The 426,924-nt window shown below is 50.7% G+C and overlaps 16 protein-coding genes and 3 long non-coding RNA genes across 31 annotated transcripts; 8 read left to right on the top strand and 11 right to left on the bottom strand.

The window, feature by feature from the left end:
* Positions 1–812: 812 nt before the first annotated feature.
* DPP8 (dipeptidyl peptidase 8) lies at positions 813–26,324 on the top strand. 2 transcript variants are annotated; one of them, XM_035335596.1, is made up of 20 exons: positions 813–962; positions 2,484–2,753; positions 3,734–3,846; positions 4,796–4,969; positions 5,703–5,871; positions 7,118–7,228; positions 7,605–7,733; positions 9,584–9,645; positions 10,635–10,735; positions 11,842–12,019; positions 13,303–13,462; positions 14,904–14,983; positions 15,811–15,963; positions 16,288–16,423; positions 17,184–17,329; positions 17,619–17,765; positions 18,492–18,644; positions 20,681–20,823; positions 21,536–21,647; positions 22,236–26,324. In XM_035335596.1, exons 2-20 carry the CDS (start codon positions 2,495–2,497, stop codon positions 22,356–22,358), a joined length of 2,649 nt encoding a protein of 882 aa, XP_035191487.1. In that variant the 5' UTR covers positions 813–962; positions 2,484–2,494; the 3' UTR covers positions 22,359–26,324. The 2 variants fall into 2 exon arrangements, with proteins under 2 accessions (XP_035191487.1, XP_035191486.1); XM_035335595.1 differs by lacking the exon at positions 22,236–26,324 and having other exon boundaries at positions 836–962; positions 18,492–18,628.
* Positions 26,325–42,867: 16,543 nt separating this feature from the next.
* On the top strand, positions 42,868–131,234 carry IGDCC4 (immunoglobulin superfamily DCC subclass member 4). Of its 5 annotated transcripts, XR_004753591.1 has the most exons (21): positions 42,868–43,286; positions 74,253–74,582; positions 82,129–82,270; positions 86,865–86,998; positions 101,532–101,666; positions 103,802–103,957; positions 104,494–104,904; positions 105,799–105,963; positions 106,851–106,988; positions 108,392–108,565; positions 108,955–109,188; positions 113,741–113,848; positions 114,576–114,759; positions 115,443–115,570; positions 115,927–116,097; positions 116,657–116,794; positions 117,255–117,360; positions 118,034–118,268; positions 123,098–123,262; positions 124,967–125,890; positions 131,219–131,234. XR_004753591.1 is itself a non-coding variant. In XM_035335982.1 (20 exons), the coding sequence occupies exons 1-20, from the start codon at positions 43,190–43,192 to the stop codon at positions 125,495–125,497; spliced, it is 3,882 nt and encodes a 1,293-aa protein (XP_035191873.1). In that variant the 5' UTR covers positions 42,868–43,189; the 3' UTR covers positions 125,498–126,773. The 5 variants fall into 5 exon arrangements, 4 of the variants coding, with proteins under 4 accessions (XP_035191873.1, XP_035191874.1, XP_035191875.1 ...); XM_035335982.1 differs by lacking the exon at positions 131,219–131,234 and having other exon boundaries at positions 124,967–126,773; XM_035335983.1 differs by lacking the exon at positions 131,219–131,234 and having other exon boundaries at positions 42,871–43,286; positions 108,395–108,565; positions 124,967–126,773.
* Positions 129,388–132,348, bottom strand: LOC118172217. Its single transcript, XR_004753592.1, has 2 exons — positions 131,916–132,348; positions 129,388–129,668 (listed from the first exon to the last, which is right to left on the bottom strand). It is a non-coding gene; the product is annotated as an uncharacterized LOC118172217 (long non-coding RNA).
* Positions 132,349–133,131: 783 nt separating this feature from the next.
* Positions 133,132–222,099, top strand: IGDCC3 (immunoglobulin superfamily DCC subclass member 3). Of its 4 annotated transcripts, XM_035336171.1 has the most exons (14): positions 133,132–133,306; positions 141,870–142,175; positions 182,503–182,647; positions 185,200–185,330; positions 189,239–189,376; positions 195,087–195,245; positions 201,737–201,902; positions 210,077–210,324; positions 210,669–210,833; positions 215,895–216,083; positions 216,369–216,473; positions 217,839–217,977; positions 218,415–218,622; positions 218,733–222,099. In XM_035336171.1, the coding sequence occupies exons 1-14, from the start codon at positions 133,240–133,242 to the stop codon at positions 218,895–218,897; spliced, it is 2,331 nt and encodes a 776-aa protein (XP_035192062.1). In that variant the 5' UTR covers positions 133,132–133,239; the 3' UTR covers positions 218,898–222,099. The 4 variants fall into 4 exon arrangements, with proteins under 4 accessions (XP_035192062.1, XP_035192065.1, XP_035192063.1 ...); XM_035336174.1 differs by lacking the exons at positions 133,132–133,306; positions 141,870–142,175 and adding an exon at positions 155,505–155,526; XM_035336172.1 differs by lacking the exons at positions 133,132–133,306; positions 141,870–142,175 and adding an exon at positions 156,450–156,600.
* Positions 222,100–242,273: 20,174 nt separating this feature from the next.
* PARP16 (poly(ADP-ribose) polymerase family member 16) lies at positions 242,274–248,076 on the top strand. Its single transcript, XM_035335988.1, has 6 exons — positions 242,274–242,598; positions 243,463–243,600; positions 244,393–244,599; positions 245,659–245,830; positions 246,586–246,727; positions 247,381–248,076. Exons 1-6 carry the CDS (start codon positions 242,413–242,415, stop codon positions 247,523–247,525), a joined length of 990 nt encoding a protein of 329 aa, XP_035191879.1. The 5' UTR covers positions 242,274–242,412; the 3' UTR covers positions 247,526–248,076.
* Positions 248,077–252,982: 4,906 nt separating this feature from the next.
* LOC118172219 (gonadotropin-releasing hormone II receptor-like) lies at positions 252,983–256,771 on the bottom strand. Its single transcript, XM_035335987.1, has 4 exons — positions 256,256–256,771; positions 254,642–255,225; positions 253,843–254,044; positions 252,983–253,530 (listed from the first exon to the last, which is right to left on the bottom strand). Exons 2-4 carry the CDS (start codon positions 255,140–255,142, stop codon positions 253,121–253,123), a joined length of 1,113 nt encoding a protein of 370 aa, XP_035191878.1. The 5' UTR covers positions 255,143–255,225; positions 256,256–256,771; the 3' UTR covers positions 252,983–253,120.
* Positions 256,772–257,548: 777 nt separating this feature from the next.
* Positions 257,549–259,762, bottom strand: LOC118172222. Its single transcript, XR_004753593.1, has 2 exons — positions 258,377–259,762; positions 257,549–257,750 (listed from the first exon to the last, which is right to left on the bottom strand). It is a non-coding gene; the product is annotated as an uncharacterized LOC118172222 (long non-coding RNA).
* Positions 259,763–263,860: 4,098 nt separating this feature from the next.
* Positions 263,861–274,904, top strand: CILP (cartilage intermediate layer protein). The gene is made up of 9 exons (XM_035335986.1): positions 263,861–263,999; positions 265,472–265,601; positions 266,270–266,353; positions 267,156–267,209; positions 268,636–268,821; positions 269,960–270,274; positions 270,378–270,486; positions 271,046–271,203; positions 271,822–274,904. The coding sequence occupies exons 2-9, from the start codon at positions 265,538–265,540 to the stop codon at positions 274,167–274,169; spliced, it is 3,318 nt and encodes a 1,105-aa protein (XP_035191877.1). The 5' UTR covers positions 263,861–263,999; positions 265,472–265,537; the 3' UTR covers positions 274,170–274,904.
* Positions 274,905–279,496: 4,592 nt separating this feature from the next.
* Positions 279,497–284,930, bottom strand: MTFMT (mitochondrial methionyl-tRNA formyltransferase). Its single transcript, XM_035335922.1, has 9 exons — positions 284,673–284,930; positions 283,968–284,180; positions 283,437–283,559; positions 282,350–282,452; positions 281,725–281,800; positions 281,091–281,182; positions 280,907–280,988; positions 280,214–280,293; positions 279,497–279,948 (listed from the first exon to the last, which is right to left on the bottom strand). The coding sequence occupies exons 1-9, from the start codon at positions 284,828–284,830 to the stop codon at positions 279,739–279,741; spliced, it is 1,137 nt and encodes a 378-aa protein (XP_035191813.1). The 5' UTR covers positions 284,831–284,930; the 3' UTR covers positions 279,497–279,738.
* A 4,505-nt stretch (positions 284,931–289,435) lies between these two features.
* SLC51B (solute carrier family 51 subunit beta) lies at positions 289,436–296,142 on the top strand. Its single transcript, XM_035335923.1, has 6 exons — positions 289,436–289,642; positions 292,899–292,999; positions 293,466–293,843; positions 294,131–294,274; positions 294,923–295,013; positions 295,796–296,142. Exons 2-6 carry the CDS (start codon positions 292,960–292,962, stop codon positions 296,013–296,015), a joined length of 873 nt encoding a protein of 290 aa, XP_035191814.1. The 5' UTR covers positions 289,436–289,642; positions 292,899–292,959; the 3' UTR covers positions 296,016–296,142.
* On the bottom strand, positions 289,441–291,006 carry LOC118172163. Its single transcript, XR_004753568.1, has 2 exons — positions 290,779–291,006; positions 289,441–289,682 (listed from the first exon to the last, which is right to left on the bottom strand). It is a non-coding gene; the product is annotated as an uncharacterized LOC118172163 (long non-coding RNA).
* Positions 296,143–296,410: 268 nt separating the features above from the next.
* RASL12 (RAS like family 12) lies at positions 296,411–302,249 on the bottom strand. Of its 3 annotated transcripts, none has more exons than XM_035335920.1 (6): positions 301,611–302,244; positions 300,630–300,746; positions 299,904–299,960; positions 298,515–298,588; positions 298,256–298,446; positions 296,411–297,671 (listed from the first exon to the last, which is right to left on the bottom strand). In XM_035335920.1, exons 2-6 carry the CDS (start codon positions 300,736–300,738, stop codon positions 297,287–297,289), a joined length of 816 nt encoding a protein of 271 aa, XP_035191811.1. In that variant the 5' UTR covers positions 300,739–300,746; positions 301,611–302,244; the 3' UTR covers positions 296,411–297,286. The 3 variants fall into 3 exon arrangements, with proteins under 3 accessions (XP_035191811.1, XP_035191809.1, XP_035191812.1); XM_035335918.1 differs by lacking the exon at positions 301,611–302,244 and adding an exon at positions 300,939–301,595; XM_035335921.1 differs by lacking the exon at positions 299,904–299,960 and having other exon boundaries at positions 301,611–302,249.
* A 358-nt stretch (positions 302,250–302,607) lies between these two features.
* KBTBD13 (kelch repeat and BTB domain containing 13) lies at positions 302,608–305,008 on the top strand. The gene has a single exon (XM_035335917.1). It carries the CDS (start codon positions 303,267–303,269, stop codon positions 304,641–304,643), a length of 1,377 nt encoding a protein of 458 aa, XP_035191808.1. The 5' UTR covers positions 302,608–303,266; the 3' UTR covers positions 304,644–305,008.
* Positions 305,009–307,547: 2,539 nt separating this feature from the next.
* Positions 307,548–317,119, bottom strand: UBAP1L (ubiquitin associated protein 1 like). The gene is made up of 6 exons (XM_035336072.1): positions 316,922–317,119; positions 315,580–315,734; positions 313,520–314,242; positions 313,029–313,226; positions 309,729–309,830; positions 307,548–308,789 (listed from the first exon to the last, which is right to left on the bottom strand). Exons 2-6 carry the CDS (start codon positions 315,709–315,711, stop codon positions 308,655–308,657), a joined length of 1,290 nt encoding a protein of 429 aa, XP_035191963.1. The 5' UTR covers positions 315,712–315,734; positions 316,922–317,119; the 3' UTR covers positions 307,548–308,654.
* Positions 317,120–319,663: 2,544 nt separating this feature from the next.
* PDCD7 (programmed cell death 7) lies at positions 319,664–323,403 on the bottom strand. The gene is made up of 6 exons (XM_035336351.1): positions 322,630–323,403; positions 321,598–321,736; positions 321,267–321,503; positions 320,547–320,634; positions 320,014–320,164; positions 319,664–319,969 (listed from the first exon to the last, which is right to left on the bottom strand). Exons 1-5 carry the CDS (start codon positions 323,389–323,391, stop codon positions 320,047–320,049), a joined length of 1,344 nt encoding a protein of 447 aa, XP_035192242.1. The 5' UTR covers positions 323,392–323,403; the 3' UTR covers positions 319,664–319,969; positions 320,014–320,046.
* Positions 323,404–323,925: 522 nt separating this feature from the next.
* On the bottom strand, positions 323,926–345,124 carry CLPX (caseinolytic mitochondrial matrix peptidase chaperone subunit X). Its single transcript, XM_035336348.1, has 14 exons — positions 344,952–345,124; positions 341,158–341,318; positions 339,649–339,766; positions 335,272–335,426; positions 334,053–334,212; positions 332,532–332,573; positions 331,266–331,442; positions 330,246–330,410; positions 329,811–329,899; positions 329,145–329,309; positions 327,850–328,149; positions 327,302–327,394; positions 326,931–327,037; positions 323,926–325,820 (listed from the first exon to the last, which is right to left on the bottom strand). The coding sequence occupies exons 1-14, from the start codon at positions 345,007–345,009 to the stop codon at positions 325,730–325,732; spliced, it is 1,881 nt and encodes a 626-aa protein (XP_035192239.1). The 5' UTR covers positions 345,010–345,124; the 3' UTR covers positions 323,926–325,729.
* A 1,937-nt stretch (positions 345,125–347,061) lies between these two features.
* SPG21 (SPG21 abhydrolase domain containing, maspardin) lies at positions 347,062–357,912 on the top strand. 3 transcript variants are annotated; one of them, XM_035336353.1, is made up of 9 exons: positions 347,064–347,207; positions 349,541–349,634; positions 353,373–353,534; positions 354,383–354,463; positions 355,043–355,188; positions 355,725–355,833; positions 356,313–356,420; positions 356,794–356,934; positions 357,266–357,912. In XM_035336353.1, exons 2-9 carry the CDS (start codon positions 349,572–349,574, stop codon positions 357,386–357,388), a joined length of 933 nt encoding a protein of 310 aa, XP_035192244.1. In that variant the 5' UTR covers positions 347,064–347,207; positions 349,541–349,571; the 3' UTR covers positions 357,389–357,912. The 3 variants fall into 3 exon arrangements, with proteins under 3 accessions (XP_035192246.1, XP_035192244.1, XP_035192245.1); XM_035336354.1 differs by having other exon boundaries at positions 347,104–347,266; XM_035336355.1 differs by lacking the exon at positions 357,266–357,912 and having other exon boundaries at positions 347,062–347,207; positions 356,313–356,544; positions 356,758–356,873.
* Positions 357,913–358,125: 213 nt separating this feature from the next.
* On the bottom strand, positions 358,126–372,589 carry ANKDD1A (ankyrin repeat and death domain containing 1A). Its single transcript, XM_035336350.1, has 15 exons — positions 372,435–372,589; positions 369,373–369,476; positions 368,617–368,715; positions 367,952–368,050; positions 367,376–367,480; positions 366,606–366,704; positions 366,171–366,269; positions 364,928–365,026; positions 364,324–364,422; positions 363,980–364,078; positions 362,931–363,029; positions 361,706–361,801; positions 360,124–360,325; positions 359,475–359,606; positions 358,126–359,074 (listed from the first exon to the last, which is right to left on the bottom strand). Exons 1-15 carry the CDS (start codon positions 372,466–372,468, stop codon positions 359,013–359,015), a joined length of 1,527 nt encoding a protein of 508 aa, XP_035192241.1. The 5' UTR covers positions 372,469–372,589; the 3' UTR covers positions 358,126–359,012.
* Positions 372,590–386,626: 14,037 nt separating this feature from the next.
* PLEKHO2 (pleckstrin homology domain containing O2) lies at positions 386,627–409,970 on the bottom strand. The gene is made up of 5 exons (XM_035336349.1): positions 409,721–409,970; positions 402,788–402,904; positions 396,108–396,212; positions 393,786–393,884; positions 386,627–391,353 (listed from the first exon to the last, which is right to left on the bottom strand). The coding sequence occupies exons 1-5, from the start codon at positions 409,934–409,936 to the stop codon at positions 390,124–390,126; spliced, it is 1,767 nt and encodes a 588-aa protein (XP_035192240.1). The 5' UTR covers positions 409,937–409,970; the 3' UTR covers positions 386,627–390,123.
* Between the last annotated feature and the right edge of the window lie 16,954 nt (positions 409,971–426,924).

The following is a 426,924-nucleotide window of genomic DNA, read 5'->3' as shown; positions in this document are numbered from 1 at the left end:
GGGAGGCACCTGCAGCGACAGGGCCTTGGTGGCGGTCAGAGGGACACACACATGCAGAGGGCTAGCTCTGCTTTACACACGGAAAGCAAATTTATGTTATGTACCCGGTATATAATAGATAAATTTATGTTACATGCCTGTGCTGCAGCCTGCGGGTGCCTTGGGCTCTATGTGTGTCAGCCCCGGTGTTGTGCATGGGGTTATTACACGCCCCTGTATCACTCAGGGTTTTTTGCACGCCTGGTGTTGTGCACAGGGTTGTTGCACACCCCAACATCACACATGGTGCTGTTGCACACCCCAGCGTTGCACACAGAGTTGTTGCACACCCCAGCGTTGCACACAGAGTTGTTGCACACCCCAGGGTTGTCCACAGGGCTGTTGCACGCCCCAGTGTTGTGCACAGGGCTGTTGCACATGGGGTTTTTGAAGTCCCAGGCATCGTGCATGGGGTTGTTGCACACCCTGATGTCACTCAGACGGCTGTTGCACACCCTGATGTCACTCACAGGGCTGTTGCACGCCCCAGTGTTGCACACGAAGTCGTTGAACTCCCCAGCGTCATGTTGCACACCCTGCCATTATGCACAGGGTTGTTGCACACCCCGGTGTCATGCACTGGGTTGTTACACACCTAGTGTTGTGCATGGGGGTGTTGCACACGGGGCTGTTGCACACCCGGCCTCACACACATGGGGCTGTTGCACACCCGGCCTCACCCACACGGGGCTGTTGCACACCTGGTGTTGCACACCCGGCCTGTCGCACGCCCCAGCCGCGGCCCGGCAGGCGGCGCCCACACCTCCTCACCGGGGGCCGGCGGCGCCGCTTCCTCCAGGCCGGCGGAGGGCGCCCGGCCCGGTACGGCCCGGTACAGCCCGGCCCGGCTCGGCACGGCCCGGCCCCGTGCTGGAGGAAGCGGAAGCGGCAGCGGCGGGGCTGCATCGCCGCCGGGCAGCGCCGTGAGTGGGGCCGGGGACAAGGAGGAGGAGAAGGAGAAGGAGGAGGAGGAGGAGGAGGAGGAAGGCTCGCCCTGACGGGCCGAGCTCGGGACCCCCGGGACCCCCGGCTCGCGTCCCCCCTGCTGGCGGCGGGGCTCGGCCCTGCTCGGAGCCCCCCCCTGCGCCTTCCTCCTCCTCTTTTTTGGGGGGGCTGCGGGAAGGAGGTCGGGCTGGGGGGGGGGGGGTTTCTCGTTGTTGGGGAGCTCCTGGGGGGCTCCCGGGCCCCTCTGAAATCCCCCTGCTGGCTCCTGCGCAGGGCTCGGGGCGCTGGGCCTGCCGTCGGTGTTAGCGGGTGCCCGAAACTGCTTTGTTGCACACAGACAAAGGTGCCCGAAATCCTGCTTTATTCTTGCTTTGCAAACAGGATGAAGGAAATGCCTGTGCTGGTTGCTTTTGTATTTGCAGAGGTGGGGCCAAGCCTTTGGTTGAGGCTATTCTTTTAGCACTTTGTGTTGAAAGGGGCTTGATCCGAGCTGCACGCAGCCTCCTCTCCCCTCATCCTTGAGGAGATTTTTCTGCTGCTGTGCAGAGCCGCAGGAGAGGCAGCTCCATCGGGGAGCCTTACCCCGGGTAGGTGGTAGCTGTGCTGACCTAGCCCACGCCTCGAGATCCCTTCAGCGCCTGTTTGCAGGATGGAAGTGCTCGATCTATTTCCCATTAGTGTTTTTGGCAGGCTCAGGCCGCCAGGCTCTGCCTGTTCCCTAGCAGCGTGCCAAGCAGTTGTGCAGCCTTTCTATTATATATATAGAAAAAGAAATTGAGGACTGACGATCCCCGCACCTTGGTGTCCCTGGTAATGAACTACGTGGTGGGAGTTTGTAGCTGGGATCCTTTTAGATTTGCACTCAGATCTGGGATTTACAGTAGAAAGACTTCAGTTTCTTATCGCCAGACTGCTGGGCTGTTTTGTCTAGCTCAGATACGCTTCGTAAAGCCCAGATAACTGCAGGAAGAAATATCTGCTAACTTAACTTGTTCAGGAGGGTAGGACTTAGGCTGCAGATAAGTCAGTTTCCAAAACGTTCTTTTCCCTGTGTCACCTTCTGGTGTTGCCTGACATTTCTGGAAGGGTCTCATCCCTACAGCATTTGTAATCCTGTGCCTGGGGTGATATAATAGTGACGGACATTGCTGGACCCTTCAGAGCTTTGTATGAAAGGAGGCACAACCCCAAGAAGTTACAGGGCAGTAATGGTTGCCCCGGCCCGTTGGGTATGGCCAGGTGGTTCCAAATCAGCTGCTAATTCCATTTCCTCTGAGCAGCCGCTTGTCCCCGATTTTCATGAACTGAATAATTGATATATGGTGGGGAGAAAATGCAAACAGCAATAAATCTGTGTGGGTCTGTGGAGTTATTAGACCCGTTCTGAAAGGCTATGTGATGGCAGCCTCTTTCGCACAGCTGCACTGTGATTTGGGTATCTGAAGTGATCATTAGCTGAAAGGCAATGCTGAACCTCCAGTATTTATTTTTTCTTCCAGAACCATGCAACATGGCAGCAGCCATGGAAACTGAACAGCCGGGCCTTGAAATCTTCGAAACGGCGGGCCGTGAGGAGCAGGAGCAGAGAGAGGAACAGCCAAAACTGGAACCTTACTATGTAGAGAGACATTCCTGGAGCCAGCTCAGGAAACTGCTCACGGATACGCGGAAGTATCATGGGTATATGATGGCAAAAGCCCCGCATGACTTCACGTTTGTTAAGAAAAATGATCCTGAAGGACCTCATTCTGATAGGATCTACTATCTGGGTAAGCTTGCTGGGACAGCCTGTGTCTTGACTAAACTGCCACTGCAGAGGCCGTTGGGGTTTGACTTCAGCCGTGCTTGAAGTGATTTGGCAATGTAAATAGCACTGTGAGCAAACTTCTCGGAGCAGGTCTTGTGGCAGAGGAGTGCTTGTGTTAAAAGCTGCACTGACTGAACGTAAACCCATGAAAATCTGGGTCTGGGTGAGAAGCAATGGCTAGAACAAAGGACTAGAAGCCAGAACTGTGTTCTAGCCTCGTTGCTTGCTGCTTAGGCTAGTTGTTTAAGCTCTGATTTGTGGTTTAAAGTCTCTAGATGTGCTGTCACAAAGCTGCTGATTCATCTGTTCCATTTTTCAGAGAATGGGGGTCATACTCGTTAAATAAAGTTGAGTTCAAGCACGTTGATGGTGATGGGTTAAGACTAGCAGGGCTAATGCTCCTGGGATGAGCTCCGGCTTCCTCTGTGCTTCTTCCTGAGCTGAAGGTTAGGCTTGGCCTTCCTCAGTGCATGTCTGGCTCCCTCTGGGCTGATCCGCATGTGCCCTGGCAGGAGTTACCAGAAATCTGAACAGCACTGAGGGAGACGAGCAGGAAAGAGACATTCAAACCTTCCTAAAGATGCATTATCTTTGAAACACAAGCTGCATTGTTCGGCGTTTTAGCCAAGGGAAAGAGCAGAACAGACCTTCTTGAATTTAAAAGCTTATAAAATAAGACCCCCAACCTTTAAGAAGGAGGAGATATGCTTCAGGCAGCATGTGGTAAGCGTAGGTGTAGTTCCTTGTTCTCTTCCTTTGTGATTTACCTTCCTGTGAAACAGGGAATTCCCGGTGCAAGGCTGCGGTACAGAGACTGTCACTATTTCCTCTGGTAGGCAGGGCCTGTGAAACTGTTCCCGAGCATCTTTTGAGAGTGTTTGGATTATTATCAGAAAACTAACGCTTTTTGTTGTTGTTGTTTTCTTCTCACTTCAACGATAGCCATGTCTGGGGAGAACAGGGAGAACACGCTCTTCTACTCTGAAATTCCCAAAACCATAAACAAAGCTGCCGTCCTGTTGCTTTCCTGGAAGCCTCTTTTGGATCTTTTTCCGGTGGGTCCTGATTTCTTTCTTGCTCTTTAGCCGCATAGCAAGTAGGCAGGCTTTGAGGTTGCACCCATAAGCCATCATTATGGTCTGAAATGTTTTAAGGTTCCCCTTGTACTTGGCTAACTCTGCAGCCATCTCGAAAACAAGCACGGCTTTCTCATCAGGCTTTTAGTTGCAGCCTTTGTGCGTCATAAAAAAAAATGTGTGTGCTGGTTGATTTCTCCTTTGCCAGTAGAGATTGCAAGTGCTAATTTGCACCAGATTCTCTGCTGTGAGATCCTGGGGACTGCTGAAGGAGCCCGTAGTCTCCGATCATCACTGTCTTGCAGGGGGAAGTAATGATTCCCCCTGAGGATCTGTCAGTGGCTCCGTGACTCATGCTGAAGCAGAGGATCTCTTCCCCACTCTCTGGGACGCGTGTCCCCTTCTCACCTCTGTGCAAAGCAAGCCTGCACAAGTCCCCCATGCACCATGGCAGGTTGGAGGAGGCGGGACAAACCCCGCGTGGAATTAGGTGTGTTGTTTCCCCATGCTGTTTCCTGAGGCTGCCAGCCAGCCATAAAATTCATGCTGTGCTCTCCTCCCACCCGACCAGTCACTGTGTATCTTTGCAAAAGTTAGCAAGGACCGTCCCACTTGTTCTAGAAATAACAGGCCTTCAGTCTGATCTTTCTCAAACCAGCGTATGTTGGAAATAGTGCCAGTCGTGCTGAGGGAGAAGTGGCTCTCGGGCTCACAGATGTGTGGGATCGAGTTATGGCCTGCACCTACGAGTGCTGATGGCAGAGGCACAAGCAGGAGTGGGCTCCTGGCTGCCAGCAGGATTCTGGAGGAGGAGGAGGGTGTCTGCACAGCCATCTGGTCCTGGAAGCTTGGCATACCGAGATGCTCTGACAGTGTAGTAAGAAATGCAGAGCAGGGGGGTTGATTGTGCTTCTCTGCCCATATTCAGGCCATCCTGGACTATGGGATGTACTCTCGTGAAGAGGAATTGCTTCGGGAGAGGAAGCGAATCGGCACCGTTGGGATTGCCTCCTATGATTACCACCGAGAAAGCGGCACCTTTCTGTTTCAGGCTGGGAGTGGAATTTATCATGTAAAGGATGGAGGTCCTCATGGATTCACTGTGAGTTTACTCAGCTCTCTTGTCCTCCACAGTACTTCTTTCCTCTAAGCTAGAAGCAAAGAGCACGAGCGTAAGTTCTCGCTGTGCTGAGGCAAGTAGCCTTGACAATGGTTGAGACATGGAGAAATCCCCCTTAGGGGTTTTTCTGTGGTTGTAGAAACGAGGATGGAGAATTAAAAAGAAATGTTACACGCTGTGGTGGCAAGGCATGACACCAGATTTCACTGATACAGCTGTTTTTTTTCTGTATAATGTTTGGAACAAGCAGCCATTACTCCTTGCATGTGCTGAAGCTGGACTTCAAAGCTGAAACCATTCCTTGTTATTGTAACAAATGCTTGATGTCTGTCCTTGTCAGGTAGAAATTGTATCCGAAGTTGTTCTTGAAGGATCAGATTATTGTGTGTTCTACCTGTCTGATTTTTAGGGTGCTGTTTTTCAGTGCCAGCCTTCTCTAGATTTCTGATCTGTCTGTTTTGTTTTTGAATCCTCAGCACTGGTGAAAGAGATCCTGGTGGGATCTGTGCGACCATGGTAGAAGCACAATTTTCCCTACAAAATACCTGCACAGCATTTTCCTATGTTGAAAATTGATTGCTCTCGTGTAAACCTGTGTATCTGAAGTCAGCATCCACCTTAGAGACCTGATAAATCCAGTTCAGTTTCTGTATGTGTTTGTTTTTTTGTTTTTTTTTTTCATTGCTTACTGTTCTCTTTTTCCTCTTTCAAACAGCAACAGCCTTTAAGACCCATTCTGGTGGAGACCAGTTGTCCGAATATCCGGATGGATCCCAAGCTTTGTCCAGCCGATCCAAATTGGATTGCCTTTATCCATAGCAATGACATCTGGATATCGAATATAGAAACCAGAGAAGAGAGGAGGCTAACGTTTGTGCACAATGGTAACGAATCCTGAATTAAAATCTCTGTACCTCCTCTGCACTTCTTCTTCTATGCTGAATTAAGCAATGGCACCTGGGGTTCTTAGGAAATCTGAGGGAATGGCCACCATCTACTTCACGTGGGATTTGATTATTTGTCATGTTCTACATGTTTCTTCCATGGCAAATATTGTAGGATGATTCTTTTCCCTGTGGAACTAGGAAAACCAGAATCTGTCAAAATGAGTTATTTGTTGAATGCATATGGAAGGGCTGTTCTCCTGAAACACGCTGCTTTTTTTTTTTTATAATACTGGAACAGTCTTTTTTTGTGTGAAGGAGCTGTGGGTGGAATAGAACTGGAGGAAAGTTTCTGTCAGTGAAGTCAGGCTGCAGGGCTTTTTAGAAACAATATAGACAGTTTCTGAATAGCACCGTGCCTTCTGCTGGTGCCCTCAGACTCAGTACCTTAGGTCTTTGCTTCCTAACCCTCCCCAACTCCCTTTTAGACATGTATCCTGGAGGAAGGAAAACGGAAAATTGTGAATAAACCAATCCCTAAAAATCCCTTGTGCTTTGCAATTTAATCACGCGTCATTTATTTAAACTATATCACTTAACTTTTGGCTCAATTAAAATTTCTAACACTTCATAATAATGCTTTAGCTTATTTAAATGTTAGATATTAAAATATTATGTAAGTACATTAAAAATAAACTGTAGCAATGACTCCTTCTCAGATGATAATTATTTATGGAGCGCTGCTAAGTTACCTCCAGGGTAACAGGAAAAATATTGAAGCCCTATGGATATGTCATCGTGTTGAGATGTTATGTAAGTGTGTTACTTTTGGTCTGTACAGTGAATGAAGTGCTGATAATTTTGTTTTTCTGAATCTTGGTGTTCTCAGTGTCAGTCGTTCGGAAGTTTTTTTTTTTTTCTTTGATTTTCTTAAAAGTTGTGAGCTCAGGTAGAATGTTTTCTCTCTTGGATGAGTAGATGGAAAATTGAGAGACTAATTGAGTAGGAGTAAGGAGGGGAGATGGCTTTCCTTTCCTAAAAGAAGCTGCGGTGTCAGAGAGGATTAGGTCTTTCCCAAATAAATCAACAGAGCAGGGTGGAAGCAGAAAGCAAATCTGCTGAGAAGCCAGATTTATTACCATGTAATTGTTCCCCGGGGGTTGAACTTGGGCCATGTTTGGGATAACGCAGAACTGGTTTGATTCTGCAGTACATCATGAACTAATTCTTCTGTGTCTTTTTTTAGAACTGGCCAATGTTGAAGAGGATCCAAAATCTGCTGGCGTGGCTACTTTTGTGCTGCAGGAGGAGTTTGACAGATACACTGGCTACTGGTGGAGCCCAAAGGCACAGCCAAGTAAGTGTGTTGGATCCAGTGTGTCTGACAGGCAGAAGTAGTGGCCCCCCAAGCTGTGCTGTCCAGGGCAGAATTCGTTTTTCTGTTACTTGTCTTTATCCAGGATAGGAACCTTGTAGTTCAAAAGGAGTTACGAGTATCTGCAATGGTGGGTGTGGTACAGGAGCCTCGTTAGCACAAGTTACTGGAGGAAGAGATTTTCCTTCTCACAAGAGTGATAGGAGTTGTAAGAGTCTTGGGGTGTTTTGCTTAATGAAACATGAATCACAGACTTCCCTTCATCCTTCCACCCTGCTTTTTCTGTTGGGAGAATGCTGGTTTCTGCAACACCAATTACAAGATCTCCTCTGACCAGGAAATCTTAATTCATTTGCAGCACTGAATGGGGGTAAAGTTCTTCGAATTCTTTATGAAGAAAATGATGAGTCAGAGGTGGAAATTATTCATGTCACATCGCCAATGTTGGAGACGAGAAGAACAGATTCCTTCCGGTACCCCAAAACTGGTGAGAGCCTGATGACCTTGTTTCTACGAGATGCACATTTTATTCCAGGTGTCTTAGACCGGGGACTCTCCTAACCTAGAGCAGGGGGTTGGAGACGTGTTGTGTAGTCCTTGAATTAGTGTCCAAGTGGTGGAAATTTGGAAAAACTGCTGCTGTGGAGGTTAGCTTAGTCACTGGTGGCCGTGCTGCTTTTCCAGCCGTGTGGTTTCTAAGAGCTCTGAGTCCAGGTCTCGCAGGGGCTGGCAGAAACCCTACCTGATCGTCGCTATTTTGCAGCTGCTCTCTCAGATCCTGGCACAGGGACGTTGTTTCTCGTTACAGCCTTGTGTCTCTGAGGGAATAGCTGCAAAATGATACTGCTTTGTTTTTTGGGGGGGAGGGTTTCTGTTTAGCTGCTGGTAACCTGGTGCTCTGGTAGCTCAAGTTTTGAAGTACTCTGGCCTCTGTGATTGCCGTTGGGCTTTGAAAATTCTGCGTGCTTGCAGCCTGCCAGGAAAAAACCTGCTGTCATATTTGCAAACAGTAAATGATGTGAAAGCCTCAGCAGTAAAGAAGTGAAGGCAGGCGTGAAGCATATCAAGTGGAGTACTGGAAGTGGACAAGTGAAACCCATGCAGCCCTGCTGAGGGCCACCTCACTGCCATGTGTCAGGTGTATAGGGACAGTTTGAACAGCCTGACCCTTGCTCGTCTGAGATTTCACTGCTGTGTCAGCAGGGCATATTGATCCCTGACCATCCCAGCTGCAGAATTAGCTTCAGGTCTTATAGATTCCCTGATCCACTGGTAAAAATGTTCTGCTTATGATCCTCATTTACCGCTTGTGTGCTAGCGTACGCCTAGATTTCTGAGGGTGTTTCATCAGAGTTTTTTTTGGTGTCGAGTCTCAGCAGTTTAGAAGAATCAGACAACCAAAGCCGAAATGCTTTTAAAACAACCAAAGTTTTAATCTCTGGCTTCATTTTCCAATCTGAGCCACAGGGGCCATGTTCTGCAGGTTGTTACGAGGGCAAAGCTTGAGTCAGTGTCTTACCAGGGGGAAGATAAGTACTTAAACAGGACAACGCTGTGGCCCAAAGCAAGTCACTTCACCTCAATTTGTGTAAAGCTGGGTCGATGAAGTGGGAGTACCTCACAGCAGCACTGAGAATGTTCAGAGTACGTGGAAGTTACCACATATGGCTTCTTGTGGATCGAGTGGCAGCAGGTTTTTTCTTTATTCTTTGCATTTGCTGCAGACCAGGCCCCAGCATTTAGCACTTGAGGTGCTGGCTGTACAGCTGCTTTGGGCAGGCTTTCTGCAGAGATTTAGTTGGACTTTCAGTGTTCAACACAGATGAGTAGTTTTTTATCTTAACTTCGCTAGTCATGACAATAGATTTATAAAAATGCAGAAAGAGATTGTCTTTAGGTCCAGAATGAGTTGCTTTATTTTTTTTAAGATGCTTTGTAGCATTGGATCACTTTTTGCACACCACTTTCTATTGAACAATAACAGTCAAACAATAAACCAAAGCTTGCTTTGATATCCTGATCGCTCCTGTGCATTTACTTCCAGCTAGTCCATGCATCCTGTGACTGTGGGAGAGGAGACTGTGACAGTAGCATGGCTCTTGATCAGATCTGTTTGCAGGACTACATCACTGAGTCTGCTTCATGTCTGCAGTCTTTTTTCCCTGCCTGGTTCTTTCCTCTCTCTCTCATATATGCAAGTAGGCTGTTTGATCAAAGAGCATTGTGCTCTTTGCCTATTCCAGTTCAGTACGAATAACACCACAATAATCCGTCAGTTCAAGTCTGTCCTCTTGGAAACAAAAACTGGTGCCTGACTGCTAACATCTGTTTTTATAGGTACAGCAAATCCAAAGGTCACTTTCAAGATATCTGAAGTGACAATCAATGCAGAAGGAAGAGTAAGTTCCAAGTTCGGTTTGTTTTCTAAATAAATCCTATTTCTGTGAATCTTTTTGGTAAAGTTTAATTATACTGAAATTAATTTTCTTTGTGTTAGCTTAATGGCTTCTCTGGAGGCAGTGCCCGTAGCTCACTGCTCTGCAGATACCTGCTGTCTGTGTGTACAGCAGTATTTCTCAAGGCTGTCCTTTTTTTCCCCACCATTGGTTTATGAACTTGGCTGCAGAGCAGAATATTTTAGGTGAGGACAGTTAGACTGTATGTGACAGATCTCCTTATTGGCTGCAGATATGGGGAAAACTTGATTGCAGAGAGAATATATCACCTTATAAAAGCACGAACATGTGAGAGCGATGAACTTTGCTTTCACTCCAGGATTTTTTAACAAATACTGAAATTTCCATAGCCCAGTCCAAGATCTCCAGACAGCTGGGAAATTAATCTTATCAGAGTAACATCCATGCATTGTTAGGATCCTCTACGCAGCTACTTCAGCCATCAACACTGACCTGCTGGGGTAGCAATGCTGACATCAGCCTGCAACGTCAGGGAAAGCTGTCGGGTCCCCACTGTGCCTCATCCCAGCAGGGACAGACTGCAGAACTGCCCATCATGATTTAGACCCACGTTGATAACTGGATGCTATGCAGGATGTTCAACATCTACCAGTGCAAACACCTTAACAAAACAGCTTGGTACAAATTCTCCTCTCCCCCTCTTTGTATTTTACATGGGGAAACTGATTGTTCAAGCGACGTGTCCAAGACAAATGATGGATTTGTGAGCAGAATCCAGATTTCTCAAGGCCTAGCCCCGGCTGCTCTGGTGTCTGGCTACAGATGGGGTGAAGCCCCTGCGTTGAAAAGGCTGAACAATCTAAATTGCTGAGCTGCACAGAAGAAGTCTTCTGTGTCCAGACTCTCATTGTGCATGAAAACTGGTTGTGCGGGTTCATCTCAGTGTCACTGAATTGCTGCTTTGTCAACAGATTGCAGATGTTGTGGATAAAGAGCTAGTTCAGCCCTTCGAGATCCTCTTTGAAGGAGTAGAGTACATTGCTAGAGCTGGGTGGACGCCAGAAGGAAAATAGTGCGTATGTTAATCCTGTCTCTGCTTAGAGGGTTTGGGGCAAAACAAGCAGAATGGAGTGGTCCCTGTCCTCAAGCTTAAGCCTGCTTTCATTTTTGCATTGCTACAAACGATGTGTTTGTGTAAAGGGGGTGATTTTTCCCAAACCAAAACAGCCCTCCTTGTCTCTTTCCACGGGACGTGGCCCTACTGCTTTGGTATTGGGCACTCACGGCCCTTGATGTGTGTGTCCTCTCAGCATCCCTGTGAGAGAGAGTGCAGTGCTATTATCCCCATTTTACAGATGGGGAACTGAGGCCCAGAGAGGCTAAGTGACTTGCCATAGTCGCTCAGGAAGTCTGTGGCTGAGGAGAGAAATGAGCCCAGGTCCCCCAGGCCCTAGGCTAGCGCCCTAACCACTGGACCATCCTTGCTGACCAGGCTTACTGATCAGAAAACCTGCTGTAAGTGCTACTTACATTTGCATGTCATTTTTAACCCTGTAGATGATGTAGTACAGTGTTTCTAACTCAACAGAAGCTTCTCTGGAAGTGCACTTCTCCAGCTCTTGAATCTAAAGCTGACTTTCACCTTTTCATTTTTTTTTTTCAAATGTGGAAGAAGTGAAGGGACACATTTGCTCCATTGTCTTGCTTTTTGCAGGATTATTTTTAGAGCTACATGTGAAGTCAGAAGCATGGCAGGCTCCTCTGCCAGTTCATTTGAGTGCCAGTGTTATTCTCTGCCAGGTATAGATTTAAAACAATATTTTCACAAGTATCCTGGAACATCAGTTAATTTTTTTTCTGCTTCATTAGTCCCTCTGATATTTTTTCCTCTTTCTCCCTTAAAGCACAATCCAATTCTGGGGGAATAGAATTAATTAAACTTTTCAACCTGCAGTGCTTATGCAATATTGAAATGAAGTGAAATAGGTTCCTAAGTTATTGAAGAGGTTTGTTTTTTGTGGGTGAGATTTTACATGTGGCTTTTTTGCTTAATCTGGGATTTAACATTCTTGACTCCCCTGAGATGCCTAGTGGTAATAGGTGTATTTTGAGGTTTTTCAGATCTTTCTAACACTCATGGTTTCACGGTATTTTCTCTAATGTCTGTCTCCTCAACAGTGTCTGGTCCATCTTACTGGATCGCTCCCAAACTCGACTTCAGATAGTCTTGATCCCTCCTGCATTATTCATCCCAGTAGAAGATGATGCAATGGAGAGACAGAAACTCATCGATACTGTACCAGATTCTGTTACACCTTTCATAATTTATGAAGAAACAACAGACATCTGGATAAATGTAAGAATTTCAATTTCAGCACTGTCTGACGGTTTGTTGTTCAAGACCCTATCTGTAGCACTCGAGAGATGTTGGTGTTACTGTGCTGCCTAGGAGACTGTTCCTGTTGTGCAAGTTCTGTGCCTCTTCCTGCCGTAAAGAACTCGCAGCGTGTAGAGAACAAAAAGATATTGGATGTGAAAGCAGAGCTGCTTTGCTTGAGACTGCTTGGTGATCAGAGAGCTAGGAACAGAGCCCAGCACTCCGGTGTTCCAGGCAGCCCCTTTACCCACTGGCACCCTCCAGCTCACTTGTGCAGTTGTTCACCAGCAGCAGTCTCAGCAGATGAGGCATTCTTCAGCCAGTGAAGATGTTTCCAGATGATACTGGGGGAACAAATCTCAGAAGTCTGTTAATAATCACTGAAACCCCTCCTTAACCATGTATGTTCTGGCAAAATAGATTCCTGTGCAATGTTCTTGGAGGTGTGATGTAGAGCGAGTTCTGTGTGAGAATGGCTGCTGGTGTGCTAGGCTAACGCTTTAAAAGAGTGCTGCTCACAGTTCTGAAGATCAAAATCAATTTATCTAAAGTGACATCCCCTTGGAGGTGTACCAGGGTGCAGGACAGCCTGCGAGCTGCAGTCACTGAGGGGTAGTTGCACCTTTCAGCAGAGAGTGCAGTCCCAAAGCCTTCCAGTGATCGGTTTCAGTGCTATAAGTGCTGTCTGTAATACTATTTTATTTTTAGTAGTAGTGTACGTGGTTTCAGGATGGTGCAGTGAGTTATCCTGTCTCCATTATTTTTACTGGTTGGAGCTGTTTTTTACTGGCACCTCGTAGTGTGCAGATAAATGTTTCTGAATGCCTCAAAACAATTGTCCCCTGATGGAAGAGCTGGCGTCTTCATGAGTGGGAAGGTGACAGCTCATCTTTTTCTAAATAGCCTGTCTAGATAGCACTGGACAGAGGAGGCCACTGAGCTCTGTCATCTTTGGGTGGCTCTCACATGCTGTCTGCAGAGCTGGACCCGTCTCCATATCTGAGCCAGAAAGGCAGGTGCATAAAAACTTACTCAGTTCCTTCTGTGGCCAGGATTTAGAGTTAGACAAGCAAGAAGCCAGGATCTGCACAGCATGTGGCTGCTGTTTGCAGACACCCCCAGCTCACAAGCATTATTAGGTCTCCCAGTAAGGGACAGAGTGTGCCACAACCTGCTAGTGTGAACTGTGTCAGAGGAACTTATATGCGACTTCAGTGCCAACCTTCTGCTGGTAACAGCAATCCACTGTTCTGTCTCCCCAGATCCATGACATCTTCTATGTTTTCCCTCAAACCCATGAAGATGAGATAGAGTTCATTTTTGCATCCGAATGTAAAACGGGATTCCGGCACCTATACAAAGTCACCTCGGTTTTGAAGGAGAGCAAGTATAAGCGGTCATCTGGAGGTCTCCCTGCTCCAAGTACGTGAAATTATTCTCTTTCACTGAGTGTTTGCTGCTGACTAGTGGGGGAATTAATGTCATTCCAGGTGGCAGGAATCATTGTCTTATTGGAAACTCCTCTTGTTGCCCTGGAAAGCACTTTGCTGTACAGCCATTCCACTTGAAATTGTACAGGGGTTATTCTGTATTCAGCGTGCCTTAGCTTTAACCATGATTCTTCCATGTTGACTACAGGAAAAGCTTCACAAAATCGGATGCAAAATGAGCTGTGATAGTATAAAATGCCCTTAGCTTACTTTGTTGACAATGATGGGGTTGTTTGTTTGCTCAGTAGGTTAATCATTATAGCAATAACGTGACTTTCTCCGTGCAGGGTCCAATGTATCCAGTAGATGCACATTGGTTCAAGACTGTTAGAAGTAAAACCAACGTAGTCCCTGTCAGCCTTTACAAGCAGATTGTAGCAGAGAGGCTGACAAAGAACAGTTTGAACATATTGTAAAAAGGTCCATAAAGGGCCTCCCTGTCTGAGGGGGCCCACTTGTTAGTCCCTTTAAAATGAACATATGTGCTTGGCAGCAAAACCGATGATATGACAACTATTCAGAGAATTCCTATCTTCTCTTAAAAACAATCATGGTATTGCTGTAGAGGCAGAGATGTTAGTAGGAGAAAATTACTGGCAGCTGTTGCAAGTGGAAATTGAGGAAGAGTAATTTCAAGCAAAAAAATTCAAGGACCATGTGCTTCCAAGCTGCAGTCAAAGTTTGGCCTTGCTCAAATATAACTGTGTGCAAAGCTCCTGGAATGTTTTTTCCACAGTATGTGTTCTTTCATTTACAGTTTCATGCTGTGATACTTAATTTACTTGTTGTGTGTTGAAGGCACTTGCTGAGCTCTCCATGCAGAAAAAATACACCTTATTTTACAAGACGTCCCAGTTTTATGCAATTGTGTTGTTGTTTCTTTCCAGAAAGCATTATATTGGGTTCATTAGATTTCTGTGAATGTATCCAACTTCTTTTTCTTGCTAAATCTCTGTCATTGCAAGGGAAATGAACCCATCTTATAAAAGCAGAGCTGCTTCCCACCCCAAAGCAAAAGTCTCCATTTTTGACACCTGAGACTCCCTTTCTACCTTTTTCAGGATAAAACCTCATTTCTGTGCAAATGACAAAATGCTTTTAAAAAGAAAAGGCAAGAAGCAACCTAGCCCAGGTATCAGGTTGAGAGCACCTGTCAACCTGTGAATCCTTTGTTACATGGTTCAGAGTGCTAAATACACCAGCCCTGACAATTGTCTCGGGATCTGGCAGAGGTGTGGGTCTTCTGCAAAGCCACGTTCTCTTGGGTTCAGTCTAGCAAAAATGTTTGTAAGGAAAAAATATCATTGTGACTGTGTGTTGTGTAAAATGTAGAAGTGTACAATCTCTGTATGTGTTGTTGTTTTTTTTTGCAGGTGACTTCAAGTGTCCCATCAAAGAGGAAATAGCCATTACCAGTGGGGAATGGGAAGTGCTTGGGAGACATGGGTCAAATGTAAGTATCTGCTCTTGCTGTATGATATCTTGCAAGCAACACACACATGCTGGAGGACAGAACTGCGGAGAAACGGTCTTGGGGCCTCACAGATAAGTACATGTTGCATTAGTGAGGCTCTGCTCCTTTTTGGCAGTGAAGGAGAGCATCACAGGCAACATTAGGTGTTAATCTTCCTAACAAGTTTTTCCCACGAAGTTTAAGCCTTAAAGAGAAGGAAGCAAAAATACTGTAAACAATAGTGAGGAAATTCCACGTATTCCATGAGAACCAAAATGTCGTGATGATGTTCAGCTGCTGGAGCCAGGAGATACCTATTTGAGGGATCAGAATAAATCTATTGGCCCTGTCTCTCTCTAGCCAGAATACACAATGTTTGTGTTCCATGTAGCCTCTGAACTTGGACAAGGAGGTAGGGGAATGCTCCCAAACTGCAGCTCTTTCTACCTCTAAGTTGGCTGAATTCTTTGGCCATTTGAATGAATCAGCAGCTCAAGGAGAACTGTTGGATTGATATGGACTTTGTAAAGGTCTGTGATAAAATCCTTTCTAAATAGTAATTGGAAATGGGGCTAGAGGACAAAGTGTGCAAGTAGAGCTGCGTTTGAATCTGTTCTGCTGTCTGCTCAGAAAGAAGGGGCAACTGATGTCCATAACTGGCAGAGTTGTGGACAGCAAGAATAGTCATTTGGCTTGTTCCTTACAAATTGCTGGACTATAACTCCAAATTATGGAAGCAGGGGGGAGAAGGCTAGGTGGAGAGAAAGGATCTGGGCTTTTCTTTCAAGAACGCAGTATTGAGGGATGCGTTGTTTTGTTTTTGACAGATCTATGTAGACGAAGCCAAAAAACTGGTGTATTTTCAAGGCACAAAAGACTCGCCTTTGGAGCATCATCTGTATGTCGTTAACTACGAGAATCCTGGAGAAGTGAAGCGACTGACAGAGCGTGGTTACTCTCATGCCTGCTGTGTCAGCCAGGTACCGTTCGCCTGTGAGGCCCTGGGTAGGCAGGTCTGGCGGGGTGTGTTGTGCTTTATCACCCAACCTGGTGCTTCATCAGTCAATGGACAAGCTTGTATTTAAATGCCACTGTTGATTTTGCAGGTGGTTTTTGGATTTTGGGATGTAAATATCTGAATCTGGCTGAGGATTGTAGCTTGAGTCTATCTGCTCGTATCACAAAAGAGCCCAGACTTCCTGGGTTGATTTGGTTTCTAAACATCTGAAAGATCAAAGTGCAGAAATAAATTATCCATTTTGCTTGTACTGAGGAGTTCACGATAACACTCCTTTTCTCTCTAGGATTGTGACATGTTCATCAGCAAGTACAGCAATCAGAAGAACCCACACTGTGTGTCACTTTACCGGCTGACAGGACCTGAAGATGATGCAGCTCACAGGACAAAGGAGTTCTGGGCTACCATTTTAGATTCAGCAGGTAACAGCATTAAGGAACGGCCAAAGGACAACCAGGATCACAGAGTGAAACATTTCCAAGAATATGCTAATTTTGGTTTTGCTGTTGTGGGTAACTCTTGGCTTCTCTGTGAAGCTCATGCTCGTGTGAGAAGTTTTTAGTTGAAGTTCTTAAAGGAGGGACACTTCAGCGTGGAGACAAATGGGTATAAATTGGCTGTGAAGGAATTTAGAGTGGAAATTATTAAGTTTCTACTGCTGGAGCCAGTAGAAAGATTAGAAAGCAAGGTTTATCATTAACGGGAGTGGGTTTAAGTGAGTTTATTTACTCGTGTGCTAAATGTGTGTTATTGAGCATGCTTCTGGGCCTCTGGGGAGGGCCACTCACTCCTTCAATAGTTGTATTGTGTTCTGCTCATGTCTTTGTGAGCTGTCTCTTAGGCTTTTATTTTTCCACTGCAATTCTGTTACCTTTCATCTCTCCTTCCCGGAGGCATAGACCAAATCCTATGCTTTCCATGTATTAATGCTGTGAATCCTAAATGGAGTTTGAAAGGGATGGGACACATTGCTCTGTCTGTGGAGAACAGTTAGCATTGTTCAGACGACAACAGGAATGGGAATGTGACAGGGCTGAGAAAGCTTCCCAGTCTGTGCCTTGTCCCAGCCACATCCATTGGAAGTGTGGGATGCAGCAGGAGTGGTGTTGGGGCAGGGCTGGAGCAGAGCTGCATTATTCATCCATTCCCTGTTAATCCAGGCTCTGTTCCTTCCTGTGGCAGGCCCTCTACCTGATTACATTCCCCCAGAAGTGTTCTCCTTTGAGAGCTCCACGGGGTTTACACTCTACGGGATGATGTACAAACCTCACAATCTGCAACCTGGAAAGAAATACCCCACTGTGCTTTTCATCTACGGAGGGCCTCAGGTGAGTGCAGTCTGTGGGGGGGGGGGGGGGGGGGGGGGGCCTGGCCTGGGTCACTCTGTTCCCAGCTCTCCTGCGTGCACAGCTCCTGCTCTGTGCTGGGGATAGCCTACTAAGCCAATTTCAGATTTTATTTATTTAAAATGTTTTACACATTTTTACAATGTAAATCTGACAAGATCCCTGCTGTAGGATTCCCTCTCTTTGCCTGTGGTCTGCTATGAAATTGGCTTAGTAGGTATCCTCTCAATTTCTTTACATAAATGCCTATATCATTGTTCTTCTATTCTAGGTACAGCTAGTGAACAACCGGTTTAAAGGAATCAAATATTTCCGTTTGAACACCCTGGCCTCTTTAGGCTACGTTGTTGTTGTCATTGATAACCGGGGATCCTGCCACCGAGGACTGAAGTTTGAAGGAGCCTTTAAATACAAAATGGTAAGTGCAGCTCTGAATCAGGTTCTTCGTTTTCAGCCAGGGACAGGTTTGAGTCTCTGTTTTATCTGAACTGAAGCACCAGTTTGGCACAGATGCCCAGCATCACTTGTGTGACACTGCATGGGTTTGGGAGGGAAGCCGCATGTAGTTGAGCAGAGTGGATGTGAGGAAGGAAAGATGCTTGGTGTGGAAAGTATACAGGGTCAGGCTTTGAGCTTGCAAGCTTGTCAGGTGTAAGGAAGTGTGATTCGTAAGGGGATCTCTGAGCAGAACTTTGCTGCTCTCACAATGAAGGATAGTTTCTTCCATAGCATGGGTTATAACTCGGGGCAGTTCCTGTGTCAGGGTGGAGAGGGGGAACATGTTTGGCCACGTGTACTGGCAGGGACAGTCTGTGCCAGGCTCTGCTGGCATTGCAGTGTAGCTCTCACTGTTGGGAAGAGCATTTTCATGCGTGGAGCTGGAATTTAGCCTTGCCTTTGTACAGCAAAAAGTAAAAACACTGAGAAATCTTACTTGTCCCCAAGTTAGGAGGTAGACAAAGAAAAAGATAGTTATTAGGTGGCTTAGCATGTATTTATTGTCTTAGGAAAGGGGTCATCTTTCTGTAACATGCCCAGTGCAGTGGAGTGCTGGTGTCTGGATGGGTGCTGTGCAGCCTTTGGGAATCATGAGAATTTAAATTTTGTCTGGAACTAACAACTTCCCTTTTCTCTCCCTTCCCAGGGACAAATTGAGATCGATGACCAAGTGGAAGGGCTGCAGTACTTAGCATCCCAGTATGACTTTATTGATTTGGACCGTGTTGGCATTCACGGCTGGTCCTACGGAGGCTACCTCTCTCTTATGGCTTTAATGCAGAGGTCAGATATCTTCAGGGTATGTTCGTACATTGTGTACTTATTCTGGTGGTGCAGACAGAATTTTTCCCTTAATCGTGTGACCTCCCTCAGGTGTTCACAGCACAAAGACTTTTGAGCTAGCTCTAGACAAGTGAGGACACAGTGCTCTGCCTGTTTCCTTCAAGAATCTTCTAGTTGGGTGAGTTCAGATGAAAGTTGCTTTTCTGGCATACATTCCTTCCACAGTATGTCTAATTAGGCTTCCAGGCTTTGGTTATCCTTTTCATATTTCACAGACAACCGATCTGAAAATCTATTCACTTTTGAAAGCTAGTGCTTGCTAACAAGCCACAGTGCCTTTTTAAACCAGCATTCAGTGGTACTGCAAGAGCTGTTGTAAGTTGTTCTGTGATCTTAGGTTGTCTCTTCAGTTTTCTGCACTTGTGTTTCTGTCTGGAGCATGGGAATGAGATGCTCTTCTGTAAATATGCTGTCACGGCTGGGCTCTGAGAGGTGTTTGGGACTAGCACGCACATTGAGTCTGTACTGGAAGAGCTGTGTGATTCAGCTTTTCAAACAGTGATACCTGTGCAGCCCCTGTAATTAATACTAATAGAGATGTCTCAAATCAGCAAATATATTTGTGCTGCTCTTTCCCACCTCTCCACACAAGTTTGCAGCCTTCATCCTCAGGTAACTGCACCATCACTGTGCTTGCTTGCTTTCCCCAGCTCCAGATGAGGCAGGCATAATCCTCACCTGACGGGTAGGTGCTGTGTTGTCCGTGAGGCTACCCGCATTAATGCAGGCAGGGTCTTTTGGGCAGAGCACACTTGTGTCCAGGAAATCAGGCGTGTAAAAGGAGTGTGGGGTAGTTCAAGTAGACCAGTTTTACTCTGAGAGTCTGTTCTTGTGAGCTGGGGTGAGGAGGAACGACAGTTTGCCCCATTCAGCTGAACACAGAAGGATATTCCCTCTCTAGAACTGCATGAAAGAGCTTTCATTATACTGACTGACTGTCGAGCTTGCAATAACTTAACTGTGCTGGTGTAGCTCCATCAATCTGAGGTCACGTGCTGAAGGTACCTAATGTAGTCTCAGCTGTTGTCTGCTTTGTGCCAGCTGAGCTCTTTGTGCTGTGAACCAACCAAGGGAAACGATCCTGCTGAAAAACAACACCACCGTCTCTTCCTCCTCCAGTCTGACCTATTCCCAGGACAAATCTGTAGCGGTGTGCTGCACAGGGCAAACTGGCAGCAGGGAGAGGTGCCAAAAAGAGGTGCTTGTGATGTCATGACTTGAGAGCCCTATAGCAAATGCTCAGACTGTTGGTTGGGCAAGTGTCAGAGGCAGAGATGTGGTAAGAGCTGAATACTGCCTCAGGATGTGTTTTGTTCTTTGGGGATCTTCTTGCTTTGCATAAGTCCAACCTCAATATTCCTGGGAGGTTTAATTTTTGTTTTTCTCAAGTCCTTGAAAATCTTTGTATTTTTACTTTTAAAAATACCTGGCCAAGGAAGAGTCTTTGGTTTGTTTTTTGATCTTTTTTTGTTTGTTTTGATCTTTTTTCACAAGCCTCTCTGCAAGTTTGTGGTAGGTATCTAAAGGGGATTGCTGAGTCCTGGGGAGCTTTCAAGGCCAATTTCTGTTAGACATTTAAATAAACCAAGGTTCTGTGACCCAAAAGCAGAGTGCTCTACATTTTGAACAAAATCCACTTACCTCCAGCAGGACTTGCAGGTGGCATATTTAGTGTTGCTTCTGATTTGTCTATAGGATCTTCCTGGTTTTCAGCAGCTGCCTGATTTTCAGTACACACAATCTATAGTTGAACTCTGCTCATATATATATATTGACATATGTGTATATAAATATAACTAAAAGCTGTGGGAGGGAAGAAAGGGAGGACTGGGGGAGGATTGGTTTTCTGCTGCAGGCTCTGCATTGTAAGGAGCAATTGCTTGTGTGTTTTGAGCAATTGCAGTCGTGGTGGGGTAGACGTGAGAGAGAGACATCCTCAGGTCAGGCGGCGGCGTTCCCTTCCCCGTGCTGAGAGCCCTGTTGAATTTGCAGGTTGCTGTTGCCGGAGCACCCGTCACGCTGTGGATTTTCTATGACACTGGTTACACAGAGCGCTACATGGGCCACCCGGATCACAACGAGCAGGGATATTACCTAGGTTCGGTGGCCATGCAAGCTGAGAAGTTTCCTTCTGAGTAAGTTTGGTTCTGGCTCTTCCTTTCTATTCCTGTCAGGAAAGTTCAAGCCCCACAGACATATATTTATCTCCCCGTTCTCGGCAATTAAATCCTGGAATCATAAATGCTAGTATTAAAACAAAAACAGCACTAATAAACTTAATAGACTTGAATGAACATTTGCATAATTACAGACCATTCCAAGTAATCCCTTTTATTCTAGCTGTAATTAAAGACCATCTTTTATGTCTAAAGAAATGACAAACACATCCCCAATTATATGATTAGCACTTCACAGTTGAGTTAAACTAGACAAAAATCAGTCAATCAGGATGCTTTCTGCATGCTCTCAGTCTGTATCAGCACTGAGCTGTCTGCAGAGCAGGCTGAGATCACGGGCTTTCTGGCCAAAGAGCTGAAAAGCAGCAGTGATTCTGAGCAAGTGTTAAGCCATTGTGTTGTCCAAGCTAGGAAATGCTTCTGAAAATAACGGTGATGTACAGATGAAAGGTCTGACCATAATGTGCATATGCAGGAAGAACTTGTAGAGGAGGAAAGGATCAGTTTGGGACCAGCTGCTGGTCCGTTCAGAGCAATTTACAATAGTAAAGTCACTCTTCAGTGCTAATGTTTTTACTGTTGAGTGTTTTTGGAGGGGTGTTTGTGGGCTGTGAATGACTGTCACATTCTGGGATGCTATTTAGAAATGTTTGTTTCTTGCTTTTCTCAGACCAAACCGTTTGCTGCTGCTACATGGGTTCTTGGATGAGAATGTTCACTTTGCACACACTAGTATTTTGCTCAGCTTTTTAGTGAGAGCTGGGAAACCGTATGACTTACAGGTAAGGCTGGAACCAAGATGTGAAAATATTATGTCTGTCTTTGAGGAGTACAAAATTCCAGCTTGTAACATGGCAGCTTGGAATTCGAGGAGAAAACGCTAGTATTTGAGCGTAGTGTTGTTTTTTAAGGGGGAGACTTTTGGAGTAAACAAAAACATTATTAGGCAAATGAGCAGTTAAGGCTGCTCCCAAGGAGCTCTGCAGTTTGGAAGCAGTACAGCAGTGTTTGTGCAGTGTAGAGCAGGGTTATGTATTTAATTAAACCCTGCTGGTTCTGTGCAGATGCAGCCCAGGTATCCTACACCGCGCTGCAGAACTGGAAGCGTGCTGATTTACATGATGGCTCTGAACAGGATCTGCCTCCGTTCAGCCATGCTGTTCGCCTCCAGCTAAGCACTAGCTGTATTATGGGGTACAACGAGTAGTCTCCAGGTTCAGGCAATGCAGGAGGGAAATGTATTAGCTCGAGCTCACACAGACCTAGTGCAGGGAGTTTACATGCACGTTTTGAACCTGGCTCCGGGGACCAGTTTAAACATTGGTGCCCAAAACCTTTGTGGATACTCATGACTATATTTTATATTTTAGATCTACCCTCAGGAGAGACACAGTATAAGGGTACCCGAGTCGGGAGAGCACTATGAACTCCACCTACTGTATTACCTGCAGGAGAATCTGGGCTCCCGCATTGCTGCCCTGAAGGCGATGTAACTGACCTCTGCAGAACTCTGCTCAACTGGCTGCTTTACTGAATGAGGAGATGCAGGAAACTAGAGAAAATAGGATGGAACACTGCATTTTGGTGCCTGCCATGTGTACACACACACACACACACACGGAGACGCTTTTTTTTAAAAGTAAATTTGGTGCCATACAGGAAATTAAAGGACGGTGGCCTAATAACTTTAAAGCTTAAGATGTAAATAAAATCAAATGTCTGTGGTGTAATGCAGTACCATGGGTGTTCTCTTGGGGGAGGAGCTGAAACTGAAAATAACGTACTTCCACAGCACCAGAACTGCACATTTTAAAAGCATTCTGATCTAATTGATGTATTTTTACAGTGTATTCTAGGTATCTTATTACATAATACTAGAAGGCATACTACACAGCAAAAATTCACCTAGATGGTTACAACTTAAATTACATTTTAAATGTTATCGTATAGTTTTTATGCTTCGCGAGGGGGGTGTGTCTCACTTCTGAGAAGTCAGTCACAAGTTAGACACATCTCCTATCTAGATGTCAGTTGTTTTTTAAAAAGAAACACTTTTAAACTGCTTCCTAAATAATTTAAATTTTTGATTCAGTTCAGTCGATGCCAGGTTCTTTTCAATTATTTCTTCTATCCCCAGGATAAATCCTACCTTTTTTTTTTTTTCTCCTTTCAGCAGCTTGATATCCTGTCCTGATTGTACTTGATTTCAGCTGGGAAGTGATGCTTTAATGTAATGTGGGCATAACAATCTTTTATTCTGAAATGCAATCTAATTTAAGACAAAGGACTGAAACTTTGTGAATTTTAAAACAAGCTTAAAAGCGTAGCCCATTTCTTGTTAACATTTTTTTGCTGCTGTTCATTCTGGAGCTGTTTTTGCAGTACTGTTTTCTGACTGATATCATCAGCATGATATAGGTATATAAATCCTGTTACAGTTTTAATATACAATACTCTAATTCAAAGGTCTACAGAGAATTTGGTGAGGAGAGACCTTACAAACACTACATGTGAGGCAATGTGAACTGTTGCAGTGAATTGCTTTATTCAAGGGATTATTTCCCAGACTCACACTCTTCAGTCCTCCATTCCTGGGTCATTTCGAGCACTGCTGCATAGCATGATTATGATGCTGTATTCGAGACCTCCCCCCCCCCCCGTATAGCTTAAGGTAACCCACTAAGTCTAAAAGATATGCAATCCCAGTTGTGTTTTTGTTAGTGAGATTTTTAACTAAGCAGCAGGCTTGGCTAAAAAGCATCGTGTGTGAAGTCTTTTAACTTGCAACAAGTCGTTTAAGATAGAAATCCATAGCAAAATGATTCTCTTTAATCCAGGAAATTCTCCCCTTGGGGCCTGCCTCTGAGACTCCTATAAGTTTTAATGGTTTTCTTAGAAACCTAAGAACTTCCTTTTCTTTCCGTTTTGGTGCTGGAGAGAAGCAGAGCATGATTTTTCTTTTCATCTTTTAAAAATCTGGAATCACTCTCAGTGTTTACGCTCTTAGTACTCCACATGTCGTAACCTTGTATTTTACTCGCTTTTGTACTGTTCAGCTTGACCCTGAAGCTCCGGGATTTAACACAATCTGGTTGTATTGTATCAAACCGCATCATTTTTCAGTGAGGCTGCTGGACATATGCACCAAAGCGATCAGGGCTGGTGCAGTTACACGGTTGTAAAACTGCTGTGTGAGAACAGGATCTGTTTTTTGGGTTATGCAAAAGATAGCCAAAGCAAACAGGCATCCAGTAAGTGTAAATTTCCTCTGACGTGGGGGTGTTTGGTTTGGGATGTTTTCTGTTTTTCAGATCACAGGGGTTTTTAAGTGGATCAGATAAAATGCTACTAGCAGGTCAATTACAACCTTACTGCTTTGATTTGGGGAAGGGCATAGCGTGGGAAGAGCCCAGCTCCTTATAATGTCTTCTCTTTGAGTAATTAATTTTTGTGGCTGAAGCTGGGCTATATGGAGTGTGCTATAGTCAGTACTGAGAGAGGAGTAAGTGTGCTGATGCACTTGAACTGGAGCATGGCAGTGAGTAGAGAAGTATAAGCTGTTACTATTGAATTCCTTTTTGTTCCTTAAGTGTTTAAGCTGTATTATATATACATATATCTATATCTGTTCATATATACATATATGTATAGAATTACACGTGGATAGTATGACCTTTTCCAAGGTTGTTTATATTTTGTTCAATATTTAATTAACTTGTTTTTGAGGGATGTTTTTGCTCTTTTTCTAGAGGTGATTACCCTTGAATGTAAATGTATATGATTTTTAAGACAAAATGGATCTTTTTGTTTAAAAAATGAAAAAACAAAAAAACAAAAATGGCCTTCATCAAACAGTGCTTTTTTGGCAACTGAAGAACTAAACGTTATGCAAGCAAACTGGGCTAGGTTTTGGTTTAGCACAGGATGTGATTTTAAGAGCTGACATATAACTTCTAAATAATGCATCCTTTCTTTGTTTTAAATATATATATATTGAAAAGCTATTAAAGTACAAAGTACTGTACTCTATTTTGCAACATAAATTATGTATTTCTTTCTTTCCTACATTTTTTTTTCTTTTTACAGCAGTCAAGCACTTTAAGACCCCATACTCTCTTATCCTGCAGTAATGCTGTGAGGATTTGTAACATCAGAGTTTTTGCAGTTCTCGCAAAAGACGCCTGCTTGTAGTTGAAGGTGTCAGAGCTGCCTTGTATGAGGTTTGAGACTGATGAAGTAGGGAGATGCTGAGGACTCCCAAAACAGAGATTAGTGCATCCCTGTGGGGGATCTGCCAGCAGCAGAGTGCTCTGTGCCCAGCAGGACACCTGCGCTGAGCAGTAGCAGGATTGAGCCTTTGTTGCATGGTGGATATTGGTTTCTTCCCAGCAGTTGCACTGGCATCTTTGAGATGAATGTTTTAATTTCCTATCTTGAAATCAAATACATGAAACCTGGGGACCTGAGCGATGAGATGCTGAAGTTGAGTGGTGATGCCAGCAGTTTTCTTGTTCGCAGTGCTTGGGATTTGTTGAGGTTGTTTTTCTGGGGCAAGTTCTTTGGCCCCTTTTTAAGACCGTTTCCAGTAATCCCTTCAAGTTGAGTTTCACCCTTCACATAAGATTTGTATTCCCTACCCCACCCCGTTGTTTTCAATGATCTCTTTTTATTCAAAACAAACTATATTTGGTAATTACCCAGAGCCACTTAATTTTCATAAACTCAATTTAACTTCAAAATGTTTGTTAATGAAATAATGAATTCAAAGCACCACGTAAAGCTTTGAAAATCAGATAACTTCATTACATTACAATGGAAAGCGCATTCTCTAGTTGTTAGTGCCGTTTGGGAATAAGTTACGGAAACCCTTTTTGAGCAGAGAGGTGGAATAATGCTTTGACCTCGGAGAAGCATACATGGAGCCTGTGGGGCAAATGGTGGAGAATTCACAAACTGAGCACGGGGTCCCTGCACCTCCCTGTGAGGAAATGGGGGCTGTGTTTCTGCTGTGTGTGCCTTTGTGGAAGGCAGGCTGTTTTGTTGCTGGCATGATGCTCAGCTTCTGGTGAGGCAACAATAAGAGAATAAATAAATAAAATAATCAGCCAGATGAGGACACTGCCTTGAATTGCCTGTTTATTTGAATACCAGAACCCTGTGAAGACTTGTGTACCCCTCGCAGGTCTTCAGGCCAGTCCTTTTGAAGGGGAAGAGAGTTCATGTCTTTTTTACTGGGATGTTCTGCACAGTAGAAGATCAGGTGTTTGATTTTAGAACATGAAGTGCCTGCTGTTTGCGTTAACAAACTTGCATGTCTCACCCCGGTGGGTTTGCTGGTCTCCCTCCCTCCCCACCTCTCTAGCTACCCAGCTTTTAATCATGTAAAGTGGAGACATTAGTTTTGCTGCGTTTTATTACAAAACCTTTGTTGCAATAAAGATGCTGCTAAATAAATTGAATTAAATGTCCCCTTTCCCCCCCTCCCTACCCCATTTACAACCGTCTCTCTCCTTGATTTAGTAGAGTTTCTGCATAATTAGATCTGTTCTCTCATTGTGCTGCGGAGAGCAGCAGTGATGGAGAGCGCGCGTGTGCATTTTATATGCTTGTTGGGTGTTTAGCGAAAGCATCTGTGATTTTTCCTGTCCCTTGTGATTAGGTAATTGGTCTAAGCAGGAAGATCGGGCCTTCGCTTGGCCTCACGGCGCTCCTGCTCCTTCATGTTTCCGTGGGCTGCGAGGGGAGCCACCAGCTGGAGCTGTGGCACCGCCTGCGGCCTACCCACAGCTCTGGGGCCTGCGGGGGGCCGGGGGGCGAGGTGGAAGGGAACACCGTGTGTGTCACCTCTCCTGTCCTGGCGAGCAACACGGCCTTTAGGTACCCCTAAAGTGGCTGGTGGGGCGGTCACGTTGAGGTGCAAGTCCCTCAGGATGGGGCAGCCTGCTCCCGTGCCTCACCGCCCTCAGAGGAAAGAATTTCTTCCTCATCTCTAAACTAGAAGCACCCCCTGCTTTGGTGGCTCAGAGACGAGCCGGTAACCAGCAGTGTGATGATGCATTGTGTCTCCCTGAGCTGCTGCAAACGTTCTGGGTGGTGGGGATTTTATTCCGTCTCGATGAATAAATTATGAAGTTGCTTCCGTGACTAATTGCTACCACTTGGACTGACTGTGCCTCCGGGTGTGCAACGGGAGCAAGGATTTCTCTTTAAAATACGCTTGCTGCAGATACTTGAGTTGGGCAAAGCAAAACAGGCTCCTAGAGATGAGGAGGCTGCAGCGGAGGATGAACCTCAGGTGGTTTCCCAGCTGGGCTGAGGCTTTGCAGAAATCCTTCAGGCTTTTGCTGCCACAGCCGCAGTGTGAGCGCTGCGTGCAGGAGGCTGCTCTAACACACTGCTCGGGTCCTGGTTAGGTGCCACGGGGCTTTGTGAACACGTGGGGATACTTCCATCTGTGTTTGCATGTCGGGTTTGCTTCTGCATGGGTGTAGGCTGGAAACTGATGTGCTGCAGGATCCCTGCTTCAGGTAGGGCTGATGGAAAGTAGCTGGAGCTGATGCCTCCTGTGGAAGGAGGGGATGGTGTCAGGGAAAACGGTGAAGCCCGAAGTGTTTCTGGCTTCAGCAGAAGCTTTACTGGCTCTTCTGGGGAGTGAGTGGTTCCATGACCTGGTCCTCTCCCCTGTCCTTGCCTTGGGTCTCCCTTTTACCAAACTGTGCTCTTGGGTAGAGCTCGGCTCAGCAGGGCCTGAGCCTGGCCTCTAGCTTTTGGTGCAATCATAAATCTAAGAGCAAGCTGCCGCAGCATTTGCACCTGCATAACGGGAACTGATTGCTGAGGCGAGGCCAGGGGCCACCAACACGGGCTGGTGGCCTCAGAGCTGGGCTCCTGCGGCGGGTGGAGGCGCTGGGTCGAGAAAGATGAATTGGCAGCTCCCATGTTCCCGAGTCACGCTGGCAAACAAGCGCTTTGTGCCGTCCCTCTGCTTCTAAATGACTTGGGAAAACAAGCAGTGGTCTTTTAAGCAACCATTTATCAAACCGTGTTCGCAGAAGAGGAGGAAACCAATTCCATGAGCCATTAGGCAGTCCTGCTCGCCGCCCTCACGCAGCAGCCCGTGTCTTCAGCTCTGGGTACCGGAGCAGGCTTTACAGCAGGTGAGGCACCCGAAGCATGCTGCTGCTGCCGAGCATCCCAATTAGGGGGACAATTATTTCCTAGTGATGATTCTGCCATGTGCAGGAGGCTGAACCCTGCATCAGATGCTCTGCGTGGCCACTGCAACGCTTCAGCATGGAAGCAGGGGAGCAGCCCTGGTCAAAGTGAGGGCAGCCCAGCTTTCTGCCCCAATCACCCTGCACGTGGTACTGGGGCATTTCTGGCTGCATTTCCAGGCCTCAGAGAAGGAGTTGGTGTCCCTGGAAGCTCCTTGGTATTTGCAGAAGACATTCAGCAAGAAAAGAGCAAAAATCCCTTTGACTGTACCAGCCCAGGAAGTTTTAAGTTAAATTCGGGACTTTTCTGACCGTGAGCTCTGTGTGTCCTGTATTTGCTGCCTCAGATGCAGACACAAATACTGACCCGTCCTAGCTTTCACCAGCCTCACTTTCAGGGTGCTCAGCTTGCCTGTGGTCTCCCAAAATGCTGCATGGTACCAAGAGCGGCATGTGCGAGTGCAGCAGGGAAGGGCTCATCCTGCTGCAAGCACCGGGCTCTGGGATGCAAGCAGAGCTCTTCCCTCCCTTCAGTTCTTTTCCTCTGAAATTCTGAGAATCTTTTTTTGATTTTTTCCTGGCTCTTAGAAGAGGGAAACCTATGGCTGGGTCAGTGGCTGTGGGGTGAGGGGTCCTGCCTTTCCCTGAACATCCCCAGCTGTTGGCATCGCCGGAGGCTGTGAGCAGCAGCAGGGCACCCGCTCACTCCTGGTCCCACCGTGACTGATGGGGGAGAAACCCTGGGGGTGGATGGCCATGGTGCTGCACGCTGCCTTCAGCTGATGATGCTCTGCAAACCCTTCGGGCTTTTCAGCCCCGATCTCTCCCCGTCCCCGGCACTTCATCAGACGTGGCGCGTTACGAGTCCGCTCGCTCGGCTGTTGGAGATGAATAACCCTGCAGTTCCCATGGAGACTCGTCCCTCCCGCGGCATCGCCGCAGCACTTCACAGCCTTTTCAGGCTGCGACAAAACATTTTTTCCAGCACAATTTTTTTTTTGGGGGGGGGGGGGATTATTTGTGATGGGGCGAGCTGGTGAGTGTGTTTGTGCCTCCTGCTCCTGGCTGCTGGAGGGAGCTGGATGTTGTCCTGCGGGTCAGGGGATGCTCTACTTCAATCACCAGGTTCAGACGGATGAGGGCTCTGCCACCAGACTTCACATGGCCACAGTACCCCTAAATCCCCTTCCTGGCAGGCATGGGCATGCTGCTGGAGTGTCCCGTATGTGAAATGATGCTCAGAATTTGTCCTCGGTGCGTAAGAGCACCACGACACGCTCCGCAAGGCATCCTGGCTGGCACAGGGTGAATCCTGTCGCATGAAAGCACCACAGATCCTGGTTTGGGGTTCACGATGCTGAGTTTTTGCTCCATAAGAGCTGCTCCCCCTCCAGCTGCTCTCTTTGGCATCGCCCCCTGTGCTTGTCCTGCCCCAGCCCTGTCCTGCACGAGGGGCACAGCCTCGCTGCTGGAAGTGCTTTCCCAACGTCCATGCTCTGAGAGAAGGGAATGAGGATTCGGAGGAGGAATTAGTCCTTTGGGGCTGAAGTCATGGTTTATTTTTAACATTCGGGTTTCGTAGTGCTGGCCTGGGACAGCACAAGGGAAAGATCTTTCCTGGAAGGCCTTACAGCAGGCAAAACGAACCCTCCGCGCACCTGACGGGATCGAGAACGAAACTGCAAATGGCAGCGGGGAGTAAATAACTGCATCTTCCTCCCCGGATTCTTTTTTTTTTTTTTTTTTTCAGGCTGAGCCAACAGACGGAGGGACACCGGGAGCTGCCGCCGAGGCTGCCTGGGAGGCGCGCAGCCTCGCGTGCTGGCCTCGCGCTCCCTCCCCGCTCGCTTCCCACGCGGCGTAGCCGGGGCTGGCCGGGAGCCAGGCTGTGCATTTCGCAGGGAACTCGTGATTTCAATATTTCCTCGCGTCTGAAGCGGATCAAAAACAAACAGCAAAGGATAGCTCTGGCAAGCGAAATGCGGGAGGGAGGGAAAAAAACGAGCCCTTCACTTTGAATTAAGGCTTTTACACTTGTGTCTGACAGTGTTTTAGTTAAAACCTCAAAACCTGTTTGAAATGGAAAGGCAAACTTGCGGGAACAGAGTGTTTTTGACCTTCTGGAAACTTTCTTCAGGTCATCTTGCAGGCAAATCCTTGCCAAAATAGACGTGGCAGCGTACAGCTCGACCTGCATTTTGCCATCTCTGAGTTCGCTGATGGGGGAAACGTTCCTAGATGCGAAGCAAATCTCACCTTGTTGATGATTTGCCCCAAAGCATTTTTGTGCTGCGTCCATGAGAAGCAATTCCAGCGGCTGCAAGGATCCGTTTGTGAACATCAAGGTGATTTTTGCTGGAAATTAGCTTCAAAACCAAAGGAAGGCCTGGCAAAGTGCGCGGACGGGGCAGGGGGCGTCCAAGTCTCAAGCAAAGAGCAGCAGTGTCTGGGGGCCTAAAAAGTGGGAGCCTTGAAATGGCACGGCATCATCCTCACCGGGCGCCCCGTCTCCCTGCAGAGAGGGAATTTGGGGTGGTTTTGGGGCACTTTGGCAGCGGCTGGGTGGGTTTTTTGTACAGCGGAGTGCTCCCGCTCCAGCTGGCAGGGAGTGTGTCTGTCTGTCTGCCTGTCTGGGCGCCCTGTCCTGGCCCTCCTCCAGTGGCAGCCACAGCTCCTGGCTCCTCCAGACCCACTAGCCCCCTCTCCTTTCCTATCCTACTTTAAATTTCACGAGAAATAGATGAGTAAACACCGCGTACGTTTACGTGGGAGCAGCGGCGGCTTGCAGCTTTACGATCCCCCCCCCAGCTGTGATTCATTGCTTTTTACATTTTTTAATCTATTCCCCCTCTCCCCCCTCCCGCTCTCCCTCGCAGCCCAGCAGCTGTCGTTATCAGTGCAGGGACTCGGCTGTATTTTTGCCATACTCTGCTTCTATTCATCGATTTGTTGAATGAAAACTATTTATCCAGGGCTGACGCGCGACTGGAGCCTTCGGAGGAGCAGCAGCTCAGGGGGCGTTTTCCTCTGCATCGAAACAGCCCGGCCAAAACCCTGTGCCACGACGGCACTCGTTCCTTGTCCTAAAACCCAAATTTTGCAGCTTCTCATTCCCCGCCACCCGTTTGGGGTCCTGCTGGAGGCAAACCTGGGGCTCCTCTGGGACGTGTGGGCATGGGGCAGCGGCCTCAGATTGCAGAAGCCGTTCCCTTTTGCATGATGCTGTGCTGGAGCAGCATCTGGGTGTGCTCCTTCGCCTCTAAGACTTTTATTTTCTATTTTATTTATCGTTTATTATTATTATTTTTATTTTAAATAAAATCACGGCAGTCACCGGCTAAATACCTGAAATGACAGGCGCTGGTTTCCTGCCAGCACAGCTGAAAAAAAATCCCAGTCCTGGGCTCCATCAATACGGCCTGAAGGACAGGTTTTGCCTGGGGAATGGGCTGTTGTCCCAGGGCTTCAGGAGCCCTTTTTCCCACCCAGCAATGGGTCCTTTCTTCCGGGCACAATGAGCCCTCTCGCTGCCTTTCTTGCCTTTTCTTCCCCGGCTTTCCCACATTCTGTTCACACCTTCATGAATATTCAGAGGCCATCGGCCATATGAAGCTATTGAGAGCTCTTGTTAACACTCCTGCTAATGACATGCACCTTCAATGGAAAACAAAAACACAGATAAGAGCTTGTTAGCGGAGACCCTTGTTCCCCACCTAACAAGGTTTCCATTGACTCGGACACTTGTGGTGACACATTGCTTGCTCTCGCTGTTGCCTCTTTTGATTTGCGACTGGCTTTTACGGAGGGGTTTTTCTCCCCTCCCAACCCTCCCCCCCTCCCGTTATTTATTTATTTATTTATTTTTATTGTGCGGTTTTAAGCTAATTAAGGAAAAGGTCAGGGCTCCTCCACCAATGCCTGGCGGCGCGGGCCGGAGATGCTCGGCCATGGCGCGTGGGAACGCGGGGCCAGGAGCGGCATCGCTCAGCCCCGGTCCCAAATCCACGGTCCCCAAGGGCTCCCTGCCCAGCCAGATGTCCCCGTAGGCCAAAATGCTGTCCCCAAGGTGACGAGGTGGCTCCAAAACGCTACCAGGCTCCTGAGCCGTGCTCTCGAGATGCTCCTGGTAATGCAATTCCCAATTTCTGGCCCTACAGAGAGAGCAGAGCCTCCTCGATGCTGCGGCTCTGCTCCATCCTCTGGCTGCGCGTCCCTTTCCCGCGGCCGCCGCTGTTATCTGTGAGGCTTTCATTAGGCCGGACCCACCCGTTCGATCCTGCAAGATGCCTGCTTGTTGTTTTTTTTTCTTTTTTTGGCCACACCTCATTATTTCTGCTATTATTAGGCCCTTGCGGCGTTGTTTGTCATCTTGTCGAGGCCCCGCGGTTTCTATGGATACTGCCTCCTCGGTGGCCAGGCTATCAATTAAAGAGCTTCGGCTCCCAACTCTTCCCGAGGACTTCGCCAGGATCCAGCGATAATTTCCCTGGAAAGCTCCATTCAGCACGGCATCGCCTCTCCGGTACCAGCTGCTCGGTTGCAGCTCAGCACGTTCGGGTTTTTGAGGTGTCACCAGGTCAAATGCAGGCTCACCTGCCAGGGAAATGAAATCGGGCAGCTGGTAGGAGGGGTTAATACAGAAACACCGGCTAATGTAAGTGACGTATAAACAGTAACGAGATAACCATCGTGGCAATGTAAGTTAGAGGCATCCATGAAAAAATCCCTGCCATGGAATCCAAAGACATTTATTTTCTTGTCCTCTGCTGTGAATGCACAAGGAGGGAAAGCCCGAGGCTTTTTTCTGCTTAATGCCCAGCTTCAGGACAGGAAAACATGAGATGCTGCGTGGAGGCCGAGTCTCTTCTGGCAATGAGACTGCTTGAAACTGTCTTTGCCTCCTGCTGAGTGGGACTGGGCTTGTCTGCAGAGACCTCACCTGTGCTCGTGCGGGCATTGCAAGGCTTCTCGGGGTGGTTTTGGGGATGAGAAGCCCTGGCCGGAGCTGGAGAGGGCATGCAGGTCCCATTCACCAGCTCTCAGATAGCTGCTTAATTTTTCTTTGCCTTCCTGCAACTGTAAATTCGAGATATTTAATGATTTCTCGGAAATCTCAGGAGGCTTCAGCTGGCCCAAGAACCCGAGCGCTGTTTGCGTTCACTCTCTGGGGAGAAATAGTGTCCTGGGGACGGGAGGCAGCAGGAAAAAGGCTTTGATTCTGATTTGAGTTTTGCCTGGTGATTACAATTCTTTATATGCTCTAAAGCAGTTTATCTATCCCCAGGTAGATGCGTGCTGCCAGCAGAGCTGCAATATCCATCGAGGGCCGCCCAGAGGTATGAGGAATAAACTCGCGCATTATTAGCTAATAGAGGAAAGTGATTCGATATGGGTCTCGGAAGCTGGAGTAGATAAATAGGATGATAAATGTTGGCATTAGCAGACGTGACCGACTCCTCTGTCTCTGTGATTTGGTAGTGCCCAGTAATTAAATAGTTGGAGCCTAATGTATTTTAAACTAGAGCCACAGCCCGTAAATCACGCAGATTATGCTCTTCCCCGCTGTGCGCTCTGGCTCGGGAGGAATTCCTGTTCCCGTGGTGCAGCTGCTGCCAGCCCTGCTTAAACTACACATCCATCGGGGCCGGAGATGGCAGCACTGTCCCGTTGATGCTCCTGGCCAGCAAACCCAGCCCAGAGCCCTGCAGCTCCAGCAGGCAAAGCTCACTTCCAGCTCAGGAGGGCTGCCCCCCCCGTGGCTTTTCCAGCTCGGGATGTCTCATTCTGGTTGGGGCAGCTTCATGACCACCTGCAGGTGAAAACACACCTGAGATAAGTAACGACCCTAAAAAAAAAAAAAAACAGCTGAAAAACAGCCCAGGGGGATGAGGCACTTCTGAAACCCCATGGTGTGTTGCTGCCAGAGATCTCCTCCTGGAGATCAGCAGAACACAAAAAGGATTTTGTCCCAATTATGGGAGGGAGCGATTGTTGTTTTCAGTGATCCCAATTTCATCCGTGTATTTGCACCGAGGCTGAGTTTTCTTTGCAGCCAGACAACTACCTTGCACTAAATGCCTGTTTCTGTCATACTTTTACATGGGTTATCCAAGAAGGAAGCCCAACAATTTCCAATGCAACATGAAGCTGCATCAAGGTAAGAGATATTTTCTGTCTTTATACAAAATTAGTCTCCATCTCTAATCCTTCTATTAGCCAGACATCGTTCTTCTGCAGGAGGTAGGATGTATTATGTGGAGTTTCTCCATTAACATTTAGCAAAGGACAGATTTAAACATTTCCGTGCCATCCAGCCATTTTACACCTTTTAAAAACGTTCCTGGATTAGCTCTGCCTTTCATTCGAAAATGTCTCTGTGATACCTGGCATTCACAGACGCCGGTTTGCAAGAGCGCTGTCACGATGCCCCTGCCCACACGCGATGCTGCCTGGAACCACAGAGTGCTAAAACCACTCCTCGCTCTTCCCGGATGTAATTATTTCTAATAAAATCTATTTGTGCCTCAAATTCTTTCCTCTTCCAGCTCATGCATGTTTAAATAAAACGGGTAATTCTGCCGGATCGTTGCAAGTTATGACCATTGAGGTCTTCCTGCTGTTCTGCACACGAAGACCACGAGAAACTTCTCTCTGATGGAAAGTCTAAAGTCTTCCTGCCACCTACATGCTTTGCCACAGGTTTTAATCCCTAAAAAAAGGCTTTAAAATCCTTTAATCCTCCTCCTCTTCCTTTGTCAGCCCCATTGCACAGCCAGGGGCTGCGTCACAGCAAGCCTTTGACATAGGTTGTCCAAGAAGGGAACCCAACAGTTTCCAGCACATCTTGAAGCTGCATCCAAGTAAGAGTTATTTTTCATATATATATTTTTTTTATCTTTATACAGGTGTGAAAACCCACACCATTTGCGTACAGCAAGGCTTTGGGGACCTCTTGGCTTGGATAGTGTTTGGGAACTGACCTTATTTTGTATCTCCCTCCCCCTGTACAATGTACTTCTTAAGCACAGCGAGAGGGAAGGGGGGAAAAAAAGGAGAGCTTTTCCCAGCAAGGAGATAAAATTTCCATCAAATTGGCCATGTCACTAGAGACCTCAAACTAATAAGTCAATCCTACATCTGTATAATAAACTCATTTATTAGGTTTTTATTTTAAGAGTTGGTGGTATTAATTAGATGGATATGGCCCATAAATCACTTGATTTGGCTGGGCCCTCAGATACTTGTAATTTAAATTAATACAAGTGCAGCTTAATTAATCTGATTAAATCCTGGGCCCAGCAAAGCACTCTTTGCAGCATCCAGGAGCACAGTGGTGGGGAAAATGAGTATTTTAAGGTAACTCGGTGTCCTCAGCAGAGGGTCAGGTGGCTTGGCTGGTGAATTGAAGGACAGAGCTGCAGAAAAGGCAATCCATGAAAACCGTGTGATGAGCGAGGTGAGAGGCTAGGCGTGCAAATCCAGGCTTGAGCCTGAGCCAGGAGTGAGCATAAGCCACAGCTTGACCTCGTCTGTGGGCATCAAGTAAATTTTTCTCTCCCTCCAGAGCAGGCTGGTGTAGAGGGAGGATGCCCTGACCTGCTCTTCAACCTCCTTCCCAGCAAGAGCATCCTCTGGTGACGTTTCTGGATACAGGATCTCATTAGTAGTGACCCCATTCTCTCTTGCTGAGACCCAGACCCCATCTGCTTCCCAGCCTGGAGGGTGCTAGCCCCTGGCCGGGTGAATAGCACCAGCGAACTGCCCGGTGTTTCCTTCTCTTTTCTTCCAGAATTCTCTGGGTTGACAGCTCTCAAGATTGATGTTCCCTGTCTGTACAGCCCAGACAGCTGCTGTGCAGCCTCCTCCGTGCTATTTTGCCTTAATCCTGACTTTAAGCGAGCTCCCCCACGGATAAGAGCAGAATTCAGTTCCTGTTGTCTTCCTGAGCCTCGGTTTCTCTGCCGAGCGGTGACACGAGTCTGATATTACCACCGTTTTGCCAAAAGCGGGACAAAAATCCCTTCCAAGGAGGCCTCTGAGAGGCCACGGCATGTCCAGAAGCACAGCACCCGGGGTGTGCAGCCACAGGTTGTGTCCGTGAGGGTACGTACACCACAAAATACATTTTCTTTTAAAAGCACTGATGCCTTTTTTGCTCGCTGGAGGGAAATCAACTTCCCCACGGCTTTGCTTTCAGCCCGTGTAGCCCCACAGGATAATAGCTGTGTTTCGGACGGCCTGGCCAAGCTTTCCTCCAACCGGTCTGGAGGAAGAAACCTGTCAGAAGAGAGGGAAAAGAGCCCAATTAGAGGCAGCGATGTCTTAGCTCTCTGCCCTCTCTCCCCCGTGGACGAGGCAGATGTAAAACAATAGCTTTATTTGTGGGAAATTTAATTGGGTACTTCAAAGGAAGCGACGGCAGCTCTTTTGATCTTTCAGTGTGTCTGAATGCCGCGTTGCAACGGTGCCTGCTGGTCACGGCGGTGACCTCTTGTGTTAATTAGTGTTTATCTGAAATCGAATTAGCTCACCACTGGGAGAAAGCAGAGGGAAAATCAGAGGATAATCATAGATTTGTGCGATTCTCAATTAGAGGTAAAAGCGGGTCTTTGGCTGCAGAAGTTGACATTAAAATAACTCCGGGAACAGTACATTTTGGCTTTGTTTTTCTAATGCTCTTCGTCCGACGGTACTATTTCTCTTCCTAATGCCCCGCGCTGCTTTCATCTTTGCTGAGTCTGCTGCTCCGCGGTGCTCATTGGAACTTAAACCATAAACCAACACCGAACAATGATGCATTATTTATAGCAGAGCGAATGCTGTAAGGTTGACAATGGTGCAAAGCTTCTCTTTCTTGTGGTCAGTAATCCATAAATAAATACGTCATCGACGGAGGGTTGCAGGGCTGTGTGATGGATGGGTAGCCTGCGTTGTACAGTGAGGGCAGCGAGGATGCTGTGGAAGCCAGTGCCTGATTTTGGTGCAAATTGGTCATTTCTGAGCACTGGTGTTAAAAATCTTCACCTGTACAGAGGTGTGAGAATTGCCTGGCCACCTTCCCAATGCCCTTCTGTGGGGCTGCGTGGAAGGTGGAGGGCAGTGGGGGTTCCTGGTGTGGGAAGATAAATGTGTTAAAATGTAAGGTTCTCTGTCTCAGTGTGAAATACCAGAGAAAGATGGGATTTTGGAGCTCAAACTATCCTAAGAGGCCAGTATATGGTCCCAGTTCCTGAGCAGAGAATAGCCGGAGACGTAGAAGTCAAACATCTGTCCACCAGGAACGTCTGCAGAGCTTCAGCGTGTCAGACTGGAATGAAATCCCATCCTCAGGCCAGATCCAGGTCCCAAAGTCTCCGAAGTGCAGGAGTGCTTTTAGTCAAACTTCCCTTTCACTCAGAAGCCAGATTTGAGTGCCGCCAGCTAAGAGGTGGCCGCTGCCGTGTGCTCGTGTGTCCTGCTCCACATCATGCAGCAAGGTGCTCCAAAACCGCCCCGCGGGCACAGCCCCGCATCCGTGGGTGCTCGCTGCTCCATTTTCTGGGGTCAGCCACAAGAGGGTGGCATGATGATGTTCACCACGCAGCCTCCCTGCTCGCCGCCGCTTTGCTCCTCGCCAGCTCTGGAGATGTAATAAAGCTTTGGAGCAAGTCTTTCCTTTTGGCACACGAACACGTTTCCCGCTACAGAGGAGCCTGACGGGTGTTTCTGACGGCAGCACTGACTGTGCAGCAGCCCTTGATGTTACATGTGTTCCTTATGCCTCAACCCAACCTCGGTTAGTAGGTAGCAGAGCAGTGTATAAAATTCAGACTATTTAGGGATCCAAACTTTTATTGGCCCTGCTGACGGCTGTTAGGAGAAGCCCACAGGTGTTCTTTATGAGCAAATATTATTTTTCATAGTCTTGTCTGTTTACAAGACAGCGATGTTCCATGCAGTGCTTTATAACACGTCGGGATGGTTCTCGCAGACCTTTATTTGATTATAGCTTGCGGTGAACAAGCTGGTTAACAAACACACATGCACAAAAAAAGACTCGTGACAGCAAGGGAGACAGACCTGAATGAAACATTCATCTCATCTAAACCTGCCCAATCTGGGCTGTCTCAGTATGTTTTTCTAAAGCAGACTTGCAGTAACCCAACCCAAGCCACTCATCTTGAATAATGAATGTGGACGGGGCTCTGTGCAAGGCAAGTTAGCATTTCATTTTGCAAATCCTCGCTCGGGAGACAAGTCCCAGTGATCAAGGAACACGGCAGAGAGGACGTCCAGGTAGCAACGTGAGTCAAAGAGACAAAAAAAAAACACCAAGTTTTATTTGCATAGCTTTGTGAGCGCTAGAATATTTTTAGGTTGCTTTAACGTGATACCTTTCCATGTGCAGACAGGTGATGCTGATATTCAGAACACACTTTTGCCTCACTGTGAGTTGTTTCGGAGCCTGGCGTTCATCTGAAAGCAAACTCCCCCACCCTGGACCTGTGCAGGACCCTGCAGGGTGTGCCTCTCTGTGCACTCGCGGTCCTGCCTGTAGGAGCAGGGCCCGTGTCTGCAGAAACCCCTTTTACCATGAACCCATTTTAAATAGGAGCTTCCGAATCTCATTACCTGCTGGCTTTCCCTCCTCCATTAGTTTTTCTCCTAACAATGCACCTGCCAATATCTGCCCCAGAGCCCCATTTTAAGTGCCATTTTCCATCGTTAACGTCACACTCCTGCTCCCTATCTGTCTTTGGCAAGTGCCAACTGCCCGCAGCAGGACCAGGGACGAGGGAAAGCCCTGGCTGGGCACAGCAATAACACAACACCCATTCCTGGAAGAATGATGAGATAGCCCGTGTAATAAATATTTATAAGAGCAAGCGTAATGAAATGAATGTGTAGTAGACTGAGGCTCCCTTAGGGTTTGGTCATCACATGTTTTTTTCCTCTTTTCTTTCTCCTCTGTTATACAGAATTGTCCTGATGTCCCCGGGTTGTCGAGCAAATTGCTTATTGTGTTGCTCACTTACACAATGCATGTTATTATGTGCAACCAGCTGCTCCTGTTTGGCATTGCTCGCACATACGGAGCAGGAGGCTACCGTCACTTCTCTCGTCTGGAAGTCAACGCTCCCTCTCGCGCTGAAGTTGCTGCCAGGCAAGAAGTCTGGCCTCGGAGCGAGTCCTGGTGGTAAAGATCCCTGAGGGACTCCTTTTCTGGGAGCTCTGAGTTGCAGCTCTGCAATGAGTTTGAGCTGATCCAGCTTTGTGCTGCATTAAAGGCTTCCTCGTGCCTCTGCCTGTGCGTTCCCATTGCTTCCCTGGCGCTGGCACTGACCCTCGTGTGACTGCGTGGGCAGCTGGAGCAGAGGGTTGCTCTTGTTGTTTTTGCTCTTGCCAGTGAAGTTTCCAGCTCCATCCCTTCCCCTGCCCTGCTCCAGCCTTCCAAAAGCACTAATGCCAGCACAAAGGAAAGAGCAGCCACCTCTTCTGGCAATGAGAGCAGCTTACATCCCTCACAAAACGTCAGCCTCGGTGTTGGAGGCCTGGCTGTGGTCAGAGGTGGTCAGCAACCACCTCTGGGTGGGGAAGCAAGCGCCTATCCCAAATGTGAACTGTCCTCTTTTGTGTGAAGTGGGGCAAGCTAGAGAATATAAAGCAACCTTAGCCTTTATAAAACAGCTATTCCATTTAAAATCTGTTTTTCCCTTAATTTTGAATTAACTTCCATTTCTTGCATTTGCTTTACCTCCTCTGATGCTGGGCCACAGCTCCTCCAGGCTCTGAACCCCCACAGGAGGCAGGCAGAGGGCATTTTAGGTGCAGGACTTGGACTGAACCTGGGTTAATATTGCACTGCCTAATTAACAAACCCATGCAATGCGCTGTGAACCTTTTTGTTCCTCAGTGCTTCCTCTGTGCGTGTGTGTGTGTCTGTTTTGGGAGCAGGGGTTGTTCTTTCCCTTGTTTGTGTCACCGTGTCTTGCACAACTGGATCCTGCTAGCCTGAAGCCAGCCGCAGCCATCTGGGAGTGGACACGGGCTGCTCAGTGTGGGCTTGGGTTCGGAGCCTGGAGAAGCTCTGGTTCAGGTACCTCTGCAACACGTGCTGCAAATTCAGGGGCTCTTCCATCTATACCAGAGGCAGGAGAGAGCATCTTCCATAATCACTGTCCCCCTGAACTACAGGCTGACTGCATGGGTAAAGCTCCTGATGAGCTGGATAAATTTGAAGCAGCTTTAGCTGGATTTCCCTAACGAACTTTTAATTGCTGGGATCTTATACTAACCAAGAGATGTGTACGATACACCCTCCATACACCTGACTCACCAAAGATTAGCGTCTCCCAAGCTGGGAGCAGAAGGCTCAAACACCCGCCTCTTGCTGCTGCTGCTCTTTGCCATTCACACTTTCTCAGCTCAAAATATCAGAGGTTTGCAGCAACTGAAAGGCAGGATGAAACTCCTTGCTGACAGGGACAGGACCACTGGGGAGCCTGCAGCACATGAATGGGGTTTTTTACTTGCCACAAGCACTGGGGCAGAACTGTCCTTATCTGGGGAAGGAACATCCCTTCTGTTGGCACAGTCTGTTCTCACCTTGTTCTTTACGGCTTTACGGCCAGGGGGTTATCTGATCCATCCTGAATGTACAAAGTGGCTCTCTCCCGGGCTCTCCTTCCTCTGCAGACACTGCGAGGAGTCATTTCACACCACGCAGGGCATCCCTGCAGGCTGCTGAAGAAGCTCACGCCTACCCAGGAGGTGTGACGCCAGGAATGCCTGCCTGGGTACGTGGGGCTGGGTCCTGCGAAGGTAAAGAAGTCATCCTACGGGGACATCGCTCATCGTGAGCTCGCTTTGTCCCTGCTGGTGCAGGTGACAGGGGGGACAGAGGAGACTTGGTGTTGCTCTCGCAGGGCATGTGTGTTGTACGTGTGACAGGAGCTGGTGCTCCAGGTCATGTTACAGCCGTTTGCACAGTTCAAGGCTGTTTGCTAAACTCTCCCCCCACCCCCCTTTATTTATTTATTTATTTTTCTCTCATTGAGTGAGGAAACATCTGCTGCCAAGCTTGGTTTTGTTAAAATGCTGCTTTAATTCCTGCTCCCAGTGACATGCAGAAGACAGAGGTGACACAGAGGTCTTAAATAACGCTGTAAAGTCACGCAGGAAGCAAAGACAAGAATTGCCCTCATGTCTTTTGATGCCCAGGTCCGTCCCTGCTTCCAGCCTAACCAGCTCACAAGGAGCTCGGTCAATGGCTTAACACAGCCAGGTGCCGTTAGCCAGAGAGCACAGCATTCTGCAGACTGGTAGCAATTGTCATTATTTACGTTACGCTGGACTTGCCAGGTATTTAAGTAAAAGTTTCCTTGCTTAAAGGCAGGGAGAAACGTCCAGTATCTGAGGAAAAGAGCAGGGGTGTGTCTGCAAGCAAACCAAGAGCAAGCATAATGAGGAGGCATTCCTCTAGCCTTGTTAAAGCAATTTGACAGCACCTTTAAAGCCGCCTCACCCATAAAGCAGATAGGAAAGATTCAGAAAGGAGAGCTTGCAGGGGTTGCTAATCTTCAGCTCTGCATGGGGGTAATGCAGGAGGGAGCTGGGTTGATTAGAAGTCTCCTTTCTGTCAAAACCAGGTCCATGCACATTAAAACCAGGCTGCTATGTGCTTTGTCGCTCTGAAACGGCACCAAAAAGTGGGCAACTTGGCATCAAGCTGATGCTGTTGATGGTGCAGGAGCAGAGCTGGTGGGTTTGTTGTGGCTGTCTTGCAGCTGCCTCCCCAGCAAGGTCCTGGTGCTGGGCACAGCCTCTGCACGCCCCTGCTCAGGGCAGGAGCTGCTGGCTCCAGGACTCGTCTGCGCCGACAGTGCCAAGCGCGGGCTTGGAAGTTGCACAACTCGTACACATGGGAAACCCGCTTCGCACCACGCAGCCTTTCTGGTTTCATTTAAAATTTTTATAGTTCATTAAACAAGCTAATAAATAGGAGGGTCTGCATTAAAGAGGTTTCCTTTTTCGTATTCTGCATAGCTGGAGCCCTCTCTGCATTCCACCCTGCAGCGATAAAGCATCCCAGTGAGCCGGGCAGCCTCTTCTCCTTTCGGAGGCCAGTGCAGACCGTCCCCTGCCTGCTCCACGTGGCCACCTTTTGCTTTGTGCCAGCTGCGCTGTGGAAAGCAGGACTGGGTGTCATTTACCCTCAGGACTAAACCTGCACCTGTAGGTGCACACGTGCAGCACGGAGCTGTGTTTGGGATTCAGCCAAGCCGGGGAGGCAGCGGCCTCGGTCTCCATCTCTCAGCACTCTCTGCTGTGTTTTCACTGCTCAGCTTGGCTGGTGGATGGCTCCCCACTCCTGCGGGGTGCAGGCAGGCTGCGTTTTGGTGGCTTTATTCTGTTAAAGGCAGCTGAAGGCACAGGTTACTCTTTCACAGCCTGAAGCCCACCATGGGCTCCAAGCCCTTACCCCACGGACCCCAGCCTGTGCGTGGCTGCTCCCTGTTATCCGTGCGAGCCGTCAAGTGCTCGTCGAGGTGCCGACACCACGAAGGCAGGACGGGCAGATGGATGGATGGACGGATGGATGGATAGATGGACATACGGATGGACGGACAGAGCCGTGATGAGGAGGACAGCTTGCTTCCTCCTCATGCGGCGGGGCGGTGCCCTCCGCGCTCACCTGCGCCCGTAAATAAATAAACACAGGGAAGGGGGGAAAAAAAAATAAATTAAAAAATAAATAAAACCACACCAAACGCTCACCACATCCCCACTTCCCCACCTGCCGGCACCGCGCTCCCCCTCAGGCAGCGGGGCCGCCCGCGGGCTGGCAGCAACCTGTTGGACCCGAGGGCGGGAGGAGGAGGAGGAGAAGAAGAAGGAGGAGGAGGAAGAAGAAGAAAAAGAAGACAAGGAGGAGGCGACCCCCGGGCTCGGTTGAGCGGCCAGCCCCGCTACCAAAGGCGGAGCAGCGACAGGCCACGGCCGCCTCCCTGCCTTCCCCCCCCCCCCCCCCTCCTCCCCGTGGCCGGCTGCGGGGCCTGGCGGGCAGCGCGGGGCTGGGGCGCTCGCACAAGATGGCGGTGGGGCGGCGGGACGGCGCGCTCCCCTCGTAGATGCGGCCGCGGCGGCCCCTGCTCCCGGCGCCCGGCGGGGCTTACATGGCGCTGGAGGACCTGCTTTGTCTCTGCTTCGCCGTCCTGGCCGTGCAAGGTGGGTGACGGGGAGGGAGGGAGGGAGGGAGGGAGAGCGGGGTCCGTGCCCCCGCGCCCACGGGAGGCGGCGGACACGCGTGGTGGGGTCGCGGCGCCACCTGCCCTCGCCCCCGCGGGCAGCGCGGGGATGCGCGCCGCGGTTATGGGGTTTTTATCCCTTTCGTAGTCCCTCTCCCTCTGTTTCAGTGGCCATTTTCAGACCCTCTCCCCCTCTCTGTCCCCAGTTTTCACAGCCCGTTCCCCCCCGTCCCCTTTTTCCCCCTTTTTTTCCAGCCCCTTCCCATCCCCTGGAGCAGCGGCCGCGCTCGGCACGTGGCCGTGGGGCGCCTCCTTTGGGGTCACTTCTTGGGGTGAGCCCCGTGGGGAGACCCCCCTCGGAGCCACGGCAGCAGCTCCCGGCCCCCTGAGCCACCAGCCCTCAGCATCCATCCGGAGGGGTGCTGAGCCAGGACGAAGCGCTGGCCAAGCTCACAGCGGGCCCAGGTACCCAAAAATGGGGAGCATCACCCCGGTCCTGGTGCCTGAACCCTCTTGGTCCATCCACCAAGGAACCCGCTGCTCTCCCCGTTTCGTAACGGTTGCATAAAGGGCTCTGTGCGTGGGCACACACAGGGGTGCTGTGCATCACGCCGGCCAGCTTTCCGTGCTCTCCGTCGAAGTTCGAGGTTTGTCTGAGTCTTGGACCTTCGGGTACGTGGTGTTTGCCCCGTGTGAACGTGGGCACCCGTCGGCTTTTGTCCGCATCCCCATGAGGGGCAGGGAAGGTGCAGGTCGGCAGAGCCATGCCAAAAAAACGCAAGCCCTGCACGTCCCCTGGTTTAAAACGAGCTCTGAAAGCGGAGGTTGTGGTGGAGGGGTCATCCCTGCTGCATTGGGTCTTTTTGTGCCTTTTTAAAATGCGTTCAGGTTCAGCAGAATGTAATTATAGCATAAAGGATGTTTTAGTCTTTATGGCTTCCAAAATAGCCTTTTGGGGAGGAATGCAGCGCGGTGCAAGGTTGCTGTTTTGTTTTGTTTTGTTTTTTTGGAGCATTGTCTAAGCCCTTGGGAGGCTCCTGCAAGGTTTGGGTCAGCATTTGCTGAAGGTGCAGTGTGCTGGTGGCTGTGCCCAGGAGTGAATAACGGTCCTTGGAAATGCCCTGTTGTCATCGGGACGTGTGGGTTTTGCTGGATGGATGGCAGGCTGTGACCCTAGCTGCGGATCAGCGGGTGGGAGCCGTGCCTCCTGCCCCTTCCAGCAAACCGCAGCGTGGATCCTGAGGCTGCTGGTGGAGTACAATGATTTAAAAGCAAAAAGGGGAGAGAGAATGTTGTTTTTCAAACCCACTTCAGCAAGAAAACTTCACGAGCTTTGTGAGAACCCGCAGTCGTGGCTCCCCTGCTTTTTTTACAGGCGATTAGGCAGCTGGTGGAAATTGTTCCTGTTTGTTTTCTACCCGTGGGCCGCGAACCGTGCAGGGAGGTGGCGTGTGCCCGTCCACGCAGCCTGTGGACGTGCGGCGCGGTGCACGCGGGTGTGCTTTCCAACAGGTGGGTTTGATTGTGAAAAGAAAAACCTGGGCTTGTTTCAGTCCGAGATTAATTTGGCAGAGGGTTGAAATGGTTTTGGGAAAGTGTGCATCTGATCCCGAAGCCCACGTGTTTTGATCCAAAGTTCAAGCTTTTGCTGGGTATGAAACGCTTTGGAGAGAAGCAGGCTGGAAGCCTTCCCCCCTCGGTGGACGTGACGGCAGCTGTGCCAGCTGGGGGTGCGAGCCAGCGCTTTGAAAGCCTTCTGCCTGTCCTGCCCTGAGACTGCTTTCCCTGCAGTAGCAGGAAAGGGTTTAAGAAAAAAAAAACAAAATGCACCACCAAGCTCTTCAGTTAACTCTGGCAAGGGGGTTGTGGTGGTTGCTTTCCTCGGAGCTTTCTACGGGGGGATGTGTCAGTGGGAAGTGGGCTGAGCTTTCCATCCGAGTGATCAGCCGAAATCCATCTGGGGCTGTGGCATTTGCGTTTGTGGTGGAGCCCCGTTGCTGCTGCGGAACAGATTTTTGACATCACCTAACTTGTAGCTCTGGTTCGCTCTGTCCTTCCCATCGCCTCCTTCCCGGCCCCATCTCTCAGCATTGCTGTTACTTGGGATCTCTCTTCGCGGGAGCTAACCTGCATGCAGACACCTCTCTGGTTGCAAGGAGGCAGAATGAGCCGTGCAAGGAAGGGTTGGTGTTTAGTCCCCAGTTTTTCCATTTCTTTGAGATGGAATCCCAAATCCCTTCCGCCCCCACAGAGCACTGACAGTGACAAACAGCGGTGCACAGCACGTCGGTGAGGCTTTGCCCGTGTCGCCTTCCTGGGGCAGGCTTCTCCTGCAGGAGGTTGCTGCTGTTTTGCCGTGGCCATCGTGACAGCCGGTGCTCACACCCTGACTGCAGAGGCTGCTCCGAAGCAGGCAGCATTTCTGCTGGCATTGAGGCTGAAAGAGAAACCACTCAGGCTTGGTCCCGTTCTTGTTTTCCCTACAGCTTTTTCTTTTCTTTCTTAATGCCCTTTCCTTTCGCTGCCTCGAAGTCTAAAGTGAAGCAGAACCAGCGAATTTTCTGACGTTTCTCCCACTTTCTGCAGCAGGCTGGCTACTGACAGCTGTACAAAGTTTGATCCTGCCGCGGGGGGCCCCGTGCGGGGTGGGCGTATCGCTGATGGTACGCAAACCACTTCAAAGGGGAGCAAGTCATAATGTAAAAAGCAAAAGTTTGGCAATCTGCCTTTCCCCGGGGAAGGAGGGAGGCGACTCTCCCTGCGTGTGCTCGCAGCCCCGTTTGGCTCAGTGCTCGGGGGGCACCAGAGCCACCTGCGCCTGGGAGCTGCACCGGGGGCTCGGGTGTTGCAGTGGCACAGGGGACACCTTGCTTGAGCTCCTGCTGTCATCCCAGGCCAGTTGCTTTGTATGCTCCCCAGGGTTCATCTTTAGACAAAAATAGCGATGCTTCTCTCCGTCAAAGGTGCTGTGGGGATAAAATCCATCCGTGAGTGTTCAGCACCTATGGGACCTTCTCCATCGCAGCGTGTGTGTCCCGGGGCAGGATGCTGCGGTGTCCCGGGTTGGCTCAGGGATTCCAGCTGACTCCTGGTGCTGCATCACCTGCTGGGCTGTTCAAACTCTTCCTCTCTGGAGCTGCTTTCCCAAAGGCTGGCTAATCTCCTGGGGATGAATCTGGGGAGGTCGGGCATTTGCAGGCTAGGAGATGCTGCTTGCAGGCTTTACACGCTCCTCTCCTGTTTAAATGGCTGCCTGACCATTAAGCCTAGTCATGGTTATATAATTAAGATGGGAATTAATATTTAATCTGATTGTAATTTGTTGTTGGAATCCATCCCAAGCTGGTCCCTGGCTGTGTCTCTGCATGAGGTGTGCGGGTACCTGAGGAAAAACTGAGGCTGGGGTTACACGTAGAGGGTTTTGGGCTCAGCCTCTGAGAACTACGGGCTTGCCTTGGGCGAAGAAACCCCAACCTTTATAAACCCGGAGCAATCGTAGTCGTTTTGTTATCTGTAGGAAGCAAATGTTTGCTGTATAGTCAGCTGTGATATTAGAGGGGATATGGTAAATCCTTGTTATCAGTATTTGCCAAGTACGTGTTGGGCCAAAATCAACTCTGGTGCAATTTCGTTGCTTTCTGGAGCAGAACTGGGCGCAGTCTGCGGTAGCGTTAGCCTGGTTTTCTCTGGAAGAAGAGGCCGGTGTGGTCACGCTGTCTGCCCAAAGGATTTTTGGACCTCCTGGTCCGTCATAGCTGGTATGGATATGGAGAATTCAGAGCTCCTACATTTCTACAGTGTTTTTGAAAATAAGTGACCGAGCAGAGAAGAGGGGACACATGGGATGAAGGAGAGGAGCTGGAAAACCCAGCTAGGGGAGGAACTCGAAGTGCCTCAGCTGCAGGATGAGCTCTGAGCTGAGCAGGGCTTGCACCTTGCTGGGGCAGGACGGGGTATTTCAGTCACGAGATGCAAAGCTGCAGGAAGTCACATCTCAAGTCCTTGTATCCACTTGTTTATTTTAATTTTTAAAGTCTTTTGTGCTTTAAAACACGCTATTGTTTTATTGTTATGCTGGCAGTCACGTCACAGAGCTCGGTGGCTGCTTTGCTTTCCTCTCTTACTGGAGAACATCTCCCAGGCACTGGAGCCGCGGGGACGTGGGCTCCTCCTGTTGCCCTTGTGCTGGTCGCTTGCCATCTCTGCCTCAGTTTCCCCATTTGCTCCAGTTTTCCCATTTGCTTCCAGAGTAGAAGATCCCGTGGCACACGGACCGAATGGAGACCGCTGTCACTCTAAGTAGCAGACTTGTATTTATTAAAATCCCTGGAGTTTTATTAAAATCCCTGGAGTAAGTGACCTCCATGCTCTGCTTTTCTGACTTAACAGCGTCTTGCTGCTGGAATTCCCAGTTGTAAAAACTGAACCCACCGTCTTTGTGGAAGGCAGAATTCATCTGTGTAACCTTCCCTGGCATGCCGAAATAATCTGTGAAACACCACCGAATTTTCCAACGTCTGAAAGAAACAGAGCCTTTGCAGGGAGGGGGATGAGCCGGCCAGTGTTGACTTTCAGCCAGGCAGATATCTGCGAGAGTGGCAGCTGCTGAGAGGATAAATCCCCCAGGAGAACCCAAACACTTGTCATCAGCCTAGTTTGAGTGTTCCCAACGCTTTCTTGTTTGCAGGTGTCACGACGCTTGTCTCGCGGGTGGGTCGGTCGTGGTGCTCCTCCTTGCTGCTGCGTTCCCCTGAGCTCTGCTCGCGCCACCCAGGCCTTTTGGGGTCTGTTTCTGAGCCAGATCCTGTCCAGCTCTTAATCCGTGGGATGCTGCCGTTGTGATACAGGTCTGCTTTATCTGAGAAGTCCAGCCGAGAGTAATATGATGCAGTTTATTATGTTAGCGGGTAATAAACATGCTCTGTGGCTGTTACGATAAGCAATTACAATACCCCTCTGGAACGTTAATATCAAATGTTCAGACATTGTTTAAAAACCTGTATCTGCATTTTAAACTAAATTGCCTGGTCCTGCCTTATTAAATTTAACTAAGCTATTAACTAACTATTTAGGTTAACACAGAATAACCTACGTAGGTTATTCTGTGCTTTCTTTTTCTTTTCTTTTTTAATGTTTAATTTTTTTTCAAGATCTTTGTGTGGAATTCTTGAGGACAGGTTGTTAATATTAAAGGCGTGTTAATGAAACGTGAGCATCCCCAGAGGTTGCTCTCAGCAAATTGATGGGAGAATTAAAAATCCAGCACGTGAAGGTATCGCACCTACGTGCAGCCTGCTGCGTCGCTTTCTCTTACTCTGACTTATTTCCCTGCTCGCTTGTCCTACTTGGATCTCTCAACCACTTTCCCTTTGGAGTTGGGGCGACTTCTGTCACCTTGTTCAGTGTAAGAATTTGGGAAATTCACCCTGGGATGGCAGAACTTGGAGCAGAGGTGGAGCAGACCTCGGGTGTCAACGGCAGTGCCAGGCTGGGGGGTAGGATGTGGTCCTGTGCAGCTGGCTGGGGGATAGGACGTGGTCCTGCTTTGTTTCCCCGTCTGCACTGGGAAACGTGCAGCCCTGAGAGTTTCCAAATTGACCGTCGATAGATGATCGAGTTAATCGGTGTGACCAAAAAGGTCATTACTTAATGGAATGGATTTCCAGCGCTGCGCTCTCTGAATACACCGAGGGTTTTGGCCAGACTTGGCTGTTTATGCTTGCACAGCTTTGATAATATTTCTCTTTTTTTTTTTTTTTTTTTGGCATCAGCAATGCTTGCAGGCTTTCAGGCTTTAAAATTACCTGAAGTTTTGCTCTAAATGCGAGGCTGTTCTCTCCCTGCCTCGCAGCTGGCGGCTTGGATCTGAGTGCTGGAATAGGTGCATGTGTTGTGCAGACAAAAGTGGAATTGTCTGGTATTAAAAGAAAACTCGTTGGGTATTTACTGATCTGTTATTGTTGCAACTGAGAAGGCTTTTACGTCCCACTGGAAATCTTTGTCCCCTTTTTTTATTTTTCTGCTTTTTAGAGATGGCTTAGTGAAAAACTCCCTGTTTTCTTTCTGGAAAGGTCCCATGACGTGATGTGCTCTTACCTTTCTGGAAATACCAGTGCTGCTTTAAAAGGTCACCACGCAGAGCCCTTCCCTTTGTCGGGGTGACCCAAAGGGACCGGGCTCCTTGCAGCCCCTTTCCGTGCCCGACCAGTCCCACCCGCTTGTTTTTGACTCCGGGCAAAGCCTTGAGAAAGGGAGAGACGTGCAGCTCTTGGTGAGGGGGTCAGGGAGGGCAGGGGACTAGCAGATGTTGGTGCTGATGTTCCGGGGCTCAGCCTGGGGCGTGGGGATGGACCTGTCCCTGTGCAGGAGATAAGGCTTGGGTGGAGATGCTGGGGCTGGCCGGGGGTTATCTGATCGGCAGCTGTGGGGTAAGAGCTGTGGGGTGGGATGGAGGATCTGGGGCTGCCTTATTTCCTGCCGGCTTGGGTTTTTCCCTTCCTGCTGTTAGAACTGAGCCCGTCCCAGGAGGAGTTGGGATGCTCCCATGGTCTGTGTGCACCCGCAAGGGCGCTGCGTTGATGCCTGGCGAAATACGTATAGAAGATAAAAGGGGAGAAAAGAAACCCAGCATCTGATCAAATACCATCTTTGCTGGGCTGGCAAAAACTGTTTAGTGCCTTCTTCCCAAGAATGATTTTGTAAACATAATACTGCCTATTAGCCATGTAAATTACTGTCATTGGTGGCAATTGTTGTGACGGAAAGATAAGTGTCTCGAAACTCCGGCTTGATTTACCCCTCCTGCCCCCCCAGCTTGCTAACCAGTTGTTTGTGTCAGTGCTGATTGCGGCTTTTGTCAGAGAAATCAAAATATTGATCAAAACTGTTTAGCTCTGTTTTTCCTAGGTCACAGTAAATTCAACTTTTCTTTCTTTCCCTCGTACTCCTCCTCTCTGCGCCGCAAACGAAGTGAACCTTTCCTGGAGGAGACGAGCCGTAAGTTTCCCCCAGTCAGATGCCATCCGCCTGAAGAGGGTCTTTAGAAGCAGCTCTCGTGTCTGGAGGCTTTCCTCAAGAGCCTGCCGCTGGAAATCTGGCTGGCAGCATTACCTCAAGTACTATTGTAGGGTTTTTCTTTACGTGCGAAGTGGGGAGAGAAGGAAGTTTCTCCCAGCTGCTGGCAGAGAATAGCTTCCCATTTACTTAGCGCCTGCGGCTGCTGCCAGGGCTCTCTGCTCGGCGGCCGAGGGAGTTAAGTGTGGGGTGAAAGGCTTCGGTAACACTTCAGCACGCGGGCAGCAGGCTCAGCTGTCACATTGCTCTGCCCTCTTTGTGTTTTACACCAGCCGAGGCGCTGGGGAGGTTTGTAGGCTTACGGCTAGCGAGGTTTGGCTGCTTTCCTGCGTTGTGGGCAGCGGGAACCGAGTATGTTTATTGTGCTTGAACAAGAGCATTTCCGTAAGAGAAACAGCTGCTTCTGACTTGAACTGCGTTTCTGGAGGTGGGTGCTTGCCTGTCCCGGCCCCTCGGTGAGCTGGTAACGTGCACTCGCATGCAGACCGAGCGCTGCTGGCTGTGGTTCATCGGTGGGTACGAAGGCACGTAGCGGTATGAAAAGCCTCCCTGTGTGCCTCCCTGATCAGGTTTCCTGCTAACCTGCTAAGCCGAATACGTGCAGGGCCTTGAGTCTCTCACCTGTTTTCCATTCCTTAATCTCAGCCTTCTGTAGCTGACACCAATGTAAGCAAAAGCCTTGCTTTTTGCAGCAGCTCGCTGCTTGCTCAGCAGAGCAGCTTTAGGTGCTTTGCTTCCGAGCCCGGCTTTTTGGCTCTGGACCTGCGAGACCCGAGGGGCACCTGTTCCCCGCCGCTCAGCTCGGAGCTGCCGTTTGGCTGGGGCTGGACGTGGCTTCCAGATGTGACTGGAGCAGAGCCAAGGAGAGGGAAAGGTAAAGAAACCTCCTGCTCCCGGAGAGCCTTCGTGGTGAGCAGCCGGGCTGTTGCTGGGGCAGATTTTGGGGTTTTGCAAGAGCTGGAGGAGGAGATGGGGCTCACGTGCAGCTGCCACACAGCTTTTGCAGAGAAATGCTGCCGTCTACGCTGGAATCTCACCCCATGGTCTGTCACTGCAGTTATGCTGGCCTAGAAAAATGGTCCTACAGCAGCTTTCACCAAATAACCTCTCTGCCTTGTTCTCCATTGGCACTTCAAGTACAGGTGGAGCTTGTGGAGCTTTGCTCTCTCCTGGTGATAAAGATGTCTCTGTCCTTTGCCACGTCGCCTGCACAACACGGTTGGTACTTCGCAATGCAAACATCTGCTGCCTCTGCACGGCTGTCTGCCTGAAGCATCTGAAGCAGGAGACCTCTAGTAAGACCCTCCTGGCTTTAGGAAGCAGACATTTGGTTCCCGGCTGCGTGCCACGTTTACGTGTGGCTTTGACAAGCCTCCGTGCATCAGTTTGCTGTTTGTAAAACGAGGTACTGCAATTCCCCTCCGAGGGATGGAGCGGGAGCACATCAGGAGGTGTGCGGAGGCTGCGGGGCAGTGCTGCAGGTGCGAGCCTCGAATGGAGAGACCCGTAGGGACGGGGAGGTGAGGGCTGCACGAAATGCAGCTGTGCGGGCATGGTTGTGCCTGGCTGGTGATCAGCCCTGGGGGGTGCATCGTGCACCCCCCGATGTGTGCGTGGTATGTGCAGGCCTGGAAATGAAAGCTCCTCAGGACCGATGACTTGTTCGCGTATTTTAAAGGTTGTGGATTTTAAAAAACGTTGCCCTCGTAGGGCATATATATTTTTTTTTCTCACCAGAAACTTGTTAGACTGGAAATTTCACAGTATTAATTTTTATGGCGTTTCCTAAGCTGAACTAATTGGGTATTTTGGAAAGGGGAAGACAAGGATGTGGATGTGCGTTTTTATGTAGATTTCATTAAAAATGTGACTTGGATTATCCTGCTAGCTATCTGAGCGATGTGCATGAGGTCTCTGCTCGAAAACGCAAGTGATTATAGGCTGGTGACTAACAAATAATCCTTGGCTAATATGGGGTGGGTGCAATTAACATTAATCCCTGCTCAGCAGTAGTAAAAGTTGGATAAAGTCAAAGAGATTTTGCAGTGCTGTTACTGACCTGAACACACATCACACAGCATTTCCTGAAATGGAACTGTCTCTTTGGAAGAGGCTCCATTCTCATCATTATCTCCTTATAATAGAGAAGGAGCTATTCAAAATGCCCCAAAGTTGCCTGATTATAAAGAAGAGGATTTATCCTCTGTTGGTGTTATGTGCTGAGGCACACAGGACCTCATTAAAAGAGGAACAGCAGTAATTAGTCGAGATTAATGGAAATTAATCTGTTTTTACTAACAAATGAGGTTGTGTTCTGTGGTCCAGAGCAGCCTTCATCTATAGTGCTTATCCAGCAGTCTGGGGCACGGAGGCAAACGCTTCCTCACCGTGGAAGAATTTGGACAATTTGGGCCTTTTGGTAAAATCTCCGCAGAAGCCCAGGTCTTGGTTTTGGATGTGTTATGGTGCAGGGCCAGGAGGGAGAAGCATCACCTCGGAGGCTGGGTGCCAAGGAGGCAGCAGGACCCCAGGGCGGCGTGACCGTCCCCAGGGGGGTTCTGCTACCCTGGTGCCATAGAGCTGAAAGCGTGTCCTCTGCTGTTTGGCAACAGACCCAGTTCTTTTACTGCTTTGTCCTCAAACTGTCAGGTCTCTACTGGCTGCGGCTTTGGAAAAAGGGAAGATTTATGTGCTCTGAAGAGAAACTTGTGCTGACAGTGGATAAATGCACTGTAGATTTTGGAGAGTTAAACAGCAAAGTGGATGTGAGGGGTTTTGGAACTGGAGCTGTGAAATTTATTTTCCTCTTGTTATGATAGAAGCTGAAATTTGTAATGGGAAGGAAAATCGCCACTCCTTCTGAGCCTGGGTCCTAACAAGCTTCAGGAAGCAGTGCTGCTCCTTGGGCTCCCCCATCTCCACGTGCATCCCAGCAGCTGTGGATATGGGCAGTATCGTTCTATTTCTTCTAGCATGGACCCTCTCTGTTTGCAGTGATAACTCAGTTTCCAGATCACAGCTGAATATCGTCTATTAAAACTGAACTAGGTGAGAAGTTATGCCAGGAGGATGTAAAGTCCTGACGTGATCAAAGCCTTGGTAAGATCGTGGGATTGTCCAGCTGTGGGCATTCCTGTGGCTGAAAGGTTTGGCATTTCGTGTTTTCCTTTGCCATTTTTCATGTATCCTCCTCAAGCCTCCTCTCTTGTCTGCTGTCATCCACATGTGGCTGGTCAGCTAACCTTACTGATAACCTTCCTTGGTGGGTGAAGTGATAACGTGTGCTCCAAGCTCCGTGTGTCTTTCTGGGGAGCTGAAAGCTTCTCGTGGGGTGATACAGGCTGGAAATCATCTGCAGCGAGCTATTAAAACATCCTTTCCCATTAGTTTGCTTTGTTGCTGTTCGGAATTGTCTTCTTCCCCTGTGTGCTGGCTCATTATTTCTCATTAATTCCTGGTTTGTGCAATTACCTGGGAAATGCAAGAGAGTTGGCAGGAGTTTGATGAGCCTGACTTCGCTTCTTGGGGGCAGGCGACTTTGTAATTATGCAGCACGTGAGATCTGGATCTCGTGGTCCTGGGATGGCAGCCGGGACACAGGCATCGCTGCTGGGGCTCTGGAACAGGGGGGCTGCTTCTGGAGGAGCAGAGAGGGGCTGAATATGCAGTTCTCAGGCGCCTGCTCGGCCTGAACCCAGAGCTATTCTTGGCAGGAGTGTTGTGTCTGTGTTGTAGAGTGGCACTGAGCGCCCTGCCCCTCAGAGACACCCCGTGCTGAACCCCAGCCCGTCAGGACAACGGGAACAAACAAGGGAGACTACTCGCCTCACTTAAAAATCCACAAAAAACCCACATCAAAAAACATACACAAAATAATTCTAAATACATCCCAGGGGATTTTGTTTGCTGTGAAAGCTTTCAGCTCAGCCTGCGGAGTGAGCGTGTCTTGGGATGCGTGTCAGAGCAGTGTCACCCTGCGGAAGGCTTCTTTGCCCTTTTTCTTGGCAGGCAGCTTTCAAGTAAGAGCGGAGATGCGATCTGCTCCCTTTCCGCAGAGGAGAACGCGACAAGATAAAAGGTCTGTCACTGATTAAAACATCACAGTTCATCTGCTCGTAGCTTGTGTTTTATGGCAGATATGTCGTGCCATTAGTTTCCCTGTACGAATGCTCCTCTTTTTAAGGGTTGTTTTTATAAGTGGGCTTCCCAGCCGCTAGGAAGGGCCTCGTGGCTGAAGCTGGACCAGGCGGCTGGGTGGACTTCAGCCTGAATGGGCTTTACCTGCCCTCCTCCTGCCTGTTTTACTGTCGGGAGAACCACAGCATCTCATTACCAACAGCAGTGGCAGGGCTTTGAAGATTTCTGGCCTCATTATCTTATTTGTGCTGTGAGTAGCAGCGAGATCTATGTGCTGTCAGGGAGACCTAGCTGCCGGGCCAGCTGTGTGGGAGAAAAAAAAACCCGTGAAGGGGATTGTGCAGGGGTGTTTCTGGCTTCTGGCTCAGTTATGTGCCTGCTGCCTGGCTCTACACATGCTGTGGGATTCCCTGCAGGAGCTGTATGGGGTGAGGAGGTACGGGGGAGAAGCCGCTGCGGTCCGGGCCCTATCTGTGGCCGCACAAATGCCTCTTCAGGGCAATGCCTGTGGAAAAGTCCAGCTTGCAAGGTTGAGTTCTTTCATCATCTGGATGGTGAAAGCAGATTAAGGTTATGTGAGAGCTGCTGTTTGGCTGAACGTCGATTGTTCCCCTGGGGAAGATCCAGGCCTGCTGGCTGTGTGTGTGACTTCCCTCAGGCAGCGTTAGGCGCCTGCACGTGATTCCAGATATGGAGGGGTTCGGCAAGCTGCATTTTTGCCTCTTTTCTCTTCAACTCCTAACAGCAGAGAGGTGAGGAGCAAGCCTGTAGCCCTGGGAAAGCAGAGGCAGAAAGAGGTGCGTTTGGGGCAGCATGGAGCACGTCCAGGGCTCACAAACTCCGGTGGCGGGGCCTGGGGCCATCTGTGGAAGTAACAACTGGGCCGGGCACGGCTTCGTCACGGCTGCTGGAGGGCTGTGACAGCAGATGGCCAGAGACGCCCAGGGAGGGGACAGGAGGCGTTCGCTGAGGCCGCACGAAGCGATTTCGCAAACGATCTTTAGGAACGAGACCAAGGTGGGTGTTCCCAAAAGAAGGCAGCTGTAGGCCAGTTTTGGGGAGCTGAGGCAGGATCCTGGAGCCACAGAGGTGGGCAGCACAACCTTCACTTCGGATGTAGATGCACCTCGTTGCTCGCAAGGTGGGCTGAAGGGAGGGGACTTGGCTGGGCCATGGCCTGGGGCCTTTCCCTCTGCCTGGGGCAGAGTGCTGAGGATGCTGGCGGTTCTCTCAGAGGTCTTCTGTCAACACCGGTGTCTAGCTGCTGCTGCAGAGTGCTCCTCGTTGTCCCTGTCTGTGGGACAACTGCTTGGTTGCTGCATAGTTCTGTGCTCTGTGCCGTGGGATGGTCACGGAGGAAGTTTCAGTGATGTGTGTGCAAGGGCTGTGACAGAGCTTTGTATGGGCACCTCATCTCAGACTGGCAGAGACATATCTCCCTTTACGGTCAGATACAAGCAATCTTTACTATCTGAACAGAACAGGCATCAAAATACTACTAACTTGCTATTCCTATCCTAAAAGCCTTAGCGATGTTGCCACGTCTCTTGTGCTGGCAGAGCTTCTAAATCAGATCCAGTCTGAATAACCCGGCGTAGCAAAAAGGGAGAAAGGAATTGATGCCTTGATCATCACTTGAAGGCAGAGGGATGAGAAGGATCTTTAATGATTAAGATCTTTGATCTTTAAAATCATGAAAAATTCAGAAACATGAGATGTACTCCATCCTAGCACGATTTGTTGGATTTTCTGTGGGTGTCTTCATGGTGCCCTTATGTTACGGGAACAGGCAAGATCCCGAGCTAAAAGCGTTGAGGGTAGGAGCTTGTTGCTCAGATGCCACAGGTGACTGATCTGGAAGAGTTGTTTTCTCTGGTCTTCTACCATAGCTGTTGGGTTCAGAGTCATCTTCCAAGCTGATGTGTGTTGTGGTTGGATGGGAGGCAACAGGTCTGGTCCTGTGGCAAGTGAGCTGCAACAGAAGCTTGCCAAAATGCTGGCTCCCCCCTGCGTGGCTTGGGGGCTCTGACTGAACCCTTCCTGTACTGCTTTGTAGCCAGTCTCTGCAAGGCTGTGGCTTCTTCCTAATAATGCTCCACGTGGCTGCATGTCCACGACACTGGGTGCTGAGTGAAGTGAGTGTGGAAGTCAAGCAATCCTTGCTCATTCTGGGTATGGCTTTCCCTTTCCATAGCTCCAGGCAGCAGCTGGGAGAAAGTTGGTTTGGAAAACAAAGCTGTTGGGAGCTGTTTGTTTAGACACAAGGCAAAATGGAAGTGGAAAACATAATCTGCCTGTTCCCCTCAGCCTCCCACCTTCTTTTTGTTTAAAACGTCCACGTTGCGGTTAACTTTCAATAAAAAAAAGATGTTTCCTATGAGCTGGTGTTTACTGGTAGGGGAATGGGACTCATTAGAGACCAGGAATCCCTGCTTACACCTATGTTTTCAAACTGGAGCAAGAGTTCATAATTTTAAAGACCTTTCAAGGAATAGATTTCCTAAAGCAAACAGTGAGGAACTGTTAACTTATTGCCATGTAGAACAGCAGTGTAATAGTCTGATGGTGCAGTACTAATGGCTTTATTATTCTGTATCACACTGGAGTGATTTGGGCTGCAGGGAGATAACATACCTTTCCTGAGACAGCTTTGCATCTGATTCCGAGGAGAAGCCAATTTTAGATTCTTAGGCAACGTCTTTCCCTCCTAATGAGGGAGATAAGGACCATGTGGGTGCTTTCTTGCTCCAGCTCTCCTCCAGGATCACGCAGGAAGGAGCAGCTTTCAGAAAAGCAAGGTAAAATTTCTCTCCACAGGCTGAGAGCCACTGAAGTCTCATGCTGCCCCTCTGCGTCAGACAAACCTCAAAGGGTCTCAGCTTTCCCAGCATCTGCCGAGGGCATCCCTGTGACCTGTTTGCCCTTCGGAGGGAAGAGGACAGCGATGCAGATTTTCCCACCCCCAGAATTATGTGTGATGCGGGCTGGGGTTGTGTCTATCCCCAGCCCTGTCTTCACGTTGCTCCAGGGGACATCAGATGGACAGGGTAGGAGCAGCTAGCCTGCACTTTGTGAGCCTCAGAGGAGTCCCCAGCAGTGTTCAAGCCAGGGCCAGGGCTTGGGTGAGCTGCTGGAGGAGCTGCTGAATTGTTCAGATCCCTCGGTGTGAGCAGAAATGACCTTGGGGTACCTGGCTCTGACGTCTCTGGATCCCTTTTGAGATTCAGGTTTGCCTGCCACCCACACTATAACCCCTGTGAAACACGGACTGCCGACATCACCTCCTGCTTATTTGGTGCTGTCAGCTCTGTGGGCTTCTCAAGGACAGGCTTTTGATCTGCAGTCCTTTGGAACAGGAAGATGTTTAGCTGCTCCCAGCCCAGTCTGCAGTCCTTGCCAGAGCTGTTTTGAGTCGTGCTAAATCAAAAAGGCTGGGGGGCAGGAGGAAAGGCCTCCCGGAGGAGCACAGGCTGGTGCAGAGCTCCTTGGCACCCTGTGCTCACTCGAGTGCAGCGTTAACTCCTTGGTTGTGCTGGGCAGCTCCTTGCTGCAGGTACCGGGAGCCCAAGAGGATGTGTGGTCGCAGCCTGAGCTCCTGCTTGCCCTGCTCTTGCAGTCAGCACATGCCTGAGGATGCCTGCCTGGCGCCTGGGTGGGATCTCCAACAGATGCCTGCACAGTACCCTGGCCCTCCTCCAGTTCAAAGTCATTGCAGTGACCTCTGCTGAGCCCTGTTTGTTCAAAGGACCGATCTCCTGCATTTCTTGGTTTCTTTCTCCTGGTTCTCAGCTCCTGCATGGTAAATCAGCCTCATTCCTGGCTGCCCTGTACCAGGTGCTCGCTGGAAAACTCTGAAGCAGCTCCTTTGGGCTCATGGAAGAAATTCTGTGCGAGGAGAGCTGTGGCTGGTAATGAAATAGCTTTGCAGTGACATAGTTTCAGTGCTGCAGTATGTCTGTGCTGGCTTTCAGGTTGTTCCTGGGCTAAAAATATGGCCCATTAAGGCTTCTGGAACAGGATGTAACCATGTTCTGAAGATACTTTATTCCTTATGTGTTACTGAAAAGTGATTTAACTGAGGCTACGTTTGGAGACCTGCCTTATAGGCTCAGTTTCTGATTTCCTCTGCCCCCCCAGATGACAAGAGATTCAGAACCTCACCGAAAAGATTAGCGTTAGGGGTTTTACCACCTAGCTCATTTGAAACTGGATGCGCTTGAGATGTGTTGAACAAATGGACAGTGGCCTTCCTTCTCCCCGGGGATGGCTTTTACATGGATGGGAAGCTACAGATGGGGCCCAAGGCAGAAATGCAAATAGGCAGGGCTGTGATATGAAGCATTTGGCAGCGTCGCCGGCTTAAAAGCTCCCTCCCCACGGCTGCTTGATCCTGCTCCCTCGGTTGTGCTGACACAGCTGGTTGGGGGCCGCGCCGTGAACTGTGCGAGCGGAGCTTTGGCCTCCCAACGATGGGATTAGGGCCTGAGCTGCTGGCACCGTGATGGTGCCGAGCCCCGTCCAACCCAGCCCTGCTCGGAAGCAGCCCTCGGAGGTGTACTCGCAAAGCTGCGATCACACCCGGCGGTTGGAAGCGAAGGGAGCGCGGGCATGAGCTCGAACAGCTTAATTAGTTTTTATAACCCTCTTTTGTTTGCTGTTGAAGACACCAGCTCCTCGCTTGCCTGCCTGGCTCCCGGTCGGCGTCGGGACAGCGTCAGCACAAGTGTGCGAAGCTCACGTTACGCGGGGAGAGTTCAGACAGGTTTGGTTTCAGCACAGGTCTCGTCCCCGAGCTGTTCCAGCGCTTTCCTGACAGGAGGCGATCAGTGTCAACACAGGCCTGGCCCCGAGACTGCTAACAAAACAGTTCTGAGGGGCAGAGCTCCCGCGTTAATGAGTTCAGCGGCGGGTTGACTGCTTTCTGTAGATGAAAAGGTCAGATCTGTTGCCTGGGTTATGCGGAAAGGTTTTGTTCTGGAACAGCCTGCTCCTGATCAGCTCCTGTCTGCCGAGCTGCCAGGCGCTGCTCTAAATAATGTTTTTCCTGCATTTTCCTCGTCGCCGCATGCCGGAGACGTATTTGCTGCCTGCTGCTTTTTCTCTCCCCTGCCACCGCTTCTGTTGCGCCCAGGTAGCTGCGAGCGTCTACCTGCACATAGGGGCACGTGAGGTCCCTCGTGTGCCTACAGCAGCTGTTCCCCACTTCTTCTGGGGTCACAGACCCTCCCCAGACCTTTCCAAAGGGTTGATTTCCTCTGCTGCAGCTCTACTGTGGCCGAGGAACCACAGCAGTGGACATGGATTGAGGTGGGAGGTGCACAAATGGACCCAGAGACCAGTTTGTTTGTTTTTTTTTTTTTAGTGTAAATATGTTCATTTAAGGCTGAGAAGTCCTGATTTCAGATCAGCAACTTGCGCAAACTTTAAATGTCCCAGTTTTAAGCCTGCTGTACTCAGAGTTTGGTTTTAATCACAAGTTTTAACAAATGGAGTCTACTGGAAACATTCTCAGTGAAACACCCTTGTGATTTTTTTTTTTTTTTCTCAGAAGCCATTAGATGTCTTCAAGAAACAGTATTTTAATTGGAGCCATGATAAAAGCAGAGCGGCAGTGGTTGTGTTAAAGCTTAATTTATTAAACAGCTTTGTTTTTAATATAAAAAAAAATCCGTAAAGAAAAAAAGCTGTGCAGTTTAAAACCGTCAAAATAAAACCTCCAACTTTGAAGTCTTAAAATACTTTGGGAAATGCTGAATGTTTTTGACTGGTTGTATGGAACAGCTGAACTGACTTAACTGGAACAAAATTAGAGGAACAAAGAGGTTTTGTTTCCAGAGTGTATTCTTTGCCCTTTGACAGCGCTGTCTGGCTCGCAGGCTGAATGAGGTACAGGAGCCCCATCAGCTTCCCCCCTTGGCTTTCCTAGGACAATTGCTTCTAAATGAGCAAAAATCATAGGAAGATTCAGGGACAAGAGCCTCTGAGAGGTCTGAAGGTCTTTGCGAAGAGGTGGGACTGGAGGTAAGGCCAGCGCTGCGATGTGCTTTAATTAACGTGGCGATGGCAGAGAGCTCTCGGGGGCTGATTGGCATTCACTGCAGCAGGCAGCTGGTGCTGTGTGAGATGTGGTTGCTCAAAACTCGCTGCCAGCCCCCGTGGAAGAGGGTGCTAGCTCTCTAGCACAGGTACCCGCAGCAAATGCATGCCTGCCTTTTCCATCGCTGCCCCGAGCAAGGCACTAACTCCGTTCATCAGCATCCGTGTCCCTTTGACCTACAGGTATTGAGTTGCAGCCCTGGTGCTCTGCCGGAGCAGATGCCTGCTGAATTCAGTAGCTTGCTTAGAAATAAGCAGCAGCGAGATGTCAGAGAGGTTAGTCTCATTACCACATCTCATTAATTCTGTGGAATACCCTGTAGAGAATATGTTAATATCCTTATTCTGTTGACATATATTAACATATATAATAGTTGTATAATTGTTGCTAATAATTACAATAATAATAAGCTTCTTCTCGTAGACAATCAAAGTGGGTATTCAGAAGCCCCCGTAGGCACTGTTAAATTCCTGCTGCTCTACAGGAAGGTGCTGTGTGTGCACAGCTTTCTGCCTACTTCTACCTGTGAGTAGCACGAGCTTGGGAGCCCAGATTTCACAGGTATGGGCAAATGTGTTCATCTCTGCTGGTTGGATGTGGCAGGCAGCTTGGGTCAGGCAGCTCCTGCGCTTTTAGCTGGAAATTACTGTTCCCTACCCTGGCATTTGCTGCCATTCAGCAAAAGCACGGTAATTTGATGTGTGCGTGCTCCTATTCCATTGCAGTGGTGGAGCAGTAAAAAAAAAAAAGCATTGCTTTAGGCCAGTTCTGCTTTGCCTTGCAGGAAGATCACTGGCAGTGATAGCTGCATCTGGGGGTGTCCTCTCTCGAAGTGCTCTAACTGAAAGCTTTGCAAGTAGCTACCCCAGATAAGATAAAACCTCTTAACTTCCAACTGCTCTACTTGCCTACACGGTTGCTATCCTACTAGGCCAAGTCCTGCCATGTCAGTTCTAACAGAAAACCAAGGGGTCCCCTGGTTTTCAGACCCCTGAACGACTTGGAAGGTAGGTGGAGCTGGACAGGTTCTGTATGAGCACGTGTTGTTCTGTTTCCTTACATCCCAAACTGCAAACAAGCACATGGAGACCACAGGTTACGTTGCAAGGCTTGGCTCAAAGGGAATAGCTCTGTATATATTGAAAAATCCCGCCTTGTGACACATCGGAGAGCCAGATACGGGGGTGACAAATCGGGAATATGGCAGAGAAGGAAGATCCAGGATTGTCCAAAGAAAGATGAACTTTCCAAGCCAGCTTTCACTGATGCAAATTGTCAACCACTGTGTTGCAATAAAGAGTGGAAATAACTAAATATGAAGTGCTGACTCATAAAGGGGGAATCATCTGGAGTGCTTTGTGTTGCAAGAGTTCGTGAAAAGGGTTTTGAAATGTTCTGCTGCATTTACCTTACCGAGGCCAGTTCTGCCAGCTGGCAGGTGCTCTCGGCACCGCATCGTCCCGGCGATGTTTGGGGTGTGCTACAACATCCCGTCTGTGACTTAGTGCTCAGAGCAGGATTGTAGTGCCACCTTCCTTTTTTTTCTTTTTTAATTAAAAAAAATCAACCATGCTCTGTCCCATGCAGATATAAAAGTCTCCAGATTGGTTTTCAATCTTTACATTTCCTGGCAGGAGGATGGCTCTTTAAAACATACCTTAGGACTCCTGGGTTTGCAGCATCCTTGTAAGCTGTGTTCAGTGAATGTCTCGTTCATTAAGCTATTAATACGCAATACAAAGGCCATTTTTCTTCCTTCCTAGGTTGACCCCATTTCTCTTGTTCCCTTCTTCAGTTCCCTTGTATCCTTTGCCCAATGTTACAGCTCCTGGTTTCTTTACGAATTATTTCGTAATCACGCTTCTGTGGCTATCCTTACCTGCTTGTTTGTTTTGTTTTTTAAATAGTCCGCATTAAGGTTGCGAGCTCTTTGCAGCAAGCATCTTGGGCTCGATATTTATTTTTTGTGGAGCATCTAATGCAGTTTTGCCTTGATCCTACAGCAAGACCGCCCCAAACAAAATCATCCAGCCTGCAGTCCCTATCGCGCTAAAGCTCAGAGGTTCTGATTTCCCTCCTTATTGCCAAGACTCTGCTGGGCCAGGTCCAAGGGGTGAATTCAGGCACCGCCCAGCTTCTCCAGAAATTTGGTTCCAGCTTCAATCTTTGCATCCTTTTCCCTTAGTCTAATTAAAACCTGCTGTAACAAATGCTGTGAAGCCAGCTGCAGTGCTTTGGCAGGTAACAAACGCGGGGCAGTGAAACCTCCAGCTAATCCATCCATGCTATGAAGTCATAAGAATCTTGTTAATTTTTAAAAAGCCCTTGATGCCCACTAATCCAAATCAATTTTCATTTCTTTCATAAAATCGCGCTTCCATTTAGGCTTCAGCTAAGAATTACAGCTAATTTGTTCGATTTTATAACAGTATAATTGAAAAAGTGATTTTAATGTCCTGGCAACCATATTCCCTTTCTTTGGTTGTTAATGAAAGAATCCATTAAAGTTAAATGATTTGGGCACAGATTCAAGTTGAATCGCCTGAATATTCTAGGGGAGTGTTTCTGACCATCTGCTGCTCTGTCATTGGCGTTTGTTGTAAATGGGACCGCGAGAAGGACTTCACAGGTCTTGTTTGAGCCATTAAGCGTAAAATATCATTTTAATTTTCTGATCTCAGTGTAAATAGTGGAAATACTCGGGAGAGTTGGTGCTGTTCTGGTCTGCGGTATCCTGCACTCGTAAATATCTCTGCTGAGCTGTGCTTCCACGTGCTTTTCAGGGCTGTTTGTATTGATCGCACCGCATCCGTCGGCAGCGGGGTGTAAGTTCCTTTTAATGACAGGCGAGGCAACGGGAAGCGGAGCCTGAGAAGGGGAAAGTGCACGTGATGGAGAAGCGTTTCCCCGCTGCCTCCAGTCGTGCTCCTTGTTTCCGGCTGGCTGCAAATGGAGCTGTGCGTCCTGGTGCAGGGTTGGTGAGCGTGGACGGAGACAGCCGAGAAATGACACCAGCTGTTGTCATCATCATCCTTTGCAGGCCTCGTATACCCAAGCAAGGGCAGAGTCAAAGGATTCGTGTCCTCCTTTCCTGTAGCACACCCTTCTTCTTGCCTTTGCCTCCGTGCTGTCTTGCACTCCGTGGTGATGCTCACCATCACCTCCTTGCTGGGAAGCAAAGCGGGTGCTGAACTGCACCACGTGGTCCCCTGGGGACCGTGCTGGCGCTTGCCGGGTTTGTGCCCGTGCCTCGGAGCTGGGAAGGTCTTTGGGATCAAATGGTGTCCTGCGTTGGAAATTACAAAGCGTGGCCCAAGATCTGGCAGTCTTCAAAAGTAGAGAAAGCCAGGATGTTGCTTCACTCTGCAGCAGGGCTGCATGGGGTGATGGTTGGGCCGGGTGATCTTGAAAGTCTCTTCCAACCTTAATGACTCTAGGATTCTGCCTGAAACCGCTTGAGGTGCAGAGGCTAAAGCATTGTTGGCAGAGAGGACACAGGTCTATTTGGCGCTAGTTTCAGCCCTGCAGTGGGGATGTTGTTTCATTCCTCTGTGCCTGGATTTGTTTTTTTCCCAAGGTTTGAAATGGGATGTGATGCTTGTTTTTTGCTCTGTAGGGTAATGAAGAATTGACAGATGAAATATTCACTGTTGGAGCTGAATATTATTTCATTTATTGTGTTCTTATTTATTTTTTAAGTCATAAAGTCACTGAGAGGAAACCAGCCACAAAATGTACTTGGAGTTTTAATTATAGCCCATAGGTGAAGGATCTCTGTGTATTTTAGCTGATAATATTAGTTTCTAGTTAAGTGACTATTCTCAGGAGGCATAATACTGAAGATTGTATCATATTGCATGTTTTTAGCTTTCTCAAGTGTTGGAAGATGAAAGTATATCCTAAAAATATGCTGAACTTAAATAGTTCAAGTACAAAAATAGATAACGTTGTACCAGGAGATCGGTGCAGAGTGTCCTGTGATGTTCGCAGATCAAACGCGTAGATGATGCCTGAAATAAAAACAGCAACTTCTGCATCTAACAAAACCCAATTGACTGGATTTCCTTTCTAACATCAGTGAGAAAATGCCAAAAGTAGTTATGCGTTTAAATGTTGCCCACGAAATCATGCAAATCTGAGCCAGTCATTTTAGCTTGATGGAGTCCTTTAAAATGGCAAATACCAGGCTTATTCAGCTCGGCCTGCTGCTCAGCAGCAAAATTACAGTTACCTCGGCAAATGGGCCTTAGAATGTTAACACCAGCCGATAGCAAAAATAGCATTTAATAACTTTCATTACAGTTAGTGTTTCTAGGGCTTTGGGGCTTTGCTCTTTCAAATAATTTACATAATTTGCAGGTACAAGCTGCTGTGCCAGACTGTCCATCTGATTCTCTCCCTGATCAGAGCATATTAATGCACTTGTTTGATGGTCTGTTACCAATAATTACCTTGGATTGCATTAGGAGCATTTCCAACGTTGCAGCTGGTCTGTATTTTTCGGTAAGTGTATTTCAGGGCCCAATTACGGGACTCTGATGCGTTATTGTTCCAGTGTGTTTGTTCAAGCTTGTAATTTTAGTATGCCTCCACACTGTAAATTTATGAACGCGAAGCCGAGGCCCTGTCCTGAGCTCACCGTGCGTCCCACGCTTGCGGCAGCTTCGGCGGAGATGGTCTCAGCTGTTCCTCCTTGGCTTTTCGAGAAGAGAAGGATGACAGCTAGGAGGAGGAGGGTTCTGCAGAGATGTTTGTACACTGCGTGGCACGGAGCAGGTGGGAAAGGGGCAGAAGCAGCTCAGTCCTCCCTGGGTTAGGCAATGTGGGATTGCAAAGTGGTTTTCAGGGGTTTTAGCCTTTAACTTTGGCACTTCAGTAACTGTCCTTCGGAGCAAGGAAGGCTGCAGCTGCTGTTACTGTGAGCAGGGGCAGCCTGGGGCTGCTCCCAGTAGTGGGGACAGGACCTGAAGAAGACTTGGCTTAACAGGTCTAGATTTTGGCCTCCTCTTGACTTCAGCTGCCACTTCAAAAGCCTTTTTGAGGTCAGAGAGAAGAAAATAACAAAGGCTTAACCTTCACAAAAGAGTCAAGCACTTCAGCATTATGATTGCCATTGACAATTCAACGCAATGAATAAATTATTACTGCTATTGATTTGTTTCATCTTTCTGGACCATTTGTTTGCAGGAGATACATTAGAATAACACAAACCTTGTTGAAACTGAGCTCTGCTGAGAGCTGGTTTTGCATTTATCCCTGTCTGGTAGTCATCATGTGTAGATAAGGTGCTTTGGCAAACCTGATGATTGTACAGAAGCATGAAAGCATTTCTTCCTTCGTAGAAGTCAACTCTAGCCATTAATGGGCCACTTCTGAGTGAGCAAGGGGACATCCACCATGGGTTGGTCGCTCTGGTCCTGGGCAGCCAAAAGGAGCAGCTGCAGCCGGCTTCAGCATTAGGGGCATCGGAAGCGTCCTTAAAAACACTTGGATGGAAACCTTTGCTGCTGCTTTATTTCCTTGATGCCTGGCGTGTGGTATTTATACTCAAAGATACTCATTTACCCGGGGCTTCGGCAGCTTTTGCTTTTATCTAAGTGAATCTAGTCATTAACCTATTTACCTTAATTACAGCTTTAGACGATAATATCAAGCTTTTCGGATATGGTCTGTGAGCAGTGATGTGGCGTTGCGTTTGTTTTAGATAATGTCTTTTTTTCATGCCATCCTTTCTGCTCCTGTTTCTAACTGGGAGTTTGAACAGAACAAAGACAAGGGTCTCCTGCCCAGCGTGGCTCTTTAGGGAGAGTTGCGTTTAGAGCCTGCTACAACAAATCGATAAATTGTGATTAATTTAACTTTTAAATGGAAGGGCTTTGTATACATGTGAAAATATAATAATGGACCGCTATGAAGTGGATGGCTTTGGATCAATGTCCCAAAGCCACAAAGCCTCGTAAAGAATTGTGAGATGCAAAGGTCTTTATAATTAAGTGAAGCGGAGCTGCAGGAAGAGGGTATTTTTGTTGGCAGTGTGCTCCCTCCGCTGGGCTTGTTGCAGTAACTGGGCTGCTTTCACCTCTCCAGGGACCCCACGGCTCGCCTGCTTGGATGGATCCAGTTAGTAGGGCTTGGGGATGTTTGCTCCCGGGTAGCACCGCACTCAGAAGAATGTCTGGACCCTGACCCTCCTAAAGCTTCAGATCAAGGCGCTGAGACCATCCTACAAATGTCTGAAATGGAGTTCCAGAGCTGTTGTCCTTCTGCAGCCATTGAGACCAGCCTAGGTGGTGGGACCAGCCAGCTGCTGGGCATTTCCACAGGACCATGCTCACCCTACAGCACTCACCCCGGGTCCCTACATGTTCGGGGACACGAGGGGCCCTGCAGCAGCTCCGTGCAGGGTGTGCAGGGCACGGCACCGTACCGAACCCCTTGCACAGGGGCAGCCTGCATGGTGCCAGAGTGCTGCAGGCACCCGGCTGCTCCTTTCAAGGCTGGGCTCTGCTGGGTGACAGGGATGATCTGAGAGTCCCTTGCTGCTGTCTGGATAAATATCCCCGCAGCAGTGGGAGGTGGTGCATTATTAAATAAACCACCAGGCCTGCGTACGTGCAGGAACAGGGTAAGGCCTGTCTCCCACTGGCAAGGACTGCTCAGCACTGGGATCGCTCAGCTGCGCGTGGTTATCAAGTGCTAAGAAAATGATCTTTCCAGCAGCCTTGAAGGTACTTCTAGGAGCCTCCTGTTCCAGAGAGGCCGAGTACAGGCTGAAGGTGTTGCTTTCTTATTTCCAGCTCGCTCGTGTTGCGTTACAAGCTGGAAAGTTCCAGTAACATCTGGTGGCGGCATTGGGAAGGGAACGTGAAGATCTTGACCCCTCCGTCTCACAGGTCTCGTTACAGCTGGCTGGAAGAATGTTTCCTAGGGGGGAAAAAAAGAAAGAAAGAAAACCTTGGGATTTAGGTGCCCAACTGCTTTTTCAGGTGCTGGTAGAGATCATGGAAGTCGTATTTTGGCTTCTGACCCCACAGCTCCCAGGGTCCTGCTGTTGGTGCTGCTGGTGCTGAGTGCTCAGGGTGCAGCCTTAGTCTGAGATCTCCAGATTTCTTTCTGGGTTGCTACTTGGCAAGTGCAGTTGCCCTAAAATGGGCTGAGACCAAGCTATTGACTTTTAATTGTCAGAGCATAAAGTTCCTGAGAAGAAAGAGGGCTTTGTGTTGCTTTCATGGGGACACGCTGAAGTATAGCTGCTCTCTGAATTAGACAATGGGAACTTAAAGATTTTCTACGGCTCTAAGAGCATCTGAAGAGCATCAGCAGAAGGTGACATTGCGGCAGAATAATAGCACAGTAGTTGGCTTGTTGATAGGAAAACCCTTTGGAAGTAATAACTCCAGTTTTCCTTTGGTGCTGTTCACTCCCACTTAAATGAGATTAATTGTGCTGTTGAGTTCCCCGAGTTCAGCATCCAAAATAAATACATAAATTAAGACGGGCGACGGCGCGGAGGCTTTAACTGCGCCTTGACTCCCTGCCACCACCCGCGGGATGCGGCGGGGAGGGAGCAGCCCTCCTCCCTCCCTTACCGCCCCGCATCCCGCAGAACACACACGATGACCAGCGCCCTGCCCGCGCCGTCTGAGCCTCTCTCCTTGCTCCTCCTGGGAAGGTTTTCTTTGGCCGGAGCTCTGCAAGGTGCACAAGCCGCTTCCAAAGTGCCAGATGTGCGCGGAATAGGAAACGGGCTGGCCGGGCTCCAGGCTGCGGGACCTGCAGCACAGCCGCGGCTCCCCAGGAAAACCGCCGGCTGCCAAGAGCTCCAAGTGATGTCAGCCCTGGAAGTGTGTCAGGTTCGAAACCCTTGTACTTTGCTCCCTGTGAAGTATTAATCTCCCAAGGCCTGCGCTGTAACGGGTCCTGTCTGGCTCGGTGCAGCTTTGTTTGTTTTGGGTTAGAAGCGTTGGAGGGTTTTTTTTCGGGGAGGCGCTGGAGGCTGTCCGCGGGCTGGGCTGGATCCTGGCCTCGAGCTGGTCCTGGGGCCCCGCTCAGCCCTGCCTTGAAGCAAAGGTCTAAACCTTGTCATTGCTGCCCCGTGTGTCTGTTGGAAGGGTCTGGGGTGGCTGGTGGAGATCCCAAGGTGCCTTAGGACCTCGGGTCTCACAGGGTCCCCACCAACCCCATGTGTCCTGTGGCTGTGGGGCTCTCAGGGCAAGCATGGGAGCAGATTTGGGTTCTCTGCTGCAGGACGGTGGGTGCCCGCAGCTGTAACATCGAGCGGCCTGTCACTTGTAGTAGTGTTTTGGTCACGGTGCTTTTACTGAGTCTGCTGATGGAACAAACTTCAGGTGTTCGGGTGCACGAGGCTGTCGTTGGCTTTGACTCAGCCCCGATGCATCGAACAGGATTTGTTGGGGTGCAGCCTGGTCGTACCCGGAGCTGCCTGCCCTTTGCTTGATGGCTGCTGCACAGTGGTCAGGCCTGAAGAAGACCTCACATGTGCCAAAATCTTGCTGGCTTCCTCCTGCTCCACCAGCTTGTGAAAGGCAGTACAGATCCCCAGGCATTTGGGAGCCCAGTAGTGGATCGGCTGATGGCAGCCGTGTGAGGTGCTCGACGAGGAGGCATAAACACACCGATGGCTTACACAGAAATGCTTCCCCTTTTGTTTATGCCAGCATGGTTTTGTTTTTCAAATAACGACCAAAACACAACTCCTCCTCCTCCAAACAAAGCCTCCCGTTGCACAGTAACCTTTTATTTGCTTGTGCTGCCTAACAGGGCTCAAGGACGTGTTTGCTGCCGATACCCTTAATTTCCCCACAAGCATCTCACTTGTCTGGGTCCTTCCTCCTCAGTTTAGGTGCTGAAATCCTAGGGAAGGGAAATAACAGTACGTACAAGGAGGCAAGTGGTTTTCTGTGCTGGTCTCAGCCACCGAGTGCGAGCTCCCTCCTGATTTATGGGCTCGGAGCATTGCGTATCTTGATGTGAAAACATTGCTCTGAGGGTCTTGCCTCTGACCGAGTAATTACACGTCAGGAATCTGTCAACCCTCGCTGTGCTGCGAGCTCGCGCTACACCTGGTTATTTATAGCCCGGTAATCGTGAAAAGCAGAGAATTGATTCTCTTTCCCCTTCGCTCGATGCTAAGTTGGGCTCTTCCTGCCTCCGTCGGATGTAAAGGGAAGGAGATCGCAGCGGTGGGTGCTGGCTGGGCGCTGAGATGCTTTGGGAGGGGAGGCGTGGGCTGGAGGTGTCTGCTTTGGGGCTGCTGCGGAGGGCAGGGGACACTTCTGTGCCATGAGGATTTCACAACCTGTGTTCATCCAAAAGGCCACGTTTCCTTTTTTGCCGCTCAACAGGAGACTTCTCCATTTATTTGACTGGGCCTGGACAGGAGAGGTGGATGGATCGGTAACGGGAGCGAGGAAGTGATGGAAATAGATGTGAAAAAAGAACATTTTTCTCTTGGGCTGTTTTATTTATTTATTATCGCATAAAACATTGCAGGCATTAGCAACATGGGAGAGAATAAAACACCCCTGCAGAGCTGGGGCCAGAGAATAACACATCAAAGACCCTCCAGTTCAGGGCACGTTAACGTTTCAGTGCACTTGCGTTCCTCCAGAACGCCGTGCATGTATATATGTTCTCTGTAGCCATATGTGCACATATATTTATTTTCACATACATTTATAGTCTTGAAGCCACTACAGTCTGCCTCGTTATAGCTCAGCAGTTTGCTGGGCTTCGTGGGGTTCGGCATGAGCTCTGCTGGAACCTGGAAGGACACAGAGTGCCCTGTTCCTCTCTCCCTGCAAATCCCCGCTCTGCTTTTGGCTCCTTTTCCCCCACTCCCCGTTTTGCCTTCCAAAGATTTATTGTGAGACGCTCTCAGCTGTGTTAGGTAATTCCTGGGTATTGGTGGGCTGGCACGTCTGTGATATAAAAGCCTTCTTTGAAGGTACGTGCAGTGTCACCCTCTCTAGGGGAATGCTCTACAGGGTTTTGTGACCCTCAATTTAGAGATCCGTGAGCTGAAAGCCTCGAGTTCTGCTGGGCTTCGATGCCTGAAGTTGCATGCAGGAGGAGCCAAAGGCAGCGAGCTCTGCAGCTCCGTCACACAGGTCTGTAGCCAAACCACCTGAACCGGTAAGTGGGAAGGCTTCATGGCTCAGAAACCCAGCTCTGTGCTGCTGCCGACATCCCTTGGAGGAGCTGTGTCTGCTGGACGAGGCAGGTGGCTCTTCTGGGTGCTTTTCACTGCATTCGTTACTACTCCGGTACTTACGGGGCTGAAGGGGAGCAGGAGGCTGCGTGTGGCTGGGTGTTCAACCAGGGTCGTATCCAGTTCTGTCACCGGGTGATGAAGAATGAAAGTTGGAAATAGTCAGCAGCTTCTGTAAGCACTTAACATTCCTGATTTCATTTGTCTTTGATCTCACTTGGAGTAATTTTACTCCCTTCTGATCCTTTCCCTTGAAAGGGCTTTTATCTCGTTGTCAGGCTCGCTAATTTAGTGCGGTGTTTTGAACCAGACCTCCTCCTATATTTTCAGAGCCTGGAAGGGATTTTTTGCTTCATCGGGGAGAGTTTATACCATTCTTTGGACGTCGTAGGGCTGCAGTCGTAGCGGGGCTTTTTGCAATGCTGGGTCTGGATCCTGGGCAGTGCTGCTCCAACTGTGTGCACAGGGCCTGTCCCCCAGAATTGCAGTATTTTGTGGGGGATCCTTTGCTCATACTGTAGGAACGTTCCTTGGTGTGTTCTGTGGCAGAACAGTTGCCTGTGAAGTCCAGTTTCAAGTCATTTCCCTCCAGTGGTTCTTTCTCCTCTCTTGATCTAGCAGAGAGGGGCCTGAAGCAGCCCATCAGGATGGCGTGGGTGAGCCCTGCAATCTGGCCCTGAGTTTTGTAAGTGCCCCTTTTTTCTTTAACATACCAGCTAGAAGCTGGGATCCGGCCAGGTTTTGTCTTAGAGGAAAAGAGCTGGGCGGTATTTAGGGATATAGAACCATCATCATCTATTTTTTTAAAAAAACAAGTATTTCTTCTGCCACGATGCTGTTTTTACTTTGCCGCAAGCAGGTTGATCTTTAAAAGACTGAAGTTTGAGAGGCTGATAATTGCTTCCTCCCGACCTGTGCTGGCGTAGGAAGCTGCAGTGCAGAGCTCTGCTCTATTCCTGGCTGCCTGAGCCAGCCAGCCGCCCCATCTCGCTGCACCTTTTGAAGAGGAGGAGTGTTTTCAGCAAAATACCATTTTAATTGCAGTCTGAGGAGAACAGAAAATAGGACAGAGACTCAGGCTGTTGTGCTGAGTGACGAGGAGGAGGGCCTGGCATGGAGCACGAGCCCACGGAGGGTCTGGAGGGGTGAGGACAGCCGCTGGGTGCACGATGGCACATGGGATGCCCATGTTTTGGGAAGCTCTGCGAGGAAGGTAAGAGGAGGCGCCTCCAGCATCTGTGCCCATGGTGCTGGGGCTGCCCATGGGTGTCCAAAATGCGATGGTGTGTCACTGCTGGCAGTGGGGCTTAAAGGAGGAGGCAAGGGGAAGAACACAAAGAGAGCTGGAGCCCTGCACTTGTTGGGAACTTGCTCTCTGCTTCGCTTTTCCTGATTCATGAAGTTTTTTGCAGCGGCTGTTTTGGATGGAAGGCTCCCAGTGGCAGCGTCTTCCCAGAGCAGCCTTTCAGCTTTGTTCCCACCACTTCTGGTCTCCTGTGGAGTCAGTGAGTGAGTTTCGTAGCTTGCTGTGATCCTCAAAGGACTAATCTTGCTGAGGAGACGTGATGAATTGGGCATTTGGTGGCATTCCCTGCGGTCCTCAGCTTGCTCCGTAGCCGTGCCCGTGCTGCCTGAGGGGCCCGGGCAGAGAAACTTGGCAGGGCTACGGTGGCTGACGGCTCCAGAAATCACTTTGTGGTCATCTCTGGCTTCGTGTGGTGAGCTCAGGGAATCAGTCAAAGGCGCGGAGGGGAGCAGGGGCCCATGTGCATCCTGTAGGGTGTAAGAAGACGAACCGAGAGACCCGATCACAAGCATGGTGTGGCTGGGGGCTGCCTTTCAGTCGGCTGCTACAACCAACAGTCAGGGCAGGCCTGACATGTACCTGTCCCTATCAGCTTGGGTGGGCACCGAACGAGCCCCCAGCATGGGCAGGGCGAGCTCCTTCCTTCGGGGGCACCTGTAGTTCCCGGCACACGCCTCGAAATTATTCCGTCTCTCCGCACGTGTAATTCTGCGTGTCATTGCCCCTAATTGCATGCTTAACACACGCACCTTTAAAGCGCGGCCCTTTTATCAGCAGTAGGTAGTAGCAGGTTTAATAGGGTGTTTGAATTCCTATAAAATTAATCTGTAGCCTTCTGCGATAGGAGACGGGCAGGGAGCCATGTGGTTCATATCCAGTGTTGATAAACTTGTTATGGAGGCAGGAAACATTTCTGATTGGAGCGGTGACAAAATAATTTGGAGCGGAGCCATAAAAAGAGTGGATGGTGATGGTTTGAGCACAGCAGAGATTGAAATTGCTGGTGTGTGGAAGCAGCGCTGCCAGCTAACATTGACTTAGTGTCTCTGGAGAACTCTAACGGCAAATGCATTTTATTAATGGCAATATTCTTTTAGGAAACGCTGAGCCTTGTTGCGGAGGTGGAGCTCTCCTGCGAGTACGTGGGTTTGGAAATGGGCCAGCCCCGAGCCCTGTCGAGCTCCGCTGGCTGCTGGTCACCGCGCCGGGCTCCGGCTGCAGCAGGCGGGGTGCCCGAGGGCATGATCCGGGTGAGACATGGTGCGGCAGCCTCTCGGACTGCTGGTTTGCAGCCAGGATAGCCTCTGGTGCAGCGGGGAAAATGCATCCATGCATTCGTTCTGGATACGGCTGTATGGGATAAAACAGCCAAAGGCAGCAGGGCACGTTTTGAACCATTCTTTTGTTGTCTTTCCTTCGAAATCCCACTACACGAACTGGAGATGCTGCTGTTCTGGGTTCCCAGCCCTAGCTTTTTCTGCCAGTTCCCCCCGAGGACGTTTTAACCCATCCTGCATCTCCTCTGAACCGGTTTGCTGCTCTGTCCCTAGATCTCAGGGCCTTGGCCTGGCCTCGTGGCTTCTGTTACCCCCGTAGTGCTCTGACCCTGCCTGTGCTCAGCTCTTGCCACAGCAGCCTCAGGCTGGAGCGGGACTGGCAGAGAGCACTGCTCCAGCCCGGCTGTCGCTGTTGGCACTGGGTTCCCAAGCTGGGCTCGAACACCCTGGCTTGTGCTAAGCCGTGTCCTCAGGGCTGATCAGCCTTCAGGGAGGCTGAGGTCTGCGGCACGTGGGAGGGAGCCCTCACTTCTCAGGGGCAGCTCTGGCAGGTGAAGGAGAAGCTGGGGCTCGTTCTGCATCTTGGCTGTCTGCTGATGTTGCTACCTTGCCACCTTCTTCCAGTTGTTCCTCTCTGCTTGAACCCAGCGTGGAAAAAGCTAATGTGGAGAGAAGAGGCGCCTGCTGGGCACGAGGGGGAGCAGCGGAGGTGGTGCAGGCTGTGCTTGCAGCCCGAGAGATGTGTGGTGGACAAACTGTGCTGTATAAAAGGGGGGTGTGATTAATCAAGCAAGCCCCAAGGAACCGCTGTCTTTTCTTTGCAGGGAGGCTGCTGGAAGGGGATTCTCTGGAGCTGAGCTGTAGTGCTGGTCCTGCAAAGGTGATACTGGAGCCGAACCAAGCCGTGGTTTTGGACTGTAACCTGGCCCCCGTTGAGCAGGTGATCAATATCACGTGGAAGAAGAATGGGTTTCCATTAGTGGAGCAGGAACATCTGCGTGTGCTTCCGAATGGATCACTCTTCATCTCGTCCCAGGCGGTGGCAAAGGACAGTAAATATCCCGAGAGGGCTGGCGCTGAGGGTAATTACTCCTGCGTGTCTCACAGCTCCCTAGGGGCTGTCACCAGTCAAACGGCTGCTGTCAGATTTTCAAGTAAGTGTGTTTTTTTGTTTGTTTGTTTGTTTTTCCTCTGGTCTTTGTACAGACCGTTACCACCCAGAGAGTTTAAGACAATGTCTCTGAAGTGAAATTCTATTAATGATGTGTAGGTGGGATTTGGGATAGCACCCAAATAAGCTGTGATGCGTCTCTCTTGACCCGATGTTAACATGCTGTGTGACTCTCCCAGGTAAGTGCTATCAGCCACGAATTAAAAACAGGACTCTTCTTGCTCTTCAAAAGCCAGCGCTTGTTTTTGCAGGGAAATCAACGCTTCAAAGCCCCGAGTCAACACTGTCTGCATGGGAAGGTGGCGGTGGAGGCCTGGCTCTGAGAGCTCTGGCAGCCCCACCTAAGGCCCTGGTGAGCTTATTTCCCCAGTAATGTAGATGAGGAGCACTGCCTTGAGTCTGAGCATTGGCTCTTTTATCAAAGAGTTGGTCAATGAGAGATGGGCAAGTGGAAGCGGGTGGCTGCGTGAGGGCAGAAAGCACTGGAAACAGGCCGGGCTGTACACAGGGGGTCCAAGTTCCCCTTTGTCCCTGCTCCTGGTCGCTAGCTTAGATCATGACAGCCTGCTAGGGGTATCTGCTGCCCTCCCCGTTTGTGACACCTGTGACTTTGATGGCTTCAGCGTGTCTGCACAGGGATTTGTGAAAACGATAGACTGGGAATGCAGCTGGGACCTGATGCACCAAGGGAGGCCTTTGGGGTTTTTCACCTTTCCAGTGCTGGGAAAGGGCTCTAGGTCTTCTGTGCTGGATTTGGCCGTACACATCAGCCAGTCCGTCTCCAGGTTGGTTGAGACCATCGTCTCCTCTGGGCTCCGTGGTGAACAAGGAGCACAACTCGGTGCTCTGGGAAGCAGGTGAATGCAGTAGGGGCCAGAGGGTTTGCTGAGATGTTGCTGCAGGAAGAATTTACTGAACTCAAGGGGAAGCTCTGGACAATGAAGGGCAGTGCTCACCGAGGCTGGGACACGCGTCTGTCTGTGTGTCTGACAATCTGTGTCTCCACTTGGTGTTAGGACTTTGTTATGAGGTGAATCTCCCTCTCTAATGGAAGAGATGAAAGAGAGAGCTCTTCAGGCTGGTCTTCAGTTCAGTCTCAGAACAACACTCCAAGATCTGAACTACTGAATCTTTGTGCAGCATTCAAGAATAAAATTCCTTTCTGTGCAGAAATGGCTACCGGAGCTATTTTAAGTATGTGAGTGTCAATAAATGATTCCTTGACCTCCCAAACAAGAGAGGTTAGAAAACAATGCCAGCACGGAAACACTTCTCTCTAGTACAGCCGCCTATGTAAATGTTGCTGGATGCGGCTGCGCAGGGCACCCTGCAGGCCTGAAATGCGTTTCCAACCTAGGGAAATTGGGGCCGAGGTGCTCCTGAACTTGGTCAGAGCTGTCGGAGGTGAACGTGCAGAGAGGATGTCCTGACAGCCACGTTACACCGTGATGTGTTTAACATTTGGTGGCGCAGGTCTGGCCAAGCACGTGTGTCATCCGTGAGCATGGCTGTAGAAAGCAGGAGTCCCGACAGCAGCTGCAGGTTTTGCCAGGCCAGGGGGTCTCTCAAAAACAGGAGGCAGACTGAAATTACCCTTCCCTTCCCCTCGCATTTTTTCCAGAGGAGTGTAGGTAACTTGTCTCTCCCAGAAACGAGGAATTTCAGGTGAACTCTCTCCAGCTTGTCTCTCCTTGTGTGTACTCACGTCTCCTCACGGCCATCTGCATGGGAAGGTGCTGCTTCTGTGGCAAACGAATGCACCTGACATACGATATTCATTCCCAGAGGGAGAGCAGCGAGGGAATTGATTAATGAAATGCATCTCGGGCCATGTTTTTTATGGGTTGGGCAGAAGCGCTTGCCACATTAGCATTCAGCTGGTGCAAACGAGGATCCTAAAGGCTTTTTTTCCCTGCTGGCTGAATACAGCAGTCTGCCCAAAGTTGTTTACGTGTGGATGGAGTTATTCTTTGTGCTGACTGCCCTGGGCACTGCTGACCAGTACGAGGCAGAAGAAGCAAACCTGACCAGCAGGTAGGCTTTATTAGCCTCAGCCCCTGCTCCTGACCCAGCGCATTCCCTTCCCCGGGCAGGAGATCCTGAGCTGGGCTCTGAGCTGGGCTCTGCGCTGCTCAGTGCTGCAAAGACAAGTAAGAACACTTGGTATTCATAATACCGAGTCATCTCCTGTGGCTCTTCATGCTTGGAGTCGTTTCTTTGTTCGTTCACGACTGACTTGCCCCATGTAGGCTAAGTACCACGAGGAAGCTCTGGGCTGGCCCGGCACCTGCTGCAGTCGGTGCACAGGCAGTCCGGGGGCACTGGGACACATCCTGCCAGGCTTCCCTGCAGGCAGGTGCCAAGTAGAGGTGGGGATGAACTCCTCTCCTCCTGCCTGCCCGTGCCGTGCCTAGTCCTTACAGGATTTGTTCACCGGTGCGTGCAGGAACTAAGTAAAACGAGCGGCCCTTGTCAGCGCTTCTTCTACTCCGTTGGACACGGCCGCTGTGTTTCAGGTGTGCAGGAGTCAGCTTTGCCCTCCCGGTAGCCCCAGAAGCTCTGGCATTTCCATGGGTAAGGGCTGCTGGCTCTCCAGCTGGGAAGGGAAAGCGTCAGGCTGAGGTGAGTGGGGAGGCTCGGAGAGGCAGATCGGAGCAGACAGACGGCGTCCCCGGCGAGGGCTGGATTGACAGAGGCTGCCCAGGTGACAGCAGAGTGCTAAAAGGGATCGCCGAGTTGTGGGTTGCTGGAGGTGATTTTGAAAACGGAGTGAAACGGGCAAAAACCCATGTCTCTTTTGTCTGACAGCAGCTGCCAGAATGCATAAGCCTCCCGTTACGTGCACAGGCAGGAAAACCGCTCTCTGCCCATGCTCGAGCAATCAAGGTGGCCTTGAAGGCAGCCCTGCTGTAGGAGTTGCCAAGAAGACGTTCACGCGTGTGACAGGGGTGCAGCCTGTCACCTTGAGCGCACAGGACAGCGTTGGGCCAGGGCTTGGATTGCTGGGGACAGCCACAGCCGGCGGAGGAGGCCTGGGGAGCGCAGCCCTTGTGGGACAGATGACAGAGCGGTGACTGGCGGCTTTGCCACGTGTGGTGGTGACCCAGTGTCTTGGCCATGTCAGCGTCTTCCAGGGAAACCTAGAAACACTGCGATGACCTCCATCCTTTCCCTTCCAGCATGACCCGCGTGTCAGCTCGTGTTTTGCTGGATAAACGTGCGACACAACAACACCCTGCGGCTTGCTGCTCGTTGTCGCCCCGTGCCACCGGCTGAGACCCGTGCCACCGTCCACAGCTCGTGGTGGAGGCAGGAGGAGGGACTGAGGGTTCTTGGTGGGATCATACCTGCTGCGTGCGCAGCTGTTGCGGCTGAGGAGTGAGGTTTGGAGGTTTCCCCCACGTGGAAATACCAGGGGCGTTATTGTCGCGGTGGGAAGGTGTAGCTTTCTACCTGCTAATAACTACATTTGCGAAGATTTGTTAAAGCTGTTAATTTAGCTTAAACATTTTGTGCGAGGGAGGTTCTAGAAAATTACAGTAATTGTAGCTGTCAGATGAAGACGTCTGCTGTGCCTGCAGGGAACGGGCCCGTACCGCACGGTGCTGGCAGCAGCTGACGGCGAGGTTTGGTGTTGCTGCAGCTGGCGGAGCAGCCCGAGCAGGAAGGAGTGCACGTGTACGCTTGTGCTCCTCTCTCCGAGGAGAGCTGCTCTCTGTGATGCACCGCGTGTCTGAGAGAACAGGATTTGGTCTCATCATAAGGATTTACTTTATGGATTTTATGCTGTTTCGTGGATTAGGTGCGGAGCTGAGTGGAGACCTGTGTGCGGAGCCAGGTCTTGGTGGGGGTCTCTGCTTGCTTGCCACTACCACTCTGGCCAGAAAACTTCCAGCAGATAACTGCATGAGCTCTGGAACATCCATCGGTGTGACCTTCGGATGCTGTTTGCAGTAGGTGAAGAGCTGGCATCTGTACAGAGGCAGGTTTGAGCCCCACAAAGGTTTGCTGGGCAGCACCCGTCCTGTGCCCCTCTGGCCCTGCAGCCTGAGCTCTGTCTCTGCCTCCTCCACCGTGCGGGGCCATGGCAAATCGTCCCCAGGGCTTCCTGCACATTTCCCTGCTGCCTCCCCGTCCCATTTAGCCGTGTATGTGGTCTCAGTGGGGGCTGTAGTTGGCCCCATCTTAGAAACACCGAGCGATGATAACGAAAAGCACGCGGGGAGCGAGCACATGCAGAATCGGGGGGCGAAGCGCTGTGGGAGAGAGCAGCAAGCTCGTTTCAGAAGGCTGAATTCCTCGCATAGGCAGCATTTTCTGCCCGGGGTGTAGTGTTGCTGGCTGGCAGCCTTTCCAAGCTCGGGGCCTCCTGCGCGGATCAGGCCGGGGGGAGAGGGGGAGGGCGCTGGGCTTCCCGTGCTGCCGGCACCCCGGGCTGGGAGCCTTGGCACCGCGGCTTGGCTCCAGCTGGGTTTAACGTGGCAGCGTGGAGTGGTGCAGAGCGTGGTGCTGTGGCACGTTGCTGAGGGTGAGCTGCCTCTGTCCCACCCGGGCACCCCTTGGGACAAGAGAGGAGGAGGACAAAGGGTGACAGCGTGCAGTCCCAGGCTGGTGCAGGGCTGCTTGTGGAGTAGCCGTGAGCCTGGCCGGGAAGGCTGGCTCTGCCTGGGCCTTGTCAGCGCTGAGATCTGCAGTTCTTATTCAGTCCTGCATCAAACAAATGTTCTCACAAATGGGGCTCCTGTTCCCTGTCCCCTCCTTCACCAGCCGGTGTGTGGCCTTCGCAGCCGGGCAGGCCGCTCCTTCCAGAGCTCCCAGAGCTGGCCTTTCCCAGCCTGTCCTCAGCAATCCCCACGGGCCCTACCCTGATGCTGTAAGGGGACAGCAGCAGAGCTGCCCAGACCCCAGATCCCACCATCGGAGCCACCGGGCAGGGTTTCCTCGGCCTTGCCGGGGCTGAAGGAGCCTCGCTGCTCCTGGCCGCCGCGCTCCCTAATCAGGGTCACCCTTTAGTCACGCTCCTCCACACCCTAACGAGAAATCCGTCACGGGTGCATTTCTTGGCTCTGGGCTTTTGAAGAGCCGGGCTGGAGCCCAGCACAGCAGGCGTGGGGCTGGCGGGGAGGCGCGGGGCAGGGTCTGTTTCTCAGCAGCGAATTTCAGGCTGGCGGGCGCAGCTCTGGCAGGTGATGGGGAGGAGAAGGTGGCAGCCCCTCGCTTTGGGACAGCTTTCTGCCCTGGGTAACCCCGGGGGCACAGGAAACATTGCTGCCTTTCGTAGCCCTTTGTATTTCATAGCAAAATAGGTGGAGGTAAGCCTGGCTTGGTAGCCATCCTGCATCTCCTAGCACGCTGCGTACAGCGTGCTTGCTTGCTGCCATGCAGGAGATGGGAAAAAAAAGAGTAAGGAGCTGCCTGCTGCAACTTACGGAGCCTTTGCACTGCTGTTGGTGACGGTGACATCGCTGCTCATGCACACCATGGGCTGCATAAGTCTACCTGTCCCTGGAGGCTGGTCTAAAGCTGCTGGAAACTTTGGGACTCCATCCTATCAGCTTAGATTGTGCCACTTAATGAAACAAGAGACCTGGCTTGGAGCGGAGGGAACAGAGGTACCGATAGGTTTAATCTTTTTAGGGGGGTTCCTGCCTCCCCTTGTGACATTTCCAGGCATGTTGACCCTTCAGAGACTGCCAAAGTTCTCTCGTTTATACTCATAAGTTGAAAAGAGTGTAATGGGAAAGAGCATTAAGGATACCAGGAGGAGGTTGTTCGGGTGGTGCCAACCTGAATGTGCTCTTGGCATTTGATGGATTTTCTTTTAAACTTTTGGGTTTATCAAAGTACACTAGCGTGAGCTTAAAAGCTCACGCAGTTCTTGGAAATTGTGCTGTGTTAAAGTGCTCTGCAGAGTGTATTTGAAAACACTGAAGCAGTTGCCTGAGCTGGGGCCTTACGCTGATTTATTTTTCAGACTTTTCCAGGAAAAGGTTTTTCGTTGCCATTTGTATTGAATTGTAAAACTACACTTGGCAGACAGCTGGTGGGAGAATTCGGTCTGCAACTGTTGCAGAGAGCAATGAGTCGCTTTAAACATGCGATAACTGTTTAAGTTAAAGAAAAATACTAATGACAGCTGAGAATACGCTGGGGTTAAAACAGGGCACGTAAAAGCATTTTATTTTCAACATGGTCCATTTTTCCTCAGGCGAACACCGCAATGAAGTGCGTGTGTGCATGTCTATCTGTGATGCAAAGAAAACAGAAATGTATGGTTTCTGTAAGATGTGAAGCAGTGGTGTTCTTGGGAAGAGGCAGTGGGATAAGCACGTGCTTGGGAGGGAGCAGAAGGTCACCCGGAGTCCTGGTAAGCCCAGCGCTGTGCTTGACCCAGCGATGGAGCCTGTTTTCTGGCTAAGCCTTGCTGTGTTTGTTGTGCCACGGGCGGGATTTCTGGCACTCGCGTTACAGCATCGCTGGAGGATTTGTGCTGCAGGGTGGCTTTAACAGCAAAGGCGGCTCAACAGAGGCTTATTCAAAGCAAGAGCCAGTTCTGCTGGAGAAGAATTTAAGTTTTTGCTCCATTCAAGGAGCCTGCGTGCCTGTTCAAAACTGTGTGTGACTGAGGTGCCTCGGGGTTATGCTATTGATGGGTCGGATGCTGATGGCCACAGGGAGACAGTCTCCACCCTGCTGATATCAGCAGGGTTTTGCTGTGCGTGTGGGACAGGAGGAAGATCAGCCAGCCCCGTGTGAACCATGGGCAGGGTGCAGTCCCAGAGCAATCACAAGTGCTAGTGCTCTATCTCTGGAGCACGTTCAGCCTCTCTGCTATAGGAAGGAGCATGTAGACAGGGACGAGCCTTGGAGAGCGATGGAGTGGTGTGGCCTGTGTGAAATCCGTCCTCCTCCTCTTAGGAAGGTGGCTGTTTGCATCCCCACGTGCTCCATCCATGAGATGCTGCTACATCTCATCTGTTCGAGTGGGGTGAGGTTCGTTTCTGCACAGCAAAGCTGTTCCTGCCCTTACAGTCTCTCACCCTTGTCTCCAGCGTTGTCAGCCTGGGGGCAATTGTTTTCTGTTGACATCTAACTTTGTTCTTCCTCTTGCCTTGTTTTGATTTGGGCTGCGGGGTGCCACAAGGCAAGGGGAAACTCTTGCCTATCAGGGCTGCGGTGTTTCCCCCTCTTTTTTTTTTCTCATTCTGGGTGTCATTCCCTGGTGGAGTAACTGAACAGATGAGGAAGTGATTTAGAAAAGCAACTGGCCAAACCAGCTGATTGCCTGTCTCCTCTCACACTATTGCCTTCAAGGAGAAAATGAGGCAAGAAGGAAATTTGCACATTGAAACATTTCAGTTGCTGTCCTTAGGACTGCTGGGGGCTTGCCGGACACGGGAAAGGGAGAGATTACATTTCAGGCTCTTTAACAGAGAAAAGCCTTCCTCTTAAATCATGCGTCATAACAGGTTTGCATTTCCCAGCAGAAACTCGAGTTATTAACCTTCCCTCCTTTCTTCTTTTCCCAGCCTTATCCCGCTTTTTCCAACAGCCGGAGTCGCAGACAGTGGAAGAAAATGGCATGGCTCGGTTCGAGTGTCGGATCGAAGGGCTGCCCTCCCCTGTCATCACGTGGGAGAAGGATCACGTAGCTGTTCCGCAGGAACCTAGGTGATGCTCTGATTGTTTTCCTGGGTTAGCTCGAAAAAATAAATCTGAAACGTGACCGCTTAGGATTTGAAAATCCTTCATAAAATGTAGAATGAAGAGAAAAATGATAGACCAGGTTTAACCTGAAAAATTAATCGCTGTAGGTGCAGGTGGTTAAGGGACCCATGCATATAGGTCGATAAAACACCAAAATAAAATAAGCCTTTCCCCAAATATTATCTAACCAACCAAAAAAACCCCAACAGCAACAAAACCCCAACAAAACCATGCCCTTTTTTGTTACTGATCTCTTGTTCTGGAACCTTTGCCATGATGGACCAAGCGCTCAGTCTATAAAAGAGAGTTTACTGGAACTGAAATTGGGTAGAAATTGTCTAATGAAGTAATTAAATGAGACCTGAGCTGCAGTTTTCCATATCAGCCTCTTACTCTTAATCTGGAGTATTGAAGGGAGACCGAGAAGAGCATGCCAAAAGGCAGACAGCAGCATAAACGTGAGTGGAGGAACTTGAAATCGGGCCAGCTGGTACCGCACAGATCCTGCACCCTGCGTGCACGGAGCACGGCACACCGTGCAGTGGGGGCTGCCTTTGACACGTCCTCTCGTGCAGTTAAATGGGGTAGAAGTTTTTTTGGGGGTCCTGGCTTGAGGACTATTTCCCCGTCTGACTGTGGGGTGTACCTGACAGAACTGCGATGCGGTTTTTCTTTAGATTTAGTTGTGGTTTTAGAGCCAGTTGTTTTCTTCACTCTTGTCCCACACAGATCTGTCTTGGGGTTAGTGGCTCTTCTAGAGCTCTGCGTGTGCTCGGTAACCTTGGTGGGCTTGCCTTTTATTTTATTCCTATGTATGGAGGTGATCTAGTAAAAATCCCTGAATTTTGTTTTTTTCTGGGGTAGGAAAAGATAAGAGTCCCTGCAGCATGATACCTTCTGTTAAGGAAAATCAGCTACAGGCAAAGAGAATAAACCATTAGCTGGGTTTTAGCTGGTCTGTAGCCATCATCCCTGCAAGGCATCAGCGACTGCATTGCCCTTTAGTTCCTAAAAACTCTCTGTTCTGGAGAAGGAGCTGTTTCCCTCCCAGGAAAGCCAATCCAAGAGGCAGGAGGGGAGGATGGAAAGGGGTGAAGGTAAGGTTTAGGAATAATTTTTCTACAAAAACAGCTTCTGTAAGAATAAAGGCTTGTGTCCTTGCGTATGAAGTGTGGTATGTAAAGGTTCATAGGAAGCTGTTGCTTTGTAATGAGACAAAAATTAATTAATTAAAGAAAAGGTAATAAAAAAAAAGGGCTGGCAGAAGGAAGTGTGCTGTAGATTGGGCAATGGCTTTTTAATGAGACAGCTGGATGGATGTTGTGAAGTTACTTGCTCGGAGATTGCTTTCAACGCGGGCAGCCTGAAAATTGTTTTCCTTGTAAAAAACACCCCGTAATCTCTGGCTGCAGATCTTGCTTTTTAAATCATGTTTTAGCTAATATCCTTTTTCAGAAGGATTTGCTTTTTTTTTTTTTGCTGTTGTCTGGTTGTTGTTGTTGTTGTTGGATTTAACGTAACCGGCTTTCGAAGGAGCGAAGTGAATTCCAGGAACCGCTGGCTGCCACCCAGACCTCTCTGTTATCCCTGCCCCATCGCGCCTGAGGACCAGCCCTCAGGCCAGCCTCTGATTGCTGTGTGCACGGCTGATGAGCCTGTGAAAAAGCAATCGTTCGGATAGGTAGGCATCAGGATGATGGCTTCGTATCCTGAAATAGCACCCTCAGATGTATGCCCAAATCAGGCTCTGGGGCTGCAGGTGCAGCCTTCCACATAATGCTATAATATTGGTGCATGTGAGGAGGGATGGAGCAATCACAGTAAACTGAAAAAAAAAGCACGATAACTATTTTTGTTCCTCTTTTTTTTTTTTTTTGTTTTTCCTACTTTTTTCCTATATTTCCTATTGCCTTTGGGTGCTGTCTCTGGCCTTTGCCGTTGGGTGCAGGTTCTAGCACGGTGCCATCTCAAAGGCATTGAAGGCTGAGCTTAAAAAGCACTTAAACAACCCAAATGGGTATGGAAGTGTTTATGGATGTTTTCAAAATACTTTTCCCACCCTGCCAAAGTTCAGGACAGAATCCAACTTCCATATGGGCGTAAGACACGGAATTCTTTTGCAATTCTGTCTCTGAAGCACTTAAAAAAAAAAAAAGTCTTAAATCTGCAGCAGCTGCTGAGAGGTGGCTTGCAGGATCTCTCTAGACTGCAGTTCTGTTGGGGTGTGTGCTACGTCTTTTGGCATAGGCTCTTCTCTATTTTACATACTGGCTGTGGTTCACACGAGGCTCCAAATTGCTGCTTATTTTCTCTAGAGCCAAGATGAGTGCTTGCTAAGAGCTGGAGGTCTTCGGAGGTCTGCACATAGCCACATACCTTAGACCACAAGCTCTGCAGTCAGAGCATCTTGTATCGACGTTTCGGCTATGTGAGGGTTTTATCTTCATGGAGGGTTTGCTTCTGCCATGTGTCAGCAGTGCCTTAACGTGCTTGGGTGCACCCACACGGCTCTGCAGCAGTGAGCAAAAGCAAACTTGGAGCCTGCAACAAAGCAGCAGATTCCTGACTTGTCCCGAGGTACCTTAGCCTGTATTGTGTGAGCCTGCAAGAAAGGATGTGGCAGCAGTTTCTTGGGGAGAAGGTAAGAAAGGGAATGGTGCTGTTAATGCTGGAATATTCTCTGCTATACACACGGTATGGACGTGGTCCTGAGCAGCCTGACCCTGCTCCGAGAGGGAGAAGACTACAGATTTTCAGAGGTCCCTCCCAGCCCCGGTGATTCTGTGATGGAGAATTGGAGTCTCTCTCTTGGAAGATGCTTTGCCTACTGCTCGAAATATCTTGATATTAATTACGGACTCAAACAGCAGATGCACGACAAAAATAAATACTATCACAGTGGGAAGCTTTCCCTCCGCAGTGCTGAGAAGATGCAAATATTTGTCTTCGTTCTCCTGTGTCCTGATGAGGCATCCTGGTAAGGGTTTTCAGGAAACCATCTCCTTTGAGGTCTCTGGAGTGTGATCCTGAGCAAAGCGTGTCTGTGTAGGCAGTGAGAGCAGGGCTCTGGGGATGTGGAGCAGTGGCCCTTGCTTACGTGGGAAGCTTCACCAAGACGGCATCCTTGAATCAGGCTGTAGGATCGTGCACACAGTGACAGTATGGTCACAGGAGGAGCTCTGCTAGCTCTTCTGCTTCTGCATCTGCTGCCCAGAGAGCAAGAAGCGATGAGCTCAGATCGCAGCAGCTGAGGCCTGGGCTAGGCTCTAGGCTTGCAGCTGGGATGTTTGTCTGGAGCAAGCTGCTTGGGGTGGGGATGGGATTTCCATTGCTGGAGGTTTGGAACCACGAGATGAGTGGATGTGCTGATGGTGACCACGGCTTGGACATGGGGTGGGTCACCTCTTATGGTCCTCCTGGTTCTGTGACCCTTGCTCATGGATCCAGCTGGCTCAGCACCTGGAGAACCACGGTTATTAATGTCAGGGTTACTTTCAGGGATCTTCATGGATGGCAGGGCTGGCATTCATGGTTATAACTTGTCTTTGTGCTGTTCCTGTGGAAGCTGCTATCCCTCCCCTTAGCAATTGCCTTTGAATGTGTCCTTTTCATAATGAAGACTGATAACCTAGAGCTGCCTGTCAAAGCTCGGCAGCTCTGTTTATAGAGGCTTGCAATTAAAAATGGATCTCATATATAATTAAAAAGGATCACGTAGGCTTTGCGCCTTGCATTCAAGAATAAAGAGGCTGCCATCTAGGAATCCAGGCAGAAAATGGAGATGCTGACAGCCAGCTCCTACTTTTATGCTAATTGCTAATCATCTGCTTTGTTCGCTATAATGCAGCAAGGATTGTGTTCATGTTGTGAGCCGTGTAGCCATTTCACTCCGTGGAAGTGTTCCCCAGTAGTGCCCCATGGGCAAATGGGGGGATGCTCAATGCCTAGGCGTGAGTTTGCCAGCTCGTGAAAGCCAGAAATTCTTGGAAGAACAAAAGCAATCAGCACAGCCCAGGGATGGCGCAGTTTCAGGCAGCTGCTCACTACAGGAGCGGTGTCCTGGCTGCTTTGAGCTGTGAAGGGGCATCTGATGTCCACTCATGTACATGAGGTGCAGCAGGAAAAGGATGATGTTCAGAATTCCTTGTGATGTTTTTTTTTGCTCTGGCTACCAAACCTTTGTAAAGAGCAAGTGCTGAGGGAAGCGCAGACTGTGCGTGTGAAGGCACTTGTACAATTGGAGATGTCTGGGAAGCTGTGTGTGCCTAATTGTTTGCTGCTGTACAGTTTTGTATCAGCAACCCTGTTGGCCTGGTGTCCTAGAAGCTGATTCTGTGTTGTAAAGGCCCCATTTCCATGGATGGGTCTGTACCTGCTGCTTTTTGAACCACCCAACTGGGTGGCTCAAAGGTTTCTCGGTCCCACTCTGCTGTGCTTACCACGTCCTGCAAGAGATTTGTCTGTAGGAGAAAAAAACAGGGATAAAAGGGCTTTGATTGATGATGGATAGCTCAGGCAAGGCATATCCTATCTCACACTTTTCCTTTTGTTCTCTCAGGTTTATAACTCTTCCAAACGGTGTCCTCCAAATCGTGGACGTGCAGGAGAGTGACGCTGGGGCTTACCACTGCGTGGCGAGCAACGCTGCCCGGAAGCGCTACAGCAACGACGCGGTGCTCAGAGTCCTGAAAGGTAAGGGGCAGAGCGTGCTGGCCTGGGCCACGCAGCTGCTGTGTGATGGAGAGCTGAGCTGACACGTCGGTGAGAATCTCTCCCGTCCCTGTGGCTCTGCATGGGGCAGCGTTTGGCCAAAACTTGCAGAGAAGGCGTTTTAATAAGGATTTTCTCTTTGCTGTGATGGGGTGAGCAGGGCTGGGAGGTAGCCTCACCTGGGGGTTGCAGCTGGCTGCTCTGGCCAGCCCCAGGACCAGGCAGCCAACAGTAATAAAGGGTCTGTTTCTCTCTGCGCCCAGGGATTTTCTTTTGCAGGTGGATTGTAACAGCAGTTACGTGCTAAGACTGTTAAAAAGGGTCAGGCACCCTGCCTGCACCTTGGGGAGGTGCAATGGTATTGTGATCTAATCTCCAGGGGCCTCAGAAGGCAAGGCAAGCAATGGCACAGACAGAGGAAGATGCTCGCCAAGCTAATGAGAAGCAGAGGATGAAGTAATTAGCAGGGCTGTGTCTACCCCAGGTCACATAGCAGGGTCCAGAGGAGCTTCAGCAGGCAGACACCCGCCTAGCACGCTGTGTCTGCCTCGCTGGCTCTCTGCCGAGCTGTGGGGCAGGCTCCAGAGATCTTCCTGCTATTTGAGAGCACTCTCAGCTGGGCTTTCTGCTGGTGACGCAGACGGAGCAGGGCTTTGCATGCGAGCATGTCCTTCACCTCCCGATCCGGGCCTCAGCCTCAGAGTGCATTTTTCTCTGTAAACCAAGAGCGCGGTGGGCAAGTTTGGGCACGAGAAGGTAGCTGAGAGCTAGTGTGAGTACAGCAGGGGTCTCCTGATGCTGGCATCCTTCCCAGCACGCCTGGCTGCCTCCCTGGTGGTGTAATCCCCTTCTGCAAGTGGCGAAACCCCCGGGTCTGGCTGACCTGTCCCTTCCCTTGGGACACTGCCCCCCTGCCACGTCCACCTCCTGGTCCTGCTGACCCCGGTGTATTTTGTTGGCACGCTTAACCTCGAATGCTCCGAAACGCTTCCCAGCCCCTTTTGTCTTTGTTCGGGGTTGTGTTGCTTGGCATGCTGCTGCCAGCGTGTTTTTCCCAGAGACGCCTTTGCTCTTCATCCATCAGCAGGGGATGTAATTAACAGGGGCCTGAGAACACACCTCTGATCAATGGATCGTGTCGTGGAGGTAATCCACGTGGAATCTGCGGAGCATTTGTGAGCAGTTGAACGCTCTGTATCCAACTGGCAGCCTCTGCCAGACCCTCCGTGTGCTTAACGAAGCTCCGAGGCAAGGGGAGGGCTTGCTGAGGACCCTTCCGCACCCCAGAGACAGCTCCCGTGTTGGGTGTGATTTGCTATTGATAAGTAATATTGATCAGGCTGCAAAGGTGAATATGCCGTCCTTGGCATAACAACTTGCTCTGCATAATTGTGCCTTGTACTCTGCAGTGTTTAATCTGCTTTGCAAATGGAGGCAGTGGAAGAGGTTAAATGGGAAGCGTTCCTTCTGGAGCACCAGCCGGCCGAGCAGATTTCTGCCTGGAGTTCTCGCCCAAATCTCGCTTCTGCAGCACCACACCACCCGCTGGCTGCAAAAACAAATATGCGAGGTTGAGTTTTTCACCAGATTGAGCTGATAGTGATGAAAAACATGCCTGTTAAATCTCTGGGGATTTTTATAATTGGGGAAAAGTATCTCTGAGACAGATGGGAAACTGCAGTGACCTGTGTAGGCCACACAGTCCTCACCGAGTGACTGGCGTGGTATTGATCCTTTTTTTGTTTCAGCACTTTGCTATCAGAGGCACGTTTTTGGATGCCTGGACTGGCTCAAGGAGTCTTTTACTCCCTGTTCAGAAGCAGCTGGCAGTACTTGGAGTGAACTGGTCAGGCAGAAATCCTTTGCTGGTGAGAGGACAGAGAAGAAAAGGAAAGGGAGGAAAAAAAAAAAGAACAAAAGCCCGTGATACAGCTATTTAGTATTGCTTGAGTTGCTTGTTTGGATGTTTCAGAGGCCAAACTCCTTTGTGTCTGCAGGAAGGAACAGCTAAGCATGCTGCTGGCTAGTGAGCCGTTGATTTCTGGGGTAAGTTAAGTCCAGTCTTTGAGGGAAGGGGTTTGTGCCTTGGGAGCTAGTGGCTCCTGACCCCCTGCACCTGCAGCTTTGGTGTCCCGGTGTCAGCACCGGGCAGTCCCGGTGGACTTTGGGTCGTGCTGGTGTAATGCAAACACTGCCACTGGCACCGGGCTGCCAGCTAACAGGCCTGGGAACACCTCGTGCTCATGCCTGTGCCAGCCAGTGCTGGATTTGAACCGGCTGTGCACAGCAAAGGAATTCATAAAACTCCTCTTTAGTTGCCCTTTCTCTCCCTCGCCTTCCCCCTCGCTTCAGTTATGATAGCTGGGGGTTCTCCTAGGAAAAGGGAGATGGAAGAGACAGCAACTAGCACGACCCCTTTCTGTCACGTTTATACAGCCTAAAAAAAACCCAAAACGTCCCTTCCCGTGCTGCCGTGACTTGCCCTGTCGCGGGGAGCAGCCCGGATTGTGTGTCAGCGGCCAGACGCACGCTGGCCGCGCGCAGGCAGGGCAGAGCGAGGGCTGCGAGCCCTGCAGATGTTTGGGCTGCGCAGACTTCATGGTGCAAATTTCCAGACGTTCCCCAGGGAAGCGGCATTTTGAGCTGGAGGGGAGGAGAGCAGACGCAGAGCGGGATTCGGTCACGCAGCCCTGAAACGGAGCCCGCCGGAGAAATAGAAGCAGAGGGAGGACTTGGATTTTCCTCCACGGATCTCCGCTGCTCCCTGGCAGACGGAGCACCGAGCACATCTGGCGGCGCCGTCCCTCCGCCCCTCACCTGCACAGATGATGGATGAACGCCGCAGCCCTGCTGCGAGCTCTGCCAGGAAGGGCATTAGGAGCTGGCTGCAGGGCGCCTTTCCCAGGCGCTGTCTGTGCGTGCTGCCTCTGCTTGGGGTCAGCTCCTGCGGGGCTGCGTCTTGTTTCTTGCAGCTCCTTTCTCAGGAAGCAGGCTCTGGAGTCCTGCTCTGAATTCATACATAAAGAGTTAATTTCCCCTGTGTCCCGGGTCCTTTGCACACACAGGGAAGTGCTGCCAAGCGTTTCCTTCTCGAGGAAGGACAGCAGAAAGGTTTGGGCACCACAGTGGTGTGTGTGAGATGAGCGATTTCAGATTATAACAGAGTTTGACCGGGCTGGGAGAAGTACAGAGATTAAAACAAGACCATCCATTCTGAGATCTTGATCCCACAGCCCCATCCTGTAGAGTTCAGTGCTTGTCTCCCTTTGAGTTTTAGGGTGGTCGTTGCAGAGGATTTACAGCAGGGTCCTGGGAACCAGCGTGCTTGGGTTTTCCTTTCCTTTCTGACAGTGTGCCACAGGCAGAATCAGTTCCTTAACTTCTCAATTTCCACCTCTGTAAGTACAGATAAGCAGGCTTGGAGCTGCCCTCTGAGCAGTGATGTGTCAATCTGGAGGCAGTACAGGCATTTGGTGCAGGAGGTCTGTGCTCAGGTGAGAGGAAGATATTGGTATGGGCCTGATCTGTTTGTTTTTTTTTGTTTGTTTTCCTGTGTTCTCTGCACCCTGTTCTTGACTTGTGCGTGCAGAGTAACCCTAGCAGCGATGTCAGTGGCATGTCATGCTGGTACCTGGGTAAAAACTTTGCCCCAGGCTACGCTGGCAAGAATCAGATGCAGCAGCCTGCCTCCAGCACCGACGAAAGGTCTCTGCAGGGATGTCGCTGTGGTGGTCCCACAGACACTCTCCGCGTGGTCCTGTGCCTGTCCTGGAGTAGCTGCAGGATCGGGGAGCGCAGCGCAGCGCCCTGCACGCACACACAGCCGGGCCGGGGTCTGGGCTGAGCGCGCCACCGAAGAATCCTCCAGCAGATGAGCACGTCCCCCGTGAGCTGGGATTTAGTGCCGTGCTATTAGAGGTGACACCATGAGACTGCCGTTGGCAGAACATCATTTACGCTGACGGTCGTGGCAGCTTGCTGCAGCAGTGTCCCAGCAAATGTATTTCTCAGTCAAATATTTGTATGAAACACGCTAACAGGGACGGAGCTTTTGTGTTTTCTGTTCTTTTGGTGTTCGTACGGCAGTGGCTTGAGGTCCCAAGGGAGAGCCAACCTCTGGGTGGTTCCTGCTCCCCGGGGGGCTGTAGGAAAAGGCAGCTCGTGGACGGGACCAGCCCTGGGTAGGGCCGGGGAGGTGCTGATGAAGTGAGCAGCGCTCGCAGTTGGCCACCACCTCGCAGGAACAGACGTGCTGTTACCACAAGTGGATTTTCAGTCCCTGCATGTGCAAATGACGTGCTGGATGCTGGCTTGGCTCTCAGCCTGAGCCCTGCCGACACGCGCCGTGCTCCCCTCGCCGCTCTGGATGTGGGCACCGGAACGGGGCAGCTTGGGTTCGGGACGGGGCTGCTCTGCTCCCAAATGCTCACGCACGAGGATTCCTTGCCCGTGTTTCCTGGGCAGCAGGTAGCTGGAGCTGCTCACATGATGCATCTGCTGGGTTGGGGAAAGTTCTCCTCGTTCTTTGCAGTAGGTGATGCTAAGCCAACCACAGTGAGTATGATTTTGAAGGATGGCAAAGTGAAGGAGGAATTACACAGCGTTTCTAGCATAATAAGTAAATCTTTAAAGCCAGAAGTGACCTTCTGCCTAGAACAGACTATAAACATTCGTTCTGTCTCCCTTTTACTGAGCCTGGCAAAGCCAGCGACTTAAAGCAAACATGGAACAGGACTGAGACCACAGCTTTTTGGTGAAACTGGTGAAGGGCTGGTGCGGACACCCATCAGACACCCCTCCAAACACACGGCTCGTTCCTTGCTGGAGTCAGTCCGGGGCCAGCATGCATCACACCGTGCGCATCGCCGAGGGAGAACAACTCGGAGCTCGAGAGTTAGCAGCCTGTTCCCGGGAGCCAGAGGGGGAATTTCAGCTCAGCCGTCTGTGAAGTTCTGCAGGGCTATGATATGCCGCGCTCCTGACAGCTCTAGCAGCCCGCGGTGACAGAGGGTTTGATTTTTAAATAAAAAATAAATAAATAAAAAGCCCAGAGCCCTCACTTCCCATTAAACAGAACAGCTGAACCTCGGGCTGGCACCACAGTGAGTGGCAACAGAGGTGTCAAGGATAATCGAGCAGAACAGGGGCTGGAAGGCGGGGAAGAGGTGAGCTGTTCCCAGGTCCCCAGGGGCAGCTGGCCTCTCCCACGCACGCCAACGGCTGCTTGCAGGGTTTGGGGTTTGCCAGGCTACAGGCAGTGCCTCCGGAGGGCTGACTGGATATGGGGATGGTTCCCAGTCCTCCGCTGTTCTCCACCTGCATCAACGGCGCTTTTGAGGCTTTTTGAAACGAGCTGGTGTTTGGTAAGGCTCTGTCTGAAGCAGGATTTTCGCCGCAGGCTTCACTCAGCCCTCCTCCGGGAGCCTTTTGGTGCTGGCCTCCTCCCCCTGTGGCACGTCGGTGCTGCAGGGATCCCAGCCGGCCTCTCCCGGGGCGTGTTAAACAGGCTGTGCCTGCCTGCCGAGCCGGGGCCGCAGCTCACAGCAGCGATAATAATCAGGTCGGCAGCTCGCAAGGGGCTGCGGGACAGCAAGGCTGCTGCGGTTGGCTTCCTGATGGCACTTGTTAATTATTAATCAGCTGTGTTGCAGCAGAGCCTCGGTAGCTCTCTGAGGTCGAAGGCTAGTGGTGCCCCGCGGCGCTTGCAGCATCCCAGCAGCTGGAGTGAAGACACCCAGGCTCCGGAGCCACGGCAGAGCTCACGGTCCTGTTCCTTTGGATGTGGGATGTACGTAAGGGGGAAGCTTGTCCCCATCCCACAGTCCCACCGGTGTCAGCAGGCCCGGTGGTGCTGAGGCAGAGGATTGGGGTGAGTCAGCCTCGATCCTGAGATGCCCGGGATCACTGGGGACGCGGCTGGGAGCTTCCCTTCAGTGGGAGCTGCTCTGTGCCCAGTGCAGCGGAGGGGCAATGCCACATGAATTGTGCATAAAAGTGAGAAGCAGGAGAAGAAAACGATGGGGTGAGGGGACAGGAGGTTACTGAATGCTGTCTCGAGGCACAGCCTCATTGGGAATCTCTGCAGTGCTCCAGCAAGCATCCGAACGAAGTGGTCTGACACGGTGTTTGGCTATCACTAACGATCTTTCCCCATGGAAAGCCAGCTTTCCTCCCAGACTCTTCCTGGAAAAACAGATTTGCATTGTCCCGAGTTAATGCAGATGCATCCATCTGCTTTTAGCTCTTCCCTCCAAGTTGGCAGTCTCTGTTTGCTGCCAGACTGTGTTACTGCAGGCTCCCAGTGTTGTTGTGTGTTCGAAGCATTGCTCGTAGGGAGCATTCTGCATCCCTGGCATCGGGGAGACCCTGCCACGAGGTGGCTTCCTCTAACATTTCTCTCTTCGGCCCAGGGCCCCCAGCCGGTTCCCCCCTCTGCCATCGCTGGAGGTACGGATTACATGAATTACAAACAGATCTGATATTGCAAGGGGATCTGAATTGCAAATAGAGCTGATGAAATAGGTGTCAGCCCCTGTGAAATGTCAGCCTCTGAGCACAAGCAGGAAATTACTGGAGTGAAATGGCTCCAGGCGCCAAGATGAGCTGAGGTGGCTGAGTAAGGAGGGGTTTCAGGGCTTGGGGTGTGTGAGCAAGCCAAAAAGGGCTTCTCTTGACTGTCTCTATCTCAATTCTATTGTAAAGGTAACGATATAACGATATATTTGCCTGCCTTACAGCTTGCTTTTTTTTTTTTTTCTTATTATTTTTTTCCTGAGAGATTTCTCCTGCAGCATCCTGGAAGTTGGATGTACTGGCCTGGAGAAATCCCCCGGGGAAGTGGCTGGCTGGTGTCGGGATGCATGAGCGAGTCCACCCCGTGCTCTGCCTCAGCTCTTCTCCCCCGTGCTCGGTGCAGGGGTGACCTCTCACACCCAGCCTGCAGCTCTGTCCAGGCACATGCACGCAACCAAGTCTTTTTGCCCGTGCACGAGCCCGAGGGCAGGTCTGAGAGCCAAAATGCGGAGACAGGCTGCCTTGCTAGCACGCAGCAGTGGTCAGCTAACTAACCTTCCTCGTGAGCACCTCATGCGTGGGAAAGGAGCCACGGGACCGCCTTTGTGTCCTGCGCTCCTCTCCAAAGCCCCTCTTTCCCAGTTTAATTGCAGATAGAGCTGGTATATTCAGTTACGATGTTTAAAGAAATATGAGAGCCCTGAATCCCAGAGGCTGGTGAGCTTAGGGCCCTTTCGGGTTACGTGTTTGGGTTTCAGGGCAGGTTAGGACAGGGGCTGCTCCGCCTTCCTCCAAGGTGCTTCAGGGACACCCAGGTACCTGCTCCTTGCTTCGCATCCTCTGTAGGTTAAATCCTGCTTGGAGTGACTTTCTCACTCAGAAATTGAGAAATTTCTCACTTTCACTCTATGAAAAAGCACAAAGAGCTGTCAAAAGCTTATAAATAATAGTTTTTATTTACAATAGTGACATTATCAATGGCATTTGAACGGTAGGTTGCAGTGCCCGCTGTACCTTGGGCTTGCGTTTCCCATTGCCTCTGCCATGTCCCGGCTTTGGGTCTGTCTTCTGCCTCCCAGAAGCTCCTCACCACGTGTCTTCAGGCTGCTGGAGATTCAGAGGTACGGTCCTGAGGTCTCCAACCCTGCAGCCCCCAGCAGAAAAGCAGAAGAGCCCCGGTTCTGTAGGGCAGCTGGGGCTGCGTGGCCGCGGCTGTCGGCGCGGCGCCTCCTGTTTATTGAGCCTGGCTCCTGCTCGGGGCGCTGCGAACGCTCGCTGGGGAAGCGAGCAGGAATCCATCGTGCAGTCTGGCTGGCTCCAGGCCCTCCTGGCGTAATGAAGAGCAGTTCCAACTGCGTGTACGCAAACACAGAGCCAATGTTGACAGCTTTACGGGAGCTGGAGCGGTGGGCAAAGCACGCTCAGGCTGCTTTGCAGCAGGGCTCGACGTTCCCTGGATGTATAAAACTCCGTACCCTAAAGGATCGAGGGCAAACCCTGGTGTGGGGGAAGAGTCCCCTAAAAATCCTAGGCCCTTCCTGGAAACCTGCCACTGCTCAGCCTCTTCCTGGGCTTCTGGTTACACCCAGTCTGGGTGTCAGCTTGTGGCTGAGCTGGTGCATTAAGGGATTTAATTTCTGGGCTGAAACCTGTCAGCTCTATAAAGAAGTTGAGGGGAATGAAAGAGACCTGCCTGATGGCCCCTCTGCCTGTCTGGACTAGGATCCATGGTGCTCCCTTGGCTTCCAGACAAGGGACGAGGAGCTGGGGGAAGCATTTAACAGACTGTTTGTCCTAGCCAAGTGAAAAGCAGTTCGTAGAGCAGCTCCTCCTGCTGTGCTCAGCCCGTGACGTGCTCCAAGGAGAGACCCCAGAAGCTGTGGCAGGTGCGAGGAGGGTGTCCGGTGGTAAATGAACACTCCTTGTCCAAACTCATTAATCTCTTATGATTTTTAAATCAAAGAAGTGTGTTTTTGTCTATTAAATTCTCCATTTTGCGCACTGTAGGCTGTAGGTTTTGTGCCGGCTCTTAGAGGGAAGGCTGCACTGTGTGTTTGGGGATCTGTTTGCTGACTTTTTGTTGGGGATTTTGTGCTGGTAGCTTGAGATACAATGGCTGTATGTGGAGGTCTCTTAACATCTCTAACAACATGATGGGACTGCTGTGTTTTAATCATTTACGTGTGTTTCTTTGTGTGATGTTTAAGAAGATAAGTTCTGTGTAGCTGCTCTGCTACAGCACTGACTTGTTGAGGAAGACAGGCTCCATCCCTGTTCCAAAATGCGGACGTTCAGATTTTCAATTAAACTTTTGCATTGATAAATGCATAACTGTTTACAAGATGTTTGGAGGATGTGGGGTAAAAAGACAATACGAAACTGATTTACTGAGCTCATTTATGTTATTGGGCAGGAAAAAAACAGCTATGCCAATACAGTGTCACTTGTGCAATAAGAAACGAATTTCTTTTCAGCTGCTTTTCCAGGCTGTACTCGTGTCTCACCCTGCAGCTCCTGGAAAGGGAAAGGAAGGACCATTTGTGATGGTGGAGGCTATGGGCACTGGTGCTGCCGGATTGCAGTGGGAAAACTTTGCAGTCTCAGTACCCAGGGGTGGTTAGTGCTGGAGTTTCTGTTGTCTCTACAAGCCTCTGAGATGCACATCTAAAAGCTCCTGCAAGGCTCATTCACGAACCAGAGGCTGATCTTCTGCAGAGGAGGTGTTTTCAGTGCATAGAACCGTCAAAGCAGTAACGAATATTTGTTGAAAAGTTATCCATCCCTGGCTTCAACGATGAATCCACGTTGCTTTCCTTCAAATAGCCACAGAGACTGGCATAGCAAAAGGGCAGGAGGGAGTTAAGAGAAAACAGCAGTTTTTGGGAAAGGTGCATGGTTGTGAGAGCTGCTTTGGGGGAAAAGAGGTAACATTTAACTTGTGATACTTTGGGGAGGCCAGAATTTTTGGGTGTCTAATGTCACTTCTAGAAACCACTGGGGCTGGTCCTTTGGCTGCTTCACTTGTTTGCAACCTGTACGTCGCTGTGCTCAGATGAGGAGAGCTACAAGAGAAGAAATGCTTGCTGCTAAGCGTGCTCGGTTTTAAGACCTGACATTGTTTATATTACCCCAAAGCAGATGTGCCAGCATCTTAGGATACAGTTAGGCAAGCAGCCTGCCTCGACATTTTGCCTGCTAAAATCTCCAGTTTTGAGTAGAAGTAGAAGTAAATCGTAGATAAATTTCCAGGACGGTGTAAACAGAGGACAAAGGCAGGTGCGGAGGATGTTTTTTCTCTTCTGTGGTTGCTGTCAGCTCTCTCCCTGCACAATCCAGGAGGTCTGTGAGTTGTGTGAGAGAAGGGAGGAAGCTAGGGAGTGGGAGTAGAACAAGCTCAGCAAACACAGCGCCTGCATTTTTGAAGGTGTGCGCTTTGCAATGGGTAATTTGCTCCTTTATTGTCTGCAGAATAACAGCAGTGACAGCATTGACTTTCTCTAATGAACAGCTGCTCGGTGCTAGAATCTATTCCCGGAGGAGACTTGCAGGGATGAATAAGGTTTCATGCTCCTCCTCTGGAGAGGGTGAGAAAGTTCTCAGAACAGAAGATTGTTGCTTGATTGTTGGATATCTCCAAATCTTGAACTGCCGACAGCTGAGAGCTAAATGTGTCGCCATGCAAGTCATGTTTAACCTCCAGCAGTTCTGCCGAGGCAGGGTGTTCATGGAATCAAGAGAGAGGTGTTAGTTCCCGTCCAAGAAGTCATCCTCTTGTCACTGCAAACGACCGTCACGAATCGGCTGAACAAAACCCCTTCTCCTCCTGTTGGCACTGTCTGAATTCTTAGCTGATACTCTGCGCTGGCGGGAGCTTGGGGGGGAGAGGGTAGCTGATGAATTATGGATGTGTTAGAGACAGGACCAAGTTGTAAACTCGTGGAGTTTGAAGTCACTCACGTATGTTATAACTCAAGCTAAAACTTGAAATAAACATTTTGTGCTCCGTCCCAAGCAGCTCCCTGCAGTGCCTCCCTTCACATCCCTGCGGTTTCCCTCCTCTCTGAACCTGTACAGGATTTTCTTACAGGTTAGGCAGCTCATGGGCAGAGATGTGCTGGGCATGTTCACGATTGCTGTCTGTTCCCTGTGCTCCCCTTGCTACCTCTTTTTATCTTTATACTACACCTGCTGATGAGTGACTGATTTGTGGTGTTTCCTCAGGGCCTGTCTCCACCTGGCCCTGGACCCCATTTGGCTTGACTTTCCTGACTCGTGGTAGGAGGGGAGGAAAATGCATAAACATTGAGGAATCGGCTGCAGTGAGTCGTTCATGAACAGTAAAAACCAGGAGAATATTTTGGAAATATTTCTTGATATCATCAGTGTCATCATCTTGTCTCTTGTGCTGGGCTGGCAGCCTTGCAGTCTCGCTGTGCAGATGAGCAGAGCCTTCATTTCAAATTGTTCCAGTGCCCAGGGGATTTCTCTCAGTCCCAGCACCCCCCTCAGAGCCATCGTTGTGCACCCTACAGGCAGTTTTTGGTAAAAGAGAGTAAAATTGGTCCAACTGATTCAGAAGGGCAAAAACTCCGCAAAAGCCGTGGTGACAAAGTTTTTATCTGAATTCATGGTTCATGCCTTGGGCTGGGCAAAGCTTTTGCCTGGGGCAGCTTTGCTCCTTGGAGAGACAAAACAAAGAGGGGGTTATGGGGGAGAGGAATCTCAAAACCCAAGTTTTAAATAGCAGCACTGTGGAAAGCTTTTAGGGCTCCAGACTGGACGGCATGGTGCAGATGTGTTCGGTGACCTATTTTGTTCAGGCAGTGAAAGATGTCGTGGAAACTGCAGCTCTTTTTTCCTTTGGTTCTAACAACATTCCCTCTTGACCTGAAATTATTTCAGTGGCAGCAGAGACAAAAACGAGAGTTGGTTTTGCTCTGATGTTTGTCAGACTGCACTGAGCGGAGGTTTTCCTGGTTAGCTGAGTCTGTTCTTGGGAACTCTTCAAACCAAACCAAAGCCAGTTTGTAGCAGTTAACCTGAGCTCCATCCTATCCGACTGGCCTGTTGAGAAAGCAAGGGAAAAATATGCTCTAAAGAATGCTGTTTCAGGAGGAACTTGACTTGTAGACTTGCTCTGCAGCCCCACAGTGAAATACAGAGCTGGAGAGAACTGCTCGTGGGTGCAAGAGGTACGCAGAGCATTCAGCCATGCACACACCAAGGAATGTACTGAAAAAAAAGTGGAACTGTTCAATTTTTTAATACAACTTCAGTAACAATCAGTGACAAACAGACCTGGCATCTGAGCTAATACTTTTTTCCCTATAGTTTTTCAATGCTGAGACCAGAGTTTTGTCCGAGGGCAGCAGAAAGGGATGCTTGAGCTGCAGATCCCTGTGGCTGTTCCCCTCTTAGTTGTCAGAGCCACTGAGACTTGCTGTGTGCCTTGGGTTTGGCTGCCAGGAAGCCCCACTATCAGCCCTCCTCTACCTTCCAGAGCACGGAGCTGAGGAGCAGTAAGTCGTGAATCCTGGGGCTCTTACCGGTGGCTTGCCCATGGCTAGTGGCACTTGGGACCTTTTCAGAGTGAGGGAGGCTTTGGGCAGCTTGTCAGCTCCCTCTCCCAGTGACCGACAGCCCTACCTGGTTGTTGAAGGATTGAGTGATGTGATCCTGGGTGTAGGAAAGGTGTGTTTGTGTGAAATTCCTGATGCCTCTTCCATGCTTGTGCCAGTCAGCACCCGGGGGCTGCCCACTTGGCTGATACAGAGGGGTGCAAAGGGACAGGGAGCTCTCTCTCTGCCTCTAAGCATGGTAGAGAAAGCCGCTTGGAAGTCTGGCGAGGGATGTATTGCCATCTGGCTGATGCTATTTTGTCATTCTAGGCATTTTTTTCCCCAGCACCATGCAGAAAATGACAGCTTTATGCACACAGGAGTGTTGCAGCCATGTCCTGCCCAAGGGGTGCGTGGACAGACAGCCATGTTCTGCCCAAAATCCTGGCTCAAAAGCTCCTTCTCCTTGTTCTCATTCGTCTGCTGTATGGGGAAGAGCGAGGGCAGAGGCGTGCTGCTAATTTAAGAGACCGCACCGAGCCGCGCTCGCCCAGCCGTGTCTCACTTGTTCTGCAGGACTAACGATTATTGTGGATTTTAGTGCTTTGTTGAACTGGAGTTCAATGAAAGCTGCTGTTCTGGAAAGCCTTGCGTTTCTGTGAGGCCCAGCTTACGTGCCTCTCGTGGAAGCTCTCGTGCCTGTTTGTGCATTCAGCCTGTTGTCTCTCAGTAGCTCTCCAGCTCAGCTCGGTGCTGCAGTCAGGAGTGGCCAGGACGTTGATTCGGAGGCAAGGGGGCCTCCGAATCCTTGGTCTGTGGTTTCTTCTTGTCCCCATTCTGTAACCAAACGTGGCAAAGCCCTGGCCAGCCCACACCGTGCTGGAAGCACAAAAAGATGTTTACATGCCCGTATGCTCCAGGCCCCGCATACAGCCTGCTCCTTCTGCTGGACGAAGGATGCTTGGCTCGGCTTCCCTTTGTGCCCTGTGGCAGCTATTTTTGCTATTTTTGCTGGTATTTGCGCAGGGCTGGGGTTGCTTTTTGTGTCCAGCCATTGCCCCAGGTGGGGGACCGCGGGCGCTCCTCGGTCTCTGCTTCCATCTGCTGGACAAGCACAGGCTCCCGCTCGCTCCGTTTGCCGATGGCGTTCACTGTCCAGGCAGTACAAACAAATGCTGCCTGGCTGCCACAGAGGGCCTCATCTCCAGAAGCGACCACAGCAGACACAAGGGGGAAGGTACATTAGAAGCTGGGTCTGGGGGACGTGGCGCTTTCCTTGGACATCTCCCTCAGCATCTGATGGTCTGAGATGTGGGGACATCCTGGGCTGGGGCCTGCAGCGAGACCTTCAATTTAACAGTCCTGGTAAATGTGTCCTTCACGAGCTTCTCTGAACCTCTTTGGTGGGAACCCTGCAGCATGTTGAGACTGAGAGTTTCACTGTGGGCCGTACAGAAAGGTCCTGCTTTTATTTGTGTGAGGCTCACAGCTAGGCCCTGGGAGCACCTGGGGCAGGCCTAGGAATTACGCTACGTGACTCCTCTGCAGTTACTTCTCCCTTCCTGAGGACAACAACAGAAGTGTCCCTCAGAGTTAGACGTTTCTGGGAAAGCTGGAAAAACAGCGTTGCTGCTGTCGAAGGTCACGAACAGTCTGCTCTTCTCAAGCGTGCTCCGGTTGTTTTAATCTGAAAAAAGAAATCTGGCCGCTGCAGAGGCATTTCCTTCACCTTCCCTTAACCTCTGAGCAGCAGTGGGTAGACGCAGAAGGTTTGTTTCAAGCAAAAAAATCCCCATCCTGTTCTCAAGAAATTGTGCAAGGCAGCCTGTAGATCTTTGTGTAGACGTTACTTGATTTACATGCTGGCCATTCATCTATGAGTATGTAAGCTAAATAGTGTGCCCTCCTCCAGATGCCTGGTGACTGATTTAGTTAGCCTTTGTGCTCTGGGGTGAAGGTCTGGACACACAGGCTCGACCTCTCTTTGTGGCAGTTTACAATACATGTCTGGATATCAGAATTTCTTTAACTGAGTTGTTAGATTCTTTCTGCACTGTTACTTTTCCTTGGCAAAGGCTGGGCTGTGTCCTGAGCAGTTGCTCCACGTGAGGTGTCTTGTTCCATCTAATTAACAAACATCCATTTAGCAACAGTTGACAAAGATGCTGGGCTGAAACCCTTCTTATGCTCCATGTGAAAATCCTGAGACTGATTTTTGTTAGTGCTGATGGGATCAGGATAAATCTTCAGTGCATTTCTTTGTTATTTTTCCATGAAAACACAAACCCAAGACCTGCTTTTCTCTTCCAACTAGACCCGAGCTGTTAACACATGTGAGACAGCCTGGGGAAGCAAGGCTGGGATGGCTGGGTTTGGTGTTCTCTGCTTTCCTGGGAGCTTCTCAGTTTGGAGGAACAGACTTCTCTTTTTATTTTCGGCCTTAGGTTCCCAGCCAGCAGGAGGAGATGTCACCATCATTGCTGCTCCAGAGAACACCACAGTGGTGGCGGGGGAAAGCGTGGTGATGGAGTGCATGGCAGCCGCCGATCCCACCCCCTTTGTCTCCTGGATACGACAGGGTGAGTGTGTGAGACAGAATTAAGCTTTTGACATCAAGAGGAACCTGGGGACTCTATTTTCAAATCTGTTAAAAGGCAGAAAAATCTGGGGGACAAGAAAGGTGCTTTTTACATCAGTGCCTAATGATGCAGGTGGTGTCACAGGATAGGGTGTCCTTGCTAAACTGGAAATGCTGATTAAATCTAGCAGGCTACAAAGCACACAATTCACTTTTATGTCTGTTTGACCTGTGAAATATATGAAGTTCCGGTGTCTGGATGCCTTTTGATCTAAATTAGTCATACTCATTGTAGGAGCTTGAGCGGTAAAGGTCACCAGATGGGGTCAGGTCTCTGCCACTCCTCCAGTGACTCAGAGGTTAGCGGGGATTCTGTGGAATCTGCCATTGCACCAGGGAAAAAACTTGTATTATCTCGAAGCATTATAAAACAGGATAAGATCTGTTAATTATTGAAATGGCTGTGAGCTGGGAGTGTTGCTGGGTGTTTTTTTGTTCAAAAATCTTCCTATGTTCAAACTATTGGCTTTTTTTTTCCCCCTCTCCCCAGAATAATGGAAGGATCAAGAAGATGCTTAGATCTTGTTTGAGGTGTACAAATAAGCCAGACTGGCATATGTTACCTAGCACTGATAGCCTAAGTCACGAGTAGGATGCTAGTGTCACTTCAGTGAGTGTCACATCCATCAGTGGCTCTGACTGTACCCGTTCTCAGTTCAGGAATTGATTCCATCCCAGAAAAGGCTCTGTCATTTTCATAAATCTGGGTCACAACTTAAGACTCCTTCCCTCTGTAACCATTTATTGTAGTTGGTCTTCAGCCCAGACTTGTCCACAGGCAGTGATTTTAGTGTATACAAATATTTCCTCTTCCCTTCAAAAAAGGAGCAAAAAAAAATCTCAAGGGATACAACTTTGGAAATCAAATCAGCAAGGATTAAATGTTGTGGCAGCAATGTTGGTGTTTTATCCTGTGCACTTCACAATTAGAAATACACAGCTTTCCTATGCTAGATCACTTACTCATTGCTATACTGAAAGCACAGAGTATAATAGATGTTATCAGGGTTAAATTATCACTATGAAATTGTTTTGGATGGCTGGAGAGGAAGGGGAAAGAGTTCCCTGGTGAAAGGCTGGTGAATTGGTTCCCTGGTGAATTGGCTGGTGAAAGAGCTCCTTGCGCGCTTTATTTTCAAGTCTTTTCTTGGTCCCCTCTGCTTTCCAGCATGGACTCTTCAAGCGGGAAAGGATGTGTTGACTGTAATAGTAATTCTGTGTTACACGGGCATGTTCCTTTGCAGGCCAGTGTTAAGGAGCAGGCTGGGTTACTGGCGTGTAGGTAACTCCGAGGATTGTACCTCCAGGTTGCCAGCTTGGCTCTTGCCAGCCCCGGTGGTGTCAGCTAATTGCTACCATCTGGAGGCAGGTTTTCAGGCCACTCCTGTGCAAGTGGGGTGCGCAGCCTTTCTGTTCCTTTGAGCGCACAGCCACTGAACTGTGAGGCCAGCAGAAAGCCCCTGAAATAAATGGAGGGGGCAGAGAATCTGATGTTAGCCCTGCTCCCCGCTGATGGTGCTAAGTAGGTGCAGCTGCTCCGAGTGGAGGTGGAGAGCTCACTCCTGTCTTGAGGTGCAGGCTCAGATGAATTTGTTGGAGGTGAGGGTAGGGGAGTGCTGCAGGTTTTGCTGCACCCATTCATCAGCAGCTGGAGAGGGACAAGCCATTAGCCATTCAGTGCTCTCACTGACATTTACATTCACACACGAAGGGAGGAGACACGTGCGTTGTGTATGGGGTCAGCAGGCAGATTCAGCAGTGTGTTTTTCCAAATAACATGTTAGCCTAGCTTTGCCTTAAATGTGCTATTCCTAGAGGGTCTCATTCCAGGCACGCCCTAGGCATTAGAGACCGTTTTGATCCAAAACAGAACTTTTCTGATTATTGCTAAACGAAACCTTGGGTCAGTGTTCTTTTGGGCTGGCCTATGCCTGTCGAGCACCGAGGAATGTCCGGGCTGAAATCCTCTGCGGGGCTGTGGTTTGGGATTTGAGGGTCTCTGTGATCCTGTGTGTGAGCCCTCCTAACGGGCAGCTTGAGGCTCCCTCCCACATTTGTGCACGTTTATTCCTGCAGATGGAAAGCCCGTTTCCACAGATGTGATCGTGCTGGGTCGGACAAACCTCCTCATTCCTTCCAGCCAACCCCATCACTCCGGAGTGTACGTCTGCCGTGCTAACAAACCCCAGACCAGGCAATTCGTTACAGCTGCAGCTGAGCTCCGTGTCCTTGGTGAGTAGAGAGCAGGATAAATGCTCCAGGTAAAGTGAGGAAATGCTGGCCGTGTAGCCTTGGATTACCTGGTCTGATATGCAGGAGCTCCCCAAGAGGTTGTGTTTCTGAACCGTGCTGGGGAAGAAAGGAGTCGGGCTAGAGCCAGGAGGCCCTGGGTTAGGATAGCTCTTGGTGGGAGTGTCACCTCTTTAATTTGGGGTTTAGTTCCTTGTGTTTGCTGAAGCGTTTTATGCCTTGCTTTTGTTCTCCTGGGTCCCCCTGTGGAAATCTGTATCAGCAATTAACTTTCAGCACTGTGGAAGCCAGTAGGGAGAACAGCCTAGGATCAGGGAACGCAGCACATGATTGATACGGAATTTATTTTTCCTTTTGGACAGAGTCTAAATTAAGCCTCTAGAGTCTGCCTGGCAAATCCTATCTTGTAAGCAAAGCTGCTACTGAATAAAACATAGCAGCGAGGGGGGAGGAGAAGGGATTTGCTCTGCTCTCTTTCCCTCCTTCTTTCTGCATTAATTTGTCATCTCTCCTCCCAGCTACGCCCAGCATCTCCCAGGCTCCTGAAACCATCTCACGCACCCGAGCCAGCACGGCTCGATTTGTCTGCAAGGCGGAGGGCGAGCCAGCCCCCACCATTCACTGGCTGAAGAACGGCGAGGCCATCCTCTCCAATGGGCGCGTGAAGGTCCAGAGCAGCGGCAGCCTCGTCATCAACCAGATCGGGCTGGAGGATGCCGGCTACTATCAGTGTGTGGCTGAGAACAGCCTGGGCATGGCCTGTGCCACTGCCAAGCTCTCCGTGATTGTGCGGGAGGGCTTGCCCAGCGCTCCCAAGAAGGTCTCAGCCGTGTCTCTCTCCAGCACCACAGTCTTAGTGTCCTGGGAGCGGCCAGAGTACAACAGCGAGCAGATCATTGGCTTCTCGTTGCATTACCAGCGGGCTGTGGGTAGGTGTTATCTGCCTGCAGAGCAAGGCAACAGCCATGGGAATGTGATGATAAAGGGGGAAAGTCTGTGTCCCTGGTGCTGGGCAGAGAAGACCCTTCCAAAAACACCAGGAGGCCTACCCTGCACTTAGTACTGGGCTTTTTATAATTGCAGGAGTTCCCCTGGGTTGTTCTTAGCTTGCTCTCAGCAGAACTGTGCTCAAGGCAAAGAACTGGGTGTGTTAGTTTGGATAGTTAAAGCTGATGTAGTCTGGTGTTTGCAACACCTCTTTAGAGATCCGCTCTCATACTCTTGTTTCTGTTCCAACAGGGTCGGGATAGCTTTAGTGCATCCAGATGGTTTGGAAACAACCCGAGTTATCTCCTAAGTTGTTTTCTTCCCTTTCTAGAAGACACTTCTGGAAACTTATTTCCATTTTTCCATTCTTTATTCTTCTTCCAGTGCTTTGATTTCATACGCAAAGTGTTTGATTATTAATGGAGATACAGAACAACTATATGGTGCACAGAGGTGGTCACTAAATATCGACACCCAGAATCTGGAGTGAGGCACTTGGGTTGCTTGGGGTCTGTATTCCTGAACAGCCAACAAGCCAGTACGCCTGCCGAACTGCTTCCTCAGCTCCTCTGCAATTTGGGGTGGTAATTTCAGCTGCTTTAGCATGGATCGAGGAGCTTGAGGCAAAATGGAGGTGTTAACACTTAAGCATTGGATGTTTTTGCCCAATGAGTTCACATAGGAGATGGGTTTTGTACAGACACTTGGAAAATTGGACAGGGCATAGTGAGTTTGAAGGTGGTTTTACGCTCTGGGTCTTGTGATTTAAGTCCTTTTTTTTCTTGGACTGTCTTGGCAGTTCACTGACCTGCTGATCAGTGTTTCCTTGGCTCTAGGAACAGATAATGTGGAGTACCAGTTTGCTGTCAATAATGATACCACTGAGCTGCAAGTCAAGGACCTAGAACCCAACACCAACTACGTCTTCTACGTGGTCGCGTATTCCCAGCTCGGAGCCAGCCGGACGTCCTCTTCCATAATTGTTCAGACCCTGGAGGACGGTGCGTTGAATTAGATGGGTATAATAAATATTCTTGTCCAGTTTCATGGTGGGCATTGAATATGCTCTGGAGAGTAGTATGAAATCCTAGGAACCTCAATCTCCTGCTCCCACAGTTTTGTTGTTATAAGCCGTTTTAAAAAACAACAACAACAAAAAAAAACAACAAAGCAACCAAAAAATAATAATAATAAACCTACCCTGGTCTGATCATCAGCTTGGGTGGTGAAGAGCCTGAAAATGCTCTCACTGATGCTGGGGCCCTTGAGAATCCTGCAGAAATTGCAGTCAGGTCCTCTGGACTTTCATCTGCCTAAAGTGGTGTTGCTCCAAACTTTGTCTCTGGGCCAGACATGATTTCAACTCAGAGGAAAAGCATCAGTTGAACTTTGTAGGGGGTGGGAGGAGGCTTGAGGTTGGATCCCTTAAGAGTTGGTAGTTTGTGTTGATATTAGCGCTTACCATTAGCATTTTTTGAGCCGTAAAGGCAGAGTGCCAGATGGACAGCTGCCCAACAGGGGACTGCATGCACAGCTCCCAACAGGCTGCATGACCGAGGCAAGAAACGTTTGCCTGAGGTCTGCCAAAGCCATCCCCTGCTATGCTGCAGGGTGCATTGTGTGCTTTTAATGCTCCTGACGTAGTGAACTGCCTGGTCCCGTGTGTGTGTGTCAGAAGCCTGAAAAACTCAGCTGAAGGCATGAAAGCTGCGTGCAGCACAGAGCTCTGATTCTCAAGGGGATGGGGATTCCCGGGCTGAAGCCTGAATCAGTGAGGCATTTCTTCTGGTGTCTTCATGCTCCACGCTACAGCCTAGGCAGATTAACCATTCTGCTAACCTGCCCAGTTTGTAGAGGACACAGTCTTTACTGACTTTCTTCTGCCCAGTTCCTAGTGCTGCCCCTCAGCTGTCCCTGTCGAGCATGACTCCTGGTGACATCCGTGTGACGTGGCTGCCTCCTCCTCCGGAGCTGAGTAACGGCAAGATAACGAAGTACAAGATTGACTACTGTACCCTCAAGGAAGGTGAGGGAAACGATGTTTGGAAGAGGTTTGTGTCTTCTGCTCTCGCAGCACTAACAGCATGTCATGCTGAGGGGAAGAAGTGCGAGGTCCCTCAGCGAGGGACCCTTTTTTGCTGAGAGCAGCCCTCCCGAAGCTGGACTCTGCTGGTGGTGGTCACGGCAGTGCTGCTGCTGTGCTACTTCCCACTACTCCCAGCTGCCTTTTCCCATGATTGTGGAAGAGCTTGTGTCCCCAGGGGAATGGCTCACCCGATCGTGCTGCCCCAGGAAGGCTTGCATCACCAACCCTGTGGTGCCCTCTGCACGGTGTGTTTTGGGAGGAGAGCTTTTTGCTGCTTCAGGACAAGGGTATGCATTGGATTCCTTTAAAATGGAGTCTAATCAGCGATCCTTATGAAAGTGTCCTGGCAAGGCTGTGTTGCCCTGTTACTGAGTTTTATCTGGTTTTGTTTATATTGTCAGACACTGTACGAAGCCTTCAGCAGGGATGGTAACATTTCCATATGCTGAATGCAGTTGTTCTGATTCCATGTGTGCTTGCTTTGCAAATCCTTCTGGGTATTTGCTCTTAAAACCATCAAAGCTTTGCAGCTTCTCACTTCCCGGGGTCATGCTTCTTACTAAGAGAAGGATGGGGAATGTGATGAAGTGTTGGACATGTTCCCATGTGTTTGATCTGGATTAGTAGTCTGCAGTGTGACTCCTGGCTCTTGTTGTGTTGGTTTTTTTTTTTTGGTTTTTTTTTTTTGCCTTGAGCCTGCACGTGGCTCTGTGGCGTCGTAAAACCTTGGAAATATTTGCAGTCCAGGGTTCACACTCAAGCAGACAGTGTTACATGGCAGGACAGTACTCTCAGCTGAGTTTACACCTAGTGAAGCTGAAAAGCAAGACCTCTGCTTTCACCAAACAGGCGGTATGAATCTCCTGCAAGACCAATTAGTTGTTACAGTGAAAATCCCAGATCATTCTCGGTTTAAATTTCCTGTTATCTCCCCTGCGAACTTGGGTGGGCTGACGAGGGAGTGATAAAAACTCAATCTGGCGTTGGTGAAGGTGTGAGTATTGCAGAAAGCAGGGCTGCTGGACATTTCTGGTTCAAATTAAGGTGTGGATTTAAATACAGCAATGGGAACCACTGGAACTTACCATCAGCTGTGCTCCTGTTCTGCCGTCAGGTCAGCAGCAGTAAGGGCTCTGATGGCTCCCTCCAGGCAGGCTCAGCGGTGCTGAAGGCGTCCTGTGGTTCTGAATGTGATGAAGGGGGTTGTCAGTCAAAATATCAGCTCTGGCCAATTTTTATTGCTGGTTTTTCCTGGTGGCAAGAGGCCATATGGGTGTCGCTGGGCTTTGTGGCTGCAATTTGGGTGGGAAAACCCTTTTTCATTGGTGTCACCTTGGTTCCAGCAGATCAGGTTACCTCCATTGAGGTGGGTGGAAACGAAACACAGATCACTCTCTACTCGCTGCATCCCAACAAAGTGTACAAAGTACGCATCGCAGCCAGCACCAGCATGGGCTATGGGGCCCCGTCTGAGTGGACCCAGCACCGGACTCCTGACAGGGACAACCAAACGCACGGTAGGAGCGGGATGGTGCCTGGGATTGGGAGCGGGGGCTGCAGGATGTTATTTCACAGATGAGGAGCTTGAGGCATAGCCAGAGACGTTTGCTTTCATTAGGGAATTCTGTTGGCTATGGTTGGACCAGGGTACCTGTGGTTAAAGGTGGTGGTAACTCAGAGTACACGGAGAAGCTCCCATACAGCTTTGTGACAGTGCTTTTTCCTGCATCATGCAGTTGGTAAACTCATGGGAGAGTTCAACCACACCGTTCTGTTAGACAGTGGAGATGTCTTTCTGGCAGGACGGCCTGTCCTCACACCCCTTGCGCACTGCCAAGATCAGGGAGGATTCAGTAGAGCAGGGAAACAGAGGTAAGTGATTGAACACTTTGCTCTTGTCTTCTAGTTCCATTTGCCCCAACGGAATTAAAAGTCCGAGCGAAGATGGAGTCTCTCCTGATAACGTGGCAGCCCCCAGCCAACCATGCCCAGATATCAGGCTACAAGCTGTACTACCGGGAGGTGAGCCAAGAGGAGGCCAGTGATGAAAGCCCCCTGGATGGTGCTGAAGATGAGAGCTGGGACGTAGGGCCCATAAAGCTGAAGAAAAAAGTGAAGCAGTATGAACTGACTCGACTAGGTGAGCTGGTCTTCTTAGCAGTGGGTGCAGAAACCAGGTCTGACTCTGACGCTTTACAGCAGTCCCAGGATACTTGCAGGTAGCTCAGCGTTACCTGCTCGCCTGCAGGTGTATAGGCCCACAACTGCATGAGCTGAGCACTCTGCCTGATTGTTTTTTTGTTTTAAGAGCACCCAAAATAATTTCTGGTGTGCGGCTTTTGGGACTTGTTCTAAGCAGAGTTTGAAAGACAGAAATTGATGAAGGCAGTGTAGCAGGGATTGGATTTTTAACCAAGGGCTACTAATATACTTAGTATATACTAATGAGGGGATATGCATCGATTATTGTTCTTTATTATGTCAATATAAGAGTGCTTAGATTAAAATCACTAGTCAGGGAAATGATCTCTCCTTGTCTGTATGTTTCTAAGAAGCTCCACAGTTGCATGCTATTTGAAATATCTCTATGTTAAAATGCAGATGTAGGTTAATTCACAGCATACTAATTTTGGGTCAGTATTCTCCTCCACTTCCCCTGAGGGAAAACAGAGTGTCTGTGGCTGGAGAACAAGTCTGCATTGCAGTCAGAGTTACCCGCCTGGCTTAATACATTTATTTTTTCCCATAAGGGGTTATGTTTTTAACATCTCATCATACTAATGAATTGATTTGCCCATCAATACAGGATGGAGAGAGAAAAGAGCCATGGCAGATGCATCCTGATAACAGGATTCTGCTTCTTAGAGTTCTTCCATCCCCCACTTCATGCTTCATCCGTGCCCACTGCAGAGACTGAGGGGCGAGTGTTTCTCCTGCTGGTTCATCTTACACGGCTGACACGTATATTGTGCACGGTGTAAGGTCAGCCTGCAGCACCTGGACGGACAGCTCGTGTCATCACTGAGCAGATTTCCAGTACTCCAGGCATGCTGCAGCAGTCCTGCCGCTGAGAGGGTGTTAACAGTTAGGAGTTCCTCTGAAGAATTTAGGTCTGTAATTATTGCGTTGAGGAAACCACATGTGAACATCATCATGCGCTGCTCTAACCACTGGCAAATCAGTTAGCGGAGGGGCTCGGGAGCGGGCTGAATTGGTTCCAAATGCTCTGGCATGGCGATGCTGAGAAGGCTGCTTGTTCTTCTGTAATTACTTCCTTAAATTTGGGCATCCGTCAAGACCTAATAGCTTCCTTATGATTTGGCTGTTGTGGATCAGCCATCGTTGTATCAGCAAGAGGCTCTGGTTTCTTCCAGCCATGGCCATTCTCTTCCCCTTGCGCTGCCGAATGACGTGCTCCTGCACGTGTACAGTAACGGGGTCGGGAATCTGGCTGTGCTGTGAAAGGCAGGGGTTTGGACATGAAACAAGGAGGAGGAGCGACTGGGGTTTAAAAGAGTTGAGGTTTATGGCAGGGAGCTGCCCAGTGCAAGTACTTCCATCTGCTTTAGGGGTCTTGCAGGTAGCAAGGGCGCTGCACGTGGTGATGGTGCTGCCTGGTGGCAGGGGGAGGCTGGCCCAGAGGAGATGGGCCATTGGCGTGTCACGGCTGAAACCAGAAACTGAGGCAAGCTTGAAGAGATGAGGTGTGAGGAAATCCCAGAATTAGGCACTGGGAATGCTGAATGTAGCTCAGACATAGTTGTATGCCATGTTACTGCAAACAAACACAGCATACACACCGTGTACTGCTGCAGTGCAGTCACGCGGTGCTCCTTGGCTCCACTTCTCTGCACTGGACACGCTTGTCCTGTCTTGATTTAGGGTTAGCCTGAGGGATAAAATCCTGTGCAGCTTGATTTCGATTTCCTGATTTCCTTTTTTATTTTAATTTTTTCCGGGAGCACAGCAGGACAAGAGGGAAATGCTTTCTGACGAGACAGCTCCTTTTGAGACATGCCTCAGGCAGAAGTGGATGGATGTGCAGAAAGCAGCCGTGGACAGTGCTTCTTGAGTGCAGTAGTTCTTCATTCACAGCAACAGTGCAACTCTTGCACCCACAAAGAGCCCTGCCCATGTTTCCTGCCTTAGTTTCCCAAGTTGTAGCTGGTCTTGCTACTAAAATAGTGCCAGCTTTGTCTACCAGCTCTTCTCTGTCCTGCAGCTTTCCTTTTACTCATGCTTTGCCTTATCCCCAGTGTTTGGTTTCTTGATTTTGCCTCTGGTTATGTCCCAGCTCTCTCTGAGCTGTCTGAAGCAAGAGAAGGTATTTTCTCCTGTACTCTTGCTAACCTCTGGAAGAAACCATGTCTCCTTGGAGTGATATCACTAAGGTCACTCTTTGCATCTGCTCTTACGTGCAGACTTATGTGCAGAGTTATGCGCTGAAATCCTGCCAGAGAGGTGGGCAGCTGTTCAAAGGTACAGAAGAAACACAACAGTTTAACGATCCCATGAAATCCAAAGGAAGCTGTCCTGAATCACCAGCACGGCTCATCCCCGAGAAGTTCTCATTGATTCCTATCTCCGTTCTAGCGGTCGGTGTCTGTAATAGTGCATGACTACCAGGGCCGTAATCGACAGGAAAAACAAACAGGAAGGATCTGATCCTGTCTTCCACGATCCCATGGAGGAAGAGTGCATTCCTCTGGAAGTGACTCCCCGGAGATCAGGGAGATTTCCCACTTAGGGGAACATAAGGCATCTGGCCTACGTGAACACCTTGAAAAACTGAACGAAGCGAAGTATTTAGCATATTGGATATATTACACAGTCATCCAGATTAGTGATTTGAAATGATCTGGACTAGATTATTCTGCTTATATTTAATGTATGATGGAATGTAGTGAAATACATCTGTTTTCATGCTGCCTACTAGCTTCTTGACAGCTTGATAGAGCTTTATGTCTGCTTGTTCTAAGAGTTTGAACATCTGGGCCTGTGTATAAAAATTGAAGCCAAACCTCTGAGAAACCCAAAATACCCCTGTTTTCAGAATATGAATTGCTTGGTCGTGTAGCAGAGCTGCTCTGGCTTCATGTCGGAGTGGCTGCCGTATTGTTCCTACCCAAGGATGGAGATGGAGGCCTTGTCCTCCCCTTCACTTCATGCCCCAACGGGAGCTGCCCACAGCTGCATCCCATCTGTGAGCTCTTCCTCATCGTTTTGGATCCCATCATTCACGATGAGCTCGTGTCCCAATGAAGCCCAGCCAAATGCTCTAGCAGGAGGCTGGGGCGTGTATGCTGGTGAGAGATGGGCTGGGGGTTCTTTGTTTCACCAAGCCTGTGGCCCCAGCTGCTTGGCAGTTGAGTGCCTCTTTGCCCTTGTGTGGGTTTGAAGTATTTTCCTGTGGCTGGGGAGTGTGGAAATGCAGATCAAACTTCTTTGGAGGCAGATAAAACTCTGTTTGCTTTGGAGATTCTTTCAGGGACAAGAATGTGGCTGAACTGTTTTTATATTCTGAGCGTGAACATGTGTTGTGGAGCAGTGAGAGCCTTTGGTAATTGGTACCATTAGCCTCTGGGAGCGTAATCAGCGCAGTAATAATAAAATTGGCATCAATAAGAAGGGTTTTGTTCTGCTTACGTTGCCTGGCAAAGGGAGCAGTGATCTATCGGGGCAGGGAATGAACAGGCACGGCCCAAATTAACAAACTTCATTAACGTGCTGCAGTCAAGGCAGCTAAAGACAGTCTGCACTGCTCTTGCTGAGCTTCTGAATGGGCTGGCTGCTGAAGGGAGAAGCTGGCGAGTGGCTTATTTGAAAACTTTGGATGTCCCAAGCTGTTTTGTCAATTAGACGTCTTTGTGAAAAACCCCTCAGATGTTGCTTAGCATGACAAAGGAACGTTTCAGCTAACAAAAGGCAGGAGGAAAGGGAGAAATGGGTTCTGGACCAGGCCACTGCTGTCTGGTGACGCGGCGCCCTGTCCTGCAGCTCATTTTGGGATCAGAGTGTGATGTTCCCCATGAAGTGTGCACCCGTCTGATGGGAGGGGTGTGTAAAGACAGTCCTCAGGTTTCTGGCATGGGTTTTGTTTGCACTGTTGCTTTCCTAACTGCAAATGCAGGAACTCTGCTGGGGAGGCAAAATAGTCCCCATACAACAACGCTCCCGGTGACTTAACAGGGAGGTCAGGGACGTGCTGGAAGAGCCTTACAGCAGTGAATAAATCAGGAATGGCTTTAGAAATGATGTGCGTTTTGAGGAGAGGGAAGGATCTTGTCTCTCCAAGAATAAATAAGACGGTCTGTTCACTTCCAGGGGGGGTTCCATTGTGGTTTGAAGGTGAGAAGGTTCAGGAGATCCTGAGATGATGTACTACAGGCCGGGACACTGCTTAACCCTCTCAGGGGCTGTGGAAAGTCTGTTTGCTACTGATAATTTCTGTAAAAAGGGAGAGGAGAATGAGGAAGTAGCTGTGACGATAAATGCTCCGGTTGTCAGACAATATTTGAATGTGAAAACCCTGTGAGAGGAGGGGCGTGTGTGCGTCCTGATGCATTTTAGCAAATACAGCTCTGTTAGAGCTGCTTTCTTGGATGGTGGGAAAAGCTATAAAAAAACATGTCTAAGTGGAGGAGGACTGGTAAGAAAAATAACCCCCGTCAAACCCTGCTTGATTTTTCCAGCTCCTGGGAAGCTCTATGAGGTGAAGCTGGTGGCATTCAATAAGCACGAAGATGGTTATGCGGCCGTTTGGAAGGGCAAAACCGAAAAGGCACCTGCAGCAGCAGTAGGTGAGGAATGCTCCGCTTGTTGTCTGTCTCTTCTGTTTGGCATGTGCCTTCAAAGGGAAGGCACAGGTAGAGAAGAAGGACTTCAACAGGGATGTTACCAAAATGGGGAAGATCCCAACATAGGGGAACTCCCTTTGACAGTCATTGCAGTTGTTTCGGATGAGTTACCTTGGGAAGGAGAGAATGGAGCAAATTATCCCCTTTCTCAATACTCTCTGGCCCCATGAGTGGCTCAGGGATGGTTTTGGAAATGCCCAGTAACCTGGGTTTTGTCTCTTATGTTACACAGATTCAGGAATGTGGGTGATCAGCATGCCAGGTTTCTCAGTGTTACAAAGAAATTGAAGGACCTGAAACTGAGGACCTAGGCCCCGATCCCAGCCCTGCCAGTCTATGGTGGGGTGGTGAAGAGCCTGGGCTCCTCCTCAGCCTGGTGTGGGCCTGTTGAGCAGATAACTCTGAAGCTGGCCTCCTGTGTGCCCCAGCAGTACGCCACCAGCGTGGTGTGGGGGTCCTCATTGGGATTTTTCCCCACGCATGACGAAAAGTGTGGACATTTGTGTATACAGATGGGCTAAGCAGGATGTCCGTGGTTACACTGGAAGACAGCGTCTTTGTGCAAGCTTCACAGCTTTTTTTATTCCCCGATTTCTGTCTGTGATGGCTGTTCCTTTGCCTCACTGTCATTGCATCTCCACATCTTTTGCTTTGTCTTGCACCACCGTAGATCCCCCGGTGCAGAAGGGTCCTCCGCTGCCTCCAGTCCAAGTCTATGCTGAGTCCAACAGCTCAACGTCCATATGGCTCAGGTGGAAGAAACCTGACTTCACCACGGTTAAGATTGTCAACTACACTGTGCGCTTCAGCCCTTGGGGCCTGAAAAATGCCTCTCTCGTTACGTACTACACAAGGTAAAGAGGGATGCTAAGGGTTCATCTGCCACGAACCTGCTCAGGTCAGGAATAAACAAAAGGGAGGAGAAATCTGCAGGGATGTCCAAGTACTTGGCAAAACCTGAGGTTTTTCAAATGCTGGGATTATTTGCCTCGGTGACAGGTGAATTCAGAGATGGTGAAATGTGGCACTGGGACTTCCACAGTGGGAGTTTGTCCATGACTTAAATACCAGGAGGTGATTTACTGGCTAGTCTCTGCATCTTTTCTGCATTATATGGACCTTACTTGCTTATTTCCCTGTTGATGACAAAGCCAGGTGTAATTATGGCCAGACTCGAAGCATCCGTGATTTGTGAGATGGTCCTCACAAGTTTGGTTTAATAATTGCTAGAGTTTAAGAAGTTGTGATTTGGGGATATATTTTAAATCTGGATTTCCATACAGGTTTTCAGCCTGTAACTAGGCTTTTCTCTGCAAGTACATAAAAAGGGGTCCCAAAGGCTGGGAATCTGCTTTCCACTGTATTTTGCAGCGGAATGCTCTTGCATTCACGTCACTGTAGGAGATGAAGCTTTAGGTGAAAAATCAAATACCGTAAGAGTTAGGATAACCTCTTACAGTGTTCCCGGTAAGGCACCAGGGTAGCCATGGGTTCCATCTCACGTTAATGACCTTATGAATGCTTCCTCTTTTGGCAGCTCGGATGAAGACATCCTCATCAGTGGGCTGAAGCCCTACACCAGGTACGAGTTTGCTGTGCAGTCCAATGGTGTTGGTATCGACGGGCCCTTTGGCAGCGTGGTGGAGCGGTTCACCCTTCCTGACCGTGAGTATTTATGGGAATTGAACCTTGATCTTTCCTGGATTTCTGTGAATCTCCATCAAATCCCTGAGAGATTCTAAGCTCTGATGTCATTTTGTACATAAGAAGCTGAGAGATGCTCAGGACCCCAAGCCCACTGAAGGAGCACAACAAGTCCTGCCCTGTAGTGGGCTCCCTTCCCTCTGTGCTCTCGACAGCTTGTTTGGACAGGATGTCCAGTCACCAGGGTCACACGTCATCTTATGTGTGCCAGTGATTCGTGGAAGATTCACGGGAGGCACAGAGTATTCATCATGCCCTGCAGGCTGGGTGCTTTCCTCCTCGTTTCTGCTGCTCACAGTGGGTCTTTACTCTTCCAGGTCCCTCAACTCCTCCGTCTGACCTGCGGCTGCACCCACTCAACCCCTACGCCGTGCAGGTGCACTGGTGCCCCCCGGCCGAGCCCAACGGCATCATTGTGGAGTACCTCATCCTGTATAACGCCAACAACACGCAGCCTGACGACATGTGGACCTTGCTGACACGAGAAGGTGAGCCTCCCTGCGGTACTGTAGTCCAGGCAAACGCCTGTCTTCAGTCTCCTCTAAGCTCAACTAAATACCCCGCCAGCTATTTGGTTGTTCCTGCCTTCTCCCGTGGGCTTGTGTGTCAGCCTACAGAGCCCAGGCTGGTTAATCCTGCTGATTTTTGACTACGTACAAATAAATTCAAGCTGCCAGCGTTCTTGAGGCGTATGCTGATCCTTGCTTCTCGTCATATAAAAAGAGTCCAGGGATGTGACTGCTGAGAGATGTGAAATCATACACATCTAGGGCTGAACCAGCCATTACCATCCAGCAGGTACAGGCCACTGCCCGGTCACTCCTAGGAGGATGTATGTCAGCAACACTGCACGCAGCCTGTGTCATCAGCTCTGTTAGCAGCACATTCATTAATACCTAGGAGGTGTCTGAATTACCTCTCAGAGCTCATGGCACAAAATGCCTCGCTTCTGGCAGTCCAGCAGACTTCCACTGCTGCTTTGCTGCAGCCCTGTGAATGCACTTGAAATTGCACATTTTTAACCTCTCTTGGCTTGCTTTTGATCAGGAAATATCTTCAGCACTGAAGTGCATGGACTGGAAAGTGATACCAGATACTTCTTCAAGATGGGAGCAAAGACAGTCGTGGGGTCTGGTCCCTATTCAAACGTTAAGGATGTGCACACCCTGCGGGAGAAATTGTCTGGTACGAATTTCCCCTTTGTCCCAGGGCAGGAAACCACAGTTCAGCAGCAGCGGCATTTCTCTGTTTGCTAAGGAATTGCCTGGTGGCACCGTGCAGAATGTGAGATGTGACTGTGGGTAGGAGAGTGCAGAGGATCACAGCAGGGTCCTCAGATGTGCAGCTCCACAGGCCCCAGGCAGCCCCAGAACCCATCCCGCAGCAGAACTCAGTTTCTCATCTGCCATCTCAGCCCCTCTGGAAAGGCACGTGCCACCTGCATCTTGCTGCCTTTGTTACGCTTGTGTAGCATGAAATGAGTGAATATACAAGGTGCTCTAAATTGTCACTGCCAAGCCATCGTTTTTCCTTTATGTATATAAAGGCATCACCCATGGGTTTTAGTGTAGCTGGCGGTTCTCTGATCTCTTGTGCCTTCTTCCTGCTAACAGCTGAAATAATGCACCTGTCCTTCCCCTTCCAGATGTTCTGGACATCCACTCTGTCACGGGAATCATTGTGGGAGTCTGCCTGGGGCTGCTCTGCATACTCTTCTGCATGTGCGCCAGCTTTCGCAACGGCAAGCAGAGGTAGGTGCCACCTCGCCTTGCAGGGGAAGGAGGCTGGTGTGGAAGGAGAGAAAACGTGCCGTGACCTTCTTCCCTGTACTCAGCTGGGTGGTTTGGGATGCAGCATACATGCCATCAGTTAATGTAGATTGAGTCATGGGAGCGCTAGCCAGCTAAAAGGAACATACTTCTTTTTTTTTTTTTTTTCCAGTGGGGAGAAAAAAAAAGCAAGAAAAGGGAAAAAGCACTATTTGCCATTTGCCTGATCATTTCATGTGTGTGTTTGGGCAGTATTTTGCTTCTGTTGCTGGACAGCTCTAAGGATGTTTGGTAAAACTTTCACTTGGGAAGGTGATGGAAGACAGCGACCTCCCTTTGACTAACAGCTTGGTGTAGGTAGGATTGGACTCAGCCCAAAGCCCCCTGCTATTCCAGGGGTCTGGATTCAGCCACAAGCATTTGGAAAGACTGCGATAGGAAACCAGCTTAGTGCCTGATGAGAGCTTTGAGCTGGTGGGAGATCCCAGGCCTTGGAACAAGCAGCTTCCTCACGAGTGTCAGGCTTGGGTCTAGGTGCTTCTACAGGGACAGGCTGAGTGACCTGGGCTGGATCACTGTGGCAGTCTCGTGGCAGTTTGGGGCAGAGGAACATGAACATGATCAGAGAAGTCAAGTCTTGCTTGTTTTTACTCAGGGAGGCCCTGCCAGGCCTGGATTCCCAGGCAGCCGGCAACCACGCTTACTACCACCGGGGCAGGCAAGGGGTGGCAGCTCCTAGTGCCACCTCAGACGCGCATGAACTGGAGTCCCTCATGTCCCCGCTGTCGGAGGATGCACCCGTGCCCCTGGGAGACATCACAGAACTGACAGAAGTGCACAGCCTCATCCACACGAGCCTCCCTGAGGACATCGTTCATGGGAAGAGGAAGGTAATGACCTGTTCACTTGGTGACTGGACTCCTACCCCAGGCAGGAGCCTTCATTTGGGGTTATCCTGCTGGGAAGTCGGGGTCTGATTCTGTCTGGCTCCGCAGAGTGCTCGTAGTCTTGGCTGTGGGCTGTCAGATCCAAGTGTGGGATCACTGGGCCATCTGCCACCCTGTTTCACCTGCCAGGGGTAGTGAACCCTTAGCCCCAGAAGAAAAGAAATCTTTCCCGGCTTGCCTGACGTTGCGTTGTCTTTCCCTCCTCCCTGCCCATTTCCTCTCTCAAGCTTGTCTGAAACATTTCATTCCATTAGGGAACCTTTAATTGGCCTAATTTAGTTAATCTGTTTATGTCTCTCTTTGTAACCCAGGGAGAGCTTGTAAAGTAATTAGGAGGTTCAGTAAGACAAATGCCTTGTGAGCGCAGGGGATTTGCACCAACAATGCGCTTGTGTGTCGCAGGAGGGAAGGTGAGCTCAGGACGTGTGGCTAACCTGTGCTCGCTGCTAGCAGCGAGGCAGCTGTGGCCTTTTGGAAATAAAACACCTTCAGCTGACTTTAACAGCCCTGTGCACTGAAGCCATGCTCTTGGCTGTCCCCGAGCGCCGTGTCGGATCAGCGCTCAGCTGAAGGAGAAGGTTTGCAGCCAAGCCGCATCCGTGGATTTCAGCGGAATGGAGCTGCCTTTCTGGACCCGAGCCGAAGAAGGAGTGTGAGGGATTTCCTACAGCCCCTTCTGTCAAATAAGGGACAAATGTTTTGGGCAGTCAGTGCCCTCCAGTGGGAGGAGGCGATTCTGGCTGTGGTTTCTCTGCCTCCTTAACTGGATGGGGAAAGGCAAGTGAGAGTTAAGTTTGCCAAGTGGTTTTGCTAGCAGAATAAATGGCTTTGTTTTTGATGGATGTGGACAGGGAAGCAGGGATCACCATGGAACAGCCACCCGGAGAGCAGCGTTGTCACCCGAGGTGCCCGGTGAGGTGAGGATGACCTTGCAGGTGACAGAGCTGGTGGCCAGGAGCAACAGGCTGCTGTTGCTGGGAGCGGGCACTGGAGGGAGATGTGCGCCCGCACAGGAGACCCCGATGCCCCCTTCCTGCTGGGAAGTGCCACCTGAGCCAGCCTGAGCTCCATCTCACCTGCCTCATGCTCTGATGGGTATATTCAGCTGTGAAAAGACCCAGGCCAAAACCATCTTTATGCTGCAGTTGCCAAGAGGCTCCAGTGGAGCTTGGAGGCTCCATGCTGTTAGGAGATGTGTGGGCACAAAGAAGGGACAGTAGCAGTCGCCCCTCTCTCCTGATCTCCCACCACAGTGTGGGACCGGGCAGATTCCCAGCAGCGTGGCTTTAGGAGGAAGGGACAAAATCCTGTCTGGGTGCCACCACGTGGAGGTGGGGTGGCCCTTGTGCTGCTGGACACCCCCCAGGGGCCCTCACAGGACACCTCTGCTCGTCTGCTGAGCAGCCCCTTTGCCTTCCTCTCTGCCTCTTCCCCAGGGGTCGCACACCAGGACTTCACAAGTGATTTTTCCTTTTTTAATGCCTTCCCCTTCCCAGTGACCCCCAGGCTGCTGCCCTCGGCAGCGCGCTACGAGCAACGCCGTAACACAGGGGCTGTGGTGCCGCAGCTCCGTTTCCCCTGACAGATGGACCGAGGATGCTGAAATGGCTCTGCTCCAGACGTCTCCGTCACTGCTGCTTTGGGGCCAAGCAATTTGGGGGGTGGGGGAGAGCGTTAAAAAGCATCTGCTTTCCATGGAAGACTTGAGCTTTTCATTGAGTGAAGCCAAACCCAAGCATGTTGGCCTAGAAACGTTTGCTGTTGTGCTGGAACCTTCCTTGCTTGCTGCCCAGCTCTGTCCCCATAAAATAGGGAAGGTTTCAGGATCAGCATTTCTTACATGGTCATTCTCAGCTCATATATGTGCATGAAATCTCTGCTTGTCACTGGAAGGTAGTATGGTCTGGGCACGCTTTTATCAGTTGGTGTTTCTATGAAAAGGCTGAAATGAAGAGGCTTGTTTGCTTTGATAAGGATTTAGCTGTAGCAGAAACACCTCTTACTGGAAGATGTTTTTATTAGTTTCCATTCTTGTGTTTGCAGTGGACTGAAAAGGGGATTTTTCCCTCTAAATTGGTGTTAGAGTGACACTCCTTCCCCTTGTTCTTCTATGGTAAGAAAAAAAAAAGAAAAAACGAGAAAATTTCCTGTTGTCTTCAGCCATTCGCCATTGCCCTCGTGTAGAAGCAAACGGAATCATTTATTACACCAAAACATATTGCCTGAAAGAAACAGAAGCTTTCAGGCACACAAGACCTTTGGGTCTACGATGAAAGCAGACCTGGAGTTAACTGCAGCTACCCAACCTCGGAGACTCGGCCCCGAGAGGGATCCCCCGCACCGTAACGTGCTCGAGCAGCACGTGGGCTATAGGCCATGTTGTGTGGCTGGTGGGTTTTTTGCTGTTTGTTGAAAGTTGCAAAGTGGTGCAAAACAAGTTTGTTCTTCGTTGCAGCCAATTTCAGCCAGAGCCGAGCAGGCTGTTCCCAGAGTCATCAAAACCTATGTAAACATGGCAGATTGACGTTTCCGCTAACAGATGGCCCGCCGGGGATTGCAGTAGAGCTGCCTGTTTCTCTCCACGTTTTTTGGTATTCACAAGATGCCTGCAAGAAGGTTTTCAAGTTTGCTCTGTGTACGCGTATGCGTGTGATGCTCAGATCTCTCTGATGGCAAATATGCATGCAAGCATCTATAATAGGACCCACACATTTGCGGGCGTGTGCGCATATTTGTGTAGGTTCGGCGCTGAAGTTTCCAGGCAGTATTTGCTCAGTAACGTATGTTCCTTGGAAGAGGCGCAGAAGCCATCAGTCAGCGATGGAGCTGCAGAAAGCCTTTCAGATGGCAGGAGAAGCAAACCGAGGGCGTCGCTTGAGCGCTCGCGTTTAGTGATATTCCTTGTTGTGAGCCTGTGTGATTGTTTGCTTGATTTCTCGCTATTAGAGTGTAGTTTAGTGCTTGCCTGCTTAGAAGGGAAGGAGTTAGGGGATGCTCTTGGCTCAGAACATGCTGTTGAGGATTGTGGAGAAAAAACGGCAAAGATGGTGCCTCCAGCATCTACTTCTGAATTAGTGACTGCTTGACACCCACAGCTCCAGGTCCAGAAGCCCTCATTCTGCGGAGCGCTGTCACTTAAACGAGGCCCTTTACTCCTTGTTTTCCTGGGGCAGTGGCCGAGCTCCTGTGACTTGGGGTTGGCACTGGGATGTAACGTGCTCTGCCAGGGCAGGGTGGTCAGAGGGCTCGGGGAAGGCTCAGGCAGCCCTTCGGCGTGTATGTGAATGCTTAAACGTGCCTCATGCCAGCACGAGGTAGCGTTTGCTGCTTGCTAAATAGCTGACTTCGGAATGCCTGGCTCACATAACAACATCTGGTCATGTATTTCTACCTAATTTCCAGCCAGATGGACCAAAGCACAAGGAGGTCAAATGACTCATGCAAGGTCAGGCTGATGTCAGAAATCTCCTTGCTGCCTTGGCTGGGCTCACACTGCCTCTCTTGCAAGCAGTGGCACGTAGAAGAGCAGAAACCTGGTTTTTCCCTGCCTGACAGTGAGCAGTAGGTGGTTGGGGGGGGTGTGAATGGAGGTGCTGTGCCTCTGCCCCCTGAACAGCCACGATGCTCACACCACCAGTGTTCTGTGTGCACACACGTGTCAGATCAGGGTGTCCTCTTCATTTTCTCTTTGCTTTAACCTTGCATCGTCCTCTCACGTCTGTCTGGGCAAATTTTAGCATCTGAGGAACGAGCCTACAGACAACTGGCTCATGTATTCCCTAAATCCGCGTGGTTGCGTCAGTAGCGAGGCTGAGCTCAGGTAAATGCGGGGCAGCCCAGTAAAATCAGGCCCTGGAAAGAAAATACTTTTCTGCCTGTGAACTAATAGTCTGAACTGTTAAATAACTTCAGCTCTTCAAGGCACACATTTCCCATGCACAGAGGTGTGCATTCAACAGTTTATTGCAAGGGGAAGCTGAGAGAACCCAGAACAAATTGCGTTCAGCCCATATAATTTAATTAGATCTACAAACAAGGTAACACTGGTTGCCCAGGGGATTTAAGCTGAACTAAGAATTGCTTGGTGGTCTGTTGCAACAAATAAATAAATAAATAAATGGAATAAGGCCCCGAGTTTTGTGCCTCTTTATTGATGGCCAATAGCTGAGTGTTTACCCAGGCCCTAGCTGAGAGCAGGAAATGTGTCCGCACCGCAGAGCGAGCCATTTAGCATTGTCTTCAGCTCTTGCACACAGGTGAGGGTCCTTTGCCACGCTGCGGAGCGTTGCTTTGCCAAAGAAAATCCTGGAGTCGTTCAGCCCCAGGCTTCCACCATCCCCGTTCGCTTCCGGCTTTGCGGTGCTTTCAGTAGGCTCGTTCTGCTCGGGGCTGTTTGTTGCTTTGCAGGGAATCGGTTTCAGTGGACCTTCAGGTGGGTCTTGTGCCTTGATATACACTCAAAATTAGAGAATCAGTGGAAGGCCCCTTCCGAGTCCCGTTGTGAGCCACCTGGCAACTCGTAGCCACTTGCTCGGCATCAGACCGTGGCACAGAGCAATAACCTGTTGTCATGGGGTGACTGTGCCAGTCTGCTCCTGTTTCGATGCCTCCAGAAGTGTTCCCTGCATTTAACTTCCATCTCCTAACACCGTGCGATTTTCTCCAACTTGCGCTTTCCTTTTTCAAGCTATTTCTCATTTCAGGCTTAAGAGGATAAGGATCTGTATCTGTGGTAATTGGATCTCTTTTCTCTCCCACTTCTTTTTCTGCAGTCTTCATGGAATAAATCGGCTAACCAGCCCTGGACAAACAGCATAGCCAGATACGGGGACGCTATCACAAAAGAGCCTCTCTCTGCCGTGAACGGATCACTGAAGCTCCCTTCCAGCGCAGGACAAAAGCTTTTGTTACAAGCTCTGGTTTACGATGCCGTGTTGGTGGGTGTCTTTTGGTTTATTGGCTTGTGCATTCTGATGTGGTTTTTCTCCTTTCTCCCCATCTCCCTTTCTCCTTTTTGCAGCACAGGAGAAAATATTTTCTTCTGAGCTGGCTTTAGTTGGCTGATCATGGGCTTTATCTCTTTCCTGGGCATAGGAACGTACGCCAGTGAGATGGATGGGATTTGAGTAAAACCTGCTTGTTTTTTTTTTTTCCAAGCATCTCTGAAAGCCTCAGCTCTCCCCTCATCTCCTCTCTTGACTTAAGCCACCCCCAGGGACCTGTGCTGAAGAGAGCTGGAGAAAAACAAAAGCTGAAAAGGGCTCTGTCCTGTGGGTGGTGGCCGGAGGGGTCAGGCAGCTCAGCTGGGAGCAAAGCTGTGGTAGTCCTGGTTCTTGAGGATCAGGAGCCAGGCACCAGCAGCCTGGTTGTGAGCTAGGAGCTGCAGTGCTCAGCACGGAGGCATTAAGATCTGCAGTGTGCTCACCTGAAGGAGGAATTGCATTTTTGCCCGTAGCAGGAGTCAAAGATGGAGGGTTGATTTGAACTCCTCCTCCAGACAGAGTAGAGCAATTCCCACTGCACTCCTTGTCTTTATGTGGGTGTACGGACTGGGAAGAAGTGCTGTTCCTGGTGTTGCTCCATGGGAATAAATGTGCACAACTGTGTTTGAGAGTCTGTGCGAGGACTGGGACATCTGGGCCACCTCTGGTACCTGCTCAGGTTGCCTGTTCCAGAACTGTCTGGTTACTGCTTTAAGAAGCTCACCCCCAACAAATTCTTCTAAGCAACCCACCTATGTTTTCTTCCTAGATAGTGGTGTGAAAATCAATTATACACAGGATGTAATTAACGTTGTGGATAGAGTTAAGACAATGTTTTACAACCCAATTACAGGGCACTGTTTACAGCACAGCTTACCCATCAGAGTTTGTCAACAAAGAGGGAAAAGTGTTAAAATATGTAAATGATGCACAAAGTTGGCTTCAACAGCGAGCACAAATTACACTTGGGATGTCTCACTTCCGTACTTCGAATTGTCTCCTTACTGCTAAATCACACGGCGCAGAATCTGAGCGCTGATTGCCTGAGGTGCTCTTCAGGAACTTCCAAAATAGTTTGACTGATAAATTATTGAATGATGATCAGATGAATTATTGAATGACGAGCAGAATGCTCTGCTTGTGAGCCAGATTTCTGCAGACCCTATAGCCTGAACTTTTGAAACTGCAGAAGAGACCTGATTATTTTCAACCAAAAAAGTGAAGGGAGCCCTGGAATCTACTTGTGGGTCCTTGTCATGAGCTGTCTCAGCAGCCAATTTTCTCAAGTGCTGCCCGCTCGCCCTCTAGAAATCTGGCTGTTAATACGGAAATGGACTGGTGAGTTTTGAAAATTGTTGTCTTTGACAGAGGCTTGGAGAAATGGTTGCTTCAGCCTGCCAAGAAACCTCGGGCGTATCGCTCCCTTGGGACTTGCTTTCCCAAATGTAAAGTAGCAATAATGATCCCGAGATGATTTGAGATGCTTCTTAAGGCTTCGGCTCTGAAAAACATATCAAGATAATGCTTAATAGCAGCGCGTGTACGTCCCGTTGCACTCTGTGGGATTAAAAAAAACACCGCATGTTGCAGTGCGTGGTTGGGTCACAGCCTCAGTTAATTTACTTTGCCTTTTAATTTTTTTCCCCTTTCTGATAACAGAATGAAGCAAAGAAAAGCCACCCCCCAGCCAGCCTCCACCAAGTGGAAGCAGAGGTCATCGTCCATTCTGATTTTTCAGCCTCTGACAGAGACTACGACTCCCAGCTGCACGCCCTGGACACCGAAGAGACAGAAACTGAGGAGCAGGAGCCTGAAGAGCTGCCCTCTGGCGAGGTGGCTCTTCCCGGCTCTCCCAGCGCCCAGCAGGATGCTGGCCAAGCGTTGGATGGCTGCAGGGGCAGTTCTGAGGTTCAGACCCAGGAGGAGCCGTTACACACCACCAGAGAGACTCCCCAGACTGAGGCTGTTTGCGTCCCTGGGCTCACCAATGGCTTCCACAGGCACGGGGAAAGTCTGGATTCAGTGGAAAGTGGAGATTCGGACTCCATCCAGGAATGCAGGGGGGATGTGCAGCCAGCCAAGTGCCAATTGCTTTCCGTGGCCCTGGAGGAGGCCCCCCTGCGTAGTAACTCTGGTTTAACCAGTTCATCCTCAGCATCTGAGAACATGGCATGTGTCCACAATCACTGAAGAGTAAACTAATCTGATTTTGATCATGGGAGAACTAGAAGCACTACGAAGGGCCTGTCCCCGTGAGGTACCGCGTGCCCAAGACTCGCTGGATCCAGCAGGAGCTAAGAAGGCGCAGCATCTCACCGGGACAGGGTTGGGACCTGTCAGCTGTACATATCGCCTTCACGAAATCAGCAGGTGGACCGATAAAGGCCCAGCTTTCTTCCCGCTGAAGCTAGTGAGTAACTTGGTGTTCATGGGAGCAGGACTGAGCCGTCTCCAAAGTCTGACCCAGCACCACGGCTAGGATGGAGCCTGCTTGCGCTGGACCGGTGCGGTCACCTCGCTGCGGTCCTCGAGGCGCCCAGCAGGGCTCCTTCTGATGCTGGCAAGAGGCATCCTCCACCGTCTGTTCACCAGGGAGGGCCTTGGCACTACCTTCTGCCTCGTGGCGTCGGGATGAATTCTGCTCAGAGTCCCACAAGGGGGTGGCACCGACACAAACAAATGCGGTGAGCTGTAACCACCAGCCTTTTCTGCCCTCCCGTGGTTAAAAGGATTATAAGGCTCTCTTTGTACGCTACCACAGTAACTATTGCTAGCAGGCTGATGTAGTGGCCTTTTATTACACACTCTACGAGTGCCTCTAACAACTTGTACTATATAGAACCTTCTTCAGTGTCTGGGTCATTTCACCAACCCGGGCTTGGTTTTACGTAGGTTCTTGTACCTAATATTTTAGGTACACATCTGTCCTTTTAATGTACAACATGTATTTTTATTTCCTCGGAGCATCTTTATATTATTTAATTTTATAAAGTGGAGTAGTGTGTGGTATAGAGTAGCATTTTTACTACTTCTCTCTTTCTTTGTTTTCCTCCCTAACAACACAACTACCTCATGTCTGTTGGAGAAAAAAAAAAAGCAGTAAATCTACTCTTTTGTTATAGTCCATTATAGGTTTTAACTTATTCTTATACTGCCCTTTTTTAAAGAATATGTTTGCACTGGTTGTTGACTATTTTTTATTGAATAGCGCCGCAGAGCTGGTGTCTATCTCGGTTCGTTTCAAAGCATGGCTGGCGGACACGTTCCCTGCAGCTGGAGAGCTGGGCTGTGCACTCTGTAGGACTGTGCGGGAGCCGGCCAGAGGAGGCTGCTCCAGCTGGTGGGATGCTGGTCAGCCTTTCTTTAGAAGGTTGTACTAGCAAAGATGAAAAAACAATTATATAATCAACCTGTGATCTAGGGGAAAAAGAATCAATGATTGCAAAAGTCAGTTGTGATCTCGGGGGCATCTCTTTTTGTGCCCAAGTGGAGACACCTCGGCTGTTCCCGATTTTCAGAGAGCAGCTCTCAGCCTCCTGTAAGCAGTAGACCTGCTGAAGGCTTTGGATGAATTTGGATAATTTCTAGTCACTTCTGAGAGTCCTGGCCAAAGTACTTTTTAAGACCAGAACAAAATTAAAGTGAAGTCCTCAAGTCCTTGTGCTCACACTGCTAGGTCTAGGTTTATTAGAGCTAACATTTGAAAATCATCCTGTGACTCTTCCTTGCTGACACCGTTGGCTTGCTGCTGACATGTCTCTCAGCCTGGCCTTCTCTGGCTGTCCTTCAGCCTGTCTCTGCCCTGCTCCAGGGTCATGGATTTTGACTATGGACACTACAGATGGGCTCCTCGGGGTGACAAGGATTGTTAATTCTGCTCCTGGGGTGTTTGGTAAATGTTCTGCCTTCCTGAGGGTTCAGAGATCTGGCCGTTTGTTAAAAGACAAAATGAGGGTAAGGATTCCCAGCTGGTGTTGCTCCGGCTGGTGTTTGGTATCTTGAGGAGTCTCAGAAACGCCGTTCCAGGATCAGAGGCACCATGACTGGAAGGCTGCGTGTGGCACGGAGACCGGAGAGCAGTGCCAGCGAGCAGGCTAGGCAGGAGCTAGTGCATGGAGCTGGAAAGCCAAGAAATGATAACCGGGCAGAGGAAGTGCATAATTAACCTCCAGAACTCACTGCCGCAAGACTTTGAGACTAACGACTTAGAGGGGCTAGAGATAAGGCAGTGAAGTGTTATTGCAGGCAATAAGGGCAATTCACAGTTATTTGGGAGCGGATGCAATTGCAGAGGTATAAACCCTCAGCTGGGCAGTTTCAGGCACCAGCTGCGGAGGGTGGGGGGAGATACTGGACCTGAGCTGCTGTTAGTTTTATGGAAGAGCCCTTGTCCTTCCCCGGTGACAGAGCAGACCCTGTACAAGCCACATTGCTAGCTGCGATGTGCAGAAAGGGAGAAGGACCTTCCCCAAATTGCTCACTCCAGAAGAACCCTTGGTGACTTCTTTTCACCTCCAAAACCAAGTCGCCACCTGTGCCTGTGACAGCCTACCAGCGGACCACTGCGACTGAGATCAGTGCCAGGGGTCGGGCCAGAAGCAGACACGACTGGAGCTGGAGTTCTGCTGGCTCCGTGTCATGTTGCTGTGCCTGGGCCTGGAGATTTCCATGCAGGGGTTTTGGGGATGGAGGTTTAAGTGGTGATGAAGGAATGTGCTGCGGTCACTGGGGCACCCCTAGGTACACACAGCCTCTGCCTTGTCTGTGCCGACCTCAGGAATCATACAGCCATGGGGTAAGCATTGCCGATCAGCCTGAAATCCGTTCCTGCCTGTCACTGAAGCCAACACGAGCAGGCATGGCGTGGCAGCATTCCCCTGGATCATCTGGGGCCGATCGTGAAACCTCCACATTAGCTGTGTGCCCTGAGAGCAGACAGCAGGCGCTTCTTGCACACCACAAAATAGTTCTGTGTCCCCACCTTGAAGCTGCTTCTGATCTCATTCCACCCCAGAGCATGAAGGTGGCAGCGTTTGGATGGCCAGGCACTGTGGGGGCAGCGGACTGGAGTGCCAGACCTCAGCTGCAGAAATCAGGGCCATTCCCTCAGACCAAGAGAGTGCTGCTGATGGCAACAGCAAGGCTGTTCTCCATACGAGCGCTGTGTCCGTGTGGTGTCTGGGGACCTTGGTGCCCTCCTTTGCTGCAGCTCTGCCTCGAGGCCCGCCTGTGTTGGGCACATGTGGGACTGGGTTAGAAATGAATGGAAGAAGACAGATAGTACACACGTTACGTGTAAAGCTGAAACAACCAGTGCATATATTTTTTTATCATGAAATAAGTAGCTTTCTTGCAGATTTCTCACAGACACTCAAGCTGTTGATACCTTTAATTACCCATCACACTTAATATATGTTCCTAAGCATCAGGCTCCCTTCCCCCTTTTCTTCCTTTCAGTAACACTAAAGATTATTGCTATTCAGCTTTTTGCCGGTGTGTATTGTTTTACATTGTCAGAATGTCAGATTTGTCTCACTGGCATAATTTTGTAGTATTAATGTTGCCATTTGGCTACACAACTGTATATTTCCCATGCTGCTGTGAGAGTCACAATTCTTATTCCTTTACTTCTTTTAAATCCTTGCTACACGAAATACATGACTCAGCTGAGTATCTCGACTCTTTGATTTCTTACTTAACAGACAATAAAGTTCTGGTTGAAATAGTTAAAATCAGATAACTTATAACCTAGGTTCTGAGAGGTTTTTTATGTTACTAGCCTAATAATCCTGAGGTCAGCCCCTGAAACATGCTGTATAAGGAAACAACCACTTCAGTACATTGCTGTGTATGTTTTTGGTCTCATTAGAAATAGATGTCTTGAAGGGATCATTTTGTCTTTTCTAATCAATACCCTTGTTAGAAAAGAGGTCTTCAGTCCAGCAGAAATCCACCATCTAGTTCTGTTACTGTATTCCCTTGATAATACTTTAAAATTAAATTTCATTTAACTTTCTACACAGTGCATAAGGATGTGTAACCAGAACTTGATCTTGTTTGAAGATTGTGTCTGTATTTGGTTCCATGCTGTACTTAATTATAACTTTCTTTCTTCAGAGACTGTTCTTACTCCACAAATACTCTTTAGTGTTAAAGTGTAAGAAGACGTCCTTATATTCCTTAACTAATGGATTATTAATAAAATATTTTAAAAAACAGTGGAATTTGTCTCAGGAGTCAGTCTGTTACAGCTCTCACTCAGAGAAAGTTGTGGATGGCTCGTCTTGTAACTTTGGAGTGGCTGGACCCTGGGAAACGTGTTTTTTAATGCTTACTCATTTCTCGACTGTTGAACTGATTCCTAGAAGGAAGAAAAAAAAAGTCCAATTTTGTACATTATCTTGTTGGGGATTTTTATGGGGAAAATAAGCAGAAGCATCTAGCAAACAAATGGTGAGACTTCTCATAGCTGGTGCAGTAGGTTAAATACTCAGTGGCTTGTGTCCAGCAAGATTGGCAAGAAGATGTCTGGCAGTGCCTGAGGACACCCTATTAACCTCCCATGCATCTCCCTGTCTTCCTAGGATGCATTCCCTACTTGAGCAGATAGTTTCCATTATTGCTTTATGCTGCCAGGACTACGGGGCCATAAAATCTCATTTTATCTGCATTATAGAGGTAATAAATCTGCACTTAGCGTAGTGTTTGCTGATAGTGGTTACAGGGAACTCTGTCAAACTGCGTAACTCTGAGTTTTTCTCTTAATGACAGGTAACGAGCAAGGAAGGACCTTTGTGGGGCGTGTGACTGCACGCCCCACGTCCACCTCAGTTCACAGCACGTGATGCTTGCAGGAGGCTGCTGAGGGGAGCAGCTGGGAACAGGGCAGCACCTGGATTAACGGAGCAGGGGGACAAATGGACAGAGCGGTTACAGGGGAGCTGGGACTCCGGAGGATTTGAGATAAGACATTTGTTTGCATTTCATTCCCTTGGCGGTATTTATTGCCGTGGTGTGCTGTGCTGTGATGCAGCTGGCAATATCACCGCGCTGGGCTCGAGGCTCTCGTGGTCTCAGGTAGCTCAGCAAGGGGCCGGCGCAGCACGTTGCCCAGCGCAGCCCTGCAGTGAGTGGCACAGCGGGAGGCAACGCGCCCTGCTGCAGCGAGGTGGCCGGGGATGCTCCACAGCTGTTCCCATCCCACTCTGGATACCGACCGCGCTGTGGGCAGTGTGTACCTTAGTGGTTAGAAAGCCTCTCCCAGGCTCTCCAAACAGCAGCGAGACCCCTGCTGTGTTTTACAGCCATGCCCGAGGGAGAGAGGTCTCACCGAGGACAGTGACGCCATCTCCTCGCCTCTTTGCAGCGATGACACTTCTGTCACATAGCCTGGTCCCAGCCCCAGCCCTGAGTGGATGGCAAAGGGTTTCTACTGGGAAAAACAGCTTCCAGGAGCACGTCCTGCGGCTGTCACAGTGCTGTAGGGTGCCCCAGTTTTGGCTCCCCTTCCCAATACTGACCACAAAGCAGATGCTAAAACCCCACGTGTGTGTACGTAAGTGAAAAGCTCCCAGGCTGTTAGCAGACAGGGGAGCCACAATTCCACATAGAATAATAAATGGAGTGAATTCAGACAGGTTAATCTCCTGCTTCATCCTCTGAAACTACTAATGGTGTCTTGGGGACCTCAGTCTGCAATTAATTGGTGTAAATCAGGAGCACTGTTGGAGCTAATGGAAATTCACTGAGCAAGGGGTGAGCGAAGCCCCGCGAGGCTGGCTCTCATGGAGGATAACCTCGTGGGGAGGGTCAACAGATGGATGGACCCCTCTGCAGGAGGGAGGATGGCCACCACATTGCCTCAGCACGGGCTGGGCACCTCCATGTTGCAGCTCTGCTGTGTTTCAAAAGCCTGCACTTTCTGCTCACTGTGTGATAGGCAAATTCCTGCATCCAATACAAAGCAACTTTTTAGACTTCGTAGTTTACAGAGCACAGAAAAACGTGAGTGCTCCAGATTCCTGTCCTCAAGTAAGTCTAAGAAGAGCCCCAAACCTGCATTTTTCTTTTAAAAAAAACTCATGGCTTTTCAGGTGAGTCCCATTTTTTGGCAGAACCACACCTGTGACTTTTGAAATTGACACCAGTGATGTCACTGATGTCATTTGCAAAACCTGGGCTCAATTTAGAGATGCTCTGAAGAGATAGCTACCTATCCCTGCTCCTCAGTCCTGCCACTGCCACCCAGGACACTGCCCTTGCACAGGAGCAAAAGCATCCAAAATTTGTGGTTCCTGGGGGAAACAAGCCCTGTAAAGCACACTGAGTTTTGTTTCCCTTGGAGCTACTGATCCTGACAAGCTGTTCTTGGGGCCAGCCGGGCTCTGGAGCCTGCTCACCATGCTGGTGGAGTCCCTGGAGCTGCTACAAGCTCATGATGGCTGCGTATGATAAATGCTTGCATGGTGGCAGCCAGGAAGACAGCTGGGGAACAGGAGCAGAGTTTGTGCAAAAGGTCAGGGACAGCGCAGAAATTCAGATGTTACCAGGAGGCCAGCAGAGCCAGCTCAGCCCAGAGCAAATTCTTCCCTCCACTAAATGAGCAAACCTTTAATGTGGAGCAGATGCAGCGATGTCTTCTTTCCTCGCTAGCTGACTCCACCACGCGCAGAGCGCACCAGCAGGAGAGCCACGCGTTGCCTGTTTTGCAAAGCATTTTCATCAGGCTTCTGGACAAGTTTGCAGGGTTAGCAACCTGGTACATCAAGCTCTGGTTTTGTTTGGAAAGGAGAAAAAAGTTGCCATCCAATTTTAATATATATATTTTTTTCCCTTCAAACAAACAACACAAAAGGCTTTGATCCGTCATCGAAGGGATGACTTTGCTGCTGTTGATGATGGCAGGGAGTTGTGTTTGTGGAGAACATGGGCCAGTGGGTTAACCGCAATAGGGAACCGCTGTGGCTGCAGGGCTGGACCCTGCCCTCACCCTCTGCCTCCGTCCTGGACGCTATTTCCAAGAGCGGGTTGCTCTGAGTGGTGACAAGCAGGAGCGAGACCCTCAGGCAGACATGAGGAAAACATCCCCTGCCATTAGCACAGGCTGTGCTGGCCAGCTGGGACCTGTGAGGGGAGAACTGGGAGGGGAGGGATGTGAGGAAGAGACCCATGAGGGGACACCCATGAGGGAAGACCCCTCAGAGGAGGTCCTCGATGCAGCTCTGGTGAGGGGAGAGTGGTGATGGGGGACCCACGAGACCAGCAAGGGGCCAGGGTTGAGGGGAGACCCCTCAGAAGAGACCTTTGAGGGGAGAGCCATGAGGAAAGATCCCTCAGAGCAGGTCCGTGACGCAGCCCTGGTGAGGGGACAGTGGTGAGAGGACACCCATGAGGGCAGACCCCCTCAGAGCCGATGACCCATGCAGCAGCTGACGAGGGGACACCCACGAGGGGTCCCCCCGACCCCACACAACATGGGTGCCGAGACACCCCTCCCCGAGACCGACTCCCACCCGCACTGCTGCCTCCCCCCGGCCGGGAAGGACATCCCCGGAGCCCTGCCAGCCCCGGAGCCGTGGCAGTCCGCTCCCGACCGGCCCCATCGCGGCGCTGCGGGCGGATGCACAAGATGGCGCAAGGCGCTGCCCGCCCCCGCCCGCCGGCGGCCCCGCTCCCTCAGCGCCGCCCCCCCGGCCCCCTGCCCGCCCGCCCGCCCGGCGCGGCGGCGTGCTCGCACGGAGGGGAGCTGCGCTGAAATCCGCTTTTTGGCTTTTTCACCCCCGTTTTTTTTTTTTTTTCTCCCCCCCCCCCTCTCCCCCCCCCCCCCCTTTCTCAAGCGGAGGGAGGATCTCTGCCTCGCCTCCTCCCTTCCCCTCCCGCCCCGGCTGCTCCCTCCCCGTGGGGCGCAGGGAGGCGAGCCCGCCCGGGATGCCATGGCTCCGCCGGGCTCCGCGCTGCCCGCCTGCCTGCTGGGGCTGCTGCTGCTCGCCTGCCGCGGAGGTAAGGGCGGGGAGGGACGGGTGGGGGACCGGGATCCATCGCCGCTGTCCGTCCGTCCGTCCGTCCGTCCCTCGGCACCCCCTTTTGGGGAGCGGGGACACCCCACGCAAAGCCCCGACCCCAAGCCCCGCAGCAGGCTGCCGGACCCTCCGCTGGTCCCAACCCTTCACCCGTCCCCAGCCGCCACCGTCCCTGCTCACAGCCCATCCCCGTGGCCTCAGGCCCCCCTGGTGGGGGCTCCGAAAGCTCCGGGTGTTGAAGCGTGGAGGTGTGCCACGACCCCCCCATCACCGGTGGCATCCCTCTGTGGGATGGGGTCCCACCGCCACCCGTGGTGGAAGCATCCCCCAGTGGGCGAGGCGTCGGAGGGGGACGGTGGCGTCTGTGGGGACCGCGCTGCCTTCGGCACTGCCAAGGGACGGGGTGGTTGTGGTGGTGGCCGCCTGGCTCTGGTTCCGTGCCTGGAGAGCCCGCACGAAGCCGGCAGCGCGAGCGGGAGACGGCGCCCGCTTGGACGAACCGTGTTGGCCATCGGTAGGTGGTGGCTGCCCGCAGGGACGTGGGGCTGCGAGCTGCTGAACCTCCAAGCATCGAGCTTTTCACGTAAAGCCCGGCTCGGTTCCTTCAGCCACAACCGGTACCACCACCCACCGGGCCGGGGCCGAACTACAAAAACATCAAAGGGGATTTTTCCCTGGACCTACGAGCCCCGCTGATAAACCGCAGTGTTTGCGCTCTGCCATGGATGCTGCTTAAGTGTGGGGCTAATCTGAGAGGGATGCTGAGATAGATGCTGTGCTGTAGCAAAATATTCCCGTGCCTCCTGCCCTCTCTTAGCAGCCTTATAAATAAAAGCAGGAATCGTTTGAAAAACGTACGAGCAGCCCGGCAGGGTCAGAGGGAGAAAAGCGTGCGTTCGATTAATTAATCAGAGGTTTGCTGCCTGATACGAGGGGTGTTTAAGAACCCGGGCTGGGGGGCTCTTCCCATAATAAATCTCGCCACGTGGTTCGAGAAGCCGGTGTAACTCGGGAAATAGAAGTTGTCCGTGGAGCGGGTGTAACGAGGCGGGTCTCGTTGCTCCGTTGGGATACCGCAGTGCAAGGGGATGGATGAAAAAGTACTTTTTTTGGGGAGAAGGAGATTTGAAAGCGAAACTTTGATGAGCTGTGTGTGTGCCTCGCTTATCGCCTGCTGCTGTCGGAACTGCCCCGCGTGCTCGTTTACGCTGCGACTTGGCGAGGCAGCGGCTCCTGGCTTAGGGGGGTGTTTCGCTGGCCCCGCTGCCGGCCGCTTGGCTGCGCATTAAAAGTTTTTCTGCTCTGAGGTTTCCCCCCTGCCCTCGGTGGGTTTACGCACCGTAGGTGCGGTTAGCAGCGGCGTAACGCCGTCTCTGGGCTCTGCTGCATTGAATGAAGCCCCCGCGCCGATGTCAGTCAGTGCCGGAGCAGAAAGGCAGGGGACGGACGGGGACGGATGCTGTGCTTTGGGGACAGATTCTGTGCTCTGGGGACGGATGGGGACAGATTCTGTGCTCTGGGGACGGGTGCTGTCCCTCTCCGTGCGGGATGCTCGCTGCCCTGCTCCTCGGGACGCGGCGCTCGGCTCCCACCCGTGCGGCTCTCCCGAAGCGCAGGCACGGGAGCTGGTCAGCGTGCCGGAGGGGGCTCAGCGGCGAGAGACTATTTTCTTTTCTTTCTTTTCTTTTTTCCTTTTAATTTCCTGGAGCTCTTTGTTCTGGGTGGTGGACAGCTTTTGTCTGTTATTGCTGAGCCCGGCATTCAAAGGCAGGCACAGGAATACCAGCGGCTCCCGGCTCTGCTCAGTAACAGCCTTGGAATTAAGCGTCGTCATTTATATTTAAGTAGGCTTAACTTCTAAATTATTGAAGCTCTAAGCTTTCACTAATTCCTGCTCTGCCTGGCTCTGTCTTCTTGTTTCTAGATTAAAAAAAATAAAATAAAAAAATAAAGATTGCCGTCTCCTAACCCGGTGTAATACCCCCAGTTTTTTCATCACATACCTAGAGGTTATCTGGTGTCACTTCCCCGGTAAAGCTCAAAGCCGACGCGTGAAATTCAAGCCCGCGTTTGGGCTTTGCCTCTCTCGGGGGGTTCGACAGGAGGAGCTCGGGGAGCGGTGCCGGGCGCGAGGCTCGGCGGGTGTGAGCGTGCCACCGCCGCGCACGCGTCCGCCGGGGCCACCGCCGCCAAGCTTCCCGCTGGGAGCACTGAAAAGCTGCCCGAAAGAAAGGGAGAGGGGGCAGCTTGGTCCCCTCCCCATCCTCCCTGCCACCCCCCCGGCACGGGGAATTGAAAATCCTGAGCTAATCACATTGCTCCTCTTCTTATGACCTGTCAGGCTCTGGGCTGGCATGGCACGAGCCCCTCTGCTCGCTTAGGAGCTGATGGTGGAAGGGGGTCCCCGGTCCCGGTGACAGCCCAGGTTCCCTTCCCCTCTTTCCTGCTCCAGCCCGGTTGTAGCCGAGCACCGCAGTGCCACCAGCCTGCCTCAGGCCAGCGTGGAGCAGCTCAGCAGCAGAACTTTTGTGCGGAGAGCTGCTAAACTGCTCTCACGGCGTGCGTGCAAACGAGGAAGCCTCTCTCCTTGCCCTCTGCCTGCGTGAACTTTCTGTGGTTTCCTTTCTCCTGTGGGGTTGTGTCCCGGTGCTGGAGCTGAGCACACACTTCACTCCATAGCCTGCGGCGGGGCTGGGGCAGAAGATGCTTTCCTCCATACCCCCTTCCCCCAGCTTTTATTTCTTTGTGCTTTTGCTCCTGGGCTTCTGCCCCCGGATATTGTCCTTTTATTTGATCTAACCAAACAACGCAGGAGCCCCCCTCTGCAGATCAAGAATTCCCATCTACATCAATAACGTCGGGCAGGAACAGGAATAGTCCGTTCAAAATTACTTTGAAATCACAAACTTATTTGAACTTTACTGGAGCTTTTAGTTTTACAGAGTTTCAAAACCAATAAATTACGTAGCAGGGCTCATGAAAATCTACCCGAGTCCGCTTATCCAAAAGAATATGCAACATTTTGCTTTTGCAAGAAAATAAAAATAATTGTTTACACATGTTCAGGAGTCGTTGGCAGGCATATAAAACGGGCGGTTAAGGAGGCGAACATGTCAATAATTGCACTTTAAGAGAAAAGAGAGGCAAACGGGCGGGCGCACCAAGGAAGGCGCGCGGCGTACCCGTCTGGCCTCGCTCTTATATCAGATGTCGCTGCTGCGTCGCGCCCTCCGCTCGAGAGGAGCCCGGTCCCTTAACAACCCGGCCCTGCTCCCGCGGTGGTAATTTAAAACCCGAGTTTCAGGGCAGAGTCGAGGATTTGCTGCCTTTTTATTTTTTTATTTTTATTTGCGCACGTGATGAAGCTCGCCGCGAGTCGGGAGGAGGCGGGCTGCGGCGGGTGGCGGCTTGCGGGCAAAGATGCTGTCGCACGAGGATCTTTGCTGCTGAAACCCGAGTGTGTGTGAAACGGGAGAGAAGTGCGAAGGGGATGGCTCCGGTTTTGGTGCTAGCAGGTTTTTGCTTCTGGTTTTGAAGCTAGCTTCCTGGGGAAGGCTCTGGTTTTGGAGCTGGCAGGGACCCGCGCTTCCACGTCGCAGGGTGGGAGGTGAGGGGGCAGAGGGAACGGCAAGCAAAGGGAGGGAGCTGGGAGCCTTGGAATCCCCTGGATGAGAGTTTCCAAGGTTTTAACGTGCACAGAAACCTCTCTTCCTGCAGAAGGACCTTGCCTTTCCTTCCCTTGCTCACCGGGCAGTCCTGCCCCCGAGCACTCAGGCTGAATTTCTAGGGCGATGCGATGGGGCCGCTGATTTTTGGCTGCGGGGAGCCGGCTCTGCACACAGCATTCCCCTTCTCGGCCGCTGCGTTTGCTGTCCTGTGCTTTCCTGCTCCGTATTTGTGTCGCTGATGCCCTCAGCGGTGAGGCTGTGATCTGGTCAGGGCTGCGAAGCACGTGGGGAATGCAAATAACAACGCGCCCTACGCTCGGGCTGCTGCCCTGCTCTCCGGCTGCCTCGCCGTGCACGGAGCTACCGCGGGCAAGTGGCTCAGAAAAAGCTCTGTGCCCTTGGCAGCCACACGGACAGGTTTCACCCCGCTTGATTTAGAGACGGGGGAGCCCATGAGGACTCGGAGCTCGTCCTGGAAAGGGGTCTTTGTGCTGGGAATGCTTCCTGCTTCCGCGCCGTATTTAACGAGCGACCTCCTGGGATTTGCCCGGTCTGGTCTCAAACATCTGAAAATTATTTGGGGCCGTTTCTCTGCCTCTTCGGGCTGCGTTTGCTAAAACCTCGGCATCAGGTGGCCGAGAGGGCGGTTATCCTCACAAAGCCTCCTGCAAGCCCGTCACGAGTGGATGTAGTTTATGCGCCCTGACGGACAAATCGCTTCGTATAACCTCTGTCCGAAAGGAAAGGGACTAAAATAATCTGAGCTAGTAAACTTTACTGCCAGCAAGGTGGTGGGCATGTTACAGCCTATTCTCTTCTCTAAATGTACATTTTTCTGGATACCCTAAAGAGCCAATTTGCGCTTTATTGCAGTGCTCTTCTCGTTAGGGTCTGGGTCAGCCTCAAGATTTAAGGGGGCACCAGCTGGATTTTTAGGTTGCCAATTTCACCCTCCTGAAACCTGCTTGGAGAGCATCTTGCAGGCCTAGGTAGCTGTTCCTTCCATCTCTCCTTGCATTTGCAGAAGTGTCTACAGAAAACACCACCAACAAAAAACAAAAAACAGGAGTAATTTCCTGTGGGGCTGCCCCAACGCACACCCACGTTTTCTGTCCTAACACCGACCCGCAGCCCGCTGCCCAAACCCCGCTTCTGGTCTCGCGGGAGCCCCAGGGCTGCTTTCTTGTGATTTTTCTTGCAGCAGGACCTTGGTGGAGGCCAGGCTCGCCGGCGGCTCGCTGCTGATTTATGCCGCGTTACGCTGGGAACAAACACGGTAAATCAGGAGAGGGCAAGCAAGAGCCTTCTGCCCGCGAGAGGCAGCTTGCGGGAGGATGTCGGGGCGATGCGAGAGGAGCTGGGGCTGCTGGCGTCTCCTTGCCGAGCTGGGACGGGCAGCGAGGGCCTGGCTGCTCCCACAGCGTCTCGTTTAATGACCTGGGCATCACCCGTTGGGACCACGTGCTGCTGGGGCTGAGGGGTGCAGGAGGATGAGCCTGGGTCCTGCTCGGGCTCTTTGCAATGGGGGCAGTGAGATCAGCCGCTGTGTCTTGCAGTGGAACAGGACGGGAAGCCAAAACCGAATGGAAAAGGACAGTGCTAGGGTATGAGCAAGTTCTTTTGAAGCTTTGAACATGAATCACAGTGTCAAGTAAAAAATAATTAAAGTTTTTTTTTTTTTAAATGTACTTCAAAGTGTCTTTTAAGCTTCCCATTAATTCCAAGTCCTTTCTCTCAGCGCTAAATAAATCTCTCGGTTCAAAAGCACAAGTGCTAATTGGTTTCTCTGAGTACGCCTGTCTGCTTGATCAATAGGGGAAGGAGTTTTTGTTAAATATTTGCACGTATAGCCTCATACTGTATTGCTCAGGGAGATGGTAAATGTTTCTCCAAAGGAGACTTGTAGGATGAGGATTCCAATAATTTTCCCGTGGCCTTTATGTCACAGCTAATAACGCTTCCTCCCTCCGTCCTGCTGCAGAAGTAAAGCAATTTTCCCTCGTGTGCTGCCTGTAACGGTCTGAGAAGAGCTGATCCTGTCCCTGCGTGGCACCCCTGTGCTGAGCAGGCGGTGCTGGGAGCCTTGGAGCCCTCCTGGAGGTGCCCGGGACGTCGCGTGGGGTGAGGCAGGTTTGGGCACGCAGCCAGCAGCTGGGGCAGGACGGGGCTCCTAGTGTCCCTGTGAGCGCACACGGCCTCAGTGGTTTCCTCTCCCTCGCAATTAATTGCACTGTTTCTGTTTCCATGTGCCTTCGGAGTGTCATTTACTTCCAATTTCATCGTTGGTGCGCCTCGCTGCTGAGTGCAATCAGATGTTTGTGCTAATGGAGCTGGCTTCCCCTCTCCGCTGTTACCTCCTGGCTGTGTGTGATCTCCCTTGTGGAGCAAACGCTCCTCGTGGTGCCAGCAGCCTTCACCTCCTGCCTCGGGCGTCCTCAGCCGGCATCCCCATCCCTTTGACCCTCATCGTCCCACGGAGGCATTTGGGGTCCGTCCTGGGGACCTGGAGCCCCACAGTGCCAGTCTTGGGAGGCCAAACCCCAGCCTCTGTTCAAAGCCCGGTCTTTGAAAACCATTTTCGATGTGAGTAATCCCAGCCTGTGGCGTTTCCCAGCGTGGTCACGGCCAGAGGGTTGAAAGGGGATGTTTAGGAAGGGACAAAGAACCTATAAGGTCCCTACCATGCCTTGCACCCGGTTATGTCCAGAGCAGCTGTGCACTGACCATAGGTTGGGGGGTTTGTGGGCCAGTTTCCTATTTTTCCTCCTCCTGGTGCATAGCACTGGGTGATGCAGCATCCTAGAGCCTCACTTCTTCTCTTTTTTTTTTTTTGAGGAAAACTTCCAGGAACGCGATGCTGCACCCTGTAAACTTTGCAGAGTGGGACAGCGAGGCCCTTGAGGACCAAAGCGGAGTTTTTCAAGGCGATTTAGGATCTGTCTGCTTAATGATGCAACTTAGGCAGCTTCAGGGTGTGCAATGTGCCAGGGAAAGGCTCTGGGACTTTTGAAGGGCTCCTCCCCACGTCTTTCAGCATCGAACTGTCTGGGGAGAAGCGAGACTTGGCCCGGAGTTGGTGTTGGGAAGCCCGTGCCGGGCGTGTGTCTGAGCGCCCCGCTCCTAATTACGAGCGGCGTCGCTTCTGCTGCTCGAGCAGCCCCGAGTTAGGATGCAGACCGACTGTTTATGGAGGTAAACATGATTATCTCCAATCACAGGCCCTAATGACGGTTATTATAATGACAGCGATTGTGGGAAGGGCGTGTAATTATGTTGATTCTTCCTTTTATTGTACATCTCATAATAAGCTATTTTATCTAAGAGTCCAGGGGAGCGGGGGGAAAAGACGGGGCATTTAATTCATTAGGGATTTTTCCTGATTGCCTGTTAGGTTAAATCCTGAAATCCCGGTCAATTTTATCGAGTCAGAAGCCCCCCGGGCTCCGTGGGGAGGCAGGAGGTGAGGGTCCTTATCCTGCCAACAGGGGATGGGGCCCCGGCACGGTAGGTGCTGTCGAGACTCTGGCCACTTTGCAGAAAAATGCGGAGCATTCGTCTAATTCCTTAATTTTTACCCCCAAAAAAGTAACTGGCGGGTTTGTGCTGGCTGCAGCGTACCTTGCGGAGAGGACCCCAGGGCTATCCTGTTAAAAAAAAAAACGCACGCTGAGTGATGGGTCACCGAGCTGGCTGGAGCTCGCCTGGCATTTTAAGGCTTAATTGGTTAATTAAACGTGTGCTGGAGGTGTCCTCACTGAGCAGGGTTCGCCCGTTCCCTGCACACGCTGATACCTTGCCAGCAGTACCTTTGACCCGCCGAGCACTGCCCCAGCCTGCTTTGTCTGCTCCGTCCATCTGCCTCGGCTCAGGTTGCACTCAGTGTTTATCCCCCGTAATCCAATTTAAGTTGCCGTAGAAAGCGGTGGGGGTTTATGGAAAGAAAGGAAAAAAAATCTCACCGGGTTTGCAGAGCCAAAAAGACAGGCTTTTTTTTTTTTTTTTTTTCCTTTTTTTTTTCCCTTTTAGGCTAACTGGCTCCTCTCATCCCTTTTATTTCTACCATGCATTAACGCTCTTCCCCCGTTACCCCAGCGCATCGGGATGCTGTCGGTGGCGGGGTCGGTCGGAGACGGGCGTTACAAGGGCCGTGCCGTGGCTGATGCTCGCCCAAAGACCTTGCCCACGTGTGCCCCAGTTCCTCCAGCAGCTGTGGAGTTGGTCCCTGGGATCCCGTGGAAGAAGGAGAAGCTGCACCACAGGGCACAACCACTGGAAGCCTCCCCCCATGGGTGGCTGTAGCACAGGAGAGCAGCTAGAGGCTTTCCAGGGGGTTCACATGAAATCCTACTTTTCTTACTCTCCTGGAATTTCCTCTCCGTTGCTCTTGTTGTTTAAAAAACAATCGCCTCCATCCCTGCACTTACACCCTTCGGATATTTGTATGACTCCTGTTTCTCGGTCGCTTTTTTGTCTTCCATGGCAGCGTGTGTTTTGGGCTAATCTTTAAATAATAGCTCCATTTCCGTCGTCTTCTGTAGTGCCTAATCACGCCTGTATGGCAAATTATACCCTAAAAAGGTGTGCTGGACCAAGTGAAGCGGAACACGCCACGGTGTTTGAGTGGTCTGTTGGCAAAAGAAGAAAATCAGCACGTATCTGTGTGATGGGAAGCGAGGGTTTGCCCATTGTCGGTACAGATTCCGCAATAACTCCCGTGCCCTGAGATTTCGAGGGCAAAGCCTTGGGAGGCAAAGCATTCCCAACGGCTCCTTGTTTTTCTGAAACGTTTTCCCCATCACCCTTAGCAGCTGGCTCTCTTTTTGTCTTGCGAACGCGTTGCTGACTCCGTCCTTCTCTCTCCTCCCTGCCTTTTAGATTTCGGCCGTTCCTCCGAGCTGGCGTTCGTGGTGGAGCCCAGCGACGACATCGCGGTGCAGGAGCAGCCCTTGATCCTCTACTGCCAGGTGGAGGGCATCCAGCCCATCACCATCACGTGGCGGAAGAACGGCGCGATGATCGTGGACAGCGAGAACGCCTTCATGTTGGCCAACGGCTCGCTCTACGTCTCCCGCTTCCAGAGGGTCCGCGGGGACGGGTCCTCGGACGAAGGCGAGTACGACTGCATGGCGCAGAACCACTACGGGCTGGTGGTGAGCAGGAAAGCCAAGATCCAGGCAGCCAGTAAGTACGGGTTTCGTCCCGGCTGCAACCTCGTGGGGCAGCTCTTCTACGGTGCTGCGTGCTCGGCGGAGGGAGGCTTAAGGAGGGGAAGAGAAAGAAGAGCAGGGAGCCGGTGTGGGGATCTGGCATCTAATCTGTGCGGTTGTCCAGCTGTGAAAGAAGAGCTAATCAGCCTTCTCGGGGGGAGAAAACTAACAGCCAGCTTCTAGCAGTAAATCTGTCTCGGAGGGGTGAGTTACGATAAAGTCATGGAGTGAAATAGTCGGTGGCCCGTGTCTCTCCTGCGGTAGTTTTGGAAGCCCCTCGGCTCTGCAGCGCGGTCGGGCTCTGCTTGGCAGGCAGCACATCCTAAACCTTCGGCAAAGACCTTTTGAAGGTCATGGTTTCTTTCCTTTTGTTATTTAAGACAGGCAGTGTGGAGGCAGCAAGGTCTTATTTACTACCCAGCGTGGCAGTGCCTTTGGGGGCAAGGCTAACAACGCCAGACAGATTGTCTGCTGGGGGAGCCTGGAGGAGGAGAGAGATGAAAATGTCAGCGAGGGAATGAAATTTAAAGGTGGGGGAGGAAGAATTACAGGGCTGGCTGCGACTCCAGCCCTGCACAGCGCCCGGCTTAGCCCCTTGAACCTAGAAATGTTGCTGCAGCCGGAGCACTTGGCCCATTTGGGTCGTCTGAAGATGGTTTCCCCCTTGCCAGCTCTGGTTTCTGGGTTGAGTTTGTCCTGGGGCTGATGGCAGAGCTGAGGAGCTGTGACATGGTGGCTTCTGTCCCTGTTGTGGTGGTGGCTGGCTTTGGCCACAGCCTGTCTGCAGGCTGCGGAGGGGCGGCCACCAGCCCTTTTTGCATCACACCAGAAGTCACTGCTGGGTTTGACCGATATTCAGCGGGGATGTGGGTGTTCAGTATGGCCCCGAGACCTGGCCAAACGCTGGTTTGTTAACTTCAGTTTTACTGAAGTGTTCCCCAGCTTGTCTGGGAGGCGACTGCCACTCTTCTCAGTGTGCAAGCCACTTACACCACTTCCATTGTGTCTGCAACCCACGCCGTGCAAAGCCTATAGCAAAGTTTGGGGCCAGACCCAGGGTCCCCCGGCTGCAGTCCCCAGCCTGGGGGGCCCTTTGGAGCGCGGCGTCCCGCTCCCCGCAGCGCTGGGCCCGCTGGCAGCCCACCAAGGGAACACTTCAGCCCTTGTGTACAACAATTCCCGAGCGCATGAAGTGGCCATCTGCAAACCTAGCTTTTCAGTAGGGTAAGAAATGACATTGTCCAGGAGCCAAGGGCTTTGGGGCCGTGCCAGATTAGCAGCTGGATCTGAAACGTGTCCGTCTTGCGGTGCGAAACCTCGGGGCGCTTTCGGTGAACGGCTCTGGCATTGATGAGCTGGGGAGCTGGCTGACGCACGAGCACAATGCCAGGCTTCTCTGACCTGTGGACGGGAGACAGGAGAGCCAGAGAGGAGTTACCGTTGGGATAGCGGATTGTCGATGAACACTGCTATCTCGGCTCCTGCATCAATATGTACGGGATGTGCCGTGTGGCCCTGAATGGCGTTTCCTTTTGTAGCTTCGCGTGAATCAAACCGAGAAAGAGATCGTGTTGAAAATCCTCCGGGTCCGCGCTGGCTTCAGGCTTGGTTTGTTGCCAGCCCTAAGGAAAGGTCTGGGGGAGGCCGGCACCAAACATGGGCACCTGGCCCCAGCGCCACGTGCGCCTGCTGGCAGCGGGACTGGAACAGGGGATGTCGTGGGCAGGTGTAACCCACGTCTCTGGTAAGACCCTGAGTGTGTGCCAGCAAAGATGAGATCTCCCAAAAGCAAACCACAGTTGTACCCTTGAGTCCCCATGTCTCAGGCTGGTGGCATGCAAGTCATAGTGATTTTTTTTACCCCAGCTCCAGATAAGGGAGTCAGACAAGGTGGGGAAGGTAATTATCCCCGTTTTAGTGACGAGGGGACCATTGCCTTGAAGCCGTGGGTGCTGGCTGCCTGGAAACAAAAAACCCAAGCGCTGAGCAGACCTTTGCGGAGCAGAGTAAATACTGCCGGTGGGTAAAACCTCATCCCCGTGCCGAGCTCTTCTTCTCCCCGAGCCTGACATCCGAACACAAAAGCAGAGGAGAAATAAAAACCTCTCGCAAACAGAAATCTTGAAAGTTGATCAAGGCCGTGCTACTGCGGAATAAAAGGGATCTGACGGAGCGGAGCCCCTCGAGAGCCCCGCTGCACTTTTCGCTGTCTTCAAAGGCGTGCCGTCGGTCTCATATCACCGTTACAGCCCCTGGCTTCGGGTTATTGCCTGGAATATAATCTGCTCGGCTCGGAGGAATGTCCATATTTGCATTCAGGAAATGTGGGTTGGATATCTTGTTTTTTTTATGTTTCAAATTTACTTGGACGCTGGGCGCGGAGCAGAATTTAACTGGAAGAAGGTGCTGCGCTCAGCCGCCGCGCGTGCGGCCCCGCTGGGCTCGCTGCGTGTGCGTGGGGCGGGCAGATGAGCCCGGCTTTGCACGGAAGCCACGGGTTTGGCACAATCTGGAGACTGTGGAGCTGCAGAAATTTACGGTTTTGCCATAGCAGTAGGTGAGCTGTATGTAAAGGTGGGGAAGGGGACAGCCCGCGTTGTCAGTCCTGGCTTCCCCTGCTGCCTTTGGTGAGTCTTGTCGCTCTCCTGCCTCAGTTTCCCCATGGAGCGGGCACTTCTGAAAATCTTCCTGCTAGAAATTGGCTTATGGAATTTTCCTAACTGCAATTCTTTGGAAAAATCTGTATTTTATCATTGGTAATCGAAGATTCTCAGCAGAGGAAGGTGGATCTTGGCTGTTTTGTGGATTGGCAGGCCACGTGCTTAACACCTTGATGACATTTTTGTACTGTAACCTCCTTTAGAACAAGTACAAGTCTGCAAGCAGCGTGTGCATGACCAAGCCGAGCAGAGGCCCTCGGCACATCCATCCTCTGCCCGACACGTTGCCTGTGCCAGCAACCAGTGCCTGCCTTTGCTGTCTGGGGGCGAAGACACCCCCGAGCAGTAAGCACCGGAGTCCACTCCTTTGGAAGAGGGGCTCCCCAAAATGCAGCCGCTTTTCCTCTCCTCACCCCCTTTTGCTTAACTCAGCCTTCCTCCACTCCGACCGCGCTGCCTCCTGGCATTTCCAGCCTTTTGGCCAACGCTGTCATTTGACGGAGCCGGCTCCACATCATCGTAAATCACAGCCCGGGCGGTGGAGTAGGACCCATTGATTCTATCACTCAATAACGAGCAGTTACCACTAATTGGAAATCACCATCAAACCGGGGATTGGATCAGGCTCTGAACGCATCCGGCCTGAGAGCAGCGATTGTCACCGTTTGATCTGGTGCTATTAAAAAAAAGGGGAAGGTAAGTCAATCGTGCGGCTTAGATCCAGGAGGATATTTCATGACGCTCGGTGAAACGTACCTGAAATACTGTGGGAGGTGGGAGTGAAGCTGGAGAGGTCGGGGCTGGCAAAAAAGGCACTTTTCCTTCCCGTGTCTTGCCACCGGGCACTGCTCTGTAGCCCTGCTTAACACCGTGTATCCCCTGTGCCTGTCACTGCTCCTTTACTCCTTTCTCCTTCTGCATCCTGCCCCAAATCCCGTTCCTCCCCAGCACGTTGCCTGGCCACCCCTGGCCTCTCCCAGGACAGGGGCTCAGCTCTGCCATCATCCCCCAGCTCCCCTCGCCCAGCCCGGGGCTCTCCCTAAAACCGCGCCGACCACCGAAAGCCCCGGGCCAAGGGTCTCGAGGCCATTTGCAAAATATAAAAAGGGGGCAGGTCTGCTGAATATGCATGCCTGCAAGTTGTTTTCCCCTCGCTAAGCTGCCCGGCGAGGGGAGGAGGTTGGGAATCGCGGGGATTTTAAAGCAGCCAAGACCTTCCCATCGGTTCAGCTCCTCCGCGCGAAATACATTCAGGGTTTAACCTGCAGCCCCCTTTCCAGGCTCCGGGGTGGTGGGAAGAGCTGCTGAGCCCAAATAATGGCAGCATTTATAAGAGTGTGGAGACAAGAAGGAAGTCTAAAAGGATTAGGGAGAGACAAAGGGGGCTGATTATTTTATGGGTCACAATACAAGGCATTAGAGCGAGATCACAAAGGGATGTAATTACAAAAGAAGGCCATACTGGGGGGATCAAACCAGGATTAGAGTGGGAAATGTTTTTACACAGTTTTGTTCCACTCATTATGAAGTTAGCATTTGAAATTAAGGTTTAAATAAGGTGGCACCAAAGTTGTCCCCGAGGTATTTCCCGGGCAGTGCCACTGTTTGGATGCAGGCTCCCAGCTCCCAACGCGAAGTCACGCCGCCAGCGCACGGCTTCGCTGCGGGTTGTTCCTGCACGCACAGCACCCGCGCTGACAGCACGGCCCTGCCTTGTGCCTGTGCTTCCACCACAGCTGGGAACGGGATGCTTTTGTGAGGACAGGTTCCAGCGGCGCGAGGCACGTGCTGGAGGTAAAGGGATGCTTCGGAGGTGCCGGTTTGCTGCTCTGGAGCCGTGTCACTCCCAGGATCTGGGGGCTGATGTTCACTTGCAGTTTAGCCCCTGGTGTTGCACGCCAAGTTTCTCGCATCCACAAACAAAATCTGTGTTTCTTTTTCCCCTCTTTTTCTTTGCATTTCATGCTCTTTCTTCTCAAATACTGAGGAGTGAGCCTGAGCAGCGGGGCTTAGTCTGGCACCAGCGGTGTTCCGCTGCCTAATGCCTCTGCTTTGAATGCTCCCAGCTCTCAGGAGACCCAGAGCACATTGTGGGCTTGTAGCAGCGGTTCCCAGGGGGGAAAATACCCATGAGGAACCACTAAAAAAAACTAAATAAATAAAAATGGAGTGAGGCAAAAAGACTGAGAGAGGCTTGCAGGGGAGGGACATGATGGGCGAGTGGGTTATTTCTCTCCATCAGCTCTTTGGGCTGCCTCCAGGACACGCTGGCTGACGTGCCGCTGCCTCTCGCATCCCTCCTGTTGCAGCGTTTGGCCCTGCGTGTGCTGCAAAACAAATGGGCAAATCTAGGAGCCGCCGGGGGGAACGGAGAGATCTGGCTGGAAATTTTAGTCGATTTGGGGGGGATTAAAAGAGTTTGTCACTTACCACCCGCTGCCTTTCAGTGTCGGCGTGTAACAGCCAGAAGCCATCCTGAGACTCGAGCACATTATAAGGCCATATTTCTCTCGGCTGCTCGTTTCCTAGCAGTGTGAGAGTTATTTAAATATCATCGTGCACTTCTCCGCGAGGCTCCTAGCGGGGCCGCGCCAACCTCAGCTCTGGCAGCGTTATCTCTCATGCAGGGGGGTTTGCACTGCAGGCAGCAATGTCACTTAGTCATTTACGGAAGGCTCAGGGGAAATACATCAGAAGAATTTCATTAATGGCAGCACTGTTGAGTTATTTGTCTCAATTAACTCCGGGAGCACAGCTGAGGAAGTTCTGACGTCTCCGCTGCACGCGCCTGCTCCCCGGCTCGCCGCCCGCGCTCCCCGCGCCCTCCGGGGGGTCCCAAGGGAGCCGCTGGCCACGGGGTGGGCACGGACACCCCCACACCAGCTGTTTGCACCCTCCCTGTGTGCAAACTGCGCCTGGGGGGCAGGCTGCTGCTGTTTTTCCCCTTTACTGGGGACCCTCGTTTGATGCGGACGTGCTTCGTCGGCGCCTTCGCTTCCCTGCGCGCCCGCCAAGAGGCGAACGTGGTGCTCAGGTGCTGGGGGTTGTGTTGGTGCTGCCCTTCTCTGGCCAGGCTGGGCGTAGGAATCCACTTGAGGGGACGTTTGGCCGGAGCAGTCGATGCTCTCGATGTCGTGGGTCGCAGCGAGTGCCTGCGAGGTAAAGGGACGCGGCGCTGCGGCTGCCCCGGAGCTCTGGGCCTGCCCGTAGCTGAGTTACTGAGAACAGAAGTATCAATAGATAAAGGGACGTAAAAACTGTAGCGAAAGATAGGTGATGATGTCAAGGGTGTGCTTTTGTGCTGATCCCAGCTCGCAGCTGCCCGCTGTGAGATAGGGGAGCCGATTTTTGAATGTTTGGGGTCTTTGGGTGCAGCAGCGAGATGAGCAAAGGCAGCTCTCCCAAACGTCCTCTCTTAGGTGAGCCCCTGCGTGGAACCGGAGCAGTTTCCCCAGGACAGCAGGTTGGGAACTGGTCCACGAGCTCCCCAGCACTGAGGCTTGCCGGATCCTGCCTCTTCCGCGCCAGTTTTGGCTTTGCCCGCAGCCGCAGCCCCGTTGCTGGGAGGGAAAGCGGCTCCCGCTCCTCCTAGGCACGGCATATGGTTTTCAGAGAGGTTCTTGCTTTAAACCCAATTTTACAGTCGGGTTGACTGAGGCAAAAGGAGGTCAAACGATTCGCCTGAGGTCACTCAATAAGTGGCTCAGATTAAATCTCAACCCACGACGCTGCCCGTTCCCAGCGCTGGCTGTGCCGGCCGGACCAGATGGCCTTCTGAATGCGGCGTCAAGATCCTCGGCTTTTTCTCTACCTCATTGTTCTCCATTGTGGGCTTCTGAATGCAGGACCTTGAAAGTGAGAGTCATTTGGATTCGCTGAGTCCAAGTTATTCTGTTTAATGACATGGATTTGCAGGAGAGGGCTTAAACGCACCGCTTTGCTCCAGGGGTTGGAATTCTGCGGAGATTTACTCCTTTGCTTCGTTTTTCTGATGCTAAAAGTCTCTCTGCTAAAATCAGTCCCCTCGAGGTTCAGCTGCCCCGCTGCTACCTGCGTAGATTTGTCCACAGGGAGCTCTGGCCCTGGTCCTGGGGGTGATTTCCCAGGGGATTTTGTCCCAGCTGCTGCCCCGCTCCGGGCTGTCTGTGCCTTCCCCCTGAGCTTGGTCCTGGGACGACACGAGGGGGTCAGTGCTGGCTGCTGGGGGATGCACGATGCCGTGGATGCTCCAGGAGGCTGCGGGCACTCCTGCTAGCCCTGGAAACACACATGGAGGTGCTGACATCTGCCTCACAACCCTATGGGGTGGCCCACGCATTGTAGGGCAGCAGGACCACGGATGCAGCCAAAGCAGAGCGAAAGGTGTCGCCGGACACACTCAATCCCAACCCTTTAAACCAAGGAGCTGCCCAGGAAAGCATCCGCATGGCTCCAAAACCTCCGTGGGAACGTGGGAGGACACATCCCTGGGATTTGTCCAGGAGCAGCGATGCCCGGGTGCGGGATCCTCCTGTGCATCCCTCTGCGGGACCGGCGCCGCTCCCATGCCTCAGTAAGTTGGCACCTCTCGAGCACGCCGTGATTAATGGTGGTTTTTTGTCAGGCCTGAGAGGCCCCCATTATGTCCCTTTGATGCTGCGTTTCGCACTTAGCACTGTCACTGAGCTCAATGACTAATTTTCACAGGTCACGGGAGAGGGACAATGGACCAGGCCACATTTGGAAGAAACAAATGAAATTTTCCTGCAACCGAGAGCACTAATTAAGAGCGGGGATCAATTTGGACGTACAAAAGAGATAGTTTTAGGCTGCTGGTGTGTAAATGAGCGGCGGTGCTGCAGGAGCAGAGTGGGCTGCGTGCGTGCATGCTTCAGCTGCAGCGTTGTGCTGCACTTGGTCGATGGTTCTGTGCTCCATCTCCAAGGGAAAACCCAGTATTTTCCTGCCTGCCGTGCCCAGGAAGGGGCAGGGACAGCAAAATGTGCCAGGTCAGGTCGTTGTTGGTCCCAGGGAGATGTTTTTGGGCAGCAGCTGAGCGCATTGGGATGCATTCCCTGCTGTTTCTTTGGTTAGGATGGTGCCCACCCTGGCCTCCGGCTGGAGCTCTCCCTACCAGGGATGTGCTTTGCTGAGACTGCAGGGGAACAGAAATTTTGGGAACAAGGAGATCTGGGCAGTGGGAAGGACCAGAGGGGGTGAAGGGAGGCTGGGGGCAAATAGGGTGTCAGTGGGAGAGAGGGACAGTGAAATCCCACCGAGGAGGAGGCTGTGAATGCATCAGGAGGGGCAGGGAAAAGCTGCGGGTGTTCACCTGTGGGGTTCGTGGCTTCGCTGAGCATTGCAGGCAGGATTCAGCTTTGCTGGGTCTTCACATTCAGGGAGAAACGAGAGCCAACGTGTATTTGGGGTGACCTGGTTGCGGGTGTCTAAGTCCCCACGCCGTGCCGGTTACAATCAGATCCTTTTGGTGGTAGAGGTGCGTCGTGTTTGGTTTGATTTGGACTTGCCCTGGGCGTGAAGGTAGGAGCATTAAGGGAGCATCCTTTAGCCAGGAGGGATTCCCACGAAGCGAAAGCTTAAGGAGGGGCTTGAAGCCAAGCGGATTTATGGCATTGAGCAAGTTTTAAGGACTCAGACATTTTTGGCCAACGCAGCCTGGTGGTTGATGCCTTGGGAAGCCTGGCTCCGCTGCTGGCATCCTGCTGACACCTCTCCCGATGGCTGCATCCCCGGGAATTGGGCACGGAGGCTCTGGTGCTGCCCCTCTCCTCGTCCCCACCCGGCCCATTTGGGGTTGGGGTCTGTCGCCTCATCCTGCCCGCGCTGAGCTGGTGTCCATGAGCTTGGACAAAAGCCAGGTCCGGCTTTTCTGAGAGCTTTGTGTTTGTGTCCAACCACCCCCAGGAACCAGCCGGGGGTTGGAAGTTCTTTCAGAGGGAGGCAGAGGTCCCTGCTCCGTATATTCAGACCCCAAAGCCTCTTAGACAACTAGCTATAAATGCTATGGGTTTGTGTACACAGAGGTGTCCGCGCACCCAGGGATGAGTTTCTGGGGAATATGTACAAGCCTTGCTGTTCTCACGTGTAGCGTGCTTCTGTCTGCAGCACCTCTGCGCCTCACGCCGCAGAGTCCTGCAGGGGAAGCAGGATTTTGGCCCCAGCACCCTGCCCAAGGGAAGGCCGCTTCATTTTCCTTTTGCTCACTGTGTTCCCCCCAGAATGAGAGATTACCTGGTCCTCCAAAGAGCTCTTCCAGCGTGTGGAGAAGTCTGGATGACTCACAACTTTTAATTAGCTCTCCTGACTGCGGCACGGATCCCTCCCTCCCTTCCAGAGGCGGTGATTAGAATTACAATGAAGATAATCCAAACTGTATGTGTAGGGCTTTCTGTAAGCGGAGAACAAAGCAGGACATCCATCTGGTGAGGGTGAGCCCATAATACCTTTCTGCTCATTTCTCCAGTGCGACGGGAGCTGTTTGGGACGGAAGCGGGCTCATTATTTTGGAAAGGCTTGCTGCCACGCAGAGCAGCAATCTCAGGGGCACCGAAACTGCGGCTCGGGGAGGAGCAGTGCTTTCATTTTTAAGCCCACCTTTGCATTTCTCCTTGTTAAAACCCACAGCGATGAGGAATACCAACCTCAGCGAGCGATTAATGAGTGAATGAGAGACACCTTCAGTTTTAGCAAGGCTAATCAAAGCTGCTAGGGAGTTTTAAAAGATACCGCAGCCGAGCCGAGCCTGTCCTGTAACAAACATCCCAGCAGCAGCCACGCGTTCGCTGTGCCCGGGTAATCTCAGAGGAGACAACCTCCTTTCTGAGCGCTGCTGCTTAAAATCTCCGGCTCTGCAGAGGATAGAGCTTCTGCCTCTAACATTTTGCCATCCCCTGGTGTGCTGCCTGCTTCGGGAGGCTCTCCCTGTGCCTCTGGGTCTGCTCCCCCGTGCTGTGCTCAAGAAGGAGGCAGAGAAACGCAGTGGCGAGCCCTCGGCCGCGGGGCTGCCCTGGCTTCACGGTCAGCTGGGTTTTGCCAGGCTGCTCCAGCGCGGCGAGAGGACGGGCACGTCGTGGCGGGGCCGCCGCGGTGGGAAAGGAAGAACAAAAAGCCGCCGTGGAGCCCGACACATGCTTCCCCCTGCCATGGCAACAAGTTCATCCTTCGGCCAGCGCAGGGCTCGGCTGCGACGTGGCGATGCGGCCGGGAGCCCGTCCAGCCTGCGGCATCCCCAGAGGAAGAGGCAGGAGGGATGGGGACGGATTTCGTGCCCGCAAGGTGCAGGCTGCAAAATTCAGGCTGCTGCTTTGCTAGCCCAGAGGGATGGGAGCTGTTTTCCAGCCTCTGGGCAATCCTCTCGGGGCACTGAGCACCGATGGCCCTCCAACGGAGGAGCTCAGGTCTAAGGAAGCGGTGATGGAACACGAGGGAGCCGTTCCCTCATTAAAGCTCCAAGCAGCAGCTCTAAAAATCCTCCCCCCGTGTACCAGAGCGAGGTGCAGCAGCGTGTGCTTTGAAGGCGATGTCTTTTCAAGCCTGGATCCCAGCTGCTGGAAGTGCTGCGAGCCGGGCGTGCTGGGAGGGTGCAGCTGGCGCAGCTCAAAGGGCAAATATTATCAGCTGTTGAATCGCGGAGATTTGAGACGTCACGCCAAGGGCTCTGCCTTCCGATGTTCGGATGCATGCTGTGAGATTCATAGGTGGAATGTTTCTGGAGAGCTGCTTTGCTCCTGTAGGAAAAGGCGGGAAAAAAAAAGTGGAAAATAAATACAGTGTGGTATTGACAGCTTCTAGCGCTCGAGACCTGTGAGGCAAGCTGTCTCTCCCCTCCCAGAATTACACCATTCATTCTGAAATCTTGATATTAAAAACCAACTAATTAATAGTTCCTTTAGATCATCTATTTCAGCTGCTCTGATACCCTGAAGTCCTGTCCCTGGCATATGTGATTCATTGAGAAAAAAGCTTGAAAGCATCGCTTTCAACATAACGAGAGCGAAGGTTGATAGAGCTGCAAAACACTGAAAGTTGGGGCTTCACAGCGCTGCCAGACATCACAAGATCCTTGATGAAATGATGAGAGCTGGGAAAGCGGAATAAACTGCCGAGCGTCTTCCATTTTGGGCCCTTGTCATGTAAATAGGCTCCAATCTGCATGTCAGGTCCCTCGGGCGAGCGAGCGTAATACAACATTAAAATTAAGGCAGCAAAGCCCCTGATGTGTGTGTTTTAGCTGTCTTTAAACAGGCAAAAAAAATCCGCTCGGAGGAGCTGGGATGGGCTGAGAGGGCTCCTCGTTACCGCGCCGCTCCTAATGCGGAGCGGTGGCTTCGAGGAAAGTACTTTAACGCTACGTAAATATAATTGCTTCGATGAAATGTCTTTAGCCTCCTGAGGGAAGTTGTAGGCTGCTGAGCCTTTAGATATGAATGGGCGACTCCGTAATTGCTATTGTTTCGGAGACACATTAGGAGGGCCTAACGCTGATCACTTCTGGCGTGTTGGGGAAGCGGCGCGATGGCAGTCCCACGCACCGCATCGCTGCGGTCCGCGGGGTGGAAAACTGGCAATTGCTTCGGGACTGGAAGTTTCTTTCCTAATTAGATCGTGGGCTGATGAATTTTACTTTTTTTTTTTTTTTTTTTTTTCCCCTTTTTTTTTTCCTGCTGGTATGCAGAGCGACGACATGGAGCTCTTGGCAATTTAGGCTTTGGATAATGAGCCTGAAGGCAGCGTCTCGGCGGAGTGCAGAAGTGATGGGTTTGTGGCTCTGGTCGAGGCACTCTCCTGACTCTGACTGGGGCCAAAACACCTGGTTCAGATAAAAGGCACTCGGAATATTTCAGCTTTTTAATACTGATAAGGAAAATGGTCTTGTATGTGGGTTACGCTCCCATCTCTGCATGCAGCTATGTTTAAAAATTGGGATCTGGGCTTCATGATAATTCCTAAAAGAGATCTGGGGTTGTCTCCTGGGCTTTGAGGCTGTAGGCATCACATTTTCCAGCTTTTCTGCGTGGCACAGAAGCCAGCAAGGCTAGCAGACTGTTCTGGCCTGGAAAGCAGCTAGGTCGGAGCTGCAAGCCCTTACTCCATCCTAGTGATAGTGGCTTCAGATGCATTTTTCCTAGGAGCCAGAGCAAGCCAGCTCCCAAGAGGCAGCAGCATGGCCAAGGGGACTGGCACCTCCTTCGGTGTGGGGATGCAATTTTCATGCCACTGGTCGACTATGGGCCTGCTCCTCATCTTCCTACTGATGCTTCCCCTGCAGTGTGTAGCCTCAAGTGGTAAATCTTGGTCTTACTCGTGATTCATTCTCATTCTGGAGATTTTTCCTGCTTTCAGAAACTTCAACTGTCTGGTTTTAGTCTATTTTTTTTTCCCATGGGTTTGTTTTTGAGGGAAAGCGAGAGGAGTCGTGTAATCCCTGGCATATAATAGATAACCCCAGATTAGTAACACGCGAACCCGATCCTGCCCGTGTAACCCAGCCTCCATCCTGGCTTGCTGCTAACCCAGACCAACCATTCCATGACAGCTCTGCATACAATGCCAGCTTTTTGCCCCAGAAAGGTGAGGAACAAGGGGCAGCGAGTCAAGGAAAATCCCAACTTTAATCGCCTTCTTGTGTCCTGGCAGCGCTTGGCTGAAATCCAATGACAATAAGGGCCCGGCGTGCCAGAATTTGCAGGCAAATAACACTTTTCCACCACGGCATCCCTGGGAGGACCCCCCCCCAGCAGCCGTCCTTGCTGCCACTCATCCCCTGGGTCCAAGGAAGCTGTCGGGGAAGGGGGGGGACGACACGTCTCGGTGTTGTGACGGGGCGCGATGCAAACATGAGTGACAGGGTGACATTTTGACAGCTCGGCGTCAGGTTCCTCCCGCAAATGTAAATACGTTCATTTGAATCCAATTTACACAACCTCGAGTTTTTAATGGGGAATAAATGGAGGATTGCTTAAAGGTGAATTGTGGGGATTTTATTACTTTTTTTTAAATCTGCGGATAGTTGGGGATTTTTTTTTAATGGGTTTGGAGTCAAAATACCCTTAGCATTGTGGAGGTCAGAGTGGTTCCCATCCTCATTTGCTTCAATTACGTGTTTTTCCATCAAATTGCTTTGTTTTCTCCCAGCTTAATGCTAATCCCCATCTGAGTTGAGAGACAGGCAGCAATGAAGTTCATTAAATGTACCTATTGAGCAGCTGATAAAATTGAACCACAGGCCCGTCCTCCTCAAATCAAGGACTCTTAACCAGCCAATAGTCCATTTTATCTTTTTCCTGAGGGCTCTAATCTGTTGCTCTTCTCACTCGGAGACCTGCAGTATTTTTGCTGGGCCGAAGCCGCTGATTGTCTCCTCAGGTGGGAGCGAGGGTGGCCGGATCACACCTCCAAGCGTGATTTATTTCGACAGGCTCAGCACCTTGGGGATTTCTTACTCCTCATTAACGTTCCTGGGGCTAACGCCTCCCTGAGATTCGGGTGAGTAAAGCTGGAAGGTGCAAACTCCAGCCCCAGCTGGGCTCCTGGGTCTCTGGAAAGAACGCAGCCGGCTCTCCGGGGGTGCTCATTTCTCCCCTACCTCTGTTTGCTCAAGTGTTTGAGGCTTCCTTAGCAGTGAATTACCTGCTTTTGCCATGCAAAGATGATCTCCATTTTGAGGTGGGTTTATTAAGCCTGCTGGACAGGGCAGACAGATTCACTGGGGTCAGTGGGGGCTGCTTTGTCCCCGTGTTTGAAGGGCAGCTGGAGCCTTCAGCTGGTGCCCATCAGCATCATTGAGACAACAGCAACACCTCAGGGGCCTCATTCTGAAGAAGTAGATCTCCTTAGGTGTGGCATGGCATTTCTGTTTGGGTCCTGTAGCCTGTGTCAGTTGCCTTCTGGCTGCTGGTCCTCAACGAGCTTCTGAAACCTTGGCTACTTTAAAAAAAAAAAAAAAAAAGCAAATCTGTTCTTCCTGCATTTTTTTTTTCCTTCTAAAATCTGTCTGTGCTCCTTGCAGTCCATGGCAGCAAAGTCTCCAGCAGTAACGGAGCAAAGCTCTCTGTGAAGCAGCCAGGGAAGCTCGCTGACCAGCCAGCCTCCCCCCAGCACGCCTGATAGTGTTTGGGATTTTCAACCACGCAGCGCTCCGCTGCGGGGTCTGCAACTGGAGCGGGTGAGTTTTCTTGGCTGGGAGCTAGAAACTCTTCCAGCTTAACCACAGCGAGGAGATACAGGGATCATACAGATCTTGCAGCCGCAGGTGTTTGGCCTCTGGGTGCCTCGTGCTTGGAGGTGAGCTACGGGCTCCTGGCAGGGCGCTGGTTTCACCCCACATTTTGTCCCCCCGTCCCCTGCAGCACAGGGCAGGAGTCTCCCCAGGGATGGAGGATGTCACCCAGGATTTCCAAGAAATAGCAGATTGCTTACTCGTCACACTGAGACCTGTGAACGCCCGTGATGGATGCTAATTAAGAATCTGCTTCCGCCTTCTCAGCTTTAAGTGAAAGGGTGGCAAGGTAAAGTGGCAGTCAGACCTCGTTTATCTTAATGAGAAGGGTCAGGATATTAATTGAGTTTTGCTTGGCGAGCGTGTTGGAGCCAACCCTGTGTTTGCTGGCAGGCGTTTCTGCGGGGTGGGCGCACGGGGCTTTTCAGCAGGGTGCTGTGCCTATGTGGGATTTAGTGCTGATGACCTCTGAAGTCTTCCTGAGGGAGAGAGGCTTCAGAAGAAACCCAGGAGACCTTGTAGTAAGTGTGTTGTGACTTTGTAAATGATTTGGATAACCATATCGTGAATTTTGCAGACTTTTTCCTGGGTGGCTGTGTTGCATACATGCCTGTGATACGTGCTGCGCCACGTGATGGTCACTTCGAAGCTTTGCTGTAGCAGCTCAGACATTTAGCCAATGTGCTTAAGAAATACCCGCCAAAAACGTGATTGTTTTTACATTCCAGACTCTCACCTTGTACTTACCACTTCTGAGGTTTGTTTGACACGATGCTGACATATTTACAGTGTAGTCTTACTGTATACAGACGGAGTAATCAGCCAGTCACTCAGGGCTGCATCAACCAGGCAGGAGTAAAGCTCCCTTTACTAGTTCACGTGCAGCTCCGTGCTGTGTGCATAACCTCATTTCTCAAGCCTGTTTCCTAGGTATTGAATGTAGACCCAAGCAACACCTACCCCTTAGTGGGACAGACTTCCAGCTGGCGTACGTCAGCACAGCTCCAGCTGAGAACAGCCCCCTGTCCACAAAGGAGGATGCCAGGATTAGCGAGGGAACGCTCGTGGGGCCAGCGAAGCAGGTGAATGCTATCACTGTCATTTTTCAGGGCGGACATGAAGGGATAGGAGGGGCAGGACAATGCCGAGACAGTCCAGAGCTCTGTTGCGGAGCATGAAAGCCTTCAGCCCCTTGTTTGTGCCCTGCCTGGGGAGGAATTCAGCCCTGCTCTGCTGGAGTTATTCATGCTCGTTCAAAGCCAACATCAGAAGTTCCCATTCTAACTCGAAGCCTTTCAAGGCAAAAATGGTGAAAAGTTCATTAACTATTGCACTTAACTGACTTCACTGCTTAAATGCTCCGTGTCTGTGAGCGCCGAGAGCTGGGGGTACCTTTCAGGCTCTGTGAGGAGCAGGGATGTTGCTGCCAGCTCTCCAAAGAGCCACATCTGTGCTGAGGAATACACTCCAGATGCCCCGAGTATTTTCTTGTCATGCTCGATGGCATGCGGGTGCTCTCTGCTCGTGCCCTGCTCCCCAGGTAGGTAGGCAGGATCAGGCCTTTTGCAAGAGGGAAGCAGCGATGTATTTTGCAAAGTGTGCAGCACCTTGTGTCACGGAGATGAACATCTCTGAGGTCACCTGCAGATAAACCTTGGCTGGCTTCTTCCTCGTATGCACGCTGTGCGTTCTGAGGCGTTCAGCAGCTCTAACGATGCTTCTTAGCAAAGATTTTACTTCTCCACCACGCACAGTGTATTGGGGCTGGGGTAAGGGCTGTTCTCTGGAGTAAACCTCCTCCACCTGGGGACGTTAGCTTGGATACGAGGCACCTTGCCCTGAGCTGGACTTGCTCATAGCTCTTTTCCCAGTACGTGGCCAATGTGCAGCTGGAGATCCAGGCAGTTATTTTCCAGCCAGCCTTCTTTCCGACCTACTGCTACCCATGGGGAGAGAATTTTCTCCTTCCTCCGGAGCGCCAGACCGCATTGTTCCCAGCACCTGAGGCATGCAAAATCCCCCTCGCCATCCTGGAGGAAGGGTCCAAGGGAAGCCACGGCTGATTAGAGAGGCCAGAGCAAAACACTGGCCCAGAAGCTCGCTTGCGTTACTGTGCAGGGAGAGAAATTGTCCCCTCTGAAGAGCAGGGGACAGGCTGCCGGCAGCACGCTTGGACTTTGGGTTTGGTCTGATGCAGGAGCAGCTTGGAGGGGAGCACAGCATTTCTCAGGCACCAGCACAGCTTCCCTGCTATTCCTAGCAGCAGTTTAACAGGCGCTGACACCCTGTGCCATATACCAGACCCCAGTGGCCACAAGAACCCCGTTCATCCCCGGGAGACTGCACCGGACCCGGGACAATCGCGCTCTCCAGCTCGGTCTGTGTTCAGCCCAGCGGGGGGGACACGTCCCTGGCTGGCCTAATGAGACCAGGCATGTGTGACATTTTTATGACTCCTTCCCGAGCTATTTCCTCCAAGTTTTTTAGTGCTTAAATTGGATTCCTCCCCCCCCCCACCCCCCGGTGTTGTTGGCAAAGCCATCTGCAGACAGAGGAGCGATGCAGAGATAATGCTCGCAGGCGTGGGTCTGGCTGACTTCATGGCTCTTGCATCTTTCCTTCAGGGTTTCTCTGACTTTTTGCCAGGCACAGACACATCTCCCTGGGCATTTCCCGTGGCCCTGCCCTAAGGGCTGCCCCCCAGCTCTTCCAAAGCTTTGTTGCAAGAGGTGTTTTGCGGCAGATGTCCCACACGAACATTTCCCAAGTTCTCACTTGAGATATTCTCAAGGGAAGCAGGCTGCAGTTTTATAATGTAGATGAGCCTTCCCCCCAGTGCCCCCCTCCAGTTTCCAGCCCTAAAAGTAGGCGGTGAATTCTGAGGGCTTGAGGGAGGCACAAAAGCCTGGTAGAGTCCCGTGGCATTGTGCGAGGTGGGGATTTGCAATTTTAAGCAGAGGGCGAGGGAATCGTCGTGATAGTTGTGTGCAACACCTACAGTACCTACAAATACAGATGTGTATAACACCTATAGCACCTATAAATACAGATGTGTATTTATATAAAGCCTCCCCCACCCCGTTCTGGCCGGGGTTGCCAGACCACCCTGTCCTGCACAAACAAATGAGGTAGAAAGTCCGAAATTCCATCCCTGCCTTTCGGGGCTTGTCTGGGGAATTCCTGAGTAATGGAGGTTGAATTGGGTCACAAGGGCAGCGGGGAATAAATCTTCAAAGGTTAGCTCTGGCATGAAGTCTCCTTTTTAGGCATGTCAGGGATTCTTTTGTTTTGCTTTGTTTTCGAAGGGCCCCCCCGGCCGGGGAACAATACCTCGCTGGGGCCAGGGCTGGCCGGGCACAGCCCCGCAGCATTGTCCGGGGGGCCATGGGGGGGAGAAATGACATCTTAAAGAATGGCGCTTCTTCTTCTGGACACTTAGTAGATCAGTGTGCATTCAATTAACCCTATAAACCGGGCAGGGTCCAGGGAAAGAGCTTTTCAGGCATTAGGGATTGAAAGTATTAAGGGGGGCGAGCTTCTGGGAGCCCTGTTTAAATAAAGCCCATTAGGCAGGGGCAGGCTGGAGGGGGTGGAACAAGGGCATGTTTTTCTTCTGAAAATTAAATTCGAGCGTAGACTTCACGCCCTGGTCCCAGTTTTCTTTGCTTAAAGCCCTGGTGGCCCAGCTTGGGCTGGCTGTGTTGGTTAGATGCTCGGTCAGAAGCTGGCTCTGAAGCAAAGGGATCCTCAGACTGTTGTGGGTGGAAAAAAACAGTTGTTGTGGGTATTTTTCCCCCTCAGATTTGTGCTCGACACTGAGTTACGTCCCAAGGCCTGGGCTGTAGCACCCTGTGGGATGTTCCAGACCTTTCTGAATGCGTCTGATGGTCAGCTGGGTATGAAAACATCAGAACGCTTCTGTGGATGACCAAAACACCTTTATTTTTCCAGTTGTGTCCATCTGACCCTACAAAACACTGCTGAACTTTGAAAACACAGCATTTATTCCTAATGATACTTGAACAACTGTCAAATTCATGAACTTTGGCTGGGATCTCCCCCTCCCCATCCGCCCCAAAGCCCCGGGGGCATCGGGGCGAAGCAGCACCCCTAGGATGAGAGCGAGATGCTGAGCGGGGAGCTGGGAGCAGCCAAATTTCACCCGCTGCATATGGATAACATTCACCTGGAGAAATCCAACCCATTTGTAGATATTAAACTAGACACAGTAATAAGTTCAGTATGTATTTCAATTTACTTTGCTGCACATAGATTTAATTTACCAACTGCAGAGCTCTGGATGGAGCTGCCTGTATTCCTGCCATTTTATGCTGCGTTCCGAACAGCTTATATGTAAAGCTGTAAATTAATAGGGCTGCTCATGATTTGTTGCACATATGACATGGACGTGCGAGTAAATTAACAATGAAGTCTTAGTGCTGCAGAGTTTAATTATATTTGCAGATGAACTGGCATCTAATTCCTCTATCTCTTCCTTGTTGTTGGAAATGCTTTTTCCCCAAAGGCAGTGGCATTTTGTGCTGTTCTGAGAGATCCATTACATTTCCAGCCTGTCTGGGAGCTGCTGTTTGACTTCACGGTGCAGCCAGGCCACGTACAGCTATGGTTATGGATTATTTAGTGATAAGCGGCATTTCTGGTGATGCTGTCGCTTTTTGGACCTGGTGTCGCTGAGGAATGGAAAAGCAACGCGTGTCCGTGGGGCCTGCAGCCCAGGTTGGTTCCTGGTGGGCTGCTGCATCGTGGACCTCGCTGGGCCGGCAGCGCTGGCTCAGGGCAACGTGGTGGAGGTGGCTGATGTGGAGAGATGGCCTCGGGCTTGGAGAAGAAGGAGAAGTAGCAGCTGGGAGCCGTGCGAGTGCTTTGAGCTGCTGTTCCTTCAGGTGGGAGCTTCAAGATGGTACAAGGTGACTTTTTTTCCCATGTTGATGATACCGGAAAGCACCCTCGGTCAGCACAGCACCCGTGTTGGCAGGGAACCTCTGTAGCGTCAAGGCATCGTTAACACTATCTATTCCTTAAAAAATAAAACCACCAGCTCTCCTCTCTGCCGTCCTTCACAGGCTCCAGTCCAGCCTCCTTGCAAGAGCACACACAGCTGGGCTTTCCCGAGGGCTGTGGTACCCATCTCCTCGGGGTTTCCAGAGCATGAGCTTTGCCAGTACCTGGGCTACAAAGTTGGTGCTGGGTGGCATTGCTCCCAGCTTTACTGCTCCGCCGGATTGAGACCTTGAAATGTGCCTCCATCCTTGGTGCAGGAGCAGCTTCTCTTGACCTTTGTCGAGCAGCAGGGATGAGATAATGGCGCCTTGCTTTATTAGCTCCTTCAAAAATTATTCTGACAAAAGGAAGGGTTTGCTTTCTCACTGTGCTGCACTGATTATCTTTTCCACAACACTGCGCCCTTCCCTTAATTTAATTTAAAAGTAGCTTCTCAGACAATCGCAGTGCAGGTGGCATCCTAGGAAGAAATACTTTTCCTGAGCAAACAGGGGAAGAGTCAGCAAATACTCGGCATCTCTTTTCCTGCTGTCACGAAGCCGTGGCATTCCCCGAGGTCGATTTGCGCTTGCTCCGGGCTGTGCTTTAACAGGAACACGTTTGGGATGCGAAGTGGGGAAGCTCCTCAGCAGCTTTTAATTGGAGTTGTTGCTTTTGCTGGGGCTGCGCTCATTTCCAGGGGCTTGGGCAGGGAATAAAATGCGGGGTTCTGTTAATGCTGGCGGGGAGCGAGGCAGGTTTGCCAGTGCCTCTGAGGGGCTTTTTGTGACTCTGCTGTACGCTGGGAAAAGGAGAATTTGATCCAGATGACACCGAGCCACGCACCGGGGCTGTGTGTATGAACGGGAGTTTAACTTTGTGGCTGTCACTGCCGAAAAAAGAAACCTGGGCTGTGATGAGGGCTTGTAAGGGGAAACCGAGCTATTCCCCCCAGAGCTGCTTTCCTCCGCCATGCCTGGTTGCCAGTAGCTTCCTGCCTGTTGTTAGTTTTTCTTTTCGAATACAATTTAGTTTCTGCAGGCCAGTGGCTTTTAATGATTTCCTTTGAGCCCATGCATCCTCCGGAGCGGCCCTCTTCTCCCTTGACACTTGATGTGGGAACGTGTACATCAGCATTGTTCCCTAAACAATACCCCTCAGGCACCGGAGCTGGGCCCGCAGATAAATCACGGATTAAAATGAAGCCGAATTGCTCGATAAAAAGTCCACAGCGCTCGGGCATGCAGGGAGCAAACCGCCCAGAGCCCAGGTAACGGCGAATTGTGCGTGTTGTCTGAAGAGCCGTGTAATTAATGAACAAGAAACCTGTTTATTCTGGAAATAAATGGCAGAGTTACTGTAATGCTTTGAATGCCGAATGAGGATCTCCGGAGGCACGAGAGCCCCGGCAGCTCCAAGTCACATCTCAACCAGAAAGCCGGCTCAGGAGATGGAGGATCAGAGCTGCTTTGCTTTTTATCAAGAATACGGGACCGGCCTTCCTTCCAATAAACACCTCATTTATTTTCTCCGCCTCCTCAGCCATCCAGTTTGCAAACGGCGATGCGGACGGAACAATTAGTGGCTTCGACTCGGTGCGCATGCCATTGCCGAGCAGGAAACAAGCACGCCGGGCACGAACACCATCAATCTTCGTTTCAGGCATGTGCGGGTGTCTGGCACTTCAGAGACCTCTGCAAACAGCCTGGGCTTCTGCCTTCCCCCCCCCCCCCCCCCGCCATCGCCTTCCATCCCAATCTTGCTGTATTTCAGTGTATTCCACCGGGATCCCTGCTTCCCCATTGCAGCCGTAGGAGGCTGAGGGGAGGTTTGGTGGCTCGGTTTTTCTCCCCAGCCGTTCTCCCTGCGTGGAGGAACGCGCCCACGCGGGAGGCACCGCCGCAGCGGGCGCCGGCGGGGCGAGAGCTGTCCCTTTAACCGTGCAGAGCATGTGGCTGGTTTTAGTTAGAGCTCTTTTAGCAAGTTGTCTCAGCACATCAGGGCCCCGCTTTCATCATTCCTGGCTCTTTTTTTTTTTTTTTTTTTTTTTCCCTTTTGAGTCCTAGAAGTCAGAGGCCACGGGGGGGGTGACAGAAAGCAGTGACCTCTGCAGAAGCGGGGGACCAGATGGCCACTCCTCTTCCTCTGAGCCTTTTTCTCCTGGCCCCAGGGCACAGATCTGTGACCTTCGCTTTAGCTGAATGCCCAGACTGTGTGACTGGGGCTTTGACATGCTCTTTAATAGGCATACATTATCCCTGCATTGCTAAAAGCCCAGAAAACTGGGTTCATTTAGACGGAATTTAAGTAAAACTGTTTGGATTGGTCTTGCTATCCCCTAGCTGCCTCCTGTTAAATTGTTGATCTTAGTGCTAATGAAGGGAAATGCGCACACGGACGGGCTGGGGAGCGTTTTATTTTCCTTTCAGTCTGCTCCTGCTTTGCAGAACCCGGTGCTGGTGACAGACGAGGTGCGTGCTCACCGTGAGCCCCCCGAGGTGCCCACCCAGCTCCGGTGCTGGGACCCCCCCAAGCTGGTCCCAGGTCCGGCTCTCCCGTCACTTAGTTAAGCTTCTGATCAGCCAGAACTTGGGCTGGCAGCCTCTCACAGAGGCTGTAGGCACAAGGGGGAGATGTAAGCAGGAATATTTAAATCATTCCCAGCAATTGGTCTGGTTTCGAAGCGGGAGCCAAGCATTGCAACGTGGTAGCACCCCATGGTACCAAGCAGAGGGGCAGTGAGAATGGGCAAAAATCCCCCCTGGGGAGGAGGGTTAGCGCTAGACAAGCTGGAAATGGAGAAAAGAGAGAAAATATTTCCTTCTGCTTGAGTTAGAGGTCACCGTGCTTCTCCCCAGTACCCACGTAACCGAGAAGTTCACCCGATATCTCTGCCTCATCCTGTAGCTGTTATTAGAGGAGGCCAGGCTCTTGTTAGAGCAATTTGCTTAATGGTAGCTGTGCTCTTCAGGAATGTCCTCAGGAGGGACGCGAAACGTGCTGGTTTTCAGCCACAAGGAACCTCGGAGATGCGTGTTTCTGTTAACGACCAGCAACCATCTCCGCCGCTCGGCCACGGCTGGCCTCCAACCTCTGCCAGGCAAGCGGATGCTGAGGAGGGGCTTTATGAATGCCTACCATTTCCGAAGGGTTAAGCACATGAAAGTTATTCAAGGAATTTCCTTTTTTCGGGGCAGACCTAGGGAGGTAGGTATAAGCAAAGGCCAATTCAGCCCCGCTGAAAGTGATGGATGCAGTTTCCCTTTGAAGTCCCCGGGAGCTGCACTTCCTCGCTGCACGGCTGAATTGAATCCAGAGGTCTTCAGCTGTGAATCCGTAGCCACAAAACACAGTTTGGCGACATCTGCCATGCTTCATGAGCTACCGAAGGTGGGAAGGGGAGAGCAGAAAGCCGCTCGGAAGGCTGGTGCCGATGATACCGGAGGTTTCGCTTGCAGCTCGTGTTCCTGTTTTCAATTAAATTAGAAAGTATTTGTGGATGAAGTGACCCATTAGTTGGGTAATAACACTACCTTATCACGCCTGCTTATCAGTATTAGTTATGCACTATAAAACCCATAGCAAAGCCCTTGGGGGAATCAATTAAATTGAACCGGGCAGCTTGGGGCGGGCGGGCGGCGGAGCTGTTGTGAGATGCTGGGCGCGTTTGAGCACCAAACTGTTGCAGGTTTCGGGGAGCCGGCGTTGCCGAGCTGCACGCCAGCCCTGCCTGGGAGCTGTCAGCATCGCACGTCTTTGTTGCCTCTGCCAATTCTTTGCCGAGCAGGAGAAACAGGCCATAAATTTGCTGATTATGTGCATTTAGGCAGACTAGCTCCCTTAATGGCCTTTATGACGGCTGCAGCCGCCAGTGATGGAGTTTTTGCATCCCCAGCTTCTGAGAGCGGATGGTTGCTTGCTCATGCTGCACATCCCATTAAATAAATCTGAGCCTATGGTAAATGATTGCCGATATTAAACTGCGGAGGGAGAGATTAAAAAATGTTTTCCCTGTCTGCTTGGAAGCCTTGAGAGGGCTTTGTTCAAGCATTTTAATTATTCTTTAAAGAGGGGATAGGAAATACTTGAAGAAATAAAGTCTCGTCTGTTTTTACTGGTGTCTGAGCTGAGAAGCTCAGGCTAAGGGGAACCTGATTTAATGACATATCAAGTAGAGAGCTAGGGCTCATCCGATCCCTCTTTGAAACTCTGCTTGGCAGCAATCAGTGCCCCGTCTGCTTGAATCAGTAATTAGACCTTATAAAGTATTTAGTCTGCAGTGGCACGGGGAGCTCTGGTGACCGCTCACCTGGAAAGAGCTTCATTTCCAGGTAAAAACTCCCGATGTAGGGATTGAATCTGCTCACACTCCAGCTAGAAAAAAACTAAAACAAAAAGAGGGGAAAACAGTGTTTCCTGAGCGTTTTGGGACTGCAGTGAAAGCAAAGCCGTGGTGGTTTGCACCGTCCATTAGCGCTGTCGCCCCTGGGGCTGCGAAATGGCCGCAGCCGGCTGGGGCTCAGCTCCGAGCATCCTCCCGGTGCTTTGAACCCGAGGAGCCGTCACACCTCGAGGTCAGGCGAGGGGCCCCGGCAGCGGGCAGGGGCAGGATGTCATTTTGTCATTAGCCGGGCTTCAAAGGCAGGCAGGCGGCGGGGAAGGGGGGCGAGGAGCTGCGGGGTCACGGGGGCTGCGAGCCCCCTGGGCCAGCCTCGCCGCTCACCTGGCACCCAGCTGCTGCGGGGCGAGAGAGCCCGGGGGAATGGGGGGCCCGTGGAGGAGGCCTGGGGAGCACCACGTGGCTGGCTTTGGGGTGCAGGGTGTGCTCTGCTTAGCGCCAACAGGATGGTGGTGCTGGGAGCTGGAGTTGGAGCTTTGTAGTCCCCCGGGAGTGGTGCTGCCCGATGGGTTAATGGGGTTCTGCACGCATCTTGGGGGTGGTTTTGGCACGATTTTGGCTTGCTGGGGGTGCTCCCGTCAGAGGCTGGTGGCAGGGTTCAGTGCCCTCATGCTTGTGCATCGAGGCTTTAAGCTTTCCTGACTCAGATCCGACCCTGAAAAATCAGAAGAGTGGGTTAAAGATTGCCAACGGGGAAAAAAATCCCCCTCGTTCTGGGGATCCGTGACTTCGCACCCCACGCCCATCCAAACCGAGGTTCTCCCGCAGATCCCCCGCAGGCGAGGTGAGATCAAAGCACATGTGTTGGCTGTGCCACTGGTTTCTGGGCTCAGATGCTCTCCGACCTGCCCTGACCAAAGCTGAGGGGCTCAGCGCTGGGTGTCAGCTGCCCGCTGGAGCCAGCAGGAGCACGGCACCGCTCTGCCTGGTGATCTCTTTCCATCCTGCAGCCCGATGGGGCTGGCGTTCTGGTAATTAGGGTGTTTGCTGCCACTTCTGCGGGCACGGCAATGCATATTCATCAAGGACGTGGATTAACGCATCGAGCTCTTTGCATAAATCTGGATCCGGGAGGATGATGGGGACGGATTGCTGCGAGAGCAGCTCTGGAAGCGATTCCTCGCTAGCCAAGTGGCACCAGGATCCCGCCCGCGCTCCGTGGGTGCTCCAGAGGCGGAGAGCGGGACCTTGTTTGGCTTAATTAGCGCCAGAAGTGCAGGCATCGTTACCCCAGGCGCGGGTTTACAGCTGGGTTTGCACAGCCAGCTCTCAGGTGGCCATCCCGTGGGCTGGGCAGGCTGATGGGTGAGGAGTTGTCCTCGGAGGGAGCGGAGCTGCTCGTGTGCCCAAGGTCCCCGGTGAGTGGAAACACACAGAAGGTTTTTTTCAGGGCTTGCTGTGGGTGTTGAGCTTCCAAACCAGCCCCCGGCACATCTGGTGCTACCACAAGGAAAAAGCATAAGACCCGTAACCCTTGCCTGCGTTAGCTTAACAATACCTCCGAGTATTGCATCAAATACATATAATAAGTCTGAACTAATAAAGTAACGAGTTTATGGGCTTTCTGAAGATTTTACTGGATAAACGGAGGGCCTAATAACACGATTCGATTCCTTAATGTAAACACCATATTTGCCGGGGCCTCTTAAAATATTCCGAACTTTAACTGCAGGAGCTGTGCCGTATGATTTATACCTCTGGCTGCTGGAAGCTCTGGCTTTCATTATCTGTACGCGCCGCAAATCCAATTATGTAATATCGCCGAGATAAGGCTTGTAATGTTTCACGTCTAATTGTTCTAACATGCAAATTCGTCCCGTGCCGGCGTACGGTAGGACAAAAGGAGAGCGGGGGCTGGATTTCAGGAGCGTGCATTATGGCATCAGGCTCTTTGCAGGGGTTTGGGGGGAGGTGGGCAGCGTACGGCTGCCGGACGCTTCGCTGGGCTGAGCATCACGAATCCTCTCTGTCCCTACAGTGGCTGTCACTGTCCCTGTGCTCCGGAGCGAACGGGACAGCCAGAGTCCCAGGTGTCCTTCCTCTGCTCGTGCACATGGCTGGGATACTGGTGTGTGTGCTGACCGCCCTTGCCTTCTTTCTAGCCTTAGATATTGTTATCTCCATCTCTCAAGGTCTTTGTTAGGATGCTGTGTGCATTCCTGGTGCTCATCCAAGGCTTGCCCTTTGAGTTGGCCGCGTCCTTGGCCCTTCCCACACTGAGGTCCCTCCGTGCTGTGTGCCACGGGCAGGGCAGGTGAGAAGGCAGGGCTGGAGGTGCTCCCCCCTCCTTGGCACAGCGTTGGGTTGTCACCAAGGAGCGCGTCCTGCCATCGGGAGGGTCCTGTCCCCTGGGAGACCCCACCTTCCCCGTGCACGAGGGTCCTTGGGACCAGCACTCACATAGGTGCTTGCCCACATGATGTGAAGGGCTGGCAGCAGCACGGTGTAATTCGGGGGTCTTCTGACCTTTGGCATGGGCTTGAAGGCTGCTTGGGTCCTCTGCAAGGGAGTGGAGAGGGGATGCTTGTAGGTTTGTGGCCTTGCTTGTAGATCACAGCCCAGTGGCAGCTGGAGATTCTGAAAAAGCTATTTTTTGGGGAGGGTAAGATAACTATTGCCCGTGGTGGAGCTGGCTGGGGGAACTAAAACCATCCATTTAAGCAAATCCTGGAGTTGAGACCTAAACTCATGAGGAGCATGGGGAGAACTCCCCGGCAGCCTTGTGGCCCTGGCTCTTCCTTCTGCCCCCGCTGGGTTTCGGTGGTGCCGATGACACCGGCCACGGTTCCGGCCCCACCGCTCGGCTCTTTAGAGGAAGTTTCCCACTAGCCATCTTACGGCTACCGGCCATTGTGCTCGGGACGTGAATAGGTCCCTTTCAACCTTGCTTTATTCATCATCAGCAAAGCATGAAATTACAGTGGAAATGCTAATAGATTTCCTAACAACTTGGTATCTACGTGGGTGAAAGTTACTTGTTGACTAATTAGTAAGTTAATTGTTTTATGTTTTATGGAGGTCAGGTTGCTGTCTTAATGCAGGTGGTGTGTGCTCTTCGAAACAAGGCTCTGCTTTAATGAGACAGTGGCAACTCTTGCAATCCTAAAGGGCTGCGAGGCAATGTTATCTCCCCAGGAGCTCGTTCCCAGCTGTTTGCCGTGTGCCAAGCCAGGATCTGAGTTGTGATCCAAGAGCAAGGGGCTTGGAGCTTCTGTTGGACTCATGGTTTGTGGAGCCCATAGCGGAATTCAGGGAGTATTGAAGCTGAAGCCGCGTGGGGTGTGATGCTGGCTGGCTGTCTCGGCGCTGAGCTCTGCAAACTGGTCAGACGTGGGGAGGAGCGGGGCTGGTGTCCCCCAGAGCCATCCCTGGGGAGCATGAAGCTGCTGAGGACAGGTGAGAGATTTTGGAAACCCAACCGCCTCGATGACGTGGACCCCGTGCTCCGCTTCCCCACCTGCTTTTGGGTTCGGAGCCAGGGGAACGGAGCTGCTCCTGGGAGCAGGGACATATCCTGCAGGGATGCTCAGCTTCCTCTACCACCATGGAAGGGGCAGGCTTCTGGGCTCCCAGAACTGCTCTTGAGCTTTGAGCCCGCTAATTAAAACCATTCGTGACATTAAAAAAAAAAACAAAAAAAAAAAACATTTTGCAGAGAGAAAGGAAACATCTCTCCTTCCCGGGGTTTGTGATTGACTGTATGAGTAACTTGTCCTTGGGTTTCTGCGACATTAAGTCTTTTCCCTGCCTTGATTTATGTGATTTAGGAAAAGTTTCCTGCTCCTCAGAACCTTTCTTCCCCCTGGTTTGTGAATTTGCTGTTGTTTCCCACCCTGGATTTAGATGTCTTAAAAGATACCCAGGGGTGGGTGGAGGCAGTAGCGGACTGGGGGGAGGCTCCACCTGGGTGATTAAGCCATTTTGCATCGGATATGTTTTTCCCTTCCACGTTCCCCCTGTTCACCCTCCTAATTAGGGCTTCCCGGTAATTATCTGCCTTGGCCAACACTGCCCTTTCTCAGCCAACGCAGCCCCGGAGCTGTGATACGAGGCAGGGGTTTCGTGCCTCTCCTCGCTCATCCTGCGTGCGGAGGGGGCTAGGATTAGGGTTAGGGTTAGGATTAGGATTAGGGGTCGCTTACTGGTGCTGCTCTGAGTCGGCAGCATCGCAGGGAAGACTGGGAGAAAGATTTTTGCTTGCAGACGGCCTTTTCTGTGCCGATTCTTCCTCTTTCCAGCTGGAAGCTGGCGATACCTGGTGGGTTTATTTGTTGCGCTGAGAACCTCGTGGTTTTAGAGAAATTGCTGTCGTCTGCTGTCTCAAGGTATCTACAGCCTGCTGCAGGCTGTGCTGGGACCTGCGGTCATGCAGAGGGTTTTGTAGGGGTTTGTAGGGGTTTGTAGGGGTTTGTAGGGTTTTGTAGGTTTTTTTAGGGTTTTGTGCAGAGGGTTTTGGTTTTTGATTCCACACTTCAAAATCAAGCTGGAAACAGGTCGGCTGCCAGCAAATACAACCTGGTACCGAGACCAGTGCTAAAAAGCACCACAAAACAGGACTCAGGCCAGCCACCAAACCCCACCTCGGCTGCCTTTACCCTTTCCCTGGAAGTGCCGTTGTTCGGGGGCCGTCAGGGAAGGGGGCTGTAAAAGTTTTATTGGTGAGTCAGACACTGCCAGCCTTGGCGTTCCTTGGGAAATAAGAGAAGAGACGGCAGATAACGCTTTGCTCCTTTATTAGATTGGGAAATCATCTATAAAACAGAAGTGTAGTGGAAAGCGAGCCCCCGTCTGTCATTACGGCCGAGCCGGCAGCAGCCAGCCTGGGCTGGAGCCCTTCATGAAGGGAGATCCCAAAAGGGACAGAAGCGAGGTGAGAGCAGAGCCACGAGCCCCGGCGTGGGTCCTCTCCCAGCCATCTCCCCGTGACCCAGCTTGGGCAGCGAGCCCCATTCCAGCTCTTCTGTGCTGCCAGAGCAGCTCGGAGCAGGCAGTGCCGGCTGGAAGGTCTCTCTTGCTTCTTCCCGTTCTTGTCCTTCAGGCTTGGCCCCAGCCCTTGCAGATTCTTGCATCAAGGTGCTGCGACATCCAATATTCAGCTGTGACAGCCAAAAACTGGAGGAACTCAGGCCCAGGGGAAGCCACCTGCCTGGTGGCTGAGAGCTCGGGCGTGCTCGGGGGCTGGTGGTGAGACACCGAGGGACAGCATTGAGCCGTAAAATGTCCCTAAAAGCAGCAAGTCCGAGTAAAACGGTGCTGCTTTTATTGTGTGGTGTGCCAGGGCTATCAGGCGCCTTCCGTGCTTCTGTCAGGCAGCGTGGCAACCAGCAGGGAAGTTTTATCAGATATTAAAACCAGCTTTTGAATTTTCTCCTAAAGCAGAGTGCTAAATCCGCCTCTTCACGGTAGGGTTTTGGTTTTTTTTCCTTTTTCCTTTTGTGTGCTGTTCCCTGCAGGGCCCTTTTACCTTTACTTCCATCTCTCTCTCTCTCTCTCTCTCATTTTCCATCAATTGTATCTGTAACCGTTTTGTGTTCTATTGAGCATGAATGAGTGGCGATGCCTTTTCGATGAGAGGTTTTCTCCCCTTCTCCCACCCTAAGGAAAGTTCTGCTCGTCTGCTGGTGGGGCGTTAGGGGCCTGCAACGTGATTTGGAGGTGATGTGAGCTGCGTAAGAGCTGCAGCGTCGCTCCTGATGCCGTCCACCCTCCTGATGGATCCGAAGTCACTAGGAAGGGTCCGGGTTTAGCCTGGGTGTTGGAATCAGGAGTTCAGCCATCGGAGACAGTGGTGGATCCCCAAATACCTTCTTGCAAGGCGTCGCTGCCACCCCGAGAGGTTCCCTGGGCTGTGCAAAAGCAGCTGGACCTAGGGATGCTGAAATGCACTGCAATTGCGAAAAAAATCTGCTTGTTTGGCCCAAGGATTGTCACAAGGATTCCCTGGAGGTCTCCGATGGTCGGCGTTAGCCCAAGGGAAGCACTCGGCTGTCTCCTGGCACCGGTGAGAAGCAGGCTGCTGGTCACAGCTGCGGCAGAGGCATGCGAAAAGCCAGCGAGGGAATCGTTCGCCTGCGTCATGCCGGGGAGCAAGACAGCGTGCGGGGGCCAGCTGCGGGTGGCATTGCTGCTGTGGGGCTGCCTTGATCCTTCTGGGCTCTTTACCCACGTCTGAAGAAGCCCCGATGGCTCTGGTCCTCTGCAGCCCTCCGAAGCTGGCCATGGAGGGGAGAAATGGCCAGGTGTCCAGATTTTGCACGCTGCAGCCAGAGCCGAGTCCCTCCAGGGAGCTCCCACCTGCATCTTATGCCACAGAAGCAGCATCAGGCACCAACCAATGCACCCAAATCTCACCCGGGGAGCTCGCAGAGGTGCAGAGGAAGCTCTGCAAGGAGGCTCTGCCCTCTGTGGTGGCCTTGAAGCCCGCTGCCGTGTCCAGAGCAGGGGAGGAGGTGGGATCGTGCGTGCCCCCCGGGCTGGAGATGAGCTCTTCAATTCACGATTCCGTGCCTGGGAAGGGTTGTGCAGCCTTCATCCCCCGAGGCTTGTTCTCTTCTCGCTCCTCGTGCAGCAGCTGGCAAGGGAAGGGGCTGGAGCTGGACCTCATGTCTTTGAGAAGGTACTCAGCCACTTCTTCGCTACACCAAGACAGCTTTTTCCTCGTGATCCAGGCATCAGCACCCTCATTCAGTACCGCAGCACTTAAGGAAATCAGATATTCAGTAAGTGTTCCTGCTGAAATCAGCAAGGTGGCTCCTGGGGAGAGCTATTGCCCCGTGTCTCTGCGTGCTGCGAGCCTGGCCCCGACCCCTAATATCAGCATCTTCATCCCCTGCTTGCTGTGTCCCCCATCCGTGGTAACTTCCTAGAGGATCGGCTCCAATTTGGAGTTAATTTGGAGAACGACGCAGCAACGAAGCGGTGTTCATCCAGGCCGGCCCTGCATCCATCCACCTCCGGGCAGCTCGTGCGTCTCCCCACCGAGCCGGGAGCAGTGAAGGGGGCCGTGCCTGCAGCTCCCCTCGTGCCCACCTCGTCCTGCAAACCATCAGAGGCAGCTTGTGCCTTCCCCGGCCCCACTGGATCCTTCCCGCACCGTCCGAGCGGCTCACCAGCCAAATTTCTCGCGCATCTGCCTTAATTTAGCTGCCTTAATGTGGGCATCTCGTCAGCTTGATTTCCCCCGTGGCTCTGCGAGTCAGCTGGGGCACCGGGGCCTCCCATTAGCGGCCCTGCCCGGTGCCAGATGGCGGGTGATGGCTTGCGGAGGCTCCGGAGCTGACGTGCCCCATTGTGCGGTGACACAAAAGCGAGCCTGCCTGGATTTATTTATTTTTTTTTCCCCCCCTTCTGCTTTCATTTTCGTTCGGGGCCATCACGGCCCCAGCTAATTCCTGCAGCTCTCTGTCGGTCGGTTTCGTGTCGCTGTGAAGCTGCTGCTGGGGTTTTCCACGCGGGCTCCCAGGCGGGCTTCCACGCACACGTGTGTAAATCCTTAACAGACCTTAATTAAAATGAAATCTCAGTAAGACAGGGAGCTGAGGGGGCTAAACGTTGCCCGGTCTGGCATACGGATGGGAATTGCTGGGCTACTTGCACGTCCAGCCTTTCGTCCCGCTGCCCCATTGCCTTTCCTTCAGCAGGGGCTGCGGGTGCTGAGCTCTCCCCCAGGCTGGGTGCTGGATTTCTCTTCGGGATCTGCTCTTGTCTGTTGTTCGTGGCACTGAATTTTGCTGCCTGGGGGTTGTTTTGTGGCCCACCCCCACTTGCCCTGCTCATGCTCCTTTGGGTGTTTGTGCTTCCCGAAACGCGTCCATGGCTTTGGTGATGGCCTGCTGACAGCCAGGAAGACTAAACGGTGAGATTTGCAGTTTCTAACCCCTCCTTGAGAGCTGCCATCACTTTCTTCCTCTGCATTACCCTCCTCCACACCCTTCTTGTCTTTAATTGCTGTCCCGCGTCCCAATCGTGTCTGTCTGTCTTCATGCTTAGGATGCAGCGGCTGCTTTGAGCGGACCCAGCATTTCCACGAGGAGAAATGTAAGTCCTCAGCTTATTGTCATCCTTGGTGTCCAGAGGGACCCCTGCACGTTGTCCCCAGTGCTGTGGCACACATGCTCGTGCGTGCACACCCCACGCCTGGCCATACACGTTCGTGCCGACAGCCCCACGGGGGTACGGGACCAGTGCCGGCACTTGTGCAGAAACCCAATCCCGGTCTCCTCGGAGCTCACGGAGAAAGAAATCAGGGAAAACATCAAACCCCCACCCGCCGTGCAGCGGGGCCGATGTGCCTCGGCTAGGAACTTTCCCTTTGAGGTGGTAATGGCCTGGCCAGCGGCCAGCAGCGGCAGCCACCGACGGAAGAGGGGGCTCCCCGAGATAAGCTCTTTCCAGCCCGGCCGAGGCTCCTCGCGGCGAATAAACAGAGAAAAAAAAAGGGACGAGCTCCACGGATGCAGTCATGTGTCCCGCTTTCGTGGATTTGGCCTATTTTCTGCAGCACGGCCGTAATTCAGCTCGGGTCCCCCTGGCTGGCTGCCAGGAGAATGGGAAGCTGCTGCTCTCGCCGAGGAGCGAACGGGAATTGATGTACGGAACTCAGCCACGGGGATGAGATGACAGCCAGCGGCTCCGGCGCTGCTGGGAGGAGAAGCAAACCTTGGGGGAAGCTGGATTTTCTCAGTTATCACGGAGGTTCGATCCTTTCTAAATCTTCCATCTCATCACCTTCAGTCTGGATGAGGCAGTGCTGTAACACAACGGCACGGCTCGCCGCCGGGGATGGGAGCAGGACGTTTCGGATAATCACGTGCAGGAGAGAAATTCGGTGGCAAAATGAGCAGAAAGGAGCCAAAATCAGGGTTTTGTGACCATAACTCTGAGCCTGACCTGCTCTGCAGCTGCATTTGGGTCCTTGGCCTCTCTTCTCCTCCCCACACGGTGGATGCCGAATATTCCCCTGCGGCGGTGTGCGCAGCTCCTCTGCAGCAAGCGGTGGAAATCCAGCCTCTTTTTCTGCCTTGAATTGCTTCTTCAGTCGACGTGCGCACCATTCCCACCTCTATTCCGTTCCTTAGGAAAGAAGGAGAAGTTTGTCACGCTCGGCACCGCGCATGGATGTGCTGAAAGAAATAGTGTTCTGAGGGACTTAACGTGAATTTCCCTCGGACAGAGGAGCCGTTGTTCAGGTTACTCCCTCGCGAAGGAAGGGATCCTGCTTGCTGCTGCTCTCAGACTTGGCCTGGTCTTCAGAGAGGCTTCACCCGTGTCCATGCAGCTCCTCTCCGTGCCCTGCTGCTCTCCGGGGAGCTGTGTGTCCTGGAGGTGCTGTGCCTGGGCGCAGCGGTGCCGTGCAGAAGGGCTGAGGGTCTCCGTGCTGTGCAGGGCTTTTTTTTTCCCACCGCAACGCCTCATGTCACCAGATTGCATAGAAAGACACAGGGAAAACACTTTGGAGACGCTCCCGGGGCACCCAGCACCTCCTGCAGGCACTCATCCAGCCGCTGCTTGCTCCTGCAGCCTTCCCCAGGCAAAACCCCTCGCTGCGGCGGGGCCGACCCCGTGCTTGGCGCGGCGGCAGCAGGAAGGGAAACGAAGAGCGAATTAACGGCGCTGGGGCCGCTCGCTGCCGGCCCGATAAAAATGGCACCTTGCCCAAGCCTCCTATAAATCACCGGCTCCATTCGGAAAAGGAGTTTTCTGCGGTAATTAATGAGCCAGTATAAAGACATTAAACGGAGACTGTGCGGTGATAGAAAGGCTTGTCATTCACCGAGCCATCTTCCCCCATGTGAATAACCACGAGGGAACAAAGGCCAAACTCCTTATAGACTGAAGTGCACTATCTCTGATAGCTGGGAATGAAGTAATTCGCTGAAAATAACAAAGGCGCGGTGAAATACATTAGTAAACTAATTACAAGAGAGCTGGTAAAAACAGATGCTGAAAATTTAAAGCTATTATTGGAGTGATTGCCAGCAGAAAAATGGGGGCTGACAACAAAAAAAAAATTTAAAAAAAATGCATCTCATTTAAAATTCATTAGCCTGTAAATCAGGACGGCTCCCTGTCTGTGAGCGGGGCTGATGGCATTTCCGTGGGCAGGGGTGATGAAAAGCTTCCTGCCCTTCGCCTCTCCGAATTCCGCCGTTGCCTCCCGAGGTGCTGAAGCACAGCGTGCGCGCGTTCCCAAACCCCAAAATGTGGGGGGGGTCCGCGGCGCCCTGCGTGCGCTGAGGTCTGAGCGGGGCTGTTCCAGGTGAGGTGCTGCGGCGGGGCAGGACGGTGCCTGGTGCTGTTCCGCCCTCGCTGTGCCGGGCTCGGGGGGCTCGCTGCCTCTCCGGGCTGAGACAAAGCAGGATTGCTCGTCCCCGCTTGGTACCAGAAGCAGCTGGCTGCGAACAAAGCGGTCCGCGGCCAAAACTGGCTGTGCCAGAGCCTCCTCTCGTACCATCTCCCGTCAACATTTGGGAGTGGGATGGGAAACATCATTATCGTGCAACAAATCAAAACGGTAACCGTGTAATTTGTCTTAATTGTCTGTGTCGGAGTAGGGAAAACACGAGGCGCTCCGGATGGAAGCCTGGCAGGAGAGAGCTGCCCGCTGGCAGCGCGCCGTGCCAAGCCGAGCCCAGCCAGCCTCCTGCGGGCTTGTGGGACAGCTTGCCCTTCGTCTTCTCGGGATTTCAGGGCTCTGCAGGGGCTCTTGAGTAGGATAACTTGTGGGTGTTTTGCAAATGTGCTGCAGAGGAGAGCCTGGGAGGCGGCGAGGTCCCGAAGGAGATGATGCTCGGAGCAGGATGAGTGCGACAGGAGGGAGCAGAGGCACGTTGTGGTGGTGCTGGAGGGGAGCCCAGCTCCCCATGGGGGAACCTCCTGCGATGCTGGGGTTTTCCCCGCTCAGAAATGGACCCTGCAGATCCCAGCAGCCCTCCGTGGTTCAACGTGGCCAACATCGCCCCTGGTGCCTGCCCGCGGTGCTGGTGACAGATAACCTCCGCCTGAACCGCAGGTTCGCGAGCCCCATATGCAGTCTGCCCGAGCAAATTAAGAGTTGTTTATGACATTTAATACTCCCCCTTCCCTCCAGCAGCAGGGCAGCAGGACCACGGGTTTGGCTTCACAAATGGTCGCCTCAGGACACACTAAATGCTGTCACGAGCCAGAGAGCAATTTCGGCTTGAAAAATTACTGCAATAGCGCTCCCTGATAAAGGTCTCTCCCGGCGCTGCCGCCCTCCCCGCCAGAAACTTCTTCTCTCCCTGAAACCAATTTAAGAGCGCTAAAGGGGCTGTTTGTTAGGCGATTCCCCTGCAGAACCAGAGGGTGCTGCAAGACGAATCGCCACCCCGGGCTGCCTGCCGTGCTGCTCGGTGTCGCAGGTAACGCGGTGGGACGCTGACGGACGGGGAGCGCTGCGTGTTCAAGGGAGCCTCGCACGGAGCACGGAGCTCAGGCGGCCGAAGGATTTCCAGGTGCCACAGGGAAGTCCCTGCAGGGTCACCCCATCGTCATCCTCCCCACCTTGGTACTTGGCTCGGGCAGAGCAGCCAACTCCTCCCTTGTGGGCTGCTGCAAAAAGGCCGGCGCCTGAGCTGGAAATGGATGGCTCGAGGTCATTTTGTGCCTTGTGCAAAAAATTCAGGAGCCCCACTCGCAGATAGTTGTCTCCTGGTGGACTTGAGTCACGAAGGAGTAGGTTTTTTGTTTGTTTTTTCCCTCCTGCAAAATATCTATTGCACGTGGGCAGCTGCCGTGCCGTGCCGCGAGGCATGAGCTCACTTGGCTCCCTTTCATCCCCTTCCCGGGGGCTTAGGGCAGGGGAAGAAAAGCAGGCCAGGTGGAAACTTGGTTCCTCAGCCAGAGGAGTCCGACTGATGCGGCATCAACCTCGTTTAAATGATTTCACTCAGACTGAGGACGAGCGAGCATGACCACCGCAGAGACCTGAGGATGCGAGATGCAGAAGCGCGGAGAGCCAGGACCATCCGTGCTCCAGGGGGAGAAAGGGACAGCAGAAGAGGAATAAGCATTTATTTGCATATGTTGCAAACAAAAAGCCTGCAGGTCTGACCCTCTTTCCATCTTCACCTGCCCGGCACAGGGCGAGACGGGGCTTCCCCCCCGTCTCCTCTCTGCGTGGTGTAGGTGCTCCTGAATGAGCTGCACTCCTCCGAAATCTCTGCCTCGCTTCGAACTCTCCCGAGTCTTGCAGCCTGTTTTCTTCTGAGATCTGAGGCCCGGCGAGGACAATAGAGATTTGGGATTTTCAGCCCTGTGATTAGTGGGCAGGGGCAGAGGGGATTTTCCCCAGTGCCGGGAGCTGTGTGGGCAGTTCTTTAACATTTCCCTCCCTTTCCAAAGCCGAGAGAGAAAGGCGATTTTTCTTCCCTTTAGATGTGAGCGAAGGCCCCCGCTCCTGCTACTCCCGGCGAATTAAATAGATAAATGGGCGGCGCTGTTGTTCACGCTTCACTATGCACAAAGCAGCTTGCATTCAGAACCGGGCTGCTGGCAGTCCAGCAGCAGCCCCGCACAATGGCACCATTCGACACGCGGGGCCGGCGCGCAGGCTCTGCAGCTGGAGCGGCCGCCGGGCGCTTGTGACACGGGCGGTTTTATGATTGTTATAAAAACGCATCTTAAAAACGAAATAGAGAGAGAAGATCAAGTGCTTTTTTTTTCTTAAAGACTTGGAGAAGCATTCCTGATTGAGAGCAGGGCACGGAGAGGGCAGGATGGGGTTTGTGATGTCCGTATTCCCCCTGTCTTTTCTGCCAGCTCTTCTTTTTTTGCAGGCAAATCCTCAATTTCCAGAGGGTGGAAGTGACCTCTGCCTGCTAAGCCTTCCCCTGCCAACTTCCCTGAAAATACTCCCCGGCAAGTTGCTAGCTTGGTGGTGCAGGTGCCCTAAGCTGGGAGGGGATGGGAGATGAGATCCCCCTGCTCGCTTTGGGGCTGCTGTCTCGCCGGGAGCGCAGTGGGGAAGGAGCTGCGGTGCCAGGCAGGACGGGTCTTTAATAAATCTCGTGGATATCAAGGGCTGGTTCTGCTGGAGAACAGTTCAGGTCTGGGTTTAACTGGAAGAGTGGCTCCTTGCGTTTTAAAAATAACCCTGAGTGCTGCCGGCCCACGGAGAAATTCAATTTTTATTCATCAGTTGGAGATTTTAGCACGAAAATCAGCAGCTGTGCCAGGACAGACCGTCGGGACAGAGCCAATCCTGGAAGGGGAAGGCTCTTTCCACGGCTTGTTCTCTCTCCCTGGGCAAACCATGTGCCTCCCAGGATTCGCCTCCATCAGGTGTAACGGAGCTAACGAAGCCTGCCCTCCTCGGCAGGAGCACCTGGGAGCCCAGGTACTGTGGCCGTGTCCCCATTAAACTCTCTTGTTCCCCATCCTGTGTTAACTCAGAGGCATTTTAACCACGTGCTCCATTAGAAGAGGTCTGAATTTAACAGGCTGGAGGCACAAATGTGGAGAAGGGGTCTTTGCTTGTGGGCTGTGTGGCAGTGAGGATGCTCAGCACCTCCCCGGCATCCTCCTGTATCGCAGCCAGCCTGGGCATCTGTTTCCTGGCAAGGAATTTAAAAGCAGAAAGCAACGTGCCTGCAGAACTCACCGGGCTTCCCCAGTACTCTCCTAACACCGTGCTTGTCACCGAACCTTTTAAGTCTTCTTCCTGCCCTTGTGTCTGCACTTGATAATAATGTTTGCGTTTTAATGATTCCAGCAGGCCCGGGATTTGCTTTGACATACCAAGTTAATGTTTTCTTTTTCTATATCAAATGTAGGTCAATCTCTGGCTTAGCACTAATGCTGTGCCGAGCGAGAAAGGATTGGCCACTAATGGTTTCCATTTAGTTTTTTCGTGGAGTAAAGGAAATTTCATTCAATACCTGTTTTCGTTTTTATTCCATTGGCCTTTCCACGGGATCCGCTAGGCTGGGGAGAGCGTTTGCTCTTTGATTAGAGGAGACCCAGCAAAGCTGTTTGCCAGAAGAAATCTCTGAATACGGATGAGGATGGATGAGAGCCGCTGCTCACCTGCACGGTGCAGTGTCTGCAGGACGTGCCGTGGGGACTGCGTGGCGGTGAAGGTGAGGCAGTGGGACACCCATGGGCTTCTCTCTGGGGAGGAGAACCAACCACCCAGCCCCACCCTAACCGAGGTCCTCCGTGGTTCGAGATGGGAGAAGAGGTGAAGAGCAGCTCACCTGGCTCACGCTGCAGAGCTGCCCAGCTGGCATCTCTCCTGCACCAGCGTCTTCAGGAGAAGGTGCACCCACGCGAGCGATGTGGGAGGGCTCTTACAACCATCCCCATCTGCTGCAAGCCTTCTCCTGTCGCATTTTGTTTTTTTCTCTCCCTGTTCTGTGCCAGTCGGGGTGTACCACAGCCAAAATCCAGCAGCACTGAGACACCGAGGCTCGGAGCTCCATCAGTATGGTGCAACGTGGGCATGATTCAGGTCCGATCTTAGGGCTTGCTGACACCTGGAGCTGGAAGAGGGCAGTTTAACGGGACAGGGTGATAAACACCCTGTGTGATGACACTAAAGAGGGACCTTGGGCAGCACCAGTTCCTCTGTTGGCACGCGGATGCAGTGATGCTGGATGACCAGAGCGATAGGTAACGCAGGCAGGTGGATCAGAGGCTTAGGAGCTCACGGGGGCGAGGGGCTATTGCGATTGCGTGTATTTATTTTTAAAATGATTCTGGCCATGAGCATCGAGATTAGATGCGGCTCTCTGGCTGCTGGCCAGCCCCGCCGGGCTGGCGTGCAGCTCTGGGTGTCGGCTGAAACAAGAGTGCCCGGCTGATAACAGGAGCCCCGGCGTTTTCCGCTGGAAGACGAGCGCCAAACGGGAGCGAGCAATCCCGGACGGGTTTGTTGCAGTCAGCTGCGGCGTGTGTAAAAATCTTTTGGGGATCGGAGGAGACTGAGACCCTCTGAGCAATGCCCTGCACAGCGGCTGTGCTCCCGTCCCTCTCCTCTGCTCACCCCGTGATTTATGTCCCGGCCGAGAGCAGCGTCCAGGTAATCGCTCGCCTTCAACTTTCGGTGCTGCTTTACAGGAGGTGCCGCGAAAGCCTTTGTCTGTGCAACTGTAAATAAACTCCTAAGGCCGTGTTAAAAATAGCGTTTTGTAGCTCGGCGCATGAATATTTAATACATCTTCTGCGAACCAGCTGGTCTTGGCAAGGGTCACAGTGTTTCCTAGGCGTTTAACGTAAAACTGTGCTTCAAAGCCACATTACAGGGTCGTTGAAGAGTAATATTTTACTTAACATCCTCATAACTGAATTATTTATAACTGCCCATGTTTTATTCATGATAAATATTAATACCAGTGTCTTTAAGAGTAGAGGTTATCGCTGCAGTTTTACCTAGAAGAGGTGATATTATTGAAATAAAGGGGCGGCAATGAATTCTGCAGCCGGCAGAGCAGTGTCTGTGCTGGGGCTGGTCTCATTCACACCTCCCTCTCCTTATCAACCCTGTCAGCCACCGAAAAACCTCGGCGCTGAGCATCTGTACGTTTGAAAGGAATTTTCCTGCAGGCGTCTGAATCCCAGCTGTTTTTTTTTTTTTCCCCTTTTCCTTTCTTTATTAAGGAGCTTTGTGCCGTTCTCGTTAATCCTTGGATTCGTTTCTTGGTGAGAGCCCATCGGCTTTGGGGGCAGGATGCTCGCCCTGACCTGGACCTCCGAGGGGCAGCCTTGAGATATTCTGCAGCTCCCTCGAGCCCCCCTTGCCACAGGGACCCCCGGTGACCCCATTGCTTTCAGCAGCCCCCATCACTTTGGCGAGGGGATTGCCTGGTTTGGGGGCTGCCGGGGGAGACACCCCATCGCCCTTTGGGCTCGAGCCCACGTGGCTGGGTGCTCTGGGCCACAAACAGTCCCATTTCCAGGCTGAATGTGTATAAACGGGGTAAGTTGCCATTGCTCTGCCCCTTATCGGAGGGAATATTGCATTACCTTTCATCCTGGGAAAGTCAGATAGGTTTGTGCTCTGTCTTTTCGCCTTGTGCTGCTGCGTGCACCCCCGGCAGCCTGGCTGGAGCACAACACGGGGCTCTGCCAACCTAGGAGTCCCATCGTGGAGCCGTGGTCATGTTTTTAGAGCTGCAAACCCTTCCCAACCCCACGGCCACGCCGTGCCGGGGCTTCGCTGCGCCTTGTGCCATCAGCTTAACAAACCCACAGCGAGTGGGCTGCGAGCGACGGGTCGGGGAGCAGCGTGGGTTAATGCAACACATATTTAATGTATGATTGCTAATGGCCACCTCCCATCTGCCCGAGCCCGACTGGAGTTTGCAGCTGAACGATCCAGCTGCCCTGACACACACGCAGCTTGTTCTGTAGCCGAGGTACATTCATTACGCCTGACGTGTGTAAAAGGGGACGAGGCTTTCTCGCTGGGGAGAGGCATTTATCGGGCTGGGATGGCAGAGCAGGGGGCTCTCTTGGAGTTTATTTTATATGATAATGTGAGAGATCTTCCCGTGGATGCGGCGCTCTAAATGAATCACGAGCTAAATAACCACTGGGATGTTTATTAGCCTCGAATATGTTTATTGCCGAGTCAACAGGCAGCACCTTCCAATTAATTAATAGTAATAATTACTGTATTATTTATGGAGCTCTGACAGCGTGCCAGAGCCTTTCTGCACGATGCTTACAGCTGTGGCTGTGCTGAAACGGGCTGCTCTGTGTTCACACTGGGGTCTGTCCTTCACTGGCGGGTGGTCCCAGCCCCAAAAGCCGTGGCGAGCCGAGCTGCTTAGCTCTGAAGCCCGCTCCTGGTGCTCTGCAGCGTGGAGACGTGACCATTACTTCCACGTGCAGTGAGCCGAGCAGAGATGGGGGTCAAGTGCAAGCAGCCTGCTCTTCTGCCAGGGTGGGTGCCTGCCAGTCCCATTTGCCAGCTCTGGGAAGGTTCCTAGGTCCTGCGAACCTGTTGGCGATGGATCTCCTTTCACGCCTGACCGTTTTTGTCTCTCTTTGTGTCTTCCAGCAATGTCCGATTTCCACATCCACCCGCAGAACGCGGTGGTGGAGGAAGGGGGTGTCGCGAGGTTCCAGTGCCAGATCCACGGCCTGCCCGAGCCCGTCATCCTCTGGCACAAGAACCGCATGCCGGTCAACACGGACAACGAAAGGTAGGACATGTCCAAAGCACATACTGCTGTCCTCTCCCCAGGTGGAGTTACCGTCACAGGTCTCCTGGGACATGACTGCCCTGGGCTGAGACCTGGGCATTTCTGCCATGGAAGACTCTTTAGGTTAATGTTGTGGGTTGTGAGGGCTCCTTCTGGCCAAGGGCCATGCAGAAAGACGGCATTTCCGAGGAAATGAACCTGCTAGGTGAACCCCTTTAGATGATTTTGGAAGGGGTGGAAGCTTTCATTGACCTTCCCCGAGAGGAGGCAGCCCTCCTCCACGTTGACTTCCCAGCCTCGAGAGCCCACACAGCAGTCCTAGGAGAGCCTGGAGCAACTCTGGCATCCTTAATCCCCCTGTGACTCCATTTTGAGCACCTCTTTCCACACCAGAACCATAACACGGTCTTGCAAGTGGCTCCCAAAACTGAACTATACCACGACCACCAGACCTTCCTTCCCGGGTGGGCTCCCTTAGCGGGTGGCAGCAGGGAGGCTCTGCGGAGCACATCCCGCAGCGCCTGGGGGCTGCTGTTCCCCTCCTGCAGAGAAGCCCCACAGCCGCCCCCCTTCCGCAGCCGAGGCCTGGGGCGGCACGTCCTCTCTTCCTGTGTTTGACAGCCTGCTCCCTCCGCGTCGGAAACCTCACTGGCCGCGGTTTGATCCTCCGAGCAGGGTACAGGTGGCAGGAAGCCCGTGCTCCATGCCGGCAGCCTCCGGCGGTCCCAGCTGCAGCTCGGGGGCTGCACAAAAGCGATGGCAGGAGACCAGGTCGCAGCGCACCTCCACCGCCCGTTGGCGTCCGTGTGTTGGGAATAGGCAAGAGCAGGAAGCCGTAAATATTTTCCTGAAAGCCCCTATTCTTGAAACACGACTTGGTGGGGTTCTTTGGAGGCAGGAGAAAACGTGAGGCTTGGAACAATGCCTGACCTTTACAGCGTTAGGGTGAACTTACAGTAGAAAGGCCCAAGAGGCCCAGCATTGCGGTGGAAAACTGCAACTGTCAGGTTTTGTTTTTCCTTGTGTTTTTCGTCTGAGCTTTTTTTAGCCCAGCACAAGGTTGCTTCGTCAAACTCAATCTCCTCCGAAGGCTCCTCAGTCACACAAGTGCTAAGCTGGGGACGTGGCAGAGCAGGGCGGCTGGTCCGAGGTGGTATCAACAGGAGTAAAGGGTGCAGAATTGGGCCTGGCACCTTGCGTGCATCCTGATGGGTGTTGCAGGATGGGCAAAGTCCTCCTGAAGTCCCTCACGCATTATTGCCCCTTGCTGCTTGAGCCCAAGGTCACTGGTGTGGGGATGGACAGATGTGACATGGATTCGTGTGACCATGACTTCTTTTCTCCAAGACCAAGGAGGAAGAGCCAGATAAGCCCAGGCTGTGCCCATCCCACTGCATCTCCTCTGGGGCCAGGAGCCCACCCAAGCCCTGGAGGACACGGTCTAGGAGCAGCTTTCCGAGTATTCAGTGTCCTGATTTTGAACAGTTTTTTTGTAGGAGTAAAGTTGCAGGAGAAGGATTTCATTGTTAGCTCAGATTAATCTCTGACACCAGCGGGCCTGGGTGATGAGGGTTGCTTCTCTCACTGAATTGGATTTCTGCATTAATCACGCCCGGTGCATTTCTGCGTATGAAGTGCGTATAAATTTGTATGCCAAGCCTTGCACTTGGAGGCTCTGAAGGCAGAATAATAGCGTTGGAATTGAATCTTCTAATGCTGTGGGCAGATTGTTAACAGAAATGAAGGCTTCTTGTGGTATAATTCATCCAAAACAACGGGCGTTTTAAAGTCCCGGAGAGATTGCAATCAACCTGGGGACGTGTAAGACTGATTGCTGTCACGCTGCCACCGACACCGCGCCGCGCGTTTGGCACCCGGCGCAGGGAGCAGGTTATAGGCACTTAACCATATGCTGATCCGGAGCAAGGTATTCTTCATCTTCCAGACGGAAATGGGTTATTAACTCATCACGGTGTAATGACATAGCACCGAGCCATTTAAACACGCAGTTGCCAAGCGACCCGCAATGTATGTACACGTGTAGAAGTGTGTGCATGCGTGCTCTAAGTGTGTCTGGTTTGTATATACAAAATATTTATATTTATGTATGCCCACGCAATATCTGTTTTAAAGATGCTTTTCTCTGCATTCGAGGTTTTGATGTTGCACGGCTTTGGGACCTGTGCTGGACCTGGAGCACACACTTCCCCCGTGCTTGTCCTTAGACTCACATGTCAGCTGTCTTCACACGAAAATGCACTTCCAAAGCTTTTCCACGAGTTAAATAGGAAGCATCTACTTTGTAGCCTTCCATCGAAGGCCATCCTTTCCCAAGGAGGCATCAGAAGATGAAAAAAAGAACGTAAGCTCTGTAAAAGAAGAGCAGAGGCTCAAATACCCAAAAAGCAAACAGCCGAAAAGCAAACGTGCTCAGCCTGCTGGGGTCTGCATCATCCGGGTGGCAGCTGCCTTTCAGCTGCTTTTTTCATCAGCCTGCTTTCCCATCGTGTCCCTCCTTGCAAGTTTTCATTTCTGCTTTTCTCTCCCCGCAGGTACACGCTGCTTCCCAAGGGGGTTCTCCAGATTACGGGGCTGAGGGCAGAGGACAGCGGGATTTTTCACTGCGTCGCTACCAACATTGCTAATGTGAAATTCAGCCGGGAGGCCAGGCTCACTGTGTCAGGTCAGTACCAGTCCTCACTGCCTTTCCCTCTTCCTGCTGCTGTTCTGGACCAGGACGTTTTAGCTAAAAACACCAAGAAAAGTTCCTCTGTCCAGGAATAGCACGTTCCTTGTTCTGTGTTGTTCCTGCCAGATTGGCCCATTTGATAGCAGAGAAATCTGTCTCTTTGCCCAGTTTCTGGGGAGAGGGAGGGCGGTGTGAACATGAGTTACAGCAGCTTTACATTAAATAAATTCTTCAGGAAATGCAGAAGATGCATGATCTCTTTCTGAGACCTGCCCGCTCTGGAAGTAATTGCAGCACACAGGGTGATCAATTATTTATCTAATCAGGGAATTATGTTCTGTAGGCTGTTCGCATTACACTGCAACCAAAGTGGGCTCACCTTTCTTTGGAAGGTGAGGAGGAGAAACCCTGAGCACCCCAGGCTGGATTTGGGCTTGGTTCTCCATCCGTATTTGAAGTTATTTGCTGAAAACAGGTTTTCACCTCTGAAAGCTCCAGCTGAAGAAATGGCAATACTTTTTGGTCCCTCTCCAGAAACACGTCCAAAGTCACATACCTGCTGGTCTTTTGTGTGCTGTGCAAGCAAACCAAAGCAATTTACACCCACACTTTGTTCGTGCACAAGTTAGATGTGTTGAGGAGAGCATGCACGGACCCTTTACATGCAGCAAAGGGTCTTCCTCCCAAGCCGTGATCCTTCTGGCCTTGGGTTGCATGTAGTGGCTGGTGACTGGAAGCTTGCTAGCCTACACCTGTGTGTTGGAGGCTCACACCCACACCGAGTGCCAGGCTGGCCTCTGCCGCCTGGAAAAAAGCAGCACGTGTGAAACGGGGGAAGCCGAGGAAAGAGCGATGCTGTGTACGTCGACTGGTGGGGAAAGCAAGCAGGTTAGCTGGTTCTGAAAGACCTGAGAGCTCCTGCTGCCTGTTAGCTAGCTGTTTTTGTGATCTATGTGAACAGTAGCCACATGGTGGGGGGGATGTACAGTGAGTTACCGACGTGTTGAAGTTCTTTGTGTCAGTTTTCTGGTCTGAGTTATTGTTTCTCACAGGGCAGAAAGAGCTAGTTGTTGTCAGCCGACCATCCTTCATCCCCAGTGGATATTTTCCAGGTTTCCTGTCTGTGCTTGTGGTTTTTCTCTTCCTTAAGGCAGTCGGGCGATGAATACGGGCACGGTGTGTAAGTGTCTGTGAAGGGCTCGGCCCGTGCTTCAGTTACTGCATGGGAGCAGAGCTGCAGGAACCGCACGCTTGCACACTTGCAGCCTGTTGAAAACATTTTACCCTCTTCAGACGAGGGTTCCCTGGCTGGGACAGCAACTTGAGCAGTTGTTTGACCTGCAGAAACCCTCCCCGGGGTTTCCTTGGGGTGGGAGAGGAGGAGGAAGGTGGCTGCTGCAGGGGAGGAGGGAGCCTGCTCGCAGCACTTCCCTTCCTCTCTCAGCACAGCTCTGTCTTCCAGCCCTACTGATTGATTATTTTCAAGTGCCTGCTTAGCGGAGCTGCTCCCGGGGGGCCGCCTGCCTCTCTGCACTGACACCTTTTCAGCACGAGCCGCGTCTTTCTCTGCTGCCGTCCTTTTGATCAAGATCTAACAGCCCGTGCCAGCGATGCTCCCATCCCTGCTAGAGCTCCTGTCGCTCCTGACGGTGCTGGGGACCTCCCCACCCTCGCCAGGATTGCTGCTGGCAGAGCCCCTGGAGACTGCCTGCATCATTAGAGGCTTTTTCCCTTTCAAAATAAATCCCCCCCAGCTTGCCTGAAACCCTCGTCGTGCTCCTCCAGCAGCACTTGCCTACTGAGAGCCCCTTGTTTTGTCACTCCTCCCTTCCTGACCCTGCACCAGAGAGTGTCCTGGTAGGAGAAGGAAACCTCCTCCCCAATTCTCAGGGGACAGCTGCGCCCCTCCTGGGTCACCTTCCCTTCTGGGGTCCTCCAGGAGCTGCCACCGCCACCAACATCGGGCTCAGCAGCGGTGGAAGAGCAGGTCCCAGAGATGGGCAAGGTTTGCTCAAACTCACGGAGCTGATCCCACACCCAGGAACCCGCCTGCCTGTTGAGGACTTGGAGGGTAAATCAAAGAGTGTGATTTTTGTTGTCGTTGTTGGCCAAAACTTTTATAAATTCCACTCTGCTCTCAGCTCCCGTCTGCTGATATTCATGGCTGACCTTGGACATTTCATTTCATTTTTCAGTGGTTTGAAATACCGAAATCAGTATATAATACGATGATAATATCGTATTATTCTAAGCGTGGACGTTTACTATTGTGATTTAGAACAATAAATTTACATGGCTTTTAGAGGCACTCGGAGGTACCGAGGGGGGAGGTCTTGTTTTTCAGATCCCTTGGGGTTAAGCAGCCGGTCGTATGAATTTATTGTGCATTCTGGTTCTCATCAAAAAAATCTGCATTTTATGGCTTGCGGTGAAATGTGTTCAGCGAGAAAGTCAGCTCTTAAGTCACACCGACACGGTGATTTTTCTTGGATTTTGCCCAGTTAGACGCAGCCTCGGAGTGGCTTTGTCGCTCCCCGAGCAGCCCCCGGAGGGCTGGTTCACCAGCGAGCCGCTCTGATCCGTGCTGTGCGATCCCCCTGCTGCCACCCTCGTTTCAGCCCCTGAGGTGCTGCAAGAGGGTGATGTTAAAAGCCATGGGAAGGGCCCTCGCAGGTCGTTTTTGGGGCATCGATTCGCTTTAACAAGCTTTTGGGAACGTCCGTGTCCAGGAGGCGGTGCGGGGTGGACCCTACAGTGAAGCCCTGCCGGTGGCAGAGCTCTGCTCCAGCCCTTCCCCATGCCCCAGTCTTGCTCCGGGGAGAAGAGCAGCCCACGTATTCCTCTCTGCAGGTGCACGGAGCATTTTTTGCCAGCAGCAGCTGTCAGATTGTTTAAATTCCTCAAACACTGCTTGACCTCGGCATTTCTGGCGTGCAACCCAGATCTCATCAGCAAGGGAGAGCATAAAGGGAGAAGGCTAATGCAGGGGTTGTCGTTGTTCCTGTTTGCTGACGGAGAACTGAGAATATCTCCTTTTCCTCCTCTTCTGCTCCCCAGAAAGGCGAGTGGAGGCTGAAGGGAGCTTTGGCCCAGGGGTAAGGCACTTTCTGGTGGCCCAGGAGATGCAGGTTCAGCTGTGCTGTACCTGACACGGGATGACAGTTTGGTCCTTGCAGTCTCCTTTTGTCCAGTGAAATGTGGTTGTCTAGTTTCCAGTCTCCTTGTGCCAGAGCTTTATTTTACTGTGGGTCTGTGCATCATCTTGCATATGGCTTTCAATCTCGGCTGCTGCCTGTTGGTGCTACCGTAGTGCAAATAAACAATTTCTGGAGTTTCCTCTCAAAAAGATCCCCAGCAGGAATCAGAGACTGCCACCTCCACTTCTCCCTTTGTGCCAGGACAGGGTTTCTGGAGCAAATGACACCAGCAGCAACAGAGGTAGATTTATGTGTTATGGACCACACAGATTAATTTGCAAACCAAGGTGTTGAAAGGTGAAGCAGATCTTTCATTTATTTGCACTCCTGTCTGTACAAACTGTCCTGTAACTTGTGTCCTCCCTGTAGACCACATCCAACCTGCAGATCTGCTCACTGCAGCTTGTGACATGGTTCTTTCTCTGTGCTGCCTATCCGAGGGTGCTAAGAGCAGTGCCTGCGGCTGGGGGTGGCTGAATTTTCCCCAGAAATAGCAGCGCACACTTAAAACACATGCAGACAATGCATCTGCCTCCCAAATACTGTGCTCCCTTTGTTTCACGTGCATCTCAGATTTACTGGGGATTACACCAGGCACATCATCGTAAACCTAGAGGATGAGCAAAGCCTTCAGTGGTTCCACTAAACAAGAGGGTGAGATGAGAGACCCCAGGGATGCCTTTAACAGTGATGCTGTCCTTGCAGGCTCCCACTCCACTGTTTACAAGGACCCCATGATTCTCGTCGGACCGGAGAACCTCACGCTGACGGTGCACCAGACCGCGGTGCTGGAGTGCATCGCCACCGGCAATCCCCGGCCCATCGTCTCCTGGAGCCGCCTAGGTAAGCCCGAGGATTCCTTCCTCCTCTCCATTGCCATCGCGTGGGAAATAGGTGATGCCAGGGACTACCTCACACAAGTGATCCACCTTTTCCATTCGTACAAGGATTAATTGTAGGCTCGAAGTGCTTTTTATCTTCTTGTCTGCGCTGTTTTTTCTCCCTGCCAAGATCCTGTGTTTAGCGGTTAGAGAAGTGGGCTGGTTAAACCCATAGATGTTTCCTGAAAGGTGATAATTTTAGCGTTCCCTGAGTGACAGCGTCTTCTTCAGCTGCATCAAAAACATCACCACTGTTGGCCCAGAGAAGCAGGAGCGTACACAAACATGTCTTCCACGTGAAACAGGCTTGAAAGAAACTTGCTGTCTGTTCAGAGTTGTAAAAAAATCTTAGGGGGCAGAGAGAGCTTAAGGTAGCATGCCTGAACCTCTGGAAATACAGATGCTTGTGTTGGGGTCAGTGATGGTTTTTAATCAGCATGGAAACCAGAGCCAGGGTCTGATGGCATCGTACAAGCAAAGTGCAGTGTTTCTCCCAGTCCGAAAGCAAGGGCTCTGCTAGGCTTTTACCGTGATAGGAGCTCAGAAAATACTTTGTGCAGAGCAACACTTCCACCGCCCAACAGAAATCTGCGCCGAGCAAAGAGCTGACGGCTTTTCATTTATCTTCTGGAACTCCTAACTGTGTGAGCGTGCTGTGGGGTTGGGGTCAGTTAGCATTTCCCAAGCCCTCGTGCTCTGCGGGGTCACGTTGCTTTTCGAAGCTAATCTCCCCGAGTCACCCGAGGTGGCTGTGAAGCATGAGCAGGGATAATCCTGCCCCATGCAGCAGTGCTGCATGAGGGGCTTTGCCCCTGTGGCTCTCCGAGGGCCTTGCTGATGGGGTCTGGCCTGGCTCACGGGATCATGACTTCCCACTCAGAGCCATCTGCAAGGGACAAGGACACGTATCCAGCAGCAGTCACACCATTTCTCCACACTTCCCCTCCAGCTTGCCTCCTCTGGTGGCTTATAAAATCAACTTGTGTCTGCTAGCTTCTTATTTTTCCTCCAGAGCCATAACCATCAGACTGATGCTGTTTTAAAAATTCCCCAGATAAGCTCTATCACTGTTTTGGTTCTCTTGGACACAAGGCAGCTCTACGTTAGAGCTCAACTATAATAAACTACGTTATAATTGCCTTAATTATAAGAGCTTATTACCTTCTTCAAAACACTTGTCTCTAAAGAGCAGTGCAGTAATGAAGATGTAATAGCTTCGTGCTATGTTTGCCTGGATGGCGTGAGCTCAGCATTGCCTTCCACCAAAAATAAATACCCTCCCCACGTGGCCTTGCAGCAAAGCAGCAGATTTAGAGCTCCTAAGTGGCAAAGAGACCCCGTTATTTTCCCTCTCCTTCCGTGTGAATGTTTCCTGCCCAAATAATCACACGATCTTGTTTCTTATTATACCGTTCTCAACAGTGATGGGGCTTACAGGCTCTCTGATTACTTCGTGGGCCTGTCACCTCTTGGTAGGGATTTCAGAAGTACTTTCATGTCTTCGTGTGTGTCATCTGGAGGTGGGAGAGGGGTTTCACTGGACAAGGAGGTTCTCCAAGCATCTGTCCTCTGCAGGTGGCTTCCTCCCATGTGAAGGTCTCCATCCTCAGGTTCTTCTGGCAGACCTGGTTCAGCTTAAATAACCAGTTTTTTTTCCAAGGTAATTTTCCAGCTTACCTTCATCCACTCCAAGAAATAATAAAATCCATGGCCACAAAGTCTTAAAGAGATGCAATAATTTAAATGTAAAGCTCACTTCTATGTGAACATCTCTCTTGCTTGGTTGAGGGGAAAGAGCCATAGTGTTGCCATTACGCCGGGTCTGTGCACAGGGCTTGTTGCCATTTTGGAGTATCTGTTTGAACCCTTTTGCTCACAGTTTTGATGATGTGGCATTTTTCTATCAGAAAGGAGCAAAGAACAATTTTGCTTTTACAGCTTTCAGTTGCAAGGGAAGCAACATTTGCACTTTTTGCGTTGGCTTTGCGAAAACCTGGCCAGTTTTCAGGGGGCAAGGCAGCTATATTTTGCTTAAAGGAAATCGTTCGAATTCTGGGCCGGTTTTTGAGTGTCACACAATCAATTTTGAATTTAATTTCCTTGGGAATATGTTGTAGCCCCTGACCACAAACAGAATTCCTGTGTCTCGCAGCGCATGAAATGTCAACATTCATTAGAGAGCAGGCGCTGAGAGAAACGTAAAATCATTAAGGGTTTGTTCAGGGAAGATAGGGCTTTTCCTTTCAGAGCTACGCACTTCAGGCTGGGACCTGTATGTGTGCACAAATGAATATCCTGGGCACTTACTGCAAAGCCTTTTGAATGAATGACGATTTTAATGTATCCTTACCCTCTAAGTGACAGGCCACTGAGCTGGCCTCCATAAAAGGTACCAGGGCAGAATAATACACTATTTAGAGAGATATAGAAAAGTGAGGCGAAAAAGAAAAGACAGCGATTATCTGATAGCGTTATACAGAAGTTGTCAGAAAGGGTCGCACAATGGGAAGGAAATTACTAAAGAGGGAGCCATTCAAAAAGTAAACCATACAACAATTGTAGGAGCCAATTAATTGGTAACTTATTGGACACAGAAGCTTGCAATAGATGGCTGACTGGTTGACAGGAGCGCCGTTCCTGTAAGTGTTTAGAAATAATAGAGTAAATTTCACCACTTCACATCCTGAATAGTCAACTGTTGCAATGTACTCTAAATATGCTAATCCGCGGTGCCCGGTGTCGGACAGAGCAGGAGACCCATGCGTCTAAAAAGTGGAAGGCTACTATGGCACAATACAAAGAATTCACAAAAGACCTAAATGATCAACATTAGAAAGTTGTTACTTTCTTTCTACTCGCTCCTTATAAAAGAAAGGCGTTCGTGTTGTTGCATATTCATATCGCCCGGCACGTTTTAACGGGTCCCCGTAATTGGTGCCGGTGTGCCAATCACTGGTTGAGCAGGCGGAGAACGGGCTCCAGAAAGCATCACATACACCTAGTAAAAGAAATAACAGGGCTCCCAAACCCCAGATTTCACCCAAATAGGGAACCTGGAGACCTCTACTTGTCCAGAGCCAGGGCGTTATTTGGGAGCATCTCCCACTTGGAGAACGGCCGGTTTTATTAATCAGTCCCTGGCTGCTCTTCACGACCGGCTGAACCTTCATCTGTCTTCAACTGGGGACTGAGATAATCTGGCAGACATTTCCCCCTAGACTGGCTTGTTCTCAGGCCTTCAGTTTTCTGCTTTTGACTTAATAAAAAGTGGAAGGTCATAGTAAGTGAGTAAGTTTCAAGCCTCTGTGGGTCTGGAGAGCTTTGGGGACTGAGCAACAGGGTTAGCTTTTGCAGTCTTTTGGATCTCCACCATGGAGAGATGACTTTGTGATGGAAAGCATGCCAGAAAGGTGGGTTTGCAGAGTTAGAGTCCCTTGATCCAAGCCACTCAGTTCTCCCTGTAAGAAAGACAGGGTTAAAAAGTGCAGATGTTGCTCTAGAAACCCTTTCCAGGACTTTTTGGAAAGCAGCAGTTGAGCAAGAAGCCGATGGGCTGATCTGGCACGGTGACCCTGGCTGGCTGCTGGAGGTGGCCACGCTCCCCGAATCAGATGGCAGTTCCCTCGGATTTCTGAGCTCGGAGGGCTTTGTTCTTCAGGGAAATGAAAGATGCTTGGCTGACAGGAGATGCTTCTTCAGAGCATCACCCCTGTAATTAATAGTTGGAGCTGGAGAGACAACTGAGGATGTACAGGTATTCGGACAGTGCAGAGTATGTGCTGCAGGCTGGGACTTTTGTGCTTAAATTATGTAGCACATTGTAAATAATACAGTAAATCTGCTGACATTCAAGTCACATTTCTGTGGTATTTCTCAAGGCAACGATGTGATGAAGCATCCAGGTGGGGACACTTCGCATCTTTCACTGATCCCGTCCCTCCCTCGAGAGGGTGATTTGATTTTTACACCTATTGTAAATACGGGCTTGCTAAAGGTCTGACTTAAAAGATGAAATCAAGTTCAATTTGAATTTAATTCAGACCTCTTTACACTTCAGTTCAAACGATGTTTGAAGGAAATGGTTCCTTCTTATTGCTCATTAAATGCGGGACAGGTCATGTTTTACTGTCCTTTTTATGACCGAGCCATTTACTGCCGCAGTGGCTTGGCCAGCTATGTGATCATTTAATCATTTAATGACATTGTTTTTCTCTGTCTAGAAGACCCAAGCATTTTTCTTTGCAATGCAAATAATGAAGCGATCTGGCATTGCCTGCCTAATGAAGCAAGGAATCCTTCAAGTCTAAAAATTTCCTGAAAAACAATGCAAAGAGCGTGGCAGGAGAAGTGCTGATGGAGTGCTGGGGAGCTTTCAGTCCCTGTTTAGCCAGTATTTCCTAGCACGATGCTGCAGAAACACCTTCTACTGCAACAACACAACTTTGTTTCTCACAGTATGGAGAGCCAGGTCTCCATCAGGGGGCATTTTTGGGTACAGCAGGGGCTCTGAAGGAAATCCTGAAGGATAATGGGGTGGATTTTTTCCTTTTACCAAGCACAACTTAGAAGTGTCTCTTCTGCTGCTGGGGAGCACACGTATGGCAGGCTCATGGGATGTTCAGATGGGGCAATCACTAAGGCTGGTTCTTGCCTCTCCATTTCTGTAAGCTCCTTAAACTCCTCCCTGAGCAAATGTGAGAGAGGAACTGGATTCCTGCTTCCCATCTGATGAACGTCTGCTTAGCTGCTCCTCCAGCAAAGTGCTCCCCGCCTTGCCCCTCTGCCCAGACATCCTGACACATGCTAGGATTGATTTAGAGCTGCCTTTGTCAGACAGTGTCTTAAAACACAAACCAATGAAACAATAAAAAGCAATAGCCTGATACTAATGAAACACATTGTAATTAGAGCTGGCTGGGAATTCTCCAGTGGTAAGAGGCTTTGATGGAAAAAGGCGAATTCTCTGACACTGCTATTTCATGTTAAGCACTTCAGATGCTTCAAAACCTTGTGCTGGAGTCCAGCATCAGCGCTGGGCTCCTTGGCTCTGGGCTCTTCTGTGTGTTCAGGAGTGAAGGAACTGAAACTCCAGTGTTCACATATTTTCCAAAAGCAACAAGACACATCCATTGAGGGTTAGCAGACAAAAAAGGGACCGCTTCTAGCTCAGGAAGTCCATAAATTGCTCATGGCTGGGAAGGTGCAGCAGGGGAGTACTGCTGCAGCGTGGCTGCTCTCCTTCCCAGAGCATCTACCTCTGTTGGCCACAGGTTGTTGGGCTGGCTGGATCCTTGGTCAATCCGATGTATCAACAGCTCACGGAAATTGATACGATTTCATTTGGTTTTATTGCTTTATTGGAAAGCATTCTGGGAGCTTCATCTTAACCTGAGCACGTTAAAAGCTTCCAAATTTCCTGTGATGGTGCCTTAGTTTTCCAAGCACAGAGTGTGGTTTTGGGCAAACACTTGGCTGAGGGTCCTGGTTTCCTCCGGAAGACAGCTCTGCTAAGAGCATCAGCTAAAACCTGTTGACTTTACTTGGCAAATCCCAGTAACAGAGCGCGGTGCCACTCCGTAAGTACTTAAATCAGACCTCACCAAGGACTGTGCGCTGGGGCACTTGACACGAAGGCTCAGGATGTGACCCTTACCCTCTTCCCCCTCTTTCAGACGGCCGCCCGATTGGCGTGGAGGGGATCCAGGTGCTGGGCACAGGAAATCTCATGATCTCGGACCTCACCGTGCAGCATTCTGGCATCTACGTGTGCGCCGCCAACAAACCCGGCACGCGGGTGCGACGGACCGCGCAGGGCAGGCTCGTGGTGCAAGGTGAGCAAAACGGGTCCGGCAGAGCGACGATGCCCGCTTTGCTGTGCCCTTTGCACGGTCTCTGCCTGTCTCCTGGGCACTGTGATGGGTTGGTGTGGGCTTCTTGGATGGTATCAGACAAAGCACTTCTTTTCTACACATGGTTTTGTGTAGAAAAGACCCCAACAGGTGAGTAGTGACCAGGTATCATTGAACTGAAGCCTCAGCTGCTGGGTTGCAGTGGCTTCCCACCTCCTCAAGGTATTTGGCTTGACAGCACAAGCTGAATTATTCAGCAAACCCTCTGCATGGTTCTTAGTGATGTGGGGACGTGGGCACTGTTCTCGTATGAGATGTCTCCACACAATGGATATCACAGCTGCAGTGATAGCCAGTAGTGGATCTCACTCACAGAATGTTGCTCCCTGACCTGAAATGGCACAAGTAAGTCTAAAACCATTTCCAGGAAGTCAGCAAGACCCTTTGCTGTAGCAGATGACACTGGATCCGAGCTCTTTGCTCCAATGTGGGGTAAAGCAGGAGTGCAGGCTGCTCCCCTTCTGCACAGCAACTCTCCTGAAATGTCACTTGTAGAGGGTGATTCAGCCCAGAGCAGAGATCTGCGCTCAAGAAACCAAGCAAATCCCCTCCACATGCTCCGTGCGACCAGTCTCCATGGTGAGGGGAGCCAGGCAAGTATTTCAGAAGGCAAACCCAGCTGGCAGCGTGCTCTGAATGGCAGTAATCCGCCCCTGATTACAGGCACTCACCTCCTCTTCAAGCTAGTCCACTTAAAGCATCTCGCACTTTCATCAGTTCACTCATTAACTATTGACTGATGATATCCTGAATCTAAAATTATACACCTCCTGCTGGAGCAGGCTAATTGAACCTTTCATGCTGGTGATGGGGAAAGTGCCCTGCTCCAGCCCTGATGCTCACCTGACAGGTCCTGGGAGCGGCTGGCGGTGATCCGGCACCGTGGTGCCTTTACAGAGGCTGCGGTTCCTGGATGCCGGCGTCCCTCTTCCCTTTTGCCTTGGCAGCATCAGGGAGCGATGCAGGAAGAGAATTTGTACAGGGCTGCTTGCTCTTCCTGAGTCCCAGATGCTAACAGGAGGGGAAAACTTGCCGTCTCGTTTGCTGCTGCATTTTTGGGTGAACAGTGCAACGAGGGCACCTGGGAGTCCCCTTGTTAAGAGAAGCAGAGCCCAGGCATTGCGAACAACCTGGCGGTACTGACACAAACCATTCAGAGCCGCTGCAGGATGGATCTGCACGTGCTGCGTGCAGCTGAGGCTGTGAACCCAAACACAAAGCTGATGTCCAGGTATCAGGCAGGCAGAGCCGAAAGAAATTCCTTGAAAAATCTATGGAGTTGTGAAAATACGGCTACTGAATACTGGTGGCTGCTTCAGCTGGCAATTGGATGAGAGGGGAAAGGCAGCACAGCTTCTCATCGCTACAGATCAGCAGTTTTCAGTCTCTTTGGAGAGCTGAACATCAGCCCCCAGCAGTTGCCCTGGAGCTGAAGTTCATTTGGGATAGGATTTCTGTGGGTTTTCACCTGGAAAACCAAGATGAGAATTTGTCCCCAAAACTGGAAAAGGGAATTGGAAAAATTGGAAGGGGAAAGGGCCGTCAGAGCCCTCCACCGTGGAAGGGAGTTGCCTCTGTGATCAGGATTAGCGAGAAGTGGGAGGGGTATGGAGAAGTGTGGCCAGGAGCTGAACCCGTGCTGCCATCCACAAAGTGTTTTGGGGGCCTGGCCCACCCCCAGGGGAGCAGCTGGACTCATCCCAGGTTTGCTCCCCCCTCCGTCTGAAGCGGCTTCTCCCTCTGAATCTCATTTTGCCGGAATTTTCCAGCTGAGAGGTACAAATGATTGCTGTTAGGTTTGTCTGGGAAGAAAACCCCGATAATGACTGACATGGGAGACTGGGGGTTTTATCTTTGTCGAGACGTCAGCGATGCAAATTACATCCGCAAAGGGAAGAAAAGCAAAGAACAGGCCATCAAAAGCCTGGCTGGAGAGGAAGTTCGCACAGGGCTGGGACAATGGGAGCGTCCTCAAAGCATGCCAGGCCAGGTACTTGCAGCCTTTATGCAGGGCCCTTGAAGTGCCTGGAGGCACAAATTAACTTGCCCCTGCGCCTTTTGAAGGAGGCAGGGTTTTATATGTGAGAAAGCCGGGCAGAAAGGGCCACGTTTCCTGCTATAAGGCGAGGAGTTAGCTGGGGCTGAGAGCACGTCCTCCCTCCTGCTGCCACCTCCGCCCCGCTGCGGGCTGCCAGCAGTGGTCCTCGTCCTATAACAGCATCCCCAGAGGTGTCCCCGTCGCATGGCTCTGCTCTCGCTCCAGCCTTTCCCGTTGCAGGTTCTCCTTCAGATCATCATATTATCTTCCTGGGAATTCCTCCTCCCTCCAGAGGATAAGGCCTCAATCCCCCGCTCCCTCCCTCGCTGCCCTCCCCATGCCGTTTAGGCTCCTTTGATCTCTTTTGTGAGGTTCTCCCACAAGAAAGTTTCCATTTTCTCTTTAAGATCCCAGCGCAGCCATTTGAATATTGCTTTGTGCCGGGCTGCGAATGAAAGCCTCGCGGGGGGAGCCGAGGAAGGGCCGAATGCAGAACGGAGCCAGGCCGTGCGTGTGGTGCAAGGGACGAGCAGGCTTCGGTGGCAAGGAGGGGGAAAAAAAAAGAAAAAGAAAATCAAAGCGCTTTCCCTCTACCTCCTGCGCAATCTTTTGTGCTTTATTATGTGTTTGGTGTCATAACAAACTGATGGGCTGTGAATGGCCAGATGGTCACCAGTGTTCTCCGCTCCACGCTTCATTTCCTCCTGAAAGCTATGCAGAAAAATGAGATCCCATCTCATAAATGAGTGCCCATCTCAAGGCCGGGGTTTTGAAGGCTCCGCTGACAATGGCTGCCTTGTTCGCCCTGCTTGCTGCTGGCAGAGCCGGGCATCGCTCCTTGGTCCAGCAGATCCGGCCACCGCTGCGTTTCCTGATGTTTCTCCCATCGCCCCGGCTCGCTGGCGTTGCGAGCCCGGGCTGCGGGCTGGAATTTGTCAGCAGAGGTATTGTGGTTGCTGGTTTAGGCTCGGCACTGTGGTTGGCCTCGTGTTTACCCCCGGCTTAAATTTGTGCTGCAAAAACAGCTCCGGTCCCTGCCGCGTGGGTCTGTGTGCCCTGGGGAGCAGAGCCCATCCTGTGCTCATTTTCCTTGCCAAGAAAAGGAGCCGTGCAGGGGCAGGCAGGAGCTCGGAGCTCATCCCTTGGGGTGCAGGAGTGAGCTGGGGTGCCTGAGCCCTCCGGAGCATCCTCCCTGCAGCACGCAGGTAGGTGACATGGGGACATGATCACTGTGGAGGAGCTGCAGCCTGTGCCATGCCGGGACGAGCAGGGCACACGATACTCACTGGCAGCTTCCCTGGTGTGGTTTCTGCCTGGCTCCCAGGGGACACAGCCACAGGGCCCGTCTTTGGCTGTAGGAATCCCACCTACAGCTTGAAGAGTTACTCACTGAAGCATCCACACCCTCTGTGGGCAGTGGAGGAGAAGCAAAGTGAGAGGCAGTTCTTTGTCTACCTCCTGCCATCTGATGCTGTGCTTGACCGACTGCCCTGCTCTTTATAACCTTATTGTGTGTTCTGCTGGCCTGATTTATGAGATTTTGTGCTTGCCAGGTTATTCTTCCTTCTCCTCATCCCAGTCTCCCTCCCTTGACCTGCTGCTCCGGGTAATCGAGAATTAACGAGTGCTCAGTGCTTCGGTGCGAGGGGCAGGGCATCATCTGGTCCCAGTACCTCAAATTTCCCTGGAACAAACCGCACCCCAAGCTCATGCCAGGGGCTGTAGCCATGCAGGGAAGCTCCCCATTGGGGCTGGTGGCCGGTCCCTGCTCAGAGGAGATGTCCCCAGGGGCATGGAGCCAGCCCGGCTCTCCCGTTGCAGCCCGCTGTTACGGTGCGTCTTGGCGCTGTCACAGTTTGGTGAGCACAGCGACACCGACTCGTTAACGATTCTGAGGGCGGTATTAAAAAAAAAAAAGGCGTTATTGCTTTTTGATACCGATGTCACGCCTTTAAATATTCATTAAAACTGCGTGATCCCCTCCCTCCCATTAAGCCCCAAATAATCAACGCTCCGGGTTCCTCGCGCTTCTGTTCCTGTTGATGTGGCAGCAGGAGGGCATCTCCCCGCAGCAGTGCCCGTCCCCACGTTCAGACCCCGGTGGCACCCGGCCCGTGTCCCTTCTCCGATGCTGTCAGGTGCTGGCAATGGGGACAGGAGCCTTGTAAGTCCTCGCAGTCAGCTTTAAGGCTTCCCGCTGGGGTCTGCTGCAGCAAACACCCGGTTTCTGCTGCAGCCTGGGCCTTTTTGCTCCTTTTGCCATGAAAAGGAGTAGGGCGAGAGCTGAGCGGGACAGAGCAGTGCCCGCAGGAAGCCAGGAGGAGTGGAGCAGCAGAAGGACAGAGCTCAGCACCATCCAGCGAGGGGCCACCTGCTCCCCAGAGAGTTTGAGCAAGTTCAGGGGGGCTGGGGCTATGCGCTGGCTGTGTTTAGCAGGACAGCGAAGAGGATTGAGTGTGGGATCCTTAACGAAGCCACCTCGAGGCGCTGGGAGCTGGCTGTGCCCTTCCTTGGCATCATGTTTTGCACCTGCGAGCGTCGTGGGCACAACCTTGTGGGATGGAAGCAGGGAGGTGCGCGGCCACTTGACAAATAATTGCTCCTGGAAAAGCGCCCCACACAAAGCAGGGGGCAGGAGGTTAAGGGAATCTTGAAAATCAGGTCTGTACCGCACCATGAAGGGACCGTTCACTGCGGGGCAGAGAGGTTTCTCCCCCGTTTGGCCACGCTTCCAACTTCCATTGAACCGATCCTGAATTTTATTTTAATTTCTAAGTCTAGGGGGAAAAACGTGGAAGGGAAGGGAAGGGCAGCGCATCGATTGGCACCCAGGGAAGTTTAGCAGGAGGCTCTGGAAATGCTTGTGTCCGTTAGGCTGCTGGGATCGGGTTCGTTAGCAGACCCGAGCGCCAGCAGAAGTGGCCTGACCATAAACTCTGCCGGGGGACGCCCCCGACTGCTGACACAAGTCAGGGCTGCCATGCTCCGCTTGCCTTTGATTATTAAAAATGGAAGAGGGGGCTCCTGCAAGGCAGAGCGGCTCTGCAGTGAGTTCCCGTGCCTTCCTGCTCACAGGCCTTACAGTCTGCATGGCTTTGCTCTTCGACGCAGGCACCTTTTGCTGCGTTTTGGCCCTGCTGCAGTGGTAACGGTGCTGTCCCCTTGCACACGTGTAGCAGGGGAAGGGTTTTATTGTCCTGTGCTGCCACAGTGAGCCCCAAGGGTTCTTTTGGCCACGAACCACAAGGCTCTGCCCTGACATAGCAGCTCCTGCTTACAGCCCGGGGACCCCTTTCCAGCCCATTTTGCTGGACCACTTTGCTCCTTCCTCCTGTCTCACACCAATCCCATGCTTGGAAAATGCCTGTGAGCGGTGCTGAGCGTGTCTCCCTGGATTATTTTTCTTTTGTGGAAAAATTTACCGCCGGCCATCCATTGTGTGATGCTGGTTGGTAAATTCATTACGGGCCCGTGCCTCTCCTCTGTTTGTCTTCATTGCGGCTGCTGCTGGTTCCACGTGATGTTAGGTCCCAGCAGCAACATGGAGTGTATTTATCACTTTGCCCTTTGAAGCGTAACTGCTTGGATAAACTCACCTATTTGGCAGTGTTCTGCAGGCCGTGCTTTCTGTAGGCTGATACGCTGCTTTATTCTGATAAATGATTTAAAATCTATTCTGAGCTGCTGGAAGCGGGAGAAATCACTTTCTGCTTACAAACCCTGATGCTGAAGGTAAAAAACATTTGGGCGTGAGGTGAGCAGCAATTACAGGCTCTGCAGACTCTTCTCCAAGGCTCAGCAGGACCAAAAGGGTCCCAGGCTGCAGATCGGAGGTAAAAGGGGCTCCCCAGTCTGCTGCTGTCAGGAGAATCTGCAGCAAACCTGATAATTCTTGGGGATAGAAGAAGCTGCCAGATTGCTGTGTGTACATCCACACATCACAATCCATTTGCTAATGCCGTATGGGTCCTTTGGGTGAGGCCCTGGGGTGTTGCTGTGCTGTTGAGCAGGACTTCCCACCCACCAGCACCATCATTTCAGCACGCAGTCGCTGTCTCCCTTCCTCAGCGTTCTTTGTGCTGTCCGTGCGTGCTGGTTTTTGCAAGCTTCCCTAGTAGAGGGCTGATTGCTGCCAGGGTGATGGATGTGCTCTGTGCCATGCTCAGCAAAACACCAGGCACGCTTTCTGTTTCATGTTATCTGCTGCTTGTGCTGTGGGCTAGCCACGTATCCCTGGATCTGACAGCACCAGGACTTCCCTTCCCCATGTTCCCAGGCAGATGAGGCTTACAGAAGACCAAGCTATGAGGTTTGTGCCAGGGCGAAGTGAGACCATCGTGCTTTTTCTCATCCTTCTCCTCCTTTTTCCTTGCAGCCCCTGCGGAGTTCGTGCAGCACCCCCAGTCCATCTCCAGGCCCGTGGGGACCACTGCCATCTTCACCTGCGTGGCCCAGGGGGAGCCCCCGCCGCAGATCACTTGGCTGAGGAACGGGCAGATCCTGGAGACCAGCGACCACATAAAGCTGAAGAATAACAACAGGTAAGTCCCCGTGCGCTGGCCTCGGCAGCTCCGGGTGTCGGGCAGCATCAGCCTGGAGTCACCCTGCATGGAAGACTCACATCTCTACCTGGTGGCCCAGAAGTAGCTGTCGCTGCAGGTGTATTTCACATGATTGAGCTACAAACGGGATCAAAATGGACTAATACAGCTCGCACTGGCTTTTGCACAGCCTGCTGATTTGAGGCAGTTGTTAGCGTTTTGGAGCGGTCGGTGAAGGCTGGCAGCGAGCAGTGGGCTCTGCGAGATGTCCCGGTGAGCCGTGCAGCTTTGCTTTTCTGTAGCCCCGTTGTGCTGGGCAATGGTTCGAGTCCTGGGGGCTGAGATGGGCACGAGAGATCCAGAGGCACTGCCGCCCTGCGGCTGGAGCACCTTACTCAGGGAGGGCACTGGAGCCAGATCGGCTTCAGCAGGCGAGGTGGGCGGCTGCCACGCATCCCTTGGACCGGGGTGCTACTCCTGTGTGATCGAGGCTGCATTCAAAGTCAGCATTTTGAACAATTTTGTTCCAGTGGAAACGGGAGTGGGAAGAAGGTTGGCTTTCTTTCTGCATTGGCAAAGGGGTAGCGTGAAGGTGGTGGTGTTCAGAAGCAGATCTGTGGATTTGACTTGGGTTCTGATACAGTACAACACTGGAGCATCCTCTCTGGTCCTACCAGTTGCACTTTGTAGGCTTATGTTTCAGTGTTTCATGCTTTGTTATACCAGAATATCGGTGATAGACCTTGGTGGGTGATGTGGGAGCCCAGCAAAAGTTTTTCTTTTGTCCTGATCCTCTTCTGGGTATTTCTGGAAGGACCAGAGGCTGTCCGTGAGGCTGGCAGGTTGGGTGCTGTACCAGAGTGGGGAAACCATCCTTTAACCCTGTACAGAGACCTGTTTGGGTGTGCATATGCCTTTACCCCTGTTTGAGAGAATATTTGCATGGAAGCTGACTGTCACTGAACTTCAGCCTTTTATCTCACCGGGGAGGGGTGATCTCTCTGAGTACTAAATAACCGCGTTTCCATGCGAGGGGACGGGGGTGTTTGTGCCGCGGAAATGATACGGTGCGATGCTCTTAGCGTGAAAATTACCAGTTGACAACAGTTTCTATGGAAATAGCATTGAACAAGATACTGAAAAATAATAGGAGCTGTGTTGTAAACCTGAATTATTGGTAGAGATTTGTACTCTATGGTGTCATATAGCCGCTGTCGGTGTTAACAAACGTATCTCATGAATACAACCCCACCTCGATAGAGGGTCTGGGCATTAAGTGTAGCCTCTGCAGGCACTATGGCACGTATGGAGAATAGTGGTTTTATTTTTCTAAGGCTCTCCATAATACAGCTGTTTGCTTTCAGGTTTAAGGGAGGTTTTCTTAAGCTTTATTATATGAAGGACAGAAGGATGTGAGTTGCGAGAAGGATAAGGCGTGGGTTGTAATAAAATCGTCTTGATCGGTGGAGGTTTTTTCCATGCTGGAAGTTTTTTAGAAAGCCTCGGTGAACTTTGAGCATGCACACACAGACACCACTCGTTCCAGGCTCGTCGTGTTACAGTGCATGGTTTCTGAGGCATGTGTGCCCTTATACGAACAGACCAGAAATGGGAGAAGGGAAATCAGTGCATCCCCTTTATTGACCAGGGAAGTGACTTGGTTGGACTTGATGATCTGAGAGGTCTTTTCCGGCATACACGACTCCATGATTCTATGGCCAAAGACTTTTTACAAGTGGTCGTTAAATCCAAGGCAAAACTCACACTGAGTCCAGATCTTTGTCTTTCCCAGGTGCCTTGCCTGTGAAATCTTTCCTTTCCACTGCTCAAGGAAGGTAGACGTAGGGTCTTTGGTCGTGACTCCTAACCAGGTCCCAGTGCACTACACGTGCATGTTAACTGAGACTTGGTGAACATTGTAATAGTATTTTATGGCAATCATTTAATGCAATTTAGCTCCAGTCTTCTCTGTTGCAAGCTGAATGATCAGATTACATCGCATCTGTCCCAGGCTGGGGGAGCTCTGCTCGTTACTGGGGCTCAGCTGACTTGTGGCATCTTCTTAAGCTAGAGAAACACGACTGTAAAGCCAAGCCCTAAGGCCGTCGTGCTCGATAACATTCAGCTTTTGTCTTCTTTTGCCCTAGTTTTGGTCTACACCAATGCTCAGCTTCAGGAAAGTGGCCGTGCCCGGTGGTTTCCAAAGCTGTCAGTCTGAAAAATGTCCTTGCTCGTACAGCGTGGCTGGGAGCTCCATGAATCAGAGCCATGAATTCCTCCAGGAATCGGAGGAAACAGATCAACGACTGTTTTTTGTTGTGTTTTTTTTTTTTTTTTTTCAGAGCTTTTTCAAGTTGTCCTTTGTTTCATTCCCATGGGCATGACTAAGTGCTGTAACCCACTTAGTTCCGGGCAGAATCGGTTTGTGATTATGCCTTGGATTTATCAGCCTATTGCACTTGGAAAATATTTGTCCATGTAAAGATGGATCGCGAATCTACTAGGAATGAAGCTGCTAAACTGCACCGTGAGCTTTTTAATTAGATTACATGGTTTCTTAGAAAATTCATTTGGATTAAAACTCTGCTTAATATGGCAATAAAGGTCTGAATGCCCCCAAAGGGATTTTTTTTTTAAAAAAAAAAAGACCAAATCATCCCAAATCGTATCATGTGCTAATTGATTGCAAAATATATCGTTATGAGGAACCTCACTCTTGTAGATGAATGCATCTAGAAGCGAGATCCAGACCTGCAGGACATGGGGCATGTAACTGCGAACCCAAGGAGGACAAACCCTCAAGGTCAGGGGGCTTCAGAAGACCGTCGTCGTTGAGGTGGGATGGCAGCTTCAGGGCTGGGCTCCCTGCAGGTTGGCCGTGGCTGCTTGTACAACATCATGTGGGTCTCCGGAGCCACTCGCTGTGCGATTTCCAGCCTTTCAGTGCAGCAAAATAAGCCTTGCAGGCTGTGTCCGACAAATACCTCTTGCCTCGCGGTCCCTCTGATCGCCTGATGTGTTGACGGTTTCTTGACACATTAGCATTAAAGATCAGCCTTCTGCTGTGCCCTCTCCAGAGGTGGTGGTTGTGTTTGGAAAATGCCAGCTGTGTGGGAACAAAATATCCAATCGATGATTAGCAAAAATCAAAAGCGGTTCTGGGCTAGCGGGTAATTGTTGATGAAAAATGCATGAAGGCTCAGGTGGAGGGAATTGTGGGGTTTTCCATTAAAAGCTGTGAATAAAAATCACCGAAGGGGCTGACGCTGGGGGTGTCTTGCCATGAGATGCCGGGGCTGTTGGCGTGATGCTGCTCTGGGGTGGAGAACTTGGTGGAGCCTTTTGGATTTGGGTGGAGCTGTCCCTGATAATCAGAGATGCCATGTCCCGATTTTTCATGGGGTGATCTGGATTGATCACGATCCAAATGCCCCAGCCTGAGAGGTGCAGTGGGCATTTCCAGCTAAATTCCCACCTGGCATCGCTGGCCTGGCCTGAAAGCAGAGGTATCGCTGCAGGGGGAAGGGGTGGTGGCTGGCCACGTTAGTTGTGAGCTTGTGGAAAATCCTTCTTTTTAGGTTATTACTTCAAAATTTACAAGGAAGCATGAAATAGCACCCGAATTACTGCTCTGAAAGGTTTACTGCTTTCCTTCCTTTAACCCAATCAGGTTCAGGGGGATAATTTTCAGCCCCGAAGTATATCACACCGTGGGGTTTATATTGCCCTAATAGCACGGAACAAAGGCCAACATCTTCAGAGGAGGCAGGCTCTAAATATTGATTTTCCAAGGAGATTTTATTTACAAAATGGTAATTAAGGGACTTCATTTGTTCCACAGGAAAAAGGCTACATCAGAACCCGGGCTCAGGTGGCATTTGCTCTCTTTGGTGACCTTTGCTTATCAAGTGTCTCCTTTTTAAATTCTTCCTCGCTGGTTTGCACTTGTTTTAGGGCTCTGCGAATGAGTCGCTGTAAGGGCTGTGGACGCTCAAGGCTCATCAAAGAAAATATTCTTCTGCAGTTGAACTTCAGGACAACCTTGCTTTCCTTGCACTGATGGTGTTACTTTATACTATAGCAGATAGGGAGAGCGGGCTTCCAGCAGAAATACCCAAACACCCGAGGCAGGACAGCTGTTTTGGTACAAAACTCAGGGAAACTCCAACCTGTCGTTTGCAAGGTGGCATTTTACCATGAAACCCATGTTAAATGGGTTAACCGTGGTCCCTTCAGGGTTCCCACCCCCCCCCAAAATCTTGATTTTGTAGGGATTTGACACCTAAAGGAAGGTGCAGATTATTTATGCAACGAGCTCGAAGACCTTTGGTGGTTCTGGCAGGGTACCGCATAGAAAATCCCGGCTCAGTTCCCAGAAGCATGACAAATAAGTGTGCGGAGGACCGGGATGTGAACCAGCTGCTCCTGATTTAAGCATAATTTATGGGTTTGACTTTGTGGGGAAGACACGTGGGGAGGCTGCGCGGGCTCCTAATTGCCTTCGCAGGGAGGGTCTCGGTGCGAGCAGCGGGGCAGCGCCTGGCCCTGCCTCCCCCAGCGAGCACGGGTCCTTACAAGAGGAGCTTTGAGGCAGGACGGAGCCTGTCATGGGGCAGCACAAGCTCAGCCTCCCCAGGATTAGGTTGGTTCTTTTTCCTCTCCAACACCCATTGCTAGAAAAAAAGCTCTGGGGGCTTTCCACTTCGCAGCAGAGCTCTGCCAGCTGTCTGTGCCGTCACAACCAACTCAGGGATCTCCCCTCCCTTCCAGGAGCAATTCCCGAGGTGTTCAGTGCTCTCCTGCGGACCTGTGGGTGTAAAAGCTTTCCTTCTCCCTGCCCAGGACAGGATTCAGTCACATCTGTGATTTCAGTCTTGATTCATGAGAACAGATCGAGTGGCAGCCAGCTCGTTCAGGTGTCCTTGGTGTCGCGACGAGGCAGTGCAAAGCCAGATGTCGTGAAGCCAGCCAGAAAGGGTCAGTTTTAGGGGATGAAATGGTTCCACTGCCGTGTCTCCTGGAGCAAGTGCGATGCCATTTGTGGATAGCATCCCGTTTTGCAGAAAAGATGCTGTAAGACAAATCCCCATCCTGCCAGATGCTGTCCTCTCCCAGAGGTGCAAGAAGGAGCCTCTCTGACCAGCTTTGCAGGGCTTTGCAGCCAGCACGGGGCAGGCAGATGGCTGGGGTGGTTTCCTGCAGCGCCGTGCACCCCGCTGGGGCTGGCAGCATCCCTCCAGGGACCCCACCGTGGTGAGTCTGTAACCACAGAGCCAGGCTGGGCCCCTGGCTGGTGTGCTGCAGCACCTGCTAAACATAAACCCATCCACGTGGGAAGGGATCGTTCTCCTGTGTAACACAGCCCAGGGATTTTCAGTTTGGGCTAGGAAGCTCTGTAAGGTATTTAATATCTGGAGACATAAGGACATGCTTAGGGAAGGCTGGGGATGATCTGCAGTGTCCCTCTGGGCCGGTGAGTATCTCCCTTCACGCCTTGCACCTTATTCTCAGTCGGGACCAAGGCAACCTTCAAAGGCTTCTGCAAGGCTGCTGGGGCACAGCACTAAGGGGAAAAGCCCCTTGGTAGCGTGGCAGCGGCTGGCAGCCCGTAAGGAATGGAGGCAGAGCAGGGCACGGGGGCTGGAGTGCTGGTGCTGGGTGTCTGCGTGCAGCCCCAGCCCGTTTCTGTAGCCACCACCACCACCGCAGAGGGGCTGAACGCTAGCGGCAGCCTGCTCCGCATTAATTTCATCACACTCCCTCCTTTGTGCGCCTGTGCGCGCGCACGCTGCTGTCCTTCCAGATGGGCCCCTCTTCTTCTTTGTGCTGCCGAATCGATGAAGAGGCCGCCTTCAGTTCTCAGACTTTTTTTTTTTTTTTTTTTTTTTTTTTTTACAGAGGAGCCTTTGGAAAGCCGATCTCCGGTCAGCGGCCCAGACCCCTGACCCGAGCCAGATCAGTCATCTTGATTGCCTCCGAGCTGCGAGACAGCTTGGGAATAGGCGGCTTTCGAGCTGCCTCCCGTTCCCCTCCTCGCCGCGGCTCGGCCGGGTGTGAACGTGCAGCAGCTCCTCTCCCCACTTCCATCACTGCCTGTCAGGGCATTGTGCGGAGCCGTGACGGAGCCCTCGGCTCGCCGAGCGCCTTTGGTGACCAGCAGAAAGCCTTCTGGCATCTCGCCGCGCCCGACGTGCTCGCGGCGCTGCCGGTCTGGCACTCGCGGGAAAGTTTCCCAACAGCAGATGTCCCGAAGTGACAGATTTTTTTCCCCTTGACGGGAAGGAAGAAAAGGACGCCGCATATTTCAGATGGTTGACGCGCGGAGACGCTCTGCGCCTCCTCGTGCGGCAACTACATATTTCCCTTTTGTTTGGGCTTCCTTAAAAAAAAAAAAAAAAAGCAAAAAGCGGCCAAACCGGGGAGAGCTGGGGACCACGCCGCGTGCATCCTCCGCATCCCAGGGGTGCCGCACGGGGGAGAATTTTGTCGATAATTCGGATGCAGAGGCACCAGCTGGGGTGCTGCTGGGGAGCCTGTAACTCACCGGCTGCTCCTGCCCTCCTCGTGGCAGCTGCCAGCAGGCTTTGGAGCTCACGCCGGAGCTTGCAGCTTGTAGAGCTCTGCCTGTGTGTGCTAGAGGGCCCGGCAGGGAGAGAAAGGCCTTGTTTTCATGGACCTGGTGTGTAAGTTTAAGAGCTCCTCGTTGTTCCTGGGCAGCTTTGTGCCTGGGAAGCTTGAGGCTGCTCTCGATGTGTGTGCCAGCCCAGCCTGGCTGCTCCCGGTGCCCAGATGCGCGGCGGCCACACGAAAATAATCGCGGCATTGACGGCACGGGGGGAAACGCCGCCGCTCCCTGCTCACATCTGCTTCGTGCAGGGCTGTGAGTGCAGCTTTTGGACTTCATAATCCTTCTGCCTCCTGCCATCTGCCCTCACAGGAATCGGGCTTTGCTGGCACACTTGAGCCACCCATCGGGTCTCTCCTCCCGCCGCCTCCTCCCGGCTCCGGCTTTCTCCTCCCATTTATTCAGATTCGTTGAGCCTGTGGCTATCGGGGCTTAGGGCTGATTCTCTAAAATCACTGTATCAGCTGAAAACATCACATTTGATATTCCATTTACAATGTTACCAAGGAAACAAAGGGCCGGGACATAAATAGATGACTGTTAAGCATTTGCTCGCGCACCATGGCCCTGATAATTTGCAAGGCAGAAATACAAATGTTAAATCAACAGCAATAATAAATTTTAATGCAGGGAGCCCAATATTTTGCCGCAATTAGAAGAAACATTCATTCTGCCGTACAGGCAGGCAGTGGCAAGTTATTTATCTCCACCTCCCATGTTTCATCTGCATAAAGGGCAGCTTTGGAGATGACTCCCCAAAAGCTGTGAAGCACCTCTCACATCAGCAGAGGTATAAGGACATCCGAACTGGACTAAGAGCATCATAAGCCTGTTTTATCATTACCTTCTTGAGCTTCTGCCTTAAGGATGGTGCAAAATGTCCAGTACTAAAGGCTGGAAACAGTGCAGGGAGACTTCCCCCCCGCCCCACATCTTGGCCAGGAGATGCGCTGGGTTTTTATTTATGGGATCTTGTGCCTGCTGAATACTCGCAAATTGAATCATTTTGTTCCAGGCTTGGTTTCAGGAAGAGAGCAAGCCCTGGAGAGAGCAGAGCTTTTGCTGATGGGTCTCTGTTTGTAAATAAATGTTCTTAAGACAAGCTGTTCTACATGCTGAATGGCAAGATAGTGCCAATGTGCTGCACATTTATTTCTGAGTCAATGCTTGCTGCTGTGGTTTTAAAGATCCTGGGCTGGCCCTGAAATTGCCCAGCCATCACCAGAGGGCCATGCAGCTCAGAAAGGTGTGAGGTGCCCACGTGTGCATGGGGGGCTGCTTGTCCCTGTGTTCTTGCATCCCAAGTGCAATCCTGGGGTTCGGGACGGAGATAATCTGCCCCTCCTGAGGTCAGGGAAATGCCACATCCACCTCCTGAGCTTTTATTCCCCCCAAAAACACCACCCTGCAGCTTCCTGGGGTCACAGCGTGCGTGGGGCTGGAAATGGAGGCTTGTAGGGTGCCCTGCCCTCGCAGCCTCGGCTGGAGGGGGGGACTTGTGCTGGAGAGCACTCATTGGGATGCTTTTCCCTCTCGTGTCCCCACGCAGCACCCTCTCCATCTACGGGATCAACCAGGCGGACGAGGCCATCTACCAGTGCATCGCCGAGAACAGTGCCGGCTCCACGCAGGCCAGCGCCCGCCTGACGGTGCTGTGGGCGGACGGGCTGCCGGGGCCTCCGCAGGCCGTGAAGGCTGAGACGGTGTCTGCAACCACCATCCAGGTGTCATGGAAGGAGCCCCTCCAGAACACCAAGGAGATCATCGGCTACGTGCTGCACATTCGGAAAGCTGCAGGTACGTCTCCAGCTTCCTCGGCAGAATTGAGCCGTGAGGCGCACCGGGTAAGGCAGGCCCACGCTGCTGTAGACTGCTGTGTCCTCTATCACTCCCATATTTCTGAAAGACAGAGATGAGGCAGTAACAGTGATATAAACACCCAAAAAATGGGGAGAGTGAAGCTGCACAGTCAAATCTTGCTGCTCACTTAGGTCTCTGGCAAAGCACAGAAATGTAAGCAGAAAAGGGTGTGGGCAGGTACAGATCCACGTTAGGGACCAAAATTACTGCTTGCAGCATCCGTTCAGTCCCTTTACCTCTTGCAAAGCCTAACGCAGCTCTGTTCTTTCTTCCCACTTCAGATCCCGTGGAGATGGAGTATCAGGAGGCTGTTAGCAAGAGCACCTTCCAGCAGCTGGTGACTGATTTAGAGCCCTCGACCAGCTATAGCTTCTATATAAAGGCTTACACCTCCCGCGGTGCCAGCAAGGCCTCAGAAGTCACAGTGGTGAGCACGCTGGGAGAAGGTAAGGAACGCTTTGCACTTGGGCCATCAGATGCTAAATCCTGCTGTGCGTAGCAGCGGCGCCAGTCACCCCGATACCCTCTCTGAGTGCCTTGGCACACAGCCTGTGTTGTCGCTGCTCCTTGTTCCCACTCCTCCTCACACCCTGGGTTATTGTGTAAAGCTCGCTTGTACTGTTACACAGGGATCAACTGATGGCCTTAAACGCGGCGTTAGCTCTCACAGCTTGTGTTGCTGTGAGTGCAAGTCGATCCTTCCCGCCGTCTGGTCGCGTGTTGCAGCTGCTGTGGGCTTTTCCTAAACTGCTTGCTAAATGCAGAGTTCCTGTTCAAGAAGTGTCTCAGCATTCTCCAGCAGCTCTGGTACTTACAGTTCTTACTTGATAGGTGCCGCATCTTTCTGACTTTATATTTTGTTCTGCTCTGCCCTGGAGAAAACACACCGAGCTGAGACATCCTGACCCCCAAGTCCCTGCCTTGGAGCAGCCCTGTTTCAGTGGGAAGTTACGGTGGTCTCCAAGGCTTTTCCCTGCCTTCGCCTCCCAGATGTGGCTACCAGTTTGCATCCCCCGTAAGAAGTGGGTGCTCTGATGCAGGGCACTTGCCAACTAACCACAGTCCCAGTGTGATCTGTCAAACATCATCCATCTGGCAGCAGCATTGTAAGAACGTTTTCCTCGACTCGTGTGCCTCTTCAGCACCTCTGAATCCTGTCTCGTCTCACTTACTGACAGTAATTTCCTATGAGTATTGCATTATTCTCATAAACACTCAGTAATTAGGAATTTGCAGCAGAGAGGGCATGAGGATGTGATTTAGGATTAAGAGTGCACTGGCTTCCAGGTGGGGGATCCAGCCCTCCTTCCATCTTCAGCTGCTGCAGATGTTACTACAGCATTGATGCAACGACGCCAATAAATCCTTGCCCTGCGAGTTTATTTCCTTGGTACTCCACAGGGAATCAGTCACCCTTTGAGTTTGTTTTTCCTTCCAATTTAGAGGCAGAGGGATTCAGTAAGCTAAAACTTGAAACTCCTTGACCCGACACTCTGAGTTCAGCTACTGGAGCTAAAAGCCAGCCATGCTTCATAGAATCTGGTGTTTCTGCAGGAATTTGGGTCAAGCAAGATAGGACTTTTGGTCATTATTACCTTCAATCACGGCAGGAATAGTTAAGTGTCTGGTAATGGGATCATAAATTTCCTGGCTCTCTAAAAATTTAAGGCATCATTGTCCTGCTCTACTAGCCTTTAAGGTCTTGTTCTGTGTAACGAAGCTTCAGCAATTAGCTACATGTGCAGGGTGGACAGACTGTCCTGGTTAAGATCACTCAATACAGCTTGGGTTTGCATCCTAGGGAAATAAAAAGAGATTTCAAAGCCCAGTTCTGGCTTGATTCTTAGGCAGGCAGGGTACAGGGGGCTTTGCTTGTTTGCTTTGATTTCCTTTGATTTCACAGAGCTGGGAGCAGGTCAAGGAGCCAGGGACCAGCAGCTTTTGCCACCAAATTAAGGTTTTTCTGCAGATACACCTCTTCTCACACACAGCCAAGCCGTTTTGCCCTGTGCCTTCCTGAGGCACACCAGGGGGCTGCAAGCCCTTGTCTTAGAGGAGCTCATGAATCCGTGTGGTCTCACAGAGCCTCGCGTGCCGCAGCGCTGCTGCGTGCTGCTTTGCCTGGGAGGGACATGGGGGCTGATTCGGGCTGCCGAGGATGGCTCGGCTCTGCAGAGCCTGGGCAGCATTTGTTGGGGTTCCTGCAGAGGTGCTGGCAAGCGGGGACAGGTCTGAATTACCACCTAATTGCCTTGTTATGTGGGTGTGGGCCTCGGGAGCAGGGCTGTTCCTGGCTTTGGTGGTCAGCTTTTCTTTTCAGGACTAGTAATATCCTGAGAGTGCACTTGGCTGAAAGTGTGGCACTCGTTCCTTTGTGGCCAGTGATAATTTTGGATGAAAAGAAGGCAAGATGCTATAGGGAAACCAAGCAAGTTAACCTCATCCTCTTTAAATGTCTCTTGCTAGAAAGGTCTTCTCATCTCCTCCCTGTCATTCTCCTTTCCCCAGGACTGGCTAGGAGCAGGGTCCCAAGGGTCCTGCAGAGATTGCTCCGGATAGACAGGGAGCACTCTCCATGTTAAACCCCTTGACTGCCTCGCTTTGGCAATCAAATGCTTCTCTGTGAGCTTGTGTGCCCAGCTCGGGGCTCCTTTCTGCCATTTCACGAATGCTGTGGTATTTTTAATCTCAAACTATATCCGCTTCATTAAGCAGCACACGCTCCTGTTCTTGTCTTTTAATGCTTTTTAGGGTTTTCTCCAGGACTTTTTGACATTTCTCTAGGATGAAGACTGTTCCTTTAGTCTCCTTCGGCTAAAGACGCCTTCAAGAAGAAAGTTGAAATGACCTGGGGAAAATTCCAAACAGCACGGAAGAGGAAAACAAGTATCCCAGCCCTTAGCATGAGGGAGGTGCCTTACTTATATTAGATTCATACTATGTGTTATATATACTTCTGTGAAGCACATACACACTCGTGTGTGTACATATATTTATGCACACACAGATATACTCCATCTGTATGCACTTATTTGTGTAATAATTTTATAAATAGCACATGCGTTCTACAAGTGCCTACATATAATCAATATTATTCATATATACATATATATATACTCAGAGTTTGAATAAATACTATATATTTCGTACTTTGAAGGAGAGGTATTCTTGTGGTTTTTGTTAAATGTAAGGCTCTGCTACCGTAAAATAAAGCCGACTCTTCACAAATCAGGATGGCCCACGTTAGTGTTTCTTTGTCCACGGGATGATGCGATCTCCCTTTCCGTGGCGTTTTCACTGATGATTCAGGAAACGATGCTCTAAGCAAGGGGCCCGCTTCTCAGAGGGGTGATCCAGGCAATTCCTAATTTTACCCTAATGGGAACTGGGGAATTGGGAGAAAAAACACGCATATATGTATATATTATTATTATTCCACTGGATTGAAAAAGTATGCAGATTTGGGAAGAATGGTAGATTCCGGTATAAGTAGAATTTGCTCTGTGTTTTGCCACCTAGAAAAGGCTAAGCACAGCCTTCCCTTCAGTGAAAAGCACATTGGAATAAATGCTAGCCAGAGGAAATACTCCTGCCCCTTTTTTCCTTTTGGCAGCACTCAGGCAGGGCGGGATCTCGCTAACCTGAACAAGGACAGCCGTTCACTGCTCTTCTCTCCTTCACATGCAGAAGCTCACCGGCCAGCAGGGACTTGTTCCTCTCCTGATGCTTACTGGGAGCACATCAGGAAAAGCCCTGCAGCCCGCCAAGGCTCAGAAAGGAGGGCATCTCATTGGGAAGAGCTTGCCCGGACCCTCCTGCTCACCTGGAGAGATGTCTTTCCTTCCCCTAAATCCTGCGAGGCCTCCTGGTGACCAGGAAAAGGCCAACCATTGTGCTGTGCCGCTTTGACTTTGCTGTTAAATTGAGGAAGTGCTCTTTTTAGCTCTTGTCAGTTTTAGATTGACACGACCGCATTTCATCGGCTTTCCAACATCGCTCACTAAATGGCTGAGCTGAACTCTGTGCCAAAGGACAGCGTCAGGGCCGGGCTTTCACTGCTCATCGTTTAGAGACCCAGTGGGGAAAACAAGACAAAAAGCAGCATCAGTGCATTGCAAGCCCAGCAGTCCTTATACTTGGGCTATTCCGAGCTTATAATCACTGGGGACTGGAAAATAGCTCTGCCTCAAAGCCTTCTCTTGGCCAGAGGCTGGTGGAGAAGCAGAGCTGTTGTTCTGCTCTTTGCTTTTTCTGCTGGGTTTAGCCAAACTTACTGCCTGGGGCAGCAGTGCCCAAAAACCCGAGCAGGATCAGAGCCCTTGGGCAAGGCAGACCCCGCGGAGCCTGGTGCCATCCGCCTTCCGAATGGTGCAAAAGGCTCAGGAACTGATGGGAGCATCTGGCCCGGGGGTGTTTGGTGGAAATGAAGTGAAAAAATCATCAGTGAGAGGTCCTGCTGAGACACGGCTCTGCACTGATGTGCTCAGTGTGCGAGAAAGGGAGGGCGAGGGAAGGAAGATGCTCGGGGTAACGTGGTCCACGGGGCTCTGTGGCAGCATTTTGTGCAGAACCAGCTTTGGAAAAGCCATGTATTGAGTCTGAAAAAAACTGGCTCTGGTTTGCAAAGCTTTGCCTCTCAGCCCAGGCTGAGGGGGCAGGATGGGGTCTGGCGGCCTTCTGGGGACCTATGGACAAAGTGGCACTGACACTTTGCTGCTGTGCATCCCTAGAATGAGGGCAGGATTTAGGGATGTTGACTGGGCTGGATCTGACCCTAGCAAAGGTTGTCCTTTGACTCAGGCCTCAGTGACACCGGGCAGCAGCAGGGACACCTTCCCAGCTAAATCCCTCTGCGCCACTAGGGCCAGGTAAGTGCCTGCCTGCCGAAACGGGTAGCGCTGCAGTGACCTCAGGCTGCTCAGGTAGTTAGGGCTGTTGCTGAAGATGTCCCAGTTCTCTCTTCAGTCCCCAGCGCAGAATCCCAAACCTCCCTTCAAAAGCTGATGGGAGAGCAAGCTCCCAGACACCCTGCAAGCCAGCGCAGGAACCTCGCGCGCTCAGCCGGGCGGTAGCATATTTCACCGACTGCTTTTCAAGACGGATGTCTCCGGCTCCATCCCTTCTGGTTCCTTCCTCCCGCGGGGATTAATCACTCTGAAAGGTCCTCGCTGCCCTCGAGGCGAGGGCAGAAAAGTGGAATTTGGGAATGCAATTCCAAAGTGGCTGCATTCCTGCCCTGACCCGAGGGGGCCGAGCATCAAATTGCAACCCGAGTGTAAAAGTAGCCTCTCTGCTTGCTGAGCGGAGCATAGGAACCCCTTGGAAACTCACACAGCTCCCTGAAGAAATTCAAAGCTGTTAAAGCAGGGTCTGGTCTAATCTGATTTTCTCAAACTCACCTAGCACATTCTTTGGTGCAGCGGCCGCAGGGAAACGCTGGTGGGGAATTTCTCATCCTGCAGGCTGAGCAGCACGTGCAACCTGCCGTCTTTCTCTCTCTGTTTCAGTCCCGGCCATGCCGTCCCTCTTCATTAAAGTCATTAACAGCACTGCTGTCCAGGCCACGTGGGAGCCCTCCATCAAACTGGGCCAGCACGAAGGCTTCAAGCTCTACTACCGCAAAGTCCACCTCTCCCAGTACACGGGTCCGGTGCTACTGGCCAGCAACATAACGGCGTACAACATTACCCACCTGGGTGAGTCCCCTGACAGCTTCATCCCCGTCGCCTCCAGACCCCGGGGAGCTCGGATGTGTTGCTCAGCCCCTAACCGGGGGATGCTGCAGCTCTCCCCCAGGTTTTTGGGTGCTTTCCCACCCAAAAGAGAGGTTTTTACACATCACAGAGGTGGTGCGAGCTTGCCTTGTGACTTGTTATCAGCGTCTTGTGTGTTGGGTTAGGCGTGGTTCCTAAATACCTGCTACCCTGGGGAGATAATGCTAATGAACGAGCCTGAAATACCCTTCTTATGTCTCAAAACAGATGCGTCAGTGGTGTACGAAGTCAAACTCCTCGCCTACAACCAGCACGGGGATGGGAATTCAACTGTCCGCTTTGTGTCCTTGAGGGAAACCGTGGAGAGGACAGGTAAGACAGGCCATCGTTCTCGGTGGTGGGTCATGAGAACTGATTTGGAGGAGAGCAGCAAGGTATGACTCTGACAGTGCACCAGACATCAGACACCATCGCTTTCAGTCCTTTTTTTTTGATGCTTTCAGCATCACAAATAATGACAAGGTGAAACTGTGTGGGGTTGGTAGGGTGGCTTCCTTGCCACGAGCCAGTGATGGCTCTTCCCTGATGCCCCTCATTAGCCTTAGCAAGCCAACACCTCTTTGCAGCACAGTTCAGCCCCTGACTTTTTCACCATGGGGAAGAGGATGATCCCAATGCTCCCACAATTGCCAGTTTTGTCCCCCAAGTTTGAGCCAGAAGCGAGGCCGTGAAAATCAACAAAACTGCAAGCGTTAGCTAAGAGCTGCTGTCCTCAGGTGAGATGTGGGGCACCGAGATCTTTGCTCTTCTGGAGCTCCCTTGGATCTTCTGAGCTTTGCTGGTGGTGAAGAGGGAGGCCGTGTGGCTTTGGGAAGGAGAGGGGCTGCAGCGCGTGAGCGTTACATTACGGGGCAGGAGAGAGGAAATCTCTAGAGGGAATCTCTAACCGATCACACCTTGCATATTCATCTATGTGTAAAAAACATCCTGCTGCTCTCGGAGTCCTTTTAAGCCTTCCAGAGGGAATATCTCCAGGAGACAGTTATTGCTGCTCTATCTGCGTTGGAGTAAATACTCCTCTGGTTGGCAGCTACCGCGCTCACCAGCACCTCCTGCCTCGCAGGAGAGGGAGGCTCAGCCTTTGAAGCAAACTGCTTGTCTCAGGGATGGGCTGCAAGCTGTGCTGGCGTTGGGAGGGAGTTGAGCAGAGCCAGGCTGTTTGGGAGAGCAGCACCGGGGCTGTTCCGAGCCCTCTTGCAGGGCCTGAGCACAGCACTGCTCAGCTCAGCTCGGAGCGTGATGGCATGGTGCTGCTCCGCACCCAGCCCGCTCAAGCTACTGCTTTGGGTTTTGCAAAAAACTGACCTTCGAGTCCTTTTTGTTCATTGATTATGACTGATATCAACAGCCTGGGCGATGGGGCTGGCTCTCTGCAGACCTTACAGCCGCATGCTTGCTCTGGCTGCCTCCATGGGGTACCAGGAGCAGGGGGGGCCCTTTGGCAGGCAATGGCCCCACGGTGCAGCAAGCCCTCCTGGCCCACCGCCCTGTTCTTAGTCCTGTACACGGCTCCCAGCACTGCCCAGGGTCCAGCTTTTGCTCGGAGGCTATAGCAGTGAGCCAGCACTGAGCCATCGCCCCATGGCGAGGTGCAGTCTGTTCCCACCAATCCCCAAAGGTGGACAAGCAGCAGGAAGCCAGCACCACTGACCCCCTCTCTCCCCTTTCTTCTGGCAGCGCTGAACCCCCCCTGTGACTGCATGAAGGACGAGCAGAACAATAAAACCTCCACGACTGGTATCATCATTGGCATCCACATTGGCGTCACGTGCATCATATTCTGCGTCCTTTTCCTCATGTTTGGGTACAGAGGAAGGTAGGAGTTGTGGTAGGGTTGGGGGTCTCCCTCCCCAGTACGATGACAGACTGTTTTCCACGCACATCCCACAGCGTGCAATCGCACAGCCCAGCTCCTGGGAATGCCACCACCTAGGTGCTGTTTGCACCACGGTCCCTGCCTTCCTTCCAGGCATGCAGACCCCACGGGCTTCTCCGAATACACTATAAGGGACCCCATCAGCTCTGGTCCCCGCCAAGGGAGCTGGTACTTCCTGGGAACATCAATATTTCTGCTCTGGTCCTCCCTGTAACAAAAGCCCTTTTGCAGCGAGTGGAAGAGACGTAGCTTTTTAGGAAGGATTTAAGGAATGAAGGAAGGCAGCGGAGAAATAAGGCAGATTCAGGCTTGGGGGAAGGAAAGCAGGAGAGGCACCAGCTTTGCTCACCCTCAGGCTATACCTCGTTATTTTTCAGGCTGCTGATGTGTAAAAACGTGCAGGAGCAGCTGTCGACCCCGCAGATCCCGAGGAGCCAGAGGAGCGCCACGGGGCTTGTTCTGAACGGGGCCGCCCGCAGGGACAGGGACGAGCGGGACTTGAACGGGAAGCAGCTGGATATGAACGAGCTGGAGAGGTTATTCCCAGCAGCACCCTGCCAGGAGCAGCAGGACAAGGGAACAACGGTAAGTCCAGCGGCGTGGGGCTGGGGGCACACCAGGAAAACTCAAACATGTCTAAGAGCATCAGTGACCTGCCATCATCCCTGCATCTTTTTCCCTTTCTCTCCTTCCAGCCGGCTCACAGCCCTCCTTCCACCCACGACGACACCCAGATATCCACGCTGCCCTTGGACGAGTTCAGCATCATCGAGGAGCAGCCAGAGCCTCCCCAAAAAAGCCCCTGCGGCGGCAGCCCCGCGGCTCCGGCCCCCCACCCCATTCCCACCCATGAAGGATAACCTGCCAAGGCTCGAACCCTCGTGGAGGAGCTACCAGAAACCAAAACCGCGGCTGGCGACGTCTTTACGATGATTTCCTCAATCTCAGGTCAATTGAAGATTTCTACGGTCTGATTGTTATTTTTTTGTTTTGCTTTATTTTTTTATATATATATATAAATATATATATATATGTGTGTGTATACAGCCTTTTGGAAACTCTGTGAAGTTTGTCATTCCGACCTGTCTCAGGCCTCTTGGTGCGTTTCTTTCGACGATGGCTTTATCAAGGCTGGTCACGATTGATTTTTCCCGCTGCTGCTAAGTCAAAGACTCCCTGGCAGAGTCTGGCAAACTCTCCCGTCCCTGACGTTTTTGGGGATACAGTGGAGCCTCGTCCTCTTGGCATCACAGACTTCTTCCTGCTCAGCAGCTTTAGGACTACTTTTGGGATCTATTTTTTATTTTGAGAAGGCTGGATTCAGAGAAACCCTTCGAACTTGACTCCAAAAATCGAGGCCTGGGAAGGCCGTCTTTCCATGGATTTGATGATTTTGTACACTTTTGCTATTTCTCAGGATATTTTTTTCTGAATGACTCTATATAATATGGAAAAAAATAAGAAAAAAAAAAAAGAAAAAAAATCAAAAAAAGAGTGTGTCAAAGGAGGCCTGCCTGAGGGCTACTGAAAGACTTGGACAAACAACCCGAGTGAAATCAGAACCTACCTCAACCGGAATGAATGTCTTCTGGGGAGCAGAAATGCCTGCGTCTTCCTTCGCGTTCAGAAACAAGTAGTGGAGCACTTGGTCAGTACAAGCTTGGTCCTACCTCAGCAGTCACGCTCCGTACCTGCCGCGTTGTTGTTTTTGTTGTCGTCGTTCCCGTGTAAAGCACTTCCAAACCTTGAAAGCAATGTTCTACCTCAAGCGTGATAGAAATTCGTGTGTGTGCGCCTCCCCCACCCCCAAATCCTGCCTCCTCCACCCGGCCCCGTGCCAAGGCGGCGGGCTGGCATCCGGCAGCGCTTGCGCTAACGCCTCGCTGGTCGCATGAGCTTTACTTGTAGGCACGGTGGGATTTCGCCGGGTGGAGATTCGTATCCTGGTTTTTACTTTAAAGACTGTTGGGGCCATGATGGATGCGTGGCTGCTGGTGCCCCGTGGCTTTCTGGCTCCGTTGCTCTCGCAGGATGGAACCAGGCTCCCAGCCCCAAATGCCTGCCTTGGCCCGTCCTGGGTGCGTTTGGGCTGGGTGCTTGGGTCTCTTCTGTGCCAGGCCCAGGGCACCCTGTGCCCCATTAGCTTGCCGCCCTCAAGGCCGATTCCCCCAGGACGGTTTATGGCGTGTGCCAGCACCACGAGGCACCCCTGCGAGCTGGGAACCCCGACGTCACCGTCTTGTCCCTTCAAAGCCCACCCTGCCGCCAGGAGCTCTTCATGGAAACCCTGACCCAGCACTTCCAGACCCCGCTGAGATGCAGCTGAGCTCCTCCAGCGTATTCTCAGCCAGCAGGGCTCATCCCCGGGTGGGCATGGCCAAAGGATGGGCACAACCTCTCCGGGCTCTCTTCTCCACGGAGGACGAGGCAAGGAGGGGAGCTCCTGGGCAGTGATGCAGGACAGGATCCAATGCTGGAGGACGCTGGGGGCTGCCGGCAGCCACCCACGCCCAGGGTGGGCAGAGGGGCTCCCGACACCAAAGAGAGGTTTTGTGCGTGGCCCCCACCAACCCCCCGCCGTTTTGGGGTTGTCCTGGCACGGAGCAGCCCGACGAGGCCTCGTGAGTTGGTGTGTGAGCGATGACATCCGTGGGGTGAGATGGGGGCACGCACAGGGGGCGGGGATGTCTGCCAGGCAGAGGGCAGACAATTCCCCCCAACCCCGTGTGGATTCGTTAAAACCGGACAAATGTGAAGGTCCGAACTCCTTGTGGAGGTGGTGGTACATCAGACGTCGCCGTATTTGCAAAGAAAGGAATCAGGAAAGGAAATGAGTTTAAGTTTAAAAGAAATGATAATTGTATTTTTTTAAATGGTACCAGTGGGAGGGTCCCGTGTGTCAGAAACATCCCCCATCACCTTCACGTTTGGCAACGGGATGCTAATTATGTAAATAATGCGATATACAGGATGGTAAGGAAAACGTCACGTCCCATGTGCTGCGTCCTGGGGCTGGGCTGGGGACGGCTGGGGGGGCTGGATGCGAGCAGGACTCTGTGCTTCCAGGTCAGATTTGTGCATTAATCCCCCACGTAGCCCCTCCGCCAGCCCGAATCCTGCTCACATCAGCCACGGAGGACGTGGATGTGCGATGCTGGGTGCGGGGATGGCGTGCGAAGGGTGCCAGTGCGGCGTGGGGCAGGCAGGCAGGAGGAGGAGATGCCCGCAGCTCCAGCCTGCGGTGCTCACGGCCAGGAGGGTTTCATTTTTGCAGATCCATCAGCTTTTTTTTAACCCTACCCGAAGTTCTTGCTGTGATTCACAACCCCTCCGTTGACCAACCCAACTGGCCGAAGGCGCGGAGTCTGGGTTTCATCATGTTTGGCCAAGGACCGTAGGCTCAGCTCGCTCCTGGCCCCCAGGCATCGAGACGGGGACAGAGCTGAGCCCCATCTCCCCCATTCTGGGTCCTGACCTCACGCCGCAGCACCCCAAATCTCCTCCTCCCACCCTGCTCCCGGCCCCGCCACGCGTTTCGTGCCGTTGTCTTCGTGCGGGACGGCGGAGCTCACGTCGGATAAGTACTGTTGCCAAAGTGAACACATGATGTAGAGTAGCTTTCAGCTCAGAGTCCCTGGAGCTGTGAACATGCTATTAATTTAATATCATATTATTGTGATATTGTAATAGTAACAAGTATTTGTCACTACTTCCTTTTATTAAAGGGAAATGCTGTGCCATTTGACTAGCTGAAATACGATAGTATGTCGAGAGTAGACCTTTTTTTGTTTTTTTAATAATTATACAGAAATGTAATGGCTTGAACCAATGCAGATTATGGGTTGGTTTGAGACGCTTGAAGATGGATGTGAATCTTTAAAGACTATTTTTAGACGTTTAGCTTTTCCTCTTTTTGGGGTTTCTTTTACACTCTTGTCAATCCGTTACCGCTGGGACCGATCCACAGGTGTTTGCAGCAGGGCAGCCCCGAAGGGCTGAGGCTGGAGGGGGATGCAACCTTCCCTGAATTATCGAAACCTCTCAAGTCTGCAAAATTGGGGAAAAAAAAAAACAACACCCACCCCAGCTTTAGTCCATCTGGCTGCCAGGCAGCTGGAGAGCCGTGCTCTCGGTATTTTTGCCTCTGTGATACCTGGGCCAGGCCGGAGGCAAAGCTGTGCCCGAAAAAGCTTGGGAAAATGTTACCTGAAATGTGTCTGGGCTTTAATCTGCAAAGTGGGATGGAGGAAAAAAAAAAAAAGAGCTTGTGTTTGATTTCAGATCGGGGCAGAGCTTCAAGTCTGTCCGTGATTCAGCCAAACTGTTGCCCTGCTTTTTTATTTCTTTCTCCCCCCTTTTCTTGCCAGGAGGGATCAGAGTGTTTTATCTGCTGGATAATGGGTAAGTGCTGGATCTCGAGCCAGCTGCTGGCAACCACCCCCGTTTTCGGGTAGGAATCGCGTCCTGTAATTTTTTTCCCAATCAATTAATTCCACTAATCCAACCCCGCTGCCTTTTCTGGGCAGATCCAAAAACCCTCTTGCTTTTCTGGCTGTGGTGAGATGAAATTGCAGCAAGGAACAAAGTATCCAAAAGCTGATTTTTTTTCGGTAACCCATAATGGGCACAACCTATTCTTGGAGCTCTCAAGTTTCCCGGAGATGGCTGCTACCTCAGGGACAGGATCCACGTTGTGTTTAGTTGGACAGGGAATAGTTTTATGCTGTGACAGGGTATTTCCAACGCTCTTGGATTCAGGTATTTATTTGTCTAACGTACCTTTCTTCTTCCTCGTTCGGTAAAGACGCTGAGATCTTGAAGTGCTGGACCAGTTTGGGGGTTTTCAGGCTTCCACCCATGATTTGTACACAGCCCAGCCCCAGGTTTGTGCACAACGAAGGACGAGGGACGCTGCGAAGCCGAGCGGGATGCTCCTAACTGCATCGACGGCTTTGGTCCCGGTGTGCACGAGCCCACGATAATTAGAGAACCAATTAAAAGACGTTTCCACCACCCCTCCCCTAACCAGCGTGACGGCGCTGGCCGTGGATACCCCACCTCTCGGTGCCCCAACATTTTGCACCGTCCCCGCTGCCCGTCCAACAGCCCCGACCCCTCGGCCACCAGCTTTGGGAGCTGAGCCCCCTCCGAGCCGCCTGGCGGCTGGGAAAATGGGGAAAAAAGGAAATTAAAAACCTGCAAAAACAAATGGTGGTGGCACGGGGGGAGCGACCGACTGACTTCATCTGTGCAAACAGGATTTGGGAACGTAACCCTCCCGATGCTGGGCCACCGAAGGCAGGGTAAAGATCCAATCTAGCAACACGACGCCAGCTAATTTATTTATCTTCCTCCCCCAACAAAGTAAAAAAAGGGAAGGGGAAAAGGGAAGCGCTCGGTCAGGGCAGTTTCTGGCCCTCATCTCTAGAAACAATTATGCAGGAGCATCCACCCCGGTGTCGGTGTCGGGGCAGTGGCTCCGGGTTTACCCCATGAGCAGCCTTCGACAGTCAGGATTTTGTACCCAGAAGGTTGGGGCAAAACCCAGTGGTTTTGGGGAACGGCCGGGTTTTATGGGGCTTTGGGTCAGGGTCTTATGGAGCAAAGAGGGGTTTGACTTTGGTCACGGTTACATCCTTGGAACTTGCAATGTCTTTGTCATAAAGGAATAACAAAGACGATGGTAAACCTTTGTCCTCATTGGAAATCCGCTGTTAAAAGTGATGTTAAGAACCCAAATTGCAAAGCACTTTTCTACTGTTTGTTTTCTACCTTTCTTACTTTGAACTGTCTTGATATTTGAAATCCCACTGATCCTACGATTGTTAGCTCTGTATAAAAAAGGAAAAAAAAAATAAAAGTTTTTTTTTTTTTTTTGTAGTTTGCTCTGTTTAGATTTTAGCCTGTGGCTACTTGTACAAGAAAAATAACGCTAGAATAAACAAGAATAGCTCCACTATTCAGCCCGAGCTGTGCTTTGTTCCTGCCGCAGCGCGTGAATGGCCGCAGCGTGGGAATCGCGCAGCGCACCGGGATTTCGGGGGCTGGAGGATTTGGCTCCTCTCGCCAGCCAGGGGCTTCCAAAACACATTTTTTTAGGGCTGAGGGCTGTTTTTTTTTGACCATTATTGGAGGTGTGCTGCAGCATTGGGTACTGCTTGAGAAACCGAGCGCAGGAGGAGGCAGCACGGCTTCAGCGCTGGCCGATGAGGACCTCCCGGCTGTCCCGCTAACCACGGTCCCGTCCTCGTCCCAGCAGAGCTTTGAGCCCCTTCCTCTGATCTCCACCCCGCTGAAGAATGTCATCTTCAGCCTCCAAATCTCCCAGAGGAGAAGGAGGGAGCCGGCAGCTGGCGAAGCACGGCAGGTTTTGGGGACTCAGCTGACCCCAACGGGGACACGACCACAACCCTGCCGCCTCCTTCAGCTCTTCCTAAAGCTCCTTTCAGTCAGCAGGTGAGCAAAAAGTCGCCTGAGACAGCTCCCCAAAGCTCCCAGAATGGGTAAATTGCAGCACGGATGGGCTAAATACACACCTCATAATAAACACGGGCATAAAAACTGTCTTTATTTCCCGGTGGCAAAGCAAGAGGTGAAGAAAGATCAGAGCTGGTTAACTCCAGGGATTTTCTTGTAAGTTCTGCGAAACGCAGAGCTTCAAATCGCAGCTTTGGAGCCAGGGTATTATATAAAGCTCTCGGCTTTCATTAAAAAAGGACTTTCCCTGCCTTCAGAGCAATAAAAAAAAGCCTTGGCGATATTAATCTGAAGTCTTAGAGAGTAAGGAAATAAAAAGAAGCCAAGAAATATGTTTAAATCTCTTTGATTTCTGGCTGTTGGGATTATTAGCAGTCTCAGGAAAAAGTTACCTGAGCATCCAAAACTCATAATAAATAAAAATAAAAGGAATCTCCTTCTGACTGCTGCTGCTGGGGCCACCCGACACCCGCTCCCCAGCTGCAGGAACTCTCAGGGTGCTCGGGATGGGTGTTCTGGGATCCCCCCGCTCCCCAAAACCCCCAGATCTCAGCTTGTGGCCAATGGCACCGATCACTGGGTCCCTGCCTCGGGTGGAAACGATGCCCTAGGTATAACCCTGCCAGCTCAAGGAGAATTTATAATATCCCATAAACCCCTAACTATCCGAAAGGTCATTGCAGCGCTAATACAGCTCGGGCATTGCGGTTTCATTTGCTGACACTTTTACGAATCCGTGTTTAATTCCAGCACAGCCGCTGTAAAACCTTTATAGCGCCGTTCTCAGCCTCGAAAAAATAATCTTTAAAAACCACGAGCCGGAACATCTCCATCAGCGCCACGCAGGCAGGGCTGATCCCGACCTCACGAGGCTCTCACAAAGGGCAAAACTGGGGTCCGGGCACCCTGACGGCAGCACACATGGCCAGGGAATCCTGGCACCCACCCCGCTGCTTTTTAATCACCAGAGTCCTCAAATTTGGGTTTTCAGCCCCGTTATGGACGTCTCCCCCCAGCCCTCTGCCTCTGGCTGCCTCCCACCAGGCAGAGTTAAAATCTCCTAATTTCGCACAGGACTTCTGCTCAAAACCTCGTGCTGTCCAGAAAGCCATTTCCTCCATGCTAAAATGGCCAAATTAGTCTTGCTCGCAGTTGTAAAGGAGCTTGTCTTGTTTATCGAGCGATAAATATAAAGGTACAGTAACTAAATTCATCAGTCCCCAAACATAGCCACTGGGAACGGCCGTTCCCGACATCCAATCTACAACCACATGAATATTTCAGAGCCCTCTTTCCCTTGGGCTCTCGCCTTATCTCTGGAGCCTGGATATTATTTTCTGCTTTTCAGCTTTTTGGATGTATTGGAGGAAATGTCATTATTTGGACCTGTGTGGATTACAGTTGACTTTCCTAAGCCAATTTATATTGGCAAGCTGCTGTTTTTAAACCCCCCCTATAAATCACTCCTATGAATTTTAATAATATAATGTGGTTTCAAACATGCTCCCTTAATACGTGACACACTATTACAGCCAGCAATAGCTCCCCAGGTCACGAACTCCGTTTTATCGCTGCTCGTGTGTGTGTTCGTGTGTGTTACGATGCCAAAAGTCCAGCCCTGCTCCCAAAGCCCAGTGGGTTCAATTTTCTCTGACCACCAAAAGCCCCAAAAGCCGGATCTCAGTCGCCCCAGGTACCGGGATGCGCGCAGCCGGTGCTATGGGGTCGGCAGGACCCAGCCCCAACCCCAGCCCGTGGTGTCCCCGACCTGCTCGGGGTGTCAGGCGCCAGTCACAGCAGGGTCACCACCTGCAGTCTGAGGGCATTTAATTCATTTATTTGTCTGACATTTCGCTTTGAGACCAGGAATTTTGTCCTGAAGTAGAGGTGGGGAGCCAGCGCTTGGGGTGGGACCTTTAGGAGATGTCCATGAAGTCCAAACTGGGGGATTAGGACTGGTCCCTGGTGTGTCCCTCAATAAAGACCCACAGAGCATGGTCTCCAGCCTCAATCCAAGCGGTTCCATCCACAGCCCCAGGTGGCCCCAGAGCCCTCGTCCCCAGCGCTGGGCTTCCAGCAGCTCTGCCCCTCCCGGGGCACCCACTTGTTCTCTTCCCACCTCTGCTGGAGTTTCCTGGCCAGAAGGAGAAGGGCCAAGAGGGATGGGGAGCAAAAGCCAGGGCAGAAAGGAGCCCTCGGGAGACCCCCTGTGATGAACCAGGTTGTGAAGCATCTCCCGAGGTTCCCCTGGGCGGGCTGGGGATGGGTTTTGGAGCCCCGATGGTGGCTCCGGTGATGTCCCCACCATGGAGGTGACCCCTTGGCAGGGGGTGCAAGGGCAAATCCACCAGCAGGACGGGGCCAAGGACACCACTCTCTCCTTGCTCCCAGCCGCTGCTGGCCCGGCAGCACCGACGTCTCCATCCCCAAGCAATCACAGTTTTAATGCTGCTGGAAAAAAAAATAATCTGGTTTGTACAAAGAGCGTATGAGCTTCTCAAAGGCTTTGCCTGTGATGATTTAGCCTGCAATGTTGTCACGTTCATCATTAATCTATTTTTTCCCTTTCTGTAACTTAACCTGCGACAAGCAGACATCGTAAGTGCTTGATTTCCCAGGAATAAATTACGGTTTCATAAATGGTATTTTGCTTCGCTGCTCAATTTGCAAGTGAAATTACGCCAATTGCTTTGTTCACAGAATTTTATCCAGCACGAACAATGCCGTCCTCGAGACTTTTTTATTTTTTAACCCTCGAGCTGTTTTTGTACGGGCTGTAACAGAGCTCTGTGGAGATGCACACTACAGACCCTGCGGCTCTGCAGTAGCAGCTACCAGGGCACAGTGCCCAAAAAAATTTGCGTGTGGAGACCTGGACACCAGGCAACCGCTTCCTATAGAGAAAATAATTCTCCAGATCAGAAATATTTAGTCACCACACGCTGGTTTAGAGAGCACCTTTTTGTGCTGTGTGATTTCGGGCTCAAGATGCAGAGCGTGGAGCCAGGGAGAGCTCGAGGCAGCTCGGGGCTGGCCCTGGGCTGCTTTTCGGAGGCGGCAGCGTCCGTCCACGTGTGCTCATCGTTCACCCATCACTGGGAGTGTGAAGGGATGAAAATGTGGTGTGTGTGTGACCGGGAGAGGCTCCGAGTGACTTTTAGACTTTTTTTTTTTTTTTAACCTGCAGTTTTTGGGGAGCGCTCATTTTGGGGAGACAGTCCCCATCCCAGGGAGGCTTTGTGTTTCTCTCAGCGCAGCACACAAACTGGCTCTGCCCACAAAGCCCATTGTGAAGCTGTCACCTTCTGGCCAGCCCCGCCACCAATACTTCCAAGAGGTGACACCCAAGCCCCAGAGGAGTAAAACATGAGCAAGGCACGAAGAGAAAGGAAAAAGCAGGGTTGCAGACGTGGCTGCCCAGGCTCACGCACCTGGTGTGTGAGGTATCAGCCAGCGGAGCATCCACCTGTTTCCTCCGCTGAGGGCATCGCTCGTTCCTTCCTCCTGTGCAATGAGGGAAAGATGATGGAAATCAAAATTTGGTCACGGGACGGGGCTGGGAAGCGGCACGGTGGCGGTGCTGGTGGCGGCAGTGCTTCGCAGCCACCTCCTCCCGTCCGTCCCTGCGCCGTGCGGGACGGGAGGTGCAGGAACCGCGTTTGTCCCCGTGCCCACCCGCTGGGGGGATTTTGCCAAAACCCTCTGCGAGCCGGGGCTTTGCCAAAATGCCTCCCTCCCCTCCCCGCGCCTCCGTCCGGCAGCACTCCCCAAAGACCCAACACCTCCGGTTTCCATGGCAGCCTGATTTTCAATGAGCATCGTTCAAGTCCTAACCGGAACGAAAGTGTTTCATTAATGCGCGCAGGACACGCCGGCATCTCCCCGGGGCGACAGCAGCTCCCCCCAAAACTAGCACCTTCTGCCCGTGGTGGGGTTTTTTAATTATTATTTTCACCCTTTGGGCCCCACCAGCAGCCCGTGCTCTGCTGGAGCTCCACACTTCAGTCCAGTGCGCAGCCACCCTGGCTGCACATGGCTTTTTAACCAAAAACGTGCATTATTTTCCTAATCCTCCTTGCAAAAAATGACAGTGTTCAGAGCTGGGCTTCGGCCCAGCCCGGCTGCAGCTCTGAAACACCCCAAGCGCTGCCGAGAGCGGGAACACACTGGAAGCCGGGAACGTCGTTAAATGAATATTCATAAATTATTTTGCTGTATAAACGGTATTAATATCACACCTTCCAGCTTCAAAAGCACGTCGTGGGCATGGATTCATTAAGGGCGCAGACTTCCAGAACGGCCCGCGTGCAGACTTTTGGTTACGGTTAAACTCAGCGACTTTATTAAACGCTAGCAATATATTTATTTTAATAGAGTACAAAGCCGGGATTTGGCCACCCTAAAACACCACTCGGGGCGCGGGATCTCGGAATAACCCCATCAAACAAAGCTAATGTGTGCAATATATCTTTGGGTGAGTAATATACAGCCACATTTCCTGCTCCATTTACCCAGTTTTAACTACACCTGACCTGCTCTTATCCTAATAGAAAACGGCTGCTCTTCTCATTGCCCCGTCCTCCGCACACGTTTTTCTGGTAACGGCCGATCCTAAATCACTTCCCCTTCCCCGAGAGCTGGGCACCAGCTGTCTGGTGGCATTTAGCCCCAGCGAGGCCTCCTCCAGCCCCGTGTCCCGACCCCATCCTGTGTCCGGATGGGTCCCGACCCCATGGGGTTGCCCTGCTCGCCCTCGCCCATTGGTACACCTGGAAAAACCCCGGGGAATGCCCAAATCTTGCTTTGCAAACCAGCATCTTGCTGCGCCTGCGAGGACGCTCAGGGGTTCTCAGGAGCACGGTGAGATGCTGCCCCCAACCCTGTGAGCATCCCGCGGCAGGACATTTTTAGCAGCGACAAAATCCGGGGCAGGAGAGGCAAAAACCCTGCTCCTGACGCTGCTTTTCCCCACTGAGCTTAGCTCGCAGCAATGCAGAGAGGTGGGTTAAAGCTTCCCGAGCAGCGCGCTCGCACGGCCGATTTGACCAGAAAATGCGCTCGATTCCCAAGCACGGGCTGCGCTCCTCCAGCCAGCGCTGAGAAGTCACAGCTACATTTCATTACCATCGCTAATTGCTATAAGGGATTACGGCGAGGCGACGGCACAGGCAGGAAGAAATATCCGCCGTTTGCTCTACGTTGACCCTGGAGGAAATTTCCCCCGCTTGCTTCGGGGTGCAGAAATTGGTGCAAATAAATGAGCAAAAGCATTTTCTGAAGGAATTAGCGCGTGGCACAAGCCAATTGCAGCAATTGTCTCTCTCCTTTCTAAGTGCTGAATTGCCTCTGTAATTCCCCATCATTTAGCTGCATAAATCTTGCACAAATAAACCGGCAATTTGCATATGCACAGAAAAGAAATCACAGAAACACGAGGAAAGAAGTTATATTTTCCCCGCTCGAGCGGCAAATAAATATGCGTTGCTTGTGCCTAAGCTGTGTTTGGTCCCGGCTTGGAAATCAAAATTTGGGAAACCCTTTAATTTTCAATAATAAATACATATCAGAGGATGAAAATAATAATAATAATAAAATCACGTGTGGCTGCTGCCTCTGCGACACGGGGCATGGTGCTGAGTGCGGTGGGCGCGCATTCGGTGTGGGGCCGGAGGCTCAGCCCCGTGTGACTGATCTCGTTCTGGAATAAGAGGGTGTTATTCCCCAAAACGCCATAATCCACTTCCGAATGCCTTAATCGCATTTGGAGTAATGTGCTTTTCATCCAAAAGATTCATGTTGGGAAAACTGAGGGGGAGGAAGAAGAACCCCCAGTATTTGGAGCTGCGGCTCCTGCAGAAGGGCTCTCAGTGGGGACTGGTGGCACCGCAGTGCTTTACGAAGATTTAACGAGCTGCTCATCACTAATTCCTGAGGGGTCTGGAGCAGCGTGACCGGGAGGTGTGTGGCCACTCTTCCCTCCTGGCTTTGTCCCCAGCCCCGCTGCGGGCAGCTCCTGGCACCGCGGGGTGACACCGCACGGCCGCTGCTCGTCAGGCCTGGGAGGGCACTCAGCACCATGCTCCGACGGCGGCAATATCAGGCTCACCCTCTTCTCATTGCCAATAAAAGTTCTCTTTGAGCACCACTGCGCTGGTGGAAAGCTGGAAGAAAAGTTAATTTCACCGTGGGCCCCCTCTCCCCTAACCCCGACGTGCCTCCCCAGCAGTGGGGATGAAGGCAGGAGCCTGCCCACCCAACGTCCATGACCCCACCACTCCTCCCACACCACACACATGCCAGTTCATCGTACATGATCGATACCTTCCTTTACGCCCCGGGATGATGGATGTCCCTGCTGATATTCCAAGGACCTTGCGAACACGGGGGCAGCCCCCATGTCCCCCTCCATATCCCAAGCAAGGCACAGCACTGAGTGAAATGCGATGCATCGGGCTTAATTTTCTCAGAACCTGGGAAAAGAAGAAAAAAAAGGAAGCGGCATCCCCACCCTCAGACTCCAGAGAAGAGAAACCCAACCCTTTCAGACAGATATTTGTCCTGCAAAAAGCTCTGTGTTTTGCCCCAAAATAATAAGTAAGAGAACCAGGAAAGCCCCTACAGTAGTTGTTTGTGTGATTTAGGTTACAAATAATTGCTGCCCAGGCTTCTCCGCCTGACACAAGTAATTAGATAGCAGGGCACTTAGAAGCTGTCGTTCCCTACGAGCACAATTTGAGCTGGCCTTTAGGATGTGACCTTTATAGCTGCAGCAGCTTCATCTGCTGCCTGCCCCTGGGCTGGGTTATTGCTGGAGACCCAGGCTCCACCGAATGAACCTCCAGGACTAAACCCATTGGAAAACCCATTAAAAAAACATATATATATATATATAATTATATATCTATATTCTTTGCAGGGATGGAAGTTGCTGATGGCCCCAGGGGAGGCTGGGCTGGTGGGACCTGGTGTCTCCCTGCTGGAAGGAGCCCTCGGTGCACGTCTCTTCTGCAAGGATGACCCGAGGGGAAGCAGATCCCTGCCTCCCAAAGTCCCGGGGAGGCCAAAAGGGAAAAGACCCAAGGGACTCAGCTCATCTTTGCTGCTTTCTGAGATACAAATGGCTGCGGGGAGATGTCAGTGCATGTGCACAGCCAGCCCTTCATGGCTGGATGGCTCTCAGTAAATAAAATTTAAAAAAAAGAAATCCAAGACAACATAGACTATTTTCTTTCTTTTTTTTATATAAATTCCAGACTTTGGTAGTCTCTATCCTCCTGTTGGCATCCCTTGAGAAGCAATTTGACTTTGCTGGAGTTGTCAGATTTCTGAAGGATGAGATTTCACTGTTACACCTCACTCAATATTTCTCATCAAATCTACGCACGGTTTTTAAAAACACTTCCAAACTCCCCTTGCGGCTGATGGATTTGTTTCTCCTTTATTGTCATAACTTTCTTCAAGACATAAATACCCTAAATTTGCAGAGCAAGCGGGGATTGCCAAAAATATACAATTTGTATTTATAGCAGCGTTGTCTGAGAGGCTCCTGCTATGCCAATATTTCTTTGCACCTTGAAGCCTGTGTGTCAGCCGAGAGGCACGAACCTGCTATGGGAAACCAGCCAACACATCGACGTTCTCAGATTCAGTGCCGAAAAACGAATTCTTTACATCTTTTCCATGCAGCAGGCACCTGACCCTGGCTGGCACCGCTCGCTGAGTCCCCTCACGCAGCAGCAAACTGCACGGTTTGTTCAATGGGTCCCCACCCGTGGATTTCCCTGCGGGTAGGGAGATGCAGAGGGTGAAGCAGAGGCACAAGAGGGTTAAAAAAACCCACCCAGCCCCGATTAAAGAGCAAACATGGGAGAAACCCAGGGCTAAAGCCCACCCTGCCGCCAGCTGTGCCCCTTGCAGAGGGCTCCACAGGGGCTCCACGGCTCTCGTGTCTGAGGAGCTGCAGTAATGGGAAATAATCTGGTGCTTAATGAGCTCCCAAGTTAAGCAGGCTACAAAACTGAGCTTCAAGGATCCCGATGACTTTCGCTGACCAAGTTAAAATCCCGTAACTCTTCCCGCTGGGGTGCACGGTGTAGGCCGGCAATGCTGGAGCTCTCGGCACCACTGGTGTAGGACTGGTGGTCTGAGGAGCCCCTTCAGCCCCCTGGGGGCTGTGTTACAACTCAAACTGCTTCCAGGAGAGGTGCAGATGGAAAGGGAGCTGTCTGCCATCAGGTGGATGAAGTTGGTCTCCTCGAAGATGGCCAGGAGTTTGTCTCTGTTCAGGGGAGGCAGAACGGCTCTTAATAGGATTTCAGGAGCAGTTTGTCTATCAAGGACAAAATCCCACAGTAAGAAAATATTGTGGGGAGATTACCCTGTGTTCTCTGAAGAAGAGATCACAAGATGATCCCGAAGCGAGGCTCGTTTGTGTCGAGCTAATGACGGTTAATTGGTGACCCCCCCCCTGCACAGCCGGGTGGAAGGAGAGCAGCGGCCACAGCATCCAAGGCCTGACGCGGCCTTCATCTGAAAGCAAAACTTCTGGAAAGGATCAGGGCAAGGCCACGAATTTATGAAGTAGTTGTTGGGCTGACTCTAATTTTTAAAGCGTTATTATCCTTTTAGCAGGACTGTCGGGGAGATGGAAGCCAGAGCTCGCGTGATGAGGAGCAGCTGAAGGTCGATGGGCAGCAGCTCCTGCCTGCCACGCTTTGCTTTGCGGAGCTGCGAGCCAAATTGCCTGTAAACAGCTTCCCCCGGCCCAAAATGCTGTGAAAGAGGGGAGATTTCTGGGCTCGTGGTCTGAGGAATGGAGAAGGGAAGCCCAGGCTGCCAGGAATTGGTTCTCATAAAGCTCTGTGGGACAGCTAGCGGGTGCTGATCAGTAGAGCCAATGGGCTGATCAATCAGCCACGTAGGGAAACTAACGGGGATTGACGGCCAAAATGCAGGAGGAGGACTCGCCTCTTTAAATAAAGAGCTGGTGGGCCGGTGATTGGATTAATCATGGGGTTCTCTGGGGGAAGTTTGTCCCAAGGTAATAAAGAGAAAAAGGAAACTGGGGAAAAGAGCATCCAGGGTGCCTGGAGGTTTTTGTGTCACTGCCTGTGCAGCTGAGGCACACTTATTCCTGAAAAATAAGATTTTTGTCCACTTTTTTCTTGAGGAATGGAGTGATCTGGATGAGGGTGGAAGGGCACATGCTCTTTTCGGTGCCTGGAAGTCGCTCTCCCTGCAGCAAACCATTCCTGCATCCCCCCCCTGCTCCATTTCCTTCCCTTTGAAAGGCCTCCAACCCGATCACAGATGGCAATTCTGGTGTGACAGATCCTAATGTCACTGCTGGTGGTGGACCAGATGTCCAGGCAGGCATACTGCTCCTTTTAATCCAAAATCCATCAAGAGCCTCACCTTTGTAGTTTGGGGAAGGTATAAAGGTGTCCTCATGGGAAAGGGGGGGGGGGGGGGGGGCGGGGGGCATGCGTTTTGGTCCCTCTCGCCTCCTTTTCCCTTCTCCTTTGAGAAGCTGCGAGGGACTCAACCCGACACCAAAGGGGTCCTGTTCTGAGCAGCAACCTTGTCAAAATTCCATAAAAACCTCCCCTGAACTTCCCAAGGATACGGGAAGGGATACGGTTTGGGTGAACGGACCTGGACAAGCCTCGAGGCTTTGCAGCTGCCACAGCGCAGTGCTGCCACTAGGTCCCTGCATCCTGGATGAGTCCAGGTGAGGCAAAGAAACAACTCCAGGGGGTTAGGGCACAATCCTGACCCCCTGTGTACCCCCCCATCTCTGGTACTCAGCTATACCCAGCTCCTCCCAGGTGGCCACAAATCAGACCTGGTGCCACACACGGCACCGACTGTGCCAGCGTAAAGCTGCTCACTCTGTGCAAGCACCCAGCAAACTTTTTTTCTTTAAATCCCCCAAATGCAGCTGCTGCTGTAAAAAAAAGAGCAGCAGGTGCCCGGGATGAGGTAGGGGGCAGCTGGTTGGCACCCGCTGGGTGCTCTGCAGGTGACTTCCTTCCCCTTGCATCGTAAAGCGAGAGCCGTCGTGCTCGTTATCACTCCTGGAGACACGGGAAAAATCCCAAATCCTCCACGGCAGTGGAGACAAAGCTGTGCAATTTAGTGCCTGGCATTTGATTTTGGAGGTGATTTGTTGCTTCTGCTCTGCCTGAAGGCGACAAATCAGAGGGTGGGAGCACAGATGAGAAAAGTTTCCTGCAGCCTTCCCCCCCAAAGCAGCAGCCTTGCTTCTGTGCGGGAGTTTTGCGGTCCGATGCGTTGGCTGGATGGCGGCAGGGCAATGGGAAGCTGCGCTGTGACCCTAAACTGCAACTTTTGGGGCAAGGCAGCAAGGGGAAGGGGCAGGTGAGCAGGCAGAGGAGCCTCCCGGCGCTGCCTGCAGTGCAGATGCACTGCTGCCATCATCCGGCACCCGAACCCAGCACAGGGGCTCGATCCCTCCCAGGGCAAGGAGAGACAGCACAGGCACAATAAACACCCGCTGCTCCACACACCAAGCTGTCCTCTCGCTCTTTCCACTCCAAGAGGCATCCTTCAGCACAAAAAAAAAAAAAAAAACAAAGAGCAATGCAGCAGGTGGGATGCTGGAGGAGGTTGGACGTCTCAAAGCAAAAATCTGCATCAATGCTGTTGAAAATTTCTTTTATTTTTATTGTTACATCATCCATTTTCTAGTTTCTAGTTCCCATCCTCTGCAGAGGTGCCCAGGACCCGGTGCCAGGAGCTGGTGGCACCCAGCTGCCCACTGCACCTTCACATCGTGTCTCTGCTGCGGTTCTCTGAGCTGCTGGGAAAAAAAAATAAAAAATAATAATAAAAAAAAATAAAAATATTTGTAAAAATATTGTGGGAAGAGCCTCAACATTTCCCGAGGGGGGGGCCAGTCCTCTCCAGGAGCTGGCACACGATGGGACCCATCCTGTCCCACCCTGCCCCAGCGACCGGCCAGCAGAAAGGCACATCTCCCACTGAGACCTGACTGGAGGCAGCCCAGACTGCTCTTCTGGGACCAGAAACACATTTTTTAGCTGTGCAGTCCCCCAGCAGATGGCCTGAGTTGTGCTCTAAGGGCTTGGCTTTATCCCCACAGCTCCAGTCTGGTGCTGAGAGACTGGTGGGGAGCGAGGTTTGGCCGAGCTTCAGATCCGCAGTTATTTCAGATAATGTGATTTTGGCCAGAGCCACACGAGACTTCCAGACCTTTCTCACTTCTGTTTCCCTTTCTGCAAAAAAAAAGCCCACAAAGAGAAAGCTTGGCGGTTGCCTCTGGTATGAGGGAAAACAGAACAGGCTCCCGGATCTGGCCCAGCTGACGTGCAGCAGGATCCCCATTTCTGCTCCTTTTGGAACCATCCAACAGAAACTCAGATGACTTCCCTTGGCAGTGAGAAAACCCGAGCTTTTCCCTTCTCACATTTAATTTCTATTTCTCTCCCATGTTCCTTCTCAGCTCAGATTCAGGTTCTGGGTGCAGCACAGCCAGAAAACCTTACGACAAACCCTTGCAAGTGCTTGCCGCGAGCTGAGTTCATTTGTGCCTTGGCACAAGCACTGTGCCTCCCACGAGGAGTCAATGGTGTTCAGCACTTCTAAAACAAAGCAGCACAAAGTTTCCTTTGGAATCTGCCCTCTGAAGGTGGGGAGAAATCAGGTCTCGAATATTTCTGAGTTAACAGCCCATTCTGGTTTGTGTCAGGGCAAACCAGACACAAATACTTTAGAAGAGCATCCCGGGGCTGTATGCACAGGAGAGGGCATTACAGCAACATCCTCCCCCAGGCCATCCCCATTTCGGTGAGGGAATTGCAAAGATGCATGTCCCATATGGACACCAGCAGCATCCAGAGGCCCTGGGCATGGAGAAGTCCTCGCCACGTCGCTCTGCCCTGGCTGTAGCAGGAGCAGGTGACAGAAGAGCACTTTTGGTTCTCCCCACGTTGCCACGAGTGGTCTGGAGAGGCACGTTGGGTGAGCTCCAGAGGTGCTTTGTGTCACCGTGTCACCCACACGCTCCTGACCTGGCCTGGCCTGGAGCCCGTGACCGAGGGGTGAACTGCCTATATCCCATACCCAGTCCCCCACCGAGTTTATTTCGCAGTATGGAGGATCAAAGGCTGCTGTAAGGAGCAAATCTATCAAAAGCTCAGCACCCTAAGATGGACCCAGCTCACTTTTATGGTTAACTTTTAACAAGCGTGCTCCTTCCGATTGTTTAGCAATTGCTTTAAAATGGATAATTATCGGATTTCCCTATTAATGGGAAAAAATCGGGCGGTTGTAAATCTTAAAACGTGCCACTATCTGCACACTGCATGTATCACACCAGGGAAAAAAAAAACAGAGCTATTACAGAGTGACCGTGCCTGGGCTCAGCAGCTGGTTTTAATCCCAGCAGGAGACCCCCCTGCTCCCCAGCCACGCCACCAGCCCTGCTCTTCCCACCACGTCTGTGGAAGGAAAACCCCGGTGTTAGCCTCGCACGCCGCAGCAAGTCACACCAGCAGGACCTATGCCTTTGGGACAATGCATACCCGCTCGTTACTGCTTCTGCCGTCGTATTTACCCATCTAGAGAGGTTATTCCTTTCTGTACGTAGCGAACCTGGCCCTCTTCACTCGTGGTTTTATTTATTTTATTTATTCTTTTTTTTTTTTATTCAAAACGATGCTTGCTTTATCAGAGTTATTCCTGAATTTCTCCAGAAAACTGAAAAGGAGATTTTCCGGCTGCCTGATGACAGACAGGTGCCATCGGAAAGCCCTGGAGGTTTGCCATCTAGTAAGAATTAACTGGCAGCACGTTGTAACCTCTGATGTGTCTGGGTGAAGGGAAAACTTCCTTTATTTCCCCCGTGCAGTGACTTACACAAAGCTGAAGGTGGAGAGACCTTCAGGTCCCGCTGTCTTCCTGGGAGCACAGACTGCAAAAGGACAAGGGGACACGGGCCAAATGCCAAAGGGTGCTCTTGTGGTTGGAGAACTGGTATTTGGGAAATTTGAGGTGGTGTTCTGGCCCTCTGCCCCAGGAAGCTCTGAAATCCACCACGGCCTGAGGACTAACCTGCATTTTGCTACAGACCGAGTGGCTTTGGCTAAACGGCTTAATTCCCTTCCCTGTGCACTCCCTGTGCTAGCTGGGGTACGCGAGCCCATTTGGCACGCTTACCTGGTGCCCGGGAAGCTCCTAAATCCCTGTAACGATTACACAGAGCCCCGCTTTCAGATTAGAGCCACAGTAACTCAGAGCTGAGCACATTTTGGTTCGGCTTCCTTACGACTACACGAACGTGGCGATGCAAGTGTCAGAGAAATGTGATTCATCGCATTCATACGACTGTTGCCCAAACAGTCATTACTTTTATCTGAGCAAGCTATTGGAAAATGTTAAAGGCAGGAATATTTTACCCAGCTGACTTAAGGAGGTTGTTTTATTCCACATTTCTGTTTTCAATAAATCTCTCAGGACAAAAACATTCCCCGCAGCATATATACGCACAGGACAAAAAGGCGTTAAATCCTAGGAGAGGGAGGGGGGGGAAGAGAGATAAATAGTTTACTTCTATTATCTTTACCATATGTTCTATTCCAACTGGATACACATAAACAGCATGTAATCTTCAAGCTCAGCTTTAGACTCTTTGAAGTGACCTGACCATACTACTGATTTATTTCAAACTAACCTTTCTCTTTGAACCCTGGGTCAAGGTTAATTCTATAATAAAACATACCTTATACAGCTGGCTTTTCCAGTGTTGCTAGCAAGTAACGAACCTCTCAGTCATAAGCATTTGTTTTACTGAGTGTAGTATTGTATTTCTATTTTCCCTTCCCTATATTAATTTCCTTCACAGACCCTAGTTAAGGAGGAAAAAAATCTCTTTTCCGGTCCATGAGATCAATTTTAAACACACTGGAATTAAATGAAGACATTTAAGCCGCATTTCTGTGCTGAAATGCATCCACCGACACCAGAAACTATTTTTATTACGGTCTATGTTAAATAATCAGATCTTCAATTTCATAAGAAGCAGTGCAGCTACGTTATTCAAACTGCTCCACGGGCAGTGACCCTTCCAGAGCCTTTTACAAAGCCATCTCTGCACTGAGTCACAGCAAATCGCCGAGGATAGCCTTTATATCTAGAAAAATAAAATTGGAAAAGGGACGCGGTAGGTAAGAGATGCACGGCACGTTGGTCAGAGGCTCCTGCTCGGGTTTTATTTTAAGAGGACTGGAAAGATGCTTTTGAGTCTCAGCCTCCTGCCCACTGCACATACTCACAGCACTTAATTAAAAGGCAGCAAGGCAGAAGCTAAGACAGCAGCTGTTACGTATTTGTTCTGGCTCCAAAGCCTTGCCAACACCGTGCCTGCTGGAGCTGTCAGGAGAGGGATTAGTTGGGATCTTCTGGGCTTGGGGCTTCCAGTGCGGCTCCCGGTGGAAGACCTTATCTGGTGTTGTTAACTGCAGGAGGGAATGGTGCTTCCCCTCCAAATGGCATGAATAATGACTTTATCTTGATTTATCCTCACGCATTTTGCAGGCCCAAGTCTAGAGTAAGTTGGTGTCCAGCAGCACCAGCACACGGAGGTGCATCGCCCCTAAAACTGGCACCAAAATCCTTCAATACTTCATCCCTGGCTTAGCGGCTGCTTTGTAAAACAGGGTTTTAATCCAGTAGTAGATGAATTTGACCAGACAGCACTCTCAGTCAGCTTCGACACAGCAAACTTGTTATCTCATCAATATCTGTCATTGCCTAACTCAGTTGAGCTGCCGTAATGGAAGCACCATCCATTTGAAATCCCAAAGGTAGGCATTGGTTTGGGATCAATGCTCTCACACTCTTCTTTAACTATTATGATGCCAGGGATGCTTTAGATCTCTTCTGGGTTAAATTCATCACTCCAGGACAAGTCAACAAGATGCCTTCACCTCACATTGAAAGACTTTAATTTATAAATAGAAGAGTGGTGGCACAGTGATGCCAGCATCTCCAGAATTTATGCACTTGCACAGAAAATCCCATTGCATTTCACCACGCCGTCCTTCTCTTCAAGCTTCTCCACTGCTACTATTGCCCTTCCCCGCTGTGAAACCACAAGCCAGGAAGCCCCACGCCACACAGCAAAGCCCCAGCTGGCAATGTCGGATGTGTCCTACCCACTGCCCCAAAATCACAGCCCCGGGCATGGTGTGTGATGAAAGGCACAGCATGCCTCCTGCCGTGTTACAGTCCTGAATGGGAGGCCAACACACCTTTTGCTACGTGAAGTGTCTTTACCTGTCCCAGAGCTAGCAGGAGCAGTACCCTTCATCTCTTCTGTGCCACAATAATTAGTATTTTAAATGAAGGCACTGGAATCACACTGATTCGAGAGCTCAGAATTGCAGTGTAAAATTTCAAAGACATTAAAAGAGACACCTCTACCATTTTCCAATATTGTTCTTTAATAGGCGCTGAAAAGAAAATGATTACATCTAATGATTTATTAGTGAACAAAATCAGCCAATTAGACAGTCAATGACTGATTTTCAAAGGGATTGCACAGAACAATTTAATATAATACAAGATAATAAACATGTCCTGAACTGAGCCACTGAAAGATGCTGCTAACAGACTGCCAGAGATATCAGATATTTACAGCACAATAAGGCACCACATCAGATAAAATAAAATACGTCCTCTCAAGGATATAGAAATATGGAAAGGAATCTCCGGCTGCATTTCAACTCTGGGCAATTTACATAACTCCTGAGAAAAGGCTTTGTGTGGTGCCAGACCTCTTAAAAGTAGCCAGTGCATGCTGCTGTCATTCAGATTACCCAAAATCTGCTGGTTGTGAAGCAAACCTCTGTTGGTGCCAGAAGTCTGTGTGGGTATACAGGGTCCAAAAAGAGCAGGCAGAATCCAGACTTCAAGATTTCATCCAAAATCTGCGCAGTAATAATTACCAACACATCAAGAAGGAGAAAGAAAGAAAAAAAAAAAAAGACCTTATGGGATGGTTTTAAAGAGAAAAACATGCAGCAAGTAACTTGAGTAACCTAAACCAAAGCTATCATTAAAATCATTTTGTCTCCATTTTGCCACTAAATATGTCAGACCCAAGCAAGTTTTTGTGCTTAGAACTGATGGCTTCACATTGCAGGCCTGCTCATTACTGTTACTGAAAGATGCATTTTCAATAAAACAGTAAAAAGCAAGTAAACAAACCTGCAACTCAAGTTGGTTTATATACATCATTGTGAAATCATTTTCAATTTAATGTAACTGTGCACAGCCTATGATACATCTGGTTCTACCCAGAATCATGAAAGCTCCATTCATGCTCCCAAGCCATTCGAGTGGGTGAGTAACTACATGAACTCTGCACTTCAGAAGGAAGTTTGCCTTTTGTTTGCTTTGATACCTGCCTGGCCTTAGATGGTATTTAATCCCGCTGGTGTTCCTGTTTGCTATGAGTAAGGCTGAAATTGCAGCTCAGAAGAAGGTGCAATACAATCTCTGAGGATCTGGTTGCAGGATGAGAGCCCAGTAATAAGTGATTTTAACATTTTTCGGAGCATTTGCAGTATTCCACCTGTATCAGTTTCTGTTTGGACACGTGCTATAACCCTCCTGAAGAAAAACACCAAGAAAGGTGCTAGAACACACAGAAAATGTCGGCACAGTCCCCAGATTTGTCAGTCTAAATATCTTGCACTCAAGGCTGCAGAGTTGTGGTCGAGGAGAACCCCGTGCTGTTGATGGAGACTCCTAATACACCTTGGAACCAGAGAAATGCTTCAGAGTACTGCAGAGCACTGACCCTATGGCAGTATTAGAGAGGGAAGAGGAAGAGTTTGAGAGCTGGTTGCCTGGACTCAATCTCGGGCAGTGTAGTGAATGTTATCTGCAGAAATCCTGCTAAGACGTCCCATGAGAAGTGAATTCCTCTCCCTTAAATCCGCAGTGCCAGTCTGTGGAAACCTGGCTTCAGTCTTTCAGGTCACAAGCTTGGATGATAAAGGTAACATTAAAGGAATAATGCTTTTGTCTTTGCATGTATGCTTTTGGCTTACTTAGAGCAACGTAACACCAATTTTTTCACACAGAGCAGTCTCCCTGGTTTGCTGTTTGGCTGAATGCAATGCCCAAGCTGGGACTGGGCACGTGAAGGAGAGCAGAGCCCCACCATACCCCAGCAGGGACACAGTGAGGGACAAGGGCCACCCGAGACCCCCGACAACACGCAGGGGACAGAGCACAAAGTGTCACAGGGACACTGCGCAGCTCACACCCGAGCGTGTTGCCACCATCCCTGCCGCCACTGTCCCCTGCCTTGGGGTCACAATGCACTTGTCCATCGGGTCCATGCTGGCTTCGTGCGGGCAGCTGGGCTCTCCCTCAGTGTTCTGGCACCAGAGAAGTGCTCCCCTGCTACACCTGAGGGAGAGGTGCCACTTCCCTGTACCCTCACGCTCCACCCGAGGAGAAGATGCCATCTCCCTGTACCCCTCGCCCTACCTGAAGGGAAGGCGCCATTTCCCCGTACCCCCCTCACTCCCTACCCAAGGTGCAGACGCCATTTCCCCGTACCCCCCCCCGCCTCCCCCCCGTCCTCCCGCTGAGGTGCCGGTGCCTCTCTCCCCCTCAGTGCCCCCCGTCCCCGGGCAGCTCCCACAGCGGCACCACGGCCCGGCACAGCCCCGCTGCGGGGCGGAGCGGCGGGGCCGGGCCGAGCCGCGGCGGCCCCGGGGCGAGGCGGAAGGGCGACGCCGCCCGGGCGGGCGCTCGGAGGCCGCCGGCGGAGCCCTCTCCCCGCTCGGAGCCGCCGCAGCTCGGCAGCCGGTTCCCCTCCCCGCCACCCCAAGCCGGGCCATGCCGCAGCCCGGCCCCGGCGAGGCGGCCGGCCGCGTTAGGGAGGCGGCGGGGAGGGACCCGCTGGCCGCCGACCTGCGGTGCAGCCTCTTCGCCGCCGCGCTGCAGAGCTACAAGCGCGACTCGGCGCTCAGGCCCTTTCCCGGCCGCTACGCCGGCGGCGACACCAAGGACTTCGAGGCGTTGGTGAGTGGCCCCGAGCCCCGCTTTGCCCACTGCTGAGGCAGGGAGGCGGCTCCGGAGTGAATTCGGTGCGAGGAGGCTGTGCCGGCGCTGCCTGCCTCCAGGCTGGGCGAAGCTCGCCCGTCTGCCCCCGCGGAGGGCCCAGGCACGGCTTTCGTCCGAGTCCTGGGGACAGGGACGCCTCTAAACTCATCTGGACGGCTGAACTTGCATTAAGTGTTTATATCCAGAGCGGGAATGCTTTGCTCTGCCTCTGGATTGAGAAAACAGCCACATCCGTAATTAATGAGCGAGTTCAGGGTAAGCACGCATGGGAATATTGCAGGGTAAAAGCAGGTGAGATTGGCTCTCTGAGGTGAGAGGGCAGGTGGCGTTTCAGGGCCACCAGCACAGCTTGAAGCTTTATTTATCCCCATACATATCCACATAGGTTTTACAATAAATTTGGGATTCTGACGGGTAAACTCCTACTTGCAAATTTCCAAATCTGATATCGAGATGCAGAGAGTTGCAAGATCTCGCACTGCGTGCAAATAAAAGTAGTTTGGGAGGGTTTCTATTTGCAGGGCCTGGGTACCTCTTGTGTTTATCCCACTGAAAACTGCATTTTGATGGCTTGTTCCCTTTCAGGAGCTTGCTTGCTTGTTCCTGCGTGTCCTGTACAAACACTGTGGATAAATAAAAGTATAAATGGCTTTATAAGAAGCCACAAACTTTCTCACAAACTCAGTATAAATATCTGCATCAGAGAACTGAAACTGTTCTGTTTACAACCTATTGGGGTGAAATATTGTTTTGTTTTCACTAGAGGTCTCTGTTTAATCATATTGAAAAGAAGGAGCTTACGCTAAACGTCTGTTTTGTTAGCTTGCAGATACCAATGCGCTACCAAGCCTGAAAGAACTTCTAGAGTCCGTTCCAAACACAGAGAAAAGGACCTGGGATTTATTTAGTTGGATTTTATCATCTAAGGTCTTAATGATACAAAGTACTAAAAAACAAGAGGTAAGTTTTACATTCTGAAAGTCTTGATAAGAATTTGTCTTTTAGGGCAATTTTGCATTTCAGAAAGTATTCCCCTCCTGCCAGAAGTTAGCTGGTTATTGTAAGAGCTTGATGTGAATGCATTTTTTTCTGTATATGGAGAGGGGCTTTCTTAATTTTTATTTTAGGAAAACAGGTTGGAAGAACTAGTTATCACCATCAGTAGCTGATGACTGGGCAATGGTTGTAGCTCCCATTAACAGAGCATGTCCATGCATGTAGTAGACCAAGATAGCCCTCCTCGGGTTTCATGGGGCTGGGTCCTGCTTCTCACCGAAAGACAAATTTGTGCTTCTGCATACAGGCCCAGAAATGGAGAGGTAAGGTTAAGAGCCACCGAGGCACTTCTCTAATAGGGATCAAAATAGTTGTAGAGATTAGCAGCAAGATGAAAACAACTTGTGGTTTCACATTTTTTTCCCTCTTCCAAGATCAGCTGATGAACGTGTCATCTTAGTAGCCAAAACGGCACTGTAGAATTATTATATTTTCCTTACATCTATTAATTCATAATAGCACTTCAGTCTTTTTTTTTTCTTTTTCCTTCGGGAAAGAATTAGTTTTGACAGCAAGAAACTGTCAGAATTCTCACCGTACGCTTACTCTTCCGGATTTGTGGGAGTGTTGAATTCTAACCAGGAAGCATGATCAAAATACATAAAGCACTTTGGAAACTTAAGGGATAGTAAACCAAATTCTCAGTGAATAGTCTAACCCCATAAACTAAGACTCGTATTCCTTCCTGTTTTCAAGTATGAGAAGATACAAGAACTCACGGGGATGTCTGGTGCTGCTGTTCCTGCTCCAGACTTCCTATTTGAGGTTGTGTATTGCGACCAAATGAATACCAAGTTTGCCGAGACCAAGGGTGAGCGGGACCTCATCTATGCCTTCCACGGTAGCCGCCTCGAGAACTTCCATTCCATTCTGCACAACGGCCTGCACTGCCACTTGAACAGGGTGAGGCTCCCGGTGTTTCACCACATCTTTTGTTGGTCATTGAAGCCAGTGACACTTAAAAAAAAAAACCTGAAATTCCTTCATGGTGTTTTTCCTTTTACGGCGTAATTCCTTTTACTGCTGTTTTCACTTTAGCGTAGGCCTTTGTGTATGGTTGCGTTGGATCTTCCGATGCAGCCTCAGGGTAAAAACTGGAAGTGGCAAGAAACATTTTTTCTCCAGTGTGACAAATTATGACTGTCCTTTATTTCTTTGTAAGGAAGCATAATGCCTCTGAAAACACTGACGTATCTAACACCCTGCAGCTGGAAAATGCCTGTGCACAGAGGAAGATAGTGACCCAGGCAGTGCAGAGATCCTGTCTTTCTGCCTGGCTATGGGAGAGATCCCAGGATATGTAGCCCTTCTGATTTCAACAGAAGAGAAGCTGGGACTCCTAGCCTTGTGTTGTTTGTAAAGCAGCTCTGACACAACAGCTGCATATCCTTCCTGTCAACCTGAACCATGATTTCCTCCCCACACTCCCTTTATGAGTAATGGCTCATCAGCTATGCCGGATCTACTGGATTAATAATGATAGCCAGCAGGCCAAATCTTCTGATACAAAGTTACCAAAACAGCTATTTTTGAAAGGAACTCACAATTGAAAAGTACTTCCCTCCTTTCCTGTAAAGCAGGGGTTTAAATGAGAGTAAAGCCTTGTCTGTACGTGAAGGTTGGGTTATTTCAATGACGACAGTCTCAATAAATCAGTGAAATGCCCCTGACAGTAGCACAGTCATGTTGATATAAAATGTTTGACTGGCAAACTAAATCCAAATCCGGGAAATCATGAATCTGTCCACACCAAGGGTTGTGCCAGACGGCCAGTTTGAGGGATGGCAGCTGCCCCACTCCAGGGAATTAGTGCCAGGACAAAAAAACTGTGTAAGGATCTTGCCAAATGTGGGTAAGAAAAGCCTTCAGAAACAGAAAGGCCAGTCTGAACGTAAACAACACTTGTGTGCTTTTTGTAGTTTGCACTAGGGGATTTTAGGATATATTTCCACTCCATTTCAGACGTCCCTGTTTGGTGAAGGTACCTATCTCACCAGTGACCTGAGCCTGGCTCTCCTCTACAGCCCTCACGGTCTTGGTTGGCAGCGAAGTGCGTTGGGCTCTATCCTTAGCTGCGTAGCTGTTTGCGAGATCATCGACCACCCAGATGTAAAGTGCCAGGTGAAAAAGAAAGGTGAGCTTGTTGAAATAATAACTACACATAGTTCACCCCTTATTTAGCATGTTTTAAATTTCAGCTTTGTGCATATACGCAGTTTTACAAACAGTGCAGGATATAGATACTCATCAGCAGAAACTGGCCTCAGACTCCTTTTCCAATTGGCCCCTCAACAAATCCACAAATGCCTCGTTGTCTGTGTAGCTTCTCATAAGATAGTATATTTAAAGGATAGAAAATTATGTTATTGCCTCGTTTGTTTTTACTAGTTTCAGTAATACGATAAAATCAGCTATAAGGCCTGCCCATTTCATCAGTGATGGTGGGACAGAAGCATCAGAAGTGTATCAAAAACGAACTGTATCTGATGTCTGGGAACCCTCTGCTCAGGTTGTCCTCTCCTATGACTGATTCCTGCTTGCTGGGCTCAATCGGTCCTTCAATGTTGTTTTTCTCTCCCCGTTAATATTAACAGCTGCTCAAGCGCTGTGTGTGAAACCCGCCTCCTTTTCACCCTGCTCCGGGACTTAATACCATCCATACCAAGGATGACTAGGAGTGGTATAGCCTCAAGCAAACTTTTCAGTCTATTCTTGGATGCTAAAGGATTCTGGGGAATTCCCAGACTAGATGTTTGATTATCTCAATCCCACTCGTGTGTATGTGAGGGTGGTGGGCGTTTTTTTTTTTATATACAGTCACTTGAAGTTGTGCATCTCTTTTTGCTTTTCTGTTCCTGAAAAGACCTCTTCTTTTCTCTTCCCATGCAGATTCAGAAGAAATAGACAGAAAAAGAGCAAGAGTGAAAAACAGTGAAGGGGGTGATGTACCACAGAAATACTTTGTTGTCACAAATAATCAGCTTTTACGAGTTAAATACTTACTAGTATATTCACAGAAACAGCACAGGAGGTAAGAATTCATCTATCTAGAGTGATGAGCATGCTGTAACATAGATAAACATATCCTATTTGTGAAAAAACAATGGAAAACAAACTGCAAAGACCTGCTTGCACTGCCAGATTGTTTTTAACCTGTTTCCTGTGGAAATAAGGCTTCCTGCCTGTCATCATTCTTCCTCTATCTGCTAATTTAACGCTCCCAGTTTCAGCTAAATTTATTTTTCACCAGCCCTGTAAGCACTTAACATCATCATTAAGATACTTAGAGAGCTGTAATAGTTTCCTGCTATGAACAAATAAGAATGAAACTCAGTTGAGTGCTGCTCTTAAAACTAGGGCAGTCTTAACTCTTCTCTTACCTATTCTAAGAGGCAGCGTTCACCCAGCTAATCAAATGCAGGTACAGCTCAGGCAGTTACAGCCTTGCACAGCTCCAGGCAAGTCACAGAGAGAGGTGTGAACATGGAGAGAAAGAACAGGGTTATGGGTGGTGACTTAGGGACAAGGGATAAGGAAAAGGGGCTTTGATGGTCACATGGAGTGTGGAACAACTTACCGTTTTTATTGTGTTAGCTTAAATCATTTAAAATAGCAAAACCTGAGATGTCTTTGTCAAGGTATTTGTCCATCTCTCACAAAACTCATGCACTTTTCCCTTTTCAGGCCTTCAGGTCAATCTTCCTGGTTTTCCACCCACCGTTTTGCCGTAATGATGATGCTGTACCTACTGCTGCTAATGGTGATCGGGGCCAGCAACTCGCCAGCCTTCCTCTACTACTGGCACAGAATGTTTGACTCAGAGGGATGAGTTGCCTAAGAAGATAAACTGTTATTTTCACTACGTGCCTTAATAATAGCAAATCCACAGATGCGCTGCATCTCTTCCAGATCTGGAAATAAAGGTGCCTGGAGCTTTCCAGTTCCGTCTCCGCTATATTATCCTCATGGTATCTTTCTATTTACTGTTTCTGTATTCCTGTGATTCATGAGGATGCTCGGCACAGCTGAAAAGGATCACGATGGTGCAGCTTAGCATGAACCAATTGTTGAGGGGCCATGGGAAAAAAAGTGATTTAAAATTAATGAAAGCTAAGTGTGGAAACACTCTGGTGTAACTATTTTCTGTCAAACTGAGGTAGTAATATCTGCACAAGTTGGAAAAGAGGATTTTTCTGTATGTCAGTGGGTCTTACCGGTTTGTTTTCAGAAACTGTGTTTAGTGATGTTTGGCACGTCTCAGCACAGATGGGATCACGGTTAAAACCAACTTTGTTTCTGACCGGGAATTTTTATATTTGAGCATAATGATTGTAAGAAAAGAACATGAAATAAAACAGCAACCAAAATGGAAAAACTTAAGTGGCTTCTACTAAGGTTTCTTTCTCCCCATAAAACGTGGACAAGGTTTGTGCTCTCAGCCGTGACCTGCCTTGTCCTTTGGTTAGTGCATAGATCAGACAGACTCAGGCACCTCAGCATCAGTACTGGAGATGCATTTTGCTATTGAACTGCCTTCCACTTCCATTTTCTGCAGCAAAAAGGGGGAGGGTGAAAGGTTGCACTTACGCTGCCACCTGGCAGGTTTTTTAGGGTTGCGGCTGCTTAAGTTTTGGGATCTGGTCCAACATTTTTAGTTGCATTGAATTGTTTTCAGCTTTACATTACAAACAAATAGACCAACTAACAGTGGCATACCAACAATTTCCTGAAACTGTTTTCTAAGGAATGGCATAAAATAGCAGCAGAAGTAGTAGGGTTTGTTTTATGCCTGAACATGTGTGGTGTAACGAACTTCATGTAGACTTCACTTAGGCCTTCACATGACAACTTATTCATAGTACTATGTTTGTAAGGGAGATTGTCCGCTTCCACTTTTCACAGAGAGGCGGCATTTTTAGTGGTCAGAATTAGGGCAGTTGCATTGTTTGCAGAGTGCTTTGGCTTAATGCTGGCGCATCAAACCTCAGTACATCTCAGGTTCATCTTTTCTAACCTCGAAGAAAGGCATTCTTACTGTATTTTGGGAGCTTGTTTGTAAACACATGCATAGGTATGTGCAAGTTAGTTGGAAGGAAACATCCTCCTCCTTACGCCCAAGTCCTTCATATTTACTTATATATCCTGTCCTTCATGTTTTGTTACAAAGCAGCCCACAACTGAAGAAGGAGCAAAGGATGATCCTCTGATCAGTGGCTTGGCATGGGATAAGCCCGATAAACAGCCCAGGGATTCTAGGTGAAGAAAAGCAAGCTACACGCTGCTGTTCGAGCCCTGGCATTTAGCAGCAGACTTGATAAATGCAGGCTTTCGTTGCACAGTGAACCCTAACCAAAATAAAATCTCATCACATATTCCTAGCAAATGAGCCTATGATTACCGCCTCACTCATTAAACATTTCAAAGAAAATCTCTTCTTTCTCTCATGTTCTGTTACCTAATTGCCAGAAATAATGACGAGGTAATCAGGTTTTTTATCTAAAGTTAGAGGACAAGTTCATTTACAGCAACCCCTCTTCTTGGTGGATGGAGCTAGAAGCATTTATTCCAGTTAATTTTGCTGCCAGAACAAACTTATTTATTTCACCATACAGCTTGCAAAACACGAACATTATAATCCAATTCCCCATTGCCTTTTACAGTCCATTAATAATGCTCACTGTTACAGCACGTTGCATTTCCTCAGCCCAAGAAACGCACGCGCTAATTATAGTGCTGATTTGCAATTAAAATGTACGTAAACTAACAATTTATTGCAAAGCAGATTCAACCACTTTCCAGCAGCTCGCTCCCACGTTTCAGTGCAGAAACGTGGGGTTTGAAGCGCGCACGGTGTGTTTCTGGAGGTTTTGGCCCATTTCTGGCCCCCCTCAGCATGTTCTGTTTAACGTGCCGTGTGTGTAGGGGTTTAAGGTAGGTGGCAGGGCAGGCAGAAAACCTAGAGGTGTTTGGTACTGCCTAAAAGGCACGGTGTTGTTAAGGGGCTTGGTGTTCGCCTGGAAATGAGATGTCTTTTGGAACAGATGGGCTATCCTGGGCCCTTTGGAAGAGGAGGAGGTTTAGCAGCAGTTGTTTGATGGATGGCTGTTCCACCGCACGAGCCTGGGAGCCCACCAGTCAGACAAAAGGAACAGATGGGGAGAAACGTAGCAGGGTTTGGGGGGCTTCCTTGCACAGGAAAGCTTCTGAAGGAGAAGCAGAAGGAATTGCTGCGTGATGGCCGTTCAGCGCTATCTCCTAACATCTGGCTGGGCTTTGTTTTTGGCTTTTAACCAGAGAGCTGAACTCACTTCCAAAGTGGGGGAGAACGGGTCTATGTCGGGAGCTAGCCCCAGACAGATCTGCACTGGGGGCTCCAGGCTATATCCCCAGGGAGAGGAGCACCGGGGGACCTCACGTGTGAGCCAGCACTGCAATTAAACCAGCGGGCAGAGGGAGAGCGGCTTCTTCCACTCTCAGGTCAAACAGACCCACAGGAAAGAGGTGGCCATGGGCAGGGAACCAGGCTCTGATGCCCTGATGGCTCCTTGGTGCTTTAGCTCCCCATCAGTGGGCTGGGGGGACCCCAAAGGCGAAGGGAAAATAAATTCATGTAAGGTGCTCGCGTTCTACCTTAGCTGGCCAGCAAAGTACTGAACGCCCTGCTCTCGTGCTTGTTTTCTGTGCTCCCTGCTGATTTCAGCATGTGTTTCCCAACGTGGCGAGATGCAGTCAGCAGAATTAATGCGAGTGTTGTGCTGAGTAACCGACAACATTATGAATTAACCTCAGGTTCACGTTAACCTCTCCAGCCCACGGCGCGGCTCTTTGGACACGCACGGTACTCTAAAAACGCTAACGGGAGAGGGATCAGAGCTGCCTCCTGAACAAAGGAACGCCCTGTCTGAAGCAGGCAGCCCGGGATGAGGTCGAGAAGTGGTAAAATTACCAAAATACCTGTGTGCATTAACACGGTCATTAAATTATAGCGGTGAGTATTGACATTCTGTTGCCAGCGTCGGACAAACCCGACCCTGCCAGGGGAAGCGTGTTTGGCGGGGGGAATGGGTGAATTTAGGGAAGTGGAAGAACTCTCCTCCTGTAAGGGGAAACTGGCGATAAATGCATATGGAGAGATCTCAGGAGCCACCTGGGTGACAGGGGCAGGGAGGGAGCCACGGCAGAGACAGAAGCACCCACAGGGCAAGGAGGATCAAGGCTCCGAGCTTCGTGCCCCCACAAGCAGTGGAAAACCCTATTGCTCTCTACATTACAAACATAGAAAAGGCAGAACCAGACGCGGGGACAGGCAGCACAACCTGAACTTTCAAGCCAGGCCAGGGCTCGCTTCCACCCCCGGCAGAAGCCCACGAGCAGAGCCCGTCCCCGCGGGGCACGGCTGCGGCACGGTGCTGCCCGCGTGCGCCGGGCGCGCTGCTTGGCACCGAGCTCTGCGGGTGACATTTTCCTTCTATCATGAAAGCTGTTGTTTTGGGCATCTTGCCCACGCTCCGGGCTTCCCGAAATGTCAGCCTTGAGCGCCAGTGAAGGGAGGGAAAGGAACGACAGGGAATAGTGCACAACGTGCATGGTGGGCAGGTGGGGCAGCGCTGCAGAGCCCGCAAGCATCCTGGGCACCGTGCCCAAGGAGCAAGGTGTGTGTCCTCTCCAGCACCCCAAGGAGAAGGATTTCCCTGCTGTGCCATGGAGAAGGATTTTCCTGCTGTGCCTAAAGCCAAACCTGCTTCTGCCCTCCCACCATACTATGGGCCGTGAAGGCAATTGGACCCCCAACAAGGAAAAAAAAACACTTGGTCCTAAGAGAAGGTCTCTGAGCCCATTAGGGATCTTCAGCAACGCAGTGAGACCAAGGGAAGGTCTGATGAACAAGCTGTCTTCCCCATCACTGTAGAAGAAACTCCTTCTTGCACCAGTCTAGCCAAGACGGCCCAGCACCAGCAAGCCCTGCTCCGTTAGCGCTGTGTAATTAATTAACCCTGAGCAGAACGAGCCCAGGAAGGCCAAACGGCGATTACACATCTCGCTGGAGTTTGGACGCTTTCTAAAGGGCTCACGTTAATCCCCACCAGCCAGCCTGGGCTCCTGCAGCTCTAATTGATTTTTTTTTCCCCTCCTCGGGCAGCATGTTTAGCATAAGTGATGTTTAGCACGGGCAAAGACGAGTGCCCAGCACCTATCCCCAGCCTGGCGTCACCCGGAGCACTTTGGCTTCCCATAGCCTTGCCACCCCTTGGGCCTCTCCGACTGAAACCCCACCAGCTCTGTGAGCAACCACACTTTGTCACAAGCACAGCAAGTCAAGAATTGTTATTACAACAAAGCTCGCTCGTCCTGATAAAGTCCAGATGCTCACCGAAAACCGCAGTGGCCACAAAAATACCCAGGACATTGCCTCCTGCCAAGTCCAGAGCTCCCAAACTGTCTTAGGCTTACCACAGCAAATAAATAAATAAGTAAATAAATAAATAAATAAACAAATCCACCTGGCTCAAACTAAGTTTGTCTTCAAAAGCAAAAAAAACGCATTTAACACCCATCAGTACATAATGAACAAAGAAATGTTCCATTATCTCTAATTGCACAGGAGGGGACCACGCAGCTGAATAAACCCAACTTGTCAGCCTGCACCCAGAGAAGAGGCCTCCACCTCCACGAGCCACTTCTGGCACACTGGTGGAAAGCAAAAATAAAATAAAACCCACTTCACTCACCGCAGCACAGCTCCTCCCTTCACCCCAGCCCCTCCAGCAGCCTCCCTTCTCCTTGCCGTGCAGCTGAAGCCGCCTGCGCCCAGCTGGCACCCATGGGTGCTGATGGGTCCCCCACCCACTGCTGCTTCCCATCACATTCCTCGTGGGGACGCACACGGGCAGCACCTGCGGGGTCTCTGCTTGGGGGCAGAGGTGGGATGCTGGTGCAAACCAAATGTGAATGAATGAGGAAGGGGAAAAAAAAAGAGGAAAAAGAGTGGGTTTTGCTCCATCAGCCCACGCGAGATGCTCGTGGCAGCCCAGTGCGGGGTCTGAGACCTGCCAGGCTCACAGCCCAGAGAGGGGCTGGGGACAGGGACACACAGGGTGCCTGGGGACCTCAGGTCTTCCTCTCACCCTCTGGATACCCCAAATACTCCTCCTGGTCAACCTCGTGTGCCAGAGAGCTACTAGAAGAGGATGTGTCCATACCAACCCTGCACACCAGGATGAGGCAGCCAGGGCTGTTTTCCCTTCTGGCTGTCTCCAGAAAGGAGAAGAAACCCCAAACCACCCCACTGTGGCTCTTCATGCCCCCCCCCATGCCCTGCTCCTGGCCAGAGACCCGCACCCACCTTGTGGCCATCTCCAAAGGGCCCCTGTGGGACAAAGCAGCCCCCCAGGCAGTGCTTCCCGTCCCCTTTCGGTGGGTCTCCTCAGCACACCGTGTTGACGGTTGTCCCGTTGGAGCCCCCTGAAGCCCCCCTGCCATTTCCAGCCCCGTCCTTGATGGTTTTCTCCGAGGCTGAGGCAGGTTTGTGTCTCTCGTGCCTGGTGATCGCCGTTTCGAGGCCCCTGAGGCACAGCTGCACATCCTCCCGAAACGAGGGGGTGTACAGCCCGTAAATGACCGGGTCGGTGCACGTGTGCAGCAAGCCGAAGAGAAAGAAGCTGTGGTTGATGTACTCGGGCGTCCTGTGGATCATGGCTGGCTGGAACCAGTACCACAAGCCCAGCAGGTAGTACGGGGTCCAGCAGATGACGAAGGTGGCGACGATCACGACCGTCATCTTGAGGGTCTTCATGCGCGCCTTGGAGATGGGGTCGTTTTGATTTCTTACCAGACCTGGCGACAGAGTCATAAAATCATGGAATCATTAAGGTTGGAAGAGACCTCCAAGCTCATCTGGTCCAACCACCCCCTACCACCAATGTCACCACTAAACCATGTCCCCAAGCACCAGGCCCAACCTTTCCTTGAACACCCCCAGGGACGGTGACTCCACCACCTCCCTGGGCGACCCGTCCCAATGCCCGACCGCTCTTTCTGAGGAGAAATGTCTCCTCATTTCCAACCCAAACCTCCCCTGGCGCAACTTGAGGCCATTCCCTCCGGTCCTATCACTGGTTGGACCCCAGGGGGCTGGGACCTGCTTACCTTTGTTGACCTTGAGCTGCTTACTGATCTCCCGGATGATTCGGGCGTAGCAAACAATCATGATGCTCAGGGGGGTGATGTAGAGGGTGGAGAAGGTGAACATGTTGTAGAGGGTTTCCTCCCAGTGTGCTCGGAAGCTGCCATGGGTAACGCACTGGGTGAAGTTCCCTCCCGGGACCGTGTGCAGGTGGAAGAGGAAAAGCTGAAACCAAGAACCAAATAACAAGGCGGGGAGGTTTGGGGGCAGAGCACCGCATCCAGGCAGCGCTCCCGGCTGCGCATGGCTAGCACCTCCCTGCTGCTGTCAGACCCAAAGAGATGCTTTGGGCACTCGTCTCTTGGGCTTGGCCAGGACAGGTGGGATCTGGCATCCATGAGATCCCATTTTCTATCTCATTATTGCAGCAGCAGAGGTGGGATTCACCCTCGGGTGCCCCCCTCTCTGCTTTCTGCCGGACCACACTCTACTTTGGGCAGTAACTGCTCAGGTTTGTCTCGGCCCAATACAACACATTTTGCACTGGAGCAGGGATGCATTTTGGGGAGCCGATAGCCACATGGGTAAGAAATAATAATAAAAAAAATAATGGAAATTTGGATTTTCCCCAGCATTAACTTAGCACCCGGATGGGGTCGCAATGACCTGCTGCTATAAGCAAGGTGCAGAACCAACGCAGCGACCACACCACTTTGCTCACCAAAGCCAAGCTGCCGGACGCGAAGCCCACGGACTGGGACAGACTTGTTGGTGAAGCCCCTCTCCAAAACCAAACCCTACAGGGAAAATGCCCACCCCTACCTGCGGAGCAGCCAGGAGCACGCTGCCCGCCCAGGCGGCTCGCAGCAGCAGCCCGTTGCGGTGCCGGGCACGGGCGAAGGGTCGGAGGATGGCAGCGTGCCGGTCCAGGCTGATGACCACCAGCACCAGGGCGGCCGCGTACATGGCGAAGAGCTTGAGGAAGTTGAGGAGCTTGCAGGAGAGCTCGCCGCCGTACCACTGCACCGTCACGTTCCACACGGCGTCCAGGGGCATCACCGCCACCGTCACCAGCAGGTCGGCCAGCGCCAGGCTGAGGATGAGCGGCCGCACGTGGGATTTCCTCCTCTTCCTCAGCAGGCTGCCCAGCACCGCCGCGTTGCTGCACGTCGCCAGCAAGAAGAAGACGGCCGTGATGGCCACGCGCACCCTCGCCGCCTGCGTGAACTGGGGCTCGACCCAGTGCTGGGGACAGCGAGTGGCCGAGCCGTTGACGTCCCCGTCCGTGGCGAGGCGGTGGGGAGGCGCACGGGGCTGGCTCATGCCCTGCCGAAACGCTGGTGGCCAAGTGACCCCCTGCTAGGGGGTGAGGAATGTGGTGTGCCTTCAAGGAAAGCAGCTGGAAACTGGGGAGGAATGGGGAGAAGGTGGGATGTGAAGGTTTGGCAGCAAGGCAGAGGTGCCAGCGGCAGCCCCTGGCTCTCTGCTGCCTGCCTGCGCCGCGCTGCCCGTGTTGGCGATGCTGCCCGTGTGCCCTCTCCGGCTCCCACTGTAGCTATAGCAATCCCCTGCCCAGACGTATTTTTAGCTCTTTGCGAGGCAGTCGAGCAGCTGGGGAGCGGTGGCTGGGGCCATGGGACCAGTGCCTGGCTGGGCATGTCTTTCTTTGCAAGCAGACCTCATCTTTTTAAAAACCCCACGATGGTTTCCACTAGCAAGTGAAAGCTGGATGGTCTGCCTCCGTCTCCTGCACTGGACCCACACCTGGGGGTGGCCAGGAGGGGGCAAGGGGCATCCCATGCTGGCCAGACACTGGCAGAGTCTCTCACGAGAGGGTCATGGTGGCATTTGGGAGCCCGGACCTTCCCCAGACCTTGGCAGCAGGGTGCAGGCAAAGCCCCCGCAGTAGGTGCCCCTGAGCCTGCTCCATGCCCCTGTCCCGCAGGGCTTTGCCTTCGGGAGGAGAAGCAGGAGGTGAAGGCAGAAACGTGGGCACATGTGGGGTGGCTATGGGGTGATGAGCACCACGATGTTCCCCCAGGGTTTGGTTTAATCACCCCTTTATTCCTGAGCTCAACCATCCTGGGGACAGCCCGCATTTCAAGGGCAAATCCTCCCGACTCTTACGCACACGAGCATTAATGCTCCCAACTGCTGGGAGCTCTCTTAGCATTTCGTGCACCTTCTGGCTTGCTGACACCAGATTATCACGTTCCTTGCCTTTGCACAAATAAAACGAGCTGCAGAACCCAAACCTGTCCCCCAGCTCCGTGGGATGGAGATGCTGATGCCTTGCAGCAAGCCCCCTTTGCCGCATCCACCCCCTCCCTCCCCAGAACCCAAAAAGCAAGCAGAGAAAAGCAGTAAAAAGTGCTGATCCGCTGGCTGGCTGGGAGAAAACCATGCCAGGATTTTTCCCAGTGGGCAGGAACCTACCTGGCACACACATGCCCCGGAGCGAAGAGAAATGCCCCTTGCCTCTCCGGTGGCCGTGGCTGCACGTCAGGCTGCTCCAGCACCGAGCATCAGCGCATCCGTGCGGCACTGCCCTGCGGCGAGCCCCTCCGAAGCAGCAAAACCTTCCCTCGCCAGCAGCTACGCTCTTTTTAGCACAGGCGCATGCAGGCGCTGGCATCTGGAGAAGGCAACACCGACGCAAACATCCCCTGAGCCGGCAACGTGCAGCAAACCCCGAGCAGGGCAAGCAGAGGCGGGCACCCCTGCCCTCGCGGGCTTAACGAGCTGCCAGCTTTGGGCTTTAATGAGCAGGCAACGGGGATGAGGATGGAGCTGCTGGATTGCAAGAAACGGCCAGCGTTCAGGTTGTTGCCTCCGGTGTGGTGGCCGAGCGTGGCCCCGTCAGGGAGAAGCGCCAACGCTCGCCGCGTCGGTTTGCTATAAATACAGGAAAATGAGTTAATTATCACTGGGGTTGGTGATGAACGTCCTGTTGCTCAGACAACGGAGAGGTTTACAGCACACACAGGCACACACACACCCCCCGGTGATGCTCCGGGACCAGCCGGCTCCCCATGAGCCCCAGTGAGCACCCAAGGGACCACCGGCCACCGCACCCCCCTGCCCCCCCATCAGTTCTGCACCCAAGGGAACGGAGAAAACCAGACCCAGCCCGGCTCTCCCAGCCCTCCTCCCCAAGTGCCATCCTGGGAAGTTGTCCCCAGGGACCCCCGGAGCCACCACGGGCAGAGCAGGAGGGGATGATCCCTGGCACCATGGGGCAGTGCTCCTGGGGGGAAAAAAAAGCACGGAAATTGGGTGGGAGCCCGTTTATTGCAGCAGCCCCGGCTGCCTCCTCGTGTTCTCCTCCTGGCTGGAGCAGGGAGGAATTCAGCCCCCCATCCTCACCCTGCCTTTCCCTTTCGGTGAGCTCCTCGCAGCTGCACTGATTAAACAGCGAGCCAGGAATGCGCTCCCTGTTTGTCCTCCTTCCCAGCTGGCTGCCTCCTCGTCTGGAAATGTCCTGCCTGTCCCCCCCCGTATGATGCAAGAGAGGGACAGGATTTTTCCCGGGAAATGTAAGCCTCGCTCATGCCACAATAAAGCCTTTGGTCCCCGTTCAGAGAGGATTTTTGTAGCATGCCATCATGCAGAAATGTCCTGGGAATGCATTACTAATAAGTCTTATATTAAGGGTGTGGTCCCTTGTTAAAAATGACTATTTTTCTCCCGTGTTTGCACAGTAAACTTCTTGTGTTTTTTTCTTTTTTCGTTGTTGTTGCTTGTCTCCACAAAGGTCAGCTTGGATGCTGTCTGCTCAGCACTGGTTTAGCCATCACATTGTCGGTCTGCGGGATTAGGAAACGGCGCTGGCAGGCAGGGCTTGTTTCCGTGCCCCTGGCCCCTGCTCTTCCCAAATCCTCTCGGGGCTGGGATGCTGCCCCGGGGCCCCCCAGGAGCTGCAGGGGGTCACCTTTAAAAAAAAAAATACACGTGAGGTGCATTTCATGCCGGGCATCCCGTACAAAAGGGAACGCAGCACGGGATGCCACCCCCGAGCTGCTAACCCGGCGCAAACACGGGGCGTGCGGCTGCTTATCCCCAAAAGTCACCGCCAGGGCCTTGGCTTCGCACTAGCAGGAACAACCTGCCTGTCTGCCCCAAGAGCAACTCCGGCTGTTTGGCCTCTGGCCTTACAAAAGAACGAGGACCGAGCTTTTTTCCCGGAGGAGGAAGGATGCGGCGAGCGGAGCCAGCCCGCGGTGGCACCCAGTGCCCGTACCCTCGTCCCCAGCACCCTTCACAGGTGCCTCTGCGGGGCTGGGTGTCCAAAAGTCCCTGCTTGCTCCAAAAACTTCCCCCTTCCAGACTTCTCAGATGCAGATATTTTTCCCCTAATTCTCCTTTTTCTCCTCCAAGCCTCGAATTGTCTCTGGAGCAGCTTGTCCAAGGAAATGTTTGTCTCATACTGGACCCGAAACAGAAAGTCTAGTCAGGGACATCTGACATGCAGTGTTTTTGTGAGTAAATACCAGTGTCCATGAAGTCATTTCCCGGGGTTAGCGATGAGCTCAGCCCTGGAACGGCTTCTGTTCTTACCCAAAGTTCACAAGGCAGGCAGACGGCCGCGCAGCTCCCCGTTTTCATCCTGCTCATTAAAAACACATCTGGGCTGCGGCGCGGTGCCGGGGCTGGGTCCTGTGCACCAGTGGTGGCAGGGCACCACCCTCAGTTCAGGCAAATATTCACTGCAGAAAGCAAGGGGGGGGTTGTGTGTGCCCGTCCTCATTGAGCCAGGAGGGAAATTGCATCCCCTGTGCCGTAACCCGGCAGGGCTCCCTGTCACCCACTGGGTTCCCTCAGGCGTTTCCTTGTGAAATAATGCCTTGTTTCTGTGTTCAGCTTCAGGGGCTGCAGCACTCAGACCCTTCTCCAGGTGTGTTTTGCTGAGAAAAACATGCTCTGGATGCTGAGCCCCACGGCAATGCTTGGGTTTATTACCGGTGCTCACGGTGCTGCTGAGCCCAGCAAGTCGTGGGGGGGGACCCCAGGCACGTACCCGTATGGTTTGGTTAATGGATCCCATGGAAAGGGGAGACCCTGTGCTGAGAGCGCCCTTTCCAGATGCTTGCCCAGATTTCCATCATCCTGCGTGCAGCAGCAGCTCCTGGGGGCTTTCCCCCGCATTTCTCCAGCACATCCCACCAGGGCGCAATGCCCTGCGCCCACCCGCGCCACCAAGCCCCAGCACCACCCGCTCACAAAGCAGCACCCGGCGCTGTGTCGCGGCTCTCTGCCTTCAGGAAAACTTTTCATCATGTGGGAAGACAAGAGGACGGAGTCTGTGCCTTCGGGCCACCCATTTCTCTCTCCCTCCCCAGGCACCCATCTGAATTCCCAGCGATATCCACGGGGAGCCTGGAAGGATGGAAGGAAAGGTTATCAGACTAAAAAGGAGGATGCTCTGTTCTCTCACCCACCCTTCCCCGTCCCTAAACAGGGCGAGAGGGATGAATTTATCTCCCAAAGCCAAATCTTGAGGCTCAACTCCAGCAGCACCGGGGGTTTGGTGCCACAGGTCCCCTCGGTGCCGCAGCGCCACCGGCACGGACCCGGCCAGGCCCTCGCTGCCCAACCTGGGTATTTTTCCTAGGCTGGAACAAGTTATGAAATCCAAATGTTTTCACTGTGACTAACCCACGGAAGCAGACAAGTTTGCCCTTGTTTTTGGATGGGTTTTTACTTGCTGTCCTTGTCGTTGCCTTTTGTGCCCTCTTTCATCCTCTCTATTTTTACGCCTTGCTTCCGTCACCTCCCGGCTTTCTCCCCGCTGGCCCCGCTCTGCGCACCAAACACCCTCCTCTCTCCCATGCTCCCAAGCGTCTTTGGACCCAAATCTGATTTTTCTTACGGGAAAAGCTGTAACCACAGCTCCGCACGCCCCAAGGAGTGAGGGCAGGATGGAGCCAAGCCACAGCGCTCCCCACCGCCGTTTCTGCACCCTCACTTGCTGGCAAACTCTTCCAAAGCTGGAACGCGGACACTTGGTCCCCTGAAAGCCAGCAGCAGCCTCATTTGCTCCAGCTCGGCCCCACAAGGCTTGGTGCAATGATTAATCTGAAATAAAAATCACACACACACACACACAAAAACACAAAATCTTGTTATTTTAGCGGCATTTGCAAAGAATTGCATATAATTAGATCAATTAATAGAACAAGTTGATCTTTTGATGTTAGGGCTTTGTTGTTGTGCAAACAGGAGGGTTTTTTATGCTATGTGATGGAGAGGACCATGGGCACGGCAGCCTGAGCTGGGGCAGGGCTGTGCACAGGGCCTTGGCTTCTCTGCTCCAGGGAAAGGTGCAAAACCCCACAAATACAGTGATGAGCCACCCCAAAAGGGCATGTTTGCTGCCAGTCCCGAGCACAGCCTCACCTGCACACCACCGAGCAGCTTTTAGCTCGATGCTCTGGTTTGGGGAAAAGCCGGCTGGGGCTTTGCCAGCGCAAATCAGCTGCAGCCCTGCCCACCTTGACCTGATCAGGAAAACAGAGAAAATCAGAAAATCAGCAAAACCTGGAGCAGGAAAAGGCATGAGAAAGACAGGGCAGGTCAGAGGCAGCCACCGTGCCGTGCCACCGCCGTGCGTACACAGCCTGGCTCCCAGCGCATCCAAGCCCACAGCTAGTGCCTGTAAATAAGAGCAATAAATTACAGATGTCTTCAGGAGCAATTAATTAATTACCCCAGCCAACATGTGCTTCCACACAGGATGCCTTTGTCCACCACGCAGCTAACCAAACACCCGGAGGGCTGCGGGCTGGAGCTCTGCCCTTGCTCTTCCTCCGCAGTTTAAATGCCCCCATTCAGGCGCTGCCCTGCCTCGGACCTCGCCGCGGTCCCTTTGCTCATTACCCAGTGTTTGCAATAATTTCACCAACATGATATTGGGCAATAATTCACACCCTGCTGCTCACCTGCAGTGGGATGGCTTGGGCAAAATTTGGCGTGGAGGCGGCGGCACGTGGCACCGCGCGGTGGGGTGAGGGTCCCCCGGGAGTCATCGCTCCAGGGGCGGCACGGGGCCCGCGGTGCTCAGAGGGCTTGGAAGGGCTTGGCCGTGCCTAAACGAGCCATGAGTCTTAACTTAATTTCCCCAGATCAGCCATAAAATTAAAAAGGGATTCGCTACGGAGGCATTTCTGGTGCTGTCAGAGACCAGCCGGTGGCCCGCCAGGCCGGGATGCGCACAGCAGGGATTGCTGCTCAGTCCCCAAACACTCCTAAAAGAGCCGTTCCCCTGCAGAAGCACCTCCAAAGCCCTTCTGCTGGTCACAAAGCAGGTGTTCCCCCTGTTTTCCAGCCCAGGGGTCCCAGTCGTGTTGTGCCATCAGGTCTCTGAAGCATCTGGGAGATCCTTCCCGCGTCTGCTCCGTAAATGCTGCAGGTGGAGGCGAGCTCCGCGGGGCCGGGGGCGAGGGTTTAACCTCTGAGCAAGTCCTTTTGGGAGGGGAACATTGCCTCGCTCCTTTTGTCCCAGCCACAGCCCATAAATCCTCATCCGTGCAAGAAAAACAAGCTACAGTAGTTCACTTTTTAGGGCCCTTTCCCAAAGCTTTTAGGCAGCTGGGGTTTGCTTTTGTGCTGACGAAGCGGTGGAGGAGGGCTTACGCCGAACAATATTGCGGCGGCCGCGGGTGCGCTGGTGGTTCCAACCTCAGGGCGAGCCCCGGGGACCCACGGCATCTCCACGTTTCCATCCAAACCGTGGAAGCGGCCGCTCCAAGTCCTGGGATGTGAAAACAGGGCTTAAAAACAACAGCTTCGGCTCGGCACCAGCCACCCCTGGAGCACGGCTGGGGAAGCGCTGGGAGCCAAGCGCTTAGCGAGACCCCGGCTCCCTCGTGCAACACGCAGCCTTCCCCAGCGCGCTCGGGACGGAACAAAGTCATCAATCAGTTCTTGTAGCTCCCACCTCCGTAAACAGGAGCGAGCCCAGGAACGCAGAGCAGGGGAAAAAAAGCGTCAGCTCCCTTCGGTGCGGCGCAGAGGGCGCGGGCGGGGAGGAGCGGGGCTGCCGGCCCCGCCGCGGCCCCACAGGGGTGAAAACCCCACGCGAGCCCTGAGCACGGTGATTTTGGTGATGGTCGCTGTGCCGGTGTTGTATCGAAGGGGCAGGAGGAACAAGTAGCTTGGGCGAGCATCACTGCCCTGTTTTTCCCCCCAGTTTTGTTAGAGGGGCAGGAGGGGAGCGATGGAGGCATCCAATGAAGGAGAGTGAGGAGGGAGGAGGTGAGAGCTTGGCACTGGTTTGGGGGGAAGCATTTGGCACGGCTGTGTTTGCATAAATACACTATTGTTTTCTAATTACATGTCGGTGAGGCAGTCATGGAAAAAAAACAGAGCCAGCGGAGCCTCCCCGGGGCTCCTCCATGGCAGGGGAGCGGGAGGGGAATGTGGCTTCTCCAGACCTTGGCTCCACGCAGGGAAACATCAGTGATGGAAGGGAAGACACGAGCCTTCCAGTCTTGCTGCATCCTTCCCCGCTGGCCATGGGGCACGGCAGCATCCCGCTGTCCCCTCCGAGCATCTCCCGGCTGTGGTCGGAGCTGGGAGCAGGCTGAGGGCAGCTGGGGCTGGCATCGGGCACGTGCTGTGGCAGCGAGGATGCTGAGACCTGGCACTGTTGGGCTTTCTGGAGGCGTGGGTTTTGCGGGCTTTGCACAAACCAAACCCAGATGCGGGCACGGCTGGGAGCAAAAGCCAGGGCTGCCAGCAGCCCAGCTCAGGGAGACCCACTGCCTGCCACAGTTAAATGCTGTTAAATCTGGTGCTAAGTGATCAAATATCTCTTCTCTGCCCCAGAACCAGGTGGGGCCGGGCTGCAGTGCCACTCCTCACAGCACCCCAGGACATTTTGGCATGGCACAGCCAGGGGAGGATGCTCGAGCGTGGCCGAGCTCCGTGTTTGCATCTCAGAGCCGGGGCCTCCAGCTCGCTGCACATCCCTCACCCACCGGAGAAACCTTCTGACACTTTCTGGCAAATCCCAGCTGTTTGCTACTTTTACCTCGTAAACAGAAACAGGAGTCGGCGCCGGGCACCTCCGATTATTTTTTATGTGACCCCGTGATCGATGTTCCTCCTGCACCGCTCCCTCTGGCAGCGGGGCCGGGAAGCATTACTAAGCGGGCAGCCTGTCCCGTCGTGTCCCGTCCCATCCCATTCGATCCCATTCCATTCCTTTCCATCTCATTCCATCCCGTCCCATCCCACAGCCCCCTGCACGGCTCCACACTTCATTTCCAGAGTTATATGGGAAAAATGTGGTTGCGCTGCTTGGGGGTCTCTCCTTAGGGTCTTTGCTAGCTCTGCCCATGGTTCAAGCGAGATGTGGGTGTATTTATTCACAAGGAGGGTCCCGGTAAGGTTGTCATCCCTCCTCTGCAGCTCGGGGCTACCCCAAGGTGTCTGAAACATGCACCCCTCCACGTCCCCAAAACCCCACAGCATCCTCACCCGGCCCCGGCCAGATCCAGCGCAGGGGGGAGCGGGCAGCAGGGGGCACAGTGCTGAGCCCAGCCCCGGAGCCCCCAGGCAGCGGGGGGGCACTGCCTTGCCCCAGACCAGGAGAGAGCCCCAAAATATCCTCACTGCAGCGGGGGATACGGGCAGGACCCCGCTCCACATGTGAGATATCCCCGCACGGAATTACCACCAGCATCCGATTTGGGTCCGGACTCAGTGCAAGCCCCACAGCCCAGATAAATGACAGTGACAGCGCTGTCACCCACAGGACCACCCGGGGACACGGCACGAAGCCCCCACGTCCCCACGCTGAGCCTCAGCCGCTCTCCCTCACCGGGGCAGGGCTCCGTTTCGCCGAGCTCTGCGTTTACCATCACCTCGCCGGGGGTTGTCCAGCTTCCTCGCTCGTCCGATCTGCTTTTGCTCGGCGGCCCGTGGCGCGGTGCCACCTCCGGAGCCGCACGCCGCGCTATATAAGCCACCTCGCCACGAGGGCTGCGGGGAGGCTCGCGCTTCGCCCGCTGCAGCGGCAGCACCGAGCCCCTGGGAAGCTCCTGCTCCTGCTCTCCTCCTCTGCAAATTCCTTCTTCCCGCAGCTGCTCCGAGCCCTTGCTCCCCCGGACCGCAGCGTGGCTGCCGGCGAGAGGACGGGACGTTCCTCCGTTGAGGTTTTTTTTTATGGTTTTTGTAGGTAAGAGCAAAAAAAAAAAAAAAATCAACAACAACTAAAAAATCCTAAGTTTTTTCCCCCCCTCTCTCCGCAGCAGGCGTTATATAACCCTGCCGGGTAATTAAGGCGGCGTAATTACAAGTGGCTGCGATTGTGGAGGTGGGAATTCCTCGCTGGGGAAGCCCGAGGGTGGCCGATGGCTGTGGGTATATACGTGGCGAGGCGGCTCGCGGGGGTGCGGGGCGTGCTCGGCGGCATCGTGGGGCTCCCATTCATCCCAGTGCAACCTCTCGCTCGCTAACTGGGCTTGGAGCGGGGCTTGGGGACGAAGGCACTCTGCTCCCACGGGGCTGCCGGAGCTCCGTCCTGCACCGCTTTGGGCTTGAGCCCACCTGCCCCGGGGGGAGGACGTGTCCCCCGCGCCGGCACGAAAGCCTGCGCCGAATGAGTGGCAGCCAGCTCCCGAAATAGCCTGCGAGTGGGAATCGGGCTTTCCGCCCGCATTCATTTTTCCTGGTTATTGTCTGGCTGGAAGTTCGTGACCCCGCCGTAAGCCCACAAAATCCCGCTCATGTGTTGCTCGTTACTTGTGCTTGGCTGGGATTCGCTGGGCTGCAATCAAAGCGTTTCCTATTCCCGGAGCCCCCGTGCTCGGAGAGGTTCGTTCGCGCTGCTTGCAAGCAGCAAGGTGCTTTTGCTGCCGCAGGTCGCTGACAGCCTCGTTTTGTGGGTAAACTGAGGCACTGAGCAGTGACAGGAACATTTTCCCCCGAATTCGTTAGTTTTGGGAGCGTAAACAAAGCAGCAGTAGCTGCGGCTGGAGTCCCTGTGGCTAACAGCAGCTCAAACGCTGGGTGCCTTCCGAAATCAAATGCTGGAAACCGCAGGGCTAAGTGATTTATTAAACACCAGCTGCAGCCGCCGAGCTGGGGGAGAGAAACACAGAGCCTCAACCCCTCACCTCTGCATGAAAAAAAAAAAAAAAAAAAAAGAAAAGAAAAAAGGAAAATATTTGGCATCTGGCTGCAAGGGCTTGGCTTGTGCGCGGGGTTTTACGCTCTCAGCGGTGCTCGGGAGCCTTCCCCTCCCGGGACACGCCGCGAGCAGCGGGACAGGGCAGAGCGGGGCGCGGGGGCCGAGGCAGAGGGTCTGCAGAAGCACTTAGCCTGCTAAAGGGCCCGGCAAGGAGATGTCGTTAAAAAGCAGAGCTCTGCAGAATAGATTTGGGATCGGGGCTGAGATGCGATGGAGAGAAGCAGCGGGACACTGCATCCACGTGTCCCGCTGGGGGACAGACAGACGGGAGCTGCTGTCCGTGGGGGACGCGCTGCCCTTTGAGCAAAACCTTCCGCAATTTCTTCTGGATGGGGGTGGTTGTGGGTGCCAGATCAGGATGGGAGGTGGTGGCCCCGCAGGGTGTTTTGCTGGGAGAAGCACCCCGCAGGTGGCAGGCACTGCAATGAGCCCTGACCCAGCCGTGCTTCTCCCCGCAGGTCTGGGGAAGGCGCGGGACGGCTGTGGGTACTCGAGGAAGCCCCCAGTCACCTCTGGACACCACCATGGTCACCGCGAGAGGATGGCTGCTGCTGCTGCTGCTCCTCCTGGGAGCCACGGCCGGTTTAGGTGAAGGTCACCCCTTGCTATTCCTGTCCCAGTGCTGTCCCCGACCAGGGGACGCGGGCAATGCCATGGGTGGGCACGGCGAGGGCAGGCACCGCATCCTCCTCTCCAGGAGAAGATGCGTGGGGCTGTTGGATCTGCGTGCTGCCGGCTCTCGCGTGGTGCAGCGTGCCAAGGGGCTGAGCCATGAGGACCCTACCCGCTTTGCTCGGGAGGGTTTTGCCGAGAAACGTGCTCGCAGGCTCTTCGGATTTGTTTTCCGAGGCCATACAAGAATTTCGCCCTGAAGTGCTCTGGCCAGATGCCCGGGGATAAGAGCAGGGAGGGTCAGTGCTTAGCGGGGACGTGCCCAAAAACCCCGTCCTGCGCTGGGCAGCTTTGGGCTCAGCTCCCCGGTTTAAGTCCAAGTTCATCCCCTCGGGTTCGTTTCTCCCCCATGTAGGGAAAGGCAGGATGTACTTTATGCCTCCAGATATAAAAAGATGATTTGGTCATAGCTGCTCCAACACAAAGGGCAGCGAGCCTGAAATGCGACAGCACCGGGGGAAATCCCAGCAGGAGGGACCAGGGGAGGGCTCTGAGCACAGCCAAGCCATGCCCGACCACTCAAATCTAATTAACTTATTATTAATCTGTTTTAATCTCCAATTTGTTAATTTGTTGACCCCTAGGTCAAAGGCTTCTGAGGCAAAACCTCGGCAGGATCCAGGTAGGACAGAAAACCTTCAGCCCACTGGTGATGCTCAGCTTAGAGAGTGAGTTATCTCCCACCTCGGGTGGCTTTCCCTTGCTGGGGAAAAAAGATACTTGTGCATATATTTTTTTCCCCCCAACCTTAATTTTAACCCAAATTAATTCATGGGAGTAGGTGGGACATTTAGGCAATGGAATAAATGCTAACCATTCGTGACCTCCTGTCGGGTTTGGGCTCTCGCTGACACACGCCGCTGGCTCCTCTCCTGGAAAGCTGAAGGTCAAGTGCATGACCACAGCCCGGCCCTGGAGGCTGAGGACGGCGCAGCGAGGGCACGGCGGGTTACACCCAGGCCTCCCACCCCACGGCAGGCGTGTGTCCATCCCCAACAGCCTGTCCGTGTGTCCTGAATCCCGGGGCGGGGGCTTGGGGGCTTCGCAGGCTCCCATCCCGCTCCCGTGGGGCTGAGCTGTGGGATGGAGGTGAGGATTGAAGCTCGGAAAATACAGATGTGGGCGGCCACACGGAGGGTTTGCACCTCTCCCTTCTGCCTGCCGAGAGGGGTTTTTAGGGGAGCTATCAGGGAAAGTGCAGCTTCCTAAATTTCCCCTCCAAGTAGATGGCCCCCAGTCGTGCTGGGGCTGGAGCTTGCAGAGCAGGTGTTAAATTGTGCTGCCCTAGGAAGAAATAAAGCAAAACCTTGAGGTTTTGGCCAACACCAAAGCAGCACCTGCCCTTGTCTGCAAGGAGGGAGCCAGAAGCTCTGTTTTTACCACCTGGGGTGGGTGCACAAAGCCTCCCTGGGCTGTTCAGCTGGGCTCAGTGCAGCCACGAGGGTCACACCGTGCGTCCTCTGCCCGCAGGTACGAGGAGCAGCTCTCGCCGGGGAGCCCCGACCTTTGCCTACGCCAGACGCAGTACGTCCCTGCCCGCTTCCCTCCCCGCATGCACCCTTGGCTTCTCCCCATCCTCTGCTTCCTGCATTTTCCGCTGTCCAGGTGCTATCCTGAGCTTTAAAATGCCATTTTGCTCCACGGGACTCCCCTTCTCTTACCATCATCAGCCCTGCAGATTAAAAGAGCTGAGCAGGGCTGTGAAAGGCCTTACAGAAACCCCACTTTGATCTGTTGCACATGAAACCTTGGGGCAAATATATTTATCAGTGTACCTCCTGGAAAAAGACTGTCTCCAAGCTCACCTCCTCCCGCATCCCCTCCAGATCACCCCAAAATCGTTAACGAATGCCTATCGGTGTGCCTCTCGGGATGCTGAATGGAGATGTCAGTGTGCCAACAGATTAAAAGCTCGCCCCACTAAGCCAAGCCCTCACTCCACAGCAGACCTTACTCTTTTGTGGCTGCTGTCACTGAAATTCTTTTTTTTTCCAGCCACCAGAGCCCATTTAAACATCTGCTTTTGGAAGGCAGAGTTTCATTTTCGAACAGTTCAGCCCGTCTGTCTTTCTAGCAAGTAACCTAACCTGGTTTACAACAAAGCTGGCGGAAGAGTAGGTGTGGGAGATGACGTGGCACCCGCACGCGTTTCCAAGAGACCTCATTTTTAGAAACTTCAGTCACAAGTGCATGCTCGTAAACTTTATTAGAACATTGTCATTTAAAAATAAACCCAAACCACACGCTTGGAGTGGATCTCATCCATTCAGGCAGCTTAAACTAACACCATCTAGTAGCCTTTTTAAAGGAATCCCTTTAAACATCTAACCGCAAGCTAAACTTTCCATAAACCCCTTTGTATTTTACAAATCAGCTGGTCCCCAAAATGCTCAGTAGCATCTCAGGCTCCTGCTTTGCGCACAGTAGAGCCGGGGCTCTCAACAAGACACACGCTTCCCCTACAGAGAACATATGCTGAAGCATGCTTAAAGACATTCAATAAGAGCATACCAACAATTTTACCTTATTTTTTTTTTCCTTTTTTTCTTTTTTTTCTTTTTTTTTTTTTTTATTTAACCACAGTGGAAATGCAGGCGAGCACTGCCCCTCAGACAGCATTTAAATGACAATGTGTGTTTGATTTCCTTTAAGCCAAAGTTATGCAAAACTAAGCACGAGCTGCGTGCACTCTGCACCCCTTGAGTTTATCTTAATCATCCCGAATTCGGTAGCCTGCAGGGAATTAAGTCAGAAGCACTCAGGCGCCTCCTCGTGCTTTGTTTCTCAGCTCCCTGAACATGCTTTGAGTTTGTTTAATCCATGTGGTGCGTGATAGCCAAATACAAGCGCGTAGTCGGGGCTATATAGAGGCTGGTAAGAAAACTGCCGGTTTTGGGGCAGCCGTACGTGTAACGTGCGTCCCCGTAACACACCAATGATGTTATTCAAGGTCCGCTGGTGCAAGATTCAAAAAGGTTTTTGTCTCCATGGTCGAAGTGGAGCGAGTGCTCGGCAAAGTGTGGCCAAACCGGCGTGCAGAAGCGTACCAGATCCTGCCTAGCTGAACGCCTCTGGGGCGTGCACTGTAACGAAGCAACTGAGGAAGGGCGGCTCTGCATTGGACATGTCTGCTCAGGTGCTCCTATAACCTCAATTACATCCTGATCTCACCACTGCATGCGTGTTTTTCTCGCTCCGTGGCCTTTTTTCCATCTTTCTCCTCCTCGCCAGAGTTCTGAGAGATGCAAAACCTGGTGCCTTCCCAGGCAGGGCTGGAGACGGGACAGCCAAAGAGCAAGATGAGGGGAGATCCAGATGCAGGGAAGCATCAGGGACCCATAAAGATCCTGGGGATATAGGAAAAACTTGTAGTCTCAATAGAGCAGCAGCTCTCAAAGCACAGTCAGTGTCTGCAGGCTGCTTCCTCCATGCAGCCAGGCCCAGAAAGAAGAGTGGGAAATATTGAACTGCCACAGCCTCGCTAAAGCAGCTTATAATTAATTATATTATTCTTATACCCCCCCCTTTTCAGCAAATCTCTCTGAAAACAGTCTGTGTGTTCTCCAAGAAAGTTGTTCCGAGTTTTCCCTGATTTCTTCCATTTATTTACAGCAATTAAATATATATATATATATCAGAGAGATGCCGTACAGGGATACTCTGTGATCATAAAGGACTGACCTGAAGCCTTGCAAAAGGGAAGAAACAGGAATTATTTAGGACTAACCTCTATAGGCAATGCCAGTATTTCAGAATCACTGTTTGACAAATAAGTCGTTAGACCCATCAGATAATGCTCATCTGGCAAGTAACCTATGTCCAGAACAAGTCAGGATACTGGTGAATAAGGGGAGACATCTTCTAAAACACGCCAATGCTGTGACATTTGGGTGAGTTGGTAACAGGAACCTACAAAGCTGAAGGCTTTCAGATTTGTGATTTTGCCAGGGTTCAGCTAAGAGCTCACATGCAGATCTGGATTCAAGTTTCCCTGAAATTCAGCCCTTTGGGGATGGTAAATAAAAGTTGCTAGCTGTAATTATATCCACGTGGCTGCTTTCTACTAATTGTAAGGTTCAGCACTACATCCCCCCCCCCCCCCCCCCCGTTTCTAATGCACAGCTGTTGATAGTCTGTAAAAATATGTTTTGGATACAATTTATTCCTTATGCCCTATCTGCCTGATTGCATCTAAGCTAAAAGCAGGCACGAGACCGTGCTGCGAGCAGGACGGGGACTCAGGCTGCTTTCTGACCTGCCTGCCTCCCCTCCAGCCTGCAACATCTCGTGCCCCATGGGCCGCGTGAACGCCGACTGCGACGCCTGCATGTGCGAGGATGTGACCCTGCACGGGAAGGTCTCCCTCGAGGACGGCTCGCCCGCTGCCGATGCCCGGGTCTACCTGCAAGCCAAGAAACTCAAGCTGTTGACGACAGCTGACAACAAGGGCACTTTTAGGATCCCCGGGGTCTGTCCCGATGGCAAAAACACCCTTAAAATAAAGAAAGCCAAGTATGCAACGGCTGCTGTCACCGTGCCCGAGACCAACAGAAGAAACCTGGCGCTCCAAGTGCAGCTGCAGAGATCAGGTAGCCCTGAAGAGATGGGGAAAGTCCGGCACAGCTGAGAGCAGGAGGCATTACGCAGTTGTCAGAAATAAGACTAACGAGGTGGCCTTTCCTTGTCCTGCAGGCAAACCCTACATTGTAAAGAGTCCCGATGACAAGGCGAGGAGAGCGGGGCAGAGCGTGGCGCTCTGCTGTGATGCCGTGGGGACTCCGGCCCCCGACCGCTACCTCTGGTAAGGAACTTGAGTTTGATCCCACACCCTCGTAGCAGGCAGAAGCCTTAAGCACAGACTTGATGTTTACCTCCTTACTGTCTTACATAAAGGCGTTGGGTTTTATTTTTAAGCTATAAAACAGTGTGCTTAAGTACACTGAGAACTCACCGCTACAATGGTGGGTTCCTGGAATCTGCAGAGTTGGCATTTCTCACAGGTGCAGAAATGTAATCCATGTATGGAAATAATGGAAAAAAACATACAAATAGGAGTTTGGAAACCTCACCAGGTGTGACTGGCAGCTGCGTCTGGAACTGTTTTTAGGTGAAGTCCCTGTAAGGATTTGTCACCTGACTAGCACCCCATACAGCGCAGTAGAGAGATGTTAAGTGTGACCACAATACTGAAAGGGCAGCTCCTGGGACGTAGCTGCTCTGTGATATGAGAGGTGAAGCTGATAGAAGAGGTCTGGCAAAATCCACGCTGCAGGACGCAGAGCGGGCAGGATCCAGCCTTTGCTTTGTACCAGTCATTTAGCCAGGCTCTGTCCCATTAACTGCCTGTCTGTTCCTGGCAGGTACCACAACGGCTCACTGCTGGATCCCTCCATATACAAATATAAAAACAACCTGATTCTGAAGAACCTCAACAGAGGCCAGGCGGGAGAGTATTTCTGCAAGGCCAGCAGTGATGGGGGTTCAGCAAAGTCCCAGTCTGCCAAGCTTTCTGTAATAGGTAAGAAAAATGCGCATGATGCACTCCAGAACAGCTGGGGAGGCAGTGGGGTGCAGAATCCAGTGCTCAGAAATTGTCACACATGTGGGAAAGAAAAGGCACAGGAAAAATATTCAGCCTTTATCTCACGCATCCGCTAGCGGATAAGCCTGAGTGAGCTGGTGATCAGCCAGATGCTCTCTACAAACTGGAGCTCTGGATTTCAGATGACCTGCCAAACTCAATTTGCAGGGCACGGTCATTTCTCACTGTAATTGCTGCCTGGCATGTGAATTATTTATTTATTTATTTCGAAATCTCGGGACCCATTTAGGTCTGTCCATAGCCAAAAAGCCAGGCAGCTGCAGAACATCTAGCTGAGGCTGTTTGATGGCAGTGGCAGGAAAGCAGGAGCTGGGGCACTCCTAAACCAGCACTGCTCTTAATCGGGTACCTCAAGTTACAGTTGAGCACCTGCTTCACTGAAACAAAGGCCAGATGAACTCAGCTAAACAGAATTCTGCAGACCACATGTTTTATCACTGCAAAAACCTGCGGTTGGAAGCAGTGTTTAGCTCGGAGGGTTTCAGACCACGTACAATTATTTCATGCTGCTCACTAAGAAATCCTATTCAACAGGAAGACAAGAGGCAGCCTGCAACCCCCAGCCCCAAAGCCACCTCATCCGTCTTCCGCACGACTGTTTCCAAAAAGCAACTAATTCATTCTACTACGATGTGGGCAAATGCCCAGCGAAGACCTGCGTTGGGAAGCTGGATAAAGGACTGCGGTGTAAGGACAACGTTGCCTACTGCTGCGGGGCATCCAAGATGGAAACGAGAGAGATCTCGTGCAATGGGTACACGCTCCCCACTAAAGTCACCGTAGAATGTGGCTGCAAGAAATGCACCGAGACCAGAATAACGGTTCGAGGCAGAGCCACGGCAGCAGATAACGGCGAGCCGCTGAGGTTTGGCCACATCTACATGGGGAACAAGAGAGTGAGTATGACCGGCTACAAGGGAACCTTCTCCATCCCCATCCCCGCAGATACCGAGAGGCTGGTTCTGACTTTCGTAGATCGGCTGCAGAAGTTCGTGAACACAACGAAAGTTCTGCCGTTCAAGGAAAACGGAGGTGCTGTGTTTCACGAGATTAAGTTACTAAGAAAGAAAGCCCCTGTTACGCTGGAATCCACTGAAACCAATGTGATTTCTTTGGGAGAAATGGAGGATGATGATCCAATTGCCGAATTAGAAATTCCTCCCGATTCATTTTACAGGAAGAACGGAGAACTTTACAGAGGCAAAGTGAAAGCCAGTGTGACGTTTCTGGACCCAAGAAACATCTCAACAGCTGCTGTGACACAAAGTGACCTGAACTTTGTAGATGAGGAAGGAGACGTATTCCCACTCCGCACGTATGGCATGTTTTCCGTGGACTTCACTGATGAACGGGGCACCGAGTCCCTTAACGCAGAGGAGGTGAAGGTTCATTTGGACACTGCTCAGATCAAAATGCCTGAGCACCTGCAAGAGATGAAGCTTTGGTCACTGAATCCAGAGACAGGATTATGGGAGGAAGAAGGGGACTTCAACCTTGAGAAAAGCAGACGGCGCAAAAGAGAGGAGAGAACTTTTTTGGTTGGAAATATGGAGATCAAAGAAAGGCGGCTTTTCAACCTGGACGTCCCAGAGAGCAGACGGTGCTACGTCAAAGTCCGAGCGTACAGAAGTGAGAGATTTCTGCCAAGTGAGCAGATCCAAGGGGTAGTGATTTCTGTTATAAACACGGAGCCAGAACCAGGATTCTCCTCCAACCCCAGAGCATGGGGTCGTTTCGACAGCGTGGTCACTGGTCCCAATGGCGCCTGCGTGCCAGCTTTCTGTGATGAGCAAAACCCAGAGGCCTATGCAGCTTATATTTTGGCAAGTTTAGGGGGCGAAGAACTTGAAGCCGTGTCCTCTGCTCCCAAACTTAATCCCAATGCTATTGGGGTCCCACAGCCATATCTCAACAAGCTTAACTACAGGAGAACAGACCACGAGGACTCGAACACCAAGAAAACTGCTTTCAGCATTAACATGGCCAAGCCGAGTCCCAATTCCGCAGATGAGAACAATGGCCCTATTTATGCCTATGAAAACCTAAAAGAATGCGAGGAAGCTCCATACAGCGCCGCTCACTTCAGGTTTTACAGGATAGAGGGAGACCGGTACGACTACAATACCGTTCCCTTCAGCGAAGACGACCTCATGAGCTGGACCGATGACTACCTGGCGTGGTGGCCTAAGCCCATGGAATTTAGGGCCTGCTACATTAAAGTAAAAATTAACGGACCCCAGGAAGTGAACATAAGGTCTCGCAACATGGGCGGGACGCATCCGCGGACCATTGGCAAGCTCTATGGCATCAGGGACGTGCGCAGCATCCGTGACTCTGAGCAGCGGGACGTGTCGGCAGCCTGCCTGGAGTTCAAGTGCAGCGGCATGCTCTTCGACCAGGACCGCGTGGACCGCACGCTTGTGAAAGTCATCCCCCAGGGCAGCTGCCGCCGCGAGAGCGTTAACAGCATGCTCCACGAGTACCTGGTGAACCACCTCCCCATGGCTACGAACAACGATTCCAGTGAATATACAATGCTGGCGCCTCTTGACCCGCTGGGGCACAACTACGGCATCTACACCGTCACTGACCAGGACCCGAGGATTGCCAAGGAAATCGCTCTGGGCAGGTGTTTCGATGGCACGTCCGACGGCACCTCCAGAATCATGAAGAGCGACATCGGTGTCGCGTTGACTTTCACCTGTTCGGAAAGGAGCGCAGCCGAGCAAAGCATATTTGAGTCCCAGAGGAACTCGGGCCAGCAGTCCATAGTGGTGCCACCACCCCCAAGGGAGAGTCCTGCGTTCCAAAGGCAGCTGGGAAGCCGCCGAATCACCCAAAGCAGGGTCCCGATGAGAGGTCAACGGCCTTCCTCGTACTAAAGATCTACAGGAGTCTCAGTAAAGTCAATCGCATTTGATTCGATAGAACCTGAAAGGAACATCCACCTGCAAGTAACTTCACTCAGAGCAGGTAGATGTCATTATTTTTGAGATGTGATCAAGGCGCCTCTTTTTTCTTTTTACATTGCACCAGAAAGAAAAGATAAGGCCAAAATTGGGGGCCAGTAGTTGTAGTGGGTTTCTGCCTTATTAAAAGCATCCAAAAAAAAAAAAAAAAATGTTCTGCCTGACTTTAAAAAGCTTCATGATAGTCTAAAGAGAGGATTAAACACACAACTCACTTAAGACGTGTATATAAGACATTCTTCTAGTCTGCATCTGCAGACTTTGCCAGCCCAAGTACCTGTACAGGAGTTGATAACATGAAAAGGAATAAACTGATTTCCTCATACCGAATTCAACTGCAAGGTTTTGTACTTGAAATGTAAGTATTTTATTTATTTCTAGCTTGTTTTAGATGACTGTATTCAAGCTAAACTACCGGCAGCTGCATTTCTAAGAACTCACATGCTTGACAGCACAGAGAAGCCATGTGGATTTGTAGGCTCCACATGGATAAAGTTACGGCTTTCTCTTGCTTCCTGCATTATTGGAGAAGAAAATCCTTGCTCTACAATAGGGTAGATTAATAAAAGTCATTTTGTAATTTTGACAATGCTGTATTCCCTTTGTGTTTGACATGCCCAAGTAAATAAACCATGCGAAGAGCTGACAGAAGAATAATCTGCAAAATTTCTTTTCAACAAACGGGTCAAAGCTTTTCGATGCAGGGCTGATCCTGGGTGTGGGAAAGCGGTTTGGTGGGTAGCTGCTGCTCCCTTTAGTCCAGGGCTTTGCCACAGCACGCTGCATTCAGGGAATCTGCAGTCTCTGACCCACAAGCAGCACCAGAACCATGAGATGTGACTGTTAGGAGGAGCAGAGCAGCAGGTCTGAGCAAGGGATGAGCACTAAAAGGGAGCAGCAGAGCTCCCAGAGGGGGACAAGATGTGGGGAAAAGGGCTTTAAGGATGACAGCAAGTCAGGGAACGTGGAAGCATGGATAGGAGGTGAAGAGGCAGGAAGGAGTTAGGTTTCCCTCCATGTTCAGCAGCAGTGCGCTGCTGGGCAAGAAGCTGCTCTTAGCTGAAAGCACAGATGGCCACAGAAGGGGTCAGACAGGTAGTGATCCATCATGGCCCTATCCAACCCCTACAGCCTCCCCCCCACTACTTCCAGAGAGCAATTGAGGACCTCGCCAGCACAGAACATACTATTTACACCCAAATATACTCCTGTCAATGAACTTTTCAGGTGCAGGCAAGCCTCTAAAGCCTCCAACACTGAAATCTTCACAGAGAGACCACTGAAAGGTGGCCAGTGTTCCTGAATTAAAGCTGAATTCAGACACATGCTCCAGGGTGGATTTCCCTCTCTTACCACTCAATCCTCTCCTTCAGATGTGAAGGCAGTTCTGATACAGATCTCTCCTGTGTCTTACCTACAGCTCATGAAGGGTATGGTGAATGTTTCAATAGCCTTTAGCAAGCTCTCAAACAGGTTCTCAGGTCTGCCGTGGAGCCTCCCAGGTATTAAACACAGATCTGTGCAGGACTGTGCAGTGCCAATGCAGCCTGAACTATGGTTAAAAAGAAAAAAACCTTTATAATCCATGTTTTTATGTAAATTGACAATTATCTAAGAGAAATGAGAGAAGAAGAGCTGTGGAATACTCTGGCACATCCTTCTCATACCAATGAATTTAGACTGCGTGTGTTTTCTTTTGTGTCTAGTCTGCTGCAAGAGCTTGGCGCGGGCTTGGGCCAAGGCAGCCAGTGGGGAGCATTCGCTCGGACCTTCCCACAGAGCTCTTGGCTTGCACAGCAGACTCGCAGAAAAATGCCTCTTCTCTCCGCTCCCCTCCTCCTCTGCAGACAGACCGCCAAATCCTGGCCCTGGTTTCATCACTTCGAGGGTGAAGTAACACAAATGACTTCTACAGACCAACCCAGGAGTTCCACAGAGGAAAGCAGGCTCAGGATCTGGTCCCTGCACTGCACGGGTGCTCAGCAGAACCAAACAGTAGAGGGTAGGGCTCTGTCTCTTGGGGAGAAATTTAACAGCAATTAAATGGTCACAGACCTACGGCCTGAAATCCTGCCCATCCATCAAACAGCAAGAAGCTCTCCAAGTTTCCCCAAACAGTCCCCCACTGCAGCTAAACTCTGACTTGGAGAAACAAACGCCTCTGCGCTCAGAGTCCCTGAGCTCTCAGAGGAGGCTGCTGGCAGAGCGCATTGGATACAAAGCAAGACAGAGGTTTCCAACATAGGCACTGACGTGCTATTAACAGAAAACCAGCCAAAAAACACCACTCGGTGCTAACACTTCTTCACCACCGGTAAGTCACCATGCCAAAGACATCAAGTTTTTCTAGGAGAAAAGCTACAACAGATCCTAACGTCCAGCCCTCACACAAGTTTTATGCTATAGTGAGTTCTGACTTCCAGCTCCTTAGCGCTCCTGTTTATGGTCAGCGTTCTGCAGCGTCCCTTCTGCAACCTGAAACCTAAGGCACACTCCCACATATCAAAGGAGAGCATCAGCTCCAGGAATGCAGGAAGGCTGTAACTCAGCTCCTCCCTGTGCATTAACTTCCAGACCACCAACCTCGAGAAGCAGTCTGATGCAGGAGACCTGGCTCCTAAACATCAGTAAGTTTGGGGCTAATGGCAAAGAAACTTCCATTAAGGTTACTTGGTTTCCAACCCTGATGACCTATCCCTCCTCTTGTTTTTAAGAAAGAGGATTCTGCCTCCCAGAAGCTACCAGGCTGCCAGCAGTTAGGATAAACACAGTAAGCTAGATTCCCATCTAGCCTCAACCTTCCTATTATTCATGGATTTTACAAACAAAAATTTTAAAGTCTCGAGTATTCCTTTCATTAATCACCTACACTTTTTGAAATTTATTCAGCAGAAGACAGGAATAAAGTTTCCAAGGAAGCAGGGGGAGTAGTAGTGTTTGGTTATAGAACAGATGCATCCAACTGCTAGTCATCAGCATACTAGGAAACATCATTCCCTTCAACATTCACTTGAAATTCAAGATGAAATCATCCCTATCCAACACCAGAGCCCTTCTGCTCTCCAAAAGTTCTGCAGTTCTACCAGTGATTTGGCTTCACTGATCTTAAACTGAGCCGTGGCGGATGTTGGGTCTATGAATACCTCTGCTATGTTTCCTCTCTCTGAGAAGACAGCTGTTTTATTTCATTAGTATCACTTTCCAATTGCTAAGGTGGCTGTGCTTGACCTCAGCATTGGTCCTGGGGATTGAATCACCCTGCCTATGTTCCAGAGCCAACCTTGATATGCTATTCCACACCTCATCAGTGAATGCCCCATTTTTGTTTTGTCTGTTCTGCAAAAATAATCAGAATTTCATTACCTACTGGGTTAAATCCCTACAGAGCTAGGTGAAGGCAAAGTTTCCAGAGAGACATTTTGGCTAACAGCTGCCTGGGGAACACCAATTCCCTTTAAAGCTTCTCTACCATGTCAAAAATAGCACGTCAAAGATTTCCTCCATAAAAAATAAATTAATCTTAGTCTCTTTTCCTCCATAAAAACAGCCGGGGTAAAGTCATGCACATTCTGAGCTCGGACAATTAACCGTTACGCTACCAAGTACTGCCTAATCTTTGAAAACCTCTTGTATAGAAAGGAACTCTGAGAAGATTAAATTTAAAAGCCGTATCCCAGCTACATTACTGTTTAGGCATTAACTGATATTAAACAACTGGCTGAAGACATTCCGAACCTGATTTTTGAGATCGTCTGCCGAGCTGACCTTTTTCCCCAAGAGATGCAGCGAGCACCATCTAGTGGGTTTTTGAGTCCATGCCACTTCAAACTCCCCGTAAAACACAAACCCTCACTGTTGGCATGTGCTTTAGAACTGAAATTACCACCTGCCACCAGTGACTAACAGCAACAGATCTCACACAAGGCATAATCTAAAACTGTTGGCAAGAGACGTACAAATTGCCCTGCAGATTATCCCCGATGCTAACATTTAAGAGACACTGCTAGGTGGAAATTGATATTCCAGCCACCAGCTTTAGTGCCACCCAGCAGTAACATTGCTTTGCTCCATGTCATTTTGGAAATGCGTGCAAAGCTACACAGCGCATTCCGCTCTGACCAAAGGGTTCTGCTCTCTGAATAATTTAAACACAGCAGAAGAGTGGAATGGCATTTTTGGTAAATTCTGAAGTGATTTCAGAGAATCTTTCTTTGGACCGACACTGGGATACAGATAAAGCTTTACAATTGTGATGCCAGAGGAAAAAAAAAAAAAAAAAAGGAAAGGACATGAGTAAATTACAAGAACATCCAAAGAATTTTCTCAAACGTTTTAAAATTACTGCAGCATAAGTTGCACCCTTGAATCTGTGGTCAGAGATAAAAGGGAATTCTTTACAGAAAGCCAACTCCCACCTTACCGCTGTTTCCAGCTTTTGACTCGCATTTACAGGCACGGACTTCTTGGAGGTTCACACGTTCCAGAAAACCTGTCAGAGTTTTTTTTCTAAAACTAAATAAATTAATTGTCGAACCAATGGCAACGAAAGAGGAATACTGCAGCATCTGCTTTAACAGATGCTTCTGAAGAAACATTTTAATCCATGTTATATAACACCTTTTTTTAGATTTGGTTTCATTCAGTGAGTCACACTCAAGCATGTCAAGCTCCTGTCACCTTGATGTAAATCTCATGAATTCAACACGACTTCAGTTTTAGCTTTCAGACACGAGTGTCTGAAAAGACACGAATCCCCTAAAAAGTCTAGAGCCAGAAGGACATGCAAAAGAAGATATGCCCTGTAATTACTATTTTTTTTCTTTTTAGGCTTAAAAAAAAATCTGTGACAATGTTGTAAATATGAAGCTAAGAGAAGGGAATAAATTGAGCAAATAATGTTACAGCAGCTCATAAGATCTATCTGGTCTTTAGATTAGTTCTCTAATCTATCTGGTCTGGTTCAAGAATAGAAAAGGAATGGTTGATCACATGGAATATGAGACTTCCCAGAAAATCCCACCTAGCAAACAGAAGCGACAGAGGCATATGACCAACTCTACACAGCGAAGATATTTGACAAATGATTTAGCAATGAAACAGGCTTCTGTTCTGAGAATCTTGCTTTTGTGAAACTAAATATGAAGTACAGAGATGACAGATTTTAATATTTCTAGATTAAAGTAATTGTGCACATCTTACTCTTAAAGTTATACTGAAAGCCCCCCAAAATAAATTGAAAGCACTGTATAAAAATAATTTTATTATCCAACAGCAGAAACAGATGATATTTATTCACTGTCTTCAGTGTTCAGAGATCCTCTTCCTTAACGGGGAAGAAGAAATGAACATCATCAGCACCACGATGAAAACATGCAGATGACGGTCACATCAAACATTCTGGGGAGGAAAACCCTAAACCAAGTTAAACGCTACAGTTGGGCATTGAAATATTGTTGTATTACTATTAACTTAGAGACATTTTTTAAGATACATCTATCGTTTTATATCCTGCACCAATATTTCGCTCTTTGAGAGTCTTTTTTGCTGGGCTAAGTCTGAGCGTTTGAAATCTGCATTCCTGATGAACCGTTCTCGAGCCCTGCTGGAACCAGGAGTGCATATACCCGTTGTAGAAGTCAACTGCTCTAAGCTTCTTCTTTAGCACGACTGTTCTGATTCCAATCCAGCCTTCCTAAAATTAAAAACAGAAGTTTTAAATATGATAATCTTTAGCTCACCACATTGACTTACTGTACACATTTTATTTAATGTCATCAAGTTTATGTTATGAGTCAAAATTCTCACTTGCAAACAAGAAGACTTTGTGGAAATTAAAAGTTCTTTGAGGCATTGAATAAAAGGAATGGTGCTAATCTAAACTAGTTCAGTGAATAACAACAGACTGTTAAAAGCTAAGCAATGCTAAGAAATATTTAAACAAACAAACAGAAGCCTACCTTGCAACGAGCTATCAGTGTTTGGGACACTTTATGGTACAGTAGTGAACCAGGAACAGCTTCATCATTTAATACTTGGTCTAAAAGCAAAGCAAGATTGTCTTGCATTTTTAAGTAAACGAGTAAAAAGTTTGAAACACTCTCTTTTAAGCAGAATTACCCTGAATTACTATTTTGCTCAAAAATATTTTATTGTCTTCTGTGTTTTATTATAAAGAAATGAGCAGGAGAGGATCAGAACAGTCATTCTCAAGCACTGCTCCGTCTCATCCACAAGCAGCCAAGCATCTGTGTGTTTGGCACAGCACTCAGAGCACACAAAGGTCTCAGACTCACAGGTGACTACAGGAAATGGTTTAAGTGGCAGTACACACAGGGATAGCTTTCCTCTTGAGAGATCCACAATGGCATTAGAAGAGGATCTCTCAGCTCATTATAGGATTAAAATCCTCAAATATCAGGATTCACAGGACTATGCCTGCTGTTCTCTCAACATCATCACAAAGCAGGACTGTCCTTAAAATTCATCTAATACTTGTCTTTGGGCTCAGAAACACCTGAACAGACGTGAAACTTAGTTCTACTGGAGCTCCAGGAAGCAGTACTTGTTTAGTACAACTGTAAGCATTAACTTGAAGACTGTACACAAAGACACAAGAATTTAACTTTACAGATTAATTTAAGAGTACATACCAGCAAAACCGGGAATATTATCCACTTCCACAAAATCCATAAGCTTAACAGGACTACCCTTCCAGAGTGTCTGCAAAGGAAACTGGAAACAGAAGCAACTTCAGTTTCAGCCATCGGTTAAAATATTTAAGAAACTCAGACCTGCTGGAGGACATAAAAGGGGTTAATAAAAATCTACTCTTACCATACTTCCTATGGCACGATGCAGCTGAATTACTTCTGCAGCTGTTTGCTCCTCCCATTTTATACAACTCTTAGTTACAGATACTTTAGGAGCTAGAAGAATAAGAAATTAAAAGATTTAGTATTTTGTTCTGCATCTTTTTGCACATAAATAGCTGTAGTGATTTCATCCTGACAAATGGAAGGTTCACAGTCCAGCCCTAAGTCCTTTACAAGTTCTTTTCTCCATTTGTTGTCTATAAAAACCCAGGTTGTTTTACTTATCTTTTATTCCCAGTTGCCCTCTTAAGCACATAGTGCAAACTCGGTGCACGTTTACAAGCACAGCTGAGCACTTTTGTTGGTGTTACAAACATGAAGAGCAATAAATCAGCTCAGATATCGTGTCATTGCTAGAGATTTGATATTGCACTTGAAACACCTGGGAAAGAACAACAACAAACACCGATGTAGCAAATTTGCAGAATTCTGAAGGGTGTTTCCCTCTGACTAAGCCTGAAGCAGCAGTGGGAAGACCATATTGAGAAAGGCGTCCAAACAAATAAAACCCTGCATGGTAGGAATAATCACATCAGTTCTTCAGCTGATAAAATAAAAAAAAAGAACAAGTTGTATTAGATAAGATGTGTACCTACCAAGTGTTACTCCTTCTTTTGGTTGCTCTTTTTTATTTTCTAAACTTTCAGGCAACTTTTTCAAAACTGACAGCAGCTGCAAAATATTTTTTGGGACAGAATTTTAGCAAATACAAATACAGTATTTGATTTTTCATCAGTGAAACTTCCTCATAAGATAAGGAAAAAAATCTAATGAAAATCATGTCACTATATTCAGAAGACATGTATCATCTAAACAAACACAGTAAAAACATTATTTCTACTGAATCACAATTAAAAAAAAAAAACGTATTCTTTTCTGGATGATCAGCACTCTGATGTTAATCCTAGAACAGCATGGAAGCTGATACTTAAGCTGTTAAACACAGATACTTGTTTCAATAAAAGAAGCCACTGCAGTGTTTCCACACAAAGTGTGCAAGTTCTTCACTTATTAGAAGAGCAACACACAGAACCATCTCCGATGGCTCATCACCTACCACTCAGCTTTCCTCTTACTACAAGAAAAAGCTCACAAACACTAATTTTTAGAACACTCTCCTCCTAACAATTACAGTCAATGCAGAACAAGATTAAAATAGTAGGTTACTAATGTTAAAAGCAAAGTATTAATCAGAAGCGACAGTAGCTTGCATGACTTTACCATGTTTGCACCCATCTTTGAGAGTTTCTCTTCCAACTCCTTTGTAGTACAGTGGGGAGGAACAGCGAACTCTTCTTGCTTAATAATTGGACCTACGTCAAACCTACAAGGCAGAAAACACACGAGTTTACTGCAGGAAAAAAAAACTCTCCATTAACAGTTCAAAAGTATACACTAAATACATTAATTCAGTTGCTTGTTACCTTTTGTTCATCTATTTGATGGTGCGAGAAAACTAAATTTTAATATTTGGCTCACGCGGCAAGAGAGGGAAAAGGAAGTTGGATACACCTTATATACGTAAGCAATACTCAAGTTTCAACAAAGTTTACAGTTCACAAGTACAAGACTTCAAAAGAAATGACCTGAAATAGTCAGAAAGAATTTTTCACACTTTTCAGAGATCTACTGTCAGGCAAGCATCTAGCAAAGAAGATCAAGCTATGGCAACGTGTTTTTACAAGCCATCCAAGCGAGAGTTTGTGCTAAAGCTAAAAACAGATGATCCCTCTCTTGTCCCTTGGCAGGCAGTTTCTTGCTCTCTCTTACGCTCACACATTATGGGCAACTCTGAAGTCTGAAAACTCACTCTCTTCTTTAACATCATACCAAACCTATTAATCCAGCTGCGTGACTATTTGTTCTGTATCTGCTCCCCGTAATAGTGCTAAAAATTAGCGAACAGGGCTGGGACTGGTGCTGCTGGCAATAATCTGAACAGGCTGAAGGTGCTACCAATACTGCTACAATAAAGAGAAGTCCTTTGAACGTACTGGCACATCATTATACTTTGCTTCATTTCTGAAATAAGCTAAAGACACTGGTTTAATATTATCTACACATTTAAAGAAGCAGATTACTGGGAAGCAATTTCTACAAAATAAAGGCAGCATTTTGACTGCCCTGACTACTGAATATTTCCATCAATAAAAACTAGTTTTTAAAAGCCAGTTTGTGGAAAATCTGATATAGTCAGATGAAAGTTTCTAATAATGAAGTTTGAAACCCTTCAACGCACGTTTTAAAGAAACTATCAATTACATAGAACAGCAGCAGTGAGTTGTTTTGAGGAGCACGTCTAACCTACCTCTTTGGTCTTATTTCCATAATTGTCACCCCAGTCACTTTGTCACCATGAAGAATCGTGTGGACTATCGGTGCAGGACCACGCCATCGCGGGAGAAAGCTGGGATGGACATTCAGCACGCCACTAAAATGGAGTATTTTAAAGTTAGAGTAGGAACAGTAACTGGAACATATACAAATGGGCACGCAGAACTGATTACACTGAAGCTACCTTAGGAATTATCTGCTCAGACTTTCTGACATGTTACTGGTTTATATACTTAGAGGAAAATTCACACTACATAATCTTCAGCTTCTCAGTGAATACAGAAAGGGAGACAAGTGGGGAAAAAAGGTAAATGTATTATGCTGAACATCTCCGTGGCTCTCCATCAACACAGAGACAGAAGCAGGACTCAGGCTAAGCAGATGACCTTAAGGAAGAAGCTCACCTTGCCTGCTACACATTATGGGCACTGATTACAGTGACATTCAGAAGTGGAGCCTGTTTTTATTAATGAAGCAGTGACAGACGTCTTGTCAACTCACTTACTATGGGAACTGCAGAATAAGGTCCTCGCTTAGGAGACGTCCAAATGATGCCACCACACCAACATCAAACTGCCCCACAGGCCCCGTGTGCGGCCACTCGTGAACAGGCAGCTGGAGCTCCTGGGCACAGCTCTTCACTGGCAGGCCTCTGGGCAGGCGGGAGGGCAGGGTCACCACCTCCAACCTGGACACGAGCAAGTCCTTGCCGGGCTCCCTGAGGTGGACAAAGCACTGAAGGACTCATGCAGGCTGAGCTACGGAGAGACAAAGGCTGGCTCACACCCACCCCTTGCTGCAGTCTGTTTCCACAACGCCTGCCTCTTCAAGTCCTCTCTCCTAGACAGTCCCCAGCCCCTAAACCCTGCCACCAACCCCAGCCCCTTCACCATGCCTGTCACCAATCTTCATGATCCTTGTCCCCACTCCAAACCCTATCCTCCTGTAGTCCCTGCTTCTTCTCCACGGTCCTACACGTAACTCCACGGTCCCTGTCCCACCCTATGGCACCTTCCGTCCCTTCCACACCAACCCACGGGCCCTGCCCTCCCGCAGCACCCTCCGAACCCCACCCCTGGCCCTCCCCCGGCCCCCTCAGCCCCTTCCCTTCCCCATCCCCTCCGTCCCCGGCCCTCCCTCGTTCCCCTCAGTGCCCCCCCCAGCCCTGGCCCTCCCTCACCCCCCTCACCCCCAGGTACCCGAGCGTTACCTGGCGGCCTGCAGGGCTCGCAGGGCGGTGACGGCGAAGCGGTCGGTGCCGAAGAAGAGCACCCTCCATGGCGGCTCCCGCCGGGCCCCGGCCTCGCCGGCCCCGCCGCCCGCCGCCTTCAGCCCCTCACGCCAGGCCCGCAGCAGCCGGCCCCGCATGGCGGCGCTTCCGGCGCCTCGGGGGGACGTCACGACATGGCGCCGCGCGGCGGCTGAGGCGGGGCGGCCATTTCGGGGCGGGGAGGCGGCCTGTCAGCGTCGGGTGCTGCCTCCACGCCTCGGTCTTTTATCGTAGAATCACTGGGCCGTTATGGTTGGGAAAGCCCTCCAGGATCATCTGGTCCAACCATCCGCCTACCACCAATGTCACCCACTGAGCCGTGTCCCCAAGCACCACGTCCAATCTTTCCTTGAACACCTCTAGGGATGGTGACTCCACCACCTCCCTGGGCAAACCCATTCTGAGAATAATTTTCTCTTAATTTCCAACCTCCACCTTCCCTGGCACGACTTGAGGCCATTCCCTCTAGTCCTATCACTGGTTATCTGTGAGAAGAGGCCGACCCCAGCTGCCCACCACCTCCATTCAGGCAGTTGCAGAGAGCAGTAAGGTCTGCCCTGAGCCTCCTCCAGAACAAACACCCCCCCAGCTCCCTCAGCCGCTCCTCACAGGAATTGTGTTCCAGACCCTTCACCAGCTTCATAGCCCTTCTCTGGACAAGTTCCAGGGCCTCGATGTCCTTCTTGTAGTGAGGAGCCCACTCCGTGCTGCCTCACCCTCACCTTTGTGTCAATTGACCGCTTGGCCTCCGTGCAGAGATAACAGAGAAATGTCCAGGGCAGAAAGGGATGTTGACACTGCAGCCACTGGTTCTTCCCTTTCTCCAAGGCAGATGGGCATCTGCAGTGTTAATTTCTGTGGCTGGCCCAGTGGACAGCTTTGTTTGAAAAGTGATTATAATTTGAAGAATGTTTTCTTGTAAATCATGAGGTCAGGATAATCACTTAAAGAACTATCTTCTCCCATAACATAAGAAACAAAATATTTTATCATTCTACTAAGGACATTCTTTCCCCCCATGGGAAGATGATTTATTTGTCTGGATGTTCATTTAATGTAAATCACACATGCAATTCCCTATACATCTAAATGACGACATAGCCTAGTGTGTTTGACATTAGGAATTTCTAAAACTGAGTACATGAGAATCTGGGAACAGTTTATATATGCCAGTGAAAACATGTAAATTATGTGGAAATAAGAGGACAGTTCGTGTCAGGAGGATACACCAGAGAGGGATCATTAAGGACCATGAGATTTTGTGCCACATTAAATAGCACTATGCATTTTTACTCTCTCTTTCTTATCTGTTTGGCCATCATCAGGGCTTTTTTCTCTCTGACATGGAGGGTGCCTCCATCTCCACTGGCAGAAGTACAGGAGAACTGAGAAAGGTAATAAAAGAGTCAAACAATCTTAACTGTGGCAATTATGTCCCTACACCCCAAGAAAAGGAGAATACCAAATACCAAGATAATATCCTAGTTGAGTGTCAATGCATAAAAATCAATTTCTCCAAAAAGCTTAATTCTCTATTATTTGTGGAGCCCCATGAAAATCCTCAGTTCTGTAACATCCAGACTGCTCTGTGCAATTCCAGCCAGCTCATGTCAGGGTGTACATGATGAAAGGATACAGCAAAAAATATATTTGGGAAAAAAAAAAAAAAAAGATAAACAAGAGGGTAACGAGGATGCAGGAATGGCTTCTGTTCAATCAGAAATTAAAGTAACCAGCTTATTTCTGATTGCAAAACAGATGTGGAGAGAAGGGCAGGCTAGGAGCCTGTCTGATCATTAATAGTATGGGGCTGGTAAACAAGGAACAATTAGTTTTTGCACAAAACTAAAAGATTGCCAGAAGTATTATCAGGCACTTACTGGTATCAGGCTCCACAAGAGAGGAAGTAGTGTTTCACACAGTGTGTAATTTGACCACATAATTATCTCAGATGCTGAAAATATTCATGGTTTCCAAAAGCAGAGAGAGCAATTCAGGGAAGAATTGGGTCATGGACGTGACTAGATGTGCAGCAGCCAGCTTAGACCTGAAGCAAAAGCTGATGAGCTGGGAAAACATTGATTGTTCTCACCACTAGCATTAAGCTCTTGCATGGACTAAACTGAAGAAAATGTTCTGTGTGGCTTAGGAAAATATCAGCTGAGATCTTGGGTGAAACCCTGGATTTATCACCAACACTTTGTGGCCCTCAGAACGGCCAGGAACATACCACTCGTGTTTGGAAGGCCCAAGCACCGTCCAAAAGCTGGCAATTCAAACCAAGCACTCAAGTGCTGCTCAGTATTAATATCTTGCTCTTGGAACCAAGCACAGGAAAAATGAAAAGTGGCAGTAGCACATCTGCACTGTGTAAGGAGCTTTGCCTTCTGTCGGAACAGAAGTGAGGTGAACTTAAGCCTTGGAGAGGTATTCTCAGTTCTGTCTGTAGTTAAGGCTCCTGGAAATACTTCAAGTCTATGCTGAGCTTTTGCCAGGCTTACTCATGAAATAATTAATGTTTCATTTTCATTACATTTATGAAGTGGACTTAAATTCACTCTAACATAACTTAATGTCAAGTAATCCATCCTCAGCTCTGATACAACTGTATAATTCAAACAGTCTATTGTTGTTCTATGCCTTGTCCCAGTGTACATGACATTTAACTAAAGATTTGTCTGGATGTAATTTTTTACAGCAGAGTGAAAGCAACAAATTGTTTCAAAAAAAAAAAAAAGAAAAGAGAGAGAAAGAAAGAAAAGAAAAGCAGCTTTCCTGCTGGATTTGAACTCTGGTTTTGTACATGGAAAAAAAAATACTCTGAATGTTTAGTTATTCTGTAACCAGGCATTTCGGGTCAAAGACACAGAAGGGATCAAAAAAGATAAGCAAAATTAAAATGTCAAGGTCAAAGGAGTTCTTCCTATGAGTAGTGAAGACAAATCTTAGGAGGAAGCAGAACACAAATCAACGTCCTATCTACACTTTGCTTCCTAGCCAAAGACACTGAAAGTGTCTCCAAGAAGTAAAGAGATATCTCTCATTAAGGAGTGCCAGTGTTGTCAAGGGAAGCTTGAAATAAAACACTCACAGTGGTTGCTGAAAAGATTGCTTCTGAGCGCCTTCACTGTCCTCTGGAGGAGGAGAGGATTACAGGGATCAAGCACCCACTTTAACCAGTGAGATACTGTTTTTATTTCCATGTACATTGTGCTGAGTCCTAAAGGCATCTTGGCCATGTACCTGCATCCTGCCAGTGTTTTGTGGGTACAGGGGGTGAAATAGGAACTGCTTTGCTGGTGCACTGATCCTTTTTACTGTCCCATGCCTCCCCCCCAGGGGAAGAGGGGCAGCCGAGTGCAGGCAGCCCATCCCGTGACCAGGGCAGTGGGATTTGGATGTGGTGCAGTAGGGCATCAGGGGTCTCCCATGTGAGAGGAGCTGTTGGATACTTCTGCAAACAGCACAGAGGCAGGACAGTGCCCAGATCACTGCTGCAGAGCTGCAGAAGCTGCCCCTGACTTCCCAGGGGCTGCAGGCACCCTGTCTCTGCTGATCAGGTTTCTGCCCATGGTTTCAGAGGCTTCAGGTTAGGGAAATGCCTAACACCATCACGACCAGCTTCCAAAAATCTCTGAATTATTATTTTTAAATATAGATACATAAGTCAAGCTATGTAGGAACTTGGGATGAAAAGGGACCTGCTGGGGCTTTGCAGTCCTGTCCACGGCCCTTCTTTGCCACGGTTAGCCTCTCCATCCTTCTCCTTGGAGACTGTGCTACGCTGGCCAGGTGTATTTTTAAATGACCCAAGTTGTAATGAGGAGGGAAGAGAGCACGATTTGCAGCGTGGTGTGCTGTCCCACCTCATTTCCCAGAGGATGTGTCTCCGAGTGCGAGCTCTGACCCGAGCCCTGCCAGGCTGACACTGACCAGCAAAATTCTTCTGTCTCTGGGTGACGTGGTACAGGGGCAGCCAGGGGAAGCTCTGAGTCGGATGCAGGGTGGGATTCAAAAGATTCAGCATTCTGGAACAGGGCTGAAATTCCAACGGCACTTTATTTCTAACAGGAAAACACCAAGAACAGGGTGAACATATGGAGGCTGTGCCCATCTCCCATTAAGCTGAAGCTAACCAGTGCTAGCTGCATGTACAAAGCCCATCACTGAGAGGGATCCAGCTTGGATATCCATGGGTCAGGCAGTGCACTGAAGCTGTGTTGAAAATGAATCCTCTTCCCCAAACGTGTCTGGCACAGGAGGACACCACACCAGCCTTCTCGGGCTGCAAAGCCCCTTGGCAGGCTGTTAACTCGGCCAACTCAGATGCCCATTACCTTTAACACAGATGGCACAATCTCTGATGGGTGCTTTATGTTTGTCTGCAAAGCCAGGCACTCTTTAAGATGCTCTGAGCTCCTTAGAATGGCCATTCACTTAAAAAAAAATATTAACAAATGCTAATGTCTGCTTATCAGGACGTATTTCCTGTATGCAATGAGGACGGAGCCAGGCAGAATGAGCGGTATCCCTTATTTTAACCCCCGGGGTAACTCATTACAGTGTCATTTTACTCGGCGTGCTCTTTTAATACTGATAATGCCAATAGCTTGAGCAAATAAACTGGAAGTTTCCTACGGTTCATTCTTTGGGGAAAGGTCGTTCACCCCGTGCCGTAAATGGACCCACTAAAGAGGTGTGTTTTTTCAGGGACCGGAGCAAACCTCACCTGTTGGACTAGCCTTCACACATGACTCAGGAGCAGAATGAATCACAGCCCGTAGCACACCGAGAGGAGGAGGACGGGCAGCCTTGTCACCGTAGGAAGGGTGCTCGGGGCAGACGTCTTCGGGCGGCAGGGCTTACAGAAGAAATGTAGCTGCCTCTCTTCTGGGAACTGCGTGTTTCTGGTGAGTTAGCCGAGATTAACTGACATTCCTGGTGCGCTAGCTGGTGGGTTAATTTATAGCTATTGTTAATGTGTTCATTTCTTTTGGTTGGGAAGCTCAGACCCTCAAAATTTTAAGTAAAGGCTGCATGACATATTTAAGAAGAGAATGAATGGGAATGGGGAAGCAGGCTGGGATAACTCCTGCATATAAGCAGCCTGGAAAATATCTAATATAACTTAGATTTGCTTTTCAACTTTTGACTTTACAAAGGTTGAAAAATACTACAGTCTGCCTTCTTGTTTCAATACTTTAAAGATTATGCATTTTTATTGGGTTCTTTTAGTGAGCTCAGCCCTCAATGTGCCTTTACATACACAGACCCGTCCATTTGTGTCTCCATGGCGTGACACTGTATGTCCTGTATGAATCCCAGAGACAGGGCATCCCACTTGGATAGTGTGCTTGGAATAACTGTCACAGTCTAACACAGTCAGTGAAGATAACATCAGCGAGACAGCCTGGAGGGCAAGAGGACACTAATTTACAAAGACTGGGACACCGTAAGCATACTGTGTAACGAGGACTGGGTAGGAGGACCAGCAGTTGTCATCCTACCAGAGGCTGTGCTTGATCATCTTTTCAGCTGATTTTTTTCTTTTCCATCTTAATAGTTAGAAGCAGTCTCTTGCCATTTTTCTGTATTTTCTTGAGGTATCGTAGGATGCCACCAAATTCCACAGAATGGAACCAGAGGATTTGGGATGGCAGTGGCGAGTGACTCCATTTATGAAGTACATGCAGCATAGAGCTGCAGCTTTCATGTGAACATCCCATTTGAAAAATAAAAAAAAAAAAAACAAATGACATTGTTCAGGCATGAATATAAACTCAAAATATCAGGGGCAAAATGTTTCCTTGAGAGCTACTGGCCTGTTTGTTCCTTCCACCTCCTTCCATACATGCCTGAGATGCATGAACGTTCTCTCCTTTGACTTCCCCATGCTGTACCCAAGCTGAAGGACCACAGGGCTGAAGGACCAGCTCCCATAGCTTAGAGATGTCTAAGGCCTGGATCTACGGGTTGGCCCCAATCCAGCAGAGGCCAGAGTGCCTGCAGGGGAACAGTGGAGAAGGCATCACCCGGGTTCTCTTACCTTGTGTGCTGGAGCAGTGCTCACCCAAGCTGGGATATGGAAAGCAGAGCAGAGCAGCTCTTCAGGGGAGGCAGGAGATGACTTTAAAAGACCCCAACTCTCCAGAGCGTGCCCAGCCTTGCGGGGCTCACTGTTGCTCGCTCCCTGCTGGAGAACCTGGGTCAGCCACACGCGGAGGATCAGAGCGAGTTCTCCGCTGGGGTAGGGACACCGACCTGGGAGCACTTTGTAGCAGATGCTAGGAGGTAGCCTGCAGGTTATGAAACACCTGAGGAAAAAACGAGCCATCTGCATATCAAATGTTCTTGCTCAGGCAAATGATTAGACAGAAGCCTTGCACGGCAAGACAACGCATTCAAGTGCACTTCTTATTAGGGTGTAGCAGACTTCTAAGTTGGTTTCATTGGCACCAGCACTTCATTTCCTCCTTTCTGTGGAGTGCTCCATGTGAATAGCTAAAGCTTACCTGGACTGCAAGGTAACTGGCATACCTAACCGCGGGGAGCAGCTTTATTCATATTTTCTGAAACACAGAACCAAAGGGGACCACATGAGATATTTCAGAGCCCTGTCCTCAAAGCATCGCTAACAGGCAGCTTTCTGGCAGGAGGAGGCAAGCCTGCATGCCTGGTTGGCTATAAAACGTGAACTTTGAATTGTGAAGACATTGAGAAGGGGGGGGTTGGAAATAGTAGCAATCATTAGGTCTATAACCGATAGGACAAACGCTTGCCTGAGGAGTCAGCAGGAGTGTTATTGACACGCCTGGCGCCGTGGAACATGCTCGTGAGCGATTTCCAGGGAGCAGTTTTAGACAGTGCCAGGCCATGCTACGAGTGCGAATGGAAGTTGTGAGTATCAGGCAGTCTCACAAGTCTTGGTCTTCATATAATAATTAATCGCCTGTGGGGCCAGCGCGTCGTTCACCTGCGAGCGGGTGACGGTTCAGATGAGGCCAGCGAGCAGTGACAGCAGCTCTGCTCTCTTGTGGCTGAGCAGTGGGCTGGGTAAGTCCAGCCTTACCATCTCGAGGTGACTTGCAGTGGACGATTTTCCTTGTTCCTGAGCCCATTCCTTCCCCTGGTAGTCATTAGCCCTCCAGGCAACATCTGCATCAGTGCTAACCCCTGCTGTGAGCCTGTGCTCAAGCCTCTTCCACCCACAAGTAGCTCGGCTCAGGGACAACCAGCTGGGTGGCCACACATTGGGGTTCAGGTGTCAAAACGCCTACTCTCAAACTGTTCTTTTAGGGGCAACGTGGATGTAACAGCCCGAGCTCACTTGGCCATGCCTGTGTCATGCACTGGGAGGGCAGTGCAGACACAGCCAGGCTCTGGGGACAGGGACAAGGGGACTGGAAAGCCCTCTGCTCTGATCAGGTCCTTCCAAAGGAGGCTGAGGAATTGGGTTGGACAAGTAGCTATAAAACCTGGACTGATGCCATTGACAAATGAGGGACTAAAGGTCAAGGAGGAGCTTTCTGCTTCCCTGAGGGATGAGAGATACCTTTGCCTCAACGGCAAGCTGGCTATTCGACCTCTTGGAGCTGAGCCCTCAGCTTCCTCATCTCCACACCCTTGTTCTGCCATCCCTGGGCTGTCAGCAGATCATCACTGCCCACAAAATACGTATTCTCTGGGATTATGGCAGAGGAGTGAGGAAAAAGCCAGGTTATTTGGGGAGGGGCTGGCTCTAGAAGGGTCACCCAGGTGAGGGGTCCCAGCCCAGGCCCTGTGCCAGACCCACCCTGCTATCGCTTCAGTGGCTCCCAGAGTCACTGGCTATGTGTTCATCCCCTCCTGGGAGCTCAAACTTGCATCTGCAGAAGAAAAGAGGTGCCACAGCTGCACAGGTACATCAGGTCCCCTCTCTGAATACAAAGCTGGAGCAGGGAGGGGCATCAGCATGAGCACAGGGTTGTTTAGAAGATCATCTCTTCTGGTTGTGCTTTTGTCTCATCTTCTGCAGTCACCAGAAAAGAAACATGCTGGCCCGCCCCCTCCACTCCCTCTGCATGATAATTTCAGGGCTCCCACTGATAAAAGCCGTGGCGCTGCACAGTGGGAGCTACCAGAAGGTGCTGTGGGGTTATCCCTCACCTCTCACCTTCTCTTTCCCAGGCATCCTCACACTGAACGAACACTGGTGAAGTCGTGACCCATCCGAGCTGCACACACAAACATGAAGATACTCTGGATAATCCCATTTTTCCTGCTGCAAGGTAAAGGTTTAGAGGGTGGGTGAAGGAAGCTACACATGCCAAGGCTGAGCCTCTTCACAGGTTCTCACCCACTCTGAGCTCAGCAGGGGCCGCAACACAACGTTGTGTCTGGGTAGGCTCACATGTGAGAGTTTCCAGCACTGTTATGTGACCTCATGAATGCCTCACTGGCTGAGGACAAACACCTCTTTGAGTGTCCACAGGTACAGGTAGCATTATGGCAAAGGCATGCATACATGGACCTCAACTGTCTGTAAATAGGATATTTTCCTCTCCAAGATGTAGACCCCTTCTCCGTACATGCTGGCAGCACCCTGACTCAACCAAGGGGAAAGTTGCACCCTAAGCCTTTGCTCACAGCAGTATTTCAACCTCTTTGACACCAGGGAAGACACCTGATTGTCACGGAGGTGACACACTCGTGTTGTGGCAGGGTGGCCACACTCGTTTTCTGGTTTCTTTGCAGACACGGAAGCTTTTCTGATGAAGAATGCCAAAATCAAGCTGTGTTTACAAGCCAGCCCACGGGATGAGAGTTTACTGCTGGAGGACTGTGACCCAGCATCAGATTTCCAGGACTGGTCTTGGCAGGGTGATTCCTTGAAGAATCATGGCACGCAGAGCTGCCTCTCTGTGGTGGAGGCCAGCAGAGTGCAGACAAGCCCCTGTGACAGCACACCTTACACGGGCTGGGACTGCTCAAATTCATTGCTCTCTCCTCTGGGCAGCAGCCAGAGCTACCTGGTGGCGAGCAGGAAAGGAGTTGGTCTCGATAACGTGAGAGGTCTCAAGGCTCAGTGGCGGCAAGGTGTCACGGAGGGGAATGTCTGCGAGGAGAAGCCAGGTAAGTGCTGCCCACCGGGTCCCGGTGGTGCACCTGCACTGCCAGGGAACATGGGAGGGCACAGTCAGCATCCTGGGGTCTTTCCAGCCCTGGCAAAGCCTGCTGTAATGGGATCCGCAGAAACACCACAGCCACAGGCACCCTCTGCTTTCTGAGTCCAATGAGGCTGTGCGCTCAGAGCTTGGTTCTGCCTGCTTGGAGAGATGTAGAGGGCAGCACTGGGGGGCATTTCTTGACCGAAAGACCCATGAAAGACCACTGTATCTCTCTGTTCTTTTCCTCCCCAGCCGAGGCAGTGCAAGACAGCTACTTCTATGCGGCCCTCACCAGCACGCAGGTGTACGACCACACGGCATACAACTCCACCCTCGTGGCGGGTATGGATCCTGAGAAGCTGGAGGATCTGCTGTGGTTCTTCCGCACAGAAGACCGTAAGTCCCGCTGATGTTCCTGGGCTGAGTCCAAATAGAAATGCACAGTCCTTGGCCGGGAACCCTCCTGCCCAGCGGAGGTGCCCGAGGGAGTTATCTAAGGGGGTTATTTACCCCAGGTATCTAAGCCCTCAGGCTCACCTCCCAGAGAAGCAGGCCATGCGTGAAGTCAGGCATGGTGCTTTGCTGTGGTAGGGTCTCCTCCCACAGAGGGCTTCAGCCTCTTTCCAGGCATGTTCTGCCAAAAGAGCAAAGGTCTGAGATCACCAGTGGGTTTGGCAGGGTGGAAGGAGCGGATCAATATGAGCGGGTCAGCGCCCCGAGGGTCAACTTCAAAGCCACAAAACTCAAGGACAGAGCATCTGCTGCCCTCTGCGCTGCGCATCCCGTATCCTGGGGCAAAATCCACCTTCCTGAGCGTGGCAGCGGTGAGAAAGGCTGCAGAGAGGAGGGGCCTTCCCGGCAGCGTTTGTGGCGGGGTGCTGCACCTCTCGACCTTGCTCCCACCCTCAGGCACAGCCTCTGACAGCTTTCAGGCAAGGCAGAAAAGCCACGTGAGGCAGATTAATTAGCTTGGAAAACGCCTGGCTGGGCTCTGCAGACCCCTGCTCTGTGCATGCTAACACTGCCTCTCCGTGCTTCCCCCAGCATCAACGTGGAATTACTCCATCCTCGCGCTCTCCTTCGTGGTCACCATCTTGGGTCTTCTCCTCCTGGGCATTAACATTACACGAAACAGGTGAGAGAGGAAAATTTGGGGTGTGGTGGTGCACTAAGGACCTCAAAGATGACATGGGGGGGTTTCAGGGCAGGAATAAGCACTGAGGGATGGAGAGAAGAGCAAAGACAAACTTCCTTTGACCCCTGCTTCACTGTAAAACCTTCCCTGCCTTCCTGCTCTCCTCGTGTGCCACTCAGAACAAGCACCTTCACTTCTCTGTGCCCTGGATCCTCACCAGTAAAACAACTGCAAAAGCACTGGCCAGCCCAAGAGAGGTTTGGGGAGGAAAACGCCACTAAATGTGTGTACGTGAGGTGCCCTCCCATAAACACAGGGGCACACAGGGTCTCGAGCAGGACCCCCCAGCCATCTGCAGTCCCACAGTGCTTCCCTGGGCTGTCCTGCTGCACAGCAGCCCTGCAGCTGAGGAGTAGCTCGCTGCCTTCTAGAGCAAGAAAACACATGAGGGGCCGAGCTTTCACCCTGAAATGAGAGTGAAAGAAGCTGCAAGCCTGCCCTGCCATCCTCTCATTTGAACAACGGCTCGCTGGGTGTTAACTGCCTTGCTTTGAGCAGCCTGGTGTGCTGTGCTCTCCAAGGGTAAACACTGGGGCTGTGTGTACTCAAACACTTCAGACCACTTACATGACACAGCGAGGCTGGCAGCGTTTCCCTAACACGTTCCCAGGGCCAAGCGCGCAAAGAGACGGATGTAACATCACCTCGGGCAGGCACACGCCCCAGACGTGGGCCGAGCTCGCTGCTCCTCTCCTTATCTCCTTTTTTTGCCTTCCCTGCAGGAAAAGGAAGATCCACACATACAAAGAAGCAGTGCAAGCTGCCCAGCAAGCTGAGCTGGAAGCCAAGCAAGCCCTGATACCGGTGCAGGAGTACAGCCCGGGCAGCCCGCAGACGCGGGAGCCGGCGCTGCAGGAGGAGAGGGCAGGAGAGGTGCTGGTTCAGTGGAAGGACGGGACCATCACCACCCTGTACAAGGAGAGCTCAGAGGATGCCATGTAACGCAGCTGGAGTCAAACCATCCAGTCTCAAAGGAATGCATCAAAATGTCTCGATTCACACTGATTGAAGATGGGGAAGTTTAACCATGCAGTTTAGCCTGGGGGGGGGGGGAAATAAAAGAAAAAAAAAATGGAAGGAGCAGAGCTGCATCAGCAGAAGTGGCTCTGGGCTCTGAAAGCCGTGCCTCCCCCGTTTCAGCTCCCTCTGGGTGCTCTTTACCCGCTGCTCTCAGCTGCCTCCAGGCTTCCCTCCCGCGAGCGTCGCCCCCTCGCCCAGATGCCGCCCGCCTGCGCTGCGGGCAGGGCTGGGAGCCAAGGTGCGAGGGGCTGGGGGCTCGCCACGGTCAGCTGGGGAACAAGCCCTCAGGAAGACAACGACACTGAAGCAGAGGAGCGTTTGCTCTTTCCAAAAGTCATCTTTATTAAAATATTTTCCAAAGTCGATCGAAATCCCCTATCGAATCTCTCTCTATATCACTGAAGTCATATGTATATACGTACAAATGTACACGGGGGTGTTTCACTCTGCAGATCTGTGCAACTCCAGGGAGAAGCAGACCATTTGTCCTGGTACAGCAGCTGAGCTCGAACACACAGCCCTTGGCTTGGGCACAGGTAGAGCCTGGTCACGGCACACGGTGGGTGCTCTGTGTTAGGATTCTCTTCACACCCTTCCCAGGGCACACACAGAGGCCATGAAATAATTTAAGACATTTGGGAAGTACATCACATCAGTCCTTTAAACTAAAGCTTTTAGGAATGTGTCCTGGTCAGTGAAGCATCTCTCCGTGCAAAGCCTTTGAAAAGGAACAGTCGTATAAAAGTTGGTTAAAAAAAAAAAAAAAAAAGCTATTTTGGTATGACTTATTTCAATGCGTGGGGATCGATTTTAGGACACCTGAGGCCTTTGGTCGGCTGTAACGTTACCCGCCACTTTCTCCTTCAGATTAAAAAAGAAATCCCTCTTATTGCTCGGCAAGGGGACCTGTCAGGTGAACGACACGGGCTCCTCTGTGCCTGGGGGTTCATTCACCCTTCCTGGGCTCCCCATCTCTGCCTGACGGACTCCATCCAGCGCACGGCCCCTGGGGACAGCCCTCACCCTCCTGGTGATGCTTCTTGGTCCCAGGAGGTGCCCAAATCCGCAGATGCATCGCCCAGACAGGGCTGTGCACGTGTCTACGGGACGAGGTCCCCGATCCCGCTGCTCCCAGCCCCTCGCGGAGCCGGGGGACGGGGATCTCTCGCTGCTCCCTTGCGCGGGGACGTGCCTTAAAATATCTTGAAGCCTTTCAGCAAGGTGAGCGTGGGCGCTTTCCTCTTGCTCTGAGCCCGCGAGGACTTGACGGTGACCAGCTTGGCCTGGGCCACCGAGGGGATCTCCTTGTAGTTGACGGTGGAGAGGGTGTTGAGGGTGCAGCTGGCCAGCCCTTGCCGGGTGGCCAAGGTGGCTGGGGTGGCCACGTGCAGGCAGGGCCGCTCCTCGGCGATGAAGAGGGGCCGGAGGGGCAGGCTGCGCTCCGCCTCGCGCCGCACCTCCCGCACCGCCTCGTGGAAGACGTGCTGCACCGCCGCGAAGTCCTGGCACGCCGACACCTCGTAGAAAAGGCACCCGAACTTGCTGGCCAGGGACATCCCTTCGGCTTTGGTCACCTGCCTGCGGAGGGGACAGGGGACGATGGGCGCAGCCTCGCTCGGGGCGCTCGTCCTGGTGGTGTGATGGCGCGGGAAGGGGAGAGGGGTCCGTGTCTTGGGGAAAGCAGGGGAAAAAAAGGTGTGCAGGGAGGATGCAGGGGGCTGGGGGTGACGGCAGGGCCAGCACATCCCCGTGGAAAGGGGACAGGGCAGGTGCCAAGAGCGGGACCTTCTGGGGATGGCTGAATCAGGAGGTTTGAGTCAAGGACCAGAGGGACACAAGCTCAGCTTGTCCCACAGCAGCACAAACAGCCAGCAAGGAGCTGGAGCTCAAAGCCCTCCTGGCATGCTGACTCTGCCTTATGACACAGCCAAAAAAACATCCCACCAAAAACAGGGGTGGGCTCCAAGCGAGCGCATCCCCCCGTGGGCAGCAGGGCCGCCAGCAGAGCCCGCCCCGGATATGCACGAGGGTGCGACAAACACCAACACGGGTGGAAATAACCACGAAAAAAACACCACCAAACCCTCAAATCTGAGCTTTTCACCTGAGTCGGAGGGACCCGTGAGCAATTCCCCAGCGGGAAAAGAGGGGCTTGCGGGTACCTGTACTGCTCCATGTCCAGCTTGTTGCCCAGCAGGAGCACGGGGCTCTCGTGCTGGCAGCCCCGCGCGTGCCGGGCGAGGACGTCGAGGTAGCGGCGGCAGCCCTCAAAGCTCTCCCTGTCATCGATGCTGTACACCACGAGGAAGGCGTTGGCCCAGCGCAGGTAGCGCTCGCAGTTCCCGGGGCCGTCCTGGGGGTGAGAGGAGCGGGTGAGCGCCGGCCCCGTGCTGGTGCAAGGAGAGCTGTCCGGCCCCTCACCTGGTCGGCAGTGTCCATCACCTTCAGCAGCACGGGCTGCTGGTCCACCAGCTCCTCCGAGGTGTAGGTGTCCTCTGCAAGGGAAGGGTGGCCGTGAGGATGGGAGGGATGTTCCCCAGCGCCTAGCAAAGCCCTGGCTGGGTGGGATGTCGTGGACAAAGCTCCTGGCGAGGAGCGTCCCCTCGCCTCGCTCCTTCCTACACGGGCGTTATTTGGGGTGGCCGGAGAGCGGGCGCAGCGGCGGTGCCGCTCGGCAAGCCTGGTAGGGGGGCAGCTTTATCCTGCTGCGTGCAAAAAGCAGGATGGGATTTTACTTTGTTTTTTCTCTTTAGGACCAAAACAGCTCAGCACCTCGTGCCTCCGTTTCGCTGGAAATTGGGTCCCCCTCCAGCCTCACCCCAGCAGCATCCTCACCCCTCCGAACCACAGCAGCCAAACCATCCCTAACACCCTCAAGCCCCTCCAGGGTTCACCTCTATGAGATTCCCCCAAAACCTGTGGCGGGCTTGCAGTCAGGGGCTGATCACCCCGTCCCCTCCGCGGGCTCCTATGGGGACAGGAGGGAGCTCGGCACGGCCACCGTGGCTGCGCCCTGGCTCAGCCCTTATCTAAACGCTGCGACCCGGCGAGATAAAGCCTGCGGGGGGCTTGCCACGGAGCTGGCTTCTGATAAATCAGGCAAAAGCGGCAGCTTCTTTCTTCAGAAATGGGTGCAGGGCTTTAGGAACAGGGAGTTCCCGTGCGGTGCTCCTGGCTGGGTCTTAGGGTATGCGTTTAGGGAAGGTTTTGCCATGGGAAGACGGCAGAACAACCATGAAACCACAAACAAGATCTGAATAAAGGATTTTTCCTTCTTTCCTAAGAGTTATTAGGGGCTGGAGCTGGTTCCTGGACGGGCTCCATATCTCCCTCATGTCCCTGATAAATCATTTACAGTTCTTCACTGCGCACTGGAGTCAGGCCTAGGAAAATAGTTATTAATTACTCAAACGGAGTGGAAAAAAATGCCCAGACCCACTCGCCGCACAGCTCAGTCCCGGGGACGCCGGCTCCTACACGTCCCCTTCTCCTGCAAAAGGCCCCAAAAAGCAAGCAGGAGGCACAGGTACCCCTAAAATCCCCCCCAAAATGGGGTTGTGCTTCTGGCACGGAGATGCAAGGAGCCGACCTTCCCTGCAGGATGTGCCCACGGGGTGAGCACCGCTTTCACCGCTGTTTTTACAGGCTGGTTTGGGTCAAATGCAGCCCTTCTTTTGCTTTTCACGTCTTATTTTTTTTTCTTAAATGCCATATTTGTGGGAAACGTGGGAAGGGTGCTCTGCGGGAGCACATCGGGGACGTGCAGGGAAAACACAGGGAGGAGAGAGAGCCCCGGAGAAAGCGCCTTACCCAGGTTGGGATCATACTCGCTGATGAACCTCTTGGTCAGAAACTTCACCGTCAGGGCTGCAGGAGGGGAAGGGGTGGGTGAGGACAGCGCGGTCACCCCTCGAAGCAGCGCCCCACGACCCCCCTGTGGTGTCCCCCCCACCCCATTCCCACCCACCTCCCAGCTCTTCCTGGCCAAAATGCACCTCGTCTCCCCAAATCCTGCCCACCTTTCCCAGGAGAGCCTTGTGGATAATAAATAATGAAGCCTTCCTGGGTCATTGTGAGGAGGTTTTCACATCACTGGTGGGGCACAGGGAGGGTTTCTGGGCACTGATGCTCGGGGACCCACACAGTCCTCCCCAGCAGGACCCGCTCAGCCCCTGCCTGCTGGCCCCATTCTGCACAAGCAGAGATGCTGCTGCTACCCCAAACGTCCACAAATAACCCTAAAAAATAGGGTTAAAAAGCAAACAAACCCAGCCACGGCCATGGGCCTGACCCAAAAGGCCATGACCCACTCTGGGAAGATGGCAGAGAAACTTTTTCCTCTCCCAGACTTGAAAAAAAATAATAAAAAAAAAACCTCTTGGGGCCGGTGCACAGCATCGGGGCAGGGATGCTGCAATGGGGCAGGAGCTGGGAGAGCAGGGTGCTGGGAGCTGAAGCTGGGCGGGCACCCAAGGGTGCAAAAAAGCCAAGGGCAGCGTTGGGCAGCCTGGGGGGCGTGTTGGTGCCCGCTCTCACCTGACTTGCCGGCCCCTCGGCACCCCAGGATGGCCACGTTGCACTCGGCGAGGGGGCTCTGGGGCGGCCGCTCGGCTCCAGCCCGGGGCTTGCCAAACATCGAGGACATCCTGGGTCCTGCGGGAGAGAGAGAGGGGGGACGTGGGGACCCTCACCCACCTCCCCGCCGAGCAGCAGGGACGTGGCCGCTCTCACCACCCAGCCAGGGGATGCTCTCGCCTCCAGCCGCAGCTCTGGGGCCAAAGCGATGACGGGGACCCCCTTTTCCACCCTCTGCCCGTGGAGAAAGAGAGGAAGGCAGCCTCCCACCTGTGACTCCGAGGCTGGAGCTCGCCGGGTGCGCGGAGGCCACGGCGGGGCCGGGGGGAGCAGCGGCCCCTGCACCGCCCGCGCTCCCAATGAATGAGGCAGGCGGAGGCGAGCGCTGCTCCCACCGCTCGGGCCCCAGCCAAACTCCTTGTAAGGCAAGCTGCCTCGCCGGGGCCGGGCTGGACACGCGTCCCCAGCCGCCCCAAGGACTGTCCCCTCGGTGCAACGCCCCGCGGGGGGCAGCCCTGCAGACCCCCGGCAGCAGCCGGCCGCCCGCTGGTGCCCAGCGGCGCTTTGCAGAGGGACCGTCGCCGGCATCGCCTCCGTGGGGACCCCCCCGGCTCAGCACCCGGTGGCCACCCTCACACGTCCCCTTCCCCAGCACCTCGCCGGGACCCCCCCAAGCCCAAAGCAGAGCCCAGCTGCCCCCCCCCGGCACAAAGCACCCAGGCTGAGGCCGGCACACTCATCGCACCTCCCGCGGGCAGCGCACGGGAGCGCGGTGCCAGCGCGGCCGCCGTCCTTCCCAGCTCCTTCCCCGCTCCTTCAGAGCGAGACGCGTTCGGGCACAGGCACTGCCTGCTGCTGGCAGGTTCAGCGGGAGGGAAAAAAAAAAAAAAAAAATCCCCTTTTTCCACCCAAAAAAACCGCGATCCCAAAGGGAGGACTCACCGCCGTTGTTGACCGCGCCGAGCCATCAGCCCAACGGGCTCCAAAGGCGAGGAGGAGGAGGAGGAGGAGGAGGGAGCTGAAGTCAGCGTTGTCATGGCGATCGCAGCCTTTCGGGATGGGGCTCAGCGCCCGGCACCGCCCGGGCAGGATGCGGCCCCCCAGGGGGTTGTGCAGGGGCCGAGCGCTGGGGTCGCCCTTCGGGGGGGGGGGGCGCGGGGCTGCTGCGGCCGTGCGGGGCTCTGTGCCGCTGGGATGATTGCCCGGTAGCGCACGGAGGATATTTTTAAACCCTCCCAAAATAGTTTGTGACCGTGGAAGCCCCTGCAAGCCTCGCTGCTGTCCCGGGGGGGGCAGACGGACGGACAGGGTCAGTCCCCCGTGGGAAGCAGAGCCCCTCCGGGGACCGATTTGGGTGGGATGGCAACAACCCCCCTGCCCCAAATCGCCTCTGGATGCAGGTGGAGTGGGCTTCAAGGCATCAGAGCCGGATTATTATTATTTTTTTTAAGCCATTCAAGATTTTCTTGCAGAGGTTGCCATAAAGCAGCCTGCTGTCGGGGTGCTGCGGAGCTTCATCCTCTGCCTGCGTGGGGGTTTTGGGGGAAACCCAGTGGGGCCATGCTACTGCCACCCCACTGCTCTGTGCTGGGACACCAGAGCCAGCCAGGGGAAGGAGGGAGGGACAAAAAGCCTTAGGGCAGGGCAGGGGGCTCGCCTTAAGTCATGGATCTGAAGTAATCAGGGGCTGCAGGTGGTGCCCAGGTGGTTCCTGCCCTCCTCTGCACCCCGCAGGGGATGTGTGACGGGATTTCTAACCAGAAAAAGCTGTGAACAGCACACAGATGAGCAACATGCCACAAACGACACTTTTCTTCATGTTTTTTTTTCTTTATGTGAGTAGCAGGTGGCTTTGACTCCGCCAGCAGCCCCTCCAGGCTCTGCTGCAGCTGGGTGCTGTGGGGCGAGCCCCGTGGAGTTCTCAATTTTGGGCAGTTTTACACTTCATTTTTATTGCCACGGGGTCCCCAGATGAAGCACACAGGTTTCATTGCTTGTGTGCCAGGGATAAATTTTGCCCCTGTTGCTGAAGTGCCCGGTGGAGCTCCGGGGCCGGTTTGCAAAGGGAAGCACCCCATAAACGTCTCTCCCTGCCCTTGGCCGCGCAGAGCCCCTTTCCCACGGCCGGGCTGGAAGGCGCCGAGGTTTGCTGACGTCCCTTACCCCCCTGCGGCCATAAAACCGACGTTTGTGAGGCAAAAAATAGTACAGCGCCCTGCTCTTCCCAGCAGCACGGCCCAGCTGGAGGACAACCACGTGGAGCCCTCCCCGTGATGCCCGGTGCCTGCGGTGGGAAGCGGCCCCTTGGGGCCTCACGGGGAGGATGCCCGAAAGCACCAACAGCCCCACCGTGACCCGCAGCCCCCGCTGGAGACCCCCCTGCCTTTTGGGTGGGCGGCGAGCGCGGCGGATGCCTTTGAAAGGGGCCGCTGGCTGCCCGCGGGGCCGATCACGAGCCGGGCTATCTTTAGCCGACGGGATTTATATTACAAGCGAGCGGCAGCAGCACGGCAAAGACACCCAAGGGTGGTTGAGGCCCGGGGCACGGCGAGGAGGAGCATCGGGGGCTGTCCCCTGCCCCCCGAGAGCCGGGCGAGGATGACCCCGGAGGAGGACGGCGCTCGGGCACCGGCCAGCGTGCGTATCCGCGTGGAGGGGCAGCTGTTCTCGGTGGAGAAGAGCCTGCTGGTGGAGAGCAGCGAGTATTTCCGTGCCCTGTTCCGCTCGGGCATGAAGGAGAGCACGCAGGAGGAGATCGTGCTGGGGGAGCTGAGCGCCGCCGGGTTCCTCGCCATGCTGCGGGTGCTGGCGGGCGAGCGGCCGGTGCTGGGCGGCGAGGAGACCTTCCAGGCGGTCGAATGCGCCGCTTTCCTGCAGGTGAAGCCCTTGGCCAAGTACCTGATCAACACCATCAACTCCGACAACTGCATCCTGCTGTACCAAGCCGCGGCCATCTTCGGCCTCCTGGACCTCTTCCACCACGCCGCGCTCTACATCAGGGACAGCTACACCGAGCTGGAGGACTACCTGGACTGCCTCTCTGCCGACCTGCTGGCCTACGTGGAGGCCCTCCTGCCCAGCTCCTTCGTGGCCGTGGGAGCCCACACTCCCACCTTCGAGTTCCTGGAGGACCTCTCCAGGACCATCTGCTACCTGGACGAGGAGGCCAACACGTGGAGGACCCTCTCCTGCCTGCCGCTGAGCGCCAGCACGTTCCTAGCCGGCATGGCGACCATGGACAACAAGATCTACATCGTGGGGGGCGTCTACGGGGCCAGCAAGCAGGTGGTGGAGAGCAGCTTCTGCTACGACGCGGACACCAACGCCTGGAGCGAGTTCCCCAGCCCGCACCAGCTGCGCTACGACGTCAGGCTGGTGGGCCACGAGGGCTGCCTCTACGCCATCGGCGGCGAGTACGAGAAGATCTCGCTGAAGTCCGTGGAGCGCTACGAGGTGTCCTCCAACACCTGGACCTTCGTCTCCGACCTGCCGCAGCCGAGCTCGGCCGCGCCCTGTGCCCAAGCCCTGGGGCAGATCTTCGTCTGCCTGTGGAAGCCGCTGGACACCACCGTCATCTACGAGTACGAGAGCCAGCAGGACGCCTGGCTTCCCGTCACCGAGCTCAAGCGGCACCAGAGCTACGGGCACTGCATGGTGGCCCACCGCGACAACCTCTACGTCATGCGCAACGGCCCCTCGGACGACTTCTTGCGCTGCGTCATCGACTGCTTCAACCTCACCTCGAGGCAGTGGACGGCTCTGCCCGGGCAGTTCCTGAACAGCAAAGGAGCTCTCTTCACCGCCCTCATCAAGGGCGACACGGTCTACACGGTCAACAAGATGCTGACGCTCCTCTACTCGGTGGAAGAGGAGACCTGGAGGTTCAAGAAGGAGCGGGCGGGTTTCCCGCGCAGCGGCTCCCTGCAGACCTTCCTCCTGCGGCTGCCGCGGCGCGACCACGACGTCGCCACGTAGGCGGCCCCGTCCCACCTCGGGATGCTCCCCTCGCACCTGGCCGCTCCCCTGGGCTCCTCTCCTCTTCTGCGGAGCTGTGCCCGGGTCCATGTAGGTGTCACGTTGGACCTGGAGCTGACACTGGCCCTGCCAGAGGGGAAAGGGCTGCAGGATGTCACAGCAGCCGTGCTCCAAGTCCCACCAAACGTGAGCCAACGGCGTGCAGGGCTCTGTGGCTCCTGCAGAGGACGGGCTCTGGAGAGGTGCAGACGTTAGGTTTACTGATTTTGGCCCCACTCTGAAGGTGCGCAGCATCCCACCTGCTCTCTGCTCTGCTGGGAATCGGTCTGTACACCCTGGAATTAAAGGGAAAGCTGTATAAAGCCCTGTGTTTTTCATTACCGTTCTCTCCTGGCTTTTTTCTTTTTCCCTTCAGAAAGGGAAATACCTCCTAAGGGGGGACCCACGTCAGCGCCCCTCCTGTCCCCTTGCTACCCGACCACACACCGAATGCTTGTACAGCTGCGGCTCCGCTCAGAGCCGCGGGCGGGAGCGCGGTTCCCAGGCAGCCCCGAGCTCCCCGGGGAGGCGCCGGCTGCACCCGGGATGGGAGGACAAAGGGACACAGGGGGATGGAGGGGAGAGACCTCAGAGTTGGGGGGTTCTCTCCAAAAACCTGCACGGGGGCAGGCTGTGCTCCGGGGTGAATGGGTGCCTCTCTGGGAAGCATCCTTTGTGCCCTCGAGGGCACCAGCCAGCTGCTGGCTCCTCCAGGCAGACACAACACAGAGACAAGTGCTCGTTCTCCTCTTGTTTAAGCCAGAGGGGGCTTTTTAGGGCATGGCGAACCTCAGAGACACAGAGGGTGTGAAAAGGGAAGGAGAGGACAGGTTCCCAGGTGTCCTCGGCCAGTGGAGCTCCATAACCAGCTGAGCAGTCCCGGTCAGCCATGATCCCAAAATGCTGGAGGCTGTCACCCCCTCTGCCAGCTCGTGGCTTTGCTCCGGGGATGCTCAGAGAAGGGCTGCCCTCGCTCCACCCTTGGTAAATGCCTCGTGCTGCTGTCCCTCAGGCGGGATGGGGACGAGGAGCCAAGCTGGCAGCAGACCCCAGACATCACCCATCCGGGCTCCCGTGCAGCAGGCTGCCCCTGCTCCCCTCCCCTGGGGGTCAGGGCTCACCAGCTGGGACGTCTCCCACTGCTGGCCCTCGCCAAGTTCTCAGCATTTTCGAAACAGACTGCATTTGAGAAAAAAAACAAACAAGATCACCAAAATAAACAAGAGAACCCAAGCTTGCATCCATGTCCATATTTAAACCACTTCACGCGCCTGCCCCTATTTGCCCTCCGCCCCCAGACCAGGCCACCAGCTCGCTTGGTTCGGGGACCCAGCGAGCTCAGCCCCAGGTCCCCGTGGAGGCGCAGGTCTGATGGTGGCCCGGGGGAGCCGGGGGACACTGGTGGCACCCCTGGGCACAGCACCGAGGGCGGCCCCACCTCACCTCCCACCTCCAGCCATCAGCCCCAGGCTGGCTCCCCACGACAAGGCTGCCTTCCCCCTCCTTCCCCGTTGGTTTTGGTTTTTATAAGCTCATGTGTTACCCCGTGAGGAATTCGGAAGAGCCGCTGAGCGCGCTGCGAGCATAAATCCCCTCGAGTCCAATCCGCGCTCCCTTCCTAGACGAAGCCAATTAACATTTCATGCTGTCTTCTCCCAACTGGAAGCAGCGCATGGGAGCACGCTGCTTTAAACCACGTTAAGCTGAACAACGGGCTTAAGGCCTCCATTAAAATAAAGTTAAAATCATTTTTGTGACTCAAATATTTATGGCAGCTTCTGTGACTAACCCAAGACAGTTTAACTTGGCAGCCTCTCCCATTCCTTCCAGCTCCGGAACAACCAAGCCGTGCAACTTCTCCCCCACCTTCATGCGCTGTTTTTCCAACAGTTCACAGGTTTGCAAAGACAAAAGATGATTTTTTTTAAGTGTAGCACCTGACGGAAAAGGCAAGCCTTGGCAGGCACCGGGGAGCGGGGCATGGATGTTCCCAAGAGAGGAGTAACTTGCTTGCATCCGTCCCCCCATGCCGCGGTACAGAATGCAACACGAGGCAATTTTTAGAGGGAGCAAAAAGATGCTGCTTGTACCTCTGCAGGGGGGGGGGGGGGGGGGGGAAATCATGAGCCAGCGTGAGAGGCTGTTCAGCCTTTGCACAGTGAGTGGGCACGGTGCTGCAGATCTGCTTTGCTGCACCAGGATTTAGCAGTCGATGTTATGCGGCGCTGACACGAGCACCCCGCCGTTATCTGCCCCTCCGAATCTTAATGGTGTTCACTCCGCCAAAGCTTGCAGCCGGAGCGATCTATCTAATCACAGCTTAACCTTCTGCAAGTTTCTGTTGAAGGTGACATCATCTTGGCAGGGACGAACGTAACGAAAAGCTGTCTGGACAATGGACTTGCCTTATAAGGGCCGTATCAAAAATAAAAGCTTGTATAACCAAGTGAAAGCTCCTGCAGGAAAAGCGGGGATGGGAGCTCCCACCTGCTGCAAAGACACAGCCAGCCTCCGTGGATGGATGGGATGGGATGGGATGGGATCACCACCCCATGCTCCACCAACCAATTTCCTCATCCTTTTCCTTGCAGAATATCTCCTGGGGCCACACAAGGAGGTGCCTCACTTTGCTTTTCAATTACCTTAATGATGTTGCAGGCATTAAACGCCCGTCCTCGGGTACGGCCAGGTCAGGTCCCCCAAAATCTGGATGCAAAGTGTCCTCTTCGTTCTTGCACTGCGCAAGGATGGAGGCATTCGTGGAGGGCTACACCTGCGTGCCATTGTTTTGAGAGCTCCCCAAAGAAGAGTGGAGCAGGGACACATTGTTTTAATTTGATTAATGCATTTTAATGCATTGGGCAAGGAGATCTCACTTGGAAGGACACAATGGAAAAGTGGTAAATACATTGCAACTAATTAATAAGAATTGTCTCCGCTACATTGTGCCAGTTGGCATTTTCATAGGAAAAGACACCGATAGTTTTTTTATAAGAACCCCTCCAAGCATCTTTACTCAAATAAATTACATCTGTATCTAATTCACAGGGAGATAATGTACTTTTATATGAAAACACTACCCATCATTACGCTGCCAAAACACGAGACACATCCTGCATGGTGAGCTGAAGATCCTGTCCCTGTACTTAGTTACACACAAAAACTCCCCCCAGGCATCCAGATTTTCCCAATCCCGATGTTTGTGCTTAAGCTAATTTTGAGCCACTGTCTCCACAATTTAGGGAAGCATCCCCTGAATTTGCCTAATGAAAGGCAGAGCTGAGCCAGACCATCATCTCCCTGCTCAGATTTCGTGAAGTTTCCTGAGCATGAAGCCTTGCACGAGCCGTTCTTCATTGTGCTGGGTAAAAGCAGTGTATTAGTTACCTAGAACAACGGCAGCCTGTTTTCCTTCCAAACCCTTCACCGAGCTGTGCGTTTTTCTCAAGTTTCTGGTTCAGAAGGAGACACCGAGTGGATCCGGCTAGGTTTCACTTGCAATATCCCAAACGTCATTAAGTCAGCTGAGAGTCTTCCCAAGAAAGGAAGAAGCGGTGTTTCTGCGAAAGCACTCAGCTTTTATGAAAACACCCTCTCCTGATGACTTAAATCACCGCGTGTGGCTCTATTTGTAAACACGGCGCTGCCGAAACAAGCCGCAGGAGCTGCGCCTTCCCCAGGTGCAGGGAGAAGGCTCGCTTTCCGCTTTCGCACAGTCTAAGCGAAAGGCAGCTTGGATCTCATCCCCCCTAATCTAAACAGCAGAGTCGCTCGAGGGTGGATGTGTGTGGGGGAGGAGATAAACACTGCCGATGCGAAGCCTTTGCCTCGGCGCAGTGACAAACCGGCGCGTGATGGATGTCCCCGGACGAGATGAGAACCCACGCTGGTGCGCTGCTGCTTGCTGGGGACGGAGCAGCAGGATGAGTGCTGGGCGTCCCGGACGGAGCTGCCCGTCGGTGCTGGGTGCCTTCACTGCCTCTTCATCATGAGCTCTTCCAGCGCCTTGTCTCTCTGGTTCCCGCAAAGCAGGAGGACTTCTTTGATTTCATTCTGCTGGAAACCCATGTCGTTGAACTGAGCTAACAAGTGCAGGAATTCGGCTGCCTGGAAAGGGGGAGGGAGAGAAAGGAGTGATTTTATCGTCAGGATGCCTCCAGTGTACCGTTTCAGCAGGCACGGTGAGGCGGGGACAGATAATCCCACAGGGCTGTGTTACTGCCAAAGGGCACCGCAGCTCCTGCTGCTGGAGCAGACCAAGGAAGAGGACTAGTGCTAGTTTTAAAAAGTCTTTCTTTAGGCAACTTTAAAAATAAGAAACGGTTAATGAAGTCGGCCTCTAACCTCACTTATTCCTTATAAAGCTTAATATGAATTCCAGCCGCGTGTTTGCGTTGTGGAACCACCACACCAGGCTGAGGAAAGCAGCCTGCAATTCATTTCTTCTGCTTCCCCTCTTGCTCAGCCTGGGCCTCACCGCAACACCTCACCCGGGCCCTGTCCTCAGCAAGCCACAGCCTCCCAGCTCCAAGAATCAAGCACCATCCTGGCGCTGAACCCCTCGCCAGAGGCGAGCAGGGCGGTGCCACGTGCCGTGACGGCCGGCATCACGTCCGACAGTGCCAGCACGGCTCAGACAGTCCCCACACCCAGCTCTGCACTGGTCAGGTGCTTCCATCCTTAACTGCCAGCAGCCGAAATGGGATTGCTGATGGAGAACAGAGCACAGGACGCGTGGTCCTGCACCTGGGACACGCCGATGGGGAGCCAGGAGGCAGGGAGCGGGCACAGGGAGCGGGTGGTGTGCCTGGGATGGGATTCACACCGGGGATGAGCGAGCATCGTTCTCGCACGGCAGGGCAAGAACAAGGAGGGAGACAATCCTCCGCGAGCCCTTATGGCCATGCAACATCATCCTGGGGGTTTGAGCCTGAGCTGCAGCGTGTGTGGGCTCACTGCTGGCCGAGCACCGGGCCCTGAGGCAGCAGGAGGCTGCACAGGAGGCAGGCGGGTGGGACAAAAGGCTGGGCACTGCGCCGCTCTGACCTTTTTCTCCGAGTACTGGAACATTTCCATGGCCTCCTCCACCTGCCCTTCCTCGTAGCCCTGCTTCAGCAGCCGGTCGCAGGCGCGGAGGTAGCCCAGGAACTGGAGGAGAAGACGAGGAGGGTTAAACCCGGCAGACACCGCTGTGCTCCCAGGGTGGGAACAGAGCGACGCGGGGGCAGAGCAAACATCTGAACCATCCGGAACACAAAGCAACCATCTGAAAGCTGTTGTGTTTTTTTTTTTTAAAAAAAAAAAATATTTTTTCATTAAGCAGAGCCCGTCTGGGTGAAATGCCAGGTGCACGCTGATCCCTAACCCCAGCTTCCCTTTGATGCTCCCAGCCCCGGGCCCCCACGGGACGCATGCGAACCCCCCCCCCCCCCCGGTCCCAGGGGAGGCCTGTGTGCTGTCATTACTGAAAGCAAACAGTTATTTTTGGCTTTCCTCATTGTTCTTGGAGTGCTGACAGCACAATTCCCAGTGGTATCCTTGGAATATCACGAGAATCATTCACTGTCCAAAAACATATGCGACAGACAATAATAAATGAGCTATACAACAGTGGAAAAAATATATATGGAACTGGCTGCTTGGAGAGGTGGTGAGGAGCCCGGGGGTCTCCCCAAAACCGTGTCTGCTTCATCCAAGGAGAGGCTGATTCATATCTCCCAGACCTCCACCCTCTTCAGCTGTGCCGTAGCCAAGGAGAAGGATGCAGTAAAAGACCATAAAACACACGAAAAGGCCAAAAAAAAGTCCCTGAAATGTTGAGCTTATATAGTGTGGCTAAACAGCTAGTTCCCCTGCAGCAGGGTAAGAATTTTTTAAAACATAAGCCTTAAAGAGCAGCTTTTCAACTCAAACACAAGTTATTCGCTGGTCGTTGGCATTCATAACCTGGTTTGATCTTCCTCGTTACCTCACTAACTAAAAAACCAGAGCACCGCTGCATTTTCTTGCCCTGTTACAGGGAGAGCTGCTCCCCACGTTCGGAGCAGAACGCAGCCAGGCTTGGCATTCCAGCCGTGCACGAAATCTGTCCCGCTGTCAGCTCCACGATTTTTATCATTAAAGAAAATACATATATATCCTCAAGACTAAACAAAAACAGGTTTTTAAATACTTCGACCTGCTCACCTCCCGGGTTCAGCGCTCGCTGGGGAAGCAGGAGGAGGCTCTCCTCGCCCTAGGAGGAGCATGGTCGAGGGCCAGCAGGCTCGGTGCTTGGTTTTCCAGTGCAAGAATGTGGTGGGGAATGTCTGATGGGCACGCAGAGCCGCAGTGAGCTTCTGCACACCCCTAACATTGCCACCTTGCAGCAGCAGCTCGTGGCGGTGTCTCAAGGAGGCTCCTTAAAACCCACCTGGATGTGAAGGCAAAGCCTCAAGCAGGGGTTAGCCTCCGATGCCCAAGCACCAAATGTTTCCCCAATGGCAATTTCATGCTGAAGGAACGGGGAAACGTTGCCAGGGCTGTGCGAACACGTAATTTGGTGCCAGCCCTCCAGTACTGAGCCTCCACCGAGGACACAGCTTCTACAAGCAGCAGCAAGCCTTGGGGAGCCACAGCCGGAGGGGTCAGCGGATGAAAGGCTTGTAGGAAGCACTGAAGATCTTGATTATCACTTGGGGAAAGACAGACAATCCTTGCAGAGGAGGAAAGGGGCAGGTGCGTGCTTTGGGAAGGCAGCAGAGCTGGGGTTTTCCTGTATTACAGATTCCCTAAGAGCCCGGCCATCCAGGGACGTGCACAGGCTGAGGCTCCCGGTCAGGAGCTGAGGTTCCTTGCACCGATGGTGCCTTTTTGCCCTCTGCTTCTATAGAGTTCAGCCCTTGTCCATGACGCCCTACCCCAGGAGATGAACCTCTGACGTGTCAGGGCGACCCTAAGCCTGACAGAGCTTTTAGAGAAGCTTTTCCACCAAAACTGAGGAGGCATCGCCTCGTTAAGGCAGCAGACTTAGAAAAGTTTGCTAGCTCCCCCAGGGTGGGCTCTGCCAGCTTTGTTTGACACTGCAAAGAAATGGAACAATTTTTGGCTACCATCTGGTGCCACAGTCAATCTTCGTGTTTGAAGCTGTCATCGTCACACACTGAAACCCCGTGTGACACCAGCAAGCAATGAAGAGCGTCCACAGCCCTTGTTTTTAACTTGAGACATATTTTCCAGGAAGATCTTAGCCTAATTTGGTATTTCTGTGCTCTTAGTGGTCGCCTGAACAGCTAGGCCTCGCGTTTCATCTCAGCTGTGCTGGGCATAAATGGGAAAGATGGGAACTTCTGGTGGAGAGACCAGGATATAAGGCAGACCTGGTATTTTGGTGCATCAATCACCTCTCCAAGAGAATGGGAGACTGTGTGTTCACACGGAAGGGAGCAGACTGCAGCACTTTTAGAAGGAAATGCTCCTTCACAAGAAAGAGAAACATTGCTACAAGACATGTTTGATGGCCCTCCACAACGGCCCTGGGCCGTGCTCTTCCATTTCCCTCTACCTGCCTAGGTAGAAACCTTTAACATGGATAAAACCCAACAGCAGAGCAGCTTCATACACCAACCAGTGGCATGAGCAGCTGATGGAGCTGGCCCACACAGCCCCGCGCACAGGTGGCTCCCATGGACACCCACCAGTGATGCTCGTTGATGCTCCTCAGCCTAGCAGAGACTCAGGAGTTGGGGCATACAGACAGGGCAGGAATGAGATACCAGGGTAGGAAGAGGTTATTCATTAATTATCCAATCTAAATTCCAGGTTAGGACAGCGGGTTTCTCACAAAAGCACGACGGTTGTGCTCGGTGACCTGAACGCGACACCAGCGCGGAGCCGCTGATTGCTCCAGCGTGGGCATCTTGGGCTTTGGAGAGCGACCAGGCAAATCCCTGGGGTGTTTGTATGGAAATCGTCACACAGAGCTAACAGCCGAGAAAAAACAATGTGCAAAAAGTTCCCATATACGGGGGCAGGATCTGCTCTTCAGCAGAACGCTGCGCTCCGCGCACCAGATGGGGAGGACGGCAGCGCCCGGCCGCTATCACTCGCTGACAAGCTGAGCACCACTCGCTGCAAATTTCCTACAGCTAAGCTGCGGGCATGCCAGCTAACAGAAAACCCCGCTCTGACACCAAGGTGCAATAAATGGCCTCATTTTCCCCAAAGGAGAACGGGACCCTGGGGAGCCCACTCTGAGCAAAAGCAGGAAAGATGAATCTCTCACCATGGAAAGATGGTATTTTTTCCCCCAAAAAACATTTTCCCCAAAGCACCCCGCATTGTTTGAGCCATGCCGGCTCCACCAACCTGCCCCAGGCTTTGCCTCCCAGTCTTCTGGAGGGTGAGGATGGCTTTGCGGGCTGGGTAGCCCAAGGCGATGACGGGCTCGATGAGGTCGCGCTCCTCCTGGCTCAGCGCCGCGAGCAGGTCGGCCGCCGAATCCGGCTTGGTTTTGCGGGATGCCAGCGGCCGTGCCGGAGGCAGGCAGGTGTAGGGGCTGAGGGACTGCAAAATAAGACAGCACATAGTGTTGGACAACTGGGAGTTGGCCACCTCAAAGGCACCCATGCAAGATGGCCATCAGGAGAACCCCTGCCTGTCCCCAAACCCAGCAGACAAAACCCTTCCCTTAGCTCTCAGGACACCCAGCACAAGTTTCTCCCTGATGCAGTGTTTTTGAAGCCCAGTTTCGGCTCTGTTTCTCTACCCAGAGCCCAGGACCGGGCGCTTCACCCCCTCCCTCAGCCTCTCCCCTACCTGGGCACCGAGCACAGGGCCACAAGCGCGGAGCAGCTCACCGGGACCGTGGGCTTGTGCTTGCGGATGGGGGGCATGGGGGCAGCTGGTCCTGGAGGGGGAGCTGGCACCAAGCCTCCCGCGCAGGATACGGCCGCCGCCGGCCCGTACTTGAGGCTCCTGTTGTTTCGGGAGCGCTGGGTGAGCGCTGGTGGCTCTGGGACCCCTCCACTCTCGGCTGTGGCTCTGTTTAAAGGATGCACCAAAGCAGCCAGCTTCCTCCTGGCTGCTTCCAGCTCGTTCTTCATGTTGTTGAACAAAACCAAGGACCGCCTCTGCTTGCCCGTGTCCAGGCTCGCTGCCTTGTAGCCGTTCTCCGGAGGCGGCTCCAGCAAGCCGGGCGATGTCTTCGGCCGGATCTGCTGAAAGACATGCTGGTTTCTCCTCCTGAAAACGTTCTCATCCCTGTCATTTTCTTCCCAGGAGGTGGAGGAATACTCATCATCTTCCAAGTACCCGTCCTCCTCCGGGCGCGCGGCCTCGCTCTCCGTGTCGGAGGCTCTGCCTCTGCCCTGGTCTGCGGCGTTGAGGCTGATGCAGCGCCGCACCGCGCCGTCCCGCGCTCTGCCCCCGGCCGTCTCCCTGCCCTCGGCGGGGTCCACGAGCAGCAGCCAGCACGGCGGGGCCGTGGGGACGGTGTCGGCGGTGAGCCGGTGCCGGGAGGTTTGGTGCTGAGAGGCAGCCTCCAGCCAGTAGAGCACCTTTCGTTCCAGCGAGAAGTCGTGCTGCGGGACAGCAAGGAGCAGTGAGTGAGCACTCCCGAAACACCGCCACGGTTCAGCGGGTACGGGGCAAGCCCCGTAATAATTCACCCAGGCCGTGTCGATCCAGGATCGGACCCCACTGGGGATGGCAATGGGCACTAGGGCTGCAGGGCTGGGCAGTGCCAGCCTCATCCCTGTGGGGAACCCTCAATATTTTCACTTGGAAAACATCCAGCTGCAGTGTTATTACTGCTTCTAGTCATACTTAAAATCCCATGGAGAGGGGTTTTTATGCAGGGCAGAGGGGTCGTGTCCACATCGCCCGGCTTTGAACCTGTCCGAGCCTCCCATGGGAGCACTTTCCGGGAACAAGCAAGCCGTGTGTGCCTCAGCGCTCTCCAAACAAGGCCTCCTCCAGCCCTGGCAGGCACATTCACGGCCCAGGAATGCTGCTGCTACTGCTGAGCCCAGCCCCAGCCAGCCTCCACGAGGAAAACACCACGGGGAGAACGCGGTCCCAGCCCACCACCGCCTGCCTCCAGAAGGACAGACGGACGTGTCCCCATGGATCCCCCTGAGGTGGGGCTGGGGGGATGGACACAGCTCGGCGACACCTCGGCCTGCAGACCGCCACCTGCCTGCACCTCGAGATTTGAGGAATGCCAAAGGGAAACGAAAAATCTCAAAAATGGTGTTTTAGTGCCGAAGCACCACAGGACGCAGGAAGCAGAAGGCTCAGGGTGCCCCAGCGTGGTGCTCTGACCCCATCTACGGGTGAGACTGCTCAAGGCAAAGCCGAACTGCGGCAGGGGGCGAGGGGAGGCTCCTGACCCCCTTCGTGCTCCATTTTGTGCCGCGGTGGCGTGCCAGTGACAAGGCCACTACAGCAGTGGGGGTGTGTTCGGCAGCAGTGTAGGACTGGCTGTTGAGAAAGATCATAAAATGTCACAGGAAACACATTACCAGCACAGGTAGCATTGCCCGGTCACATCTCCAATAGATTTATTAATAGACATTTATTATTATAAATAAATGAGACGGTGATGATTACAGACCACAAAACGCTCCCAGAGCAGGGCCTGAAATTGGCCCTTTGCAAGGACAAATCAAGCTTCCTATCGAGGAAAGACCTTCCATCCATCCCATCCTCAGGTATGGATGGGATTAAGGAAACCCAAACCCAACCAAAGCCCTTCCTCCCCCCCCAGAAAACTCACAGTCCTCACCTCCTCGCACTCCTACTGAACAACAACGGACGGGGAGGACACCAATTCGGAGGTTTTCCTTCCTCCCCTTCCCCAAGACAAGCATCCCTGTCAGCATCCCAGCGGAAGGGGACGTAGAAGAGGCCAACCCACCATGGTACTCACGAGGATGTCGGTGCAGTCGGGAAGGTTTATGGCCGGTGCCTCGATAAAGGTGTTTTGTCCCGCCGGGTCTCCTTCGAGGCTCTTGGCTGTCCGGAAGGGGACTCCGTCCAGGTAGCTCATTATCGCTGCCGATTTCTTGCTGCCTAAAAGGAGGTGGAATAAAAACATCAATGGAAGGACCGGCACCTGCGAGGGAGTGAGGCTGTGCTGGCGTGACCTCAGCAAATTTGAGGGAAAGGAGATAAAATTTAGCTGTTTCAAGTGATCTTTTGGAGAGAGGAAAAACTCAGCTGTGCACACTGCCCAGATTTGCAAAGTCTTAGTTACTAGATAGCAGGAAAATTTCTCCGAACTATCCTTTGCCATTTAGAGCTTGAGTCTCCTGACCAAGCTTATGGCTTCATTCAGCAGAGATCCTCAGCTTTTTTCTCCTGTTTCCACCCCTTTGCCAGCCCCGTGTATGCCCCATTGCTTCCCCAAGCAAGACACTGAGCCCTTTTCCCAGCTGTAGAGCAGAAACTGCTCTACAGAATCTCCTGTAGAGCTCCTGCCAGCTCCTCCTAAGGAGGAGGACGAGGAGGAAGAAGAAGAGGAAGAGGAGGAGGAGGAGGAGATCACCTCCCAGTGACCTGGGCTGGGTGGCAGAGATGGCACGTGGCCGCCACACCACGCTGAGCCATCACATGGAGTTGCCATGCTGGGGGAATCATCACCGTGTCGCTGTGTTACTGGGCTGGTGTCCATTACTCTCCCCAACACAGAGCTACAGAAGCACCTGCACTTTATTCCTATTTTCTACCTTTATTCCTATTTCCTACCTTTATTCCTATTTTCTGCTTCAGTAGCTTTTGCCAAGGTTCACACCAGGGTGTTAGAGGGACGCTGAACGAGCCATTTTAAGGGGAGATTAGCTTCTAAGAACCAGCTGCTCATTTTAAGCACCGTGATGCCACTACTTGTTGCATCAAGTCCCAAGTCCCCAGCGATGACAGCGCACAAAATAGTCTCCTTTCTATAACGTTGACTAGCAAAAACCTGATGTGATGGTAAGTCTTCGTCTGACTTGTGGAGTCCGCAGCCTGTTTTTCCCAGTCCTCACCAGCCATGCTGGTCATAAGGCAAACACTTTGCGTGACATCTGTATCCATAGAAGTGTCTTTACTTTTTTTTTTTCCCCTTTAGAAAGGAATGGCCTCTATGACGATGAAGATAAACACTCCACAAGAAGAAAATAAGCGGCAGAACGTATACAGAACAAAAAAGCTGCCTGCTAATTCAATGTAACAATAAGGAAAATGGGAAATGGCACTCGAGAAAGGCAGCTCCTTACCTTCGGAAAGGAATGAGACAAACTGCTTTGAACGAAGAGCGACGCACAATTGCTTGGCACCACTTGTTGCTCTGCTCACAACTCCACGGAGCTGTCACCCAGCTGCTGACGCCAGGAGCCCCAGATCCCCGCAGCCCCTAACCAGCTTTGCCGGCCCCGCACGTGTGCTGCCGCGAGCCCGCGCCGTGCAACGTGCCGGGAGCCATCTGCTGCCCAGGCTGAGAGGGCTCAGCCCAAGCGACAATCCGTGCAAGTGCTGACGAAGGGAAGGCAGGGAAACATCTGTCATCGAAGCCACGTTGTCCCCGTTTTCCCCAGCTCGTTAACGTCACGGCGCAGCCCCTGCCTGCTGCGGGCGGCCCGGTTTGGTGCGAACCCACGCGTCCTGACAGCTGTGTGGCATCTGGCACTGCCAGCTGTGCTTGGGCGAAAGGAGAGGGGTATCTTGCTGTCCAGCACCTGGAACGGTCTCCAAAAGACCCAGGCTTGTTTACAGAGAAAAAGCTGTGTCGTAGGGCACAACTTCAACACGGTTAAGCCTATAGAGAAACAGAACAGGCCCCTGGTGCCCTCGCCTGCTGCGGCACTGCGCTAACGGCAGGCACAAGGAAAGGCTCCCACCGATATTAACTCCCAAACCAGCTGCTTAGAGAAAAAAGAGGGAAAAAGTCCATCGGGGTGAGGTGTTCTGACTGGAAATGCTCCTAGACAAGAGCAGGGGGGGGGAGCACTGGTCAACACGGCTCACACCAGAAAGCAGCTGCTGCCAGGACTCCGACCTCTGCTGCTTCGTGCCAGCGCTGCCCAATTTCACATCACAGGCAGGCTGGCAAAGGAGCAGGCACCCAGCAGGACAGGGTGAGCCTTACAAGAACAAGAAACCCAAACTGCACCGAGACCCGGGAAGAAACAGGATGCAAATGAGTCCTGGAAAGTCATAACAAACCCCTCTTCTTGTGGGATCTTTGTTGTTGCACTTGTAGTAGTAGGAAATACCTTACTATACTCAGACAAATCTGAATCTTGAGAGTTAATCTGAGTACACAAAGTTGTTTTTTTTCCTTTTTTTTTTTTAAGAATCAATGGCCCATCTCCCATGTATTTTACAAGTTTTTTGAGATTTCAACCACTCCTTTTCGAGCTGTGGCTTCAAATTCTTTCCCTCTTAAAATATACAACGTTTTAATGCAGGCATCATTAAACAAGAGCAAATATGCAGAATAAACCACAGCCAGCTTGTAAGACTGAAGTATACCTTAACGATTTGCTGGCATTTTCAATTCTTATTTTTATCCATCATCTAAAGTTATCCTTACCGTTGGATGCAATCACGTAGCTTGTCTCACCCGGCAGGGAGAAGAGGGTTGCTTTTACACTGCCTGCTTATCCACTGCTGAGGTCCTTAAATTGTTGCACAGTCAGACAAGCACCTGACTTTGACAGCTCAAGATTACAGCAGCTTAGGCAGTTAGCCTGTCTCACCAGACATGTTGATGGGATAAGGAGCCTAACTATTTAAGCAGAGCATCCTCTGGTCACTTAGCTTCTTGAATTGAAAGTGCTGGTCCTGCAACAGGTTCTATGTCGTTTGAACTTCTGCTTTTTTGTCGAGTTAAACCCCCAGGACATGGGCTACCCATGAAGGTCTTGGAGCAACATGAAGCTGGAAGTCACGGTAGGGAAGGGGGGATGTATGGACATGCAAACCAGAACCCAAATCTTGAGAGGACTTCATGGTGATCTGTATTTTGTGGTGCTATAGGTTGGCAATCGATATACACTGGAGCAAGAACCGCAAACTTCTGCACTTAGATCCTAGCTCTATCAAAAACTACTAGTTAGTGCTTCCTTATTAACAGAAATCAACGTGAAGCTTCAGCCGCTGACATTACATAGAAGCCCAAAGTTAAGTGCTGAATTTATCAGCTCAGAGTAGGCAATTATGTGTTGCCTCCTCCAGGAATTACACAATGCTGTGATGCTAAGAGGTAAGGAACTGGAAAAACTGAATCCATTCCCACACATTAGGGCTAAGTGAGAATACGACTGCAACACTGGAAAGATGCCACGACAATCTGCATAGACCAGCAAAGCCCCAAAACCATATGGGACACTGCTGTTTTAAGCAAATTGTCCAGGACACGGAAGGCTTTGAAACCATAAGCCTGTGTCACCTTGTAGGAGGGAGAAGTTCCTTCACACAAACCTTTTGCCAGCAACTCTCAGCATAGCTTGGGTTATATTCGATGCCAAGTACTAGAACAAATCTCTCCCTAGGAGCAAAAACACTTCAAACGAAAAAAAAAATCCAATTTTCTCTGTTTATTCTGTACCAAAAAAAATAGAAAATAGAGCTGCATTTTTAATCAAATGTTACATAAACGATCTGTCTCTATAGAAAATAGCTATACAGGCAAAAATAATTAAAGTAGGTTCAACTTCAGATTGTATTTTTTTTTCCAGCCGGCTTATTTATCAGATTTATATATAATCACATCTGGCTGACTAATTTCAACACAACAGGTAATATTTTCCATGTTGTGGTACCAGTTTTAGTCCACAAAAGCAAAACATCAACAGCTGCTTTAATCAAGCTTTCAAAACATATGTCTTGTTTGTACTTAGAATTTGTTTAAACTTGTAATATGTTCGTTTCTACGCACAAAAATACAGAAACTATTTTGAAAGCAATGCTTGACATGCTTCATTTAAGAAGAAAAACGTTACTAATGATCTTTTTTCTTTTTAAACAACGTTTTTATTTCTGGAGATTTCAACATCTTGATTTAGGCTTATAAAGATAAAAGTCACTAAAAATAGCACGTGAATACTGGCACAAATAACCTCGTCAGCAATGTTACTTTATTAAGATAGAGATTTGTTAACAAAAACTCACAGCAGGATTGTAATTCTGTGCCACAAGAGGCCTGACAGCTTTGCACTTGCTCAGATATTTCCCTCCAGAGTCAGAAAAAAACATTTCTTACTGTTTTCTTCAAGATATTCCAGTACCTGGCCACCAGAAACAGGACCCAAGGATGAGACCTCCTCTTGGGATCCTCTCCCATTTACAGACCCAACTAGAAAGAAACATTCCTTCAATGTTAAAATCATTTATTTCTCAATTATCTGACAGCAGTGGCCCAAGTGTCATTTGTGGGGAGACCTGGAAGAACCCAGCCTGGAGGGATGCAGCTTCCTTCGGGGTGATCAGCTGGCACCAAGTACTGATCCCATTCGTGCCTTTAAGAGAGAAAGTCTTGTTTGAGAGGAGCAGTAAGATTATATACCAACATACGGATTTGTTCACGCCAACCCATACACAAAACAACTGTAAACTCTGCTCTGAAACATTTTTTTTCAAAGCATAAATGTGAAATTTTAAGGTACTGTTAGAATAAAGGCAATGCTTAGACATGGAAGTGCACTACTTCACATGGATGTCTGCTGGATACAACTTTATCGAGCTAGAAGGTAGACACTTAACCAAAAAAGAGAGAAAAAAAAAAAAAAGAAGAATTCATCACATAATCATACTTGGAAGTTAATGAAGTAACTAAAATTTTACCATCTCAACAAGCAGCACTTGTCACGTTAGATACTCATGTACAGCTTTTATTTCTACCTGATCTGGATTAGAGCTGCTACAGAATGCTCGGCTTGTAAGTAATATTCTCTGAAGGGTTGCAGTAGATGGGCAAGAGGAAATTCATCTGTTAAAACACAGACAAAAAAAAAAATATTCAATAAACCAGAGACACCTTTGATTCTATTAAGTCTTAGAAGCCCCAGATTTGCCAACTCATTTGTTACTCCCCAGCCTAACTCGGGATCTCTGCCTACCCGGTATGTTAAGGAGTATTTAGATGCTTTGCACATCTCCTCATCCTTACCAGAGCTGTCAGAGCAAACTCAAGACTAGCAAAACTTTTTCCTGCCTCCATCCTCTAAATAAGGGGAACATATGGACACTGAGTCTTTACAAATTACCCAAGTCTCGCTTACCAAATCACCAAACTAAAGCATCCACTGGGTGCAGGAAGTCTTCAATCTACTCTGTTTATTCCTACTGCAGCCCATCTACAGCCTCTTCTTGCAAAATGTTATGGAGTCAGCTTGAGAAATACTGCAGCCTATGCTGAAGAGCTAAACAGTTCTTCTTGCATCACATCTGTTAAAAGCAGTTTAATTATTTCTCTACGTTTATCCCATCTTTTCCTCTAAGCATAAATTACTCCAGCAGAGGACTTCTTTCTCAGCTATTTTTGCGCCTGTAATTTAAACCCCGTGCCTAAGAGATGAAAAAAAAAACACAATACAGTGAAGTACAGCACCCAAGACCTACCTGGATCCCCAAACAGCTTGGAATCGATTTCACGTTTCTGCTGTAGAAGTTTTTCCCTTTCCTTTTTCTGTTTCTTCTCCATTTCCCTCTTCCGTTCTTCCTCCTGTTCTCCCTCCAACATAACTCTTAATGCTCTCTCTTCAGCTTCGTACAGCTCTGTCCGGTTTTTTAGCAACGTTTTGAGACTTTCTACCTGACTTTCAAATGCTTCGTCTGCTGAGGGAGGCGGACAAACACCTAAAGAGGAAAAGAATTAATTTTACATTTTCACCTTCCACATTATTTCCTGCAAGCGCAACTGGAAAAGTCTGGAAAAATTCTCCTAATTAACCTTTTCTGCCAGCAGCCTCTTTTCTCAGCTTCCGAAGCTTTTCTAAGGCACGCAGGATGTCCATCATTCTCTTTGTGTCTGCTTGCTTCTTCCTGACCTCAGACAGGACACTGTCTGCAGCAGCCTTAAGTTCCCGCTCCTGAAATGAAAGGAAAAAAAACCAACAATGCATGAAATATCCCGCGTAGGCAAGAAAAGGTAGCTTTAAAAAGATGAGCAAAGCCCTGGAGATCAAAATAAATTCCTAGTAACACAGCTACAGCAAGTCAACCATCTCATCTTTTACCAAAAACACAAACCCTAACTGACATCAGGAAAATATACGTAAATGTTGAGCCACTCATAAATTTGGGCCAGGATGGTTCTTGAATTCATATAGCCCAACAACCTTTAGCTTCAGGAAATCAGCAAAAATGCACAATAAATAGAAACCACCCAGATTTTACAGCTGTGCAGTTACAGACCATCAACATGGCTGAGTCTGAAGGCAAAACCTTTCACAACAGCTGCTCTGCACCTCCCGAGCAATGGGCCCAGCACCCCTACAGGGGCGAATCTTTGACCAGCAGCCAACAAACGGGTGCCTGCAGCACTTCACATCGAGCCTAATCTGAGAGTTTTGTTGTTTGGAGGTTTTGTGTTTTTGCTTTGGAGCTGTTTTACTTCGCTATGAGACAGAAAACCTTGCGAGCGAGCTTCGTAGGGACAAAGCAAGTGCAAGGCTGAGGCACTGCAGCTGTGGGCACCGAGCAGCTGCTGAAGCACGGGGAGGCTGCGAGCTCAGGACCACAAATGAAGCCCTCTACGTGCACCTGAGCTCGCTCAACCTGCACCCGCCGGGCCGGGACACGGACGTGGCACATCCGAGATGTCTGCCGGGGCCTCTCCAGAAGCCACCGAGGGCCGTGAGCGCCGCTGAACCTCCTGGGCCAGCAGGAGCCACGGAGGCCGAAGGCTGGCGTGAGGCTGGCACAGCACCCGTGGGGTGCAAGGGGATGGCAGGATGAGGCCAGACGGTGCAGGACGCCGTACCCGGTTCTTCTCCTCCACCTCCTGGATGCACTTGGCCCTCCACCGGTCGATCTCGGCTTCCCGCTCAGCGGCTCGGGCGGCCTCCTCCTCCTTGGCCGCCTTGGCCTCTTGCTTCCTCCTTTGGAGGCGCTGCCTCCTCTTCCTCGCCTTCTCGGCCTTCCTCCCCAGCTCCCGCAGGTAGCCGGCTTCCCTCAGGGGCCTCACGGCCTCCCGCAGCTCCGACCTCGCCGCCTCGGCTTCGGCTTGCACCTCGCCCCATCCTTCCTCATCCCCCTCGGCCTCCAGCCGCCTCAGGGCCCGGCAGGCGGCGGCCAGGCGAGCCACCAGCCCCAGGGCCGTCACCGCCAGCCGCCGCCCGGCCTCGGGGCTGGCACCGGGGGGCACCGGAGGAAGCGGCGGAGCTTGTGGGGGAGCCCGGCGGCGGGCCAGGAACTGAGCCAGCCACTGCTCGTCCCGCTGCCGCTGCTGAGCCTCCTCCTCCGCCTCCCCATCGCCCGGCGGGGCCCCGCGGCCGGCCGGGGGCCGCTCGGTTGAGGGCCACGGGGGGAAGAGCGGCGGGGCGGCGGCGGCGGGGCGGGGAGCCGGGAAGTAGGGAGCGGCTTCGGGGGGAAGGAGGAACGGCGGAGGAGCTGCCGCGAAGGGGGGAGCCGGGCGGCCGGGGAAGGGCGCGGAGGGAGGCGGGGGGAAAGGCCCCGGGGGGAAGGCGCGGAACGGCGGCGGCGCGAAGCGGCCCGGGAAGGGTGGCGGCGGCGGGGCCGCCATCTTGGGGAGAGGGAGGGGAGGGAAGGAGGGGGCGGGGCCTTCGCGGTGGTGGGCGGGGTTAATCATGTGGGGGCGTGGTTATTGGCATTGTGGGCGGGGTTAGTGTCATGGGGGCGTGGTTAACGCAGCGGTGGGCGGGGCTAAGGCGGTGGCTGCGGGGATCGGGCCCCTCCGGGAGCGGTGCGGGGAGGGGGGCGGAAAGGGGCCCCTGCAGCCGGTCCCCAGGGAGGGGCAGGGACAGGAGCAAAGCCCCGCAGGCTAGAAGGCCCTGGCTGCGTGCTGAGGTCAAGAAGGGGCTCCTTCGCTTTGCGACAGCTTTTTACAAGGTGTTAAAGCGTCGGTGCCCCACCAGCATCGCCTTTCTTTGTTCATCTGCATCCGTTTAAAACCAAAAAGCTAAAATCTGCAACAAAACAAACCTTGAAGTTCAACAAAAAGCTCAAAACAGCATTCAGATACAGCCCCCAGCCACACGTGGTGACCCACCACTCCTGTCCAGCCCAGCGTCGCTCACGGAGGACAAATCTCTCGCTCTCGTATTCCACTTTGTTTTATTCAAACGCCAGCAGTGAAGTACAAACTGTAGGTACACAGCATTTGTTTCCTTAAAAACAGTTCTTGGTTACAGAAGGCGAAACAACTTCCAAAACTAAGTTGTTCAACAGTTTTGCCTAAAATGTTTCTCTCCCCCCCCCCCCCCCAGCTCCACTTAAAAAAGGATTAAAGAATTTGGAGTTAAAAGCGGTTGGTTACGTTCTTCACTCTACAAAAAGGAAGATGAGGATAAAGTTACAGGCAGATCACCTCAGTTTTCGATTTGAGGCGACCAAGCATCTCTTAGAAACGTCCTCAATTCTAAAAGCAGCTTTTTCTGAACCATTAACGGGTCATTTAACCAGAAAAAAAAAAAAAAAAAAAAAGTGAAATCCTAACAAGATTCTGCTGCATCTGGCTAAAACTGCTTTCTGTGTAGGAACACAAGAATTACAGGACCATCGCTTAAAATTTACATGACAAAAATTAACGAAAAAATAGGGCCAACACATCTGCAGTACCCTTCCTTACCTAAAATAGCTACTAGATGGAAAATGATGCAAGTTTTATTTAAATAGCGTGAACTAAAATTATAAAGGGCCCAGTAAAACCTAAATCCGTGCATCACTGAAGGACAAAACCAAGTTGTAAGCAACAATTTTAATTCCTGGAACAAATAAAAAACATACAGGTCCTTTAGTGTTTTGTTTTTTTTTTTACAAAGACTTTCCTAAAGGATTGAATTTATTTTGATGTGAAACAAAAGAGGGAGGATTGCTTGCTGTGAGGTTAAAAATCAAGGGCAAAACCACAAGATGCAGTACTAGCATTTGAGCATATAACTTAAAAGCACTGTCATGTGAACAATCACTACTGATTACATCAAAAATATTATACATTTACTTCTTTCATCTCAACATTATAAGATAGGTTGGGCAAATACCTGGCACCAAAAAATTGATGCATGATAGTTCCAATATGTTAAACAAAATGTACTATATTAGAACATTAATATTTAAAAATTTATGCCAAGTTCTCTTCCAAACTCAGATGGCTTACCAGCTCCTGGAAATCTTATTCATCCTTCCGGAAAAAATGAGCGAATTGTCAACTTCACCTTCTTTCACGGCACTCCAGGTGACTAAAACTTACTCCTAACGTAGAGGTGAGCAATAGGATGTATTTGATATTGCATCCGAATTAACGTAACAAGCTAGTGTTACATTTAGCTAAATCTCCCAGCAGTGTCCATAAAGTGTCCCCTAGTTTTTTTTTTTTCAAAGTCCTGTTGCAAGGGCTTCCTCCCACACCACATGTAACAAGTCACTCCAGCACCCGCTGGCTTCCAGACACCAGCAGGAATCTAACACTGACCTGAACACAACCCCGTGCGAGTCACATGAGGAGCTAATAGTTTATTCACCCTCTACTAATTATTAAACCTGTTTTCCCATTTGTAGAGTAACATCATTGTAAAATCTAACTATTGGTAGTACCTGCATTGCTGCTGAGTTTTTAGAAAAAGCAATCCAGGTGGTGCTATATTTGCTATACATTTTAATTGAACAAGTGTAATATACAATTTATATTTGAACATTATGCCATTCAAGTCCACACAATGTCCATCGAATAAATCAATGTGATGTCACAGTAAAATACACGATCTGATTTATCTAATAAGGTTCCTCATCACGTATCATATCCGAGATAGATCCAATGCTGTTAGTATCAGATTGTGAAGCCAGAGGCAAATCCTAAGGAAATAACCAAGTGCGCTTTATGCAGGAGAGCATTCTGACAGTATTTAATGGTTTGCAGCATCTGCTTGTCGAGGCCAGCCTTCTTCCTCAACTCCAGAGTCATACTCCTCTTCAGATGAATCTTTAGTGGGAGCCCTATAATTAAAACGAACTGATCAGATACTTTATAAATTGAGGGGGGGGGAAATGGAGACAGTTTCCATAGCTTGTGGTAAATATGCCAGCTGTGAAGTGCCATGATGAAAAATGTTCTGACAAGCATGCCATCTGCTTAATGACCTTCTGATCTGAAAATGGTGCTATGCACGCTTAAACTACTAGCATGCAATCTCCTTACTGAAAAATTAATCAAAAGAGTTAATAAATTCAGTTAAATTATCTGTAAATTTCAATTTTTCAGCAAACACGAGTGCTGGCGCTCTGCAAAATAACGTAAAGCAACCATCACTGTGAGACTAACACCTTCAGCTTCCACCATTCCCTTTGAGAAATGAGGTGTGCTGTGCCAAGCTTCAGCAGATAAATGCAGAGCATGCATCTCAGTGGACAAAGTCACTCAAAAGTTTCTAGCAGAGGTGGAAACCAAGCTGAAGTTTCTAAACATCTTTTTTTTTTCTTCTAAACCTGACCCACTCCCTCTCTACTCCACTGCCTGTTCACTAAAATTATTATTTTTTCCTTTAAATGTAGACTTGCCCAGTGCGTTCAGTGCTCTACCACATCATTACCATATTACAATCATTACAACACTGATTATTTTAGCTAGTGCTCCGCAAAGCAACAGATGCTTCTTTTTGGCTCTCCACTGCTCTAAGAGTAATGGAGGAGAAAACTGCTGCAGCCTGGAGCTTGCATAAAAATATACCTCAGCGTGGTAGAAGCTAGAAGAAGGAAAGATTCTGCTTGAGTAACTTCAGCACAGCCATGTTTAAAACTGCAGAGTTTTACCGTTATCTTTTGATGCTGATCATTTACTTTATTCCTATAGGTATATACACACACGCACAAGGTTTAAAGTAACTTCATGTATGTTTATTTTTTAATTTCTATTTAAAAACTAAAGAAGTACAAACCCCAAGTCCGTAGGACAGAAACGGTACTAAGTCCACTGTGTACAGTATACAGATATTGGATCCTATGTAGGTTGTGTGCATGGTTGTGTGTTTATAAACTTGTTCCTATGGCAAACATCAGGATCCCTAACTGTATTATTCGTCTGTTCTGATACTTCCATTATGGCTTTACCTAATGTATCCTGGCTCTTTTTTGCCTTCTACAACATCTTTGTCAACTTCCACGCATACGATGTCAGAATTGGGCACCTCAAACATGGGCTCCAGCAACAGCTTCTCCTACAAGAAAACAGAAGAAAAAAATATTTCTGCATGCCATCTTCTTCATCTTCAGAAAACAAATATGGCTAGCAAGTGATTCGCAGAGCCAGAGGATTTTCTTGAAGGAAGAAATCTGAATACACACATTTCTAGGAAGAGACTGGTTGTATCTATGCAAGACCCCAAACCAAGCAAGGCTTTATCTGTAAATTGTTATGATTAGGACCGCATGCAGGAAGATGGGTAGCTTCATTTACTCAAGATGAAACTCGATTTACTTACCATTATAGATCGCAGACCTCTTGCACCAGTTTTTCTGTCCAGGGCCAGTCTGGCTATAGCCTTCAATGCATCTTCAGTTACATTTAATTCACACTACATGCAGAAAAATATTAAGTGAAATAATTAACTAATAACTCAACAGGATGTTAAAAATTAAGTAGTTAACAAAATTTTGTTCATTGCACAAAGTCCTATCAAAAACCAAAAGAGCTTCAAGTTCTTACTCCATATTGTGTATGTAAACTCCTCACACAAGAATGGTCTCAGCAATTAACGTGCAAGTTTTTAGAGCTTATTGTCAGGTTAAATCTGGTTTGGTTGGTTGCTTGTTTTTCCCCCTCGTCCTCTAGCAAGATGTAGGAACAATTTCAGTCTTTAAAGCAGGAGCTATACACATCTGAGTCAGCATTATTTCTTTTCCTGCAAAGCTGCTACGTACAGTAAGATCGTTTTCTTCAGCCACAAAACACAGTATCTTTAGAGTGAGGCAGCTTTTTAATATTGTATTTTATAAACAAGAATACTGAAAAGCTGTCAAAAGTGCAAACCTTATCCATGCTGAATAATGCCTGGTACTGGGGGACCACAGCATTTCGTGGCTCAGTAAGAATCCGTACAAGGGTTTTCTCATCAAGGCTGTGCAGAGGAACCACAACAGGCAAACGTCCCACAAACTCAGGAATCATGCCAAATTCAATGAGATCTCTGGCTTCCACATGACGCAGCAAGCGATCCTTTTCCTCTATATCTTCGTGTGTATTGGACTCTCCACTTATATTAGCCAGATCAGCTGCTGCTGCAGCCCTTCTGCCTTTTCCAATATTAGATGGTGTCCCAAATCCTAGATACTACAAAACAAACATGTTGTGCTTACATAAAGTTTTCTTTATGTAACTGAATCATGATGCAGGTGTATAAAAAATGGAGTGACTGATTACATCATTACATATTAATTTAAGCTTAAGAAATTACTGTTAGTAAATTTATCTCCCTTGCACAAAATCCATTTCTTGTATGTCAATACCTCTCTGGGCAAATGAAATGTTAGACTGAATAAAAGTTTATTCTTAAAATAAAAAAGGTTAGTAACACGTCTTAGGCAGTTGTCAAGTAAAAGCGACACCAAGAAGTGCTCTACAGAAGCAACACATATGCATGCAAGAATGCCTACATGATACGTGTGATACGTTAATTTTTATAAACTAATTTGGATTTTTGTCACTCCTTCAGTTAGAAACAAGGTACATACTTTTTCAGAAAGCTGAAGCTTATGGGACTGTTCCCAAATATCAGTACACAAAACAATAAAAAATGCACAACCAGGTATTTTCGTAAGATGATAGCTTTTAGCACCATTTACTCAAGATATCCAAGTATCTACTAAAAAAGTAAAAGCTTTTTTCTACTGATACACAAAGGTTTTCTCAGTTCCATAGCTGGCACACTCCACCTGAACTAAATCCTCTTATCACTGCTAGAACTAAGAGTCTCTTATTCCATTTTTCAGAAACATAGGGCTTTACAAAAGTTTAAGAGGCGACCACTTAAGGACGGACAGTAAGTGCACTATCAACAGCTTTGAACCTTCTTCTACTTGCATATGCTAAAAATTTCTCTGTGGAAGCAGAGACCACTGCTAGCTACTTAAGCCTCCTAACAGGCTTGCTGTTTGCTACCTTTTTTAGGCTCCTTGACCTCTGGTCCCCAGATAACAGAAAGAAAACTACTGCTCTACACACAGCCTTAGTGGATTTACAACTACAGCAAGACCTTCTGGAGTCAGTACTGTGTGAACAGTAATCAGGATTACAATTTCAGTTCAAACGCAGCCTGACATACTCACTTTTTCATTTTTCCTCCTGCTGATAATTCTGTCAAGACCATTGAAAGCACCAGAAGCTACAAAGAGGATGTTTGTTGTGTCCACCTGCACCGTTTCTCCACGTAGCTTACGAGAATTCTTTTCTGGAACGTTTACTATTGTGCCTTCTAGTAATTTTAACAGGCCCTAAGGAGAAGAAATAAACAAGTTTTTACAAAAAGAAGTGCAGTACCATACAGGAACACATACTGTAACGATACAGAACGATACTGTGTATATCCACACAGGTTTTCTTTCAATTTTTAATTCCTTATGCCTTTGTACTAATTGTAAATGTCTAAAGAAATCAGTTTTCAGGATACTCCAAAATCTTTTAATGCAACTCCCATCCAGATGACAAGTTGCACAGAGTAATGAACTGCTTTGAGGCTTTTGTCAAAAACGTAAACTGCCTCTGTTATGCAACTTGCTACCTGACACTGCAAAGATGTTTTTAAAGTGAAACATTTCTACAATACAGTCCTGAGTTGCTTCTGGCATTTTTTGGAATGAAGAAAGTAAACAGGAAAGGTGAGAGCTTCAAAGGTTAATAATTACGAAACTGAAGAACTCTAACTCTACAGTCTCATGCTATCTGACATAGCAGACTTGATGGACTAAGTAAAGCCACTCCACGGAAATGCTTACTTGTTGAACACCTTCTCCTCCAACATCCCGTAACTGATGAATGCCGGGAACGCTGCCAATCTTATCTACTTCGTCCAGAAAAACAATTCCTGCAGTTAACAGAAAACGGATTGAAGGAAGGTTCTACTTTTTAAGAGGCAAAAGTTTACACACAGGGAAGAACAGAGTTTAAGATGCCAGTCTGTTCTCCCTTCCTATTTCAGATTGCAAAAGTGTATGACCTGAATATATAAACAAAGCTCCGGACAAGAGCAAGAGCTACAAGATATATTTAGAGTTCTTTTCAGGTTTCTTATTTCTGATTTCAAAGTGGTAAAATTCAGGGATATGACACAAAAAGCGTAAGTTACAGAAATACTGGTTATCTCCAGGTTTAGAACACCTAAGGTTAACAACCTCTTCGCGAACTTCAGGAAACTTCTGGGAAAGGCTTACCTTGCTGAGCTTTTTCCACGTTGTAGTTGGCATCTTGCAGCAGTTTTGCAATGACAGATTCAATGTCTTCTCCAACATAGCCAGCTTGAGTCAAGGTAGTACAGTCACAGATAGCAAAAGGTACATCTAGACATTTAGCTAGAGTCTGAGCCAGCAAGGTTTTACCTGGTAAAACAAAAACTGTATGTTATAACCGCCATATCGTTCTTCAGAGCACACAAACCGAAGTATTTACCACAGGACCATTACTGTCATTAAACATTTAAAATGATATCAGCATGTTCATACAATGATATAAGAAAATTTTCCAGTGCAGCCAGTTTCACTAACAGTGCTTATGTTAGCAAGCTGTATTTCTAAGACCAATGCCGTATATGAGGCAGCTCAAAATGCTGACTGTACCAAAAATAAAGCGTCATATAATACACAAAAGAAAATCCATTTACTTGCATATATTAAGGATTAAGTCAACACGTAGTCCTTTGCACTAAGGGTGCAGTGCAATGACCCACTGCCCCTGCTTTGAAGTTGGGGAGAAACATAATTTCGACATCATTTAGTGAATATTCTCCCAAAGTCGTCTGCAAAATGCTATCACAACAGCACAAACGCTCCCATTTCCTATGAACACACAGGTATCATTTTCTTTTAACCACCTGTAAGTGATCTGTCCCAGGTGTGAAACATCACTTTCTAGCCACAGCATCTCAACTGGCCATCTAAAAAGCAGACAAACTTTAGATGTGTTTCATTTCAGCTTAGGGAAACTTACATCTTTTAATCAATCAGTACTTAAAGGCACAAAAAAACCCACAACATCCACAGCCAATATGAGCAGACTTCCTTCCTTTTCAAGGCCATGTAGTTCAGCTTGATTCAGTGATATGACAGCACAAAATCCCAGTTTGGGATTTATAGTTCAGCTTTACAGAGATCAAATTGGAATAATCACAGAACAGGAAAAAAAAAATCACCCAATTCTAAGAAAAATTAGACGTATAAAATCACGCAGCTGTATACCTGATCCAGTTGGTCCAAGCAGCAAAATATTACTTTTTTCAAGTTTTATGTCATCATTGGGCGAATCTAGTACTTCTCCTCCCCGTTTTTCCTGAGGTATTTGCTGGTTCATTTGTTGCTGCATCGATGCTCCTAAAGCATTTCCATGTGGACTAATCCCAGCAATCTGCAGCAGTTCTGAGAAGAACAATAGTAGTAGTGTTGAAGCACTGGCAAGGTTTGTCGTTACCTTAAATGCGTAATAAAAGCTTTTCCCTTTTTTTATTTTTTTCTGTGAACTTACAAATCCACCTATTTGTACAAAAACTTAGGACTGCAAGAGAAATTTGCTGCAATTATTACAAAACCATGAGTTCGATCATATTTTTGCATAAGCACGTATCTACATATATAGATACAGAGGATTATTTAAAAAAAAACTGCTAGAGAAATTTTCAGTCCTTACACGAACTGACTCATTCTCATTGCAGTTTTTCTTTTCAATAAACACGTAAGAAGAAATAAACGCAAACCATTGATCTCTGTGACGAGAAAGTACAAGAACTGACTTACTGTAACATTTAAAAAGCAATACAGAGGCCTACTCTCAAAACTTAAAGATTTGTCTTTGTTCAGTTGTTACAGGTTTTGTGTTCAGATGTGGGTAAGGAATTTGAGCTGAATATTCCTTTTCCATAGCACTACAGTTTTTGTTGGCTTGAAGAGTAAGATTTTGAAGATTAAGAAAACCGTTCTGAAGAGGTGTAACTGGGATTACAAACTCTAGACTAAGGACAAAGCTCAATAATTAGCAAGAGTTTAGGTGGACCAAAAATAAGAGATTGACATCAGCTAGACAAAGAAAAGGTACTGAAGGTCAAGGTGAGGGTGCCCTTTATAAGTGTAGATACCCTGCAGAAAACAATTACAGAACTTCCCTTGTTATCTACCTCACATCGTATTCTGCATGGCATTGATTTAATCACATCAGGGATTAAGTTTTAAAAAAATATGAGGATGAGTCTAATGGACAGGTGATTATTTAACCAGCTTTATAAAAGGTAACTTTACATTCTACCTATTTTCTGCCTAGAGTGAGATAAGGAGTCAGATCCCAGTCATCTCAGTCAAAATATGCTTGATGCCACCAGCTACGTTTAATTACAGAAGAAAAGCAAACAGATTTTTTACTCGGCATTTCTGACTAATGGTCACTGAACACTACTCTACATTAACACCACAAGAGTACATATTGCAGAGGAGGACATGAGGAGAGAGTTCACTTACTTGTAAATCTGTACTCATCCTCCCGTCTTCTGATTTCTAATTCTAAGAGAGAGGATGAAAACAGTAATAAAAAGTAAGTTTATAAAAGCTTATAAATTCTCCACCTCTTGCCCTCTTCTGAATACATTTCATCACTGTGTATGAAGGTATTTCTAACACAAAATCCCCATGTGAATTAGTTTTTATTGCTGTCAAATTTAGCCCCAAAGTCAACTTGTACACTTGTAAAATGACAGCCAGCTATCTACTACCTAAAACATTTATGGTCTATTACCTCTAATTAGATTTTCTTTTTAAAAGCATTTATAGGAGGAAAAAAATGCTGTAATACAACTGCATTTTGAGAAGACTTCCTTAAAGTCACGCATTTATAGCTGAGTGCTACTAAATAAGATTGGTAATACTTTGAGATACGTTCAGTTATAAACACTCACTGCCAGTCTCTTTGGGTGCACACCGTTTTATCTGCTGTGGAGGACCAGGCACTCTCCTATGCCAGGTACAAGACTGCTCTCCTACCACTACCAGAACAGTTTATCCCCGAGTTAAATATTTGTTTCTTTAAGTAAATTCAAAAAAGAAGAAGATTTGTTTGCTTAGCATACTATTAATTGGAATACAGAACAAAACACCTTAAGAAAAAAAAATCAAGGTACACTTTGAATCGGAGACAGTAACTTAATCCTCCTTCTAAAAATAAATTAGATCAACATAGCTACACACTTACTCAGTAGCAAAAGTACTGCCAGGAGTAGCTCAAACTACACCTGCTAGATATTGAACAATACTATGGTGACCAGCAGATGCTGCCAACAGCAGGCAAGTTTAGGAAGGTAGCTATTCATCAAATTCACTATGCAAAATATTGTCTCTGTGATCTGCATTGTTGCTTGCAGATTAAGCCATTAAGCAGTAAAGGAGATTAGAAAGAAAAATTTAGGAGGCTCACATTATAAACTGAAACACCTCCTAACACGTGCCAGTAGAAAAACGTTACATATTTTATTGTTTACCCTATGCAATAGGGAGACAATACCCATGGCATCATAAACCTGGATTACTGTTTAAGTAAATCACAAAAGTTCACACGCAGTGAAATTCAAATTGAACAGAAATATTTTAATCATTTCAGTTTCAGAATATCTAGTGTCCAGGTAAAACTGTTTGTATGTTTCTTAGGTGAGATTTTCTGAACTTACTGATGCAGTACGTGCTTAGCCCACTTTACTTTGTTCAGGCAGTGAAAACAGACTGGTCCATTTTTGAGCTATACTCTCTGAATGCAGTGAATTTGCATATATAGGGGTTTCTGAAAATGCTGGGTTTTACCTAATGATGTTCAAGCCTATCGAACATCATTTTAGGAAGCCTCAACATTTCCTTTGGGAAACATTACTAAACTAAGATTAAATCTGTATGAATGACAGATCAACTACTACTATTAGAGATCCAAAAGCATAAATTAGGGAACTGAAAGGGTGAATTCTATTTGACCAGAAGAATACCAAACATCAGACAAACCTCTTGGTGTTAAAGAAGTCTGCTTTTCAACTTCAGCCTGCTGCCTCAGGTTAGCTGGAATATTATTGTAGATCCTCTTGTAATGATTATACACGGCTACCGAAAGCACCTTCTTAGCAAAACACTGACCAACAACATATTTGTCGAGGTAGTTATAAATCTGAAAGATGACTCAGTATTAGTAACATCTCTAAACAACCTTGTAGCAAGAAAAAGTAGTAAACTGTGACAAAGCTAAGACTTTACAGGACATTCAAAAATTAAACTTGACTGTTGCTTTTTTTGTGCACGTGTGCGAAGATTCTGACACGCATTCTGAAATCTTGATAACTAAGCAAAGCTGAACCCTGTGATTTGGGGATAAAACACACACAGGACATAACCAAAAGCTCTAACCCCCAAAGTTGGACTAAACAGTTCTGACTTTATGTTACAGACTGAAATAAACTAACCTGTAGAACGTTACAGAACTGAGAAATAGAAAACCAACATTTAAAACACAAAACAGATTCCTGTTGATAGGGTTACTAAAAAAGGTGGGACTTCTATAACTAGATTGTGTCTGCAAGTTGTCTTCTACTAATATTTGAAACCATTGTCCTTTTCTTTTGCAAATTTGGGTGAAACAGAAATTTCAGGCATATTTAAGTTCTTACAAGAGGCCTATCCAGGAGCCACATGCAGCTTTAGGAACCGCTGCAGTCCACCAGGAACTGCAGAACACAGTAAGCTCCCTCTCCTCCTTCTGGAAGAAGAAAACCAAGTGACTTAATGTGGAGGCAGCAGTGGACAAGTTGCAGCCACACACCATCTAGCCACAGTTCTCACCCAGAAAGAGGCCACACAAGAGGTTTTGCAACTACAGGAAGAAGCTGCCAATGTTAGGGTGCAGAAAATAAGGTCAGAGCAGGAAATTAAAGATACCACAGTTGGCAAGGGCTGAGGTTGCCTCAGGGTCACAAGGCCAAAATTAAGGTATTGCACCTCAGTCACAAGACAAAGCCAGAGGAAAACAAGCCTAACTACTTTTATGGGATCTACTTATTCCTTTATCAGTGCTCTGCTGCATCACAAAGCTCTAAAAGGTTTAATCTTGAACTAATCGCCTTTATTGTTTGTTGCTCTGTCACAGCAGACCATTGCACACGATGCAGATTAAGTAAAGTCTTCCAACATGATGTAATACAGGGAAACATCAGGGTGGCATTAAGAACTGTACCTTTTTCGGTGGAGGAGGTGGCTTCTGCTGGAATGCCAATTTCACAGCTTCTGCAGCTGACTCAGGCTCTTTAATGATGCTCTTTTTTGTGTCTGCCTCTGACAGCACAACAAAAAAATGGTGACACTTCTCACACTTCACAAAACGAGTGGAAGCTGCAGAAAAAGTGAACAAAATGGTAAGAGCAACGACTCAGTATTCACTCAGCTGCCTGAGTTTTAGTACACAGGACAAGCATCTGTAAGACAGCACGGTCAACTCCGTCCACACACCTTCCCTTTGCTTTTAAAGCTTCTAAGGTGAACAATTTGTGGACTATGAAATCTGACAGAAGGAATGCAATTTGCCCAAAGTCACAACGCAGGACATCTACCAAACAAGGGACCGGAAAGCAAAACTATTTTGTACTTTTTCAGGAGCACTAAACTCAGTAGAGGAAACTCTTCACCTCAGAGCGATGCAAAATCAGTGAGGGCTTCTAACTATGCAGAAGTGTTAATAGCTCAAACTAGCAGGCAAAAACGTTGTGGTTAGGGACAGGCTACTCTATTTCCAAGTAGAATGTCCAAGATCCTTTGCTTATTTATTTTATTGTCAAGAACAGGACACATTTCTTTCAAAATCCAAAAGCTCCTACTGCTGATTTTGTGAATCACTTCTCAAGAAGCAAGGACTGCAAAGATTGGTTTCAAAACCCGCAAAGTAGAACTTGCACTACTTTATTTCTTTGGGAAAATTCGAATTGAAATAATCTAAAATAAAGAAAAATAAGTTTATAGTCTGCAATAGATCTTTTCTAACAATATTGCTATATTCTGTTAAAAAGAAATGGAGTGCAACAAGACTGACTCAAACCAAATATATTAGTAAATCTATTAATAGTAAAGGGAACGTAGCAAAACAAACACATGAAGAACTTCTATGTCAGAACTTCTGAACCCTTAAAAAGCTTTTAGTCAATGGCTTGTAGAGTCTTGTAGCAGCTGAGTTACTAACAGCCTCTAGCAATAAACCAGCTGCTTATTTATAGCTTGGTTTTACCTTCCATGTAGCTGGCATCTGCGTTTTACTTTTTTAATACTAAATACACCTTATGGCTGAATAGATGAAACTAACAGATTATTTTAATACTGCAGCAGATTACACTGTGACCACCACAGCTTTATTAGCTCTACTCCAAAGAAAATTTGTAAAACAGCTGGAAAGTCCTCCTGGCAACATTACACATTTGTGTTCTCTGCCTGATGGGACTGCAACGGAGAATTGCTTGCACACATTTGTCTCATATAGCTATTTGTTAGTCAGAGCATCACATGAAAATACTCAGAAGACCCCTGGTGTTCTTAATGGCTACAGTGCCACGAGGCTGTTGTCCTTCCCTAGGCAATGCCAACAGCTTTTTTAGGATGCAATAGCCACGAGAATACTTGCCCCCTTTACAGATCCACAGGGATGGTGAAAAAGAAAATAAACAGCGGGCTGTAAGGATACTATTATGCATTCATTTTATATGTTCTGTTACCAAATACATAAAAACACAGAAAAGAGCTTTCAGGTCAAATCACCTCGGTATCATTAAGATATCTGCAAATATTTACGACGTAGTAAAAGCAGCAAGTCAAGTGCTGGTTTTGATTCAGACAATGTTACTGTAGCATGCCAGAGGCTGCGTTTGTGAAGAGATTTCTGAAGTCCCCACAAGCTGACCTTGCCAAAGAGAAATGCTGGGCTTCTACACACAGACAGGAAGTCAAAACAAGAGGAGGATTAATCCTGAAAACATTTGTAGGGCTGTGACAATGGCCTACCAAACCGATGAGGTAAAATGACATCAGGGAAAAAGAGCAGGGAAGCGTGTAGCCTGTTCAGTACCTGCAGTAGCAGGAAAGTTTGGCTCTTGAGGATGAAAGCTAATGGCATCAGCTGGAGACAGCAAAAGCAGTGCCTCGTTAAGGCTTCTTATGTCAAGCAGCTTTGAAGCTATTGGATTTCACTGCATCTGAGGCTCACATCTTATCTCACTGATCACAGAACACCTCACATAGTTCCACAAACCAAAACAATGCAGGAACTGCTGCAAAAATGTGTCAAAGGTTTATTTATTAACATGTTTCATTCTTCCTCAGTAATTAATTACTGGAAAACCATAGCCAAAAACATTATTTGTGCAAGATTTGTCCACTCAATGGTTAACTGCAAACTGATTTGCTAATAAATGTGGCTTTTATTCAGTATTTTCTTTCCCTACTCCTCTCAAAATGACTAAAACTCTAATATTTAAAAAATCAAAACAAAATAATTCTTTATTTTCCTTTGGCTTTTGACATGTGGGGCTCCGCAGTTCTGTAATTCAAACCAGAACTGGATGAATTCATCATTTCTGCGAAGTAAGCCACAAAGGTTTAACAGAAAATCAAGTTACAACACGTGTAACAGAACTTGCAACCCATTTATTTTGGAACTTAATTTTTCCTTATTATTTTTTTTTTACATATTTATTTTTAAGAGAATCAGAACGCGGCCCTTTTGTTTTCCTGCTGCTTTATATTCTTCAATTTGGCTGGGAAGCCGTGTACTCAAAGTAACAGACTAAGCCAGAAAGAAACACATCCAGAGAAAGCTTGACTATGACTCAGAGGAATTTCTGAGAAATTAGAGCAAGTAAAGAAAATAAAATTGAAAACAAAGACTTTAGGTTAACAATTATTAGAGTGAGAAAGTCCACTCTACTCCATTAGTGAGTGTCACTGCGCTTAATTTGAACAGACTTTAAATAAAGGCTGTAAAATCCTGAAGTCTCAGAGCAGAACATGCAAGGACGAGAGAAGCAGATAAGTTCAATTATTCACTAGCAGACTTCTTCATATTTTGACTTTTAAGCTTCTGATAAATTTGTCCAGCTTCAATGGTACCTGTGCCATTCTGATACCACAATTCAAGTGACAGAATGCTACTTTTGAAGCTGAGACTGCATTTACCTGACATTTTCTCCCATAATATTATTACGAATAAGTCTTCTTCATAAGAAAGTTTTCAGGCACGCCTAAAGATTCCTAGTGCTAATGCAAATATACTAAATTAAATCTCTGCTGTAAAGGAACAGTGACTGTTCTACTCCAGGGAAATGCTTGACTGGTATTTGCAGATGAAAGTACGACCTCCAGTGATGCGTTCTCTCCACTTGCTGGAGTGAGACAGTTTCAGAATGACTCTGTCTACCCATGAATCACCTCGTAAGAAGGTAAAAACCAGGTTAAAAATCCTTCCACTGCTTTCAGCCACACATAGTCCGGGAAGAGACCAATGCGTAGAACATCCCAGAGGATTCTGTTTCTGGTTACATAGTTGGTGTAAGGTTTTTCAGAAATGCTTGCTGTCTACGGTTTCAAATAAAAAGACTTATTCTTAAAAAACAAAGTAGTAACTGAAGACTGATCCTTTTATTTAAGCATACTGTTACTATGCACTTGCCTTGTGATTCATGGTGCCCCATCATTTTAATAGTATGTTTCGTACAGGCAGCAGTGAATAAAAGCACTCCTGCTCATTTTCACCAACTACGATATTAACAACCATTAAACAAGCTTATGTTGTCCTGGTCTTAAGCTTCTCTGCACAAGCCTGATTATGACCTGATACTTCCTCGTTGAGCCCCACCGACAGTGGACATTTGCCTTCTGACAGCTATGTTCTAGGCTGCTCTCATTAGCCCTGAAGTAAGGAGAAATGTCACTGAGTCTGGTAAAACCTAAAGGTGCATAAATGCATAACTGGCATTAATTTGGGCAGTACTTCAACAAAAGGTTGCTACTGCTGCTGGGCATCAGGCATCTGATACGTTTTGGATTTTCTGTTTGGGCTTTGTTTCCTATTTGGAATATATTATGAATCTGATTTTGCCGTAAATAAAACATCGGAGGAAGCCATCTGCCATATACTAATTCCTCTGCTGCGTAAGCAGTTTGGTTACAGTACATGCAGGATTAGTCTTACTATTTAGCAGGCAAAGGAAACATTAGATTACAAACATTTACGTATGTAATAGAAAAATATATTAGTAAAGTAGGAGTGTTTACATGAGCATCTCTCCCCCTGCATAAAATGTAACAAGCCATTATAAAAACGCATATTCACAGTTGCTGTCCAAATTCTAGTACCATGTTCTGCTCCACCATATCATAGGAAATTACACAAACGTATCAACAGAGGCAGTACGTGCTTACATCGATGTAGCCAGATTGGCTTTTTTGGTCTATGTAGATCTTCAAATAATTATAGAATGTGTTTTTAAAAACCTTAGCTATCAGGACGATATTAGATCGTTAACAGAATTACATGTGAGGCTGTTTATAAAGTAAAGTATCCATCAAAACTTACAGACAAAGGTCTCCACGTGTGTACACAAGTCACCACACTTGGGGCAGCGCAGCTGGTTCCCTCCTTTCCCAGAACTTCCAGAGCTTGACTTTTTACCACCCCCCTCACCGACGGACTTCTAAAAAAAGATTTCCAGACAATTAGCTCCAAACGGTGGAGCTGTTACATTAGGCATTTAGCAGCGTGTTTATGGAAGCCAGTAATGTGAACATTGTAATACCCGGATGACAAAATTACTATTGTCAGGACACCACAAACATCCTGAAGTGTGTACACATCTGCATTTCCCAGTTCTACCAATTCTGGATGCGCACAGAAGCCACCCCACACACCCCGCACAGTGCCATCCCATATTGACATTAAAACTGTTCGATTTGCACTGGAACTAACAAGCTAAACCGTGTCAAGAATGTTTTATTAGTACATTCCGACATAGCTTATTTGAACAGAAGAAAACAAATCCTACTTATGGAGAGTAATTTCATTATCACAACCGTGTTTATTCTAAGTGTGCCTGATGTCACAACTCTCCGCATGTCCTTGACAGACGTAGCTGTGCTGGCAGATGGCTGTAGGGCAGATATGACCCATAAAACAAGCATCTCAGACAGCGTTTGGAAAAATTCTCTTCTGACTTCTAAGGCAGAGTTCCCTGACAGAGTCCTACTGGTCTTTCTCCACGTTATGCTATTTAGTGGAGTCTACAGTTAACATTTTTTGAACCTGTATTTGTTCTATGCCTTTATACCTTGACTAGTAGCAAAAGCTATTATATTTCAGGAAACATAAAAGATTTCTTCCCTCTTCCAAAATAATACCCCATTTTTATTTTTTTTAACTTTACTTGCCCACTTATTTCTCAAGCACGAAAGAGCAAAACTCTTTGGAAGGTGCCTCAGATGTGACGACGTGCCATGCCAAGGCAGAAGTTATTGCCTGAACTCTCAAAATCTTATTTGCTGGCTGAAGAGCAATTTTATTCTCAGGTAATCATTTATCTGAAGGAGCTGTTGATTAACCATAATTATAGAGAAAGACTAGCATGAAGAGAGATTAAAATTTACCAGCAAGAATACAGGTGGTGTCCTCACAAAGCTGTCAGCACTGATTTGGTAGCTGTATTTAAGCAAGACAACAGAAGTATTTAAAACTGTACTCACTTTTAAAAGCCTACTTGGGGATAGCAGACTTGGAGGAGAACAGTTCTCATTACTACTCTTTTCCTGAGCTCCTGAAAACTGTTGTGAATTTATAACATTCTACAAAGTTCAAGTGTCCCTTTAGGGTACGTAAAAAGATTAACAGAACTGGGAAAAGCATTATGGAACATTTCTGTAGTTTGCTAACAAACATAGTTTTTTCTCTGCTGTCAACTGCAGCAATTTGAAGGGCTGGAAGTGCCAAGTGTTAGCAAAATTCCAAAAGTCTAATTTTAAATAACGGAAGATCTACTAAAAATATTTAGGAAACATTTAAAAACACTGAAAAACAGGAATGTATGGAGATTACCTTGCTTCCTTCTCCAGAACTATCCTTGCTTGCGCCATCCTTTGAAGCAAAATATGCTGGTGTTTCTGAGAAGTTTCTAAGAGGAATTCGTCTGAGGGAACAAGTTTCAAAAGTCCCAAGCTTTCCTAAAACAGGGACGCGTGTACGACCGCAAGTGATACCTACAAACAAATGAAAACATGGAAGTTGCTTTTTTTACATGAAATAGAGCTCAAAAGTTTCAGCAGCAGAACTCAACTTCGAACACCCAAATTTCCATTATCCAAAATAAATCCACATCTCCACCTTAAAGTTTATTTCATTAAATGTTGCCTGGATCACCCAAAAGTGACCTGAAAGTAATTTCAGGTCCTCTAATATCGGGCACGGTTCCACTGTGCCACGGGACTGGGAATATCCCACTTATGAACCTGCTCCTCAGAGCAATAAACACAATCAACACCTAGCACCGTGAAGTAATTCCAACAATGAAGTGAAAAAGATCAATGAAATGCTCCCTCATCAAGCAGAAGTAACCAAAGAAGCGTTTCAGAGGCACAGACCACACGTCCAGACTTGGCTTTCACTTGTGAACTCTACTGAAAACTAACTTCCAGGAATCTGAAGTAATGCTGGACAAAAAAAGTTGTTCTGAGGAAAATTAAAAGGCAGAGTTGCATTTGGCACACGCTGATCCTGTACAGACAGGCACAAATTCAGCATAACCTTACCTTTGTTGAAACAGCTTACTGCCAACAGGAATAAAACCTACTTGAGAAACTAACGGGCGTGTAAGATTACATTTCATGGCTAGGTATGATGTGAATCAACAGATGTCATGCCTGTGATTGCAACATCTCTCAACGTAAACAGACGAGCCTGGAATCCCTATCTTTTACCTTCCTTTCATTCAAACTGCCGCATTTCTTACTTGCTTTATGCATTCGACAGGAGCTCTTTGGTTGCTACTGACAGAAGAGCTATATAGCAAAAATGACACTTAAAAACTTGTTCAGACTTGGTTTCTCATCTGTCAAATCAGACGTGTCAGAATTCTACAAAAAAAAGTCTTCTAAAAAGAATTAAAACAATAAAAATTGCAAGAGAAATATGGTTAATTTGCGCTGGAAGAGGTAGGAATAACCAGAATACAATAAATAAAAGAAATAAAGAAGCAAAGCACTACAGACAAGCATAAATTCACTGTGAAATCTCCCTCAGACATCTGTCAGGTCATAGCCAGGAATACCAGGTCAAATGAGTTGAAGTTATTTATTAAGATACATGCTGCTTAAGATACCTGAACTTAAAGATGATTTGTGGTTATTACTTGTGTCTGGAAATTAGTCAGGGAGGTCTAATGATCAGCATATTTTCCAATTTTAATCTCTGCCGAGCGCCACACCACACGGGTAAACACCGTAGATTACAACACAGGAGAATCTATGAAAACACCCGGATTGCTAAACACCAGAAGAAATCTTAAAATACTGGTTCATTTTCACAAGCAGTTGGGTCCTGTTGACTGAATGAATATGCACAGGGAGCTCCGAGGAGCAGGAGTGCTAAATTTACTTGTCAGTACAGAACAAACTGTGGCGAGCATTCAAAACGTTATATTGTCTCACAGTAATTCCCTGTCTTGGGGGTTTAGTCGTCACAAACGGTGCCTTTACAGAGATTTGTTGTACCACTTCTAAAGGGAACTGGGACAGGACCTCTAAATTAAAGAGGAAAAAAAATAAATACTTCCCTGAGTGAAAAACAACATCCCAACTCTCCTGCTGCAAGGAGAGATTCGGCCTATGGAGAATGAACAGAGCCCTTATAAAGGGACTCGTCAAACACTTTGGTACTTCTGCAATGCTTAGTGGTAAATATGGCTAATTTTAATAGAATGACACAGAAAATGCCCTGAAAACTTTATCAGATGACCTATGAAGCTACACGAGCGTCCAGGCTGGTAGGTGCCACGTTAGCTACTGTGCCACTATCGATCCGAAGGCTGCAGTTGTGCGACTTCACCTCCGGCGTTTGACAGGCTGCTGGCAGCAGACCCAGGCTAGTCAGCAGTGTGTGTGCTGCTCCTAAGCTCTCTCCTGCTCCTCTTACGAAAGCCTTAGCAGGTCAGCCTTTAGAGAAGTGTTAAACTCACCCTGCCACATCTGCTGAACTCCACAGGGTACGGTTAGGCTAAGCCAGAAGAAAAAAATATTACTGCTACACCAGCTTTAGGCACCGGGACGAGGCTTTCATGTTTGGCCAACCTAGGTGTGACTTATTTTTTTGGAGAGAACTTCACCGTACAACTAAAGAATGAAGTAGGAAGAAAGCTATCGCAACGACTTGCTTGCATAATTGAGCCCAGAGGCAGATTTTCAAAAGCGATTCCAGCCCAACGCCCGGCAACTTCCAGCGACTGATAGGTACCGGGGAGTGTTCGAGCAGCAACAGCTGGCTGGCACGGCAGTATCTCCTCAAACACACCAGCTGCAGTCAGGGCTTGTCTGGTTTTTTTTTTTGAAACACAGCTTAAAGAACACGCACCAAAGCTACAAATTTTGGTAGAAGCAGTGGCTTCTACCCAGGGCGTTCAGGTTAGCAGGTAATGATAAAGTGGGAGGTTCTTTTATATGATTTCAACCTTTAATTGACAGCTGAGGAAAGAAATATTGACTTTTGGGCCAAGCCTCAAATATTTTGAGAGAATCTGTTGCCCAAAGATGCCAGAGGGAGACTGACAAAAGAGAAGTCTCCCCTCTCAGTCAGGCAACACTCCACCATCAGACCCACCAGTAATACAAGACAGGATCTCTTCTAAGAACCAAAATAACTTTTAAAATAAATTCTACAGAAAGCTCATGCAAAATCTTACTATCCTATAACTGCGTTTTAGTCTCATTTGTTCTTGTAAACGTCCCTTTTAAATATTAGGTCTGACTAAAAAATACAAAATCTATTAGTTATTGAGAAAAAGAACGACACAAACAAAAAAAAATAGTTCCTAAATAAATTCTGAACGTTGCCTGCTTCAAAGCGTGCTGTTTCGGTGGGTTTGCACGAGGCCAGACGCGTTGGAGTTGAAAGGACTTGTCCAAACCCTTTCAGCACCGGTGATGTCAGAGATGCAGATAAAGTCACCTGCAAGGAGTTACCTCACCTGAGAGCAATAAATTGTCTCCTCTGACTTATCAGGCCACTCCTGAGGGTCTGATCGTTCAAAAACTTGTTGCAGAGGTGGCAGCAGCAGAGATTTCCCCCACAACTTCGGGGGTGGTCTGCTTCTCACTGAAGCGGTGTACAGCTTATCAATGCTCACGACACGCAAAAACAAGACGAAAAGGACAAAACTGGGAGGAGAGCAGGGAGCCTCCCTCCGCGCCCACCCAGGAACTAGCCTGTTAAGTTGGGCACAACTGTTTTTTGCTGACTGAGTGCAAGTTTTTGTGAGAAATACTTCAGGTTCGGGCAGATAAAATCCAGGCTGTTGGCCGGCCAGCCGAGGCAGCGGGTTCAGCAGCCCCACAGCGCGACACTCACCGAAAACCCCTTTTTTTGAAGCAAACTGCGCGCTGCCGCCCCACAGAAATACCCCAACGAGAGCCCCTTTCCCTTTAGGACGGCACAGCCCCTGCCCAGGCCGCCGGGCATGAGGAAAAATTCCTTTCACGAGGAAAAAACAACCAGAATAGGGGCAGAGGGCTCTGATGGCGGCCGGGCTGGTCTCCAGGGAGCCCCGGGTGAGGAGGCCCGAGCTGAGAGGAGGAGGAAGAGGAGGAGGAGGGGGAGGAAGGGGAGGCTGAGGAAGGGGTTACCTCTCCGCGCAGAGCCCAGCAGCCGCGCGGCCGCGGCGCAGCAGTGGCAGGCGGACATTCTGCTGAGGTGAGGCCCGGCCTGGCCTAGCCTGGCCCGGCCCGGCCCGGCCCTGCCGCTCCCCCCCGCCGAGGCCTGGCCCTGGCTGGCGGCGCCGCTGCCGCCCGCCCCGTAAACACCCCCTCCCTCCCCCCCCCCTTCGCCCGACACCGCCTCGCTGACGGCAGCCGCGCCGCCGACCGGCCGGCGTCACCGCGCCGACCGCTCTTCCCCCCCCCCGGCGGACTACCGTTCCCGGCAGGCACCGCGGGGGGCGCCGCGCGTAACGCCGTGCCGAAGCCAGCGCGGGGACTTCTGGGAGGTGTAGTCCTGGGGAGGTGTGAAGGGCCCAGCGGCTGCCCCCGGCGCGGTGCGTCATGGGATATGTAGTCCGGGCGCCTCCCCTCCACACTTTAATTTCAGGCAATTCCGAACTTCTAACTTTAGAGAGAGAATTTCCCCATTTTCTCCCCAGTTCCCCTGACGTGTTTTCCTTTCTACACGATGTTACTCAGAAACACAGGCAGTCTATGTGGGATTTTGACCAGCACCTGGTCAAAACCCAGCTGGGACTGGACATCAGTTTCTTTCATGCAACACAAGGTGAAACTTTTGTAATCTTAACCTTTTATTGATTTATTTGGTTCCAAATTTTAAATGCGGTACAACAAAAACGCTTCCTGTAAATCTCAGAAGTGTAAATCTCTAACATATCCTTTAGGCATAGCTCATGGAGAATACACCTGCAACTGATGGGCTTGTGTAGGTCTTTCAACTCACCTTCAACTCCTCTTCATTAAGTACTGATTAAATGGAACTAATTGATCCCAACTGTTAATTTTAGTAATGACTCGGAGACAGGAATGCATTACCTGACAGCAATTAACTTGAGTTGCCCTGAAGCAAATGCCAAAGGCCGCTCTAACAGCAGATAATCCACGCCACGCCGCACGACTGCATAGAGGATGATCACTGAATGCCCTTTTTAACTTCTGCTGAAGCCTGGATGGTTTTTAATCCTTGTAAAATACAGGTTTAACACTACCACCTACCGACCAGGCAGCTGCCATTCTGATTTTAAGCTGTATTAAATCCAGCGCTGGGTTTCGTTCCCAGAGCTTTTTCAGGGAGCTAGGCAGGAATAGCAGGTCAGGCTCAAGGACACGCTGAAACGCACTGATAAAAGCTGTTTGTCTTGCAAGCACAAATCACGGAGGGGAGCGTTGCCTCCAGCAGGTATCAGTTCCAGCGTGCTGCTGCGGATAAAGCCTTGTTACCTGGTTCGTGGTGCGTTCGGACCACTAACAGCAACAGGACGGTGATCTCAGGCAGCCCCTCTGAAGCCCTCCTGTATGTGAAAACACCGGAAAGTGCTGAAAACAGATGAGTCAAATGCTACTTGGAAGGATGATTTGAACGGAGAATTTCCTCAGCTCATAGCTTTAGCTGCTTAAATCTATTTATATATGAAAGATGAGCAGTGCTATTACGCTGATAACCTCTTACTTAAATTCATTTTATTATACTTTATGAATTATTTATTTTAACTCAATTTACCACATCACCCTTATCAGCACCCCGCGACCATTTTTGATGGTTTATCCTCTGAATCTCCTTTAGGGCCACGGCCTTTCTTTTCAGCACAACCTGGCGCTTAGCTTTTTGAAAACAAATTCTGACAGGCGACAAGAAGCAGCTTTTGTACGAGAAGAACGGGCGCTACATCGCACTCAGACGAGCTGAGCAAGACGGATTTAATAACAGCTCCCCTCACAAACACAGCCCCTCGCCCCCCGAGCAGGTGCGTAGGCAGTAGGAAAGCCTAACCATGGACTGTCACGCCTTTTTTTTTTATTATTTTATAGACCAAACGTGTGATTTTTCTGGTTCGCAAACACCCCGCGAGCCCCCTGGGAAGCCCCCACCTCCCCTCAGGGGCCATCATGGCGGCTCCCCCCTCACCGCCCGCCAGCCAATCCGCGGCCCGCTATGGCTCCACGTGACCCCCCCGCGGGGTGTTCCCCCCCCCCCGCAACGGCTCCTCTTCTTCCGCCTCGGCAGCGATGGCGGCGGCCACGCCCCACCGGCCGTCACGTGACCGGCGCGGAAGCGGCACCCGGAAGTGGCGGCGGGGCCGCGCTCGGCGGCGGCGGAGGAGGAGGAGGAGGAGGGGAAGAAGAGGGGAGGAAGGCTCCGCTCCCGCCACCCCCACCGGGCCGGTGAGGGCCCTGCTAAGGGCTGGGGGCTGCGGGGGGTTGGTCCCCTTTCCCCGGGTCCGGTAGCGGGGAGCGGGGCGCTGACCCGGTGAAGGCTCCTCGGGAGGGCGGCGGTGATGAGGGTCGGGGCAGGGCCGGGAGCGGCCCCTCCTGACGGGGCTGCTGTCAGCTTAGGGCCCGCCGGGACGTTTGGTTTGGCCGGGGCTGCGGGGGACGGGCCGCGAGGCTGGGCTGTGGGGGGTGGGTTCCGTTTTGGGGTGGGTTCGGGGTTTTTTTTTTGAGCGATGTTTTGGGTTGGGATGCCTTTTTCTGCCGTGTTTCCCCTTCCTTGTCCGTGGCTCAGCTCCTCTATGGCTGGAGGAGCCCCCGGTCCGTGCTGGCACACAGGCACAAACCCACTGCTGCGATTCCGTGTCAAAGAAAAGCATATTCGGGTCGCTGGCTGCAGCAGGTCCTGCTTCAGAGAAAGCTCCTGTAGCCAAACAAACCTGGCTGCTCTCCCCTCGGAGGGGCAGAGCTCAGCAGCGGCAGCCGCCGGTGCACCTGTGTGAGCGAGGAGCTGGAATCCACCCTGGTCCTGGTGGCCGACAGCTTCCCCGAGGCGACAGGGACCTGGGGTGCCCAGGCTGGGCCTCTTCATCCTGCTTGGGGCTGGCCAGGGTGTAACGGCAGGGTGAGGTTCAGCTGGATCCTGCCCGGTCCTTACCCCATCTAACGCCGGGCTGAGAGCTGGAGGTGGCACAAGGAGAGGTGACGGCAGCGGGCCGACATGAGTAGACCGTGCTGGTTGAAGACGCCGCGATTCGTCGCTCCCTGTTGTGCTGAGCAGCTTTCTGAAAGCTAATTGTTGCGTGGCTACGGAAAGGAGCTACCAGACTGAAGTGCTGCTCCCTTTCCCTAACGTCCAGCTGTCCCCCGTAGTCCAGCAATGTGCGTTTTGGGGGCAAAAGGTGGTTTTACCTCCGCTGTAGTTTGATGTGCTGCCAGGCTGTGACAAATAGCAGCATAGTTGATGGAAGCTCTGAAATGAAGCCACGTAAAACCGAAACGAGGGCTGTGCAGCTGAATTTCCAGCCTCCAAAGCCCGTGTTCGGCACAAAAGGTGCGTCAGCAGCTATACGTGGGATGCGCGCACCGCCGTGCATCTCAGGAGGTGCTTTCTCTTTTAAAGTTCGTGTTTCCTCTGCTCGGGAAATAGCAAATGAAGACTGAAAGGTGAAGAAGTTGAAAATAACTCTTCATGCAGCTGTAAGCCCAAAAGTTAGTTAAACCTACATTACTCCAGCTGTAACCCCAAGACTTAGCTAGCCCTGCATGCCGGCAGCTTTTCCCCAAGACAAAATGTTTGAGCGACTTTCAGAACACCGAGCTCCTTTTTTGTCAGGCCCTAAGAAACAAAACCTATCGATTTATGTTTGGCAGCCCTGGAGCAACGAGATCGAAAGCTGCTCTGTTGTGTTTTGCTCAGCGCGTACGAGGGCACGACGACAGCCTCCTGAGGCAAGTGGCTTTCAGGGCAGGGCCGTGAGGTCGGGAGCTGTTTGATACCATCTGCTGTGTAAATGGAAGCTAGTGGTCTCGTGCTGCTTTAGAAAGTTGAATCTAGAAGTCCTCTAAGTTGTTTACTGCGATTTAATGAAGTGTTATAAGAAATTTTCACTATTTGCTGTTGACTTGAATGAGTGTTTCAGAGTAAATGAGTGGGTTTCTGTGTGGAGCCGACTCCGAGATCGGTTTGTCTCGTATTAATTGGCGTGCCCCAAGGATATCGTTGTTCCTAACTCCTGACAAGAGCTGGCTTCTGCTTGGGTAGGTTTAAAACCTCGGGACTTGTGCAAAGCCTCGGTCAGCTGCTGCTCCCAACGCGCCTCGGGGCTCCGTGGGGTCACTCGTCCTCAGGCTGAAGAGCGGGGCCTCGATACTCGGGCAGCAGCTTCATGAAATAATTCAAGTCTAAAGCGCCGACTGAATTCCATCAGGCGTAGATTTGGATGCTTTATTAAGTTAAGCTCAAAGCAAAAATAGGCTCGAGCTTTTTAAGCTGCCTGCAGCCTGCAACAGAACTGCCTTTCTCTGCAAGCGCTGCCCGGGAGAGCTCTGTTACGAAAGCGTCATCATTTCCTAACGAGAGCGGTACGGGGCAGCCTCCTGGGAGCACGGTGACGTGGTTTGTGATGAAAACCGAGGATAAGTGAAGCTGCTGCGAGTCAGGGGAGTGTAAGAACTGATGAGAGCAGGCTCACCCTGCAAATGCTTTGTGTGCGTGGCACAGCCTTGCGTGGTGCCGACGGTAAACCCGCGTTCTCCATTTTAAACATCGCTTTTCTTTGTTTCAGGCTGCCCTAAGCTGAGGTTTTTCTAACCATCATGGGAGAGATTAAAGTCTCTCCCGACTATAACTGGTTCAGAAGCACGGTTCCTCTCAAAAAGGTACGTTCGGCTGTGAGCGGCTCGTGCGCGGCGCTCTCCTCTCGCTCTGGGGGGGAGGACTGGGCAGTCGGACTCCGGTTAACGCGGGACATTTGTGCTGTGCTACTGACCCGGCTCGCCCAGCCGAGCTGTTGTCCCACGTGTCTCACGAGTGCCTGGAAGCGTGCTGTTAATTTTCACGCGCTTCACCAGCCGGGGCAGCGGTGGCTGGCGTCCAGGTGCCAGCCGTGCTGGGGACCGAGTTCACGGAGCTGCTGCGTGAGCTGTGCTGCACCGAGGTGGTGCAGCCGACCTGGCTCAACGCTGCCCTGCTGCCAGAGCCACCTCCGCGGCTCCTACGCCTTCAGGCTGAAGCAGAGCACCTGAAGGCAGCTTCTTGACCCCTCAGAGGTTTAAAGATGCCTCAGCTGCAGTGGAAAAAGGCCAAGCTGCTGCTGCTTGTCGTTGGATGGCTTCTGCTTAATCACGCTGTGCGACCACTTTCCCCTCTCGCTCAGATTTCTCCACTTCCTCTCACCAAACTGCGGGAGAGCGCTGGGTTTGTGCAGCGCTCGAGCTCCTCTCTGTGTGCAAAGGGCACGGGGACCCGCGCTGCTGCGTAGCTCCTGCCCCGGGCTCGCTCTCTGCCATCCCTTTGTAGATAAAGCTTCCCGAGGCTGTGGTTACACAGTAACTGGCAGCCGGGGCTCAGCTGAGTGCCAGCTGCTTCGGTTCCCTGACCTGGATGGTTTGGGCTGCAGGAAGGTTCTGGCAGCGGGGGTGGGAGCAGCACTGCCTCTTCCAACAGCGAGTCGGTTGTGGTTGGGCCACCCTAAAGGGATGGTGTCCCCAGACCTAAGGAACAATGCTTAAATGTGCCCGGCATTATTTCTGCTGGGCAATACATGGTTTTCTCTAAGAAATTACCTTTATGGAAGGATTGCAGGGCTTTTTCCTAGGGTTTCTCATTCATCTTTGCCACCTAGTTGCCTTCTGTAAGTAAGAAAGATCCGCCTGCTCTCCCCAGGCTCTGGTTATCCCTCTTCTTTCCATCTCTGGCCAGTGCTGGATCTGCCGGGCCTGTTTGTGCCACGCTGCTGCCCCCAGGCCGTGCCTCGCTGGGGCAGCAAAGCCTGGAGGCAGCGCTTCAGCACTGGGATGTGCAGGCTCTCCGCGGCCACACAGTGAACGAGAGGAACCAGAGGATGTGGTTGCAAAGAGTACACGCTGCTGCTGCTCCCGTGGGGCTTGCGTAGTGCTGCAGCTCGCTGCCGGGAGCTGCTGCCTTCATCTGCTGCTGACTGCTCAGAATTTCAGAAATGAGAGCTGTGTAAGCTGAAGCTGCTCTTGGCGGGGCTCGTGGTGACCTTCGCACTAGGGGATTCCTTTCCCTCTCCAGTGATTCAGCCTACTCAAAAGTAAAGTGATGCCACGGTGATGAATGTGGGGTGTAGAGAAGGTAGAAGTAAACTAGTTGTGGTTTCAGGGTGGAGAGGGACAGTAGGTTTGCTTGCATTATCCTCCCGAAGGCTTAGGCAGAGCACGTGCGCTGCAGAGAACGACCAGCCATCGTTACTGCCCGTCAGCGCGCTGCTGCCAGACTGAAGGAAGCAGAGCCAGAGCTGTTTGCTTGGAACCAGGTTGAGATGTTCCTTGTGAAAGCAGCAGAAAAAGCACAGCTCCGTTGCTCTTCCTGCTTTTGTCAGATTCGGGAAGTACAGCACAGAAAATAACGTTCCTAAGCCAAGTCTTCAGCTCTGCCTCTGAGCCCCCGCTTGGGTTTGCAGCCCCCAAAGGCAGACGAGTGTCACAGGGTGAGTCCTCGCCTGGGCGTACGATGCTTCAGCTCGGATAAACATTCAAGGAGATCATCCTGTAGTCTTTTTTGGAGGAAAATTGGAGTATTACTTCAAACAAACGGTGGTTGTTTTCTTTTTCAAATGCAGAAGTGGTTCTTCATCACAGGGTGGCAAAGAGGGGATTTTTACAGGGTGGGAGGCAGCCTTGGGTGAGAAGTGATGGACACCCTGGTTCTGCTCAACTCAAGGGAAGTTCTGTCCCTCGTTTAAGATAAATGCGGGTTTTACCCTGTTTGTAGGTGATTTTGATTGACCTGAATGAGGAAATTAAACCAAAAAACTAGGCCCTACCAGGTCAGCGTTTACCCATGCCGCTGTCTGTGTGCGCGGCACTGAGCGTTGTTTCTGTGCTGCGGTTAAACTACCCGGTACGTAGAAATCAAATAGAACGGGTTTTAAACCTCCTGGTTCATTGTCTGGGCTCGAGGAAAGAAACACTGCCTCTGAGCCTCAGTTCCCGTGACGTGAACCAGCTCTGTGATTTCAAGGGCCATGCAAAGCGAGGTGTTGCTTCACCTTTGGAAATGCTTTATTTTTTGGGGGGAAGACTACAAAACAGCAGCATCATGTGATTTCTCACATGTTCCCAGAGCCTGAAATACCGGCTTTATTGCAAGCAGCTTTGTTAATCAAGCAAATGTGTTTTGGGAGGCTGTTCTCTGACTCCCTGAGCAGCTTAACCGCTGCGATGGGGAAGCAAACTGTGCTTGTCCGTCGCTGTTCAAGTTACCAAATGTCGGCGCAGAGGAGATGAACTCCTGCAGGCTTCCCCCAGAGGTTTGTGCTCGTCGATCTGGTGCGAGCCGTGTGCTTTCGCAGGGTGGAGGAAGGTTGAACCAGCGCGCTAAATATACAGAGCGGCTCGTGGGTAAACAGGCTGGGTAGAGGTGAGGCAGGCCCCAGCGCTGCTAGAAAAGAAGACCTTGACCCAGTTGCTGTACTTCTGCAGATGGAAATTGTGCTAGGACTTGTTGCTCCTGGCGTGTGGCGGGCCCCGTACGAGCAGCTCGTGTGCGGATAAGCTGCTGCCTGTCCCAGGAGCTCCAGACACCCCCGAGGTGCTCCCCGTTCTTCCCAGGTCAGCTCTGCCGTGCTGCTTTGGAGTCGTGTGGCCGCCTCTGGCCGTGGGACATAACTGTTCCAGAGCAGTAATCTAGCTGCTTAACTCAGTGGACTTGCACGTATCCAGACCTGTAATTCTTTTGCCCAGTGTCTGCAGGTGTCAGGGGTTAAAAAGCTGCCCCTGCGGCAGCGCTGGTGCTCCCAGCCTGTGGCTGTTGTGCTTGGTCCTGAGAACCGACCTCCAGGGTCTTTCTCCTGGGCTGTGGCACAGTCTGTCCCCTGCCAAGCACATTTTTCTGCCTGCGGAATGATGTATGAACTCCATCCTTTGGGGCACAGCCTTGCTGTTCCCATGACTTATCTGTGTGCGTTTCCAGATCCAGGCGTACCTTTCCAAACCATTTTCCTCGGAAAGGAAGAGATTTATTTATTTTTTTCCAGTCTAAATTCTGACCTGCAGTCAATCACTGTCAGCCCAACACAGCTCGCTACTTCCAGCCCGTGTGTTATTTTCCAGTTGTCCGCAGAAGGGCTCATCCCACGAGATGCCACGGATCTGCGCAGCGTGGTGTTAGCTCCCAGCTTATGTCCGGGCACGCAGTGTTTAGTCTGACAGTGCTTGGTCACGGTTCTGTCCCCAGCTGCATCCTCGCAAACACTCTAAGGCTAGGGAATAGCCTTAGGGAATAAAGCTATTTTGATGGGGAATAAAGGAGTCTTGTTCCAAAGAGTCTTGAGTATTACAATATTTACTGGGTGACAGATTTTTGTAGAAGCTATCCTGGAAGTTGGCTGAAAGGAGTTTCTTCAACCTTGTGTTTTTTCTCTCTTCCTCCAGATAATAGTAGACGACGATGACAGTAAAGTCTGGTCGCTGTACGATGCGGGACCCAGGAGCATTCGGTGCCCCCTCATCTTTCTTCCTCCCGTGAGTGGAACTGCAGACGTGTTTTTCCAGCAGATTTTGGCACTGACTGGATGGGGTTACAGAGTTATCGCTGTGAGTATTTGCAGTCCTTTGGCAAAGTTCAGCATAGTTGTATGTGTTGATGCAATTGGAGGTTGGAAAATGAATGTTAATTTAGTTTTGACAGGAGAATCCCCCCAAAATATCATGCTAGGTTGTAGTCCAGAGTTTGCAGATCAAGGCTAAAACCTGCTGTATGTTCACAGAACCATTTACCCAAAGCCTTGTGCATACACATTACGAAGTTCTCAGTCTGATCTTTACTTTGTGTGCCATGGACAAGAGTCATCTCTGCCTCCAGCTGAATCTTTGTTAGCTGTGAGACAAGTGTGTGGGTTAGTTCAGGGCTTCTGTGTTTGCCTTAGGGATGATTAATAACCCGGTTCTTGGCCTGAATAGCTGCAAATACGAAATCACTCCTTAAAATCCCAACAGCCTGCTCTTTTGTGGCTTCTCATCAGCTCCAAAGCTGAACTGAAACAGTGGGTTTGTACAATAATTTTCCTGCTAAATGTCTCTGAGTGCTGCTGTATCTCCTGCAGCAATTAACAGTGTCTGTATCTGCCAGTTTTCCATACCACAAAATCACTTAAAAATCATTCTGGCATCTTTTCCCTTTTCCCCTTGATTGCAGAATGAAGTGCAGCTGCACCTTCCCCTCTGAATTGGCTCTGCCAAACTTTCTGTTGTGTATTTTTGTCCGAGTGAGGGGTAGTTCTTCCTTCTGGCCATAGGGACCTTGCTGAGGAGCTTGAACCTCAAGGCACGAGACACAGGTTGCTGTCTTCAAACCTTTAGCGTGAGAATTGGCGCAAGTTTCAAGCGGCCAGCTGATGGATACTGACCAGAGACGGGCTTGTTCTAACTTAGTGTTGTTTCAGTTGCAGTATCCAGTGTACTGGGATCACCTAGAGTTCTGTGATGGATTCAGAAAACTGTTAGACCACCTTCAGCTGGATAAAGTGAGTGCCTGGGGACGGAGAAATGGATGTGTAGTCGCCATAAAAACCTAACGTTTGAAAGTCTCATTTAAGAGTGAACGTATAGCAGCTGATGCAAAACCAGCCTATAAATAGGCTGGGGGGCAAGTTTACTTTTGAAACTAGATTATTTTGGAATGTCAACACCCTTGAAAATTTTGTCTGTCTTCACTTCTGCTGTAGGCCTATTAAATTGTATTGGTTAACTTCACTTTTTCATGAGACCCTGTTTATCTTTCATCACTCATGTTGTACAGAATACCCCCAATAAAATACCTTGGATTGGAAGAGCTCCTGAAGACGAAGTGAAACGTTCACTTCTTACTTAAGCGTGATAAGCACACACAAATTAGAGCTGTGATCTGGAAACGCTTCCTTTTTTCAGTGTTTATCATATCCTATAAATTACAGAACCTATATAGAAGAGTTTTTTTCCCTAAAAAAATTAGTGGCAAGGAAAGCTAAGACTGGAATGACTTATTTTTCATAACAAAAGACTTAAGGGTCACTTTGCACAAATACAACGTGATCTGTTTTGTTTGTTTCTTCTAATTGAATTAGGTTCACCTTTTTGGAGCTTCTCTGGGAGGCTTTTTGGCTCAAAAATTTGCTGAGTACACACACAAATCTCCCAGGGTTCACTCTCTGATCCTATGTAATTCCTTTAGTGACACTTCCATCTTCAACCAGACGTGGACAGCAAACAGGTAAGGAAGACTGAGGCAACGAGATTGGTGGCATTAATGTTTTTTTTGTGATGAAATGTCACGCTGACCTGGTTGGACATGTTTCTGACCTGTTTCCAGCCTGCGTGACTAGTGGCAGGAGACGTGAGGGGTGGAATAGTGTGACTTTTAAACTCACCCCACGAAGGAAATAGAAATTTTCACAAGTGGGAGTGTGGAACTTGACGGACAAGTCTTGTATTTATCTTTTCTGTGATCATTTAAGAACATGTGGTCAGATTTAAAAAATCTGCCTGATCTCTAGCAAAAACCTTCAGAGTGAAGAAAGTGTTATTCACCGTGTTTAAATACACTCTTCCAGTGCAAGATTAGCAGCTTTCCAGAGCATTTCAAGCACCTAGCTGCAAGGTTTTCCATCTTTGTGCTCTCAAAGCTTCCTTACAATTTGACTTAAAATTCAAGCACCAAGTCTGTGCAAGAAAAGGGAGCGCTTACGACAAAGCATCTTCATTCTGGAGTCTTGGGTGCTTGAAGATTGCATCTTTTTTCTGTTTTAGCTTTTGGCTGATGCCTGCTTTTATGCTGAAAAAAATTGTCCTTGGGAATTTTGCCTCTGGTCCCGTAGATCCTGAAATGGCTGATGGCATTGATTTCATGGTGGACAGGGTAGGTGTCTGTGTACTTCAATGGCTGTGATGTCGATCCCTGAAAGATTCACTTAGCAGACAGTGGAGGTGGTACAGATTTCTGCTGCTTCCTTCCCTTACCCAGAAGTGAGCACTAAGGGACGGATCCTTAGCAGGCGTTGGCTGTCACAGCCTTGCAATTTAACTGGCAGTGTGACTGTCTCCCTTACTGTCCTGTTTGTGTAGATTGGAAGAGAGGAGTTTAAGAAACAGATGGAAAAGGGAAAATGTGCTGGGACATATCTGTAGGCTATGTTGTAGAGGCAGGAGCAACTAACTAAACATGTTTTAAGCATTTGTCTCAATGCAGCAAGAAATTGTAACTATAACTTTCACCTGAAGAGCAGTTGTGTTTCCCTTAGAACTAAGGAGCTGACTTCTCTTTGGCTCTGTTATTACTATTGCATTAACCTCCTGCACTGAAGTATGTTGCTAACCAATATTTATCTCTACTGAAAGCTGGAGAGTCTGGGCCAGAGTGAGCTTGCTTCAAGACTTACCCTCAACTGCCAGAACTCCTACGTAGAACCTCATAAAATTCGAGACGTCCCTGTAACTATTATGGATGTAAGTTTATCTCAGTTCAATCTTTTCTTTAACGCTGTTTCCTCCTGTAGGAAGGTGGGGCATGGTTATTGTGTTAGCAACTTAATAAATATTTGCAGCATCTAATTACATACTTAAATAAACCTGTTACTGACTGGACAACAGTGATGTTTGTGTTAAATTATTGGATGTTCTGTGCAGTAACACTGCCATGTTTACATACCAGTGTTAGCTTTTTAGTTGTTGGTGCCTAACTTGTTCTGCTCATTTTCTGTTTCATTAAAACTATTCCAGATAAGTTGACAGTTCCTTCTAGGAGCAGAGTATATCCAGTCTGATCAAATGAGCAAAATCTGAGTAGATTCAGAATTAACTGTTGTGGCTTGTTACGCAGGTGTTTGACCAGAGCGCACTTTCGACTGAAGCAAAAGAAGAAATGTACAAGCTTTATCCTAATGCCAGAAGAGCTCATCTCAAAACAGGAGGCAATTTCCCGTATCTCTGCAGGAGTGCTGAGGTCAACCTATATATTCAAGTGAGTGCCTGCATTCAAACCCAATTTACCAGCGTGTATAGCTGGAACAGCAGTAGGAAACTTTCTGTGCTTGCTTTTATTTCTTAACCTGCCTGAGCTCTGTTCACTCTATCTCCCAGATCACCGATACCGAAGAGCAGGGCTGAGGGCAGCCACTTCATCAAAGGTTGGCTTTGGGGGCTTGGCTGCTGCCTATTTCCTCTATCCTTTGTCTGAACTCTTGTACTCCAGTCCCTGATTATTCTCATATAAAGGTTACTCAGAAGTAATGTTTCTGTTACCCCAGTTATGCTTCTACACCGGTTTCAGTGCTATTTTCTGTGTCTTACAGATCCACTTACTGCAGTTCCGTGGTACCCGGTATGCAGCCATCGATCCCTCAATGGTCAGTGCAGAAGAACTGGAGGTCCAGAAGATCAGTCTTCATAACAGCAGCGAGCAAGAAGAAGAGTAGGTTGCTGACTGCCAGTGAAAATGAGGAATCAGGTTTGGTGGTCTTCCTGTGTACAATCATCTGTCCCCACTCTGCCTTTTTTCTTGCGTTAGCCGATTATCACTGTGTGATTCCAACAGGATCAATAGTCAGTGAGTTACCCGCGGACAATAAACCTTCAACAATGTAATGGAACATCTGTTTAATTTTAAGTCTTTGAATTCAAGAAAGTATCTCTGAAGGCTGCAGTTTTAAAAACAAAGACATTTTTGCTACCAAAGTCTTCACTATCATGTTCTGGACGGAACAGTATTTCTTTTTATATTTTCACTCAATTGTATATATTGCCACATGCAGGTTGTGTACTTATAAGCTGACGTATATTTTTGTTGAGTATTTGGTTTAAAAGATGTTAAAGTGCCAAGGTTGCCATCACTTATTTGCTTTATATGTTGTGTTGCAAGTTAGTTTATTTCTATTTGAAATAAATTTTTAACTTTCTTGCTAGCTGTTTAAAAATGGTTTTCAATAAAACTTCAAGTTCAGCAAGTGCCTCTTCTTTGGACTACAAGAGAACAGTCGTGTAGCTTACTACAGTCCTGGTTTGCCTCCACAGATACTTTAAAAAAAAAAAAAGCACTTTTAAAGGTACCTTCTGTTTAAATTTGCCTCTTGTATCGAACAGTTTTAGTTAGAAGGTTGCACTGGGTTAGCTTGGAGTAAGAATTAGTATTCTTAATAAAGACTAAGACACAATGTGCAAATTGAACCTTAGAATTTTGATTTATTGAAATACAGATACTATTTTTCCCTTGAAACACTAAAAATACAAAAAATTAAAAGACAAATTGGTGTTTATGAAAACTGTGTGTCCTTATCATAGGCTGTGTAAAATAACCAACGATGACTTCTTTGAGTTGAAACAGTAAAATCCACGCTGTGGACAAGAACATCAGCCTTCGGGTAGTCTTAACAAGTTCACTCTTCTGTCTCTCACTCTGAGATGAGTGGAGCTATCTATGTTCTAAGGTAAAGGAGATTTTCAAGTGGTAACATGGGGTTTAAATAAATTATCCACTTGATTTATAAATATTACAGTGATGTACATTAATCTTTTTCTCTTTAAAGATCACAGTCCTTAAGGATCAAGTAGTTGCCTTGACTTTTCTGAACAAACTCCCAAGTTAAGAGGAAAGTTAGAAACCTAAGATCCATGTGCTAGACAAAAAAAAAAGGCAAAAAAGGTATGTAAAGAACATTCCTGTAAACAAAAGCTTATAAAATTGTCAATTAAAAATTCATATACAAAAGTACACTGCAAACAAGTTCCAATAAAATCTTGTAGTATACACTGATTCTCAGTCACGTTATGGCAAGTGAGACTTGGCTCTTATTACAGTATCAGAACATAGAGAAGAGCCCATAAAATCTCACTTCTCCTTCAAGAGGCATTTTAGACTGCTACTGTTTGCTGATAGCCTTGTAGTTTCAGACCAAGAAGGAAGCAGCGATGACACCAGCTTTGTATGACAAGAAGCCCTTAGGTTACAGCTGCCTTCTGGTAAGTAACAGAGCAAGTGTTTATCTCGTAGCTCTTAGACAACCGATGACACATCAGTGAAGAAACCCCTACTACCCTTCTGTTTTACATGGCTGTGCACTTCCGTGGAGAAGCAGAGTCTGCATTTGCTTTTTTCCGAATGCTTTCTGTAAAAGAGGAGAGAAAATTCTCAGCTCTAAGGGGCGGGGTATATCTTACACATCTCGTTTTTTATATATCTTATATCTTGTTATATCTTAGAACACCATTCAGTGGTGCTGTAGGTTTGCTAAAGGATAATGCTTTGATCTGTCTACTGGTTATTCTTCCCTGAGTAAGCATCCTACTGCACAGAAGGCATAAAGCTGTGGAAGGATGTGTTAATTTATCAAAAAAAAAGGAAGAGAAATGATACATGGAGTAGTAGTAAGGGGGTAGGACAGGGCAGAGTACCTTGGAGCTCATCTGAATGGGTTTTACTCGATTTTTTTTCTGTATGTTGTAAAATAGCAACAGAACTCAGCTAATGCTTAGTGTATACTGTTCAAAGGAAGACAAAAGCATTACCAGCCAGATCTCTTCTTCCAATGCCCACAAGACCTTCATACAATCCCTTGATTGGATTTTCTCCTGCTGTGATCACACCATGAAGCCAGATAAGTAACATCCTGTGGCCGTGCTCTCTGTAGCTTTTAGTACCTGGCAAGATGAAGCCACAAATTAAATCCTGCACTTCACAGCCCGTAGTTCTAGAGATGATTTCTGCGTTGCTCAGTTTGGGTACCCCTATGCTTTGGGTTTTACTATGATGCTTTAAAGTATGTTTTGGCTTAATTCCTGGTTGTGGTCTGATTTTTAGATTAATATTAAACTTGATGGATGGGCAATGGATGAATTTGGGCTTGTCAGACAGCCTTTTATGTCAATACAGGATATCCACCTTCAGAGCATAGCTCCTTGCTCACACTGTGCAAACTACAGGATTCCCTGTGGTGACCGACAGATCACCAGCAGTGATCTACTTCCAAAACTCTGAACCTGCTAAAGTATGCGTTAAGTTCTAAATGGGATTATGCTGCTGCCTTGGTTCAGCTCCGTAAAGGAAAAAAATATAACAGCAGGATGGTTTTCTTCATGCTTTGCTAGTGCTGCAGGCTTATGTCATAGAAACACAGTTCAAGTGAAGTATGGAAAATACCTGGGTGATGTTTTATACCTGTCCATTGTTGCTCAATGGCTCTAATGTGTGCATCAGTGAATTTCCAGAAATGTGCCAGCTTCTTCCATTCACCAGGTTTGAGGTATTTAGTAGCTAATCTCCACATTACTGAGCGAATGTGCTGTGTTTCCACCCTGTGGTCTTGCTTAAAGGTCAAGTGCTTTGCCACCCAGGAATCAGAGTCACTGTTCAGGTTGTCCTGCAAAGCCAGAACAGGAGTTTGTGTGAGATACTGCAGAATTCTTATCACGGTCTTTTGTGTGAGGAGATGCAACTTGGAGTGCCCTGCTGCTTTTAGGCTGTAATTGAGTTTTCCTGCTGGCAGTGAGGAGATAAACTGCATCTTGTTCTCATGTTAATCTGCTGTAGGTCTGCCTTGTTTCCTTGGCTGATGATCTCAGCACAGCTGGGACAGCAATGCTCTATTGTGTTAGTGGTATTGATAATCAGCCCATCGGGCTTCCTGGACTGTGCCCTCCTGGTATTAATGAGGCCTCCTATGGACCTGTCATTCTGCTATCTCCCACATCCTCAGCTCTGCAGGTTGCTGTGAGTTCATTCTGGTGTGAAACACTTCTCCTATTGTCTTTTTCACTCTAATCATGTGTGTTAACAAATACCGTTAATAGCAGCTTTGCCTGAAAGCCCATTCGAATCACAATTTGCATTTCTACAGTGCCTTTTATCAGGGGCTTGTATGCGGAATCATTTAATTAAACTTCCTTGCTCCAACCGGAAGGCAGGCACACGCTCACCTCCTTGACATGCCAGACTGCAAACAGGCTAAATGACTTTGCCTAGGGCTGTCTGGGAAGCCTGTGCAAGGCCCTGATACGCAGCATTACTTCTGAAGCTGGGCCTGTGCCACCTTCCTTTCCTTCCCCTCTAGAGTATTGTCTTTCCTCGTATTGGAGGATGCACAAAATCCTATAAAGACAAGGAATGAGGTGTTTCTGCTTGCGTTGTGCCCTCTGCTCTGATCGTGTTGGACACAGGCTTGGGGGGCAGATGAGCAGCACCCTACGTGCTAGACACACTGCTGTGCCACACAGGGAAACACAGGAGGAACAGCCCCAGGTGGGGGGAAGTTTGAGAAGGAAGTTGGTTGTATGACTCCAACAAGAAATGATCGCTCAGCTCTAACAGATTAAGAGGCGAGCTGATCTCCCTGCCACTGTTGAAACTCCCAAGGTCACACTTGGTGACCTCAGGCCAAGCGTTTCCCTGCTCAGTGCTTCAGTTTCTCCTTCTGGGAAAACTAAATAATGATACCACACCCTCTTCTACAGGGCTTTTGGAACAACTGCCAAAGAATCTTTGAAAATCCCTGTTCCCTTCAGCACAGCCTGAGGCTTTTAACGACAGGGGGTTTTATTTTTTTATTTTTTTTTTAATAAGGAAAGTCTTTTGTAGATACAGCCTGTAGATACAGCCCCAGGGCTTTTGTTTTTCTAAAATGAAAGTTGAGGTCAGGCTGTCACAGGATGTCCTTTTGCAGTTGGTAATGTGGAATCTCAGTGGAGAGGACAAGCTACATCTACCCCGTAAAACACAGGCGATGGTGGTATATGCTGCTCACCTTTTCCCATTTGTAAAACCGATCGGCTTTGATAATCATGTCTGCCACGTTGATGTGATTGCCTCGGGCAGCAACATCCAAAGATGTTTTTCCTTGCTGCAGTTGAAAGGAGAAAGATGAGCTGGGAAAGACCTTGCACGTTCAGGAGCTTCAATCTCCATGCCCACCTGGCAGTCTTTAACAGCAGGCAGCACAGCCCATTGAGCAATGTACCTAGCTGCAATGAAGGACCTCTATCTTCCACCTGCAAACATCATCTCAGATGTGAGTTAGCTTCAAGCTACTGTGTGCAGGAGACGGAGAGTCATTTTCCAGGCTCTGCGGCATCTCCTCTGCTGCCATGGGGGGGCTGTCAGATCGGCAGCAGTGGCTGGGAACACATCCTGTAACCCCCAGGGGGACTGCAGCGTGCTTTCAGGTACCTAGGAACATGGGATCTTCAAAGGACCAGCTCAGCGCTGCAATCCAAGGCCTTTTATAGCCTTTTGCACAGCAGGTTTGCTGACACGTGAAGCTGAAGTGATTTATGCAGCCTCATTAACATTATAGGAACCACATACGCATGATTAGAAATGGTCTCCTAGGAGAAGCTGATGGGACCATGAAAATGTAACTACATTCCTTACAGGAACACAATTTTGGATGAATTGATGGCTATACATTAATATTTGAGTCTGCATGTGCTTTAACCCAGGTGCAAAGGGCAGACACTACATTAATCTCTGCCCAAGCCCACTTCAACGTTTTCCAGGCACATACGGTGCTTTCAGGCTGCACAAAACATGCGTGATTCCTCTGGAGTTCCTTTTTCTTATTTCAAGGACAGAGACCCTGGACACTGGTGCCAGATCTATACTATCCAGATGCTTTTTTACCTATTAAAACATGCACTGTGATCCCTGAGGTGTATTATTTATCATTACTCCATAATATCTTTGATATTATTGTACACAATAGCAAAAGCAGAAGTAGCAGGAACTGGAACAACTTTGGGAAAGAAGTTTGCTCATTGTGTGAACTGCTTTCTGTTTTCCTAACAACCAGTCACCTCCTTACTGGAAAACACATCAACATAACCTACTCTATACTGTTTCAAGACCTGGAAGTTCCCAGATTTTAATATTATCACTAGCATTTCTATAAATTAGGAAAAACAATGGTAAAGACCATCCCTATTTTCCCTCCATACCCCTGTGGAATCTGTTCCACCCACAGAGGCAATTACCTTGTCTGTCAGCTTCAGATTGACTCCTGCAATGAGAATCATCTCGGCAATGTCCTGCCTGCTGTGCTCTGCCGCGATGTGGAGCGAAGTCTGCTGCCTCTGCAGAAGGAGGGTGAAAGGACTACATTTCAGAGGGGACAAGTGTGAGGCTGGAAGGCTAGGACAGAACAATACCAGAAGGAAGCTTTGGAAGAACACAGTCAGTTCTGCACTCATTGCCCTCCCTCCCTCCCTTTTTCAGCTGAGGACCAAACACCAATGTTGAACTGGAGCTGGGTTCCTCGGGCTGAGCAGAACTGGTTTGGCCCTGTACTAGCACCAGCACTGAGAGGCCTCTCTGATAACACTTCAGTCTGAAGAAGAAAACTCTTAAGTGCCATAAAGATCCCTGGGGTCACTTATAGGAATATATTATTTCTTGTTATTTAAACATTTTCTGTAGGCAGATAGCTTGGCCAAGGGAAGAAAGGATCTGTACCAATTCTTTGTTCCGGGGACCCAGGGCCTGTTTAATTTGGATGCATTGTAATCTTTATGCACTTTGGGATTATTGAATGGAAAAAAACAAAATCAATATGTGGCAATTGGATGGTGGCATGAAGAGAGAACATCACCACAAAAAAAAAAAAAAGAATATTAACCCAAAACATTACAAACAAGCTATAAATTTGGTAACAAAGCCCCTCATTCACAGAATTATAATCTGGCAAGACAACCAGCTACCTCCAGGGCTTGCTTCCCGTTCTCAGTCCCCCAAACATTTTGCAGAATATCTTTTGGCCTGATTCCAGCAGGGAGAAAAGAGTCTGCCTATGCCATGTCTCTGTGCACAGGTCCCAGGGACATGGCACAGCCCACGTGTTGAGGGCTATCAAGCGATGACCTCACTGCAATGCTCAGAATCATTTCACAGGCTTCATGTTTCCTCAGTTGTGCTCCCAGCTTTTCCCCGTTTTAAAGCACTCTTTAATCCTGTCCCCAAGGTGATCAAATCCTCCACAAAACGGATTCGCGTTTCAAAGACAAAAGAGCAGGAGCTGCAGGCTTACATTATCTGGAATGTCAAGGTCACACTCTGCATCGATGAAGAGTTTCACCATTGCTGGGAAGTTCTGCAGTACCGCGATGTGGGTCGCTGATGCGTTTTGCTGTGGAAAGAAGACCCCGTGCTTAGGAAGAGCTCACCTCATGGCATCAAAAAGACGGTGCTGTGCCTACGATGTCCACAGTAAGACAGCTGCAAGCCTGGACTCAGGGGGAACTAGGGATATTTCCCCATAAGCACAGACCCCACAGCAGCACTGGTCCTTGCAGAGTTGCTCTGTGCTCTTGTAAAGCTCCACAAACCGACTTTGCCTCTTAGGAAGTGATGAGAGCAAGGAGTGGGACTTACATGGTTAACAGCATCTATGTGGACTCCCGCATCCAAGAGGATCCTGGCGATCTCCACGTAGCCGTGCAGTGCTGCATAATGAAGGCAGTTCATTTTCTTCTGAGAGGCATATCAGAAGAGACAGGTGTTAGGGCTTCTTCTCAGAAGCTGCAGTTGTTAGAGACTATCCAGAGATATCCCTGCTTCCCCCCTGCACCAGCCCCGTGCCCCAGAACTGGCAAATTTATAGATTGTCTCCACAGCTCCCTGATCCCAGTACAGCTTCACCCACTTCTTCATACAAAGCTGTGTGGGTTTTCTTCTGCGCTCCCTGCTCTATTTCTGCCAGCTACAATTTTCCTAAGCTAGGAAATTTAGAATTTCCCGAATCTAAGACATTTCTACAAGTGCCCTGTCATGGTGACAGCAGGAATGGAAGGGAATCTACAGAGTGGGGCTAGCCTCTGGGACCATGAGGCTCTTGCTGGAGATTTAAGTGATTAAAAGCTTGAAGCAAGCCCTGCACAAGCTGCTGGCTGCACTCACACGGCTGCACAGGCACCGCAGGTGCTGTGGCCACACTAGAAAAACCATCTGGAAAAGGAGTCACCTCCACAAAGCTCACCTGGGTTTGGGCATTGACATCGGCACCTACTTCCAAGAGCAGCTTCACGCAGTCACTGTGCCCACCCTCAGCAGCCAGGTGCAAAGCGGTAAGTCCTTCCTGGAACAAGGCAGGATGAGAGAGGCAAAAAAGGAGACACAGCTCTTCTGTAGGCAAGGCCAAGGTATAGGAGAAGAACCAGCAAGCCTCTACCCCATCTTCTGAATCCACAACATGTTAAAATACCAACACTGAGGGCCAAGGATATCCAACTGACAGTTGGATAGGAAAACAACAGACACAATTATCTGTCACCGACGTGTCAGAGTACTTCTCTGTCCGTATGCCACTGCAAACAGCTGGCTCACTGGCCACAAGACAGACATCATGTTCAACACCTTTTCTTCCCTTCAGCCCATTAGCAAATGAAAAATGATTTCACATGGGCACTGAAGACAAACCATTTTCCCAGAGTATCTCAGAGACAGACAAACACAGAACTGGAAACCCCTAGCTCTCAACCACTGCTTCTCCCTTCTGAGGGAGCTCATTTCTTTACAAGAAAACAGAAACCAGCAGAATTCCAAGTGAATTAATCTGGTTTTATGGTTGCTCTTGGGCAGCTATTCTGGGGGTGACAAATACTACCAGTTACCAGAGTACGTAGTTTCCTTTTTCTTCCAGATCTTAGTGACAATCAATCATACTTTGCAAGGACTGTACCCAAATAAGACTAAAAAAAATTGCTGATAAAACTTAATTGGGAGTGTGCTGTGGAATAAATACTAGCTTTACTAAGCCAATATTTGCTATCTAAGTCATTAACTGTGTTCTAGCCACAGGATTTTTTGAAGCAGATCTATCAAAGAGAGATCTCAAACAGAAGGACCATATGTTCAGTGGCTAAGTCAACACTATAAAGCACACTGAAGTTTAGTTTAAAACACATTCAATAACCATTTAGGCACTTGAATGTACAAGGGTCAGGGAGAAAAACAGATAATAGAGTGATAAGGTAGCTCTGCAGGTACAGTAGGAAGAAAACGAGACACTTTAGAATTGGATATTGGTCCAAGAAGGATGTTGCTTTTCACTGATACTCTGCAAGTGTAGCCTCCATTCACAAACATACATTTTAGATCAAATCAGCTTCCTCCTAAACCTCAATACCGATCATTTAGCCTGATGACTATGGCAGGAGAGTATTTCTAGAGAGAGAAAGAGCAATACTGATGTGATTTTCAATTCGTTTAAATGTACTTACTGAATTCTTTTCATCAAGGTCCACCCCGATATCTACAATCTTCTGCAGCACTGAGAGATGTCCATTTTTAGCAGCTAAATGCAATGCTGTATTCTCTTCCTGAAAGCAAACATCACTTCATACATATATATACACCTCATACATAGATCCGTATCACTGGACTGTGTTCATACAACACAGTTCTGCACAGAGTGCACCCAGGGTGACTGAAGAGGAGCTTGTAACCAGGAGTAATAGCCTGAAACAGTCCTGTAATAGGAGGCAAGGGAGGCAAGAAACTCAGGTAGATGGGGAAGGAAAGCCCTGACATACCACAACCAGGTACAACCCCTGACAACCTGCTTGCACTGGCCTCATTTGGTATCCCATGCCTGACTCTCACATCCTCTGATCCTTGGACTTTATATTCCCTTGTGAGTTGTTTTATGCTCATACCTCATCTTTAGCATTGTGAGAACAACCCTGGTGAATCAGGAACTCCACCACTTCCAGCTGCCCGTACTCTGCAGCCAGGTGAAACGCTGTCTTGTCCATCTTTGAAAAGAAACAGAAAGAAATACAGTCCAAGCAAGTCTCAGAAAGCACAAGATCACTTCATCTGCTGTGAGCAATACAGTATTGCCTTGGGCAATAACCCTGTTGTTCAGCATGGTTAGTGTCCACAGAGGGGAAAAGTGCTACACTTCAAAAATAGTTACCTTTTACTCTGCAGTTAACTTTCATTCTGGTTTACTTTAGGCAAACCTAACAAAATAAGCTGAACAGACTACCCACTGGTGCTAACAACTCCAAGCACTCCAACAAAACACAGGAAAGGAGATCTTTTCACTGTTAATTTCACATAAAAAGAGGATGATTAAAAGTTTACTAATAGCAACCAGGGATAAAAAAATATAATTAGTATCTGAGACTCCAATTACCAAGTGAGTCGGAACCACTTCTGCGGAAAGGCAGATCTTGTGTTGCTTCATTTAGCCCCCGAGCATCAGAATGGGGATCATTCTAGGAACCACGAGGGCCAGGGAGCAGACATGAGTGTGTGCCAGCTCCTGTGTGTTCCTACGTTGTCTTCAGGAGCAGATCAGCCAATGCTGGAACGTGCTGGGAGAGGGTTACCCTTGGTTATAAGAAAGGGCAACATTCCTGCTCAGCTCGGCAAAGCAAGACCAGATCTAGTGAAATAAACAAGTGAAGAGCCTTCCCACCTTGTCTGTCTTATCCACAGGCACGTCCTCCAGGTCCTCCATGATGAACTGCATCACCCGGATGTGTCCCCTCTGAGCCGCACAGTGCAGGAGGCTCCTGCCGTTCTGGAGAGGAGATAAAGGTCAGTTTGTTTAGCAAGTCAAAGGCTGCAGGACAGTCTATCTTCTGGTTAGCAAAGATCCATGTGATGTCTCCCTGCACCTCCAGGGCTAAACTAGTTTGTGCTGCAGACAGTAAATTATGACTCTGAAGTATTAATGCTTCTTTTCTCTTAAAATGCATGGACTGCTGATTTCCTAAACCCATTTACTAGTTCTCTAACACCTTCCATGTCAGCATTGCAGAAGTGTGAGCTGAAAAAGCCTTGTACATCCCTGCAACCACAATTATTACAACTGTTTTAGGAATAAGTCTAGGCTTGGAGGTGAAGATGACCTCACGCAAGGTCACCCTACCTGGCAGAAGTGCAGATGGCAGCCCCCACAGCAGATGCTGTCACACACGATTACTTTAGCTAATAGGTAAACCTCTCTCTGTCACTTCATGATGAAACCCAGGTACAGTGACTCTCTTACCTTATTGACACAGTTAATCTTTGCCCCAGCATTGACGAGGATATGCAGGACGCGGAGGTGGCCGAACCAGGCAGACAGGAGAAGGGCATTCATTCCAAACTGGGCAGAAGAGAAGAGAAATACTGAAAACTAAACAGCAGACCACCACCATCCTCGCCCTGGAGGGAAGCTGCTCATGAAGCTTCCCAAATATCTTTATTTCTCTCTTTTTTTTAGCTCCCAGTTTCTCCAATTACTATTATTCCTGCCACCAATGGTCTCAGCAGCAGAGACCTGCCTCTTAAATGCCACTTCCTAGTCAATGGTTTCAGGCAAGAGAGAACTTGAAGGCTGTCGTAGTCTTCCTACAAGCCTCACCAACATAACCAGAAGCCAAGCACCCCTGTGCTATACATAAAGCCTCACATTCTCCCAGAATACTCCCTGATCACTGTGCATGCAAGGAAAAGGCCAAAAGACAATGCAGAGAGGCACCCTAAAACCAGGCTCGCTCCAAAAAGTCACTGCACCTTCTTTGCAGGGAGGCCACTGCTTCCCAAGTACTGCAATGCCTTCTGCCACCCACTCAGGACTAAGGTGCAACCCGTAACCCAGCACCCAGTCCTCAGCACTCCCCCAGCACAGAACACATTTGCAGAACAGGCAAGGGAGATCTGCCTTCATACACTGTCTTCGTCATCCACCGGCACGTCGTGGTCCAGGAGCAGTCGCACAGCGTCCACGTTCCCTGCTCCCGCGGCCCAGTGCAGGGCAGTTCGGTCTGTCTGGAAGAGAAGGAAGGAGAGAGGCGAGGCTGATGTATGCAGAATGCATGTGTATCCACCACCCCTCCTGAAGACCCAATTCTGCCATCCAGGGAGCCCAAATTTTCCACGCTACACTGGGTTTTCTTTGGCCATAGCCCCCTTCTTTCTCTGCTACCAGGTAGTGACCTCTGCTACTCACCTCCTACTCAGAAACTGCAGTTAGGGACTACAGTGACAGCACAGGAGTGTGAAATATCATTGCCCACGGATGGATGGATTGGTGCAAAGTGGTATTTCCAGGAACCTACTGATCAATTCTAGGAGACCTGCACCAGGAACTAATCAGTCCCACAGCCTCGACATACAGAGACAGTCAAATCAAAGGCAGTCGCTGCAGCCACGTGTATCTGGCACACTGGTTCCAGAGGGAACCATAAATTATTATCCTTCCTCAGTGCTCGCAACTTCCCAGTCTGGCCCAGCTGCCAAAGCTCTGAGTTTCAGAGAGTTGTGAAACTGCCCAGTTGCCACAGGTCCTATTTGGCACTGGGAAGTGTGTTTTAAAGCTTTGGCCAACTGAGCAGCTAATGAGGAGGGTAGTGTTTCAGAGCTGCAGTTCTGAAACACACCCTCAGCACTTCCTGCAGCTCGGAGGCGGGAAATCCTAGGACTCACGTTGTTTTTGGCTTTGATGTCGACCCCTCTCTTGATGAGCTCCTCCATCCTGGCCGTGTCATTACGCTTTGCTGCATCGTGGAACTCCTTCTCTGAATGAAGCACTGCAGCAGAGACAGAAGAGCACTGAAACAGAGCAGGCACGGAACACGGAGCAGCATGCCCCAACAAACCTCCCCTTCAGCTCACCAGCCCTAGTGGCTTCAAGGAAGTCTGCAGAAATATTCTTCCAGCAAGAAGCTCAGCCCTATTAATGCTAGCATGCTTGCTGGATGCTAGCATGCATGCTTCTCCCACTGTCTCCCCTTCCCTGAGCACCCCTGTGCCACATCAGTGCTCTCCCCGTTCTACCAGGTTCTCTTCTAATTCAGCATCTCTTTTTTGCATGGACTTGTTCCAGCCCCCAAACCTTTTGATCCACTAGATCTGTCATCTGCCAAGGCCCAGAGCTAGCATGAGGACTCAAGCAGAAGGCACAGACCCTTCCTTCCATCCCTCCATTTACACCCTGCTGCTCTACAAAGATGCCCTTACACGTGGTCCTGCTGCCTTGCGAGCCAAATCAGCCAAGCAGCACACAACCTCTAGTCTGGCTGTGATTAGTGTTGCATAGACTAATAGACTGTGGCAGTTCTTGCACATAACTCACACAAATGGCAGTATTTGTCCTGCACAGCTAGGCACAATTTAAGGGTGTTTACTCTCCATGCTGGGCTTTGCCTCAGCAATCTTCTCCTTGATCGAACAAACCTTCCTGCCAAGAGATGAGAGCAACGTGATTCTGGGCCTGCTGCGGCCTGACAGGGAGGTTCTCAGGGTTTTTGGCAAGGCTGCTATCAGTCTTTGTCGGACTCCGTCTCTGCCCTAATGCTTTTGGGGAATTCTTTAGAGAAGGGATTGAGTAGGACCCTCAGCCTGTCACATCCTGCTGGAGAGCTGGCACAGATACTCTGCTCCCTTCTATTCTCCAGATCTCAGTCTGCAGCTTGAGTATAGTGGGGAATCAATGCAACCTTCAGTTGTTTTCTCCCCGCTGAAGAATACATGCTTGCGTCAACCAAATCTGTTCAGGTTTTAAGCCAAACATAAGTCTATACATGACTCTTCCATCACACTCTTTTGCTGCTGTCACACACACCTCATCCTCACTTTCAAACCCTGTCTTTATAAGCACTTCTTGATTCATTGCAGGATTGTCAATGTCTGTGAGCACAATTGTCCTCTGTCCTTTGCTCTGTAACAAAAAAGGTGTCCCTGTCTGTGAAAAGATCCTCATAGGTGAACAGCTACAAGTACTGCACCGAATACCAAATCCAAATTCACGCTGCAAACGCAGAGCATCAGCAAATTCGTTCTGCTTACGCTCAGGCAAAACAAGCCTCAAGCAGCTCTGCTCTCCACAGGTTCCCACGGCCCGATGATTGCAGGAGCAACCAGGCTGCCTGCCCTAACCAAAAGTCAACCCCCAGAAGACTCAGCAGAAGCAAAGAGCTGGCTGAGGCAGGGATGGTTTTGCTCAGATAGTTCATCTGTATGGATGAAGTCTGAGGATGCTGAAAGGCAAATGATGCCAGGCAGGTTCTCAGCTGTGTAAATCCATGTAATTCCACTTGCTTCAGTGCTGATCTAGATACGGATAAGCCTCTGCCTTAGCATTATCTGATGCATAATCCACTTGTGAACATCTTCTGTTAATTCTACGTGGCTGCAAACCTACAGGTACAACACTTCATTAATACTGAGAAAATGTTATCAACTAGAGACTAACCACAAGCCATAAAAAGCCATCAAAACATGTTATTGTCCCTGTCCCATCACATTCAGGGGATAAACAAGAGACTTTCTGTCTAAATAGCACTACCCCATATCTCTCTGGAGGGCACAGAAAAAAGGCATCCATCCTTTGGACTCCTAGGGTGGCAGAGGTGTAACATCATGTCCCAACTTCATTTGAGAGAAAGCCTGGGAAAATGTGGAGTTTACGGAAATAATTAATACCAGTGTCTACACACTACTTCCATGTGCTTATCTCCATTCTGTAAAGTAAACTCTAGGTCTCGGTTAAGCAAATATCACATCTCTCCAGGTGGCAGAAACGTGTTCCTGTATTTTATGAGCACACAAAACCCCAGCAGACCTGCCAAGAGAAGCCGAACCGTCACCTGACTTATTCTTTCATCTACCTGCCACGATGCAGTAACAAACCTTTCATCGCTAAGGGTGTAGAAGCTGAAATTTGTTTGTTTTCAGTGACATATGGGAAACACCTTGACGGTCTGAGCTTCCTCCTTAGTGCCCACACTGTGGAAATCAGCCCTGTAAATGTAGGTGCGCTCCTCAACGTGGCACGCACCCACCGATAAGAAACATTTTGGTACGTATTAAGCAGTTTCTCTTACTCTTTTGAGCTTGGATTTTGGGGTGTTTCATATCCTATGGTAAAGAACATGGATTCATTTATCCCAAACAACACTGAAAACAATTTAAATGATTTCTACTCGGTGCAATGCACCAGTTCACAGGCAGTTCATTATGTAAGAGATTTTAAAAGGCAGCAAAGGGGAAGAAACGAAGGCACAGAAACGTGCTAAAACTGCCTGCTGGGCTCCATGAGAGGCTGCAGGACACAAAGACACCCCAGGACAGCCGGTGACCAGAGGCCGAGAGGCCGAACTGGGAGCACTGGCATTATCTGCAGCACCTGAGGGGCGCTTGGGGGGGCAAAAGCAATCTCCATTCCTACACACCCACCTAGCTTATTTCTGAAGGGAGCTGCACGTTTTATTAATCTTTACAGCCTTCCCGGGAGGTGGGGGGGGATGATCTCAGAGGGGAATTCGAGCTGGACTTAAATTGTTCCTAAAATCATCCCGGGGGGGGGGGGGGGGGGGGGCCCGGGGGGGGCCCCCCCCGGGCCCCCCCGCGCGCCCCCCCCCCCCCCCCCCCCCACCTCAGCCGCTCCCCGGAGGGCGGCAGCGGGCCCGGGGAGGCCGGTGTCACCGCCGCCTTCGATCCCCCCTTCACGGCGCTCCCGTCTCCGCCCCGCCGGGGCCCCCACTCACGGGTGTCGGCCTCGGAGACCAGCTCATCCCCCATGCCGCTGCCCCCCGGCTCCCGCGGCTCCCTCGCCGCCCTCCGCCGCCGCCGCCTCCCGGGCGGGCCGAGCGCCGGGGCTCCGCCGCCTGACGGGCGGGCCGAGCGCCGCGGCCACGCCGCCGCAGAGCGCCTGTTTTAAGTGGTGTTTAAAGGAAAATAAAACGGAATAAAGCTTCTTTTCCACGCGCGCCGTGGGTTGGGGGTTGCACCGAAAAGCAGAGCGGCCAGCCGGCCGATAACCATTCGCTTCGTCGTGACTGGAAGAGGAAGGGGGCCTTGGGTCAGCAGGCAGCATTTCTTAAATCCTTGCTTTTTATTTATTTACATTTATTTATTTATATTTTAAATGGGAAGTTTTGGGGTGACTTCAAGGGGCAAATCCTGCTACCGACACTTCAGTCAGGGTGCTGCACGATCGTTCCTCCGGCCGGCGCCGCCCGTTACCTCAGGGTGGTTCAGTTCAGCGCCTTCACTTTGAAGCTGTGGGTGGTTAAATTCTGTTTCCGAGCCGATTTGGGGGGTGAGGGGTTTCTCTTCTGTGGGAAATATGGGGTGGGTTGCTTACTTTTTCCTGAAAGCAAGGTTCAGGGTTTGGCACCACACGGCCAAGGCAATGCAGCAGGTGCAGAAGGGGGTAAAAGTGCTCTTCACCCAGGATTTTAGTTAATGTTCTCCTGTTTCAGCATCTGTTCTGTTTCTGCCTCTGATTTTGTTTTCAATTTTGATAATTCTAGGAGGAAGCAAGCAGGCACTGGTTGAGCTGAGGCTGGGACGGGATCAGATCTGTCTTGGGAAGGTTTGAGGTAAGTGGAAAAAAAACGGGCCCAAAGCAGCCGATTTGTGGGTACCAAGAAACCACAAAGCTGGGTGCTTGGTCCTGTCAGTGATATCCCACCACCACGCAAAATGCTGGAGAGATGCTGCTGCCTTTTCACAAGCACCAGGCAGTGACTGTTCTGGCAGCACATCTCACCTGAAGCTATGTGGGAGCTGCTCTTTCTGCCGCAGCTGTTTCAATTTAGCCAGTATAAGGTCCCTGAAGTGGGCCTGACCCTCACAGCTTTCTTGCCACATCTAATTTTGGGGTAAATGTGGCACACGAGTCTTCTCTGGGATGTGTCTGAACAGCTGGTGGCTGTTCCTCAGGAGCGAGATACTCGCTGTTTGAGGTCTTTATCAGTGGTGAGATAGAGCTGCTGCTGAAGCAAGGTCCTAGTTGCCAGTTTACATAAAGCAAGTATTTCTAAGCAAGACTGCACTGCAGGAACTGCCTCTGGTGGCAGCCTCTGACCCATCTTGGAAACCCGCTGGCAGCCTCAAAGGATTCAGAGCTTGCCCAGTTCAGTGTGCTTTACCCAGACCTTGTCAAATGTCTTATGTCTTCTGCCCTGCAAAAGGTGTCCCAGATTCCTTCCTTACCTTCCTCTCAACCCCATTTCCAACAACTTAGCATTGAAAAACTTAAAATCACCTAGCTGAGGGCTGCACGTTGGAGCTTTCACCCTGTCATCTGTTGGCAATGTCTGCTAAATCCTGCCTGCTGGCCCTGCTCAGAGGTATAAGGAGAGCGGGTGGATGCTGTGAAGTACTCTGACCCTGTGTTTTTGTTTACTTAAATGACATCTTTACATTTTCTAGGCTTTCTTGTGTTTGCTTGCAGTCTGTCTTGTTTTTAATGTGGGGTGACACCTTTAGTGACTTGTTGGCTTGATTGAGGAAATGGTGGTGCTTGTTGGCCTCCAAATCCGTAGGAAGGTGGTGTGGCGAGATAGGAATAACTTGTCCTGAGAACCCAGAACGGGCAGGACTGGGAAGCATGAACTTAAATCATGGTAGGCAGGACTTTGGCTTCTCCCGTGTATAGCTTTCCAGTGGCCAAGACAGCAAAGGGGAGTAGAGTGCATGAAGGGAGGTTTCTCTGCAGCTGGTCAGAGGGGCCCATCTCAGAACAGAAAAAGTGACCTTGCAAGGACCCTTCTAGCCCTGCTACTCTGTTTTCTCTGCTTAGTCCCTGCAACACCAGGTTTGCATTCCCTCCCTGTACCACGCCAACCGGTCAGTCTGTCAGACTTCACCCTTGTCCTGGGCTCCTCTCCCCTCCTCGGAAGGAATCCCCCGAGGAGTCATCTCCCTGCGCTCGGCAGCCCTGCTGGACCGCCGGTTTGGGGTGAGAGCACGCGATCACAGCGACCACACGAGGGTGCCAGTGCCGTTTACCTGCCGCGATTTGCTGCGAGCCATGAACTCCGGGCTGTAGCTGGGGCTGCTCCCTGGTTCAGGCCAGTCTTGGGGGTCACCAGTGTCCTGGGAACCCTTCTGCTGCAAGAGAGAAAGCGTGGAGAGATGCACTGAGGCAGGCCCAAAGCCAAATCAGGGTCCAGGGGGATGCAGAGATGTAGAGACCTCTGCTCATAGAGCAAAATCCTTCTGCGGGCGCAGCTACACCTTGTGCAGGGACACCAGGACTAACTTCAGTGCTGGGCTGAGCCATCGGTTTCCATCTCATCGGAGGCATGCTGCTGGAGGCTGTGCAGCCAAGCGCTGCACCGATGCTGCTGTTTTGCTGCAAGGACCATTGGCAGAGGTTGCAGCTGTGAAATGGAGAGCACTGCCTCTCGCCCCGGTGGACCCTGAGCTCCTGAACAATCACAGATTGTGCGTGGGGGTCTGTGATTAGCTGCTGGTCTTAGAGCTTTGGATTTGTGTTTTGTTTTCCTTTTGTTCAAATTGAATTTAAATATATTGAAAAAATGCTCTCTGGTAGGAAAAGCAAACAGAAGGGCTGTCTGGATACAGGGGAAGCCCTTCTGGTGGAGCATCCTCCCCTAGGAGAAGGAAAAGCTGGGTTTGATCCTTGCCTCTGCCTGAGGGGAGATGGAAACCCTGGTCTCTACAGGACCCCAGAGAGTGCTGTAAACAGCAGGCTGCGAGCACGTCTGCTGCAGAGAGTTTTTCTTGCCCTTTCCTGTTATTTTAAATAATTAATGATTTGATGGAGCAGGGAGTGTAGAAGGCAGGTGTCCTGTCTCCCTCGAGAGGAGGCTGTGCACCCGGCTAGACCGACGCTTGCTCTCTCTTGATGAATATTTAAGTGTTTTAGACAAATTGGAGTGGCGCCAGCAGGAATAACTGCGAAGGGCTGAGCCTTCCCCACTGGGTACCCTAGTGCCTGAGGGCTGGGGAAACAGCTCTGAAAAGGGCAGGCAATAATCCCTGCCTGTATATACGTGTCGTGCCTGGCCCAGTAACATGCCAGCCTTGGGTGGCACCTCTGGCTTATGCCGTAAGAGATCTGTGGATGGAAAGCTGTCCAGATTTAACCTGCCACCGTTAGCATCATTGTCTGCACCTCTTCCAGACCTTGAATCAGCTGGGATTGATCACCTACGGCTTTTCTGCTGCTTAATGCTGATCTCAGAAGAGCAGTAGCACAGATGTACTGGAAGTTTGCATCTGTGGGCTTGGGTGTTAGCAGCGGGCAGAAAAAAAAGCAGTGTAGGCAGTTCCTTCCATCCTAACTAAATAGGTTTGTGTTCAGGTGTGGAAGGGATGAAGGCTTTCTGCTGACACTAAGTACAGAATGTTGCAAGGATTTATTAACGATGCTAAACACTTGCCTAGCTATCTATTTATTAGCTAACAGACCTCAAAGAGCACTTGGATTTTCCCACTAACGTTGTACCATAACAGATGACCGGGGCAGGTGATAATTTGAGCTCTTTTTGCAATGTATTCCTGGCACTGACCCTGCCTTCAGAAAGGTGTTAATCTTTGACTTTATTTCACGTGAAGAATAATTTTATCTAAGCTGGCTTCGTGCTCTTTCTTGCTTAGAAGTGAAGCTCTCTGACATAGCAGTTTGTGCTCAATTTTTATGTGTTAGTTTAGGATAATCAACATTTTCAGTCCCCAGCTTTCAAAAACCACGAGTCAGGCCGTTTAAATCCGTGCCATTTTAAAACGCGCCTCTGTTTGCCCTCTGGTTCAGTTGTATACACAGTGATTTTAAAGTCAGTCAGATTTGCAGCTAACCATGTAACACAGCCCACAAGCCAGCATGTGTTTATGCAGAAACAGTTGCTTACCAAAAGGTTTAGCAGATCGGACTTGAATTTATTTCCTTTGGAAGCAAAACTGGAAGGTGACTCCTCCTGCCTGCAGCTGATTGCAGTCCAGGAAGCCAAGCCTCTGCTTCCCCGGAGCTGCCCACAGTGGGGGAGCCCGGCTCAGGGAGCAGCCTCCAGCCCTGGGGGGTTGTCTTTTCTGCCATATGCTGCCACGGTCAGGAAATTAAATGCTGCATGGGAGAGGGGGCGACCACATTCCTCGTCCTGTGTTAATGGGCTGTCGTTACACGACTGGGGGGCAAACAGCACAAGGTGCTGGGGTAGCCACCGAGGGCTCTGCGTGGAAGCACCCAAATCAGTTCCTTTGGGCCCCGTGGTGCGTGGCTGCCGGTGATGCCATGGGGCATTGTATGTTTGTGCTACTTTACATCCCTGCTGGGGGTGTGAGAGAAACTGAATGTACTGACTGTGTCCTGGTTTGCAAACTGCACCTTCAGATACGTCCCATCAGCATGGAATACGCGTTAGGGCTCTGTCTACGTGTCTCCATGTGTGGCTCCATCTGATTTGTTGTTTGTCTGGGCCAAGCTTTTAGTTGTCCTGTAGGCTAGGTTATTTTTGGTGCTTTCTTTGATAACTCTGGTGCAGGGACATGCTGCAAAGCCAAAAATCCTCTGGGAACATCCCAGCAATGCACACAAACAAACACCAGCCCTCTAGCTTCCAACAGTCAGACATAAAAAGCTTTCAGAAACACCAGAAACCTAACGGGACTCCACAGAGCCTCTCTGGAAGCCCGAGAAGGGATCCATCACTTTCCTCAAAGGCTGTATTCAGCTCCTTGCAGGCCTTCCAAGAAGGAGCAGCTTGTTAGAGGGACCTGTGGAGCTTGAAGCCTTTGCCAGTAATAATTCAGGCTCAATTCTGAAATCAAATATTTAGTTAAACAGAGACTGTCTGAGGACTGGATTAAACACAGACGGCCCCTGAGTGAGCTTAGCACTTCATTTTTTTTGTCAGTGTCCATTTCACAAGCCTATAATTCCATTTTTCCTGTCTTCCCGGACTCTGCTTATCCTGCGTAGCCTTTCAGATGATGTAGAAGGAAGTATTTCAGCAGAGCTGTTGCTCCTAGCTCAGGAAGCTGTATCACAAAGCAGTCTCTGTCTCCAGGCTCAGGAAGAATCCAGTATTACGGGATCGGGATGAAATCATATGCTAGAGAAATGCAAGGGGTTGTATTTGTTTGGTTTTAAGGAGCAGGTGAGCAAGTCTTGCCTGGCAAGACGCCGTGTGGGCTTGACACAGGTGGTTCAATCCATGCTAACAGCGCCTGGGAGTTGCAGTTGGTGATATGAACTTCCCTGTCCTGCCAGTGCCATTTTCCAAAGCTCTTAGGCCTTTAAATCCCTTGAAAAGATAAATGGGCTTAAGCTTCTATGGAGCTCTGAAAGTGCAGCTTACACTCAATTAACGCTGTCGCCAGGGTTGTTCCTGGTGATCGCGTCACTCCTGTTATCTCTGCCCTTCACTGACACCACTTCACCGCATCTTCTAACTCAGTTCCTTCTCCTTGCGCTTGTGGAGAGCTGAGCTCACGTCCATCCTGCGGGCATGCAACAAAATCTGCTCGGTGGATACGTACACCTGAATGGTGTCTTAGGAGAAGTGCTACAGGGAGGGGGGATGCATTCCTTCTGTGATGCTTTGCAGTGAGGGGGTCTGTAAAAGCTCATTGTGTTCAAATTCCCTCAGGTCTCAGGGTCTGAGATTTGAACAGCAGCCAGGAGATTTCTGGTGGGACAACCTCCACCTCGCAGCGATTTTCAGGTCCCGGTGGTGATCCCGGCTGTGCTTTGAACTGTTCCCCTTGCTAGCTGAGGACAGCCTGGTCTTTCAAGGCCGGGAATATTAGACTGATACTCTCTCAAAACATCTACAATGCAAGCGCAGCAGGGAAGGGTCAAAAGGGCAGAAATATTCTTCCCTGACAGTGAGAGCAGATGCTGTGCTGCAGCCGGCGGCCTGTCCCTACCAGGTTTGCATGCGACGGTTTAACTGAGCGAGTGTTGGTTCTGGGAGCTGGGGGTGGCTGCATCCCCTAAACCGAACCCTGATGGACACCGCTTCCTAATCCCCTCACCGATGTGCCCGCAGGCAGTGTTTTTATTCTCACTTTCTGCATGTGTAAAAGAGGGTGGGTCCTCTGCTTCCTGGCCCTCTGAGGGCTGGCTGGCTCCTGAAGGCAATCTTGTCCCTGCTTTTATCAGGAAGAGCTCAGCTGAAATGCAGGATTTTGTAACCAATAAACCTCACGTGCTGAAACCTCCTGCCAGAGGCACCAGCCCTGAGCTTCTCCAATGTCATCCCGTAAGGCTCGATGCAAAATTTTTAAGCAACACAAAAAAATCTTATGTGCATTTAATGAAATCAAAGTGGAGGCAAAGGGTCGACAGAGCTGTGATGCCATCGGTGCCTTCGACTCCATGGGAAGGCACGGAGTGCAGCAGGAGCCGGGAGCACGCTGTCAGGAGGCAGCAGCGCAGCTTTGGAAGTGTTTCTTTTCAGTCTCTCAGCAATTTTCTTCCCGAGCCCACAACATCTGTCTCTGTCCCCAGCCACACGCAAGTGCACCGAAAGTTTGTTCCAGGCCTAATGAGTAATTTCATGGTCTTGGAGTCGGAGGCGAGGGGAGGGGGCTGGGACGGCAGCTGGAGTCGCGTGCTTTGCGAGGAGCTCTGCAGATGTCAAATCGCCGACTGATGCCTTTTATTTTATCGCAGCCCACCAGGCTTCCCTTTCAAGTCCTCTGCTGGAGTTTCTGGTGATCAGTGCAGAAAGAGCTCCGACACGGGCTGCTGCCTTCCAGGGGCTTCCGGGCACGGGCAGCGTGGAAAATAATGTCATCAGCGGAGAGGAGGTGGGGGAGCTCAGCTGGGCGTCAGCTCCGCTCTGCTCACGGAGAGAGCACGCTCGAGTGCCGAGCACTCCGCCTGCCCTGCTCCTGTTTGCAGCGCGTTGGGCTGGCAGAAGGAGGGATGGGAGAACAAACAACCCCGGGCAGATGTGAGATCACATTGCTCGAGCGGCTGGAAGGTGCGCGTGGTATGTGAGCACATACAGAACGAGCTGGCTCCATTTGTAGCCCGTCTCAGCAGGCCTTTGAGAAGCACAAAGCCCAGCTTTCTCTCTGAGAAGGGACAGAGTTATCTGCAGAGAGCGATAATCTGCGCGCAGCACAGGAAGCAGAAGCAGATGTTGTCGTATGGTTAGCGTATGTTTCCACCACAGGGTCTTCCTTTGGGACAGGCCTGCAGATCTCGCGCCCTGGAGCAGGATTCACCCCACAGACTCCCCGCGCTGTGTTTATGTAGCACATAAGGACACGCACGGCTCTTCCTCCACCTGCCCAGGTTCTCCTCGTCTGGAGAGGAAGTTTACATTTGCTCGCTGTGACTCAGAAAGAGAGCCTGATTCATTTTCATGGTATTACTCACAGAAAGGGAAAGCCGAATGGCAACCAGTCCATGCCTGCAGACACCTGCACCTCTCCAGCTTTCTGCTGTTTATCTCTGGATGAGTTTCTGTTTATCGGCACTAGCACACTTTCCCCGTTGAAGCTTCGCTTTGCAGAGAAGGGACTGATCAGAAAGCAAAGGTTTTTACCCCTACGGCTAAGAGGAAGAGTGCTGGTTCTCCATGGCCGCTTGCAGAGTTCCTGAAATGGGACTGGTTCAAGCTGACACTTCACAGGGGAGCTGTCACCAGAAGGAGCAAGCACCAGACCGATCCAGGAACGGCTGCAGAGTTACTGCAGCTCCTCAGCTGACTGCAGTGCCTGCAGGGAGCTGCTGCCGCTCTGCCTCTTACAGGTGCTCAGCTCTAGCAGGGCCCACTTCCAGCGACAGTGGCTGTTGAGGACCAGCTATTTGGGAAATTCATCTCACCAGCAACCTGGGCTTCTGCCCCATGCCTTGGCTCCCTGCTGTGATACGAGGACGGCAGCTGCTTGGCGTCCTGTAGGCTGCTAGTCCTCAGAGGAAGGGGTGGTGTTTTATTTTCTGCTCCCTGCTCCCTTCTTTCGTGGCGTGATGGGTGGGTTATTTTGTGCTAGAGAGACTGCATGAGCATTAGCCAGATTTTAAAATCTCACATTTTTAAAATCTCACCCAAGATGTACGCAGGGAGGCTTTGGTTGTGAGGTGGGAACCTGTGACTGGCCCTACAGCTGGGCCAAAACCCATCTTCCCCGTATCATCCCTTCCAAAACCCACAGTGCAGCCCTTCACAGAGCAGAACTCCAGGTGGGTGGGCTGTGAGGAAGGCAAGGAAGGCTCTCAGGCCTGGAGCAGCAGTTGTGTTAGAGGTAAGGCGGTTTCCTCCGGCTGTGGGAAGCTGAGGTTCAAGTCACCGCTCTGAGCAAGGCAGAAGAAGGTTTTGGCCCCAAACCTGGCTCTCCTTTATCAGCAGCCTGCTGCTGGGGGAGAGGCCACGCTAGGGTTCTGCTTTCTCACCGTGTGCCTTGACCCCCCGGAAGAGCTTTGTTCAGAAGTGCTCCACGGGCTCTCAAATTAAAAGCTGGGGTTTCGGTTATTTTCTGGTGGAAAAAAATATTTAATTGGAAAAATTCCTGCGTGGCTTTGGTATGCATTCAGCTGGCATCCTGCCCGCCCCTCTGAAAATCTTTCCGATTTTGAGCGCGAGCACTTTGTGTGAGGCTGGTTTCTTTGCTTGCAACCCTAGCTGAGGTATCCCTTTTCCCTGAGCGGACGGCAGGAGCTGGCTTCTTGCTACGTGGCACCGGAGTGACCTTCTGGGGCTGCCCTTCACGGGAGAGGACGGCTGAGACAGACCAGAGATCCTGTAGCATTTGGAGCAGTAGCCGCTGCCCTGCTGCTCCTAGCAGTCTGCTGTAATAATTGCCACCGCCCCCAGCTCTGGCAGACGTGTTTGCAAAAAGCTCTGCGGGCAGTGGAAGCAAGCTGGTTTCATCATGACAATGTCGTTATCCTTTTAAGGGAAAATTCCCTCCGGGAGCCAGCCCTCAATTACCTCCTGCTCCAGCGCCTTCTTGCTGGAGATGTCTCATAACCCGGCTGAGTTACAGCCACAGCACTCTGCAGTCGAGCACCTAACTGCTCCGGAAAAAAATATATATAATTAAACTCTGCTGGCTTCTGTTGTTTGCTAGAGATTGCTGAATCTGGAAACTGCAGAGAAAACCCAAAGGGCTGGATCCCCTCATCGGTGCAGAAAGGATCCGTGGACATCTCCAGACCTGGAGGCTGTTCCTGCAGCGTTAACGGGGCAGAAGCAGCATTCTTCCCTAACCAAGTTTGTGCAAGGTTTGGGAGCCCCGGGCAGTACGAGTTGAGCAGACACCCGAGTGTCTACTAAACGCCAGGAAACCGGGCTAGGCAGTGGCTGCATTTCAATTTGCTGTTATTCACTGTGCTGGATGGGAGGGGTCCTCCAGGGGTCCTGATCTGGAGGCCAAAAAAATTCCTCCTGTTCTGCCGCCGTGCCCCGAAGCCCGCAGGGCCGGTGGCTGCCCGCGGCGGGGCTGCCGCGGAGGTTGCCCTCAGCCTCTGAGCGGGAACGTGCGGCGCTCTGGAGAACAGCCCGTGCTCTCTCTGTTCTATAGGGATGGTGGCTTTGGCTGCGAGCCTCCCCATTTACATCTCGTGTTCAGCACTGAAAATGGTTTAATTCCAAACGAGCTGTTTACCAGAAGAACACGACGCTCTCGAATGCAAACGTGTCACGGGGATGAGAGCAGACTCCTAAAGAAGTTTTAGGGACTGCTGCTTCTGACATCTGTAAATTCACTGCATTTGTCCTAAAAAATGGCACTTTCTCTCCGGGCAATAGCAGACCCGTTAAAACCAACCCCATACCCATGCAGCTACTGCTGCCTTGAGCCAAAACAAATGGACCGCAGCCCACGGTGTGACTGCACCATCTGAGAGTGAAACGCTGGTCCTCGGAGGGAAGGGTCACAGAGGGGACAGGATTGATCCCAGTGCCCTGTTTGGAGGACCGAAAATGCAGAGGAATCCTACTCTGTCTGCCTCGATCCAGGCTGAAAGAGCTTCGCCATCTTCTGAGCTTTACCAAGGGTTTAAATTCTCTTCCCCCATTTGGATCAAGGCAGAAAAATAAAACTTGTTGAAAACTTTTGTAAGTAGACAGGAAGTAATTTCATGAGCTCCATCAAAACGTGTAATATCTGCTTCAGCCTTTTAAAAACACCTCGAGACAATTATCTAAAAAGTAGCTGAGGTGTTGAAATTGTGTTTTCATGCTGCAGAGCAAAACTGCCCACTTTGGAATCGTCAACTTTGCAAAACTTTTTTGTCCATTTTTTTAAGCTGGGACGCTTTGCTAAACACCTCATCCTCTGTTAACAGCTTTGGGTTGCTGCTTTAACCTGAAAATGTTTTGCCAGAAAATTTCTTGCCGGCGATCGCAGTGAGGCCCTGATTGCACAGTTGGAGGTAGGTGGTTTTGAACCCGCGTGGACAGAAAGGCAGAAGTGTGGCGAGGCTGGGAGCGCTGTCATTCAAACACGTGACTATTGTTTGCGCTGGCAGCCCTGCAGAAGTTCATTAGCTCTTGGCAGTTGAAAACAAGCGGAATTCATTTGCCTGGCTCAGGAAATCCAGCCCGTGCTGTTGAAAAATCAGCATTGGTCCAGAGAAAGCTGATGGGAGGCCTGGTGGCTTGGACGGGAAGGCTGATCACACGTGTGGGACCGGCGCTGGAGGACGTCGGTTTGGATCAGGACCTGCTGCGATCTCCCTTGTGACATGTGGCCGTGTTCCTTCCCTGAGCTCCGTTTCCACCACTGTTCCTTGCAAATACACGCGGTCCGTCAGGCACTGGGCAGCGCTGCGCTGTCATGGTGATGTGGGCTAAACAAACGCAGAGCATTTTGCCAGCATTTCAAAACTGAAATTCTTGTTGCGAATGAAATAGGAGAGGAACTCGGAGGCTTGTTTGCTCGGTTCTTCACCCCGAGACTCTGAGTCACGCTGGCTTGAATGTCCGCTGGACTTCTGGAGATCTTCTGGTATTTTGTCAACTGCAGTGACAGATAGCTCAGTGAGCAGTGACAATTCACGTATAGAACTGATTAGCATTAAGAAGCATTTATTTTTGTGCAAGGTGGGTTTCATTGGAAAGCAAAAATATTTTTCCTCCAAAACTATTTGAGTTTTTGGTGGGTGTGAGGGGAAAATACGAATATCGCTTAAAGTTTTACTGAGCATCTGAAAACCATTTAGAGACCGAGAGGGAATTAAGTAAGGGGTAAGGGGAAGCCAGTAACAAACTCATTTTTTTCCTAATTTCTGAGTAGCTCGGAGGGGAAGGAGGGTCTGGAATGTTGATGATGCATTTTTGGTTTGTTGTTTTTAAGAGGACTTTGGCTGGTAACATTGTTCAGGTCATCTATTTGCTGCAGAATGTCAGTACCACACTAATTAACGATAAAAGTATCCACCACAGGAAAATTTTGGAGTCCAGCACTTCAATGCTATGGGTCTTTCCCTTCGTTCTGGAGAGTGAGGAGCTCCACTGTCTCTCCTGGACGCACAACGAGGCTGAATTCATTCATGCCCACAAAACACTGTAAGGTCTTCACACTGGAAGATGCTGCACAAGAATTGCCAATACTGTTCAGTCAAAAAAAAAAAAAAAAAAAAAAAAAATTGAGCTAGTTTTGGCTTTGTTTCCCAGCATTTCAATTCCATTCATTTTATTTTGAGCAAATCATTTCAAAATTCATTTCCTGACTTTGAAAAATGCCTGTGTTGCAGAGCACAAACTTAGCCCCATGGGGTTGAGTAGACTGTCCCATGGATCCAATGGGGACGAGGAGTAAGGAGGTTTTCTTGGCAGAGACACATCCAAAACGTATGGAGAGCTTCTAGCAGAGTGCTGAGCTTTCCAGGAAGGAGCTGCTCTGGCAGAGAAGGGGGCACGAGATGGGAAAGGGGAGAGAAGAGAGCTGAAGCCTGGAGAAGGAGAGGACAGGAGAGGAAAGCTGGGGAGAGCAAGGCGGCGTGAGCTGGGACTTGCATTGTCATCCTGCTGCTCCACGCGTTCCACACGATCCCCAGGGAGAGGGCAAACGAGGTTAAGGCACTGAACGGCCCGTGGGGTTTATTAGCCACTACGCCTGCTTGCTGAGGCTTCTGCCAGTGTCCTGCAGAAACCATATGGCTGGACAGGACCGCAGGCAGTGGCTCCACACGGAAGAAGGAAGATAGCCCCACCCTCACTGCATATCTGCTCTTAAGAAATCTTCCTGACGGAGGTCCTCCTGCAGATCCCATTCCAGAATATCTCCACCCTGTGCCTGGGAGACCTTTCTAAATTCTTCAATCTTTGCTGCAAATTAAGCCCCTTTATTTTTTCCTTTACGCGGTGGATGTGATACGCTGCAGACAACCATCCCTCCCGTAACAGCTTCTTACAAATGGGCTTTGTAATATTCCACTGAAGTTTTCTTTTTATCTACAGCTCTGAGCACCAGTGCTTATAATAAATATGCACGAAGGAAGGATTGCTTCAGCGTCCTCAGACACAGTTTTACCAACTCTGAACTGGGCAGCCCGGTAGGTCAGGGAGAGGGGACCACCGCTGAGCAGCAGCAGGTGCGAGGGTCAGCCCCCCTTGCTCTCTGAGGGGACATTTGTCAGGCTGATTTGTCGCTGATACTGCGAAGAGACGAGGAGTGGGTGGAAAACACATGGCTTAAAGTTCCTCACGCTGCCCCAGGCAGCAGGATCGCTGCTGAGAAAGAAATCGTTAATGCTTTGTAACATCACATCGGCTGTTTTCGCAGGAATATTGTGGGTTGCAGAGCCATGAGGTAAGGCACTAGAAGAACACAGTGACTAAGTTTCCTGGAACAAATTAAGCACTGGCTTTCCGAAGTATGTGAACTTGCATAGCATAACAAAACAGGGATCTCTGTTCTCTAAACACAGTGGATATGTTCTGTGCTGGCAGATTTTCTAGCTCTTAAACTGGAAAGGGAAATCTTGGAGAGCCTTGCTGTTGATGATTCATGTTTAAGATAAAACACACATTTTTTAATAGCAAGAATAATAAGTCACCGCAGTAGACTAGCCAATGCTGTAGTAAATCCTTTGGCACCCTGGGACTGGAAGAGCTCTTTCTGCTCTTTCTCAGCTGCAAATTATTGAGCCCTGCAGGATCACTGGCTGAAACCTAGGGCCCTCAGTCTGTATTTCATATTATGAGATAACACAGTCTCTTCTAATTAGTAAACTATGACCGTGCATTGAATTAAACGCAGTCACGCAAATGTTTCACGCGCCAATACTACGCATGTTTTCGTTTTCATGGGCTTTTTAATCATGTTTCATGAGCTTTGCTTAGTGCTAGACACTGCCCTTCCTTACACATCAATGTACGGCCAAAATGTGATGTGCTGTCTGCTTTCTCAGAAGAGGAGAAATTGCCTTTTTCTGTAGTATATCTGTAGAAATCAACCTTGGAAATTCCCTTGGGGAACTGCCCCCTTCCCGGCAGTGGCTTACGGAGTTTACCAAGCACATTTACCCAGATGAAGCTGAGCTTGTGCAATAGGATGGCATGCGCGCTTGCATTCTTTTCCCTGCTTCCTTGTAACTTCTGAACCCACTGGCAGTTTCACAGAAGGGAAGCTCTCGCTACGATACCAGTTCCTGTCATCCTGTAGCTCACTGGCATCTGTGCAGGGGAACGAAGCTCTGCTGCTGCTCACCACCGCGGGGATGACTGCTGGGTGAGTTTCACATTTGCTACACACCGACATCCACATGAAGGTGTTAAGGACGGCCCCGAGAGCACTGCCGAAGCCTGCTCTTGGCTGGGTGCAGCAGCACCAGCTGTGTGCCACCTGCAAGCCCCAGTGCTTCTTCTCCTTCCTCCGGGCTTGTGGTTAGCACAGCAGCTAGCTCGCCCCAGCCTGACCACAGCCGGTGCAACGCGCCCTCCTCCGCAGCAAAGCCCCCATGTGCCAGTCCTCCTGGCTCATCTTTGCCCCTGCTCAGGACAAATGGCTCTTAAACAGCTGATATTTAAAAGGGGGTTTATTGCCAAATCTCAAAGCTCGTTACAAGCAGGAGACAAAGTGCTGCCTTTCCACTGGCTGCAGCAGCTGCTTTTCAGACAGTCATCCACGTTTGCTTGCTTGCAAGCTCACTTCCTTCCTGTCACTAATGTAACCTGGTGGCAGAGCCTGAAACCCAGGCTCACGCCCCAGCGCTCCATGCCCACAGTGTTCCCAGGCGCAAGAAAGCAGCCTTAGTGCAGCCAGAAGTCGGATGTTTAAGGGGAGAAACCAAAAAGTGCGTGGTGGCAGGATGTACGCTGAAGATGGGAGGTGCTGCAGGAGGTCAGAGCAAAGGCTTATCAGACCAGGATCCCATCTCTGACTGTCACCAGCCCTGCCATTTGCAGAGGAGCATCTAGAAGCACTCCAGAAGGCAGCTACAGGGTAGCCCACCCTCCTGCCTTAGGCAGAGCCCAGCTTATGACCAGATTGAGAAGAACAAGTGGGAAAACTGCAGAAGCAGCGTGATCTGTTGTTTTCTGTGAAGTCCGGGTGAATCAGGCTCACGGCTGGGCTAGACATTTTAGGATGAAACTGCTAACCCTATTAGAAAAAAAACAGTTAAAAAGTCTCCAACGGAATGTTTTCAGCAGTAGAGTTACCGGGTACTATGGAGATTCCACTTAAGTTATACCTATTTACAAGAAATAATACAAATCTAGTAAGTTCTGTTAGTACAGCAAAAACTGTCATTAGCTGCAGCTTGTAAAATGATTTCGTGTGCTCATTTCCTAACAAATAGGGTTGTGTTTTTTTTTTCTGTTAAGATTCCTACTGACGGGTATTCAGTAAAATGTCAGACATTTATTCATTAGAATATCCAGTATTATATAAAAATATACAGTAAATATAAGCACATCCTGTAGGTTTGGCTGTAACAGATAGGGACGTCTCGGTATCTTCATCAGCGCTTTGCCAGACGGTACCCACGGAACACACTGCCACAAGAAACACCCGTGAGAGCAGAAGCATTTGTATATGCATTAGGGGACTGCCCTTCCCGTAAGTTACCTCCATTCTCATGAGTTTTCAGTTCCAGGCTTTGATTTGCCCATCCTGGAGGTCAGGACTGGCTTCTACCTGGGGATATGAACCTGCACCCGGAGTTTGCCCTGGTTCATGTGTCTTCCTGTTAGTGTGGACTTCTTTTCCCCATCTGGTTTATCTCCTGTTACAGACCTGCATCCTGCAAATGCCTGCCTGCTCTCTGAAGCTGATGTCCCTCGACTTCCAGTGCGCACCAGGTTCTGACAGCTCACATTCATACCACACAGTGTTCGGTAAACAAAAGTGCACATGCAGAAAAATACATTTAGATAGCAGATAGGCACAGAGAATAGTCTATATGATTAGCCCTTGTCCTAAAAATATCTGAAAGGCAAGTTAAGACCCACGGTTCACATTCAATCTACAGCAGCAAATTACACAGATCCAGAGTTTGCTCCGGGCTGTGTGCCTGGCAGTGGGCTTAGGACATGGGAACCTTTTTGTCTCAACGCAAAGCTTTTGTGGCACCTGAGCCCTGACTGTGTAGAACCTCCCACGTGAGAGAATTAAGAACTGATTTTCCATGCATTGTCTACAGCTGTCTTGAGAGGGGGACAGACCACCCTGGCTTCTTAAATTAAAATCAAAAGATATGGAAGCATCAGCTCTAGTCACTCACTACCTATCTTGATGGCTCTGGGTGGTGAAAAACAGGGGATTTGGAAGCCCAGAGACATTTCTCAGAACCGAAGCACATGGGCTAGCCTAAGAAGAGGTGCAGATGAAGCTTCACTGTGCTGCTGCAAAGGGAGGCGTTTGCAGCCCACTGCAGCCTTGTGGAACCTGGGGAATTATACAAAGAATAACAGGAGAAAAGTGCTGACAATGAGAGAAAAAAGATAAGGTAGCATGTTACTCCTTAAAACCAGTCTGGAAAGATCATCCTTTTCTGTGCTTCCATAGTCTGGCTTAAGCAAAGGAGAAGCCCTTCAGGATGTCATACGATTCTCCCGAGAGCAAATACTATAGGGAACAGGAGAGGGGACTCAGCTCAGGTACAGCACTGTACAGCAGCGGTGCAAAGACATGATTTTATCACAACTTTAATCACTAGAAACCATGGGAATTGTGATTGCTTTCAGCAGGTGGGTGGGGGAGCTGTGGGAATTGTGCCAGCGCCTCCTGCAATGCTTTCCTCAGCCCCTTACGTAGCAATGTATTTTTATTTTCTTACACTTAAGCCACAGGGACCAGCCCCAAAGCTGTGCGCACAAAATGCCTTTCCCTCCGTACTCCAGTTACAGATGTCTGTGCCAAACCGTGGCCCTCAGGCTAGCCAGGACACAGCAGGTAGGAGCCTGCTAAATAGGACGAGGGTCTCATCCAGACCGGCTGCCTGATATGCATGCTCCCATCAGCTAGCATCCCAACAACAGGGAGCCAACAGCTAAGGCAACACAAATCCTTAACAAATGAGCTTCTTAAGGACAGGCTCTCCCGGGAAGCCCCTGGGCATCTCCTGGACACACGCTGTCCAAGCATCTGGCTAATCGTTCCAATTACAAAGTGGGGATTCAGAGTTATCAGGTAGGTACGGTCCTTAAAAAGAAGCATGTTGTGCTGCTGCAACACGCTTCTTCAAGGGCCACGTGTAACCTGCTCTGTATCTGCCTCAGTTTCCCCATTGATGAAAGAGGAACAATTAAGACGTGCCTGGCAATGATGCATTGAAACTTGTGTTCGCCTACACAGTGCGTAGCCCACCTAAAGCATTGCCTGGCTGGACTCAGAAGATTGCCTTCGTGCACTAGAACGAAGCTAGATCTGAGGACACTCCTCGTAGCCAGGAGCTGGCCAGTTTTGCTTGGCTCTGCGTGCGGTCACTAACTGTGGATGTGGTTTTACGAGCACCCTCGGAGAAGTTTAAGCCACTTATCCTTACATTCCTAGATGTCACTGGGCCAGGTGCTCCAGGAAACCTTGCCAGCAAGTGTATATAAACAAAGCAAAATGTTCTCTGACTGCATTTATCTTTAAATGACTGAATTGGGAAAACCGGATAGGTGCCAGTGTAACCTGGTATCTGCTTCTAAATACAGACGGGGGCCTTTGCTAGAGAAGCCATTCTACTCCTTTCAAAATTCTGACTCGGTTTGATTATCAGAAGTTTTTAAGGCCTGATCCATTGATTTGAAAGTACTTTGGACCAAGTCCCTAAAAAGCATTCACATTTTCGAAGCTGTTCGATGTCCTGTAACCTTCTGCTGTGATGGGAGGATTAGAACCGGACTGGTACATACAGCATGAAGAAAGAGAGGAAGAGGCTGTAACTGAAAGCTCAGTTCTGTCCCACTAACATGGTGCATGCACAGCAAAACACCACCTTTTGAACACTGGCCTAGCAACGGTACAAATCATAAATGGCAAACGTTTAGCTTTGATTTTGAAAACCAAGTCTCTTTGAAGAGTGCGTCAGGGAGCACTTCTCCTATAAAGAGTCACCAGATCCTTTTGCTTTTCTTTCTGTTTCTGTGCCGCTTCTTTTTTCAGTTCTCCAAGACCTTTAATTTCTTGCAAGACTTGCGTGGCTTGCCGAAGTTGTTCCACCGCCTCGTTGAGTAACGTCTCTGCCATCACTGGGGGTCCGTTCCCCTCCTGGACCTGTTCCAGCCCTCCACGTAAAACCTGCTGCAGAAGTTTTTCTGCCTTTTCCCTTTCGTTAGAAACTTTCTCCTCCATTTTAGCTAAGCAGTGATGGGAATCCTTGGGGAAACCTTGACCTGGAAGTGCTGTCTGTGCATTTTTGGAATCTGACAGCAAGTCTCCCAGAGACGAACTGCGAAGTTTGAGGCCTGAAGTGTTTTCTACGGAGGTTTTCTTCTCAGTAGTTGCTTTTACACTCTCCTGGCCTGTTTCTGTAGCTAAGGAACTCGGTCTCTGTTCTGCTGAACTTTGCTGTTCCTTCTCAGCCAAGGTTCTCCCGTTTTCTTCTTTAGTTTCAGCTGTTGGGGATGTGGACTCTGCTACTTCGCTGGCTTCGACGCCGTTCACCGGGGGCTTGGAGCTGCCAGACCCCAGATCTTCCAACCCCCCAGCTTCCAGGTCGCTGTGGCTGGAGTTCATAGTGGCTATCATCTTTTCTGACAGAATCTTAGGAGGAGGAACAGGAGGCTTTGTAACATCTGCAGCCGCAGTCTCAGCAAGGCTGTCTTTGCTACTGTCACCTGATGCTTTCAAGTCTTCTGTGTTTTCAAGTTCAGAGACTGGTTGGTCCCAAGCCACTTTTAGCTTGTCTGACACATTCTTAGGAAGAGGAATTGGAGGTTTTGATGTGCCCTTGCTGCTGAGCTCAACAAGTTTCTCGCTGTTCTCCTCACCTGGTGCGTTGGATTCTTCCACGTTCTCCTCTCTGCTTACAGAGTCCTCTTCCTTGGCATTTACATCGTCCTTTGATGCTAAGCCTTCCTTCAGCTTCTTATCCGGAGGCAGGGGCGTTTTATGTTCCTGGTCAGAAACGCTGTTCTCTGCATCTTGGTTTTCTTTTGTGCCCGTGGGTTTTGTAGGCGGCATAGGTGGCTTTGGAGTTTCTTTCTGAGGCGGCAAATTGTCACTTTCGCTGATAGTGGAGTCAAAGTTGGGTGGTCCATTGTCTACTATATCCAGATCTAGTCTCAGAATACCGTCTGACGTAGACTTGGCAGCCTGAAACACAAGAGAGAACTTTTTTCAGTTTCTATTCCATCAGTCCCTTGCTCCATCCTTTAACTTCAAGGAATTGCTATGGATACAGCGGTATAAACACTGGCGGCATAAAACCTAAGCTGCAAGGGGGAGGCAGGGGATTACTGTTTCACACATCCACCCCCTATTTATACTTACATCTGTCGAAACTGCCAGGAGAATCTGACTGATTACAGAAACGGTGCTCTCAAGAGCAGCTGCTTCTACAGCTCGAGAGCAATCTACGGAGCTCGTGCTTCTTCCGAGCAGCACCACCCCGAGCCGCCCTCCAACAGCATTGCGTTCATCTCATAAGTGAAAGGGAGTGAGATCTGCTGTGCCAGAATTTAATGAGCTGTGATAATTGTGAGTCCCAAACACCTCACCCGACAGAGAAGGAAGCAGGGTCAGATCACGTACGCTGCAGCAAATCTCGAATGCATCAAATGGAGCACCCCCGTCCCTCTGCACAGCCCTGCTTTTCCTCCAGACCAGCATGTTTGGTGCATGCCATGAGCGTTTTTGCTGCTGAGTTATTTTCCTCCTGATAGCGCAGCGACTTGCACGAGAATAACAAAGCCAATAGCCACAAGCAGTCAAGAATTAGGACCGAAGCACAGAATTATTTTTTTTTACTACTTCCTTTGAGCAGACCATCTCAAAACGTGCTCCACCATAGCCTTAACTGCTCTGCTTTCCTCTCGGTGCTACGCTCTCAGCTCTGCACAACCTGAATTCTTCATCCTGGCGTAGCTGGATCCCTCTACCCCCTTCATTTACAGCGTGCTTCCCCAGAGCCCTGCTGCTTTCAGGACTGCCCTATTTCCACTTGAACATGTAAAACAAATCGATCTTCGGATGGTCAGCGTACGTTGAGGCCACTTGAGCAGGGATGCTGTTTTAAGACCGTTGCCTTCAGCCTGATTTCACCGCTGCCTCGCTGGGGCCAAGCCTCAACCCATCAGACCTTCAAACCACAGCCTGCGTGCAAATCTCTCGAGCAGGGGAGGGATATCCTAAAAAGGGTGGACGCGGTAAACACGCTACAGGGTGTGAGCTCGGCACACCGGAGAGAGAAATGTTCCTGTGTGAGGGGGCCCAACGCCGCACAGAGGTGCAGCTGCAGCTCAGGCCAGCCTCCTGCAGCGCGGAGAGTTTAGGTAAAGTCTCTCTTGCCTTTCCAGCCCCTAAGACACACAGAGGCAAGCTGCATGGCCCTGACCCCTCCTTACCTGGCCTGCTTTGACACTGAAAAAAATGATCCTTCATCCCATTTCCTTCACAGCGCTGCAGCCGGCAACCGTGATACTCATCTTTCTGCAGGCTCTATCCTCCCTCTTTCCCCCCATTCCTGCTTTTGAATTTGCAAGCCAGTTTCCCCCCAGATTTGGCCGAAAGTGAGAGCTCTTGCAGATAGCAGAAGCATCTCGTGAAAACAGTGAGCTGGCTTCCTGCTTTACTGAACCCATTCTAGGCATCGGAGAATCTACGCATCGAGGCTTCTGCCAGCTTCTGCCAGGTTTTGTTCTGCTGTTCTCTGGAGGGATAGATGGGCACCTGTGATTCATTCCTACGCAGTTCTCTAGAAGAGACACTCTCCCTCCATTTCTATGCAAAGTTAAAACTCTTGGGGCATCTCATTTTCTGCAGCAGGGTCATCTGAGTGCTGTGCAGACACATAAGTCAGAGCCTGGGAAGTGTGAAGTAAGAAGGTTTGATTTCAAATCCTTCGTTGCTTTAGATGAATGCTCTGCTAAAATATCAATCTGTCCGTGGAAGCTTACTCGTAAATCTCGGGAATCCCGCATTAATAAGAACTTCTCCCGTAGAAACGAGCTGCAGGTTTGTTTTGTGGTGTTATTTCTTTCCTTCTTTTGTAAGTGACGGATCCAGAAGATCAGTTAAGAGTAGACAGGCCAGTCTATAAAGCTGCCTGGGAGAATAATGTATTCTGGTCCAGAGCTAAGGAAGGGTTTGTAAACCCGAAAGCTTGTCTGCTTTTTTCCAGTTAGTTTAATAAAAAATACTGCTTCTCTCCACAGACCGTGCAGTTCTTGTACCATCAGACCACTGCGGCTACAAAATCATCACTTCTTAGAAAATAAACATAGGAGCTTCGGTCTCTTCTGATTAAAGTGAAACTGTAATGGCTCTCACCAGACAGCGCAGCAGCTCGTGAGTTATGGAAAGCTAAATATATCGTAACGCGTCGCAGCCGCTACAGATCTATGGGAACCTGGAGCTTTGCTAAAGAGGTGCTGGCGCCGTTTTTCCCAGGGGAAGCCGTTTCCCTTGTGGGCTTTCTGTGGGCTGTTCGCACCTGGGTTTTCCCCGGGGGTTTGCTGGTGGCTGGACAGAGGAGCAGCCTGCTGTGCAGCTGGGGGGCCGGCCCAGTCCCCGGGCAGCGCACCTACCTCCTTCAGGTGGCTTCTCGTGGGTGGCCGGCGACCTTGGGTCATTTTCACTCTGTCCCGAGTTACATGGTCCAGGGAAAGGCTCTCGTCTACTTTCACCTTTAAAAGGGGGAACGGGAGGGAGAGAGAAAAGAAAGGAGGTATTAATTTCTTATGATCCATCTATGAAGGTGTCGTTGGCACACAGGAAGGGACGCAGCGTTGGGATCCAGGAAGATTTTTGAATATTTCACCATTACAGCCTTAACCTCAGACCTTAGTTACAGTTCTCCTGCAAAGCCCCACACGCATGTGATGGATATTTAAGGTACCAGTCCCCTGTAGGACTGCGTTTTTCTAAAAGGCACTGCAGATCAAAGCATCCAACCTTCAGGTCCGTCATCGCTAACCCTCCCGCTGCCGAACGGGCAGGACAGAGAAGGACTCAAGCGGGCTTTTGTTGTCCCCACCCCAGCCTGGGCTTGGAACAGCTCCTGCGTGTGGCAGAGCACAGCACCAAAACTGCTGTTGCCATCTCAGAGGTGAAAGCCCATTAATAACTGTGACCTGACGGTGAACTGTATCAGCAGTTCTTCGTAATAGACCTTCCCTTGTACGGCTCTAATGACTGCAGGAAGCTGAATAGAAGGTGTGAGCAGTGACCTGGATTAATTGCAACTGTAGCTGAATTAACAAATTCATTTCCTGGCATCAGACTGGAAATCCACTGCTTCCCACACACGGGCAGCGAGGTATCACAAAGTGGTTGAGGGTGGAGGGTACCTCTGGAGGCCGTCAGCAGGGCCACCCAGAGCAGGTTGCCCAGGACCACGTCTCCGAGGGGATCTCCAAGGATGGAGACTCCAGAACCTCTCTGGGCAGCCCAGGTTGGGAGGAGGCAGTCCTGTCACAGGCATTTCTTGGTGTCTGCCACCCTCCCACGCTGCCTGGGGCCAGAGACAGGCATCCCATGGGCAGCAGGGCCTCTAAAGCCAGCCCAGGCACTCTGAGGTTGTCCTCAGCGTGGTAGCAGGGCTGTCGGCGCTGGGTTGAGGCATGGGCAGCCAGGAAGGGCTGTCGTGCAGCTCTCCTCTCTTCGCAGCTCTCCCACATCCTGCTGGCCACAGCTGAGGGTCGGAGCCAGTGTAGAGGATGGTGAAAGGTCAGCGTGGTTTGCTGCCCTTCGGACCACGAGGCTGTCCGATAGGAAAAGCTGGTGAGGGTGAAAGAAGGATTTAAAAGGAAAAATGGGTCCCAGTCCCTGGCTGATACAGCAGGGAGCTTTTCCAGTTTTCAGTGGAGAACAGCTAATCCAAGCCAGCCGAGGCCCTTTACTCAAAACTTTTACCCACAGCTTTGGTTTCCTTTGCTCAACACATCTTGCTGATTTCTTAGTCTCCTAGCTACCCTGCCCAGCTCTTGTGTGATTCCCGTGGCGGTGGTTTTGTGCACTTCCTTTCGGTTACAGAAACAACTGCAGAATTGGTACTGCTCTTTCAGTTTGGTTTGGGGCTGATCACACACGAACGGGGAGCTGAGTGAGGTTTGTCAGGCTCCAGGACGTGCGATTTTCATCCTTGCCCCTGCACATCAGGAGGAGAGGAGGACTGGGGTGTGCAGGTGCTGGGGCCAGCTGAGAGGCAGGCAGGAGAGCAGCTGGGCTGAGAAGCCACGGAGTAACTTTCCACTGGACTCCAGGCTGCAGGCAGAATAGCTGCTGGACTGAGTCACTGCAGATTTTTCCAGTCTTGAAGACTGGGCTATGTCCTAACCAAACACCTCCATTTCCAGGCTGCTTGGTGCTGAGAATCACATCAGGGGGAGACGAGTCCTCACTGGCTTGGTGCTGCAGCTGCTTCTGTGCCCCAGCAGCTTCCTCCAGGAGAGGGGAACACCAGTGCATTCGCTGAGGGTCCGATCCAAAACCCACTGAAGCCACCAGACCATCTTCCACAAACTTAGGTGAGCTCTGGTGTCCCATGGGCCTCCCCGTGAGACGTTAGCTCTTAGCACAGACCGTGCCTCTGGCACACATCTACTCACCCTGCTGCCCCTGCATCTAACCCTGCCAGAAGAGAGGGAAAAGAAGCAGGAGGTAGAAGGGCGCCAACAGCTCTCTGCATGTTCTAGCTACTTGGGCTGAGAGCTGCAGGGACTAAAAGCTCCTAGCCCATGGGGATGCAGCTTGGTGTGCCTTGCATACCAGCTGTGAAAGGGCTTTCTCTTTCCTTTGACCATGCCTGGCATTCAGCGTGGGGTCTCGGGCAAGTTCTCTTCCTAGCTCAAAAAGCAGTGAATGAGAACTGACACAGAAATACTGAGGTTGAAAACTGTTTCTCTTACCTCATCAAATACTTTGTTTTTGCCTCTATTGATCCCTTCATTAAGAGCTTTTATCCACGATTCCTTTTCTTCCAAAGTTGGAGCTTGAAATTTGATATCATGAACCTGCAAGAGTGGAGAGAGAATTCTGCCTAAGCATTTCTTGTCAAGAACAGAGAGGCAGCTTTCTGCTCTCTGTATATCCCTTCAGTTTTTATATAACATCCAGTTCCAACCTGTGTTTAAACTACAGATTCCTTTGCGCTTTGGCAAGTATCTCACTTCACAGCTCCCATGAACAGAATTTTGTTATGCTGAGCAGTTTGTTGCTCTAGTTTTCTTTTCGCCACTAATAAATACAGAAATAAGAAAAGTGAGAGTTTTTTACTTCTGCAAAATGCGTGGAGTAGGTGTTATGGCAGCGTGAAGTTTGTACAGGGAATGGTCAAACCGTGTGTAGTGAATCAGATTGAAAGTCCAAGTTGTTTTGTGGCGGTTCAAATGCAATAAAGTCCTTTATCCTCAACTTCCCCACAGGCTGCGAGAAGAGAGCAGTAGGAAACCTGCATGCTGCGGGCTCTGCCCGCTTCCCTGTTCCTGCAGCTCTGCAGAACGGAAGCGATACAGGAATCCAGCTGACTTCAGCTGCCCTGACACCGCTTCAGCTGCGTGGGGACGGGATGCAGCGCGAGGGCGGCGTGAGTGAACGAATTCACCGTATCTTTTTCTGTTTGCAAATGAAAAAATAAAGCAGCAGACACCACAGAGGTACAATTTCTGGGGTTTCCACGGCTGTCCTAAGAATAAGAAAATATGAGGCTGTACAAGAGGCAGCTGGCAAAAAGCATGGGGCAGAAATGTGGTCGGGAGCAGTGGGCATTGTATGGCTACTCCCCATTCAGCCAGCTCTGTTCTTCCTCCAGTGTTATCCCAGGATGCGCTCAGTGTTTTGAATCTCTTGTTGACCACAGGAACAATAGGTAGCGTGCTATTTTTTATGTTTGTTTTGTTGTGTTCTGAGCTCCTTATAGATATTGTGTAGCTTTGCCCCAAAGTACACTTCAGGTGAGAGAAACACCGTCTTCACATCCCAGGTGGCAGACTGGCTTGGATCCAAATAGCCCCACTGTGTGCCTTCATCTGCTCTGTGCAGGCCCACAGGTAGACTCTCGTGCCAAAGAACGTCCTGCGAGTTGCAAAATCAAGCACTCAAAAATTAGACAATCCCAAAGTCGCCTGGGCAGCCTTAGCTCAGCCTTGCTGCACAAGTTCCTCATATCACCGGCCCTAATGACAGGGGTGGTGCTCTTACTGAGCTATGCCACAGTGTGTTTTATGGGTCAATATGTCTTATTGATCTGCTCAAGCCCTGCCCTGAAGACACAATTACTGATTCCATTAATGATCTCTTCTTTGCTGCTTATCACTACAATATCTGTGGGCTTCACAAGTAACTTTTCAGAGCAATTATCCGCCTTTCACAGAGGAGGAGGTGAGCTACAGAGAGGCTCATCCACACGTACCAGAAGGGTCTCGTTTGGATATTTTTTTCAGGTATTTAGCATCCTACAGCTATCCACCACCTTTGCACTGCCTTCAAGAGCAATGCCTCATCCTTTTTGTAAACCAGGCCCCACGTTCTGAAATCACAAGAGGGTCAGAACCTCTGGACTGTATAAAATGAGGGAGACAAAGCTAAGGGTGACTGACAGCTGAATGCTTTATCGGCTGAAGTTTTGTTTATGGTACAACAAAGTGGTACAACAACTGTTTGGGGGCAATTTCTGAAAGCTTACATACCTATGCTCTAGACATCCCTACTGGGATGCTCTCCTGACCAACGCAGCACCATGAGAAATTCTGCAGAGCTAAAGCCTCATCTGCTTATATCCAGGCCTGCTATTCTGCTAGGAGCCTACTGCCCCTCCTTTCTGTATTTATTGCTCACTTCAGTGCCACAGTTTTCCACCTGCACATCACAACGACAAGGTGCAACACCCTGCCAAACAGCACGGCCAGCAGGGAGCTAAGCGGCAATTTTGGGGAAGTGTATTTGTTTGATTAATTAGCACACAAGGTGATTGGGGCCACATGTCTTCCTAAGAGCCCAGAGGAGAGGTTAGGGCCCGCACCACAGCGCTCTGGAAAAAGAGCTCTTTGTCTAAGGCCCAGGAGGATCATGCTAACCAGGGAACCTAAGGGAAGGCAAGGCTCCAAAACACAGTGACAGCCAGGTTTTGTTTTAGCTCAAGCAGGCCTGGTTTTGTGTGTGCTTAAAAACTTTTTTTTTTTTGTTTGGAAACGATTTTGCCCCAAAGCTTTGTGATTACAAAAGCTTATGAGAAAGCTCTACTTGTGAGCAGCTGAGCTGTCACACTGCCTGGCAAAGACCTGGCAGCCCACACTAGCGTTTAGAAAGCTTTGTACATGTTGTTCAAGGGAAGGATTCCTGCCTCACTTCAAGCTTCCTATTCTAATGCCACTTTCTGTGCCTCATTCTGGGCCCCGGACAAAAGCTGCTGGCCTCCCAGAGCTGGGACTGTGACTAAGTGCTGGTGTCAGCTAGTGGCTGAGCGGCGGGGCAGAGCGAGGGCTCTGGGGGATTGCTTGTCAGTAATGGGAAGCTGAGGTCTCCCTCCACCATGCACCTTTTAGTGCTGACCGCCTGCTGCGGCCACCTAACGCAGACCCAGCGACAGCGTGGGGAGGGGGATGCATGGGAAGACGCTCCCAAGGCAGCAGCAAGAGCCGGTGCACCCAGTTACCCTTCTTCAAGAACGTTTTTCTCCTTTTTAGCACAATATCCACCCATACCAAGGAAAAGTCAGGTTGCTGGGGCTCCGAGGCTGGCACTCGTGATGCTGCCAGACAGAGCCTTATTGTTCCCTCGCAGTCCCTTGCGTGTCTGCATCCCTCTGTGGCTCGTGTCCTCCACCGCAGGCACAGGGGAGGAGGCCAACCCACGGGGGGGTGGAAGCTTGTGTTAAAGCCGAGACGACGCAGGAACGAGCTGGAGGAGTTGTTCTCAGTTCTGCCTGCTGCTGTGGCACTGTACACTGGTGTGAGATCCCCAGGTCCTCCTCGGACATGGAACAAATGAGTTTACTTCGTATTTTTACTTACCTGAGTATTGACAGGTATCAGAGGATACACCCCTGCACAGCTCTAGGCAGGGTCTGATCTCCAGCAGCACTTTTACATGGAAACTCAGTGACACCAAACCTAAAGCCAGAGGGCAGCCGGCAGGGCAACACAGTCTGCTCTCCTGGCTGCTGAAGCCAGCTGAGCCTGAGTCAAGCCATGAACAACAGCCTGGTGTGCCAGGAAAAGCTGTCATGGCTGACCCTAACGTGATAGCGACCATTGCGAGCCGCGAATACAGGGTGTGCAATTTACTGTAAGCCAGCTCGGAGCACAGCACAGCCAGCCAGTTCCTGCTGAATCACCGCCTGGATGTCGTGCAACAAAAGAGGCTCCCACTCCGGCCACTGCCCGTGGCGACAGCGAGCACATCTCCCGGACTGCTCCACGTCTTCTCGGAGACATCAGTCGGCCTGCAGGCGGGGAGACCTCATGGTTGTGCTCACCCTGCTTTCCAGGGAGCAGAAGTGCTCCCAGGGCCATCCCGTTGTACTTTCACTAAGTGAAAAGCTGCAGTTAAGACATTTACCAACACCAGCTGACGTTTTCCACTAGTTGCCAGTCTGTCGCAGAGGTGGGTGACAGAAACCTGTGACTTCTCAGCTACTTCAGTGCAAATCTTCAGCTGCCAGCGGGTCGGGGCTAAACTGGACTGCGAACTGCTGTGACCTGCTGGCTGAGCTGCGGGAACGTGATCCCTTCTGCTGCCTTTCGGCACTGGGCGGTCACCTCCAGCAGAGGCCAGAGCACAGCTGGGTCAGAAACTATCAAGAGCGCGCCAGTCTGCCAGATGGGAGGGCATCTCCTGCCTTCTTGAGCTGCCTCAACGCTGGGAATAATGCAACATCTCTGCCGAAGAACTGTGCCAAGCTCGGACCCCAGGGCACAGGGCAAACGTGCTTCACTGCAATCTCTTGCAGCTTCCAGGTCCAGGCTCCTCCAAAGCTGACGAAGGGAAAAAATAAGCAGTGGAAATTTCCAGCCCTGAGCGCAGGTGCTGAGTTAGTGCCTGGCAGCGTTAGGGAAGGACGTGTGGTAAGCTGCAGCGCTTGCTGGTGGACTCTCCCTTCCTACCAGTCTCTTTCTCGCCATTCTTCCCGTAGCTGAAGGCTTTCAGACCTGCTGAATAGCAGACTTGTGCCAGTCTGTAGGCTCCAGGCAGCTTACACCAGGTGTCGTTTACACTGCTCTTTGCATCACGAGTAAATTTTAAAGCCCAGGTTGCTGCCCTTTCTCACAAGTTCTCTGCTCAGCTCTCTGTATCCAACAGTTTTCATCCAACTGCTGCGGGCAGAACAGAGCATTTGAGATTGGGCAGGGGTTGAACTGTTTCTGTTTTACTATTTGCTCTTTGCAAGTGTCCTCTGCTCTTCAGAAATGTCACATCGGTGATTTAAACCTGGATTCCCCTACAGCTAAACCGGGGTCCTTGCTTTCAACAGGGAAACTTCTGCTGGTGCACTGAAATACAAATGACTTTTCCCAGCTTACTCGCTCGCTTTCTGCATCCTCTGGCATTGTGCTCAGGATAAGGGGGCAAAGAAACCGAGCAAGATCTGGAAGGGCCTGGCAAGCCTCTTTGTAGGGTGATTTTAAATTGCAGTGCACACTGCAGATGGCAGCAAGTCTCCCAAAAGGAAAACGTTCGGCAGATATCTGTTGCCACAGCTGCAATTTCAAAACAGAAGAAGGACAGTTGTGCACACTGGCCTCCTAATGGAAGCTTGTTCTAACATCTGCAAAAGTATGTTGTGTGTCAACACCCTCACCAGATTCCCAGCCAAAAGGAGGGTGGGAGGGAGGAACAGACAGGGAACTTTTCACTTATCAAAGCCCTCCTTTTCACCAGAAGAGCCTTAAAAAAAGTGGCCTCTATCTAGGTCTCCATTTAATCACTGGCATGAAAACCAGGGGAGCTGTAAACTTGCCAGCATACCAAAAGGGTGAATTTTCCCTTTCGATGCAGAATTCGGGCATATCTTTCTCCTAGCAAGAAACGAAAGGTTTAAGAACAGTTCTCACACCCTTTGTTGGTTCATTCAGCAGAGCAGAAACACATGCAGCCACTACACAATTTGCCTAAGTAATATACTTGCACATCATAAAAATAATTCCTACTGTGCTGTTTCTAGCCTCCCTGGGAGGAGGTGTGCACACACAGAGTAGCCAGGAGGATCCCACAGGGGCAGTTGTGGTGGTTCAGGCACCCTCCAGAAAACACACCAAGCCTGCCAGGGTTAGGCACTTTCAATCTAAAGTTGACATTATTTGTGATTAATGAAGTTACAAAACAAACACTAAACCCCCAGCCAAACTGGAGACACTCACTGCTCTGTAACCCTGTGCTGAGCAGGAGCTCACTGGCATAGCTTCCTATTTCCAGGCTACCATAGCCTTGGTGCATTTTGCTTAATATCCCTTTTCTCCCCGATACAAACTGTGCCTACTTGAAGAACACACATCATTCACCTTCTCCCCACTCCCACCCCGGTCCATTTTGGGACAGTTCTGATTTGTTGTTTGGAACCAAGTTTGGCACAATGATGCTCTGAACTCAGCTGGGTAAACGCTGAGTGACGGGACTGACAGAATAAGCAGCAGTGACAACGACGACTAAACAATCTCCATTTATTTAAACAAAATGGAGATGAGGGAATGCACGTCAGCTGATATTTTGGGCCGTTCATATTCTTACGGAAATTGGGATGTTTCGTGTCCCCTCACAACCTCTCGGATCTGGAGATTCAATGAGATCTTTTAAGCCAACAAAATCGCATTGGAATTAGAATGTAAGTCAAAGTGAGTTATCTAAGAGCAACAACAGAAACATCCCAGCCCAAAAAGATGCTGACACGTACGAAGCAGGAATGCAGAAAAGCCTCCAAAGTATATGTGGTGATGGTGGGCACACACAGCAAGGCAAGCGCATCCCTGCAGACAGTCAGAGCTCGGGTGGATGTGTGACTTCTCTGTGACACCAGTCTGCTTATTTGGTCCTGGATATAACCAGCTGCTGCACAGGAACCTAAGGTTGTAGTTTCGTTAAATTTGCAGAATAAATCTTTTCTTCCAGGAGCTTTTTGGCTGCAAGTAACATTGCACTGGAGTTGCTCACATGAGCATCTCCAAGTTCAGGAACTGTCTCAGGACATGGATCGGGATCACTGATCTCACTGGAACTTCAGCAAAGCTACAGCACATACAGCTGGGACAGGGACATGTCCTCGCCCAGAGCACCTGGGGAACAACAGAGCCCAGAGCACATGGGTCATTCTCCACTGCTCAGGGAGTATTGGAAGAAATAAAGTGGTAAGGCCAAAAAATATCAAGAGGAAAATGTGCTTGTAAATTGAGTAGCAGGAAGACTGATCCACCAACACAGTAAGAAACTCTACAAGACAATGGTGTTCCTCTTTGCATATTGTATCCCCTGCTACAGGTCTTTTCTCCCAGCTGGCAAAGAGCTAAACCTCAGAGCCTTTCGTCTGCTCTGGGCACAGCTGCCTGGGGACTCATTTGGGAGTTAGCAGAATTGAGGGTGATGAGAGAGGCAATCCTACCTTCTTACCCGGGGAGCGGATTAAAATGAAACGGTTTTTCTTTTTTAGTAGTGCACGCACTTCCTGGCACTTGTCATAACTCTCCAGTTCCACAGTTTCTATGCATTTCTGTTCATCCTGCAGAGAGGGAATGAAACATTATTATGAATTGGAGGCATTGAAATCAATCACATACCATCAACCTCTGCATGTCTTCCCGTTGCATCTGTCTAAAAGCTCTTCTGCCTTAAAAATAAACCTGCACGCAAACAGCAAGCCCCCATAAATCAGGCTGGTATCCCACCAAGAAAACACCCAGGTCTCTAAGCTACAGGCTGATTTGTGGCTAGTGGTCCACAGCGGCTGAGCAAGTAGCACATTGTGGACAAGAACACCAGCCTCTGCCATCTCCGGTGGCCTCATCCAGGGATCTGCAGCCAGAAGCAAGGCGGGAAGGACTCTGCCCCAGCTGCAGGCTGTGAATGCCCTCAGTCCTGCTGCGGGGGTTTTTGCTGTTCTGTCCAACGAATAACACACCGCCCTTTTATAACGCTTCCTGGCACGATCTCAGAGCACCCCCAAACTCCCGCTTCACCTCCCACTAAATCACCTCCCCCCCTGCAATGAATAAAATCGATGTTATTCTGCTTCTTCACAGGGCAGAAGATGGCACAGGCACCGCAGCACTGCCCCAGCCCCACAGGAAGCCCGTGGCGGAGCTGAGCTGAGATCTGAGCCTCTGCGAGCAAGGTCAGTGGCAGCCACATGCGACAGGGACACGCTCCTCTCACAGCCATGCTCTGAGCTGTCAAAATGCTGAGGACTGGAAATACAGTCCCGTACAGCCAGCACAACTGTCGGGGCCAGTGGCTCGGTGGGGAATATTAATCTCTGGAGTTTCTCCACCGACGACTGCAGGCCACAAACTTGGCTCCTTTCACCCACTAACATAACTAAAATTCCACTCGTGGTGCGTGGCTCAGTTCAGCTGCAGAGCACCAGCCCTAATAGGAATTGCAGCGTAACGCCGGGCAGATAACATAATATTCTCCGTGTCTCAGACAGGAACAGAGCAAAACTCCCTTTGCTACATATTACACAAATAAGCAGTGAGAATCGCGGAGCAGTTCATGCCACTAAAGTGCTGCAGTCAGCACGCCTCATGAACCTCTCTATTACCATCCTAAATTAAAACCTCCAGCCGTGACCATCCCCAGCTCTGAGGCCGCTCCCAGGGCAGCGGCTCGTACCCGTACGGGTTTGTATTTAGCAATTCCTGTAGCAGCGAGGGGGTGTGGGGTGAGGAAATGTGTCGTAGCCAGGAAGTTACTGCGTGGCTGGAGGCAGGGAATGGAGAGTTCAGAGGGAAGTGGGCTGCGGGGAATTTCCTTCGCTTACCACTTGACATTTAAGTCACTGCGCAGAGCTCGGGCTGCGTTCAGTTTTTTCAAGCCTCCTGTTTGGAGATGGGGGCCCAGCAGAGCGAATGCGAGTACGCACAGCAAGTTCTGAGCCACTGAGGGATGTCTGGATCTAATTTAGGTTTATTATTTTAATGACATTACTGTTTGTTTCGTTTAACACCGAGTAGGTGAATGTGACCAGAGAACTGGGAAAAGGGATATTAGGAGGAGGAGACGAATCCTGCCCAAACCTAAAACCTCACAGATAAAATCCTGCTGACACGGAGCCCTTTGAAGGCACAAGGCTCCTGCTGCCTTGTATTGCAATGTCACTGCAAAACGACAGGGATGGAAATAATAACCCCTCAGCAGCCGACAAATGATAGAGAAGGGTGAGGTCAGGGATACAAGCGTAGGGGATGGGTGATCTCATCCTGCCCTTTGGTGGATGACCACCCACATCACAGCGCTGCCACACGACTGCTGTGGTCGCCAACTCCTACACGAAGGTTTGCTGGGCTCAGGATGGACGTGGCTTGGCTGGGCACTGACGAGAGATCAGCACAAAGCCTCCTGGTAAACCTCCCCATCCTTGGAGGGCGGCTCTGCCCCCAGCAGAGCCCACTGGCTCTGCGTCACCCTCCTTGTCTACGCCATCCTTCCTGCCTCTTGGACAGGGAACTGCCCTCACACCCCATGCCAGCCACCCTCCACATTTTAAGAACAGCCACGGGCTGTGACAGAGCGAGGGGACAAGAAGGACTCAGCAGGCTGAGGAGCTGTGGCTTTGCTGGGCCATCATCTCTTGACTTTCAGCTGCCTCCCTCCTCCCTGGGGAGGCGTTGGGATTATGGCCTGGCCAGGGAACAAAGGCGTGGAAGGTGGGGACATGCAGGGCCCTGCCTCACGGGGCCACTGCCTTGACTTTGCAAGGTGTAGCTCCTTCATCTAAGACCCTGGAACTCCTCAAGTAAGTTATCCTCTTCAGGGAAGGCAGGGAAGAAAGCAGCCAGAGAAATATGAAAAATCCGTGTATGAGGCATGGGAAAAAGTTTGTGAGCTCAGGCAGTGCCAGAATGGGGCTTTTGTCTCTGTTCTACCCTTGGCGAGTGGCCAGCCCCTCCGTGTGCCTACCTGGTCACAAAGAGATCCTTTATGTCTACTCTACACAACTCAGATAAAGACCAAGGGCCTGATGCTGCCACAGGTCTCCAGGTCCCTCCAACCTCCTGTGACCCAGAGGATGCTCAGCATCGGGCAGGGACAAGGTTGCTTTTAGCAACCCTGCCCCTACAAACTGGTCTCAAACACTTTGTAGACAAGTTCCCGCTGCATTTCACCTCTAGCGTCCCAAGGAAGTTAAAGCAACTCTGTTCCACTGTGCTGAGACACAGAGGCTGAATTTAGCTGCCTGCATCCTCGCTCAGCAGTCTCGCCTCCCAGCAGAGCACAGCCTGCAGGCTGCCCCACGGCGCCGCATCTGCTGCCAATCTGACACCTCTCACAGAGCCACAGAGATGTGACCAGGGAACAGGGAATTCCTTTCAGGCCTCCTTCCCTCTACAGATTTTACTGTGTGTTTTTTAAATTCCTTTTGCACTCGCTGTAAGGGGCAATCAATAAGACACGTAAAATCCTGGTACAGAAAACCCTACACTCACGATTTAATGCAGAGAAACAATTCCATTAGCTATTCACAGAGCAGACACTGCTACTTAAACATGGATGTGTCTGTAAGTGCTTCACTTGCTTGGCCCTTAGGAAGAAAATTACTAAATGCCTATACATATTAATGCATGAGCTTAACCAAAGAATCACACTTGGCAAACCTACAGTTTCCTGAATGAAGAGGTGATAAAAAGGGGGAAAGATGCACTGAAATTTTCATTTATCTGAAAGTAAAACGTCCAGCAAGGACCTCATCACTGATACACGTTCATGGTCTGTGACCCTCCATTCACTGTACAATGCCTAAACTACTTGAAATAATCATCCTCTTCTCCAGCTGAGGATCTCAAAGCGTTTTGGTAAATCACATTTGGGTATACATTGCTGTCACTTCACCAGGGGAGAAAAGCAGGTTTTAACTGCACCACTGAGGTCACACAGGAAGCCAAATGCCGGGTGGATCCCCTGGCCTCTAGAAGACACTTTGCCAAGATGACTTTTGCCCTGTCATCTGCTACTCTTTAAAAAAAAATAAAAACTTTTAACCAAAAAAAAAATCCAACTTCTAATCCAAAAGACTCACTCGCTATAATCCATGGAGTGATGGCATTGATTTGTCTCCGCACAGGCTCGCCTGTTCTTCATATGCCCTCTGTAGTTCTGTGGGCTTAGTTTTTATTCCAGCAAGAACATGCAGAGACGGGGAGACAAGAAACACCGTTGTAAAGTAACCTGCCTGGTGGTTCTGTGTGGGTTTGTGCCCAACATGCCTATCACTGAGACTTCTCAGTCATTTCCCCAGTGCCCCAACACCGCAGAGCTGCACGGATTTGTGTAGCTACATCTCACCTGACATCTGGGTATGCCATGTGTACGTTGTATGTGTGTCCTTAACTGAGTCTTAGCTTACGTGAGGGGGCAGCCGTAGGGGGCTGTAGATGGAGCCAGAGCAGCTAACAAGAAATACACCACCCTTCATATTGCATCAGCCCGCTGAAACCTGCAGCACAGCGAGGTACGACGACTGTCACCCGCCATCTGCTCCAAGTAACACAATAGCCATTTGCAATTTGCCTTCGGGAGGTAGCTTTGAAAGAGACCAAAAGCCTGATGAACAGATGCAATATGGGGAACGCGCTTCCAAGGCAGGTCAGAAGTACATTCCAGGAGATTTCTATTGATGATGCTAAAATACAGTGTTTGTGTTATGCTCAGGCTGTATTTAAAACGTCATTGCCACGATCTTTCGGTGGCCTTCTGCTCCGCTGTTATTCTGCACACACAAACTTCAGAGACAAGTGCAGCTGCCAGCTTGTGCAATTGCATAAACAAGTGTGCCTGCATATGAAACAACTGCTGAAGGCACTATTAACACCTCTTCACAAAGGGCTCCGGCACACCAGGGACTGATAACAGGACGATGTGTCCAAGTCACTAGCTCATTTCTTGGAAATCTGTTGGGCTTAGACCAATTTCAAGATGCAGACTCTAAACCTGCCCTCGCACACGGAAGCTGATCTCCCTCCCATTTAACCTACTTCAGTCTAAATTAGGATGCATACAGAAATAAGCATGTACTTCTGCTGCCCAATGCTTTATCTCCTTTCTTTTTCAGGGGTGGTTAAACCTCCAGCCCAGCAAGCAGAATCCCATTTAAAAATGTTTCTTCCTACGAGCGAAAAAACGCAGACCGAGATCCGGAAACAAAAGCCACCGGAGCACGCTGCACCACAGGCTCTCCTTCGACATTGGGCAAGTCACTTCTCATCTCAGAAACTTAGTTCCCCAATTGTGAGATAGAGACAGCAGTGCTGCCCTGACTCACGTTACTGGAAGATAAATACAGTAATAAACACGAACTGCTACAATTCTGTGGTAACGGGACCCCTCCTGAGTACAGAAAATTGCCATTTCCTTCAGTTTCCCTGTAGTAAGTCTGCACAAACACATGCTATCCTATTGTGCTATCAGACAATTTTGTAGCAATTTCCTCCCCTAAGATATTTGACTTCACTGTAAGCCTGTTTAATAGCCTATAGATATTAACATGATCCCTTATTTACAATAATGGGGCCTTGTAGCTACTGTGGCTTACAGATGCAATTTATTACAGGATGTTACCACAGTCCGCAGGCTACCAGAAAACATTAGGTCTGGTTGTTACAAATGCCATTTTCCTTGTTGAGATAATAAAATAACCCTTTAAATGATCGGGATTTTTCCTTCTTCTGAATGTCTCTGAAAATTAATCTTGCTTTAAAAGCTTCCTTTTCCCTTGTGGTAATAAGAACCTCCATATATCTTGTTTTTAAAGTCGTGCCCTCTAAAAAAAGACTATGTCATGTTTATAAACTCAAATCTATTTGTTCCTGTAGCTTCAGCTGGAGTCAACAGGTGTCTGGGGGACTTGGATGCAATCTGCAGAGGGACGACAGTTCGCAGGACCAGGCTGTGTCGCTCTGCGTAAGAGCTGCAGGTCTCGAAACCCCCACTGCCTTGCCTGTCTTCCAAGCAGCTCATCACCTGACACTGACTTCTCATTTCGGTATTCTTGCACTCTTCATGACATTTCAAAACCAAGAACAAACGCCTCCAGAAAGCCTCGGGATTTGGAAAGAGCAGGAGGGTTCAGCGTACAGGAGGAGGTAATACCATTTAACCTACACTGCTCATAGCAAATCTTCTATATTAGGCAATACTATGTTTTTTTTCAAAAAGAGAACCAAACTCATTTGTCAGTCCCGTTGTTCCTGAAACCACCACAGCAGTGCAACTGCTGAAACATTTCCCCATTCTTGTTCCCTTGACACACTGCACAGAAACTTGACGTGTTTGTATTTTCTATCATCCTGATGCCCACGGCTGACCCGGACCCCATGTGTCAGACGCCACGCAGGCGCACCGTCCTCGTGCGGATGTGCGCTGAGAATTCCTGACACTTCTTCTGACACATGCATGCAAAAACCTCAGCCTAGAGGCTGCTTCTAGCCACCACATACCAGCAGGGCTTAGACTTAGCTGCCCCTGTTTTGGATCTCTCTGGGTTGCAGCTTACGTGACTGGCTGTGGCAAACGCAGCTCTCACAGAGCCCCTTTCAGCCCAGCAGCAGAGGGGCAGGCTCAGGAATTACCCACCTGGACAAGCAGTCCCCCTGCAGCCCAGCAGGACTGGCCCTGCACTTTTCATTCTTCTCGCATGAAGATGCAGGGAAGGTTTGGCTTGGCTCTTATTTCTCACTTGATTAGAAACAGCTCTAAATGAGGCCGTGAACTTAAGGCACCCAATTTATCTAGGGAAGTCCAGGATAAGGCTCCCAGGAGTCCTTCCCTCAGCGTTGGCTCGCTCAACTAACAGGAAGAGATGAGCCAAACCCAAACCGTGTTCCCATTTAAGGAGGAAGGCAAACGCTCATGATCCTGCCCTGCGCCCATCAGTGCCTAAATGAAACCCTGAAAAGTCTGGCTAGGAGCAGCTCCAGCAACTTGAGGGGTGCCAAACAGCTGCGGGGCCTTCTCTCAGCCCCTCTAGCAGCAGGTGGGCAGCCGGTCTGCTACAGTGCAGTTTTAGCCTTTAAATGCCAAAAACTACTAGCACATATCCTGCTTCCGCCCAAAGTTTTACTCTGTTTGCCTTGTCACAGGATGTCCTGCCCCCATATTTTTTTTTTTGACAATAACACTGTCAAAATATTTACTGGCTGAAATATTTATGATATATAATATACTCTAAAACGCAGCAGCTGTCTCTTCTTCATAGCATTTAACCTTCCCGAAGATATCTGGAGAAGTCCTTTTGAGAGGAATGGGCTGGAGGGAAGAGTGAAAAATGCAGGAATGTGTGTCACTGAGGGCCTTTATTCAAGGGAGTTAGCTGTGACCATACCTCATCCTCAAAGACCACAAGCTGCGTTTTCCGTAGCTGGATGTAACGATCCTTCCACAGTCCCAGGAGTCCCCCACTGCTTTTCTTAATCCAGCCGAATTTCTCTGCGGTTGGAGCAGGCTTTGGTTTCTCTGAGACCTCCTCCTTTGTATCCTGCAAGGGCACCAAGAAAAGCAGAAGGGAAAAGGAATGACGTGAAAGGCTCTTTCCATCCATCTAATGACAGTCTTCAGAAAGCCTGCCCATTGCAGACCCCAGCACCCACCACATGTGCTCCCTCCCCACCAGATCATATGGCACAAAGCCTGGGACCTGGCATCTTCCAGAGAAAACTTCTGCAAGGAAGAGGAAAGCTCAGCCAGCTCCCCCCGACAGCCAAACCGTTGGGACAGGACACGGATCCTGGCCACTCCTGAGGATGCTGCTGGGACGGTGGTGAGTCTGCCCTGCTCCTTTGCTCCCTGTGCTTCTTTGTTCCTCTTTCAGGGAAGGTTCTCCCCTCTGGCTGGTGCACCAAGTGCCCCTTCAGTAGCGACACTCGTGTTTTGCCCACAGTCACTTCTGCAAGCTCCTCTAGGTCTCGCTTTGCTCTCAGAGCTGCCCTGCTCGCACCGAGTCACTGCGACCTGTCCCAACACGCACAGCTGCTTTGCTCCCCGCTTGCCACCAGCTGCAACGGCACTGCAAGGCTCCCGTGACCAATGCAGCTTTGCCCTGGACCAACTCCCCATGGGGGGATTCTGCAGCAGGAGGGCCAGGACTACATCACACCTGCACCAAGATGCTTCTGGCCTGGCACACGGGCTCCAGAGGAGGCCGCTGCTGTGAGCCTCTTTCCCAGGAGCAAGCAGAGGAGCACTCACTGCTCGCTGCCTTTAGCTGAGCCAGAGCCGCTTACGAAAACATCTCACCAAACTCGTGACCCTTACGAGGAGGCTAACCCCAAATCCTCCAGCACCCTTCCAGGAGCCACGCTGCTAGCCCAAAACTTGGCTTTCCTCCTGGGACACAGCACTGCTGTTGCCTGTAATGACAATAATCCCCCTGCAAAAATACGATGCATTTTCTCTAAGTAAGGATGTGTGACAGAGGCAGGAGACCGAGCATCCCCAAATGGTCCTGGCTAGCTGCTGAATGAAACCTTTTCTCCTAGGAAAAAAGAAAACAAACCAAACAAACCAAACCAGTGTGGCTGTAGCCATCATGTTTCTTAACATGAGGAAATCCCATGTGCATCGGAAGGAGTCAGAGCTGGACACTCCCATGGCCAGAAGGGAGTAGGGATAGAGCGAGTGAGTACGGACGAGTTCCAAAAATTCAGAGGAAAGCCTTGCTAACAAATCCGTTTTCATGCACCAGGCTCCTAGCGAACACACCCTTGGATTGCATTTGGGTGAGCTGTTCCTCTATAGACAGAACTTGCACCCACAACGAGAGGAAAAACAGATTAAATTCCCTGCGCAAGGGCACTTCTTCCAACCTCCAGCGAGGTCGGGGAGAGGCTTCACGTTTCCAGGTATGTGCAGACCAGGCACAAGAAACACAACCAAACAGCCTCCCCTAAAAGCAAACCACACAGAACTGGGTATAACGTTCTTGGCACGCTCTGTAGAAGTTGTTTCAATTGTACCGAGCGGCGCCCCAGTACAGGATGATAGAGCATAAAAAAAGTTTTCCGGGAAACGAGGGGTACTGTGGTTTTTTTTTTTAAGTTGACTTTTTAGGTTGCCAGGAAGTTGTATTCAGTTGTGATCTGCTATTTCAGCAAACATCAATCGCTGCACAAATATAGACCTGTTGGTCTCCTGATTGAGCACCCTTTGAAGTCATTTTTAGACAATTGGCATGGACTTCACCCCTGGTTTTCATCCTAGCAGTTGGCTGTACCTGTACGAATAGTGACTCCAGACCAGGAGCTCCCAGGCTCTCCATTACTCCCAAACGTTTTTACTTCTTGAGGTTTTTTTGCAGGTTCTTTTTGCTGTGCAGATTAATTTTTACCATTCTTTTCTCCCTCTCTGCAGATGGCAGAAAGGCTATCTAAAAGAAAACACATGCCAAATAAGTCTGTCTGTGGCCTCTGTGCTCTACAGAGTGAAAACTGCCGTTTGCTGTGGTTTTACGATAAAAGTTCTCACTGTAAGGTCTCAGCACGGCACAGCTACTTCTGAAAAAGCAACCTGCCCTGGTAGCCAGTTTTGTTGGAGCTTATTTTCATGCCTGCACTCCTGTGAAAGGCCGAGCTGCAAGGCTACAGCCGAGGCGATCTCACAACCTGCCTGCTCCCACTGCCTTCGCCAGCTCTCTGACATTTCGGGGCCGGTCGCTTTTCTTGGAACCACTGAAGGGCTTCTGCCCCTGGGCTAAGCTGGCCCTGCCTGTGCTGCCTGGCTGCTCGCTCTCTGTAGGTTCCCAGAGTGCTGCTCACATCCACACATGGAAGAACCCCTGCATGGGTCTCTCTCCAAACCCCGCAGGACCTCCTGGCAGTGCCGGCATCCCAGACCTCGTGGAGCATCCGCATGGAGTATCCCCGCCTGCCCCAGGGTGCCAAACCCCAACTTGTCCCCGTCAAAAGGCTCCCAGTGCCAGGGATCTCTGCAGGAGGAGGAGACACAGCCTGCCTCTGCCACCCAGACCCGGAGCCTCCTGCCTGCGAGAGCCCTTCACATCCTGCTAGAAGAGCGAGGACGAGATGGGATGGAGCCTGCTGCTCTCAGCAGACAGCAGCAGCCTCAAGCAGAGCGCTTGGCCCCGCATCGCGCAGTGGCCTCCTGAGCCCAAGCTGCCTGTCCATCCCTCTGGCCCCGTGACATTAAGGCTACGAGGACCAGCCGGGGGAGGTTTGCCAAGGAAGGCCACCATCAGGGCAGGACTTTGTGTCCACTCCGCACCCGCTGCCTGCGAGTCCATGACTAAAATTGGAGCGCGGCACAAAGAGATGATCTGCTGTTGTCAATTCAGCTCGATGCGGGGATTCCTTCTGCTGGAGGCAAGAAATGCTAAGATAGCCTTTCCAGGATGTTCTGGGGCTGGATTCATGCCTGACGCTGGTGTAAATCCACGAGAATAAACCCACTGACATCAGCCAAGCGAGCCAGCATAAACGAGGGAAGAACTGAGTTATCCTGTCACTGGCTGAGGCCAAAGGCACTGGTCCCAAAGCCACTCCATCCTAGCCATTTTTACAATTTATATCACTTTAGAAGTGCAGCGCGAGTTTGACTCTTACAGCCTGGTTCACACTTCAGTTTTACAGCTTAGCAGAGCTCAGCGTCCTGCAGGGGCACAGGATGGCTTTTTATTTAACAATTATTCCTACCTCCCTCCCCCAGTACTTTAAGGGCCCACAAAACCACATACTTTTCATGGCTTCTAACAACAACAAAAGCCCAACAGCCGAGTCGTGGCGGTGTTTTTAAGTCGCACACACTGCCCAGAAGTGGTTCACCCTGTCACAGTCGCTCTGTTTAAGGTGAGTAAGTGGTGCAGCCAGCTCATCCCAGATTATCTACACAAGATGAATGCATCTCCAGACGCGTTCCCAGACCTCAGATCTTTTTCTGCCCTTCCACCTTCCCTTCCGACAAGGCTGTTTGGCGCTTCCACTTCTCCCCGGCCTGCGGGGACGAACCATCTCCCTGGGCACGACCCGCTGGGATCCACGTGAGCCTTGGCAAGCTGCAGCTGGGGCCCCGTCCCCAAAGGGCTCCCCGGAGGATTCCTTTGCCGAGCGGCCCCGCGGCAGCCAGGCCCCCCAAACCCTCCTCGCTCCTGCCCCTCGGGCCGGGTGCCAGCTGGACGCAGTTTTTGTGCTGTGGATTAATTTCACGGATGCCAGCGGATAATGACAACTTTCGGTCCCTACCAACTCGGGTCACTCTGCAGCCTCCCCACTGCCTGTTTGGGAGAAGATTTCATTCTCACCACATTTTTGGGAGCTGAAGTAAGGGGACGGGAGGCAGGCAGCAGCTCCCAGCCCCACGCACACCGAGCTCTGCGGGCAGCCTCCTTTGTGCAGCGGCAGCAATTACGAGGGGTCGTGGGGCTGGGACCGCCAGGGTGAAACCCCACGCGTGTCGGGGGGAGCACGGCCGGCAGGGACACGGGAGGAGCAGGAGAAGGAGGAGGAGGAGGAAGAGGAGGAGGAGGAGAGGACAGACCCTGCGAAGGCTGCGGGCTCCGGCACGCCCGGCTCTGCCGCCGCTTGTCCGCCCCAAGCGCGACAGGGGAGGAAAGTTGGAACCGGGGGCGCCGGCTGAAAAAGCCAGAAAGAATTATAAAAAATAAGTATAATGATTAATCAGAATTTTAAAGACCAACGTGGCCGGGGAGGGCGGCTGCCCCCACGCTTGGCAGCCGGCGGAGGCACCGAGGGGCTCCCAACCCGTCCCGTCCCATCCCGTCCAGCCCTGTCCCGCCTCGTCCCGGCGCGGCCCGGCCCCCCCCCCCCCCCCCCAGCCCGGCACGGCCCCGCCCGGCACGGCCCGGCCCGGCCCCGGTCCGTGGGGAGGCAGCGCCCGGTGCGGGAGAGGGGCTGGGAGCTGGGGGGAGAGGGGGGAAAGGGGGCTGGGGGGGTGGGGAGGATCGAGGGGAAGGGGAAGGGGGTTCCTAGGGTGAGACGGGGGGTGTGGGGTGGGATTTGGGGCGTGGGAGGGGGATAGGGGCTGGGGGGGCATGGTGTGTAGGAGGGGACGTGGGTTGGGACAGGGTCTGCGGGGTGGGACAGGGTCCTAGGGTTGCAGGACCATGGGAGTGGGACAGGAACCATGGAGTGGGACGGGTCCCTGGGGTGGGACATGTCTGCAGGGTGGGACGTGGATGGGGTCCTAAGGTTATGGGACACGGACCATGGGGTGGGACAGGGTCCGAGGGTTGAAGGACATCGACCATGGAGGTGGGATGGGTCCCTGGGGTGGGACGTGTCTGCGGGGTGGGACATGGATCGTGGGGTGGGACAGGGTACCAGTGGCGGGACACAGTCCCTGGGGCCTCTGGGGTACAGCAAAGGACCGTGCAGGTGCGACAGGTCCCCGAGGGTCAGCCAGCGTCCCCACGGCCAGGTTAGGGCCCCCAGGGCTCAGGCCAGACCCCCACGGTAGCACGGGGTCCCTGGAATCGGAGGCTCCCCGCGGTCAGGCAGGGCACAGGGTGGGACAGTGTCTGCGGGGACAGGAGCAGCAGGACAGGAGCAGCAGGACAGGGCGCGGGATGCCCACGCAGGTGCCACCTGGGTGCTGAGCATTGTGGATCTGTCACAGAGCAAAGCTCCTGGGGCTCAGCTCCACGTGCCAGCGCGGCTCCCTCAGCCCCAGCGCCGGCTCCGGGCAGCACAATGCTCTCAGGCCAGCGGGTTTCGGCAGCGGGGCGATGCCCGAGGGAAGCAGCTGGGAAGTGGTCTTCGGTGGCAGAACTGGTTAACGCAACTAGTCACGCTCGAGCTATTGTTCTCCACTGGCATTCAGCTTTGCAGACTTCTGCTTCTATTTCGGGCCCGCTGAAGGGCTCGTGTACCCAACAGCCTGCCTGTTTTTCTCCTAATTATTTCAGTCGGTCTAAAAAAAGACATTACCTCCCCCTGCAAACCTTGCCTCCATTGTTCTCGGCAGAGAAGATAGAGGGTGAGAAGGAGAGGAGGAGAGAAGTATCGGCACCGGGGTCCCCTCCAGGTTAAACGCGCCTCTGCACGGGTGTCGCAGGGGCTCGGAGGAAAAGAGGCGGCGGCTGCCGAGCAGCGATGCACCTGCCGTGATGGGCGAGGGTTTTGTCGGGAGGCCAAAGCAAAGGGAAGATGGAGAGGGTATGGCAGGGCCCCCCGCGTTTGCTCCACTTGCACGGGGTCGGATCCGGGACCGGAGCTGAGAGCGGGTGCGCACAAACAGCTATTAGTGGTCACGGGAGAGGAACACCCTGGCGGCACCTCCTTCACATCAGCTCAGCCGTGGCTTCGGCAGAGGCGCCGGTCTCGCCGAGGCGATACCTGTGCTGCGTAAACACTTTCGGCGGCCTCGCTGCCTCCCCCTGCCACTGCCGGTAGCAGCATCGTGCCCAGGAAGCACCGATGGGTTCCTCACCCCTGTCCCACGCCAGGCACCTCGGAAAGGTGGCACCAGGACCCCCGGGGCAGCAAGTCGGAGCTGTGGCCGTGCTGGGGACAGCTCTGTGCCGCCCAACAGCAGCTTTGGGGCTGGCTTAAAAACGTTTGCTCTTGGTTTAAGTTTCCCAGCTATCAGACGGGGTGGATGGTATTGCAGCCAGGCTCTAAAGTGATAAAAAAAAAAATCCCGGACACGTTGTTTGGTCTTTATTTTCTTGGCTGGGCCACGAGGGGAAACCTCTGGCTGTGCAGATAGGCTGTAGGCTGTGCTTCTGACTCTCCCGGAAAATTTTAATCGGCGAAAAAGTGAAGAATATTTTTAGCATGCAGTCACCGTGCATGTGAGGACGTGTGCGTGGCTGCACGGGGATGGCCGTGTCGCTGTGGTTTATCAGCTGCCGCGAGTGCACGGAGAGCATCACGCTCCCATTATCCCCAGGAGGAGCTGGAGTCCGCGAGAGGAAGGCGAGGAAGATCCTGGTCGTCTGAGAAGGTGGCGGCCGGTCCAAAAATGCCCTCTGATGACAGCACGGGGGCAGGATCCCAGCCGGCATCTTATTCATTGACAAAAAGCAGCGTGGTGCTGCTGGGACGAGCGGGACGGAGCCGCACGTGGCACCGAGGAGCTCGTGCTGGTGAGTCACAGCGCACGGCCCTTTGTTTGCAACCGGGCCCTGGGCTTTAACCCCTCCTGGCCACACAAGGGGGTGCTGCCCTGCTGCGGGGTGGTGGCATTTGGGGTCCTGAAGCACCTCCACGTCTCCCTGCCATGGGATAGGAGGTGGCTTGCTGGGGCAAAATGGAGATGCCTTTGGTTGTCTGAAATTGTCAAAACGGAGATGTCTTTTGGTTGTCTTTGGTTGTCTTCTCCGGGCGAAGGGGACCAGGTCTGGGCCCAGAGGTGGCTTGGAAGGGCCGTCCCAGCACCTGCTGCTCAGCACCCTGAAGCTTTTCACACCAAGGGGTGATTTCTGTGAACCAAAACCGATTTCCGTGTCATGGGCTCTTAGCATCGTCCCACACCCATCCCGCAGCGCCCGGTGCGCCCCAGGTGCTGTCTCCCCTCTGCTTTCCATGGGATCTGCGCCGTTCCTGGCCTCCGGGGATATTTCCAGCAGTCAGTGACCAAAACCACCCCAAACAACCCCCCCGTCTGCTCCTTTGGCAGGAAGCTGGGATGTAAACACGCTGCAATTGGTGTCAGCGCTCGCTGGGCTGCAAAGCCGGGCTGCGTGTGGGGATCTGCCTGGACAGAGAGACCCCAAAACCGTGTCCGCCCTCTCTCCTGCTCACCCCTCGCCTCCCCGTTCAAGGGGTAATAAAATAAAATAAAATAAAATTTAAAAAAAGACTAAATTAAGCAACAACGTGAACATAGCTATGGGCGCTGTACCGAGCAACCCAGCGACATTGGCACCGCAGCCTCGGGGGCAAACAGGAGCCCAGGCAGTTTCTCCTCGCGGCTCCCCTTGTTTTGGGGGCTGTTTCGGCACGGCGGTGCCACCGAGCCGGGGGCTTTGCCTGAACCTCGGCGACTGCTGAATCTGGTGGGTGCTCCCCGGGGGAGCTGGGGTGGCTCAGCCCGGGCTCAGCTGGCCACGCTTTCTTTCCTCATCCCCTCCGTCTAAAAAGCGAAATCCCCCCTGGCGGCGCGCGTCGGGCGGGCGGAACAAAGAGCTGCTGGCCCGCTATTAATACATCAAGGGGAAGCACCAGGAAGGGAGACGAGCTAGCGGGGCTGGAAGACAATGTTGGCACCAGAACAAATGGGGCCAGAACCGGACAGGAATAAATTGAGGCTGGGAATGAGGGAGGCTCTAATCCCCTGCAGATGCTGCCGTGGCTCCTCGGCAGTGGGGACAGGGAAGTGAGATTTGGGGGGTCTGGTCCTACAGAGGCCAAGCATGGTTTCTCGGCGTAGCCTTGCAGCTCCCAGACTGTAATTAGAGCTGTCAACTGCACTGAAATCCTAAATGGTGAAAGCTGAGTACAGCAGCCCTGACACCAGCATGGCCTGAGTGCAGCCCTGCAAACCGCCGCGTGTCAGGAAAAAGCCCCGGAAAATCAAAGCCTGAATGGCCCCAAATCACCACGCGCTGCCCTCGGGGCTCCCTCAAACTTAACAAAGGAAGTGAACTGCTTGATTTCAATATGCAGATAGTTGGTGGCTGATGTTTTTATTTTTTTTTTCTTAATTTACAGCTATATGAAATTGGGGACGTGGCATCCCAGTCCTTGTTTTCGGGGCTTCGCCTTGGACTCACCGGTAAGTCTGCGCGCTGTGGTCTGCACCTCACCAGCTGCTGCCGAGTTTTACCGGGGGGTGTGATGGTGGTCAAGGGATTTAGCTGGAAAAACGGGGGCTGTTGGAGATGGGAGGCACTCATCTCTGGTGGGATTTGCAGGGAGCTTCGTGAGAAGCTCGCTTGGGGCGGGTCTGGTTTGCCTTGCGGTGAGCACGCGGGATGGCCGCATCCTGCACGCTGCCGGCACCAGCCCGGGAAACCCACGTGCTGTGAGGTGAGAGGGGGATTTTTCATCTGGGGGGGTGATGTGAAAGATATAAGCGGGAGGAAAAGGGAGATAAATCGGTTCAGACTGAAGGGAAATAGCATGGTAAAAAAATCCCCCAAGCCTTCTGGTTTTAGACCAGCTCAGAATAGTTTGAAAAGAAATGCAGAGTTTGTGGGGCAATTCACCCCTTTTTAAAACTTAAATAAAATAAAATCTGTTTCCAGATAAAAAATAGAACCTCATCTTTCCTTAAAAACCTTCTAGAGGAAGGGCTGGGTATTCCTGAGGCCCTTGGTCTTCAGAACCTCAGAAACGTTGCCAGGCTGGCACGGATCAGGGCAGCTTATGGCCTTGCTCTGCTTTTGGGTCGGCTGGGGAAGCAGGTTGGGATCAAGCAGCTTAAGGAGGGATTTACAGTGAGCACTGGCAAGCAAAAGCTTTCACATGAACGACTTCTCCTGATTGCCCATTGTGCCCGGGATGGGCTTCGGAGGGCTTGCGCGTGGCCGAGCAGGCGGCGCATTGGGGGGATGCAGGGATACAGGGATATAGGATATGGGATATAGAATATAGGGATATGGGATGCAGGCACACAGCGAGTGCTAACATCAGCAGTGCCCCAAAACATTGCTCTCTGTTGGCGGCGAGCCCAGGGGGCTCTCCCAGGGCTGCCTGAATTGCAGCCTCGCCACGGCTTGGAGACAAAATGCGCTGTGGCCACGGGAGGAGGTTAAGCCGAGAAGCATCAGTGTGAAATGTTTCCCTCCTGGAATTGCACAACGTAATTAATGCTGGTTATAAACGTGGAAACTCATTACCTCCGCGGCGGTGAGTTGCTCCTGGCTGGTGGCAGCCTCGGTGCTGGGGTGGGAGCCAGCATCCGACCGAGCTGCCACCAGCACGTACAGACCCAGCGGGGTGCTGCGTCCCCAGGCAAACCCCGTTTTCTAGGGCTGCACCACCATTTTGGCTATATTTCGGGGTAGAAATACTCTCCTCTTTGCCCCTGGGTGGGGCATGCTGGATGCACAGAGAGAGAAGCCCCGTTCCTGCCCTCACCCCCCGAAATACCACGAGCTCCCCAGCAGGATCAGGTCCGCAGGAGCCATCAGCCAGCTCCGGCCGTTTGTCACGGGAAAGGTTGCGAAGTGCTGGGGCTGTGAACTTTGCAAATTAGTTTCTGCTCCCCGTGGAATTAGGCCATTTTCCCCCCTTCCAGATGATGTATGTGCACTTCCCATCCTCCGGCCGCGCGGGCTGGGCAGCGCTGGCTCAATAACTCCGGTGACATTTGCAGATGCCTTTCTGCAGCCTGGGCAAGGCTCTCACCATCCACCACAGGAGTGTTTTACCTTTTTCTGCGGTGTTTTTCCTTTTTTTTTTTTTTTGTTTTGTTTTGTTTTTGCCGTGTGGGAATCCCTCTTGGTGCTGTTTGTGGCTGGTGTCTGCAGACACGCACCCCAAAAACTCCCCTCCCTGTTAGGGCGGCAGCGCCGGGGCCAAGCGATGAGCACCCCTGGGCACCAAGCAGCATCCCCTCGGGGGGAACTCGTTGGGAGGGTGAATGGTCCCAGTTAGCAGGACGAAACACCCGAATTGCAAATGTTTTTTGCCCCCCGCCCCGGGCTGCAGCAGCTGGTGATGCTCGGGCAGGGCCAGCTGAACCTAACCGAGCACACGGTGCCCATCCTTGGCCGGGACCCTCTGCTCCCTCGGAGCCCACCGAGGTGAGAGCCTCCAGCAGTACCCCCGGAGGCCTCCAGCCCTGTCTTCCTCCTCCTCCTCCTCCTCCTCCTCCTCCTGCTGCTGCTGCTCGCCGGGGCCGGCAGCGCGGTGTGTGCGTGCTGCCATCCCCACCTAGCGCCCGCCGAGCGCAGCTGCCGGGGCTGCGGCTCCCCCCGGGCAGGATGCGGCCCCCCTGGGGTGCACCCAGCACCCATGGCGAGGTCCTGAACCCCCCCAATTCCATAGCTGGGGTGTCGCCTCTGCAAGCACCACGATGCCAGCTGGGGACAAGGACAGTGCCATGTGTGCTGGACACCCTGAGCATCCCTCCGGTGTGCACGGCTCGGGGCTGGGGACAGGATCGGTGGCATTTCCCCGGGACACATCCCCAGGGACACATCCCCAGGGACACATCCCCGAGGACACATCCCCGGGGGCACATCCCCAAGCACCCCTCACGTCTCAGCACCCGGAGAGCATCCCTCAGCCCACGCAGGCTCCAAAAGGCCCCGGTTGGAGACATTTAGGGCAGAGCATGAGGCCAGGACAAGCCTTTAGCGATGCTCTCCTCCAGCCGATAGCAGGCTGGGGACTCCCAGAGCCACAGACAGCATCTTCTCATTTTCCTTCCCCTAATTGCCCCCGCTCCGTGTCTGGGTAGAGGCCGAGCTTGCGCCATCACCCTGCGTCCTCCCTGCTGGTGGCTGAACCGCTGAATAATTCGGGTTAGGAGGAGCCTCCCCAGGTCCCTTCATCCAGCCCTTGAGGGGCTCCATTTGCAGTCCTTGCAGTGAATTGTTCCCAAATTTGGCTCATTCTTGTCCTTCCTCCAGTTCCACCACCCCCGGGGTGGCTGCATCACAATTTCCTTGGCCCCGCAGCCCCCGGGGTCTCTCCTGGGTGCTGGGGCTTTGCTGCTCCCACCCAGCCCCTATTTCCCATTCCTGCTCGTGATTCAGGTGGGGGCTTTTATTTGGCTTTTGGTGTTTCTTTTTTGGTTTGGTTTGGCTTTTTTTTTTTATGATTTTATTTGTGTTATTCATCTTCAGAAACCAATTAAGGCTGTGGAGGATCCGAAGGACCCTCTCTGAGCAGAGCTGGAAACGCCAAGCACGGCGATGCCGAGCGGCCCAGGAACCACGACCCCCGGCCCCACAGGACAGGAGGCAAAATCCAGGCGATGAAGGTGCAGCGTGGGCTCCTCCGTATTTCAGGATGAAACCAGAAAAATAAATAAATAAATAAATAAATAAGCACACTGGCCCTATTTTCGCTTGGCAGAAACCCCCCTCGCAGCTCACCCATAAAAGCCGAATTCAGTAGCTCGGCGTAATCCAAACTTTCCCCCTGCTGCCCTAAAGAAAACGTTGGAACAGAGCGAGCTCAATGCCCGCTGAAGAGGCCCATTTATCTGCAGGCTGAAAGAAAGCAGTAGGATAATATTTGGAAAAGCCTGCGAGCGCCCCGGCTGTGCACCATGGCAGCAACCTGCCGAGGCGGGCCGGGGGTGAAGCCCTCCCCCCTCCCGGTGTGTCCCATTTCCCCATTTCCCCTCGTTTCCTGCCCATTTCCTCGCTGGCCCCCAAAGGTTTTGCCGTGTCCCTGTTGGTTTTGGGTGTGTTTCCCCCTGGAAAAATAAAAAGAAGGTATTTTCGTGGGGAGGGTGAGCCCGCCTGGTGCCAGCACCCCGGTGGGGCTGGCAGCCAGAAACTGCTCCTTCCCCCTGGTTGTTGGAGCTGCGCGACCCGCTTCATCAGATATCACTTAAAACCAGGTTGATTTCTGCTTAATTGGTCAGTAATGATCATTTAATTGGCAAAGCCGTTAAGAAGTCGCAGACCCCCTTACGGCAGCATCTATGCAAACACCGGAGCCTGGCTGGCACTCAATAAAGGTTGCTCTGCATTTCTTTTCCTTTTTTTTTCCCCCTTGTCTAAATGTGCTAATGGTTGTTTAACATTCTGTTGGACATCTGATTCCGATTTGAAGCCTAATTATCCTTGATGAGGACTAATAAGCAGCTTTCAACATGGGTACCGGTGAGCGTCTCGCTGCTGTCTCCTGTGGGGAAGCCCGTATTTACCACCAGTTGCCGATGCAAATTTCTGTGGGGCTAATCCAGACACGTCCAGGGCTCTGCTTTGCCGTACACCGCTGTGACTGAGCAATTTCAATGCCCGTCGAGGTTTTCTTTTTCCCACTTGGGACTGGTTTTTATTGCTGCTGAATTTTGTTTCCTAGCGGATTTGCCCTCCCTATGCTCTCAGTGCGTCCTTGCAGGTGGCGCCTGGCTGAAAACAGACATTTCCGCCCAATTTGCCAGCCTTGTTGGGAAGGAAAATGAACAAGGTGTCGTTTTGCTGTGGTGAGAGGGCAACTTTGAAATCAGCCCTAAACTCTCTCCAGGACCCCAGTGGCTGCAACTTGAACCAGATGACACCGGGACAAGCCCACGGGGACAGCCGGATGGGGCAGTGGTCGATGGTTGATGGTCCATGGTCAGTAGTCAGTGGTCCACAGCTGATGGTCCATGGTTGATAACCAATGGCCCATGGTCAATGATCAGTGGCCAATGGTTGACGGCCGATGGTTGATGGTCACTGGCTGATGGTTGACAGTCAATGGTTGATGGCCGATGGTTGATGGCCGATGGTTGACGTCTGGTGATGGATGGCTGATGGTGGATGGCTGACGGCTGAGCCAGCAGCACGGCTCTGCGTTAGCAGCAGCTCTTGCCTAGGTGGAGCTGCTTCTCTTCGGCATCGCTCCGCGTCCGGCGGCAGCGCCGGGTCTCACCGCACGAACTGCAGCTCTCAGGAGGGACGGGCAGGATCAGGCGGAAAGAAAAAAAAAAAAAATCTGTGGGCTTTTGTTTGTTTTCCGTGCTCCCCCTTAAAGTGCTGTGCAAAAGGTAATCGCTCCTGGAGGCTGGGCTTTGGCAACCCCTGCTACGCCGCCGAAACCTCCGGATACGCCCTGGGTGAGCCCCGAGCACGTCCCCACGCCCGGCCGGGGAGCACGTCCCAGCCCCGGCTTTCTGGGGCTGTGGGGACGTGGGGACACGTGTGACCAGCTCTCCCCCAACCTCAGCTGGGCTGCTACAGCCCAGCCCTACGGGCAGAGTGCTTTTTTTTTCAAGAGTTTCACAGCAATTACGGGACTGCAGGTAAATACCCAGACCTCAGGGCTGGGAAAAGTTGCCAATTGCCGTGCCGCGAGACAGGTTCAGCCAGTGACGTTTGTCCTCCTCGGCCCGGCTGGAACAAGGACCATGTTACAGCCCTAAATAGTCGCTGCTGGGGGACAGGTGGGTCACAGCAAACTTTATTTTTCTGGAAACAGCAAGCACATTGTGCAGGGAAGACTTTCCAAGGATGCTCCCCACACCCTTTTCAGGAAATACCACGCTGCTCTCCTTATTGCCATGCCAATATTTTTATATATATATTTTTTTAATTGGCATAAATGATAGTCTCGGCAGGGACACGCCGTGTTTTCCCTTGGCTGTTGGATTTTATTTTGAAATCGCTGTTGTTTTGATCTCTGCATCTCTCCGCCCCCCACGTTCGTGCTCCCGGTGCCTGCTCTGCCGCCACCGCATCTGCTGAGCCCGGGCGTGAAAACACCGCGGGGGCCTCACACAGGTCACTGCGGGTCCCGGGGGACGTCACCCACCAGGGGACACGGCAGAGGAGTTGTAATTCGCTTTGCAAAAGCCCCCAGGGCGAGGAGCAGGCGGCTGTCCTTGCCCGGTGACTCACATCCCTCGTGGACACGTGGGCAGCCCTCGAAGAGCCCCGACGCCGCTGCATGGGGGCCCAATTTTAGCCCTGGGACAGACATTTTAGCCCTTGGGGACAGACATAATAACAGCGAGAGTCGTGCGGCTCTGGCCGGGGGGGGGGGGACACCCGAAATATCCTCCTCCGCGCGGCGATGGCACGGCCCCTACCCGGCGCCCGCGTAAACCAGCTTTGGCCAGACCTGCTATTCCAGTGGGTGGGGTTGGCTTTGTCCCGGGGTTTATTACAAGCTCCCTCTTGGCACGGGTGCCAGCTCCCGTGCTGGGACGGTGCTCTGGGACGTGGTGGGGCTCAGCTGGGTGTCCCCAGGGGGGCTCGGAGCTGGGGCAGCTCCCTGGGGATGCAGCAGGGGCTGGAGCACCCCCACTGCCCCACCAAGCCCTGCTCGGGCATCTCCTTCATCCCCCTCATTTCTTAAATAGCAATAAAACCAAAAGCTATCCGAGATGAGTAAAAACGTCTGGTTTCTTTCCTTTTTTTTTTTTTTTTTTTTTTTTTTTAAATTCAAGTGCAGGCACACGGTTGATTTTTTTTTTAATTGATCAATTTCCCCCCCCCCACGAATGTCTGTGCTGGGCCTCTCCATCCCTTGAGCAGCCGTTAGCAGCTGAGCTTCGGTGCTGAAAATTGTTTTTAAACTTCCAGATCCATCTTTTGACTGTTTTTTTTACAGGCCTGAGTCCATAGTGGGCCCTTTCCTTTTTTATTACTAGCATTTTTACCAGGATGACACTTTGACTAGTCTGGGAAATCTTCTCGCCCGCCACGCCAGCTCCTGATGAGGAAGATTTAATCTTTCCGGAGAGGAGTAGCGCACCAGATGACAGAAAACACTGCAAGTTTCCCTGAAATTGCAGAAATCCAGGGCAGAAGGAGCCTGCTGCCAGCCTCCAGCCCCACCTGGAGCAGCACAGCAGCTGTGTGTGCCCAGACCTCGGCCGGGCAGCCGTCGGTGTCACCACAGCTGGAAGCACCGTGGTGCTCAGCTCTCAGCCCCGGGTGCGCCGCCACCTCGCTAACATCCAATTTAAATCTCTCTCCCGGCACCTTTTTCCTCCAGATCTCCTCCAAATCTCCCCCAGAAGTGCCGGGGTGCAACAGGCAGGTGCAGCATTTCTCTGTCAAGCACCAATTTCCTGGAAATCCACCCAGGGACATCCCAAGGCGCAGGCTCGGAGCTGCAGTTCATGAGCAGCGGCAGCATCGACAGCGCCCGCTTCCTCATGCGAGCCGTCAGCCGTGGGGGTGCAGCTCCACGGGGGCTGCAAATCTTCATTTTTCGGCTGTCGAGCTGTGTAGCTCCTTCCTTTCCACGAGCAGGACTGAATGCAGAACGCCTGCTCCGTCTGGGCTGGCGGTGGGGTCCGTGGGCATCCTCGTGGCGAGCGGCCAGAGCCATCCGGGGATTTTTCACCAAAGCCGAGCTGCAGAATGACTCCCGAGTGCAGACAAGGGAACCGCATTGCTTTAATTACACCAGCCCAATTTTCCCTCATTCGGTTAAGCCTGGGAGATACAGAAAAAGCTATTTCCAGGTGCACGGCTCGCATTAACGCGCCACCCTCCTGAGCCCCCCGCACGCAGTCCCGGCGGCCTCGCTGCGCATCCCAGCGCGCTGGGACCGGGCACAGCAAGCAGAGAACCGGGGTTGGACCCGATTCCTGCCGCAACCTCCGCTCTGACGGGCTTGATTGCCTCGCAAGCGTCTCTCCGGGCTTGGAGTCAGCACGGAAAAAAGAGTTAAGGGGAAGGCTCTGCCCCGGCGCACCACGTCGCAGAGCGTGCGGGGCCAAAGTCTGCCTCGCGGGCAGCCCCGGGGTCAGCCAGCACCCGGCGCCTCCCTCGCTGGCACGCAGAGCAGAGCCGCCGTTCTTCCACCCGAAGGAACGTGCCCTTTCCTTCGCTCCCAAGCCCTTTTCCCCCATCTTTCCACTTTTTTGGGGGAGAAAATCGGCAGGATGCAAGCAGTGAATCTTGAAATCGCGGCGGTGAGCGGGGGGCACCCGTGGGCACCAGACCTGGCCACACACAGCACCCACCAGCCCTGCCCGTCCATCACCCTATGAACGGGGAAAATCGAGGAAAAACCCACAAAGCAGGGGTGCGAGGAGGGGATTTTCCCCCACTAACGGGAGCAGTCCCTTACCGCTCGGTCGGAGCGGTCCTTAACGCGCCGTGCTTGTCCTGCTTTAAACCAAAAGGCGTTTGGTAACACAATTTTAGGGTGCGCAGGGGCCAGAGCTGCGGGAGGGTTTGGGCCCCGTGCTGCAGAACAGAAACCCTGCAAGTTCCCCTTAAGCTGGTTAAGGGCACCCGGCGGTGGCAATGGCTCTGGTTTTGGGGCACGGCTGCACGGGGCCGGGCAGCGAGAGCTCGAACCCCGTCGTGGTGCGGGGCAGCTCCAGAGCTGGCCGAAGTTCACCCGTGGCCGATTTATCGAGCGCCGCGGTCAGGTTCACCGTGACCCCGCAGGCCGGGTGCCGAAAAGAGGGGGGGGCTCGCCGGCCACCCAGGACACCAAGGACAGTGCCCTCTCCCCAAGCCGGCCTCTGTGTGAAGACCAAACCCCCCCGGGGGGCTCCCCAGCATCCACCCCCCCCCTTTGGTCCCCTCCAAGCCCCTCCTGGAGCCCCCTCGGGGCTGGCAGTGGTTTGCCTGGGGGTGCCGGGGGGGCTGCCGGGGGGGGCTGGGCAGTGCTGGGGGGGGGGGTACGGGATGCCCCAGGAGGTGCAGGAGGGGTCTGCGGGCACAGAGGTGGATGTTGGGGGGGCGAAGGGAGGTGTTGGGGTGCAGTGCTGGGGGGGGTGCAGGGAGGGCTGCTGGGGGGCGTGTGGGGGGTGCTCAGAGTGGGGGGTTCACGGGGTGGGTGTGGGAAGGGTGCAGATGGGGGGGTGATTTTGGGGGGAAGGGGGGGGACACCGAAGGGGAGATACCCAGGGGTACTGGGGGGGGTACCCAGGCATATGGGACTGGGGGGGGGGGGAATCCCCGTGGGTCCAGGACCCCGAAGGGGGGGACCCCCAGAGACACCCCCAGCCACGGGGGACCGCGGGGCTCCAGCTCCC

The sequence above is a fragment of the Oxyura jamaicensis genome, chromosome 10, assembly GCF_011077185.1.
Source record: "Oxyura jamaicensis isolate SHBP4307 breed ruddy duck chromosome 10, BPBGC_Ojam_1.0, whole genome shotgun sequence".
NCBI classification, from domain to species: Eukaryota; Metazoa; Chordata; class Aves; order Anseriformes; family Anatidae; genus Oxyura; species Oxyura jamaicensis.
Note: the sequence above shows the minus strand (reverse complement) of the source record. Positions and strands in the feature narration are given on the sequence as shown.

Excerpts from the sequence above, each read along its gene's own strand:
- DPP8 (XM_035335596.1), top strand. The coding sequence starts at position 2,495 with ATGGCAGCAGCCATGGAAACTGAACAGCCGGGCCTTGAAATCTTCGAA. Across the intron at positions 17,330-17,618 it reads TCATCTACGGAGGGCCTCAG|GTACAGCTAGTGAACAACCG; the intron begins GTGAGTGCAGTC and ends CTTCTATTCTAG. Across the intron at positions 20,824-21,535 it reads GCTGAGAAGTTTCCTTCTGA|ACCAAACCGTTTGCTGCTGC; the intron begins GTAAGTTTGGTT and ends TGCTTTTCTCAG.
- IGDCC4 (XM_035335982.1), top strand. The coding sequence starts at position 43,190 with ATGCGGCCGCGGCGGCCCCTGCTCCCGGCGCCCGGCGGGGCTTACATG. Across the intron at positions 43,287-74,252 it reads CGCCGTCCTGGCCGTGCAAG|GGAGGCTGCTGGAAGGGGAT; the intron begins GTGGGTGACGGG and ends TTTTCTTTGCAG. Across the intron at positions 114,760-115,442 it reads CTCGTTACGTACTACACAAG|CTCGGATGAAGACATCCTCA; the intron begins GTAAAGAGGGAT and ends CTCTTTTGGCAG.
- IGDCC3 (XM_035336171.1), top strand. The coding sequence starts at position 133,240 with ATGGCTCCGCCGGGCTCCGCGCTGCCCGCCTGCCTGCTGGGGCTGCTG. Across the intron at positions 142,176-182,502 it reads AGCCAAGATCCAGGCAGCCA|CAATGTCCGATTTCCACATC; the intron begins GTAAGTACGGGT and ends TGTGTCTTCCAG. Across the intron at positions 217,978-218,414 it reads ATGTTTGGGTACAGAGGAAG|GCTGCTGATGTGTAAAAACG; the intron begins GTAGGAGTTGTG and ends GTTATTTTTCAG.
- PARP16 (XM_035335988.1), top strand. The coding sequence starts at position 242,413 with ATGCCGCAGCCCGGCCCCGGCGAGGCGGCCGGCCGCGTTAGGGAGGCG. Across the intron at positions 242,599-243,462 it reads CCAAGGACTTCGAGGCGTTG|CTTGCAGATACCAATGCGCT; the intron begins GTGAGTGGCCCC and ends CTGTTTTGTTAG. Across the intron at positions 245,831-246,585 it reads GTGCCAGGTGAAAAAGAAAG|ATTCAGAAGAAATAGACAGA; the intron begins GTGAGCTTGTTG and ends CTTCCCATGCAG.
- LOC118172219 (XM_035335987.1), bottom strand. The coding sequence starts at position 255,142 with ATGAGCCAGCCCCGTGCGCCTCCCCACCGCCTCGCCACGGACGGGGAC. Across the intron at positions 254,045-254,641 it reads TGCTCCTGGCTGCTCCGCAG|CTTTTCCTCTTCCACCTGCA; the intron begins GTAGGGGTGGGC and ends TCTTGGTTTCAG. Across the intron at positions 253,531-253,842 it reads GCAGCTCAAGGTCAACAAAG|GTCTGGTAAGAAATCAAAAC; the intron begins GTAAGCAGGTCC and ends CTCTGTCGCCAG.
- CILP (XM_035335986.1), top strand. The coding sequence starts at position 265,538 with ATGGTCACCGCGAGAGGATGGCTGCTGCTGCTGCTGCTCCTCCTGGGA. Across the intron at positions 268,822-269,959 it reads CATTGGACATGTCTGCTCAG|CCTGCAACATCTCGTGCCCC; the intron begins GTGCTCCTATAA and ends CCTCCCCTCCAG. Across the intron at positions 270,487-271,045 it reads GCCCCCGACCGCTACCTCTG|GTACCACAACGGCTCACTGC; the intron begins GTAAGGAACTTG and ends TGTTCCTGGCAG.
- MTFMT (XM_035335922.1), bottom strand. The coding sequence starts at position 284,830 with ATGCGGGGCCGGCTGCTGCGGGCCTGGCGTGAGGGGCTGAAGGCGGCG. Across the intron at positions 281,183-281,724 it reads AAAAGAAGGAGTAACACTTG|CTCCTAAAGTATCTGTAACT; the intron begins GTAGGTACACAT and ends TTATTCTTCTAG. Across the intron at positions 280,989-281,090 it reads ATCGTGCCATAGGAAGTATG|TTTCCTTTGCAGACACTCTG; the intron begins GTAAGAGTAGAT and ends TTCTGTTTCCAG.
- SLC51B (XM_035335923.1), top strand. The coding sequence starts at position 292,960 with ATGAAGATACTCTGGATAATCCCATTTTTCCTGCTGCAAG. Across the intron at positions 293,000-293,465 it reads CCCATTTTTCCTGCTGCAAG|ACACGGAAGCTTTTCTGATG; the intron begins GTAAAGGTTTAG and ends GTTTCTTTGCAG. Across the intron at positions 293,844-294,130 it reads TGTCTGCGAGGAGAAGCCAG|CCGAGGCAGTGCAAGACAGC; the intron begins GTAAGTGCTGCC and ends TTTCCTCCCCAG.
- RASL12 (XM_035335920.1), bottom strand. The coding sequence starts at position 300,738 with ATGTCCTCGATGTTTGGCAAGCCCCGGGCTGGAGCCGAGCGGCCGCCC. Across the intron at positions 298,447-298,514 it reads TGATGGACACTGCCGACCAG|GACGGCCCCGGGAACTGCGA; the intron begins GTGAGGGGCCGG and ends TCTCACCCCCAG. Across the intron at positions 297,672-298,255 it reads CTGGACATGGAGCAGTACAG|GCAGGTGACCAAAGCCGAAG; the intron begins GTACCCGCAAGC and ends TCCCCTCCGCAG.
- KBTBD13 (XM_035335917.1), top strand. The coding sequence starts at position 303,267 with ATGACCCCGGAGGAGGACGGCGCTCGGGCACCGGCCAGCGTGCGTATC.
- UBAP1L (XM_035336072.1), bottom strand. The coding sequence starts at position 315,711 with ATGAGCTACCTGGACGGAGTCCCCTTCCGGACAGCCAAGAGCCTCGAA. Across the intron at positions 314,243-315,579 it reads ACATCCTCGTGAGTACCATG|CACGACTTCTCGCTGGAACG; the intron begins GTGGGTTGGCCT and ends GCTGTCCCGCAG. Across the intron at positions 308,790-309,728 it reads TCCAGTACTCGGAGAAAAAG|GCAGCCGAATTCCTGCACTT; the intron begins GTCAGAGCGGCG and ends CCCCCTTTCCAG.
- PDCD7 (XM_035336351.1), bottom strand. The coding sequence starts at position 323,391 with ATGGCGGCCCCGCCGCCGCCACCCTTCCCGGGCCGCTTCGCGCCGCCG. Across the intron at positions 321,504-321,597 it reads AGAGGCTGCTGGCAGAAAAG|GTGTTTGTCCGCCTCCCTCA; the intron begins GTTAATTAGGAG and ends TTTCCTCTTTAG. Across the intron at positions 320,635-321,266 it reads CAAGCTGTTTGGGGATCCAG|ATGAATTTCCTCTTGCCCAT; the intron begins GTAGGTCTTGGG and ends GTGTTTTAACAG.
- CLPX (XM_035336348.1), bottom strand. The coding sequence starts at position 345,009 with ATGTCCGCCTGCCACTGCTGCGCCGCGGCCGCGCGGCTGCTGGGCTCT. Across the intron at positions 332,574-334,052 it reads GACTTCTTTAACACCAAGAG|AATTAGAAATCAGAAGACGG; the intron begins GTTTGTCTGATG and ends CCTCTCTCTTAG. Across the intron at positions 329,310-329,810 it reads GAGGAGAAGGTGTTCAACAA|GGCCTGTTAAAATTACTAGA; the intron begins GTAAGCATTTCC and ends TCTTCTCCTTAG.
- SPG21 (XM_035336353.1), top strand. The coding sequence starts at position 349,572 with ATGGGAGAGATTAAAGTCTCTCCCGACTATAACTGGTTCAGAAGCACG. Across the intron at positions 349,635-353,372 it reads GCACGGTTCCTCTCAAAAAG|ATAATAGTAGACGACGATGA; the intron begins GTACGTTCGGCT and ends CTCTTCCTCCAG. Across the intron at positions 353,535-354,382 it reads GGGGTTACAGAGTTATCGCT|TTGCAGTATCCAGTGTACTG; the intron begins GTGAGTATTTGC and ends GTGTTGTTTCAG.
- ANKDD1A (XM_035336350.1), bottom strand. The coding sequence starts at position 372,468 with ATGGGGGATGAGCTGGTCTCCGAGGCCGACACCC. Across the intron at positions 365,027-366,170 it reads ACCTTGATGAAAAGAATTCA|GAAGGACTTACCGCTTTGCA; the intron begins GTAAGTACATTT and ends GCCTTGTTCCAG. Across the intron at positions 359,607-360,123 it reads CATTGAGCAACAATGGACAG|GTACTAAAAGCTACAGAGAG; the intron begins GTATAAAACATC and ends TCATCTTGCCAG.
- PLEKHO2 (XM_035336349.1), bottom strand. The coding sequence starts at position 409,936 with ATGGATGGAAAGAGCCTTTCACGTCATTCCTTTTCCCTTCTGCTTTTC. Across the intron at positions 402,905-409,720 it reads TTGTGGTCTTTGAGGATGAG|GATGAACAGAAATGCATAGA; the intron begins GTATGGTCACAG and ends CCCTCTCTGCAG. Across the intron at positions 393,885-396,107 it reads AAAACAAAGTATTTGATGAG|GTGAAAGTAGACGAGAGCCT; the intron begins GTAAGAGAAACA and ends CCCCTTTTAAAG.